Raw genomic sequence first — 576,716 nt, forward strand, 5'->3', positions numbered from 1 at the left:
TAATAATGAATAATTCCACAAAATATCCAACCTCCAAAAGTGGGATTTAGATTTAACATTTTAATTTTTTCTTTAGCTACATCTCTATTGTTGAAAAAACTTTATTAAAGATAATCTTTTCGTTGATAAGTGTTATTCTCTTAAATCTATAGCCAATTCAGCAATCGTACTTCCTTTGTATTAAGAGCTCCTAAAATGAAAAAAAAAAGGACTTTCAGGCTAAATACTTGTCACGTGACAAAATGTATGATTTGTGAACAGGAGTAGTCCCCTCATAGTTTATGTTAGTCTGATCTCTTTTGTTTCTCTCTTTTTTTAATTGAGCTATATTGTGACTACTCAGGCAAAAGGCCTCCTCGTTCCTCCTCCACACAAAGACACTGAAATAATATCCTTGATTCAGGCAATACTATTAAGAAAAAGGAGGATATTAACTATATACATATTCCAGGTACACCGTCTTAGTTATCCACACTCAGGTCCCACATTCTAGGGAGAGAAAAGAAAGATAATGCTACCACCACTGAAAATATATAAACAGGAGCTCTGTCAAGTGCTTTGGGGAAAAACTCCAACCACAAGGTGACAGCAGTTGTGGACTAAAGGGAACATCAATGAGAAGGCTTCAAAATAATGGATTTATGATTTTATTTTTCTTTACAGATGAATAGTATTCCATAGTGTATAATGTACCACATTTTTATTATCCATTCATCAGATGAAGAACATTTGCTAGTTTCCATTTCCTAACAATAATGAATATGGCAGCAAAAAAATGTGGCTGAACAAGTATCTGTGAAGTAGGAGACTGAGTCTTTGGACAGATGTCAAAGAGTGGTGTAGCTGAGTGACATGGTAGATTTATTTTTAGTTTTTGAGAATTCACACTCTTTTCCATGGTAACTTTTCCAGTTTGCGGTTCCACTAATGGTGCATGAGGGTTTCCCCCACATCTCCTTCAGCATTTGTTGTCAGCTGTTTTGTTTGTATTTGCCATTCTGACTGGGATAAGTTGGCTTATTGTTTTGATTTGTATTTCCCTAGTTGATAGGAGCAATGAACAGTTTTAAAGGTATTTTTAGCCATTTTCATTTTCTTTTTTGAGAACTATTTAGGTCTCAGACCTATTATTTGAATGGGTGTTGTTTGTTTTAATCCTGACTGTTTCTTTGAGTTCTTTATATATTCTGGATATGTATCCTCTGTCAGCTGTATAGCTGTGAATGATTGTTTGCCATTCTATGGGCTTCCTCTTCACACAGTTGATTGTTTCTTTAGCTGTGCAGAAACTTTTTAGTTTTATGAGGTTCCACTTGCCAATTGTTGGTCTTAATTCTTTGGCAAATGGGGCCTTATTCCTACACCTACATATTGTAGTATATTAGCTATGTTTTCTTCTAGCAATTTTCAGATTTTACATTGAGGTCTTTGATCCATTTGGAGTTAGCTTTTATGGAAGGAAATAAGATCTATTATTTCATTCTTCTGTTCCATATTCTTTTTTTCTTTTCTTTTATCACCACAGAAAATAGTTTATTCAAATTCCCAAAACAAATGAATTATTCTGGTTTTGAATTACAGGTGTAAGATGAAACTAAAGTATGAAAACAAAGAGCTTCCATTCAGAGAGAGCTGAAACCAGTGAAGAGAATCCTAACAACTCAACTTCTGTCTCATGAATACTTCCCAGTTTGTTTGTTTTTTGTTGTTTTTTTGAGACAGGGTTTCTCAGTGTAACGGTCCTGGCATCTGCTTTTTAGACCAGGCTGGCCTTGAACTCACAGAGATCTGCCTGCCTCTGCCTGCTGGGATTAAAGGAATGTGCCACCACCACAGGGCCGGCTTTCTTTCCAGTTTGTAAGGTCTACCAAGCCAGGCCCTTTGCTGCCTTGGCTCTGCTTTTCCCCTGTTTTTTTCTCACTCTTTGCCTTCAGTCTTTTTCTCTGCCTCTGGTTCATCCATACTGGGTACTGTCCATGTTCTTCTAGAAGAGTCTTTCTGTTTCTCTTAATTTCAGTCTACATTTTTGTGTCATCCTTTTCACCCTCCGCCACACACTGCATTTTCTCCTGTTTGGGTACCACCACAGTCGCTATTTCTTCAACATCTTTCATTAAAGCATCCCCGTCAACTTTGAGAATACTTTTCAGTCTGTTGCGCTCCCTTGGGGCATTCTTCTTTTTCTTCTCAGCACACATCTTCATTTTCCACTTACTCCGTAAGCTTTTAGCCATGTCTTACCTGAGAAACACGACCGCACGCCACGCGTAGGATGCTCTAGTTCCATATTCTTTTTTTTTTTTTTTTTTTTTTTTGGTTTTTCGAGACAGGGTTTCTCTGTAGCTTTGGTGCCCGTCCCGGAACTAGCTCTTGTAGACCAGGCTGGCCTCGAACTCCCAGAGAACCGCCTGCCTCTGCCTCCCGAGTGCTGGGATTAAAGGCGTGTGCCACCACCGCCCGGCTTAGTTCCATATTCTTTAGGACTTTTATGATGAAGGTGCATCAGGTTTCATCAACAGGGTTTTTCGGCGTCTATTGAGATGATCTTGTACTCTTTGTCTTTAAGTCCGTTTATGTGGTTTATGTATTTATTGACTTGTCTACGTTGAACCATCCTTGCACTTCAGGGATAAAGCCAACTTGGTCACAGTCAATGTTATTTTAATCTATTCCTGTATTCTGTTTACAGGTATTTTATTGACCATTTTTGAATCTATGTTCATTTGGAATTTTTGTCTGTAGTTTTCTTTTTATTTTGTTTGTACCTGGCTTTGGGATTAGAGCAACACTGTCTTCATAGAAGGGGTTTGGAAGTGCTCCTTCTGTGTCTTTTTGAAAAATAGTTTAAAAAGAATTGATTCCAACTCTTCGTATCTGTGCATCCATCTGGCAAAGACATATTTTTGTAAGGCTATTACTGTTTCAATTTTTTCATTTGCTATGTGTCTGTTTAGGTTATTGACTTCTTGGTTTAAGTTTGGCATTTTGATTGAATCTAAAATCTAAAAATTCATCTATTTCTTTTAGGGATAGGTTTTTAAAATGTCCATTTTCTTGGTGTTTATTATAGCCTTCCCTGGTCATTCCTGATTCTTAGTTTGGGTCCTTTCTCTCTTTTTCCTTCCTTCCTTCCTTCCTTCCTTCCTTCCTTCCTTCCTTCCTTCCTTCCTGTTACTTGTAGCAAGAGTCTGTCAATCTAACTTTTTCAAAAACCAGTTCTTAGATTCGTTGATTCTTTGTGGGTTTTTTTTTGTTTCTATCTCATTAATTTCTACTCTGATTTTTATTATTTCTTACCATCAATTACTTTTGGATTTGGTTTGTTATTTTTCCACATTTTTATTTGTATTGTTAAGTCATCTATTCACGCTCTTTCTGTTTTTTGTTGTTAATGTAGGCTCTTAGAGAGATACATTTTCTTCATAGGTATGTTTTCAATGTGTCCCAGAGGTTTTGTTGTGTTGTGTTTCATTTCCGTTTAGTTCCAGGAATAGTTCTTATTTCATTCTTTATTTCTTCTTTGACCCATTCTTCAATTGGTAATGAGTTTTTTTAATCTACATGATTTACCAGAGATTCGTTTTCTTTCCATTTTAATTTTTATTGCATTGTAGCCAGATAGGATACACAGAGTTACTTCAGTCTTTTTGAATTTGTAAAGATTTCAAATGTGGTCTGTTTTACAGAAGCTTTTGTGTGCTGCTGAGTAGAATGAATATTGTTTGGTGCTTGGATGGAATATTCTATAGATGTCTGCTAAGTCCATTTGATGTATGATGTTAGTTCATTTTGTTGTTTCTCTGCTTACATTGTGTTCAGATGACCTGCCAATTAGAAAAAGTGTATTGAAATCCCCTACTCTTACTATCTTGGTCTCAACCTGTGTCTTAAAATCAAAAACACCAATGATAGCCTTTTTTGGAGAGGTTGTGGAGAAAGGGGTACACTCATCCATTGCTGGTGGGAATGCAAACTTGTGCAACCACTTTGGAAGGCAGTATGGCGGTTTCTCAGGAAATTCGGGATCAACTTACCCCTGGACCCAGCAATACCACTCTTGGGAATATACCCAAGAGAGGCCTTATCATACAACAAAAGTATATGCTCTACAATGTTCATAGCAGCATTGTTTGTGATAGCCAGAACCTGGAAACAACCTAGATGCCCTTCAATGGAAGAATGGATGAAGAAAGTATGGAATTTATACATATTAGAGTACTACTCAGCAATAAAAAACAAGGACTTCATGAATTTTGCATACAAATGGATGGAAATAGAAAACACTATCCTGAGTGAGGTAAGCCAGACCCAAAAAGAGGAACATGGGATGTACTCACTCATATTTGGTTTCTAGCCATAAACCAAGGACATTGAGCCTATAATTAGTGATCCTAGAGAAGCTAAATAAGGAGAACCCAAAGAAAAACATATAGGCATCCTCCTGAATATTAACCTTCAGCAAGCGATGAAAGGAGACAGAGACAGAGACCCAAATTGGAGCACAGGACTGAAATCTCAAGGTCAGAAATCAGGAGCAGAAGGAGAGCACGAGCATGGAACTCAGGACCGCGAGGGGTGCACCCACACACTGAGACAATGGGGATGTTCTATTGGGAACTCAGCAAGGCCAGCTGGCCTGGGTCTGGAAAAGCCTGGGATAAAACCGGACTCTCTGAACATAGTGGACAATGAGGACTACTGAGAACTCAAGAACAATGGCAATGGGTTTCTGATCCTACTGCACGCACTGGCTTTGTGGGAGCCTAGGCAGTTTGGATGCTCAACTTACTAGACCTGGATGGAGGTGGGGGTTCCTTGGACTTCCCACAGGACAGGGAACCCTGATTGCTTTTCGGGATGGGGGGAGACTTAATTGGGGGAGGGGGAGGGAAATGGGAGGCGGTGGCGGGGAAGAGACAGAAATCTTTAATAAATAAATAAATTAATTTAAAAAAATCCAGTAGTACATTTTCTTTTTATGAAATAGGGTACACCAGGGTTTGGTTCATATATGTTTAGGGTAGTAATGTCTTCTTAGTTAACTTTTTCATTGATTAGAATGAAGTGTCCCCATTTATCTCTTCTGTTAGGTTTTAATTTGAACTCTTTCTGTCAGACATTAGAATTGTGCTGTATGACCTGCTGTTTCCTTGTCCCATTTGATTTTTTATTTGCCCATCCTTTTACTGTATGGCTGTACCTATCATTAAACCTGCTTTTTTTTTAGGCAGCAGATATATTTTGTTTCTTGATCCATCTAGCCTTCCTGTTTCTTTGAGTGAATAATTGAGGCCATTACTATTTGAACTTATCATTAGCATTTGTGTATCACCTGTGGTCATTATGTTGTCTGTTTTTTTGTGTGTGAGAGACCACAACAGTGTGTGGTCTCATTGCTATACTGGATTTTAGTAATTATGGCTTTACATTTCTTTTCACAGACATATAAACTACTTAATATAGGATTAAACCTTCCCATTTAAAGACAGTTTTAGCTTATTGTATAAGATATGATGAACAATAACTTAATCTTAACTTATTCACTAGCTGAAGTTGTGCACAGACCTCATTTACAACAACTAATATATGTTACATTTACAACAACTAATATATGTATGGAATAGTATAGTGATTAAACAATTTAGAGCTTGTTTAATAACTTGAATATTTACTACTTTTTCAATCTTGTATAAGTTACTTAACCTCTTTGTTTAACTTGTATCCCCCTTAAAACAGTGACAATAATACCTTGAGTTATTTTGAAAGTTCAAATACTTAATAATTATCAAGTTAATGAATATAAAATTCTTTAAACACTGTAGTCAACACAATTATGTAAGTATGAAATAAATTGAATTCACATAGGAAAGAAATATCTTAGTACTTCTTTTCTTTGGCTATATTGTTCTTCCTTGGCTATGATGATAAACATTCTAAGAAAGGATTCTGGAAAGCTGCTTCTAACTAATTCTGATGCTACTTGGCTATGTGACCTTGTGCAAACGATCCTGCCCTCTGAGCTTGTTTCCACATCTGTAAAATGCTGTGATTGGGTAATACAATTAGCAAGTGCTCTTCTACCACTAGCAGTTTAGAAACTAATTCTTTAGTACTGCGTTATGAACCTACTCCTATATACCTTCATGCATAGACTGTTTACATGTCCCTGAGATTTGTTATTGCCTGGCATTATTTCAAATCCTGGTTGCAGATTCTGGGAGAAAGAACTAGACATATATTTTGGTATGCTAAAGGAAACATATTCGCCTAATTCATAATATTGATTAAGTTCTTCCTTTCCTTCTTACCTCTCTTCCAAGTCTGTCACAGTTGTTCGCTTGGCTTTTGATCTCAATGATGGAGGTTTCCTGCCCATAGTTGTCTTGCTCATGTTGGCTGGTAGAGTTTTGGTTTTCTTGACACTTGATATATTGATTCTTATATTATCAAGAGGTTTTAAGTTTCTTTCTTTGAAAACTGTGTGCGTGTATGTGTGTGTGTGTGTGTGTGTGTAGGTGTGTATGTGTGTGTGTATGTGTGTGTGTATGTGTGTGTATGTGTGTGTATGTGTGTGTGTATGTGTGTGTGTGTGATTACTCTATCCTCTCATCCTCTCTTATCTCTCTTCTCTTCCTGTCAAAATCTTCTGCTTATTATCTTTGCCAGCTCCTTTCCCAGATTTATAAGTTTTTGTTTTATTTTATGATCCATTTAGTTTAATCAGGCCATCTATGAGAACATTGCATTGATACTACCCATTGGAATCTATTAGGATAAACAATAGGTGGTACACAGTTAAGGCTCTGGCTCGCCCTCTCTATGAATAATGTATAAGTAGTAAATAGTTCAGCAGGGAAAGGTAGAACCCACCTGTGATTTTCATTTGTTTGCTTTGCCTCGCCAAAACCTCTTAGGGAAGACATTTGAGTTTTACAAAATACTTAATCTAGAAAACTCCTTCCCAGGGCCAGCAAGATGGACACTAGGTAAAGGCACTTACCAGTAAGCCTGATTAGCTGAGTTTCATCCTTGAGACTCACACGGTCTAAGCAGAGAATGAACTCTGTTATTGTCCTCTGATCTCTACACAAGTGCTATGGCTGATAGATTCAGGAGGGTAAAGGGACTGGTAAGGAGAACTGGGGGTTGATATGGATGGGAGGGAGATCAAAAATTGTGAGAGAAGAGAGTAATCATGTGTGCATGTGAACACACACGTAATAAAAGGAAGATCTTTCTTAGCATTGGGTGTTATAGTACACATGTACTATCTTACACTTAAGAGGTTGTGAGGAGGCTTGTGATTTCCAGGACAGGCTGGATTACATAAAGGACCCTGCCCCAAAAAAGAAAAGAAAATTATTCACTCTTGGAACATGTGTGTGATACCCACATCTGCCTGACTTTTGTAGATATGGTTGAAATCTTCATAGAAGACAATTCGAAATAAATGGAGAACTTAAATGTCACAAACAGCGAGAAGAATTGACTGTTGAGACCATTCCAGGCACAAAGCAGTAAGTCCAGACCGTTGAATGAACACATTCAGGCTCCATGGCTACAAGAAACATCAGCAAAATGGATAAGAGGATAATTTCAAAGTCTACCCCCCACACACAATTCTAGACACATTATCTTTTACTAGTTCTGTTTCTGTGCCGCTCCCTTTCCCTCTCACTCTGGCTCAAGCTCTCACTCACCTTGAACTTATCTCAGCTTTGAGACAGAGACTGACCGTCCTACATTCTTTGCTTTGTTGTATCACCAGTGGGCATATGTCTTTTTTTTATTTCTTTTTACATCCCAAGTCCACATTTAGAGTTGTTAGAATTTCAAGAGAAAGAACCACGGACTTAGAATTGTCATTTGTGGTCCAAATGTAACCTCAGATGATTCACCTCTCAGAATTTGGATTTCTTCATTCTCAGGCTTGAATGATGATGCCTTCAAATGTCTTTTATAGGGATTAAATAGCTAATAGTTATGAACCACATCATGGTTAATAGGCATAATATTGATCGCTAATCATTTAGTAATTTGCTAGAAAAGGAAGTTTTGTTATACCCTGAAATTTCTGTGAGTTTGAAACTCCGTCACAGTATGTTTGTGGTCATTCACTCGGATCTGATCTACTAAAGCTATTGCTCTTGAACGTCAAAAGAGAAAGAAGGGCTGGAGCGATGGCTCACCTGTTAAGAGCACCTGCTGCTCCCACAGAGGACACAAGTTCACTTCCCAGCACTCACATTGCTTTTTATAGCTTCTCTGTAATTCCAGTTCTAGGGAATAAAATGCCCACTTCTTGTCACTGAAAGCACCAGGCATGCATACATGCAAGCAAAACACCCACATACATAAAATCAAAATGAATTCATCAAGAGAGGGAAACGGACAAGGCATACAGACAGAAACACTTCCTAACACTGAGTTGCCTACCATTGCTTCACCATTATTTTTCTTTAAGTTTGGGAGAACCCCCTATGTGTCTTATCAAAGGATGGTTGTTGACTACAGATGTGATTATGTTTCTGGTGATAACTGTGGTCATCGCTGAGAGTCAGGGACCCTGATAGTGGTAGAACTGTGCCATTAATGTGTTTCTTTTCTGTTTTGCAGATGGCATTCCATCACATTCCTACTGGGGAGAAGTTGCCCATCACTAATAGGTGCTGTCCTCAGGTTCTCCACTGGAAGAACATTCATGTACCATACTTTGTTTTAGACTTGTGTTTTAAAGGTTTACTTCACTGTTAAAAATCTAAATCCATTTGTTTCTCAGAAAGGCATACTGGACTGATCATGGATTGTAAAATGAGAAAATTTGCATTTAGATTCTTTCACTTACCAGTTGATTTGTGACAAGTTATATAATATCTGGACTCAGTTTATTAATTTGTAAAAGTGGGTAAATGTATTTTCTTCAAATAAGTTTTTTGAGGCTTAAATAATCAATGCATTTTACTGTGTGCTTAGCAAACAGCTGATAGATATTTGCTTCTCATGTCTACTGTTGTCTGTAACCTTTATGTTTTGCACACAGTCCCTACTTCTACTATCAGTTCCTCTCGAGAAGATTAAGGGAATGTATCTGAACATTTTATAATAGTGATATTTCTACTTTTTTTCAGTCTTATCTCTAAGCCATCACTCCTGGGCAGTACCCTACTGTGACTCGGTCTTTGTGCTTTCTATAATCTTGAGTTTCTCGTCCATTTTATTATCTTCTCATTTCTCATAATAATTGTTCACTGTTTACTGATATTTTATTGACAGAGCTACTTGCCATTCACCTATCACTTTACAAGGTTTTGATAGGGTTCATCTTTGGAACAGTCATCGCTCCATAAAGGGTGAAGGGTCAAACAGTGTAGATTGCATGTTGCTTCTTGTGAAGGGAGGAAGCAGAATTGATAAGAGGGGGGAAAAAGTCTGTTAATGTTTTCCTGTATCATCAGCTATAATCTAGATTGGCCTGGCAAGAACAATGTAAAAACAGTATTAATGTGCAGCATGTTCCAACAAGCAGCACAATTAGGATATATGCAAGCTCATTTTTTTTTAAAAAAAACTTTTCTTAAGCCATCATATCCTAGCATGTGAAACCTGAAACCGCTGTGCAGTCTTTCATTCAACACCATCATCATTACAGCATGCCAGACAGGATGTTCTCAGTTGATGTTAGTGTCACAAAGATAAGAATATTAATAAAAAAGAACTTAAAGATATAAGCATTTTCTTATTCCTCCTGAAAATCTAAAACTGTAGCTAGGTCACTGTCTTTTTACGGATTTGTCTGGCAAGTATTAATTTTGAGAGAGAGTGATCCTTGTTTCCACTATTTGCTGATATTTAAGTTTCATTTCTTGCTTAGTTCCATGCTCAACTTTATTGTTTAGCATACATGAAGATCTTTATGCTTTGTCCTGTAATCCCAAATCTCCAAAAGAGATGAGGGAAAATGGATAGATTTGTCCTCTTCTTTTTATTTCTCCTTCTCCTTCTACTATTTGTTATCAAGAGTTAGGGATGTTGAAGCTGTATTGTCAAGTCTATGATGCTATAATATTTCATCTTTGGAAAGATTCATCTTGTTATCCACTGAGGGATTTGAGTAAGTGTCTCTATTTTCTCTCTTATTCTCTCTCTAGTTCCCTGGACTTGATCTCCTTGTGTAGCAGGGGATGAACTTGAACTTTTGATCCTCTTGCCTCTATCTCCTGAGTGCTGGGATTACAAGTATGTACCGCCATGGACAGTTTTATGTAGTTGTGGGGATTGGATCCAGGGCCTACTGATTGCTAAACAAACACTCTAAAAACTGAGCTACAACTCCAGTTCCTATACCTGTCTTTTTGGCATAAGTAATACCTAAAATGGGAGCTTCTGAATGCCTGTACTAGTATATAGTATATAAAGGACTTCAGATATGCCTACTTAGAACTCATTATATGACTTGTGAAAGAGTAAATTGTATTTTTTCCTCCATCTTCAATTGCACCTGTGTTTTTATATTTGAACCTATTAATTGAGTTTAACTGTCTTTATTGTAAGAGATTTAACTATAGCCGATTTCTAACAAGTGAAATAAATGTAAAAATAATAGGGAGAGTATTGTCTTTAGACATACAGTTTATACCTTCCTTGAAATAGTGGTACCTAAATTTGTTTCCCTGAGAAATGTGGTTGGGAGTTTAAAATTCAGAAGTAAAAAAAAATGTGTACCTTTGCTCTCTTACCTCTGTAAAAAGATCATTGAGTTAAGTAAGATTATCTGATAGGAATTAAACTGTAGATTGCTTCAGTGTAATTACTACCTTGGCACTGAGAGCTGTGTGATCTAAAGCAAACCATTGCACTTTTCTGAACTTCAGTAGTTGTGGGAAATTTATACAGGATCATGTGAGGGAGGGGACACACACATATATGTATGTAAAATATATAGATTGCAAAATGTTATCTAGATGTTGTGGTGATATCTTAGCGTTTCTATTGCTGTGAAGAGACATCATGACCAAACCAACTCTTAAAAAGAAAAAGCATTTAATTGGGGTGGCTTACTTGTAGCTCAGAGGTTTAGTCCATTGTCATCTTACTGCAACATGGTGGTGTGCAGGCAGACATGGTGCTGGAGAAATAGCTGAGCATCTTACATCTTGCTTCACAGGAAGTGGTCTGTCTCACTGGATGTGTATTGAGCATATGTGAGACCTCAAAGCCTGCCTCCACAATGATACACTTTCTCCAAAAAGGCCACACCCACTCCAACAAAGCCATACTTCCTAATAGTGTCACTCTCCTTGCTGTTTGAATAAGAATTGCCCTCATAGGTTTATACATCATCTGTATGGTGGTCATTATTAGTGGTACTACATATTACGGGGTATGGTCTTATTGGAGGAAGTGTGTCACTGAGGGTGGGCTTTGGGGTTTCAAATGTTCAAGTCAGTCCCATTGTTTTCTCTTCCTGTTTCCTGCAGATCTGGATGCAGAATTCTCAGGTACCATTTTTGCATGCATGCCACCATACTCCCCACAATGACAATAATGGACTAAATCTCTGAAATTGTAAGCCAGGCCCAATTAAATGCTTTCCTTTGTAAGAGTTGCTGTAGCCGTGGGGTCTCTTCACAGCAATAGAGCACTGACTAAGATGATTAAGCAATTTTTAGTGTGTCCATTTGTTTCTCTTCTACTGGTTCCAGCTTAGTCTGAAATTATATAATAAAATGGTTTATTTTTATAAAAGTACGTTCAGAGACTGTAGTTTTCTCAAGAACAGGATATCCTTGATTCTGTCTCTCTGTGTTTAAAATAATTTAAGATAATGGGATGAAAGCACTTAGTTCCTTTGTGTTTGAATTGCTGTAATTAGGGAGTCGTAGTATTTACCTCTTATGTTCACTCTGAGTTCTGAAGTCAGAAAAATAGTCAAATCCTGAAAAGATCAACTATTCAAATGTTAGAAATTATAGTAATTCAATGTTGTGCCTTTATTTCAAAGTAACAAAACATACCTGCTATATAGCTATGTTATTTTTATATTGAAGCATCTTGAAATGTAGCAACCTTGTGATTTGGCATTAACCTTTGAAACCATTGAATCTCATTCTTGGGATCTCTGGATCTTTCCTTTTTATTGAATTCTATCTCTACTGTTTTATGTGGATGTTAATATTACTGGGTTTATATTAAATGGCAAATTTTCAGAAAAAAATGATCAGAGCATTATATATCAAGAATAGAATTTTTGTTTTTTTTTTCAAGACAGGGTTTCTCTGTGCAACAACCCTAACTGTCCTGGAACTAGCTCTTGTAGACCAGACTCACCTCGAACTCATAGAGATCCACCTGCCTCTGCCTCCCGAGTGCTGGGATTAAAGGTGTGCGCCACCACCTCCTGGCTAAGAGTAGAATTTTATTGAAGAAACATTCAAGATGCAATATGTGGAACTAATATCAATGATGAGCTTCTGCCAGACAAACTTTGGTAGTCAATTTTGTATGCTATAAGTACTAGACCAACGGTATCTGCTGATCACTTCTTTGTTATTATTCCTTTCTACTTTGTCGAGTTCCCCTTCCCACATGATGACACTTCTGCTGTTATTCAGAAAGTTAAGTTTGCATAGGTGAGTTTATTTTTGCCACACATTATGGCCCTTTGTTGTATCTTTATGAAGTCTGTTGCTGGCCAACAAAACTGTGAGAAGGTATTCCAAATAATCTAGTTTTGTTACTTCAATGTGATAACTTGAGTTTATTGATATAATTTTGTTGGGCACCAACAGGCTTGTATATTTCATTGCTATCTTGTGATTGATAGTATCTTTATTTAGAGCTATGCCTTAGTGAGGTGCTTATACCTTAAGATAACTTTCTGCCTCATTTTTGTGATATCTTACTGGTTATTTTCTGGCACAATCTCGGACTGACTGTGCTCAAAGGAGAAAAAATTTCCCTTTCTGATAAGTAACAACCCTTTATTTGCTCAAAACTGTGCTATCTTTTTTCCAGCCAAAATTGTGTCAGAAGTTCTGGTATGGGAGTTTAGTAAAGTCTGTCTCTTTCATAAAGATAAATAATCTTAAAATGGTAAGGAGGAAGAAACTTCTTTTTGTAGTAGATGGAGACCATTACAGAGAGTCACAACTAGTCAAAATGCAGAGGACAACAAACTGTGGGATGCTCAGTTCAAACTGATATGTCTGTACCCAACCCCTAAACTTAAGGCTAGGGAAATATCATGGAAGAGAGAAGATTATTAAGAGTCAGAAGACCAGGATATCTGCTGTGAGATTCTACAAATAACATGGAGCTACAGTCACAAATTCTTAACATTATTGTCACCTAAACAAGGCCTGACACAATGACAACACCAATTGATATTCCAATTTGAATGAGGGTGGTCTCCATAGACTCTTATTGTTAAATGCATAGTGGAACTGTTTGGGAAGAATTGGGAGATGTAGCTGTGTTGGAGGAGGTGTGTCGCTGGAACCAGGCTTTGGGGTTTCAAAAGCCCACACCAGGATCAGTTAGCTCTCCCCTCTTTCTTTGCTTATGGATCCAGATGTAAGTTCTCAGCTACTGCTCCAGTGCCATGTCTGCCTGCCTGCTTCCATGCTCTCCACAATGATGGTCGTGAATTCACTCTATGTAAGCCCCTAATAAACTCTTCTATAGTCGGCCTTGGTCACGGTGTTTATTCACAGCAATTGAAAAGCAACCAAGACACCAATGTGGATGTGGTAAATCTCACAAGTCCCCATCACTGCATGAAACTACCGGCAACTGCTACTGAGAGAGGGAGAATTAATCTTCTTCAGAAATAAGCCCCTGACAGGTTATCCAATCCCAAATGGTCATTGTTAAACATATATACATATAAGCAACACTAAATGGGCTCAGCAGATTGTATTTATAAGCACATATGTATAAATGGATATAATGCATGTATTTATGCATGTATTTACACATGTAAAATGTATATGCATATATATGTATGTGTGTATATAAATGTGTATATAAATATGCTTTTGTTTTCATATACTATAAACTTCATTTTTAAAAATTTATTTATTTATTTTATGTATATGAGTGCTCTATCTGTATGTACACCTTTCTTTCAGAAGAGAGCACCAGATCCCATTATAGATGGCTGTATGCTGCTGTGTGGTTCCTAGGAATTGAATTCACAAACTTTGGAAGAGCCACTGGTGCTTTTAACCACTGAGCAATCCCTCCAGCCCTCCAAACTTTATTTTTAAAACATGAAAATTAAAAAAAATAACAGAGAAATTAACCAGACCTGAAGTCTATACATTATAGTGAAGTTCTGTACAGTTAGAATAGCCATTCTGAAGCTGTGGAACTTCACACTGAATCTTACACTGTCACTACTGAACACATTTTTACATGTTTTCCCCCACCAAAACTGAAAAATCTATAACATAACTAGAAGTAGAAAAGTAATTAACTTTATATCCTCTTTCACAGCTCTTATCCATTATCTGCATTCAGTCCTCCCTCATCCCCTAACATTTACCCTCTCTTATTCTCTTCTATTCATGTTTACAATATATTTATATGTGATGTAGGTGCATCAAAGAGTTCCAAAATAGCCCAGAATGGAGTATAACAAAGGTTTATTATTTGGGGATAAACTCACAGTAAGAGTAGCAATTCAGTTTTCTCTGTGCACTGGGAACTAGGAACCCAATCCAGCAGAAAAAAAAGGGACCCTGCACACTTTTTGCCTACATGTATATTACCTGAGACCATGCCCAAAGTGGACCAGTATCTAAAAGGCTATTGGCTGAAGGAGTTCCTACAACACCATGATAACAATAATTAAAGAAGATGAAGTCATGAACTAAAGAGGAAGTGGGAGATACACAGGAGGAGTTTGAAGGGGAGAGTATGTAGAGAAAATGATGTAAATATAGTATTCATGTATAAAATTATCGAAAGTAATAATAACAAAAATAAAATAAATGTTTAAAAAAGAAGAAACTGAAAGATTTTTAAAAATGTTATGGAAGGCCAGATGTGGTGGCCCATATGTCTTCAATCACAATATTTGGGAGGCAGAGGCAAGCAGATCTCTGGGAGTTTAAGGCCATCTTGGTCTACATAGAAACTGACAGGCTAGTCAGAATTTTATAGTGAGACCTTGTCTCAAAAGGAAAAAAAAAACAGAACAATCAAAGAAAACAAAATGGCAAGGAGAAATACACTAAATATTTTAAAAACTAAAATGTTGGTGTGTTTTGTCAAACGCAACACTATAAAGTCTTTTAACAGTTCAGCTTTCAAGTTCAAGAAAGTCAAAGTGTGTGTGTGTGTGTGTGTGTGTGTGCGTGTGTGTGTGTGTGTGTGTATTAAACCAGCATCTTGACACTCAAACTAAACACTCTACTTATATAGATGCATCCATAGAAAATGCAAGCAGGTTAATAGGTGTGGTGATTTGAAAGAAAATGGTCCCCAAAGGAGTGGCATTATTAGGAGGTGTGACCTTGTTGGAGGAAGTGTGGCATTGTGGGGGTAGGCTTCGAAGTCTCTTTTGCTCAAGTTTCATTCAGTGTAGAAGTCAGTCAACTTCCTGTTGCCTGCAAGATGTAGCTCTCTCAGCTACAACACTACATCTGCCCGTATGCTGCCATGTTCCTTGTCATGATGATAGTGGATTGAACTTTAAGCAAGTCACCCCAATTGTTTTATTTATAAGAGTTGCTGTGGTCAATATTCAGGAGGATGCCTATGTGTTTGTCTTTGGGTTCACCTTCTTATTTAGCTTCTCTAGGAACATGAATTATAAGCTCAATGTCCTTTATTTATGGCTAGAAACCAAATATGAGTGAGTACATCCCATGTTCCTCTTTTTGGGTCTGGCTTACCTCACTCAGGATAGTGTTTTCTATTTCCATCCATTTGTATGCAAAATGAAAGGAGACAGAGACAGAGACCCACATTGGAGCACAGGACTGAAATCTCAAGGTCCAAATCAGGAGCAGAAGGAGAGAGAGCACGAGCATGGAACTCAGGACCGCGAGGGGTGCACCCACACACTGAGACAATGGGGATGTTCTATCGGGAACTCACCAAGGCCAGCTGGCCTGGGTCTGAAAAAGCGTGGGATAAATTTGGACTCACTGAACATAGCGGACAATGAGGACTGCTGAGAAGTCAAGAACAATGGCAATGGGTTTTTGATCCTACTGCACGTACTGGCTTTGGGGGAGCCTAGGCAGTTTGGATGCTCACCTTACTAGATCTGGATAGAGGTGGGCGGTCCTTGGGTTTCCCACAGGTCAGGGAACCCTGATTGCTCTTCGAGCAGATGAGGGAGGGTGACTTGATCGGGGGAGGGGGAGGGAAATGGGAGGCGGTGGCGGGAAGGAGGCAGAAATCCTTAATAAATAAATAAATTAAAAATATATATACATAAAAAATTAATTAAAAAAAAGAATATAAAAAAAAGAGTTGCTGTGGTCATGGTGTCTCTCCACAGCAATAAAAATCCAAACTAAGACAATAGGCTTAGGAATATGTGGAAAATTCCTTTCTTCTAGATGCTATACTAGTAGAAATTTTACAATGCTGATAAAATTTTGTTTTTAGGAGTCCTAAAAGTCTGAGATCAAATCATGCATTCAACCCTTATCTATATTATTCTACACAAACTGGCTTACCTGTATGAACCTTTTTATTATGGGGGTGATAGTATCTACCTTTAGAGACTATATAAATTGAATGAGATAACAAATATAAAAGATCTTGCACAGTGTCTGGCACATACTAGAAATTCAATATTACATCTCTTCATCCAAATATTTATATGTAAATAAAGATCTGCCAGACATATTTTCAGAGCAAAGATTCTACTAACTTCTTTAGCTAGCCTAACTCTTACTGAAGTTGAGAATGTTAAAATTATTGCTTGGTTTGCTGAGGCATCACTCATAGCACACTTGTTTGTGCTTCCATAGGCATTCCTGTGATATTTGTCATCAATTTAATGAAAGCTCAATGACATCATTAGTGTGATAAAAGAACATAATAATTATTAAATTTCCCCTTTTAAAAAATTGACTTATTTTCTCTGAGTAGTTTTTGCTTTGAGATTTTTGTGTTCCTTCCCATTAATATAAAAACTACACCCTGTCCACGTCCACATGCTTTCTCCTTTTTGCCCTCTGAAATGCACAATACTGGGAGATGAGAAAACTGGCCCAGACAATAGAAAATCATTTACTGAGATGGTCCTCATCATGGATAGTATCTTCTTTGCTTTCTAGTAATTGTATTCTTATTTCCTTTCTGTAGAACTTATTAGTTCCTCACCTGCAGCATTATTTCTGTGACCTAGGATGCTGTATTCACCACATCTTTAGTACAGTAATAAAGCACTTATTGCTATCTTCATTTTTTAAAAAAATCTGAAGCAGGGCTTCTCCTGTAGCATAGGCTGGACTTGAACCCACTATAACTGAAGCTGACTTGAATCCCTGAACCAATTCTTATACATGAAAGGTATTTCACTTTATCTAGGCCAGAGGTTATGGTTTTCTCTTATTGTGTGGGTAAAAATGCATGCCTGGTGTAGGATGGCGCATAAAAGCAAGCAGACGAGCAGAGTCCACTGTGGCCTAACTGGAAGCCTTGTTTACATAGTACTTGAACTATATGAGTGTTGGTTTGACAAGCTGATACAAGCACTCAGCTTCGCAATTTGTTGAAGTCTATCTGAGTCAAATTGTATAAATAATTCTCTCTATAGAATTACAGAGGCTAGCTTTAAGGAGTGGGTAGATTAACATACAAGGAATAATGCAGTTGTTTTTCTAAAACCACTACTAAGGATTCCTTAATGTTGTATGCTATTTGAGAAAAAGAGGGAAACTCCTTTTCTTACAGTACAATCTTAACTTACTGTTCCTCATTCTTTTCTTCACCTTTGTCTTCCAAGAGCTTAAAATATTGCCCTTTGCAGGATAATCAGGACAAAGTATATCATATTTTGTGTAAATGTTTTGAACGTGTTAAGGTAGCAAGAGATCTTCTGGAGGTAGATTGAGGTGGAGAACAGATGGATCATGAAGAAGTTACATCAGTGGAATGGGCTGGGAATCAAATGTATTTTCTATCTATCTATCTATCTATCTATCTATCTATCTATCTATCTATCTATCTATCTATCTATCTATTGTTTTGGTTTTTCGAGACAGGATTCCCCTTTGTAACAGTTAGTTCTATCTGTCCTGGAACTAGCTCTTGTAGACCAGGTTGGCCTCGAACTCACAGGGATTCACTTGCCTCTGCCTCCCAAGTGCTGGGATTAAAGGCATGAGCCATCACCTCCCAGCCCAAATATATTTTATAGTTAGAACATGTTTGAACTTTTTCCTGCAGGGACTGACTGAATATTTCAGCTTTCTTCTTAAATTTTTGAGAGCTTGAGAGTAGGTTCTTACACATGAGAAAGCAAAGATCCATGCAGGAAGATCCAGCCATCCTTATTCCCACTCACTATGTTCTTTCCAGTTCTTCAACTGTTTTATACTGCAACGTGCTCATTTAAACAAAATGGAGAGAACTTCCTTCCTTATCTGATGGATGGACAGGAGTGCTTGTCCATTTCGATCTCTGCTTCTTTCCTGCCTTAGCTTGTGAACTGAAAATTCCAAGGAATGAATTTCTTAGCAGCCTAGCAACTTCAGGCAAGTTTTAAAAAGTCCAAAGGTAATAATCTGGAGTTTAAGTGTGTGTGGGGGGGCATGTGAGGGAAACCAACAGGCAACACTGAAACTCATGGAACATGGGTGGGTGTTGCTGGTTGGTTTTTTTTTTTTACTCTTTTCCTCTTTGCTCTTTTGGGGACCCACCACCCTAGCTCCCAAATAAGTCACACATGGAGGCTTAATCTTAATAATAAATACTTAGCCTTAGTTTGACATGTTTCGAGACATCTTTTATTATCTTAAATTATCCTGTTTACCTTTTGCCTGTGGACTTTTTCCTTTTCTTACTCCATGGCCGACTGTGTATCATGGGTGACTGGCCCCTGATATTCTCCTCCTTCTCTCTCTCCTTGATCTACCTTTTCTTGCTTGCTCCTGGGGCAGAAGAGCCTTGGGATCATTGAGAATACAAAGTGCCATCCTTCTGACTTGAAAGTTTTCTAGGGGGCTGTGGAGATGGCTAAGTAACTAAGAACACCTGATGCTCTTGCAGAGAACCTGGGTTAGATTCCCAGCACCCATATGAGGAGGCTCACACCTACCTGTAAATTCAGTTAAAGGAAATTGGACATTCCCCCCTCTCTCACACAGAGAGTAGTTAATGCTTTTAAAAATGTGATAAAGGAAGTATGCATAATTAACTGCTTCAAATAATCCAGCCTTAAACCTTTTACTTTCCTATTCTTGTGTACTGCTTTCATTGTAATGTTATTACTATTTATTTTGTGACCTGTTGGTTGTCTTAAGCCCTGTGTTCTAACCATTCTGCTTACTGTTATTTTTTCATATATCCTATACCAAAATATCTGTATACTCTTTATAAAATCACATTTACTAGCCCAAAGAGAATAAAACTGGAGACAGGAAACTTGCAGAGGTAGGATAAGTCCTTTAATATTGGTTGAGTTAAAAATTAATGGACCAGACCAGAAAGGTAGCAAAGTTGCTTGCCACCCAGCCTGACAACCTGAGTTTTGCTCTAGAACCCACAGGTGGAAAAAGAAAACTGACTCCTGCAACTTGTTTTCTGACCTCCCAAGTGTGCCATACAACATGCCCTCTGCAACTAAATTAATGAATGTTTAAAAAAATAGTGGACCAACAAAAATATAGACTTGGAAATCTCAGAGTTCTTGTGTTTGTTCATCCCCTCATCACTCATCCTGTATCACAAGTCAGCCTTGGATTCCGTCTCTTCTTTATTTTATATGACAGTTGCCAAATCCAGTTAGTTTTACTTTATAAAAATAAGACACTACACTAGATATCCTGTTGTTGGCCTGTGTCATGGAGATTCTGCAGCTTTGGGACTGCAGGACTGGCTCCTTTATGTGCTCCACCAGATCATAGATGGAGTGGATGTTGGGGTGACCCAACTCAAAACCTTGGTTCTGGGCCTGGGTAGTTGCTACATTGGTCAGCCCCCATGCTCTTCTTCATTCTCAATACCGGGATGAACTCTTCAGCACCACCCAGGCTAGCTCACCATATGCAATAAACTGCAAAAAGGTAGGGCTGTTTTTCCTCCTGGCATGCCTTCAGGGCTGGCTCACTTCACCTACACAACCAGGGCCTGCTCTATCCTGTTGCCCAGGTGAGGTGCAAGGGCCACTCTCCCGTGTGCTGGAGCTAGTGAGAAGCAGGGCCAGCTCTCTCTCTCTCTCACTCTCATGACCCCTAAGAGCCAGCTCTCCCACCAGCCACAGACACTGAGCCGGAAACGGCATCTTTCCCTGACTCATGCCACCATATGTTGAGTGAAGATAGCTTTTGGGTTAGGGGTTGAGATTTGTGTCCACTAACTCTCTCAGTGCTGGGATCCCTTAAGGCATAAATCTTAGCAGGCTCTGTCATTGCTGGCACGGTTTTTATGACGTCATATGTACATTAGTCTTGTTCTATCTGGAAGACACTGTTGCCTTGGTGTCATTCGTCACCACTGGTTCTTAGAATCTTTTTGTCTTCCTTGGAGTTCCTTGAGGTTTGAAGAGAGGGATTTGATGAAGACATCCCACTTAGAATTGTGTTTCAAGGTCTCTCACTCTCTGGACATTGTTCAGTTGTAGTTATCTACATTTATTTTCATCTGCTGTGGGAGAAAACTTCTCTGATGATGGCTGAGTGAGACACTGATTTATGGGTATATTAGAATGTTGTTAGGAGTCACTTTATTGCTGTGTTCCTTTAGTTCAGTGGTTCTTAACCTTTGGGTCACCATCTCTTTGGAGGTTGAATAAAACTTTTACAGAAGTCACCCAGTTATGAAGTAGCAATAAAAATAATTTTATGATTAGGGACAGTTGGGGTTCACCACAACACAAGGAACTGTATTAAAAGATTGCAGCATTAGGAAAATTGAGAAACACTGCTTTAACAGAACAATAGCATTTGGCCCATAGCCTATCTAGTCTAATGTTCTTGCCCAGATGAATAATAAAAGACATGGATTCCTTCTCATGAAGTGGTGCTGAAACCCATCCAGATAGTGGTTGGTTACTCCCACAGTGTTTGTGCCACTATTGCACCAGTGTTTCGTGCAGACAGGTAACCATTATAGATTTCAGGGTTTATAGCTGTGTTGGTGCTCATGTTTCTCCTCTAGTAGCATGCAGAGTACTTCCAGTACCATGAACACTAGACAGTAGAGATGAAGGCTCTAGTTAGGCACTAACCTAACTTATCCATGTTCAGCGAGTTAAGTGTTATCTGCAGCAATATGGCCTTACCATCAGATTCTGGGTAATAATCAATAATCTTGGCAATAGCCTGAGTTGTTTGAGGGTTTCCATGGGGTCCCTTTGGCCAAGAACTCAATTATATGTAACCCATTCCTGGCTCTAGATATTTCTCTTGGCATTAAATAATGTCTAGTTGAGGCATTTTCTCCCCTAGTTATTTGGTGAGTCCATTTAGATTTCTTTTATATATGAATGTATTTTAAAACTTCTACATTTAGATTTCTTTTACATATATATATATATATATATATATATATATATTAAAACTTCTATAGTAGTGGGTGTCCATATTACCCCTCAAATGTCTCTTAGTGTTAGTTGTCCCTCCTTGTATTTCCTCCCTTAACTTTCCTCTTCCCTCCCCTCTTGGTTTAATCCTCCTGTTTCACATCCCCCATCTATCCATAACCATGTATTCCATTTCCCATAACTTTGGAGATCTTTCTTTCCTCCAAGTCCCCTATTCCTTACCTAACCTCTGTTGTTATATTGATTGTATAGTGAAGGCTTAAAAGCTAACCTCCATATATAAGTGAATGCATACCGTATTTGTCTTTTGGATCTAGGTTACCTCACTCAGGATGACTTTTTTTTCTAGTTCCATTCATTTACTTCCAAATTTCATTTTAACAGCTGAATAATATTTATTGTGTAAATGTATCACATTTTCATTATCCATTCATCAGTTGATGGGCATCTGGACTATTTCTAATAGAGTGTCAATAAACTTGGATAAGCAAGTGTCTCTGTAGTAGGATGTGGAGTCTTTTGCTTGTATGCCAAAGAGTGGTTTAGCTTGATCTTGAGGTATATTGATTCCCAATTTTCTGAGAAACCACCACCATATTGATTTCCAAAGTGGCTTTACAAGTTTACACTTGCACCAGCAATGGAGGAGTGTTCCTCTTACTTCGCATCCTTGACAGCATGAACTGTCATTTGTTTTACTGATCTTCTGACTGATGTAAGATGAAATCTCAGAGTAGGTTTAATTTACATTTCCCTGATAACTAAGAATGTTGAACATTTCTTTAAGTGTTCCTCAAACATTTGTGTTTCATCTTTTGAGAATTCTGTTTAGTTCCCTATCCCATTTTAAAACTGAGTTATTTGTTTTCTTGTTGTCAAGTTTTTTAGTTCCTCATATATTTTAGATATTAACCCTCTATCAGATATGTATGTGGTGAAGATCTTTTCACATTCTATAGGCTGCCTCTTTGTCTTAATGTCACTGTCCTTTGCCTTACAGAAGCTTTTCAGTTTCATAAGGTTCCATTTATTAATTGATGATCTTAGTGACTGCGCTAGCAGTATGCTGTCCAGAAAGTCCTCCCTGTGCCAATGAGTTCAACGCTATTCCCCACTGTATCTTCCTTCAGATTCAGGATATCTTGTTTTATGTTGAAGTTCTTGATTCATTTGAAGTTAACTTGTGTTGTATCATAAATGTGGATATATATGCATTCTTCTCTGGATCTTAGGAGAGTGTGATGGTTATGGGTTGCTTGGTAGAGAATGCTTCTGCAGGTTACTGTGTATCAGAGAGCAATGGAGGGCTAGGAGGAAAGGCTAAGAGGGAAGAGCTTAGGGGATTCTATCCATGCCAAAAGTAGGGTTCCCCAGGGAGCTGGAGGTGTGGTATAAAAGATCATGCAAGTAGGTTGCATTACAGCCCTCTGGGTCTGAACCAAGGGTTGGAGTATCTAGTAAATAGAGTTGAGGTCTGAAGAGGAGCACTTATAATCAGGTTGTTACAAGATTGAGACCACACACATACACACACACACAGTAGAGATCATGCAATATTTGTCTTTCAGAGTCTGGATTATTTCTCTTAACATAATGATCTCTGCTTTATCCGGTTTCCTATACATTCACTTATTCCATTTTTCTGAAAGCCAAATAAAATCTTGTTGTTAGTTCCATAGTTTAGCTACTTTGAAAAATGTAGCAATAAACATGGATGTTTAAATATCTCTGTGGCTCCACTACTGTCTCCTTCCTTCAGTTATTAATGGACATTCATGATACTGGAAATTCCTTCACTTGTCTTTCTACATCCAAACTAATTTTTTTAGGTCTGTTCTTACTGCTACCAACATTTCCCTTTGAAAATGCACATCTAATAATGATCCTCCTTCTGTCATAACTGTAACACTCCTTATTGCCACCAAATAAAGCATACATTCATTGGTCTGACCCTTGGCCTTCTGGACAATGTGCTCTCATTTTCTCCCTTCCCCACTATGCTGTTGGCCCTTGCTTGTGTTTATACAGCTATTTATTTCCCCCAATAGAATGTCTTTTTCTCCTTTGTCCATTTGGCAAATGCCTTTTTATCTGACAATATTCATTTCAGCTGATCTACTTTGGTTATTATTCTAGTTTAATTTTTGTTGCAACTTAGGGAATGGTGTGATTTATTGGCTTATAATCACAGTCCATCACTGAGGGAAGTCAGGACAGGAACTCAAGCAGTAACTTGGAGCAGAAACCATGGGGGAACTTTCCAGCTTGCTCACTCACGGGCACATGCTTAGCTAGCTTTCGTATACTGCACAGGACCACCTGGCTAAAGATGGTGCCACCCACAGCAGGCTGGAATTTCCTACAATGATTTTAACATGTCAACCCCTCACAGATATGATCACAGACAAGCCTGAGGAAGTCAACTGCAATTTTCAAGTGATTTTAGAAAGTGTTAACTTGACAGTTAATACTAACTAGGACAGTTGTCTTTTACGCTTTTTTGTTTTTAACATGATATTTTTGTTAATTTTTTGAGACTTTCATATACACATGCAATGTATTTTAATCAGACCCATTCCCCCATCTCCTCCCATATCCACTCCTCACCGTTTTCATTTTTTTAAGAAGATGCTATCTTTCCTCTTTCCATTTATTTCAGAAATAGCTACACTTAATAATATCCTGAAGCATCCAGGTAATGCAGAATTTGTGCATAAGCTATTTCTTTTTTTATTTGTACTTAAAATTTTCCACCTCCTCCCCCTCTTCCCATTTCCCTCCTCCTCCCCTCCCCCATCCCATTCCCCCTCCTTCTCCAGTCCAAAGAGCAGTCAGGGTGCCCTGCCCTGTGGGAAGTTCAAGGTCCTCACCCCTCCATCCAGGTCCAGGAAGGTGAGCATCTAAACAGACTAGGCTCCCACAAAGCCAGTACATACAGTAGGATGAAAACCCAGTGCCATTGTCCTTGGCTTCTCAGTCAGCCCTCATTGTCCGACACGTTCAGAGAGTCCGGTTTGATCATATGCTCCATCAGTCCCAGTCCAGCTGGCCTTGGTGAGCTCCCAATAGATCAGCCCCACCATCTCAGTGGGTGGGCGCACCCCTCGCGGTCCTGACTTCTTTGTTAATGTTTGTGCTTTTTTTTTTTTTAACCCAGCATGGAATTTTATTGTTTCATGCATTATCATTTTCTATTCATTCTTTTACATGTTTTCCTCACTTATATTCTTACTGTCTCCTAAAGTGCCTTTTGTATAGTCATAGAGCAATTAGTGGTAGGTATGAATGGATGACAGAATTGATTAATTAATTAGTTGAATAATTAAAGGAAATTCATTTTCTTTCCCATCTTTACTTGGGGAAGTCCTGTTTTTTTGATCAAGGCTCAAGCTTCTCAGGCTACTGTAAAAGGACAGCTATATGTTAATCTGTAACAGTAATTCTTCTACTATAGTGGCATTATTTACTTACCTTTGCTCACCCTGAGTTAGATTGTGAGCTCTTCAAAGGCAGAAACTGAATGTCTTTGTAGTGATACATCTTGCATATAGGGTCACATGAAAAATGAATAAATGAATGATCAATATCTACTTTTGTCAAAATGTCCAATGTTGATTATCCTGAGTTTTACATTATTCTGATTTTATAGAAACCTTCTGAAGATAGGCAAACTCCTCCCTATTGAGTTGGAAGACTTTTTACTAGTAAGAATAAATGGATAAGGGAAATCATTTTCTAATCTATGATTTATGATTTTTAAACATGATTTACTATCCTTCCTTTAAGTATTAATCCTTGTTTTGTTTGTTTGTTTAGTTTTTCTAATTCAGAACTCCACTTTAATCTTAACTCCATCACAGAGAATGTTTTTTTTTGTCTTTTTTCCTATTCGGTAAACTTTCCTTTTGCACTCTATTGTTTTCTTTTCATTCTCCAAAGAGGAAAGTATGTTCTGATGTTAGGACAAGAAATTAATATAGTCCAGTAAGAATAGATTCTCTGTGCCATGTGAACAGTATTTGGAAACTTGATTAACATAAATTATGATGCCAAGATTGCTTATTGTACTTTTTGTCTTTTCTTAACAGGTAGCTAAGGTTGAAAAGATCAATATCTTGGTCCACTGATGGAGCCATACATCACAAATCTGCTCAGTTTCCAGCATCCATCTAAACCCATTTCACAGGATATTCAGAAAATTTAAGGTAAGAGAACAAGTAAAGATATTTTCCTTTATGTGAGTAACAGTTTGGGAATGAATCAAAGAACTCTGGACAAGCTTGACACTTTACACAAAGAAAATAGATTTAAATCTATGACTGGGTTTTCAACTTAGCTGCTTTGTATTAACATTGATTGTACTTTTTCCTTGGACATTTAACATGCTTAGTACCTGTCAGAAGGTAGGTTGCATGTAATAGGTTTCTGTTACAGTTTGTATATCTGTTATTTTTCTTTCTCTTGCTGTATCAAAGCTGTAATTGCTGTAATAACGAAAAACACTTATGGAAGAAGGAATTTACTTTGGCTTACGGTTCCAGAAGGAAAGGAGTCCATCTTGATGGGAGGCATGTCAGCAAGCAGGCTTAGTGACAGGAGGAGGAAGATGAGAGATCATGTCACGAACCACAAGCTCAAAGCAGAGAGAGCAAACCAGAAGTAGAACAAGGCTTTAAACTCCCAAATTCTACTCCCAATGGCCTCCCACAAGGCTGTGCCTCCGAAACTTTTCCAAACATTGCCACCAATGCGAGACCAAGTGTTCAAATGCGTGAGTATATACAGAACATTTTTCTTTTAAACTATCACAGGTAGAAAAGGCTCAAAAATGATTACAAAGTTGGATACCATGTACATAGGCTAGCTTCTGAACTCATCTGTCTGAATATTAGACTTATTATTGTCTTCTGATCCAGATTCAAAGATTTCTTTTTCAGTCTTTCTAAGAAACAGAATCTACAATACTGGTTTATCTTCACTGGAACTTTCTAATGTTCTCCATATTAATTCAAATACTACCTTTTATTTCTGTTTTCAGAGGTTGACTTTCATACTATGCTCATCAAAATTGTATTTGGCTATGGTTTCATAGCTTGTCCTGCATTGATACAGAAAAATTTATTCTAAAAGCATAGGAAGTTTAAAAGACATCCTATTTGTATCTAAAATTGGAATCCAAGTATTTAAATTTGGTATAATTGGAAGATGAACCTGATTAATCATTAAACCATTTCAGCAAAGTATATTGATACTGCTGCAGGGGGTAATTAATTTTATGATATTTCTAACACAAATGCTTCCTTCTGTAGAAAAATTAAGATCATAATTTCACTTAGAAAAGGTTTAACAAAACCCAATTATGCTTTTGTATAGAAAGAAATAGGAAGTTAATATGACCTTAAGAATTTTCATTAAGTAATAATTCTTCCGGGCTGGGTTTATAACCTAGTGGTAAAACACTTGCCTAGAATGTACACTTCTCTGTATTCAATCCAAAATAATAATAAAAGAAGGAAAATGAGTGAAGCTGAGCCTGGTGGTACATGCCTATTATCCCAGAACTCAGAAGTAGTGGCAGGATAATCACATGTTCATAGCCATTGTCTGCTACATAGTGAGTCTGCTGTCAACTGGTTTTACATAAAACTCTTGTCTCAAAATATCGAAAACAATATTCAAGGACAGTATAACATAATGCATACATTGAGGGGGTAGAGATAATTATATCAACTGTTAAATAAAAATCATCATAAATCCCAGAGAGAAAAGTGCTTAACTTTGGTGACTGAAGATGTCCATTCAGATAATGGACAAGGAGAAGCACAGCCGCAGGGAGTACAACCAGAATCGAAACTTTTTGCAGAACTGTGACCATTTTAATTATTAAATAAGCCACTGCTTCTTTAAATAATCCTTCCACGTTGATCATATATTGGCCAGGGTAAAGGCTGAAGGGAATTCAAACCACACTAGTTCTTTAATAAGAAACTGGACCTCAGAGTAGGAGAAAGATTATGTTTCCCCTAAGTGACAACCGGCCTTTCCCTTCCTAGCTGAGTTGCTGAAAAATGGCCACCAATAAGGCCCAACATGCTCCTCACATTTTGGAAGACTTTCTTTTTTTATTGATTAAAGTTTTCATCAATTTTACATTCCAAGCCCAATTTTCCTTCCTTCCTCACCTCCCTTGCCCTCCCCCCTCCTCACCTCCACTCTGTCCCCCATCCACTCCTCCTCTGTTTCTGCTCAGATAGAGGCAGGCCTCCCACGGGTGTCAACAAAGCATGGCATATCAAGTTTGTTGAAATACTTTCTTAAAGGGATAACGTTTTTGTTTAGAGTCCTGAGAAGGAATATAAACATGGCTTTATTGACCAGCAACAGCACAATGCGATGCTCTAGATTTATCTAAATATTTACCTTTATCAAGCTTACCAAGTCACAAACTTTCTCCTGATAGTGTGGTGCTGCTTCATCATTCCTGCAGCTTGAAGAACTGTCTTCGCATTTCCTACAAGGCTGGTCTAGTGGTAATGAAATCAATCCCTCATGTCCTGGAAACGAATTCTCTCACGTTAACTTTTGAAAGACAATTTCACCTCCTATTGCAATCTTGATTGGTAAGTTTTTCTCTCCACGGTCAGCAGTTTGAATCTATCTTTGTAATAAAATAGCTGCTTCTGCCATATTAGGATTTTGTTGAATCGTTATATGAAAATATGAAAGTTTGTATATGACTTATTTTTCACTCACTGCTTTCTTAACTTCTGATAGCTTGACTATTATGTATCTCATTGTGGAGTTCTTTCAGTTCACCTTATTTTGTGTATATTTTTTTAAATTCTGATATTGTACTAGGTGGTTTTGTGTGTCACCTTGACACAAACTGGAGTCATCAGAGAGGAAGGAGCCTCAGCTAAGGAAATACCTCCTTGAGATGCAGCTATAAGGCATCTTCTTTCAGTGATCAATGGGGGTGGGTCCAGCCCATGGTGGGTGGTACCATTCCTGGGGAGGTGGTCCTGGGTTTTATAAGAAAGCAGGCTGAGCAGCCCAGGGGACGCAAGCCAGTAAAGCAGCTCCACTCCATGTCCTCTGCCTCAGGATTCTAACCCTGCTTGAATTCCTGTCCTGACTTTCTTAAGTGATGAACAGCAATATGGAAGTATAAGCCAAATAAACCTCCCCAACTTGCTTTTTGGTCATTGTGTGTCATTGCAGCATAAAAATCCTAACTAAAGCAGATATCTATTTCTTTTCTTGGAATTGCAGAATTTTCATCTCCTCCTTCTCCTCCTCCTCCTCCTCCTCCTCCTCCTCCTCCTCCTCCTCCTCCTCCTCCTCCTCCTCCTCCTCCTCCTCTTCTTCTTTTTCTTCTTCTTCTATAGGGTCTCACTATGTTGTTTGCTAGCTTGGAACTCTCTGTGTAGACCAGGCTTGCCTGAAACTCACATAAATCTGCATCTGCATCCTGTGTACTAGGATTAAAGGTGTGTGCCACCACACCTTTTTGGGTTTTGCAGTTGTTTTTGTTTGTTTGTTCTTTATTTTTGGAGGCAGGGTTTCTGTGTAACAGCCCTGGTTGTCCTTGAACTCACTCTGTAGATCAAGCTGGCCTTGGACTCAGAAACAAACCTGCCTCTACCTCCTGAATGCTGGGATTAAAGAGGTATATCATCACTACTTGATTCACCTGGTCAGTTTTACAAAATAATGTTTTCTTCGATTCCTATGAATTCCTATGCTGACTATATATTGTGTGATAATATCCCGTGGTTCGCTTAATCTGTCTTCCCTGTTTCTTGTTTTTCATTTTTGCTTCTCTGAATAAATAATTTACATGATCTATTTTTAATTTGCTAATTCTTTTTTATGATTCTTCTAGAATGCCATTGGATTCCTGTATTCAATGTTCAGTTCAATTATTCTTTTGGCTTTGAGAATTCTGAAGATTTTTTTCATTTTTGAACGTTATTCTTATTGAAATGCTTATTTTGTTCATTCATATTTTAAATTTTCCTGGGCTTTTATATGCTTATTTTTAATCTGTCATGGAATCAGTTTTTATCTTTTTTCTTCTGTTTATGTGTTGGACTCTAGCGTCCAAACACCGAGGAGGAGTCGCCCCCAGAGACCACCTCACACACCACAGCCGATGCAAAAGCATGAGGATTTTATTAATTCTGTCATGACAGGGTCCCTCAGCATTCGGGAAGCCGAGAGACCTCAAATAGCTGGTACAGTCTACTTTTAAAGGGGCCACAGAAGCAAGGGGGGTTGTTCTTTGACTATTTTGATTGGCTTATTCAAAAGGGCTATTACCAATAATTGACTGGAGAGCTGTTGCCAGATCAGGTGAGGAAAGAGGTCATTTTGACCCCATTTCCCAGGGGACAGAATCAAAACATACGTATATGGGTAAATTGTTCAGGAACTGAGTACGTGCAAATGTAGCTGTTAGGTCCTTGGTTCCCAGGGGAGGAGGAAAAACACTATGGCACAGAGGCTGAGAGGATTCAAAATTGTCAAAATGGCTTCAAAATTGTCTTAAAGCCTTACATATGCTTCTCTTTTTCTTCATTTTCCTTGACTGCATTGCTATCTTTACATTAGCAAAAACTGCCACCTCTCTGGTCTTGTGGATTAGCTTTGTATGGAAGACTTTCCAGCAGTTAACCTGATCAGAGCTTTGAACTGGTGCTAATGTAGCCCGGGTGTCTAGAGCACGCCCGGTTTCATCAGCACCCCTCCACAAATTCTACAGATGATAGTGTTTTTGGAAGCTCTAGAGAAGTTAGAATACTGAATGCCTGGCTCAACTCCTTCCTGTCTTGGGGAGGAGAGAGTTAGAATTTCCAACCAGTTCTTTGTTTCACTCAGAAAAAGAGGTGTGCTTAATACTTGCCTTCTTACTCTGCCATCTTGCTGATGTTAGTCCTCCCACGTTTACCTTAAAACTACATGAAATCTACAATTTTCTCAAAAGTTTCGCTTAATTTTAAAAAGTACTTTAAGTTCGTTATAGTCCAAGTGTCTTCTTCTCCAGAAATCTTTCTACTGGAACCTTTATTCTTCAATTATTAGTCAGTCTAGTCTTTAAAACCATTAAGGTTATATTACATTTGAAATCTTCCCACCTACCAGACTAGTATTTTCTTGGCATAAAAATATTGGTGATCAGATCCTCCAGCTAAGCCCTTCACTGGCCCACTGGTAGCTTCTTTTTGTCTACAATGCAGGTGTGGTATATAAATTTATTTTTTATAAACATTATTTATATATATGTTGCGGCAAACCCAACAAGAGAGTTAATGAGGGAACTTTCGAGAAATTAAAAGGCAGAACTGCGCACGAGGTAGATGTGCATGAAGTAGAATAGGTAAGGAGGTTTTCAGCCATCACCCTGACCAGATAGATTAGATGTCTTGGAATCCCCACCAGGGACATGCATTCCTGTCGCCCTTGCCTGAGCACGTTAGAGATCCCAGGACCTTCAGCCTCTGGAGCACTCTTCCATTGTCCTGCTCACACAAACAGAACAGATTAGACTTCCCAGCTCTCATGTATCAGGACCCCTGGCCTCAGCTGCACACTCCTTGCAACCAACCTGACCAACTCAGTCAGGCTGCAAGTCTCAGGGATTATACATACTGCCTTATGTCCAATCCAGTGTGACAGGTTCGAGATCTTAGAACCTTCGGCCTTCCATGAACACGAATGATATTCTGCTTGCTCATAACCCCACTGCGTGTTTCTGTCTCTCCATACCCTTGGGACTGCCTTTTCCCCAAGCATACTTCCACTGCTCTGCATTCTCACCCTGGCCTCATAGGTTAGAGATCTTAGGACCTATTCCTGTGCGCTCCCGCTGTCCAGGGCCCAACCTGGCCAATAGAATGGATAATTTGCCACTCATAAATAATAGAAGCAGAATCCCTGTAGCCCGCTTTTTTCTTTTTGGTTGTTTTTCATGTCATTCTTTGTTCTGGAGACAGAGACTAGGAAACTGTGCTGAGTCACTAGCAGAGATGTAGTAGGAATGCATTGTCCTAGTCCTTGGGAAGTCCTTTAATCTCCTAAGCTCCATGAGTGTCAGTGGAGGTCTAAAAGGCCCCCTGTCCAGAGGGAGGCCTTTGCTCAGATAGATCAAGCAAAAATCCAGTGTACAGACCTCTATCATGACTGCTGTAGGATTATAAATAAGCCTCTTATGGCCATAAATGAACCTCTCTGGGAATGTGGACATCTTCAAAGGCATGGGAATCTCTGGGAAAGCAGGCACATCTAAGACTTTGATAATCTCTAAAAGCTTGGCATCCCTGGGAACGTGAATATTTCTGAGGCCAGAGACTTCTCTGGAATGCTGGATTTCTTTGAGGCTATAGACATTCTGGGTGATATGGTTATCTCTGAAAATAGTTTTCCCCAAAGGCAGCAAGAAGATAGGCTACTTTTGTAATAGGGACACCTACAAAGGCCACAGTTACCCTTGTTCCAAGCAGAGTTATGCTGCTCTTTCAGTTGGTTTAAACTGGTAAGACTTATGGCCCTTACTGATTTAGTGGCCAGTGTAAACAGTCCAGAATGTAATTAAGAAAATAACATGTCATTAATTTCTAAGATGGGATTTAATTTTAGAAACATTGCCTTTCAGTTAAGATGCCTCCTTACACTGCCTGTTCCCTTAATGATTATGATTACCCTTCCCTGCTTTTCTACCCTCATTGCTCTAGCCTGAGGTTAAGGTAAAAATATCACAGGGGAAAATTATGACCTTGCTGCAAGAGTGGAGAGGTGTTATGAAGCAGGTACCCATGAACTGCAGAGTATTTCGAGAGAAAATGTACTTTCAGATATGTTTCAATCATGGCCATGCTGGCATAAGAGTACGAGGTGCTTGAAAGTTTCTAACATACAAGGAGTATTTTCTTATTTTTAGCAGCCATTCTCCCCTACCCATACTTGACCTCTGTCTTGTTATATTACTTTTTTAGCTAATTCTCTTCTTTTGTAGATAGTTCACAGGTCTAATCCAGTGTAGTATAAAATCATCTATTTCAAATCATTGGGGTCTCTAATAAAATTGATTAATAGCATTCTTTTTTGTTTAAATTTTTATTATTTGTGTGTGTGTGTGTGTGCATGAGTATGAGTGTGCATACCACAGTGTACGTACAGATGTCAAAGGACAACTTGCAGGAGTCTCTCCTTTAACTATGTGGATCCTGAGGGTCAAACTCAGGTTATCATACTTAGTGGCAAATGTCTTTACCCTTTGAGCCATCTTGTCAGCCCCAAAGTTAATTTTTTACAGTAAGTTTTCTTTGTGTCTATATTCACTCCATGATACTGCAGGGAAAACATGCAAGGCAAAAATATGTTTCTTGTCTTTTTGACCAATCAATATTCTTGACATTCTCGACATAGTTATAGAAGCAACTGAAAACCTTAGTGCTTTGTCCCTTGTTGAAACATAATTTGTATGTTTGTCTAATTGTTTGGCAAAATAAGTATTTTAGGACCTCTCATTTTAGTTTTCAAGATATCATATAGTTTTTGGATTTTTATACAGTTGACATGACTTTTAATATCTAATAGGTTTTCTTGGCATGGCAACACACACTTCTAACCTCACAAATTTAGAGAGGCAAAAAAAATAAAAGGATTTTAGTGGCCAGCACCAGATACATAGTTTAAAGGCAGATGAGAGACCTAGTTTAAAATTTTTTCCCTCAGTTTAAGGGGTTTTTTATTGCTTCTATTTCCATTTTCAGGTCTTTAAAAATTTTATTTGTTTCTTTCAATTGTTTGGTTTTTTTACTTGGCATTCTTTAAGGGATTTATTCATCTCATCCAATTGATTGTTTGTGTTTCCTGGATTTCTTTAAGGGATATATCAATTTCCTCTTTGTGAACTTCTACCATCTTCATATAGTTGCTTTTAAGTTCTTTTTTTATGATTCAACTGCGTTGAAATATTCAGAACCTTCTGTGGTAGGATATATTTTTTAAAAAATATATAAATGTTTTAAAGCACATTTTCAAATGAAATTAAGCTTGGCCTGAATTTAACATAAATAGATGTTTATAAACTAAAGAAATTAATGTAATATTTTTGCTACCTGCTGGCTTCCATTAAATATACAACACCTTTTTGGTGCTGTTTTAAATCTTTCTGTATGACTATTTTGTAAGTGTTCTCTTTCAGTCATGTTGAAAAATGTAAATAACCTTTAATGAAATTACTCTAAAGAGGAGTTTATGGTGTTCTACAAAAGCCATACCTGGGTAGATTGTTTTCTCTTTAGTTATCAAATATTTTATCATAATTATAACAAAATTATTTCTACATGTAATACAAGTAGGTATGAATGCAACTAATTTAGGTTTCCTCCTAGCCAAAGACCGACCTGATTTTCAATATAAACATTTAAAAATGAACTAAAAGTAGCCATGATTGAGCCTCTGAATTTTCCTTATGAACTTGTTTTTCTATATCTGAAGAAGTGGCTGGCCTGTCAAGTGACACTAAAGAGACAAAAGAGAAGGATCATAAAGGATTCTTGCTTTATTATTTTTTAAAGGAAATTCTGTTTTCAAAGTCTCTGGTGACAGTATAGAATGTTGCCTTTCCAAAAGCAAAAATGTTCCTTTTGAAGTCCTTCAGAACTTGTGTTATGTTACCCTCCAGCTGTGAAAACGAGAGTCAGTTTCTCCCTCTTAAACAGAAACTATCAGTATTGTTGCCAATTACGGAAACCCACATCTCCTTTATGCCAGCGCAAGTAAAAGATGTTACAAGCTCTGTGATTTTTTTTTACTTCACAGACTATGAGTATGCTTTGAAACAAGCTGTCTACTTTATTCCTGTGTATCTTGCACAGGCTGAACAAAACATATTTATAAATTGGCATGTGAGAAAGGAGTAGTTTCCATATTAAGACTGGTTCCCTGTACCTTGGTGTTTTCTAAAGGTGGGTGAGTGAATTAAAAGCTTAATTCCTGTCCGAAGCTTTGTTACCTTTTAACTATTTTCCTGACGGTTTTTTTCATGTGTTTTCTTTACAGGACTATACAACATCCTCCACAGAGTACTAGTCGTGGTTAAGGTTACAGAAAAAGGAAAGGATGATAGATACACTTGTCCAGTAAAATTTTCATTCATACTTGAAAGCTAAATTGTTTCTAACAAAGTTCAAAACAGGTATTGTCTGAAAAGTACTGTAGCTAAAATATCCCACCCCCCCCCCCCCTGCCCGCCAAGGCCATCCTTTATACTGAAAGTTTTCTCAGGAATGCTTCAAGATATGTTTTCTTTCTCAATACTTTTATTTGATAGATAGATTGTATGCTCCTGTGTCTTTTTAAATTTAATTTAATCAATTTTATACCACAAGAGAGGTTTCTCCTCCCTACTTTCCCCCCATTCCCTCTCCCTACCTCCCTTCTGCCCCTCAATCCACTCCTCCCCTGTTTCTGTTCTGAAAGGGGAAAGATTCCTAAGGGTATCAACAACACATGCCATATCAAGTTGTAGTAAGACTAAGCACCTCCCCTTGTATTAAGGCTGGGCAAGGGAACCCAGTAGGAGGAATAGGTTCCCAAGAAGCAGTTGAAGCATTAGGGACATCCCCTTCTCCCACTGTTAGGAGTCTCACAAATAGACCAAGCTACACAATTGTCAAATATATGAACAGGGCCTAGGTTGGTCCCACACAGGCTCTCTGGGTGTTGGTTCAGGCTCTGAGCATCTATGAGCCAGGTTAGTTGTTTCTCTGGGTTTTCTTGTGATGTCCATAACCCCTCTGGCTCCTACAATCCATCTTCCCTCTCTTTAGCAGGATCACCTGATCTTGGCCTAATGTTTGTGGCTCTATGCATCTGTTTTCATCAGTTACTGAATAAAGACCCTGATGACAATTGGGGTAGTCATCATTTTGATCATAGATGATGACCAGTTCAGGCTACTAAGCCACTACTGCTGGGAGTCTTAACTGGGGTCATCTCCCCCTTCATCCACCCCTTAACTCAATCCCTCAAGTTCCCATCTGCACCAACCCTCAGTCCATACAGGAGATCTATTTCCTTTACCCAAGGAGATCTGTGTTCTGCACCCTTAGGCTCTCCTTGTTACCTAGCATCTCTGGGTCTGTGAATTGTAGCATGATTATCCACTACTTCATACCTAATATCCACTTACGAGCAAGTACATGTCATGTTTGTCTTTCTGGGTCTGGGTTACCTCAGGATGATTTTTTTTCTAGTTCCATCAACTTGCCTTCAAATTTCCTGGTGTCCTTGTTTTTAACAACTGACTAATACTCTTTTGTGTAAATATAACACATTTTATTTATCCATTCCTCAATTGAGAATCATGTAGGTTTTTTTTAAGAGGACCACACAGGTCCTCTAGGTTATTACAAATAAACTGCCTTGTTGAGCTTAGTGTTTGTGCAACTAGTGTTCTTTCTATTCAGGTTGTTGTCTCCTATGCTGACAACGTCAAGAATATTCCCCACTTTCTCTTCTTTTTTTTATTTATTAAAGATTTCTGCCTCCTCCCCGCCACCGCCTCCCATTTCCCTCCCCCTCCCCCGATCAAGTCCCTCTCCCTTGACAGCCCAAAGAGCAATCAGGGTTCCCTGCTCTGTGGGAAGTCCAAGGATCACCAACTTCCATCCAGGTCTAGTAAGGTGAGCATCCAAACTGCCTAGAATCCCACAAAGCCAGTACGTGCAGTAGGATCAGAAACCCAGTGTCATTGATCTTGACTTCTCAGCGGTCCTCATTGTCCGCTATGTTCAGCGAGTCCGGTTTTATCCCATGATTTTTTTTCAGACCCGGGCCAGCTGGCCTTGGTGAGTTCCCGATAGAACATCCCCATTGTCTCACATGTTAGCGTAGCTTGTTTCATGTTGAGGTCTTTGATCCACTTCGACTTGAGTTTTGTTCAGGGTGATTAAAAAACACAGGATAGGATGGATTCTGCCAAACATTCAAAGAGGAACAAATACCAACAAACCTTAAATTATTCCACAAAATAGAAACAGAAGGAGCATTGCCAAAGTCTTTCTTTGAAGCCCACAGTGAAAGTCTGATACCCAAATAACACAAAGATTCAACAAATAAAGAGAATTACAGACCAATTTTCCTCATGAACATTAATGCAAAAATACTCAATTACTCAATAAAATACTGGGGAACTGGATCCAAGAACATATGAAGATCACTCACCATGATGAAGTGGGATTCATCCTAGAGGGATGGTTCACCATATGATAATCTGTCAATGTAGGCCATCATATAAACAATCTGGAGGAAAAAAAACCAATCTCATTAGATGCCGAAGAAGCTAATGCTCTTTTATAATAAAAGTCTTGGTGAGATAAGGATACAAGAAACATACATAAATATAGTAAAAACAATATATATCAAACTAACAGCCAACATCAAATTAAATGGGGAGAAACTCAAAGCAATTTCACTAAAATCAGGAACAAGATGATGCTGTTTACTCTCTCCATACCTATTAAATATAGCAAAGTTATAGCTAGAGTAATAATACAAAAAAAGTAAATCAAGGAGGATACAAATTTTAAAAAGATGTCTTAAGTATCACTATTTGCAGATGACAAGATAGTATACACAAGTGACCCCAAAAGTTCTACCATGAAACTTCTACAGCTGAAAAACACCATTAGTGAAGTGGCCTGATACAAGATTAACTCAAATAAATTAATAGCCCTCTCATATATAAACAATAAAAGGGCTGAGAAAGAAATCAGAGAAACAACACCCTTTACAATAGCCACAAACAATATAAAATATCTTGGGATAACTCTAACCAAACAAGTGAAAGACCTGTATGACAAGAACTTCAAGAGAACATGAGCAAGAAATTCAGGACCGCGAGGGGTGCACCCATCCACTGAGACAGTGGGGCTGATCTAATGGGAGCTCACCAAGGCCAGCTGGACTGGGACTGAAAAAGCATGGGATAAAACTGGACTCTCTGAACATGGCGAACAATGAGGGACAATGGCACTGGGTTTTGATCCTACTGTATGTACTGGCTTTGTGAGAGCCTAGCCAGTTTGGATGCTCACCTTCCTAGACCTGGATGGAGGGGGGAGGACCTTGGACTTCCCACAGGCAGGAAACCCTGACTACTCTTCAGACTGGAGAGAGAGGGGGAAAAGAGTGGGGGGAGGGGATGGGGAGGGAAATTGGAGGCAGGGAGGAGGCAGAAATTTTTTCAATAAAAATTTTTTTTAAAAAAAGAACTTCAAATATTTGAAGAAAGAAATTGGAGAAGATATCAAAAAATGGAAAGATCTTCTGTGCTTATAGATTGGTAGGATTAACACAGTAAAAATGACCATCTTACCAAAAGCAATCTAAAGATGCAACACAATCCCTATTAAAACCCCAGTGCAATTTTTTACATGCCTTGAAAAAAAACAATACTCAACTTCACATGGAAAAACAAAACCCAGGATAGCTAAAACAACCATGTGCAATATAAGAATATCTGCAGACACTTAAGGTCATGCTCAACTTCCTTAGCGATCAGGGAAATGCAAATCAAGACAACTTTAAGATACCATCTTACACCTGTCAGAATGGCTAAAATCAAAAACACCAATGATAGCCTTTGTTGTAGAGGTTGTGGAGAAAGGGGTACACTCATCCATTGCTGGTGGGAATGCAAACTTGTGCAACCACTTTGGAAAGCACTATGGCAGTTTCTCAGGAAATTCGGGATCAACTTACCCTTGGACCCAGCAATACCACTCTTGGGAATATACCCAAGAGAGGCCTTATCATACAACAAAAGTATATGCTCTACGATGTTCATAGCAGCATTGTTTGTGATAGCCAGAACCTGGAAACAACCTAGATGCCCTTCAATGGAAGAATGGATGAAGAAAGTATGGAATATATACATATTAGAGTACTACTCAGCAATAAAAAACAAGGACTTCATGAATTTTGCATGCAAATGGATGGAAATAGAAAACACTATCCTGAGTGAGGTAAGCCAGACCCAAAAAGAGGAACATGGGATGTACTCACTCATATTTGGTTTCTAGCCATAAACCAAGGACATTGAGCCTATAATTAGTGATCCTAGAGAAGCTAAATAAGGAGAACCCAAAGAAAAACATATAGGCATCCTCCTGAATATTAACCTTCAGCAAGCGATGAAAGGAGACAGAGACCCACATTGGAGCACAGGACTGAAATCTCAAGGTCTAAATCAGGAGCAGAAGGAGAGAGAGCACGAGCAAGGAACTCAGGACCGCGAGGGGTGCACCCACACACTGAGACAATGGGGATGTTCTACTGGGAACTCACCAAGACCAGCTGGCCTGGGTCTGGAAAAGCCTGGAATAAAACCGGACTCTCTGAACATAGTGGACAATGAGGACTACTGAGAACTCAAGAACAATGGCAATGGGTTTCTGATCCTACTGCACGCACTGGCTTTGTGGGAGCCTAGGCAGTTTGAATGCTCAACTTACTAGACCTGGATGGAGGTGGGGGTTCCTTGGACTTCCCACAGGACAGGGAACCCTTATTGCTTTTCGGGCTGGGGGGGGGAATTAACTGGGGGAGGGGGAGGGAAATGGGAGGCGGTGGCGGGGAAGAGACAGAAATCTTTAATAAATAAATAAACTAAAAAAAAAGAATATCTGCAGATATACCTTCTCTGATCTCAAGTTATACTACTGAGCTATAGTAATAAAAATGGCACAGTATTGGCCTAAATACAGACATGTATTTTCTTTTAGAGCAGAGTTTCTCAACCTGTGGGTCTCAAATCCTTTGGCAAAACCTCTCTCTCCAAAAGATATATACGATTCATAATAGTAGCAATATTACAGTTATAAAGTAGCCATGAAATAATTGTATGGTTGGAAGTCATTACAACATGAGGAACTGTATTAAAGGGTCACAGCATTACAAAGGTTGAGAACCTACTGCTTTAGAGAATCAAGGAAGGTGGGTGGTATTATTTCCTCTTAAAATATCTTTAAGGCAGATGACTTCTGAGCCCCTTATTTGCTTCTGTAGGGAAACTATCATTGGATACCTCAGCTATCAGGCAAAAAATTATACACCCATGTCTCTAGATAATTAATCTTTAACGGCCTATGTCAAAGCCATGCTCGCATGTAATTGGCTATACTCCAGTTAACGCATAGTACCTGCAAGTCTCCACCTCAGTCATATCTGCAGATAAAGTGGTTTCTCTGTGTGTTGTGAGCACTAGCGGGAAAGGAAAGCACATATTCTAGCCCTGGAACAGAGGATGTTCTGTATTCCAGGTGACCAGTGCTTATGTAGAACTCCCAGGTTTAGTCCTTTTAGAATAACACATGGGAACACTATTTGCATTTATCTGTATAATTTTGTGGCTCAAAGATCATTTAGCATTCAGATGAAAAAAATTTGTTTGGTAATTAAGGATATTTGAGTGCTAAACCATTCACTGATACTGTACAGCAAAATTTGGACATGGTAAAGCAGAGATACAAACCAAAGTGAAACAACCAAACTTTTTTCTAGTCTGTGTTATATAAATTAATGTCAGTCAAATACCAGCATGGTTATGCAACTAATGTGTACTTCCGAATCTTTACTAAGAACCCGCCTTTTCATTAGCTCTATGTGGACAGAGTGATACCGTCACAGCCGTTCAAGCTGAATTAGCAAAAATACAGAAGTGTGATTTACTTTCAACTTCCTGTTTTCTGCTAGGTTGAGCCCATCATTTCACAGGGGTATAGATGTTAGGGGTAGGTGTCTATCTAGTTAGTGATTGTACTGTTCTGATAAGATACCACAACTGAAAGCAACTTGAAGAAGAAAAAGTTTATTTCATCATAATTCAGATCCTATAGCATCACTGCGGAAAGTTAAGGCAGGAACCTGGAGACAGGAAATGAAGCAGAGGTCTTAGAGGAACATTTCTTCAGCTTACTGGCTTTCTTTTCATGGCTTTCTCAGCCTGCTTTCTTATACAACTCAGGGCCACCTTCCTAGGGGTTGTAACCCCCACCATGGGTTGATACCAGCCTACCAGCATAATTATTAATGAGGACAATACCCCCACAGACTTGCCTACAGGACAGTTCTATTGAAGGCATTTTCTCAGTCATGATTCTCTCTTCCTGGATATGTGTCAAGTTGGCAAAAACCAACAAGGACAATAGGTATAGGTTAGCATTAGAGCCAGGGTTTTGTTTAAGGTTAGAATATAGATAGGTCTAGAGTTAGGCCAAGGTTAAATTTCTCATTAGAATTGAAGCTAGGTTTGTGGTTAGGGCTTTGATCAGTGGTAGTTCTAGACTAAGAATAGGGCAATGCCAGGGTTAGGGTTAGGTATAGTATTAATATTAGGGCTCATGTTATGGCTATAGCTAAAGTATGACTATGTCTGAGGTTTTGTTTACAACAAGGATTAGGATTTGGAGTATGGTTAGTGTTTGGTTTAGGCTTAGGGTTAGGGCTATGTCTATGGCTAAGGTTGGGATCAGTGTTAGGAATAAGGTTAGGTTAAGTGTTTGGATCTATGGCTATGGCAAGGGTTTGACTTTTATAAAGTTTAGGACTGTGGTTGTGCTGAGATTTGGGTTATTGTTAGGAATAGCCGGCCCAGACACGGACAGGATTGACAGATTGATAGCTCTTTCTTGATTCCGTGGGTGGTGGTGCATGGCCGTTCTTAGTTGGTAGAGCGATTTGTCTGGTTAATTCTGATAACGAACAAGACTCTGGCATGCTAACTAGTTACGTGACCCCTGAGCGGTTGGCGTCCTCCAACTTCTTAGAGGGACAAGTGGCATTCAGCCACCCAAGATTGAGCAATAACAGGTCTGTGATGCCCTTAGATGTCCGTGGCTGCACGCGCTACACTGACTGGCTCAGCGTGTGCCTACCCTCCGCTGGCAGGTGCGGGTAACCGTTGAACCCCATTCGTGATGGGGATCGGGGATTGCAATTCTTCCCCATGAACGAGGAATTCCCAGTAAGTGCGGGTCATAAGCTTGCGTTGATTAAGTCCCTGCCCTTTGTACACACTGCCCGTAGGCATCGTTTATGGTCGGAACTACGACGGTATCTGATCGTCTTTGAACCTACGGGTAGGTTAAGAGTTTGGGCTAGGTGGCTCAAGAGATGGCTCAGTAATTATGAGCAATTGCTGCTCTCAGAGGATTCATATTCAGTCCATGTATCCACATGATGGCTTACAACCATCTGTAACTTTAGTTTTAGGGCATCAGACATTATCTTTTGGCAGGTAAAACACTTATACACATACAACAAAAATAAATCTCTTAAGAAAGAATATAGGTCATGTTTTATACTATGGATAGTGCTTGGGTGTGGTAATATTTATGTCTAGGGTTATGTTAGGGCTTTGATTAGGTCTAAAACTAGTGCTAGGATTAAGGTTAGGCCTAGCATTGGGGCTAGTTCTACTATTTTGGCTAGGGTTAGAACTGTGGCTAGGGCTTGCATTGGGGGCAAGGGTAGGGTTTATGTTTTTGACTAATTTTATGGTTAAGTTTAGGGATACAGGCTAGGGTTAGGCTTTGATCTAGGAATAAAGATAGGTTTAGGTTTAGAATAAGGTTAGGGCTAGACTTAGTTTCATCACAATATTTAGGATTGGAGTTAATTTTTGCCTTTACAGATAAGTAATTTATAATTTATTCTATTTTGGGATGTGTTTGTTTGAAACACAGTCTTGGTGTATAATCCAAACTGAATTTTACGCCTATAACTAGGATTAGAGTAATGGATAGAATTGGTGCTAGAGTTTTAGTTCGAATTCAGATTTGAGTTATCGTCAGTGTTAAGGTGAAGAATAGGTCTAGGCTAAGGTTAGGTTTAACGTTAGTGATAGGTATATGGTAAGTCTATGGGCAAGGGTTATCATCTAGGGTTAGAATTATGGCTGTAGCTTTGACTCGTGTTAGGCTAAGGTTGGGTTTAATAATAAAGCTAGTGATAGATCTTAGGGTTTTGGTTAGAGCCAGGCTAGGATAATTTTAAGGTTAGATTTAGGTTTGGAGCCATGGTTAGGGTTAGGCCTAAATTGAAGATGAAGATAGGAGGAAGGTTGGGTCATGTTTTAAGGATAGTGTTAGGACTAGGACTAAGGTAATAGCAGATTTGGAGTTCATGTTTGGAATAGGGCTGGCAATAGAGTTAGAGTTAGAGTTAGAGAGCTTGGGTTAGAATAAATATTTGGTCTAGAGTTTGGACAATGGCACTGTCTTGGGCTAGTGTTAATATTAACTTTAGGGATAGGGCTAGTATAAGGGTTACAGTTAAGCTTATACTTATGACTATGGCTAGGCCTTGGGTTTAGGTCATCTAGCTTCCTTGCTGCTTTGATTAAATACTGAAATCAAAGGTAGGTTTTGGAAAAAAGGATTTATTTGACTTATAGTTTGGGGCCTATGGTGAACATTTCCCACTCCAACCTCAACAATCACCACATTAAGGACATTTTTCTCTAACCTTCTCCACCTAGAGACATTGGTCAGCCAAAAGATAGCCATAATAAGCAGTGATCCAAGAAGCTCACCCTACCTTCCCAACCTGTGAAAATAAGAAAATAGATAGGACAGCCTTTTTGTTTATCAGTGCCTTTGATCCTAGGCATGGCTAATACACAGTGGAGCATAGGATAGCACTTCCATTCCTGAAAAGCAGCATAAAGAAAACGGGGGAATTCCAGTATATCACATGAACAAGTGGGGTAAAACAACATCAGAAAGTACTCAAAAAATTCAATTTCCTTTGGGACTACAGCTAATGAAAGTGGAGTTATAAATCACATTTGAGAACTGGAAAAAAATGTAACTGTAAGAAGGAAATCATCATAGGAAAATAAAAGACCAGATTCAGTTCAACTTCAAAATGGAGAGAGCAGACGTGTCCTGAGAGGCTGGCACTTCCAAATTCCTTGGCTCAGTATCTGGGGGTACAGAAGCACACATCAGATAGGGCCAGAGTATCAGTTCTTACAGAAAAGAGTAGGGAGTGGGGAGCGACTGTCTTCTATGATTCCAGAAACTGCCCTTTTTGGGATAAACTGCAGAGTGAGAGATAAGTCAGAATGTCTGTTTTTGTGACCTTCTGGCTCCAAGGCCATGTGGTGAGGGTTGGCTGTTTTCCAGAACTCCTTAGGCATCAGGGTTCTTAAAGCCTTTGGCCTGTTTCATGGTTTGAGTGATTCCCTTTATTTCATACAATTTGCATATAAAAGATAGGACAAGAGGTTTTCTGTCCAGCTACTTTTTGCTGGCAGAAGGGGCTTCTTTCAGAAGTTCATTGGTCTGGAGTGACCTTTTGAACATTAATTTTATTTATCATGTGTGATGAATCTAGTGATGGTAGTGATTCAATCCAGGAGGAAATTTTGTAAAAAATGTATACATGAAGATAATAAGTAAGGCTAAAAACGTATGTATGAGGATAATAAAGAATGGTAAAAATGTATGTATGAAGATAATAAGGAGGAAATGAGTTATTGGAAGGAGAAAAAGAGAAGGCAGGATTGGAGGGAATCAAAATCCCATCCAGAGGAGGAGGCTTTTGAATTTTTTTGAGCCTGGTGCCTAAGTCTTTGGGTTCCATCCTGAAGCAATTTGAGTCTGCTGGTGTAAGCAACAGTGTACTTGGAAGAGGGCACATCTCTCCATTTACACCAGTCAGGAGACATAATCTTTTTCAATTTAGGAGAACCATTGCAGTTAATGAGTCAATCTGATCCTGAAGGATGTCAAGGTGACCTGAAATTTCTTTGTTTTCTAAGAGATGACAAGACCGGGAGATTAACTGAGTCAAAGAAACTCCCAGTTCCCGCTTTTCGGTTCTGAGTCTTAAAATAATGCCCAGAGTAGCAAGAAGAGGAATGAATTATATGCCCCTTTAGCTATGTAAAAGTTATTAGTGTCAAAAAAAAAAACAAAAACACCTCGAGTGGTATTTTAGGAAACCGTGCGTGGCAGCAGAGGCAGGTTTGAATAGCGAGGATCAGCTACGTATTTACCCATGGCAGGGAAGTCAGGTCTCCAGCAATATATTGAGAACCAGAAGACTCAGAAAGAAGGAGCACAGGAAGGCCAGTGAGTCAGCCAGTGCGAGAAGGGCACTAGTCATGTGGAGCAAAGGTAGTGTTGGTGAGATTTCAGGCTTGGGGACACTGACGGTAATGGACACAGAGAAGTGGGGTCTGTGAACACATTATGTTGTCCTATGAAGTACGCTTATTCTGGACTGGTAAGGTCTCTTGTTTTATAAAGTTTTACCAAACAATTTGAAGTGAAGCTTATTTAAGAGGTCTCTTCTCACAATTTGAAAGGACCCCTCGTAGCTTTACGGGTGAAGTAGAAGCTGGGGTTGAGACAGGGACTACTTGCTAGCAATCTGAGAGAAGTGAAGACACACACCCAGCAAAGTGACAGAGAGGAAGACCTTTAATAAAGTATAGAGGGGGAGGAAATGGACTCAGGAGCCTGAAAAATTCAGTCTTTTCTTAAGAGCTTTTTTTTTTATAAAGTCTTTGAAAGTCCTACTCCCCTAATATGGGCTTGGTCAGCTTGAACAAGGGCAGGAGGGCTGATTGGCTTGCAGCTGTGGCTTCCCGCTGATCCAGTCCATCAGCTAGGGGCACTCCTGGCAGAAGAAAAACCTTCCAGTTTATCTTAGGTTATCAGGCCTTTGCCATGGGTGAGGAAGAAACCAGTCACTTGGGAAGTTTGTCGTCTTTGTCTTTACTACTTAGCCGACCAAGGAATCTGTCCAGCTTCTAGTCCATGGGTCCCCACGCTCAGAGGCTACCCAAATTGCTGTTAGAGGTTTCAGGTCTCAGACTGCGTTAACTGCTTCATAGCTAGTGAAAGGGGTGATGTAGCAGGAAGAAGCAGTTAGAATGCCTCAGAGGAGGGGCCCCCTTAGCTTAGGGACCACAGTAAAACAACGGATGGCAAAGACCCAGAACATAAGACAGCCGCGTGCTGGCAGTGCACGCCCTTGGAGTGTGCTATGCAAGTGAGGTAGTGTCTGTGACATACAAAAATTGAGACTATTAGTACTATTATTATTCCTACTAAGAATGTAATTAAGAAAATACTTGGGACAGTTTTCTTTTTAACTAGAGGATGAAATCAAGCAAGGAAAGCACTTAAAGAACCCTGAGCAGCATTTGTCATAGACTGATATTGTTTTGTTTTGTTTGTTGTGTATCAGAGTCCTGTTGAATGATTGGGTAACAGTGTAATCTGCTGTTGATTATGCCAGACTCCTGGAGAATGAATGGATGCTTGAAAACGGACAGAAATCAGTTAAAATCAGCATCTAGCTGACAGCTTAAGAGAAATAGAATCCTGTTGGATCCTTTTTATGAGATTATCCAGAAATGTCCCAAAGATGCCTGTCAGATATCTTGAATAATTTCCCAAAACCTGTAAGTTTGATGATGACATGGTATCTGCTGGTCTCCTTTAATTAGGGAACATGGGCAATTAGACTGTAGAAAGAAAAACTTAATGACATTTAACAAGATAGGCTTTCATGGTCTTTTTTAATCAAGAAGAAACTTGTGAGAAATAGTTGTCGAAATAACATTTTAGCAACTCATACGACTAAGTGTACTGTTTGAGAACTGTTAAAGAAACATACTGGCAGTTTTAATCTTGGTTATACTTTCCTGGTGGCTGTTTAAGGCTATGTAGGTGGCCAAAATTAAACACACTTTTTGCAAGGTCATTTGAATATCTGATCCTCAGGGGTCTTATGAGAGTGGGAGGGACCTCTGGCTCCTCCAGCCTTTCTTTTACCAGTTACTCCACCTATGTGAGGATAAGCCAAAGGCCTTGCTTGACCATTGTCTCATTTAAAAGTGTAGGGGAAATTCTTGCTCTGTGTTGACTCTCCTCTTTGTAGTCTGAACACTAGTTAGAATTCACAGGATCAATTTCCGTGGGCTCACCAAACAAGAGAACAAGTGACCCCGTGCCGTAATTATAGAACATTTCAAGGAGTGCTCCACAGTTCTCAGAAACCTAGTTGACCTAGGAGGGCAAAGGGGAAATAGTCTACCTTTCAACCCTTCTGACAACTTTAGTATAGGTCTTCGAATATGGTGATTGAGTACCCAGAGAGTCAGTTACACTGTTTTGATGCTTTTAATGATTGCATTATATTTTAAAAACCATACACTCTTTTCTTTATTTTTTAAAAACAATCTCTTCTTGTTTTACATATCAATTCCAGTTCTCCCTCTTTCCCCTCCTCCTGCTCTCCCCACCTGCTCCCACGCCACCCCCATCCATTTCTTAGAGAGGATAAGGCTTCCCATAGTGAGTCAACAAAGTCTGGCATATCACTTTGAGGCAGAACCAAGGCCCTCTCCACTATATCTAGGCTGAGCAAGGTATTCCTCCAAAAATAATGGGCTCCAAAAAGCCAGTTCATGCACTGGGGATAAATCCTGGTCCCACTGCCAGTGGCCCTAGACTGCTCCAGCCACACACTGTCACCCACATTCAGAGGGCCTAGTTTGGGCTTATGAAGGTTCACCAGTTGGCAGTCCAGAGTCAGTGAGCTCCCACTGGCTCTCAGGTCAGGTGTTTCTGTGAGTATCCCCATCATGGTCTCGACCTCTTTGCTCATATTATCACTCCTTCCTCTCTTCGGCTGGACTCTGGGAGCTCAGCCCAGTGCTAGCTGTGAATCTCTGCCTCTGCCTCCATCAGTTGCTGGATGAAGGTTCTATGATGACAATTAAGGAAGTCATCAATCTGATTACAGGGGAAGGCCAGTTCAAGTACCTTCTCCACTATTGCTTAGGGTCTTAGCTGGGGTCATCCTTGTGGGTTCCTGGGAATTTCCCTAGTGCCAGGTTTCTTGTTAGCTCCATAGTGGCTCCCTCAAACTCTTTTCTTGCTCTCTTTCTATCCTTCCCCTCTCTCGACCATCCTATCCTCTCATGTTCTCCTTTGTCTCTTCCCTCCTCCCCTCCCCCTCCCCTCTCAAACTTCCTCCCACTCCCAGTTTTCTTAGGAGCTCTTGCCTATTTCTCCTTCTCATGGGGATCCTTCTGCCTTTCTTAGAATTCTCCTTGCTATGTATCTTCTCTAGGGTCAAGGACTACAGGCTGGTTATCCTTTGCTTTATGTATAATATACAGTTATGAGTGAGTACATACTGTGTATGTCTTTTTATGCCTGGGTCACCTCACTCAAGATGTTTTTTTTCTAGTTCCATCTATTTGCCTGCAAATTTCAAGATGTCATTTTTAACCACTGAGTAATATTCCATTGTGTAAAGGTACCAAATTTTTTTTATCCATTCTTCGGCTGAAGGACATTTAGGTTGTTTTTAGGTTCTAGTTATAACAAATACTGCTGCTCTGAATACAGTTGAACTAATGTCCTTGTGGTATGAGTTTGCAACTTTTGGTCAAGAGTGATACTGCTGGGTCTTGCAGTAGGTTGACCCCCAATTTTCTGAGAAACTGTCATACTGAAAAACCAGTCACATTTAAATGAAATTTGATTTGACATACGTTTCATCCAGTTATTATAATTCTTGATCTTTGACCTTAGAAACTTTAATACCACGTGCATTATCCCTAAGCTTCAACCTTTATGTACCTTAAACATATTACTAAGATTTTAATAACTTGCGCACATTTTCTATTCTTCCATTCTGGAAACATCTAGGCATCTTAATTTTCATGTGCAGAAACTGTTCTTTACTGAAACACAGTCCATGCTCATTCTAGAATTTCCTTTTACTTACTGGTTTCCTTAATACTGTGAGACATAATAGCATTAATAAATAAATTTCCTATCCATGCGAGATTGTTTTCCCCTGGGTGGTGGTAGGGAATGCTAAGTGATGTCTATTCAGTACTCATAAGGTTCTTCTGACAAACCAAAGTCCCATTTCATCAGAGTTTGTCCCAGGGAACCACTGAATTTATTGGGCTTACTTATAAAGAACTGGTAAGTGGTTACTGATGGGAATGTTGGTGACATAGAAGCAGTCACACTGAAGACCCTTCACCTTGTATGTATAATGGCTTTCCCTTAGCAACATAGGTAGCAAGCACCCCATTTCTCTAGCCTTACTTAGTCTATTACCCTAGATCCTCCATAAAACCTTGGAGCCTCATGTAACTATAGTCTAATTGTATGAAACTGGCTGGGGTGACCCTCTCTATTTCATCTTTCTGCGAAGGAGTATAACATTTAGCAAGTCCAGCTGTGGTCATTTTAGGCAAACGCACCTAAGGTCACAGCTGTTTAACTTAGAAGAAAGAGCATGTCTTAGTCACTGTTCTATTGCTGTGAAGACACCATGATCAAGGCAATTCTTATGAAAAAAGCATTTAATTGGGGCTTGCTTGGTTACAGCTTCATATATTTAGTCCATTACCAGTTTGGTGCAGAGCACAGCAGCATGTAGGTAGGAGCTGGAGCAGTAGCTGATACTACATCTTGATCCACAGGAAGAGAGAGAGAAAGAATGAAAGAGAGAGAGAGAGAGAGAGAGAGAGAGAGAGAGAGAGAGAGAGAGAGAGAGACTGGGCCTGGCTGGCATGGGCTTTTGAACTTCAAAGCCTACCTCCAGCAAGATTACACCTACTCCAACAAGGCCACATCTTCTAATTCTTATAATCCTTCTAAATAGTTTTACACTCTGATGACCAAGCATTCAAATATATGAACTTATGGGTCCATTCTTACTCAAACCCGCATAGGACAGAAGCCCTGCATTCTAAGTGGTTTTCTTTTAACTTCATGAGTAGGACAAAGCAAGGTGAGAAACACCTGCTATCAATCAAATAAATAAAACTTAATTTTTAGCACTGCATAAGGCTTAAGATTCTGCTGTTGGCTGTAGCATAAACCAAAGTAACTTCTCTCATGTAGAGGGGAGTGTCCCAACTGTGCATCCTAAGCAGTAGCTTGAACAAGTGATAGCTAATAAGAAAGTGCCAAGACCTAGACCTAACATAAGATCTGAAAATTTTGGTCAGATTGAAGAGGATAGAAAGTTACATATAGCTCCAAGAAAGGGAAAAAGTCCCCTGCCTTAGGGTCTCTCTGATGTCATATAAGTTTGTATTTTAAGCTATTTGTATCTTCAAGCTGCACACACTGCTCCAGTTCCAAGTATGTATGTTGCCCCATTAAGCAGTTTGTAACACATTGTTCACAAACCCCATTTAAATGCTCGGTCTTCTGAAAGAGCCAGAGTTCATGCTGGCAACACAGACCAGAAGCTGGCATTTTGAAACTGTGTGTTTTGTTTGTTTGTTTTCTTTTGCTACTACCACTGAATCAGGAAGACCTTTATTATTATTATTATTATTATTATTATTATTATTACTACTACTACTACTACAAATTTTCACCTTCTCCCCTCCTCCCATTTCCCTTCCCCTTCCGACATTCCCCCTCCCCCTCCCTGTCCAGTCCAAAGAGCAGTCAGGGTTCCCTGCCCTGTGGGAAGTCCAAGGTCCTTCCCCCTCCATTCAGGTCTAGGAAGGTGAGCATCCAAACAGACTAGGCTCCCACAAAGCAAGTGCATGCAGTAGAATCAAAACCCAGTGCCATTATCCTTGGCTTCTCAGTCAGCCCTCCTAGTCAGCCACGTTCAGAGAGTCCGGTTTGATCCCATGTTCCATCAATCCCAGTCCAGCTGACCTTGGTGAGTTCCCATTAGATCAGCCCCATCATCTCAGTGGGTAGGGGCACCCCTCGTGGTCCTGACTTCCTTGCTCATGTTTTCTCTCCTTCTGCTCCTCATTTGGAGCTTGGGAGCTCAGTCCAGTGCTCCAGTGTGGGTCTCTGTCTCTATCTCCATCCATCACCAGATGAAGGTTCTATGGTGATATGCAAGATATTCATCAGTGTGGCTATAGGATAGGGCCAGTTCAGGCGCTCTCTCCTCAGCTGCTCAAGGAACAAGCTGGAGACATCTCCTTGGACTCCTGGGAACCCCTCAAGAGTCAAGTCTCTTGCCAAGCATAAAATGGCTTCCTTAATTAAGATATATACTTCCCTGCTCCCATATCCACTCTTCCTCCATCCCAACCGTCCATTTCCCCAAAGCTCTCCCCATCCTCCCCTTCTCACTTCTTTTTCCCCATCTCCCCTTACCCCCACCCAAACCCCACCCCCAAGGTCTCAATTTTTGCCTGGCAATCTTGTCTACTTCCAATATGCAGAAGGATAACTACATGTTTTTCTTTGGGTTCACCTTCTTATTTAGCTTCTCTAGGATCATGAAGTATAGGCTCAATGTCCTTTATTTATGGCTAGAATCCACTAATGAGTGAGTACATACCATATTCATCTTTTTGGGTCTGGGTTACCTCACTCAGTATAGTGTTTTCTATTTCCATCCATTTGCATGCAAAATTCAAGATGCCATTGTTTTTTTACTGCTGAGTAGTACTCTAATGCATATATATTTCACACTTTCTTTATCCATTCTTCCATTGAGGGGCATCTAGGTTGTTTCCACATTCTGGCTATTACAAATAATGCTGCTATGAACATAGTTGAACAAATGCTTTTGTAGTATGATAGGGTGTCTCTTGGGTATATTCCCAAGAGTGGTATTACTGGATCCTGGGGTAGGTTGATCCCGAATTTCCTGAGAAACTGCCACACTGATTTTCAAAGTGGTTGCACAAGTTTGCATTCCCACCAGCAATGGATGAGTGTACCCCTTACTCCACAACCTCTCCAGCAAAGGCTATCATTGGTGTTTTTGATTTTAGCATTCTGACAGGTGTAAGATGGTATCTCAGGGTTGTTTTGATTTGCATTTCCCTGATTGCTAAGGAGGTTGAGCATGACCTTAAGTGTCTTTTAGCCATTTGAACTTCTTCAGTTGAGAATTCTCTGTTCAGTTCAGTATCCCGTTTTTTAATTGAGTTAATTAGCATTTTAAAGACTAGTTTCTTGAGTTTTTTATATATTTTGGAGATCAGACCTTTGTCTGTTGCGGGGTTGGTGAAGATCTTCTCCCAATCACTAGGTTGACTTTTTGTCTTAATGACAGTGTCCTTTGCTTTACAGAAGCTTCTCAGTTTTAGGAGGTCCCATTTATTCAATGTTGCCCTTATTGTCTGTGCTACTAGGGTTATATGTAGGAAGTGATCTCCTGTGCCCATATGTTGTAGAGTACTTCTCACTTTCTCCTCGATCAGGTTCAGTGTGTTCAGATTGATATTGAGGTCTTTAATCCATTTAGACTTGAGTTTTGTGCATGGTGATAGACATGGATCTATTTTCATTCTTCTACAGGTTGACATCCAGTTCTGCCAGCACCATTTGTTGAAGATGCTTTCTTTCTTCCATTGTATACTTTTAGCTTCTTTGTTGAAAATCAGGTGTTCATAGGTTTGTGGATTAATATCTGGGCATTGAAGAAAGAAATTGAAGAGGACACCAGAAAATGGAAAGACCTCCCATGCTCTTGGATGGATAGGAGCAACATAGTAAAAATGGCAGTTCTACCAAAGGCAATCTATAAACTCAACGCAATCCCCATCAAAATCCCAACAAAATTCTTCACAGACCTTGAGAGAACAATAATCAACTTTATATGGAAAAAACAAAAAACCCAAAGCAATCTTATACAATAAAGGAACTTCTGGAGGAATTATCTTCCCTGACTTCAATCTCTATTACAGAGCTACAGTAATGAAAACAACTTGGTACTGGCATAAAAACAGAGAAGGAAGACCTCTCTTAAGGGAGCTGTGGCATACTGTCAACAAACAGAGTCCATCTGGAAAAAATGCGGCTAAACTTAGTTTTTGTGTGTGTGTGCCTAGAATTCCTTCCAAGCTTTCTAAGGTTTTATGTGGATATAGTCAACCATGTTGGTACGCCAATTTGTAGTTTCAACAGGGTTCAGTGGGGTGGGGAAGTTTTAGAGTGCTACCGTTTGGTTAATGTCATGTTGTTGCATTAATAAAAATGATGTTGACGTCACATGACATTTATCCTTTTTATGGTGCTATTAGCCAAGATGATAGTAAGCCATATGGTTGCTTTCTTCTCATAGTGAGCTCAGCTCCATGGTAAAGTGAGCTCATTCTTCTTCAGAGTACAAGCCCCTGTGGGATTCACCATCTCACAACTTAGATGTGGACCATTATTTCCTTTCCTTTTAAAGATACCTTAGATTAGTATGAGTATACCAAGTGACAGTGCCTATGGCCTAGGCTGGTAGGATTAAAATAGCAAAATAAACAGAGGAAGGAATTCCATGGTCTTAGCTCAAGGAAGCAGAGTCTAAATGTAGTTGGTATAACAGTTAGGAACAATGTGAGGTTCCTCTCAGATAGCTTCTAAAGAGGCAGACAGAGAAAATTTAAGCGTTATTTACTTTCAGTTTAAAACAGTAGTGAGCCTGCCTCTCTCTTGGAGTTGCAAAAGAGACAAGAGAAGGGTGGGAGATACAGGTACCTTAACGATCCAAAGATTAGTCTGTCTCTAGGTGGACAGTAACTTTCCAAATCTCCCCGAGGAATGTCCCTTCTTCTGTCACTTGGATCAGGTTCCAGCACCCACTGGCCAGACCAAAATGTGTGAGAGAGTTCTGGGAATTGGGTTTAGAAGTTCAGTATATAGAAATGGCAGAACAAAGGGAACAACATGAGTAGAGACAGAACTCGCTCTATTCACCTGGCAATAAGGCTGCTGGCAATCATCGTCCCAGATGGGGTGAGGTCTTCAGGTTGTATAGCAGTCACAGTTCAGCCATAGTGAGCTTGGAGAGTGGAGTGCCTCTGGCAAGGTTCAGGAAAGATGAGAAATGGCGAGTGGGAAATGGCTCCTGGCAAAGGAAGGGGCCTGGTCAGGCTGGATCCACCAGGATTTTGAACCAAATGTAAAAAAATGAGTCCGTGGAGGAAAATAACAGAATAGACTTAGTTCAGCCTCGAAACAAGAGCAGACTTTATTTGCCTGAGAGGTTGATGCCTTCAAGGGCTCAGGAAAATGCACTTTGAGGGACCCGAGCATCAGTTTTTGTAGTGGAGAGTAAGGAGGAAGGAGGGCCTGGCTTCCGCATGGAAACTTCCTCTTTAAAAATGTGAACTATAGAATGGTTCATAAGGCAGGTTGCCTATAACTGAGTCTCTTGGTTCCAGGGAATGTGATAGGATTTGGATACTTTCCAGGATTTTTTTTCAAGTCTTAGGCCTGTTTTATGGCCCTGGTTTGGAGGTGGGAGATTTCTTTTAGTAATATTTGATACTTAAGGTCATATTATCTAAAGGGGGTAGAAGGATGTAAATGGATGTTATGTTTCTATACTCTAAAGAGTAATAAACATTAATACTAATTGGCTAGGATTAGTCACATGTCATTCCAAGAACAGGCATGTTTTGATATTGTTTGCAATCTCTACAAAAATGATGCAAGGACATAATACTAAAAATACCATATCAGGTAATGTGCATGGAGACAGAATGAGAAACAATATAATTCATATCTAGATGAAAATACATATACAACAAGAGAATATCAGAGACTATTAACACAAAAGTTTACCAGATATTGAATATAAGTAACTCATTTGACATTCAACAACATAGATAGATCGGCAATAAAGTATACTAGAAAGCCAGATTTGATGGCACATGTAATTCCAGCACTCAGTATGTAGAGACAGAAGAATCACCATAACTTTTGTGCCGGTTTGCTTTATATAGAAAGTTACAGAACAACTATGGCTAAAAGTGAAATCCTGCCTCAAATAAATAAATTAAATTTAAAAAACAAATGATAGTCCAATGCTAGGGTTGGCTACAAAATAAGATCTGATGTGTGTCAGAAAAGATAGGGGGAATATATGGGTGAACTTTTGGAACCGGCACTCTAGAGGTCTAGTCAGGACAATGACAAATGAAACATAGTACTGAAAAACTAACCAAAGAAAGAGAGAGACACTATAACCCAAAATGAGTACAGATCCAACAACTGAAACTCAAAATACATGGCACAAACCTTAATAGAAATTAAATGAGAAATAAACAAAAATATAATTATAGTTAAGGTCTTTAACATCCATGCATCTTTCAGAAACTGATAAAAAATAATAGAAAACAAGAATATAGGAATGGAAAAAACCCAGCCAACAAAATCTGTTATGTATCTCCAACAACAGCAGAATACACGTTTTCAAGCTGTGATTTAAAATGCCAAAGTAAACCACATCCTTCGCCCTAAAACTTGCCTCAACAACTTTAAAGGAATGGTAATCATATAGAGTGGACATTCTGACCACAATGTCGTAAAACAAGGAATTTATAGCAGGAAGATAAGAGCAAAAGTCTCTAGGCAGTTTGTTATCAAAACATTTCTATATAATCTATCAGACCTCAAAGGAAATGTAAAACATAAAAGGCTTTCCTGTTTGTGAGTTAGGATGGGAAAATCCTAGAAATTGTCATCCCAACTCATGTGAGAAGAAAAGGGGTAAACAAACAAAATTAACAGTTTTCTTAAATATATTAAAGTGCTGAGTTTGACATTAAACTTGGCTTGTGTCACATTTCTGTGCCCCAACCCAAGTTTGATTATGCATCCTCAGTAAGTCAATTAAAATAATCACATTAATAGTGGAAAGCAAAAAAAAGGGGGGGGAGTTTTATTTACTGTGGCCACACTGGGAAGAGTGACAAAGAGATCCACTGATTTTCTCAAGTCCATCTTGAGGTCCTGAAATGAGATTAAAATTGAAATAGAGGGCCACAGACATCCACATCTGAGCTGTTCTGGACAAGGTGTAACTCTGTCCACCTCTGAACCATCACTGCCTGGGCTCTGCTCTCATCCTATTGAGTGGTCTGACAAGTTGTTAGATCTGCATGAAATCTCTTCTTGTGAGATACATTTGCCATCTAGCTGGTGTCTTTTCCTTCTACCAACATGAGGTTCCTAGGGCAATTCCTATTTCTTTGGGTTCCATTGTTTGAAGAGTCTGATGGTCAGATGGAGAGGCAAAACTAACTCTGGAATATCTTCATTTTTGCTAGGTCAGTAACAGAACCATGGAACAAAACACTGTCTTTTAATTTTCAGGGATAGACACAAGAGATAAAGGAATCACAATCTACCAAAGCCCAAATCTATAAGTAGAATTCTTAAAAAATAACAAGTACAACAGGAGAAATTTTGATCTTTAATTGAAGAATTGCTGGAGCCTTGGTGTAGACAAATTTGGGAGTAACAAGAAATGCGTTGAGACCTATTGTACTATATGAGTATAGCTGATGATAACAGTGTATTCTTTTTGCACACTATCTCATGTCTTTTATTAATAACAGACTTATACTTTATTCATGTCTCTCACTCCTCTGCTATCTTATTCCTTTACTCCTTCTGCTTACTTTCCTATCAAATATCGTGCCCTTCTCCTATCCTATCACATAGGTGTACATGCATAATTGTTAATCCAGTATGAGAAGTCTTTTCCCCCTCATTACTCTCTTTTAGTCCACTGTACTGACACCCTGTGCTCCGCCTTTATATTCTCCCCTCTGACTACACACACACACACACACGCACACACACACACACTTAAAACTAGGTCTTACATATTTAAAATATGATATTTGTCTTTCTGAATCTGGCTTATTTATTTTGCCTAATTCCATGATCTTCAGCTTTTTTTTCCATTTTCCTGAAAAATATATTATTTTGAACCTCTTTAACTTAATGAAACTCTATTATGTATGTACCACATTTTCTTTAGCCATTAGTCTGTTGATAAGCCTAAAGACTAGTTTCCTGCCATGTTATTGTGAACAGTGTGGCAATAATGGTATGCTAACTTAGAATTTGAGAATATACCCAAGAGTATCATAATCTGGTCATATGGTGGTTCTGCTTTTAGTGCTTCATTTCAGCTCCCATTCCCACTACTAGTGTATGGCAATCACCTTTCCCCACATCTTCACCAGCATTCATTATGATTTGTATTCTTGTTGGTCCTTACGACTGACAGAAGATGGAATTTCAAAATAATTTTAATTTACATTTTCTTTAAAGTCTCTCATTCATTCTCTCCCCCCACCCTGCTCTCTCTCTTTTTCTCTGTGTGTGTCCCAATCCCTGGAATTTCATTAGGGTTGCTTACTAAAGAACATGAGTAAGAGTGTGTTTACAGGAACGTGGGAACCTTACTACTCAAAGAAAATGTCTTTCCCTTGCCTAGCAACCATTAACGATGTGCAAATCCACCCATAAGCTCCTTCTGCTTTGAGACAGGCTCTTGATGGAGACCAGTGTTGTGCATGTAATCACAGCTGCTGTGAAGTTTGGGGGCGCTCCATCCAAGTCTGTGCCATGCCCGTTAGTCCGAGTTCTTCACCATTCTCCCTTCTTCCTCTGGCTCTTACATTCTTTCCAACCTTTCTTTAGAAACTTTCCCTAAGCATTGGAAGGGGAATATTGATGCTTCATTTGGGGACCAGCTTCAACAATCACTTATTCTTAGCTCTTTGACCTATTGAGTTTGTGCAGTTCCTTATGGCTGCTGCTGCAAAAAAAGCTACTCTGAGAACAGCTCACAGTGGCACGAATCTATAGGCAGGAACACTTATTTAGAAGACAATGTGACAGACATATCATGTCCATTTATAAAACAGCAGAAGCTTTCCCACTAGGTCTTATGAACTTCTTAGCCTCAGGCTTTTGACCAGGTTTATAGTACCATATATGAATTCCCATTCAAGGAATGGGCCTCAAATCCAAACAAAAAGGCTCGCTTTTATCCCAGAGGGAGGCAGGATGCTGGCTCCACATTTATTTGTAATGTCTAAAATTGATGATATAGTTATTTATAAAATTAGTTTTGTACCATTTCCATCATTTCAAGGTAATCAGAGAGAGAAAAGGATATACTTAGGAACTGTGATTTTGACGAAGTTCATAATGCTGCCTACATTAATCTGGAGGCATTGCCTCTGAGTAAGAAGATAGCACCTTCAGACTGATGAGCAGTTGAGGAGGGTCCTTTATGAGACAGCAAGATTTGCTTAAGCTTTAGAGACAACAGCTCATTCCAGTATGAGGTTTACCCCTACTCATCCTCCACTTGAGTCAATAGAGATTGGGGTGACATATTGTAGAGCCCCAAATAAAGGAAAATAGAGTTTCATTGGGGAGAAGTAAGTAAAAAGGTTACAGTCCAGAGGAAGGTGACCTAGTTAGGTGAAGCCAGCATTTCTCCGGCCCCTTTGTGACACACTGGAATGTCTACTGCTCAACACCCTTATCTTTGTGTCCTAGTGAGCACTGTGACAGAGTATGTGAGGACATACTGAGAGCATGTTTCAGCCATACCAGATTCCTATCTGTCAAACAGCCCTTCTAGGACTTCCCCATGGCAGTCCCCCCTCCCCTTGCTGGGATCACTCCCAGAATGTCACTGGTAAGATAACACAGCCAAGGGAGGGAGAAGGAGGGCGGACTAAAAATAGGCACCTAGAATAAATCAGCCCAGGGAGCAATGCCTAGTCTTTCCACTGGGAACCGAGGGGCCAAACAGCTCCAGCCTGGGTGGTAGTGGCTCTCTGAAGACAGTCAACTAGGACCTTGGTGTGTCACAGAGGGGCTAGGACTGCAACTACCCATTCGGTGCAAGCTCGAGCTGAAGTCCTGTGAGTATCTGGAACCTAACTTTCCTTCGAAAGTCCTGCTCTTCTTGTTGGGGCCAGCATTTGGGAGCGCTTAGAAGGCAGAAGGGAAAGACCCTTTAGAAGGGAAGAAGGATATCATGTGAGCTTCTTGCTTTGTCTGTCCCAAAGTGTGTCTGCGATCTTTTGTTACTTTGTTTTGTATTGTTTGGGTCTCAGTTTTTTTTAAATTTCAAAAATGTTTTCTGTTTGATTTTGATGGTGGTGGTGATATTTGATACAGGATCTCGCTCTACCACATGCATAGTCTTGCTTGAACATCTTCAAAGTGGAAATTCGGCCTCAGACTCCCTAGTGCTAGGAAACCAGGCATGGGCCACTATGTGTGGATACACGTACTTATTCAGGAATATATGTGGTTATCTGCCACAGAGGTAAGGTTAAAAGTTTGTTCATATGTCCCAACATGGCATTTGCATGACTGGGAGTTTGCAGTAGAGTGGGCTTAAGGCCATAAGAACAGAGTTTCTTAAGATGGAATAAAGGAGGTGAAGAGTAATAATAGTCTAATAATGTCTTAAGGAATGTTCTAGCTCCCATGAAGCCATCCACTCTCCCTATAAGAGTTCTTACTCTGGGTACATGGATTCTAAGAAAGCGTTAGAGAACATATGAAGAGTTATTTTTAAAAAAAACAACTTGGATAAATAAGCAATTGCCTGTTGTCTCCTAACTTTTAACCTCTAACTGAAATTCAGAACATTTTTCTAAGATAAAGGTAGGCAACAAGTGGTGGTAGTGTTACAAGTTTGTATGACTTGCTCACCAGAATAAATCACAAACATATCATATTACAGTGTGGCAGAGGTCCTGAAATTACATTGACCGTCAACCACCACTTACAAATTATTAATAGATCTTGTTATTTACTATAGCTCACAGTGTTAAAAACGATTTGATAACCACATTTCAAGATAGTTGGTTCTTTGACCATGTACATATTACTTTATATACTAAAAGCACAACAGAAAGGACCCATGGACTTTGACTTTACCATTATCAGTGTCACAAAGGAAATGTTTTAAATAACTACACTCTGGAAATTAAAAAGAAACTCTTTGTTTATAGTACACATATATATTAACTGTTTATTAATAATCTAGAGCAAGGTAAAGCTATATAATAGACTCCTGGATTTTCTTGTTCTTATCTAATTGAGGCACACTTTACTCAAGTGCAAGCAGACATGGCATCTTTCCCTCTGGGGCTCATTATAATATAAACTGTATGGTGAACTTATTGTGTGAGCTAGGTGAGAACCCAGCAGACCCAAGTCCCCAAAATGAAATCGAAAGAAGGGAATCTCCATAGACTGTCAGGAGAAGTGGTATGTCATGGGAAGGCTTATCCTCTTTGAGGAGTGGGTGGGGGGTGGGATGGGGGGGAGTGTGAGGAGGGGAGGGAGTGGGAACTGGGACAGGTATGTAAAATGAGAAAAGATCATTTTTTATTTATTTATTTATTTATTTTTTGATGAATCCGCATCTTTAATTTTTTTAGGGATTATTCATCGATGGGATTTTCCCAGAATCCGGAAACATACCACTTTTGACTTGCAGAAACATTTCCTTTTTTTTTAATTTATTTATTTATTAAAGATTTCTGTCTCTTCCCCGCCACCGCCTCCCATTTCCCTCCCCCTCCCCCAATTAAGTCTCCCCCCAGCCCGAAAAGCAATCAGGGATCATTTTTTAAAAGTAATAAAATAAAATAAAAGTTCCTGAAATTCAATATGATACTCAAAAGCTAAAAGCTGCAGGGTAACTCAACATGAAGCAAGAGAGAGGAATGCATCTATGCTTCATGTTACAGTCCAAGAAAGGGGGGTCAAAAGTAGAGAGATCTAGATTTTATTTCTAGTTCGGGTAGAATGCATCTGGCTGGTGTAAGGCACTTCACAAATGTATTAACTTCCAAGCTCTAGTTTCTACCATTTTTAAAATGAGGATATTGTTTATGCCACTATGTGACATACCTTTGGAAAGCATAAGTTTGCAGATATTTTCTTGGTTCGTGATAACAAGATAATTCACAATAACAATGATATGGTATTAGAAAAGTTCTGGGGATCCTCTAAACTTTGAATCCCCCATGTCTAAGGAGAAAAAATTAACTTATCAATAAGATCCATTCTAGCTCCGAGTTTTTAAAATATTAAGTAGGGAACAGTAATCATAGAAAACCACAACATATGTACTATAGCTGGTTTTCTAATTTGTTCCCTAAAGTAGTCAATGAAAAAGATCTATTATGAAGAAACAGGAGTTATAGAAAGAAAATATTATAGGAGTAATTATTTCTCCCTTGAAGCATGAACTATCATTTGTGTCTATAGATGAGGAAACTTAACCACAAAGTAGAGAATAGTCATAGAAAGCAATAATCAAAGCCAGGTGTTGTAGTGTGCCTCTTTAAACCCAGCATTGAGGAGGCAGAGACAAATGAATCTCTGTGGGTTCTAGGCTAGCCTGATCTACATAGCAGGTTCCAGGACAACCAGAGCGTCATAGAGCGACTTTGTCTCAAGAAAATTTTTAAAAAGGAAAGAAAAAAGAAATCAGTAATTATCATAACTAAATCAAATTTAAATTAGCCTTCATTAGCATATAGTCATTGCATAATGTTTGGTTTCATAAGGGCATTTTCGTCCAGATGTGTCCTGTCCTTTGACCATAGGCACCCCATTGTCCTTCTCTTTCTTCACCCCTTACCACTCTCTTTCTCTAGTCCACTTTCTTCTCCCAGAAAGTCTCCTTCTACTCTGACTCACAGACTTAAATGATTTTAAGCATTATATAAAATCTCTAGGATCCACAAGTGAGAAAAATATAGTTCTCTGAATCTGAGAATTTACTTTGTAAAATATGATGTCATTTTATTGCAGGAGACATAATCTTGTTTTTCTTTATGGCTGAATAAAGCTCCATTTGTTTACACATACCACTTTCCTTACCATTTATCTATTGTTGGATACCTAAGTTGATTCCACAACTTGGCTATCATGAATAGCACTATTATTAACATGGATGTGTATATAACTCTGGTATGTTCACTTAAAGTCTTTCAGGTATGTACCCATGAGGGGTATTACTGGATCATATAATAGTCCTACTTTACATTTCTTTTTATTCTAGATATGTATACCCTGATAGGTGTATACCTAGCAAATATTTTCTCCCATCCTGTAAGTGGTGTCCTCATTCCATTAATAGTCCCTTTTACGGTGAAAAACTTTTAATTTGATATAATTATATTTGCCAGTTCTTTGTAATTATTTCCTCTGCTATTGAAGTCCCTTTCAGAAAATCATTACCAATGCTGATCTCTTGAAGTGTTTGTCTTATTTTTCTTCTAGTTTTGAGAGTTTCAACTCTTACATTACTGTCTTTGGTACATTTTAATTGATTTTTGTATAGGTGGAGTGATACAGATCTAGCTTCATTCTGCTACATGTGAATATCTAGTTTTACCATCACCAAATACTTTTTTTTAACATCACCAAATATTTAACAGGTTTTATTTTCTGTGGTTTAGGTTTTTATAATAGCCTTGTTAAGAATCAAATGGCTATAGCTGTATGGATTTCTTTCTAGGCCTTTTATTCTGTTGATGTGTCTGGTTTAGTGCTAGTACCTTGCAGTAATTGTTCCTGTGGCTCTGTGGTATAATTCGAAATAATCCTTTGATACCGTAGTATAGCTAGTTTAACCCAGGATGACTTTAGCTATTTGGGGTCTATTGTGCTTCAGTATGAATTTTAGGACGATATTCTTTGTTTCTGTGAAGAACATTGTTAGAACTTTGATTTGAATCTAATTAAATCAGCAGATTGTTTTTGGTAATAAGGCCATTTTCACAGTATTAATTCCTTCAATCCCTGATAATTTGAGGTATTTCTGTTTTCTACTGTCTTTGTCAGTTTCTTTGTTCAGTTATGTAAATTTTCACTAAAAATGACTTTTCTATCAAAAGTTTTTTCTAAGATATATCACTGACTTAGTTAGGGTTTCTATTGCTGTGAAGAGATGACATGACCACAGCAACTCTTCGGAAGGAAAATATTTAATTGGGGTGGCTTATAGTGTCAGAGGTTCAGTCCATTGTCACTGTAGTGTAACATGGTAGCCTACAGGCAGACATGGTGCTGGAGAAGCATCTACGAGTCCTACATCTTGACTCACAGGCAACAGGAAGTGGACTATGGCACTGGGCATGGCTTTAGCATATATGAGACCTCAAACCCCACCTTCACAGTATACACTTCATCCAGCAAGACCGTGCCTATTCCAACAAACCACATCTTTCAATAATGCCACTCCCGTTGGGGGCCATTTTCTTTCAAACCACCATAGCATTGAAGCCATTGTGAATGGGATAGTTTCATGGTTTCTTACTCAGCTTGTTCATTATCAGTATATAGGAAAGTTCTTGAGTTTTATATGTCAATATTTTATCTTGCTATTACACTTAACATGTTTATCAATTTTGAGAGGGTTTCATTTTTTTGTTAAAGCCTTAAGGGTTTCTTGTGTATAGCATCATATGGTCCGAAAGTATGCAGTATGGGTAAGCTGACTTCTGCCTGTACAGGTAAGTTGATTTCTGCCCCCCTTTTTTATTTGTGTTCCTTTTATTTCTTTGTCTTATTAAAACTTCAAGGATTGCATCTATTTTTTCCCGTTTTTTTAAAAAAATTCTTTTTATTTATTCTTTTTTAATATTTATTTATTTTATTTTTTATTTTATTTTTCCATTCAAATATTTACACTTCCTTCCCTCCTCCCAATCCCCTCCCGCTCCCCCACACCTCCTCCTCCCTCTCCTTCCCTGCTTGAGAGAAGGCAGGGAACCCTGCCCTGTGGGAAGTCCAAGGCCCTCCCCCCTACATCCAGGCCTAGGGAGCTGTGCATCCATATAGACTAGGGTCCCAAAAAGTAAGAACATGCCATAAAAACAAGTCCCAGTGCCTTTATCAATGGCTTCTCAGTCAGCCCCCATTGTCAGCCACAATCTATTCTTTGTGTCTTTGACACAACTCCCCCCACCAATGAAATAAAATAAAATTTAAGGGAAAAAGAAAAAAATCTTGTTATGGAAGCTATAAAGTGACACAGTGAGTCACGCAGAAGACCCCTTTATCCATATACTTTTAGGTGCAAGTGTTCATTGCAAACAGTCATTGGTCTGCTTCCAGGCCTCTGGTCTCTTTTACACTACTGATGCTTGATCCTCACTGGGACTCGTCTTGGATATCCTTTTGTTGCTGTGTTGTGGAGATCCTGCAGCTTTGGGTCTGCAGGACTGGCCCCCTCTCGTGATCCAGCAGATCATAGATGGGGTGGATGTTCGGGCGGGCCAACTTGTAACCCTGATTTTATGCCTGGGTAGTTGCAGGGTTTGGTCAGTCTCCCATCATGACCAACAGCTACCACCAGGCTGAACTCTTCAGTACTGCTGCAGCTAGCTCATCCCTTGCAGGGATGAGCAAGGGGCAGGGCCAGTTTTCCTGCTTTCATACCCTGAGGCTTGGCTCTCCCACACCTACACATTCAGGGCCAGCTCTACTGTGTTGCCCAGGTGAGGTGCAGGGGCCACTCTGCTGAGTGCTGCAGCTGGTAAGGGACAGGGACAGCTCTCTTGCTCTTATACCTCAGGGCCAGCTCTCCTCCACCCACAGCACCATATGGCAGAAGAGGGCTGGGGCCAGATCTCTCATGCTTACCTTATAGGGACAGTTCACCCATGCCCCACCTCCATCCCCATCAATAACGTCAGCTCTACTGTGCTGCCCATGTGAGGGTTTAATGCTCAAGCTTAGACTTCAAGGACTACATTTATTAAAAATAAAAAAATAAATCAACCCTTTATCTCTTTTTTAATGGAAATTCTTTGAAATTTTCCCTATTTAGTATACCATTGGCTATAGGTTTGCCACATATTCTTTATTTTGTTGAGTAATATTCTTTTTTCCCTGGTTTCTTCAGGGTATTTATCACAAAGGAATGTCAGACTTTGTTTCAAGTGTTTTTAGAAACTACTGATAAATGTTTTATTTCTTTTATGCCTCTGACATTCAACATTTCTATATTTTTCTAATCGCTGAGTCTACTCTTTACTATAATCCTTTCTTGCATTTCCATGATTCTTGCCTCTTTTTTAAGTCAAGAATCAGATGTTTTCTTTCATATTCCTAAATATGACTTGGGAGAGTGCTGTTTGTCCTTATTCTGCCATCTTCCAATTCCTTCTGACCTATATGTCATTAAAATAATAAAAGTGGAACTTGATCTAATTAGCTATGGAGAACCATGCTCAAGTACATTTCAAGCAATTATTCCAATTACTATCATTATCTTCTTCGTAGTGATAAGGAAGTCCATATTGAGAAATTAAGAATGCCCTAGGCCACACAGTTACATGATTGAAAATCAACTCCAGACCTATGTTTTGCCCCTACCACACATGGCCTCTTCATTTGCAATGGGGACAAAATAGATAGATCCCTATAGAACTTACAGTGCATTAGGATGTGAACATAAATTATAGAGGAATTAACTCCAAAGACATGTAGTGGCAGAAAAGAAGGAAGATATACATGGAGAGGTATCATTTTTATCCCTTATCACTGTATTTCAGAGTATAATTAGAAAAAGGTGAAATGAGGCTAGAGAGGTTAACAAAGGTATATGACATATAAAGCATTTCATGTATAACTTGAACAAAATCAAAAGCATTGTTTGGGACTGGAGGCGCAGCCACTAAAGAGGCTGAGGCATGAGGGTTGCAAGTTTAATGCCAACCCCGCCTCAAAATGAAAACATAAAAAGAATGCTGGGGATGTAGCTCAGGGACAGAGCAAGAGCATGTGTAAAGCTCTGTAATCAATCCCCATTACTGAAAATAAGAAAATAAAGCAAAGAAGAGAGAACTTAGTAACTGATTTAGAATAGATCACACTTGTATTTTTATATTATCATTTTAATCACAATACAGGAAAGACATTGAAAAGGGAAACTATAGTTAGGAGATTACTGTACTTGTTGAAGCAAAAAGACAACAGAAGCCTAGATAAAATATTAGAATGGGTATGAAATTCTGATGGCCTGGAAAAGTCTCTAGGTTAAAAAAAATCCACTAGACTTGATGGGATTGAATGGAAGTGGTAAGAGGTAAGGAACTAAGATATGTCTTGGAGATTTAGTTTGACAGGTGATAATGAACTGGTATCTAGATTAAGTCTCATGATAGTAATGGTCCCAGCATGATGCTGCTGACTTGAAAGTGAATATATGCCAGGAACTAAAAAGAGACCCAAGGGTGGGACAATGGTGTAATAACCTAGGAATCACTAGCATAAAGGTGAGGGTTAAAGCTAAGCTCTGGGACTGAGATGAAGAAGATGGAAGAAAAAACAGGGAAGTATAAATATTCCAGTGAAAAACTGTGAGGGGAAAAAATCAGGGATTATGCTCCTTAAAAAGTCGATAGGGGTTTGTGAAATGGAACATTCAGTAAGGACAGATACTTCAGAAAGTTTACAAAGTGAGCAGAGGGTGGTAAAGTGCTTGACTAGCATACATGAAGCCCTGGGTTCAACCTCAATACCACAAGAAAAAAGAAACAAAAGAAGAGAGGAAAGAGAAAAAGGTTTCCAAAATAGCCAATAGGTTCAGTCACGACGATTATACTTTTGAAAGTTGTCTTAGATTAAGGGTGGATAGAGTCACACTGCATAGAGTAGAGAAATAAATAGGCAGGTGTGTAAATAGTATGTATCTGTTTGGTAGAGAAGAGTGATTGAGAAAGGGGTTTCATTTACCAGGTTAGTTGAGGGAGAGGAGCTAGCGTAAAGAGGTTGAAAGTGTAAAATAGCTCATCTAGGAAGCTTTTGTGTAGAGGTAGTTATCTTTATCCTAGAAGCCCCACAAAGCATGAACTACTATTTCTGTCTTGTAGATAAAGAAATTAAATCACAAAAAGAGACTTGCCCAAGGTCCCTTGTTAGGATCTTGGAGAGCTGAGATATAAAGCTAAGTCTGTCTGATTCCCCAAATTCTACTTACATTGCACCCTAAGAATGAATAAATAGTAAGACCATACACAAAGCTGAAGCTGGCAGGTAAGGACAGAGTGATCTCACTCACATACCTCATAATATTCTTTAAAAAGATATTTATTTACCTGAAGCTGCTATCAAACAAAAGGGTGGGCTAGATAGTGAATCATGGAGCTTTGAGGCCCTGAGACCTAGGCTGAAGAATATGGGAAAGGAGGGAGACCTGAGCACTGCAAACCCTACAGCTCACCCTGATGCCATTACAACTAAAGGGAGAGAATATCACTTACAGAACCTAAGGAGGGACTGGCGCAGTCAGGTTCTAAGCTAAGTCCATATGTAATCCACAGGTGGTTTTTTGAGGCCTAAAGATTATTGAGGGGAAAAGAGTTGAGGTTTGAGTCAAAGCCCTAGACCGCATTGGACAGAAAATGGGAGAAGACTTCAGTCAAAAGATGGCAACGCAGAAGGTTCTAAGTGTCAGCGATCAAAGGTTTGGAGTAGTCCTGAGGGAGAAGCTATTCATCACCATAGAGAACTTGCTCTGTATACCTGCTGTTTCTGTCATCTACTGCCTTCATTTTGATTATTTTCTTTGTGATGCCACCTCTTCATTTAAACAGCCAATACCCTTAGCATCTATTTCTTAGGTACCTTTCCTTCTGAGATCCATGGGGTCTTAGTCTGAGAGGAGAATACAGAAAGCTCAGGAGAGGGATATTGATGTGGTCATGGGTGAGGGGATGTGAGGAAGTTGAAACTCAATTAAAATGCCAACAGGTGGAGTTGAGAGCTTACCCCCTGAGACCGTGATTGGAGTACCCATGGACAAGAGTTTGATGCCATGAATTCTCACTCTATTGAGCTGCTCACTGCCACACCTAAGCTAACTCATTAATGTCACATTCTCAACTGAGGAAGATACAGCTCCCACGTCTCTAGCTGCGAGGTATGGCCTATCAGCAATAGGCAACTACCAGATGGATGGAGGGACTTTGTCTTCACTTTATTCACTAATGGCACACAGACAAGTACAGATGTGTCTGTTTGGAGATGAGTTCTAATTATGACCTTCTTGAAATCTCCAAAAACTCAGGGAAAATTTCCAGGAGTTTCAAGGGCAGGCAGAGTGTATGTGAAGTCACCAAGCTGTGAAATGATCTGGCTATTTTGATAGCCATCTTGAGTCCTAAAATTGAAACTGAGAAACAGGACACCCATGGATGAGTATCCTTATGGCGAAGGTCAGAGAGTAAACATAGAGTCTGGCATTCCCGATTTTTGATAGGGATGTTTTTTGTTTTTGTTTTTGTTTTGTTGCCCATAGATCTAGAATTGTGGCTTACCCACAATGAGAACAGTCCTATTCCAATAAACCAGAATGAGTCTCATGGACATCGCCAAGATCTTCTCTCTTCTGCAGCCTGAAAAGGAGGAGGAGGACACTGACACGGGAGAGAAACAAGCTCTCAATCAAGCTGTGTATGACAATGACTCCTGTACCCTGGACCACCTTCTACAGCAGGAGCGCTATAAACGCTTCATCAATAGCAGGAGTGGCTGGGGAATACCTGGAACACCCTTGCGTTTGGCAGCTTCTTATGGCCACTTGAACTGTGTGAAGGTCCTCCTGGAACATGGTGCTGATGTAGATAGCTTGGATGTCAAAGCACAAACACCACTTTTCACCGCTGTTAGTCATGGTCATCTGGAATGTGTGCGCGTGCTTCTAGAAGCTGGCGCCTGTCCTAGTGGTAGCATCTACAACAATTGCTCTCCTGTTCTTACCGCCTCACGTGATGGTGCTGTTGCCATCTTACAGGAGCTCCTAGGGCATGGTGCAGAGGCCAATGTCAAAGCTAAATTACCAGTGTGGGCCTCAAACATAGCTTCATGTTCTGGTCCCCTCTATTTGGCTGCAGTCTATGGGCATCTTGACTGTTTCCGCCTGCTTTTGCTCTATGGGGCAGATCCTGATTACAACTGCACTGACCAGAGTCTCTTAGGTCGTGTTCCACAGCCTCGCACACTTCTTGAAATATGCCTTCATCATAATTGTGATCCAGAGTACATCCAGCTTTTAATAGATTTCGGAGCTAACATCTACCTTCCATCTCTCCCCTTGGACCAGACCTCACAAAATGATAAAGGCATCAAATTGCTGCTGCAAGCCCGAGGTGAGTGGTGATCTTGTATACCCCATAGCCTTCTTTGTTGTAGGTCTCAGGGTTCCAAATCATCATCTAAGTCCTTTCCTCTGGGTTGAAGTAGAGGCAGCTCCATCTTCGTTCTCCTGGGGTCCTGTGGAGAAAAGGTTAAAGATTCCACATGAGTAGAAGGGTCACTAAGCTGAGGAATATAGAAAGCATTTATAGAATTTCTGCTCTTAGATCTGCCCATGACTGGTTGTTTTGATGCCCTGAGTGTCTCTTCTCTAGACCGCTAGTGTTTCTCCATTGTTACCATGCATTGGGGGATGGTTGGGACAATTCTTAGAAGGGAGAGGGCATTTGGGCTGAAGTAGCCATGGCAGAGTAGATTTAGGCCTGGAAAGGAAAAGTACTCTGAGAATTGATACTCATAATCTGTTTCTCATTGCCGTAGCCACCCCGCGGTCACTCCTGTCTCAGGCCCGTTTAGTTATCTGCAGAGCCCTGATCCAGGCCAAACAGCCACAAGCCATCGACCAGCTGGATATTCCTGCTGTGTTGATTAGCTACCTCAAACACCAGTGACAAGTTCTCAACCTTCCAAGGAACCCGTGATACCTCTAAAAGACACCTGGTAAACCAGGTAGCTTGAATATAATATGCCTCATGACTTCACTGATGTATTACCCTCCATAATAAAGTCCCCAGCAAAGGAATGGTGTCTGCTGTTTGTGTGGGAATGGGGGAGGGCCCCTGTGGAAAGGGTTTGTTCTGCCATAGGGAAGAATGGCCAGAAGTCTGGTCCTCAAAAGCACAGGATGAAGAGAGAAGAAACTGGACCATTGTGGCACCTTCTCAACAAGACTCTTGGTAAGAGTTCGCTGACCTGGTATAAAGGCTTTGAAAAATCCATGTATGTGGACGTAGCCTTGGACTCCAAGCAGTTTTTCTAGTCTCAACTTTAGCACATGCTGACTATTCTCAAAGTCAATATCATTATCTCTATCTGATCTAGGGGATAGAAATGTACACCCATTTGAATAGAGCAAAATCTTCTATGATATGCGAAACACAGATTCTCTGGTTGACCAGTAAAAAACACATGGACACTGGATATTTCAAAAGATTTGCAATTGAGACTATTATTGGTATATACCAAATACCCAAAAATGAGGAGGGGTGGAAACAACCCCATTTTCTACATGAGGTTACAGAGATACTGGCAAAATTAAGAGTCTATGTTTTGGGTAAACCATACCTCCAGACTACTCATAGGTGTTCTTTTTCTAGTTGCCTGGGCTTGAGAAACAGTGCCTCGGTCCTTTTCTCTCCCCAGACCTCACTATTCCCTTCTAGACAATGGGCCAAGGGTTGGGATAGATCATCTCAAATGCCAATAACTCTTCCAAGACTCTTTTCCCTATGAGGTGTGACTCATAAGTAGAAGCAGCATTACAAAATTCAATCTTCCCTTGGCCTTTTGTTTCTTGTTGTTACTGACCTCAGTGAGATTCTAGTACCCCCATTTCCTAAACTTTCAGCTGCCGCCAATGTTCAGGCAGGCCGAGTCGAAGGTACTTTAAAACTTCTGGTGAGCTCTAATTCCGTCCCTCTTTTGGAAAAAAAATATAACAAAGTATAGCTTCCAGCTTCTAGGCTTCTTGCTCGCTCCTTGCTCACCTGTCCAATGAGTAGACCCTTTATTGAGTATAAAAGCAGTGCATGATAAGCAAAAAGTAGTGTCTAGTAGAATGATCCCCTTCCAGTGCTCTGGCTCGTAGATAAACTGCTTCAGAACTACCACTTACTCTGTTTTAGCATCCTTGTCCTCACTCAAAAATGAGTCATTCTTTCTAATCAGAATCGCCTGCTTTTCTGGAAATTATATTCCTAAAAATTTATGGGTTGGCTCCACAGAATCTCCCTATTCTGGGCTAGCTATTGTATTTCAGAAATCATATAACCCTAAGTTTCTTTCCTTTTGTACCCACACTTGCCTTCTTTCCTGTCCATTCATTTCTCTTTAGTTACATTTTCAACCTTAAGTTTATTTTTATCTACATGTAAAGCATTAAAATGTACATGTATATAAGTACTACATGATATTCCAATACATTTTATACATGGTCTAATGTTTAAGTCAGGTTACTAATATTATTTCCTTAAATATTTATAATTTTGTGGTAAAAATTTAGAGTTTTTCTAGCTTTTTGAAATGTCTGTACACTGCAGCGATACTATCTGCAGTCACTCTAATGTGAATTAACAAACCGGGAGTTTTTGGCCATTTTATAACTGATATCACCATTCTGTTTTTAACTTCTTGAAGTATTAACTTATTTTTATAATCCACATATGAGTTAGTTCGTTGAGTACTTCTTTTTCGATATCTGACTTATTTCCCTTAACTTAATAAGTACTGATTGTGTTACCAGGGGCTGAGAGCATGCAGAAAAATGAAATGGGAAATTACTGATCAAAAGAATCTAATCTTCAGGAGACTTTGAGATCTGTTGTACACAGGGTACTATAGTCAATAATTATGCAGCATATTATTCAAAATGACTAAAAGTAAAATTTAAATATCAAACCATGAAATTATAGGTAAATAAAGATGATGGGTATGTTAATCAGCTTGATGTTATCATGCTACATTTAATGAAAATATCACATTGTTCCTCATTTGTGTATAAAATTATGATTTTGTTAAGTATATCTTCCAAAAGAAACCTAAGCAGTTATTTTCGGTCAAATACTTCTTATATGCTGGAGAATGTGCTCAAATAATCATTTTATGTAGATTAATTCATTTGATTTAATAGCCTTACCACACTCATGCCCACTTTATACATTAAAAAAACTGAGATCCACTGTTGTTAAGTAAAACACACACACACACACACACACACACGTAGTCACTCACAAACCTACAGAATGGGATGAATATCCCTACCTAGATAACATCCTACCTGGGCCTTTAGCAACTAGCCATTTTCTAAACCAGCTGCATCTGACTCTGTGCAGTATTAGCAAGCTTTCTTGAACTTTCCCCCACATACTGCTTTCTTTCTCACCATCAGATTGGAACTTTAGTGTCTCCTACTTTCCAGAGCAGGTAGGTATGAAATCTTTACCTTTCGTGTCAATAAACTACTGAATCCTCCTATTCTTCTTTCTTGTCTTAGTCTGCTCCAACCAAGACTAACTCACCTGTAGATACTCTAGATGACACCTATCACCAGGCTCCACCCCGCACCAGATTATCTTTTATTTTTCTTTTTAATTTTAAATACATAGATTTGATTTATTTGTTAAGTATATGCCATAGCACAAATGCGGAAATCAGAGGATAACTTTGTGGAGTCATATCTCCTTCCATTCTTAAGTGGCTTTTGGGAATGGAATTCGGATAGGCAGGCTTAGAGGCAAGCATGATTACCCACTGAGCCAGATTCTTTGTCGTTTACTTAATTGATCTCTTTTCCTCAGTGTACAAACAAGCACACCCTTCTAATATGTGAAAACCTACATGCTCCCTAGGACCCTTTCCAGTCACTACTCTTTGTAGCCAAACTTCTGTAACAAGGAAACCATTTTTATGATCCATACGGGTTGATGTACAACCCACTTCTGCTTCCAGCCAGTATTGCCCACATCACCCGCGAATTTCTAGGTCCATACCCCAGGACATATTTTCTGCATTTATCTCAGAGTCCTGTAGGCTTTTTCTCGCACAACCTTCATTCAAGGTGCCATCACAGTGTTCAGTGATTTCTGCTTTCAGAATATATGTAGAATCCAAAGCTTCTCACCACATCACTGCCTCTCACCTGGGTCATTAATAGAGCTAGTACTCTCTGCACCTGTTTCTATTCTCTTTTCTCCGTTATAGTCATTACTATCTGGTGTAACTGTGCATTTTACAGAAGTAGTTTGTCTAGTATGTTAGTGCTTTCATTATCATGATGGAAGGCAATGAAAAAGGCAATAAAAATAGATAAATAACATACATACATTATATGTTAGGCAGTAGTATTGTAGGGATGGGGGAAAAGCTAACTAAGGTACTGGAAAGTGAAGGCAATGGAACAGGGAATTCTTATATATCAGGAGTCCAGGTAAGATCTCACTGTTAATCTTTGTGTCATGACATTTGATCGCACGCCTGAAGGAAGGAGGGCTCAAAACTTGCCCATTATCAGATGTCAAACACTACAAACAAAGGGAACAACAAGTTCAATGCTTGTGTTTCTATGCTGTCTCTCTTTTCCTCTCTTTCTTTCTCTCTTCCTCTCCCCCTCTCTTCTGTTTTATAGCAAGGGGTTGCTTTTGTAGCTAAGGCAGGCTCCTAACCTATGATCTTCCTGCCTTACTCTCTCTCTCCTGAGTGCTGTATTTATAAGTGTGCATCACCACACCTGGATCAAAGTTACGACCTTAACTTTGTCTGTTTGCAGTGCTTGGGATGGGAATTAGAAGCTTGCACAGGCTGATAAAAATTCTCTAGCATTCAGCTACATTCCCAGCCTCTTACAGGAACACATTCTGACACATCAAGCTCAGAATGCCCCAGACACAAGCACTATATTTTCTTAATCTGTACCTATAGTCCCTGCATGGCAGCAACATCTGGTAGTTCCTTGCCCAAACTGGGAAGGGTAAAATATGGGTCCTCCTCTACTAGAATGACTGCCTGTAAGGAGAGCAGTTGTGTTCCGTTTCCCATGCTGGATGATGACGAGGCTACTCCAGTGACACGGAACGTGGCAGAGAGGAAGTATTCAGGGAGTGGAATCATCACAGTTTTCAGACGTCAGTGGTTTCCAACACAGGTGAAAGGAGCAACAGCTCCTTCCTGTAAACTCAGCAGGCTGAATAGTTTTCCCACTTCAGGCGGCCTCGACTAACGCCAGTACTTGATTTGTGCCTTCAACTATGCAAAGCATTTCGGGTCTAGCTACTATAATAAAACGGTTGAAATTTTATTAAAGAAACAGCAATAGAAGCTCAAGTCTTGTGATTAGGAGAAAAGGAGGCACTCAGAAGAAAGCAAGACAGACCCAACCGTAGGTGTGGGCCCATCGGGGGAGTCTTAGCTCAGTGTTTCTAAAATAGGCATAAGTAGGATTTAAAGTTTCTACCTTATCACTCAAGTTTCAGAGGGTCACATAACAAGATTACAGGTGAGAAGGGAACTCACCAAGGCCAGCTGGACTGGGTCTGAAAAAACCTGGGACAAAACCGGACTCGCTGAACATAGTGGACAATGAGGACTACTGAGAAGTCAAGAACAATGGCAATGGGTTTTTGATCCTACTGCACGTACTGGCTTTGTGGGAGCCTAGGCAGTTTGGATGCTCACCTTACTAGATGGAGGTGGGTGGTCCTTGGACTTCCCACAGGGCAGGGAACCCTGATTGCTCTTTGGGCTGACGAGGGAGGGGGACTTGATTGGGGGATGGGGAGGGAAATGGGAGGAGGTGGCCGGGAAGAGACAGAAATCTTTAATAAATAAATAAACGGGAAAAAATAGAAAAAAAAAGAAAGTGAGATACATTTACTGTAAATAGTGCTGTTTGAGGTTCTCCGGTAAAGGAGGGGGCTCTATTCAAAGACATATATTCAGGCATTAATTCTGGTTTATTGTTACTTGGACAGAAAATATCTACACATGAAAAGAATACTATGTATAAGGTAGAGACTGTTGCTGTGTTAATCACCATGGCCAAAATCACCATGGGGAGGGCAGGGTTTATTTCATTTTAAAATGCCCAGGACACAGTCTATCACTGAGGGAAGTCAGAAGAAGAATTCAAGCAGGAACTGAAGCAGAAGTCGTGGGAGAATGTTGCTTCCTTATCTACTCCTTAGCTCATGCTGAATTAGCTTTAGTATTTGGCCGAGGACCTCCTGTCTTGGGCAAGTGGGCTGGGCCTTCCCACATCAGTCAACCAGTCCCTCACTGACAGGGCCATGATTTGGGCAATCCCTAAATTGTGGTTTCCTCTCCCAAGTTACCCTGGTTTGTGTCTGGTCGACAGTAAAAACTAAGCAGGATGCGCACCGGCACGGCAAATGTCGATTGTGCTCGAATTCTTTCTTCTCTGCGGTTGAGAGGTTTCAACCAGACTCCAGGGTGAGAGGTTCTTTTTCTTTCTATGTACCCATAATTTTCCTGCCCTTTCTTCTTTTTCTCAATTTTTAATTGAAAATAATATTTTTCATACAATATATTCTGATCACGGTTTTCTCCCCCCCCCCCAACTCCTTTGCTTAAGGGCAGGCCCCATGCCCAGCAGTAGATAGTCAGTACAAAAAGAAATCAATGGTATTTTTGTAGGTTTTTTTTTTTTTTGCCTCATATTGCTTGCTTGGGCTTGTTTTTATTTCTGGTCTTTGGCTTGTATGTTATAATTTTCCTGTCTTTCTAGCCTGTTGAATTCAGCAACCTCTAAGCTTGACACTATTTCTGAAAATGTCTTCTTTGACAATGTTTAGCAAATATATGCTCAGCACTAAGTTTATTTTTAAACACAATTGGGTGTTAAGGATTTAAAAGTGAACAAGGAAAGCTTAGTCTGGTTTGCAGAATCAAAAGGAATCTGTAACTAAGTAAGCACAAAAGCACAAGCTCCTGTATGCTTAGTTTACAAAAGGAATTTGAAAGATAGTTTAAGCCTTGTAACTCTGAGAATATCTATACTGTATGGAAAGGAGACCACTAATAAAGAGGTTACTGATATTAATAACAATAATACCAATAGGTAACATTTATTTAGGTTTGTATGTATCAGGCTATAGTCACTTATGCTTACTATAGCTCCATGACACCTGACTTAAGCACTTATATTGTATGTGAAATGTTCCCCATAGTTGTGTGTTTGAACATTTGGTCCAAAGCTGATACCACTGCTTGGAAGTTGAAAAAAAAAACAAACCTTTCCAAGCTGAGGAAGGGTAGCTGGAGGGGCAGGAATTGAGGCTTATGACTTGGCCCTGGTTCTGCCTTGAGGTCCCTGCTTTCAGGTAGGTATTATGGGATGAGCATGTGACTGCCACACCCTTTTGCCACGATGACACAAACTGGTCTCGCTACCATGCTAAAACTGAGAGCCAAATTATTTCCTACTTTAAGTTATTTCTTTGAGTTATTCTTTCACAGTAAGAAAGAAAGTATCTACCACAGAAATGAGGCATCAGGAGGGCAATCATTGGTGTGATAAATTAGGCCCTGTGGCTCATAGACCCGTAAAATTGGTTTCTAGAAGGAATGTGGAAGAGTGTGAACTACAGAAGCACAGGAATGTCATAAGCAGAACTTAATGAGAATTCTGGTCAGAATGTGAAAACCCAGAATACCGATGGAAATGTGGATGTGAAGGCCAGGATCTTCAGGTCTCAGAAAGGAAAGGGGTCTCTATCAGAAATTGGGCTGCAATTCCTTTGTGCTACATCCTGGCACAAAGTTTCAGGAGGAACAGAAGAGTCATGAAAGAAGTTGTTTAGAGAGGATTTCAGTACAGCGTAGGTTCAGGTTACTCCTCATTGCTCTTAGCCAGACAGCAAGATTTACAGTGATAGAGAACAGAAAGTGGAGGCAAACTATATTTTAAAAGGTGCAGTTGGCAAGGAAAGCATGATAGAAAGGGGCATGAGCTAGTTCAGAGTAATGAACAAAGTAGCTGCAGATAGAGACGAAGGGGTAGTAACTGTTAAAGCGATTAGTGCAATTAAAGAAAAGCTATGAACTCTGTAGTAAGACAATGAGAGTAATGTCCCACCCGCTGGAAAGCTCCAGGGTGTGTGAGAGTTATTTGTCGTTGTCAACTCTATTGGATTTGGACTCACACAAGAGGCACACCTCTAGATAATTATTTCCCCAGCTGCAGCCATTAAGACACACATCAGCCCCTGCGTCTGTGCCCAAAAGACAGTAGACTGTTACGTCTCATTCCAAAAGCAGAAACTGTTTCTCTCTTCTATCTCTTGTAATCTGTTGTTAGTACTTGTCTCTGTAGTTCATAGCAGTATTATTTGTAATAGCCAGAACCTGGAAACAACCTAGATGCCCTTCAATGGAAGAACGGATGAAGAAAGTATGGAATATATACACATTAGAGTACTACGCTGCGGTAAAAAACAATGACTTCTCGAATTTTGCATGCAAATGGATGGAAATAGAAAACACTATCCTGAGTGAGGTATCCAGGCCCAAAAAGATGAACATGGGATGTACTCACTCATAATTGGTTTCTAGCCATAAATAAGGGTCACGGAGTCTACAATAGGTGAACCTAAAGAAGCTAAGTAAGAAGGGGAACCCAAGGAAAAACATATAGTTATCCTCTTGGCTAAGGGAAGTAGACAAAATTGCCGGGGAGAAAATTGGGATCTTGGGGGGTGGGGTGGGATGGGGGTAAGGGGAGATGGGGAGAGAAAAGTTAGAAGGGAAGGAGGTGGGGCCTTGGGGAAACAGGAGGATTGGGATAAAGGAAGGTTGGACAGGGGAGCACGGAACCACAATTCTTAGTTAAGGGAGCCACTTTAGGTTTGGCAAGAGACCTGACCCTAGAGGGGCTCCCAAGTGCCCAAGCCGAGGTCCCCAGTTAGTTCCTTGGGCAGCTGAGGATAGGGAACCTGAAATGACCCTATCCTAGAGCAATACTGACGAATATCTTGCATATCATCATAGAACCTTCATCTGGTGATGGATGGAGATGGAGACAGAGACCCACACTGGAGCACTGGACTGAGCTCCCAAGATCCCAATAAGGAGCAGAAGGAGGGAGAACATGAACAAAGAAGTCGGGACCACGAGGGGTGCACCCACCCACTGAGACAGTGGAGCTGATCTATTGGGAGCTCACCAAGGCCAGCTGGACTGTGACTGAAAAAGCATGGGATAAAACTGGACTCTCTGAACATGGCGAACAATGAGGGCTGATGAGAAGCCAAGGACAATGGCACGGGGTTTTGATCCTACGTAATGTGCTGGCTTTGTGGGAGCCTAGCCAGTTTGGATGTTCACCTTCCTAGATATGGACGGAGGGGGGAGGACCTAGGACTTACCACAGGGCAGGGAACCCTGACTGCTCTTTGGACTGGAGAGGGAGGGGGAAAGGAGTGGGGGGAGGGGGAGAAAGGTGGGACGAGGGGAAGGGAAATGGGAGGCTGGGAGGAGGTGGAAACTTGTTTTTTTTCTCCTTTTCTCAATAAAAAAAAGCAGAAACTGCCATCATGATCCACATACTGCTCATTTTGCACATACGAGGAATGCAAGTTACAGGATCATGGATATACCAAGGTTCAAAGATGCTGCTAAGACCAGGTAATGTATGGTAGAGTCAAGTCCCCTGCAAGGAGTTTCTTAGAGGCCATTGTATGGATGCCAGCAGGGTGGCTCAGTGGGTAAAAAAGGGGCTTGACACACAAACAACCTAAGTTTAATCCCCAAATCTACTTAAAAGTAGAAGGAGAAAACTGACTCCACAAAGTTATCCTCTAACCTCTGCAATTTGTGCCAGGGTACACACTTCACCCCTACAATAATAATAATAAATAATAGAAAAAGTCAAAAACAGGCTATTGTATGAAGCTGTGCTGGTGAAGGCTAAGTTGCAATAGAAACACCAGGATGTTGGAGGTACCAATGTGGAATGTCTACCAAGGAAAACTGTAGGATTCAGTGGAATTGACATAAAGAAGAGCCAGTAATACGCTGCAGATGGCTAAGGGTAAAAAACTACTCGGAGCTCAGATGATGTCATCATGAACCCTGGATATGGATGCGGATACGGAACTACAGGGGTTTTGGTAGTTTCTGTTGTTCCTTTGCCGAACTACAGTTCCCAGCATTCTCCTGGATATGGACATTTCCCAGAAGCCTTTGCATTCCCCGTTAAAAGCGAAGGTCTTTACGAGTTCGCCCCCTTTTCCCTTCCCCCTTTTGCTCTCCTAGTGTATTACACACCTGTCCCTGCCTGTTGCCCCTCCCCCCATTAAAGTGCACCCACATGGGACCGCCGCGTGTCTGTGTCTTTTCCTCGCATAACCGCCTTCGCTTTTACCTTACAGCCAAGCCAGGATTTAATTAATTAACAACAAGTGCGTCTTAATGATGACCCAGCTACTCAGGAGAGCCAGACAGATTTCTTCAACCAGCTACCTCAGATGACAGCCGATCTCTTCAATCAGCTACGTCAGACACCAGCGATCTCAAACACCATCAGCTACGTCAGACACCAGCAATCTCAAACACCAGCAGATATGTCAAACACCAGCGATCTCAAACACCACCAATCAGCGACTTCAAATGCCAATGGGACATTCCCTGGACCCCTCAACGCCCAAAGCCAGCAGGAAGCAGCTATGAGAGACCGGACTATGCCCCTATTCCCTACCCTTCAAGGTCCCCCAATTTTTTTTCCCTTTTTTAATCAAACCAAAAGGGTGTAATGTTGTTCCTTTGCCGAACTACAGTTCCCAGCATTCTCCTGGATACGGACATTTCCCAGAAGCCTTTGCATTCCCCGTTAAAAGCGAAGGTCTTTACGAGTTCGCCCCTTTTTCCCTTCCCCCTTTTGCTCTCCTAGTGTATTACACACCTGTCCCTGCCTGTTGCCCCTCCCCCCATTAAAGTGCACCCACGTGGGACCGCCGCGTGTCTGTGTCTTTTCCTTGCGTAACCGCCTTCGCTTTTACCTTACAGCCAAGCCAGGATTCAATTAATTAACAACAGTTTCTGTCTTGATTTAGTTCAATATTTCTTCTTTCTCTCTTCCTTTCTTCTTTCTTTCTTTCTTTCTTTCTTTCTTTCTTCCTTCATTCCTTCCTTCCTTCCTTTCATTTTTCCTTCCTTTCTTTTTTCTTCCTTCCTTTCCTCCCTTCATTTATTTGTTCATTTATTTATTTATTTTTTGACAAGGTCTGTGTAAGCCTGGCAGGCCTTAAACTCAGTAAGATTCCCCCATCTCTGCTTTCTGAGAGCTGGGATTAGAGCCCCCAGATGGTCCAAAATTTCCTTGATATACCTCTGTTCTTCTTTGTCGGAATGGGAGTTTTTTTTCTTTGTCACGTGTATTAAAATTATGTGATTAATTTATTTTTACAAGATCTCATAGCTAAGAGCCTCACAAGAGACTGTAGAATCTTCTGTAAGGCAAAGGACTGAGTCAATAAGACAAAATAGCAGCCAATTGAATGGGAAAAGATCTTCACTAACCCCACATTGGACAGAGGACTTGTCTCCAAAATATATTAAGAACTCAAGAAACCAGACACCAAAACACCAAATAATCCAATTAAAATATGGCATACATATCTCATTTCTGTCTTTTCCTCATCTCAACCATCCCATTCCCTCGTGTTCTCTTCTCCCCTCTCCTTCTCTCCTTTCCCTTATCTCCCACCCTCCCTTCTTTCCCCACCTCACGCTCCCAATTTTCTCAGGATATCTTGTATATTTCCCTTTCCCAGGAGAAATAAGGATCTAAAGAGAGTGCCCACCCACTGAGACGGTGGGGCTGATCTAATGGGAGTTCACCAAGGTCAGCTGGACTGGGATTGATGGAGCACGTGATCAAACCGGACTCTCTGAATGTGGCTGACAATGGGGGCTGACTGAGAAGCTAAGAACAATGGCACTGGGTTTTGATTCTACTGCATGGGCTGGCTTTGTGGGACCCTAGTCTGTTTGGATGCTTATCTTCCTAGACCTGGATGGAGGGGGGGGGGAGGACCTTGGACTTCCCACAGGGCAGGGAACCCTGACTGCTCTTTGGACTGGAGAGGAAGGGGGAGGGGGAGTGAGGGGAAGGGGAGGGAAATGGGAGAAGGGGAGGAGGTGGAATAATAAAAAGAAAGAAAAAAGAGAGAATTCTCAACAGAAGAATCTCAAAAAGCTGATAGACACTTAAGGAATCGATCAACTCCCTTAGTCATCAGGCAAATGCACATCACAACTTTGAGAAACCATCTTATACTAGTCAGAACAGCTAAGATAAAAAACAGCAATGATAGCTTATGCTGGAGTGTAAACTCATACAGCCACTTTGGAAATCAGTATGGCGGTTTCTCAGAAAACTGGAACCAATTTACTTCAGGACCCAGCAATAACACTCTTGGGCATATACCAAAAGGATGCACACACATACCATAAGGACATTTTCTCAACTGTGTTCATAGCAGCATTGTTTGTAATAGCCAGAACCTGGAAACAACCTAGATGCCCCTCAACCAAAGAACTGATAAAGAAAATGTGGTACATCTACATAATGGAGTACTACTCAGAGGTAATAACAATGACATGTTGAAATTTGCAGACAAATAGATGGAACTAGAAAAGAAACATCCTGAGTGAGGCATTTCAGACCCAGAAAGACAAACATGGTGTGTACTCACTCATAAGTGGGTATTAGACATAAAGCAAAGAATAACTAACCTATAGTCCATGGCCCCAGAGAAGCTAGGTGGCAAGGAGAACCCTAAGAGAGACACACATAGATCCCCCTGGGAAGGGGAAATAGACAAAATCTTCTGAGAAAATTGGGAGTATGGGGGCGGGGAGAAGGGAGGGCAGAAGGGGAGGGGGAGGCGAGAAAGGAAGAAGGGAAGGAGAATATGAGGGGATAGAATGACCGAGATGGGGGAAGGACAGAAAGGGAGAGCAAGGAAAGAGATATCTTGATTGAGGGAGTCATTTTGGGGCCATCAAGAAACGTGGCACAAGAGAAATTCCCAGGAACCCACAAGGATGACCCAGCTAAGATCCTAAGCAATTGTGGAGAGAGTGTCTGAACTGGCTTTGCCTTGTAGTCAGATTGATGACTATCTTAAACATCACCATAGAACCTGCATCCAGCAACTGATGGCAGCAGATGCAGATATCCACAGCAGAGCACTGGGCTGAGCTCCCAAAGTTTAGTTGAAGAAAGGGAGGAGCAAGAATATGAGCAAAGGGGTCAAGACCATGATGGGGATACCCATAGAAACACCTGACCTTAGGTAGTGGGGCTCACTGACTCCAGAGTGACAGCTGGGGAACCTGCATGGAACCAAACTAGGCCCTCTGAATGTGGGTGACAGTTTTGTGGCTGGAGTAGTTTATGGGACCACTGGCAGTGAGACCAGGATTTATCCCTAGTGTATGAACTGGCTTTTTGGAGCCCATTCTTTTTAGAGGGATACCTTGGCTCAGCCTAGATACAGGGTGGAGGGCCTTGGTCCTGCCTCAAAGTGATATGCCAGACTTTGTTGACTCCCCATGGGAAGTCTTACCCTCTCTGAGGAGTGGGTGGGGGGTGGGGTGGGGGGAGGAAGGTGAGGGGAGTGGAAAGAGGGGAGGGGTGGGAACTGGCATTGGTTTATAAAGTGAGAAAAGATTGTTTTAAAACAAAAACAAAAGAATTTTTATTTATTTTTTTATTGATTTATAAATAATACCATTCAGAATTTCCACTTCCTCCCCTCCTCTCATTTCCCTCCAGCTCCCCCCTCCCCCCTCCCCCTCCCCCCTCCCCCTCCAGGCTTAAGAGAGGGCCTGGTAGCTTGCCCTGTGGGAAGTCCAAGGCCCTCCCCCCTCCATCCAGGCTTAGGAAGGTGAGCATCCAAACAGACTAGGATCCCACAAAGCCAGTACTGCATGTTTCTACTGCATGTAGAAACAAATTCCAGTGCCATTATCAATGGCTTCTCAGTCAGCCCCACTTGTCAGCCACATTCAGAGGGTCCAGTTTGATCACATGTTCCTTCAGTCACAGTCCAGCTGGCTTTGGTGAGCTCCCATTAGATCAGGCACACTGTCTCAGTGGGTGGACCAACCCCTCGCCGTCCTGACTTCCTTGCTCATGTTCTCCCTCCTTCCGCTCAACAAAAGAACTTTGACGGGCATTGAGACTCTCAGACTATGAGTACTTTTGAAATTGAACTAAAAGCACTTTACGCTGAAAAGTGGCCATTAGTCTCTGAATTTAATGCAGAAGTTATAGTTTGTATGTGAAGTGTCCCCTAAAGTGTTTAAGCACTTGCTCCCTAACTTGTGACACTGTTTTTGGAAGGTGTAGAACCTTTAGAAAGTGGGGCCTATTCAGAGAGAATTGGGTAGCTGAAACAAGCATTCAGGTTAGCCTGATTCCATTGCTTGGCCAAACTTTCTCCTTTTTAGTCAGCACTATATAACTCGCTTCTGCCACGCAGTCCTGCCACTGCAGCCAGGAGCTACCCCTGCTGCCATGCCTTTTGCAGTATGATGGACTATATATACCCTTTCAAACCGGGAGCCAAAATAAAACCTTCCTCTTTTAAGTTGTTTCTAACACTGTGAACAGAAAAAAAAATCTGAAACAGGTGGTATCTTTATTAATGTACAAGAGGAAATTAAGACTCGGAGTGGTGGTTAATCTGCCCAGACAGACTGTGCTGCATCTAAGTGCTAGAGCTGTGTCTGTCCTAGTTCTGATTACTATTGCTATGATGAAACACCATGACCAAAAGCAACCGAGGGAGGAAAGGGTGAGCCGGGTTTCTGTTTCCACAGTACCATTCATCACTGAAGGAAGTCAGGACAGGAACTCAAACATGGCAGGGATCCTGGAGGCAGGAGCTGATGCAGAGGCCATGGAAAGGTGCTGCTTACTGGCTTGCTCATCATGGTCTGCTCAGCCTGCTTCCTTATAGAACCCAGGACCACCAACCCAGGGATGACACCACCCACATCAATCGTTAATTTAAAAAAAAATGTCCGATGTCCAGATCTGATGGAAACATTTTCCTAATGGAGGCTCCCTTCTCTCAGATGATTGTTGCCTGAGTCGAGTCAACAATAAGGTAGCCAGCATAGTTGACCTTTTGCCAGCTTTGACATAAACATAACCTTTCTCATTCATCCCCAAGATCACACTTTAGTAGCATCAACACAATATAAACATTCCAGATTTTACATTTCCAACAGTCTTTAAACATTAAGCACTCAAAAATCTAGTCTCTTTAAAATATCCTGTCTCTTTTAAAATCCAAAGTCTCTGTAAAATTCCAAAAACTCTTTAAAAGTTAAGTTTTCTTGACTGTGAGATCCTGTAAAATCAAGAACACATTAACAAGTTTCTTCAGGACGGATGAACCAGGGCATAGCCACAATCTGCACAAAACCAAATTCCAACTGTATAAATAACTTAGTGTCCAACGTCTGGGATCCATTCATGATTTTCTTGGTTCCTTGAAGGGGCTTTGGTAACTTCCCTGGCTCTGCCCTCTGCAGTACACAAAGATTGTCTGCTAAGCCCCAACCGGCTCCACTTCATGCCTGCTACTGTTTGTGGTGGTCCTTCCATGGTACTCACTTCTCCAAAATGCTGGGGTCTCTTGCGGCAGGTGGACTGGACTTTTCCCAATAGCCTCTCCTGGGCTCTTGTCTTAGGGTTTCTATCACAGATATCATGTACGCAGCAATTCTTATAAAGGAAAGCATTTATTTCTGGTGACTTGCTTACAGTTCAGAGGTTTAGTCCATTATCTCCACGGTGGGACATGGCAGTGTGCAGGCAGATGTGATTCTGGAGAAGGAGCTGAGAATCCTCCATCTTGATCTGCTGGCAGCAGAGGCAACTAACTGTGTGCCACACTGGACATGGCTTGAACAAAGGAGACCTCAATACCCACCCCCATAGTGACACACTTCCTCCAACAAGGCCATACCTACTCCAACAAAGTCACACCTCCTAATAGTACCACTCCCTTTGGGGGTCATTCTGCTTCAAACCACACAGTTCTCTTCAGAGACTCTAACCCTGTTTCACAGTGCTAAACCTCTGCTTCTCTCCATGGACCCCTTAATGTCTTCAAAACCAGCACCACCTGGGTGACTCTTACACTACCAAGTTCAGCTGCCAGCTCAAGGTACAGCCGTGGCCACCAGTGGAAGACAGCTTCTCTGTGCTGACTCCGAGGAAACAATGGCCAGAAGATTTCACCTTGGTGGTGGCTGGTCTTTTCTTAATCACCACTAATTTCTCAGAACCAGCTAACCAGCATCAGTTGACCGAGCAAGACAAAGGTTTCACTTCAGGGGTACTTGTTAATCATGGCTGAATCTTTAGCCCCAGGTAACCAGAATCACGGAGTCTTAATTCAAAATATGCACCAGTCCCTATGGAGTCTTTGAATAACTCTCAAGCCTCCCTCAGAAGCTTCCCAAACCGGGCCTCTATCATCTGCAATTTTCTCAGCATTTGGCTTTTCTAAGTTCCCACAGAACTGCTTAGCAACCTTTGAACACTCAGTGCCTTTTCTTGCCCCAAGTTCCAAATTCCTTTCAAGATCCTCTCCCCAAATAGCATGGTCAGGTCTGCCACTGCAGTACAATCCAGGTACCGATTTCAGTCCTAGTTAGGGTTACTCATTGCTGTGATAAAACACATGACCAACAGCAAGTTGGGGAGGAAAGGGTTTATTCAGCTTACACTTCCACGTTGCTGTTTAGACCAAACGAAAACAGGACAAGAACTCAAACAGGGCAGGAACCTGGAGGCAGGAGCGGATACAGGAGTGCTGCTTACTGGCTTGTTTCACATGGCTTGATTGGCCTGCTTTCTTATAGAACCTAGAACCACCAGCCTAGGGGTGGCTCTACCCACAATGGGCTGGGCCCTCCCCCATCAATCGCTAATTAAGAAAATGCCCTACAGGTTTACCTACAGCCCATTTTATGGAGGCATTTTCTGAATTGAGGTTCCCTCCCCTCAGATGATAACATCCTGTGTCAAGTTGATATAAAGCTAGCCGGCACCAACTGGCACCGCAGCCCACAGCATCTCCTGCACGGCCACTGTACTCTCCTTCTTCCCAGGAAAGAGGGAAATTAGCTAGCTGGCCATCAGTATGTCCAGTTAGTCATGATTTTTTTTTTTTTTTACATTTTGTTTCCAGAACTACTTTTCTAGTCTGATTTCAAGCTTGTTTTCTCCATCAGAGTTTTAGCTCTTGCTCAGCCCAGTGTGCCTGCTCACAGTACTGGCATTTCTACTTTGGATAGGAATCTTTCCTACATTTTTCAAACTTGACTCTGTTATCGAGGCCATTTTTTTTCCTTAATGTTCCTTCCCAATTGGTAAAAATGAAATCATCCCATCTGTATTGCTCCAAAGCACCTTTGCCAGATATCTGAGTTAGCTCTCTGATCTTCTCAGAATCTCATCCTCAGGTCCCCTAAGATTACTGTGGAAACTCCTAATATAGATCACTAGGTTTACACTAGAAGTGGTACCCATGGACTACACAGCAGTGGGCACTGTAATCAGTCAGGATTGTCAGAATTTTCATGGAGTTGCCGCCACAGAACTCACGGTTGTCTTCATAGGTTTTTCTTTTATTTTCTTTCTTATTTTTCTTTTTGTCTTTGATACATCCTGACCACAGTTTCTCCCTCATCCACTCCTCAGCCCCCAATCCCACCCCCCAGATTCACTCCTCCATTTCCCTTCAGAAAGAAGCAGGCCTTTCAGGGATATCAACCGAACTCTACATAGGTTTTTGCTGGAGCTGGAAAATATTGTGTAGCAGATAGATAAACTTAAGACTTAAAGAAATCCTGCTTCCCACCATTAGCTCGTGGCCTGATTAAATGATCTATCCGCTCACCTTTCAGGCAGCATTCGAGATAGGCGCTTTAGAGGGCTCCTTTGAGAGGGGGCATTTTTATGTTCACACTTCATTTTTCAACTGCCGGGGAGGAGTGATACGCCACTGAGGAAGTGTACTATCCCCTCCCATGGTCTTGCTTGGTGTATACGTGGTGTAGTGTGTTGCAGGAATAATAAAATCCCAGAGACAGATTCGAAAAGCAAAGCAGCCAAGCAGCTAGAGAAATCTTACCTCTACCAGGCCTCAGACAAAGAGGTGATCCTGCAATGTGCTCCACTAACCTCAGATTCCACACTCCAGTGCGTTTCTCTCTCTTCCCATTTATATTCCTCTCTCCGCCCAGCCATATAGCTCTACCTTTCTAGTGCTGGGATTAAAAGTGTGTGACTCCCAAACACTGGGATTAAAGATGTAAACCAGCACTACCGGGATCTGTTTCTGGATTGATCTTGTGTAGCCCAGGGTAGCCTTGAACTCACAGAGATCTGTCTGCCTGTCTTCCAAGTCCTGGGATTAAAGGTCTGTGCCACCACTCCCTGGCCTGTATGGTATGGCTGCTAGTGTGGCTTCTTTACCCTCTGACCTTCAGGCTAGCTTTATTCAATAAAACACAAATGATATACCACAATTGCAATGCACATGTATTTTCCTCTTAAGACTTAGAAAGTTCATGACCACAAACAAAGGTCCAATTTGAAGGTTCCTTTAGACCTTTTTTCCCCCCTGTCTTTCCCCCCTTTTCTCTTTTTCTATTTCTTCTGGTCTCAGCCTAATAACTATCACATCCAAAGATGACTGGTATGTCAGAAAGTTTCGAGACTGAGAAAAGGCCATGCAGGACTATCTCCTTTGGTGGGAGCAAACACAGCGGTGCCCCGGATTATTTCAAGTCCACAGCCTGGCTGGTTTGTCCATATTCTCACAGCCAAGACTGTCTTGCCTTTTGTTTCCCAGGACTCTGGATTTTAAAACTACCTTTTCCAAATAAAACTCTTGGTCTAATTCTCAAAATCAAAGGTCTGTGTGAAATGTGAGCAGGTCTCGAGTGACAGAGACACAGGTTAGCCGAGGATGATATGAGGTGCTGAAAAAGAAAATACGGAATAGCAAGTCCAACAAACAAGAACCAAGATTTTTGCAGAGCAGGATAATAGACATCCAGGAAATGTTATAGCCCAGCCACTCAAACCAGGCTAGGGGAAAGGCTTTATAGAGTAAGTTAACAGTAGTTTGCCATTAAACATTTATTGAGACCCAGGACTAGGACTGATTCACATTGCTAATTTTTCGTAAAGATGTCTAGAATGTCACTGAAGGTCACGGAACATCGTGGGATGTTATAGAATTGACTTGAACTGGCAGAGCTTAAACCCTCTTTGTGGAAATGGAATGACTGGCTCAGAAAGGAGGAGCAGATTGGCCAAGGTCTCACAGCAGGTTTGAGGCAGAAAGGAAAGTGGATCCCAGCTCTTACAGCCACGTCAATTCCGCTGCTTCACACAGGCCGTGGCGGCAGTCCAAGCTTACCAGTTCGGCGTCTGGATATTTACAAGGTAGACAGGATCCTGCAGAGCGGCAGAGAACTCTGCGAGGGGCCGGCGCGGGGTGGGGGCGGGGGCAGTCATTGTTCTCTAATCCTTCCCTGCTCTGCAACCTCAATCCACTCCCCCTCCCCTTTTAGACCTTGACAGACTTTTCAAGCTGGGCTTTCTGTGCATTCCAGAGCTGGTTATACAACTGGATTCTTTGTTGTTCCAGCTCACCTGGCAGTGGCAGTTACTAAGGCCACTTAATGTCTTTAGGCTAGTTAGAGACCTAAGCTCAACTGGCTCCCTGCCACATTCCAGACGCGGTAGCCTGCAAGGCTGGTCTGACAGGCCTCCTCACAGTTCCTCACTCTGACAAAACTTCTTTTAGTTTTAGATTTTTTTTTTTCCAGAAAACGGATCTGCACAGAATGAGACTCCCAGTTGAAGGAGAGTGCTCCGGAGATCTTGAGAATCAGTCCGTGTACTTTGGAAGGCATGGCATTTGAGTGAGAGTCAAACTATAGAAACAGTTATCTTCTTAAGACAAAATGTGAAAGCTGTCCGGAAAGGACGTAGGTGTGTATTTGAAATATGCCCCAGTCGGTGGCAGTCCAAGCACCCTCAGCCAAGCAGCTTCCTTTCCTGGTCAGCACTAGGCGCTTTGGTGACTGCTGGAAGTTGACCTCTATCTTACCTTCCCTAAGAGCCCAATGCCAGCTAGGAAGCCGAGGCTCTGGGGAGGCAGGTCACTTTCCTGACAGGTGATTTTCTCTCTGGGAAGGACTGCCACTAGGCCCTGCTGCCACACATAACAATGGGCCAGCCACGGTGCCAAAGGGTTCTGCAGGCCCCACGATCTCTATGGCTCCCCCACTTCCTTGCCCCACTTCTCCCAGTTGGTCTCAAAGAACGTGGAGAAACTCCGTGGTAGCAACCCGGGAGCGGTAGCGCGAAAACAGCGGCTACGGAAATAGGAATGCTCGCAAAATCGAAACCGAGTTCCAAGAATCTGGCTAGTCCCTTCTGGGCGGGACTAGCTCTTTGAGTCGGGTGTGTAGCCACGCTGAAACCCGCCCCGCGTGGGGGCGGAAGTGAGGAGCCCGGGGTAGGGGTTCCGCAACCTCTCCGCCCCCTGCGAATACCACGCCCTGCTTATTTGCATTTAAAGAGAAAAGCACCAAGGAAAACAGTGGGCGGGCCAGGGCATGCCTTCCCACTGTGGCGATTGGGTCGCCTGCCTGCCAATCAGATCACGGACGTCCCACCCTGTAACTGTGGAGTCCAGGGTGAAGAGGGTATGGGGGAGCTGCCCGGAGCCTGGAGAAGGGTAGTCGGTGAAGGAGAATGCTGTAGCCGTGGTGTTGGCTGCGGCAGGGGCAGTCGTGGTGGCGTTCTCAGCAGAGGCTCCAGCTCAGAGCAGAGCAGTTCAGCAGACAATAACCGCGCTGGGAGCTGGACCTGGCAAGGTAAGCATTGAGCACAGCTAGGAGCCATCCTGCTGGAGGTCTAGTGCATCCCCGCGTGCTCTGCTCGGGTCGCCTGGAGGAGGGCATCTAGGGCCAGGCTGGTCGGAGTCCTGGGCTCTCGCTGCTCTTTCTTGGAACTTGCTTTGCGTACTGTCCAGTGAGGGGCCCAGAGGCCGTTAGTCTTTAGGGTACAGGCGATCATGGCTGGGGGTGGGGTGGGAGGGCCGGAAGGCGGGCGGACTAGCCTGGGCTACACCTCTAGGTTGTAAGGGGAGGCTGGGATGGGCCCACACGTGTTGTTGCGTGGTTCCGGGAGGGACACCACTAGCTAGGACCCCAAGAATGTGCTTGCAGGCCTGGAACTCCTTAGCTTTGTTTGTAGTACATTTGCTAGAACAGCTGTTAGGCCAATGCTGCTCACCCGCGAGGCCTTGCTGTGGCCCCTCCCCTCTGCGGTGCATCTCCTAATGTCTCTCTGCAGAGGAAGCTGGCGCGCTAGCCAGAGCCAGACTGAGACTGGCTTTAGGGTGGATTAAGATATCCACAGTCTGTTCCTCCTCAAGGGAGCACAGTTGGGTTTCTGAACTTCCCACTTATCCTTGGAACCTTGGTCCCGTGGTCCCAACCAGCCGCACCCCCTCCTGGGCCTCCGGTTCTCATTTGGCTCCCACCCCCATTGCAGGCGGGCTGGACCAGGAGCTCTTACTGGTCCTTGGGTTAGAGCTGCAAGGCCGCTTTGTTGCCGCCCCCAAATCCCCCCTCCCCCGCGTCTCTTTTCCCTTGTAGGGCATAGGGCGCGTTTTTCTCTCCAACCTTCGGTTTAAAATAGCAGTGGGCACAATATTGTGGGGGGGGATTTCCGCGCTAGAAGCGGAGGGAGGGGGCAGTCATTGTAGTAAAGAACACACGGTGTATGTAAAGCGGACAAATCCTACAACTTCTCAGTTACTTAAAACACCCAGCCTGCCAGACCGCTGTCATTGTCTGCTGCAGACACCTCTGACACTGGTGGCCGCCCAAAGGCGTGACTTCTTCTGAGCTCCCCTTTGAGGGGGCTAAGCTTGCCAGCTGAGCCATGGGTAGGAGGGGAGGCAGAGGTGGCAGTCGGACTAATCCAGCAGAACCATTCTCTCCCTCGCTGGACTCGCCTTGATATAAGTCTAGTCAGACCTGTCCGCATACAAACATCTGGGGCTCTGGCCAGCCTGCCTTAGTAGGACTGGCATGGACAGGACCCAGGACACTGCATTGTTGGACTCTGCTCTACCAGAGGAGATTCCAACAGATCTACTCCCCCCCCCCCCAAGTGCAGTACCTCTCATGTGCCCTACGCTGCACCCCTCTGGATTATTAACACATTCCCGAAGAATAAGAGAGGGGAATTGACTAAGGGACTCTGCAGGCTGGACGTCTTTGAAGGGGGGCAGTGAGACCCATTAATTTCTTAGTTAGGAAGGTTAGCATGGAACCTCCTTGATGACAGCCAGGATGGCAGATACTACACCATTGTCACCCTTCCTGTGCTTTCCAGACCTCAGCACAAACTTCTATTTGCAGCTGAACTTTTTATATCTCAGGTCTGGCTCTCTGCTGTTTTCCCTTCAGCCCAGCAGCCACCTTTCCCACCCTAGCACACTGTCGCCCAGCTCCTGTCCAAGTCCTTTTCCTTTCAGGCCCCAGTTCTTAACCACCCTTTGCCCTGGGGCCTTTCAGGCTGCTGCTTGTCGCCCCAGACCTCTCTCTTGAAATTCCTCTGTAGTTGAGCTCCTCTAACTGTCTTGTTTCCCCCTGCTAGACACCTAGGTTCTCTCGGAACCTTCAGGGGGTAAATAAAACTTAGCCTACAGCTCTAATCCCCTCAGCTCCTAGCATTAGAAAGCGGTTAATAAATGAACGTTCCAGAAGGACTTGCTGTCTTTGTGGATCTTTAGAAAACACCTTTAGCCTTAGTTTGCTTGTCCCAGCCCATGAAACTATATATATATATATATATATATATATATATATATATATATATATATTGTGCCTAATGTGGGTGGAAGGGGGGATTGGGTGGCTACATTAAAAGAGAAAGTCATAGTCAGTTCCTTCCTTAATAACCTCGGGGTCTGGACTGCTCAAAGCCTGGGGCTCTGCATACTTTTGGTTGCTGATTCATGAGCCTACAGGCAAAGTGCCATGGAAGAGATCCATAGATGCAGTGGGGGTGTCGTCTTGTAAAGCAGCTGGGACGTACAGGAATTTGGGAGAGAAAGAGGAGGCCGAATTAGAAAAGAAAGGGAGTGGCTGGCAGGCAGGTTGAGACAGCCCAGCTCAGAGGTACAAAAGAGGTTAGGACCCAGTGGTGGGAATTCCCAAGGGCCAAACTTTGGAATGGTGAGCTAATCTTTTTAGGGGGAGATCATTGAACAATGGGGTGATTAGGGTGTGTATGTGTGTGTGTGTGTGTGTGTGTGTAGTTTTTTTTTGGAAGGGGGTTTATTGTTCTTTTGAGACGGGGTCTCACTGGGTACTTCCAGCTGTGCGGGAACTTGTTTTGTCAGCCAGTGTCCTTGAACTCATTGACAGTTGCCTGTCTTGAATGTTAGGATTAAAGCGGTCCACCGCCGTACCCAGGCCAGGAATGGAGTTTCTGAAAGGATTTTGAAATGGGGTCTTTGAACGGGATTGAAAGCATGCTACAAGTGGCTCCCTCAAAATCTATAAATAGAACTAGGGACTGTGCTATCTCCAGAAGGAGGTTCCATACTATCAGCTTCCCTTTGGCCTTTTCATGGGGGGGGGGGCATCTTGGCCTAAATACTTACTTAGATAAAGCTAAGAAATATCCTCCAGATTTCTTTTAACCCATTTTCTTTCAGCCCCACAGATCTGTGTGTGGAATAGCAGTTAAGATCCCTCTGGTCGTAGATGTGCCCTAGAAAGAAGCAAGGCATGCTTAAGGCCACACAGTAATTTAATGAGAAGTTATTGCTCTTGTGTGGTACCCTTTATGGTGTACCCCAAGGTCTCCAGCAGCCTCCACTTGACGAACTACCCCCTCCTCCCACCATCCCATTCCTCAAAAGTGAAGGCTGCCCCGTTCATGTGGCAGTGCATCATGGGAACTCCCACCCCTTTCCTATCTGTTTTGCCTCTCAGTCAGGAGATAAAGGCCTGCCCAATGTTGGGGCCTGGAAGTGTCAGGAGGAGGAAGGTATTTGGGAAAAGTTGCCGCCTCAAGACCTGTCCTATTTGCACTCAGAGTGTGTGTGGAAGAAATAGCTCTGCTTCGCTCGGCTAGAGAAATAAGGGAATGAGAGAAACAGCAGCAAGCTTGTCATGCCAGGAGTTTACTTGTAGAACCATTACTCTCTAGGGGTTTTGATCAGTTTTGTTTTCTCTGCCACTTAAATAATTAAAATTCAGGGGAAACCTTGAATGGACAGGTAGCAGTGGAGAAATTCTGGGATATGGCAAACAGGAGCAGATGGAATCAGCCAGTAAAGAAAGGTTTTTATTACGGGTGGTGAAACACACAGACACACAGATGCACGCGCATACGTGCGCAGACACAATACACACACACACACACACACACACACACACACACACACACACACACACAGCAAGCATACAGAGGGAATGACGGTGGCAATGCAGAGAGGATAGCACAAGCCTAGCGGCTCCTGGAGGACTTGTGTTTTGTTTTTAAGCCTCTGAATGGTCTTCCTTCCCTAATTTAAGATTGGTTAGTTTGACGAAAGACGGGGTGGGGTGGGGGTGGGGTGGGGTGGGGGAGTGGGGGTGGGGGTGGGGTGGCTGCTCGACCCACAACTGTTGTGTAAACACGTCCTGGTCTGGCCTTGAACTTGTTGAGCCAGTCCCTCAGCAGGGGACCTCTTGCGGGAGAAAAAGCCTGCAAGGCTTTTGTTTTAAGCCGGGCTTTAAGGTCAGGAGGGTGAGCCACGTTGGAAGCTCACCGTCTTAATTACTTAGCCATGGATCCCTTTGCTTGTCCTTTTGTCTGTCAGGGAATATAGGGAACTGCTAAATCCCAGTCCCTCAGAAGCAAAGACAGAGAAGGGGTTTCCAACTTTCTCCCTCGCGGTTTCTCCTCTCCTTCAGGTCCTGCCTGAAACTGAAAAGGGAAACTCCTGATGTTATCAGTTTCTCGACGCGAATCCCGTTTAGGCAGATAAACTAGATGATAAAGTTTTCACCCCAAGAGGAAGTAGTTTATATAGCCTTTCTGAATAGATGGAGGAGGTGAACCCTGTTTCCGAGCTTGCTTTTGCTTGAGTAGTATTGACACACTGGGAGGCTATGCAGACTTAGTCCCTACCTCAGTGGAGACTCCAAGGGAAGGACAAAGATGTGGATCTCAAAGGCCCCGTCCTGATTGTGAACTGAATAATGATCCCTAAAAGAAATCTCCTCGGGTGGGTGTGGCTGAGGAGTGGAAGACTTTCCTTGCTCATAGGAGGTACTATGTTTCTTACCCCAGCACCAAAAAACCCCAAACAACACAAAAATAAAAGAGAAAAAGAAAAACCATCAGGTAAACCTACCTCTAGGGAGAGGTTGTGTCTTGGTACCCTATCTTCTGAACGGAATAAAAGTCCTGTATATTTGGGCAGTGAAGTAAGGCTGCAAAATTTTCAAGGGGCAGGCAGGAGAAGCAGATGGTGAAGGTCAGGCAAAGGGGTTTGAATGGAAGGCCTGTGTCATCTTCAGGGGACTCGGAGTGGCAGCTGAGGAACAGCTAGAGAGAAGGTACCTTGACCGTAAGCAGTCTCATCTGCAGTATCTGTTCTATGCAGAGTAATTTGTTTGCCTTTGTGTTGATCATCTTTACTCCATAACCACAATCCTGCAAGGTAGGTAAATATTTTTCTTCCCTTTCACAGATCAGGTATGTCTGTCTCAGAGAGAGATTTTCTCAAACTATTCTGCTGTAAGGGGGGAAGTTGACATCACCCCAGTTTCAGGCTGGCAAGCTCCAACTGAATTAGAGCGCATCCGAACCAGCATCCCGAGCCCCTGCTCCATGCTAGATGGGGCAGTGCCGATGAGCCAGGGAGTCCCAGTGAGCAAGCTCAATACGCAGACTGAAGCTTGCCCAAAACCGAGTAAACAAGGACGAGGATGAGTATGTGAACAAGGATGCTGAGAAACTGGCGAGGGAATCATGGGAACTATAAAAGACCAGGTTTGAGATTTGTGCTGCATCTGGAGTCCATGAGTTGCTTTCTGGAAAGGAGCCTTCTCACAGCAGGGCTGCCACCCATTAGCAAAGGGTGGCTGCGGGAGTGGGTAAGAGGGACTCTCTCAACCACCTCCACTGTTCCACCAAAAAGATCCAAACCAGCAGCCCTTCTTTCCCGCCACCAGTATTGACATCAGGTCTAGTTGGTGAGCTCTAGTAATGTACTACTCGAGTACTAGATAATCTTTTATTTCATTATCTTTTTTTTTAACTTTTTAAAAGACAGTTTTTCTGTGTGTAACAGCTCTGACTTGTCCTGGAACCCGCTTTAACTCACAGACATCTGCCTGCCTCTTGTCTCCTGAGTGCTGGCACTAAAGATGTGTGCCACATCTCCCTGCTGGGAGAAGTCATTATCTTTAAGTAGCTCAAACTCGAAATTGTGCACTTTGCAGCTTCCTAGTTGAGCCTTTTTGGGCCCTTCAAATTTATCTCCCAAGGAAACGGAAGATACTTTCATAGTTTGAAAGTAGTGCTGAGAGCTTTGCTGATGAGGAAAGCAGTTCTGGGCTGAATGGGTAGCACCTGGATTCTCAAGTCAACGGTTTTTTTTTTTTTTGTTGTTGTTGTGGGTTTTTTTTTTTTTTGTGTGTGTGTACTTGGTAAGGAAAAAGCAGTAGCCAGTAAGGACAAGAAATCCTTCAGGCGTAGTTAAACTGAGCTGCGGCAGGGTGGAATAGGGGCAGGAAACAATAGCTATTAAAGGTGGCAAGGGAACGTTCACCGTTCTCCTGGCCCCATTTTTTTTAAAAAAAAATTATTAGTTCTCTGAAAAATTCATAATGTGTTTTGATTCTATTTACAACCCTCATATTTCTTTAATTGGGGCCCCTGCCCAGTGAAGCAGAGTGGTATGGGATTGTAACCCGAGAGGCCCGGAAGCTAATCGGGTTCTGTCATAATCCCATTAGTGACTTTAGACAGATCTTTCCCCAAGCCTAGGCACACTTTTCTTTTCTGTGACAAGGGGTTACCATTACCCATTAGCAGGGATTAGGGGGTTGCTGGGAGGGAGCAGTGGAGCTGGTGAATAGGAAATGCCTTGTGTACTGCTCGGTACCCTCAGTGGTTGAAGGATGTCTGTTAATTGCATTTCTTTTGATGATGGCATTTTTAGCTCAGTTTAAAATGTCGATTTTTCTGGTTTGGACTAAGGAACCTAGCTAGAATCTTCCAGATGATCTAGATTGTCTGCTCTCTGAACATTAAAAATTCAAAGTTGGTCTAATGAGCAAGTAAAGCTTCCGTGGCATAACTACATAATCACCAGGGGAAACTGAAAGGGATTCAGACATAGCTGTAGAGTTTTGGAGACCTCCCTAGTCAACCCTGACTGGGCTAGATTTACTGCTAGAGATCCTCCAGTTGGAATAAACATTAACATGATTTGCCACAATGTTTGAGCTTCTGCGGCTTCGCATGCATTGATTTTGTTCCTACAATAGTCTCGCTAAATAGGAATTCGCAATAGTCCCATTTCACAGTTAAGGAAATTGAGTGTCAGGTTGGATATCTTGCTGAGTTTTCCCAGCATGCCAAGCTAATTCTAGCGAGGAACTGTCTGGGTCTCTAGGGGAAGATGCGCACATTCTCACACCTTCTTACCCACTGTGCACTAATATACTGAGGGACTGGAAACACTGGGAATGGGTCTGTCTTCATGAAAACTGCTTGAAACAGGCCTGGAAACTCTTATGGGTAAAGGTCATGCCTCTGAAGCTTTACCCTTGTTTCTTCCCAGAGTCCAGCCTTTCCTAAATTTGTTAAGCTGGTCTCTTGAAGCTAGGCTAAGAATAGGAACTGTAATGGTTGGCCTGAAGCGATTCTTCCCTGGGAGAAGGGTTTCAGGCAGCTCTGTGGCTGTTCTTCTACTTGGATTTTGAGTGGAGTGGAAAAGAAAGCTGCACTTCCTTAGGAGCCAGTGTCTGTTTGTCCCAGAATTGCCTGAGGTTGGTTCTTGGCTCTTGTGTGGTTCCATTTTCTGCTGCAGCCTGTTCTTTGCTGTAGTCGCAGTGACTGCAGCTAGCAGCCTTTTATCAGGGAGCACCAAGTATCTTGCCAGCCACCCTGACTGGGAAATCTGAGTGTTGAGGAACTCTGCAGTTGGCAAGAGCTCTAAGGGAATCCAGTCCCAGCCGCAGGGAGCTTCAGAGTTTGTCCTTTTGTTTTGGGTCCCACTTCTCCAGAAGGGTTCTTCTTATCCTGGGTCAAGGCACAATACCTACTTTAGAAGGACAGTTTAGGGAGCATGGTAGATTAGTAAAGAGTATGAAGAAGCCTTGGGGTAGAGGCGTATGGGGAAGAGCAGGTTAGGGAGCTGCTAGCTATAGAATAGCCCTGTTGCACTCCTTCAGGGTATTGTATGGAACCCAGGCAGGGATCCTGTGAACAGCTTTGGGGGTCATGGTTCAGCAGGGGAGGAGGGCGGGGAAGGGCAAGAGAGAGGTAATGATTGATCCTTGCTTAGCAAAAATAACCTGGGATCTGGCTAAGAGGGAGGTCTACATTGGGGTAATAGAATCTCTGTCCAGGGTAAATGAGATATGCCCCATAGTCTCAGATATTAGAAGCCTTAGCTGCAGCATTAAGTTTCCTGGTGAGTCTTTTTTCTTCAAGCTATACATTTTGTATTTCTTTCTGCCCACACCACTTGTTCTTTTTCATTGTGGACCAGTATAACAGTCATCACTAATAACCACCCCCAGAGACTCAATTTTATGCTACCTTGAAATTTCCTTCACCAAAAATTTAGTACATTACTCTTTGATTTCGCCTTAGGCAAGTTCTTATGACAAGGGTAGAATACAGCCAGATTTTTTGCCAAAATAACACAGAACTGGCCTCTATCCTAGTTGCTATTGAAGTCTTTGCTTCCCTCTGAAACCTCTTGAGCTGATGTGGGATTCCCCTCTGTATATTGTGACTACCGTTGGTTAATAAAGAAACTGTCTTGAGCCTATAGCAGAGCAGGTCAGAACAGAGCTAGATGGGGAAAACTAAACTGAATGCTGGGAAAAAGAAGGGCGGAGTCAGGAGAAGCGGTATAGCCCTGCCAGAGTCAGACAGAACTTTACTGGGTAAGCCACAGCCACGTGGAAATATACAGATTAATAGAAATGAGTTAAATTAAGATGTAAGAGTTAGCCAATAAGAAGCTAGAGCTAATGGGCCAAGCAGTGATTTAAATAATACAGTTTTCTGTGTGATTATTTTGGGTCTGAGCTGCCAGGAATGAACAAGCGACCCCTCATCCAACGTTGAGCCAAGCTTCTAGAGTCTGCTTTGATCTCAGCACTGTCTTCCAGTCTCAACCCACTAAGCTCTGCTTGTAGCATTCAACTGCTTTTCTAGTCCAGAGACCTAAAATCTTCCACATTCCTCAAACAAACAAAAAATAAAAACCCATCAAAAACAACAACAAAAAATGCATGTTCCTATTCTTACCAGCAGCAGCCCACTCTGGCACCAATTTCTGTCAGAGTTCCTTCTTTGTTGCTGTGATAAACACCGTGACCAAAGCAAATATAGAAAGAAGGGTTTATGGTTCCAGAAGTTTAGAATCCATAAAAATGGGGATGACACAGGAAGCAGTCAGCAGGCATGAGAGCAATAACAAGACACTGAGAGGTCACATCTTGAATCCTACACACAAACCAGAGAGAGCACACTATAAATGGCATGGGGGTCTTTATTACTGCTCAGAGTCTGCCTCCAGTGATGTACTTCCTCCAAGAAGCCCACACCTCCTAAACCTCCCCCAAACAGCACAGTAATGTGCAGACATCTGTATCTATGGGGGATAGTCTCATTTAGACCTGATAGTGACTCTTGGCAGATGGGAGGACTGGTGTGGCTTGAATTCTAGCCCTGTAGCCCAAATCTGTGACAGTGTGGTGGTAATGTAGAGCAGTGGTTCTCAACCTGTGGGTCATGACACTTGTGGCTTATCAGATATCCTACATATCAGACATTACAATTAATAACAGTAGCAAAATTACAGTTATGGAGTAACAATGAAATAATTTGGTGGTTGGGGGTCACCACAACATGAGGAGCTGTATTAAAGGGTCTCAGCCTTAGGAAGGTTGAGAACCATTGCTGTAGAGAGTAGTGATAAGTTAGCTTCTACCCCCATGTAGCATGCTGACAAGGTCCAGAGAGACTGTTCTTCAGTGATGGCATCAAGTTTAGATTCTCTTCACCTAATCATCATTGCGAAGAACTGTTTGATTACCCTAGAATAATCCCCTTTTCAATTGATAAGAACACATACCCCATCTAGATCACTGCCAATGCTCTTTCCATTCCTTACTGCTTGACAAAGCCCAGACCAAATGCCTTATCCTCCTCAAAGCATCTTTGCTTGCTTGCTTCCCTCTCCCTCCCTCCTTCCCTTCTTCCCTCTCTCCCTTTCTCCTCTCCCTTCCTTCCTCCATCCCTCCCTTTCTCTCTTCCCCTTCCTTTCTGTCTTTCTTTTATCTATCTATCTATCTATCTATCTATCTATCTATCTATCTATCTATGTATCCATCTACCTACCTACCTACCTATGTACCTATCTGTTCTTTGAGAATTTCATACATGTATAAAAATGTATTTGATCCTATTTATCCACCGTCCACCATCCCTCATCTCCTCCTTCTGGCCCCCTTTATTATCTCCCTTACAGCTTCGAACCTTCTTTGTTTTCTAGTCCAGCAAGTCCAATTCATGCTGTCCTATGCATGTGGATATAGGGCTATCCACTGGAGCCTAGGCAATACACTAGGGGCTGCACTGCTGAAGAAAACTGACTTTCCCTCCTCCAGCAGCTGACATCAGCCGGCAGCTCTTCAGGTAGGGAAAGGAGTTCTTGGGGCTCTCCCTAGTCCACACTGAAATTTTGGCTGGCTTGATCTAGTGCAGGTCTTGTGTATGCAGTCACAGCTGCTGAGAGTTCGTGTGTGACCGCCCTACCATAGCCAGAAAATCTTTTGCAGCTTCCCTCTGTTGCCTCTAGTTCTTACAGTATTTCTGCCCTCCCTTCCATAAAGATCCCTGAGTTTGGGGGTAGGGAATGTGATCCTGATTTGTATTTAGGGCTGAGCATTCCACCTTATCTTATTCTGTGAGCACTGAGCAGTTGTAAGCCTCTATATTAATTTCTGCCTACTGCAGAAATAAGCTCTGATGAGGTTCACTGATCTCAGTGTTCAAAGATAAGTACTTAGGAAACTGTTCGGTATGAAATCCATTTAGCAAAATAGTAGTAGTAGATTCTCTCCCAAGGTCTATGGTCTTCCCCAAACAGTGATTTTTGGTCAAGAAAACTGAGCCCAGGGAATATTCTACCTTTTACGTTTATTTCAAGGCTCATTAAAGCCAGCCTGGTCTATATACCAAGCTCGAGGAGAGCCAGAACTATGGAGAGAGACCCTGTCTCTAAAAACAAAAACAAAGAAATGGAGAAGCAGAGGCTATTCTTTTTTTTTTATGTATCCAAAATGTGTTTATTGGGATGGTTCCCACTCATCTCGAATCCGGTGCTTTTCAGTGCTGCTTCCTCCTGAAGGAGCATCCTTCCTTCAGTCTTGCTTTCCCGCCTGTGGGCTGACAGAGGACAGGGGAGCAGCCGACACACAGGACTACCGTCTGTGCATGGCTAAAGACCGTGGTGATTCTATAGCATCCTGGGCACTTCACATCCATAAAGTAGGAATTGGGGCTCTGCACCAGGCGCTTTTTCTTGTGTTTCCTCTTTTCCTCCTCTGGTGAGGGATGCAGGAGATCCTTTGCGAGAGGCATGTTCTCGTAGGGAGGTCGTCACCGCCGGAAAGGGCAGAGGCTATTCTTTAAGGTCTACATTGTGATGTATCTTCAGGCTTCTGTAGATAAGATTCTCTCCCTCCTAGTTTGTAAGCTCTCTAAAGCAGGGACTGGGAGTTCCTCTTCTTGGCTTGGCCTGATGGACTGACCTTAGTGTCTGTCACTACTGGATGTTCAGAGAATTTGAAAATAACACATGAATTTCACAACAGGAAATACATATAATTGCACTGCTGTCGCCTTATCCCCAATATCACAATGACAGTCCTGCTAGTGATGTTCTCATGACAGCATGCATCCCAGAATTCTGGGTGATTGTGTGCTTAGTGGTGAGGGGACTGTCTGTGACAGAGCCGAGTTTGCAGAGCATGATGTCACAATGTGTTGCACAGAGAAATGCATATCCTGGGAATAGAGCAATTCATCTATCTTCACTGAGAAGATCAGATAAGCTTTTCTCTCATCTCCAAACCAGAGCTCATTTTACTCTGGTTGGTTAGCAGAGTGTTCTCAGTGGAACTTGGGTTGTTATTCTGGCGATTTAAGTGTATCAAGTAGATGAGGTACCAGACACAAAACTGTTTGGAAGATAGGAACCTAGGTACTAGGAGATTTTCGTCTAATGAAATCAAGGACTAGCGTATAGTTGCGGGTTTCTCTTCAGCCTCAGTGCTGGACTACAGTATTCTACTGCAGATGGCTGTATGAACCTTAATAATGTGGCATCCAGTCCCTGGACCAGCTAGCGATTCCCAGACTGCTGCAGTCCTTCCTATCCCTTTCTTCCTCTCCCTGTTCCTAGCCTCTTGCCCTCTCAATCCCCGACGTTCTTCTGTCTCCCTTTGCTACCCTAGATCTACAAAAGAAGGTTCAGAGAGGGAGGGACTTCCTAAGGAGGGATCGCCAGATTTTCTGCAGGCTCAATAGTGCTTTAGGGGTCATTCACTGTCAGTCAAAGATACTAGCCTTGTCGGGGACTAAGGGAATGATGAGGCTGGTATAGAAGGCTAACCCTTCTTTTCATTCCAATTCTACTGGCACTTGGATTAGGAAGCCCTGACCAGACTGTCCCAGCTTACAGCAGGTTTATTTAGTTCAATTTGTATCGTAGGCTAGGAGCATGAATCACGTAGGGCTACGTATTTTTCAAGATCACTTCCCAGATTGCAAGCGAGATGGGGACAAAGATAATGAGAGGAACAGAGTAGAAGAAAAATGTTTGCTCTGGTAGAATCTGGTGGTTACTCTTGCCAAGGACAAAATTAAAGTGCCTTGGCAGCAGGATAGTCAATAGAGAGCCCAATCCCGACCTTCCCCTCACTAGTCTCTACAGGGGTATAGGGATGTGGATCTTGGTAGACCTCTTGGACAAAGGATACTGGAGCCCAGAGGATTCTTTTGCAGATTAGAGCCCTGATCTGCAATTCAATAGTGTTCCCTCTCTGGACTCCAGAAGGTTTGGCCATTGTCCTAGCAACGACATTAAGAGAACCTGTGGGCAGAAGATAAAGCTGGAGATGATCTTTACTTCCCAGCCCTGAGAAAAATGTTGGTGATAGCCCAGGCTATTAGTGTTCAATTGAAGCCTGGGGAGACTCAATGAGCACCTTCACCACACACTTTTCAAAAGTTTAGTGAGGCTAGAAGCAGCCTCTCTATTCCTTTCCTGACTCCAGCCCAATCATGGATAAGCTTCCTTATAGACAAATGGGCTTTTTGCACATCTACAATCGCCTCTGTCAAATCCTCCCCCAGCCCCGTACTTTGAGCCACCTAAAGGTAGAAGACTAGTGAGGAGGAAGCTAATGATCGCTGCCTGTTGCTCAGTGTGGGGTTTTTACTGCTCTGGGACCCAGAAGAAGCTAGAGCAGCAAAGCAAACATACCGAATAGTTAAGGTTTTATCAGTGTTTACTTATTCTCTCTCTGGTCCCATTCAATCCTTAGACAATAATCACCCACGAAAAACAAACCTATCCTGTGTGCTGGCTCACCAGTATCTGTCTCTGTCTTTGTCTTCCTTATCTCCCTCAGACCCAGCTGTGATGCTTCCTAACTGATCATGGTGTAGCTCTACCTGAAATCCAAAGGCTGCGTTTCCAGTGGAAGAGCTGTCACCATCATGGAGACTCAAAAGGATGAAGCTGGTCAGATCAAGGGCGCACCGGACTCTAGAGATACCCAAGACCAGGGAGCTGAAAGGGGAGCCAAGAATAAGACAACCGAGACCACAGAAGGACCAGCGTCAGAGCCACTCTTATCCGGCCCAGGTAGGCTGAAGAAAACTGCCATGAAACTCTTTGGTGGCAAGAAGGGAATCTGTACTCTGCCTAGTTTCTTTGGGGGTGGACGAAGCAAAGGTTTTGGGAAAGGCAATTCTAAGAAGGGTCTAAACAAGAGTAAGACCCATGACGGCCTGAGTGAGGCAGCTCATGGCCCCGAAGATGTTGTCATCGAAGAAACAGGCCTCTCCATACCTTTGTCCAAGTCACCTTCTCAGTTTCCTAGCTCCCAGAGTGCCCATGGAGCTTTGGAGATAGGCTCTAGACCTAAGACATCTGGGACTGAAGCCACAGAGAAAGCTGGAGTTGTGCACAAGCCTAAGAAAGGCCTGAAAGGCTTTTTTAGTAGCATCCGCCGTCACCGGAAGAGCAAGGTTTCTGAAACTGATCAAAATGGACCAGGGGCAAAGGACCTTGAGGGGGCCAGATCCCGGTCTCATGAGCAGGTGAGTTTAGCCTCTCTGCCCAGCTCTGAGGAGATCTTCCAAGCTGCTAGAAAGGAAAATGCCAAGCCCCAGGATGCCTCTGGACCAAAAATTTCTCCAGCACTAGAACATTTTTCACCAACTACTGACAAGACAGCCTGTAAAAATCCAGAAAAACTCACAAGGACCTGTGCCTCAGAGTTCACACAGCCCAAGCCCGTTCCTGAAGCTAGTGGCCTAGAGGATTCCCACACTTCAGAAACAGAAGACAAGGTGGTGACGGGAGAGGCAAACCTACCCAATGGCCCTGCTGGAGATCAGCTTAGCCTCCTGTTTGGGGATGTCACGTCCCTGAAAAGCTTTGACTCACTGACAGGTTGTGGTGACATTATAGCAGAACAAGATATGGACAGCATGACAGATAGCATGGCGTCTGGTGGCCAGAGGGCCAACCGAGATGGGACCAAGCGAAGCTCCTGCTTGGTGACCTACCAAGGGGGTGGGGAGGAGATGGCCTTGCCGGATGATGATGACAATGAGGAAGAAGAGGATGAGGAGGTGGAATTAGAGGATGAGGAAGAGGAGGTCAAGGATGGGGAGGAAGATGGTGACTTAGAGTATCTGTGGGCAAATGCCCAGATATACCCAAGATCTAATATGAACCTGGGCTACCATACTGCTACGTCTCCTAGCCACCAGGGCTATATGCTCCTTGATCCAGTTCAGTCTTATCCTAGCCTAGGCCCTGGAGAACTTTTGACTCCTCAGAGTGACCAGCAAGAGTCGGCTCCAAATAGTGATGAAGGTTATTATGACTCGACCACCCCAGGATTTGAGGATGATTCAGGTGAGGCTCTGGGCCTTGTCCATAGGGATTGTCTACCTAGGGACAGCTATAGTGGTGACGCCCTGTATGAGTTCTATGAGCCAGATGACAGTCTTGAGAACTCGCCACCTGGGGATGACTGCCTTTATGATCTCAATGGTCGAGGCTCCGAGATGTTTGGTCCTTTTTTGAACTTGGAGCCCTTTTCTTCTCGGCCACCCGGAGCAATGGAAACAGAGGAAGAACGGCTAGTGGCCATCCAGAAGCAGTTGCTCTACTGGGAGCTCCGCCGGGAGCAGCGTGAAGCTCAAGAGGCATGCGCTAGAGAGGCTCACGCCAGGGAGGCCTATGCTCGAGACAACCACAATCGGGAATCTTACGGCAGAGATGTCCGAACCCGAGAAGCCCAGGCCCGAGAGGTCCATGCTCAAGAGGGTCGAATCCGAGAGACCCAGGTACGGCAGGAGAAGCCTGTCTTGGAGTATCAGATGAGGCCCTTAGGCCCGTCAGTGATGGGCCTTGTGGCAGGGAATTCGGGAGCTTCTCAGACTTCCCACCGGGGAACCACCTCAGCTTTCCCTGCTACTTCTAGCAGTGAACCAGACTGGCGGGATTTCCGTCCTCTGGAGAAGCGTTTTGAGGGAACTTGCTCCAAAAAAGATCAAAGTACTTGTTTGATGCAGCTCTTCCAGAGCGATGCTATGTTTGAGCCAGACATGCAAGAAGCAAATTTCGGAGGCTCTCCCAGGAGGGCCTACCCTAGCTACTCGCCCCCTGAGGAGCCAGAGGAAGAAGAGGATGAGAAGGAAGGGAATGCCACTGTGAGTTTCTCCCAGGCTTTAGTCGAGTTTACCAGCAACGGAAACCTGTTTTCCAGCATGTCCTGCAGCTCTGATTCTGACTCATCCTTCACTCAAAACCTCCCTGAGCTGCCCCCCATGGTCACCTTTGACATTGCTGATGTGGAACGGGATGGAGAAGGCAAGTGTGAAGAAAACCCCGAGTTCCACAACGACGAAGACCTCACAGCCTCCTTGGAAGCTTTCGAGCTGGGTTATTACCACAAACATGCCTTCAACAGCTATCACAGTCGATTCTACCAAGGCCTGCCCTGGGGTGTCAGCAGCCTCCCTCGATACTTGGGACTCCCTGGCATACACCCTCGGCCTCCACCTGCTGCAATGGCACTCAATAGAAGAAGCCGTTCCCTTGACAACGCAGAGACCCTAGAGATGGAACTCTCTAATTCTCACCTAGCCCAGGGTTACATGGAGTCTGATGAGCTACAGGCCCACCAGGAAGATTCAGATGAAGAAGGCGAAGAAGAGGAAGGAGAATGGGGACGAGATAGTCCCTTGTCCCTCTACACTGAACCTCCAGGGGCCTATGACTGGCCTGCCTGGGCTTACTGTCCTCTTCCAATGGAGCCAGACCCTGATTGGATAAGCTCCAGTCAGTTGGATGAGCCGTTCAGTCAGGCTTCATACGGGCAGGCAACCTGTTGCGTACCTCCTGCGGCAATGGCATTGTCAGGGCCAGGGCTTCCAAGAGCACCTGGAGAGACTCTGTCTCAGCTCTCTCGACCTTCACACCTACCCCTGCCCATGGGTCCTTGCTATAATCTTCAGTCACAGGCCTCCCAAAGTGGGAGGGCCAGGCCTCGGGATGTACTCCTACCTGTAGATGAGCCCGGTTGCCTTTCTGGAGGCAACTGTCTGTCTCAAGCCAAGCCTGTAGGCATCACCCATGGTATCCCTCAGCTGCCCAGGGTGCGGCCTGAACCCCTTCAGCTTCAACCCAATCACTACAGAGCTTCCAACCTTGACCTGTCAAAGGAGAGGGGCGAGCAAGGTGTCTCTCTCTCTACCAGCTACTCCTCCACTGCCATGGATGGAAACCTAGCCAAGTAGTCATCAGTTCCAGAGTGGAGACCTGAGCATGTGATGGGGGTCAGGGATTGGGCAGCGGGGTGGGGGTGGGGTTTGCTGTTTAACTTGAACATCCCTTTGGCCAAGATAAACTCCTCTGAGTTGTCACTTTGTTTTCCCACCTCCCTCTGACATCTTTGGCCAGGTTCAGCCCAAGTACATCTGCCTAGGGAAGCTGCTGCTTCTGTGCTCCAGTTTTTGCTTTGGGGTTTCTTCTGACCCATATAGGGCTTGGGATGCATCCTTATTGCAGGCTGAGCCCCTCGTCTTTTGTCCCTTGTTGACTAATGAACCACTGATGAGCAAGCCAATTTTTGCACTGACTCTCACCCAGAGATGGGAGGCTTTCTGGCTATTAGCAATATAAAGTTATGGTACATATCCTTCCTAACCCCTTTTCCGTGACATCAAATGACTATAATCTATTCGTCCCAGTTAGTTATGTTTAGATGGATCAAGTAGCATGTGTCTCGCTCCCTATTGCTGTGGACTTTGGTATTACAGCTAGATGATGTTCTTTAAACCTGGCCTGGCATAGTCTAGATTGAAGACAAAAGCACTAATCCCCATAATGGAGTGAATAAATGGGTCTATACTCAAGCAGAGTACAAAGATAGGTAGATTGTAGAAACTGCTGTGGGGTCTTGAGCTGTGGAATGATACCTTGTTTGTTTCTTAAGCCTGTGGCTGTTGCAGGCACTTTAGAACTTCCCCCTTTTCCCCTAATTGAACTTCTCACAATCTCATCACAAGGAATGTAGTCTCTTAATTGAGATAAGGGAAGAGAAGCCACCTAAATTGGGCTTGACTAGAAGGCATTGGGTTTTATGGGATGGAAAGGAGGAAAACAGAAAGGGAGATCCACTTATCCCAGACACTAAGAAGGGATCTCCGACTTCGGAGCTTGAAGCAACTCAGCTTAGGATGGAAAAGCTTTCCTACCCTTTCTCTCAAATCAAAAAAGTTCTTTAATTCTTGCCCACTCCTTTGTGAAGTGGTTCCAAGCTTACATTTCCGTGACAGGATGCCAAAGGCGTCTCGTCTATTGTTGTGGGCACTCTAAAAAACATTCATCTCCCTATTAGCCAAGTTCTTAGTATTGTCAAAGGACCAGGCTTCTTGAGAGAAAAGACTGTAACGTGCCCTTGCTCTGCCAAGCTGCAGGACTGATTTGCATGGCACTTGCAATCCTTTATGAAATGAACAGCACCCTCCCTTCTCGTACATCCATGCAGTTTTTTTTTTCTTTTTCTTTTTTGGGGGGAACAGGATCCCATGTTTTAGTCTTGGCTAGCCTGGAATTCACCATGTAGACCAGGACAGCTTCTAGGTCACAGAGGTCCACCTATCTCTACCTCCTACCAAACCCAGTCTAGCAGTTTTCACTCTTAACTAAGTTGGAAGCATTACTGGGGAAGAACTTGCTATCTGGAAGACATTGCAGCGTCTTATCTTGGCCAGTTCAACTTTCCTTAATCATCCATGTGAGACAGTTTCTTTTCAATTTTCTATTGGGCTAGGCATGGTGGCACATGCCTTTCATCCCAGCACTTGGGAGCAAGAGTCAGGTGGAGCTCTATGAGTTTGAGGCCAGCCTGGTCTGCATAGTGAGTTCTAGGCCAGCTAAGGCTACATAGCAAGACGTTGTAAAAAGATCTTTTTTTATTGGAAATACCATATTTTAGAGTGGATATGTTGATCTAAGTTAGTTCTCTTTTAGCTTCTGCCCTGTCCCCGTTCTCACCTCAGAACCATCTTCACGTCTATTAAGTGAAGATAATCAACAGAGCTCTTGCCAGAGATGTGGCCGTTTACCTTGGAAACAGATGCTGATGGCCTTCTGAGTCAAGATAACTTTGTGGACCTGCTTTCGTTGTCAGGGAATATCTCCATGATAGTCTTTGTCACCAAGTCTAAGATTGGGACTGGCCCTGTACCTTTCTCCAAAAAAGAGCAGACTTGGTTGGAACAAGTTAAATACCTGGAAGTGACTCCACGAGTTGGCCTGGCCCCAGCAGCACCTTCCAGGACCTCAGACCAGCTCTCTTGGATGATGTCGGCTACATCATGAAGATGTGTATCCATTGTGGAAGCGGAGAGTGACAGAGAGTGAGAAAGGGCCTCCTTACCCCAACCACATTGTTCCAAGAGACAAATGTCCAGGTTTTAACCACTTGGCCTCTCACCAGAGCTGTTCTGGGAGGGTGAGGCTGAGCTTGGCCTGATTGGATGGTAGTTATTAACCACCAAATGCCTTTAGAACAGGAAAAACCACACCCCTTGCCTGTTCGAGTCAGCTGGAGCTCCTGCTTACATTTGGCTGCCATCCACAGCAGGCAGTAGAACTGTGAACAGCCTCCATGTCCCACTGGAGAAGAAGGGCTACTAGCCTGTTTTGGAAGAGGAAGAGGCGATTCACCTCTAGCTGAGCGTTGCCCTCAAGGTCCGGAAGGACAGCACAGTGCAGTGTCTCTGAAGGGACCTGCCATAACTCAGACACATTTTGCTGTGCTTTGAAAAGTCATACCTCAGAGTAGGACCTGGGGCTAAGTAGAAGTTTATGGGTTGGAGAACATAATTGCCTAAAAGTCCTTTCACTGACCCGGCTGCTAGCCCGGGGACAAAATCTTCACAACCTAAAGTGGAACAGTAACATATATGGCTATAGAAGCAAACTCCTTTATAAAATAAATGGAAGATGCAGCCTAGAAGAAGAAAGATCTGGCTGAGGACGTATCATAAGACAACATGGTTAACAATGGGAAAAATCAACCAGTCTCCGGGTAGCTGTCCAAACGTGGGCACGTACTTCCTTGCCTGACACCAAATATACCCCCAACTACCGGAAGTGTGGCTATCATGTCTGCACTGAGGCTGTGGCCAGATGAACCTCCTGTCTCCATTGTAGGTCCTCAGACAATGCATTTGGTTGTGACTTCGAGGGGAGATGTGATGACTGAAGAGGGCTAGCATCATCTTGTTACCTAACAACACTATAATGTCAGTTCTGATCCTGAGTGTTCCTCGATAGCCCAGTCCTTAGAGGACCAATGAATGTGGGTAAGGAAGGCCACCTAGCAGGCCTCTTCCAAAGCCAGGATGCCAATTTCTTGGTGCTTTAGATTCTCCAAGGGAGCCCTGCCTTGGGGGATCATCTGGCTTTAGCTCGGATACCAGACCACAAGCCTTGTGGATAATGGTTTCAGTAAATGCCAGTGTCCCTCCTCTTAGTGCTATACCAAGGAGGGAAGTAGCTTTGCACACTCAGAATGCTGGGTGCATGCTCTCATCCTGCCGCCAGTGGCTTTTTCAACCTGTTTCAGTGCCACCGCTGCCCTCGGCCCCTAGGCTCACTTGCTAGAGGGAGGCATGGGGCTTTACCAGGGATACTTCAAGTTTACCCATTGTATGTTGCATCCAAGTTGTTTTTAATATATATAAATATATATATCAAAAGCCAATTATCTATTTTTATATTGTTTGCATTTTATATTCATGGAAACAATGTTTATCAATTGTTCTTTTCTGATATATTTTATTTTTAAGCGGTGCTGTTTACAGTTTTAAACAAAAAGATGACACAAAAGTTGCTGCTGCTTGTGCAGAGGGATGTCATCTCAACTGTCTAGGGCCCTCCCTCCCTCTTTTCCCTCTTCCTCCTGGCTGTGTTACCCTATCCATTCTCTTTCTGCACGGTAAGGACAGACAATGCCCAGGTACCGAAGACCAATACCAGGTAACTCAGGCATGTACAACCTGGCAGACAGCATGTTTTTAGCTTTAAGTTTCCCTTTTGAGCCCTTCCTTCTCCGGGTGTCGACATTCGGAAGAGTATTCATGCCTCTTTCCTTTTTATTCTTTCCCTTCCTTTAAGGTTTCTGCTTCTGTTTGCAAAGCATCGTGCCCACATTGTGTGATTGGTTGTATTAAGTTTCCCCAAAGGAGCATTAGGGCCACATTCTTACCAAGAGACTTGGGATGACATTTGATAATGATATTTGAAACACTAGGAATTGGTTATCTCCTTGAGGAAACCCTTGAATGGTACTTACCAGGAACTTAGTAGATTGTGACATTGTCCGCAAAAGACATTAGGTAATTCCTTACTCCCTCTTGCTACTTTGGGAGAATCTTTTTCCCTTCCTGCCTCCTTCTTCTCTTCCCTATTCCAGCTCACAAGTGGATGGTACTTTTAGAAACCGAACTCTTGTCTTTTGGGTTTTAAACCTTAGCCTTTAATGGCTGAGCCGCCTCTTTAGCCAGGATGGCACTTTGGGGAATGGTGACTGTTACAGTCATGGCTGGGTGGCTTGATCTACGGTTTCTCCATCCTATAATCATTCCAAAGAAGAAAATCCACATGGCATGTATATTTGTGAGGTTGAGTTTATTAAGAGGGGGCTTTAATTATTCCTGTTACTATTGGTGCTTATTTTCCCTGCTATATATGGGGGTGGGGAAGGGTTGGGGTAAACCAGGAATGTATATTTAGGTCATGTTAAATAAAATGGCTGGGGGAAGGAGAAAGATTTTAGGAACTGCAGTACATCCTCACTCCATGGGTAAGAGTTCTGTCTTCCAGTATAGAAAGGGGAGTGGAGCTCTTTGCTGTGTCTGAGCTTCCCTCCCCATTCCTGGGACATCACGGAATCATCTGCATTGTGACCTCTCCATCTCTAGTACTCACTGGCATCTGGATATCTTGATACACTGCCTGTATGTTACAATGTATATTTCATTTGCTGAATGCTAATAAACTTCTGGGTTCATGAGGGACCTCCAGTCGCTAAAGTGTTTCCTTGTTGTTTGTTCCACAATAGTTTTCTTGTGATCTTTGGCTGATGGGTTTACTCTTAAAGGGAAATGGGAAAACCAAGAAACTGAGGGAGTTACTCAACAGGGGAAACAAGTCAAAGCTGAAACTGAAATTAGAGAAAACTCTCGTATTTGATTCTGTATTTTATTCACCTTATGCCCTGTGTGTCCTAGTCAGGGCTCTTCATATCATCTACACTTTCAGACCCATCCCTGAAGTTCCTGGACATCGTCAGGGACTAATTTGTACTCATGAAGTTAGTCTCATCCAGAAAGGAGCACAATGGGAGAGATTCCCTGGGTTCCCTTTTCAGACCAACAAAGAAGCTACGTGGTCCCCCAGGGTCTTATGAATCAAGAAAATTCAGATGGAAATTAGGAGAAAATAGAGAATCTCCTCAAAGGGGAGTTGATGTTTCACAGTGAATGATCTCTGTGTCCTGGTCTGCTCAGCTAGGGAATGGTAGGTGTGATTGCCAGGGCGGGACTGGGGAGCAAGAACATTGCAGAAGTCTATCTAGTTGAGTGCGTCCATTGAAAATGAACTGGAATCCTATCAAAGTGGCCCAGGCCTCTGCCCTAATTTTTTGTGCCTTGATCAATTGGCCATCAGTAATTTCCTTCAGTGGAAATTAAAATATTAGGTTATGACTCAGTAACACATATGATGTTCTGTTTTGAGACAGGGTCTTACTGTAGCCCTGGCTATCCTGGAACTGTCTATAGACCGAGCTGACTGCCACTCAAAATGTACCTGCCTCTACCCAACTTGTGTTGGGACTAAAGACATGCAACACCACACCCAGCATCCTACAGTATTTCTTCAACTAAGTTGAGCCTTCTTTTCCACACTGATTTTAATTCAGCTGGACTGAAGTAGGGTCCTGTTACTATTTGTGTTTTGCTCACATGACCTGCCGTGCAAAATAGGTGGAAAACATGCTTCATTTTTCATACAGACAGATGGCTGCCTTGGCTGTGGTCCCCTAAAAAGTCTTTAAAAATGATGGAGACATAATTGTGGAGGGAGCCTGCTAAGAACCACATAACCACACACATACAAAACAGACACACAAATAATTTCATACATGTAAACTGTATTTTGATCATACCCACTTTCAGGTCACCCACCCCAACTCCTCCCAGGTCAAGTACCTCACTTCAGTCTGCCCCATGCTGTTTTGGGCTTCATTTGAGAGCGGGGGTTCTCCCTGTAGAGTAGGCTGCTTGCCTTCTGTTTTCTTTTGAAGCAGAAGTAAACATAGCAGATAAGAACTCTGCCCACACCATTTAGGAACTGCTAAGAGCAAACTGCTAATGCCTCACTGCCCCCCACACAAAGAGGGCTCTTGGTTCTACTGACTGTTCATTCCTTCGGATAATTCCTAAGTTTGAGCTAGACCACAAAGTTTCTACGAGTTAGATTCAGCCAGAAAAATGAAGTGACCCAAGAGCAACACGTTCTCATTTCAAATGTCCCCAACTAGATCCTTGGGCAGCTGAGGAGAGGGAGCCTGAAATGGCCCTATCCTATAGCAATACTGATGAATATCTTGCATATCATCATAGAACCTTCATCTGGCGATAGAAGGAGATAAGAGACAGAGACCCACACTGGAGCAATGGACTGAGCTCCCAAGGTCCCAATGAGGAGCAGAAGGATGGAGAACATGAGCAAGGAAGTCAGGACCACGAGGGGTGCACCCACCCACTGAGACAGTGGGGCTGATCTAATGGGAGCTCACCAAAGCCAGCTGGACTGGGACTGATGGAACATGTGATCAGACTGGACTTTCTGAACATGGCTGACAATGGGAGCTGACTGAGAAGCCATTGATAATGGCACTGGGATTTGTCTTTATTGCATGTACTGGCTTTGTGGGAACCTAGTCTGTTTGGATGCTAGCCTTCCTAGACCTGGACGGAGGGGGGAGGACCTTGGACTTCTCACAGGGCAGGGAACCCTGACTGCTCTTTGGACTGGAGAGGGAGGGGGATGGGGTGGGGGATGGGGAGGTGGAAATTTTTAAGTAAAAATAAGTAAAAAAATAAATAAAAATCTCTTTTCATCACCTCTTCCTTTTAGAAGAGCCTAAAAGACAGGCAGACAGAGCAAGTGATTTTATCCCCATTTTATACACAAGAAGGTGGAGCCTGGAGAAGTGATTTGCACACTACCGTGCAGAACAGTGACTGCAAGTCAGTGCCATGCATGCTGGAATGGAAGACAAAACTCATTGCTAATTATTCTCGAAACACAGCACAAATGATAGATATTGATATGTGTCAGACCCTGGACACTTTACATTTTCTCTTGGAATACATAAACCTCTGAGACTGACATTGTTATTACCTCTGCTTTTATATAAAATGGAAGGGCAGCTCAGTTCATTTAAAACCCTTGGCTAAATCCACTCGGCCACTTCACTGGACTTCAAAGCTATTTTTCCCATTGTACCGTGAAGCTGTTGGTCAGCTTAACAATGTGAGTGGATTCTAGTGATGCCCCCAGCAGCTTGCCCCAGATCAGGGAGTGCTGCTGAAAGACACCATTTGCTGTGTCCCATCCTCCTGAGCCCCAAGCTAGTCACCCAGCCTGTTTCAGCATAACATCTTCTGAATCCTCTATAAGTATGGGCTCAGACCACCTCCTCTCACTCCTTCCTCCACGCTTACATCTCTAGTCACTGGACCTAGTCAGGTGGGCCCAACCATCCTGCTAGTTGCTTGTAAGTGGGCTGAGGAAATATGATAGGCAACCATGAGTCAATGGATAAGAGTATTTAGGTAGTTGGCAAACGAGCCTTCTGCCTCTCAGATCTCTACCATCCATTGGAGAATATCCTCATGAAGAGTTATTTAATTGTAAATCACGTTAATAGCCACAGCAGAGAAATGGTCTCTTTCTCTGAGACCATTGCTGCCCACTGTGCCTTTGTGTTCTGTTTCTTCTGTTTTGTTTTTCATAAAGAGGCTATATAGGCTGAGCTGACATCGAACTCTATGCAGAACAGTCTTCAGGTGAACTCAAAGAGATTAACCGGGCTCTGACTCTGGAATGCTGGGAGTCAAGACCTGTGTTACCATGCCTGGCTTGTGTGCTTTTGAAACTCCTTCTTTTATCCCTTCAGTTTCTTTCTTTTCCCACTTTCTTCCACCTGATGCTGGAGCACAAATTCTTTTTCATCCTTCTAACGCGCGCGCGCGCGCGCACACACACACACATACACACACACACACACCAATTTCACCATGGCTTCCCAAGGTCTCCCGTGTAGCACCATCACCAACAGGAAGGACGTGCTCTATGGATAACAAATTCAGATCAAAAGAAGCCAAAAAAAAAGAAAAGAAATAAATTCCCGTCTCTGTGTATAAACTCACACATCAGTAGGCAAGAAATAGTCATTTTCATGTATCTTAAAGAAACTAATTATGACCTCCAGGCTTCCCATTCTAATAAGGAAGTTGAAAATTCCATGTCGTTCATGATTGGGGTTTCTGCCCGTTCAAGCACTGGAATCCAGGGAAGTTTATGCCGTCTAAAAATTAAAGCAAAAGCTCCGAACTTCAAATCTGACAGCCTCATTTTCTAAGCCTACAACAGGAAAGAAGGCAGGAGCCACATACGTTTAGGTTCTGCCTCCCTCTAAAAACCATAGAGCATCTCTTCCCCACTCAGGAACTGCTAAGAATTCCTACAACTTAAGCGCAGGATCTCTTTTTCCAGTGGTTTGATAGGAATGGTAGAAATCTTTTTTTCTCTCCCAACTCTTCAAGGTCTCCCTTTTGCCTTTAGGAGATTTCAAGCTGTTGTAAAAAGAAAGATGAACTTGTTGCTTTTAGATTTTTGCACTGCAAAAATTGAATTGGAAGAGGTATGTCAAATACCTGGAGATTTAAATCAATAGTAGATCACATACTTAGCATACACAAAGCTCTGAGTTCTACAAGACTCCTCCCATCAAAGTAACAGCATTAAGCAAACAAACATACTGGCCAGTAAGCTTGCTGGATGATCCCTGCCTGTAACCCAGATGTTTGGAGGCAGAGGCAAGAGGACCATTCAAGGTGGGTGTGAGCTATATAGAAAGACGCGGATTCAAAAGACAAAAGCAAAAATGAAAACCAAACAAAAATAAGTCTATTGAGGACATGTTTACTTCTGCTGAACAAGGTAGTGAAGACACAGACAATAGACATAAACAAAAGTATCTTTTGCTAGAAAATGGTGACTGACACCTTTAATTCCAGCACTTGGGAAGCAGAGGCAGGTGGATCTCTGAGTCTGAGGCCAGCTTGGTCTACGGAGCAAGTTCCAGGACAGCCAGGGCTACACAGAGAAACCTTATCTTGAGAAACAAACATACATACATACAAAAGCATAAGTGTTTTTTCAAAAGCTGTCTTGATTACAAAGATTCCCTCACTGGGGCGAATAAAAGTGATTTTACTGACCAAGAATTTAGGTCATCGAAATTTGAGACTACTTCACCTTGCCCTCATTGGTGTTTGATTCTCCTCTCTACCATCTGTCTGTTCACCTCCACCAGCACAGGTTACTGGAGAAACTTCCTTCTTATAGGGCTAGAATTGACTTAGATGAGTCCCTGGCAGCCACATAATCCCTTTGCTGCCTCCTCCTTTTTCTCTATTTACAACCTTTGAAGCTCTGAAGGCAACGGTAGGGTTGCTCTTTGGTCCAACAAATACTAAATGCCTCCGATGTGCCAGGTATTGTTCTGGACTGTGGATGCAGTGATGAGAAAGAAAGCTAAAACAGCCCCTCAAAAACCATACTCCTGTCGAAGGATAATAAACAAAAGATAAGAGTGTACTAGATGGTGAGGGGTGCCCCATCTGGGATGCACACAGTGTATTGTGGTCTCCTTCCACTGTAGGTCCCCAAAGAGAGCATGGTATCTCAGGGACTACCTAACATAAGCAGAGGTGTTTAGAGCCTTTGTGTTTCTAGATGTTCTGTTCTTAACACCATTTCAAAACTGACTCTTTTTTTTTGTTTTTTAGGATAGTCAGTGCCTCTATTTGAGCTTCATTGATTCACCTCATATGTTCTACAAAATGTATTCAACTGTCTAGTTGTAGACACTCTCAAACAACTAAATTTTACACTAAACCTACCTTGTGTTGGAAAAAGAGCAAAAACGTGGTGAAAGTTCATGACAATAATTATAGGGTCATGAATCTGCTGTCCCTCTTTCTGGCACTTAGATATTTCTCCAAGTAGATTTCTAGACCTTCTTAAGAAATGCTATAGATCATTCAGTAGCCTCCCAATCTCAGTTCCAATTAAGCATTTGAAGTCAAAAGGTTGGTTAAAGTACAAAATACACAACTTAGCTGTTTATTATCTGTCAAGCTACAAGGATGAAATGATAATTCACAATTGAACCAGTGAATGAGGAGGTTAAGATGGAGAGAAACGGACACATGACAGGTTCCAGGAAGGGGGCAGGAGCAGAAGAGGACAGCCTGAAGAGAGTGACCTTTTCTCCCTTTTATTAAACATAGGTTCTTTTCTCATAAAATATAATCTGAATGCAGTTTCCTCTCCCGCTATTCCTCCTAGTTCCTCCTCACCTCCACTCCCATCTGGATCTACTCTCTTTGTGTTCCTCCTTAGAAAAGAACAGGCTTCTAAAAGATAACAATAAACCATAACAAAATAAAATATAGTAAGATAAAAACAAAAACCATCACACCAAATTAGGGTGAGGCAAACTAAAATAAGGAAAAGAGCCCCAAGAGCAGGCACAAGAATCAGAGACCCACTCGTTCACACACTCAGGAGTTTCATAACAATGCTAAACAGAAAGTGATAATATATATGCAAAGGACCCGTGTAGGCCTTGTGATTACTGTTTCAGTCTCTGAGTTCATATATCCTGTGCCCAGTTGATTCAGAGGGCCTTGTTCTCCTGAGGTCCTCCATTCCCTCTGGCTCTTAAATTCTTTCTGCCTACTCTTCACAGGGTTCCTTGAGCCCCGAGGAGAGGGATTTGATGGAAACATCCCATTTAGAGCTAAGTGTTCCATGGTTTCTCTCTTTGTATAATGTCCGGCTGTGGGTCTCCTTATTTCAGAACTGACTTCTTAAAAGGAATACTAAACAAAGTTTTAAAGGCCACCACAACAAAAAAAATAGTTAATTCCATTTATTTTAATATACTAAGTATGAACATGAGACAAACTTCCTGAGCCCTTAAGTCATTATTCATTAAAACATGAAAGAGGCTACATAGTATTCTGAATTTTGGAATCTGATAGACCTGGATCCTATAGATGACTTTAAAACCTACCAACTGTATGATCTTGGATACATAAGACCTGTAAGCCTTGGTGTCCTAATCTATAAACTAGGAGAAATGATTTGCATCTTGTTGTATGGACTAGCAATAATGTATAAACTAGGAGAAATGATTTGCATCTTGTTGTATGAACTAGCATTAATGTATAAAAGGCCACTCTTTCTAGTGCCTAGTCTATGCACTGCTTAGACGGAGACAAATCTCAGTTCTCAGTGTGGCTCCCAGTCTTGATATATAGGCAGTCTTATTCGAAGGTTTTGTAGACACAGACTCTAGAGCAGGAGAGATCTGATCAACTTGGTCTCACCAATTGTGGAAGTAAGAATGTCGAGCCCCACACTGAAATCCACAAATGGCTGTTGGTGCCTGGTCCCAGGAGAGCCAATTCTGCCACCAGTCAGTCTCAAGTACCGGCTGGTGTCTTGAGTGAAGGTGGGAATGGAGAGTTTGTGAAGACTCAGTAGCAACGTTTTCTTTTACTGGCAATTAGAAGTAATGAATCAGGAGAACTACACTTGAAAAGTGGTTTAAACTGCATAATCACCCAAGTAAGGAACTTAAAGCTGGCATCAGAAGTACAGTGCCCACAGAAGAGGCAGGTTCAGAAAAATGGTACAAAATAAGTAAGGAGATGAGAGAGGTGAGTGGGAGCTGGGTCTATAGTGGTCAAACAAGGATCTTACCATGATGCATTCTTCAAAGTTTCCTTTTTGAGGACTTAGAAGGTAGCTTACATATAAAGATAAAGATTTGTAAAGTAAGATCTCCTGAGTAAATTGGGAACCTGAGGATCATGGGAAAGGGTAGAAGGGGAAGGGAGAAAAAGGGAGGGGTGCAGAGAAAAATATATAGCTCAATAAAAACAATAAAAAATTGGAAACGAGGAAAAATGACATCATAAAATTTTCAGACAAATGGATGGAACTAGAAAAAAATAAGATTTGTAAGGTACCTGTAATTCCACCTCAATGGCTGTGCTTACTGATACATAAATCAGAAGAGGAATTCTGTTCACCTGAAAATTAAAATAATGCCTAAAGGGGAGGGCCTTGTGCTTGAATCAGCCAGGATAATAGAAAAGCCCTTGAGAACCTGGACAGGTCTCTTTGAGGTCTGAGTGTGGTTTTTTACTTAGTAAATGGGGACAGCTATAACTCCAATGGAAGCTACCCTCATTCTTCTCAAAAGACGGTGTTTCAAAACTACTGGCTTCGCAAGTAACTTTATAAAATTGTAATAGGCTACAGAAATGCAAGGCGAGAGTGAGACCAGCACTGTGCTCAGTGAAGGCCCCTTTGAGCCTGTCATCAATTAGACCTAATAAGAGCCTAATTGCATGACTTGATGGGTTTAGAAATTAATTTTAAAATTTAATTTTAAAAAATATTTTATTTTTTGCTATGGGTGTTTTGCACCTGTGCACCATTTGCATGCCTAGCATTTAAGGAGGCCAGCAGTGAGTGCTGAATTCCCTGGAACTGAAGTAATAAACAGCTGTGAACCACTGCGTGGATCTGAGAATCTCTGTATTTGCTCCCAACTGCTGCACGAAGAAGCTTCTCTGATGATAACTAAATAAGGCCCTGAGCTATGAGTATAGCAGAATATCATTAGGCATCATTTCATCACCTCTTTTCTTGGAAAGACCAGTAGTATTTGGTTTTGCCCTAGGTCTCTGGGCTATCTAGCCTGTGGTTGTTGGTCACCCAAGCAGTGTTGGGTATGAGTTCCATCTTTGTGGAGTGGGTCTTAAGTCAAACTGGACATTGGTTGGTTACTCCCACAAGCTTTGTGACACCATTGCTCTAGCATACTTTGCAGGCAGGAGAGCATTGTAGATCAAAGATTTGTGTCTGGGTTGGTGTTTATGTTTCTCTTTTTGGAACCTGAAGAGTACTTTCCTGTACCAAAGACAAAAGAATGTAAGGTTGAAGGTTCTATGTATTATGTGTAGGCACCAGCTTGAACTCCCCATGTTTAATTGTTGTGGGAGCACTTCTCGCTCCTTCAGCCTTCAGCCAATAGCCGCTGAAATACAAGCCCACTGTGCCAAGGGAGCGCCTTCTTCTCCTTCAGCCAATAGCAACTGAAATACCAGCCCACTGGGGCGTGGTCTATTGCTCTTTTAAAAAGAGCTGCAAGCCTCTGCTCGCTCTCCTCTTGGTTTCGGCGCTTGGTTCCGGCTCTTGCTCCAGCGACTAGACTCCTTTCCCGATGTTGGAGTTTTGTAAGTTTTACCCCCAAAATAAATACCTCTTTAAATCCCAAACTGGTGTGGGATTGTTTCGCGCATTATCTGGCGCCCAGCATTTGATTTTAGAACCACCCCGCACCCCCCATCCCCCAGCTCTGCTGCCGCCAGCTCGGCTTGGCCAGCTCGGAGTGGCACGAGCCCTCCCTCCCTCAGCCTTAAGCTAAAAACTCCTTAGGGGAAAAAAATCTCCCTTTTTTTCACGCATTATTTAATGAGTTGTGTGACTGTTGTCTTCAGCAATGGGGCCTTGCTGTCAGTTTGTGAAGCACAATTTATTGGCCTGACAACAGCCTGGGGTATTTTTTTTTTTTGATGTTTCCATTGACCCCTTTGACCAGCAACTCAATTGAGTGTAACCTAGACATGGTACTGGAAACTTCATTTTGGTGATAAGAGGTGGCCAGTTGGGACTCCATCTCCCCTGTTATTTGGAGATTTCATTAGAGTTATCTTCATGTGTTTTAGAAAGTTTCCACTGCACTAGCTTCCCATATAGCACCTCAAATGCTCTTCAGTTCTAGCTACTTCTAACCAAATTCACTTCTGCAACCCTCTCTCCCCTCCTCTCCCCTCCCCTCTCCTCCCCTCCCCTCCCCTCCTCTCCTCTCCCCTCCCCTCCCCATCTGGTCCTCCTGTTCTAGTCCCATGCCATCCCCAGTCCATGTATGATATTTTGTGTTTTAACAAATAAAGCTCTTAGTGAAGAGCTAAGCCACTAGAGGCCAGGAAGTGGTGGCACACACCTTTTGTCCCAGGACTTGGGAGACAGAGGCACGGGGATCTCTGTTAATTCAAGGACACCCTGGGCTACACAAGATCAAATCTGTCTAAAAGAGAAACAGAGCTCACATAAAGGTGATCCCAGCACTTGGGATCCTACACCTTTAATCCCAGCACTAGGGAGGTGCTGGGATTTGACTAGGTGGAAAGAAGAATATAAGGCAGGAGGAGTCAGGAGCTCAGTGCAGTCTGTGGTTTGGTGGACACTGATGCAGTCTGAACATGTAGTCTGAGGCTCACCCCTTCAGTCTGAGGATTCAGCAGAAGTAAAAGGTCTCTCTGGTGTCTGATCTCTCAGCTTTCACTCCCTAATATCTAACTCTGGGTTTTTGCTTATTAAGACCAATTAGAATTCATGCTACAAGTCTACCCATAAAATATATTCTATTTCCCCTTCCAAGGACATCCATGTGCTCCACCTACAGTCCTTTCTCTATACCTAACTTCTCTGAGTCTATGGATCATAGCTTTGCTATCATTTACTTAATATATACAGATACATAACATATTTATCTTTCTGGGTCTGGGTTATCTCAAGATGATTTTTTCTAGCTCCATCATTTGCCTGCAAATTTCATGATGCCATTTTTAAATACTCCATTGTATAAATATACCACATTTTCTTTATCCATTGTTGTGTTGAGGGACATCTAGCTTGTTCCCAGTTCCTAGTTATTATGAATAGAGCAGTAATGAAAATGGTTGAGCAAGTGCCATTATGGTAGGAATGAAGTGTCTTTTGAGTATATGACTGACAAACATTTAAAGAGAGTTCAACACTCTTAACCATAAGGTTAAAATTAAAACTACATTGAAATTAAAACTACATTGAATTTTTTCTAATCTTAGTAAGAATGCGCAGAATTAATAAAACAAATGGGGTATTGCCGTAAAAGAATGCCAGATTTTATCCCGCTCTTGGTTGCCTTGGGAACCAAAACAAAAAGAAGTTTTTAAAATAAGAACTTTTCTAGGTAACCATTACAACAAAACTCAAATCTGTATCAAATTCTTAATTTAAATGTAGAGACTGTATTATATAGGCCGTATGCCTACATTGTATGGCAGTCAAAATTCTGAGCAACCTGGCAAGGCACAATTCGCCTAGCCTTCGGTAGGGAGACAACCTGGTGCCATCCGAAGAGAGCAGTCAGGATATGCTAGTGCTGTTCTCCTTCCGGTGTAATTTAAGAGGTCACCTGGGGAAGAGGTGTTTGTCAGTCTATGTGGCAAAACAGGCGTAGATAGGAAGACATGACCTGAGCCATTCCCTCTGCTACCTAGGAAACAGAATGCTAATGAACTCCCTCCTCAGATTATGTCTTGATATCAAAGCTGCTTGGAGAATAAATGTAGGTGATTTTCAGAGTGGGAATTCAGGACTTCCTGAAGGATCACTGAAAACTCCCTCCCTATCTAGTTGTGTGAATTGTGTTTTCATTCCCACACCTCCACTCTGGCACGAGAAATAATTGAGGTGCAGGCTGATCCCAGACCCCGACATTTAAATATGTTTAGAAAACTTGTGTGGTACTGGAAATTATATTTGGTAGCGTGTGATGTGTAATCGGGGCACTGTCTGCCACATTATATGGTAACTTCATCGAAACTTTTTTTTATGTATATGTATGTATTTTAGGAAGTTTTTAGAGTAGTTTATTTCAATATGGCTTTTCAAAAGGCCTTCAGTGTTACTCATTCTTCCCCATATTCCCTCTTTTATCCTGTCCTCCCATACCTCTCTGTAACCAGATGTTTCTCTCCTGCCCACCAGTTCCTGAATAACCACCCCGAGGCTTAATATTAATTACAAACTGTTTGCCCTATTAGCTCAGGTGTATAATTTACTAGCTCTTACAACTTAAATTAACCATTTCTATTATTCTATATTTTACCACGAGGCTCATGACTTGTTACCTCACATCTTGCTTTGCTGGATGCTGTTGGCATTTCCCTGACTCTGCCTTTCCTTTTCTCTTTATCTTTGCTTGAATTTCCCACCTGGCTCTATTCTGCCTGGCAATTGACCAAATCAGCTTCTTTATTAACCAATGATGATAAAAACATATTCACAGCATACAGAAAGACATCGCAATCACCCTCTTCACTTAATCTCCCTATTCCAGTTTTCCTTTTATCTTCTGTGACACTGTGTTCTAATTCCCCTTCCCTGGGAAATCCTCTCCTCTCCCTGTTCCCTTTATAGATATTCTAAATGAAATACACATGTCTAAAGCGAAAAAGTTAAATTGTACACCTAAGAGAAAATATGCCTTTTTTCTTTCTGATTTTTGGAACTATTGTTTTTAGTTTCATCCATTTACCTATGAATTTCATAATTTTTCTTTTTTTATTATTTATTTATTTATTAAAGATTTCTGTCTCTTCCCGGCCACCTCCTCCCATTTCCCTCCCCCTCCCCCAATCAAATCCCCCTCCCTCATCAGCCCAAAGAGCAATCAGGGTTCCCTGCCCTGTGGGGAGTCCAAGGACCTCCTACCTCCTTCCAGGTCTAGTAAGGTGAGCATCCAAACAGCCTAGGCTCCCACAAAGCCAGTACGTGCAGTGGGATCAAAAACCCATTGCCATTGTTCTTGAGTTCTCAGTAGTCCTCATTGTCCGCTATGTTCAGCGAGTTCGGTTTTATCCCAGGTTTTTTCAGACCCAGGCCAGCTGGCCTTGGTGAGTCCCCAATAGAACATCCCCATTGTCTCAGTGTGTGGGTGCACCCCTCATGGCCCTGAGTTCCTTGCTCGTGCTCTTTCTCCATCTGTTCCTGATTTGGACCTTGAGATTTCTGTCCGGTGCTCCAATGTGGGATTCTGTCTCTGTCTCCTTTCATCACCTGATGAAGGTTAATATCCAGGAGGATGACTATATGTTTTTCTTTGGGTTCACCTTCTTATTTAACTTCTCTAGGATCAGAATTATAGGCTCAATGCCCTTTATTTACGACTAGAAACCAAATATGAGTGACTACATCCCATGTTCCTCTTTTTGGGTCAATAATTTCATTTTTCCAAACAGCTGAATAACTTTTCATTGTGTAAATTTGCCAGATTTTGTTAGCCATTTGTCAGTTAATGGATATCTAGGCTTTTTCCTGTTTTGGCTATTATAACTAGAACAGCAATGGACATGGATGGGCAGGTATCTCTGTGTAAGATGTAGAGTCCTTTGTGCACAAGATAAATTGATTTCAGCTTTGTAAAAAACCTCCACACTTATTTCCATAGTGACTGCACCAACTTACACTCCCACAAGTAATGAATAATTGTTACCCTTTCCCCACATTCTCACCAGTATATCCTGTCATTTATTAATTTTGGCCATTCTGACTAGGGTTTGATAAAATTTCAAAATGGTTTTAATTTGTATTTCCCTGATGGCTAGGGAAGTTGAACTTTTTAAAGTGTTTGTCAGTGTGGTGGTTTGAAAACGTATGGCCCCCATAGACTTGTGTGTTTGGATGCTTAGTCCACAGGAAGTGGTGCTTTAAGGAATTACGACTTTATTGGAGTACAAATGGCCTTATTAGAGAACATTTTCCATGATGAACTTGGTTACAAAAATTCTCAATAAAATATTTGATTTTCTTAAATCTAGGAATAAACCTAAGTAAGAAGGTAAAAGAGTTCTATAAGGTAGATATAAAATGCTAAAAACAACAAAAAGGAAGTTAAAGAAAGACACTAGACCATGAAAGATATTTATTTCTCCTGGCTTGACATAATCAATATATGAAATGCTTATAGTACACAAAGTAATGAACATATTCAATGTAATTCCCATCACAATTACTCTGACATTCTTCAAAAAACTATAATGGCTATCTTAAAATTTGTTTAGAGGCACAAAAGACCGTAGACATCCAAATCAATCCGAACAGGATGAACACTGCTGAAGGTTATCACATTATTAGACATCAAACTATATTAAACATCCATAGAGACGAAATCAGTATGATACTGGCACAAAGACAGACATGTAGACCAATAGAGGACTAAGAACAAAGTCCACAGAGCTTCAAAACCAGTACTTTAAAAGACACACAAAAAACATACTGGGGGAAAAGATATCCTGTTTAATAAATGTTGGAAATCCACCTGTGTGGCTGGTGCGCACGGAAGCTAAAGGAGGGCCTCAGATTTTCTGGAACTGGAGTGTTTATAACTGCTGAGCCATCTCCTGTATTCCCTGAAGTTTTCTATATACCAGGTATGAAATTGCTATGAAACAAACTGGCAAAATATCCTATTTGAATTTGTTTAAAAACCAAAACACAACAAAACAGACACAAAATCTGAGACTAAACCTAACCAACGAAATAAAAGATCTCTAAAATGAAAACTTTAACACAATAATTAAAGAAACTGAAGATACTAGAAGAGGATAAAAAAAAAAACCTTCCACGGTCACACTTTGGCAAAAATCATAGTGTGCCAATGAGTATAGTTCTGAGAGCAGTGTCTATATTCACCTAAATCCCCACCCAAGATCCAATAATATTTGTTCTAGTTTGCTTCTCTGTTGCTGTGATAACCACCATGAGCAAACATACCTTGGTGAGAAAAAGGCTTTTGGTTTACAGGTTAATGTCCATTTTCAAGGGGAATCAGTTTGGGCAGCAACTCAAGGCAAGAACCTGAATGCAGGAACTGAGGTGGGACCTGGATGCAGGAGCTGGGCAGAATCTAGACGCAAGAGCTGAGGTAGGATCACAGAGGAGTGCTGCTTACCAATGTTTTTCGTTCCATGGCTAAACCCGATGCTTTCTTATACAACCCAAGATCACCTGCCCAGGAGTGGGCTGAGTCCTCACACATCAATTATTAATAAAAAGTATCCCCCCACAGACTTGCTTATAGGACAGTCTGATAGAGGGCGATTCCCGATTGAGGTTTCAAGTTTGTGTCAAGTTGACAAAAACTAACCAATACAACATACTTTACAGAAGTAAAAACTTTTTAAAATTCACGTTGGGAATTCAAAATATTTCAAACAGCCAAAGCAAGCATACATGAAAAAAGTACTGAGATCATCATAACATCTGATATCAGATTATATTACAAAGCCACCATGGCAAACACAGCATGTGACTTGCACACAAACAGGCATGTAAAACAATGTAATCGAATACAAGACCTAGAAATAAACACACATAAATACATCCAGCTGTTGGTTTTTTTTTTAATAATAGGAAAATAATAGTGAAAAACTACACTGGAAAGTAGGCATTTTTTTTTCTAACTGGTACCAGAAAACTGGGTAAACACAAGCAGAAGAATCAAATTGAAAGCACACCTCTCATCCTGCACAAAAGCAATTGAGAATCATACTGGTTAGTTTCCTGTCAACTTGACACAACCTAAAGTTACCTGGGAAGAGGGAAGCTCAACTGATAAAATGTTTCCTCCAGATTGGTCTGTGGACATTTTCTTAATTACTGATTGATGTGGCAGGGCCCAGCTCACTTAGGACAGTATCTTTTTGTGCACGTGGTCTGAGATGCATAAGAAAACATACCAAACAAGTCATGGAGAACAAGGCAGTAAGCATTATCTTTTCATGCCCTCTGTTTCAGTTATTTCCTCTAACTCTCTGCTTTGTGTTCCTGCTCTGACTTTCTTTCACAATGGACTGTGATTAGGACATGTAGTCAAAATAAGCACTTTCCTCCATGAGTTTCTCTCTTCTCTTCTCTTCTCTTCTCTTCTCTTCTCTTCTCTTCTCTTCTCTTCTCTTCTCTTCTCTTCTCTTCTCTTCTCTTCTCTTCCCTTGTCTCCTCTCCTCTCCTCTCCCCTCCTTCTCTCTCTCTCTCTCTCTCTCTCTCTCTCTCTCTCTCTCTCTCCCTCTCTCCCTCTCCCTCTCCCTCTCCCCCTCCCCCCCCTCTCTCTGGCTAATATTTTACCATGGCAGTGGAAAAGCAATCTAGAATAAGAATGGATCAAAAACACTACTATAAAACCTGAAAGGCAGCTGGAGAGATGACTCAGAGGTTAAGAGCACTGGATGTTCTTCCAGAGGATCTGCGTTCATTCCCAGCATCCACATGGCAGCTTATACCTGTCTGTAACTGTAGTAATAAGGAGCGGCGGGGCTGCGTCCCCAACACCCCAGCCGCCTGCTCAGCTAGCTTATGCCCCGAAATAATTACACACAAACTGTATTCATTTAAACACTGCTTTGGCCCATTTCTATCTAGCCCTTTTTGGCTAATTCTCACATATTAATTTAGCCCATTTCTAATCATCTGTGTAGCGCCCCTAGGTGCGCTTACCGGGAAGATTCTAGCCTATGTCCATCCTGGGTCGGAGCTTCATTGCTTGCGTCTGCCTGGGAGCTGGGAGCATGGTGTCTCTCTGAGACGTCTGCTCCCGAGAGGAGAGCTGTCGAGTCTGACCTCACTTCCTCTTCCTCCCAGCGTTCTGTTCTGTTTACTCCACCTACCTATGTCCTAACCAATAAAATGGGCCAAGGCAGTTCCTTTATTAGCCAATGACCTTCCTCCATCATGTAACTCCAGTTCCAGGGGATCTGATATGATATCTTCACATTAATTCACATAATGCACATAAAATAAAGTTAAATAAATTAAAAATCAACCTGAAGGGATGATAGAGGAAAACAGGTAAAACACTTTAAGATATGAGAATAGGGAAGAGATTTCTTGAAAAAAAAAGACTCTTAGTAGCACAGGAAATAACTGTAAGAATTGACAAATGAAGTTATATGAAATTAAAACCTTATGCATATAAAAAACAGGAAGTGGTGAAGAAACAGATTACAGAATGGGAGAAAATCTTTGCTAGTAGTTATACCTCAGACAAGGAAATAATACATAACTGGCGGTTTCTCTCTCACCCACCAGTTCCCAAATAAGCACTATGAGTCTTAATATTAACTACAAATATGTTTTATAACCATTGGTGAATAAAAAGCTGATTTGGCCTATTAGATCGAGCTTATTATTAACTATTTCTTACAACTTAAATTAGCCCATTTCTATTATTCTATATTTTACCATGGGGTTTGTGGGTTGTTACCACACATCTTGCTTCCCTGGCAGCTGCTAGTGTCTCTCAGACTCTACCGTCTTTTGCCATTGTCTTTGCTTGGATTCCCTGCCTGGCTATGGGCCAAAATCAGCTTTTTTTTTTAATTCACCAATGGTTATAAAATATATTCACAGCTTAAAGAAGGGCATCCCATATCAATAATGTTTAGATTTAAAAGCTATATATAGAATAAATAAATGTTAAAGCTCCAAATCTTTCAACCAATAAATGGGCCAATGTACTGACCAGACAGTTCTCAAAATAAATATAAATTGTCAAGAAATACTTGAAAAAGTGTTCAACATCCACCATGATTAGAAAAATGCAAATTAAGACTACTTTGAGAGTCCATCTCAGTCCTGATGGAATGCTCAGCAAAACAAACAAACAAACAAACAAATGCAGGTGAGGATGTGTGGAAAGAAGAGTTCTTATTCACCGCTGCTGAGAGTGTAAACTGTTGAAGCCGCAATGGAAATCAGCATGAAAGTTTCTCTGAAAACTAAAATAGAACAGGCTACAGCTGTACTTGTATCTGAATATAGCCCCAAAGTTACATTTATGTCAGTGTTTATTACTACACAGTTCACTGGATGTTTATTGACAGTTGATTGGACAAGGAAAACATTCAATTTATGCACTGGAATGTTCTTCAGCTGTAAAACAAAATCAGGACATGTAAATGGGAAATGGATGGCAGTGGAATTTATGTCAAGTGGAACATCCCAGATTCACAAGTACAAAATCACATGCTTTCCTAGAATTTATATTTTATTTGTGTGTATATGCATGTAGCTATTACAAAGATTATGTTACTAAAAATAAAGATCTTGAAATGGGGAAATGAGGTTATAATGGAGGGCCATGACGGAGACAAAAGGGTTAATAGAATACATAAAAGCAGTGGGACTAACGACTGAGGAATGGGAACTAGCACCAGAGAGCAGGGAGATTGGAGAGCATGAAATTCCAGGTTGAAACCTATTACTTTGTATGCTAATTTAAAACATTAAATTAAAAACCAAAATATATACATTTTTCTATATAACAGAGGAAACAACTGTCATAATCTCTTGATGGCATAGAGACTGGGGAAAAAATTCCTTGCTATCTGCATATCTGAAAGGGAATTCCTATAATTTCTGTAATGGTAGAGAATATATCTGTTTTTGTTTTGATTTTCATGGCATGGTTTCCCTGTGTAGCCTGGGCTGTCCTGGAACTCATTCCATAGATCAGGTTGGCCTCAAACTAAGAGGTCTGATTGCTTCTGCCGCCCGAGTGTTGGGTTCAAAAACATGTGCCAACACACCTGCTGTTTGGAGAACATATCTGAAAGGCAAATGAATAGGAATCCAGAGTTATCTTAGTCATGCAGACTGACCAACAGAGGTCAAACACACAAGTTACAGTATATACTGCTCATTTCCTGAGGTACTCCGGTTGTTGAGTAGCAAAGTCTAAAACTTTACTGAAAATTTGAGTAGGATGTTCTTCCCACAATTTTGGAGTTACAGCACCAACCAAACATTGTTTCCTGGACAGTGAGAGTTATTATCCACTAGAAGCCTTCATCTGCAGAGATAAACTTTATCATTTTTTTCCATAGAAAGGGTATGATTATTTTCCTCAGATGTTGAGTTGATTTTTTTTGAATCTGGAATGAATGGGAAGAAACAACTAACAACAATAACAACAACAACATAAAACAACCAACCAAAAATGAAAAAGTTGCCTATTTAGGCCACAATGTAATGCATCCAAAGTTCTGGTACTTAATAAAGCAATGAGAATGAGAGCTAAAAAAAAAAGGCGGGGGGAAAGAACACAAACAAAGAAATGAACTAAACATAGATTGGAAGAAGAATAATCCTCAGAGACTAATTATTTCAGAGTTATGTTCAGGGGTCATTCTCAAGGATATTTGTGGGTACCTGAAGATGGGAAGGAGGACACTTTAATTATTTCGTCTCTGGGATGCTCTATTCAACTCCAGAAACTCTAGTTTTCTCTCTGTCTCTCTCTGTCTCTCTGTGTGTCTCTGTCTTTGTCTCTCTCTCTCTCACACACACATGCACATACACACATACTGGGATCATGATGTGATGTGGGACTCCCCTCTGTATGCTGTGAATATTTTATTGCCATTGGTTAATAAAGAAGCTGCTTTCAGACAATGATTTAACAGAGTAGAGCTGGGCAGAAGATTCAGGCAGAGATGTAGGGAGAGAGTAGGCAGAGTTAGGGAGATGTCAGGTAGCCACCATGGCAGGAGACAGGTGCTGGACGGAAGCTTATTGTTTGACTGCAACCACCACGTGGCAATACACAGATTAATAATAATGGGTTAATTTAAGATGTAAGTGTTAGCTAGAAATATGCCTAAGCTAATAGACCAAACAATGTTTTAATTAATGCAGTCTGTGATTATTTTGCGTCTCAGTAGCCAGAAAAAAATGAGCAGCCTTGGGTCTGGGAAGCTAGGAATGAACAAGCAGCCTCTGCCAACAAAATGGCGCCAATGTGGGCAACTACATCCACATACAACCTAAGAGAGCTTGAGAAGTAGTTCTAGACACAAAAGAACAGAGTTAAGCACAACTTCGTGGTAGCAGCATATTCTTATGAAGGCTCTGTTTGCTAGAGGCAAGGACATTTCATTTAAGAGAGGCTTCCTGACTCAGCTTTAGCTGAAAAAACCTTGCAGCTCTTTTAAAAGGCCCCACTACCAAACACTTAAATGGTGTTTATAAATAGCTAACAGCATGTTTTTTGGTGGTGGTGGGGACCTTGAAACTCCATAGAGTTGTGGCAATAAACATGGCTCCTACCTGTACCTTTGCCATGAAGCTAGACTCTCAGAAAGCTAAGGAATGAGGTGGAGTCAGCTGTCAAAGCTATGGCTTAGCCAATTAAAGACTCATGTGGTCAAAAACAAGAGAGGTGAGAAAAAATATAAACAAAGGAAATTAGATTTAAAGTTCTTGTTTTGTAAAGAAAAAAAGGGAAATACTGTGGGACCATGGTATTGTACCTGTAAAGATTTGTCACTTGTATTGGTTTAATAAAATGCTGATTGGTCAGTAGCCAGGCAGGAAGTACAGGCAGGACAACCAGAACAGGAGAATTCTGGGAAGAGAAAAGTCTCAGTCTGCAGTTATCACCCAGATGCAGAAAAAGCAAGATGAGAATGCCTCACTGGTAAAGGTACCAAGCCACATGGCTAACACAGGCAAGGATTATGTGTTAATGTAAGATGTGTTAGTTAACAAGAGGCCTGAGCTAATAGGCCAACCAGTTTATAATTAATGTAGACTTATGTGTGTTTCTTTGGGACTGAATGGTTGTGGGACCAGGTGAAACAGAAACCTTTGCCAACAAATGGTGCACAAATGTGGTCTGAAAGGTTTGGGCTGATGCCTACCACCCACTTCAGGTCTGGATGCTTATTTTCCCACCTGGCGTGGGGAGGAAAGTAGCTGAGACCATGCCTGTGGCTCAGTGCCCTCCTGCCTGGGCAAAAGGAGATCAAAAGGATACAAATCAGAACAAGTCAAACTCTCACTATTTGCTGATGATATGATAGTTTACATAAGCAACCCCAAAAATTCTACCAAGGAACTTCTACAACTCATAAACTCATACTGTAGCAGAATACAAGATTAACTAAAAAAAATTAGTAGTCTTCCTGTACACAGATAATAAATGGGTTGAGAAAGAAATCAGAGAAATATCACCCTTCACAATAGCTACAATATCTCAGAGTAGCTCTAGCCAACCAAGTGGAAGACTTGTATGATAAGAACTTTAAATCTTTGAAGAAACAAATTGAAGAAGACACCAGAATCTTGGGGAGGTAGAATTAACATAGTAAAAATGGGAATTATACCAAAAGCAATCTATAGATTTAATGCTATGCCCATCAAAATCCCAGCAAAATTCTTCACAGACCTCAAAAGAACAGTAGTCAACTTCATATGGAAAATCAATAAAACCCAGGATAGCCAAAACAATCCTGTACAATAAAAGAATTTCTGGAAGCATCACAATCCCTGACTTCAAACTCTACTACACAGCGACAATACTGAAAACAGTATGGTATTGGCATAAAAACAGACAATAGGACCAATGGAACCAAATTGAAGACCCAAATATGAATCCACACACTTTCAAAAAATCTGATTTTTGACAAAGAAACAAAAAATATAAAATGGAAAGATGCTATCTTTTTTTCCAATGTATAATTTTAACTTCTTTGTCAAAAATCAGGTGTTCATAAGTGTGTGGATTAATATTTGGGTCTTTGATTTGATTCCATTGGTCAACCTCTCTGTTTTTATGCCAATTCCAAATAACCCAATTTAAAAATGAGGTATAGAACTAAGCAGAACTCTCAACAGAAGAATCTCAAATGGCTAAAAGACACTCAAGGAAATGTTCAACATCCTTAGTCATCAGGGAAATATAAATCAAAACAACTCTGAAATTCCATCTTACACCTGTCAGAATGGCTAACATCAAAAGCACCAATGATAGCTTATGCTGGAGGGGATATGGAGTAAGGGGAATACTCATTCATTGGTGGTGGGAATGCAAACTTGTACAACCACTTTGGAAGTCAGCATGACAGTTTCTCAGAAAATTGAGAATCAACCTACCTCAGGATCCAACAATACCACTCTTGGGCATATACCTAAAAGATGCTTAATCATACTACAAAGACAATCATTCAACTATGTTCATAGCATCATTATCTGTAATAGCCATTAACCTTGAATCAACCTAGATGCCCCTCAATCAAAGAATGGATAAAGAAAATGTAGCACATTTTCACATTAGAGTATTACTCAGTGGTTAAAAAAAAGATGGTCACATCTTGAAATTTGCATGGAAATGGATGGAACTAGAAAACACCATCATGAGTGAGGTAATCCAGACCCAAAAAGATGAATATGGTAAGTACTCATTCATAAGTTGCTAGCTATAAACAAAGGATATTGAACTATAGTTCATGATCCTAGAGAAGCTAAGTAAGAAGGTGAACCCTAAGAAAAACATATATAAGTCCACCTGGAAAGTTGAAATAGACAAGATCTTCTGAGAAAATTGGGAGCATGGGGTGAGGGCAGAAGGAAGGGTGAATGGAAGGGGATGAGGAGGGGAGTAGGGTAGTGGCAAGGAGAACTTGAGGGAGCAGGATGGTCAAGATTGAGGAAGGATGGGGATGAGAAGAAGGAAGGAAATATCTTGATTGAGGGAGCCATTATGGGGCTAGCAAGAAACTTGGCTTTAGAGACATTCACAGGAGACCACAGGGATGACCCCAGCTAAGACCCTAAGCAATAGAGGAGAGGGTGCCAATCTTGATTTGCCATGTAGTCAGGCTGATGAATATCTTAAATATCACCATAGAACCTTTAGCCCGCAACTGATAGAAACAGAGGCAGAGACCCACATCAGAGCACTGCACTGAGCTCTCAAAGTCCAGTTGAAGAGTGGGAGGAGTGAGAATATGAACAAAGAGGTCAAGATGGGGACACTCACTGAAACAGTTTACCTTAGTCACCAACTCCAGCCAGACTGGGAAGGAACAAGCATAGGACCAAACCAGTCCCTCTGAATGTGGGTGACAGTTGAGTGACTGGTCCAGACTGTGGGGCCACTTGCAGTAGCACCAGGATTTATCCCTACTGCTTGTACTGGCTTTTTTTGGATCCTATTCTCTTTGGATGTATACGTTGTTCAGCCTGGAAATAGTGGGGAGGGCCTTGGACCTTCTCCAAGGCAATGTGCCTTGTCCTCTCTGGGGAGTGGATGGGGAAATAGGTGGAGGGAGTGGGACCTTGGATTGGTATGTATGATGAAAATGGCAGTTTGTTTTCTTTTAAAAAAAATAAAAATATGTGTGTATGTATATGCATAAACATTAGTGTTTTATATATATTTAAAAGACTTATAACTACAAATTAATATACTCATTTACCTTCTTAAAAACCTATGAAACCGGTACTTTGTAATCTGTTAAATATATCATAAAAATTTCAAAATATTATTTATTCCTATAAAACATTCACCATTGTAATAATAAAGTTTAAAACTTAACATTGGATATAGAGATTTTAATAATTTTTTAAAAACAAACTCTTAAAAAGCTATTAATTTCAGAGCTGAAGAGATTGCTGGGTAGTTAAGAGCACCAGCTGCTCTTCTGAAGGACATGGGCTCGTTTCCCAGAACCCACATGGCAGGCTCACTGTAGCTTCAGTTTCAGGGAATCTGACACCCTCTTTTGGCCTCTGTGGATGCCAAATATGCACATGGTGCTCAGGCCTACATGAAGGCAAAACATCCTCATACAGAAAAAAGCTATTAATTTCATTTTGTGTGATAGTCATGGGTAAAAATAATAATAAGTCAAAAAATTGCTTTATGTTGGTTATGATGCCCCTGGGCAATGTACACTGTAATAGCTATAGGTTTCATTTTTAAAAATATTTGTAATATACAAATATTATATATATTAGATTGAAGCTGTAATACAAGTATAAATATACATTGTTCCAATGTTTTTATTCAGTTTCCTTTGTATGATTAGGACTATAGAAGATACAACAATGAACAGTAGCATTAAAAACTTAGATAAGCCTTTATATGATAAAATTGATGTTATTAAAATATAAGATAATATTTAGTACCTCGTTTTTCTAAGATAAAATTCAGCATAAACTTATAATTTCAAAAGTAAAAACTACTGCCTGTTTACCCATGATCTTCTTTTTAAAGATAGGTTTTCCCAAGATCCTTATCTTGTTCAAGTAAAACTAATGGAGAGAAGTCATTTAAAACTAATCTGTTGGTGCCTGCTCCAACCTGTTTAAAACCTTACCAATAAGATTAATTCTATGTCTTTACCATAAAGGGTCTTGGGGCTAGAAAGATGGTTCGGTGGTTAAGAGCATTTCTGCTCTTATAGAGGACCTGAATTTGATTCCCAGCACCTACCTGGGTGCTCACAATTGTCTGTAATTCCTGGTCCAGAGGATCCAATTCTATCTTCTAGCCAATGTGGGCACCAAGCACCAAGTGGTACATTTACATCAATTCATGCAAACACTCATACACATTAAAAAAAAAGGTAAATAACTCATTTTTAAAAATTATCAGAAGGTCTTCTAATTTATATATCAAAATTATATTTATAAAAATGCACATTATGGATTAGCTATTGCTAATGTTAATAAAATATTATATAACTTATGGTCTAACTTAAAATCGACAAATGATACAAAAAATTGACATTAAAATATGTTTATTTATGGATACTCTTTTATTTACTTATTGTATGCATATATGCATGTGCCATTGTGTATGTGTGTGTGTGTGTGTGTGTGTGTGTGGTTGTCAGAGGACAGTTTGAGATAATTAGCTCTCTCTTTCCACAATGTGGATCTCGGAGATAAAACTCTGGTTTTCAGATTTGGCAGCAAGGACCTTCACAAAGCCATCTTTCTGGCTCATTCCTTTAATCTTTCCAACTAACAGAATTCAGTTCCTAGCAGCCACTTAGGGCGGTTCACAATCACCTGTAATTCCATCTCCAGGGGAATCTTTGGGACGCTACTGGTACCTGAACTCACATGTACCCGGAGCACCCTCCACCCCCATATACAGATACACACAACATAAAATAAAATAAATATTAAATAACCACCCAACTCTAGTGTTGTCTTTATTAGATGTTCTCCAGTACAAACCCCAGCAATCTTGTTCTTCCAATCCTATGACTACTAGACCTTGTAATATTTACTTTTGGATACATGTATCACTGAATTATAATTTACTTCCTTTCCTCAACATGGGGTTCTGAAAGTCTGGGTCAAAGATTTTAATTACATTAATCCATAGTTTACCAAAGTGTCTGAAACTTAATTGCTATCCAGCAACAGCAGTCAGCATTTGTTTCCAATTGCTGTTATATGTCAGACATTCTTTAAAATACTGTAAATATATTAACCAATTTAATTTTAAAGAAAGTCATATGTATTAGATACTATCATCATATTCAGTTTCCATAGAAGAAAGTTGAAGCATAGATATTTTGTATCGTCTGTCTACTATCTGACACACACACACACACACACACACACACACACACACACACACACAAAGAAAGAAAGAAAAGAAAAGGAAACAAGCGAGTTAGGATTCAAATCTACAGGATTGGACTCTAGAGATATTTCTTAACTCCTGATACATAATAGATGGGCAGACATATGGGAAAATTGTTGAATAAATAGATAGATATATGGCTGAAAGAATAGAATGTTGAATAGGTAAGTATGTGTGTGGATGAAATAGAAAGGTTGAAGAGGGAGAGGTTTAGGAAAAATAAAAAACTATGAGTCAACACATAATTAATATAAGTTAGTTTGGGAACTATTCTCAGATCCTATTACTACCCAACAGAAGGTTTGATATGTTCATGATATGTAAAAACATGTTTCCAATCGTTCTTTGGTAACTATTTGGTGTCAGGGTAGGAACAAACCTTGGTCAACAGTGCCATATTTCTGTCTTCTTAAAATTCTTTTCTCTCTCATCTATGCTTATAATTCATATTTTTAGTTTTTTAATGATATATCATGTTCCTGTGTGTTCCTTTCCTTTTTTTTTTTGGTTTTGGTTTTTTATGTTCATCTTCCTTGCTTGTCTGGTGTAGATCCTCTGTTTTATCTCCCAAACTTGATCTTCTGTCTTCTGTTTGAGTCACTCTACTTGTAAGGCTTTCCTTTCAGTTTTCTAGTTGGGCCACATGTTTCTCAATTTTGTCTTCATCTTGAGTCCTCTTCAAAGTTTCTCTGTCCTTATTAAATTCTGTTTTCCAGCCTTGGATTGTCCTCAACATTTCTATCAGCCTTATGTTTGTGTTTCTTGGTCATCAATCAAGAGTTTATTCTCCTTAAGCTCTTTTTCCTTAATTTCATTGAACTGTTTCTTTGTGTCTTCTGTAAACTTGAACTCTGCAGTGAAGTTTATGATCATTCTTTTGAACTCCGTGTTCTGGAGTTCATCTAGGTCATTCCCAGTGGCAACTAAACGTACAGGACTAGTGAGTTTTGGAAAGAAGGTACTAGCTTGCTCTTTTGTATTGTTTCATTTTTGCAGTGATATCTGGGTATGTTTTCTTTTGTTAGTTCTGTGTCTGTTATGAACAGAGAAGGTTACAGTAGAGGATATGCAGGAGGGTTGGAAAACAGCTTGGTTGGGATGAACTCAGGTGGACAAAGGGGACTGGGCTGGTATACCAGGATATCTTTCCTGGCCCAAACCTGGAGTGTGGTATTAAATTTGACTGGGTGGAAAGGTTGTTATGGCATGGGAGGGTCCTGTGGGTTGGTCCTTCACTGTGCAGGCAGAAGAGGCCAGACTAGATCCATGCACTGGTTATAGGACCCAGGCTAGATTCTGGCAGTTACAGAAAAAGGCATGGATGGGAGATGAGGGGGACTCATTGTACTGGACAATAGAGGAGGCATGGGAAATCTGTGTACTGAGTAGGGTTGTTGGAAGTGGTACAAAAGATATATCAGATTGTTTTTGTGTGTCCTAGAGGTTTTATTGTGTTGCATTATTTTCATTTAGTTCCAGGAAAGTTTTAATTTCTTGATTTTCTTTGATCCATTTATCATTCACTGATGAGTTGTTTAACCTCCATATATTTTTGGATTTAATGTAGGTTTATTTGCTGTCAATTTTATGATTTATTGCATTATAATCAGATAGGCTATATGGGATAATTGAAATTTTCTGAATTTGTTAATGTGTGTTTTTTGCTTTGGTATGTGGTGTACTTCAGAGAAGTTCCCATGGGCTCATAATGAAAATGTATATTCTTTTATGTTTCTGTGGCATATACTGTAGATATTTGTCTATTTGATATAAGTGGCATTTAATTTTTGTGTTTCTCTGTTTTGTTTTGTTATTTTCTGTTTAGGTATCCTATCTAGTAGAGAAAGTGGGGTATTGAAATCACTTACTATTATTGGATTGATATTAATCTCTTCAATTCTAGTAGTATCCTTTTTATAAAATTGATTGCACCAGAATTTGGTGCATATGTGTTTAGGATTATAATGTATTTTTGGTTAATCATTTCCTTCATTATCATGAAGTGTTCTTCTTTATTCTTTATGATTAGCTTTAGTTTGAAGTCTATTTTGTCAGCTAGTAGGATAGCATCACTTGCTTTGCCATTTGGTTTGAGTAGGTTTTCCATCATTTCACGTTTATATGGTGCCAACTGTTAAGGCAAAGTTGAGTTTCTTGTAGACATCAGAAAGATGGACTTAGTTTCTCTCTTTTAAAAATTTTCACTCATATATTACATCCTGACTGCAGTTTCCCCTCCCTTCCTCCCCCACAGTCTCTCTTTCCCAGCTTCCCTACCCTCCAGTTTCCCCCACCCCACCCCACCCCACCTCTCCTCAGACAAGAGCAGCCCTCCTAGGTACATCCACCAAACAGCATAGCAAGCTTTCATAAGACCAGGCACGTACCATCACATCAAGACTGGATAAGGGGCACAAAAGTAGACAAAAGAGTCAGAGACAGCCCCCACTCCCACTGTTAGGAACCTCCCTAAAACACTAAGCTACCCCATAACATACAGGCAGAGGACCTAAGCCAGACCCCCCATGAATTCCAGTCAGTTGATTCCATGGTGTCCCTGATCCCTCTGGTTCCTCTGATCCTTCCTCCCTTCCCTGAGCTCTGCCTAATGTTTGGCTGTGGGATGCTACATCTGCTTCCATCAGTTTCTGGACAAAGTTTCTCTGGTCTCTTTGATGAGGATTCTGCTAGGTTCTGGTCCCAGAACTCTCTGCAGGTGGGACAAACTGTAGTTAGAAGGTTTTGTGACTGGGTTGGTGCCCCAGTTCTTCCACTTGATACCTTGCCTGGTTACAGAAGATGGCCAGTTCAGGTTCTGTATTCCCCCATTACTAGGAGTCTTTGTTAAGGTGACTCTTGTAGATTTCATGGAGTTTCCATTGCACTAGGTTTCCACCTCATCCCTGAATGCCCCCCCCCAATTTTAGTCATTTTTCCCAGTATTTTCTCCCTCCCTCCATCCCTCTTGTTCTCAACCCTACCTGCCCTTAGTCCACTGGTAAAATCTATTCTATTTCTCCTTCCCAGGGAGATCCTTGAGTCCCTGCTTAAGCCCTCCTTGTTACTAAGCCTCTCTGGGTCTGTGGATCATAGCATTATCATCTTTTACTTTACAGCTAATATCAACTAATTAGTGAGTACATACCATGTGTGTCTTTCTGGGTCTGGGATACCACACTCAGGATAATTTTTCTAATTCCATCCATTTGCCTTACAAATTTCATGATGTCATTGTGTTTAACAGCTGAGTAGTACTCCTTTGTGTAAATGTTCTACATTTTCTTTGTGTATTTTTAGGTTGAGGGACATCTACGTTATTTCCAGCTTCTGGTTATTACAAATAATGCTGCTATGAACATAGCTGAACAAATGTCCTTGCAGTATGATGGAGCATCCTTTTGGGTCTGGAGGTATGTCAATTCCCAATTTCTGAGAAACCGCGGCACTGACTTCCAAAGTGCCTATATAAATTTGTATACCCACCAGCAATAGAGGAGTGTTCGCCTTGCTCCACATCCTCTTCAGCATGAGCTGTCACTTACATTACTGATCTTAACCATTCTGGTAAGTGCAAGATGGAATATTGGAATCATTTTGATTTGCATTTTTCTGATGGCTAAGGATGTTGAACATATCTTTAAGTGTTTCTCGGCTATTTGAAATTCCTCTGTTATCTGTTTAGATCAGATTTTTTAAAATTCAATCATTAACTTGTCTAGTTTTTTGAGTTCTTCATATGTTTTGGAAATTAGTTCTTTCTCAGATTCAGGGTTGGTGAAGATCTTTTCCCATTGTGGGGGATATTGTTTTTTCCTATTGATGGTGTCCTTTGCTTTACAGAAGCTTTTCAGCTTCATGTGGTCCCATTTATTAATTGTTGATCTAATTGTCTGTGCTATTGGTGTTCAATTCAGGAGGTTGCAATTGAGTTCAAGGCTATCTTTTTCTCTATCAGTTTCATTGTACCTGGATTTATATTAAGGTCTTTGATCTACTTGAACTTGAGTTTTGTAATCTATTTGCATTCTTCACATGACAACATCCAATTAGACCATTCCCCTCTGCTGAAGATGCTTTCCTTTTTCCATTGTGTAATTTTGGCTTATTTGTCAAAAATCAGTTGTCCATATGTCTCTGTCTTCATTTAAATTTCATTGATCCACTTGTCTGTTTTTATGCTAATATCATATCATTTTTGTTTATATAACTCTGTGATAGAGCTTAAGATCATGGATGGCGATACTTCTAAATGTTCTTTTATTGTACAGGATTGTTTTAGCTATCCTGACATTTTTGGTATTCCATATGAAGTTGAGTATTGTTCTGTCATGGTCTATAAAGAATTGTTCTGTAATTCTGATGGTGATGGCATTGAATCTGTAGATTGCTTTTGGTAGGATGACCATTTTTACTGCTAATACTACTGATCCATGAGCATGAGAGATCTTTCCATCTTCTGATATCTTCTTCGATTTCTTTCTTCAAAGACTTGAAGTTCTTGTCATATGGGTCTTTAACTTACTTGGTTAGAGTTTCACCAAGATATTTTATATGATTTGTGACTGTTGTGAAGGATGTTGTTTCACTAATTTCATTCTCCATCCATTTATCATTATATATAGGCAGGCTACTGATTTTTTTGAATGAATCATGTATTCAACTACTTTGCTGAAAGTGTTTATCAGCTTTAGAAAGTCCATGGTAGAATTTTTGGAGTTGTTTATGTATACTATCATATCATCTGCAAATAGTGATGTTTTGACTTCTTTCTTTCTTTGTAATTTGTATCCCCTTGATCTCCTATAATAGAAAAATAGTTTTCCTATTGGTCTAGCTAAAACATCAAGACTATATTGAAGAGAGTGGACAACTTTTTTTGTTCCTGATTTTAGTGGAATTGCTTTGAGTTTCTCTCCATTTAATTTAGTGTTAGCAATTGACTTGCTGTGTATTGCTTTTATTGTGTTTAGATATGTCCCTTATATCCCTGTTATCTCTAAAACTTTTATCATAGGGGAGCTTTAGGTTTTTGTCAAAAAGTTTTCAGCATCTAATGAGATGATCTTTATTTTGACCTTTGAGTTTCTTTATATGGTAGACTACATTGACAGATTTTTGTATGTTGAACCATCCCTACATCTCTGCTTTATGTTATCTTGGATTCAGTTTGCTAGTATTTTATTGAGTATTTCTGCATCAATGTCCTTGAGGAAAATTAGTTTGTAATTCTCTTTCTTTGTTGAGTCTTGGTGTGGTTTGGGTATCAGGGTAACTGTGACCTCATAAAATCGATTTAGCAATGTTCCTTCTGTTTCTATTTTGTGGACTAATTTGAGGAATATTGGTATTAGCTCTTCTTTGAAATTATGGGAGAATTCTGCACTAAAACTTGCTGACCATAGGCTTTCTTTGGTTTTGAGTATTTTAATGACTGTTTCTATTTCCTTAGGAGTTATAGGTCTATTTACATTATTTATCTGATCTTGAGTTAACTTTAGTAAGTGGCACCTAATGAGAAAATTGTCCATTTCTTTTAGATTTTCCAACTTTGTTAGGTACAAGTTTTTGAAGTATGACCTAATGATTCTTTGGATTTCCTCAGTGTCTGTTGTTATGTCCTCCTTTTTGTTTCTGATTTTTTAAATTTGGATATTCTCTCTGTGTGTCTTTTAGTTAGTTTGGATAAGGATTTGTCTATCTTGATTTTCTCAAGCAACCAACCCTTTGTTTCATTGATTCTTTGTAGTCCCCTCTTTGTTTATATTTTATTTATTTCAGCCCCCAGTTTGATGTTTCCTGCCATTTATTCCTCTTGGGTAATCTTTCTTCTGTTTGTTCTAGACCTTTCAGGTGTGATGTCAAACTGCTAGCAAGAGATTTCTGCAACTTCTTTATGGAACCACTTAGTGCTATGCACTTTCCTCTTAGCACTGCTTTCATAGTGTTTTCTAAGTTTGGGTATGGTATGCATTCATTTTCACTGAATTCAAGGAAGTCTTCCATTTACTTTCTTTATTTCCTCCTTGACCCAGTAGTCCTTCAATATGGGCTTATTCCGTTTCCATGAGTTTGTAGACATTCTATTGTTTCTTTTGTTGAAATCCAGCTTTAATTCATGGTGGTCTTACAGGATGCAGGGGGTTATTTCGATTTTCTTCTATCTCTTGAGACTTGCTTTGTGACTGGGTATATGATCTGTTTTGGAGAAGGTTCCATTAGGTGCTGAGAAGATATATGTTTTGTATTCGGGTGAAATATTTTGTTGATATCTGTTAGGTCCATTTGATCCATAATGTCTGTTAGCTCTATTAGTTCTCTGTTTAGTTTATGTCTGGATAACCTGTCATTCGTGAGAGTGGGGTACTGATGTCTCCCATTATTAATGTGTGAGGTTCAATGTGGGGTTTTGTCTTTAGTAATGTTTCCTTTACTAATGTGCATGCCCTTGCATTTCAGGCATAGATATTAAAAATTGAAGCATCTTTTTGGTGCATTTTTCCTTCAATGAAAATGAGTATGAGATGCCCTTCTCGGTATCTTTTAATTAATTTTGGTTTATAGTCTATTTTGTTAGATATTGTTAGATACTGGAATATCTACACCAGCTTACTTTTTAAGTCAAATTGCTTGGAAAAACTTTTTCTAACCCTTTACTCTGAGGCAATGTCTACCTTTGATATTGATGTATATTTCTTATATGCAATAGAATGATCTATCCTGTTTTCATATCTATTCTGTTAGCCTGTGTCTTTTTATTGGAGGAATTGAGACCATTCTTATTGAGAGATATTGATGATAAATGTTAACTCATGTTATTTCATATCTTTATGCTTTTCAAAAATTAAAAATAGGCAGAAAGTGTAGTTTTTAAATGAAATTCAATCACTGGGGTGCCTGAGCTGCCCGTAGCTGGAAAAGAAAAGAGTCTCCTATGTCAGGGAGTGATGAAGGATGCTGAAGCCTCTCACTCAGAAACTAGAAAATTTCCAGATTCCCACTTCTTATATCACTCAAGAATATTTAGGATCTCTTTGCCACTTGAGCTTATTGTGGCCTCATTAGCTCAGTTCTTTTTCCAAAGGATTATATACTTACTTACCAAATCCAGGAAGTGGACATCTTTCGGGCATTCATTGTCCTTCTTAAGCTAGGAAAGTTTTTCTCCCCACCCTCATTTCCAGATCTGCCCCCAACGTGTTCCTTGTCAGCACCACTCATATCCTACATAGTCCTGGGATAAAGTTGTGATAGAATAGAATGTAAAAATGTCAGTACCAGCTCATTACTACATTTTGATGGTGACCATAGCCGAATTATAGAACACAGGCTGATAGCTGATACGTAAGTACTTAGGCCACCCGTAACTATATTCAGGGGGGTGTGAATCCCAACCTATCTACAATAGTCCCAGGTTAGAGCTCTTTGGCAACAACTATCCCATGCACCAATAATCCCTGTTTATTATTATTATTATTATTTTTATTGAAAAAAATTTCCACCTCCTCCCAGCCTCCCATTTCCCTCCCCCTCCTCCCACTCCTCTCCCCCTCCCCCCACTCCTCTCCCCCTCTCTCTCCAGTCTGAAGAGCAGTCAGGGTTCCTCCAAAGTCCTCCCCCCTCCATCCAGGTCTAGGAAGGTGAACATCCAAACTGGCTAGGCTCCCATAAAGCCAGAACATGAAGTAGGATCAAAACCCAGTGCCATTGTCTTTGGCTTCTCAGCAGCCCTCATTGTCTGCCATATTCAGAGAGACCGGTTTTATCCCATGCTTTTTCAGTCACAGTTCAGCTGGCCTTGGTGAGCTCCCAATAGATCAGCCCTACTGTCTCTGTGGGTGGGTGCACCCCTTGTGGTCCTGACTTCTTTGTTCATTTTCTCCCTCCTTCTGCTCCTCATTGGGACATTGGAAGCTCAGTCCAGTGCTCCAGTGTGGGTCTCTGTCTCTATCTCCATCCATCGCCAGATGAAGGTTCTATGGTGATATGCAAGATATTCATCAGTATGGCTATAGAGAATAATCCCTGTTTTTAAAGCTTCCCAAGAATCTTTATTACAGTTCTATTTTGTGTGTTTTTAGCACCCTCTAGAGACCACATTTCATCAATCCACTTCCAGCCAGATAGGCTTTTTGTTTTTGTCAAATTGAAAGATTTTCTACTCTTGCATGCCTTTACCTAGGTTTTTAACTAACCTTTCTCACACCTTCCAAGTAGGAGATATAGAATCCAAACAGATAGAACTTGATTACCTGGAACTTTTCTAAATGAGGTAATGACAGGTAGTGATTGAAACAGGCTTCCCAATTCTGAGCAAATATGCGTTTTTCACTGGAGCTTGTTGTCTAAGCAGTAGTCAAAGTGAACAGTAAGGAAAGCATGAACAATGTTTTTAATTGATAAAATGGTAAATAACCGCTCACATATCCCACTGTTTCCTAGGTACTATTGTCTATAGTTAGCATCTTATTTAATTATCACAGTACAGTAGTTTTTAAATGAGCTATCATCCTCATTTTGCATATGAAGAAACTGAAGCACAGAGAGGTTAAATGACTTACCCATGTTTGCATGTTAGCTACGCTGAATAAGATTTAGACGCAGGCGTTTTGATTCATGAACGCAGTCTAATTGTTATACATGAATCATGAAGAACTGATATTTAAATGTCTCTCTGAATTACCTAAAGAGTCTAATTTTATTCTGTATTTCCATAACTGTTACGAAGCTGTGTCTTCCCTCATTCTGTGTTTGAATTGGTTTATTTTTAAATCCAGGTCTACCCAGTGCCCCATGGCCTTAGTGGGTGGGCACCACTAGGATGTAGTGGAGAAACGGGAGAGAAGGAGAGGCAGAATGGTTCATGCATGTGGAGAGAGGCAGAACTAAAGGCATATCAATGGTGAAGAGCAGGCTACTATAGGTCGCCTATGCTGCCATCTGGGGTCATGTGTGCCCAGGCCTGCACTGTCACCAAAATCTATCTCTAGGTCTGAGGCACTACTGAAGTTGGGGTCTGTGTTGATGTGTGTGACCTGTGTTACCAGTGAAGGTCATACCGATGTCTGTGATCTGGGCTGCCACCTAAGGCCATGTTGATGTCTGAGGGCCATGCTACCACCAATCTGAGTGGCCTGCATTGCCACAAACTCATGAGCTCACATGTGCTTAGTTGATCCAGAAGTCCTTGTTCTCCCAATGTACTCCCTCCCCTGTGAGTCTTAAAATCTCTCTACCTCTACAGGAGTCCCTGAATTCTAAGGGCAGGGATTTTTATAGAGACCTTCAGTGTAGACTGTTTCTCTCTGCATAATTTCTGTCTGTGGATCTCTGCCTCTGTTTCCATCTGCTGCTGGAGGAAGCCTCTCTGGTGGTGACTGGATAACTCACTGATCTATGAGTATTGCAGAACAGCATTAGAAATCATTTTATTGATTTTGTTTTTTATACCAGTCATATTTAGTTTTACCATAGGTCTCTGGGCTATCTAGTCTCTGGTTCTCGGTTATTCAAGCAGTGTTGGGTATGGGTTCCTTCTCATGGAGTCGACCGAAGACAAATCACATATTGATTGACAATACCCACAAGTTCTGTTTTACCATTGCCATAGCATATTTTGCAGGCATGATAGACTGTAGGTCAAAGATTTTGTGGCTGGGTTGATGAGCATGTTTTGCTTTCAGTAGCCTACAGAGTATTTCCCTGCACCAAAAAGACTAAAACATAGGAGTGAAGACTTCATGGAGGCACCAGCTCAACTTCTCCATATTCAATGAGTTGTGGAAATTTTGTCCTCTGCAGTGGTGCCCCCACTATCAGTTTGTAGAGAGAAACCCTTTGTCTTGGCATCAGCCTAGGTTGTATGGGGATTTCCATGGGATGCCTTTGGCCAACAACTCAAATGAACTCAACCCATTCCTGCCACTAGAACCCTTTCCTTGCTATAAGAGATGGTTACCTAAAGCTCCATATCTATCCCCCATTACTAGGAATCCTTATTAAGATTACCTTCATAGATTATAAGAAATTTCCACTGTACTGGGATTCCACACACCCCCACAATGCACCCCCAATTCCAGCAGTCTTCTCCTTCACTCTCTCCTTCCATCTGCCAACAAAATTGTTTCTGCTCCCATCATCACCCATACCCAGTAAACCCACAAAAATCTATTCTACTTTCCCTACCCAAGTAGGTTCATGTGTCACACCTAGGTCCTTCCTTCTTATCTAACCTCTCTGTGTCTACGGATTGTAGTTTGGTTATCATTTACTTAATGGCTAAAATCCACCTTTAAGTGAATACATACGTGGTGGTTTGAATGAAAATGACTCCCATAGGCCCATGGGGAGTGGCACTATTAGGAGTTGTGGCTGTGCTGGAATAGGTCCTGCATTTTTAGAGGGTATGTGTCAAGAGGGATGGCCTTTGCAGTTTTAGGAGCTCAAGTCAGGCCCAGTATTATTCTCTTCCTGATGCCTGCCAATCCAGATGTAGAACTCTTGGCTCCTTCAACACCATGTCTGTCTACACATTACCACGATGAAATGGACTAAACCTCTGAATTGTAAGCCTGATGTGGGATTCCCCTCTGTATGCAGTGATTACCATTGATGAATAAAGAAACTGCTGTAGGCATATAAAGCAGGACAGATCTTAGCTATGCAGGGAAAACTAAACTAAATGCTGGGAGAATGAAGGCAGAGTCAGAAAGAAGCCATGGAGCTGCTGCCAGAGACAGACATGCCAAGACTTTGCTGGTAAGTCGCTGCCATGTGTTCATGTGTCAATACATAGATTACTAGAAATAGGTTAAATTAATATGTAAGAGTTAGCCATAAGAAGCTAGAGCTAATGGGCCAAGCAGTGATTTAATTAATACAGTTTCTGTGTGGTTATTTTTGGTCTCAGCTGCCAGGCAGTAGGGAAATGAACTAGCAGCTTCTTACAACATAAGCCTATCCAAATTAAATGCTTTCCTAAATAAGAGTTGCCATGCTTGTGATGTCTTTTCACAGCAATAGAAACCCTAAGCAAACATACCATATTGACCTTTTTCAGTCTGGGTTACCTTACTCAGGATGACTTTTTTTGCTGTTCCATCCATTTTCCTGCCAATTTCATGATGTCATTTTTAAAATTAATTACATTTATATATTCATTTAATATCCCAACCACAGTTTTCCCTTCCTCCTCTCCTCTTACTGCAATCCATTCTTCCTCTGTTCTTGTTCAGAAAGGGGCAGATTGTTGTCTGGGTTTATGTCCTGCCTGGTTTCTGTCCTCCCACCAGGTCCCATAGCCATTTAGCCCCAAAGAAATCACACAGAGGTCTATGTTAATGATAAACTGATTGGCCCATTAGCCCAGGCTTCTTATAAACTCTTATAACTTATGTTAACCCCTTTTATTCTTATCTATGTTAGCCACATGGCTCAGTACCTTTGTCAGCGGGGCAATCACATCTTCCTTCTCCTGTGGTTGGGACAGGACCGGGGAGGAATGGGCATCCTCCTTCCCAGAATTCTCCTGTTCTCATTGACCCGCCTCTACTTCCTGTTTGGTTGTCCCACCTATACTTCCTGACTGGCTACTGGCCAATCAGCATTTATTTAAAACATAATTGACAGAATATAGACAGTTTTCCTGTACCAGCAGGCCTCCCATGTGTATCAATAAAGCATGGCCTATCAAGTTGAGGTAGGACTTAACGCCTCCTTTTGTATTAAGGCTAGGCAAGGCAGTCCAGTATGACAAACAGACTCCCAAAAGCTAGTCAATTATTAGGGACAGCAATGCTCCCATTGTTAGGAATCCCACAAGTAGAACAAACCACACAACTGTCACATACATGTAGAGGGTCTAATTCAGTCCCATGCAGGCTCCCTGGTTGTCAGTTCAGACTCTGCGAACTCCTATGAGCTCAGGTTAGTTGCTTCTGTGGGTTTTCGTGTAATGTCTTTGACCCTCCCAGTTCATACAATCCTTCCTCCCCCTCTTTAGCAGTATTCTCCAAGTTTGGCCTAATCCCTAATATTTGGTTGTGGGTCTCTGCATCTGTTTGTATCAGTTACTGGATGAAGGCTCTGTTATGTCAGTTGGGGTAGTCACCAATCTTTAAGTGTAGCAGAATATCATTAGGCATCATTACATTGCCTTTCCCCCCCTCCAATCATGTTTGGTTCTATCCTATGTTTCTAGGCCATCCAACCTTTGGGTCCTGGAATGTCAGGTAATATCAAGGGTAAGCTCACTTTCATGGTATACATATGAGGCTGGACCAGTCATTGACTGGCTACTACTCTGATCTCTGTGCCACCCTTATTACCTCAGAACATCTCATAAGCAGGACAGACTAGTTGAAAGATTGTGTGGCTGGATTGGTGTCCCAATGCCTCCACTGGAAGCCTTTTCTGGTCACAGGAGATGGCACAGTTCAGGCTATATATATACTATTGCTAGGAGTCTTAGCTTGAGTCATCCTTGTAGACCACTAGGAGTTTCTTTTGTACTAGGCTTCTACTTGATCCTGAAGAAATGCCACCCCATTTCCAGTCATCTATTTCAGTACTCTCTCTCTTCATCCACCCCCAACCCAATCTCTCATGTTCTCATCTCTACCCATCCACAGTCCACCCATGAAATCTCTTCTATTTCCACTTCCATTGGAGATCCATATGTCCCCCCTTGGGCCCTCCTTGCTATCTAGCCTCTCTGGGTCTGGGTATGGTTATTGGTTATGTTACAGTTAATATTCACTTATGAGTGAATATATACCATGCTTGTCTTTTTGGGTCTGGGTTACCTCACTCAGGATGATATTTTTCTAGTTCTATCCATTTACCTGCATATTTCATGATGCCATTGTTTTTTTACAGCTGAGTTATAATATTGCTTTGTGTAAATGTACCAAATTTTCGTTATCTATTCTTTGACTGATGGACATTTAGGCTGTTTTCAGCTTCTGGATATTATGAATAAAACTGCTATGAACATATTTGAGCAGACATTCTTATGGTATGATTGAGCATCCTTTGAGTATATGCCCAAGAGTGGTATAGCTGGGTCTTGAGATACATCAAGCCCCAATTTTCTGAGAAACCACCATATTGATTTCCAAAGTGGCTGTACAAGTTTGCATTCCTGCCTGCAATGGAGGTATGTTCTCATTGTTCCACATCCTCACCAGCATGAATTGCTGTTTGTGTTTTTGATCTTAGCCATTCTGACAGGTGAAATCTCAGAGTAATTTTGATTTGCATTTCCCTGATGACTAAGGATGCTAAACATGTCTTTATGTGTTTCTTGGTCATTTGAGATTTCATCTGTTGAGAATTCTCTGTTTAGATCTGTACCCCATTTTTAAAAATTGGATTATTTGGTTTTTGAACATATAGTTTCTTTAGTTCTTTATATATTTTGGATATTATTCCTCTATCAGATGTGGAATTTTGTCCCCTTGATGGTATCCTTTGCCTTACAGAAGCTTTTAAGTTTCAGGAGGTCACATTTACTAATTGTCGATCGATCTTAGCATTCAGTTCAGGAAGCTGTCTCTTGTGCCAATGCATTCAACCATGGAATACAGGTTTTTAAAGTATGATCTACTGATTCTTTAGATTTACTCAAGTATTTGTTGCTATGTCCCCCAATTCATTTCTTAATTTACATAGTCTCTCTGTCTTTTAGTTAGTTGCGATAAAGGTGTGTCTATTTTGTTGGTTTTCCCAAAGAACCAACTTTGTTTCATTTATTGTTTGTATTCTGTTTTTTTCTATTTTATTGATTTCAGCCTTTAATTTGATTATTTTTTGCCATCTACTCGTTTTGTGTGAGATTGCTTTTGTTTGTTCTAGACCTTTCAGATGTGCTGCTCAGTTGCTAGTGTGAGATTTCTCCAATTTCTTTTTTGTAGGCACCTAGTGCTATAATCTTTCTTCTTAGCACTGCTTTCATAGTGTCCCATAAGTTTGACTATGTTCTGTATTCATTTCCATTGAATTCTAGAAAGTATGTAATTTCTTTATTTCTGTCTTGATCCATTTTTTATTCAATAGAGAGTTGTTCAGTTTCCAAGAATTTGTAGACTTTCTGTAGCTTTTGATGATGACATTCAGCTTTAATCCATGGCTGTCTGATAGATGCAGTGAGTTATTTCAATTTCCTGTTATTTACGGAGACTTGCTTTGTGTCTGAGCTTGTGGTCAATTTTATAGAAAGTTCCCTGAAGTGCTGAGAAGATACATTCTTTGATGTTTGGGTGAACTGTTCTAAAATATCTGTTAGGTCCATGTGGTTTATAATTCTAGTTAGTCCTTACATTTCTCTGTTCGGTTTTTGTCTGGATAACATGTCCATTGGTAAAAGTTGGGTATTGAAGTCTCCCACTATCAATGTGTTAGGGTCAATATGTGATTTAAGCTGTAGTAGGGTTTCTTTACAAAGTTGTTGCCCTTTTGTTTGAGGCATAGATGTTATGAATTGAAGTGTCATCTCGGAAAATTTTTCCTTTGATAAATATGTAGTGTCCTCCCCCATTTCTTTTGATTAATTTTAATTTGAAATCTATTTTGTTGGTTTTTCTGTTAGCAGTAGTGTGAGTAGTGTGAGTGAATGTGTATATTTCCCTTCTTTTGGTTTTACTGGTGTGAAATTATTTCATTGCTTTGTGGGGTGATTAACCACTTTAGGTTGGGGGTTTTCATTCTGTTAGTCTGTATCTTTAATGGGGAACACAGGCCATTGATACTGAGAGATATCTGTAGTGAGCCGGACAGGATCGCCATTACAAGATGGCGCCGACATCCTGTCTTGTTGGAAATAAACAACTCCATATTTGGCTATGCCTTTGAGAGCTGCGTGTCCCCCGCTTCCCGCATGCGAGGTGGATGAGGATCCTTGAGCCTATCCCTATGCGGTCTGGTGTCAGCTGTTGGTGGCAGCCAATCACAGGGCAACCTGTGTGCCAATTCCCTATTTAAGCAGCTGCCTCAGTGCCGTTCACCCCTTCGCTTCATGCTCTCTCTCCCCTTTGCTTCCTGCCCTTCCCTTCCTCTCCCTCGTTTCCTGCCCCTCCTTTCCTGCTCCCCATCAATCAAGGGCACTCCAGTAAAGCATGTTCTGAGTAGAATCCTGATGTGGTGGTCGTTCTTCCTCGCTGGTCGAGAGGTTCGCCACAGATATCAATGACCAATGATTGTTAATTCCTGTTATTTTGTTGTTATTGTTGTTGTTGGTTGTGCTGTATGTGTGTGTATTTCTCTTCATTTGATTTTGCTGGTGTGAGGTTATTTATTTCTTGAGCTTTCATGGGTTCAGTTAACCTCTTCATGTAGTGCAAACTCTGGTCTTAACAATAAAAACCTGGGTCAGATGTAGGTTTAAAAATGCTGAAAGATCAGAAAGACAAAAGGAGCAAGCAAATCACTTCTTACCTTACCAACTCCTCAGTCTAAAAAGGGCCTCGTTCCTGTCTCTGCCCACCTTATATTCCTCTCTTTGCCCAGTCATATCACTTCCAGTTTCCTCCTCTGTAGTGCTGGGATTAAAGGCACGTGTTTCCCATGTACTGGGATCAAAGGCATGAGCTACCAACTGCTAGCATTAAAGGTGTGTGCCACCACTGCCTGGCATCTATGAGTTAACAAGTAGCTAGCTCCATACTCTGATCTCTAGGCAAGTTTTATTTGTTAGAGCACAAACAAAATTTCACCACATCTTTAGGTGGGAGTTTTACTTCTAGTACCTTCTGTAGGGCTAGATTTGTAGATAGATATTATTTAAATTTGACTTTATCATGAAATATATTATTTTCTCCATCTAAGGTGAATGAAAGTTTTGCTGTATAATAATCTGTAGTCTCTTAAAAGTCTTTACCACATCTCCTCATGCTCTTTTGGCATCTAGAGTCTCCATTGAGAAGTTAGTTGTAATTCTAATAGGTTTGCCTCTATATGTTACTTGACCTTTTTCCCTTGTAGATTTTGATATCCATTCTTTGGTGTGTTTAGTGTTTTAATTACTATGTGGCAAATGGACATTCTTTTCTATTTCAAACTCTTTGGTGTTCTGTATGCTTCTTGTACCTTCATAGGAATTTCCTTCTTTACGTTAGGAAATTTTCTCCTATGATTTTGTTGGAAACATTTTCTGGACCTTTGAAGTGGGTTTCTTCTCCTTCTTCTATTCTTATTATTCTTATATTTTGGTCTTTTCACAGTGTCCCAGATTTCACATTTTCTTTGGCTGACTTATCCGTTTCTTCTACCATATCTTCAACACCTGAAATTATCTCTTCCATAACTTATATTCTGTTGGTAAAGCATACTGCTGTAGTTTCTGTCTGAATTTGTAAATTTTTCATTTCCAGAATTCCCTCAGTTTGTGTTTTATTTTAGTCTATTTTCATTGTCAGTTTTGTTTCCTTCAACTGGTTTTGTTCTTAGATTTCTTTAAGACGTCTATGAATATCCTCAGTTTTTATTTGTGTTTTCCTGGATTTCTTTAAGGGTTCATTAGTTTTCTTTTTAAGGATTTCCACCATCTCCATATAGTTGGATTTAGGTCTTTCTCTTGTGCAGCAGCTATGTTGAAATATTTAGGGTTGACTCTGGTAAGATAGCTGGACACTAGTGGAAAAAATATTGCCCTTGCTGTTCTTATGTTTTTATAGTGGTGTTTAGGCATCTAGGTTCAAGATGAATATATGTCTAGTTGCTGATTTCTTGATTTGTCTTTGCTGGGTGTCTGTTTTGTTTTTTGTTTCTGTTTTCTTTTCTTTTTTTTTCTTGATTTTTCAGAAAGTTTAATGTCTGTGCGTTCCATTTTCCTGGCCTGCTTAGCTAGCATGTTCTCATTGAATGCTGTTGTTGTGGGCTGGGTTGTTCTGATGAGTTGGAGGAAAGAAGACTGGGTGAGAAGGTCTTTGTGATCCATTGAGGATGAGGTCAGAAAGGAAAGGAAGACCACTTCAATTTTCATGCTACAGAGCTGGGGATGAGACTTGGGGATTGGATCTCAGGAAAAATAGGAATGGTATGTGTCTGCCTTCAGTCTACTGGAGAGGAACTGCCCTGGGAGGAGCTGCCCTAAAGTTTGTAGTAGTAGGAGCGGCGGGCTGCTTTCCGCCGCCCAGCTAGCTTTGCCTGAAATAATTACACGGAAGCTGTATTCCTTTAAACACTGCCTGGCCCATTATTTCCAGCCTCTTATTGGCTAATTCTCACATCTCGATTAACCCATTTTTAATAATCTGTGTAGCACCACGAGATGGTGTCTTACCAGGAAGGATTCTAGCCTACATCTGTCTGGGGTCGGAGAATCATGGTGACTGCCTGACTCAGCTTCTTTCTCCCAGCATTCTGTTCAGTCTACTCCGCCTACGTAATTTTCTGTCCCATTAAAGGGCTAAGGCAGTCTCTTTATTTAACCAATGAAATTAACACAAAACAGAAGACTCTCCCTCATCATTTCCCCTTTTTCTGTTTAAACAAAAAAGTAAGGCTTTCACTTTAACATAGTAAAATTACATATAACAAAACAGTTATCAAGCAAGAATTACAGTTATAATATTTATATCTACTTTATCTCTTATCATAACTAAGGAAAACTATAACTATCCATTCATTCTTCAACTCCATCAAAGACTCCAGAAGGATATAATACTACCTACGTAAACAAGAAATAAGCAACCTCCAAAACTCTAGAAATGACAGAGACAACTCGTTGCCTGGACAGTCACCCAAAGTTCCTCTGTACCGTTGGGACATCCATCTTCAGCCTACAGGCCCATAGTATCCAACAGATTTTTCCATGAAGCAGGAAATTTCAAAGACAGTTTAGCCACTTTCCTCTGTCCTGCAGAATGTCTTGCAGACTCTTTCATGAATCAGGAACCCCGAAAGATCAGCTCACCTTTAGGCAAGTTCAGCAGTTCTCTCCCTGCGGGTTCTCTTTGTCCAGTTTATGCAACAGTCCAGGCAAGAGCAGTTTCTTGCCCAAATGGCTATCAAACTCCATAAGGAGCCTCTTTGATGCCCATCTTCCTCTTGAAGTAGGTTTGTGTCTCATTGTCATGAAAAGCCCTAAGTTATTAAAACATTTAAATGCCATATTCTGTAGTCTTTGAAAGATATGAAGAATGCCTATCTAACTGAAATATATCTCTATATATCTAGAAAATCTAACTAATATGACTACAAGCTTGACTATTATTTATGATTATCCATCAACAACCTGTATTTCCTAATTATACATTACATTTTTAAATGAACTACACAATCACAATACCTTAATCAAGATCAGATATACATATAACAAAATTGACCTTAAAATCCACACCAATGTAAATTATTCATATCTATATCATTTCCCCTTTTAAATGTAAAAGAACATTTATCAACAATATTTGGGAATATGGGCGCAGTTTTATCTTCCAAACTGCTTCCTGCTGTATTGGGGCGCAGTTATTCAGGTCTTTTATGGGATAACCTGTCTGTTAGGTTCATCTCAGTCAGCAGTTGAGCAAAGTAATTTTCTGAGGATGTTCACAGCAACCTTTCAGGAGGGTGTGGTCTATCATACCAAATTGGGATAGAAACAGTCCACAGGGTCTCATCCTCTGTGAAAACAAAAGAAGACCCTCTCCAATGCATCATATCCTTAGACCCAAATTCTGAAATCATACCCTTATGATATCCATTCTGGTTTAGCTTGGCAGCCCATATAATGAAATGTCTCTCTGTACTTAGCTCCTTCACAGTCAAAAATTTTAAAGAAAACACAATAATACAAAGAATCCAGACTCTCTGTGAATTTTCCATTTTTACGTGGCTTATTTTTACTCTATCACTTTACTTTATTCTGTCTCTTTAAAGACTTTAAAGACTTTTACCCTTTTTAAAAAAGGCATTAACTTTATTCTCTATATTTTTTTCTCTCTCCCAAGCCTATGTCTGAATCTGTCCTATTGTGAATCTATAATTTTTTTACTATCCAGGAGCAGTTCTTAAAATGCTAAGCACTTCTTAAAAACTTAAGTTGCACCATGTAGGGGTAATACAGTATTGCCTGTTTACTGCCAGTCTAAACCTTAACTGTGCTGTTATTATGGTAATTACGATCAGTCCTGCCTGAGGTCAGCACAGTTCAGCATGGAGCAGCCGCTCCTGCCTCATATCCATTTGGTGCCCCTGAGCTGCGCACAGTTCCAGGCACATAGCAAGTCCACATTGGAGCCACAGTCAGCAGTTTAATTCTGAGACTGAGCGTGCAGCACAGAAACTCTTTTCATCCAAGTTACAGCCAAATCTGACACGCAGAGCACTGGGCAGTCTGAAAACACCTCCCTGTATGGCGGCAGGAATCTGCCTTGCTTTCCTGCCTGACCAAGTCTGATTCTGCCATCTACAAGGCAGGAAGAGCTGAGCCAAGGGCATGGTTTCAGCTACTTTCCTCCTGATCCCAAGCAGGAACACAAACATCCAGTCCCATAAAAGCCATTGAAATGCTTTAAAGCCAGAGTTTGCATTGGCGGCACAGCCACAGGAAGCAGTGTTTTAAAATGATGCAGCGTTTTTTCTGCTGCTGTTGCTGAATCAGGAAATCTCTCTAAAGCACGCCCTAGCAAATAGCAAAAGGCTGTGCTAAACTCTGTTGGGTTTTTTTTGTATTTAAAATTAAGCTCTCTTAGGTTTTATGTGGAGTTCACTACCGCTTTGGTTGCCACTCTGTAGTAGTAGGAACGGCGGGCTGCTTCCCGCTTCCCGCCGCCCAGCTAGCTTTGCCTGAAATAATTACATGGAAACTGTATTCTTTTTAACACTGCCTGGCCCATTATTTCCAGCCTCTTATTGGCTAATTCTCACATCTCGATTAACCCATTTTTAATAATCTGTGTAGCACCACGAGATGGTGTCTTACCAGGAAGGATTCTAGCCTACATCTGTCTGGGGTCGGAGAATCATGGTGACTGCCTGACTCAGCTTCTTTCTCCCAGCATTCTGTTCAGTCTACTCCGCCTACGTAATTTTCTGTCCCATTAAAGGGCTAAGGCAGTCTCTTTATTTAACCAATGAAATTAACACAAAACAGAAGACTCTCACCCATCAAAAGTTAGCAGGGGGCACCTACTGAAGTTGGGGTCTCGGACAAAGCACTGTGTTTGTGGAGGAATGTTATAAGGGAAAGACCTGCGGGATCTGTAGGAGATGGAGGTGGTGTAAGGAAGGCTGCTGTGGGTGTTCTGTTGCAGATGTGGGGATCTTCTTCAATTTGTGTTCAGTGTTTATTAATTTTCATTGTAGCAGCCATTCACCTCCTTGTTTAAGTCTATTCCTAGGGATTTTTTGGGGCTATTGCAAATGATATCATTTTAATGATTTTTTTCTCAGTGAGTTTATTAGGTATAATAGGAAAGCTACTGATTTTTTACATGTTGATTTTACTACTTACTATTTCTTTTTGAATTTGGTGATCAGTACTATGAATCTTTTAATGGACTATTTTGGAATTTTCTCAATATAGAATCATATTACCTAAAACAAGAACAATTTATTTTCTTCTTTTTCTTTATTTCCTTTGTCTTATTTCTGTAGCCTCAGTTTTAAGTATTATAGTGAGAGTTTCCACCCATGATCTGTTTTTAATTTTACAGACCATGTTACCCAGATTGTGGTAACACCAACCAAAGAATAGATAACCCAGCCAACAAAGGCGAGACTATATATCCATGCCAGAAAAAACCCACAAGTGTCACAAAACCAGAACAAAGAAAGGGTATTTGGAGGGGAAGGCTCAAGTTATATAAGAAGACAGGCCCATCAAAGTATCATCTAATTTCTCAGTTTAGTAGCAAGAAGAGCCTACTGTAATTTGAAGTGTAAATTTGTTAATATTCATGAAGCACTTAGAGTGGTCCTTGGAATACAGTAAATACTATAAACCTATTTATTAGCGCTGTTTGACTCATAGATATATCTGAAGTGTGTCTTCTGAAGTCAGAATAGTTTTCCATTCCTTTTATACATCTTAATTGGTTAAAGATGAGCCTGTTTATTGTCATTAACTCAACAGCTGTCATTTATCTAAAAATGTTAGACCAACTGTACAAATATGATTCCCAGTGAAAGGTAGAGAGAACTTGCCAGATGTTTAATCAGTGATATCTTCAGAGATGAGAGGTGGAATGTCATAATTAAAATAAAGTCACATTTTCATGGTAACAGTTGTGTGTAATCCCAAAACTCGGGAAGCTGAAACAGGAGGATTATAAGCACTTTAGACCCAATTTTAAGCAATTAAGATATATAAAAGGGATGGATCATTGGTTAGAAATACCTGAAGTTCACTTTGCTTGGCTCATGAGTAATATCCTAGACTCTTAAACATGCTGTTTAAGTTTCTTTGTTAAAAGCAGTACTTCTGTATTAAGAGACTAAAATTAGTTGTCGCATCCAAGACAAAGACCACACAATCCAAGGTATTTTGCTAAGACAAAATGTTTTACTTTCAGTAAAGAGTGCAAGCAGACAAACACACCCAACTGGAGATTTTTCTGGGCTCTTATTCCTAAAGTAAAGGGGAATCTGTGAATGAAATCTGAGTGGTCAGAGCTTGGTCTCATATTCTTTTGTGATTAACTATTAGAGAACAGCACTGTTTCTAGGGAGAAATAAAAAAATGAGCATATATATCTTTTTACACGTTGGATTTATTTTATTTTTTCATTTTGAGATTATAATATAACATCACTCTCCTTTCCTCCCTCCAAGCCCTCCCACATACCGCTTCTTGCTCTCTTTAAAATTTGAAACCTTTTTCATTAATTGTTATTACATGCATATATGTATATATATACAAGTATATTTCTAAATATTACTTGATCATTCTGTATAATGTTATTTGTATATTTTTATTACAAGAAATACTAATAAGGGAAGAATTTATATTTCTTCTATGTAGCTTTTTAATTTTTTAAATGAACTTTTATCTTGTTCAACGCTTTGATAAAAAAGCCATCTCTTAGATTTCAACAAAACTAATTTGAAACTTTAGTACTTCTTAACAGATTTACATATGTCTACTATATCTTAACTTTTAGTAGGCTTATATAGTAAAACAGGATTTATACATGTAAGAGTTGTCAACATAAGCATCATTCCACAGAAAAACTATATATGTGGTGGCTTGAGAGAAAATGACCCCCATTAGGAGTAGCACTATTAGATGTGCGGCTTTGTTGGAGTAGGTGAGGTCTTGTAAGAGGAAGTATGACACTGTGGGTGTAGGCTATGAGGTCTCCTATACTCAATATATGCCCAAGGTGAAATATAGTTCTTTTCCTGTTGCCTGCAGCTCAAAATGTAAACCCTTAGCTCCCTTTTCAGCACCATGTCTGTCTAAACACCTCCATGATGCTAATGGACTAACTTCTGAAACTGTAGGCCAACCCTAGTTAAGTGCTTTCTTTGATAAGAGTTGTGATGGTTATGGTGTCTCCTCACAGCAAGAGAAACCATAATACAATATTGAAGCCTTTTATATATTAATTTTATTTTCACTTCTAAAACAAAATAGGATCTTTGACTTGGTAGGATCAATCTATAGATCTGACAATTAAAATTTTTTATTCTCTTACAAAATCAAGAAAAGTATCATTTATTGAAAATACAGTTTAATAAGAATGTGTCAGACTTCAGACTCTGCGACAGTACTGAAAACAGCCTTGTGTTAGAATAAAAACAGACAGGAGGACAAATGGAACTGAATCAAGGACCCATATATTAATCCATACACCTTTAAACAGGTGATTTTTGATAAGAAACAAAAAATGTAAAATGGAAAAAAAGAAATTATATTTAACAAATAGTGCTGGCATAACTGGATAGCAACATGTAGAAGAATGAAAATATCTATCACCATGCACAACTGGATCAAAGTCCTCAACATAAAGCCAGCCACACTGAACCTAATAGAAGAGAAAATGTGAAGCACACTTGAACGCATTGGCACAGGAGACCACTTCCTAAATAGAACCCCTAAATAGAACAGACACTGAGAAGAATGATTAATAAATGGGACCTCCTGAAACTGAAAAGCTTCTGTAAAGCAAAGGGCACTGTCAACAAGACAAAACGACAGCCTACAGAATGGGAAAAGATCTTCACTAACCCCACATCAGACAGAGGGATGATTTCCAAAACATACGGAGAACTCAAGAAATTAGTCATTAAAAGAACAAATTATCCAATAAAAAATAAAGTACATACCTGAACAGAGAACTCTCAACAGAAAAATCTAAAATGGCTTAAAAATACTTAAGGAAATGCTCAACATCCTTAGCCATTAGAGAAATGCAAACCAAAACAACCCTGAGATTCCATCTTACACCTGTAACAATGGCCAAGATCAAAAACACTGATGACAGCTTATGCTGGAGAGGATGTGGGGTAAAGGGAGCACTCTTGCATTGCTAGTCAAAGTACAAGCTGGTACAGCCTCTTTGGATGTCAGTATGGCGATTTCTTAGAAAATTAGGAAACAACCTACCTCAAGACCCAGCAATACCACTTTTGGGTATATACCCCAAGGATGCTCAATCGTGCCACAAGGACATGTGCTCAACTGTGTTCATAGCAGCATTGTTTGTCATAGCCAGAACCTGGAAACAGCCCAAATGCCCCTCAACCAAAGAATGGATAAGGAACATGTGGTACATTTACACAATGTAGTACTAAATAGTAGAGAAAAATAACAGCATCTTGAAATTTGCAGGCAAATGGATGGATCTAAGAAAATATCATATTGAGTGAGGCAACCCAGATCCAGAAAGACAATTATCATATCTACTCATTCATAAGTGGTTTTTAAACATAAAGCAAAGAAAGCCAGCCTACAAATCACAATCCCAGAGAACCTAGACAACAATGAGGACCCTAAGAGAGACATACATGGATCTAATCTACATGGGAAGTAGAAAAAGACAAAATCTCCTGAGTAAATTGAGAGCATGGGGACCATGGGAGAGGGTTGAAAGGGAGGGGAGAGGAAGGGAGGGGAGCAGAGAAAAGCATATAGCTCAATAAAATCAATAAAAAAGATTGTGTCAGAGATTGAGAAATAATAAATGACTGATCCGTCTCATAGAGGCCTTTTCTTTGCTCTTTTGTGTGGTCTAGTTTTTATGCCAACTTAAGATATGCTAGAGTCATTTTGGAAGAGAAAAATTCAGTTTTAAAAACGTACCACCACCAGATCAGAATGTGGGCAAGCCTGTGATGCATTCATTTCTTTTCACTGACAATTGGCATGAGAGGGCCCAGATGATTGTGAGTGGGGTCACCTTTGGGCTGGTGGCCCTGGATGTTATAAAAAAGCAGACCAAGCAACCAGAAGGAGCAAACCTGTAAGCATCACTTTACCATGGCCTCTCCATCATCTCCTGCCTCCAGTTTCCTGCCTTGAGTTCTTGACCTGTCTTCCCTGGATGATGAACTGTTACTTGGAAGTATAAGATTTGAAATAAGCCCTTTCCTCTCCAAGTTGATTTTTGGTCATGGTGTTTTGTCACAGCCATAGAAGCCCGAAGACATAAACCAAATACTTCGAGATGTAAGTTCAATGTAATATACTTTAATATAATTTTGGTATAAATTTTATGGGATTAAAGTTTACATGGCAAAATATTTTTCAATGTAACCATGTTAAGTACATAGTTTATTGGTATTTACATATACCCATAATGGTGTGAATAAATCACTGGCCATTTTTAGAGCTATTGTATCATTCAAAGTAAACATGTTATTCCCATAAAATGATTCCCCATGTACCTTTGTCCATTGATTTTGGTAATAATTATTTTTATTAGTTCTTTGGGAGTTTTGTACTATGTGTTTTGATCATATTCATACAGTCAACTCTCCCTAAATCTACCTCTCCTTCTTTACCAGCCCCAAATCCTTCGAGACCAATATGTACTGCCTAAATATTCTTTGATATATAGTCTTCCAAAAAGTGGTTAATTTACCAGAGACTACACTGTCAGAGAAAACTGCTTTCTTTTTTTTTTGTCTCCTAGAAGCCAAATATTGTGAAAAGCTCTAAGGCTAGAGATGGGATTGTGAGCTGAAGTTCCATCTCTGTCTGAGATTTGGCCTGGTTGGGCTTGCATAGGTTTTCTTCATAGTGTCACAATTACTATGAGTTTATACATACACTTGCCAAATATCTGCAGAGGATACTGATTTTGTTTTGTGGTCATTTAATGTCTCAGGATCTTCCATCTTTTTGCCCTTCTTCTGTAATGATTGCTAAGTCTTGGGAAGCTAGGTTGTGGTATATGTGGTCCATTTAGGGTTGCAAATCCTGTAGTCTTTTCACCTTGACAAGCTGTGGCTGTCTGTGTTAATCACTGAGTCAGGCATGTTGAATAGCACGGCTTAAATAGGTAGTGCTCTATGGGCTCTCTGATCGCTGGTGTCAAAGCTGGAGTCTGAATTATTCCCTCTGTCTCAGAACTCATCAATTTAGGAACTGAGAGTGTGTCACATGCCTGTGTACCAATGAAGGTTTATTGAGATCAACTCCATCCTAACTACAATTGACTTTTTTCATGCTAACAATGCACTTGAAGTAGCTTATTCACTGCCTTTGCAATTGTTTATCTTTTTATAACATCTATGCCAAGTATTAATGATTATTAGCTCTTTTAAATAATGATATGGCAATTCAAAATAAAATGAACTTCTCAAGGCTATTGAGTCATTAAGTATCAGAAGAGAGATTTCAATCTATATATGTCCATATATGTTGCAAATTACATTTAATCCTCTTAAAATTCAGACATATGTATATGGTGTAAGGACCAAATAAATAACAAAATAACAGAAATTTGTGGCAGAAGAACTTTTGGAGTGGTTAAGATTTTCTAGCCCAATGTAGTCCAAGAAGAAATTTTATAGGTATCCTATATTTATTTAGAACTGTTATTTATATAAGTACTCTTACAAATGACCTTCTGTGATATTTTCAGTGCCTCTTCTGGAAGCTTAGAACTTCATATTCCCCAAAGGTTGGTTGTTGTGGGATACTTTTACAGGGTGTGAAGATACATTGCTGTGATTGGGTTAATAAAGAGCTGGGTTGTCAACAGCTAGGCAGGAAGTAGAGGTGAGACTTCTGGGGAAAGAGGGAAAGAGAAAGGAGAAGATAATAGAGGCACGGAAGAGATGCCAATGAGACATGGGGGGAGTCAGACATACAGAATAAAAGAAAGATAAAAAGCCGCATGGTAAAATATAGATGAATAAAATCAGGTTAATTTAAGTTATAAGAACTAGAGGGAAAAGCCTAAGCTAAGGCTGAAATCTCACAATTAATGATAAGTCTCCACATCATTATTTGTGAGCTGGTGGCCCAAAGAAAAATCTGACTACGGTTAGAGACTTGTCCAAGATCATTAAGTGAATAAATTACCAAAACTAGTATAGAATTTCGCTTTCTTGTCTTCTATCTCAGTGTTTTTGTGCCATTTGGAGCCACCCTAAAGCGAGGTATGGTGATTTATTACTGTGATTCCAGAACTTGGAAGGTGAAAGCAAGGAGATCAGGAATTTAAGGCCCGATTGGAATGCATACTTAGCTGAAGGACATCCTGGAATATGTGAGACCTTATGCCAAAAACAAAAACAAAATCCCAAAGCAAACAAACGAAAACACTTAGAAGAGCAGGCAGGATTTGTATTGAGGAGGTTAGGAAAGCACATAACCTGAACAAAACCTATGGAGGAGCCTGAAAAGCAATGAAGGAATATCGGAGGGACTGGTTGTAGTCAAAGGTTGAGAAGTCTGTCAGCAAGAAATACTGAATTGCTTTTCTCAGCTTTGAGTGCAACTTTAGATTCTGTGACCTGCAGTTCCACACTTATCCACTGGGTAGCACTGCTGTGCTATTTTGAAGCTATTGCAGTTAAGGGTTAGGAAACAGGAAACTGCGCCAATCCGTTCGTTCCTTAGACTTTTACGCCGGCTATTGAAAGGACCCTCTCTTCACCCTTGCCTACCTAACAGTCATTTTATTTCTCCCTTCTCCGTGAAATATTGGGCCCACGGACGTGCTCTTTTCCTACCAGCCTTCCGTAAGCAGAAACATCAACTCATTCTGACGTGCCTCCTCCTCTCTATCCCGGTGGTAAGTCTCTCTTGAACTTCTTTTGCTACATTGCCTCTGGGAAATACAGAACCTTACTCCTTTCTTATAGCAACTATTCCCATATCTATTCATAGACAAACTCCTCTTCCCTCTGCTTCTCTCTCTCATTTTAAAAAATGCGCAGGCTAGGCATTCTTGTTCATAGTGTAAACTCTTTCCTCTATTCAGAAGATGCCCGAATTCATTCATTTCAAACAAGTGTTTGGAGCCAAGCCACCTAGGTACAAAATAGATACGGCCGTTACTAGGACGCTGGGATAACGTGCAAGGTGGTGGTGGTGGGGTTTAAACATATCTTCCAGCTCCTTACCATTTGAAACAAGGTAGGAGCAAAGAGCACTGTGAGGGCCCCCTGGCTTATTTGACTGAGGGACCAGAATTTAAAATGTAGCTTTGAAGGCTCAGAGTCTAGGCAATAGGCAAGTCTTGTGGAGGAGAAGAAGAAGCCTAGCAATGACAATAGACACAGAGTCCTGGGCTGAGCATGTTGAACAGCTTAGCGAACAAGAGTAGAGGAAAAGCCTGTGGCTAAAGCCAGAGTACTAATTCGAGCCAGGCTACCTGGATTCCATTTTAGCGCTCTCCATCATCTGTTAGCAGGGAAGCATTTAGTTTCTTGGACCTTTCGTTAGTTTACTCTCTTTATTTGTAAAATGAGGGAAAATCCAGAATAGCTGTTCACAATCCTAAAACTCCACAGTGCTTTGAAGACCACAGTTTAATTGTTGTTGCCATCTGAAGTGACACTGTGAGAGTCTATATTCCATTTAAGGTGAATGTGTATACTGTTGCTAGAGGAAATGAATTCCTGGAGGTATTTCATAACATTTGTCATTTCCACCTAAAATTTCTGGGAAAAAAATAAAAAACAAATCTGGGGTCTGGAGAGGCGGTTGATTCAACAGTTATAAATCTTTATGTGGTGCACGTAAACTCACGCAGGCACACACATATATACCTTAAATAAACAAATAATCTTTCAGAAAACAACAGCAAAATCCCAATATTTCTGGGAATTTTTGGTTCTATGTTACTTAATTTTAATTATGATTAAATGAGTAAACATGTAAAATTACTTGACGCGGTAATTTGGTTAGTAAAAATTTTAAACTATGTTAAGATTTATTTTAATTTTGCAAGCTTATACAGATTTATATAAACTTATATTTAGGGGTTAAATTTTTATATGCATGGATCTAATGAATTTTTGTTTACTCCCAGAACTTTATTAAAGGAATTTCAGAATTCATTTATTGGTTCTTTATTGTGGAGGAGGCAAAAGCGCTCCAACCTTGATACCCTTTTATACTCTCTCATTTGCTTGGGAAATTTTAATGGGATATTTCTGTTCTTTATTGCCATACTTATCTGAAGTCACACTTTCTTTCTCAGGGTAAAAATAAATATATTACTTTTTGACACTATGTCTAAAATCCTGAGAAATACCTTAAGAGAGGAATTCCTCATTTTGTTTATAGTTTCCTTGGGTTCAGTCAAGCCCAGAAGGAATGATGGAGGAAAGTAGGCCACATCATAGCACATCAGAAAGGAGAGAAAGGGAGCTGCTTACATTCAGCTGAATTCTACTTTTCATCCTTTAATTCTATCTAAGTCCTTAGCCTATAGCATGAGATTGCTGGTATTCAGTGTGGGTCTTCCCCTTAGTTAATCCTCTCTACAAACACCATTGCACACAAAAAGCAGCCAAGTCAGCAATGAATATTAATCATTACTTCCAAACAGGATGCTTTTTCTGGGGCTACTATAAGTTTTCTTTTTTAAAATTGATTTTACTGAGCTATACATTTTTCTCTGCTCCCGTCCCTGCCTCTCCCCTCCCCTTCAGTGTCTCTGTTTTCTTTCTCAGCCCATTTCTCATCTGTGTAAAGGAGGGCTACTGATTTTTTGACAATAATGTAGTAAAATTTAAAGTCAACAACAAACAAATCTCTAATAAGTGCAAAAATTCTTGAAGATTACATAGTTCATTTGTGACTAGTGAATGGGTCAAAGAAGACATTAAGAATGAAATAAAAAATAGGAAATAGGAGGGCTACTGATTCTTTTGAGTTAATCTTGTATCCTGCTACATTACTGAAAGGCTTTATAAGTTGTAGAAGTTCCTTGGTAGAATTTTTGGGGTCGCTCATGTAAACTATCATATCATCAGCAAATAGAGTTTGACTTCTTCTTTTCCAATTTGTATCTCCTTGATCTACTTTTGTTGTCTTATTGCTCTAGCTAGGATCTCAAGAATTATATTGAATAGATATGGAGAGAGTGGACAACCTTGTCTTGTTCCTGATTTCAGTTGGATCACTGTGAATTTCTCTCCATTTAGTTTGATGTTGGTTCAAACTAATAAACTTGCTGTATATTGTCTTTATTATGGTTAGGTATGTTTTTTGTATCCCTGCTCTCTCCAAGACCTTTAACATGAAGGAATGTTGTATTTTGTAGAAAGCTTTTTCAGCATCGAATCATGTGGTTTTTATTTTTCAGTCTGTTTATATAGTGGATTATGTTGACAGATTTTTGTATGTTGAGCAATTCCTGCATCTTTGTGATGAAGCCGACTTGATCATGTTGGATGATGGTTCTGATGTGTTCTTGGATTCGATTTGCCAGTATTTTATGTAGTATTTTTGCGTCAATATTCTTGAGTGAGATTGGTCTCTAATTCTCTTCTTAGTAATGTCTTCATGTGGTTTGGATATCAGGGTAATTGTAGCCTCATAAAAAGTTAGACAATGTTCCTTCTGTTTCTATTGTGCGGAACAATTTGAGGAGTATTGGTATTAGTTCTTTGAAAATCTTGTAGAATTTGGAGCTGAAACCATCTGGCCTTCGGCTGTTTTTGGTTGAGAGACTTTTGATGAATGTTTTTATTTCTTCAGCAGTTATAGATCTGTTTAATTTGCTTATCTGATCTTGATTTAATTTTGGTAACGGATATTTATCCAGAAAGTTGTCCATTTCTTTTAAGTTTTTCAAATTTGTGGAGTACAGGATTTTGAAAAATGACCTGATGATTCTCTAAATTTCCTCCAGGTCTGATGTTATGTCCCCCTTTTCATTTCTGATTTTGTTAATTTGGACATTTTCTCTCTGCCTTTCGGTTAGTTGGATAAAGGTTTGTCTATTTTATTGATTTTCTTGAAGAATCAACTCTTTGTCTCATTGTTTCTTTGGATTGTTTTCTTTGTTTCTATTTTGTTGATTTCAGCTCTCAATTTATTTCCTGACATCTAGCTCTCTTGGGTGAGTTTGCTTCCTTTTGTTCTAAAGTTTTCAAACGCTCTGTTAATTCACTAGTGTGGGATTTTTCCAGCTTCTTTATGTAGGCATTTAGTGTTATGAACTTTCGTCTTAACACTGCTTTCATTGTGTCCCATAAATTTGGGTATGTTGCGTGGTGATTTTCTTTGAATTTTAGGAAGTCTTTAATTTCTCCCTTTATTTCTTTCTTGACCCATTGATGATTCAGGTGAGCATTGTTTAATTCCCATGTGTTTGTGGGATTTCTGGAATTAGTGTTGCTGTTGAATTCTAATTTTAAGCCATGGTGATCTGATGAGATACATGGGGTTATTCCATTTTTTGTATATATTGAGGTTTGTTTTATTATTGAATATTTGGTCAATTTTTGTGAAGGTTCCATGAGGTGTGGAGAAGAAGGTATATATTCTTTTATGTTTGGATGGATTATTCTATAGATGTCTATTAAGTCCATTTGAGTCATAAGATCTGTTAGTTCCCTTATTTCTCTGTTAATTTTTTGTCTGACTAACCTGTCCAGTGGTATGAGTGGAGTGTTGAGGTCTCCCACTATTAGTGTGTGGGGTTTAATGTATGATTTAAGCTTTGGAAGTGTTTCTTTTACATATGAAGGTACCCTTGTATTCAGGGCATAGATGTTCAATATTGAGATTTCCTCTTGATGGAATTTTCCTGTGACTAATATGAAATATCCTTCTTAGTTTCTTTTGATTGATTTTAGTTTGAAGTCTATTTTGTTAGATATTAGGATAGCTATACCTGCTTGTTTCTTAGGTCCTTTTTTTTAAATTTTTTTATTTTTTTTTATTGAAAAAAAATTTCCGCCTCCTCCCAGCCTCCCATTTCCCTCCCCCTCCTCCCACTCCTCTCCCCCTCCCCCCACTCCTCTCCCCCTCCCTCTCCAGTCTGAAGAGCAGTCAGGGTTCCCTGCCCTGTGGAAAGTCCAGAGTCCTCCCCCCTCCATCCTGGTCTAGGAAGGTGAACATCCAAACTGGCTAGGCTCCCACAAAGCCAGAACATGAAGTAGGATCAAAACCCAGTGCCATTGTCCTTGGCTTCTCAGCAGCCCTCATTGTCTGCCATATTCAGAGAGACCGGTTTTATCCCATGCTTTTTCAGTCACAGTCCAGCTGGCCTTGGTGAGCTCCCAATAGATCAGCCCCACTGTCTCCATGGGTGGGTGCACCCCTTGTGGTCCTGACTTCTTTGCTCATGTTCTCCCTCCTTCTGCTTCTCATTGGGACATTGGGAGCTCAGTCCGATGCTCCAGTGTGGGTCTCTGTCTCTATCTCCATCCATCGCCAGATGAAGGTTCTATGGTGATATGCAAGATATTCGTCAGTATGGCTATAGGATAGGGTCATTTCAGGTTCCCTATCCTCAGCTGCCCCAGGAGCTAACTGGGGACATCGCCCTGGGCACCTGGGAGCCCCTCTAGGCCCAAGTCTCTTGCCAACCCTAAGATGGCTCCCTTAATTAAGATATGTGCTTCCCTGCTCCCCTATCCCACCTTCCTTTATCCCAATCATCCCGTTTCCCCAAGTTACCCCCATCCTCCCCTTCTCACTTTTCTCTCCCCATCTCCCCTTACCCCTCTCCCACCCCACCCCTAAGATCCCAGTTTTTTTTCTCGGCAATCTTGTCTACTTCCCATAACCAGGAGGATAGCTATATGTTTTTCTTTGGGTTCACCTTCTTATTTAGCTTCTTTAGGATATCAAATTATAGACTCACTGACCTTTGTTTATGGCTAGAACCCAATTATGAGTGAGTACATCTGGACGGGTGAGTGTGTGCTATCCAGGGGCGGATTGTCCCGGAAGAGAGCACAAACCCCCCTCCCCCAGCTCCTTCTGCAGGGCTGTCTTTCTTACACACGACCCAGCCCCCCAGCACCACCCCCCAACCCTGCCCTGCTGTATGCTAGGACCAGTGCTCAAGAACAGTTTTAAGCTCCAGAGCGGTGAGTGCCTGCCTACCTGGCAGGCCTCAAGGTCCCCTGTAAGGGAGCCCGAGTACCTTCAGCTCGTGCTCCAGGGTCTCCTGTGCTCTCCTGAATCTTAGGTCCTTTTGATTGAAAAATTTTCCCCCAACACCTTACTCTGAGGCAATGTCTGTCTTTGAGGTTGAAGTGTATTTCTTGTATGTAGAAGAAGGTTGGATTCTGGTTTTGTATCTAATCTGTTAAACTGTGTCTTTTTTTTACAGGTAAGTTGAGTCTATTTATATTAAGGGATATTAACAACCAGTGATTGCTATTTCCTGCTAATTTAGTTTTTGTTGTTGGTGATGTTATTTTGTGTTTTTCTCTTTTTTGGGGATTTACTGCTGTGAGATCATCAATTGTCTGTGTTTTTGTTGATGTAGCCAACTTTGGTTGAAATTTTTCTTCTAGTACTTTGTGTAGGGCTCCCTTTGTGGATAGGTATTGGTTAAATCTAATTTTGTCATGGGATATGTTGTTTTGTCCTTCTATTGTGATTGAATGTTTTGCTGGGTATAGTAGTCTGGGCTGCCATCTGTGGTATCTTTTTTTTTTAATTTTTTTTATTGAAAAAAAATTTCTGCCTCCTCCCAGCCTCCCATTTCCCTCCCCCTCTCCCACTCCTCTCCCCCTCCCCCCACTCCTCTCTCCCTCCCTCTCCAGTCTGAAGAGCCGTCAGGGTTCACTGCCCTGTGGAAAGTCCAAAGTCATCCCCCCTCCATCCATGTCTAGGAAGGTGAACATCCCAACTGGCTAGGCTCCCACAAAGCCAGAACATGAAGTAGGATCAAAACCCAGTGCCATTGTCCTTGGCTTCTCAGCAGCCCTCATAAAGGACGGTTGGATAGGGGAGCAGGGAAGCGCATCTGTGGTATCTTAATATCTTCATAACGCTTGATCAAGACCTTCTGGCTTTCATTGTCTCCATTAAGAAGTCAGGTGTAATCCTAATAGGCCTGCCTTTATATGTTACTTGGCCTTTTTCCTTTGCAGCTCTTAATATTCTTTCTTTATTATGTATGTTTAGTGTTTCAATTTTTACATGGTGAGGGGAATTTATTTTTGATCCAGTGTATTTGGTGTTCTGTATGCTTCTTGTATCTTCATAGGCGTATTTTTCTTTATGTTGAGAAAGTCTTCTTCTGTGATTTTGTTAAATATATTTTCTGTTCTTTTGAGTTGAACTTCTTCTTTTATACATATTATTTTTAGGATTGGTCTTTTCATGGTGTCCCATATTTTTCTGGATATTTTGCGCTATAATTTTGTTAGATTTAATGTTTTCTTTGACTGATGAATATATTTCCTCTATTGTATCTTCAGTGCTTGAGATTCTCTCTTTCATCTCTTGTGTTTTGCTGTTTATGTTTGTGTTTGTAGTTCCTGATCATTGCTGTTTCTATAATTTCCTTGGCTTGTGTTTTCTTTATTGTCTCTATTTCATTTTTTCAGATTGTGAGTAGTTTCTTTCATATGTTTGATTGCTTTTTCTTGGTTTTCTTTAAAGGATGTGTTGATGTCTTCCAATTTTTTGTTTGTCTTTTTCTCCATTTCTTTGAGGGAATTTTTCATTTCCTCTTTAAGAGCCTTAAACATTCTCCTAAAGTTATTTTTTAGGTCATTTTCTTCTGCTTCATCTATATTTGGCTTTTCAAGTCTTGCTGGTATAGGGCCACTGGTGTCATATTGCTCTTTGTGGTTTTGCCTGCTTGGTGGTGTTGGTGCTGTCTGTGACTCTGGTTATCAATCTTTCAGGTGCCAGTGGATCCAAGGGTCAGATGGTTGCTCCTCATAGTACAGTCAGTGCCATGGTTCCTGTCACCCCATTGGTTACTCTGTGTTCCTAAAGGTCACTTGGTGCTCCCAGGGTTTGCTCTGCTCCTGTGGAGTTCTCTATCTCAGGTCTGCCCTGGCCTAGGTTGCTGGCTCAGACCTGTTTCTGTAAATGTCCCTGGTCTGGATCCACTTCTGCGGAGGTCGCTGGCTTGGGTTTGGTCCTGCAAAGGTCTCTGGCTCTGATCTACTCCCTTGGAAGTCCCAGACTCATGCCTGGATACGCAGAGGTCTCTGGTTCCTGCCTACTCCCTCAGATGTCCCGGTCTGAAGTCCAGACCCATAGAGGTCCTGGCTCAGGTCTACTCCCTCAGAGGTCTCAGATTCATGCCCAGACCCATAGAGGGCCTGGCTCAGGACCACTCCCTCGGAGGTCCCAGACTCATGCCCGCATTCACAGAAGTCTCTGACTTTGGCCCACTCTCTCAGCAATTGCTTCCCTGTACCTGCTCCTGTGGAGTTTGCTGTCTCAGGCCTGCTCTGGCCTTGGTTGCTGGCTCAGTCCTTTCTCCTTAAATCTAAATTTTCTTTTTTTAACTATTAAAGAAAAAACTTAACATAAGAAAAGACATTTCACATCTAAGCTAACAAGACAGTAAAGGATGTGGAGGTAATTTCTAGGCTCTCATATTTTATGGAAAGTTGGGAATACTCTGCTTTTGTCAGAAAGTCAATGACAAGCTGTTATTAAAATGAAATGTGTATGCCTTTGTCTTATAAAACCAAGATGAATGGCTTGGAGGGAGAAAAGAGAAATCCTTAACTCCTCCAAAAGATCCATAAGCAAATCATCTTATAAATAAAATAATTCTGGAGCTTACACCAAGAGATAATTATTAAAACTTTTGATAATCTCATCCTCATCCCTATTAACCACTTTCTCATTTCACACAAGTACCTTTCCACATTAATGATTCTTATTCTTTTTGTTTTTAAATACACTGGGTTTTATCAGGATCATCTACGTCACCATGGGGTTAGAACTATCCACTGGAATCTGGTGGGCTTCTCAGTACACCATAGATATTTATCTTTGTTTTTGCAACCTTTTTGTAGTGTAGGGAGGGCCCAATGTTGATTTCTTTTTCTTCAATTCAGTTGCAAATTAAACAAAATTAGAATGGTTGTGTGTCCTGTTAGGGACTCCAACAGAAAAAGAGTAAAGTTGGGATTCAGTTTCAAACATTTTAAAATTGATTAATATTTTAATGTCCCTAGATATTAAAATGGCTCTGAAGTTTATCACCATCCCTCCCCAAAGAGAAATAGGCAGAAGGTTCTAGTCACTTGGTAAAAACTAATACAATGGGAGTTATTTTGACTTCTGTTCCCCGAAGGCTTAGAAGTCATGGCTATTGTGCTGAAATGTATTTCCCTGGGTCCAGTCTGCTGCATATGAACCTCCCCTTTCTCGACCAGGTAAACTGAAAAACTTCCATGATGTTCTGGTTGTACATATATGAGATGTAAGCCTCTGTCTTCTTTCATTCATTAACCAAATATTGAGTACTTTTCTAGAGCCCGAGGAATAGCAATAATTAGAAAGCCAGCACCTTTTCTCTTGATAGAGTCTGTTGTTTGGTTCCCAATGAGATTGGAAGTTTTCAGTTTTTTTGATGGCTGATACTTACGTGGGCAGAGAGGGAATGGTCAGTGTTCTGTTAGGCTTATACTGAGGCCAAGAAATATCTTTAAAATAATGTTTGCCATCCTTAGGAATCAAGAAAATAGAACTTAGAGATACTTTGATACTTCTCTTAGCCAAGTTAGAATGACTAAGATCAAGGAAACAACTGACAACAAATGCTGATAAGGATATGGGGAAAGCAGAACATTCATTCACTCTTGGTGGGATTATAACCAGGTGAAACCAATATGAGGAATTTTTAAAAAGTTAAAAATTTATCTATCTTGGCATGTGGCACACACCTTTAATCCCAGGACTCAGAAGGCACCTGTAGAGGCAAGTGGATCTTCATTAGTTCAAAGCTAGTGAGACCCTATCTCAAAAGTAGAAAAGAAAAAGAAAGGTAAATCTAAAGAAAAATAAGATAAATTTAAAGATAAAGACTTAGCTACACTAGTGTAGTTGTTTTTGTTGTTGCTGTTTGTTTTTTATTCTTTGCCCTTTGTTCTTTGGAGCTCGCCACCCAGCTCCAAAATTAATACATGGAACCTTATTTTTTCTTATACATAACTGGCCTTAGCCTGGCTTGTTTCTAGCCAGATTTGCTTAACTTAAATTATCTCCTCTTCCTTTTGCCTATGACCTTTTATCTTTATCTATTCTACACACCTTTCTTAACTTCTTACTCAATAGCTGACTGTGTGGCTGGCCCCTCAGATCCTTCTCTCCTCTTCCTACTCCTCCTATTTGTTCTCTCTGCCTGTCAACCTCACCTATCCTTTCCTTCCTAGTTATTGGCCATTAAGCTCTTAATTAAACCGATCAGGTATTAGACAGCCAACGTAACACAGCTTCACAGAGTAAAACAAATGCAACTTAAAAGAATGCAGCACATTTTGCATCATTAAACAAACATTCCACAGCATAAACAAATGTAACACATCTTAGACTAATATTGCAAAACAAAATGGACTGAGAAAGAAATCATAAAACAACATCAATCACAATAAATACAAATAATATAAAATATCTGGGGGTAATTCTACCCAACAAGTGAAAGACCTGCATGATAAAAATTTCAAACCTTTAAAGAATGAAATTGAAGAAGATATCAGAAGATGGAAAGATCTCGCATGCTCATGGATTGGTAGGATTAACATAGTAAAAAAGGCCACCCTACCAAAAGCGATCTACAGATTCAGCATAATCCCCATCAAAGTTCCAACGTAATTCTTTACAGACCTTGAAAGAACAATACTCAACTTCATATGAAAAAAAATGAAGGATATCTAAAACAATCCTATACAATAAAAGAAATTCCGACAGCTAGGGATTTTGAATATTTGTTTTAAGTGTTTCACAAACATTTGTGATTCCTTCATTGAGAGCTCTCTGTTTAGATCTATACCCTGCTTTTTAATTGTATTATTTAGTTTGTTGATGTCTAATTTCTTGAGTTCTTTTGGATATTTTGTTGGATATTATCCCTCTGTCAGATGTGGAGTTGATAAAAATCTTTTCCCATCCTCTGGGCTGCCTTCTTATTCTATTGACAGTGTCCTTTGCCTTACAAAAGCTTTTCAGTTTCATGAGGTCCCATTTATTAATTGTTGACCTCAGTGCCTGCACTATTGGCATTCTGTTTCAGGAAGTTGTCTCCCATGCCAATCTTTTTATACCTTTCCTCCACTTCCTCTTCTATCAGGCTCAGTGTATTTGTATTTATGCTGAGGTCTTTGATTTGCTTGGACCTGAGTGTTGTGTAGGGTGATATATACGGATCTATTTGCATTCTCCTATATACTGACATCCAGTTAGACCGGCACCATTTGTTTATAATACTTTCTTTTTCCATTGCGTATTTCTGGATTCTTTATCAAAAATCAAGTGTTCATAGGTGTGTGGATTAACAGCTGGGTTCTTGATTCGATTTGATTATGCCAATACCATACAGTTTTTTTATTACTACAGCTACGTGGTACAGCTTGAAATTAGCAATAGTGATACCTCCTAATTTCTTTTGTTTATAAGAAAGTGAGTTGAGCAAGCCATGGGAAGCAAGCCAGTGAACAGGTTCCCTCCATGGCCTCTGCATCAGCTTCTGCCTCCAGGATTCTGCCCCGTTTAAGTTCCTATCCTGACTTTCTTCAATGATGAAGAACAAAACGGAAGAGTAAGCTTAATAAACCCTTTCCTCTCAAAGTTGCTTTTTGGTCATGGTGTTTCATTGCAACAATAGAAACCCTAACTAAGATACTCTAGCAAAGACTCCTAGTAATGTAGAACACGGAGCCCAAACCGGCCATCTTCCCTAACCAGACAAGACCTCAAGTGGAGGGATTGGGACACCAACCCAGCCACAAAATCTTCAACCTACAGCTTGTCCTGCCTGCAGAATGTTCTGGGACCAGAACCTAGCATAATTCTCATCAGAGAAACCAGGGAGACTTCATCCAGCAACCGTTGGAAGCAGATGCAGAGTCCCACAGCCAAACATTAGGTGGCTCTGGGAGAGTCCTTCATAGGTAGGGAAGGAAGGATGGGAGGAACCAGAGATGTCAGGATCACAAGAACATGGACCACAGAATCAACTGACTGGGACTCATGGGTACTCACAGAGATCAGAGGTCTTGTAGTGGTCTGACCTAGGTCCTCTACACATATGTTATGGCTCAGTAGCTTGGTGTTCTTGTGGGACTCCTAACAGTGGGAGCAAGGGCAGTCACTGACTTTTTTGCCTACTTATAGGACCCTTTTCCTCATACTGGGTTTCCTTGTCCACCCTTGATGAGATTGTATGTATCTGGTATTATTGTAGCATATTATGCCATGTTTGGTTGATGTTCGAGGGAGGTCTGCACTTTTCTGAAGGAAAATGGAGGGGACATTGATCTGGAGAGAAGGGAGATGGGGGAGAGAGACTTGGAGGGGAGGGAGGAGAAACTGCAGTCTGGATGTAATATATGAGAGAAGGATAATAAAAAAATTGAGAACAGAAATCTGATAAAAATGTAATTGAATGAGGGGTCCATGTTCTGGCCCTAGCAAGCAGCAGAACTTGGCTGTGTTGGCTATGTGGTTCTGTCTTTAGAGTCAAGTATACAAGAAAGGGGTTATGGGATCTCCCTCCATGACTAAGTAAAGGTGTTGAATTCAGGAGTGTGTCATGGGTGTCCCTGCATGGAGGCCTAGAGAGACCATTGTGTGAAGCTGTGAAGGAGAAACCTGGATTCCCTTGGAGACCCCAAGAAGTTGGAGATGCCAGAACTGTGGGACACCTGCTGAGGAGAGCTGCTAACAGGGAGTGGAACCAGCTCAAGAGAAATAAGTGTGTTACAGTCGACAGAGCTGAAAGGAGTTGGAGATCTGAAGAAAGCTTTGACATCAAACATGGAGATGCGGAGTTTGGAATTTGTCCAGCTTGTTTTCAGTTTTGCTTTGGTCCAGTATTTGCTCGCTCTGTTCCTTTTCTCTACATTTTGGAATGGTACTGTATATCTGGGCCATTGTATGTTGAAAGTATGTGATCTGCTATTTCATTTTGAGTTTAAGGGGGATTATAGTTAAGAGATTGACAGAACATGGGTGGGGGAGAGATGCCTACCCCACCCAACAATGCCTGAGGCAGGTGAGAAAGCTGCTCCTGCCCATGACCAGCTGCAACACTTGGGACATCAGGCTCTGCACCTTGAATGGGCAACCCAACGGAGCCAGTCCCACTGGTAGAGGTGTGGGTGAGCCAGCTTTGAAGTTGTGAGTTTGGGAGAGGTGTCCCTATTACCCATCTGTCATGCGGTAGCATGGGTTGGGGAGATGCTTCATGTGGAAGCCACAAGGAATGAATAAAAGAGATTTCCATGCGTCTTGGAAAAGACTTTGGAGTTTTAAACAATGTTATGGGGTCTTTTGAAGATGGAGTAAATGTAGTTTGCATTATGCTATGGCTACAAGCTTATGAGGGCCAGGGAGTGGAATGTGGTGGTTTAAATGAAAATTGCCCCCACAGACTCATAAAGAATTGCAGTATTGGAGATGTGGCATTGTTGCTGCTGGCCAATCCAGATTTAGAGATCTCAGCTACTTCTCCAGCACCATTATCTGTCTGGATACCACCAAGCTTCCTTCAATGAAGAGAATGGACTAAACCTCTGAAACTGTAAGCCAGCCCCAATTAAATGCTTTCCTTTATAAGAGTTGCTGTGGTGATGGTGTCTCTTCACAATAATAGAATACTGACGAAAACAAGGGGATTGCAGCTAAAATATTGCTGCGAGTCTCAGAAGACACTTTAGAGTTTGAAACTGTTTTGTGATTTAAAGATCATGGGGTACTCTGAAGTAGGACTAAGGGCATTTTGCATTATGATATGGTTATGAAGCTGCGGGGGGCCAGAGAGTGGAATGTGGTGGCATGGATGAAAATGGCCCCATAGGCTCATATATTTGAGTGCCTGAGTCACAGTTGGTGGAACTGTTTGGGAAGGATTAGGAAGCATGACCTTGTTGGATAAGATGTGTCACTTGGTGGCTTTGAGGTTTCTAAAGCCTATGCCATTTCTAGTTCTCTCTCTCTCTCTCTCTCTCTCTCTCTCTCTCTCTCTCTCTTTCTCTCTCTCTCTCTCTCTCTCTTTCTCTCTCTCTCTCTCTCTCTCTGTGTGTGTGTGTGTGTGTGTGTCCATTTTTGTGAATCAGATGTATACTTTCAGTCATTGCTCCAGTGTCATGCCTGTCTGCTTGCTGCCATGCTCCCCTGCATTGATGGTCATGGACTCATCCTCTGAAACTCTAAGTCCCCATTAAAGTCTTTCTTCTTTGAGTTGTCTTGATGATGGTGTCTCTTCACAGCAATAGAAAAGTAATTAAGATACTATTTTTCCAAAAGATCACCTCTGTCCCCATTTCTCTGGACTTAGTATGTTCTAAACCTCACATGCTCTACTTCTTACTCTCTACCCTATTCTGTGTCCTTGTAGAAACAGTGTGCAGTCCTTAAAACAAACTATCCCATAGTTCCAACATTCTATGAGGGTGCCACGGCCCTATCTCTGTTGCCTCATACTTAGACATATGGTCTATGTGTCTTCCTTTAGTGAGCACTTATCATGCATAGCCCCTCTGAACTCTGGAATGATTAATTTGTGTGATTTAAAATCCAGAAACTTTCCACGCAATTCCTTAGTTATGTCTAGAATTTTAGAATGTGTCCTTCTAACTCAGTTATTTGTCAGGCTCTTCATTCACAATTCATGCCACAATTGAAAGAAATATCAGGTGCCTGGGCCTTGTACACGTCCTACCTCATCTTTAATCCTTTTTGCAACATAATTTTTATGAATGCTGATTTTGCTTATAATTTTATGGAATTTTTTCCGAATTCTATAAATGTTCCTGGAATCCTTGTTTCCGTGTTCTCAATATTCTCTCAATCTCAAAGGCTTTGGAGATGCATAGGACCTACTCCTTCTCCCATCTCTTCCTTTATACTCATCTGTGTGAAACCTGTGAGACGCTTTGTTTAAGTTTATTTCTAACTGGTTTCTTCTCAACATTTTAGGAAGGAGGAACCAAAAAAAAAATCACTCATTCGGATCTTCTAGAACATCTCTCAGAAATCCATTGGAGTTAGGGAGGTAGTAAGAGGAAAGAGGAAAGAGTAACGAAGACAGAATGGTGGTCACTCTGTCAGAACTAGGAGGGTTTTAAAAGCTTGAGGGATCCTCTTGTTTTATGCATGGAGAAATAGACTCAAAGAGACTGAGATTTGTCCAAGGTCAGACATAACATAGTTGTGACTGAAGACTTCAGTCTCTGTCTTTCCATCATGCCCTAATGCTATTGGACTCTAATTCTAAGCCAGAGTCTTAAGTATTCAAAAACAAAATGTTATTTACACCCAAACTCACCTTCAGTGGCATTACTATAGGTGATGGTTATTAATAAGCCATATTTTCGAAACCACCTGCCTAGGGCTCAATCGTATCGTGCCTGGGAAGCCAAGTGGAACAGGAAGGTTTAATGCAAGAAAAATGGTCTCATCTGTTGCTCTTCTCTCTTCCTTTTAGTAAGAGACAACCACTGAAAACCGAGTCTTTAGAAAGTTTAGAGGCTACCATCCCTCTGCTAAGTATATCAGATACCCTCAGCCTCTGATTGTTTGACGCAGATGAAACCCTCTCGGGGGAAGGATCAGCTGAGACAGTGTTAGTATACCCTATCCTGAGGGTTGATCTATCTTTATTTATAGGCCAAGTGTCAGAAAACTTACTCTTGAGATTGGCTCATGCCTTACCACACCTTTGCAGCCACTCTCACCTTTGGGATATAAGTGGATCCCACATCACGGCTCTGTTTTTTGAGGTCCAAACCAGATACTTTGGGCTAAATATATCTCTGAAAGGAAGGGTGACATCAGGACCCCAAATGGGAAACCAGTTGTCATCTAGTTCCTTTTATAGCTCTGACCCAGCTGATGACAGTCTCTCAGAACCATATTCAAATTATGATTAGTATCTAGTTTACCTCCAACTTGCTCAGGTCTTGAGGACTTTATTTTGTTCTACTCAGTTGCTGCCCTTCTTCATAGTCCACATGGACTCTTACCAGTTCCTTCTTGGTTTCTAGTCTAGAGGTTTCTAGGCCAAGCCAGTGTAGTGAAAAGAATCAACTTTAAAGCGGGATACACCAAACTCCAAATTTTTGTTCTGCTAACTTGAGCATTTGTAGAATATGTGTTGTCCTCAATTTCCTATCTGGAAAATGAAATGCTAGATAACATTTGTTGCAGGATGATTGTAAAGATTTATTAAAATCAAATTTAAGGATGTCCTCATCCTGGGTCCTAGCACACATGGATGCCCACAAATCCTAAGTTCCTTTTCCTTCCCATGTCCCTCTACCAATTCTCTATGTCTATCATTCACTCTGACACTCACTTATTCAACAAATGCTTATTGATAGAAATAGGAAAGTCAGTAGATTTTGTTTCCTGACAACCCAATGTAATGGAAGTGGCATCTCTTTTAAATCAAACATACTTGAATTGAAATGTTAGCTGCCACTTGCTACTTGGCAGATCTAAAATCAATCATTTTCCCTGTTTGAGCATCTGTTTTTATACCTGAAACCTTAGGGTAACTAGACATAGTAATAGTGGCAATAACAATAAACTAGTTGGATTGGAAATAAGTCTTTTCTCTAAGACTGTTACATGATTGATACTCTGCAAATATTTGTTGATTTCAATATGAGAATCCAAGATTCATTTTCCAAATGAAGTAGAGGGGTTCTTTTGCTTCATCAAGGTGGTGTCCCAGAAACAGCACCACTGCAGGTGTACCCACCTACAGGCCATTCATCCCACATTTTGCCCGAGTTGTGGTCAAGTCTCTTAGAATTGGGATGACTTGTCAACCTGTTTTGGAAGTTATATTCAGATAATTTCTCACAGGGATGCTGCCTTCCACAATAAGGGTGCCTCTAGGATCATGTTACTCTAGATGGCTATAGGCTATGGCTAGAAGAACTTAATATTACTTGAGTAATCAGCTCTGGAGTGATTGAAATCTTAAGGAAGACCCTAGTTTCTGAGCAAGTAAGAATAAACTGATGCACATCTACTCATTATTTGAGGATTTCTGTTGTGAAAAGACCATTCAGCCATACTTGATAACTGAATCAGGCTTCAGGAAACTTGAGTTCTGCTCCTGGGTTTCTAAGTATTCTTATCTATAGTTAATTAGAATTATCCATTTCCAGAGGGTCTTGGTATCTTTATTTTGGAAACAAACATTTTTATTTAACTGTTCAGAGAATTGAGGTTTTACTTAGTAATTGGATCAGACTAGATACATGATTGCTTGCAGAGTGCTGGAATTAAAAGTGTGTGTCGCAACTGCCCGGCAACCTTCTTTTTCTCTATTTTATTTTTTTTTTAATCTTTTGTCATTTTACATACCAGTTCCAACCCCCTCACCTTCTCCCATTCTCTCTATCTTCAACCCCACCCCACCCCCATCTATTTCCCAGAGAGAGCAAGGCCTATAGCTCCAAAGAAGGACCAAGGCTCTCCCCACTCAAGGTATCTATCCAAAGAAAATGGGTTCCAAAACGTCAATACAAGCAGCATGGACAAATCCTGGTGCCCACACATTCAGAGGGTCTAGCTTGGTCTTATGCTGGCTTTTTCTCTTTCCGGCCAGAGCTCCCATTAGCTCAGATAGACTGTTTCAGTGGGTGTCCCCATTCATGATCTTGACCTCTTTGTTCATATTCTCACTCTTCCTACTCTTCAACTGGACTTTGGGAGCTCAGCCCAGTGCTCTGCTGTGGGTCTCTGCCCCTGTCTCCATCAGTTGCTGGGTGAAGGTTCTATGGTGACATTTAGGATAGTCATCAATCTGACTACAGGGCAAGGGCAGTTGAGGGAATGGGATAGTTGAGATATGGGGAGAACAGAGAGGGAGAGCAAGAAAAGAGATATCTTGATTGAGGGAGCCATTATAGGGCTAGCAAGAAACCTGGCACTAGAGAAATTCCCAGGAATCCACAAGGATGACCCCAGCTAAGACCCTAAGCAATAGTAGAGAGGGTGCCTGAATTGGCCTCAACCTTTTTTTTCTTAAATCTTCCTCCCCATTATTCCCCCTTCATGTCACCTCTTCTCCTATTCCCCCTTCCTTAAAGTCTTTTTTCCCCTTCCACAACAATGATCCCTTTCTTGTTTCCTGGATTATTTAGGTACTTCAAATTAAATACAAGATTCAACAGTAAGTCCACACATGAATGAGAACATATTCATATTTTGGATGTTTGCATTATCTCACTCAGTGAGTTTTTCAGTTCTAACCATTTACCTTGGTAGGATTTGTTACATTTCTGTTGGTGAATATTATTTTAAAATGTGTTGCATTTTTCTACTGCTTTAGTTAACAATTCAAAGATGTGTTTGATTAAATAAAATTAACCTGCAAGCAGGAGGCTGAGTCAGCAGGTAGCTGACAGGAAGTGGTAAGGAGGAATCACGAGCAAGGGTTTTTAAGTGGGAGCAGAGAAAAATGATCTGGGAACGAGAGAGGAAGGGTGAGGACTTCAGGAGTCAGCCACCCAGCTACACAGCCAGACACTGAGTAAGAAGGAAAGAAGAGGTATACAGGAATAGAGAAAGATAAAAGCCCAGAGCCCAAAGATAGATGGCAAGAAACAAGCAAAGCTAAGGTTGGGCATTCATAGCTAAGAATAAGCCTCCATTGTGATTTATCTGGGAGCTGATTGGTGGGACCCCTAAAAAGCCAAAAGTGTAAAACGTCGCACCACACATTCCTTCACAGCCAATTCTGTTGGACAATTATATGAACCTTTATATATAGCATAACTACGTATAGTGATATATTTTTGTGTTTTAATAAATAAGGCTTGACTCTTCAGGCTGCTTCAGAGAGCAAAGCAGCCATCCTGTTCAGCCGCACAGACCAAGGAGTGGTAACACACACCTCTAATCCCAGGATTTGGGTGACAGAGGCAGGTGGATCTCTGTGAGTTCAAGGCCACCTTGGGGTACACAAGATTGGATCTGTCTAAAAGAGAAACAGAGCTCACACAAAGGTGATCCCAGCACTTGGAATCACATGCCTTTAATCCCAACACTAGGGAGGTAGAGATAGGTGCAATATGGTTGGGCAGAGAGAGACATATAAGGGGAAAGAGGCAGAAACTCAGTCGAGTGTGGAGTGTGGGGTGTGGAGTCTTTAGTATTCGTAGAGACAAGATCTTACCCATTTTCAGACTAAGGTAGAAGTAAGAGCCAGTGGCTGGCTGGTTTGCTTTTTCTGATCTTCAATATCTGTCTCTGGGTTTTTATTATTCATCTCTTTTATTACTCTCCCACTTCACCTTGTTCCCAACCCCCCAACCCGATCTGTCATGTTCCCATACCCCCGTGTGTCCCCAGGTTACCCAGGAGATCTCTTCTATTTCCCCTTCCCAGAGAAACCATGTGTCCCTCTTTGACCCTCTCTGAGGCTATGTATTGTAACTTGGTTAGGTGGCTTAGAGGTTAAGAGTACTGGCTGCTTCTCTGGAGGTCCTGAGTTCAATTCCCAGCAACCACATGGTTGCTTACAACCTTGAGATCTGGTGCCTTCTTCTGTTTGCAGGCACACATGCAGGCAGAACCCTGTATACAGAAAAACAACACTGTATACAGAAATACGTTCTTGTTCAGAGGAGTCTAGAGCTGCTTTGCTGTTTAGAGATTCTTAGGCAAAATGTGTAATAAAGTTGAAATCCTTTTCTTTTTTTCTTTTTCACTCTGAGAGTTGGAAAGCGAGGCCATGAGGAAAAGCGTGATGGCATTTGGCTTCCCTTCTCTCTATATCTACATGGTGGTCAAGTTGACCTTTTGTCAACCTTTCATTTGGTTTCCCTGGTCCTGACTCAGGGCCCTTGAGACAATGGGAATAGTCAGGTCAGACCACGTATTTTTATTATAGACCATTATTCATTAGGAACCTCCTTTTACTCAGAAAACAAATGATTGGCTTCCTTTTAATAAAAAATCTGTGTAGGCTCCAAGATAGCAGTTTGTGATTTGTGATAAAACGTTTTTCCCCCCTGGGAAATCGGACTTCATAAGAGCCTATAAAGTAAAATACAGGGAGATGTTTCTAGTGAGATAAAGTGTTCAGTCTCAAAGAATTAGGATAGTGACTTGAAACACCAGGAAACCACAGGGTCTCTGATGGGACAGTCTGGGGGCCAAATTAACATTCAGACCATCAGCCATCTGAGATACGAATGTTGCTATTTTGGCCTTTTGCTACATTTCACTTTGCAATCCTCCTGTGTCCCCTGTCACAACTGCAGTAGGACTTTCCCCAGTAGTTAAATTTAGCCCAAGGCTGCACTGATAAAACATTTATTAATCAGCTGATGAAGAGCAATTGCTCTGAAGGAGTTTGGGATTATGAGTCCTGAGATTCAGTATTCAGTCTGTTCCCTTTGACCCTGTTCTAGGCAAAATATTTTCTCTATCTGGTAAAAATCTGGCTACACAAAGCAAACATCCTGATTGTCATAACAAAGGTGATAAATTTTTTATAATATGACTACATCTGTCATCTCAGTGTAGCTTAATACCCTATAAATAAGATAAATAGAATCATACCTATGTAATAGAGGCTCAAAATCCTTATTTAACATAGCTATTTCTAGAACCAAAATTGGAAACTAGTGCCCTGAGTTCTGGACCTCGGTGTGGTGTTGTTTTGTTTTGTTGTTTACAACATCCACTTGGAATACCTTCATATTTTTATTTCAAATCTCTGTTGGTTCAGAATATCTTGACTAGTTTGGAACACCTTTAATTTCTACGCAATTTACATTTACAAATTTGCCAATGTCAAGTGAAGAATCTGAGATAGTTTGGTAAATTTATATAGTCAAGTCATGGGCAACACAGTTCTGATGTAGAATATCTTCATCATTCGCCAAATTTCTTCATTCCCTTTTAACCAGTCTTCTTTACATAATCATGGGAAAACAAGATTCTTCTTTCTATCTTTATACCTTTGTAAGAATTTTTAATTTGTAAAACTTTGGTACCTCAAAAAATATTGTGGAAACAATAATGATCAATGTTTTAAATCTTTTGAACTTATAGGAAAATGAAATTATTCTTTTTACTACCTCATTCAATATTTTTCTTATTATTTCATTGAACAATGACTATCTGCTTAATTTTAACTAGGAAGATCTACTTCTAATTTGGATCTATGAGGCCGCAAGACACATGCCTGTAGATCTTGAGATAGGAAGACACATTTTTTTTATCTAGATCTTGTGAGCTGGGAAAACCCACCTCTAATCTGGGCCACACCTTCTGTTAGAAGCTTATGAAATGACATGGAAGAAGGAAGACTTCTCTTTGCCTGCTTGCTCTCACCTTGATAGCAAGTCCATTCCTTCACTGGCATTAGAGCCCACTTTTTCAGGATTCTGGCATATATTGAAGACAAGCTGAGACATTTAGCCTCATAGACTGAGTTTGACCACAGCTTGTAAATCATTCACATCTCCAGAAGGCAGTATATGCTTTGAATCATTACCCAAGATATGATACAATTTCCCATAGCTAGGATCCACAGATCCAGAAATCAAGGGGTGGAAAGGGGAAGAGTTCCTAGTGATCCACTAGGAAAGTTTTGCTTCCTGTTCCCATGAACTTAAGCACTGCTGGCCTAGAAATTTTGGTTCCAGAGAGGGGAGTGCTCCTGTCAGGAGCCACAACACAGTGTAACATCAGCTTATTAATAGTCAATAATTTTAAAAGCCCACTTTCTCAAATAGGCAGGTCATCTGAGCAAAAAAATAATCAGAGAAATATCAGAATTAAATGACATCACACATAAAAGTGACTCAACAGATATCTGCAGACTATTTCATCCAAACACCAATGAATATGCACGCAGAAGCTCCTCTAAAATAGACCATATCCTGGGACACAAAGCACATCTTAACAAATTTTTAAATGAATGAAATAACTCATTGTGTTCTATCTGACAATAATGTAATAAAACTTAAAGTCAACAACAAGCAAATCTCTAGTAAGTGCAAAAATTCTTGAAGATTACATAGTTCATTTGTGAATGGTGAATGGGTCAAAGAAGACATTAAGAATGACATCAGGAAGGCTACTGATTTTTTTTTTTGAGTTAATCTTGTATCCTGCTACATTACCGAAAGGGTTTATGAGTTGTAGAAGTTCCTTGGTAAATTTATGGGGTTGTTTATGTAAACAATCACATCATCAGCAAATAGTGAGAGTTTGACTTCTTCTTTTCCAATTTGTATCTCCTTGATCTCCTTTTGTTTTCTTATTGCTCTAGCTAGGACCTCAAGAACTATATTGAATAGATATGAAGAGAGTGGACAACCTTGTCTTGTTCCTGATTTCAGTTAAATCACTGTGAGTTTCTCTCCATTTAGTTTGATGTTGCTGTTGCTTGCTGTATATTGCCTTTATTATGTTTAGGTATGTCCCTTGTATCCTTGTTCTCTCCAGGACCTTTATCATGAAGGGATTTGTTGAAGTCTTTTTTAACATCTAATGGGAGGATCATGTGGTTTTTATTTTTCAGGTTGTTTATATGGTAGATTATTACATTAACAGATTAATGTAAATTGAATCAGCCCTGCATCTCTGGGATAAAGTCGACTTGATCATGGTGGATGATGTTTCTGATGTGTTCTGGGATTCGATTTGCTAGTATTTTGAGTATTTTTGCATCAATGTTCATGAGTGATACTGGTCTGTAATTCTCTTTCTTAGTAATGTGTTTTTGTGGTTTGTGTATCAGGGTACTTGTAGCCTCATAAAAAGAATTTGGCAATGTTCCTTCTGTTTCTATTGTGTGGAACAATTTTAGGAGTATTGGTATTAGTTCTTTGAAAATCTTGTAGAATTTGGAGCTGAAACCATCTGGTCCTGGGCATTTTTTGGTTGGGAGTCTTTTCATGACTGTTTTTATTTCTTCAGCACTTATAGGTTTATTTAATTTGCTTATCTGGTCTTGATTTAATTTTGGTAAGTGATATTTATCCAGAAAGTTGTCTATTCATCTTTTCCTTTAATTTGTGTGGTTGGGACTGACTGTGATTCTTGTGATTAATCTTCTAGGTGGCAGTGAATCCAAGGCTCAGATGGTTATTCCTCATGGTACAGTCAGTACCTTGGTTCTAGTTACAACGTTGGTCTCTCTGTGTTCCTGGAGGTTGATCAGTGCTTCTGGGCTTTGCTCAGCTCCAGTGGAGTTTTCTATAAAAACCCAACTCTAACTGAGCTTGGGACTCTCTGTTTATTCTAGTACATTGGACATGCAGAGAGACTGAGTTTGCAAACTTGCATAAAATAAAGACTCTTTCCTTTTACATATGGGACTTGGTCTCTTTGTTGGGTTAGGGAGACTTTGCAGATCTGGGCATAACAGTAGGTTCACATGTATGAAGGTTTAAAGTGTATGTGTGTTTGTGTGTACAAGAGATCAATATTTAGTATCTTCAATCATTTACCACCTATTTTTTATTATTATTAAAAATTTCCGCCTCCTCCCCGCCTCCCATTTCCCTCCCCCCCTCTCCAGTCCAAAGAGCAGTCAGGGTTTCCTGCCCTATGGGCAATCCAAGGTCCAGCCCCCTCCATCCAGGTCTAGGAAGGTGAGCATCCAAACTGGCTAGGCTCCCACAAAGCCAGTGCATGCAGTAGATCAAAACCCAGTGCCATTGTCCTTGGCTTCTCAGTCAGCCCTCATTGTCCGCCATATTCAGAGAGTCTGTTTTTTTTTTTTTGAGAAAAGGAAAAAAATGTTTCCGCTTCCTCCCAGCCTCCCATTTCCCTCTCCCTCCTCCCACCCTTCTCCCCCTCCCCTCACTTCTCTCCCCCTCCCTCTCCAGTCCAAAGAGCAGTCAGGGTTCCCTGCCCTGTGGAAAGTCCAGGGTCCTCCCCCCTCCGTCCATGTCTAGGAAGGTGAACATCCAAACTGACTAGGCTCCCACAAAGCCAGTGCATGCAGTAGATCAAAACCCCGTGCCATTTTCCTTGGCTTCTCATCAGCCCTCATTGTTCGCCATGTCCAGAGAGTCCGGTTTTATACCATAGAACCTTTATCTGGTGATGGATGGAGATAGAGACAGAGACCCACACTGGAGCAGAGAGTCCGGTTTTATCCCATGCTTTTTCAGTCCCAGTCCAGCTGGCCTTGGTGAGCTGCCATTAGATCAGCCCCATTGTCTCAGTGGTTGGGAGCACCCCTAGCGGTCCTGACTTCCTTGCTCATGTTCTCCCTTCTTCTGCTCCTCATTTGGACTTTGGGAGCTCAGTCCAGTGCTCCAATGTTACCACCTTATTTTTGAGACAGTCTCTCATTGAACCTAGGACTCACCCATTTGACAAGACTAGCTAGCCCAGAAGCTCCAGGAACTCTATCTCCCTACCGACTAGAATTACAAGTGCTTAAGACTGTGTCCAACTCTCTATGTGAGTTTTCTTCCCACTAAGTCATATCCAAAGCCACATAATTCATTTTCTTGATGATAGCCATTCTGTCTGGGGTGTTACAGAATCTTGAAGTATGTTTTCTTCATTTATTTTAAATTTTTCTTTATTTTTTATTTTTTAAAGTATGTGTGTGGGGGAGGGTATGCACGCATATGAGTACAGGTGATTACTGAGGCCAGAGGCCTTGGATCTGCCTGGAACTAGAGTTACAGACAGCTGTGAGCCACCTGACATGGTCAGGTAATCAAACAGAAATGCTCTGTACTGATAATCTATCTCTCCAGTTCCATCAAACTCACTTTCCTGATGGTCAGTGATTTTGAACACTTTTAAAAATCTTTATTAGTCACTTATGTATCTACTGTTGGAACTGACGGTACAGGCCATTAACCAGTCTGTTAATTAGCTGATTGCTTTATTGCAGTTTGTTTTTCTTTATATATCTTAGAGTCGGTAGGGAAATAGAAAATGTCAATCTAAGATATATAAATAAAGATGTGCAATTAGCAAAGTGTTTTACTAATTCTGAATGCTATTTCTTCACTCGTGATTATTTCTTTTGATGCTTAGAAGTTGTTTTAATTTCATGTAATCTGTTGTAGAATATTATTTTAAGGTGTGTTACTTTTGTTTATGCTCTGGAACATTTGTTTAATGATGCAAAGATGTGTTTGATTAAATAAAATTCACCCGTGGGGCCCTGAGGCTGCATCAGCAACTAGCTGACAAAAAGTAGTAGAAGGAGCTTCGTGGAGAGGTGTTTATAAAGAGGAACACGAGAAAGCATGAGGACTTCCTGGGAGAAGCACGGAGGTGAGCTCGGTGAGCTACCTGCTATCCAGCCACTCTGGGAAGGAGGATTCTACCTCAACCTTTGAATCTTGAATTCTTTAGTGAGGGCAGAGATTTAGATAAGTTCTTTTAGTAGTTTGAAAGAGTCGGTGCCTGAGGGAACCGAATTTCTTCAGGCTGCCTCTCTTGCGGCCTAGCCGCTGCTGGAAGCGGCAGACTAGCAGTTGCTGACTAGGATAACCTAGTTTAAAAGGCAGACAATTAAAAACGGGGACAGCAATAATTTCTTTTGTCAATTCTTTTAAAATTTTTTTTAATTCATTTTATGTACCAAGCACAGTTCCCCCTCCTCTCCCCCCCCCCCCCCGCCCCTTTACCCCACCCCCATTCACTCCTCCCCAAGGGTAAGGCCTCCCATAGGGAGTCAATAAAACCTGGCACATCAAGTTCTTGGGATTTTTTTTCTTGTGCATTGAAATCATTTTCAGGAACTCCATGCCTACATTTATTGCCAGAAGTAATTAACCTCAATCTTCTCCATTATTTTCAGTTTCAGGTCTTACTTTAGGGTTTCTGATCCATTTTAATTGATTTTTGTGTAAGGAGATGTGAGTCTAGTTTTATTCTTATATGTGGTAATTATGTTTTCCCAGAACCATTTATTAAGGAAATTATTTTCTATAATTTGTATTTTCAACATCTTTGTCAAAAATGAGATGACTAATGCTGTCTGTGTCTATTTCTGTGACCTCTGTTCCTCTGGTTTATATTGTCTGTTTTTGTGCCAGTATCAGACTATTTTTTACTGTGACTCTGTAGTACAATTTAAGATCAGGTATTATAAACCTCAAGCGCTGCCTTTTTGCGTAGGATTTCTTTGGCTAATTCAATATCTTTTGTACTTCCATATGAATTTTAGGATTTCATTTGAATCCTTTGTAACCCTGGCTAGTCTGGGTCACTAGGAACTAGACTGGCCTGGAATCTTAAGAGATCCTTCTAATTCTGCCTCCTGAGTGCTGGGATTGAAAGTGAAGGTAAGAGCCACCATGCCTTCATATTATTGTTTTTTCAAGTTCTGGGAAGAATGCCATTGGGAATTTGCTGAGTGACGCATTAAGACTATAGATTGTTTTAGGGGTTGATAGGCAGTCTTTCAAAATTTATTCTGCTAATCCAGGCACACTAGAAGTCTTTCCATCTTCTAGTGTCTTCTTCAACTTCTTTCTTCAGTGCTTTAAATTTTTCATTGAAAAGGATTTTTTACCTCCTTTGGTTAGGTTTATTTCTGAAAATTCTGTATTTTTATGCTAATGTGAATCCCCTTCCCACTTTACTGGTAACGTTGTCAATATATAAAAGGCTAATAAGTTTTATTTTTATTGTATTCTGCTGTTTTGCTGAAAGTGTTTACAAATAAAAGAATTTTCTTTGCATTATTTTTAGAGATCCTTAGGCATAAAAACTAATCATTTGGATCCTAGAGGATCCCTTTCTTTTTTTTTTTTGGTTTTTTTCGAGACAAGGTTTCTCTGTGGCTTTGGAGCCTGTCCTGGATCTAACTCTGTAGACCAGGCTGGTCTCGAACTCACAGAGATCCGCCTGCCTCTGCCTCCCGAGTGCTGGGATTAAAGGCGTGCGCCACCATCGCCCAGCTGGATCCCTTTCTTCCTCTCTTGTTTTATTGTTCTAAATTAGCCAACCCACACAGTGTTAAATAAGAGGAGTGAGAACAGCATATACACCTGTGCCTTGCTTATGAGTTTAGGGGAAACGTTTTAGTTTTGTTTATAATTTGGTGTTATCTTAGCAGTTTATGATGTCTAACCCTTTTTACATTGAGGTATATTCTTTCTATTCCTCTTAAGGTATTTTTAAATCATGAATGGATTTTAAACTTTGTCAAAAGCTTTTTGTTTATATATTGAGATGATCATTTGGTGCAAATGATTAAATTTGTGGGTTTTTCATTTGTTGAATTTTATACATTGAACCATTTTGTACTTCTCAGATGAAATCATCTTGGTCATAGTGTATAATATTCTTAATGTTCTTCAACTCTATTTGTAAATATTTTATTTGAGGAGTTTTGTATCTATGTTCACTAGGGAAAAGAGTTCATAGGCGCTTTGAGAGAAAAATGATCTGGCTTGATTATCAAGATACTGCCTTCGAAGCTGTTTGGTATTATGCCTCTTTCTGTTTTGTAAAACACTTAGCATATTAGTGTTAAGTCTTCCTGAAATATTTAGTAGAACTCATCAAATTGTCCATTCCTGAACTTTTCTATATAAGGAGACTTTTATTACTACTTATATCACTGTGTTTGTTGTGAATGTTTTATATGGTTTATATTTTCTTGATTTAATTTTCTAAGTCATATATATCTTAGAATTTCTTCTAGATTTTCAAATTCTTTTAGAATATAAATTTTCAAAGTATTCACTAATGATCCTCGGGATTTTCTTATAATCTGGTGCAAGTCCCCTTTTTCATCTCCAATGTTGTTAATTTAGGACTTGTTTTTATTATTTCAGTTAGTTTGTGTATGTGTTTAATTTTTCTTGCCTTTGTTTTTATGTATTGTTCTCATTTCATTTCATTAATTTCTTCAATGATTATTATTATTTCTTGTCCCCTATTACTTTTGACTTTGCCTTATTGTTGTTTTTCTTTTTTTTTAATTTATTTATTTATTAAGGATTTCTGCCTCCTCCCCGCCACCGCCTCTCAGTTCCCTCCCCCTCCCCCGATCCAGGTCTCATAAGGTGAGCATCCAAACTGCCTAGGCTCCCCCAAAGCCAGTACGTGCAGTAGGATCAAATACCCACTGCGATTGTTCTTGAGTTCCCATTCTTCCTCATTGTCCGCTATGTTCAACTAGTCCAAATTTATCCCATGCTTTTTCAGACCCAGGCCAGCTGTTTTTCTTAGACCTTAAAATGCATCTTACAGTTCTTGAGCTGTCTGTGAGGACTCATGGCTATAATGTAATGTTTTCCTATAAATCTGCCTTAGCTATATCCCACAGGTACTTGGTAATCTGTCCTTTCATTTTCATTGAACTCTAAAAAATATTTTAATTTTCTCCCTGATTTCTTCAATGATCACTAAGCATTCAAGATTATATTGTTAGTCTTCAAATATTTGAATAGTTTCTGTAATTTTGCTAGCTATGGATTTTTGGTTTTAGTCAACTATGTTTTCATCAGTTATAAAAATTATTTGGGTCTTTTGTACTTGCTAATACTCTCAGTCTTTTCTAGAAAATGGTCTATTTTTAGAGGTTTCATATTCTGTATATGTTGTATGGATGAACAGTTTGGCCCATTTGATTTATTGTGTAATTTCATTTTGAATTTTCTTTGCCTATATTTAGTGTGAATAACTTACTCAAAAATGACAGTTGGATATTGAAGGGACTCACCATTATTGAGTAAAGGCATGTCTGACCTTGAATTTCAACTTGTGTTTATTTTATGAAGGAGGCAAAATTCAGTGCTTATAAATTCACTCTTTTTAAATCTTCTTGATAAATGAAATTAGTCTTATTATTTTTATTAACAGCACCCTAAAGCCAAGCTCTCACCATGCTTCTTATGACTGATGTTGCCCTTCTCACCTTACGTAGCAACCCTTTTATCTCTCTATCCTCTATCCAGGCCTTTAATATTTAACACCTTACTTACATTTACGTCACTTTGCCCTTTATATTCATATTTACATTATTTTCCTTCCTATTGTTGAACCATCAGTTCTGTGCTTAAAATCATTCTTGTCATATAGCACTGGTTAATTCCTTCATGTCTTGTCCTATTACCTCAATTTCCTCTTTCCTTTCCTCTCTTATTTCAGGAACCGCATGATTTAGCAGTGACTACCTTTTATAAAACCTTCAACTTTTTCTCTGTGAGTTTAAATATATCATCTGTGCCCCCATTTTCCACTTTAACACCACTGTCTACTACTTAATATCACTTAATGTACTATTTTGTTTCTGAAAGGTGCATGCTGTCTTTCTTTTCACTGACCTGCATGATGGTTACTCACAGCCCATCTTTGCCTCTTCGCCGTATCCATTATAGATCATTCTTTACATATTTCTCTGTCTAGGCACTTCATTATCATCTCTGACCACTGATTTTCTTGGGAAAATAAGACATTTCTAGCCCGTAAAATATAAACCACCTTTATGTTTTCACGGCTGACACAGCATGAGTTTTCCACGCTGTTTTTCATGCGTTGTTCCAGGCTTACCCTATACCAACAGGAAAACAGCAAAGATTCAACAAATGTGGGGTTCATTGCCTCCTTTAACAAACTTGTTCCAGTCCATAAGCCTGAGGGTTTTGTTTGTTTTGTTTTTGTGTGGGATGAGACAGGTTTTCATCATGTCTCTCTGGATAGCAGAGAGAAGCAAAGAGTACTTCCTGTAGGCCAAGTGCCATAACTGCCTTTGGTTCTTTCTTTGTCATGGGAGAGTATAGGCCGAAATTCTGGACACGGCCTGGATATTTGTCAGTGGCTAGGATATTGTTAAAACTCTTTTCTCAAGTGGGTGCCCTCTCTTTGTATTTCCCCTAAAGGAATACAAATTTCCCACTTAGGAGATGATTCTCCTCTACAACCCTGAGCATTCATAGGCAGACATACTGCCTAAACTCCAAAAGATGAAAGAACAAAATCTTGCTTTTGCGCTTTGGGATGTGGTCATCTTCTTTCTTAGAGTGTGCCCTTTCTGATGCTTTGATCAATGGATATCACCTTTATTCTTAAGAACTTAGAATTAGCAGAAGACAGAGCATAAAGGGAAGGGAAAAGCATATTTTTCCACTGATCAATCTGAGACTGATCCCAGAAGGAAGAGAGAACCTGACCGCTGAGCTATAGATGTAATCTCAGGGCCCAGGTTAGATCAGAGTCATCATTGTTTATCTGAGAGCCACTTTGCTACCTTGGATTCATATTTCCACACCAAGCCACAGCAAAAACAGCAGTGCTGCTGTGAGTCTCTCTTAGAAACTGTAGCACAAGTCATTTTCTCCTCAGGAAGTTTCTCTTCAGTTAATGGCAGAAGTTCACACTCTGGCTCATTTGTTATTCTAAAGGAATATTCCGGGGTAATGTAATGGCTTGACACACATTTTGCTGTGGAGTCATTATGAGAATGAATTTAATGGACAAATTTCAAGGTTCAAGCAAACAAGGGTCATCGCTGACACAGTGCTCTAATATTAAAAGCTATTTTTAAATGTCTGTCACAACCACTTGCAAGTGAAAATTGTATGTACAAAAGCTAGCAAATACAGCTTCTTAAACCTGTGTTTTTATAGCCAGAGACTGCCCATCTACTGAGACTAGTTAAACATCTTGTCCCCTGTGTTATATATACTAAGCACTCTGAGGTTCTGGGTTGCACCAGCAGTAGGCACTGCTCCATCAAAAGGCATTCACCCATACAATGTAAATCCTTTGTATCCCTAGTCTCTTTGGGACTTTTATCATGAAGGGATGTTGGATTTTGTGAAAGGCCTTTTCTGCATCTAATGAGATAATCATGTGGTTTTTGTATTTCAGTTTTGCGGTGTTTTACATTTATTGATTTATGTATGTTGAGCCATCCTTGCATCTCTAGGATGAAATCAACTCAGTTATGATGGATAATCTTTTGGATGTGTTGTTGAATTCAGTTTACAAGTATTTTATTGAAGATTTTTGTATCCATGTTCATATTTTATCTACACTTTTCTTTTGTTGTTGGGTCTTTGTGTGGTTTGGGCATCAGAATAATATTGGCTTTATAAAAATAATTGAGCATACCCTTTAAGTTTCTATTTTGTAGAATAATTTCAGGACTGTTGATGTTAGTTTTTCTTTGAAGGTTTGGTAGAATTCTGAACTGAATCCATCTTATCCTTTTCTCTCTCCCTCCCTCCTCTCTCTCTCTCTCTCTCTCTCTCTCTCTCTCTCTCTCTCTCTCTCTGTGTGTGTGTGTCTTTATTTTTAATTATTAATTACGTTTTATTAGGGGTTATGGGTCTGTTTAAATTGTTTATATCATATTTATTTAACTTTGGTAAGTCACATACGTAAATAAATTCTCTCATTTCTTTTAGGTTTTCCAATGGTAGAGTAGGATTTTTAAAGTATGTCCTTAAGATTCTCTGAATTTCCTTGGTTCTTTTGCAATGTTTCCCTTTTCGTTTTTAATTTTATTAATTTGTATCTTCTTTCTCTGATATTTGGTTAATTTAGCAACAAAGTTTGTCAGTCTTATCGATTTTCTCAAAGAACAAAATCTTCATTTCATTGATTCTTTATATTGTTTTGTTGTTGTTTGTTTGTTTCTATTTCATTGATTTAATCTGTGAATTTGATTATTTCTTCCTATCTACTTTTTGGGGGTATTATTTACTCTTGTTTGTCTCAAACATTCAGTGTGCCGTTAAGTTATTAATATAATATTTCTCTAGTTTTTTATGTAGGCACTTATTCTTATAAACTTGCCTTGTGGAACTGCCTTGATTTTATTTTATAGGTTTGGGTAAGTTGTGTTTTCATTTTTATTCAACTGTTAAAAAACTTTTAATTTCTGTCTTGACTCCTGTCAACCCAGTTTTTATGCAGTAATGAGTTGTTCGGTTTCTGTGTGTTTGTATACTTCTTTTGTTTCAATTGTTGTTGATATCCAACTTTAATTCATGGTGGTCAGATAGGATACAGGGTGTTATTTCAGAATTTTTATGTCTATTGAGACCAGCTTTGTGTCCTAATATGTGATAAGTTTTGGGAAAAGTTCAATTAACTGCAACATTGTTTAGTGTTTGAGTTGAATCTTCTGTAGGTGTCTGTTAAGTCCATTTGATTTACATTATCTAACTCCAGTGTTTCTCTGTTTAGTTTTTGCCTGGATGACCTGTTTATTGGAAAGAGTACAGTATTGACATCACCCACTATCACTGTGTTAGGATCAATATGTAATTTTAGCTGGTATAGTCATACTTTTACACACTTGGGTTTCCTTTTGTTTTGTGCATACATGTTTAGAACTACAATATTCTTAGTGGATTGTTTTCTTTAATAAGCACGTAGTATCTTACTCCATCTTTCCTGATTGGTTTTATTTGACATCCATACCTGCTTGATTCTTAGTTATGACTTGGAATGCCTTTCTCTATACGTTTACCCTAAGGTAATATCTGTCCTTGGTGAGATATGTTTCTTGGATGCAGCAGAAAAGTAAATCCTATTTTCAAATTCAATCTGTTAATCTGTGTATTTTCTTTGGTGACATAAGACTACTAATATTAAGAATTAATAATTGAAGTGTTTATTAATTTCCATTGTTTACTTGTTGGAGTATAGGTTTGTTTCCACACACACACTTTTGACTAACTGTTCTGGAATTATTTGTCTCTTGTGTTTTCTTCAGTGTGGATAACCATTTCAGGTTGAAGTTTCTTCCTTTAGTGCCTGCCATCTGTAGAGCTGAATTTGTAGTAGAGAGATACTGCTTAAATTTGGTGGAATGTTAAATTATAGTGGAATGTTTTTCTTTCTTCAACAATTGTGACAGATAATTTTGCTGGTATTGGGCTGGTATCTGTGGTCTCTTTGGAGTTTCTAGAACATCCATCTAGGCCCTTCTGGTTTTCAGAATCTGCACTGAAAAGTCAGGTTTTATTCTAATAGTACTTTATATGTGACTTGGTCTTTGTCTTAGTCAGTGTTCTATTGCTGTGAAGAGACACCATGACCATGGCAACTCTTATAAAGGAAAACATTTAATTGGGACTTGGTTACAACTTCAGAGGCTTAGTCCATTGCGATCATGCCAGGAAGTATGGTGGCATTCAAGAAGACTTGGTGCTAGAGAAGAAGCTGAGAGTTCTATATCTGGATCCATAAGCAGCAGTAAAACAGAGAGAGACTGGACCTGGCTTAACCATTCGAAACCCCAAAGCCCACTCCCAGTGATACACTTCTTCCAGCACCTCTTAATGCCTGTCAAGCAATACTACTCTCTAGTGACCAAGCATTCAAACATATGAGCCTATGGGGCCTTTCCTAGCCAAACCATAGTCTTTATTTCTTGTAGCTTTTATTATCCTTTATTTGTTCTTTATATTTAGTATTTTCATTATAATATGTTGCAGAGAGTATCATTTTGAGTATTGCCTACTTGGTGTTCTGAATGATTTTTGTACCTTGATAAGCATGTCTTTTTCTTAAAATGGGTAAATTTTCTTCAATAATTTTGTTAAAAATATTTTCTGTGCTTTTGACCTGGTTTTCTCCTCCTTCTTTTATACCTATTATTTGTAGGCTTTGCCTTTTCATAGGTCCCAGATATCCTAGATATTTTGTGCCTGAATTTTTTTATTTAACATTTTCTTTGAGAAATTTTCTTCTACCTTGTTTTCAAGATCTGAAATTCTCCCCTTTTGAATATGTTTGTTGGTGAGGCTTGTCTTAGAATTTGTTTGACATTTTGAGTTTTTATTTCCAGTTTCACTTCAGCTTTTGTTTTCTTTAGCTATTCTGTTTTTTAAATTCTATTTTCGTGTATTGAACTGTTTTTATTATTTAATTCAACTATCTAGTTTTCACTGCATTTAATAAGGCATCAATTTGCATACTTTTTAATGTGCATTTCTTGGGCTTCTTTGTAATAGTTTATTTTATTTTTATAGTGAATATTTTTCCTTTTATTGAAAATAGATTGTATTGCTGTTTTGCCCATGTGTGTGCCTATATCATATGTACATAGTGTGCCCAGAGGTCAGAAAGGGCATCAGATCCCCAGGAAAAGGAGTTATGGGTGGCTGTGTAGTACCGCCATATGAGTGCTCGCAATTGAACCATGATTCCCCTATAAGAATGAACAGTGCTTAGTCACCTCTTAAGCCCCTCTAATGTGAACTCTCTAAAGTAGAAAAATGACAAAATGGTAACACAACAGTATACATTTCTATGGTTTTTCTCCAGTATGAACTTTCTGATATTTTCTGGTATCTTACAAAATTTTAGTAGAAGGTACAATATTTGCCACATCTATTGCATTTGTAAGGTTTCTTTCCAGTACCGACTTTGCAATGTTCTTTAAGCTGTGACAACTAAGGGGCACTTATCACATTCTGCACATTTTTAGATTTTCTTTCTAGCATGAACTATTTAGTGTTCTAAGGTTAACACACTTGTCAAATGAGTTGTCACATTCTTTCCATTTCTTTCCATCATGAATTTTCAGATGGTTTATAAGCACTGAGCACTTAGTGAAAGATTTGTCACACTCATTGCATTTGTTTTCTCTTATTATGAATTTTCTAATGTGTTTGAAGACTTGAGCAGCTAGTATATGATTTGTCGCACCCCTAGCATTTGTAAGGCTTCCCTTCCACTATTGAGTCTGTAATGGATTTTAAGGTGTTCCAGCTAAAAAAAGGACTTAGCACACTCTTTAGATCCCATGTTTCCCCTTTATTATAAATTCTTTGATGCTTCTGGAGGCTTCTGAAGCATTTTCCATATTTCTTATATTTTGTGGTTTCTCTCCACTGTGGACTAAGTGTTGCACAAATTTGTGGGTAGAGCCAAAATATTCTTTACTTTCTTAAATTTTGTATGCTGTTTCATGCAGATTCTCTGATTTTGATTAATGTTGGAACACAAATTTGAATTTGTTAGTCTTTCTATTTTCAGGGTTCTTTTCCAGAGTACATACTTTTACATTTATTGAGGTTTGACAGTTCAATAGAGGCATTCTTGTGGTTACCACATCTGTATTTGTTGCAGTTTTCTACAGTATTATTTGTGTTACAAAGTTTACAACTGGAAGATTCATGAAGCAGTTTTGAAAGTTTATTGTATTTGTAAAACTTATCTACGTCATTGACATAGTGACAGACAAAATGCTTTGAGCATTGATCTAAGACTTTTCTCTATTTAATCATATAAGCAATGGTTATACAGGCCAGATTGCTGTAATTCCACAATATCACATTGATACACCAAGTGCTATGAGCAAAGTCCATTTTTTCTCACTCCTCCAGGGAAAAGTCTACAGTCAAACTCCTCAACATCAGCAGACCCTGGCACACATTTAACAGAGAGGTAGCTGTTTTTTCCAGTTGCTCTTCTGTGAGTTTCTACCTCAGAAATGACCAGATATCTGTAGGAGGTCCTTCTGTCTATATGTTGCTTTCATTGATTTAATAAAGAAATTGCCTTGGCCTTTTGATAGGGCAGAAATTAGATAGGTGGAATAGACCAAACTGAACGCTGGGAAGAAGGGCAGTGTGGCAGATACCGTGAATCTCCTGCCTGAGATGGACGTAGGTTAGAATCTTGCCGGTAAGCCACAATCACGTGGTGATACCCAGATTTAATAGAAATGGGTTAATCAAGATGTGAGAGTTAGCCAATAAGAGGCTAGAGCTAATGGGCCAGGCAGTGATTTAATTAATACAATTTCTGTTTGATTATTTCGGGTGTAAGCTAGCCAGGCAGGAAGAACAAAAGGGCCTGCGCTCTCCCCTGTAACAGATATCTTCTTGCCCTGGTACCTTTGCTGCTTGCTATCTCCTCTCCTATCATTTTTCCAGGACTTGTTTTGCTTCATAGGTGAACGGGTCGGGCTTATCAGTATGAGACAGTAATTAAATTGCTCTAATTCTTCAATATTCTGTCTCCCTACAAAGCCCTCTGACCAGGGTCTAGGAATAAAGTGGACTTTTTTTATATTGCTTTTCATAATATTGTCTACATAACCCAACAAAAGCTATCTTCATGCTGGGAAGGTTGAGAATCTGATACTGCCTCAGCAGAAGATTCTCAGACAGGAGATGTGTGTCAGTCCACATCGGAAGGTTTAAAATGCTGGCTTCTGATGTCAGCAAAGGATGGCAACAGCAGGGGCAGCAGCAACAATATGGTAAATGCATTTGTAACCAAGAGGCAATGGTGGGCAGACCAAAAACCAAAACCTGTCCCTCAGATTTTCTTACATGTGGGACACTGCCAAAAGACACTTCTCACATTTCAGGTAAGTTTTCCCACTTCAAAGAAAGCCCTTCACAGGCATGTCCAGATGATAATCTAATCTAGGAAAACCTTGACAGATAATGCCCAGAGTATAGTCTTATGAGTAGTTCTAGATTATGCCAAGTTCACAGTCAACAGTGACCATAATATAAACCATGAATACAATGCAATGATGCCTACTGCTTCCAATTTTCTCCTTCCTTCCTTCCTTCCTTCCTTCCTTCCTTCCTTCCTTCCTTCCTTCCTTCCTTCCTTCCTTCCTTCCTTCTTTCTTTCTTTCTTTCTTTCTTTCTTTCTTTCTTTCTTTCTTTCTTTCTAGGACTGGCATGTATTTTTTCTTTGTGACCAGTAGCCCAAGCCTACTTCAACTGGTTTTGAAGTTTAAGGATTCAAGTTTTCTTCTTGCTCAGCATTATCTGAAGAAAGCGCTAACTGCCAGAACAGAAAAAGGAATTACCAACCTTCCCTCCTGGCAACATCAGGAAGTGGAGGAGTAGAGCATGCAGTAAAATAACATATTCTCACACACTTATGGGAAAATACTCATGCAAGGGAAAATCTAAAATGAGTAGAATTGGACATAATATATTGGTTTGTACTTTATATTCCTTTTGTAGCTTATAATATGAAATTATAATCATTATTTTTTGTATTTTAAGGATCTTTGGTGTATACAGTTTCTCTGGAGAAAACTGGAGGTGCCTCAGACTATGAGCACCTGTGAGCATATTATCTGTGAGTCAATGGACGCCATATGGATGTGCTGTATGATTGTATAGAGATTCTTTTTTAATGTTTTATTGATTATTTGGGAATCTCATATCATACACCCTTATCATGCTCACCTCTTAATCTTCCCATGTCTACCCCTCCCCCATGAACTCCCCACCAAGTTTTTAAAAAGTCTATTTTATGTTGTCCATATATTCACTGGATCATGGTCAAATTCCTAGTAGCCATCCCCCTAAGGGAGGATGAGTCTTTCTCTATCTGCATCTAAACCCGAAGCCATTAACTGAGAAAAGCCATGCAGTGGCTAATGAAGGTCTGGGCCAGTTCTCTGGCACCCAAGCCACCACTGAGACTGCCTTGAGACTGATGGTGAGGGGCAGGCTGAGCTCTCCTACAAAATGGGGGGAACCCATGCCACCACCTGTGCCCATTCTATCACGATGGTGTGGGCCAGTGAGGTGCAGGCCAGCTCTCCTAAACCCACAGAGAGGAACATGGCTTCAGACAGCAGCCGGGACCATGGACATCTGCAGATATCATCACAACCCCTGCCTGTATCAACTGACTCTCAGTGGCTAAACATACCCTGAGCCTTGACATGGCCTCAGGTGGTTACACATGCCACTGACACCAGAATCCCCCACTAGGCAGCAAAGCTCGAGGACATCACCAAGGCATGGGGCAGTGGCACAGACTACATATGTCTACATGGATCTCAGGCTTCTTTGCAGCCTGGGGCATGAACCACAGCACCAACATGGCCTCTCTTAGCATCATAGGCCATGGTGGTTCTTTGAGGAAGTCCAATACAGAAAGTGAAACTCTCCTCATCTTGGAGCTCCATTGTTGCCCAGAGCCAGGAAGATCTGGCAGCCGGGAGGCAGGTTTGGGGACTGAGTTTGCATCTGCATAAGCTCCCAGTGTACATAAGCTCTTATGTACACCATCCAACTGACCCTGTCGGCCAACCACAGCAAGTCAACCTCAGCCTGTTCTCTCAGCTGCTACTTGAATCAATCCATCTCTCTCCACAGTGCACACACCACTCTGTTTTTCTATCTAGCTCACCTGTCCAACAAATATTTGTGAGTCTGGGGCAGCGCTTGGCTTGTATAAAGATTCTTATACACAAATGAGCATATAACACTGTGTATATTGGTTTTTGTGAGTTCTATTTTCAAAACCACGTGTCAGTAAACTATAATTTGCATTTTTTACTTTCCAGTTTCTTGATCTTGAGCATATTTTCCTGTTAATATTTACAGATGCCATCATCATTTCATCATCATCTATGCCCCGACAATGCTAAGCACGAATGAGCAGCCCGTTTATGGCTGTTCTCCAGTTCTTCCTATCCTGGCAATCCTAGATGCTTTTGTTATTGTCATACCTGAGGTTCCACAGTCTTCCTTTATGTTGTCTATCCAGCATTTTTTTTTGTGGGAGGGGCTTCCTCTTCCCCTTATCCCATGTTCTCCTCCAAGTAGTACTATCTTCGGGTATCTGCCATCATTCATTCTTATAACATGGCTAAACTATCTCAAGCACCATTGCCATATCCTTCCTTCTGCTATTTACTGCCTTCTGTAGATGGAGATATTTCTTACTGTCATTGTTTCATAGCCTATCTTCTTCTTGTGATTAGAATCCTCCTGAGACATGCCATCTCAAACACATTCAGCCACTGTTCTGAGGAGTGTTTCATTGTTTGAGTTTCAGAGCTGTAAACAAGGCAGCTCAAGACAAGTGCCTCATATACCTGTAATTTTGTTGTTGTCGTTATATCTTTTGCTGACCAAACCTTTCCTAGTGCCTGGAAGGGAGCCCTCGCTATCCCTATCTGCCACTTGACATCTGAAATAGTTCCCTCCTTTGAACTGAGGTTTCCCCCCAGATAGACAAAGTTGACTGTTTGCTTGATGTTCTGATTCTTTATTACAGTGTTAAAATCCTTCTGTGTCCTTCCAATGTGTTTACTTCTCGGTGTTTACTTTTATACCAAGGTTTTCACTGACTTCCACCACTCTATTTACCGTGGCCTGCAGCTCATTTGGACTTTCAGCAAGTAGTGCTGTATTGTCAGCAAAATGCAAGTTATGAATTTGTACACGTTTATCTCCTCATCATCCAGGGCTGTTGCTGTTACTAATTTCAGGAATATGTTAAAGAGAACTGAGGAAAGGATGCATCCCTGCAACACTCCTACGATTATCTTAAAACTGATCACTTAATTCTCCACAGACTTTGACTGATACAAAGGTATCCTATAGGCATTTTCTAGAATTCTTATGATTTTCTCTGGGTACCTCATTGTTTTCCAAAGTCCTTTCCTCCAAATGCTATTGATTGACACAACATACATATACATCTTTTTCTAATTCAACGTATTTTTCTGCCAGTTGCCGCAAAGTGAAGATCTGATCAAGTGTGCTCTTGCTAGCTCGGAATCCACCCTGGGCCTCTGCTAGATTTCCTCTGTTCTGCCCTTGATCTTTTGCAGGATAATGGAGGAGAAGATCTTGCTGTTATGGCACAACAAACTAATGCCCCTGTAATTTGAGCAGTCCAGCGTGCCTTTCTTCTTGTGTACGGGAATTATGGCTGAGTGCTTCCTTCCATTCTGTGGGCATCACTTCATGCTCCCATATCTCTTTGAAGAGTCTGAGAAGCACCTCAGCCTCTGAGCCTATTGTAGCTGCCTCCAGTTCCTCCACCATGATGTCATCCACTCCTGGGACCTTTCTATGTTTTGTTCTCTTGATAGCTTCCTCTATCTCACTCCTGTCAATATTTAATATTTTCTCATTGTCCTTGGTGTTCAAGTGGCTGCCAAAGTGTTTCTTGTTGTAGTCTATGTTGATAGCATTGGGGTCATTGTATAGGGTGTCAAAGTATTGTCTCCATCTTTGCTTTACTTCCCCTGGTTCTGTTAATAAATGCTTAAGCATGCATGGGCTGCCCATTTTTAATCATCTTTAATCACCTAGATCTGAGGAGCATATCTGGCAGTTAACCATCTGATAGCTACGTAGACAAGATATGTTTTATTATGAAGTCTAGCCTCTTTGACCCTTTTGCATATACCTTGTATATACACGACTCTATCCTTCTTCGCTCTCCTTTTGACCCCTGCACAGATAGTTGTGGTGTTTCGCTGCCTGCAGATTGCTTCTTCATTTGCTCTTTAGCTTCCTTCTTTGCTTCACCTGTAGAAAGCCATTCTACCGCTGTTGCCCCTTTGCATAACCAAGCGTCTCCTTTGAAGCCTCCTGTATAGCTCTTCTGATTTTCTCAAATTCACTTTCTGTATTTGTAAGGGGATATTTAATGATTTCCCTCATCTTTTTTCAGAGGTTCTCTTATACTCTCTCCATTCAGTTGGGCTCATCTGTTGTTTATGATCGATCTTCTGGTTCACCTGGCCTGGTGTGCCTTTTCTAAATTTCAGTTGAATGTTGGCTATAACAAGATGGTGATTAGACCCTAAGTCAGCACTGGGAAAGAATTGGCTGTTTTGAATGCTAAATAAGAGTTTCCTGCTGACCTGATTGTAGTCAATTTGGCTGTATGCACATTTGTCAGGGGATTCACATTCAGCATCCTGTTGGTTTGGCTTGCTTAAATTCTGTGCTGGATATGTACAAATTATTTACATAGCAGAGGTCAAGCAGTTGTCCCCCTCTATCGTCCCTTCATCCAAATCCATATGTTCCCATGATGTTACAGTCCATTCTTTCTCCAGATCCCACTCTTGCATTGAAGTCACCCATAACAAGTAGTATGTCATTCTTATGCACCCTGCTGACCTCGTTCTGTAGGTCTGTGTAGAAATGGTTGAAAAATCCTCTTCTGTTTTTGCTGTTGGTGTGTATACCTGTATGATACTTACTGGTGTCATATGTCATTGTCTGAAATCTGGCTGATATAATTCAGTCATTTACAGGTCTGTACCCAAGCATGCATTTTGGGGCCAAACTGGATAGCACTACAGCTACACCTGCTGCGTGTTTTCTCTCTCCACCTGGGTTTATAATCTTGCATCTGTTTACTACAAGTTCTGCCCAATATATTTTTGCCAATCCAATGATATCCCATCTGAAGTGACTGAGCTCATGACTGAACAAGCCAGTTTTCCTGACTGTGTTTGGTGTTCTCTTGTTCCAGGTCCCTATGTGGTGACTCTTTTCAGCATGAGGAAGTGTCTTTCCTATCCATTTTTATCAGCTCCCCTTCTCCCTTTCGGCTTTAAAAGAGAAGCATTGTCTGCCCTGGACTTATGACATGGAGGTGGGACACTGTCAGATTCTGGGACTTTAACCCAGGTGTTTCTGTTGAATTTGTCCATATTGGGTTTCATGGTCTGAGTTGATAAGGACAACTGACCAGGTCCCTTCCTCTGGTAGCCTTTAGTAGACCAGTTGGACCTTTTCCACCCATGTACTAAATCTCCAGGTTTCTAGAGAACATAGTTCATTGTTTCCAGTCTTGTCATCGAGGAGGCTGCTACCAGGAGACCATTTATAGATGCACCACATTCTTTTCAAAAACCATGTGAAGTCCTGTAATATAGATATGTTGTATATTTCCACATTTAGTTGATGGCCATTTATATATTTTACTATTTTTTTTATTTAAAGATAGTAATAGCTTGGATATTACTAAAAAAAAATAGCAAACTGAAAATCCTACTTAACATTTTCTTTGGAAATAATTTCTTTAATATAACATCAAGAACAAAGGAAATAAGATATTAGAAAATCAAAAGCTTTTGTTCATTAAATAACTCACAGAATAAAAGTCAATATATTCAAATAGTTTATCTAATAAGGGATTATTATTTATAATATAAAAGAGTCTAAAACTCAAAAGCTACAAAGCTCTTACTAAAATGCATTAAATGGGCAAAGGATTAAAGATACAAATTCTGAAAACATGGAAAGATCTTGAGTATCATTGCAGAAATGCAAATAAAACCTCAATTGAGACACTATATACTATCCTTAGCAAGGATATTGCTCATGAGAAGACTATCAGCTCAAAAACATGGAAAATATTTTCAGAGAAATGATAGCAAAAATGTTTCCTAACCTAAAAAAGGAGATGTCTGTAAAGGTACAAGATGCATACAGAAGACCAGAAAAGAAAGTTCTCTTGCCACATGTTGTGGAATATTAGTTGAAGATTATTACATTTGTTTATGCTGTGGAACTTTTGTTTAATAATGCAAGGATGTGTTGCATTCTTTTATGTTGCATTTGTTTAACTCTGTAAAGCTGTGTTACTTTACCTGTCTAAGACACCTGATTGGTCTAATAAAGAGCTGAATAACCAATAGACTGCAGGAGAGGGATACGCGGAGGTGGCAGGCAGAGTGAATAAATAGAAGAGAGGGGAAGAGGGAAGAAAGAGAAAAGGATGCTAGGGGCCAGCTGCCCAGTCATACAGACAGCCACAGAATAAGAAGGAAAGCAAGATATATACAATAAAGATAGGTAAAAATCCCAGAGGCAAAAGGTAAACAAGATAATTTAAGAAAAGCTGGCTAGAAATAAGCCAAGCTAAGACTTGGCATTAATCAGTAAGAATAAGTCTCCATGTATTTATTTTGGAGCTGGGTGGTGGGCTCCCAAAGAGCAAAAACTAAAAAACAACCAACTACAGCTTAATACACTAAACATATAGAAAAAAGAAAGAGTATTTAAAAACTGCAAGGGAAAAAGACCAAGTAACGTATAAAGGCAGACCTACTACAGTTACACCTGACTTCTCAATTGAGGCTCTAAAAGCCTGGACAGATGTGCTTTAAACTCTAAGAAAATAGACAAACCCTTATTCAAATGAACTAAAAGACACATAGAGAATATCCAAATTAACAAAATCAGAAATGAAATGAGTGGGATAACAACAGACATCAAGGAAATCTAGAGAATCATCAGGACATACTTTAAAAACTAATATGGTATAGGAAATCCTTCAGCCAATAGTCTTTAATATACTGGCCCACTTTGGGCATGGTCTCATGTACTATATATGCAGATAAAAAGTGTGCATGGCCCCTTGGGTGCTGGATTCAGTTCCAGTTCCCCACATAAGCAGAGGACTGTGGATTGCTATTCTTTCTGTGAGTTTAACCTTTAATAAATAAACCTCTATTATACTCCATTCTGGGTTACTGTGGAAATTTTTCATATTGCAACACTCATACCACAGCAAATTGGAAAATCTAAAAGAAATGGATAATATGTTTGATAGGTACCATTAGCAAATCTAAATCAAGGCCGGATAAACAATTAAATTAGGCTTATAATTCCTAGGGAAATAGGAGCATTTATTAAAAATCTCCCACAAAGCAAAACAAAAACAAAAAACTCATGGCCAGATGGTTTTAGCACAAAATTCTCCCAGACTTTCAAAGAAGAGTTAATGTCAATACTCTCCAAATGAATCCACAAGATAGAAACAGAAATAACATTGCCAAATTTTATAAAGCTACAGTTACCCTGAAACTCAACCACATAAAGACTCAAAAAGAAAGAGAATTACAGACCAATTACACTTATGAATATGCAAAAATAATAACATATTTGTAAGCTAAATTCAAGAAGACATCAAAAAGAGCATCCACCACAATCAAGTTGACTTCATTCCAGAGATGCAGGAATAGTTCAATAAATGAAAAATGAGCCAATGTAATTCATCATATAAACAAACTGAAAGAAATAAAGCACCTGATTATATCATTAGATGCTGAAAAAGCTATTGACAGAGTCCAACACCCATTCATGATAAAAGTCTTGGAGAGATCCAGGGATACAAGAAACATACCTAAACATAATGAAGGCAATATACAGCAAGCCTATAGCCAACATAAAATTAAATGTAGAGAAACTCAAAGCAATTCCACTAAAATCAGGAACAAGACAAGGTTGTCCACTCCTCCATATCTATTCGATATACTAATTGAAGTTTTAGCTACAGCAATAAGATAACTAAAGGAGATCAAGTGGACACCAATCAGAAAGAAGTCAAAGTATCACTATTTTCAGATGAAATAATAGGATACATAAGCAATCCCAAAAATTCTACCAGAAAAGTTTTATAGCTGATAAATATCTTTAGTTGAAGTGGCTGGATATAAGATTAAATAAAAAAATAAGTATCACTCCTATAAACAAATGATAAATGAGCTAAGGAAGAAATCAGGCAACAACACCCTTTACAATAGCCTTAAACAATACAAAATACATTGGGGTTACTCTAACCAAACAAGTTAAAGACTTGTATGATAAAAACTTCATGGATTTGGCATGGATGTGCTCCAGCAAAGGGCTGTGTTCTTGTGATGCATGCTGCTGCCAGTGACCATGATGTCCATGACCCATGCTGTGGCTGAGAGCCGTGTTGATGTCAATGGACCGTATTACCACCAAAGACCATGGAATGTCAGTAGTCTATGCTGCTACCTGAATCCAGTCAAAGGCTGTGGTTCTTGGTATGACTGGAAGCCATGTGGATGTCTGTGGATCTGTGTTCCTGTTAGAGGTTATGTTGGTTTCCATGGCACCTGTTATCCCGGAAGGCTATGTGGATGTTCATGATCTGTGTTGTCACCTGAAAATGTTGGTATCTGTGGGCTGTGCTACCGCCAGAGGCCATGTTGATGTGTGTGGCCTGACCTTCAGCTTGAGGCCATGTTGATGTCTGTAGTCCATTGCCAGCAGGGGTCATGTTTGTGCCCATGCCCTATTGCAGCAGAGGGCCATGATGTTGTTCATGGCCCAAATTACTACCTAAGGCCGTGGGGATATCTGTGGTGTGTGCTGCCACCAGAAGTTATATTGATGCTTGTGTCCCATGTTGTAGCCAGAAACCCTGTGGAAATACATGATCTGGGCTGCCACTGATTATAATGGGCAAGGAAGAGTCTTTTGTAGTGGAATCAATGACTGTAGACTCACAGGCAAGAAGGAGAAACATAGAAGGCTTCTGTGACAACATCTCCCTGCCCCCATCCCCAAAATCTGTTTAGATAAGAAGCCATTGAATAGAACTCTTAAAAATTGTGACAGGGATACTGAAGTGTAGCTCTTCACAGTTGTAGCTTCTGGAAGGGTTGGGGGTAGGGAAGGCATCAGTTTTTTGTTTTTTTGTTTTTTTTAAAGAGCTGGCCATTGGGAGTTTGATGATGCTCCAGTGCATATATGGGCAACACAAATTGGACTCGTTTCCTTCCTTCCTTCCTTCCTTCCTTCCTTCCTTCCTTCCTTCCTTCCTTCCTTTCCTTTCCTTTCCTTTCCTTTCTTCTTTCCTTCTTCTCCTTCTCTTCCTCCTCCACCTTTGGTTTTGGGGGCAGTCCTAAGAGTGGAGGTAGAAATGCAAGAACTGAGAAGTGAATATGATCAGGGTGCATTACGTGAAATTTCCAAATTACCAATAAAAATATTATATTAATTAATAAGCTATAAGACTTTGAAGAAGATATCAGAAGATGGAAACATCTCCCATGCTCATGGATGGGTAGGATTAACATAGTAAAAATGGCCGTCCTACCAACAACAATCTATAGATGCAATGCAGTTCTTTACAGATCTTGAAAGAATAAATTTCAATTTCACATGGAAACACAAAAAAAACCCCAGATAGTTTAAAAAATATCCTTAACAATAAAAGAACCACTGGAAGTCTTACCATTCCTGACTTCAAGTTGTACTACAGAGCTATAGTAATAAAAACATATGGTATTAGCATAAAAATAGATGTGGATCAATGGAATTGAATTGAAGGCTCGGAGTTAGTCCAAACATATGTGGGCACCTTATTTTTTTTATAAAGAACCCAGAAATACACAATAGAAAAAGACAGCATCTTCAACAAATGGTGTTGTTCAAAACTGGATGTTTGTACAAATAATATATACTAATAAAAATTTCAAAGAGAAAAAAATTTAAGAAACTGTCAAAGGACCTCTTTAAATTTTCAGGCAAATGGGTAAACTAGAAAAAAAAATTATCCTGAGTGAAGTAACCCGGTCACAGAAATACATATATGGTATGTATTCATTTATAGGTGGATATTAGCTGTTAAATAAATGATAATCAAGCTACAGTCCACAGACCCAGAGAGGTTAGATCAAGAGAAGGGCTGTGGGGCTATGTATTTCCCTGGGAAGGGGAAATAAAATAGATTTTGTGTGTAAACTGGGAGTAGGTGGGGATTGGACATGGAAGAATCAGTTGAGGGGCTGTTGAGGGAAAGAGTGTAACGAGAGATGGTTGAAATTGTGGGGCATTTGGGACATGGTATAGAAACCTAGTACAGTAGAAACTTCTGGAATCTCTGAAGGAGATCCTAAATGGAGGATGCAGAGTCAAACCTGGTCATCTTTTGTAGCCACACAAAGCTTCCAGTGGTTGGCTGGGTTGGATTAAGTTGAGTTGTTGACCAAGGAGGTTCTTATGGAGATCCCCAAATGACCCAGGCTGTTGAGCCCCATTGAAGAGGACAACATCCACATATCTCATTGAATGTCGATAGGTGGAGCTTGTGCCTGCATAGAGTCTTCACACCTGCATTATAGTCATTTTGGCTATAATGTGAGAAGGTACTCTGCAGGATATGGAAAGAAAAACTTGAATACCAGCTGTCTTAGTTAGGGTTTTTATTGCTGGGAAGAGACATCGTGACCACAACAGCTCTTATAAAGGACAACATTAAACTGGGGTGGTTTACATTTTCAGAAGTTTAATTTATTGTCATCATAGTGGGACAAGACAGCATGCAGCAGGCATGGTACTGAAGAAGTAGCTGATAGCCCTACATTTTGACTTGAAGGCAACAGAAAGTGGTCGGTTTTACTGGGATGTAGCATGAGCATTTATGAGAACTCAAAGTCCATTTCCACATTGTTGTACTTTCTCTAACAAAGCAGCACCTGCTCCAACAAAGCCATATCTTCTAATAGTTCCACTCCCAAGCAAGCTTATGGAAGCAAATTACATTCAAACTAGCACACCAACCCAGCCACAACATCCTCAACTTACAATCTCTTCTTCCTGAAAGATGTGCTGGGGCAATGGTGGCACAGAAGTCGTGGGAGTGGCCAATCAATGGTTGGTTTAACTTGAGGCTTGTACCATGAGAGGGAGCTCATACCCTACACTACCTAGATGTCAAGAAACTTGAGACTGGATAGCCCAGAAACTTAGGGTACAACCAAACACAACTGGGGAAAACAGATGAAATGATTCCTAATAATATTCTGCTATACTCATAGGTCTATGCTTTGTACAGTTGTCACCAGATGGAGCCTAGCACAGAGACCCACAGTTAGACATTATGCAGAGAGAGGGAGACTAAATTGGAAGTCTTGATTGGGTCCCTCCTTTTCTCTAAAAAGGAGAACCCCATGAAAGACAGAAAAGAAAGATTGTAGGCATCAGAGGGGATGGAGGACGCTAGAAGAACAAATCCACTAAGCAGGGTTCACTGAGACAAAAGCAGCAAGCATGGGACCTGCAAGGGTCTGTACCATGTCTTCTGCATATATATTATGGCTGTAGTTTGGTGTTTTGTGGGACTCCAACAGTGGGAGAGGGTGTGTCTCTGACTCTTTTGCCTGTCCTTGAGGCTCTTTTCCTCCTATTAGGTTGCCTTGTGCCTTAATATGAGGGCTTTTTCCTTGTCTTACTATCTTGTTTTGTTCTAGTTGGCTGTTGATTCTTGGAGGCCTGCTCTTTTCTGAAAAGGAAGCAGAGGAGGAAAGGGTCTGGGAGAGAAGGGAGCTTGGGGGAGCTGGGAGGGATGAAGGGATGGGGAACTGTGGTCAAAATGTATTGTATGTGAGAAGTATCTGTTTTCAATAAAAATAATTTTAAAAAATTAATTTTTATCAGGTAGGTCAGATAAAAAGTTTTGTTAATGTTCAAAGAAAGAAAATGTTTTGCTCAGTGTAACAAGCCAGGTATAGTAGAAAAATATTATTCCACTTACACTAGGTACTTTTAAAAGATAAATTCATATGGAAAGAAATGAGAGTTGTCCTCCAATGGGGCGTGGTAATAAGAAGTTACTAATTAATGAGTACAGCATGTCTCTTTAGGATGATGAATTGGATAATGGTAATGATTAGATAATATCACGAATATAATTAGTGCTTAAAATGATTATGATCGTAAAATTATTGTACATACATTCTAACACAATGGAAAAGACAAGTGCCTCGACAAAAATCCAGAAACATTCATTTTTGCAGCTAACACAATAGATTTCTCAGCACATGATTGACATAAAAGAATAACCATGATGGGGATAGGACTAAGTTTGGGAATGATTGTGAGTGGAACTGAGGCTGATTTTTTGACATGTTGAATTTGAGGGGGCCATACCATATCTGTGTGAAAAAAGTCTCAGGAGGCTCTAACAGTTTGATTCTAGATCTTTGGGAAAATAGTAGAATATAAAAATAAAATATTTCAAGATGTTATTATTTTTCTCTGTTGTGTAGTTCTCCATTATGTACATGTACCACATTTTCCTTATCCATTCTTTGGTCAGAGGGTATTTAGGTCATTTCCAGGTTTTGGCTATGACAAACAATGCTGCTATGAACATAGTTGAACACATGTCTTTGTGGCATGATTGAGCATCCTTTGGATATATGCCAAAAAGTGGTATTGCTGGGTCTTGAGGAAGGTTGTTTCCTAATTTTCTGAGTAATTGCCACACTGATATCTCAAGGGGCTGTACCAGTTTGCACTCCCACCAGCAATTCAAGAGTGTTCCTTTTACCGCACAACCTCTCTAGCATAAGTTGTCATCAGTGGTTTTTATCTTAGCCATTCTTGAGGTTGACATCTTGAAATTTGCAGGCAATTAGATGGATCTAGAAAAGATCGTATGGAGTGAGATAACCCAGACCCAGAAAGACAAATATCATATGTCCTCACTCATAAGTGGCTTTTAGACATAAAGTAAAGAAAAAACAGCCTACAATTCACAATCCCAGAGAACCTAGACAACAAAGAGGACCCTAAGAGAGACATACATCTTTCTAATCTGCATGGGAAGCAGAAAAAGACAAAATCTCCTGAGTAAATTGGGAATGTGGGAATCATGGGAGAGGGCAGAAGCAGAAGGGGAGGAAAAATATACAGCTCCATAAAAACAATGAAGAAATAGAATCTTGAGAGTCTACCACATCCAGATTCTTGGGAAACATAAAATCAAGAGATTCAATAACATTGCCCAAGCAGAATAGAAGACCTTAGAACAAAGAAATTGAAAGCAGCAGTAATACAGACTGGTATCGGGAAAGAGTAGTATCACAGATGCCACAGGAGAGGAAGTTTACAGAGTACAAAGTGCCTACTGATATCAGTGTGTAGAGAAATCAAGTCTTAATAACAGCAGTTTGCTTTGGCTAGTAAGCAAGTTTACTAACCTTAGGCATTAGTAAGTCACAGGGGTAAAAACATGATCTTTGCAATTGAGTAGCTCTGTCTCCAAATCCAGTTCTTGGTACTCAGGAGATGTATGACAAGGGGTAAGTCATTGAACTTCTTCAAGCTTTGGTCTTCTTTCTGTCTAATGAGGACAATACTATCTGCTGCGTAGGGCTGTCTTGAGAGCTAGAGGAAGCAATGCACCAACAAACAGCTGGCATAGTGCTTGGTGCACCGAGGCTTAGTGGATCAGCTTTGCTTTGTCCCTTCATAGCCCTCTACAATATAAGAAATTCACTTTGTATCTGGTTATTGGACCTGCTGGGTTCAATTGAGAAGGAAACTCAGGGTAGACTTTTGTTAAGACCGATTCTTTTTCATTTTTTAGCCTACACAGAGCCAAAGGAAAACTGGTAACCTTTTAGAAATTCAGATTCTATATGAGAACACAAGAGGCAGCAGTCAACTTTTAATTATGGGCAAATTATGAAATAGAGCAATCAGAAACAGAGGACGGAAAAAATTGCGGGGTGCATTCACTGACCCTAAATTGTGTTTTCTTTTAATTAGGTAACACATATACTTAGATAAACATTAGAAATGTTAATCATCTGAGTTTTTCAAAGTAATATGTAATTTGAAACTATTCAGGTTAAACCAATTTAAACAGTTACATTTTCACCAAAACAATGCTGGCAAATTAATGTGACAGAAAAGCAATTTGATGACACCCATACACCCATACATGAACACTTTCCTTTATAAGAATTTTTACCTAGAGAAAATTAGCCTTATTATACACAATTGTTTATAGTGGAGCAGAATCCCACACTGCTGCCTTGGTGCTAGACACAAATACATTTTTCAGTTCCTAGCCTGGCAACAGCAACTTCATTAGCAAAAATACTGCAATTTAGGGATGACACACAAAAGACTGGGGGTAAGGTTTTGGATGTGAAGGTGAGACTAGATCCACAGAACTTTAGAAAAATGAGGTTCTAATCTCCCCAGAGACCATTTAGGATGGTCTCAGAGGAGGTTGGGTCTTTTGGGTAGAAAAAAAATGTGTAGATATGTGTAGCAAAAAAGTAGCCACCTCCATTTTCTAGGAGAGAATATAGAAAGGGAATGAATCCCAAAACAAAAATTCATTTCAAGTTGTGCAAGTGAGCATTTTTCTGTCTCCGTCTTCATGACAAAAAGTTCCAGACTTTCTAAGCTTCTTTCTGCCTCGGTTACCTTTAACTCCCCCCTCAACTTGCCCTAGCTACCACAGTTTAAGGTGTGCCGCGAATATCACAAGTTATGTTCTATACTTGCTTGTCAAGGCAATAGCCTTGACAGGTGTCAAGTGCAATCCTATTTTGAAGCTAGCAAAAATGCCTTAATGTCAGGTAAGAAACAGACTGGTTAGGGTTCTGGTAATTTTGCCCCTTCCCAAACAAGGCGTTTGACCATCTTTGTTCTTTGGCTCTCATTTCCCCTGTCTTCAAGTGCCTAATACTATTTGCACCTTTTTGTTTTTTCTTTAACCTCTTATCTCCTTTCTCTTGTTCTTACATTCATCAAGCCAGTCTTTCTCTGGTCTTTTCCCTCACATGTACTTTCTGTTTCTTTCTTTCTCCCCATTGGATTTTTTTTTTTTGCACCGTTTCTGTAATCCATGGGGATTTATTCTGAATGTTTTCCCAAGTATCGCATTATGCCCCTCCCTTTCTACAGTGTCCATTTGAGGTTATAGGGGGTAGGATTCTGAACAGCCTTTTAAAAGATGCTGTTCCTGCTTATGCTAGGCTGCTTTTGCTCCAGTCTGCTGAAAGATGATCCTGCTGAAAATTCAGCCCACACATTGGCCTCGTGGAAGAGAGAGTACAGTTGGGATTTATTAAACTGTCAGTTAAAGGGCAACACAAATCCTCTCATTACATGACCAAAAGATAAATACAGCAGTGAAGATCCACATCAAGAAATTATTATGTCTAGAGTATAACACTTCATTTTATACATTTTATTAAATTAAAATATTCTGACACTGTATAGATCATCTTTAATCCTCTGCTTTCTTTTGAAGCCTCGCGTGGAGAATCCATTGTTATAACATCCTACACTTGTCATCTGTCAGTGGAAGAAGGGTATTTTGGGGAAATGTATGTTGTTTTAATCTGGGGGAGGCAGAATGAGGAGTAAATGGTGGGCTCTGAATATTATGGGGGTGGTAGCACGGAGCAGAAAATTAAAGCTCCAGGATTGTCAGAAAGTCAGGGGTGGATAGAAAGCAAGTAAGGACTTGAAATCATGCTTTTGCAGCAGGCTCGATATTCAAGCAATTTCTTACAGCAGAGCAGATTTGCTTTGAGACTTATATAATATCCTGCATCAAAATTGCCAGTGCTGCCTGGCGCAAGCAAAACATTTAAAGAATCAATCCTTTTCCATCTCACAAATATCTAGAAAGGCAAACACTTTCTGGTCTGAATATTTCCATACTGAGGCATATTTCCTACTAATAAGCAGTTCTGCCCTCCTTTCCCTCAATTTCTGGCTATTGAGCACACCTATTATGTGTCTACCAGTCTTACTTGCATCTGCATTTCATAGCCAAAAATAACAAATATTTTAATGGTTTTTTCAACATCATATAACTAGTAAATTACTGGAGCAGTGCTCCTTAATTTAGCACGGATATTAGTTTAGGCCAGTGAAAATGGGCAAAAGAAAGTGAAAGAAAGAGCTAGACTGTTGGCTCTAGGATCAAAGAAAATATACCCAAACTTCCTTTACATCTCTAGCAGGGGCACAAAATACAGTTTCCTCTTGGGTTTTGCTACAAAGAAGTGACTTCCATGGATGTCCAAATAAGACATTATTACTAACCAATAAGTCACAATAATCATTTTTTTATTTTCTTTCTGAAGCAGTCTGTGTGTTAACATAAATTTCTTTATAGTAAATGACCATAATATGTAGTTGTCAAATCTCATCATCCTGACCATAAATTCACATTTCTCAGTAGTTTACCCTGCTCAATGCTTTTCTCAGACTGTCTAAAATACAGCTTTGGCTGTAGAGTGCTATTTGTTATAATTGGCAAGGCTAAAACCCATTGTGGTATTTAAAATCATTAATAAAGTACAGTCTTATAAGATTACACTGAAGTTGTCTTGGGCAGGCCACCTAGCTTGACATAATTAGGAAATTACAAAACCACTTGGGATCAATGCTACCCAAATATATATATGGAGATATCTTTTTTTTTTCGAGACAGGGTTTCTCTGTGGCTTTGGAGCCTGTCCTGGAACTAACTCTGTAGACCAGGCTGGTCTCGAACTCACAGAGATCCACCTACCTCTGCCTCCCGAGTGCTGGGATTAAAGGCGTGCGCCACCACCACCCGGCTTATATGGAGATATCTTAAAGTGGGGCAACAATACTAGTACTAGACTCCAGAGACTAACAAATAAAAGGATTGGTGCCACGAGTTGGTTATTCTTTTGCTTTTGTTGACTAGTGGAATGCCATAAATACCCCAATATTGCAGGTCATTGCCAAAGTTCTCTGTTACCCTCCAGGACTTGTTGCTAAGGCTCATTTCTAATGATCCCATATATTTAAGTCATAAAATTCAATCTGGTACTGACCTGGATAATCCATCCCTCCTGGAAGGTGCTGTGCACATTACCAGAGGAGAAAAAGAATCAACAATATGCAGCTATGACCCCGATGAGCTGCAGTAGTGACCTATCAGGCAAAACATTCTCATTGGTGGCATGGGAATAAACCAACCATTTTTTTGGTTGGATTTAAGTACCACTCTTCATAATCTTTCCTTTTTCTTTCTTGGTCTTATGTTTTCTAGGAAGTTTTTCTCTGATCTTTTCCTTTTTGACTCTATTTCTTTCCTACTATATTTTTATCTGTTTTTCTTTTACATTTCAATAATCCATGCCCCATACCCAAAACCTTTATTGGACCAGGAACCTAGGCAAGAGATATCATAGAGGATAAATCACTACTATTATTTTGCTAAACGGACATAATATTAAGCTGTCATCTAGTGATGTATCATTACACCCATAGATTAATGCATCTGCCAATCTTCATCAGAAAATCTTCTCCTTGTAATAGGTCATGACATACCCGCACACCCACATCTGTCCAAGCCACAGAAAACAAGAAGTTGCAGAATGCTCAGCCCTAAATGGAGCACATATGCTGCACCCCTCCTCTGGAGGCTCAGGGAAGCATTGTGAAAGATGGGGCAGAAAGAGTGTAAGACCTAGAAGCAGTGGGTGGCCACAAGGAGGCAGTGTCTTTCAGACACAGCAGGGCAATTGCATTTGTGGATTCAACTCGCAGCAACTGTGACAGCATGCCCAAGACCTATGCCACTTCAAGACAGTTCAAATCCAAGCATGGGGTTGGGCATAAAATTCCACCCCTATCCATAGTACTGTTGGCAACTGTTGCCAGTTAGGAGACAGAAAGTCAATTTTGTGTAAGAGTCTAGCCCTTGGTAAGTTAATTATGTTCCAATGGGAGGCCACAGGTTGGATAAAATTTTGGCAGCTCAGATTGGTCTTGTTGGGCAAAAACTAAAGGATATAATGATGAGAAGATGGGGAAGTGGGGATAGACTCAGGACAAATTGGGGAGAGTGAATATGATCAGAACGCATCTTATGAAACTTTCAAACTTTAAGGACATATTATAATGATGAAAATGATTTCACTAAGCATGTTTCTCAAACAACAGAAGATAAGATTACCCATACTTGGTAAGAGAATGCACAAGATTTTTGGAATTATAAAAATATATTAATATCTGTGTCTAATAAATACAATTTGTATATTCTGCTACACGAACTCATTTTGTATTATTTTATTCTCTTGTAGCTTCATAACCACAGTTACATGATGGTTCAGTTTTGAGTAGTTTTAATCAACCTGTTAATATTCATTTGCTAGGCACCTACCATATATAGAGCATTGAACTAAAAATTTTACTTTGTGACAGAATACAAATATTATAAGTTCATAACCCACAAAGAAGGGAAAATGGAAGTAGACATGACCAGAGAACATTTTTGTAAAATATTGTTGAGAGGAGACTAATTTCTGTACCCTCAACTTTCACAAAGTAGCCTTCCTAGTTAATGAAAAACATTATCTTTTATTTTTATTTCCTGCTACAGGATAATTGTCCACAGGAAAAAGGACAGAACATCCATTAGAGAAAATTGAAGCACTCTCATCTAATTTGAAAGTATATAGAGGTCACTCTGGTAGTTTCAGGTTGAAATTTTCGAAATGGAAGGTTTGGGTGAGGTACTCAAACTAGCTCAGGCAGGGTGTATTACTAGGACTCAGATCAAAGCACCAAACTTGAAATAACAAAAAGCACAGGCTCTTTCCTCCCAGGAAACTTCAGCGAGCTCTTATTTCTGCAGCACAGAAGTTTTTGTCTCCTAGTTAATTCGCTGCTCTAATTCTCAAAGCTTGTATGTTTCATGCTGCAAAGAATTCTGAAGCACACGTTGTGGGATGTCTAAGTCAACCTCAGTAGCAAATTTGTCACCACACATGCTCATTTTTTTTTTAATTTGAATGTTTAACCCAAGCACAGCTTTATTCTTGAACTTTGGTTAGAAGGAAGACTCTGCAGTGGGAGACAAAAGAGGAAGGTAATGAGGGTTCCTTCCTGCTTTGCAGTCAGCTGCAGCCTCGGAGGGTCTTGTTCACGCCACCAGTAGCTGTTCTTTTTTTTCTCCTTATTTTATTATTATTTATTTTTTAAATTTATTTATTTATTAAGGATTTCTGCCTCCTCCCCGCAACCGCCTCCCATTTCCCTCCCCCTCCCCCGATCAAGTCCCCCTCCCTCATCTGCTCGAAGAGCAATCAGGGTTCCCTGACCTGTGGGAAGCCCAAGGACCGCCCACCTCTATCCAGGTCTCCTAAGGTGAGCATCCAAACTGCCTAGGCTCCCCCAAAGCCAGTACGTGCAGTATTTTATTTGTTAAAGATTTCTGTCTCCTCCTCGCCACCGCCTCCCATTTTCCTCCCCCTCCCCCAACTAACTCCCCCTCCCTCATCAGCCCAAAGAGCAGTCAGGGTTCCCTGCCCTGTGGGAAGTCCAAGGACCTCCCACCTCCATCCAGGTCTAGAAAGGTGAGCATCCAAACTGCCTAGGCTCCCACAAAGCCAGTGCGTGCAGTAAGATCAAAACCCAGTGCCATTGTTCTTGAGTTCTCAGTAGTCCTCAATGTCCGCTATGTTCAGCGAGTCCGGTTTTGTCCCATGCTTTTTCAGACCCAGGCCAGCTGGCCTTGGTGAGTTCCCGATAGAACATTCCCATTGTCTCAGTGTGTGGGTGCACCCCTCGCGGTCCTGAGTTCCTTGCTCGTGCTCTCTCTCCTTCTGCTCCTGATTTGGACCTTGGGGTTTCAGTCCGGCTCTCCAATGTGGGATTCTGTCTCTGTCTCCTTTCATCGCCTGATGAAGACTAATATCCAGGAGGGTGACTATATGTTTTTCTTTGGATTCACCTTCTTATTTAGCTTCTCTAGGATGGCGAATTATAGGCTCAATGCCCTTTATTTATGGCTAGAAACCAACTATGAGTGAGAACATCCCATGTTCCTCTTTTTGGGTCTGGATTACCTCACTCAGGATAGTGTTTACTATTTCCATCCATTTGCATGCAAAATTCAAGAAGTCATTGTTTTTTACTGCTGAGTAGTACTCTAATATGTATAAATTCCATACTTTCTTCATCCATTCTTCTGTTGAAGGGCATCTAGGTTATTTCCAGGTTCTGGCTATTACAAACAATGCTGCTATGAACATAGTTGAGCATATACTTTTGTTGTATGATAGGGCATCTCTTGGGTATATTCCCAAGAGTGGTATTGCTGGGTCCAGGGGTAGGTTGATCCTGAATTTGCTGAGAAATCGCCACACTGCTTTCCAAAGTGGTTGCACATTCCCACCAGCAATGGATGAGTGTACCCCTTTCTCCACAACCTGTACAACAAAGGCTATCATTGGTGTTTTTGATTTTAGCCATTCTGACAGGTGTAAGATGGTATCTTAAAGTTGTCTTAATTTGCATTTCCCTGATTGCTAAGGAAGTTGAGCATGACCTTAAGTGTCTTTTGGCCATTTGAACTTCTTCTGTTGAGAATTCTCTGATCAGCTCAGTGCCCCATTTTATAATTGGGTTGATTAGTTTTTTACAGTCTAGTTTCTTGAGTTCTTTATATATTTTGGAGATCAGACCTTTGTCAGTTGCGGGGTTGGTGAAGATCTTCTCCCAGTCAGTAGGTTGCCTTTTTGTCTTAGTGACAGTGTCCTTTGCTTTACAGAAGCTTCTCAGTCTCAGGAAGTCCCATTTATTCAAAGATGCCCTTAATATCTGTGCTGCTGGGGTTATACGTAGGAAGTGGTTGCCTTTTTGTCACAATGCTATGTGTATCTCTTGGATTTATTCTCCACATCTAAGCAAAATTTTAAGGATCCTTACCATCCTCTTATTAAATACTCTACGGGTTACAGCTCTGTGGGACTGCCAACATAAAATACACAGGCCTTACCTCGCAGGGAATAAAAAGACATTTTATTCTGGAGCCAAGTATGAGTGAGCATAACCTAGGAATACAGATTTAGGTTTCCCTCAACACTATGTTCCAACATGATAATAATTTTGTAATGTTTTTCTCGTAACAGAACAAAGAGCAGCATAAATAAGATGCCTTTCAAATACACTGGTGAGCACCTTGGGCAGGTGAGTCATAGAAAAGCGGAGATAACCTCCTCTACAGGCCTCCTATGAAGTGTAATGACATTCTTTGCTTTGAGGTTGGTGGAAGCTGGGGGACTGTTCATACATTCCATTGGATTTATCTAATGATCATAAGCAAGGGTGTTAGGTCATACACAGAATACAATAGCCATTCAAAGACTCACAGTGCCTAAGGCAACTTATAACTAGACACTGGACCTACAATATTCCAGTCTCTCCACAATCACTGAAAGTCTAATCAACCTTTGTAGGGTGTGTACTACAGGTGTATCTTCTTTCTTGGAACTGTAGTTCTAAGTGCTCCCTCTTGTCTAAGCATCATATTGTACATGCAGAGGTCAAAAAAATAAAGTATTATTTAATGTCCCTCCTTGCTGGAAATGCTCATTGCTTGGATCTGAGTCTGAGTAAACAGAAAACAGAAAACAGTCTTTTCAAGAGAAGAATGGCTGCTATGACCTTGAAGAAGAAACTCCTAGGTCATACCAAATCCATTAGTTAGCATGATCAGACTTGGCTTGTCATTTTTTTCTGTTTTTTTTTTTTGCATCGGAACAGCATTAGAACAGTAATAGAAATAGTATGCCTACATCAGAAAGGCTTTCTGGCCTAATGAAGTAAAAGTAGCCAATGAAGGGAATAGATAAATACAACCAGGTTAAACATTATGATGCTTTTAAAAGAGATTGACTAGATGTTTTCCCCTTGTAGCCACAGTTTTTTACATTCCATGAAATATTCTTGTTTCATATTTGGAGTATATAAAATAATCTATTATCTTTTAATTTTGGTTTTTCTTTTTTCCAGCTTGTTCTTACAGTTAGAGCCTCATATGGAGCAGCTTGTTCTAATTATAAAGAAAGATTGGTCTTTTATATCCAAATTATCATCACTCTGATTTGTTGAGGTTGACCTGATCCGTTTTATTATCTTGATACTAATAATTGTTAATAATTAAGTGTTATTTTAGTTTTGGAATATAAATTAAAAGTTACAATACAAAAGAAATTAGATAACAATATAGTACTCTTTAAATTAAAAAAATCATTTTTTCCCACTGACCAAATATTACAAATAACAATTTTAGAAACAAGAGGTCAAACATGGTAGGAATAGTAATGTCAAGTGACATTACAGCATAACCAGATCTTATATTTTAATTCTGACAGTCATAAAGGGAAATGGGATTCTAGTAGAGAGTCATTTTAATATTGTCAATTTCTTTTTTGTTAGCAAAATAGAAATATTATATAAGTATTTTTTCTCAGTCATGGCTACCTATCTATAAGAAAGTCAAAATAATCATCCAATCAAAAAATACTTGTTCTTATGGTATAATGCACCATGAGTATTTTTAGTATTAGAGATATTTTGTATAATTTGGATGACTAGAGTTAACTCACAACTCTGAGTATCTTTAACAGTGTTGAATGGAATTAAAAATAAAAGTATTTTCTGTTTACTATATCTCACTGTTGGCCACTCTAGAGGTGGTAAGACCTGGGAGAGTGGAGCAAGTAAACGAGACAGACTAAAGTCTCATGCAATAGCCAATGTTTATTCAGAGCTTCAGACAATTTATACTCGAGGATTAAAAAGAGTCACATTAGTAAATTTACAATCATAAGAACAAGTTGTACTTGGTAGCCACGCCAATTGTGGCAGAAACATGTTTTTCTACAGAGCATCTAAACAAGTAACAATAGCCAACTGTAATGAATAATCCAAAGTAAACTCACTCCTATCCGCTACATCTTGGAGGGGCAGAAAAGCACATTCCAGGGACTATTCAGTGTTTTGAAGAAACTGAGGTCACATGATTCTTGTCTTGGTTTCTTGGAATTTTCTCACAAGCATTCAGAAATCTCCACACACAACTCCATTCTTGAATCATTTTCTAACAGCTCACCGTTTTTAATATTAATGTAAAACTATATTCCAATTGGCAAGAACTAGTTAACTTTCTTCTCTTTTTCATAGTAACAAGAAATTCATTTGTTTTGGCTCTGATAGTTTCATTAAAAGTGGAATTTTCATATGAAGATTACTTTAGAAGTTATAAAATAATTTTCAAGAATTTAAAAACTAGCAAATGTGCGTTGGTGGCACATGCCTTTAATCCCAGCACCCAGGAGGCTGAAGGAAGCCAATCTCTGTGAGTTCAAGACCAGCCTGATCTACAGAGCTAGTTCCAGAACAGTCCCGGGATACACAGATTAAACCTTGATACTTGTCTCAAAAACAAAATAAAACAACATGTAAATTTAAAAACAAAAGTTGTAAATTAGAAAATGTTAGAAGACAAAAACACAATATTTAGTCCTTAAGTCATTTCTCATTTGAAATAATTTCCCTTTTCTTTAACCAAAACATATTTAATCAAAACAACATATCTATAACCTATTGATTTTTTCTTCACTTGATAGTTTCTGTCTTTTTATTGTTGTTGCTGTTATTACAAAATTTAGAAGGGACTTTTTATATAATTATATTTTAAATAAAAACCCAGGAAGCTGTTTTTGGAAGACAGGAATCATGCATATTGGATCATAAGTATATAGAAGTTATAAATACATCTAATATTAATATTCCTGTGTTTTCTTAGCAAATTTAAATTAACTACTAAAAATTTGACTCATTATACCAGGCACTTTGAAATTGTTTAAAAGTATTTACTTCTCATTTGGGCTTATGAGGCCTCCAAATCAGGATGAATTTTGAAATTTCTGTATTTATTCCTTATCTATCTCTTTTCTGTTGAGCCAATTGCATATGTCTTTAAGTAATCATCCTGAGTACTTAAGGGAAGCTAGAAGCATGGAGATATGCTATCATTCCAGTCCTTGGAACAAGAACCTAGCATCCCAAATAAATACAATTACCTTTTAAAGAAAATTGTACCCTTAGTAAACATCTCTTGAAAAATCACAAGCAATAAGTACTTCTTAGAAAGCCTTGAGAAAAAAGGGAGAAGATAACATCCTGACCATACCTTTCCAATTGTATCTTGGCTTTTTTTTTAAAAAAGAAACTTTTTAATTCAAATTCAAGCTCTCATGTTAATACCCCCACAAAAGCAAGATGGGTACACCCGAGCCATTTGTTTGTTCTGTTGTTGCAGGGGGCTGCTTGTTCGTCCCAGCCGCCCAGCTAGCTTAGCCCAGAAATAACCACACAGAAATTGTATTCATTAAATCACTGCTTGGCCCATTAGCTCTAGCTTCTTATTGGCTAACTCTTACATATTAATTTAACCCATTTCTATTCATCTATATATCACCATGAGGTCGTGGCCTACTAGCAAAATCTCAGCACATCTATCTGGGGCTGTGGGTTCATGGCGTCTCCCGACTCTGCTTTCTTCCTCCCAGAATTCCATTTAATTTTTCCCCACCTACCTAAGTTCTGCCCTATCAACAGGCCCAAAGCAGTTTCTTTATTAACCAAGGAAAGCAACATATAGACAGAAGGACTATACCTATACCATTCTGTAGCATAGCACAATGAATAAATATCCTTTTCTATCCCTCATCATCATCCAGTATTCAGGCTTACTGGATAAGTGGCCAACTTTACTTAAGTTGTTGGAATTTTTGTAAATGAGATTATGTTATGGAGTTCTGTTTTGTTTTTTTTTTTCCTTAAAATTCATCATGCTACAAAATGAAGAAATTCAGTTTTATTTAGTAACTCAATTTACATTCACATTAACTTATAAATCAGTTTGGTGCCAAGTAAACAATATAAAAACATAAACACATGTAGAAAATATTGGAAATTAAAAAAGAAAGAGCAGAAAAGCAAGTTGATGAAAAAGAGCTGGATAAGATTACCCTTCAGGGAGAATCAGGCAATAATCCACAGTCCCAGAGAGGCTAAGTAACAATGAGAGCCCAAGGCGGGGACTCAGAGATCTCCCAGAGAAGAGGAAATAGAAGAGATCTCCTGGGCACAGTGGGGGTGGGTTGAGATGAGAGCTGGAGGGATCGAGTTGGGGGACGGTGGATGGAGGGGGAAAGTACTGAAAGAGATGACTAGAAAGGGGGACATTTTGGGGTCAAGGAGAAACCTGATGCCAGGCAAACTCAAATAAATCTACAAAGATGGCCCAAACTAAGACTCTTAGCAATGGTGGAGATGGCCGTCTCTTCTGATAAGATTGGTGACTATCCCAACTCTTATCAATGCACCTTCATCCAGTGACTGATGGAAACAGATGAAGAGACCCACAGTCAAACATTAGGCTATGCTTTGGGAATCCTTCTGAAGAGAGGAAGGAGAGATTGTATGAACCAGGGGATCAAGGACATCACAAGAAAACCCAGAGAAACAACTAACCTGGCTCATAGGAACTCACAGTCTGAACCAACAACCAACGAGCCCGCATAAGACTGACCCTACATATATGACAGTTGTGTAGCTTCTTCTACTTGTGGGACTCCTAACAATGGGAGCAGGCACTGTTCCTAATGATTTGGTTGAATCTTGGGAACCTATTCCTCATACTGGATTGCCTTGTCCAGCCCTAATAAAAGGGGGTGCTTAGTTTTACTGCAATTTGATAAGCCATACTTTATTGATACCCATGGAAGGCCTAAGCCTTTCTAAACAGAATCAGAGGAGAGGCTTGGGGAGGGAATAGGAGGGGTAGAGAGAGGGGAAACTTCTGTCTGGATGTAAAATAAATTAATTATTTTTTTTTAAAAAATACCCTCCAGAAGACCCTTATTGGGAGATAAGTCCCTGAAAGAAAGAGCAGGCCTCCAGGTCTGAAGAGGAAGCTTCCTCCCCATGTATAGGGCCTGAGGGAAGAGCCTTCAAATGAATGAACAAAGAGGTTTGACTCACAAGCTTCATGACATGTGATCTAGCCTGACCTGGCCTATCTGCCAAGGGTTGTGGAGGTAGAGCCATAATTTATTCCTGAAATTGAATGTGGGAAAGGCTGCACTTCTTGTGTCCACCTCTACAGTCTTAGTGCTTTGTCACAGGAAGCACCTGTCATTTCCTTGTTATAAGTGTCAGAGCATGGGGGCCATGGCCTAATGTCTGGGATAGATAGGTAAGTAGAGGATCTGTAATCTAACAATCCAACCATTCTGTTCATACAAAAGGAAATTGCAGAATTTTGTCAAGAAAAGAAGCTGGAGGGTAGGACATAAGGGATGATGGATGTTAAATTCAAGTATTTGGCTTATTCTTCCTGGATTCAGAATGTAGTAACAGTAGTATGAGGTATTCTTGTTTTATAGGTAGTGGTTAGATGCTGGTCTGTGGCTTGGTAGTATAAAAGAGGGATCTCATGAATCTGAAACTATGTAATGTGTTGAAAAACATCTATATAGATTGAATCATCAGGTAGATTAGAGAGAGACCTATAGATACAAGAATCAGAACAGTAAGATAGGTAATAGATAGGCTATTCAAAAGACTAAGATACCCCAAGAAACTTTTGGCTTTGGACTTGTACCATCTTAAGTCTTCACACTCATTGGCATCACTCCCATGAATTCTAACAGCAGAAGTGCAGTTTGTTGAAGTTCTGACACTGGTTTAACTTCTTATGGGAGCCTCAGCTTATAGTACTCAGTTTGCCAAGCATCATATTTTGTGCACGTGACAAGTATAATCTCATATCTCAAGCTGTTAAGAGAATCAATCCTAGAATATGGTAAAGTTGAGACTGAGATGTTAGGGAAACAGATCTCTACAGGAGAGAAATTATCAAAGCCACTAAGGCATAAATCCCTGAGTTTAAGTCATACATTAGCTACCATGACCTGGTATGATTTCATTCTTACCCTCTGTATCTAAAACAACAATCCACGTGTGATATCATAGAAGCATTATATTTAAAATGTCAATAACCAGACCTAAAGAAGTAGGGGGAGCAGACAAAGGATACAAGTGTGTGGTGATTTGAATGAGAAATGTGCCCCATAGATTCATGAATCTGAACACTTGCTCTCTTGTTTTTGGTGATGTTTGGGAAAATTATAAAACTTTCAGGAGAAGGAAGCTTTTTGGGAAAAAAGCAGGGTTTGAGGGTTTATAACCATCCCCACCTCCTATATCTGGTTCCTAGATGTGGGTGAAATATGGTAATCCACCTTACAGCTCCTGCTGCCATTCAATTTTTTCCCCACTATGAGGACTCCATCCCTCTGGAAAGTTAAGCTAAAATAAACTCTTTCTTCCTTAAGTTGCTTTTGTTCATAATATTTAACAGCAACAAAAGAAAAATAACTAATATAGAAATAGGAATCAGAAATGTGACATTGTGAGGATTTTGACCATGTTGCTTTTTGGAGGTATATTGAAGACTTTTGAGCTTTGAACTAGAAAATAAAAGATACTGAACAAACAGAGATATTGAGCTGTTCTAGTTGGAGCCTGAAAGAGAGTAATGCTGAGAGTAATAAAGAGAATGGGGGCCTGGATGAGAGAACAGGGACCCTGTTAACTAGGTTAGAAGGCATTCATGTGATATTTTCTCAGATAAACTGGCTGAAATGTACCCATGTCATGAGAACTTGTATGAGGCTAAATTAAAAAGTGATGGAGGAAGGTCATTGGTTAAATAAAGAAACTGCCTTGGCCCTGATAGGTTAAAATTTAGATAGGCGGAGTAAACAGAACAGAATGCTGGGAGGAAGAGGAAGTGAGCTCAGACGCCATGCAGCTCTCTCCAGGGCAGACGCGATGCAGCCAGCCACCATTTCAGACATGCTGAATCTTTCCTGGTAAGCGCACCTCGTGGTGCTACATAGATTATTAGAAATGGGTTAAGAGGCTGAAATTAATGGACCAGGCAGTGTTTAAAAGAATACAATTTGTGTGTTGTTATTTCGGGGCATAAGCTAGCCAAGCGGCCAGGAGCCGGGCTGTGGGAAGAGGCCCGCAGCTCCCACAACAAAAAAGTAATGGATTAATTACTTTGGTGGAGGAAATTTCAAGACAGCACAATGGTGAGTCTGTAGAGGGACTGTTACTGGTTAATTTTATGCAGATCTACAATGGAAAAAAAGCAACAAGTTGGGCAAAAGAAATGAAAAAATGTGCAGTTTGGAGAGAAAAAGAACACAAGGAGGCCTAAGACTGCAGTAAGTCATATGCTGAAGATGAAATATTAACTGTTAATGGTCACCATTAAGAGAAGTCTCCTGTACTGAAAATAGTAGAAAAGATATTCTCAGGGTTAAGGTCACACCTAGATAGGTCTCTAGTTTATGAGAGACTGAAGAGTTTTCTGCTTCTAGTCTGCATACAAAAACTGAAGCAACTGTTGTCCAAAGAGGTGAAGGTCTATTCAAAACTGCCATCTGAACTTGGCACTGCTGTACACATGAAACTGTTTTTGGTAAGAAATATGCGAAATTTTAAGGATTGTGAATTATTCATTTATGGTTCAGAGAGCCACTGAAGCAGGCATCATGTGGCATCATCAGAGTCCTAAAAGAAGGTTCTTTGTGGCAATTGTGTGTGGGAGGAGGAGGCACTTGTTGGTTCCCGGCTGCCCGGCTAGCTTAGACCCAAAATAATCACACAGAAACTATACTAATTAAATCACTGCTTGGCCCATTATCTCTAGCTTCTTATTGGCTAACTCTTACATATTAATTTAACCCATTTCTAGTAATCTGTGTATCACCACATGGCTGTGGCTTATGGGGTAATGTTCCTTGCATTGGTCTCAGGCAGAAGATTCATGGCTTCTCCCTGACTCTGCCCTTCTTTCTCCCAGCATTCAGCCTAGCTTTCTCAGCCCACTTAAGGTCTGCCTTGCTGTAGGTCCAAAGCAATTTTTTTATTCATTAATGGTAATCACAGAACACAGACAGACTTCCACATCACCTCCCCTTTTCTGTTTAAATAAAAAGGAAGGTTTTAACTTTAACATAGTAAAATTGCATATAACAAAACAGGTACCAAACAAGAATTACAGTTACAATATTTATATCTACTTTATCTTTTATCATAACTAAGGAAAACTATAACTGTGGGAGACTTACTGCTCCCTGGATCAGTTTTGCCCACCCTGTTGCACTTGGCTTCTCCTCCTCTTCTGATCTGTCAAATACTAACTCTGCAAGGAGTTATTGCTCCATTGTTCCCATGTTCTGAACATTCTGACTTTTCTGCATGTTGCAGTTAGGGACTTTTCACCTGACCATTAGAGCATGGTTAGGTGGCCTAGTAAGTTGCTTAGTTATCCATATATACAAGGAGAATTTCCCTTACCCTATGTTTACCTGGATTATTCCCTTGAATAAACAAGACTTGATCAGAATCTTGTCTTCATTTCTTGTGTCTCTTGTCCCATCCCATTCTCATTCCCCCTCTATGGTCTCAGTTGACTTACCTGCAGGCTGGGGCATATAACTATAAACTCTTCAACTCCATCAAAGACTCCAGAAGGATATAATATTGCCTAAGTAAACAGGAAGTACATTGTTAGCAACTTCCAAAACTCTAGAATTGACAGAGACATTTCACTGCCTTGATAGTTACCCAAAGTTCTTCCATACCATTGGGGTACTCATCTTCAGCCTACAGGCCCATAGTATCCAGCAGACTTTTCCGTGAAGCAGGAAATCTCAAAGACAGTTCTGCCTATATTGGCAGTTTTCAGTCCCTTTCTTCTGTTTTTTTGAAGAATGTCTTGCAGACTCTTTCATGAAGTCTTAGCTATAGGCAAGTTCAACAGTCATTTCTCTGTTGGTCTTGCATGTCCAGTTCATTAAGCAATCCAATCAAGGGCAGTTTTTTTAACCAAATGGATAACCAATTTCATAAGGAGCTTCTTTGATGCCTATCTTCCTCTTGAAGTAATTGGTGCTGCTGGAACAGATGTGTCTCACTGTCAAAAGTCCTAAGTTATTAAAACACTTTAAATGACATATTCTGTAGTCTTTGAAACATTTGAAGAATGCCTATCCATCTAAAATTCATCACTGTACATCTAGAAAATCTAACTAGCATGTCTACAAGCTTGACTATTATAGATGATTATTAGTCTATATTTCTTAATTATACATTACATTTTTAAAAGAACTACATAATCACAATACCTTAATAAAGAGTAGAAATATACATATAACAAGATTGACCTTAAATTTGTATCAATAAACTGATATCTATACCAATGCAAATCTCTATAGCATATCCCCCTTTAAATGTAAAGAAACATTTATAGACAATATTTGGGAATATGGGCATAGTTCTATCCATATTTCTTCCTGCTTTTTGTTGGGCAAAGTAATTTTTGAGGGGTGTTCAAGGAAACCTTCCAGGGGATCTTGTCTCATCAAACCATTTTACTCTGGAAGTAATCCACAGGTTCTCATCCTCTGTGAAAACAAAAAAAGAACCTCTTTTCCAAAGCAACATATCTATAGATTCAAACTTTGAAGTAAAGATACCTTTATAATATACATGCTGGTTTAGCTTAGCACCCCATACAATGAAATATCTCTTTGTACTTAGCTCCTTCACAGTCAAAAAATCCAAAGAAAACACAATAATATACATAATCCACACTCTCTGTGTAATGGCTTATTTTTCTTTACTCCTTTTAATCTATGACTGTCTGTACTCTGTTTCTTTAAAGACTTTAAAAAATGATTTACTTCTTTTCCAACTCTGTATACTCTTTCTTTTCTCTCCCCAGCCTATGTAAATTTATCCAACACTGTGATCCATTTAGAGTTCTTTTATATCTAAATCTGCCCTTATTGCATTACTGTCTTGAAGAACTTTTAAAATGGTAAACAGCTTGGTTGTGGCTACTCTGGATGCTGGCTCTGCCTCTCTCCACTTTTAAAATGGTGGAGATACTGTTATTGCCAATTCTGGGGCCACTAGGTATGAGCCACACTCAGCACTTTAACTCCAAGAATGAGTGTGCAGCACATAAACTCTTTTTATCTGAGTAATAGCTAAATCTGCCATGGAGAGTATTGCACAGCCTAGAAATATCTCTGTGTATGGCAGCAGGAATCTGGAAGAATTTCCTGCCTGTGCATGCCTAGTAGACCTGATCCCACCACCTGCCCAGGCGGGGAGCACTGAGCAGTGGGCATGGTCTCAGCTAATTTCCTCCTGACTCCAAGTGGGCACACAAACACTTGGGCCTACTATTGCCATTTAAATATTCCATAGCTGGAGTTCATGCTGGCAGCATGACCCAGGAAGCTGTGTTTTAAAGCTGCACAGCTTTTTTTCTGCTACAGCTGAATCAGGAAAACCTCTCTTAAAGGAGCCATGCCTCTGCTTGCTTCTAGAAAACAGCCCACCCAAGAAAATGCCGCTACCAAACCATGCTTAATTCTGCTCTTTTGTGTCAAAGGTTCATTTTTAAGCTTTCTCAGGCTTTTATGTGGATGTAGTTACCCACATTGTCATGCCAATCTGTTGGAGAAGAAGACCACTTGTTGGTTCCTGGCTGCCTGGCTAGCTTAGTCCCAAAATAATCCCACAGAAACTGTACTAATTAAATCACTGCTTGGCCCCTTATCACTAGCTTCTTATTGGCTAACTCTTACATATTAATTTAACCTATTTCTAGTAATCTGCGTATTTCCACATGGCAGTGGTTTACTGGATAATGTTCCCAGCATCTATCTTGGGTAGAGGATCCATGGCTTCTCCCTGACTCTGCCCTTCTTTCTCCCAGCATTCAGCTTAGCTTTCCCTGCCTAAGTTCTGCCTTGCTATAGTTTCAAAGCAGCTTCTTTATTCATTAATGGTAATCTCACCAAACAGAGGGGACTCCCACATCAATTGTGTGAAGTTGTAAAGGTGAAAGCTGGGCTGTGTAGTGTCTTAGTTAGGGTTTCTATTGCTGTGAAGATCACCACAACTATGGCAACTCTTATACAGGAAAATATTTAATTGAGTTGGTTTACAGTTTACAGTTCAAAGAATTCATCTATTATCATCATGGTGGGACATGATGGCATGCAACAGACATAGTGCTGGATAAGGAGTTGAGAGTTCTATATCTTGATCCGCAGGCAGCAGAAAGAATTTCCACACTGGTTGTAGCTTGAGCATAGGAAACCTCAAAGCCTGCCCCCACACTGACACATTTCCTCCAAAAAGGTCACACCTATTCCATCAAGGCCACTCTCTATGAGCTTATGGATCCAACTACATTCCAAGTACCACAGGTAGAGAACCGCAGTTGTTGGAAATAACAAGAGTCCTGAGATATATTCCAAGAAGGGCTGCATATATGAAGCAAAAATCAGCCCAAGAGATAGAGATGTATGTTGCAGAATGCTGAAACCATCCAAATCTTTAGAAACCAAAGAGCAAACACCAGATATGTAGCTAGACAATTTGACAATTTCCCTAATGGATTTCAGTCATACTTTAGTTCAGTATTACTGTACTATGCATTTATTGTACCTTTTTTTAAAATGGGTATGCATATTCTGTGTCATTACATGTTAGAAATAAGTAATTTATCTTTTTTTTTACAGTCTATTGTAATTAAGAAATATCTTTGAGTCTCAGAAGAGTCTTTAAACCTTAACTTTTTAGACACCATTGAAACTATTAAAGACTATGGGGACTTTTGAAGGGGAATAAATGTATTTTACATGATGAGATGGCAGGAGTCTATGGAGAGTGGGGGTTAGTGGGAATGTAATTGAGAAAAGTCCTCAGATAGCTGATGTTGTTATATTAAAATTCATCTGGAATCAACAAAACCGTAAGCACCTTGGCACTGTGATCATTCTAAGTGGGAAGACCAACCCTAACTCTTGGTCATTTGTGGTAGGAAGAGCTACCCTAAATCTGGGCTACACATTCTGATGGCCCCCACAAAAAGAGCATGGAAGAAAAAAAAGCTTTGGCTTTAAACTGTTTTCCCTCAATATCTCCCACAAGTTTATCCTGTTCCTCAGGCATTTCTTTGAAAGTATTTGGGTTTTCAGTGTAGACTGAAGATAAACATATCTCTAGGAATTCTGTGAGAGTCTAGATCTTGATTAGGATGCTGAGAAGCCAATCTCATGGTAAAACAAGTACAGGATCCTTGACCTTTCTGTCAGGAAAAAAAGAACATTGTTGTATTACTCAGACCACAGCCTGAAAGTATGTCTAATAAGCCCCTTTAGAAAACTCTAAATAATACAGCTATCCCAACCTGGTACTATAGCAAATATAGGAAAATCAAATGCTTTAATTTTTCCTATGGTATTGGCCAGAGTGCTCTTGAAAAAAGCAACAGAGAGGTTATGTGGAGCAACCAAAAGTGAAGTTGACTCTCCCTACCCTTTTTCATGCCTTCTGTTCTTTACTATATATTTCTATGAGTGATGTTCCAACCTTGCTTTCAAGGCCCCTAAAACCTGGATATTTTGTATCTTTATCTCTTTCTGTACCCCCAACTTTCTCATTCTTCCCCTATATCCTTGCTCCGAGGAGGGCTTCTTGGTCCAGATTTAAGGAAGTTATAGTCTTATATGGTATTCATCCCCCTTTTATGAAGCAAATGTTAAATTCATGGTGAACTAGTAACAGAATTGTTCCACCAGACTGGAGGGACTTGGTTACATCAGTATTGGAGCCAGGTCCTCAATTGCAGAGGAGGACCTGGTAGAAAGATGAGACTAGGACCATTGAACAATGAAGTGGTGCTACAGGTATTGAAATCTCCCAAGACCAACTTCTTGGAGAGGGTGATTATGTTAACATACAAAGATAGTCTCTATAAGATTACGACACCTTGGCTTTATGCTGTGCAGCAGCTTTGAATGCTTGGAACAGAATTGAAGAAGTCAGAAAGAGAACTGAGTCATTTACTGAAGTTATACATGGTCCAAAAGAAATCTTCACTGATTTTTTTTTACAAAGATTGACTTCAGCTGTAAATAGAATGATGCCAAATTCAGAAACTAGACAAATAATAATTGAATCTTTGACTTTTGAAAATGCTAATTCACAATGCAAAAGGGTAATTAGGCCTTTAAAGGTAAGACAAGCACCCATAAAATAATGGGTCTGAGATACAATCAATATTGAATCTTATAACCATGATGATGCTTGTATAGGAGAAGTTATTTGCAGAAGCTTAAAGAAAAATCAAAATGTTAGGTGCTTTAATAGTGGCAAACAATGTCACCTAAAAAGAGATTTGGAGACAGGGTGTTTCTAGAAACAGTGTTTCTATGAATAATCCAAACAGAAGGCTCTTCCCTTCTGGAATATGCAGAAAGTGTGGCAAAGGCCAACATTGGATCAATGACTGCAAATCAACAAGGGACAGACAGGTATTCTTTGACATTGGAAAACACCTTCAGGGACCTCTCACAGTCTCCCATGTCATTCCCTGTTACCATAGGTAAAACTCCTTCCTAGAGCAATTAAAGGACCTAATGCCCATTGTAAAAAACCACACTGCTCTGGATGAGAGAACAGTGTTAGAAGATAAAAGAAAAAATTTAGGAGAATCCCAAAGCAAACATTATGAAGATTAGATTTGAACAAGAGAGACCTCTTGATTAGAAGAGACCATAGTATACCAACCAGCATAACCATTCAATCTAAACTGGCATATAAGACTAACAATTATTTTAATTTGAGCAGATAAAACTTGCCAAAGGGAAAATCCCAAAAATTAGGGTTGGAGAGAGTTTTGCTTTTGTCTTTCCAAAAAAAAATAAGAATAGCCATCTTCAGGAATTTAAGGACCTTTGTGTAACACCCGATTTGGTGTTACACCCTCGGTACAGTTCGTGCGCCACTGTACCGAACGCGAGTCGGGCAAGGGCCTGGAGAATGAAAAGAAGACACAGAGAGACCAGGGTCATTCGAAAGGAGATCAGCCGAATGCCACTTTATTCAGCATTGGGGGAGTCCTTATCTACCTGACTGCAGCACAAGGATCTCTGCCCAGGCAGGTGGGAAATTACCATATTAACAATAGAGTAAATGCCCTGCAGCTAACCACCAGGCGGGGCAGGCATAGCACAGAAACACACGGGAAGCTTAGTTGGTAGATCATAAACTGTCCCCACAAATGCACCACAGGAATAAGGGAGACCAGGGCCCTACAGGTCCCCCTTTTGTATAAATTATGACTAGGCCTGTCTTGGGTGGCATTGGACGTCAGGCAATACCCCTTACCCGTCATGGGAAAGCATCCAGGTCAAAACACATTTCCTGTCTTAGGTTGAGGCAGCCCCCCAAAAGCCTTTCCCGTCTTTGGCTCACTAGTCATCCATCACCGAGTTCAGCCAGATTTGTGCTGAAAGATTCTCTGGGGCAATAGCTAAGAGGACTTGCCATGTGGCAACATTGACCTGAGCTTGCCTTTGGCTCTGGCATCATAACCATGAAGATGATGCTCCAGCATATGTAAGCATCCCTTAAGGAGACTGTGCTTGCTCAATCCTTAATAATTCTGTCCAAAATGGAGCCCTTTAAGTAAGGTCTCAGCGCTGGTGAAAATAACCCTGGTATAGCTAACTAGAATAATTTTAAGAGCCAATTTGTAAATTGTACACCTCAGGGTCCGTGAACAACAGCAATAAGCTTATTACTGTAACATCTAGCAGTGGTCTTTAACCACAACCCAGAGCAAAATTAACTGCAATATTCATATGTAAATTTAGCTCAATTTGAATGGCTACGGCATTTGCAACCTGCCCTGAGAAGGTATCCTTGTGCTAGCAGGAAGCAACTGACTGACTAATGAAAAATCCAGCAGCTTTAGCTGCTGAGGCAGCAACAGCTGTGGCTGCCGATATCATGGGATGGGTAGATAGGTAGACGGGCGAGGAACAATCCTTGGCACTCGGACCACCGCAGCCAGCTCCTCAGGAAACCCGCAACTCTTCAATTGACAAGCCAGAATCTCTTTGATCTCTCGGCTCTGTCCTGTCTTCAGGCTTTTGGACAGGAAAATCCACAGCACGCACCAGCCGCTCAGGTACCCATATTGGATTGTCAGCATCCTGCGGGAAAACACAAACAGCCCCTCTTCCCCACACCAGTACAGGATCTGGACCATGCCAGGTGCCATCTGATAGATTCTTCCATTTGACATGAGGCATCCCGGAAGAATCTGGCCGCCAATGCCTGTCAGCGGCAGTATGAGATTGAGCATCAACAGTCAAAAAATTTAAAATGTATAAAATAAAAGATAAATGATCTCTGGGGGTGGAACCATATTCCCCCTTTTTTGTTTTATGCAAATAGGCTTTGAGAGTACGATGCGCTCGCTCCACTATAGCTTGTCCTTGAGGATTATAAGGTATACCTGTTGTTAAATATTAAAATCCTGGCTTGGCTGTAATGTAAAAGCGGAGGCGGTTACGCGAGGAAAAGACACAGACACGCGGCGGTCCCACGTGGGTGCACTTTAATGGGGGGAGGGGCAACAGGCAGGTACAGGTGTGCAAAACACTAGGAGAACAAGGGGGGAAGGGAAAAGAGAGGGAACTTGTAAAGACCTTCGCTTTTAACGGGGAATGCAAAGGCTTCTGGGAAATGTCCGTATCCAGGAGAATGCTGGGAACTGTAGTTCGGCAAAGGAACAACATTACACCCTTTTGGTTTGATTAAAAAAGAAAAAAAATTGGGGGACCTTGAAGGGTAGGGAGTAGGGGCGTAGTCCGGTCTCTAACTGCTTCCTGCTGGCTTTGGGCGTTGAGGGGTCCAGGGAATGTTCCATTGGCATTTGAAGACGCTGATTAATGGTGCTTGAGATCGCTGATTGAAGAAATCGGCTGTATCGCTGGTGTTTGACGTAGCTGGTAGTGTTTGAGATCGCTGCTTGAAGAAATCTGTCTGGCTCTCCTGAGTAGCTGGGTCATCATTAAGACGCTGGAAGGCAAAGTTGCATTAGTAAAAGGAAAAAGATTAAAAAAGTAAAAAGGAGGTTAAAAAATTTGGGGGAGATACTTATCCTTAGTGGTCCGCTTGTGCTTGATTTGTTTGGATAGGTTGGGCTGGCATCCTGGAGCTTAAAGAAACTGTCTTAAAAGAAATAGATTCTAACCATACATTTCTTAACATTTCAGGGGCCACTGCTGCAGTCAGTGGCTGGCCTGTTATGTTAAAGAGTTTGTAGAGGAGAATCTGCTTACCACTTGACTCCGTGTTTAGTGAGGGTACCTGCAAACGACAGCTAGATTATTTATGGATTTAACACAGCGACGGATGGGGACCAGTGTTCTCAGCCTGTGGTAGGGGGACTGGATCAGGTGTCCTTTGGAACTTAAGAGAACAGGCTCCAGTTTGAGTTACCGTATATGAAGGATTATCTTGAGCTGTGGAGATAAACGGTTTAAGATGTGACAGGTGAATCCAATGAGGAATCCCTTCAAGCTTGGCGGCTGTAGGAGTTAAAAGAATTACTCTGAAAAGCCGCAAAAGAGCAGAGCTGGAGAGCGGAGAGCGGCCTGCGGAGAGGATCGCATTGCACCTGCGATCCCGGGAACACGCGTACCCAGACTCTCCGCCCCTGTCCTGCGGTCCCGGGAACACGCGTACCCAGACGCTCCGCCCCTGTCCCCCCCTGCTCGCGATGGTGCGACCCAACAGGGAAAGGCGAGCAGGGTCCACTGCGGGAGCGGGGGTGGGGGTGGGGGGCGCGGCCGGAGGCTTGCAAGCCGCAGCCGAGCGGGACCGGGCTTCTCCGGGAGCAACGCGCCCAGAGGCGACAAGGGGAAAAGGTGCAGGAGCCATGTCCATGGCGGCAGGAGCAGAGGGTCCCTGGAGGGATGGCATTGTACCAGCCTTCCAGGTGCGGGGGTTGGTTACAGAGCCCATGACTTGAATGAGGGCGTGAGGCTCCAGAGCTTTCAGAAGCTGCCCGAGCGGGGAGGATGGAGGGATTGGCTTTGAGTGCTCGAGCCCATGGCTAAAGCGAAGGTCACCCGTAAAAAGGTACCCAAAAGGTACCGCGAACACGGCAGGCCAAAAACACAGGCGTCCGAGTGTTCTTGGGGCGTGCTAAGGCTTAATTGGCCCGAACCCAACAACCGTACGGGGGAGAAAGAAACCCCGGCTGGGAGGAGACAATTAAGCTGTTTTAGGGCGTGTTGCCCGTAGGCACCGCAACGTAGCGGGCCGGAGACAGGAAAGTTTAGAAAAAAAGGAGAAGAAGGCCGGAAGCACCGAACTCCCGGTTGCGGGTGACGCAGGCCTAGGCCAAGGGCAAGAAGCAAGGGGGGGGGGTGGGAAAGGAGGTTGGCGACCCAGTCCGGGACACAGCAGAGAAAGCCGGCCGGACAGTCTCTGAGCGCCCCGGGGGGAAGGGAAGCCAACTCAGGTTAACTCACGGTTGAGGATGAGGCCGTGGCAAACAGGTGAAGTTGGGCGCAGTAATCGGTCGAGATGAGTCAAACGGCACCAAATTGTTGTTAAATAATAAAATCCTGGTTTGGCTGTAATGTAAAAGCGGAGGCGGTTACGCGAGGAAAAGACACAGACACGCGGCAGTCCCACGTGGGTGCACTTTAATGGGGGGAGGGGCAACAGGCAGGTACAGGTGTGCAAAACACTAGGAGAACAAGGGGGGAAGGGAAAAGAGAGGGAACTCGTAAAGACCTTCGCTTTTAACGGGGAATGCAAAGGCTTCTGGGAAATGTCCTTATCCAGGAGAATGCTGGGAACTGTAGTTCGGCAAAGGAACAACAATACCCGTTTTGTGAGAAATTGAAAACTCAGAACAAAATTTAGCAAAGCCAGTGCTAGTATAGGCTGGTCCATTATCAGTTTTTACAGTATTAGGAACTCCCATGTAGGCAAAAGCCTGGAGACAATGACTTTTAACATCTCGTAATCTTTCTCCTGTGTGAGCTGAGGCAAAAATGAGATGAGAATATGTATCCACGGTTACGTGAACATATTGCATGCGCCCAAAAGAAGGAACATGGGTGATATCCATTTGCCATAATGATTAGGGGCAAGCCCACGAGGATTAACTCCCAAATGGGGAACAGTTAAAAGTTCTGTACACAGAGAGCACTTTTTAACAATATTAGTGGCTTGCTCTCGAGATATCTTAAAATGAAATCTTAAAGATCCAGCATTGAGATGAAAACGATTATGAGCTTTTTCTGCAGCTTCATAAGATTCCTGACTAACTACATAAATCTGACGAGTAAGCTGATCAGCCAAAGCGTTTCCCTCACTCAAAGGACCAGGGAGGTCAGTATGAGCCCGCAAATGCCCTACGTAAATGGGTACAGATCGGGCCCAAAGCAAAGTTTGAATAGCCAATCACTGCATCTGGACTCGAGATACAGAGGCAATATAAGCTGCAGTTTCCAACGGTGCAAGAATTTTGCTTATATATTGACTGTCAGCAAAAAGGTTAAATGGAATATCAGCATATTTCTCTAGGGCCATCTGGACAGCAACCAATTCAGCCACCTGAGCAGAGTTAGTATTAACAGACTGAATATCAAAATCAGGAGGGGAGGCTACCACAGCTCTCCCTGTGGAAGATCCATCAGTAAACACATTTCGTGCCCCTGCCAGAGGCTGCAAAGAAATAATTTTAGGGAAACATACCGGATGATTTTTAAAGAAGGTGACTAACTTATCAGAAGGATAATGATTGTCTAACTTGCAGGAATTAGTGCATAAAAATAAAGTCCAATCTTCAGCAAAATTTTGTAACCAAGTTATTTCTGCCTGGGTATAAGGTGTAATAACCTTATCAGGTAACATTCCAAAAGTTTGCAAACTAAGCTTATATCCTTTCTGAATAACACGTAGCACAGCTGATGGATAAGAGATAACAATTTTTACAGGCGACACATGTTCATGCACCCACAGGTTGGGTCCTTGCTGCCAAAAAACTCCAGTAGGACTATGCTTGGAGGGGAAAATTATCAACAGCAGTGGCTGACTATAGTCAATATAATTAATATGAGCAGAGGCAAGCTTTTCTTCAATTAGAGTAATACATTGCCTTGCTTGAGGTGTTAACTCACGAAAGGAGGTTGGATCTGGATTCCCCTGCAGAATGTCAAAAAGTGGTTTTAAGTCTCCAGTAGGAATTCCCAGACTGGGCCGGACCCAATTTAGGTCTCCAAGCAACTTTTGAAAATCATTCAAAGTTCGTAGTCTATCTAGGCGAAGAGTAACCTTCTGCGGTTTTACTCCTGTCTGCAACAGCTGATGCCCCAAGTATTGATATGGAAACTGTTGTTGTACTTTTTCAGAAGCAATAACTAACCCAGCATGTGCTAGGCATTCTTGCAAGTCAGCAAAAGCCTCAAGGACTATTTCTGGGTCCTGTCCAGCTAATAGGATGTCATCCAAATAATGACTTATATACAGTTGAGAATATTTATACCTAATAGGGGCAATAACCCGTGCCACAAACATTTGGCAAATTACAGAACTATTGGCCATACCCTGGGGCGGTGTTACCCATTGGTAGTGCTTGTATGGTTCTTTGAAATTTATAGAAGGTACACTGAAAGCAAATTTATCAGAGTCTTTTGGATGCAAGGGAATGGTGAAAAAAACAATCCTTTAGGTCAATAACTAAAAGATAATATCCTGCAGGAATACCTACAGGCTGAGGCAACCCAGGTTGAGTTGCCCCCATAATTTCCATGCAATCATTTACTGCTCTAAGATCTTGCAATAACCTCCATTTACCAGACTTTTTCTTAATAACAAAGATAGGGGTATTCCAGGGAGAAGTGGATGGCACTATGTGTCCTGCTTCTAGCTGTTCCTGAACTAGAGTACGAGCAGCCTGTAATTTTTCTTTACTCAGGGGCCATTGCTCTATCCAAACAGGTTTTTCAGTTTTCCATTTTATAGGAATGCTTCCTGGCTGCTCTGCAATGGCCCCTAGGAAAAATTTCCTAACCCTGCACGCTGTCCAGGTGACTGTTGTATTATTTTCTTGTCTGCTAAAATCTGCACATCCCCCTGCAGATTTTTGCCCAAACCCTGACCAGGGACAAAGCCCTGCTTCGATAGCATACACTGCACAGGTTCAGTGGTCAGAACTACTTCTACCCAAAACTATACCTACTGAACCCTCTGGGATAGGTCCAAATACTCCAGTCCCCAAGGCTTGCACACCCATTTGTGGGGTCAATACTACTCGGGCGGAGGTACAGAGATCTAGTCCTGCACTTCCTGAGGTGCCTCGTACAAGGTCGTTGACAGTGAGGCATTTCTCTGAAGAATGAATCTGATGGGAGCTGCTGCTCCGCTCATGGCCCCGTACACTTGTGTTTTGGGGGCCCGGGGCAGGCCCCTCCCCCCGTTTTTTGACCTGGGGATAAGATTTCCCTGACTGTCCATCTTAGAGTGACAGTCGTTGGCCCAGTGAACTCCCTTTTGGCATTTTGGGCAAACACCTGGATTTCTTCTAGGCTGATTAATTGCTCCTTTACCAGCAGGGCAGTTCCTTTTGAGGTGTCCTGACCTTCTGCATTGAAAACAATTCCTAGGCCTAGCTCCACCCTGACCTTCCTTGAGGGCAGAAACAATGACCTGGCCCATCACGTGGGTGCCATCAATGTCTCTGCATAATTGGATAAAGTCATTCAAATCTCCATCTCTATGGGGGCGTAAGACTTGCTGACAGAACTTGTTTGCATTTTCGAAGGCCAAATGTTTAACGACTGGCATAGCTGAATCCACATCCCCAAAAATGCGGCTTCCCACCTGTAGAAGGCGGTCAATGAACTCAGAATAAGGTTCTGAAGATCCTTGAAGGATCTTAGAAAGCTGTTCTCGTGATCCTTTGTTAGGTAAAGTTTTCCAAGCTTTAACGGCTGCTGCAGCTATCTGAGCATAAATTGCAGGATCATAAGCAATCTGTGCTTCTAAACTAGCATATTGTCCTTCACCAGTCAACATGTCAAGGTTATTCTGGCTTCAGCATTTTTGCCTGCAGTCTTTTTGCAATTTTCCTGCATTTCACCTCTCCATAACAAATAATCTCCCCCTGAAAGACAAGCCCTGCAAAGCTGCATCCAGTCACTGGGTATAAGGTTGAGTTCTGCAAAGGATTCCAATAAAGCTACAGTGAAAGGAGCATGAGCTCCATAGTCCACAACTGCTTCTTTTAACTGCTTAATATCCTTAAAGGCCAGAGGGTTATGTTGCCTGGCCCTCTGTCACTGTTGATCAATCTTTTCCATAACAGGATAAATCCGCTTCTCTCTGCTTAGATTATTTAACCTGTCCCGGATCTCTCGGATTTCTGCCTCTAAGTCCATAGGGGCAGAAGCAGTAGTGCAAGGATCATGCGGAGGCGGTCTCATGGAGACATCTTCGTTTGCTTCCTTCCTTTCCTCTTTTTCTAACTTCTTTTTTATCAGTGCGATCTCCTTTTCTAAAATTTCTTCTTCTTCTATATCCTTTCTGTTACTTCCTGTTCCTAAAACTTCCTGTTCCTCAAAACTCTTAATAGAACTCACAGATTCTACTTCCTGAATCTCCTCAAGGGTTTTGTTTAAACACTCTAATTGCTCTCTCACTTTAACATCATCACTGAGAAGAGCATCTCTGACCAAGCGCCATAGTGAAAATATCGCCATGGGGAATTCTTGTGGCCCTCGCTCTTTCAGTGCATTTTGAAGATCAGCCTTTACCTGCTCCCAATCAGTAATATTAAAACCCCCTGCATGTAGGAACCAGGGACTAAACTCTAAAACTGTCTTAATGATCTCTTGTGCTGTCTCAACTTTAATACCGGTGCCTTTATTTTCCAAAAGACCTAACAACTGGCCTGTTAACCGGCCCTTTAACACAGGAACAGAATAACTTGCACCCATAACCAATTCACCCTCGCCACACAATTTCTTACCTGCTGGCCAGCCTTCCCGAGGGCGACCTCTCAGGGATCCCTACTTCTCGATCTCGCAGATGGGTCTAGTTGCTGATGATGATCTCGCTGGGGCCTCCAATTGTAACACCCGATTTGGTGTTACACCCTCGGTACAGTTCGCGCGCCACTGTACCGAACACGAGTCAGGCAAGGGCCTGGAGAATGAAAAGAAGACACAGAGAGACCAGGGTCATTCGAAAGGAGATCAGCCGAATGCCACTTTATTCAGCATTGGGGGAGTCCTTATCTACCTGACTGCAGCACAAGGATCTCCACCCAGGCAGGTGGGAAATTACCATATTAACAATAGAGTAAATGCCCTGCAGCTAACCACCAGGCGGGGCAGGCATAGCACAGAAACACACGGGAAGCTTAGTTGGTAGATCATAAACTGTCCCCACAAATGCACCACAGGAATAAGGGAGACCAGGGCCCTATACCTTTGGACAAATAAACATCCATCAAAGAAGGGAGAACTATCCGGGAAAAAATTTACCAAGGAAAGGAGTAAACTGAACAAATGATATCCCTGAATTCTTCAAACAGATGATGGAATCCCACAGTGATGATTCCATCTGGACTATGGTAACATCACTAAGCTACAAATACCACCTAAAGACCGAATTTGAACTACAAACTGCTCAGGACAATTTCAAGGATCTCCTAAAGATGCCATCATCCCCAAACAGCAGGAAGTAGATTGAAGAACATGATACACATATTAGAGGTTGGGTGGGTGATTTTTGGTACTTCAGTGAGTTATTGATATTTGTCATCCTTTAGGGTTATAAGTTGTCATTTATAATGGTCAGAAAAAAGATGAACTAAAAACAATCTACATATTCAATGTAATTCCATGAAAATATCAGCACAATTCTTCACTGACATTGAAAGAATAATACTCCACTTCTTATGGAAAAACAACAACAAAAAATCCCAGGACAGTCAAAACAATTCTGTACAATAAAGGACATCACCATCCCTGAATCAAGCTCTATTACAGAGTTACAGTAATGAAAACAGCTTGGTATTGAAAGACAAACATACAGGTGGATCAGTAGAATGGAATCAAAGGCCCTGATACTAATCCACAAACATGATCACCTGATTTTTGACAAAGAAGCTAAAACTATACAATGGAAAAAAGAATGCATATTTAATAACTAGTGCTTGTATAACTGGATGTTGACATGAATAAGAATGCAAATAGATCCATATCTATTTTTATGCACAAAACTCAAGTCCAAATGGATCAAAGACCTCAACATGAGGTCAGTCACACTGAATCCTACAGAAGAGAAAGAGGGAAGTAGTCTTGAATGCATTGGCACAGGAGACCACTTCCTAAATATAACAGCAGTAGCACAGACACTGAGAGAAACAATTAATAAATGGGACTTCCTGAAACGAAAAAGCTTCTGTAAAGCAAAAGACACAGCCAAAAAGACAAAATGGCAGCCCACAGAATGGGAAAAGATCTTCACCAACCCCACATCTGACAGAGGTTTAATCTCCAAAATACATAAAGAACTCATGAAACCAGACACCAAAATACCAAATAACCCAATTTCAAAATGGGGCACTGATCTAAACAGAGAATTCTCAGCAGAGGAATATCAAATGACCAAAAGGCACTCAACATCCTTAGCCATCAGTCAAATGCAAATCAAAACACCTCTGAAACCATCTTACACCTGTCAGAATGGCTATGATCAAAAACACTAATGAAAGCTTTTGTTGGAGAGGATGCTGAGTAAGGGGAACACTCATCCATTGCTGGTGGAAATGCAAACTTGTACACCTCTTTGGAAATCAGTATGGTAGTTTCTCAAAAAAATGGGGAATCAATCTACCTCATGACTAACAATACCACTCTTGGGCATATACTGAAAAGATGCACACTCATACAACAAGGACATTTTCTCAACTATGTTCATAGCAGCATTATTAATAATAACCAGAACCTGGTAACAACCTAGAAGCCCCTCAATCGAAGAATGGATAAGGAAAATATGGTGCATTTATACAATGGAGAACTATTCAGCAGTAAATCTATGACATCTTGAAATTTGTAGGCAAATGGCTGGAACTAGAAAAAACATTGTGAGTGAGGTAACCCAGAAAAAGAAAGATAAACACAGTATATACTCACTAATAAGTGGATATTAGCCATAAAACAATGGATAACCTGCCTACAGTCTACAACCCCAGTGAAGCCAGGAAATAAGAAGGACCCCAAGTGAAGACATACATGATTCCTCTAGGAAGGGGAAATAGACGAGATCTTAGTAAATTGGGAGTATGTAGGAGGAGAGTGGATGATGAGTGGGGATGGAAGAAGGGGAGGGGAGAGGAGAACAGGAGGGACTGGAAAGGTTGAGTTGAGGGAAGGACAGAGAGGAAAAGCAAGGAAACATATATCTTGATATAGGGAACCATTATGGGGTTATCAAGAAACCTGGCACTAGGGAAATAACCAGGAACCCACAAGGATGACCCCAGTCAAGAATCCAAGCAATAGTGGAGAGTGCACCTTAACTGCCCTTCTCCTGTAAGCAGATTGATGACTACCTTAATTGTCACCATAGAACTTTCATCCAGTAGCTGACAGAAGTAGATGCAGAGATCCACAGCTAAGCACTGGGTCAGGCTTCTGGAGTACAGTCATAGAGAAGGAGAAAAGATAATATGAGCAAAGGGGTCAAGACCATGATGGGGAAACCCACAGAAACAGTTGACTCAAGCTAGTCAGAGCTCACTGACTCTGGACTGACAGTTGGGGAACAAGAATAGGACCAAGCTAGGTCCTCTGAATTTGGGTGACAGCTGTGTGGCTTAGGTAGTTTGTGGGGCCACTGGGCATAGACCCATTATTTATCCCTGGTGCGTCAACTCACTCTTTGGAGCCCATTCTCTATGGTGAGATACCTTGCTCAGGCTAGATACAGGTAGGATAGCCTTGGTCCTGCCTCAAGTGATGTGATAGCCTTTTTTGACTCCCCATGGGAGATCTCACCCTCTCTGAGGAATGGATAGGGAGCTGGGTGGGGGGAAGGTACCGGGGAGCAGAAGGAGGGGAGGGAGAAGGAACTGGGATTGGTGTGTAAAATGAAAAAGATTGTTTAAAAAAGAAAACAAAATGAAAATAGATCCATATCTATCACCATGCACAAAACTCAAGTCCAAATGGATTAAAGACCTCAATATCAGTCTGAACACACTGAACCTGATAGAAGAGAAAGTGGGAAGTACTCTACAACACATGGGCACAGGAGACCACTTCTTACGTATAACCCCAGCAGCACAGACATTAAGGACCTCATTGAATAAATGGGACCTCCTGAGACTGAGAAGCTTCTGTAAAGCAAAGGACACTGTCACTAAGACACAAAGGCAACCCACTAACTGGGAGAAGATCTTTACCAACCCCGCAACTGACAAAGGTCTGATCTCCAAAATATATAAAGAACTCAAGAAACTAGACCGTAAAAGGCTAATCAACCCAATTATAAAATGGGGCATTGAGCTGAACAGAGAATTCTCAACAGAAGAAGTTCAAATGGCCAAAAGACACTTAAGGTCATGCTCAACTTCCTTAGCGATCAGGGAAATGCAAATCAAGACAACTTTAAGATACCATCTTACACCTGTCAGAATGGCTAAAATAAAAAACACCATTGATAGCCTTTGTTGGAGAGGTTGTGGAGAAAGGGGTACACTCATCCATTGCTGGTGGGAATGCAAACTTGTGCAACCACTTTGGAAAGCACTATGGCGGTTTCTCAGGAAATTCGGGATGAACTTACTCCTGGACCCAGCAATACCACTCTTGGGAATATACCCAAGAGAGGCCTTATCATACAACAAAAGTATATGCTCAACTATGTTCATAGCAGCATTGTTTGTGATAGCCAGAACCTGGAAACAACCTAGATGCCCTTCAATGGAAGAATGGATGAAGAAAGTATGGAATTTATACATATTAGAGTACTACTCAGCAATAAAAAACAAGGACTTCTTGAATTTTGCATGCAAATGGATGGAAATAGAAAACACTATCCTGAGTGAGGTAAGCCAGACCCAAAAAGAGGAACATGGGATGTACTCACTCATATTTGGTTTCTAGCCATAAACCAAGGACATTGAGCCTATAATTAGTGATCCTAGAGAAGCTAAATAAGGAGAACCCAAAGACAAACATATAGGCATCCTCCTGAATATTAACCTTCAGCAAGTGATGAAAGGAGACAGAGACAGAGACCCACATTGGAGCACAGGCCTGAAATCTCAAGGTCCAAATCAGGAGCAGAAGGAGAGAGAGCACGAGCAAGGAACTCAGGACCGCGAGGGGTGCACCCACACACTGAGACAATGGGGATGTTCTACTGGGAACTCACCAAGGCCAGCTGGCCTGGGTCTGAAAAAGCCTGGGATAAAACCCGACTCGCTGAACATAGCGGACAATGAGGACTACTGAGAACTCAAGAACAATGGCAATGGGTTTCTGATCCTACTGCAGGCACTGGCTTTGTGGGAGCCTAGGCAGTTTGGATGCTCAACTTACTAGACCTGGATGGAGGTGGGGGTTCCTTGGACTTCCCACAGGGCAGGGAACCCTGATTGCTTTTCGGGCTGGGGGGGGGACTTAATTGGGGGAGGGGGAGGGAAATGGGAGGCGGTGGCGGGGAAGAGACAGAAATCTTTAATAAATAAATAAATTTTAAAAAAAACCAAAAGCATCTGGTATAGTCCACAGTTCAAAAGAGATCCTCAATAACCCTTATTTCTCTGAAACAACATATATTTGGACTCCTTCCCCTGGGTTTCGTTTACCATGGTCATCAATGTGTTGAGAACTTGCTTGTCAATCTAGTTAGCCAAGATGCAAAACTCTGTTGCTGTTTCTGTGATGCCAAGCCCCCCCCCCACGCCCTTCCATTCACCTGGCATTTAGGAAGCAGATCATATACTGTCTCAGGATACCATGCTTCCCCATTACCACATCCCTAGAGACCCAGGATGTTTATAGCATCTTAGGATTCAAAATAAATGAGTGAGCTTAATGGCCGTTAACCTCCTGTTCACTGGAACTCTTTTGCAGAATTCCTATTTGTAGCATCTAAACTCTGGGGGTTATTCCAGTGCAGGTGGTGTTGGTGATGAAAATGCTGTGGCTCTGGGGGATGACCCTCTTTGCTTGCTACTGTCAAGAATTCCACTTGACCTACCCTCCTTAAAAAGTAGTTATCTCTTTATATACTGTTTTCTGAATTTAGACCAAGCTTTGCACATTTCCCAGTCTAGCAGTTGGAGTGTTGCCAGCAAGGTCTGCTCTGTTTCTTAGCCCCACCCCTGAAAACAGAGATGCAGTATTCTACTTTGCAAAGCCCCAAATTCGCACTCAATTCTTGTGTCAGGAAAAGTCAGCACCGTCAAGCCCTGAGGACTGAGGGTAGACAACTGGAGTTAGCATGTGAGAAATTAAAGAATGTTACCAAGATGAAGGAAAAATGAACTAAGCAAGCAAAAAGAATATCTTGGGCTTGAGGATGGCTCGGCAATTAAAAGCATGTGTTGCTCTTCCAGAAGACCCAAGCAATTCCCAACCGTCATGGGGGGGGGGGAGTGACTCAACACACACACACACACACACACACACACACACACACACACACACACACACACATGAAAAAATAAATCTTTTTTAATGAATACACTTTTTCATAATGCTATTGGAGAAGTGTTACAGACTCCTTTCCCAAGTCTTTATTTTAAAATAAATTCAGCAATATAAACATGCAAAAAAAGACTAAACAGATTCATGTTTCATTCTTCCCCGAGAGAATAATGTAACTCATGGGCCTATGTAGATGGAATGACATCTAATAAGTTACAGGCTTACTTCCTAGGTGCCTGTTTGATTTTTCACAGGAATATTTCTTCACCTGGAACCAAAGTTTCTAGGCCAGCAGAACGTTAAGTCTGTGTGAAGAGGAAGCAAAAATTTACCTACTGGTTCATTAGAGGTAATAGTGGGTAGAACCACTCACATTTCTACCACTTGATTTGTGGGCCTGTGAAGCCCAGCTACGGTAGAAACTGTACCATATACTAGATGCTGACTGTGGTTTTCTGTAGTGGTCTGCATCTATTACAAAGAGAAGTTGCCTTGGTGAGGGGTGAAGGGTCAGCCAATCTTAAAATGAGAGGCTAGCTTTCATTTTCCACAACATGAACTTTATCACTTCTGGAGGGAAGCTTTCATTCAAGGGCTCACTTTGAAACATTTAGCCTGCCTACTTGAATTCGGAGCGAGTGGATTCAGTCACTGAGCTCATACCTTCTCACTGTCAGTTTATCCAGAGCTTCGAGAAACAATCAGCCAACGCCATCATTTTCCTTATTTTCCATAATGTGTTCAATTTCATACAGAGTCACTCAATTCCCTGTTGCCCATAGTAACCCTGCAAATATTTCTAAACATGTGCTCCCAGTGTTCTCCACACTACCAGGAGAATTTTCAGTAACTGTAGGTGTTGCTGAATTACAAACTTTGGACCAGGTACTTAAAATAAAAGTTCATCCTTACAGTTCCGTGTCTCTAGAACCACTCCTCCTACCACAGTCTGTATCAGTCAGGGTTCTCCATAGGAACAGAGCAGAGAAAATCAATATAATATACTTTCAAAAGGGATTGGTTGGAGTGGCTTATAGGCTGTGCTCTGAGTAGTCCAGCAATGGTTGTCACCTGACAAAGAGGTCAAGGATTCAGTAGTTGTTCAGTCCACAAGACTGATGTCTCAGCTGTCCCAATCTGGTGCTGGACTCCCAAAGAATTCCCAGAGAGCTGCTGGTCTTCAGTGTATACTGGACTCGCAGAGAAGCGGGTTTAGGAATGTCTTACAAACAGGATAGAGTGGGGGCAAGCAGTGAAAAGCAAAACCTTCCTTCTTGCCTGTCTGTGGGTATGTGGATGGACTGTCACCAGAAGGGGCCAAGATTTAGGGTGAGTCTTCAAACCTCAAATTATCCATATTTATGGTTGATCTTCCTACTTAAAATGATCCAGTGAAGAAAATCTCTCACAGTGCCCAGCCGCTTGGACTTCAGCTGATCCCAGATGTAGTGAAGCTGACAACCAAGATTAGCAATAATGACCCCTCAGACTCATTATTTGAACAATTGTTCCCTAGTTGGTGGCATTTGGGAACATTGTGGAACCTTTAGTTGAATGAATTGCCCTAGTTGAATGAATATGACACTTTCTTTCTCTCTCCTCCGTCTCCTCCCTCCTTCCCTCCCTCCTGCCCTCCCTCCTCTCTCTCTCTCTCTCTCTCTCTCTCTCTCTCTCTCTCTCTCTCTCTCTCTCTCTCTCTATCTGTGTGTGTGTCTTTGTGTGTATGTTTCATGTTTGTAGTATGATCTGGCTACCTGTTGTCATTCCTCCTACAACAGAACTCTGATGTGGGGAAATACATCCCTGGGAAAGGCTTAGAGGGTTTATAGCCTTTATAGCCTTCTTCTACTTCCCGATCTCCTTTTCTTCTTCTTGTGTGTGGATGAAATGTGATCAGTAGGAGCTTCCTACTCCTGCTGCCATGTCATGTCTCTCTATGGCTGTAAATCAAATTAAGATCTTCCTCCTTTAAGCTGCTCTTGGTCATTTTTTTTGTTAGCATAGCAACAGAAAACTAATGCTCTAAAAAAAGAAAGAAAAGAAAATTAATACTTATTGTTTCAACTTAGATTAGAAGAGTTCATTTAAATCTTCAGCTATTTCTAACTGTAGTACATAGAAGTAAAATTAGAAAAGTAATAGTCTAATCAGTTGCTCCCAATTTTGTGTGTGTATGTGGTGTGTGTGTGTGTGTGTGTGTGTGTGTGTGTGTGTGTGTGTGTGTGTGTGAATGGAACTTTTAAATATAAAATTGTTTAAATAAGGTAGGAGATCAGGGTCAGTACATTTTCATATCTGGGTCAGTAAATATTTATATCAAAAATATGATTAATGGAAGTACAGAATATCTTTATCTATGTCTTGGTAAAACCAATATTAGAATCCCAGGATTTTGAAGGTGGGATCTGGAGAATCAGAAGTTCATGGTCATCCTTGACTACAACTTAGAGAGTTCAAGGCCAGCCTGGGTTATGTGAGATTCTGTCCCAGACGAAATAGAAAAAGAAAGCAAAACAAGAAAAGAGTTTACCATTTGGGTCTGGAGAAGTGGCTCAGTGGTTAAGAGCAGTTGTTGCTCTTTCTAGAAGACCTGATATCCATTTACTGCTCTCATCTGATGGCTCACAACCACCTGCAACTTTTGTTCCAGGGAATCTAATGCCCTCTTCTGACTTCTATGGGCACGGCACACCACACATGCATGCACACACTCGCGCGTGCTCACACACACACACACACACACACACACACACACACACACACAGAGAGAGAGAGAGAGAGAGAGAGAGAGAGAGAGAGAGAGAGAGAGAGAGAAGAATGAGAAATAAACCAAATATATTTTAAGCAAAATAGGATTTAATAAATTTATGAGTACAGTTTTTCCCTTTGGACTAGAGGGAGTCTTCTCTTAATAAAATTATTTTGTCATCTTCATTTTCGAAGAGCTTATTGTGGAAAAACCCACAATTTATTATTGGTAGCTGTGTGTTTAATCATCAGTCTAGAGGATTTAAGATTATAGATGCAATATATTTAAGTATCTGTTCATAAAAATTTTAGATTACTAGAAAAATACATTTTATCATTGTTATGCAGTTCAGTAGGAATGTATCAGGTAGAAATAATTCTTTGAATAGAATGTTTTTTACTGTTAATGCAGTAGTGATCTAGCAAGTAAAAGTTTAACCAATGACAAAATATATCTTCTTGTTATCAATATGAGTTTCATAAATATTATTTAGAGAAGAATCAATACTCATAAAAGTTTCTTGTTATAAATGGAATTATGCATTAGTTGGAGTATTGAGTTTTGACTTTATGAATTTTAACCATAAATCATCAAACATAAATTTTAATATCCCTAGTGGTTAAAGATGCATATCATATATCACGTTTAGATTTTTATCTTCCACAAACCTTGAGCAACTTACTTGAATCTCCTCCAGTGTAGCTATCATACCAAAGCCCTTTTATGACTATAATATAATCTCATATTTGCTTGCCTTTTACCATCCCCCATCTACACATCAGTTTCATTTTATCTTATTTTCTTTTTTAAAAATACTTATTTATTTATTTATTATGTATACAATATTCTGTCTGTGTGTATGCCTGCAGGCCAGAAGAGGGCACCAGACGCCATTGTAGATGGTTGTGAGCCACCATGTGGTTGCTGGGAATTGAACTCAGGACCTTTGGAAGAGCAGGCAATGCTCTTAACCTCTGAGCCATCTCTCCAGCCCTTATCTTATTTTCTTTTATTTTTAAAACTTAAAAAAATACTACACTCATGATTTGCATTTCATATATATTTTCCTCACTTTTGGGCAGACAAACAAGCAAGTCATGCATATTTATGTACAAGTGGCATTATTGTCAATAGAATTGCTTGACAGATCTCCCAAATACCACCTAAGATTAAGTAACTTGATAAAGAAAGCTATTTAACACATTTTTCCATATTGTTATTTTTTATTTATTATTTTTTCTTAGGTAATTTCATATGTGTGTATAATGTATTCTGATTATTGTCTCTCCCCAGCATCCTTTAGCTCACTCCCATTCCAATCGCATTTTCCCCGTCATACCAGTCTCTTCCCCAGTTTTATGACTTCGGTTTTACTTTGTGACCCATTTAGTTTAATCAGGGCCATCTGTGTGAGCATGCAATCAGAGCTATCTGTTTAAGCCTGGTGATGCCACTAGTGGATATCCAACTGAAGGCATTGACCCCTTAGTTTATATTTTAATACTATGAGACATAGCATAGCAGCATATCAAAACACATTTATTATCATGTTAATTACACAAATGGCATAATTTGAAAAATTGAGATTATCAGTTTGTGTATTGTTAAACTGTCAGGACTTCATTGTAAGTCTTAGGTAAACCTCATATCCAGTTGGAACTTTGAAAGGACTCTTTTAAGCCCCGTCTTCTTTCTCTTTTAGTCTCATCAAAGTTTGATAGTTTTAGGATGTAAATTCTAAAGTTGTAAAATAAGAGAGCCTCTTAATAACCTTTGAGAATAATTGATGTGGTTGCCAGACAGACAGAGTTTACATGTTAACCATGTGATTTCAGTGCTGAACCCAAAAGGCATTTGTTCCCCTGTGAAACTTCAGAAGATTAAAAATGGCTACTCATTACTCTTTGAAGGACTAAGGGAAAATAGAGGAGCTAAAAAATCTAAGAGTAGGTGAATTTTTCCTTTTCTGCTAGACAGAGTGTTATTTTTTTTTAAATTAATGAAATCATCGAGTTGTCTTTATTTCCCTGGAACTCTGATTATAACATTATAAGCTGCCCACATAAAGTTCTTTGTTATACAAATGTTATGGAATTAATATGTCTTTTCAGTGGCAAATCACTCCATGCATTAAGAGATTAATAGAGGAAAAAGCTCTTTAATAATAGCATGGTCTGGCACAAAAGGCCACCAGTCTTCAACAGAAAATTTTACCAGCTTATATAAACCTTAGGCTTATATATTTTACATATACTCATCCTCAAATCTCCTTCAGGTCCAGGACCCAGGTCACACTTTGAACAATTAAAACAGAGACAGGAGACTCCAAGTTTTTCTTCATGGGAAATTTACACGGCAAAGATACTGCCAGCATTTTTTCAATGCGCCAATGCTGTTCTTTTCAAATAGTTGTCGCCCAGGTTCATCCCGCCCACCTGCAGAATTGTTTTTCCTGTTAACAGCACGGGGAGGGGGGACTAATGGCAGAGCAGGACTTAATGATGGCTGTGAACCTGTGCTGCCCCATTTAGCTGCTCATTAGAGGCATTTTAATAGGCCTTTTACATAGGGATGGGCCTAATGGTTGGTTGTGAGTCAGGGTTGTCTCCTTGTGTTCTGAAAATGAAGCTTTTTTTTGTTCAGTCTTGGTGAACAAACATTAGCAGAAACTGTTTCTCAGCAACCTAAACTTCAATTAAAGTACAAAACTGTCTCACCTATCATTTCTAACAAGTCTTGTCTTCACAGTACTTATCTTCCAGTCGTACTGGAGGCACGACTTTAGCTAAATTCTACTTTGTATAACAGTATTTTCTAAGCAGTTGGTTAACAAAGCCTTTGATTTACTAATCAATTGAATAAATAAATTTTTGCCTCAAGTTTCTCCTGCATCACAAAGGCATTTTCTGTCAACTTTTTCAATCAAAAGTGCATTTATATTTACATCATTATACCTCCCTTTTTATTTTATTTTTTTGAAAGTTTAAAATAATGTAATTTGATTTTCAAGTTAAACTATCAGCATTAAGGAATAATCAAACAAAACATGAAACTTGGACTGGACAGTTGGTTCAGGTTAAGAGCACTGACTGCTCTTCCAGAGGTCCTGAGTTCAATTTCTAACACCTTCATGGTGGCTCACACCTATCTGTATACCTCCCTTTTTAAAAGATAGAATCAAACTACATAGCCCCAACTGGTGTGGAACTCACAGGTAACCAACCACCTACCTCTGCCTTCCAAGTGTTGGAATTAAATGCATGCGGCACCACACCTGACCATACCTCTTTTTTACCTAATGTGTTTGTTTACCTGTTTTATTTTTAAAATCTTGGAAACATCTTTGTGTGAATAAAATAATTATATTTAAATGAAAATTCATATGCAAGAAACCTGTGTTCACAAAACTGTTATTGTCCTTAGTACATTGTGAAAGAGATGAATTTATGGCGTAATTTTTAAATCCCGTATGTGTATATACATACTTATGCATATTAATTTGTCCACATGTATATATCTTAAACATGATAAGAATTGTCGTATGTGCTGCAAGCATTTTATGAAGTAGTTGTAGGTCAATTATTTAGATGACTTTTTAAAAACATACAATGATAGGGTTCATAGAACAGATCCCATAACACGTTTTCCAGCCAACAAAGTATTAAGTATGACAGTCATGTACTTTTTAACAACCCTGAAATAACACTTGTTGCAGTACAAATAGTTGGAGTTTGTAGCTGAGAGCAGACTGAAGTGGTGTGCAACTTTGGGTTGATGGAAAGGGAACTCACTGTTGTAGAAAAGGCAACCATTGATGTCCCAAAGGTTTGTGCAGAAGCAGTGGACTTGGTGGTAGGAATGGTGGCAGTTTTAACATTCTAGAGAGGGTTGGGAGTGGCTCTCATAAAGCAGTCTTGCTCCATGAACCCAATTGGCTGGTGAGAGGAGCTCAAGCCATGTCCCGGAGGTGGTGGCTGCAAGGTAGAACAGTTGCTGGGTTTGAATGGAGCAATTATCTTTAAGAGGAATTATAAAAAGCTTTTAGTTAGGAGGGTCCTTGACAGAGAAAGATAGATTTGAGTTGGGGGAAGTGTAATGAATTTAGCAACTTTGAGGGAAAAGGACAACAAAGAACTAAATATCTCTGAGAACCATATTTCCCTTTCAGATTATGAGAACCAGGGCTAACAGATCAGCATCCGTAAATACCAGTACATCTGGGTAGAGGCTGAAGGCTGATCCAACATTAGGGCTTAAAGATGTGGTAGATTTAATCAGACTCTGGGAAAGCAGAACAGACATATCAGACAAAGTGCCAGATGTAGGAAGGGGTGGGACTGGGGAAACCTGGATGCTGACAGAGTTTTCCTGTACCATAGCTGGTCTCAAATAAACACACCGAGGCTTATAATAATTGCAAATGCTTGGTCAATAGCTCAGGCTTGTTACTAGCTAACTCTTAACATTTTAAGTTAACCCATGTTGCTGGGTCCTAAGGACTTCCTCAGGGGAGGGAGTGAAAAGGCTCGATGTCAACAGGCACAGAGGCCTGGAGTCAGAAGCTGACAGGAGATTATAGGAGGTCCTGAGTACCTAATCATAAAGATGCCAAAGAGACACTTGTTCCCACTGACCCAAAGAGAAGAGGTGCCAGGAGAAAAGTCCCATGACTCGCAATGGCCTCATAGGAAATCCCAACAAACATACCCCATTCCTGGATCAGAGGGAAGTTTATTAGAACTCTGGTGAAGACACATATGAAAAATTGGTCACCCAGTATCTTGTTCATCTTCGAAGTTGGATAAACACAGTGTAACCCCATGACCCAGTGGGAGAAGCAGTGTAGAGGTGGGAACAGAGGAAGTTGATCCCAAAGGCCACACATAAACCTGATTCCAAACACCCTACCTAGTGCAGACAGGCAAGTTTTTGGGAGAAGGAAAAAAAAGGTGGGAACAAAGTTTTCAAAAAGGAGACTTATCTGGAGGTAAACTGCCATCTGGTACTCAAGTTGGCTTTCTATGTGATAATTACTTTCAGTTTGTAAGTACATGAGACAGAATGGGGAGACAGAACTAAAGATAACCCGACTTTTCCCTCAGTGAAGAACACTTACTACCTCCAAATTGGTTTATTTTGTGAGCTCAACAAAAAACTAGGCAATACAATTTTTAAAAATCACAAATAGGCAGCCTGCTTTAATTAAAATATAAAATTATCTGGGAAAATGGCTTATAATGGTAACATCTACAAGGCTACATATTTCCTGCCTTTGTCCAATCAGGGGCTAGCATACTTCCTGCCTCTGTACCTCCTGCCTAGGTGTGGTCAAGCACATCCTATGTCACTGGGACAACCAAGCTTGTTTACAGAAGCAAAAACAAGTGGCTTGTTATCTGACATAAACAACAGGCCCTAGCATTCCAGACAGGTATCTGTCATTGGGCTTATAGGTTAGGGGCATTTCTGTTTTAAGATTTCTTAAACGCAATAATTTAAACTTAAAACATACTTTTAGCCATCACATTACCTTCTAGAAGAGAGAAAGAGAATGATCTTAAGTTTATGTGATAAACTTCACCTTTTGTTCTTTCATGTTCTCAAGCCTTTCTTATACCTTAAAGAGATAGAGACAAAAATTTCCTATCTTTTTCCCCAAACAGTTGCACCTAGACTTCACATAATTGTGTCATGTGTACCTATGATAATTGTGGGTTTTTTTTGTTTTTTGTTTTCATTTGTTGTTTGTGAAAACAAAAACCTTGTTAAACAGGCTGTGGATACTTCGTTGTTGTTTTTTTAATTCATTTTTTTAATTGAAAAAAAATTTCCGCCTCCCCCCAGCCTCCCATTTCCCTCCCCCCTCCCACTCCTCTCCCCCTCCCTCTCCAGTCTGAAGAGCAGTCAGGGTTCCCTGCCCTGTGGAAAGTCCAAAGTCCTCTCCCCTCCATCCTGGCCTAGGAAGGTGAACATCCAAACTGCCTAGGCTCCCACAAAGCCAGAACATGAAGTAGGATCAAAACCCAGTGCCATTGTCCTTGGCTTCTCAGAAGCCCTCATTGTCCGCCATATTCAGAGAGTCCGGTTTTATCCCATGCTTTTTCAGTCACAGTCCAGTCATTTTTGTTGTGTTAAATTTTATGGCATGCTTTATTACAATGCACATGTAGATATATACATTTGAGTATTGTGATAATATATTGAAATGTCTGATAAATACATACTACCTTGTACATTTGAATATTCTAAACATCATTAAAACCTATTAGGATGATATCTTTGAGTATATTAAATATTTCATGAAAATTTAGAATGCCAATTGTTTATATAAAGCATTATTCTGAGAACTATCAAGATAAAGATTGCACTAAGTTGTAATATATATACTTATATATCTTATCATCTATATATTGAATAACATAAAATTTATATAATTTTCTTTTCCAAATTATACTTAATATAAAGCTGTTAGATATAAAGTATTTTTAAGACCAAACTACATAAATTAATAGATATGTATATTCACTAAAGATCTCTATATTAAGCTTCCTTTTCACTATGAGGATTATGGGAAATATAAGCCTAACAACGATTTGTTCAAAATGTTGCTTTATTAAGTATATGTTATATATGACTATGCGTGTGTACATTGTCTGTCTACACATGCATTTATTTTGTTTTTACATAGTGTACTTAAAAACAAATTGGGTTATAGGTATGTGTCATGTAAACTAAAGTTGTTAACATGGCCCAGCTTTCTTCTCTTTTCTTTCTTTTGCCTCAGAGTAAAACTAAAATTTTAAGAATCAAAATAATAACAAATAACAAAAAGAATACATTTAATCAGTATGAACACTGGGAAAAAAGAGATGGCTAATGGTACTAAATCTTTGTACCGAAGAATTAGGACAATTATCATGAGGATTTTTAAATTTTTTAATTTTAATTTTTTAAAATCTGTGTTTAAGTAAAAGGATATAATCATACAATTATGGTCAAGATGTTATTTTCTTTTTGCTTATTCCTACTCTGGTTCTTCAACATGGTCCCTATTGCTTGAGGGTACAAATTAACTTTAAGAGATGACTTCTCCTAATCCAGGATACATTTTCTTCCCACTAGACAATTGTCCTCCTTTTAAAACGCTGTTTATTTTGAGCATTAAAAAGATACCTATGTGTGTGATTTTTAGATATGTTTAATATATATGTAAGTGAATATATAAATATATAAACATTTTAAAGATTTTTAAGGATATTTATAACCACTACTGCCTCTTTCAAAACAAACAAATGGATTTTTTAAGATCCACATGCAAAAAAACAACCCTAAAACTTGCTTTAAGGTTTACCGAGACATCTTGGAGTTTACAGATGTTAATGTGTTACATGATAATGAAACAGTTAAAAGAATTGTCCATCTGTCTCTAGTTTGAAAATGAATAATCTCATGAATGCCAAATTTTATTTTGCTCTGGATTCCTTATCCTACTTTACTTAACTCTAATAAAAGGTAAATACTTTTTTTGAAAAAAAAAACATTTTCAAAGTGCCTTTTCTAACTTGTCTTTAAAAAATTAAACTTGATTTAAAAACAAAAATAATCCCAACACATTGAATATGGAGACAGGAGGATTTTGACTTTCAGGTCAAGTTAGTCTACATAGCAAGAACCTGTCTTAAAAGTAAACATTAAACAAACATTATTCATGCTGATTTTGTGGTTCATACTTTAGATTTCAGTACATAGCAAGCTGATGCAGGAATATCACCAATAGGTTCAAACCAGGCCTAAGGCATCTTGTGAGACGCTTGTCAACAAAATTTCCCTTCCCCAAACGTTTCAGACTGCTGTTCTTTTTACCGTTTTTTTTTTTTTTTTTTTTTTTTTTTTTTTTTTTTTTTTTTGGTTTTTTGAGACAGGGTTTCTCTGTGGCTTTGGAGCCTGTCCTGGAACTAGCTCTGTAGACCAGGCTGGTCTCGAACTCACAGAGATCCGCCTGCCTCTGCCTCCCGAGTGCTGGGATTAAAGATGTGCACCACCACCGCCCGGCTCTTTTTACCGTTTCTTAAACCTAACAAAAGTCTACCCATTTGTTTGGGAATGCTGAAATCAATACCTAAAATGAAAATGGAGAACTTATTAGCACTTGTAGATTCTAACTTCACAATTCTCAAGGGGAGAAATATTATCTAAGCTCTTTTCACCCCTTTAAATAAGAGAGCCTGTTAAAAATAATCTTAATTTTTTTATTAAATATACAATGATTTACTAACTAGGGACTTGAGAAATTATGAGTAAAATTTATCTCAGAAAAACTTCAGATTGTTAATTCAATACATCCAATATGTCAGTGAGTTTTACCTTGCTGTGGTTTAAGTTTTAATGGTGGTATTTCCCTTTCAAGCATCAATTTACTTAATTTTAAATTTTAATAGACTTGAATAAAATAACAGCAAGATAAAATTAGTAGATAAATAGATTTCTACTAACAAGCACCTTCAACTTGATCAAAACAAATGATTAAATCTTGCCATAGATCTAACGGCTCATACTATTTGATAAAGTTTTCATCAGAAATAATACTCAATATTATATTTCACGTTTTCCCATACTCTGATTATTACTGTATGAAAGGTTATTTTCTTCAGATGTATAGAATATGATACTGAAGTATTTGCTAAAAGTGCTTTAGGTGTTAATTAGAGCATAAATAAATTTGGAACTAGAAAAAATATTAATATATTTTCTCTACATTTATAGCTGCTAGATATCTATAAGACACCATGTTTTAACCATAGAACCCTGTGCTTTCATTTAAAAGTACTTCATTAAAATTGTTTTCTAAATTTTGTAATAAAAATAATATTAAGGTCAAAATATGTTGTAAGAAGACTGTTTAAAAACAGGATACAGTTGTAACTGAGTTAAAAATAATATAAAGGTCATAAAATTTTAAAGTCAAATTCAATACCCTGAGATAAAAATTATTGCTTACTTCTTTACAACATTTTCATGAGTATTGATTTGTTCTTAGTAATGTTTACCAAAAAATGTTAACTTAAAATGAACAAACAAAAACCCTTCATTTTATTCTTTCAGTAAGTGGATATATAAAACCTTTGATAAGATTCTAGTTTTATAAGTTTTCTCATCAGACAAAGCCTTTGCATTTGAGATAATCAATCATTGCTTTAACCATAGGAAAAATTCTGCTGAGATAGTTATGCCTATTTAGAATATTCCTAGTAAATTGCATAGGATTGTGAAATTCATTTTAATGGACAAATATTTAAAGCCATTTATAAAATTTGGTATATTACATAAATAGTACATAGTATCCTAAAGGACTTTTAACTAAGATAACTAAATTCAAAATTAGTTACAAAGTCTTCATCAAAGGATAAAGAAAACTAGATGATTTCATCAACTGGGAAAAATAAAAGGCACCACATCAAAGACTCCATACTGATTAAAAGGTCAAGACTGTATCCAAGTATTTCTAACTCACTCCTGGACTGTGAAACCCAAGGCTGTGAACTTTCGTACATCTTCTCTGAACATATTCATGTAGACTTGGGAAAGACTAGATGACACTCATTTTCAATTACAACTGAAATAGACTATAGACAATCAAATACCCAAACTAACTAAATACTTTTCTTACATTTTATGAACCTTAATATTTTTATAATTAACTTCTCTAATTTCCTTGTGATATTTAATATTTCATCTGGTAAACTTCTAAGTGATAAAATAATATTAATCTTGGTTTTAATGAAATTTCAAATGAAGATATTATGTTCTCTCATTTAATCATGTTCTTTATAACTGCTGCCTTGCCCTAACCTTTTATTTTATTAAAATCCAAGTATATAGCCAGGTGTGGTGTCATACTTCAATCCCAGCATTCAAGAGGCAAGGCAGGCAGACCTCTCTGAGTTTGAGGCCAACATGATTTACATAGTGAGTTCCAGGATGAACAGAGCTACATAGTGAGACCCTGTCTTCAAAAAAAAAACTTAACATAATACTCATTACTCAGTATAATATGGATAAAGAAAAAGATTTAGTATTAAATTTGATATCCTTTTATTCTAACTAAAGACACTCAAAGATTTTAGTTTAATTTTCATCCAAACTGTACAAAAGACACCAGTCTCCAATAACAACTTTCATGATGTTTTATACCTTAAATCCTGGCATTGTTTGATTTAATTAGTGTCTAAATTGTCCTACGGAACAATTATCTGCGATTAAAAATTAAACAATATTTGTACTTTACTGATATGAAGGGACAACACTATGGGGACTCCTTATAAAGTCTCATTTCTTACCATGTATAAGTAAGATAGTTCAGAGTACAAATAGCTGTAATACAGGGGGAAGCATACAAGCAACATAGTTTAAACTATGTAAAGCTTTATTATTTTTAAATACAACTTTCCTTCAACTGTTACTTTCACTCCATTATGCTAAACTGTGTTTTTGATTCTTGATTTTATGTATAGTAGTCCTATTATATGTCACAGAAATAGAGGGTGTAAGAAAAAAATCATATCCAGGTCATAATGGCTAATAATTTTTATATGGCCCAGGTATTCCTTAATGTCCATTACCAGCTATCTTTCCGTCCTGAAGACTGCTGTCCTTCACACTACTCGGTCTCACTTACATCTGATCCTAGGACTGAGATCCTCAGCTACAAGGAATCTTATAATTATTTTAAAAATTATATATGCTCCTCCACATAAACAAAACATGATGGCTGTCTAACAGGGAGAACTGTGAACAAGAATTTCTGAAAGGAGCTGCATTTGCAAAGACCGATTGCCTGAATACCTGTACAGCGATGTGGAGGGGTTGGAGTGTTACAGGTGCAAAGGCTAATTACCTATTGGGGGCCAGTTTTAGCTCCGTGAATACCCACCTATTCTTTGTCCACTTCTGTGTTGGAACTAACATTCTGACTACCAGATAAAAACCTTATGTTAGCAGACCACTAACTTCCAACCACCCAAAAGTTAAGAATGTCACCAAATAGCATCTGAAGCTTATAGAAAAGTCTCTCTGATATACCCACCAAAGTATTTATGACTCTTTCTGTTCTGTAAAACTATAAAACTTCATGAAACTGTTTCCACGTTACAATTTAGAATTTGGGGTAACCTAAATCTGTATTCCTGACCCATGGTCACTCAAATGACTCCTTAATAAACTGTCTCATATTCTCTTTAAGATGAGATCTGTGTTTTTCCATCAAAAACGCTGAGACACTGCGACTGAAACCTTACCTTGAAAATGGGGGGGTACTGAAACCCAGTACTTTCAGTATTCTCAACTCCCAAACTACATGAAGCATTCCTCTACCCAGTGATGTACAGATATGATAGGTAAAGAAGTCTGTCCACTTACCTGGAACTGTGAGCCATCTTGAGATTTAGGGAACTGAAGTTCTTCTCCAGATATTAGGGACTCCTCTCTTGGTTTGAAAATGGTGGTATAATTCCTTGACCTGCTTCCTCCATGTTATCGGGGGAAAATCTGTATCTGTAAGAAAGTTGGCTTGTCTCTCAGAACTGGTCCCCTATACTTCCGACTCTCCATGTAGAGAAGGGCACTGACTAGGGTCCAACCATGCTAAGTGTGATTTAGGGGTGGGAGGTTACTTGGTTGGTGTAACTATGTATATATATATTACTGTTAGATGAGAGACTATCTCTCAGAAATGAAGCCATACCGCCCCCAGCACTCTATGCCTTAGGACAAAGAACTGGCGGGTACCTCCAGTGATAGAGCACATGGGTCATGGGGGAGAGGAAACAAGCCTCTTGATGTTGTTACTGTTGCTGCTGTTATTGTTCTTCCTCATCTCCTCCTCCCCCTCCTCCTCTTTCCCCCTCTTCCTCTTCGTCTCCCTCCTCTTCTTCCCCCTCTTCCTCTTCTTCTCTCCTCCCTATGCTATTGTAACTGAAAGCAAAAGTCAGGGTACTCAGGACATAATGTGGTATAAACAAAAGACAACAAATGTGAATCATTTGGTGGGGTTAAAGAATATTCTGTTTCAATGAAAAACAACTGTGAAGAATCCAGGCAAATAGCATGCACTATGACTCAGTGTCCTGCCTTGGTTACAACAAGAACCCATTAGCAGCAGCTTGAATAGCACCTGGCAATTAGTCCTTTGAGTTCCTGTTAGTATCTGTGCCTTCCCAATATTTTGGCCCTAGGCAGCTGAAAATTCACAAGAGCTTTCCAGGTCTAGCATCTCAAAGTGTTAGCTCCTGTTATTTTTCGAACAAGCTTTCAAGATAGATTAGCACAGATATAACAAGAAATTACCTTCAGGTGTGCAGGCCCAAAATAGCAAAGTAAAGAAGCAGAAAAAGGAATTCCATTGTCTCTGCTCAAGAATAGTTGAAGCTATGTGCAGTCCTAAAGTGACTAGTACCACAATATGAGGTCCCTCTAAGATAGCTTCTGGAGAGGCAGAGAGAAGAAATTTAAGCATGTTTAAGCTAAAATAATAATGGCCCTGTTTTTCTTTAAGTGTTACAAAAGGGACAACAGAAGGATGGGGGAATTTATGGCTTTAAAATAAATTAAAAGGCTGGTCATGGTGGCACAAGCCTTTAATCCCAACATCAGGAAGCAGAGGCAGGCAGATATCTGAGTTCCCAAGACTCATCTACGTAGTGAACTCTAGGGCAGCTTAGGCTATACAGTGAGACCCTGTCTCAATAATAAATAAATAAAAATAAAAGAAACACAAATTTTGTCTGTATTCAGTGATGAATTTTGGCTACTTTCATGGTCTTAAAGACCCAACTGAAAACTATAACTAAGCCTAAAAGAATTGGTGTGTTTATTTAATGGTCTAGGGCTCACATTCCTAGGCATTAACCAAAATCCAAGGAGACATCATTTAAACAATATTTTGTTTGTTTGTTTTTGTTTTTCGAGACAGGGTTTCTCTGTGTTGCTTTGGAGTCAGTCCTGGCACTAGCTCTTGTAGACCAGGCTGCCCTGAAACTCACAGAGATCCTCCTGCCTCTGCCTACTGCGTTTTGGGATTAAAGGCATGCGCCACCACTGCCTTGTTAAACAATTATTTTTCACTGACAATTTCTTCTTAATAGGAAAAATGCTGCTCAGATATACAACATCATATCCTCGAGTCAATTCAATACTGCAGTGCTTACCTCCAGTCAACACACAAAGGCCCACTGCTGTTTAAACCTAAAAACAAGTTGATCTTTAAATTTCTTCTGTATCTCTCTCTAGAAGCTGTCTGGGAGAGGGTTTATGCTAGGATTCTAGCCACTCCAACTATCAAAGGACCTAAAAGCAGTTCTGTGGCTTCATCACTCTTAAGCCCAGCCCTGGAGACCAATATCACCTCACTCCAGTGTAGTTGGTTTTTTACTCTTTCTGCTCTTTTACTATTTGGGGGCCTGCCATGTAGCTCCCAAATAACTACACAGAGACTTATTCTTGTTTATGAATGCCCAGCCTTAGCTTGACTTATTTCTAGCCAGCTTTTCTTAAATTATTCCATCTATCTTTTGCCTCTGGACTTTTAACTTTCTCTATTTGTGCATCTTTTATTTTCTTCTTATTCCATGTCTGGCTGTGTGGCTGGGTGGCTAGCATTTGAGCAAATATGAGTGACCTCGCCTAAAAATATTCATTTAGATCTCCTCAAGTATAATGTTCCAGGGTAGAAGCAGTTTTGTGGAGTTTTATAGTTACAGGGAAAAAAGTTATTAGTTAAAACATTTTTTAAAATGTTTAAAAAATGGCAACATCAGAAAGGTGGAATACAGCAAAACGTCAAAATCTCTCTCTCCTATAGGCCTCAGGTATCATCCAATGACATTTTTAAACTTTCTGATGACATTTTTAGCTTTTAAGTTGAGGGTAGCTGTAGTGTACCACGCCCGTCTGCACTCTATGAAATACCATACAGTTCGAGAATCGGGCAAGGGGCTGGAAATTGAAACACACAAAGACACACAGACAGAGACACGGGTCATCCTTGAAACAAGAATGCCCCTTTTACTGTGTACCAGAGCAGCTTATATAGAGACCCTTAACTGGTAGCCATGCCCCAGCCAAACGCCCCAGAAATCACTCCCCTGCCATCAGGAACTCCCGAGGGTCTTGTGCTCAGAGCAGCTGCAAGCATTACAAGTTTGTTTACCAGAAATTCAGGATGGGGGAGTTCACAGCTCCCAACAGGTAGCTAGTGGTCTGCTAAGTAAATACATTCCAAAATGTTTTAGTCTCTTAGCTACAGGCTTTTATTTCTTTTCTTTTCTTTTCTTTTTTTTTACTGACTTTTATTAAGCTCTACATTTTTCTCTGCTTCCCTCCCTTCCTCTCCCCTCCCCTTCAACCCTCTCCCATGGTCTCCACACTTCCAATTTACTCAGGAGCTCTTGTCTTTTTCTACTTCCTATGTAGATTAGATCCATGTATGTCTCTCTTAGGGTCCGCACTGTTGTCTGGGTTCTCTGGGATTGTGATTTGTAGGCTGGTTATCTTTTCTTTATGTCTAAAAACCACTTTTGAGTAAGTACATATGATATTTGTCTTTCTGGGTCTGAGTTACCTCACTCAATATGATATTTTCCATCCATCCATTTGCCTGCAAATTTCAAGTTGTCATTTTTTTCTCCATTGTGTAAATGTACCACATTTTCCTTATCCATTCTTCAGTCAACAGGCATTTAGGTTGTTTCCAGGTTCTGGCTGTGACAAACAATGCTGCTATGAACACAGTTGAGCACATGTCCAAAAGTGGTATTGCTGGGTCTTGAGGTAGGTTGTTTCCTAAGTTTCTGAGAAATCACCATACTGATATTCAAAGACATTGTATCAGTTTGCACTTCTACCAGCAATGGAGGAGTGTTCTCTTTACCCCACATCCTCTCCAGCATAAGTTGTCATCAATGATTTTGATCTTGACCATTCTTCAACACCCTTAGCCAACAGGCTTTTATTTCTAACACTAACTGAGGTGGGTAAGAAATTCTGGGGGCTAAAACTAGCCCAAAATAAAGAACAGTTAGTCTCTAGACCTATAACAATTCAACCTCTCTACATCACTGCAGTCCTGATCAGTCTATGCAGACACAGCTTCTTTTCAGGACTTCTCATTCACAGATAACTACTAATAGAGGGCACACTTTGTTGTAAATACAATTAGATATTTTAATATCCACATATATTAGTTAGGTACTCAGAATTCCTTTTTGTGGTTAGTCTCGTTGATGAGGTTAATTAATAATTAACTCAAAAGGAAGCTCCCGGGCCCTAGCTGGAGTCTGAGGAGGACAACAGGACAGGCAGGCAGAACATTTTGGTCAGCGCCATGAGGAGGAAAATAGTGAAGAGGCAGGAAGTCATACCTTTTGAGACGGCGTCCAAGAGAGCAGTCAGGCTCAAAATGGAAGTGAATATAAAATACATGAATGGGTTTGCAGAGAGTGAAGATGATGTGAGTGTGCCGGCAGATACGTGATAGAAAGGGCAAAGTAGACAAATCCAAAAGATTTTCAGGTTGGAAATCAGAAAAGCTGGTGAGCAACAGGAAAGGTGTGTGAACAGTTCTCTCAAAAAAGGAGAAAATGTGGTGCTTTTGTTTGGTGGTGGTTTGGTTTAGTTTGATTTGTGTATAACTTGTTCTTTGTTTTAATATTCCAACCAAAGTTTCCTCTCCCTCCTCTCTTCCTAATTCCTCCCTCCAACCTCTCCTCTACCTCCACCCCATAATCCACTCTTCTTCCTCTGTTTCTTATCAAATATAGGCAGGCATCCCATGGATATCAGTCACCCATGGTATATAAAGTTGCAGTGAGACTCGGCTCCCCTTCTTCTACTAAGGCTGAATGAGGCAATACAGTAGGGTAGGAGAAATGGGTCCTGAAAGCAGGCAACGGAGTAAGAGACAGTACCCACTCTCACTGTTGAGTCTCACAAGAAGACCAGGTTACAGAACAGTAACATATATGCAGAGGGTCTAGGTCAGTTCCGTGCAGGCTCCCTGGTTGTTGGTTGAGTCTCTGTACACTCCTCTGAGTTCAGTTTAGTTGGTTCTGTGAGTTTTCTTATGATGTCCTTGACTCCTCTGACTCGGCTGGCCCCTACAGTCCTTCCTGCCCCTGTTCCATAGGATTCTCCAAGCTCAGCTTAATGTTTGGTTGTGGATCTCTGCATCTGTTCCTATCAGTTGCTGGGTGAAACCTCTCTGATGAGCCTTGGACTAGGCATCAACACCAGCTCATCTTGTAGGCAGGACAAATTCTAGGACGAATGGTTTGTGGCTGGGTTGGTGTCCCAATCCATCCAATGGAAGTCTTGCCTGGTTAACAGTACATGGCTGGCTCAGGCTCCATATCTCCTTTGCTAGGAGTCTTTTTGGTTTTGGTTTTTGTTTTCCAAGACAGGGTTCCTCTGTAGCTTTGAAGCCTGTCCTGCAACTCACTTTGTAGAGCAGTTGGGTCTCGAACTCATAGAGATCCGCCTGCCTCTGCCTTCCAAGTGCTGGGATTTAAGGCGTGTGCCACCAGTGCCTGACTCTTTTCTAGGAGTCTTAGTTAGAGCCACCCACATAGATTCCTGGGACTTTCCATTGTTCTAGGTTTCTAGCTCATCCTAGAGCTACCACTGATTCCAGTTATCTTTCCTAGTACTCACCCCCTCAATACTCCCCACAACTGATCCCCCCTGTTCTTATTCCCATTCCCCCTTCTAGGCCCCTCAGCCCGCACACTGGTAATATCCATTGGGTATGTGACCAAGAGTGGTATAGCTGGGTCTTGAGGTAGATCAAATCCCAATTTTCTGAGAAACTGCCATAGTGATTTGCAAAGTGGCTGTATAAATTCGCACTCCTACCAACAGTGGAAGAGTGTTCCCCTTGCTCCAGACCCTCTCCGGCATGAGCTGTCACATGTGTTCTTGATCTTAGCCATTCTGATTGGTGTTAAGGTGGTGTCTCAGAGTCGTTTTGATTTGCATTTCTCTGATGGCTAAGGGTGATGAACATTACTTTAGGTGATTATTGGTAATTTGAGATTTTTTTTTGTTGAGAATTCTGTTTAAGTTTGCAACCCATTTTTTAATTGGGTGATTTGGGTTTTTGATGTCTAGTTTCTTAAAATTCCTTATATATTTTGTTGTTTTCCTGATTTCATTCTCAACCAGTTTGTCGCCTGGATTTTTGAGTTAATTTTGTACCCAGCCACTTCACTGAAGGTGTTCATCAGCTGTAGGAGTTCCCTGGTAGAATTTTTGAGGTCATTTATGCATACTATCATATTGTCTGCAAATAGCAATACTTTGACTTCTTCCTTTATAATTTGTATGCACTTGATCTCCTTTTGTTGTCATATTGCTCTAGCTAAAACTTGAAGTACTATATTGAATAGACATGAAGAGAGTGGACAACCTTGTCTTGTTCCTGATTTTAGTGGAATTGCTTTAATCTTCTCTCTGTTTAATTTGATGTTCACTATTGGTTTTCTGTAAATTGAGTTTATTATGTTTAGGTATGTTCCTTGTATTCCTGATCTTTCCAAGACTTTTATTATGAAGGGGTGATAGATTTTGCTAAAGGTTTTTTCAGCATCTGGTGAGATGATCAAGTGCTTTTTTTTCTTTCAGTTTTTTTATATGGTGTATTATATTGACAGAGTTTATATGTTGAACCATCTCTGCATCTCTTAAATAAAGCCTACTTGATTATGGGTGATGATCTTTTTTATGTGTTCTTGGATTGGGTTTGCCAGTATTTTATTGAATAATTTTGTATCTATGTTCATGGGGGGAAATTGATCTGTAATTCCCATTTTTTTGGTGAGTCTTTGTGTGGTTTGGGAATCAGGGTGACTGTGGCCTCATAAAATGAATTTGGCAATATTATTTCGGTTTTGATTTTGTGAACTAATTTCAGGAGTATTGGTATTAGCTCTTCTTTGAAGTTCTGATAGAATTCTGCACTAAAACCATCTAGCCCTGCATTTTTGTTGTTATTGTTATGAGACTTTTAATGATTAATTCTATTTCCTTGGGAGTTATTGGTTTATTTAAATTGTTTATCTGATTTTGATTTAACTTTGGTAAGTGATATCTATAAAAAAAATTGTCTGTTGCTTCTATATTTTCCAATTTTGTGAAGTAGAGGTTTTTGAAGTTTGATCTAATGATTGGTTAGATATCCTAGGTGTCTGTTGTTATGTTCCCCTTTTCATTTCTGATTTTGTTGATTTGGATATTTTCTCTCTGCCTTTTAGTTAATTTGAATAAGAGTTTGACTGTTTTGGTTTTCTCCAAGAATCAATTCTTTATCTCACTGATTCTTTGTATTGTTCTCTTTGTTTACTTAGTGCTCTGAACTTTTCTCTTAGCCCTGCTTTCATTGTGATTCATGAGTTTATGTATGTTCTGCATTCATTTTCATCAAATTTTAGGAAGTCTTTAATTTCTTTATTTCTTCCTTGACCTAGTGGTTATTTAGTAGAGAGTTGTTCATTTTCCATGAGTTTATGGGTGTTCTGTTGTTGAAATCTCTATTGTTAAAATCCAACTTTAATCCATAGTAGTCTGTTAGGATACAGGGGGTTATATCAATTTTCTTGTATCTGTTAAGACTTATTTGTGACCAGGTATATGGTCAGTTTGGGGGAAGTTTCCAGTAGGTGCTGAGAAGGTATATTTTTTGTGTTTGTGTGAAATGTTCTACAGCTATTTTAGGTCCATTTGAGTCATAACATCTGAAGTTTCATTATTTCTCTGTTTAGTTTCTGTCTGGAAAATCTGTTCATTGGTGAGAGATGGATACTGAAGCCTCCCACTATTAATGTGTGGGGTTTGATGTGTGATTTAAGCTTTAGTAATGTGTCTTTTACAAATGTGTTTGCCCTGGCATTTGGGGCAGAGGTATTAAGAACTGAAATGTCATCTTGGTGGATTATTCCTTTGATGAGTATGTCATGTCCTTCTTCATATCTTTTGATGAACTTTGATTTGGAGTCTATTTTGATATTAGGATAGCTACACCAATGTGCTTGTTAGGTCCATTTGATCTTTTTCCAACCCTTTGCTCTGAGGTAATGTCTGTAGTTGATTGTCTTTTACTCTTTGTTCTTTTGGGGGGTGGGTAGCCCACCATCCAGCTCCCAAATAAATCATGCATGGAGTCTTATTCATACTTATAAATGCCTGGCCTTAGCTTATTTCTAGTCAACGTTTCTTAAATTATCCTATCTACATTTTCCCTCTAGGCCTTTTCTTTTTCTTACTTCTGTGTATCTTGCTTTCACTTTTACTCTGCGGTTGCCTGTATGGGTGGGTGGACCCTAGCAACCTCCTCTCCTTGTTCTCTTGCTCCCTCTTCTTCCTTCCCAGATTTCTCCTTCTATATATTCTTTCTGCCTGCCAGACCCACCTATCCTTTCTCTTGCCTTGCTCTTGGCCGTTCAGCTCTTTATTAGATCATCTGGTGTTTTAGACAGGCAAAGAATCACAGCTTCGCAATACATCTTTGTGTGATTAAAACAAATGTTCCACAGCATAAACTAATGTAATGTATCTTAAAATAACATTCTACAACAGATGTCTATCTTTGATGTTAAGGTGTGTTTATTGTATGAAGCAATATGATGGTTTTGGTTTTGTATACATTCTGTTAACCTGTGCTTTTTCATTGGTGAATTGAATCCATTGATATTAGAGACATTAATGACCACTGATTGTTAATTCCTGTTATTATTATTATGTTGGTGGTGGTGGTTGGGGGGGTGGTAGTGATGTGTGTGTATGTGTATTCCGCTTCTTCAGATTTTGCTGTTGTGACATTACCCATTGCCTGTGTTTATGTGAGTGCAGTTAAGTTCCTTGGGTTGGAATTTTCCTTCTAGTAACTTCTGAAGGGATGGATTTGTGGATAGATATTGTTTAAACTTTACTTTGTGGTAAAATATCTTGTTTTCTCCAATTTATGGTGATGTGTAGTTTTTCTGGGTATAGTAGTCTGGGCTGGCAAACATTTTCTCTTAGAGTCCTCAAGACATCGGTTCTGGCCTTTCTGGCTTTTTGTGTCCCCACTGAGAAGTCAGATGTAATTACAATAGGTCTGCTTTTATATGTTACTTGGCCTTTTTCCCTTGTCATTTTTAATATTCTTTTTTTGTTCTATGTATTAGTGTTTTGATTATTATTTGGCATGGGTACTTTCTTTTCTGGTCCAATCTATTTGGTATTCTGTAAGCTACTTGTGCCTTTATAGGCATGTCCTTCTGTGATTTTTGTGAAATATTGAAATATCTTGTCTCTACATAGGAAAGATAGAATTCATATTCTATTATTTTTGATCATGGAATATAGCTTTCCCTTAATGGATCTGAGCCAAATTTTGATACCTTCACTCTCCTTCATTTCATATGGTGTTTTGGATCTTAAGGAGGGGTACTCATGATGCTTCCCTTTCTTGTGTGTTGCTGGGAAATAGGGGATGAGGTTCAAAACTGATGATGATGGAGGATTCTGTCCTCAATAACCTCCAAACCTGCTAATGCCTGTCTTTTGTTTAGTTACCTACAGTTTGGTATGTCTGTACAGTATAACATTATCAGATAAAGCTGCTATCTCCTGAACTTCCACTAGAGAAACCTATTGAGTTCTAGAACTTTTCCAGACTGAAGTTCCATATTATTCCACATTCTTGCCCCAAACCAGTTACACCTGGCCAGATTCATAACAACAACCAGTCTACTTCTGGTATCAGTTTACTTCTATTAGTTTCATTTTTCACTGCCATAACAATATATGTAGAAAAAGCACCTTTTAGAAGATCTGGTTTATTTTGTCTTACAAAGACAAATAAAAAAATCAGTGTACATGTGGCTGTATTTTGTCTGATGTCTCTCCGACTTCTTACAAATCATCCAGTATTCATTCTTGAAACCTGCAAACTCAGGACTTCAATTTAACTGCAAACTTCCCAAAGTCCTACCTCTGAATACCATAAATCCAAACCATATATATTATGTAGTGACTCCCAAGGGGGATTAAATTTCCACAGATAGGACTTGGTAGGCATATTCAGACAACATTCAAACCATAGCAATCCTTTAGGAAACAATATGGATTTCAGGTCTCCAATTTCCACATTCCATTTTGAACAACTTTGCAAGGACAAAAGTTGCCCATGCCAACTGATTCTTTCCATTTTAAGCATCTTCCCTGAAAGGTGACATGGGAGCTCCCACTGATTTCTCACTTACCATTAATACTACCAAAGATTGATTAGGCACATGAATGTTCTCAAGAAAAAGGCAAAATAGATCTTTTTTACCTACTTTAAGAGTTTATAAATATTACCATTCCTTTAATTATGTGTGTGAGTGTGTGGGGGGTGTGTACACACAAGTGGCCTTAGGGTTCAGACGAGTTTTCCTTTGAGTTGAGATTGCAGGCCATAGTAAGCAATGTAACATTTGCTGTGAATAAAACTCAGATCCTCCAGAGAAACAGTAAATGCCCTTAGTCATCCACAGCATCATCTCTCCATCCCAGAAAAAATGGATTTTTAAGAGACAGCTAGTAGTCTCTGGCATGGTTCTCAGAGCCAGCAACTAGTTGTTTACTACAGTGCCTGGTTCTGCTTCCACAGTCCCAGACTCTCCCTGCAAGCTTTGACAAGGAAGTTACCATCCCTTATTTGGGAAAATGCAGGAAGTTCAAAAATAAGGAGAGAGGTCAAAATCAATTTGTAGAGGGGCTTGGTTGCTAAGTTACACAAGAGCCAGGTTGAATGCATTTGAACGTGCTAAATTTGAAACATTTGAAACATGTCAAATCAGAGAGCACATGCTCCGTCTAAAAGGAGGCTCTATTGCCTGGCTTCAGCTCCACCATTCTGGCCAGTCCTAATGTTTTTCATGGAATAAATCCAGATTTTCTTTTATAATATTCTGCTTTTTAAATATTGAATGAAATTTATCTCTTTTAATTATATAAAACAGAATACAGTTCCAAGTCTTTAGGTTCAATTTCCTCATATAATATAAAGGGCACTGCATTGAAAGATCAGGTTTCTAACCCAGGATTTGGCGTGTGACCCTTTGAAAGTATTTTTGCCTCTCTGTACTTCAAATTTAACATTTTTAACTTTAGAGCATTTAATGACATCCTATCTTTTTTGTATAATTGCCAAATAAAGGATTACTTTCTTTAAAATTTCCTAGAAACTTATTTCAAATTATTCTTTTCAGGAAGCCAGTCATAGAGGTACATGCCTTTAGCCACAGCACTTGGGTGCATAAACAGATAAATTCAACATTTTCTACATGATGTGTTCTAGGTCATCCAGGTCTTCATAGTGAGACCCTATCTTAAAAATAAAATTTTGCTTTTTAGGAAATATTATTTATTTCTTTTCTATTTTTGGATTCATTTGGAAATACAGATGGGGTGGTACTTACCTACATCTCAGCACTTGGGAGACAGAGGCAAGAAAGAGGATTGCTATGATTCTGAAGTCAGCCAGGTCTCAAAGTGAGTTCCAAGCCAAACAGGTCAACATCATGAGACTCAGTTTCAAAAACTATAAAGAGAAAATTCCATGTGGGAAAGATATCTACTTATGTACTTATTTTTTCTAATGAAGCCTTCTTTGAGTACCAATTATTTGCTTTAAGAATTTTAAGGCCACCGAAGGTCCTACTTCAGCTTTGAAAAGAACTCCTTTTGGTAGTACTTAACAAAATTGACCACTTCATTAAAACTCGTAATTGCCTTTAAGGACCAACCACTCCACTCGTTTTACTCGTCATTCACCGATTGCCTCTTCTAGGCTATTTTCTCTCTACTTCCCATTCCTGCAGCCTCTAAATGGTGGAATTCTCTAGAGCAGTGCTTGCCAAGTTTCCATGTTGTGCTGACCCCCAACTATAAAATGACATTGTTTTTGTTTTTGAAGACAGAGTTTCTTTGTAGCTTTGGAGCCTGTCCTGGAACTAGTTCTTATAGACCAGGCTGGCCTTGAACTCACAGAGATCCCCCTGCTTCTGCCTCCCGAGTGCTGGGATTAAAGACATACACCACCAAGGCCTGGCTAAAATTACTTTTGTTGCTACTTCATAACTGTAATTTTTGTACTGTTACTAATTTTAATGTAAGTATCTGTATTTTCCAGTGGTCTTAGGTGACCCCTGACAAGGTGTCGCAATCCACAGGTTGAGAACTGCTGCCTTGGGGTTTAGTCACCGAATCTCAAGTCTCCATTTGTGCTTCCTTCCTGGATCACATTTAATCCAATGGCTTTGAATAACATTGGTGTTTTAATGATTCCCCAAACCATAGCTGCAGCCTAACACATGTGTCTTTCAATTTAACACTTTCACTCGGACAACTAGTATGCATGTTGTTCTAGTTAGCTTTTCTGTTGCTGTGATAAAATACTGGCCAAAAGCAACTTAGAAGAGAAAAAAATGTGTTTCATCTTACATCATTGAGGGAAGTTAGGGCAATGGCTCGAGGCAAGAACCAGGAGGTAAGAACTGAAGCAGAGACCACGGAGAAAGGCCGCTTACTACTTCCTACATCTGGCTTGCTCAGCTCTTGTCCTTATGTAACCGAGGATCACCTGTCCAAGGATGGCACGGCCTGCAATGGGCCGATCTCTCCCACGTCAATGAGCCTTTAAGAAACTAACCCACAGCCATGTGCACAGCCCAATTTGATAGAGGTAATTCCTCTATCGAGGTTCTCTTTCCCCAGGTATCTTTAGTTTGTGTTTAGTTTAAAAAAGTAGCCAGCACATCCCTCAAATTGACTATGTCCTGATCTGAACTCTTGATATTAAAATTTGTATTCGTTTCTCCTTCACTGTTCCTGACTCCAACAAAAGGTGATGTCCAGATAAGTCCTTCCATCCATTCACACCAAAATACTAATGACTCATTTCTGTCACTTCCCACATCTGATACCCCAGGAAGTTCTTTTGGTTTTACTGAAAGAATCAATTTAGAATCTGCTGTTTCTCTTTCCCTTCTGTCATGGTTAGTTGTTGTCAACTTGTCACAGGCAGAGTCATTTGAGAAGAACCTGAGAAGCAACTGAGAAAATGCCCCAACCAGATGGGCCTGTAGGCAAGCCTGCAGGTATCTTCTTGATGACGATTCATATGGGAAGACCCAGCCCACCAGGATGATGCCAAGACTGGACAGGTGGTCCTGAGTTGGCTATGCTGAAGGCAGCCATGAAGAACAAACCAGTAGGCAGTGTTTCTCCATGGCTTTGTTTCACCTCTTGCCTCCATTTTCCTGGTCTGCTGAGTTCCTGCCGTGATTTCCCTCAGTAATGAACTGTTGCCTCAAAATAAAGTCAAATAACCCCCTTTCTCCTCAAATTGCTTTTGGCCATGGTGTTTTATCACAGCAATAGCGACTCTAATTAAGACACCTTTCCTGCTCTCCACTCTGATCTGAACTGCCATCTTTCACTGGGAGCACTACATAATTTGACATCCTCCTTCCTGCCCATTTCCTCTGTTCACTTCCTATTGTCAACTCTCCACACAACTGCTAATGAGGGTAATGATTCTGGTGAAATCCTGTCACGTGTCTTTCTTTGGCTCAGAATCTATCAGTTGAGTCAGATCTCAGGATGAACACAACCCTAATCCTCATCATGATTTCAAAGGCTCTGTTATTTTCATGTCTTTCTTAACTCGGTGACTTCAAAGCAGTGCTCACTAGACTCTCGTCACAAGTGGCCTTCCTACTTCTCTTCAGAGAGAGCACGCTCTAGGCTGTCCTAGCTATTCCTTTCATGTGAATCAAAAGATCTGTGTCATTTCTCTCAAAGTTCTTCACCATTCTGGAGGATAGTGATAGTTTCTTCTCTGTCTTCATCTGCCTGTCTGGCTCTGCCTCTCTCTCTCTCTCTCTCTCTCTCTCTCTCTCTCTCTCTCTCTCTCTCTCTCTCTCTCTCTGTGTGTGTGTGTGTGTGTGTGTGTGTGTGTATGTGTGTGTGTGTGAGTAGAGGTAAGAGGTCAATTTTGAGTTTTTTCTCAATTGTTCACCACCTTAATGTTTGACGTAGTGTTTCTCATTGAACCTATAACTCACAGATTTGACTAGATTGACTGGATAGCAAAATCTAAGATCCCCCTTCCTGTCTCTGCCTTCCCAGCACTGGGCTTACGATTGTACACCACTACATCTTTGTATTATATTAGGGGTAGAGGATCCAAACTCCTGTCCTCATCTTGTGCTGCAAGTACTTTTGTCAATCAAATTATTTTCCCCGACCAAATGTTTTTTCCCCTAAATTTACAGCTTCATGTCTAGTCATTTACATGTGCCAAATATTATGCTAAGGGTTTTGCATATATCCCCTTGTCTACTTTTCTCATCAACTTTTGTATATAGATACTCTTAATATAATTTTTCAGATGAGGAACTTGAGACCCAAGAGATTTGGGTGTCTTATTTTGCTGTTAAAATAGCATATTTCAAACTCTGTAGACTGAGAAATGTGTTAAAAATATTTTTTTAAATCACAACTAACATAACAAATTAAAACTAAGACTTCACGAAATAATAGCAACACTATTTGTTTCACAATCTAACATTAGCATTTCTGTTAAAATAAAAGTTGTCAGGAAATTCTTAATTGACTTTACCACTCAAATGAGTTCCCTACATCATTGTAAATATTCTTTTTAGAAATCATTTCATTGGTTATAAATCATGTATTTTCAGGCTAATTTAATTTTTTTCAGACCTTCAAAATGTCTCTAGCGCCAAAAGATGTCACTTTAATTGTGGGCTGTCATGCATTAAGAAAGACATAGACAGTGATGGAGACATTTCTAGGAAGCCTCAGAATGGTACAAATTGGACCCTATTTTTTTCATTCTTCATATTTTTAAACTCAGCCAGAAGTATTAGTCAGGTTTCTCTACAGGAACAGAGTTGATATAATAAATATGTATTAAAAGAAAACCACACTACCAGATTGTTTCCAATAATGAACCATCGTTTTATAGGATCCATTTGTCCTCTGCACAGGTCAAGTAGGAGAGTTAAAAGGAGATGTGGTAGGACCCACTACTCCTTCATCTTTCAAGTCTCTGATGGTGGCACTTATGGCCATAATGCCTCCAGAGATGAGATGCCAATTTGGGTTCACTATTTTTCCTGGCAGAGGCAGTTCCAATGACTTCCATTTGCTCTATCCAATCATTATAGCCCTTACCCAACAGAACAAGGGGTCAATGTGGGGATTCTGCCAGCTTCTAAGTATGTGTGTCCCAATTACAGATTTTGGGACTGAAGAAATAACCACAAGATGGTTTTAAAATCCCACCGAATCCACTGTTAGTTGGACTTTGGCTAACACTCCTTAAGCTCACACTTTAATTGGAGGGGCACAGTGCTTGAGGGAGGGATCCCCAAACCAATGTCAACTCAAAGATGGTGTCTAGTATCCTCCAAAATGCATGATTATTTTCTTTTCTGAATGTATAGTTACCCTAGTAAAACACCATAGGTCCCTTTTTGGAAGGATGGGAGAAATGTCAATAGCAACAAGGTCCTTCACCAAGGAAACCTAGCATCTGCCTCGCTTCATCTGAGAGATTCTATATGTGTAAACTGGCTCAAAACTGGAAATATGATTCTCTGTTGCCAAAATTTAAGATAGCTTTTCATATGCTTGTTCTAGAATTGTTCTGCTTCTATAGATCAAGCAAGAACTTAGTTCGTTTCTTATCTATTTTACTTCAGGAAACACCAAGATGTATTTATTAGTCACTGCCAAATGTCTACATTAGTCAGACCATTACGAACATTTCTGTCCCTCGGCTGTCCATTAAAGTAAGTGAGGGGTTAGGACTCAGGCAACTCCCTGGTATGCAGACAGGAATAAGAGCCTCCAGGTAGATTAATGGACTTTTCATTTAAACATTTAAGAGAGTGGAAAAGAATTTGAAGGCGAGCAGGGGGAGGTATATGAGAGGGTTTGGAAGCAGGGAGGGAAGGGAGAAATGTAAATATATTATAAAATAAATTTTAAAAAAAAGGATGGTGGATTTTTTTGATGATTCTCTTTTTCCAAGACAAAAATTTGAGAGGCTCACCCCCCACTACCTTCCCCCTCTCCCCCCTCACAGGATGGAACTGTTCAACAGGACTTTCAAACCTCCCAGGATGGGTGAGACCTCCTGTGCTGAGAACTAACCAAATAGTTTCTCTCTGTTTAAGTTTCTCTTTGTCTGTATTTTTAAATCCCCTCTATTAATTCAAACCAACCAATTCTGAGGAAAATGGGGAACTGATTTAATCCTTAAATATAAAATATATAAAATTTTGACTGTCAGCAAACTCAGTTACCAGCTCTGGGTCTCCTCCACTCCTCACTTTGGGATGTCTGTCTCTTTGTATGCTCTCTCTCTCTCTCTCTCTCTCTCTCTCTCTCTGCCTCTTTCTCCCCCCTCTTTCTCCCTCTCCCCCCCCCTCTGTTTGCCTTTACTTTGAATAAAACTTGAGTGATTGTTGAGACTATAACACGGCCCTATACCTTAATAGACTCCCAAACCTTAGGACAACTGACTCCATGAAGGAAGTACCACCATTACAGCTGTAAATCTCAGCATATAGACAGTACCACCAGGCAAAAACAAAAACAAAAACCTAACCCATCAAAGTCCATAGTTCTGGGAAAATCTCTGAATGTAATAACCTTGCTTTTTGGCTTCTGTAGTTCTTCTTCTGGTTAACTGTTGTTAATTAAAGTATGTCAACCCAGGACATTGTTTTTGTGCTTATAAGCTCACCCCGAGAAAGGCTCAGGGATACACTGGGATTGGACTTTCTATTGGCTTAAATCCAGGTCCGAGCAGGCTTCTCTGGTGAATACCCAACAACAGAGACCTTCCTTTTCTTTTTATTCTTTGAATCAGCAGAGAAAAAAATTGGTCCTGCAAGTCTAGACAACCCTATCATGATGGCATCATTTGGGGGTCCACTTTGTTATTCTCCCAAGGACAGTATTTGTCATGTCAAACTTTGAAGAGATTAGAGAGAATGGCTGTGAACTTCAAGGACCTCTCCAGCATCCAGAAATGAGGGAATCCCTGACAAAGTCAATGTGGCTGAACCATCACACCGATAATTTTATTTTCCTTTTCTGGGAAATAAAGGTCCCCTAAGACGTCCCTCCTTCTAACACTAGTGTCTGTGTATTGGAAAGGACAAAATTCTTTCAGACAGCAATACCCTAATGGCAGCCAGTCTTGATGGCTGAGATTGATGACTTCCTGGGTTAATCACTGACAGCTGGTTCGAGAGACTTCAAGAACTTTATCCCACACAAGATTGAATTTTATGAGTTTCTCCTTGTATTCAAGGTCTTTAATTAGCCCTGTTGTATTCTATCTTCCTTCCCACTCTTCACCTCACCTGCTTGAATCACAATGCAGAGGGAAATTAACAAAAGTATTTTTAGGAATGTCCAAAAGTTCTGTAAGCCAGCTAAACCACTTTGTGATATTGATGGAATTCTACACCCCTTTTAATGACTTGTGAATAGAGACAAAATGTCATCCTATTGATGTAAGGTCTGGCTCAGAGCTTGGTGTAATCTTACATTGTTCAGGGTGAATCTTGACCCCCTGCTGCTGGAAGAAGGGAAGCCAGTGCTTAATTCAGATCAGGAAATGAAGAGCTGTGAAGGCATGTTGCCTACTTAACAGAAGGTCTCGATTCATAAGAAATGGGTCAAGAAAAAAAAAAAGCAAGGAGCTCCTTTTCTTAGAAAATTAAGGAGAGAGATCACACTGCATAAAATCTTGCTAGACCATAGACTACCTTCTTAGGGACATATGAGAAATAAATCTCATTCAGGATACAGACAGTAATCTTTGCTTTCTTCCTTAACAACTGTGTGTGTGTGTGTGTGTGTGTGTGTGTGTGTGTGTGTGTGTAAATGAAGATTTATTAGAATAGCTTACAGCCTGTGGTCCAGCTAGTCAAACAATAGCAATCTACTAACAGAAATCCAAGAATTCAACACACAAGGCTAGATGCCTCAGGATATGCTGGAATCCGGGGGGAAAAATTGACTCTAATGCCAGTGAAGGAATGAGTTTGGCCAGTGAGAGCAAGATCAAGCAGGCAAAGAGAGAACTTCCTTCTTTCATGTCCTTTTATATAGACTGCCACCAGAAGGTATGGCTCAGATTAAAGATGGGTCTTCCCACCTCAAAATATCCAGATTAAAAATGGATCTTCCCACTTCAGATGATTTAATTAAGAAAAAATATCTCATAGGTGTACTCAGGCACTTGAGGTTTAGTTAATTCCAGATGTAATCAAGTTGACTACAGAAAATAGCCATCACAGGGTACAAGATCAGGGAGACCCTTAAGGAGAGGAATTTGTCCTTTTTGATTTCACCTGGGACATTGTGTACTTTCTTTATCCCTCCTCTAGGCCAGTCAAAAACAAAAATCTCTATGTTTGTGACAGACTGAGAGTCAGGTACTTCTTAATTAGATAATGTTCAAATTACTCTTTGAAAACTGCTGAGGTCCAAATCCCCTCTGCCAGGGCTGAAAGGTCACTTACATAGCCTTCATTCTCAAACAATAGGACCCTAAGCCACTGTATACCTTTTGGGAAAACAGAAAAATTATACCTTTATAGCATCAGCCTTTCCTTACCCTGATCTGTCCTTTCAAGGAAAGATTAGGAGGCAGTTAGTAGATATTCAGAAATGGAGATATCCATCAGAATTATCTAGGTCATGTACAAAATTATCAAGGTAGTTGAAATTCCTGGAAAGATGCAAATATGAACAGGCAAGAAACAAAACCCTCATTCCCTATGTCCTCCTTATATTTGGGCTGCCACTGTAAGCTGCTGCCCTCATTTAAGGCTTCAATGAATGCAATCAGGAATTTTCTTCACAGATACTTCCTATAAGTTTAACTTTTGAATGACGACAGATCCAACCGCATATGTAAAAATCGTATCTCTCACCTGTTGTACAACATTTTCCTTCCTTATTGAAACATTCCATCATGCAGGAAAGCTCCTTAAGAAGGAAGGAAAAGAACTTAAAATAGCTTCACTAACACTGTCCAGATTCACCAGGCCTCTCCCTCTTAGAGTTAAAAAGTCAAGCTGCAAAGCAGATTTTCAAATGAGCCAAGCTGTAAAGAAGACTCTGAGACCAGAACAGCTGCCTGGAGGAAGAATAAACCAGCTGAGCTGCCTGGAAGAGGTTTAGAGTGAGTCATTTAGTAAGGACACCCTCCCACCTTTGAGCTGCTTGTGGGCTATCCAGTGTGCTCCAGATCCCCAGCTTTTGTGAGCTGTCACCTGTTCTGGGGTCGGCTCTGGTGATGCAGTTGGCTTTGAGTCATTTCTGTTCCTGTAAGTAACCCCTCACCCATACTCATGTAAGCAAATCCCAGTAAAACTCATTGGTTCAGCAAGTTGAACTTTAGTGGTGTCTGTACTTTGGTCTGCCATGGGATTTCTATGTGGAGTGAGTAGATATGTGTATTGCAACTCCCCAAGAAAAGTCTTATCACACATGACCTCAATGGGAATAAGAGATACTTTATTTCACTGCCAACTTTGAGTGATCCTGGCCCAGGAGCACAGATCTTGGTTACCCTCGATTCCATATTGCAATGCAGAGGCAGTTTTATAAGGTTTTATGGTACTAGAACAAAGAAAACCAAGACACCTTTCAAATACATTGATGGGTACACCAAAGAGATGGTTACAGCAAATGGGGAAATTCTATTGTAGAACTTTAAGACAATTCTGAGGCCATTATTGAGCCCCCAGTCTTAGTGCCTTAGTGCTCACCCCACCAGGGAATCTAACAACTATCCATGCACGTACTGAAATGTTGGGAACTTTCCATCTCCCTATGTCCTTGTGGATGTTCTCCAAATAGAGCTCCGTTCCTAGAATTGGGACAAGATAACCCACAGATGTCCACAGATGTTCTGACTCTGTCCCTGGAAAGGGGTGAGAATGACCCCCTTCTTGCAACCGCTCTCCAACCCTGGCTCAGACCACTTGTGATTAGAAGCCCCCCTGAATAAGCCAATCCTAATAGTTGGAAAACAACCCCTGAGTTTCCCCCTTGTTTCTATGGCTTTTTGCTTTAAAAATGGCTTTAAAATGGCTTGTAACAGGCATTCGGAGGCCTTGGCATTGAATGTTAAGTGATCCTGCCGTGGCAGAATTAAAATCCGCTTGCTATTACATTAACTGAGTTGTGAGAGTGTATTTTTGGGGTGACTCCTTCTCATTAATTGGACTCTAGGGTCCAACACTATAGGCCTCAGATGCTCTCTGGGAGCTAGTAGTCTGCTAAGTTTAACAGATTAGAAAAGGGTTTTTTTTTGTTTTTTGTTTTTTTTTTTTTACATTTATATGTCACTGAATGTTAGTTCCGACACAGGTGGACAAAGAATGGCTATTCCAGGGGCAAAAGCTATCCCAAGATAAGGTACCTAACTTCTAGACCTGTGGTATTCTATCTTCTCCAAAACACTGCAGTTCTAATCAATCATTCTTTTCAGACACAGCTTCCTCTTGGGAATTCTCATTTGACACAGGCTGACAACCAAGATTAAATATCACCTAGAAGAAAAGAAATTTCAAGAGAATATGATTTAAAAATCATTGTGACTTGTAAACTGTGCATATGTGAAGAGATTAAAGGTTAAGGTTAGAGATTAAAAGGTTAAAGTTAGGAGAGTAGTGTCTTAGTTTGTTTCTTTGTTGCTATAAGAAAACAGTGACCAAAACATGGGAAGGAAAGGGTTTATTTCATACTGTTATACAGTCTCCCATTGAGGGAAGTGAGGCCATGACCTTGAGGCAGGAACCAGGAGGAATGTTGCTTAGTGGATTGCTCAGCTTGGTGTCTTAGATAACCAAGTGATATCTGCCTAGAGTGGCGCACTACTGTGTGCCTTCCCATGTCGGACATTAATCAAGAAAATGACCCCCCAGACATGCTTACAGGCCAATACCATGGAGGTAGTTCCTCAATTGGGCTTCTTTCTTACTAGGTGACTCTAGTTTGTGTCAGGTTGACAAAAACCAACCAGCACAAACCTGATGGGAGCAGGCTGGTATGGATGCTTACCCATATCTTGTTAAAGAATTTGCATTTCATCTTATTACCAAATGGGGAGGCCATCTGAAGTGATGGTGGAAAGATGGCTTAGTGGGTAAGTGCTTGCCACACAAGCGTAAGGGCCTTAGTGTGGCTCCTCAGCACGCATGTCACAAGTAGGTACAGTCTCTCCCTTAGAAGTCACCTATAGTTTCCCAAGGGATCCCTAGGGCAGGCTGACTAGTAGCTGGAACTGGTGACCTTAGAGTTTCTCCCTCAGTAATTAGAGGGGAGAGCTATTAAGAAAGATACTCGATGTAAACTCCCGACTTTCGTGTGCATATGCACCTACACCACAAGTGAACAAGCACACACACACACACACACACACACACACAATGACAAACACGTACGTGCAAAAATGTGGAAGATATGGAGCGATTAGTGTTTTAGAATTGTAACTCTATCAAGAGTGAGTGAGAGAATGGATGTGAGGGCAGAAAATGAAGGTGGGACATATTTAGGAGGCTAATATTCTGAATTTCATAGAGGAGAAAGTGGTACAGGAAAAGACTTTCTGGAGGACCCTGATAGCACAAGTATTAAAACCAACACTTACTAAATAAGACATTATGAATCTAAAAACCTTTTGCATCGCATAGAACACCATCATTTGAATCAAGACTTTTTCTTTGTTGTTGTTTTTTGTTATTGTAGGTTTCTTTGTTTGTTTTTGTTTTGAGACAAGGTTTCTCTGTGTAGCAATGGCTGTCCTGGAATTTGCTCTGGAGGCCAGACTGGCCTCTAACTCATAGATCTGCCCTCCTGGGATTCAAGGTGGGCATCAATATGCCTGGCTTCATCCTGGGTTTTGATGAAAAGGATCTCTCTCTCCAACCAAAGCCCCATCGTACTGCCTCTACATATGCTTCCTATATTTTTTTTAATGACCTATCACTTCAAACCGCCCCCCCTCCACCCCGCACACACACAGTTGAGAAATGTCCTTTCCTAAGAAAGTTCATGTTGAAGGGTACTTTTATGTGACTTCTCTCCAGGACCTTCCACTCTGACTTACATTTTGTTGTAACAGGTTTTTTTTTATGTTTTTAGCAACAGGGATGCGTTACTCAATCAAAATTTATCTCAAAATTTAATGTTTAAAACAAATAAAAGGAGAGCTACTTTAGGTGAAATGAGATCCCAAAGCCTCCTACTCAGCTTCCTATAAGCTTCCTACTTAGCTTGGCCTGTAGGACAAGGCCAAGACTCTACAGGAAAAGACAGACATAGACCCTATAAGACAAGATATTACAGGACCTTCTTTACACTGTAAAAAAGTACAGGTTAAAAACGATTGCGAAATTCTAACCACACATGAAGAGACTAAGTGACTTATCCAAGATTAAACCGAAGCTTAGCAGTCACTCGATGACTGGTCCAGAACTCCTCTCATGTTGACTTGTCACCATTTCCAGGTCACAGACAGTAAGCACAGGTCCCCACTGCACTAGCATCCTGAGGAATTCTCTAGACTTTTAGGGACCTTGACTCAGGCTGAACTGGGATTTGTGGCTTCAATGCGAAAAAAAGAATTTCAGTACTGCTGATTTATGAGGCAGAGTTTGGGTGCAATAAAGGTATTTTAATATAAGTTTAATCACGAAGTTTGAGAGAAAGAGGTGTTCAGAAGAAATATATACCTGAGAACATGGATATGGGCTCTGTAGAGCAGAGTTGCAAAAAATAAAACCTGAATGTGGGTATGAGTTCCTCAGGAGTCACAGCTTGTTGGTTTTTGTTGTTGTTGTTTTAAAATAGTCTTTTAAAAGCAGTTAATGGTTCCTATCTTTAAAGGGTTGCTAGGAAACCTAAATGAGATCACAGGGTGGTTGAGAGGCACCTGACAGGGCAACAATGCTAAGTCCCCCAGAATGCAGGAAGGTATTACAACTTCACAGCAAAGAAGCTTGAGAGTCTGTTTGACATTTCAACATGTTTGTGGCAAACAGTGAAGCTCACCCCAAGGTCACACACATTCAGGCTTTAAGGTTGGTTTCTTGGTACTTTAACAGGAAATATCTGTTTAATGAAAGGAATATTAACTCTATGTCAGCAGTCTTTATAGTAAATGTTGTTGATTGAGCTGGAGTACTTGAGCTTTCAGTTGGGAAGAGGCTTAAATCAGACTCCAGGAGGGATCCTTTTCCTTTGGATGTTCCTGTACTTTTTCCCACGTTTCTGTCCTGCCTTAAGCTCACAGGCTAACTCTGGCATCAGCTTCCATCACGGGAGGATTCATTAATAGCATCTCTGACAGGTACTGTTGCGGATTCTTTTATGGTATTATTATGCTTTCCCAGTGAGGAATCACTCCAAGCACTTAGAGATTAATAAAGGAGAATGCTTTAAAAATAGAACATAACTGGCTCTGGCTGATGCCAAGAGAAGAGCCAGCACCGGAACAAAAATCCCCCTCCACTGCTACAGGTTTGAGCTTTGACATAGCATTCTTACATACGCATTCATCTGTGGGATGCTTTAGACTTGGGCACCAAGTTATCCTTTGAGCAATTAAATAAATATGTTTCACAGGGACAGAATTTCCAAGGTTTGATTGTTTGAACAAATGGGGAGATTTAAAATGTAAAAGTGCTGTCACAGTTCTCTTGAGACAGAGCCGGGCTGCTTTTCCCAGGCAGCTGTTATCCGGGGTCATCCTGCCTGCCTGGCAGAATTATGCACTTCCTAATGAGAAGCACAGGGCTTAATTAGTGGCTGTCAGCCAGGTTCATCTTCTCTAAACTGCCAGGCAGAGGCAGTTCACCTTTAGGTAAATTTTACCTTTGTGTAACTTAGTATTTTCTGACCAAATCCTTCATAATATCACTTTATTACTTCCATTGCCTTCTTCATGAACTTTTATAAGAGTGGCCATGAATTGATAGAAAAATCTTTGGTAGCTAGCTACGTGTTTGTTGACATTAGAGCACTCAAACCCACCCAGTGATTGTAACTAACACCTGACTGCATATGGATTAAATCTGTTCGTCTACTCAAAGACAGATTAAATTATTATAGCTTGTCCTTTCCAGAATACAGTGAATTGGAGAACAAATTCCTTAGCAGACATGAAATCAAGACTGAAAACATGGCATGGTATAAAGAGAGGAGGGAGGTATGAAATGAAAAAGTGTGGGTGAGAGCTAAAAATGAGCTTAAAGATTACAATACAGCGACAAGAGTTTGGTCTAGAGCTGAGCTGCTCACACCTTTATTTGCATGTAAATTACTGGGGAATCTTGTGAACACTTACTCATGAGGTCTAGGAGTTCGCATCTGAAATAAGTTCTCTAAGAATGGAAGGTGCCGGTCTGAGAACCACACCGAGAGTAATAAAAGAAAGGCGAGACAATCCTAAGGACTTATCCAGCTGAATTTTGAATCTCAAAAGTCTGAGGCTCTGTTTACATGTATGCCTACACACATTTCCTATTGTACCAATATCTTGTTTTTAGTTATATTCTGTATTTGACTTTTGGAGAATAAAATTCATTAGTTCCTGTTTTTGTTTTTGTTTTTCCTTTCCTTCTTCATAGGTCCTGGAGCCTTGGAATCACATGCCATTACTCTCTGTCAGGCATTCAGACTTTCTTTTTAATCTTGATGTTATGGCTCCATCCGATTCTCTGAGATCACCACTCACAACTGACTTGTACTTCAGTGGTCCTGAACATTGGGTTTCTGTCACTTGTGTGTATCACACCGGCTTTCAGTTTCTAGGCTTTTGCAGTTAGTTTTCCTTTGTATTTGAAAGGCTTTTCCCATACGTCTCTGGATGACTGATTTCTTGTCACCCTCTTGGTATCAACTGAAATGTCATCACCTCAGAGTGACCATCTACATAAAGTAATATCTCCTCTCCTCAGTAACATTCTAGTACATCATTTGATATAACCCATGGTTATATTATTTTTGGTTTGGATTTCAAGTGTACATTCTTCCGGATAACATAAATTCCTTGAGGATAAAAATGTTTGTTGTGTTCATTACTGTATTCCAATTCAGTATCTACAATGCACCTGGTACACAGTACATACTCATCAAATACTTTTGGATGCTAAACCATCTTTCTGAGAGGTTTTCCTCATTCATTAGAAACAAGCTCCTGGATTACCACTTGTCTTTATTATGTCTATCTGCCTGACCTTAGCATTACTGGAGATAGCTCATCCAATTCTGACTTCACCTTTGGCAGCCTTTTAATTTCCTTGACTCAACCAAAAATCTCATGTGGTAACACGTTGTATCTTTTCAAAACTAGCACAAATTTATGTTTTTCAGAATTCTGATCTCAACTCAAGAATTTCTTCTTGGGTTACTCTGTTCTGTTCTTTCAGCTACCTTTGATTCTTCTTCAGTAATTTCTCTGGCAATGTTGCAGGCTGTAGTATCCACAAGAATCCCTCCCTCCCTCCCTCCCTCCCTCCCTCCCTCCCTCCCTCCCTCCCTCCCTCCCTCCCTCCTTTCCATCCTTTCTGAGACAGGGTTTCTCTGTGTAACAGCCCTGGCCATCCTGGAATTCACTCTGTAGCCCAGGCCGCATCGAAGTCACAGAGATTCTTCTGCCTCTGCCTCCTGAGTCCTGGGATTAAAGGTGTGCGCACCGCTGCCCAGCTGAATAATTCTTTTATACATTACCACTGAAATGAAGCCGGAATTTCTGAGCTTGCCATAGAGAAAAATTCTGGGACAAGTCATCATGCATCAGAGTTATAGTTTATTAAGAAAATGTTTTGGCATAGACTTAAAAACAGGAATTGGAGGGGACACTTAGGGAAAGGACACTGTACACCCCAATGTGGATGTGAACTTTCAAGAAAGAGATACAGAGATAGAGTTTTAATATTAAATGTCTTAACAACAGCTATATATGTGTGAATTTTGTAACTTCTGATTTTACTTTGTTCAAAGGGTTCCTAAGAAGTATTTTTAGTTTTTTTTCTCTGATAAATGCAAATCATGGAGTGGTACAGAGATGCATTGGCTAGGATTAAAGGCTGCAGAGAGAAAACCATAGGTCATAAAGTTCAACAAGATTCTTACTATGCTGTAAGTTGAGCCATATGATTTGGATATAAACAAAGTCCTTAATCTTATTTGTGAGTGTTGTATTTTCCTGGGCAGGCATTGCTCACAGTATAGATTCTATCTAATTCCAATTTGCTGTACAAATGAGTTTATTGGCTTTACCTATAGGAGCATGGGTCAGGGGTTACCCAGGTAGCTCCAAAACAGCTTCATCACTAAAAAGTCTCATCCAGAATGAATAATGACTTTCCCATCGTTACACAGATGATGTCCTTATGATCTTCAGGCAAGCTTTATTTATTAAAACGCAAATAATATTCCACTGTATTCATGGGTATAGGACTATGCACTGGAGCATAGGAAACCTACCCATGTCCACATTTTCAAAAAATGATCCTCCATCCCCAGCAACCATCTACTGTCAACAGCTACTCACTAAGGAGTAGGGCCTGCAGATTACCTGCCTCGTCGAGGTCAGAATTTTTGTTGTCTTGATCCTGTGTCGGTCTTAGGCAGGGAACCACAGTTTCTGTGTGTTCATGACTGTGACCGCCATGTTTTATCCATTTCTTCATAGTCTTTCCCACCCCCCAGATCTTACAGTCTTTCTGCCTCTTGGTGTTATAGGCTGTGCCTGATAAAGATGTCTCACTTAGGTCTGAGCATACAGTCTCTTATTTGCAGCACTCTGACCAGTTATGAATCTCTGTATTGAATAAATTCCACTGACGAAAACTTTTTGACTAAGGTAAACAGCAGATGGCAGTTTTGTAGCAGGGCCCCAGACCTTAGCACAACTGTCTCTATGATGGAAGTGCCATTCAGGCTGCAAAATTCAGCATGTAGACAGAGCCACCAGCCAAAATGAAAACAAAGACTTAATCCATCAAAGACTATGTAGTTCTGACAAAGTCTCAAAATGTACTAACCTTGATTTTTAGCTTCTGCAGTTCCATTTCTGGCTAACTGTTCTTGTTCACTGAAGTATGTCAACGCAGAACATGGTTTTTGTGCTTAAAAGCTCACCTTAAAAAGGGCTCAGGGATATACTGGGATCCCCAGCACCCAGTGCAGCTGCCAGCCAGCTAATAAAGACTTTCTATTGGCTTAAACCCATGTCTGAGCAGTCTTCTCCCGTGAATACCCCACAAATAGTTGACAGAATGAGCATTTTGCAAAATAACAGTAAAAGGTCTACTAAGGGTGTGGGGGCGCAGTCCACAACCCTCTGTTGACTTTTGACTTTTGACCAGGATTACAGTATCAGGCATAAAATTTCCTCCTGTGGAACTGGCCTCAAATCTGACCAGAAAGTTCCCGTATGGTGTGTAAAATCTTTTGACATGATGACATCATCCTTAAAAATATACATAATCAAGTTGGAAAAACAAACAAACAAAAAACCCAGCTAAAACTTTTTATTTATTTATTTATTAAAGATTTCTGCCTCCTCCCCTCCACCGTCTCCCAAATCCCTCCCCCTCCCCCAATCAAGTCTCCCTCCCTCATCAGCCCAAAGAGCAATCAGGGTTCCCTGACCTGTGGGAAGTCCAAGGACCTCCCACCTCCTTCCAGATCTAGTAAGGTGAGCATCCAAACTGCTTAGGCTCCTACAAAGCCACTACGTGCAGTAGGATCAAAACCCAGTGTCATTGATCTTGACTTCTCAGCAGTCCTCATTGTCCGCTATGTTCAGCAAGTCCGGTTTTATCCCATGCTTTTTCAGACCCAGTCTAGCTGGCCTTGTTGAGTTCCCAATAGATCATCCCCAATGTCTCAGTATGTGGGTGCACCCCTCGCGGTCCTGAGTTCCTTGCTCATGCTCTCTCTCCTTCTGCACCTGATTTGGACCTTGGGATTTCAGTCCAGTATTCCAATTTGGGTCTCTGTCTCTGTCTGTTTTCATCGCCTGATGAAGGTTAACATCCAGGAGGATGACTATATGTCTTTCTTTGGGTTCACCTTCTTATTTAGCTTCTCTAGGATGACAAATTATAGGCTCAATGTCCTTTATTTATGGCTAGAAAACAAATATGAGTGAGTACATCCCATGTTCCTCTTTTTGGGTCTGGCTTACCTCACTCAGGATAGTGTTTTCTATTTCCATCCATTTGTATGCAAAATTCAAGAAGTCCTTGTTTTTTACTGCTGAGTAATACTCTAATATGTATATATTCCATACTTTCTTCATCCATTCTTCTGTTGAAGGGCATCTAGGTTGTTTCCAGGTTCTGGCTATTACAAACAATGCTGCTATGAACATAGTTGAGCATATACTCTTGTTGTATGATAGGGCATCTCTTGGGTATATTCCCAAGAGTGGTATTGCTGGGTCCAGGGGTAGGTTGATCCCGAATTTCCTGAAAAATCGCCACACTGCTTTCCAAAGTGGTTGCACAAGTTTGCGTTCCCACCAGCAATGGATGAGTGTACCCCTTACTCCACAACCTCTCCAGCAAAGGCTATCATTGGTGTTTTTTATTTTAGCCATTCTGACAGGTGTAAGATGGTATCTTAAAGTTGTCTTGATTTGCATTTCCCTGATCACTAAGGAAGTTGAGCATGACCTTAAGTGTCTTTTGGCCATTTGAACTTCTTCTGTTGAGAATTCTCTGTTCAACTCAGTGCCCCATTTTATAATTGGGTTGATTAGTTTTTTACAGTCTAGTTTCTTGAGTTCTTTATATATTTTGGAAATCAGACCTTTGTCAGTTGCGGGGTTGGTGAAGATCTTCTCCCAGTCAGTGGGTTGCCTTTTTGTCTTAGTGACAGTGTCCTTTGCTTTACAGAAGCTTCTCAGTTTCAGGAGGTCCCATTTATTCAATGTTGCTCTTAATGTCCGTGCTGCTGGGGTTATACGTAGGAGGTAGACTCCTGTGCCCATATGTTGTAGAGTACTTCCCACTTTCTCTTCTATCAGGTTCAGTGTGTTCGGACTGATATTGAGGTCTTTGATCCATTTGGACTTGAGTTTTGTGTATGGTGATAGATATGGATCTATTTTCATTCTTCTACAGATTGACATCCAGTTATGCCAGCACACTTTGTTGAAGATGCTCTCTTTTTTCTGTTGTATATTTTTAGCTCCTTTATCAAAAATCAGGTGTTCATAGGTTTGTGGGTTAAAGTCCGGGTCTTCTATTCGATTCCACTGGTCGACTTCTCTGTTTTTATGCCAATACCAAGCTGTTTTCAGTACTGTAACTCTGTAATAAAGTTTGAAGTCAGGGATGGTAATGCCTCCAGATAATCCTTTATTGTATAGGATTGTTTTGGCTATCCTGGGTTTTTTGTTTTTCCATATATAGTTGATTATTGTCTTTTCAAGGTCTGTGAAGAATTTTGATGGGATTTTGATGGGGATTGCATTGAATCTATAGATTGCTTTTGGTAGAATTGCCATTTTTACTATATTGATCCTCCTAATCCAAGAGCAAGGGAGATCCTTCCATTTTCTGGTGTCCTCTTCAATTTCTTTCTTCAAAGACTTAAAGTTCTTGTCAAATAGATCTTTCACTTCCTTGGTCAGAGTTACCCCAAGATATTTTATGCTATTTGTGGCTATCGTGAAAGGTGATGCTTCTCTGATTTCCCTCTCTGCTTCCTTGTCCTTAGTGTAAAGGAAGGCAACTGATATTTTGGAGTTGATCTTGTATCCTGCCACATTACTAAAGGTGTTTATCAGCTGTAGGAGTTCTTTGGTAGAGTTTTGGGGGTCGCTTAAGTATACTATCATATCATCTGCAAATAACGAGAGCTTAACTTCTTCCTTTCCAATACAAATCCCTTGATCCCCTCATGTTGTCTTATTGCTGTTGCTAGAACTTCAAGTACTATATTGAAGAGGTATCTAGAGAGTGGACATCCTTGTCGTGTTCCTGATTTTAGTGGGATGGCTTTAAATTTTTCTCTGTTTAATGTAATGTTAGCTGTTGGCTTGCTGTAAATAGCTTTTATTATATTTAGGTATGCCCCTTGTATCCCTAATCTCTCCAAGACCTTTATCATAAAGGGGTATTGAATTTTGTCAAATGCTTTTTCAGCATCTAATGAAATGATCATATCGTTTTTGTCTTTCAGTTTATTTATATGATGGATTACATTGATAGATTTTCGTATGTTGAACCAGCCCTGCATCTCTGGGATGAAGCCTACTTGATCATAATGGATAATTTTTCTAATGTGTTCTTGGATTTGGTTTGCCAGTATTTTATTGAGAATTTTTGCATCAAGGTTCATGAGTGAAATAGGTCTGTAATTCTCTTTCTTGGTTGGGTCTTTGTGTGGTTTTGGTATCAGGGTAAATGTAGCTTCATAATCGGATTTGGCAATGACTCTTCTGTTTCTATATTGTGAAATACATTAAGGAGTATAGGTATTAGCTCTTCTTGGAAGTTCTGGTAGAATTCTGCATTGAAACCATCTGGTCCTGGGCTTTTTTTTGGATGGGAGTTTTTGATAACAGTTTCTAATTCTTTGCGACGAACAGGTCTATTTAGATCGTTCACCTGGTCTTGCTTTAACTTTGGTATATGGTACTTATCTAAAAAAATGTTCATTTCTTTTGCATTTTCCAGTTTTGTGGCATACAGGCTTTTGTAGTAAGATCTAATGATTCTCTGAATTTCCTCTGTGTCTGTGGTTATGTCCCCTTTTTCATTTCTGATCTTATTTATTTGCGTGTTCTCTCTCTGTCGTTTAATTAGTTTGGATAGAGGTTTGTCAATCTTGTTGATTTTCACTAAGAACCAACTTTTTGTTTCATTGATTCTTTGGATTGTTTTCTGTGTTTCTATTTTGTTGATTTCCACCCTCAGTTTGATTATTTCCAGTCTTCTATTCCTCCTGGGCGCGTTTGCTTCTTTTTTTTTTTCTAGAGCTTTCAGCTGTGCTGTTAAGTCCCCAATGTAAGCTTTCTTCGTTTTCTTTAAGTGGGCACTTAGTGCTATGAACTTACCTCTTAGCACTGCTTTCATCGTATCTCATAGGTTTGAGTATGTTGTCTCTTTATTGTCATTAAATTCAAGGAAGACTTTAATTTCTTTCTTAATTTTTTTCTTGACCAGGTATGGTTCAGTAGTTGACTGTTCAGTTTCCATGAGTTTGTCGTTTTTCTGGGGGTAGCATCATTGTTGCCTTCTAACTTTAATCCGTGGTGATCTGATAAGACACAGGAGGACACTGATATTTTTCTGTATCTGTGGACGTTTCCTTTGTTACCGAGTATGTGGTCAATTTTCGAGAAGGTTCTATGAGCTGCAGAGAAGAAGGTATATTCTTTCCTATTTGGGTTGAGTGTTCTATAGATGTCTGTTAAGTACATTTGCTTCATTACCTCCAATATTTCTCTTAATTCTCTATAAGGTTTCTGTCTGATTGACCTGTCCATTGGTGAGAGAGGTGTGTTGAAGTCTCCCACTACTAGTGTGTGTGGTTTGATATCTGCCTTGAGTTCTAGTAATATTCCTTTTACATAAGTGGGTGCTTTTATGTTAGTGGCATAGATATTCAGGATTGAGACTTCCTCCTGATGAATTGTTCCTGTTATGAGTATAAAATGTCCATATCGATCTCTTCTGATTGATTTTAGTTTGAAGTCTGTTTTGTTAGAAATTAGTATGGCCACACCTGCTTTTTTCTTAGGCCCATTTGCTTGAAAAACCTTTTCCCAACCCTTTACTCTGAATAGATGCCTGCCTTTGTGGTTGAGATGTGTTTCTTGTAAGCAACAGAATGTTGGATCCTGTTTTTGTATCCAATCTCTTAGCCTGTGCCCTTTTATAGGTGAATTGAGTCCATTAATATTAAGTGATATTAATGACCAGTGGTTGTTTACTCCAGTTCTTCTTATTGTTTTTGGTAGTAAATTTTGTGTGTCCCCCTTCTTTGCGTTGTGCTGGTGAAGGGTTGCTAGTTGCCTGAGTTATTATAGGCAGTGTTGGCAATGTTGGATTCCTTGGGTTGTGATTTTCCTTCTATAACTTTCTGTAAGTCTGGATTCGCGGCTATGTGTTGTTTAAATTTGCTCTTATCCTGGAATGTCTTGCTTTCTCCATTGATAGTGAATGATAACTTGGCTGGGTATTGCAGTTTGGGCTTGCATCCATGGTCTCTTAGTTCTGAAGTACCTCTATCCAGGACCTTCTGGCTTTCATGGTTTCCATAGAGAAGTCAGGTGTAAATCTGATCAGTTTACCTTTATAAGTTACTTGGCCTTTTTCCTTTGCAGCTCTTAATATTCTTTCTTTAATCTGTGTATTTTGTGTTTTGATTATTATATGGCAAGGGGATGGTTTTTTTTTGATCTAATCTATTTGGTGTTTTGTATGCTTCTTTAATATTCAAAGGAATATCTTTCTTTATGTTGGTCAAGTTTTCTTCCATAATTTTGTTAAAAATATTTTCTGGGCCTTTGAGCTGTGACTCTTCTCCTTCTTCTATCCCTATTATTCTTAGGTTTGGTCTTTTTATTGCGTCCCATATTTCCTGAATGTTTTGTGATGAGATTTTGTTGGCTTTGCTGTTTTCTGTGATCAGTGCGTTTATTTTCTCTATGGTGTCCTCAGAATCTGAGATTCTTTCTTCTATCTCTTGTATTCTATTGATTATGCTTGTTTCTGTAGGCTCTGCTCGTTGACCTAGATTTTCCATATCCAGCTGGTCCTCAGTTTGTGTTTTTTTTCTTGCTTCCATTTCAGTTTTCAATTCTTGAACTGTTTCCATTACCTGTTTGATCGTTCTTCCTTGGTTTCCCAGGGTATCATTTACGTATTTACTCATTTCTTCAAACTTTTTGTTATACTTCTCATTTATTTCTATAAGGGCATTTTTTACATGTTGTTTAAGGGACTCTAATGCTTTCATAAAGTCATTTTTTTCCACTTCTTCTGTGTTAGGGTGTTCCAGACCTTCAGTTGTAAGATCATTGGGTTCTGGTGTTTTCATGTTGTTTTTTAGATTGTTGGGTGAATTTTTGCCTTGGCTCCTGCCCATCTCCTCCTATTGATGCTATCTAATGGGTCTTTTAAAACAGGATCAGGTTTCCCTGCTGGCCAGCCCCCCCCTTACAAAATGCCCTCGCTCAGTTTCCTGGTTCCTGCCACGGGCCAAAATCCCTCTCACCACTCAGAAGGGTCTTCAGGAGTAGGACCAGGCTCCCTATTCGCCAGAGACCTCATCAACAAAAGGCCTACCTCTTTGATTTAATTATAGTGGGGTGATCTGCTCTCAATGTGGGCTTCGGTGTTTCAAGCTTGGACCATCCGTGTCCACTGCGCGTCTGCGCCGGTCTCTCCGTAGTCTGTGTTGGGCTGCTGCTCGTAGCTTTCCCTGGCCATATATAGCAGCTTAGATGTGACTGACAGGCCCCAGAACCTCCTAAGACAATTTGTACCCAGGGAAGTTGGTGACGGGGGGTGGGGTGTCTGAAAGTGAGGGTCTAATGACCTTTTCCTCAGCCTCTCCTTCTATGAAGGATCCTCAGACCAGCCTGATCTTGTTGATGGTTTCTTTTAGATAATTAAAGTTGTTCTGATTGAAGTGACAAGGGCTTTTGTGCTTAGAGGACAGTGATCTACAGCATTTCAGCTCTTTCTCTTGCTATTGTATTCTTTTCAGCCCTTCTTTTGCAATGTTCTCTAAGCCTTAGAGTGGGTGATTTAGCAGTCTGATTATTTCTTCCATTTGTGATTGAGAACTGGGCACCCATGCCATAACAACAGGCACTTATTCTTTAGCATCTAGACTGGATATAATTCTCTACTGTAGCCAAAACCCACAACCTCCTCTGGAATAGTCCTTAAATTCAATTGGAAAGGAATCAATTGCACCCATAGTATTTACACTTCTGTACCACAGTAGACAGATGTTGTCTGGCATGTTTGTAGGGTAACACACAAGATCCACAACCTAGTAGGACTATTGATGGCAATCCCCTGCCCAAGGCTGTATGGTACTTTCAGGTACTAGGAACACCAATTTCTAGTGAAGGAGCTTCTGACTTAATTCCAGCTTTAGTGCTCTATGACTTACAGCAAAGCATGCAGTATCTTTAGCAATGTGTTCTTACCACCTAGTTCTGATGTGCCACAAAGAGTAATCGCAGTAGACTGTGTTGTTTGGGGAGCCTCAGGAACCTCCCTGGACAATAATTCTTAGGAAGTTAGTCAACCATTGATAATGAGACGTCCATTTAATAATCTTATGGCTTTGGGGAGTGTTTTGTTGTTAACTCTTGCAAATTACCTTGGGTCAAAATCTTTAAATTGCCCTACTAGCTATCATTTCCTTTCACAAGGTGTCTATGATCATACATAAATTGATGTCATCATCCATTCCTGTCTAATGCTCTTTCTTGTACCACCTAATCATCTACAACTGGAAAGAGTTGATTGCACCCATAATATCCATGCCACCGTGCCACAGTATACACATGGCTTGGCTGTTGGTTCAAATTCTGGGGAGGACTCAGGGGTTTGAAACAACACTGGCACAAGCACAGCCTCTATGAACGACAGGATTGGTGGGCACCACGGCTCATTGCTGTATATATCCAGGCCACATTTGCAGAATTTAATTCTATCCACCTCAGAAAGAAGCTTGACTAGAAGGCCTTCAATTTAACCTTTAACTTGATAATCTATTTTTAATATTACTACAGTGATGGATTTCACCTGTGACAGTGTTTTATGGACAGTCAGAAACTGCTGTTCAGATGTTATATACTGATTTTCTGGTTTTTTTGTACGATTATAACCCTGTTTGGACTGCTTATTCAGGTCATTTCTTCCAAAGCTGCGAGCTCTAGATCACTGAGAGTCTAGTAACTTTCAACACAAATAGGCATAGCTGATTAGTCTGTCTGGTAAGGATCTCGTCTCTTTTAAATAACAAACAAACAAACAAAAAACAACATGCTGAGCTTTTTTTTGTCCCAATCTCACACGGAATCACTTTTAACCAAAATACACATAGGGTGGACATTTTGAGCAAGATAGAGCATGAAAATGTACCAGTGCTTTAAGAGCATTCCGGACTCAAAAGAAAACACATCTGCAGCTGTTTTATACCTACCAGAGTGGGCTACTGAAGGATATTCTCAATGCACCTGTCAGGTATCATATGAACCTTAACAACCACAATACTCAAAAGAATTAGCAGATCTGCCTGGCCTTTGCCCCCTGTGTAAACTGACTTCCCACCCTTACCCCTTCTGCGCATATGCCATATCTCAAATCTTTCCTAAACCCGTCAGACACTCTTAGGATAGTCTGATATAATGAAAACTATTTGTCGATGCTCAACGGGATCTCCAAAAGCCCACCAAATGTTGATTGCTCTTACAAATCAGCAGCTAAGGAGACACTAAACCGATATCTGAAAGGTCCAATATGGCATGGAAAGATTGTATGCCTTATATAAAGCATTTCCCAAAACAAAACCAAAAATACTGCAAGGTTGGGTACAGTGGTGTCGATGGAAGGTACAACTGTAGGGTACTACTCTATTTAATCTTCTGTAATCTGCTATCACTCTCCATATGTCACGCAGCTTCTTTATCCTGGGGAGATGCCATAGGGACACTGCATTTCCCTCCTGAGTGCTCAGCTGGAATTGTCTCAGCACTACTTGGTCTGGCCTGAAAAGATAGTTATGCTATGCTCAGAGGACCAGGATAAATAACAGTGAAGTTCTATGGAATTGACAGGTTTATAGGACCTAGGTTCAACTCTAAGGCTACATATGGGTAAGCCTTGAACATGGTTCATTGCTATTTTAATATTCTTGTTTAAAATATCTTAAATAAAATGAATATTGTCTCTATATAGGTAATATTCATAGTGTATTTTGTGAGTTGGGTGTGATAGCTATTTTGGGTTGGTTACTTGACTACTTATGGAATTACCTAAAACCAAAACAGCTGGACACATGTGAAAGGAATTATTTTTCTTAAATAAGTCATTTGAAGTGAGAAAACCCACTTTGAATTTAGATTTTTTCAGGTGGGAAGATCCACCTTTAATCTAGGCCACATCTTCTGCTGGCAGCCTATATAAAGGACATTTTTTTAAAAAAGGAAGCTTGCTCTTTTTGGCTGCTTGTTCTTGCTGGCCCAAGATAATGATGTCAAAATGGCAATTTGTAAGTATGTTCAAGGATCTTAGAGTATATGAACAAATACCTGAATGAGAAATGCAAAAATACAAACAAGCTTGGTGGTGGTGGCACACGCCTTTAACCCCAGCACTCGGGAGGCAGAGACAGGCAGATCTCTGTGAGTTCGAGGCCAGCCTGCTCTATAGAGTGAGTTCCAGGACAGCCAGAGCTACACAGAGAAACCGTGTGTCAACAACAACAACAACTACAACAACAACAGCAAGAACAAAACCCCACACTTAAATGAAATAAAAAAAACAATTGAATACATGAAAATTGAGTCTCTGAAGAAAAAACAAAATGAAATAAAACGTGAAATTACAAACTCAGCAAGTAAAACCAGGAGCTCAGAGAAAAATGCTACCAATAGATGGGATCAAATGGTATAAGGAGAATACCAGATCTCAAAGACAACACTGAGGAAATGGATCACTCAGTCAAAGGAAATGTTAAATAGAAAAGCAAAAACAAATAAACAAGAAAGAAAAAAATAAAATGGAACGTAAAGAAAATTTGGTCACTGTAAAAAGACTAAGCCTATAAATTATAGGTATAGAAAATAAAACTCAGGTAAAAGACACAGAAAAGATTGCCTACAAAAGCATAAAAGAAAATTACCTACTCTGACAAAACATAAGCCTATTAGGATGTGAGGCATACATACCACATAATAGATAGGACTAGAGAACAAAATTAATATATAATGTAATAATCAAAACACTAAATGTATAGAAGAAAGAGAGGATATTGAAAACCTGTGAAAGACAACAGTGACGTCACGTATAAAGGTGGTCCCGTTAGAATAACACTTTTCAATGAAGATTTTGAAAACCAGAAGACCCTGAACTAGTGATCTAAAATTTCTCAAAGACCACAGATGCTAACCCAAACTACTATTGCTAACCAAACTGTCAGTTGTAATTGAAGGAGATAGGAAAAATTACTATGAGTAAAAGCAGATTTGAGGAATTTATGTCCACAAAGTCAGCCTTATAGAGGATACTAGAAGGGACACTTAGGCACAAAGATAAAATTAACAATATCAAAGGGGGTGCAAGGAATATATAATCCCAGACAAGTCAGCCAAAAGCTCGGTAAGGAGACAATACCATAACAAACAACATGAATTAATATACATTGTTCAGTATTAATGGTCTCAATTCTTCCAGTAAAAAGACAGACTAACTGGTTAGATCAGAAAATAGGATTCATCTCTTCGCTGCCTCCAAAATCATACCTGACTATCAACAATAGACACCATCTGTCTTAGTTACTGTTCTGCTGCTCTGAAGAGACACCATAGCCAAGACAACTCTTGGGCTTGCTTCTTTTCAGAGGCTTAGTCCATGATCATCATGGGAGAAGGTGACAGGCATGGAGCTAGAGTACTAGCTGAGAGCTTTGTATCCTTACTGCAGGCAACAGGTGGTGGAAATGAGGGTGGCTTGGCTTGGTGTGGGCATTTGAAACCTCAAAGCCCACACCCAGTGACACACCTCCAAAAAGGCCACACCTACTTATCCTCCATGAAGATGTAAGAATGCAAAGTCGATTGAGATTAACTTTGTCACCTAGGATCAGACTTGAAGAATCTGACGTCAGTGGCTCATTTTCAGCATATTTAAAACAGAGTACAATTTGGGGGAAAGTTTTCAGACAATACTCATTCCATTCCAGGTTTCTAGGCAACAGTCATTTCAATTGCAGGCGTATAATATAGCTTAAGGTGTGACTATGTAACAAGTCCTTTGCAAAGTACATAAAGGGTGGGTTCTATAGTTAAAAAGCCCAGAATCTAGTGTGGTCTCTGGCATAGAAGTCAGCGGTACATGTGATATCTTCTCTAAGGATGGGTTCTATTAACTTCGAGCTTAAATAATGACCTAGGGAAGGAAGAATTTGTGATCAACATTCTAGGTAATTTGAATGAGGTCTGCCTCTAGAACAGAAGGTAGGTGAGGTCTGCCTTCACAGATAGCATAAAGGTCACCAGATCAGTGATGTCAATGGTATTCACTCCCAGCCTTCTGGGCAAAAAAACAGGTCATTCTTCCTTTGAGGAGAGACCCCTGAATGTTTAATATTCCTGCTTCCCTAGTGCTCTGTGGGAGCAATGGCACTTGTGCCCCAAAGGAAGCATTTGGAAGGCAGACCTCACCCGTTTTTTGTTGTTGTTATTTAAAAGATGTTTTTACTCTGCTTATTTGTGTGTGTTCTTGTGCTATGGTCTTTTTGGATGTCAGAGGGAAACTGACAGGAATTGGTTCTCTGTTTCCATCCTGTGGGACCCCAAGATTAAACTTTGTTCATCAGACTTAGCAGTATCTAGTTAGCCATCTTGTCAGCCCTAAGTCCAAATTCTCTTTCCATGCCCTTCAATGGTTTACATGGCCTAGATTCTGTCAAATTTGTCTCTTAGAACTTTCCTTTTATCTCTTAGCTTCCAGCCTTTTGTGCTTCTACTACCTGAGACTTCACAAGACAGTCTAGTTGTTTAAACGTGTGTATATATATATTTATTTTCTATGCGTAGAATACTTTCCCCTTGCCTTTTATATGGCTGACTTGATTTGGGCCTTTAGACATTATTTAAAATGTCATATTGCAGCTTTTGAAAAATTCTTTCTCTTTCATCATGCTTCTCCCTGTCTATAGTTGTGCTGTTATTTACCTTTTTTATTTTTCTATTGAATAGCAATGAGTACACAGACTGTGTCCATCATGTTCACTAAAACAGCATCTGTGCTTAGCACACTGTGCTTGACCGTATAAACTTGAATTTATGAATTGTAAGAATAAATAGCAATGTATATAACAATTTTGAGTGAACTTATAAACAACAGAAATCTTTCACTTATATTTCTAGAGGTTGGGATGCCAAAGATTAAGATGTGGAACATTCATTTTCTCGTGAAGTCTACTTTCTGGCTTGCTTGTCACCGCTCCTGGTGAGACAGTGAAAAAATAATTTGAGTTGTATCATAAAGACACATTCCTTTTCACAATGCCTCTAATCTTATGAACAAATCAGTTTCCAAAGGACTCCCCCTCCAGATACCATGCATGACCTTCAAGTCTAGGATTTCAACATGTGAATTTTGAGGAAATATAAATATTCAGGCCATAAAAAATCCAATTCAGCATAATATGTTACATTTGATTGTTCTATACCTTGGTATCTTTTAATAATGGGGCACCTATGTCTTTTTTGTCATCAGAAGCATCTATTAGTTGCAGTTGGTTATAACATACCTGATATAACAAAACAGGATTTGGAGACGTGGAAAATTGGTGATGCTAACTATCAACTTCAGCTTCATTTACAGTGTGATATGTTTAAATCTTTGAGAGACTCCTAGACTGATTTGAGACTAAAAAGATAAGATACTGTTGAGTGATGCTACGCCTGGGGAGACATGAATATCTGTGGTTTATTCACCCCAGATAGGGAACTGATCAAAGCATGATACCACCAAAGTCCAACTTGGTGAACTAATGAGTTTTATTGGGATTACTTACAGAAACTTGGGTGAGGGGGATTGCTTACATGATCGGACCATCTGCCATCACAAAAAGTGCATTCCCTGATGGGTGAGAGTTCACTCAAGTCAGAAACCTGGGGTACACTGCACAATTTGCAAGCACCTTAACAGGTTGGAGAGTGTTTTATCCCAGTGGCTCAGATGATCTGGGCCTCTTCTAAGCAGCTCCGCTGGTCTTTGCTTTTTCTGGGCAGCTTGGTTGGTCCCTGCTTCTTTTGGCCTGCTTGGTTCATTTGGTTTTTCTTTTCCATGCTGTTCATTCTTAGCCTCTTCTAAGCACCTCAGTTTGCAAAGAGACTTTCAGCCATGGTTAATGCTTTTATACTTTTGGGGGTATGGGGGGGGGAGGGAAGGGCCTAGTGGATCTGGTCAGTTTCAGGAACCTCCTGAAGATATTTGTGTTATGTCCCATCTTAATGAGTTTTCTTGCAGGACATGTTATTGTTTCACAAAGTATCCTGTTGCTTCATTCACCTCCTTGTAAGCATCCTAGTCTACACTAGCCTGTTGTTTCATTTGGCTTTTTCATTGTATGCCTTAAGAAGTTTCCCTCAAAGATGGATTTTCTGGAAAGTTTTAATTTTGAATGAAACCTGCTACATAACAAATTTATGTGGATTTTCTTGAAAATCTTTCTGGGAGGTAAATGCCAGAAGGGTAAATGAGAGTTCACGAATCTGTTTGCTTTTATGAATGTTAAAAGTTCACATAAAAATGTCTAAAAGAATCTGGCGAAAGCTGTAGACTATCTCCCCTTAAAGGTCCCCTGGCTTCACCAGCCTTGTACCCTCAAAATAATCCTGTTTATAGCCAATTTAAAAAATGTTTTAAATTAAAAATCAGTAATTCTTTAATAATAATTTCATGTAATATATTTTGATCATATTAATTCCCTTCTGAACTCCTCCTAGAACCACCCACCTTTGTTTTCATTCTTCAAGTCGAATCTGTGCTGCATGTATGTTCTTGGATTTGTGGCCTTCCACTGGAACATGGTCAACTTATCAGGGGATATACTCTTAAAGAAAATGGACCACCCCCTCCCCACAGCTGTCAACAGCCAATAACTCTTCAGCTACGGGTGGGGATTCAAGCCTGCCTCCCCTCATCTTGGGATTTGGTTTGATTTGCGGTTTCATGGGGCTTATGCATACTGTCACAATCTCTGTGAGTTCACATGGGCAGCTGCCCTGTTGATCCCATAGGACACTATATTCATCCACAGACTCTGGCTCTTGCACTCCTTTTTCTTTCTCTTCTATCGTGTGTCTGACCTTTTGAAGGTGAGGGTGTCATATAGTTATATAGTCTTAGATGGTAATATTCCACAGTATCTTTGTAACTTGGCCAGTTGTTGGTCTCTGTTAATCATCATATTAGGAATGCTTTAATACTATGTCCATTTCGCAAAATAACAGTAGGAGGTTTTCCTCTGGGACTAATGACATGTTTAACCACAGCTTCTTGGACTTTAATGGTGCCAATCCTCTGTAGTGGGATTGAAGTACAATCAGAAGGTTGTTGGTTACCCCCATGATGTTTGTATCATTACTGTCCTCGCGGATGAGTCTTTCCAGGTCAATCATTGTTGTTAAGTCACAGGGCTTAAAGCTGGGTAAAACTGGTGATCACTTTGCTCTTCTAGTAGCGTACATAGCACCTTCCAGCATTTATAAAAGCTAGCCAGTGAAATGAAGCATTCAGGTCAGTCACAGCTTGATAGCTCCAAGTTCTGTGACATAAGTACATGATGTCTTTAGCAGTTGAGTTTCGTAAAATCGTATTATGTAATCCTAGCTGGATTATAGCTTTATAGACTGGGCTAGTGTCAAAGTTGTGGCAATTCTGTTTCTTCTTCCCAAGCACTGGGAATACAGGTGTGTGCTTCCATATTTAGCTCCTTTTGTACTCCCAATTTTACCACTTTTTTCTCCTACTGTACTTCATGCACTATCCGGAGTCATAGGTTTGAGGTGTTTTTCCCTACTCCCAATTCCACTCAGCCACACACATGTACACACACCACACACACGCACACACACCACACCACACACACAAACAATAACAGTAAAATAAAAACTAAAATCAAGCAGTTGTACATTTTATGTGCCACTCAGTGTTGTAGAAAATACCAAGGTCAGGAACTTATTATTGCCTCTTTCAAAATATTGAAGATTAAAAATAAATATAATTCCAGTTAAATGACTAGATAGAAAAATATACATATATCCAGCTCACTCATTAGCTATGGCTACCATAACCAAAGAACCACAGATTAGTAGCTTATCAGAACTTAATTTTCTTATAATCTTGAGAGCCAGAAAATTGAGTCATTGAATATGCTGGATAAAGGCCCACCCTAATGGTTTCATTTTAACCTATTTACACCATTAAAGACCCTACATCCAAATACAATAACAGTTCGCAGTATTAAGGGTTTGGACTTCAACCTAAAATTTTGTCATCAGTAGGGACAATTTTATCTGTACAACCAGGAAATAAAAGTTATCCCTCTCAACTGACAATATTAAGTGGGAGTGAGATAGGACTCATCTCTGATGGCATTCGTGGGAAGCTTCCAACAGGTTGCACAGCCATTTGCATCTCTTAACAGAATCATGATAATCTCAATGAGCTGGCAGACAAGCTGGCTGGCAGGCAAGGCATATCTAAGACACAGCACAAATGAAGACCCATGGGTGAGAAATGATGAGACACTGTAGAATCACTGATCCCTGGACTTCCAGACTTGGGAGAAAACTGATAGGTTATTCAAACCAAGCCCCATTTAATTCAAGATTCCCAGGCAAAGGGCAACTGAGCTTCCACTTCTGTTTGTGTGCCTCCAGTGCCTGGGGTCAAAGCAAAGCTTTAGTCTTCAGCCAACTGTGACTGCTCCAAACAGTGAGTTGGATAAAATGAGCAGTTTACTAAGGAGAGGTCAAAAAGTCTATGTGTGTACCATGCTAGTGATGGCTTCATGACGATATCCTCCAGGAGCTTCTTTCTAATATCACACTTTTAAATTCTATCTTACTGCAGCTGCAACCAGTACAACCTATATTATGGGGCAAGCCAGGAACCCTGGATTCTTGTTTTTCTGTGTTACTTTGGGCAGAGATGTCTTTCAGTTTTCAGTGTACATGCATATAACAGAAGGAGTAATGGAAACTCCATTTTGTTCACCTCACAGAGTTATGGAAGATGAGACAGAATAATAATGGGTGTGATTGGAGCTGACAACCTCAACTCTCAGCAGATGTAAAAGGGCAGGCCTAGGTTTCATTGCCCAGAGTTGGCGTCATGAAAAGGTGGGCAGTTTCTGTTGATAAACGTTTTTATCATTCTCATCCAAATAAGTAAAGGGAAAATTCATCCATCATTTAGACTCCCCACTATATTCCTGAAGATACAAAGGAGACTACTGGAATGGTGTGTGTGTGTGTGTGTGTGTGTGTGTGTGTGTGTGTGTGTGTGTGTGTGTGTGTGAAAGAGAGGTGGGGGGAGAGAACACAGTGAGCTGAAAGAAGTTTGGAAAGCTGCTGCAGAGGGTAAAGTCAGAGCTTTATTTTTTATGTGACCATATACAGGTTCCTTCCCTCTTTCAAACCGCCTTTTATTTTTCTGTACAATGGAGATAATGATGCTTGCTTTTCCACGGTTATTCTGAGAAGTGAAAGTAATGCAGATAAAAGCGCAAGAGATTAGACACTAGAGAGAGGGCACCAGGACAATATACAGAAGAAGGGCTTAGGGAGAGAGGCGTGAGAAGTCACTGGCATGGTTTCAGTGGGCCAGGATCTTAATATTCAGAGACTGTCCCAACACCTTTTGCAACTTTGGAGAAGACTTTCCGCTGAGTCAACATAATTGGGAAGCCCCACAATAAACTGCATATAAATCGAGAGCAGCAGGAGGGCAGGCAGGGGTGGCAGCTGCCTTACCCTTGGCGGAGGTTATTCCCCCTATATTTTCGCCTGCATCCAACCCCTCAGTTTGCAAGCCTTGGAGGAAGACAAAGGCGGCTCACTGGGACCCCCTCCCCCAGTTGCGTGTTTCCTTCCTGTCAAGCCCCCTGGGAAGCCGCAGGGTGGAGAAGCACAGCCCGCACGCCGGCAAGAAACAACCTAACTGAAGGCTAGGTCAGGCTGAGGGGATTCGGCTGTAGAGCCGTGGAGGAGGGGAGGCGGAGGGGGCGCTGGGGCTCTCGCTTCCTCCAGCCCAGCCCTACCTCCCAGTGAGCCCGCGACAACCCGCGCCAGCCGCCCGGCCTCACAGAAGCTGGACTTTGTGGACACCATGCAGTGGATTAGAGGCGGATCGGGAATGGTGAGTGCACGTAGCTCTAGTTTTCCCTGCATGAGCCCTAATCCTCCAATCCAACCGCAAACCCCTCAAATTAACCTCCACACCAGGAGCCCCCATACCTCTGCCCACCGCCCTCGCCACTGTCCTTCAGACACCAATGAGCTTCCTGTAGCCATTTTAGGAGTCTCTGCTTGCCTGACAGACCTGTAAAGACCCCTCCCATCCCCCCTCCCCCAGACATTTCTGCCGCCCTCCCAGGCTGGGGTAGGCTCAAACTGGGGGATTGATGAAGTGGCCAAGAGCATCCCAGGTAACACCTGGAATGCCAAAGAGGCAAGGGTCTTACAGTAAAACTCTCAGGATGAAAGCAGGCTGGCAAGGGGTTGAGGGGAGCAGCCACAGAACCAAGAATTGTAGAGAGCTTTATAGGATAGCTGCATGACCTCCTTAACTAGGTTGTGTGTACCTGTCACCCCTAGCCAGCTCTAGGGCCCAGAACCACCCAGGTGGAAGCTATCTGGGAAAGACCTGCAAAGCATCCTTGCCTGGGATGGTCTCACCCAGTCCACATTTAGGGCTTTGTCAAGGAGAGATGCTACAGAAACCCTCATCCTCTAAATGGGAATTCAACAAGGAGACCCCCCACCGATGGAAGGAGTGTGTGCTTTTGTTTGTATGTGTGGGTGTGTGTTTAGTATCATCTTCAGCTCATTTTATGCCATGGTGATCCCTTTTATACCTGGAGACCTTGAAATGACTTCCCTTTGCAGAGAGGAAGTGGTGCCCGAATCTTGAGGCTTCTCTGAATCAGCCAGGGCCAGTCCAAGTCTGGTTAGGGGCACTGGGGACTGGAAGGCCACAATGACTTTGTATTCAGTACTGACAGGGGGTATTGGAGGGCAGTTGGGTTGGGTCAGCAGGCGCTGGTGCCGGTGTCAGCACATACTTCTGCACTGCCACCCACAATCTGCAGCAAAAGCAAGAGAGCCCGAAGCAATTGGGCACACACACACAAAAATTGATCTTGAACTCCTTTTTTTGTTTCTACTCTTAAAGGAAGGAGAGAATCTGCTGTGGGCTAGGAATGTATGCAAGGGAACTCCCCTTCTCTCTTCCTTGGGGTTTTCTCAGGCTCTCCTCTTTCAGTAGTTCTTAAAGGCAGCTAGTTTCTGTCATTAAATACAAGGGCTTACCTAGTTCCTTTCCCCAGAACTCTCTCCTTCCCTGGGGACTCACAAGGCTAAATCAAATGTTTGTAGAACCAGTAAAAGTGAGAGCAGGTAAAGATATTAGAGTCCTTGGAGTCTAGCCAGCACACCAAAGGACACAGAGAATGGAACAGATTTGCTCAAGGCCACAAACTCTTTGGAGGTAAATTGGAGTCTCCTGACTCTCCTTCACTGTCCTTCCTTAGCATTCGGCCAATTACTGTTTCAGATGGCGCTGAGGAAGGTAGAAAAGAATGAATCAGGGAAAGACTCTCCAGTAGGAGCAAATGCTGTAACAGTTGCCTGAAAAATTCCATGCAAGTTCTGTCCTTTGTGGCAGCTGGGGCTGGGCGAGAGTTCCCTCCTCTTCCAAAAGGATTGGCATGTCAGGACTCACAACCATGTGCTGGAGACAGATTAAATTGATGGAGAATTTGAACTTTTCCCAATTTTAAAAGAAGCCAATGACATATTCGCATATCACTATGGGATTAAAGGTTGCTTGGTGAGGAAAAAAACTCAGTAAGATTTTAGGGGACCAAAGTGATGGCTATTCTATGATAAAAGCATTTACCAGCTGAACATGGTGGTGCACGCCTTTAATCCCAGTACTTGGGAGGCAGAAGCAGGCGGATCTCTGTAAGTTTGAGGCCAGCCTGATCTACAAAGCAAGTTCCAGTACAGCCAGACTGCTACAGAGAGAAACCCTGTCTCGAAAAACCACCACCAAGTGGTGGCATTTACCTAGCCACTTGATAGAGGGTGATATACTATTATTTTAGCCAGGGAGGCAGAAAACGTTTAGTCTTTACCATGGTGTTTGCTGTTGGGAATATTTCTCTCTCTCAAATAAGATTATTAATGACCACCAACACTCCTTCCTGTAAATGTTGGATAAAAGTTAACTAGTAGCTGGGCATTGGTGCCATATGCCTTTAATCCCAGAACTCAGGAGGCAGAGGCAGGCGGATCTCTGTGAGTTTGAGGCCAGCCTGGTCTACAAGAGCTAGTTCCAGGACAGGCTCCAAAACCACAGAGAAACCCTGTCTTGAAAAACCAAAAAAAAAAAAAGTTAACTAGTAAACCAACTAACTATTCCTGGGCACAGGACTTGCTCTGGATTGGTATTGATATGCCCAGTGATGCTCTACTGGAAAAAAATGGATTTTCTCTTTCCCAGCAGGTGTCAACTTAAGCTTCTTGGTTAGGGGTAGAAGTCTATTTCCAAATTTCCTTCTCAGTGCTGGAATTTTGTTTGGTTTGAATCTGTGCAGGTTTTATTTTTCTGTTTGTTTTATTTTCTTTTTTGTGGTTTTTGTTGAGGAGGGAGAGAAAACATAAATTTGGGTGGGTAGGGAGTTGGGAAGTGTCTGAGAGGAGTTGGGGGAGGGGAAGGATATGATCAAAATATATTGTATGAAAACCTTTTTAAATAAAAAAAAGTAAACTAGTAAAGATTGTGAGAGAAAAATGGGGAGTAATATGTAGTCACCATTTTGTAATATGGCCCTTTTATTTACACTACACATTGAATTTTTCCCCACATTTGAGAGCTGTAAATTAACTCACGTGTTACCATGTAACTCATAAGATATTGTTGAAGAGTTTACGGAAATTGCTGTCTTTTAGTGGATGCAGGATGTTTAACTGTGAGTTCATGTTGGATGATAAATTGTTCAGTACGCCGATTTATAGCTTCCTCCGGAAATGATAGTTGTCACTGAAATACAGATTATGTCTAGAATGAAAATAACATTCTGTGTAGAGTCACAAGTCTACGATTAAGGGCCTGATTTTTATGCCTTTCTTATTGTTCTTATCCATGAATAGAAGTACCTTTATTTTCAAGGTGTTATTGTAGACACTGATTTACTTAAAAAATGTTAGGCTATCTGCTATGAATTTGCATAGATGTGTTACAGAAAAGAGCAATGAACGAAAATATATTACAAATTATGCTTAGGAAGTTTACAGTCTAGTAAGTTGATGGGGGATAACAAACCAGTCACACAAAATAGTATATAATATGACAAGATGTGTTGAGCACTCAGGAAAACAGAACAGAGATGAGAATGGGATGATATATTAGATCAGTTAAACCCTTTATGGTTAAGGAACAATTAAATAAAAATATGAAAGAACTTAAGGTCCATATGCATATTTAGAAGAGCATGCTAGATATAAGGACCAACCAGAAGAAAATATAACTGGCTTATTTAAGAAACAAAATACAGCAGGTAAGGAATTAGTAAGTGGAAAAAAATGTTGGATGAAATCAGAAAGAAAAGAAAAATAGATCAATAAATGATATGGGGATTTTTTTTATGACTGAGATGAGACACTGAAAGCTTTTGAGTTGATGAGGGTCCTGATCTGACTTATATTTTATCTGAAGACTAGATGATAGTGGGGTAAGGACAAGAATTGTGAAGATGCTATTTCAGTAGTTCAGATTAGAGATAATGATGGTTTGGCTCATGAGGATAATGGTAGGATGATGTATATGATGAAAGGAGTGTTGCCAGTATAATTTGTAAGTGGTTTGTCTTTTTACTTTTTATTACCTATTGAGGCACTCAGATGGATGAGACTTGAGTTAGAAAGAACAAAGAATAACTATATACATACACGTGTATTTCATATAAAAATCAATGATCTGAATGATTTGGGTTGGACTCCTAACCACTAGTGTAGGTAATAGAGATTTGATTTTAGTTAGCATTTCAGTCAGTTAGCTTTGATTTCTAATCTTCCAAGAAAATTAAGTATAATATTAATGATCTGGAAATTTGGTATGGTATCTAGAATGAATCAAAAAATTTTTGAGACAGGGTTTCACTGTATGGTTCTGGATGTCCTGGAACTCACTCTGTAGACCAAACTTACCTTGAACTCACAGAGATCTACCAGCCTTTGTCTCCTTAATGTTGGGATTAAAGGTCTACACCTCTACCACCCAGATAAATCAATTTTTAATATTTTCTTCTTTATGACAAAATTATATTCAGTAATAATCATGCAATGTTCAGTGCTATTCTTCATTTTCATAATTTGTTCTTTAATTTTAAAACAATTAATGGAAATGAACAATGCACTTCTATTTTAAAGAAATATGAATTCAGAGTTATCACCTGTGTGCCATGGAACAAAGATATTATACCCTATACCTAGCTTTGTCTTGTTCTTTAAGATTTAAAAACACAAACGAATTTCCCGAGTTGATCATATAGAGTAACAGAAATGTCATGTTCTGTTTCTTTGTCTTCATAATCACTGTGGTCTCACTGTTTATTTCAAACCCACATTTAAAATCCAAAACAGAGAGTACAAGAGGAATTGTGGATTTTATAAACGCATCTAGAAATACCTTTAATGATTCTGAACCTTAATAAAATGAAAGAAGCAAATGAGCATACGTAGTTAATTCTGTTTGTGTGTGGGAGTGTCCTAGTTTGCTTCTCTGTTGCTCTCATAAAGCACTGGCCAAAAGCAACCTGGGTAAGTAAAAGGTTGATGTGGCTTACAGGTTATAGTTCATTATTGTGGGAAGCCAAAGCGGAAACTCATGGCGAGAACCTGGAGGTGGAGAACTGAAGGAACTCTGCAGAATAATTTACTCCCCATGGCACACTCAACTTGCTTTTTTTAACACAACGCTGAACCACCAACCTAGGAGTGGCACCACCTACAGTGAGCTGGGCCCTCCCATACCAGTGATTAATCAAGAAAATTCCCCACAGGCATGCCTATAGGCAATGTGATGGAGGCAGTTTGTCAGTTGAGGGTACATTTTTCCAGGTGGTTTAACAGAAACTGACCACCATGGAGGGAACAATGACTTTCCCGTAAAGTAGCATGTTAGAAAAGCATAAGTACTCAGCAGTCCTCATTGTCCGCTATGTTCAGCAAGTCTGGTTTTATCCCAGGCTTTTCCAGACCCGGGCCAGCTGGCCTTGGTGAGTTCCCAACAGAACATCCCCATTGTCTCAGTGTGTGGGTGCACCCCTCGCGGTCCTGAGTTCCTTGCTCGTGCTCCATCTCCTTCTGCTCCTGATTTGAACCTTGAGATTTCTGTCCAGTGCTCCAATGTGGGTCTCTGTCTCTGTCTCCTTTCATCGCCTGCTGAAGGTTAATATTCAGGAGGATGCCTATATGTTTTTCTTTGGGTTCTCCTTATTTAGCTTCTCTAGGATCACTAATTATAGGCTCAATGTCCTTTATTAATGGCTAGAAACCAAATAAATCAAGAACAATGGCAATGGGTTTTTGATGCTACTGCATGTACTGGCTTTGTGGGAGCCTAGGCAGTTTGGATGATCACCTTACTAGACCTGGATGGAGGTGGGTGGTCCTTGGACTTCCCACAGGGCAGGGAACCCTGATTGCTCTTTGGGCTGACAAGGGAGGGGGACTTGATTGGGGGAGGGGAAGGGAAATGGGAGGCGGGGGCGGGGAAGAGACAGAAATCTTTAATAAATAAATAAATAAATAAAAATAAAAAAAGAAAAGGATGAGTAATTAAAGATGGTAGTTTGAAATACATACATACACACACATGTATATACTATACATATGTGTGTCAAAACAACCATTGTTTTAATATTTTGACCAGCTACACACCTTTTAAAGGGAAGATTGTTTTGTATTGCAGTTGCTTATGTTGCTGGTGCATAGTGGTAACAAAATATACTTTAACTTTAAATCTTTAAAAAATTCTCTGTAGATACTGTATACTGATACTGTCCATTCCAAGGGTTCTGCACTTCCCATTGCCCAATGCTCATTTTGCTTCTGCTTTAAAGAAAACGACAGAGTTATTTCTTATAGATGAATTCCTTGTCGAATCCTTGTGACACTGCAAGTCATAGCATTTGGGTTTGTAGTATGCTTTGTATAGACAAAATGAAATGACCAGCTTACTGTAAGTTTAACAGTATTCGATCCTGCTATCAGCTACAGAGATGCATCTTCATTGGCTTCAAACACAGAGAGTTTTATTTTTCCACACAAGAAGTGAGGAGATAAGCATCCGTGGGCTAGTAGAGCAGATTCAGGGAGTCTTTTAAGATTCCTCTGTTCCAGCATTCATAGCATGCTACTCTTCCTGGTCCAGGAAGTGCTGAAGCTCCAGAAACTTACTAATACCCACACTTTAGAAGAACAGAAGAGGAGGAAAAGAATGAAGGTATCTTCTCCCAAGTCCTATTTGATACTTTTCCTTGCACGTCATTGAAAACCTGCACTATGACTGCTCTGATCTGCAGTGGAGACTAAATGACGCTATAATTTACATTGCTTGGCAAAGTTTACACCAAAAACTTGTGACTGGGATTTCTGACACGAAGAAGAGAAAGAATTGGATGTTAGGTGATACCTGCAGTCACTGTCACGATGACTTTACCTGTATGTCTGCCAGTAGAGATGTACGGAATTACAGGCTGCATAGGATTAGATTGTGAGACAAAACCTGTTGCTAATGATAGCAGAGAAGCTGTCATGATATATCTTGTTCTACTTTGCTTCCAGCGACAAGAGTATTCTTGTGAAACCAAGTGGAGGGTGGCGTTCTTCACTGAGATGAGCAATGCAAACTGGAGGAGTGAGCAGCCCTTGGGGAAGGGCTAGAGAAGGCAGACGGCCAACATAGTCTGAGGCTGAGCCCAGGTGTTGAGTCTGATATCTGGACAATCTTGAGTTGTAACTATCTAGTAGGAAGTTGGTGATCTGTATATTGAACTTGGGATTGAGAAGCACTCTTGACAGTTGAGTCGTATCTATCTGACAGTAGACACAATGAACTAAGAGTCTTAAAATGACATACAGCCGAGAAAGTGAGAGGTGGAAACAGAACTTGAATCTTCTTTTTAGGTATCCGAACCTAGATCAGACCCACAGATCAGGGTGGAAATGATGAGCCTAAAGTGGAGGGTGGGGTATAAAATTATTTACCAGACTAGAATCGTTATAAAGGTTTTAAAGCATAATACATACTGCGGCCAGAGCATGTAGGCAAATTCTGAGGGGGTGTGGATGAATATGAATGAAAATCGCTGAATGGAGGCCTTTGTAGCAGTTGGGAGAAATGATTTAGTCTTGCCTCCTGGGCCATTTGTGTGGGATCTATCTAAAAAGAGTTCAAGGGGCACTCGTTATTTTGTGGCAGTAATATTTATAACACCACTTGCCCTTCTTGAGATTAGCCATTTGAGGTGCCTTTCCCTCAAGGAACCATTATAAGTTAGGCTCTAATTGTTTGCATAAAACATCACAAATCACTGGGTTATGCTTCAAGTAGTTTGGATCTGTCTACTAAAGAGTGGTGAATTTTTCTTCTTATTTTTGACCTTTTTTTCATATTTTGACCATTTTTTCCTCTCCTCTAACCTTGACATATCAGCAAAGGCAAATAATGGACAAGGGAGTGAATATTTCTTCCCTTCTGGAAATGATTCCGAACTGTGAAGCAGTGAATTCGTATCTGGGGACCTGTTTGGCATTGCTGATCTGTCATACAGTCGTAAGACTATAAAGCATAAGAGATTTGAGAATTCTGGGGAGGGGAGGAGCTAGTAGTTGTAGGAGTTCAAGGGCAGAAGTGTGACATTGCTTGGAGAGTAAATCAGTCCTCGTTGGTGGGAGGCAGGTGTTGGTAACATTGGACTTTCCTGAGAGCTTTGTGGCTTTTGACCAGGAACGCACCAGTCCCAGAGCTAAGTTAAAAACAAGAAGTGTGCTAGAGGAGTCAAGAGTCCAAGTCCTTCCTGTGAGATCTGGGAGGAAATTTTCAGGCCAGGAGATGTGTAAATATAAGGGAGGAGGGTCAGGAGAGAGAACATCAGGAGAGTCATGGCTATTTGGATAAAAGAATGATATCCAGGTGAGATTTTCAGTGCCTTGGACTCAGGAAAGGCAAAGGAATGGTTTGGAGGGGGGTTAAGGGTTGGTTTTAAGATAGAGATTATGAGTGAAATGCTAGTGAAAAGGCCCCAATATAGTATAATTCAAGGCACATGATGACCTACGCCCAGGAATAGTTGAACAAGTCTCCCTGTAGAAACTGGTCTAACACGAACTCTCTAAACTGAGTAGGATTCTGTAAGATGGCAAAGGAAGGAGAAGAGAAGGTTATAAAAGTATATTGCAGAACTCAGAAAAGTGACTTAGTGAGTCTTGGCTCCTTACTGGGGTCTGGGGATGTCATGGAAGAGTCTTAGGTTTCTCTAGAAGAGTGGACAGATCTCCAAGAACCAAGAGCCTCCCAAGAATAGCTTTTTTGAGCTTCTTGTGGGTGAAGCGGTCTTAATTATGCCCCCCCCCAAAATGCATAGTGATAGGCCTTGCAGTTTTAGTGTAGTTGGAGACATTAGAAGGTGATGTGGGAGTGTAATATATCAATCTGTTGATTTCATTGGCTAAGCAATAAAGAAACTGCTAGGCCCATTGGATAGGCCCACCCTTAGGTGGGTGGAGTAAACAGAACAGAATGCCCAGAGGAAGAGGAAGTGAGGTCAGACTCCGCAGCTCTCCTCTCCAGGGCAGACACCTCAGAGAGAGACGCCATGCTACCTGCTCCAGGGAAGACGCACGCTATGAAGCTCCGACCCAGGATGGACTTAGGCTAGAATCTTCCCGGTAAGCGCACCTAGGGGCGCTACACAGATGATTAGAAATGGGCCAGAGCAGTGTTTAAAAGAATACAGTGTCCGTGTAATTATTTGGGGCATAAGCTAGCCGAGCCAGGCGGCTGGGGATTTGGGGACGCAGCCCCGCTGCCGCTCCTTATTACTACAAGAAGGATTTGATAGAATCCATTTCTGATAGCATTGAGTAGCTTTTTGTTTTGTGGGAGGAGGGCTTAAGAGAGACCCAGTCTCTAGGGTTAATGTGAAAAGCCATTTCTGGAAGATGGATTCAGTCTTGCACTGTGCTTGTTCTGGTACTCAGCGACAGCCTTGATTGTTTGCTTCAGTGATAATATGCTGAAATAGATGCTGAATATCTGAATCTATTCCAGAGTCTGTCTGAAGGGAGGGATGACTACAAAGGACTTTGAAGGAGCTGAGGTGAGTTGTAGAATTGGTAGTCATGTGAAATCACAAATGTGCACTTGGGAGAAGAGTAGGCCAGACTATTGAGTGTTGAACACAGCTTAGAGAGAGATCTCTTAAGGGTTAAATGAGCCCTTTCTACATTTCCAGAAGATTGGTGGAGCCAAGCTACATAATGCTCAATTTTACAAGCTTCAGTCACTTCCTGAGGGGTTTTGGAAATGAAAGGCAGACCATTGTTAGATTATAGGGGCTGAGGAACTAAGAGGGAAATAGGCCCCCTCTGTTTTAGTGAGGAGTCCTCTGTCTGGTGATGATATCTACTGAAACTAGTAGGTACTTTAGTCCTTTGCCTGGGTGTATGTGAAGGATATCACATAAACAACTGGGACCTGCTGGGCCACAGGTTTGTTAATATTCACAGTGCTACTTTCTTTTACTCATGTACATTACAGAGAAAGGGGTGTAGTAAGGTCAGGGCGAACTAGTACCAGGGAGTCCATAAGTGCATACTTTAGGATAGCTAAGGCCCATGCCATTACAAGAACCCAGTCTTTTTACTCTTCCTCTGATCCGTTTTAGGCCTCATCAAGAGGTTTAACTTCATGGTAAAACTGGGGAACCGAGTTCTACAAAACTCTGCCCTGCTCAGGAAGGTCCTTAGTTGTGTGGCAGCAGGAGTCCCCACAGTTAGAATAATATCACTATGGTATCTGTAAAGGCTCCTTGGACCTGAGGCTAATAAAGTTCCAGGAACTGGATTGTTTTTTTCTTTTTAATAATGTTTTTATTTATCCTTTGATAATTTAATACCCTGTTTTTTGGTTGAGACTTAGGAGGCTTTGAAAAAAGAAAATGTTTCCATACAAGGCTAACTTTTAAAGAGCTAAGATTGGATTTAGATTGTAAGTGGGTTAGTTTCTGTTGTTGATTAATAGATCATGTACATCCTGAGGAAAGTTACTCTAAGTGGGAAATTTAGGGGAAGATAAGTCTTTGGCTAGAGAGGGCCTGTTCAGAGGGGTGGGGGTTATTGTTAAAGCTCCGAGGTAAGACGGTCTTGAGAGGAAGAATTCTGCCACTGGCAAGTAAATAGGAAGTCAGAGTATGGATGGATAGGAATAGAAAAGAAAACATCCTTTTACTCTAACACTGAAAATCAGGAAGTGCTGTAGGGTATCTGTTCCAAGAAGGTATAAACATCAGAAACTGTGACCCCTGGGTCGTGGACCATTCTGTAGAATCTGACTGACTTTTTTTTTAACTGCCAAGACAGGGGTGGCATGGGAAGTTACAGGGTCTCAATTGCCTAGTAAGTAGCAACTTATCAATAAGAGACTGTAAACTTTTGTGTGTGCACGTGCCCGTGCAAGCACGCCCCAGGTATTAATTAATTAAAGTATATTGGAGCCTTAGAGAAAAATTGTTAAGAGCTTGTGATAGTTAATTTCGATTGTCAACATGAGATCTAAAGTCACCTGGAAATGGTGCCTCTCTTGGTCAGGCCTGTGGGGAAGTATCTTGATTAAGGAAATTGAGAAAGGAAGACCTGCCCACTGTGAGTGGTACTATTCCCTGGGCTAGGATCTTTAGTGAGCACTAAAAGTGGAGGTATCCCATACTTTTAGGTGGAATTTGTTGAGTGATGTAAGTATCTATAGTAGAGTCTTTGGGGAAGACTTTGGGGACATGATCAGACAGGAAATTGTCATGCCACATAAGCAGGAAACCCATCATTTCTGAAAATAGGCTTTCCAGTTAATCAGGGCCTAAATAGAAAGGGTTGTAAGTTGGACAAGACCATACCCACCTATCCACTGCCTGGAGACAGAGGCAGACTGAGCACTGTCTATCCTAACCAAGCCATATGCCTCATATATCATGTCCCTCAGGTCACATATTAAACAGGCTTGTTGTTTTACAGAAGTCTCCATCTGACCGTTCACACAAGAATATATTAGAACATTGTAGGTGCATGTCCCTATATAAAGCTACAGGACACATTGGGTCATTGAACCTTATTTGGTAATATAAAGGAACCTTTAACTACTTCTGTGTGGTACAACACCTTGACCTTCTGACCACCTCAAAAGTGACCTGAAAAGAAGATACCTTGTGTTTTCATGTTGCTGGCATTAATGACATTTGCCTGAAGCACAACTTGATGCTATGACTCTCTCTTTTTTCCTCTTCCTTCCTCTCTAAAACCTAACAGTGATTTGTTGATAAAAGCACCGTAAGAGCCTTTAGAGTCTCAAGGATGTTTCATTGGGCCTGAAACATAGATAGAGGATAGCTCTACCTACAAAGAAGATAGTGCCGCTAGATAGGACCAGAAAGGGATGAGTGCAAAGATATGTATCTGTTATACAGTTTAAAAGGCATGTAAACTGAGGTGTTGGGACTCACCATCAATACATATGAGGAAGCCTGGGGACTTGAAGGTTGAACCCCAGCGGAGGTGAATTGGCCTGAAAAATTAGTGCTGGTAGCTAAAAACATAATTTGGTTCCTTGCCACATCAGATTACATGAAGTTTGTTCACCAAGATGGAGACTATGGGACCTTGTATTGTCTCAGGGCCTCATAAATCCTGAAAGAGAAAGGGGCTTCATTGAGCTCCCCACAGTCCAGGAGCAGAGTTATGGCCATTTGTCCTTTTCTTAGGTTTGACTAGAGCCTGAGGTTCTCGGATGGAGGCTGGACTTCCCTCATTAAGGAGTAAGAATTAGTCTCCCTCCAGAGTCCTGGGGAATGCTTATGGCCTGTTATAGAGTAGAAAAATTTTGCTTTTTATTTTTGGCCCTTTTATTTCTGACCATTTTGTCTCCACACCAAGCAATTTTGTCATCTGATTTCAGAACTTCCAGGGCAACACTGTAGACTTTGCCTTCTATAATGCTCATGTTGCTTCTAAGCCGCCTCAGGTATAGGGTTCAACTTAGGTTCACTTTTGCCCAAATCTTTAGACTAGGGACGAGAACTCTGTAGTCTGCCAGGCTGAGTTAGCTCACAAGTTAAAAATGGGTTTCATAGTATTTAAATAGTTAGGGCGAAATCAAAACAGGTATCTTTGGTGGCATAAGTATATGGAATTATGAAACCCAAATTTCAGGGCTTATAACATACTTTGAACCATAGATGCCATCATTTATTTTCTACGGCTAATTAAGCAAAGTTGAATGGTTAGAAGTGTTCATGCTGTCTAACGTCCTTAGTAGTTGGCTAGCTACACAAAAAGTATTGCAGATTCTTGACATAAAGCTACATAGTTACTATGGACATGCCTCAGAAAGACAGAGAAGGGACAGACAGGAGTCTGAATCTCTCTCTTTAACTTATGCCTACTTTATGTCTTGAGTGATAGCTTAAAATTTTGAAAAGCAAAGGTTTTGTCTATCTGGCATTCTCCCAAGCTGTAACGTGCTTAAGTATCACTCATTTGATAGATTGTGAGTGCAAGTTTGGAGAGGAAGGGTGCTTTAGCCAGGGCCACAAAGATATTCAATATCTAAATAAAATGAATCCACAGAAATAAGTTCCCAATTGACAGTACATTCTCGGTAAGATAAATTTAGTAGGGCCCAAAGAAGAGAAGCTTGCCAGTTGTGTACTTGTTATATGGAAAGCTATCTCAACCAATCTTCACATTAGTTCTTACAAAGTCATTATGTCTCTCTCTATTTGTTGATTTGTTAGTTTGTAACCTAATGCACAGTTGCTGACTGGATATATTCTCTCTAGTCCAGCATTCTTCTGGACTAGAGAAATGCATTGGGGAAGGAAACTGAAACGTGTATCTTTGTCTTCTGAGAGTTTATAATCTAGTCCAGTTGGGAAACAAGGATAGATAATTTAAACATCTTGCTCAGTGTTAATGAAATGACAGTATCAGATATCAAATTCTCATCTGTCTGATGGCAAACATTTTTATATTATATACAAGCTACCCACCCATGACCATTGTACTCCTTTTTCTATTATCTGTGCTCTCTAAATACAGCTCACTTATACACATGCCATTCTTCTACCCATCCCTCTACTTATATATCTATCCTGTAATTTATTGATCAATTGTAAATTTCTGGGTGCTGAGAGTATAGCATACATAGTCTTCTAGCTTTTGTCTTCAACGTTGGTGCCAGTGACATGTGTAATGGTTAAAGGGATAAATCCAAGACCCAGATTACCTACAATCAACTGTTTCCTCTGGTCCTTTATTGCTTGCATGTCTTGTGTATCTCAATCTACTCCTTGGTGTCTTTATCTTCACATTTGGGAGTATAGCTGTAATACATGCATATTTTACAACATAGTTGTAAAGAAAATATAAGTATACACATAAAGTACCTTGAACAGTGCCTGACACAGATAAAAAAATCCACATAAATATTTTACGTTTCCTTGAGAGTCAAAATCCATCTCACTTGGCTCAGAAAATCAGCCTCATATGCAAAGAACCACTCACTAATCATATTATATTCCTCAGGGTTCTTTCAAGCCATACATAAAAGGCAGTTCTCTATATATAGTAATGCATAAAAATCTCCAAGGCATATACTTAATTGAAAGGGGGAAAAGTTGAAAATTGACATGTCAACACTTAGTAATAACTCAATATGTTTTCTTTTCTATGTCATTGGTGGATGAAAAAATAACTTTATTTTGGATAAGTTAATACATGTGCAGGGTACAGAATTCGAGAAATAAAGCAGTTGTGTGTGGTGGTCCATGTCTATAATCTCAGTGCTCAGGAGACTTAGGGGAACTACTACAAGTTCTTGTCAAACCTGACTACATAGAGAGTTCTAAGCCAGCTTGAGGTATGGAATGAGACATTTTTATGATGAATAGTGTGTCTCCTTTCTTTGCTGAAACCCTCTACTTTGTTACTTTACCTAGAGGTGACTACTGTTATCAATCTCTTGGGCATTCAAGAAGAGATAGTCTTTGCCTTTACAAGTACATACATATGCAACACACATTTTTCTTTACTTCATATATATATATATAGCAATGTAGACTCTCCTCCTTTTCATTTAACTATATTTTTTGGAGAATTTTTGTCTATTGCTACATATATAAAGCCTCGTTTTGTATGTCTGCAATAGATTCTTTTGTGTCTCTTATTAATGGCCAGTTATGACTACAGTTGTTAGCACTGACTAACAACAATGTTGCAGCACATTTCTACCATTAAATATGTATAATTTATCCTTTGAGAGTAACATACATGTAAACAATGTGTTTTGATCATATCCACATCCATTGTCTCCATTAGCATTCTTTTCAGACCCTCCGCCACCATGTCTCCCTCCCAACTTCATGTATTCATTTTTGCATCCACTGAGTCCAGTGAGTGCTGCCAGGTGACATGCCCTTGCTTCGTTGTGACCTTGAAAGAGAGAGTACAGACACAGATAATTCCCTTTACTTCAAAAGTTTTGATACCTGTTTTTATTTTTATAAAGTATTCCATCCATAATTTGTTATGTGATAGATTTTAATAGGCCTCATTAAGGAAAATGAATGTTGATCAACTGGCTGTGATTTCTAAGGTACTATATAAAACGGAAAATATGACCCAATCAAAACAAGATTTGAATTATGTTTTCAACGTGCTTAAAACTATTTTTTATTAAGAACTATTTCTATACTCGTTTATTTTTGAAATTATAATTACATTTCCCCTTCCCCTTTTTTCCCTCCAAACCCTCATATGTATCCCTTCCAGCTCTCCTTTGAATTCATGGGTCTTTTTTCATTCATTATTATTACACACACGCACGCGCGCGCACACACACACACACACCCCTAAATATAACCTGTTCAGTCTATATAATGTTAATTGTATGTATGTTTTAGTGCTATTTCATCCTGGACAACCAATGGATGTCCTCTTCTTTGGAGACCACTTTCCCCGCTCTCAGCTTTCCTCAGCTGCCCATAGTTCTTTGTGTAGCTTTGGGTCCTTGTGGTCTTTTCCCCATCCACTTTGGCACATCCACTGGTACTGTCCTTGTTCTATTCATATTTGAGCAGTCATGTGGTTGAGACTGTATGGGTCTAGCTTCTGTCATTCCTAGGAGACACAGCCTCACAGCAAACTCCCTGATTGTCTTTTCCAATCTTTCTGTCCCATCCTCCACAATGTTCCCCGAACCTTAGGTGTGGGGTCATTTGTAGATGTTACTCATTGGAACTGAGTTCTACAGCACTGCATTTTGATTGGTTGTGGTTTTCTGTAGTGGTCTCTGCCTGTTACAAAGTGAACCATATCAGGCTAGACCCTGAAGGAGGAAATAAGAGTAGATTAGGGTAGTGGAGGTAGCCTATAAGGGACCTGTGGATGGATCGATTTACTTATTTCTTTATGGATACGAATTCATAGATGTACATGCACCACTGTGTGCCTGAAGAAGCCAGAAGAGGGTCTCAAACCACCTGAAAATGGAGTTACAGATAGTTGTGCACTGCCTTATGGGTGCTCTAAAGTGAATCCATGTCCTGTGTATGAGCTGCAAGTGCTCTTAGCAACTGAGCCATCTCTCAAGCCCTTTAAGGTGTTTTTGAGTGACTAGAGAAGAAATGCATCCAACCTGGGCTGAGCACTGTAAGTATCAAGAAGATAATTATCAGAAATCCAGGAGTACAAGGTTAAAGAGGACTAGACTGGACTTTGATTAAAAGATGTATTTAAGTGATACTTTTAAGCTTCTTAGATAGCAGAGTTGGCGTGCGGTAGGGTACTAAGAATCATAGGCATTCTAAGCTGAAGATAAAGCATAAAACAAATAATCTATGAGACAATATGCCATAGAAGTAGCTTCTGGATGCTCTGGTATGTTGCTCAACTATTTGGGTGGAAGGATTTATTTGTATTCATCGTTTCAGAAGTTTCAGTCCATAGTCAGCTGGGTTATTATCTTCAACTGATTATATGAGGCCCACACACATCAGAATAAGCAGTGCGCTTTATGTAATCTGCTGACTCAAATGTTAATTATAGCCAGAAATGCCCTCATAGACAAACCCAAATTAATGTTTGACCAAAAATTCAGACACAGTGACATATTGAACTGTCATCCTGCTCGGCTATTGAGAATCACATTAGTAAAGCCGAGTAGAGCCAAGAAAGAACTGTATAAACAATGCTACTCTTTACCTGCAGGAGGAACATGTATTATTCCTTATAGGTCACAGGGGACACATTTTGGTGGACAGGGTAAAATATTTTCTACTTCCCTGAATTCATATCTTAGAAGAGCAGACCTCAAATTCCTCTTCTTTAAATGTGAAGAGATCCAGCCATAATTAATTTATAAGGAAAAAAATTCTTCCTTCATCCGAAGGCTTCCTGGATTCTTTGTTTAAAGAGAGACCAAGAAGGCCCAAGTTGTTTTTTTTTTTTTTGTTACACTGATGAAACTGAGTAACACAATGTGGGTGTTTTATAACATGACTAGTTGTACAAGTGACTAAGCTATTAACTAATAGAAACCAGATAATGGGGAACAGAAATGCATTAAGCTGTCTCTAAGAGGTTCTATTGGCATGATGGAGAGAACCTATTAAAGCACTTGCCTGACATGCCAAAAAGTGACATTTAAGCTGAGTCAGCTGTGTAGGGATTTGAGGAAAAAAAAATCTTGATGCATTTGGATTGCAAGAAAAAACAAGGGAGATGGTGAGTTTTCTGAGCTGAAAGAAGGCAGCAAGAATAGCAAATACAAAAGCCTTCCAGTTGACACAGTGTGACATACTTTGGAAAGACCATTGTGACCAAAATCCAAGGCAAGAGGGAGGTAAGTAGAAAGATATGAAAGCAATCATGCATGTATTGTCTCATGTAGGACTGTGTAAGCTTAGAGATGATGTATATTGGCTGTACTTGAGGGTGGGGTGGTTAGGTGGCCAATAATGTGGACTCCAGAAGTAGAGTGCTTGAGCATATGGAACTAGAAAACAACAATCTTGAGTGATGTACCCCAGACTCAGAAATACAAACATGGTATCTACTCACTCATAAGTGGATATTAGATGTAAAGAAAAGGATAACCAGGCTACAATCCATAACCCCTAGGAAGCTAGGTAATAAGGAGGACACTAAGAGAGACATGCATGGATGCCCAGTGCATGAACTGGTTTTTTGGAGCCCATTCCCTATGGAAGGATACTTTACTCAGCCTCGATACAGGGGAGAGAATCTTGATCCTGCCTTAACTTGACATGCCAGACTTTGTAGACTCTCCAAGGGAGGCCTTACCCTTTCTGAGGAGTAGATGGGGGGTTTGGGGGGGAAGTGGGGGAGTAGCAGGAGGAGGAGAGGGAGGGGGAACTGTGGTTGGTATGTAAAATGACAAAAAAAAACTTTTGAAAAAAAATTCAAAGAAAGAAAGAAAAAGAAGTAGAGTGCCTGGATTCACATTCTGACTCCATCACATCTTAACTAGGTGCCTTGTAGCATGTAACCTAACCTTTCATTGCCATAGGATTACTGTGCGAATTAAGTGAATTAACATGCTCCAGAGTGTGCATGGTAATATTGGGCATCTAACAAACACTGTTTAGTCTCAATGCAATACAGTGTGTAGATATTACTTGGTGCTACTTTATAATTGGAGAAGATGACTTTTATGGACTATAGAGAGAATGAATAGGAGAGTTGAAAGTGGAGAAGCCGAGCTCAGTTGAAAGACTGGCAGAAATAGTAGAGCAGAATAAAGGAGGACAGGCTGATATTCATTTCAAGGATGGAATCAAAGGAGCTTTCTACTGGATTAACTAAGAGCTGTAGGGCAAGGTAAAAATAGTACTGGAGTTAGAATTTTTGGTTCTCCCCCCCGACCAGCTGTGTAATTTTGGTCAATCATTTAAATCTTTTAATGCTTCAGTTTCTTTATTATCTAGGCTTCTCTGGAGATGAGAGGGCAAGGAGTGGTAAGAAAGAGAGATTTAGTTTTAAGAAATTGGTTCATATAACTATGGATCTGGAAGTCCCAAATCTGCAAGGTAGCTAAACTGAAGAGTTAATAATCCAGAAAAACACTTTCAGCAAAATATTTGGAATACTGTTTGGCCAATTATCTCTGGACCCCTCTTCTAAATTGTAAGTGTTCATGATAGTACCCCTAAGGTTGAAACTGAGATGTTTTGTCTCTGCTTTTCCAAGGCTACAATTAATTTGACTCTCCAGAGTCAGGCCTGCAGTACACAGCTTTCATAATGACCCTTCAAGTGTTCCTGAGACCCATCTCTGTGTGTATGTGTATTCATATGCATGTATGTAAAGGCAATTGTGTGTGTGTGTGTGTGTGCTGGCGTGTGTGCATGCACACACAATTAGGTGTGTCTAAGTGACTTTTGAATACACAGCAGACATTTTGTATATGTTTGTAGAATGGATAAGTGTGCCGATAAAAGGGGAAAACTGTAGGTTACCTTTGATTCAAGAGAGGGCAAACGGATTTGAAAGAACTGTTTTTGCACAGGTGAAACGCTACTGAACCGGATATGCGGTGAGGTGAGGGCAATAGGCTAAGACTGGAAGCTTCAGAAATTCTTCCAGGGAAATTTGCTTAAGACCGCCGGATACCAGTTTATCCATATGTAAAAGGAGGCTTTTCTCTCTCCCTCCCCCACATCCCCCCACGTGTAAATATCCCTCTATTTATACATTCAGTAATATTATTGAGTATCTGTTATGTACTTATTCTAGGTACTATACAGTGAATAAAGCAAAAGCAGACAAAACCTTTAAAAGGTAAAAATAAAACAAATTTAAAAATTATGGGAGTTCTAAGAACTAAGGAGTGAAAAATAGAACAGGGCAGAATGATAAAAACGTTTGTGTGTGGGTAGTTACATTTTTAGGTTCCTGTTTCTTGCTGTACTTCCCTCACAAGATCGCCACAAAACTGGTACACAATAAAAGTCATAGTTTCTAGGAAGCTGCAAAATTCATTAAAATTTTGATCCATTTATTTATTTATATATGTGTGTGTGCACATGTGTGCACATGTGTGCTAATGCCATGACCCCTTGTGGTGGTTAGAAGACAACTTACAGAAGTCAGTTTTCCCAGGGGATCAAAGTCAGTCTGTCAGTCTTGGCATCGAGGACTTTTACCTACTGAGACATTTTGCAGGCCCACAGTATCCTATTTAAATAGAAGGTGCAGCTAGCTCTTCTTGGGGGATTCTTTTCTGGAGCTCTCTATTTGGTGTTCATTTTCCTGCTCTGCTAGTCACCATGTTAGTTGCTTTTTTTGCCATTGTGACCAAATACTTGACAGAAGCAACTTAAGGGAGGAAGGGTTTATTTTGGCTCAGGGTTTTAGAGGAGAGTCCATGGTCCTTAACTTCATCAGTTCTGGGATTTTGATGCAGAATATCATGGTAACAGGGATATGAGCAAAGGAGGGCATTTATCGCATTACTGACAAAACGCAGAACAAGCCGGGTGGTGGTGGCGCTTTAACCCCAGAACTTGGCAGGCAGAAGCAGAAGGATCTTTGTGAGGTCAAGGCTAGCCTGGTCTACAGAGTTGGAAGGACAGCCAGGGCTATATACTGAAACCCTGTCTCTAATCCCTCCCCCCAAACAAAAGCAGAACAAAAAAAAGTGTAGGGATGAATAACCTTCAAAATCATGCCTCTAGCTAGGTCCCATCTCCTAGAGATCCTATCAGCTCCCAAAATAGTGCTACCAGCTGGGGACCAAACATTCAACATGATGAGCTTGTTGAGAACATTTTATATTGAAACCATAACAAGCACCAGTTTTTGCCTAGAGGATGGAAACTTCGGTTTTGTGTTTGACCCTGATATTGCAGTCTTTTCAAATTCCAAATGTATAGAGTTGTATGGATTCCAAAGCACGTTTCCTAGAACTGTCTTTTCTGGCTCTTAATCTGTTGTTCTTTCCAATTCCATAAAGCAGTGGGTAGGAGAAGTGGTAAGTCACATTCTTACTTCTAAACCGAGAACCATGACTCCTCAGGCTACTGTGAAGTACAAAGCAGAAATGTATATGCAAGGGCCTTATATGTGAAACTCTAAGAGCTGGCTGCTAGGATCGAGAGAATTGATGGCCTTAATTAAGTGACTGTTTTTCTCTTTGCGAATCAGGTGTATGTGAGCCTTTTATACTTGTGCCATTTCCTTCTCTCCTTTTTTGTAAGCAGCTAAAGGAAGTTGGGGTAGCATTGAGCCTAAGCACCTCCGAGAAATAGGAACAGTCTCCAGAAAACACTGTATCATCTGTAAGTGGAATGGCTGGCACTGTGGTGTAGTCCTTCTTGTTGACTTGCTTTTAGGAAGCAAAATCTGGTACTCATTTTCTGATGCTAATATAGTTGATTCAGTGCCTTTAAGGACTGTCATTTGTCTGTTAGTGGTAACCTCATTCTGAATGCTGGAAGTGGAAATGGAGAATCTTGAGCAGCTGGAATCTTCATTTAGCACGACTCTCTGTTTTTTCTGTGGCAATGCTTGACTTCCTAACTGAATATATTTTATTCCATAGGGTGCACTTAAATCCATTGTGTCATTATCTCTTTGGCAGGTATTATTTGGGTCTTCTATTTATAGATGAGGAAATTGAAGCTCACGGAATGTATTATTTGCCTGAAGTTAAGGGCAGAGATTGTATTCTAATCCTTAAATAATATTATTTACTAGCACTTACTGTAGTCTTACATGTCAGAAATCTTTTGAGTGTTTCACATCACGTGTACCATCGCTAACCCCCCACAAACAACCATAATAACCTCCATGCTTTGCAGATGAGACATAAAAGCAACGGTAGCTATTGTGCTTGCTTAGAACGAAGGGTAGGAAGAATACTTAATATTAAATCCTTCTCTCTATTTTAAGCATGCGCAAAATAAGAGCCAAGGACACTAAGTAGCTTGCTTAAAGGTCATATAATCAGCAGTATACAGAAGAAGGAAGGTTGAATCTCAGATGGTTGGCTCCAGAGGTCGATATTGGGTCTCTTGCTAAACCTGTAGATGCCCCATTCATGAATACTAGGTGGCAAACAAGCTTCAGGGGTCCTTCTGTCTCTGCCTCCCCAGTGATAGTATTACAGATACACATTACCACACCCAGATTTTTATGTGAATATTGGAGAACTGAACTCAGGTCCGTATGGCTTGATGACAAGCACTTTACCACTGAGTCATCTTCCTAGTCCTAAAGTTTGTATTCTTAACCATATATTCTGCTTCTAAGTCTAGGAGTTTTTCTTAGCTTAGCTAAGCGAATTGTTGAGATAGAGAAACAGAGAGGGGGAGACTTAAGGTTACTCAGCAAACTTAACACTTTTTATATTTACTTTTTGAATAAATAATATATTTTCATGGTCAAACATAATCAAACTATAAAAATGAGGAAATTGGTATTGTTTCTCTACCTACTATAGGGTAGGTCACCTGCATTATAGCTTTTTATGTATCTTTCTAGAATTTTAAACTTTAGATATGAGCAGAGGAAGCATTATTCCTCCTCCTTTTTATCCAAAAGATCATACAGCACAATACTGCTGTGTACCATGCTGCTTTAACATGCCAAATCTGCATGGCCTCCTCTTGTCAGTCTACTGAGAGCTTCTGCAGGTTTACCTGGACACTCATGGATTTCTAGAAACCGCTGTCTTGCAAACATATTTTCCCCAAGCGTTGGTTGGATCCAGGCTTCTCTTAACAGGTTCGCTCAGGATATGGTTGCAGAGCTGTCTTGGGCTTCAGCAAACTACAGAAATTTCCAAACCCAGTTCCTTAGCTTCCCTCACATATCATCCAGCTCCTGAAAAACTCTTCAGCTGAACTAATTGTCTTCCTCCTACTCCACTTTCAGCTTATTTATATAATCTGACTCACTACTTATTTATTTAAAACTAACTACTTATTATTTAAAAACATTTCATTAATTCTTTGAGAATTTCATACAACTTATTTTGGTCGTGTTAACCCCAACTCCTCCTCTTTTATGTAATTCTTGTTTAGTTTCTCTTATTAGCAAAATTCTATGACTAATTTAATGATGAGTGCTTGGTGTCCTGAATGTTCATCCAGTGTCTTAGAGCTGAAAAGAAGCCTGCAAATAAAACCGAGGCAACAAGGTTAGAGAGCGGTAGCTGGCTGAATGAGTCATGAGGACCAACAATGGAACTGTCTAGGAGCTTGGGCTCCAAAACTAAACATTCAGTCCTGATATTGACAGATGCACTCTCTGTCCATTTCAGTCTTGAATGGATACAAATAAGGTTTTGGCTACCCCAGAAAGAGCACAATCCTAGAGGAAAGCATTGTTTGTCCTCTGCGAGGCCTTTTAGATCTTTACTATTCTTTTCTAACAAGTCTTCTCTGTACCCTGAGTAGAGACAGATGGCCTGGCCTACAAGCTTGTTTGAAATAGAACTGAAATTGGCCGAAAATAAATGTGAAATAGGATTGAAATAGATCTAAGCAAAGGAACAGGAGGAAATTGCTGCTCTTCTGTATTTATTCATATGCTTCTTCATGCCTGCTGGCCACAGGAGGGCGGTATAGGAAGCAGTTTCCTGAAGAAAGACCTCCTACTGGTCAGCAGGGAAAAGAAAACTGAAGAGGTTCTGCAGTTCTCAGCCTGTAGTCTGCTCCTTTAGTTCCTTGTGGAGTTCTTACTATCCAAGGCTCTTACAGGGGCCAGGAAGACCTGTGAAGCAAAGGCTGGTATTCCCAAGCTGCAGCTGAGAATGCTTTCTATGATGGACATTCTGTATATCCTGCTTTCAAGAGTCCTGTACTTTGTCCTTTTTCCACTTAGTCATTTGCTCATTTAGTTGTTCAGTCCCTAAATCTGTATTTGCTGAGTGCTAAGTAAATTTTGAGTGCAGAGTAGAGCAGTTAGGAAACTAGTTTCTGGTGTCGGGCGGTGGTGGCGCACGCCTAAATCCCAGCACTTGGGAGGCAGAGGCAGGCGGATCTCTGTGAGTTCGAGACCAGCCTGGTCTACAAGAGCTAGTTCCAGGACAGGCTCCAAAACCACAGAGAAACCCTGTCTCGAAAAACCGAAAAAAAAAAAGAAAGAAAGAAACTAGTCTCTGCCTTCATGGAGCTTACATTTTATAAAAGGGAGACAATAAATCAATAAGCAAAGAATTGTGTAATAGTTCAGGTCATAGCGAGGTTTTTAAGGGAAAAGCAAGCTAAAGAGTTAGGCAGTGGCATACAATGTTAGAGAAAGTGGTCAGGATAGGAAAATTTTGAGGAGGCGAAAGAGCTAAATTTGTAGATAGTCAGGAGAAAGGTGATCATAGAGTGTCCAGTTCATTCCCCTTCTTTGATTACTCTCCAAAACTCTGCCCACCACCATCTAATTAGAGGCAATCTATTTGTTTTACTCAAAGTAGTGATTCATCATCTTGTGTTTAGGGAACCACCTCGCATCCAAGGCCATGCCTGTTCCACCTTCAGCCAAATTGCTGAGGACTTAAACAATCAGTGCTTATTTTCAGCTAGCGCTGAAAAGGTTTTTGAGAAAAAGGAACATTAAGGACATGTTGGAAGATACAAAGCTCCCAAGAAACAGAGGTTGAACTTCTGACTTCTATGTGAAAGCTTTAGTTTTTTAAAATCTACATTCTGTGATGAGCTACTCAAGGCATTGCGGGTGCACCTTTGAACATCAACTATTTTGATGAATTCTTTTTACTGAAGAATAGAAAGGAAGGTGAGTGTTCTCCTTTGTCTCTTCCATTGTGATTCTTGGATACGTGCTCTGAAAGATACCCAATGAAAAGCAGCAAACCTTGGGAGAAGTGATGGTGTTTGGGGCTGGAGAGATGTGCTGATTAAGAGCACTTGTTCTCTTGCAAAGGACTGGAGTTAGGCTCCCAGTACCTCAACTGAGTGGCTCACAATCCCCTTTAATTCAAGCTCCAGGAGATCTGATATCATCTTCTGGCCTCTGCAGGCACTTGTACACAGGTAAGCATGCACACATGCAGACAAATGTGTGCACGGATAACAAAAAATGCAAAATAGATGTTCCATTTCTCTTTGTGGAAAGTATTGTATAGGGGAAAGTGTTTAGGAGGGATTCGAGTTTGAATCGCTAATAGATGACTTAAAAACACTTGAGAACTATCACTTGGAAATGTATCAGAGAAAAGAGTAGACTTTGAAAACAAATTTCAGTTCGAGTCCTTCTGTTTCTATATTATGCCTATGTGGATGTGACCAAATGACATAAACACTTAGATGTAATTTCTTCCTCTTTAAAATAATGATAACAATTCCATCTCCTATGACTTCTGCAGGTAATTCAATAAAAATATGTTTAAGCCCAGTACCATGTGTGCCCAGTACCATGTGTGCCCAGTACCATGTGTGCCCAGTACCATGTGTGTGTGCCCAGTACCATGTGTGCCCAGTGCCATGTGTGCCCAGTACCATGTGTGCCCAGTACCATGTGTGCCCAGTACCATGTGTGCCCAGTACCATGTGTGCCCAGTACCATCTGTGCCCAGTGCCATGTGTGCCCAGTGCCATCTGTGCCCAGTACCATGTGTGCCCAGTACCATGTGTGCCCAGTACCATGTGTGCCCAGTACCATGTGTGTGTGCCCAGTACCATGTGTGCCCAGTACCATGTGTGCCCAGTACCATGTGTGCCCAGTACCATGTGTGCCCAGTGCCATGTGTGCCCAGTACCATGTGTGCCCAGTACCATGTGTGCCCAGTACCATGTGTGCCCAGTACCATGTGTGCCCAGTACCATGTGTGCCCAGTGCCATGTGTGCCCAGTACCATGTGTGCCCAGTACCATGTGTGCCCAGTACCATGTGTGCCCAGTACCATGTGTGCCCAGTACCATGTGTGCCCAGTACCATGTGTGCCCAGTGCCATGTGTGCCCAGTACCATGTGTGCCCAGTACCATGTGTGCCCAGTACCATGTGTGCCCAGTACCATGTGTGCCGAATGTATGTCCTACTCTTGCTTCACTAGATTTCTATGTAGGAACATTGAAATAGTCTATTTTTTCTCCTTGATCATTAAATTCTACAACTCACTCTCTAATCATTAACAACTTCATTAATTATCTGACTGTGCTTGGAACACTTAACATATAGCATTTAAATTCTGTACATCATTGATTGTCTTCTCCATGAGAATGCAAGCTTTCTGAGAACCTTGTTAGCTGTCAGAGTAACTGCTTATCGAATTGGGCTCATTTTAGAGTAGTGCAGATATCTGTGCTGAATAGTTAAACAGGTGTTCTTGTTCTTCAGAAGTTGATTCTCATAAACAGAATGGACAGACATAAAAGTCCAAGAGCTTCTAGTAACATAGGTAACATGGACAAATGGATTCAGTATTTGTAGACTGATTGCAACAAGCATCAAGAGTTAACGAGTAGGCCAGGCTGGGGGTTTAAATGACGAGTGGGTAGAATGTGGGAGGGGTCAAGGTAAAATGTGAAACTTTTCTTGAGATCGCTTTCTGGCAGAAGTGGGACTTTGGGATCTGTTTGAAACATGATCAACCAAAACCAATCAGAAATGAACTTTGAGCTGCCAGAAAGAAAGGCTTCATGCCTAGACATTTTCTGGATCTGGGAGAGTAGAACAGTGAAACCTGTACTGGACTGAGTGTGCGTCTAGGCAGTACAGAGACAGGAAGGGATTCACCATTTAGATCAGAATAAGAAGAATCGTTTAGTAGCTACACCGGAAGAAGACAGTGGGCAGGGTATTATCTAGAATGCTACTTGCAATTTAGGGCAGGGGGGTCCTGATGGGTGGGAACGGGGGACTTCGGGGCATGTGGGATGTTGTCTCTATTTGGAAGACGTGCAGTTTCCTGGCATGTAAATTGGGTCGTTGTACTAAGGACTGTCTAGATTGGCCAGTACATAGTTCTGGGAGGCTAGAATGATCCACACTGTATGTGATTTCTAGTTGTGCAGTTTCTGCCATGCAAATCAGACTCCTGTAGTTAAAGGCCTTTCTGATTGATCAATGCTCAGTCCATGTCAAGGGGGTTGGACTGCAGCTCTGTGATGTCAAGTTACAGGATTCTTGAATCGTGCTTCTGAAAATTCCTAATTGGGATAAACTCCATTTTCTGGCCTGTTATTAATGACCTTCCCAGAACAAAGCCCAGTTTAGAACATTGAAGCAATTTATCCCCAGGACCCAGGAGATACCTTATCATGTAAAGGAGCTATATTGTTTGTATTTATATTTGACTGTTGCTAGCAATGTGACATTGGACAAGTTATTTGATTCACTTTGTTTCAGTTTTCATACATCTAGAATAGATACATTATTATTATTATGTTTCATAAGGTTCTGAGAATTTAAATAAAAACAAAAAAAGGGCTTAGAATAGTACCTGGCACAGAACATGTACTTAATAAGTGTTAACTTTTATCATTCTCTGTGTAACTGAATATGGGTCCTAAGAAATAACATGAATTTGGAAATATTTATATCCCTCATCCTCTCATGAATGAACACCTTTTCATCCATAGCTGTGAGAGTAGTAAAAATATCTGTCTCAAAGTGGTACCTACCAACTGAGATTTACCCAAAGGTTTAGCAGCTATCTCTGGAGGGAAGAATTTTCTCATCATTGTGAATATTGGAGTTGAAAGTAGGGAACCATGACATTGCAGAAGACAAGAGAGCCTCAGAACCCTTCATACTTAATAGCAGAAAGCCTGAATTGGGCTGGAAACTATTGCTATTTAAAATGAGAGGAGTTTTTGTTTTACATTTTGAATACAAGTTACCTATACCTTTATGGCATAGTCAAAAAGTTTTGGTTTTTATTCTGCCAATAGTTATCCACGTAATCTTGAACAGATTGTTTTTTCAATTCACAAAAGATGGAATATTTAAAGTGATGGAGGAAGGTCATTGGTTAAGTAATAAAGAAACTGCTTGCCCTCATAGGTTAAAACATAGATGGGAGGAGTAAACAGAACAGAATGCTGGGAGGAAGAAGTGAGCTCAGACTCGACAGCTCTGCTCTCTGGAGCAGAGACGCCATGCTCCCCTCTCCTGGGCGGACACGGGGATAGCTCTGCTCTCTGAGGCACACGCGATGAAGCTCCGACCCAGGATGGACGTAGGCTAGACTCTCCCTGGTAAGCCACCTCATGGGCTACACAGATAATTAGAAATGGGCTAGTCCAGGTGCGAGAATTAGCCTAGAAGAGGCTAGATAGAAATGGGCCAAGCAGTGTTTAAATGAATACAGTTTGTGTGTTGTTATTTCGGGCATAAGCTAGCCAGGCGGCCGGTGTGCTGGGGATGCAGCCCCGCCACTCATATTACAACAGAATGGTGCCTGACGTGGTAGCAACAATTTCTCGGGTCTACTCTGCTTGCTATATTTTTCTCTGTGATCCCACAAGGCCTTGCTTCTCTTGTCAGAAGATATAACTCTTTGAGCAGAGGCTGGTGGATGAAGGCAACATCCTTGCATTTAATAAATGATTATGAAGTACTTGATAGATGTTAGACACCGTAATGAACATGGTTGAAGAAACTATGGTTAGAGAAAGCCTGTTTGGAGGAGGCGACACCTGAACTGAGCTTTAAATCAGGGAATGGGAAGACGGCAACAATTTACCTAGGCTGTGAGGCCAGAAAAACCTGGTAGAGTACCAGAACCCCTGTAGGTTCTGTGTAACTGTGAAATAGAAAATGCAAGTGCCCTCGTAAAAGCTGAAGTTAATGAGATCAAAGAATACCGTGTGGGCAGGACATTGTATGTCAGCTCTAGAATTTGTCATTAAGAGCAGTGGGGAGCCACTGAAGGCATTAGCGCTAAGGAATTATGTAAGTTGAGTCTCAGCTGGAAGAAATGAAGCATGTTAGTTGTTTTCAGCAGAACGTGTCTTAATATAGAAAAATCAAGGGTTTACCAAATTGATGCATGGGCTGGAAAGGCAAGGTTGGAGCTGCGCTTGCAAGATTGACTCCCAGAACCTTGCCAGAGTAATTCCTACCTCTGCAACAAGGGGCAAGGTGTGGCATCAAGGATTCTGGGATTGCTTTACTTTATCTGCTTTCTCAAAAATCAAGATGCTGCCATTGTTTTGACTATTTCATATCTTCCAGATAAAGAAAAATGGCCCATTCTCTGGGTCTCAGAAAGTGCAGAGATAATCACCAGGCACTAGGATTTATAGTAAGAAAGCTACAGAAATCTCCAGTGTCCTCACCATGGTATTTGGGAACAGAAGCAGAAATGATCCAGGGTTCTACCTTCAAATCTCCTATTAGCACATCCACAATGCTGGCTACCATGGAGTCTGGAAAAGGAGAGAGTTTGTTGAGTAGTTTTTGGATTTGTTTTTCTGAGCTTTCTGGCTATATACAAAAACAATCTTTACCTTAGAGTATAATCCACATTATCCATCATAGGATTAATAAGAACAAAATTCCTTTGAGAGAGATAATTTGGGCCAGAGAGTAGAGGCAGAGCTGAGGAGGCAGAGTCACACTAGGGACCAGGTAATGGATGGTAATAGACCAGAGATGAAGAAGAACCCTTGAAAAGGTAGTAGCAAGAGGAAGCAAAAGAGACAAATAAGAAAGAAATTGAGGGTGAAGGAAATCAATGGATTCTGGATACCGGGTACTTTTTGGAGACATGAAGGAGAGACAGGATGTACGAATTGTTTCTAGCTATTTTGTTGTGTAAATGCCATCCTCAAGAGGCAGGAAACTGAAGGGGAAGAATAATGCTGTCAGCAGTAGAGAGAGATGACTTTGTTCTTTCGACTTATTAACTTTGAGGTACCTGTGAGACATTTAGAAGGACACGATGAGAAAGCAGTTGGAGTCTCATCCTGGACTTCAGGAGAGCTCCTTGAGTAGCAACACCAGAGACGTAAGTTATCTGCTGAGCTGTAATCAAAGGCCGCTGTCTGTTTTATCTTCCACTGTGCCCAACGAATTTGTTGAAAGGAAGTGTATGAGTGTGTAATGTAGGTGGCAAGTCAAGCTTCGGGAGAATTGAAGAGCAGTATGGAATTGAGAGGCTAAAAGAGCTGAAATTAAAAGGATTTGGAGAAGCCGCGACATTAATGACTAGATGCGGAAAAGCCCAGGTGCAAACTGAAGACAGGTCGTGTAAATGGTGTCTTTAAGGCAGTGGGACATTTTAGGAAAGAGAGGAAGCCATAGGAGAAAGACAGGGGTTGAAACTTTCCCAAGAAGTTGTTTCTATGGAAACCTAGGGATAAAGCTGGGTTATCATAGGGTGAGGGGTCAGAGAAAGGGAGGAAGTCGTTCTAGTTTTCTTCTGCTCCATATGGCAAACACAGTCAACTTAGATAATGATAAGGTTTGTTTCATCTTACACGTCTGGGGCACAGTCAGTCTCTGAGAGAAGACAGACAGAAACTCAGGCAGAAATCAGGAGGTAGAAATGCTGCTTTCTAGCTTGTTCAGTGGCTTATGCTCAGCTACCTTTCTTTCTATTTTTAAATTTTTTTAAAAAAATTATTTAAATAACTTTTTTCATTTCTTTTACCTACCAACGCAGTTTACCCTCTCTCGGCTCTTCTCAGTTGTCCCCCCCCCCCCCCCCGTGCTCCCCATCTACCCTCCTCCCCTTCCACTCCTCCTCTGTCCCCATTCAGAAAGGGGCTGGCCTCCCATGGACTTGAACAAAGCCTGGCACTCAACTGAGGCAGGACCTAGCTCCTCCCCTTGCATCAAGGCTGGGCAAGGTAATCCAATCCAGTTTGGGGAACGCATTCACAGCCAGGCACTGGGCTAAGCTCCCGCTGAAGAAAGGGAAGAGGGATTGTAGGATCTAGGGATTCACTAATGACTAGGAACCCACAGAGACAGCGGACCTGTGCTCCTGGTCACTGGACCAACAGTTAGGGAGCTTGCTTGCATGGGACTGACTGCATGTGTTTGACAGTTGTATAGCTTGGTCTCTTTGTATGGCTCCTAGCAGTGAGATCAGGACCAGTCCCTGGCAGTTAGCTGGCTTTTGGAAACCTGTTCTCACCTAGTGTTCTTATATAGTGTAGGTACACCTGTCTAGGAATGGTATTGCCCAACGTTCTGGTCCCTCCTACATCAGTTAGCATTCAAGATAATGTCCCACAGACAGGCTTACAGGTAAATCTGACCAGGCAATTCTTCAACGGAGGTTTCTAATTCCCAGATGACTTTGGTTATAGCAAATTGAAAAGTAGCCAGCACAGAAGTAGAACTGGATAAGGATGAACTCTTTAGAGGAAAATTCTAGTTATATGGAATATAGCAGTCATGAGAGTCTGTATTTGTTTTAACAATCTAAGAGCAGATTTCAAGCTGGGTGTGGTAGTGCATACCTTTAATCCCAGCAGTTGGAGGTAGGGCGGCTCTCTGCGACAGCCTGAGGCACATAATAAAGAAACCATGTCTCTTTTTTACAAAAGTAGATGTCAAATTGTTTTGGCTATTACTTATCAAAAATGTGCATTTCACATCACAAACTAATATTTGCATTTATATTTGTATATAACTGAAATAGATACTTTGCTAAATAGCATTACCTTAAATACATGAGTGTTTCAGATTAACGGAATCACAAATAAGCAATATTTCTTTTTATGGTTGAATAATATTTCATTGAATAAATGTATACCATTCAACTGCTTAAACTATTTTGGTCTTTTGGCTATTATGAATAATGTTGCTATGAACATTTATATATGAATTTGTGTGTGGACTTGTTTTCCTTTATCTTATGTATATATCTAGGAGTGGAGTTTTTTTTTAATCAGATGCTAATTCTAATTTTTTTTTAACTTGGAGGAACTTTTAGACTATTTCACAAACTGTCTGCATCATTTTTTATTCCTATCAACTGTATGAAAGTTCTAGTTTTTGGTATTTCTAGGTTCCAACCCAGGGTCTCCTGCATCCCAGGCAAGCTCTTTGCCACCTAGCTATACCCCTAAGCTCATTATCTGGCATTTTGTTTTAAACTGTTACAGTGAGTGTAAATTTGTATCTCATTGCCAAAAATGATGTAATGAATATCCTGTATTTGCATTTCCCGTATTTGATTTGAATTTCCCTGATGGCTAACCATGTTGAACATCTTTTCATGTATTAATTGACCATTTCTTTGGATAAATGCTATTCAGATCCTTTGATGAGTTTTAAATTGGGTTATATTTCTTTTTAATGATTGTACTACATTATATTTATTATATTTTATTTATAATGTATTGGAGGGGCATGGGAAGGTCAGAGGACGCTTGTGAGAATTGGTTCTTTCCTTTAAATGTGTGGGTTCCAGGGATGTAGAACAGTCCATCAGGATTGGATGGATGTAAGCACTTTTGTCTGCTGAGCTACCTAGCTGGCTCATAGTTCTTTTTCAAAATTATTATTATTGTGTGAGTGTGTATGCTGTGGCATGCACGCGGAAGGCAGAGGACGAATTTGTGGAGTTGCTTCCCGTCTCCTATCTTTTCATGGGCTCTGGGGATCAAATTTGTTAGGATTGCTCATCAAGAGCTTTGCTTTCTGAGCCATCCCACCAACCCTTGAGTCATATTTCTTTTGGGGAGTTGTAAGAACTCGTTGTTTATTCTAGATACAAGTCTCCAGTCAGATGCTATTTGCAAGGATTTCTCTCTTTTGGTGTGTGTGTGTGTGGGGGGGTTCCACACATATGATAGCATCCTTTGAAGACAGTAGTTTTAAATTTGGATGCTGTTAACTAATTTTAACTAAATTTAACTAATTTCTCCTTGGTGGCTTGTGCTTTTGCCGTAATTAAGACACCATATCCAAGATCACAAAGGTTTACCTTTAGTCCTCCTATTTTGTTAGTCACCATCGTCATATCTAAATATTTAATAGTAATTCTTCAACATTATTATTTGATTTATGTTCAGATTTCTAGGTGTTTCATATGTCATAAATGCACATGTACCTAATATGCCCAAATTCTACCTCAGGCCACTGAGTTATTTGTGAAGAGATCAAAATTTGTTTGTGAAAACTGGATTATTGATCTTGTAGTTTCTCACAGTGTACATTTTATTATCAGAATCACTGTACTGCAGTAGCCCCACCCCCTTTGGTTCTCTGTGTGTCTGGTAATTGATAATTGGATCTAAAAATTTGATCTGATTCAGGCTTTTTGTTTTTGTTTTCTCAAGAATCATTCACAAGTGACTGCTCTATGAGCTAAAATGTGTAAAGCGTGGTCTCATTTGGAGTTTATTCTATCCCAAAGGGCTCGAGACTATTTTATTTATGACTTGTACCCATTCAGAATTTCCAATAATTTAATTAAGATAATGACTGCCTGAGTCTCAAAGACTTCTAGAGAATAGCAAACAGTTCCCATTCCTGTTAAGAATCCATCGTATGCTAACAGTTGCAAATCAAGTTTGTTAGATCTCTAGCTAATCCACTTTCTTTTTTCCCTCCCCTGTTATCTACCCATTGACTCTGAAGGTCATAGGAATCTAAAAACATGAAAGGCTTGGAGAGATTATATATATATATATATATATATATATATATATATATATGAGAGTTCTTCCTTCTTGAGGACTCAGGCAGTTGTAGAAATTACACATATTCTTCTGCAGTTGGAATTCTGGGATTGCACTTTACTCTCAGAAAAGTTATTTCTTATGCAGCAGAATGTAGAAGGAAGCCCAGAGAAGGTAAATTAGTTGCCTGAAAATTACACAGTCAAAAACTAGGAGTCAATTTGAACTCTTCTGGCCTCTAGTTCAAGACATTTTCCCTCTAGATGTAGGCACAGAGTTGTAAACACTGAACACAGCGATGATTGCAAGATTTTTCAGAGTTTATATATAGCAACTATTTTACCCATAGTTAGCTCTCCTTCTTCGTACTCTGAAGGCTGGGAGAGTGCGTGTTAACTGTAGCATGAAGAAACTATAAGCAGAGAAGGACAGAGCAGCCAGAGCAGAGAAAGCCAAAGAGAATTGAATTGTGGCTAAGTTGGTGTTCCAACGGTTGTGTTCTCAGCACTGATTTGTGACATTTTATTGCTGATTGTGAGTAATTTAGTTTAGGCAGTGGACAAACACATATTTGCTTCTTATTGGCCTGTGCTCCAGAGGGACTCCCAAGTTTTATGCCTCCCACCAACTTACCTATCTACCTACCCGCATTTCCTATTCCTTCTCCCTTCTCTCCATCCTCTATCCTGGCTTTTCCTCACCCTTCTCTTTCTTCACCATATCCTCTATTTCTTCTTTTGTCCTATTCCAAATTTCCTTCTTTTTCTGCTTCCCATACATGCTCTCTCTGCCCTCCTCCTTCTTCTTTCTTATGCCATTTCCCTTTCATTTGATTCTCTTTGCTTCCTCCCCCTTTCTCAGTCTTTTCCCTCGTCCTTCAGTATCTTACCCTCCCTTCCTCCACAAGTTCTTCACCCCCACGTAAAAACTGACTGTTGGTGGCTCCCGAGGAGGGAGAGAGAGGAGACTCTGTGAGCCTTGGCTTCTCCGGATTGGCTGTTACTGCTAGCACACCAGCTCAAGTCTTGCCTCCGGGCACCGAACAGAGCAGCTGCTGCATCTGCTATTGGCTTGTTCTCCTGTCGGCGTCTCTGTCAGCGACTCACGCTGGCGCCCCCAGTCCCGGCGTGAATAAAAAGGCAACCTACCGGCTGAGGTGGGGGTGGGGAGAGGAGAGGGAGAGGGCCAGCTAGGAAAGGCTAGGAAGAGTGGTTGGTAGCCTGGAATCCCTTTAACAGAGCTAGCAGACGAGGCATCTTAGGAAAGCTAATGAACTAGAAAGAGTAGGGGAGACTGAGACTGACCGGTAGCCAACTAGACAGACGGACGCATGCCCGGACAGACAGAAGGCTCTGGAGAACCGATAGGTTCTTTTTGCCTTTCTTTTTGAAAAGCAGGATTTTGATTTTTTTCATTGGCGCCCAAGAGAGAATGCTGGACTCTGCTGTCTTCAGCTCAAGCTAAGATTTCTCAGCTAGCGAAGAAAGATCAGTCCAGTCCCGCGAGGGGGAGGGAAGCAAGAGCCCCTGCCTCCAACCCCCTTCCCTCCCCCGAACCAGACTCGGGGGCCAAACCCAGACCTTCCCTAACCATCTGACTTCCTCCTTTCCTTTTTAGCATGGTGGCTGTATGGACAGTCTGACAGAACAGAGATTGACATCTCCCAATCTGCCGGCCCCCCACCTGGAACACTACAGTGTTCTGCATTGCACCATGACCCTGGATGTGCAAACTGTAGTCGTTTTTGCCGTGATTGTAGTCCTCCTGCTTGTCAATGTCATACTCATGTTTTTCTTGGGAACGCGCTGAATGGAGTCCAGCCACCTGAGCTGTTGCGAACTCTCACTTTGATTTCATCCCAAGAGCCTCGGAGGGGGAAAAAATCAAGAGAGACAGTCTGAGACAGGGAAAGAGAGGGAGAGAAAGAACAAGCTTTCTTACTCAGGGGGGAAAACGTTTTTTGAGCTTCAACATGGCCTCGCTGTGATATGTATGACGTTGGTATATTATCTCTCCCTAAATCTTTTGTCATGTCTTGTCTTTTAAATTTGCCTGTGAGTGTAGTTGCTTATTGCTTGAGTAAAATTGTTGGTAAGAAATGTTTTCTGTTTAAGTGTGCATGTTCGTATGCATTCTTTATGTGACGTTTGCAGAACTAGCTGTGTCCTGTTAAGGTGGCTTTGCTATTTGTGATGTTTTGTTAACTCATTCTCTTAAAAACTACCTTTGAACTCTGTTATGAAATTTTAATCAAAATTTCTCTCTTGCTATCAGAATACATTCGGGTTTGTTTGGGGCTGGGGTTGGAGGAAAGTATTTCTGGAAGAGCATGCTGAATTTTTTGGCATTTGGTGAAAGTCTTGCACTGGTTGTTTAGAGAGGAAGAAAAACCTATGCAAGAAACGGATTTATGGAAAATAGTCTCTAAATGAGGAGCAAGAATTTGGGAAGTGACACACTGGGGTGCCTTGAGTTGGCACTTAGTAACTGTGTCCTTTGAATTTCAATTTTGCTGTTCCGGGTTTCCAGTTTCTGATTTGGAAAGCTGCCACCGCTAAAACATTTGCTAAAGCAGTAAGTGTCACTTTCTTTGCTATCACGGAGTAGAACAAAAAGTATTTCTTTGCATTTTAAATTAGCAAGAGAGGATTTTGAAAAGATGTTTGGGCTCATTTTTACAGATGTTATACCCCATGATTTGAGTTTGAGGATTTTTTTTTTCTGTGTCTCACGCAGAAAACAAAATCCGGCATCTTATATAGTTTGTGACTAATAGTATTGGGTATTAATAGTATTGGGCTTGGCTCCTTTGGGTTAATACCATTTGCGGTGGTCTTCATGAACTATTTTACATAGAAGTTGATAGTGCTGATGAGATTTATTTTCTTGTTTGTTGCTTAAGAACAGAGGTCTCTGAAACATTCATGCAACTGTAAGTATGTAATGTGCTAAATTAAGAGTTTGAACACAAAAAAGGACGTGTAATGGGATGCGAGCTTGGGAAACGTGAGCTAGCTGGTGTTCCAATTTGAGATATGTCTTATATAGGCATTGTTGTATTTGCTGTTATTGCTGTTTTTATATATTATATATACATACATATATATTATATACATACATATATTATATATACATATATATTTCTGTTTTTGCTGAGATACCTCTTGGCAAAGCTAAGTAAACAATTGTTTCTGATACCAGTGTGTACATAGTATTTGCTTTTTTCTTTTTTGCTCTTCTTTCTCTTTGCTGGTGCAGGCAGATATTCCTCATTCCGTTGCTTACCTGACTTGAAACGGTGCCATTTCTGGCTCATACAGCAGTGAATCATGCCACATACACGCCCACACACATGCTTCTAGCTATACTCATGTGGGTGGATGCTCATGTGTGATGTGCAAATCAGCTAGCATTATGCTGTCAATTTTCAGGTCTTGTTCTGTCTCTTTGGAAATGGTTATTGAGGGGGCATTGAAATTGTCCTGATAGACCAAGAGAACATTATTTAATGGCATCAGTTGAGGTTTTGAACCTTAAGGTATAATCTGGTTGACTCACTGTGAGAAGCTGAGCTGGTTTTTTTTCCTCCTTATTTGGTACCGTGATAGAAGTATGATTTGAGAAGTTTGCTAGCAGTGGTTTCATATTTAGCATCCTTTGGTCTCTTTGTGACGGCCACTTGGGTGGAAATAAGAACCTCGTTCAAATGAGAATCTTGTATAATTTTTTTAAAATTTCTTACTTGTTTGCTTCAGAGAAATATTTAAAGTAAGCTTGTTGTTTTTGAGACAATCTTGAAGAGTGGAGAAAAGCTCAATCCTGGGTAGCTGCAGATCTGTTTTCTCCATTCACTGGTTGTTTGACAGTGGACTACTTTTCCCCCTCTCTCCCCAGTGAGTTTGGGGTTCCCTATAACATTGACAGTTGGAAATCTTTGTTCCAGGTGACTTCGAAGTTCTAGCATTCTGTGATTTTTTGGGCACCCATAAGGGCTTGAAGTCAGAGGGAAATGAAAAGGAAAATGAATTATTAACCAAAGGGATTGGGAGAGAAAAAAAAATATATATAGTGTCTGATATCTGCAGAATACATTTTTCCCTAAGGGATTTTGTTGTTGTTGTTGTTTGCTACCTGGTCAAGAAATAGGAACTCCAACATTAGAATGCGTTTGACTTTTTATTTTATTTTAAAGGGAAAAGGAGTTTCTATAGCTAGTTTTTGGCCCAGGTTTATGACTAAGTAATGTCATGAAATGCCTGACAAAGCCTTGCCAGAAAGCCTTTGGGAATGGATGTGGGTGTGGTGGTGTCAGTATATTTGTGGATGTAGGTGCATATTCATCTGTGTGTGGTGGTGGGGGGGTTGCAAATACTCCTGAGTGTGGATGGAGAGTGTTTGGTGTAGGAATCTGTGAAGATAGCATCGAGTTGCACAGTTCTAAAGAGCCTTCGCTAGGGCTGGATGAATGTGTCCTGTCATCACCTAAAGCCTTTCAGGCTAGAATAGAGGAGGACTTTGAAAGAGCCCTGCCATCAATAATTTAAGGTATAAAGGCTCATACTTTACAAATTCAATTCAAGAGCTGTTACTAGTGAGACAACAAGCCACCTCAGAGCAGCCAGAAGTAAGTTTAGGGAGTAGACAACAGGGTGCTGGTGTGACTTTAATTCTGTGCCTTCTAAAGTCTTTATATTTCCCCTTCAAATATGCGAATGCATGCACCAGGAGAAGGAAATGTAAGAAAATGAGACACATTCCTGCTCCTTTCTGCCTTTTTCATAATTTTCCCTTTTCCTCACTCATCTGTCACCCTAAGTGCTTGAGATGTAAGGAAGAGGATAGGCTTTTGAGTTCTGATTTGTTTAAACTTTTTCTTATAAAGCCCTTTAGTTCCCTTCCTTAGTCTCTTATCCTTTTGCATAAAGGATAAGCTTTTGCTACTGGGAGGGTGCTAAATCCATGCTAAGGGATTTTAGCCCTCAGCTCCCCACCCGGGAGTTAAATAAAATGCCTTATACTGGTATCCTAGTAACCCATGAATCACCCTGCAACCACTGAGCTTCAGAGCCCACTCTTTAAAGGTACAGGCACTCTGGTCTCTCTTCAACAGAAGCTGGAAGCCAACAAAACTGGAAGAGATGCTCTTTAGGGAAGAACAAGATAAAAACAAAATCTATGTTCACAGGACATGGAGAGCCCAGCTTTGAGCTTCCATGGTGACTGTTTATTGGAAAATGGTTCGAGTTCCACTCTCTCTTTACTTACTACCCTCATTTTGAAGATTAACCGAGCCATTTCACTGCCTGCCTTTAGTGTAGGTCTTGAAAGAAACATTTTACAGCAATTTTTGGCTTTAGGCAGTGAGACAGTGAAGTGATAATTTAGTGAGAACGAGCTGACCAGCATATTTTATTCATCAAGACAGGTCTCACCTGTCAAGACCTGCAATATCTGCTTCTGTAGTTTGCTGGAATTTTGTTTGTAGCTCAGGGAAGCTTGCCAGCCCAGCTGTAGTGCATGACAGCTGTGAATGTTCTTTTTCTGTGTTTCAGTAGTGTCTGACTGGGAAGTGGAGCAAGTTAGGAAAGTCGTTTGGATTGCTGATGTGATGAATCGGGCTTGGGCTCTCGTTCACCTGTGTGATTGTGTGTGTGTGTGTGTGTGTGTGTGTGTGAGTTTTCATAGAGCTTAGGGATCACAATAAAGTTATGGATGAGATGTCCCAATGTGTGGTGAGGTTCAGATTCAGAGTCACAGAAGAGACACTGTGGTGGTAGCAATGATGGTAATGTCCTCTTTAGCTTATCTGCTACCTACCATTGCCTCTGATCCCATGGTGTGCAATGTGAAAATTGAGCCTTTGTTCCCAGAATACCTCTTGCAAAGCATCTACATACATATCTAGTCGCTTTTTTTGGTAAGAAGTGTAATGGAGGAAGCAAATCTTCGATTTTCTAGCCCTTTCTAACCCTATTTAAAGCTTTGCAACTTCTCTAGGCTATGTCTCCGGCTTTCCAAGAATCCTTTATTAAAGCTTAGTTCTTCCAATATGTGCCCAGAGTGTCTCCTTCTGTCCCTATGGATCTAGCACTCTAGAATATTTAATTCATTATGCTTTGCCCTGGCACCAAAGTACAACGTGGAAAAACTAGAAAGGAGAAAGGCCTCCAGGAAAGAAGCTGTTAATGGCTATGTCAGTAACACATTGTCAATGCATGGTCCTATGAAGTTTGCAAAGTGGTTGTACATCTTTTCTAATTTCACATCATATTAGCCATTCGAAATGGGCAGGGATGCTTGCTGTTCCCTGACTTACAGTGGAAAAGAGTAAAGGTGAGAAGAGTTTGTGCCTTTCTAACAGTGAAGGAGGAACATCAGAGTTCATCTTTTGCAGTCAGTGTGAAGCTGAAAGGGGTCAGCTGAAGAGGGGGGTGTGGATGAGTCATTCCTGAAGTCACGTGACTCCTCTGGATTTGCATGCTTACATTTTTAGTGCTTTATAATACCTTTTATTTATATAGTACTTTTGAGAAAAAAAAGTTAGTCCATAAAATGTCATGAAAAAATCACCAAACAGTTGTGTTTAGCCAATCTTATGAAAAGAAAATGTCACTATTTTGAATCTTCAAGGTAAAAGCCAAAGTGAATTGCTGAAACCTAAGATACAAAAGGTTTTGGAGGAACTAAGCTTTCATGCAGTTGCTCTTTTGGAGGCACATATTCTTTTATATATTGATTTTCAGATGTGTTAGCCAGGATCGGGTAGGTTGTCTAATATTCACAGACCCTCGACTGCCTAGTCCAGCACCAAAAATTAGAAACCAAGAGCAACAACAAAAACCATGCTCCTCAAACTGATCATGCTGCTCAACCTGGCACCCAGCTAAGATCAAATATGCAGGGGCTCTGATTTTTCTAGGAAATGAATGATTCAATGTAAACCTCCTCCAGCCGATTCAGATACGCAGCATACTCTTTTGGGTTTAGTACAGTCCTTTTTGGACATTGGTCTTTTAAGTCAGTTTAGGTTTTTTTTTTGTTTCAAAATTTGTCATATTTTGTTTTGATTGGTCTATTCTTATAACTCTGTGAGTTTTAATTTTTCTCATTCTGTGTAAGAAATTTGGGTTTAACCAGCACTGTATCAGTTAAAATATTTTTATGTGTATGTACTGTTTCAGACTTTTGGAGGTTTGAAGTTGTTAATATACAAAAGATTAGCAATTTCTAGTAGTACTGCATTATTTGAAATTTGAAAATGCATTACACAAGTTGATTCAAAGACTGTTCTGTATGATGAAATTAGTATTACTCCTTTGATATCTTAATAGTGCCTCCTTTGAAGTTGGAGTCTCTCAGTTTTTCTATGTGTTTGGTCAATAAGTGCTGGCTTCATCTATTAGTGCCATTATCTGTCCTACCATTGTGTTGATGAGGACAAAATTGCATGAGATTTGTTTTGTATGCTTTATGGGCACAAGGATACACCGCATTTATAGCTATTATCTGTCAAACTAATGGTCTCATTAGAAAAATAATATGTTGCTTGGCATCTCACTTCTGGTAAGTATTATTGCAGGCTCCACAGTGCCCTGATTTCTTTCAGTGTCCACAAATCAGGTATTCTCTAATTGGGTACAGAATTTAGCTGAAGGTCAGTCGCATAGTTGGAATTTTTGCTTGTCGGGAATGTTAACCATCATGGATATAGCTTTAAAACTGATTTCCTTTTTGCTTTGCCAAATTCTTTCCATAACCCAGTAGTTCTTTGCCTTGCTATATGTTAGAATCACCTTGGGGAATTAACAAGACTAAGAGTTCATAGACTCTCTCTTTTGGAGTTGGTTACAGTGTGCCTTTCACATCAATATTTTTCTAAAAGCGACCAAAGATGGGAAAGTGTGGCTGGGGTGGAATGATTCAGAGGAAGTATTAGCTTGCCCTGATTGTAGTTTCATATATATATGAATATGAAAGATCTGCAGATTCGAACAATATATAGGAATTATGGGAGCCATGAGGAGTTCCATAGGCTTATGTCCATTTCAAGGAGACTCTACTCTAGGCAAGGAGTAGTGTGGTACCAGACTACTTTTTGAAAAATGAGTCGATTATCTGTATTTACAGGTTCTACTGCATCCACAAATAGAAAAAATTAGAAGAGAAATCCATATGTAGAATGTAGTGTAGTGACTATTTTTATAGCATTTACATTGTGTTGGCTATTTAAATAGTCTAGAGGTGTTTTAAAAAACTTGGGAGGTTGAGCTTCATGTATAGCACAGTGTTACAGCTCAATGTATGTGAAGCTCTGGGTTCTATCCCAAGTACTAGAGTAAAAACAATAAAGTATAAAGAATGACATTCATAGGGTATTGTATTTTTGTATTTGAAGGAAGTCCAGGAACCAATATCCAAGGGATACCAAGGAACAACTATAATCAGTTTTATCGTTTGATAGTTTGAATCTTTTAGTAACATCATTTTCTGTATAGTTGCTGTATTGATGCATATTCTGCTAGTTTCCTAAGTGACTATAAATAAATTACTTTTGCCTTCTGAAGTTTGTTTTCCTCATTTGCAAAATAAGGATAGTTAGATGGTTTCACATATTTCTTCCATCTCAAATAATCAGTGCTAACTTTCTATTTAATATTATTTAAATGCTGCAGGTAATACAGTGGTTCATTTCAGCAGCCTTGGAATCGTAGGGTGGCTATGGAAGTAATAGATCTGCCTTTGTAATTACACTTGGAATAGGTTTTCTCTGTAGCAAGTGAAACTTGGATTGCATTCTTTGAGCCAGCTTCTGGCCATTGAGAAAGAAAGGAATCCCTTACTGATTTGAGTAGTAGTCATATGCCAGTTTGGGATGCAGCTTGTTAAAAAGATAAGTCATATGAGTAGTTGAGAGTTGTCTTTTATAAATACAGAACCAGTCTCATAGGTATGGAGAAACCCAGGAGTTAAGGACTGGCTGCCTTGACAGCTTAGAGCCACTTTGAACATTAAGAAGTCACTCATTTGGTTAGTACTAGTACTACCAGTAGTATATAAGTAAGATACTCAACCAAGTCCCCTAGCAACTCCATTGTTTAGGAAACGAGACTCCGAAGGATTAAGCCAACTTTCTTAATGTTACACCAAAGGAAGTGGTAGGTAGTGCCTGACCTAGAACTCAGCCCTCCGTCACTACCTCTTGCATTGCCTTGTGTGTAGTCACATTGTGGTTAGGATGTAGTTACAACTCTGAGAATTAAAGGGGCCCTCTGACATACTGCAGTAGTCATTAAGAGGCTTTGAAGCATGGACCAAAGAGGGGGACAAGAGTAGAAGTTGAGAGGAATGTGTCCGAGTTTAGCTCTTCCCTGCCTTTGCCAGTCTTCTGTGCTAGTTGCTGGCCTACTTTGAACAACCGAGCTTCTAGCAAGTATCTTGAGAGTTGATAGGAGAAAAGTGGCAGAGTTGTGTGTGCTTGCTCAGAGGACAGTATATAGAAGACAGACCTGTAGAAGAAGAAAGTACTAGAAAAAGCATTAACCCAATAGAACAGGCTATGACTCTTTACCCACCTTGCCGCCAGATCAAGGTCTCTATCTCAGTTTCTATGTTGCTAAAATTAAGTGGTTTTAATAGAGAAGAGAAGTCTTTTTTTTTTTTTTTTTTTTGGTTTTTCGAGACAGGGTTTCCCTGTGTAACAGTCTTAGCTGTCCTGGAACTAGCTCTTGTAGACCAGGCTGGCCTCGAACTCACAGGGATTCATTTGCCTCTGCCTCCCGAGTGCTGGGATTAAAGGCGTGCGCCACCACCGCCCAGCTGAAGAGTCATGTTTTCAAGGAAGGAAAAAAATCTACATAAGACAGGAAAATGTTGAATGGTCTGGTTTCAAAGCACCTTATGACAGGAATAGAGAAGAGACTGGAAAGGTCCAGGTTATCACTTTGTCAATGCATACCTTACTTACTAGGGGGATTGGGGAGAAGGATGCCTTTTCCCAGTGGGAGACAGAATACCCATGGATGGGTGCATGGCTAAGGTTAGAATTGCTTATGGGGAAGAGATGAAAATACCTGACCAGTCTGCAGTACACTGCTTCGCTCCTTTCATACAAGGAAGAAAACTAAGACCCAGTTGGGATCCGGTGTCCAAGGTTGCAGTGATGGGTCCTGATTCCTCATATCAGGTTCTTGGCCATTGTAAACCAGTATCCTTTCCCCAGGATTCTGGATCTATACTTTCTGGGGTCTGAATGTTTTTTTGAGATTTGGTTGAAGTAAGAAAGCTGAAGAGAGAAGAAGAGTATTATGTAACCTCCCAGAGGGGAGCTGGCCTTTGGGTGCCAGGCAGTGGGAAAAGGGTGGCAGGAACACAGAATCTTCTGTAAACCACATTAGCTTTCTTGAGGCAAAGAAGCCGTGGATGCAGCCCTATGCTGAGTAATCTCACCCTCAGGGCCCAGAGCAGGCCAGTACTGTTCATCTTCAGCCAGCTCTTGGAATGGCTCTGGCAGCCGATTTCTCCGCCTGCCTGCCTTCATTAGAGGAGGAGAAGCCATGCACCTCCATGCCCAGCTGGCTGCAGAGAGGATGTGCTAAGATCCCACCCCCACCCACTCTGAGTGGTGCCTAAAGGCAATAGTTACTTTTAGCTAAGCCTCCCACAGCCTCTCCTCCACCCACATTCTTCCTGCCTCCTCTTGGTGAATGCTGCTGGTTGGCAAGAGGGTTGAGTAGTGGGTGCCTTGGTTTTCGAATAAAGGCACAGGAGGAGCGAGGTGTCTCTAGGAGGGCCTCTGATAAACTAGGCACCGTGGTGGAGCTCAGAACAAAGGCAATTAATGATGACATTATTTTGTACTTAGAATGAAACGGTAGTGGAGGGGTTTATTAATAATTTTGGATCTTGCAACCAGCCAAGTGATGTGCAAATCAAGATTAAATTGCACAGGAATACTTAAGATTTCCTAAACCATCCATATGCTTTAAGGAAAAGGAACAGGCACTGGTTGATACTTGATTCTTGACTTTCCCTGTTTGATGTTAGGCTATATTTTTAGTGGGTTTCAGATTTTGTGTCACCTGAATTTTCCTGTGACCTTGTCAAGGAGGTATGCTGGAGATGGAGGGAAATGAGATGCAAAGACTCAATTATTATATAATTGCTTTCAGCTTGATCTAGACTCAAACTGGAAGTTACATTGTCATTTAGTCATTCCAGACAACTTTATCGACTACAAAGGAGACATCAGAGCTGTCTTAGGTCTAATCCTCTCACTGTGGAAGCTGAGGAACTAGACAGCTGAGGAGGACAATAGTTGCCTAGGGAAACACGAAACAATTGTGGTAAGGCTAAAGCTAGAGCATTTCTCAATAATGATGCGAGTTCCGAACCCATCAGATGTGCTAACCACTCTGGTCTTTCCTTCCAGAGGTGACTTTAGAAACCTTTATGTCTTCATGGAAATTTGGGGTCTGTGACAATGGGCAGAGCAAGACAACCTCTCTGAGGTTATAACCTCACTTATAAGTGGAGCCTCATAATCTCAGAGCTTTCTAGGGCAGAGAGATCTGTGGGTGGCTGATACAGTGGAGGGGTTTGATACTCCATACTCCCTGAATACGGAGGACATGCTTATAGGAAGCCAGTCACTGAGTGCCCTTGAACAACTCCATTTGTCTCTGTAACTAACTTCTCTCCACCGTAGCAGAGAGTATTCTTGTTCTGTCTCTTGGAAAGAAAAGGCTTTATGATCCATCCTGTGCTTGGATTCGTGGTGAAAAGCTGGGGTAATTTTTTCAACACGAAGCTCTCTTTTATTTATCCCCAGCTCTATTCTCTGTGGAGCCACACACATGTTGCTATGAATAGCAAACCAGTTTTCACTCTCCCTCTCTCCTGCAAAGCTAAAAGAGGAGTTTGGAAGGCAGCCCAAATTAATTGTATTATTATTTAGCACCTTTTCAAGTCCCTCAAGCCTGAACTACCTAAGCACGTTGCAATTACAAAACAGCCCTTGGCCCCCAGATCTTTGGCTAAGATTTGTTGTATATATTATTAGGTTTTCTTAATATGATTTGGAGTTGTTTTGAAATCACAAGCTTTTGACCAATGACCTACATAGAAGAAGTGACTGTTCTCCATCTTTAACTCTGTCATTTAGTTCGGAAATATCTCCTCCCTGCTCTGGGGGTAGATGAAAAAGATAAAAACGGGTGAGAGAACAGTGGAGCCTGAGATCGGAGATTGGTAATTTCTTGAGAAAGGCAGGTAGACCCCGACTACCCCCCACCCAAAAAAAGCCCACAATAATAATTAAGAAATGAGAACCATCATAGTTCTGTATTGCTTTACTGACTCAGATCGGTGGTGCTTTAAAAGCGGTGGTATGCTAGGCAGAGCTAGCTATTCCTAGTCCTTGGATACTTTGAACAAGGAACTCATCCTAAAGCTGCTTTGTGCCCTTTGCTTCTATTTAGGTCTTTTTCTTTTTTAATAAAAACTAGTTAGCCAGGCACCTTTAATCCCAGTACTTGGGGGGCAGAGTCAGGCAGATCTCTGTGAGTTCAGGGGCCTGGCCTACAGATTGAGATCTAGGCCAGCTAAGACTATATAACACAGTGACACCCTGTCTCAAAAAACAAAATAATGATAATAATAATAATTAATAAAAAGCTAGGCAAGACATCAGGAAGAACCGAGTGGAGGATACCACTGGGTAGCTCTAGCCTTGCTAACACTAAGCCACTAGCTAGCATTTCAGGTACCCCATGTATGCTAAGTCTGTCCGCATATCTATTATCTAAGAATACCCAAGAAGCCTTACCACATGTAGAAAAATTATCTAAGTTTGGTAGCCCGTTGTTCCCTGATTAGTTGGGATGTTTTCTCTGAAGATTTATAGAGATTTGCTCTTAAAGAGTGGGCCTTGATCTTAAAGTCTGAACATTAATCCAGGCATTGCGTGGTTCATACCTATAATTCCAGCACTCAGGAGCCTATGTCAAGAGTATTGCCATGAATTAAATGCTCTCCTGGACTACATAGTGAGTTTTAGGCAGCATTTCTATAGTGTGAGACTCTGTCTCATAAAACAGATCAAAATGCTGCCCTACCTCCTATCAGGTACAATGATTGAGATAAACCATACATATTTTCCCTAGACTTCATTGAATAGCATATGCTTTTGAGGCCTTGTTTAAGCTTATATTCCTGTTTACGAAGGCCCCTGGGAAAATGGGTGTTGGATGTCTGACAGAAATTTTCCTTTGTCTAGACGGGATTTAACTGGGATAAGACATTTCAAATGCTAATTTACAGTTACATATCTGCATTCTGATATATTATGGTAGGGAGAAACAAAATTAACCCATGGTACTTACGGTGAGGAATCACTAAATGAGTGAGAAAGAAGTCACACATTAAGCCTGTTTCTTCCTAGTGCTGCTTAGGAAGTTGAAGCATAAGCACAGGCAAGCAACTGCTTGAAGACTTCAAGTTGGTATTTGATCAGTGACTTGTATCTGTTCAGTACTTGCTGCTGGACTCACAGTGTGGATCTCTCTCAATAAATTACTGGAAATGAAATTTGAACCCATATTCTCTGACTAGCTCTTGTGCAGATTGACCCAGGAGTGTTGAAGGAAAACTGTTAAATTGTTGGGAAGTAAAACTGGTTTAGCTTCATTGTCCAGTAGTGCCCTTTATCCATACCAATACACACATGTACACTCAAGTCACTTGAGATACATACAGCACACTCAGGCACACATGTGGAATACACTTGGGATACGTAGGGCATACACAGTTGGTGAGTACTTTCACATTTGCATACATAAAGAAAAAATATTCACTGCCCTTCTAACATTTGAACATTCTCAGCAAAAGCAAGATATATACAGGATCACATGTGGTATACTTGCATATATTTTAATGTTTAAACATGTGTATACTACATACCTATATACACATGGAACACACTCAGATGCATGAATGAATATGCTTTAACACCCATCCCTGGGCACACACTTAGATTCCTGAAAGACAAAATGCTAAGGACACACTTGGAAAACCATTCCACAATGAAAACATGAGAGATTCTTGAATACAATTCTAGGACACACTCACATATGCCCTACACACCTGTGCAGAATGTGTCCTAACCCTGGGGCCAACCCGGATGTGTACCTTTCTTCTTCTAAGCGGTAATGACAGGTTTCTGGCCTTCTCTGGTGGACGTCTTATCAGCTTTCTCTGGCTTTCTTTATCTTCTAAGCGATAATGACAGGTTTCTGGTCATCTCTGTTGGACCTCTTATCAGCGTCCTCTGGCCTTCTTTGCTTCATCTTTGCCATCAGGCATAGGAAGGCAGGAAGAAAAGTAATAAAATTGATGTTAAAGGTGGTTTTGTTTTCCTTATGGCAGGCTCCATACGGAAAACAAACCTCAGATGTGAGACCCCAGAGGTGAGTAAACAGGCAGATATAAAAAGAATGGAAAAAAAGCAAATTGGCACTGATCAATGTAGAAATCTAAAGCCTGCTCCTTCATCCCAGTCTAATTACAAAATATTACAGAGTGATGCAATTATAAAGCAGTATCCTAGAAAACATAAAGTAACCTAATATTGAAGTTCATTTTCCTTGGAGCTGAAATAATACCTTGGCTCAGAACTTATATCTGAGTTGTTGATGGGAGGTTTGAGGGTGAGTGATAAGATGCATAAAGACAGACACCATTGGTCAATGACCCAACTCTTGCATTAGATCTGGGCTGACAGACCAGTCACAATCTTAATGATCACAACTAAGACCCTAAGCACAGCGGCTTAGGCCATTTGTCCCCATTAAAGAGGACCTACTATTTTTAGAATTCCTCAAGCTAGAAACCAGGTCATGGTGTCCAGAGGAAGAGTTTTTGGCTTTGGGTACTGCAGTCTGGAGCTGGAAGCAGGTGACCCTAAACTGGATAAAGGGTGGGAAGCAGTGTGACAGGTAACCGATGTGTACCACCTGTAGAAACCGCTCTTCAGAAGGAGCTTCATAACCTTTGCTGCGTTCCCATTGACTGTTAAAGCCTGGAGACATTTATCAGCTTTGGACTCAACCTCAAGCAACAGGAGTTCCAGTTGATACTCTTCCTTTCTGGGCTGAGCCTGTTTGTTTCCACTTGCTTGTCTGGGTCTCATTCAGTCCACTTCTGAAAAGCACGACAATTACCCTCAAATGATGTTGAGTCTCTAAGATTCAAAATGCTTTTTAGATGTACTTGATCTCCACCCCAAAATCCGCATCTCCTCTGTCCTTGAGCTGGCTTAAGTGGCATAGAAAGAAGAATCCTAAAAGGGACCATGGGAAGTCAGGCAATGTAGCTTGATAGGGTCAGGTTGCTTAAAGTCATGCTGGTTTTGCTTCCACTCACATGGCTTTTTGATGTCAAGTCAGCCTGCTAGGAAAGACACCGGGTTTGCAACATTTACGTGATCAAATAGCTGAGGTTCATCAGGAGGTCAGTGAAGTGACTGAAGGGAGGCATCACAGACACGATCTTTCCCTAAAACCAAGAAAGGCAACCCTAGACTGCCTGTACTTGCCTTCTGCTTGAGGAAGCATCCTAGGGTGTCAGTTTTGGCTCCACGAGAGAAAATATTTCAAAGAGTTTATACTTACAGCCATCTACTTTGTTTTCTCTACTTTTTTTTTTTGAGGGGGCGATCAGGAACTAGGATATATAGTTTAGGTTCCCTCCCAGTCCCAGATATTGTGAACAAAATTTAACTGTACTTCAATTTCCTGTTCTATAAAATAGGCTTAACCGTAACATCTCATGGGATTTGGGTTATAAGAATACATTTTGACAAAGGATATGGGAAGTGTTATTTGAAACATCAGAAGTGGGTCTGTACTGTTTGAAATGTTAGGATTTCATTCAGGTTACAGTTACAGTCAGTTCAGGGGTAGTCAGGCACTTATCTTGCCTTCCCCATATACTTCTAAATTTTACTTGTTCCCATCTCCTGCTCCTGCCTCTAAAACCTGCTTAAAATATCAAGATAGCAGAATAGCTCAAAGACAACCTCATCTTTTCATTAAAGTAGATTGTCTTATTTGTTTTTCTATTGCTGTGATAAAGTACCCTGCTGCCTTAATCACTGTTCTATTGCTGTGAAGAAACACCATGACCAAGGCAACTTATAAAGGAAAGGATTTAATTAGGCGCTTGCTCACCAGAAGGTTAGCTCATTTTCATCATAGGGCAAACATAGGAGCAGGGAGGCATTGTAGTAGTGCGGTAGCTGAGACTTTACATCCAGATCTGTGGGCAGGAGACAGAGAGAGACATGAGACTGGGCTTGGTGTAGATTTTTGAAACCTCAAAGCTCATTCCCAGTGATACACCTCCTCCCACAATGCCACATCTCCTAATTCTTCGTGAGCAGTCCACCAACTGTGGGCCCAGCATTCAGATATATGAGCCTATGGGGCCATTTTCATTCATACCACTACACCTGCTAAAAGCAACTTCAGTGAGAAAGTGTTGATTTGTGCTTACAGTTGAAGGGTATATTCCATCATGGTGGAGAAGTCAAGGTAACAGGTGCTTAAAGCAACTGATCACATGTCTTACATAATCAGGAAGCAGAAAGCAATGGATGTGTTCATCTAGCTTTCTCCTTATATAGACTAAGACACTGGATTTTGGAAAGGTCTTACCCACATTCATGGTAGGTCTTCTCCCCTTAATGAATCTAATCAAGACATTCTCCCAAAATATGCCTAGAGGCTATCTAAATCTAAATAATCCCTTATAGGTGTACCTGGAGACTGGTCTAGAAAACTCCATGTCTTGTCAAGTTGATAATCACGTAACCTAATTCAGGTGGTGGGATTGTCCAAATTATTACGGTAAATAATTAGGCCAGACTTGTACATAGCCTATTCTTATTTCATTTGTTTTTCAACTAGCAGTTGCATTTCAGATTGAATTTGAGCTAGAAATTTCTAAGACTACATTTCTGGTTGTGAGGAAGATTCTGGGGTGTCTGTATTCAGCCTTCATTCTGAGATGTTCATACTCCTCAATCCATAGAAGGGTCGGATCTATCTGAGAGCTGGAAAAGAGGACAAAGCAAGGACTGGCTGTAGTAATGAGGGGATAATGTGTGTAGAACTGTGAAGAAACTACTACCAGAAATATCTAAAGTGATAATCCCCTACGTGAAACTTATTCGCTTGTGGAAAAATATTAGAGAATAAAAATGTTTGTGTTGAGTTTATAATTAAATAATTTCCTCATCATTTCCAACCCTTTCCATGTCCTGCCTCCTGCCCCCTCTCAAATACATTACCTCTTCTTTTTAATTACTGTTACATATACACATGCAAATAAATATGTAAATTCAGCTGGCTGAATCAATTTAGTGTTGTTTGATGTATGTTTTTAGGGCTCAGCACTTGGTATTGGATAACCATTTAGGGTATTCCTTCCTCTCTCGATGGTCGTTAATTGCCTATAGCTCTTCATCTAGGGATGGCTCTATGACATTTCCTTCATACACACTGGTATGTCTACTGGTGTTGTTATTGTTCAGGTCTTATTTGGGCAACTATATTGTTGAGATTTCATGGGTCCAGCTTCCCGTTTTACATCTAAACAACACACAGTCTTGCAGCAGGCTTCTTAGTCCTAGGCTCTTATAATCTTTGTATTCCTTCCTTCATGTTCTCTGAACCTTATATGGAGGATGTATCAGTTGCAGATATATTATTTGGAGCTGATCACCCCAAAGTCAGTTACTTTTTGCATTTGACTGTGTCTTTCTTTAATGTAATAATTATATAATTATAATTATATTAGTAAAGTGCCAGTAGTAGGTTCTTCTTTAAGATCCATGATCTCACTGACCCTTGGTAGTTGGCTAAATTTTCAATACCAGGCATGATTTTCTTCCTGTTGAAGGGGTATTATGTTCAATTAGAAAGTATTTCATTACCAGCAAGATGTAAATGCCACTATTATACCTTTAAGGATGTTTTCCTTGTTGGTCATGTTTTTGGTTCATAAGTGTCACAGTTGGGTAGGATTATTGATTACTTTCAATAATCTTTCAGCTGAGATCCAGCTAAAATTCTATGAGTATAGTGTCTCCAGTATAGGAACCAGTCATCAAATTCTGGAAAGCATCAAGGTAAACAGCAGTAGCCTATATTGTTTTAGGAATCTCTTGGACTTCTCTGATCAACAACTCAAAAGAAGGTTGAAGTTTCTCATGCCTGATACTGGGGTTTTTGTTAGTTACTAGTTCTAGATGGATGCATTATCATCCCAACTAACATAACTTTCTTTAAAATGTGTGTGTATAGTTATATGTAGTATATGTAATTTTAGGTAAGCATAAACTAATATTCATTATGGTTTCAAAAATCCTTAGTGCTATTTGTTCTTCCTCTATTGTCTTCCATTATCCTGCCCCAATTATAGCACCCATATTTCATTTTCCATTTCATAACACCTATATCTCATTATTCCCATCTCCAGAGCTCTTTACCCTCCCCCATGGCACTTCTTTTAAATTTTCTGTTTCTCAATTTTTTTTTAAATTAAAATTGAATTACATTTCCCCTTCACGTTTCTTCCTCCAATCCCTTCCATGTACTCTCTCAAAACATGGCCTCTTTTTTTTTCATTCTTGCTGTGTGTGTGCGTGTGTATTACTAATACATATAAATACAAATTACTCAGTTCATACAATGTTACTTCTATGTATATGATCACTTGGCATCGGATAACCAATTTGGGGCCTCTCTCCTGGAAAGATTATTTCTTCCACTCTCAGCATTCCCTAGTTGCTTAAAGTTCTTTGTTTAGTGTTGGGGCCCCATGAGATTTTTTTCCTTTCATGTTAGCTTGTTTTGGTGTCCGTGTTGAGATCTTGTTTAGGTAGCCATGTTGATGAGATTTATTGCTGTAGCTTCTCTGATATTTCTAGAAGATGCAATCTCACAGCAAACTTCCAATTCTTCCAGTTTTTATACTCTTTCTGCCCCCTCTTCTGCTGTGATCTCTGAGCCTCTGGTACAGTTAGTTGTGTTGTAGCTGTATCTCTGCCTTTTGGAAAGGGATGTTTTCTTGATGATAGGTGAGACCTATACTTATGTGTGAGTAAAAGGATAAATAGTTAGAATGTAATAAGGAATTATGTTGGTTTAGTAATGTGATAGTTGTACATTCTCTTCCAAAATCCATGACCTCACTATCCCCAGGTAGTTGGCCATGTTTTCCAGTACCAGGCATAATTCGCCTCTTGTAGTTGTTGGTTATTGATATTTGTGACACTGTTGCACCCTTAAGGGTTACCCTATCTTTCTGGTGGTTATTGTGGTTCATAGGCATCATAGCTGGGTAGGATTGCTGACTGCTTCCCTCCTTTTGTAGGTTGCATGACATCTTACTGTACTATGAAAGCTAGTCCTCAGGGAGGCTTTTGGGTAAGTTCCAGCCTAGGGAACTCTGGGCCCTGTGTCTGAAGTGCAGGATGTCTTCAGCAATAGGGACTTATTTCAACCTCTGTGAGACAACAAATGGCAACAGCAAGAACTTAGAATGTTTTGGGAGTGGCTTGGACAACCTTTACTAACATGTCAAAAGGGAGCTACCTATGCTTGGTGTTGGGTTTGCTGTTACATAGTCTGTGCATCTTGCTGGGAGCATTAGCCACCCAAATGAAAACACATGGACTTTTATGTATATGGATATACAGACTTACATGTATTAAATGTGATTTTAGGTAAATAGATAATTCCTCTAGACAATCTTACTATTGACCTGGGATTCTTCTTCTGCATCTGTGCCTATAATTTAAAGATTTTTTTCTTTTCATGGTGTCCCACATTTCCTGAACATTCCTTTCCTCCCTGCCCCCCTCTGTGTGTGTGTGTGTGTGTGTGTTTAATTTTGTATATTTTTTTGCTTTATGGTCTATTTCATGCCTTACTTGATCCATTCTACTGGCAATACTTTCCCCTGAGTCTTCAATTTTGTTGAGTTTTTCATTTTCACCTTAATTTCAACTTCAGTTTCTCTTCAACATTTCTGTCTCTTTATTGGATTTGGTTTTTAGTCCTGGATTGTCTTTACCATTTCATTTATACTTATATTTGTATTTTCTTGGGTATTGATCAAGCATTTTCTTTGAATTCATTCTCTTTAGGTTTACTGAGCCTTTGATTTGTGTCTTCTTTAAACTCCGTGAATTCTTTGATCAATATTATGACTGTCCTTTTAAGTTCTGTGTCCTTTGGTTCATCTAGGTAATTCTCATTGTAGAACATTTCCATTGGGCTAGTGAATTTGGGGGAACGACATACTGTCTTGATTTTTCATATTGTTTTTCAAATGAGACCTGGGCATATGTGCTTCTTTCATTGAATGTGGATCTCATGTGGACACAACAGGCTATGCTGGTCCATAGGATGTACCACTAGACACAAACCTGGAAGTTGTGACGTGTACAAAAGAGGCTCACTAATTTGGGCTGGAGTCCTTATGAGACTCAGAGTAATGTAAGAATTCAAAATGGTGTAGGCAGTGTAGGATCAGGTAGACTTACTAGATTGTGTTGTAGAACAAGATGTGTCCTTTGTCCTGGGCCTGGAGGATAGATCTGTTGTACCCTCACCCCATCCCATCCCTACTGCCATGGGTTGACTGGAATGTGGTACTTGTGCTGAGTACCACAAATAGCTTATTGTGTCTCTATGCCATGTAAGAGAGCTAGAGAGCCTCTGGTTGGGTCAGATCTATGATCTGGCTAGTCCTAAAGAGAGGGAGAGGAGCTAGGAAGAGGTTATGATTTCTGGTAAGCAGAAAACAACTAAGAGGTTGTGTCAGGGAAAACAGGTAGGTAACCCCTGTCTCTGTGCTATTGGGTAGACTAAAGGGTCTCCAGTTGAGAGCAGCCAGTCTATGATCTGCCAATGGGCAGTAGCTGGTAGGATACCATGATCCCTGGAAAACAGTCAAAATCATCAGAGTGGAGAGGGCTATACTTGGAAGCTCAGATGGTTTTCCAGAGGGTTCCTGGAAGGAAGGACCTATGATCTGAGGAGTCCCAAGAAGAGGGAAAGAGGTCAGGATAAAAAAATCAGGGTCCCTGGAAAGCAGCTGAGAGGTGACCAGTGTAGGGTGGAAGGCTGTACCAGTGAGTGCAGGTCTAGAAATTCTTGGTATACTAGTTGCTTAATCTCATTGATCTTGCCATTTTTATTGGTTAGGATATTTTTTGGAGTGTATACTGTATCAAGTAGTATTTAGCTATTGGGTTTAATATAGTCTATTTTAAATTTTTGAAAATGTACTTTTATTATGTATTTTCATAATTTATTTGCTCTCCCACGCCCTCTCTTCTCAAGCATCTGATTCCCCACTGCACTCCAATGGCCCCATTTTTGCTTTCATTTCTTATGTATTTTATCTTTCTCTCTCTCTCCTTTTTGAGACAGAGTTTCTTTGTGTAACCTTGGCCGCCCTGGAACTAGCTCTTGTAGACAGGGCTGGCCTTGAACTCACAGAGATCCACCTGCCTCTGCCTCCTGAATGCTAGGATTAAAGGCCTGTGCCACCACTGCCTGGGGCTTTCTGTCTCTTTTTAAAAATCTTCCTCCCTGTTTTCCTGAAGTCTCTTCTTCCTCCTTCCATTCATTTTTTAAAGTAATTTGTATTGTTATTTTCGAGGTTTACAATATAATAGTATGGGGCACATGTAAATGGTAAAATTATAATAATAAAACGCATTGATGTATGATTAAATATCTATGATTAACAAACAGTTAAAGAACTAAACTCTAGTTTTTGACGACAGAGGTATATAGAACAAAAACAAATGCCAGCCATTCTTGTAAAAGATTCAGACTTAGTTTCTAATGTTAGCTCTGCTGTTCACTGAATTAACACCATAGGGACCTTTTCTTGTTGGAGCCTTGATTTTCTTACCTGTAAAATAGAGGGCTGAATTAGTTCTAATAGCTCTTAAGGGTCTCCTATTATAATCACTTGTACATGGACCCACTGGTTTTCAGGTTTTTGAGCCCCACCCGAAGTCAAAAAGAGCAACTTTGAGCCCTAGAACCTTATTAGATGCTCTGTCCTGTAATCAGTGTCCCTGGATCCTGTACATTCTCCACCCTGACACCCTCTACCTAGTCCAGACAGGCATGTGCCTTATATAAGCTTGACTGACCTATTTGAAGTACTTTTATTTAAGCCCAACCATTTTTTTGCAGACATAGACCTAGTGCAGTTTCTCTAGGGCCCTGAGAGTAGGCTTGATTTTGCTTCTCTTGTATTCTGTTGAAGTCTAGGTTTTCATAATGTATTCTTCTAAATCTTTAGCAAGATTTGAGGGGAAGTCAGAGCAAGCAGTTTCAGTGCCTGAGGCCTGACCCAGTCTTTGTGCACTAAAATGTCCCAAGCCCTCTGTCGTCTACCATTCACTGAATGCTTGCCAGAAACCTGGGACTGTGTCAGGAGAAACATGGTCTACTGGTCGTGAAGACTATTGACAAGGACTAGGTGTTTGACCCGGGTTGGAGTTGCTTTTTTCTCTCCGGAGTCTATAGGCAGAGGGAAACCGAGGAGCCACTGGAAAGCATCTTTTACTTTCTGATGGACTGTTTAAATGCAGTTTCCTCTTCGAGCAGCAGACACATTCTTTTTGGAAATTAATACCAAGGTCAGGAACTTAAACTTTTGTCTTAGGAGATCATATCAAGTAGACTTTAAGGTGATTTAAGTGGATTGAAATATGTTTCTCCTCTCTGTTCTCTAGATGTAGGCATTACTATGTTGAATAAATGATGTTCTTGTTCTAGCCACCTTAGCCAGATGGTCACATTTGGACATTGGATCCATTAGTTTCTGTTCCAACCTGGCTCTTCCTCCTTTCCTCCCCCCACCTACAATCCTCTTTTCCCAGCAAGATTTTTAACACGACATCTGTCAAATGGATGAAAAAAAATGACTTCTTCTCTTTGCCTTGCCCACCCACCCTCTGGCTATGGTGTTGATTATAGAGCTATGCATGTGGGTGGGTACAGAGGACAAATTCTTCATGCAGTTCTAGCCCCCTCCTCCTACCCTTCTGGAAGCCTATGGGCTTTTTAGCCAGGAAACTCCAAGACTGAAGTTCAAATCACAGACTGGGGAAAACTGAAACCCCAAGAACTATTCATAGTAACCCAAGAAAAATAACTTAGAATTCGACTGTGGATTTTAAGATCGTTTTAGGTTACCTAAGTGACTTGGCACTCTTTGAGCTCCTCTGGCTTGCCTCTAGCAACAAGCAGATTGAAGACGGAAGCAAGCAGGTCTCAATGTCCTAGAAAGAAGTAAAAAGCAACAGTTGTCATTGTTCCCTCCATTAAAAGTGGGTTTTTCTTGCCTGTCATCTCTTTTTCTTTCTCTTATGCAAGATACATTTGTTGAGCTGTAACAAAATCCAGTGTAAAACTGCAAAAAAAATTTAGATGCTAACTAAATTTAACAAGCCTGTAAGCCACTTGGATACATATTGTATGAATAGATTATTTGTCCACATACTGTGTTTTACCACCTGATGGAAATGCTAACTTCCTTACTGATCCACTGGAGAGATTGTCTAGTTTTTAGGACTCATGTTTGTCACAGAAGTTTGAAAAAGAGGTTAATAACAATGCAGTTTATTGTAGATTAAGTAGATGTTCTATAGCCACTACACAAGTGATGTTATTTGTAGAATTATACTCTGCTTTACAATTTTAACTTCTCCTAGTTGTTATTTACATTTTATTCTCGGTAGAAATGACTAAAAGTGGCAGAGGGAGAGGAGCAGATCCTGGCTGGAGTTATCCGTGAAAGGAATAAAGAGCAGGTGACCCAAATCACATAGGAAGAAGCAGCTTGGCTATAAAGTATGGCTACATCAGAGGCACAAATGTAGGCTTGGACCTTGCTATAAAATCCAATTTGGCAATCCAGGGTGGGATTGTAGTTCAGTGGTAGAGCACCTTGCTTAGTATATGTAAGATCCTGGGCTTAATCCGAAGAATCACATGAAGAAAAGGAAAAAAAGAAGGTTCCTGCCCAGTTAGAGACAAGGATTGGATTCAGAGATGGGACTAACTTACACAGATTTTAGAGATTGATGATAGGGAGTTATTAAATCTTCATGAGTGATATCAGTAAGGAAAATTGAAAAATACATCAAGTTACTCCTTACAGTAACTTGAAGAGGGAAATGTGGGAGGTAGAAGACTAGTTAGAAGGAGGACCAGATCTAAGAAGGGATAGTAGTTAGAAGTCAGCTTGAGGTGATGAGGACCGGATCTAAGAAGGGATAGTAGTTAGAAGGCAGCTTGAGGTGATGAGGACCAGATCTAAGAAGGGATAGTAGTTAGAAGGCAGCTTGAGGTGATGAGGACCAGATCTAAGAAGGGATAGTAGTTAGAAGGCAGCTTGAGGTGATGAGGACCAGATCTAAGAAGGGATAGTGGAGGTGAAGAAAGCTTGATCTGACCGGGAGATATACGAAGAAAGAAGTAAGTAAAGTGGAATTTTGTAAAGTAGGAAAACTTAGGAAGGAAAGGAATATGACAAATTTTATGTTTCATTGAAGGTGAAAACAGGCATTTGGAAGGATGGAACTGGAGGCATATGGGAGCGAATGTTATGATAAGGAATGACTTCTCTGGTCACCTAAGCAGAGAACAAAAATTAAAATATCTATTGATTTTTTTTTTTATGGAGCAGCCAAAGGCTAAAATGCAAAACCCATTCCTCAGTTTTCCCAGCCGTTCTGGGAAAATGCAGGCAGAAGCCTATGCTTTAATGTAATGTCATCTAGTCTCTGCATGGGTTCTCATTTTCCTCAGCAATGGTCCATAAAAGACATCCATTAAGCCCAAGGAAAGGGTAAAAAGAAATAAACTGCAGAAAATGAAATCTTTGTCCTTTATCCTTTGAAGAACTAAAGTATTTATCGCAACAGGATGCCCAAAGTGAGAGGGAATTGATGGATCACATTTAATTTCAGTGTGCCATTTGACTGATTAAATTTTAGACAGAGGGCTTGGTAGATGACTCAGTTGGTAAAGTGCTTATTGTGTAAATACGGGGGACGGAGTTATATATGAGGCACCTGTGTTAAAGGTCAGACTCTGTGCCACACACTGGTAATCTCATTCCTATGGCAGTGGAGACAGGAGGTCCTCAAGACTTGCTGTCTAGCCATTTGAACTAAATTAGCTTCATGTTCACTGAGAGACCCTATGTCACAGTAAGGTGCATGGTCAGGGATGATCGCTCAGCAGGTAAGAGCTCATACTGTAACTCCAGTGCCAGGTGATTCAGCACCCTCTTCTGGCATCTGCAGACGCCCCCACACATATGCATACACTACCACAGACACAAATAAAAGAGTAAAATAAAGTGTACCTGCAGACACACACAGAGAGAGACACACAGAGACAGAGAGACAGAGAGAGAGAGAGAGAGAGAGAGAGAGAGAGAGAGAGAGAGAGAGAGAGAGAGAGAGAGATTGATTGATTACTGGCAAGATTTTTCCAGTAGCCATTTGGAGCCCCTTTTATATGCTATGGTGGTTCTTAGGTGTTGTTGCAGCAGCCTGGGTTATAACTTGTCAAAAAAACTGGGATGGTTGTTCTTTAACACTTTTGGCTAAACAGTCAGCATCTATTTACAAAACTGTTTTAAAAGGATAGCTTATCTACTCTAAGAGAACATAAAATCCTGGCTTGTCTTAAATATAACTTAGAGAAAACCAGGAAATGGAACTTAGCTCTTGTTCATGCTTAGGCATTGAGAAAACGGGCCATCTGAGGGGAAAAGGACAAATAAAACGTCATAGGGAGGTAACAGCCTTCCTCCATAGCCTTCCTTTTCCTCCTATGTATATTTCTAGAAGGCAGACCTTGCACAGTTACCATAACAACAGTTGGAACATTTGTTATTCTTTACAACACATAGTGGTTTGTGTTTAAATTTAAAAAGTTATTTTATACGTGTGGGTCTTTTACCTGCATGTTGATATGTATACCATGTGTGCGCTTGGTGCCGGTGGAGTTGATTAGAGAACTTTGGAACCCCTGAAACTGGCATTGCAGATGATTGTGGACCTCCATGTGGGCTGGGAATCAAACCCAGGTTTTCTGGAAGAGCAACCAGTGCTCTTAATTGCTGAGCCATCTCACCAGTCCCAGTAGTTCACTTTTTAAATGTATTCTGCTTCTTGATATTAAACTTTAATATCCTGCTAGCCAGTCAGGTTAATAATTAAGTATCTATTTTGGAGGGGTTATATTGTTCAACAAAGGGGAAAGAACAAAAAGAATAAAACAAGTGATACAATTCGTAAAAACTGAATGAGGACTGTGATCTTAGGGTGCTTTATCCTTCTTCATTGCAAACCTGCCATTGGGCATACATTTTACATGACCATAAACACCCTCAGACATCTACCAACCTCTGATGAAAGCCCTGTACATAGGCAGGGAACAGTGGGGGCAGAGAAACCAAGCTCCATGGTTGCATAGGGATTTCTGGGAAGAATGAATCATCAGGAGATGAAAGGACAGTCCTTAGATGAGAGCTCTGACTTCCTGGATTAAAATAAGCCTTCATCCTTTTACTCATATCCTAAAGTCTCTGTAGTGTACATATTGAAAGCACTGTGTGCCCCACTTATTGGCAAATCTCAAGAAGAACTAATATGTATTTGGTGCTGTATCCAGCATGCCTTGGGAATTGGAAGTTAATTTGTTAGCTATCACAGGAGTGCTATTCCATGGCCTAGAAATATTTGTTTCCATGCTAGAGTAGTTAAGTACCATCTCCTTGCTTTATATTGGGATTTCAGGATGAAGTGTGGAGGCAATTGGCAATCAGGACTTTTGGTGGGAAGTGAGGCAGAAAGAAGAGGGAAAATAGAGAATGGAATTCCTGGTAGAGTAACTCCCAAATGACTTTTCTTGGCTTTATTTACAATGATCTGCTGCCAGCTTTATTTCAATTTGTTTCTTTGGCTATTTTTCTAGTCCCCATCTCCCTTTGTTATTAACTTTTAAGGTTTATGGCTTTTTCTCATAATTCTGTCCTCCGAGACAGAATTTCTTGGTTTCTACAATTTCTCCAAGAACTTTCCATCTCTCTCTTCCTCCGACTTCTCTTGAAATCCCAACATATTTATGTATTCAATTAACTCCCCTCCATGTTTAACACATTCAAAAGTCATCAACTTTTTTCCTTCAAAGTCTTCATTGTTTCCTAATATTGCTTATATTTTAATAGCCACACTTAGGACTGCTATCATCTCCTCCATCAACTTTGACCTCATTTCCTTCTAACTAAATCCAAGCCTTTTCACATATAACTCCAGATGACTTAACCTCCTTCTTCAGCCTCAAGTATCCCGCTATTTCCCTCAGCATATGTCATTCACTTATCTTTTAAATCATACTTCAGTGCTACATAAAACCTTTTGTGGATCGCAGGAGCTATGCAGAATGCCTCCTACCCAAGAAGTCTTACAGGCTATTAAGTCCAAGTCTTTCTAGGCATTGTATATTTGTCATGTTAATCCACCCTTTCTGTAATCTTGCCTTTTGAAGCAGACTTTATCCTGTTTCAGAGATGAAGAAACTGAAGTCCAATGTTGCATAGTTGGAGTCTCTTGCATTTGGCTTTTGTAAAATTGTACTCCTCTGTATTTCTATTGCATGCTGACAGCTCCACTTGGTTTTGTTCCTTTGACTTTTCCATTTTCCACCTTATATCATCACTACTATTTTCTAAAGTAACAAAGTTCAGAATCAAAGGTAGATTTTCATGTTGTTTGAAAGGCTTTTTGATCTTTAAGTATGAATAACCGCAGTGAACAGATCTGTGCACACAGCAGGTCATTGAATGCATGCTGGATGAAAAATGAATGTGTGGGGTACGTAAATGTATGAAAACCTTGTAGCAAATTAAAATTTAATTCTGTACAGAAAATGAATACATATGACCAGTTTTTAGCTCAAATTTAATTTACTTTTATTAAAAAACCCAGAAGATCTGAGAAGAGCATTCTTTTACTCTGACAAGTATTTATGGTAAACGTGCTTAGAAGCTTCTTATAGCTTGAAGACCCTCTGAATTCATTATATTCATCATACCTCTGCATACACAACAGCCAGCTCTTGGCTCAAGGTTTTATAACTCATGCAGCAAGTAGGAGTATAGAACCGCATAGCATAGCTTATAAGTTAAAAGTAGATTCTCCAGGGAAAAGCTATATCTGCATTTGAATTTTGTTTTTATGGATGGTGTCCTGAACAGAGGGCTGATATTCAAAGCTAACAAACTGTAGACACTTGATCAGAATCTGGGAATATAGTTCAAACCATAAACACTCATGGTCCTCTAGATTTGGTCTATCTGGGTTTATTGTGCTAATTTAGCAACACTCAGTTTGGACCCATCTTTAGTCCTTATCTATAAATATTTATTTTACTGAGACTACTTTTCACATCACTTTGATGTAATACTTGACAGAAACAAAGTAAGGGAGAAATTTATTTTGGTGCATGGTTTTTAAGGATATAGTTTATCTTGGCAAAGAAGGCATGGATGCTGGGTTGTCTCTATAGCAGCAGGAGCATATAGCAGTGGCAGATCAGTACATGGCGAGCTTGGGTTTTCATTAGAAGTGTGTTTAATTTTCAAGGTCTGCCTCAAGTGACCTTCATTTAGGTCTGATGTCCCAAAGATTCTATAAATTCCTTAGAACAGCACCGCCAACTGAGATAAAGTTCTAAAACACATGAACCTGTGTGGGGCATCCCACATTCAAACTATAAAAACCAGTAACTAGCAATTCTCTTTCTTCACTGAGACCAGAACTAGCAGAAATTGATTATTTTTCTTTGGAAGAAAACAAGATCAACATAAAAATGAATCTTGTTAGAGAGGAGATTAAGATCTCCTTCCTCAGAGTTCCTTAAGGCCATCTGTTTTTATGTTGACATTCTTGTAAGTTTAGTATAAGTGAGCCCATATTAGTAGTATGGTTTGATGCTTCTGAGGCCGAAAGACCTGTTTTGGTAATTTATTCATTGTTACTGGCAGAAAGACAAGTTTATTTCACTGAACCTCAGTCTTCTCATTTTTTAAATATGGCCAATAGTGAAACGCAGCTTATTTAGTACAGACCGTGCATTATGCTGGGTGAGGAAACCGTTTGTGAACAGTGAAGCACAAGGTATTGAAAATACATTCGAAAAGGTCCTGTTAGATATTTCCATACTGAGATTTTCCTGTGCCTAGATTGCTGTGGAGAGCATAGAGGTTAGACTCCTGAGCAAAGAAGTATGTCTTAGACATGGCCTAGGAGATTAGTATACCAAGTCATAAAAGCAGTGTATATTATATGTATGTGTTCATATGTGTACAGTGTTGTGCATATTCATTTTCTGATTGGACTGTAGCATTCATTCTCTGGACAATGTAGTATATGATCGGTCTGTTGGAGAGGATAAATATTCTTCAGATGACAGTTCTGCTGTCTTTGAAATGTTTTATCTTTGGTATTATGGAACTATGATTTCCTCGGGCAGACGTTTCTTCTTCAAATAGGCTCAGGGAAAAACTTATTTATAAATTGGCATGTTCTGTAATTGAGTATGGAGAGAGAGTGTTTGAGTCTTTTTGCCAGGAAGGCCATATGTTCTCTAATTCCAAATTGTGCCTCTACAAATGCCGGGGAGACCAATAGGCACAAGGTGGAATAGTTCAGGGGAAAGTAAACATGAAACCGTGGTCAGTAGCCAAGGAGAGGCGGCCTAACTGCCACTCCATCCTTATCTACGAGCTTAAATGAGTGTCATGACTATATGTGTTTTGTTCATGTGCATGTGGTAATGGATAGATGTTTGCTCTCCGGTGTGTGGAGCCCAGTCCTGATTTCTATGAAATTCAGTCACCCAGGTTAAGATCAAGGACTGCGCATACCCTCTACCTCACTGAGTGGTCTTTAGTTCTTCATTATCAGTTTCATTTTAATCTATCAGATGAAGCCAACACGGACTCCCTAGCTAAACCACAGGTCCGCTGAACAAATTTGTTTATGCATCTAAGCCAGAATTGAGTTCATCGTGCACAGCACAGCAAAGGAAGCCATACTCTTTCATACCCATGATCTATCTAAATGGAACCAAGCATGGGTGAGAGTAGGAACTGTAGGACTGGGGTCAGTTGTGTTTGAAGAATGCTATACTCTCTTACCACATGGGAAGGCATATGGTGGAGTTAAATAGTATGCTACCAACTCTCAATTGGTCAGTTTCAAGGAGGAGGAAAAAGGGAAAGGAACATGAAGAATTGAAAACAAATTTGCCTGCACTTTATTTTAGTCATTGATGCTAGCTTTTTTACTTTAAAGATCCAGGGCTGCTTTAAAGCACCAAGGAGATATGGATAGAGCTTTGTTTGTTTGTTTGTATTCATGTTGGGAAGAAGAGTTCATGAAAATAGATGAAAGCATGATGCTTTGTCCATATTCACATGCTGGATTTTTCCATGCACTGGCTAATCGAGAAATGACAGCATTGTTTGTCTTGTAGTCCAATATAGCTTGCATGTTGGTGTCATTTCCCCTTACCGCCACATCTCACCACCGGAACATGTAAGCATTTCCATTATAAGTAGAGCATTTGGGGTGAGGGAATGCTCAAGTAGACTAGTCAGATGTATGGACTGAACACATTCTCATTTTGTCTCCTAAGCTGATCACTGGAGATTCCATCGTTAGTGCTGAGGCAGTATGGGATCACGTCACCATGGCCAACCGGGAGTTGGCATTTAAAGCTGGCGACGTCATCAAAGTCTTGGATGCTTCCAACAAGGATTGGTGGTGGGGCCAGATCGACGATGAGGAGGGATGGTTTCCGGCCAGCTTTGTGAGGGTGAGTGCCAACCTTCACTCTGCTCTTCTCTCATTGGCTGCCTAACCCAGCTTTCCCGACCCATACTCTTGCTCTATTCCTTTTTCTCCTTGTCTTTTCATTTCTTTTTCTCTTTCTCCCTCTCTGTCTCTTCATTTCCTTCTTTTGCTTCACTCCTACCTTTTTCTTAAACCTCTGCCTTTCTAATCTTTTGACCTCTCTTCTATCTCTTGTTTATTTTGGTTCATTCTCTGCTGCTCACCTTTTCCTAAGTCACTTCCTTTGTTTGATCTTTATCTTTCTAGATTTGGCTTGGATAGTTTTGAAGTCTTTTCCCCCAAACCTCTATGTAGCTGTGATTTTTTCACCTTTCTTTTTCTTTTCCTCCACCTACTTTATTTTCTATATCCCCCTCTTGATCCTTTGTTCTTCTAGATCCTTCTTATCTCTTCCACTCTTCATTTTTGCTTATTCTCTTCTCTTTCTCCTTACATCAACTATTCTTCTTTCCTTTTTTCTTTGTTTCTCTCCTTGGAAGAAGTATGAACACCATTATGGACTGGTACAGTCTTCAGGTGTTAATGTCAGAGTGTGTACTCCCTGTTCTCAAGGGGTTGAATCTTACTAATCTCAGGTCTCACTTCTTATAGCAAAGTCAAATGGCTGGGATCTAAGACATGCTATGTATGGAAACAGGAAACCTGTAAAGGCTTGGAAGGCTATGGATTGTTTGATGTTTTACCATAAAATTAATACCGTTGTTCTGTAAGGTCTCTGTTTCCACTAGGTCACCTTTTAACAGGTTGCTATTAGTGATTATAACTGACCATGTGTTCTAGATCTTGGCTTTCCTTGAGGTTGTTAGTTTGAATTTGTTCTTTGAGTATTGGAAAGGCCAGATTCTCCCATCTGCAAAATGGTCTTGACAATCTTTTTTGGGGGGGGGCAGGGGATATCACAACGGAAAAGAGACAATAAAAAATTCTTTATGGGAAGACAGATAGCAAAAAGTTATGAGGGTGTGTTATGGCCACCCTTTCTATAACCTATTTCTTTCTGTTAGTTCCTTCTAGAATGGCGTGTTCCTCTTTTATATTTTTTAAAAAGAATTCTTTTTTGAGAATTTTGTACATGCATATAATGGAAGTCTAGCCTTTAATGGCTGAGCCATCTCTCCTGTACCAGCTCCTGTGGTTTAATGATTAACACACTGGACTCTGAGTCCAGCAATCGGAGTTCATGTCTTGGTGGAACCTGTTCCTTGAGGAAGACACCTGGTCAGTCATCCTCATCAACTCAGATCTCGAAACCCAGTATAAATGGGCTGCCCATGCATGCTTCGGCATTGCCAGGGTTATGTTTTACTTCCCTTCATATAATAGAAGGTCTTTAATTTTTTTTTTAGTACTGAGGAACCCAGGGTCTCACATGGCAAGCTATATCACCATCTTTATTGTTGGTATTTCCTCTAAGATAAGGTTTAAGTATTCTGGGTCTCAAACAAAAGATTAGAGGGGCTTGGGCTTTTGGAGCTCAAATTGCCTAAAGGTTGGCCTTATGGCATGTATTTTGAAAGGAAGGAGCAAAGTGCTGAAGTTAACTTGAATTGCAACTTTACTAGTTTTTACCAATATGTTTTTTACTTTTTATTTATTTTTGGCAAGGTTTTCACTGAAACATAGGGACCACAACAGACTTTCTCTAAGAATTTAATGAACTAACACATGCTAATAAAGATTTAGCACAGTTTGACAAGTATAAAGTACTTGAAAAATGACTATTTACATTTTAGTTTTCATCATAAGTATAGCTGTGATCATTTTTACCCTATATCAATACTGGACATATTAGTTGAAAGAAAAACCTATCCTACAGGGGCTATCAACTTATAAAGCACAGTGAACTGATTGATAGGATTTAGGTGTTGGCAGCACCCTGAAGTAGGGAAATAGATAAAATCACCTCTTAGCTCCTATGCCGAGTGTTTTCGAATGAAATATCTAATTCTTCATTCTCCACTTATATGGCTTATTTTGTTAACACCTTGAAATGTTATCTGTTTCTCAGTCCAGCTTTACTGGTTGATGAGTCAATCCCTAGGGTATTTGAAATGAAGCCATCAATAACCACAAGACTTAGGAATGAATGTGGATCGCTATGCACACAGAGCTTGTGCTTCTTCTGCTGACCACCCTCTCTGTTTTAAAAGAATGATTAAACCACACTGAAATATTAATATGTTTTGTTTTCAGGGAGACAGACCATAGGATGAGAAGGAACATTGAACACATCAGGGTGGCTTGGGGAAGTTAGTGTCAGGGTCAAAGTTTAGAGAATAACCATGAACATGCACTGATGGTTTTAAGACCATAGCTAAAATGAGTGGGATTTCAGGCACATATCCCCAGTAGCCATTTTGTATAGAATCACAAAGGAACAGATTAATAAATCCCAGAATTTAAATGAAATGCCACCCCCTCATTTATTATATAATCATCTGAATAGACAGTTTTCCAAAGAAGACATGAAATAAATGATCAATAAATAATTTTTCCAAATGTTCAACATTTTCAACCATCAGGAAAATGTAAGTCATTAATAAGACTACTTTAAAATATAATCTCATCACAATCAGAATGGCTAACATCACATACCACCACTACCACCACCACCATTACCACCATTAGAAACAACAACAACAACAAAAAAAACCCAACAAATGCTGGTAAGAATGTGAGGAAGAAAAACTTTATGCTGATTGGTAGTGTGACCTTGTGTTGTCCCTATGGAGATGAGTACTAATGTTTCTTGAAAATGAAACATAGAACTGCTATCTAATCCTGGGTATGTACCTGTGTTAGTTTTTGTAGCTGTGATCAAATAACTGACAAGAAGCAACAAGAGTTGGTTTGTTTACGCTTATAGTTTGAGGGAATATAATCCATCATGAAAAGGAAGGCATATGTTTTCATTTGCATTCTGTTGCGAGAAACACCAGACCAAAATACATCAAGGAGGATATTTTATCTTGTAAGTGTTAGGCCATCATTGAGAAAAACCTGGACAAAAGCTCATGGCAGGAACTTGGAGGCAAGAACTGAAGCAGAGATCATGAAAGAATGCTTCTTACTGGCTTGCTCAGCTTGTTGTCTTATGTAGCTCAGGCCCAATGGTCTAGTGATGACATCACCCACAGCGAGCCAGTCCCCCCACCACGTCAATTAGCGATTAATAAGATACCTCACAGACAAGATTACATCCCAATCTGATCTAGGAAATTCTTCAATTGAGATCCCCTCTTCCCTGGTGACTCTAGGTCTGTTTTAGTTAGAAATTATGGCAGCATGGCAACAGAAACTTGAGACAGCTATTGTCACCAGTCAGGAAGCAGAGAAAGGTTAATGCTGATGCTAACTTAACTTTCTCTTTTGTATTCAGTCCAAGAGCCTAGCCTGTATCATGGTGCTGCTTACATTCGGGGGGAGGGGATGTCCTTTTCTCACATGAACTTTTTTGAAGACATCCTCATGTACACCCCTGAAAGTATATTTTCATAGTGGAAGATTAGCTGCCATGATTCCAAAAGCACTCTCATTTCTACCGCAAAGATATGTGCACATCCACATCACTGTTGTGTGCTGCACAATTCATAAGAGCTAAAACTACAGAACCAGCCTTAGTGTCTATCAACAACAGAAGCCATAAAGAAAATGAGAAGAAAGAATTTGCAGAGTGAGATTTTATTTAACTCTAAATAAGAATGAAATTTGCAGGAAAATGGATAGAACTAGGAAGCATTGTGTTAAGTGAAATAAACCACACTCAGATAAATGGGAATGTGTATAGTTCCTGAAACTAGAAAAGGGACCATGAAAGAGGAAGAAGAGCTCTTAAGGGGACTTTGAAAAGAAAAACAAGGTAGTAGAATACATGTGACATGGAAGTAGAAGAGTATATATTGAGGCAGAGAGTAGAAGAGAGGCTTGGAAGAGGAGTGACTATGAGAACAAGGTATGTATGAAAATACTATAATGATACCTGTTCCTTTATATGCTAAATAAAAGAAACAACTTTAAAAAGAAGGGAATGCTCCACTCAAATGCAAGCTAGCTTAATAAAACTCTTTAAAGATAAGAAAATTATAATTTTTTTTTAAAGAACACCTAGATCAGCGATTCTAAACCTGTGGATTTTGACCCCTTTGGAGGTTGAATATCGGGTATTTACATCACGATTTATAACAGTAACAAAATTACAGTTATGAAGTAGCAGTGAAAATAATTTTGTGGTTGGGGTCATCACAACATGAGGAACTGTATTAGAGGGTCACAGCATTAGGAATGGTGAGAATCATCGCTCTAGATGCTTTTATGTTGGAGTTGGTGTGTAAAAATGTTGTTTATTATGTTTCTACTAGAAAATATAATGTAATAAAATACATAGATGTAGTTGAAAAGTAGTAACAAGAAAAAGTAAAAAGTTACAGGTGAAATTAAATGTCATATATTCCAGTGTATTCAAAATATTATAGAATATCCAGTAATATCACTATAAAATTAATAATGCTTTATTATTTGTATTTTAAAATATATTATATATGTAGAATATAGCTCAATTCATATTAGTAACATGTGACTAATTTCTACTTTCCCAATAACAAAAATACAAGCTTAGAGTGAATAGTATACAGATCTGCAATGTTACTGACAGAGCATAAACTATAACAGAACTCTAGTGTTTTCTACAATATCAGTGTTTATCCCTTGAGTATTTAAAGTAGTATCCCATGTCTGCTTCAAATTGTACTCAACACTAACATTTTGTTGCCTTTGTGATCTCTTTCTTTTATTGTTTTAAGTAGAGTCAAATGGGTTCAGCATCACTGCTGGGGACACTTGGGGAATACCATGGAAACATAGATGTCAGCTACAATGCTGTTGTTAGATAAAGAAATGATGTTACGCTATTTAATGATTGATAGTTTTATTAACTCCAAGATAGACCTTTTAATTCTCATGAATATTTATGATTGTGTTTAAATTTATAGTACCATTGTGCTATTGTTGAGGAATCCCATGATGAATTATAAAGGTTCTTTTCTAGTAGAACTCAAAAATTAGAATTAATTATGTCTGTTCTTTTGTACTGGTTTTAGTTGATGGTAGAATGGTATTATGAAAGCCGATACTGTCTTGCTTAGGAATTGCTACTGGTATGATAAGTGATGATGGATGATTGGCATTTATTTTTTGTTTGTCTCTGAAGCACTATCTAGAGTCTAGTTTAGGTCTAGGTAGCACATAGACATAGTACTTTAGTACCTTTAAAGTAGGCTTGTAAATGGACAGTTTCCTGGGATGATACATATATATGTATGTATGTGTATATGTATATTGCAGAATAGTTGTCCAATTTATTGAGACTCACTAAAAGCTGAGATTCAGTATCTTAGAAATGGATACCTAGGTTAAGTGGCACATAATAAAAAGAAAGTATAATAAAGAAGACTTCCTTCAAACGGTATATCAAATGGATAATTTTGTACATCATCAAGCTAAACTGATGACCGGCCTAGTGAGAAATCTTCATTTCCTACCTGAATGTCTCATTTTTTTGTTAACGTTCAAGTCCGAAGATGAATAATCAAGGGTATTTTGTGTGGTTCTGTTCAAGCTAGATACTTGTTAGCATGCTAAAAAAAAAGCATGGAGAATCTGAGAAACCAAAATTCTTGCTTCAGTTCTGTCATTAGATGAACAACTTAATCATCTTCCTATGCATCTTCAAGGCTCAGGCTTCCTTCTTGTAAACTGGGTATAATGGGTCTTGTGAAAATGCTTTTTAAGTTGTGATATTCTAGGTATATGAAAATAGAAACTACGTGCCATTGGCTTCTGTAAGGAGTTATTAGATATATGTCTTCTCTCCAGTTAAATCTGTCTCCCCCATTGTTTAGAATTCTATTCTTGTATATATATGTTCTTGGTTTCATTTCTTTTTGAAGTGAGAATTTGGATTTATAAGAGCAACACAATAGTCAGTGTACCTTCTCATCCATTGATCAGGTTAGGTGAATCAGATCATGGAGAACATCAGTGCCCATATCTTACTGTAGAAATCTTTACCTGCTTTCCTGGGCTTGTTTCCCTGAGAGCTGAGAAAATTTTGCTGGCACACGATTGTGTTTCTAAGTAACCTGTGGTCGGTTTTTGTTTTCCCTGCGAGGGACCAATTTCAAGTCATTCAGTCTGTTTTCCTTTGATGCTGTGCAGAAAAAGAATCTTTGTTCTGACATTGGGCCATGGCCTGGGGAGCGCATACATTAGGGCAGTTTTTATATAGGACACAAAACACCTTGTTAGTAATGAGTGGTGAGGTCTGTGTTACAAGGCATGGGTTGATTCAAAAAGTAAATAGTTGGCAAGCAAGGTGACTCAGCTGGAAAAGGTGCTTACTGCTGTGTGCAATGAATGACCTAAGTTTGATCACTTGAACCCACATGGTGAAATGAGATAAACAACTTGAGTTTGGCAGATTGTTCTCTGTCCTCTATACACATGAATGTGTACTGCCCCCAGCTCACTCCTCAAGAAAATCCAATAAATGTGTATATATATGTGTATATATATATATATATATATATATATATTTAAAGTTGTATAAATTTTTCTTGTTTGTTCTTTGTTCTGTTCTGTTTTCAGTTCTAGATTTCTTTGGTATCTTGCTTTCCTGGAAGTTGGGACATAAAAGGATTACGTGAGGCTGGCAAGATGACTCAGTAACGCGCCTGCTGTGTAAGCAAGCATAAGGACCCAAGTTTGAATCCCTAGTGTCTATATAAAAAGCAAGGCATGGTGCCATGTGTCTGAAATCCTGGCTTATCAGGTTTGGCCAGTCGAGGGGTCCAGGGAAATAGGTGGATCTCTGAAACTCGTTGGCTAGTCAGCCTAGTCAGTGACCTTTTAGGTCTAACTGAATCAATGACCTTCAGGTTTACTGAGAGATAATCCTCAAAAAACAACAACAACAACAAAAAAAACCGATGGGAGCATTTGAGGAAACACACACACCTAATGTCTGCCTCTGGCTTCTATGCATGCTTGCATACAAAAGTACATGCTGATACTGACAGGCACATATGTCACCATACACACACACACACACAAGAATTAGGAGATGCACTACTATATGGGCATCAATATAAATCTTAAGGAGTTAGTTTTCTCATTTAGCAGAATAATAGTACCAGATTTTCCCCTAGGGCTTAAATCCTACCTAGTCTCAGGTTCTGGGCCCCTTTAATGACAAGAGTTATGAGTTTAGTCTTGTGGATCTTAAATCCAATCAGAAAGTAACTGATTAGCACCATAATATTTGTGCCACTCTTGCTTCAGTGGGCATATCTTGCCAGACTGGTTTAAATGTAGCTGCCAGAGTTTACAGCTGGGTAAGATGGATTATTTCATTCCGCCTGCCCCAGAAGCATGCATATAACTTTCCAGTTCTGTAAGAGCTAGCCAGTAGGGATGAGGCTTTGAGTCAGTACTAGCGTTATTTCTTTCAGTGTTTTATGAATCAAGTATGTGGTATCCTCAACAATTTCTGGATGGTAACCAAAAGCAATGACAGTGGCCTATAATGATCAAGTTGGCTTCATCTCAAAGACTCGGGGATGGTTCAACATATATAAATCAATTAATGTAATCTATCACATAGACTCGGGAACAGAAATAACATTCTCATCTTATTAGGCACCAAAAAGTCCTTTGACAAAATCTAGTATCCCTTCATAATGAAAGTCCTGGTGAATCTAGGGATAAAAGGAGCATATCTCACTGTAATAATGGCAATATTCAACAAGCCCACAACCTATATCATGATAGAGAAAAAAGTTAAAGTATTTCCACTAAAATCAGGAATAAGACAACTGTCTACTCTCTTCACCCTTGTTTGATATAGTGCTTGGAATTTCAGAACAAGAATACAAAAGAAGGAGATAAAGAGTATACAAATAGAAAAGGAAGAAGTCAAAATATCTTTCTGTGTAGATGCTACTATACACAGAAGAACACGAGGATTCCACCAGCAGACTACAACTGTTAAACATATTCATCAAAGAAACAGCATACAAAATTAACTCAAAAATTAATGGCCTTTCTATTTACAATATATCAAGAATGAAATCCGGGAAATAATTCCATTCACAATAGCCTCAAAAATTGGAGGGGTAATTCTAAAAAGGAAGTGAAAAAAAAAACCTTTAAAGAAAGAAACTGAAGGAGAAGCCAAAAAATAGAAAGACCTTCCTTGTTCACAGACCCATAGAATCCATAGTGTGGAAATGCCCATCCTATCAAAAGCGATCTACAACTTCAATGGATTCCTCTTCAAAATTCCAATGCAATTCTTTACAAAAATTGAAAAAAAAATCTTAAAATTTATATGGAAACATACAAAAAATGAAGGATAGCAAAAACAATTCTGAACAGTAAAAACACTGCTAGAGGTATCGCCTTCTCTGATTTTAAATTGTAACTACAGAACCATAATAACAAAAATAACATGGTATTGGCATAAAATAGACACAGTGACCAATGGAATATAATTGAAGATGCACGAATCAGCCCGCATTCCTCTAGTCACTTGATTTTTTTTCTTTTTACAATGGGGCCAAAACACACACACACACACACACACACACATTGCAGGTAAGGCAGCATGTTCAACAAATGGTGCTTATTAAACTGGATTACTACATGGAAAAGAATGAAACTAAATCCTTATCTCTCACCCTTCACAAAACTCCACTTCAAATGGATTAAAGTCCTCAACATGAGACCCCGTAGCCTGCATCTGTACGAGAAGAAAACACATAGGTTATAGCCTTCGCCTTACAGGCATTAGAAAGGACTTTCTGAAGAGGACCCAACAGCACAGGCATTAAGACTAACAATTCACTAATAGAGTCGCATGAAACAAAAGAGCTTCTGTATAGTGAAGGACACACTGCTGCCTAATCTGCTGTCAACTTGACACACAACCTAGAGCTATCTAAAATGAGGGAACCTTAACTGAGGAAATTCCCCTATAAGATACAGCTGTAAGGCATTTTCTTAATTAGTGATTGATGGGGGAGGGCCCAGCCCATTGTGGATGGTGCTACCCCTGGACTGGTGCGGTTCTAGGTTCTATAAGAAAGTAGGCTGAGCAAGCTAGGGGGAACAAGACAGTGAACAGCACCACCCCCGCCCCCCATGGCCTCTGCATCAGCTTCTGCCTCCTGGATGCTGTCCTGTTTGAGTTCCTGTCCTTGCTTCCTTCAATAATGAATAGTGCTGTGGATGTATAAGCCAAATAAACCCTTTCCTCCCCAAGTTGCTTTTTGATCATGGTGTTATGTCTTAGCAATAGAAACCCTAACTAAAACAGACACCATGACGCAAGAGACAGTCTACAGAACTGAGAGAAAAAAAAAATCTTTACCAGCTATGTGTTTTCCACAGCAGAGACAAAACAAAGTGTCACTCAGTGAGGTCAGATTAAAAGTCCTTTATTTGTCAGTGCTCTAGAGCAAACTCACACCAGGAAAAGATTCTGGACCCCAAAGTAAACAGGATAAGGTTCCTAAATCCCCAAACAATTACATCACAGCAGAGGTAGGCAAAAAACAAAGGTTTCAAAAGCTTGAGTTGATTAAGTAATTTGTTTCATTTTGTAAAACATGGATCTCTCCAAACTTCAGATACATTAGAAGGCTCTGCTTATCAGGATGTTGATAGCAGGGTCTGGGAAGCAGTTGAATGAAGCAGAAGCTGACATTAACTAAAACTAGGGTAAAATGGAGTCACTTTGGGCAGTTCCCTACGCATCTGACAGAGGATTATCATCTAGACTGTACTAAGAACTTAAAGTAAAAAGGAACCCTAAACACCAAGAAAACAATACTATTAAAAATTGAAACTTGGAGTTAAACAGATAGTTCTCAAAAGGAGAAATGCAAATGATTCATAAATATTTTGTGTTTAATGTTCAATAACCTTAAGTATCAAGGAAATTCAAATTAAAACTACTCTGAGATTTCATCGTAGCCAAATCAGAATGGCTAAGTTCAACAGGAACAAAACGACAACAGATTCTGGCATAAATATGGAGAAAGGAAACACTTATTCACTGATGGTGGGAGTGTAAACTGGTACAACCACTATGGAAATCAGTGTGGATCTTCTTCAAAACACTGAAAATAGATCTGCCACATGCTCCAGCTATACCGCTCTTGGGCATAACCCAAAGGATTTTATATCCTACTACAGAGTCACCTGATTATTCATGTTTATTGCTGCTCTATTCACAGTGGCCAGGGAATGGAAACAGCCTAGATGTTTTACATTTACACAATGGAATGCTTTTTAGCTGTGAAGAAAAATGAAATTTACGGGTAAATGGATGGTGCTAGAAGTATTGTGAGTGAGGTAGCCCAGACCCAGAAAGGCAAACACTGAGTGCTCTTGCTCGTACGAAGGTGCTAACTTTGAATCTTCAGACACATGTGTTTAAATAGGAATACCTATATTATTCAGGAACCCAACACTGGACTGATTGGGTGAGCTTTCAATAGAGGAGAGATAGGGTGTAGGTGATATAAAGGGGGAATGATGAACGAAGCAAGAAATATTATATGTGATATGGGCTGGGACAGAAGGATAGAGGACTTAGTATGGGGAGGAAAAATTAACACTAAACTTTTTAAAAAGCCATATGGAAAGCTACTGTAAAAGCTTCCTAAAACATTTGCATATACACATATTTATATAAGTAGTTTAAATAGAGTTACACAATAATGGGGTGACAGTATTTTTCTGACACCATAAATTATCATATACAAAGCCTAATGGAAAGAAGATGCATCTATAGCCCTCCTTCCATTGTCAAAGAGAGGAACATATGGACATCTGTGGAGAAATCTATGTGTAGTACTCAGAACCTGGAGTTCTTGGTTTGAAAGCTGCTGAAGACGTTTAGGGGACCTAGGCATTTTATATTCATGCCCCTTTCCCTCTACTGCCATGACCTTTCCATCCCTTCTCCCTTGTCACTGGCTATTACTTAACCTTTACTACATTATGGAAAAGTTTAATCATTCCTTTTCCCATCTCAGTTACAGATACAAGGCAAGGGAATGCAGGCTTAAATATAGGATGTGATCCATCAAGGATCCTGTAGACAATTAGAATTATAATGTTGAACCAGTTTCCAGTTCAGCACTTTTGATTATTCATTGGTGTTTATATGACATTATATTACCCATTAAGCTATATTTGACCATCTAAAGATGCATGGAGATTAAATTTTCTTTTTCTTTTTCTTCCTTCCTTCCTTCCTTCCTTCCTTCCTTCCTTCCTTCCTTCCTTCCTTCTCCTCCTCTTTCCGTCTCTTTCTCCAGGCATGTGCTTTGATTTTAATTATGTAATTCAGGCTGATCTTAATTTTATGATCCTCCTGTTTCATCTTCCCACTGCTGGGATTATGAACCATGCACCACCATGCTATGGTCAGAATTTTGCTTTATGTAGCATAAACTTCTCTATGAATCCCTTATTATATAGCAACATCAGCATTTAACCTTAAATTTGTTCCCATGGATTATCTAAGGCAAACTACCAATTAGGTAGTTACCGTTAGTCTACTGACGGCTCCCTGCCTCTTCAAGTCATTGCTTATGGCTTAGGATGGGCCTAGGAGATTTTCTTTTTCATCCAAACTATACTCTGCTTTTCTGGAACTTCTACTCCTGAAATGAGTATATATGGCCAAGACCAGTGGCTCTGGAAATTATTTTTCTTGGTTGGAATTAGACCCTTCTTATTTATTAATAAATGTCTAGGAACAGGTAGCGGCTTGTGCTTTCTGTGCTACGGTGACCATATTTTTGTAAACTAATGATTTAACAGCGCTTACCTGAATCTTTTGTTAAGAGAACCATACAAAATTATGCAGTAGAAGTACTGACAATATATTTATTGCAGAGAAAGCATTTAACAACAGTACTGCCGATACAGCAAACTTTTAAAGCTAATGTCAGAAATGTGTTTCTTTTTCCTTTCTTGCCCTCTGTTTGAGAATATTCTCTCTTTCTATTCAAGGGTCTGGAGTTCAAGATGAGATCCTCCAAGCCTCTCCTGTCCTCCAACTTCTAGACTTTCGGCTTCTTTTTTCAAAGCTTCTTTTCTTTTTAAAGACAAGGTTTCTCTGTGTAGTTCTGACTGTTGACTGTCTTGAAACTGGCTTAGTAGATCAGGCTAGCCTGGAAATCAGAGATCCACCTGCCTCTGCCTCCTAGATACTGGGATTAAAGACACGTGTCACAACCTCCTGGTTGGCTTTCAGCTTTTATCCATCATTTAGATGAGTTATTCCATCTGAATCATCTTCTTGCTGCTCCTATATGTATGTTGCTAAGTTTAACTGGGTATACAGAACTCAAGTTCCATCTCATTCGGCCACTTGTCCAAGGACAAGATCTACTCAGAGATCTGAACATGCTGCTAATGTCAGGCTTTCAACGTAATAATAATAGTATTGTGAGTAATGAACCTGCCTCATCTATAGTTGGACAGTGTGCTTTTTTTTTTGGCTACTTGGTTTCTAGAAAGAAACATAATGTTACTGCAGTAGTACCTTAGCACTTAGCCTTCATTTGTAGACAAGTACAGTACATAGGAGGCTAAAAATAGATTAGATGCATCAAGGAACAGAGCTATAATAGCAGACCTATAAATTCTTCTCATTACTCATTACTCCAGCCCTGCTATCATTGCACAAAGGTAAGCAGATAAAATACTTAGGATAATGTGGGAAGAGACGCAGTTTTCAAGATGAGGCGAGGAAGGATCATATGGTTTGAGTAGCCTTTAGAGAATACCAAAGCTTGTATAAAGAACAACAATGGGTGAAAATATAAGGAGAGTGTTGCAAGAGATCACGTGGCAAGAAACAAGCCAGATTTGAGATATATCTACCATTCTGCAGGATAAGAATGAATGAGACCCTACCTTTGCAAATAGATGGTTTAGCCCAAAACATGTTTCAGTAAGTTATTTTTATCCCTTAGGCTGACACCATCTGCCCCTAGAATTATGAGGTAACATCTGAGAAAAGCTTGTCCTTTATAGTCATTGAAGAGTTTAAGAATGCATTTTTGTAGGCTGGGCGATTGTGGCGCATGCCTTTAATCCCAGCACTCGAGAGGCAGAGGCAGGCAGATCTCTGTACGTTCGAGACCAGCCTGGTCTACAGAGCTAGTTCCAGGACAGGCTCCAAAGCCACAGAGAAACCCTGTCTCAAAAAACCAAAAAAAATGCATTTTTGTAAATGTGTTCCTACTTTTTTCAAATCTTATCATATTTGAAGAGCTACTCCCTCACAACCTGTTTTGAAACAATTTCTTACAGCACTAACAAGGGGAGACTTAGGGTCCAAGCTATGCAAATTGATGTCCTTTCTCATGACAAGGATTCCTAAGGTGAGGTGTCAAGGTTACCAAGCCAGTGTTTTATCAAATCACTACCAACACTTTTGTTTTAAGATTTTTTCTAAATCTTAATTAAAAAAAATTGTCTGTTTTCTGGAAGATGAGTAACTTGGGTAAGATTGATTTTTCAGCATTTTTAACTGTGGATTTCATCATGAAATCAGGCAGGGAAGGACTTCATATGTCCAAATCTGATAGCTTAAATAGAGGCCTTTTATATTTTTTCATATATTTATACAGTGTATCTTCATCTCCCATATGTCACTCACTGCCCCCGGCTCCCACCACACACCTTACAACATATCTCCTATCTCTCCTAAAGCAGTGTCTTTATTATAACCCACTACGTCCAATTGATAGGGCCAGATGTACATGTGTTTGGATTATCCAATGAGGCATGAATAACCTACAAATGACTAGCCCCACACCAAACAAAAGGGACTGTCCCTTTCTTAGCAGTTACCAGTTGCTATTAGGGGGGCTTTGGGAGTTCCTTCTCCCTTTATGCTTGAATTCTTAACTTCATTGATCTTGTGGAGGTCTTGTATCTGTAACCAGAGTTGCTGTGAGTTCATGTATGTAACAGCTATGTGATATACACAGACCAGGTTTTCACAGTATTCTTCCCATCCTCCGGCTCTTATATTTTTTTCCCAGCCCCTCTTCTGTGATATCTCCTGAACTTTAGAGGTGGTGGTGGTGATGGTGGTGGTAATATAGATGTTCCATCCATAACTGAGCACTCACTCATAGGTGCTTATTCTCAGCCTCTTAAAGAGTTTGAGTTCTTCATTAACCACTCTGTACATTACAATAAAATGCTTCTGTGACCAAGGTTGAAAGCAGCACAAATCTATGGATATAAACAAAAATATTTAAAAAGGAATTTCTCAATATGACCATTTAGCAAACAATTAATAGGCTCTACCATATAGCCTATGGAGTTCCTAGCTGTGAGTATTGATCATGCTTACAATACCAGGTCTGAATTACTTCCTATGGAGCATGCCTCAAATCCAATCAAGAAAGTAATTGGTTACCCCAGAAGCTGTCTTGCCACTATTGTGCCAGTGGGCATATCTTGTCTGACACATCATTATTATAGAATGCAAAGTTCAGCATTGGCTAAGACCATTGATTTTTTTTCTCCCCATAGCACTTTCCATCATTATGAACGGTAGCTAGCAGGAAGCCAGGCGGTGGTGGCACATGCCATTAATCCCAGCATTTGGGAGGTAGAGACAGGCAGATCTCTGTGAGTCAGCCTGGTCTACAAGAGCTAATCCAGAACAGGCCCCAAAGCTACAGAGAATTCCTGTCTAGAAAAACAAAAACAAAAAAAAGAAAGAAAAAAGAAAAGTAGCTAGCAGGAAGAGTTTCTTGGTCAATCAATATTGATGTCTTTATGTCCTTCGACTGAAGTACATTTTGTTTTCAGCAATATGTTTATGTATGTATGTATGTTTATTATGTATTTATGATGGCAGCCAAGGGCAATGCTAATAGCCAGTCCTCTTTAGGGTGTCTCTGGGGCCTCCCTCACCAATAATTCATAGGGAGGTAACCTGTGCTTGGCACTGAGATTTTTACTTAATAACTTACATCTTCTGAGAACAGCATTATTCTCCCATGTGGGACATTTCTGTTCCAACTCATTTTCTTTTAAAATTATGCTTTAGTTAGTTTATACTAGTGGGGTTTCATAAGGCTTCTTCACACATTCTTTGTTTTGGTTAATCCCCACTTACCCCTTTTTTCCTTCCCCTCCTGCCCCCAGCCCCATTTAAATCGTTAGCGCCCAGTATGGTCACACTGTCTTTGAATTCACATGTGTTCTACATTATGCAGTCTCCAGGACTTGCAAGATCATAGGTTCCCAGGAAATTTCTCAGTTTAGTTGGAAGAATTGCCCTCTAGCAAATCTTCCCTTGCCATCTAGCGTCCCCATTTCTCCAGTACCTGCTTTAATTTTTCTGCCCTCAGTAGTTTCGTGCTCCGCTTTCACCTCACCTATGCTCCATACCCCCTTCCTAATATGCACCCCTTTACCCAGTGGAACATCGAGAGTTTCCTGGTTACCACCTGTTCCCTAAGCTAAACATACAAAACACAAGATTTGAAGCTACTACCCACATAGGACAGATAACTGCACATTTGTCTTTTGGGGCCTGGGTAATAACCTCAGCAAGTAATTTTCCAGTTTCATCCTTTAAATTTTATGACTTAATTTTTCCTCACAACTGAAGTGTTCAGTTTTTTATAGTTACCACATTTGTTATACATCCATCAGTTGATATACATCTATTTTATTCCATTTCCCAGTTAACAGAATAACAATGAACATGGATGTGCAAGCATTTCTATAGTAAGCTATGAAGTTCTTTGGGTACATGCCCAGGAGTGGCATAACTGGGTCACATGGCAGATCTGTTCCTAGTTTTTTGAGATACATAGCTGGCAAAGATATTCTCCCATTTTGTGGGCTTCTCTTTGTTTCATGGTTTCCTTTGCTGTATGGAAACGATTTAGTTTTATGAGGTCCCATTTGTTAGTTGCTGGTCTTATTTTCTGTGCTCCTAGAGTCATATTCAGAATGTCCTGATCTTTGCCTGAAAGTTGCCATGTACTCCTTACTTTCTCCTTTAGTAGTTATAGGCTACGAAATCTTATGCTAAGGTCTTTGATCCAGTTAGAGGTAAGTTTTTGGAGGTTTTTGGGGTTAAGGATCTGTCTTCATTTTTCTGTATATTGAAATCCATGTATCCCAGCACTATTTGTTGAAGATTCTGCCTCATTTCTCTATATTCTTGGCATCTTTATCAAAAGTTATGTAGCTGTTGTGTTTAGATTTATATCTGAGTCCTCATTCTATTTTATTGATTTGTGTTCCCCTTTGCTAGTATCATGCTGTTTTCATTACAATAGCTCCTAGCTTGAAATCAGGTATAATGATCTATCTCACAGCTCTGCCCCACCCCCAGATTGCTTTGGCTCTCTTTAATATTTTGTAACTCCATATAACTTTTTAAAATTTTTCCTATTCTTATGAAGGGAGGCCCTCATATTTTCATTTGGATTATATTGGATCTGTAGGTTTCTTTTGGTAGGGTGACTATTTCCACAATATTAATTCTCCCACAAGCATAGGAGATCTTTCCATCTTCTGATAACTTCCTCAATTTCTTTCTTCAGTATCTTGAAGTTTTTATTGTAGCATTCTTTCATTTTCTTGGTTAAATTTATTTCCAATTATTTTTTGTTTGGCTATTGCGAAAGGAACCATGTTTTCTGATTTCAGAAAGTTCAAACAGAAAGCCTATTGGAACTGTAGAAGACAAGGCCTTGCAAAGGTCCTGCCAAAGCACTTGTTTGGGACTCCTTTATTTTTATTTTTACATTTATTTATTTATTTATTTTTGCAAGGCAAGGTTTCTCTGTGGCTTTGGAACCTGTCTTGCTCTTGTAGACCAGCTGGCCTCGAACTCACAAAAATCTGCCTGCCTCTGCCTCCTGAGTGCTCGGATTAAAGGCATGAACCACAGCCCGGCTAGGGCTCCTTTATTAATGAACGTGAATTCCATCAAGGTCCAAGCAGTAGAGCCCCATAACAGTCACTAAAAAGAAAAAAAAACAGGGAGAGGAGAACATGGTTTATCTTAGAAGGATTCAACTTTTGTTTTCTTTTTTAACTGACTAGAAAAATGTTTTACCTCCGAAGTGCTTCATAGGACCCCAAGTTACCCTCATTGATTTGATACATTACTTAGGAAGACTTTTAATAGATAAAATATCAAGATTCCTGACTATGATGATGGGGTAGAAGGGCTATAGAGTCTGGTTGCAAAGGACGGGGTATTTAGTGTGCGAAATATTTAGGAAAATTATGAGAACAAAGTACTTTCTAAGTACTTCCTAAAGTAGCCTGACTAGAGAATGCCTCTCAGATGTTGCTTTATTATTCTAGAGGCAGATGGTATCAAATTACGGGATAATTAGCGTCTCGACTTGATGCCAGGAACTATTATTGATATCTCATGTAAGAGTTTTAGATGCATATGATTCCTGCAGTAGTCTCTGAAGTGGACTGATACTATTCTGTTTTACTGATGAGGACATTGAGGATTAGAGAAGTCAGGTAACTTACTCTGTGTTGGAAAGCCCATATTTCTACCCAAGCTATCAAGTCTACTTTCTTTACCCTGCCAGATTTTCTCCTGATTTGGTCTAAGTACTTAGAGACTGTGCATCAATCTCAGATTCTGCTTGTTTACCATGAGAGACTCACTGCCTTGGCTCTCTTGCATAGGAAGTGGAAATAAAATTTTAAAAAAGGAAACCGTATTTGGTCTGTTACATTGGTTTTGTTTGTTTGCATGTTTTGGGTAGCTGTGACCAAAATACCTGAAAGAAACAAATGAAGGAAGATGTATTTTGGCTTTTACACTTCCAGACTTAAGTTCAGGGCACTTGGCTTCATTGTGTTCCAAGGATGTGTTGGAAAGACGTGGTTGATATCATGGGTGTGCTATGGTACAGTAAAACCCTGCGGACAAGTCCTAGTTTAGTGTGTTAATGTAGTTATGAATGCATTTCTGTGAGGTTTTCCTTTTTCTCCCCATCCCTCTCCCCTCCATTTCTAATGCAACCAAAATTTTCATTGTTTTATTGGAGATCATTACTTCTAATTATATGTATGTTAGAAAGGGAAAAGCAATTTGTTAACAGCTTTCTTATGGTGATTTTCAGTTAATTAGTAATAATTACTAATTATCTTTCCCTTGAGGGCCAAGGAGTTGGCTGATTGTCTTTGTGCTAGGCAAGAATGCTAAGTGTTTATATATTGATTAGTGGGGCAATGTCCTACTTTACTTCTCTGCTGCTATGATAAACACTGACCAAAACTAACTTGGGGAGGAACCGGTTTAATTCATGTTAGAAGTTACTGTTTATCGTCTAGGGAGAAAGGGAAATGAAGGCAAGGACTCAAGGTGGAAACCCCAAGGCAGGAACTGAAGCAGAGACCATGGAGGGGTGCTGCTTACTGGCTTGCTCTACCTGACTTGCTTGGCCATCATTCTTTTATATAGTTCAGGCCCACCTTCCCAGGAATGGTGTCATCTTCACTGGGCTGAACCCATCTACATCAATTAGAAATCAGAAAGTGCCTCAAACATGCCCATACGCTTGTCCAATAGAGACAATTACTAATTGAGGTTCCCTCTTCCTGTGTATATCAAGGTGACAAGTAAAGCTAACTGTGACTTTTAACTACGCCACATGTTGACAAGCCTCAGCTTGTCTCTTCAGTCCTACAATTTCCACTTACTGACACTTCACCTTCACTGATGGTCACTCAGTGTGTCTCTGTAGATCTTCGAGCACTGCCACAAGGTTTTGTGATTCAGCAATTCTTTGTGTCCCCTTCACGTCTTCAAAAACTAGTACCATGTGGAAGTGTCTTACACATTACTTAGCAAGTTCTACTGTCAACTTGAAGGTCTTAGCCCTGCCTGGACCAAACATTTATGTGCTAACCCCGAGAGAACACTTCCCAGAAGGTTTTGCCTCAGTAATGCCTGTCTCTTATTAATCACGGGTGATTTTTCATTACTAGCTCACCAGTGTCCATTGTCCCATTAAAGCAAAGGTTTCACTTCCACAGATGCTTAACTCATCTATATCCCACAAATGAGAGAGCCTGACCAAGTCTTTATGGGATTCTCAATGTTCTGTTTGAAACTTCACAAGCCAGGCCTCCATTGTCTTCATTTTTCTCAGCATTGTCTTCCAACCTCCCACAGAACTGCCCGTTAAACTCTTAGCTTGCACTCTTTGTTTTCCAGCTGACAGTTCTAAATACTCCATCTTTCACCTACAAAACATCACATTGCTCCATTAAGAGATAAGACAAATTTCTAAGTAACTCTAGAACTTTCCTTGAACGCATAATGATGTTACCCATAGTAGTTGGCGCCTGTCATTGTGACCAAATACCTGAAGGAAAAAAAGGAAGAAAAATTTAAAGGGAAGAAAAGTTTATTTTGGATCATGGTTTCAGAGATTTCAGCCCAAGACTATGGAGGCATAGCACAATGGTGCTAGGAAAAGGTTCCAGAGGAGGCTGCTGATCTCATACCATGGAAGCAAAGAGAGAGCGAGAGGGCATGAATATGAATGAGTAAGAAAAAACTGAGGACACACTCTTAAAGGACTACCCCCTTTAGCTAGACCCCATCTCTTGTTTCCAGCACTCCCAGTAGTCTATCAAATTATAAGTCCATCAGTTGATTAACCCATTGATGAAATCAGCACTTTCATGATATAATCACTTCCCCAGCGTCACCTCTGAGCACTGCTACATTGGGAACTGATTCTTTAGGAATGTGTGAATCTTTGGTGAGACATTTCAGTTCCTTTTATAATTATTAATTTATTTATAGAGAAAGCCTACTAAAGATGTCAAAAAATGTAAAGTTGTTGAATTCACTCAATTACTTGATTTTTCGTACTATTTAAATGTAGTATTCCTAATTTTAGTCTTATATAGTACAGTTAATTTTAAAATATTTATCCCATATTCTACAAATATTGCTGAATTTGTTTATTAGCACAGCTTTTGGGTGGATTCTTTAGAGTTTCCTATGTATATGATTGCATGATTTATATATATGAGTTAGTTTTATATTTTCTATTAAATTAAATTCCTTTTATTTTTTTTCCTCTTCAGTTACTATTGCTAGAATTCTTAGTACAATATTGAATCACAGTGATAAGAGCAGATAATAGCCTTGATTTCTTGGGTGTATGGTCTTTTCAGAAATACTCGTTATCATTTGGAGGAAATTATTTCTAGTTTATTAAATACTTTTTAATCACGAAGGAGTATACTGATTGAGATAAGCATGTGGGATTTTATAACCTTCATTATTATGTTGTACTACATTGCTTTTCTTATGTTAAACCACTTTTGTATTGCAGAGATCAATCCCATTTGATAAGGAAGGTTTAAAAAATGTTGCTAACATTTTGTTGAGGTGTCTGCCTTTTTGTATTTTGAGGGTTTTTGCCAAAGATGAACCATAATTCTTTAAATATTTGAAATCAAATATTTAAGCCAGCAGACCTTGTCACCTGCTTCTGTGTGAGCAGCTTCTGATTACTCAGTCTCATGCTTCTTATTGCCCTACTTAGATTACTGTTTGTTCTTGGGTTTCTTCTAGTCTGCGTGTTTCTAAGAACTTATCCATTGCATAATTTTTAATTGAATTTTTAGTGTACAATTGTTCATAGTGTTCCCTTTCAATGACTTTTCTGTAAGTCTGTTGTAATATTGCCATTCTTCATTGATTCTACTAAACAGGGTCTTTATCTTAGAATTTCAATTGCTGTGAAGAGACACTATAACCATAGCCACGCTTACAAAGAAAAATATTGAACTGGGGCTGGCTTACAGTTTGGAGTTTTAGTTTATTATCATTATGGTGGGGAGCATGGCAGCATGCCGGCAGACATGATGCTGGAGAAGTAGCAGGGGAGTTCTACATCTCAATCTGCAGGCAGAAGGGAGGACACTGGGCCTAGTTGATTGAGCTTCTGAAACTTCAAAGCCCAGTGATGAACTTCCTCCAATAAGGCCACACCTTCTAATAGTGCCAGTCCTTATGGATGTGTGGGGACCATTTTCACTAAAACCACCACAGTCTTACTTGTTTTCTATTTTACATTTTGCGAGGCATATATCTCCTTTGTATTGAGTAAATAATTTAAAACCATTAGAAGATACACATACATACATATATCAAAGATGCTTTCCCTGGCAGTGCCTGTGAAGATCAGTTTCTTTATCAGAAAATTGAGTGCTTAAGTCATTATTTAAGTTTTTAAATACGTTATTTCTGTATTCTATATGGGCTTGATGTATATATATAGCAATCTGTATTAGAAAAAATCTGAGAAAAGCCTATTATTTCTGAAGAGAATAGGAGATAAGAGTGGAAATACAATTGGGGTCGTATTGTGATAATTTTGAACAGTAGATGAAGCATTTGGACTTAAGCAGTGTGAGGCTTTTGATAATTTTTGGTTTGAGGCTCGCTGATCAAAGTTATTGTCAAGGACCTGGTCTGTTAGTAGCATGTAGGACAGAGTGGTGTTAGGTGTTTCCCTGGGACTGTGTCTTATTATAGAGAGATGAAGGCAGTAACAGAGGGAATACAAAAGGAAGACAAGAACTAGATTTTGAAAGACTTCATTGACTCTAATGAAGAATGAGAAATCCATCATCTTGTTCTCGGGGGCTTCTTTTACAGTCATGTAGTGGTTAGACATAGTATATATCTGATACAGATCATTGATAAATTTGATGTCACTAACCCTGATTTACTTCCATTCAATGATTCAGTCATTCATTTAGTACTTTAATAAGTCCTCTAGAACTATGACAGAGTATAGGCAGTTTTTATTTTTTATTTGTCATCCAGGAGCCTGCGTATGCTGAAGCATCTGTGAACAATATTTGTGAAAATGTTTGCATTACTCTATCCAGAATTTTTGGCAAGTTTGATACAGCATTCAGAGATGAAATTCCACCCAATGAAGATATCTCATATGCTGACATAGGCTGGGATGGGAGAAAGTAACAGAATATTAGGAAATAATTGTTTTCATTATTATAAATACAACTAATTTTATTTTCCAGTGTCTTGAAATAAATTTTTAAAACCATATCTACTCCTTAAAATATTTATTCATTATAGAACTTTTTAATTGTGTTAAATGGTAGGTAGTAAGGGATCAATTATACACATTTTTTTAAAAAAGGAAAGGAAAGAGCCAGGCAGGGTGTGTAAATTTTAATCTCCAGAACTTAGAGATAAGTTAGGTAGATCTTTTTTTTTAATTTGAAGCCCAGTTTAGGGCCAACAAGACATCCTAGAATTAGTCTTGGCACTCTTGCTTTCAAACGCTTCTGATTGAAGGCTTTGTAAATATATAGTTACTCATTTTTCCTTTCTCTAGCTGAAAATTTCTCAAAGAAGGTTAACCCATTATTATTTATTTTTTTCCTTGCCTACTTCTACAGCTCTGGGTGAACCAGGAGGATGGGGTGGAGGAAGGGCCCAGTGATGTGCAGAATGGGCACCTGGACCCCAATTCAGACTGCCTTTGTCTGGGCCGGCCACTACAGAACCGCGACCAGATGCGGGCCAACGTCATCAATGAGATCATGAGCACCGAGCGTCATTACATCAAGCACCTCAAGGACATTTGTGAGGTAGCCATGGTGGTGCATGGGGGGGGGGGGCATAGGTGGTGGGATATTCTTCTTCTAGGAAGAGCTGACAGTCAGCATGGACCTCTTTGTGGCAGTCCCAAAATGTTGGACAAATTAGCTGCACTGACCACCCAGACAGTTTTCAATGGGATGAAATTGCATCCTTTGGGTTTTCAATTTCTTTTTCTCTCCTCTCTTTGATTCTTCTTTGTCATTAATCCATTAATATATACTTAATGTCCCTCTGCCCTCTACCTCCCTGTCTGCCTTGTCTTTGTCTCTGTCCTTTCCTTCCCTGAATCTGTACTCTTAACCTCTTGGCTTCTAATCCAGGACAGGCCTAACCTTCCTCATTAATTAAAGCAAATTTAAGCAAGAGATTAAGAGACTTGAATGTATAGAAAAGTTCCTAGAATTTTTTTTTTAATTTCGGATGCAGATGTAAGGTTTTCACTCCTGCCGCCTAAGTCATGAATTATCCAGGGCTTCGGTAGACACGCACCTACTTAAGTTCCAAGAGCATCGTTGATGATCTTAATGTGCCTGTCTGCTTCCCCACGTGGAGAACATTGTGGTTAATTTGAACAAATAAATACTTATGAAAGGAATCACCAGGAGATGAAGGCTAGAACAACAGTTTGTGTCACTATATCCCCTAACTCCATGCAGTCTAGCTCTCTAGACGATGGGAGTCTCCTGTTCCCCATCCGCCCCATATTCTCTTTAGCTTAAGGAGGCCAGTTAACATTTCCCAAGGGTTTATTACTAAGCAGTAAGCGAAAATCAATGGAAAGTGGAGAAAAGAATGTTTTCAAAATATTTTTTAAGTTTCTATTTTAAGTGTTTAGATGTTTTGCCTGCATGTATGTTTGTGCACCACATGTGTGCTTGATACCCAAGGAGGCATTTGGCTCCCTGGACCTGGAGTTACAGATGACTGTTGTCCACAGAGCTGTTTCTCGAGCCCTGTTTTAAAAGGTTTAAACACACACACCGAGAACAAAACTAGCCAGCTTGCTTTTGACCTCCCGAAAACTCCTCATTGACTCATCTTGTTTCCTTCCCTCACAAGAGAAATCAGAACCCATTTTCTTTTCTTCGCCTGGGGCCTACTTTCCAGTCGAGGGTATAGTTGTAACATTTTCAAAGTCCTTGTTTCCCTAGAGCGGAGCTAGCTAACAGAATGTTCTGCAGTGATGAAAAATGTTTTATCTCCTCTCTCCAGTAGACATCTGCTAGCCGGCCAAGCTTTTGAAACATGACTGGTGTTAATGAGAAGGAAAACCTAATTTTTTATTGAAATAGAATTAATTTAAATTTAAATAATAACACTACATTTGAAATCACATTGGAAAGTACAGTTATGGAAAGATGATTTGGCGGTATTTCACCTTAGCTCATTTTCTTTTCTCAATTAAATGTATTAAAAATTGTCCTATTGAGTGGGTGGGGGTTGGGTGGGGGAAGGTAGGGAAAAATGGGAGGAGAAGAGGGAGGGAGAACTCTGGTTGGTATATAAAATGAAAAAAAAACGTTTAAATGAAAAATTTTTAAAAATCCTCTTCATGTCATGAAGCAATAACATAGGGTAGAAAGAACAAGGGTTCTAGAAACATAATGTTCTGGCTGTTATATCTCGACTTAGTCACAAATTAACCCTGTAGGCTTAAAGGTAACCCCATACCAAACATACACATACTCTAGGCTTAATTTTCTCATTTGTCTTCTGGGCTTCATTATATAGTTACTTCTTAAAGTTGTTGATGGAATCAAGTAAATGCACTGTGGTTGTTTACATGTGCATTGTCCTGGGCTTTAACCTTGGGCCCTTGTACATGGTAGGCAAGTGTGCTACCAGTGAGCTACATCCCTAAGATCATAAATGTATTACTCTAATTAAATATGCTCCAGATATTTTAGAAAGTATAGTTTTAGTTCTCCCTTCAAAGTTCCTTTTTTCTGTTCACTTATCTATCCATAGCTCTCATTTTCATCTCAAAGATTTGTACGGTAGCCAGCAACATCTGCATCACCCGAGACCTTGTTAGCCATGCAAAATCTTTGGCTCTGTCTCAGATTTACTGAATAAGATGATGTATTTTATTTAGTAATTCACCCACTTGATTGCAATAGATTTAAAACTCTGAGAAGTGGTACTTCAAAATGAAAGCTAGATTATTTGTGATGCTATCTTTAATAAATGAAGTAGAGTCTGTTCAGCACTTGCTAACTAGGACAGGCTATCATGACCTAAGGTATTTTTTCCCCTTTGTTTAAAGCTTTCCAATGGCTCATAATTTCTATTCAAGTAAAAATTGAAACTTATTACTTACAATGTCATGTAGGGTCAGCTTCCTCACTGTTTTGACTTCATCTTTTGTTCCTTTTCCTGTGTTCTTACTAAGCCACCCCTACTGGCTCGTTACTATTCATCTAATGTGCCAGACACGCTCTCAAACAGAGATCTTGAACTATTTGTGGCCCTGCCTAGAGAAATCTTCCTCCAATAAGGTGCTTCAAGTTTTTGTGTTAAATATTCTATTTAAAATTTTAAGCTTGTATTGCTTCTTTTTTCCTGTTTTATTTTTTATCATTATATTTTGACTATTGCAGAATTGCACATTTCTGTATTCATTTACTTGTAGCTCATCTATCTTATTAAAATGTAAATTCCATACATGGAAGGGAATCTCATTTGTTGATTACTGATGTCAAATCAATAACCCAGTGCCTGACACAGAGTAGATTCTCAAAAAGTATTGCAAAACAATAAAATTATATATATACATATATATGTATATAATTGCTCACTTCTGCATACTTAAGCTAGTATGACAATAAACTATGGTCATTTTGTCATATCATTTGGTCTTCAAAGAGGGCAAACATTATTGTTATTGTCTGATTCAACAGATCATTCCTAGTTAAATTTCTTTTCATAGTGTTTCTATTCTCAAACCCCTTGGAAATCCTTTAGTCTTAGAAGTATGCCCCATTTTCCCCAACTTTCAAACATCATGTCTTCAAAACACAAGATCCAACAATGGTTATGCTAATCTGAACAAAAGGAGGAGCACTGTGATTCTGCTTTAAGAAACTGTCCAGTGCAGCCAACCTAGTTACAGCTTTTGTTGAAGACGTTAGAAACTATCTCTTTGCTCTTTGCTCTACTCCTCAACAATAGATACCAAAGAGAATTTGAGAAATCTGTATTTACCTGGACCATGGATGATATTCTTGCTCTAGATAGTAATAGCTATGAACCAAAACCTGTAAGTACCAAAATATTTTCAGGAAAAACACCAGAGTTAGAATTGAGAGTCCAAAGCTTAAGTCATATTTTGGTTGCTGATTGGCAAAGCCTTTTCCACCCTTGGTCTTCTTTCCCACCTCTAAAATAAGTGAGTTGGGGAGCTTTAAATAATATGGCACTTAATCTTTCTGGGGTTTCACTAAGTAGATATATTTTCACTGGACAAATCTACGGGAGTGAGACAGTCCTCTTCTGCACATTCTGCCTCCTCTTCCTTAGCACTCAAGGAAGCATATCGTATTCACGTGTGACGGTGTTAATATGACAATCTACCACATTCTCCACATATTTCTAAATCTAGCCGAGGGGATGAAAACTCTGAGTTTAGCTTGGAATCGTTATGACTAATCATCTGTGACATTGCCATTTGTAACCATGGAACTAATTTTACAATAGAAGGAACAAAGCACTAAACAGATAGGGCTAAAGATGATTCAAATCATTGTCTTTCCTGTCCCTGGGGGGAAATTAGCTCAGACATCATAGAAATGTGAAATCAGTTCTATTCTCAGATGTCGCCAGGAAACCTTGCCTATCTCTCCATGGTCATTTGGATTAGTCTCAGATGCTTCCCTATAAAGAATTCTTCCTTTAGTCTAATAAGGTTTAACGTGCTATAGTTTCAAGTCATCTCTAGATTTTATGTTTAAACCTAGGTTTTAAGCTGCATGTGATGGCACACATCTGTAACCTCACCATTCAAGAAACGGAAATTTGAGGATTTTTAATTTGAGGCCAGTCTGGGCCATATAGTGAGATATAAATAAAACCAAAACCAAGCAGCAGCAGCAGCAGAAACAAAAATCTTCAAGCTTTTGAAAGTATTAGATTTTCTCTTTTTCATTATTATTTTTACCTAGGTACTCACCAAAGGTCATTACATCTTGACATATTTAGATAATGATAACATGTAGTAGAGTGTGGCAGTGTCTGTATAGTATATTAGAATAACCAGATGAGATAGCTAATTAGCCTAAAACGATCACCACAGGATTTTATGCCGGCCCTAAACCCTACCCTACCCAGACATTTTAGATAACCAGTTAGGGGCTCATTCCTAGGGAAAACTGATTTTTCTCTCAGCATTTGGTAATTGGTCTTTATCTGTGGGTGGAGTCCTATGAAAGTTCTCCCAGCCATGTTGGTATGTCAACTGGTAACCATTGTTCAGGTCTTTTTTGGGCTACTATACTGTTAAGATTTCATGGGTGCAGTTTCCCTGTCCTAAATAGAAGACATAATCTCACAGCTGACTTCCTGATTCTCTGACTCTTACCCCGCTTTGTGCTAGTCTCTGAGCCGTATATGTTTTGTTACAAATATATCAAGTGGACCTGGGAATTCTGCTATTTATTTCTTCTCTGCATTTTGACCTATTGTGGCTTTCTGCAATAGTCTTCTTCTGCTGCAAAAAAAGATGTTTCTTTGTTAAGGAATGACAGCCACATATCTCTTTTGGTAGAAGGATAAGTATCAAGAATGCAATTAAAAAACATACTGGTTTGAGAAAGTGGCAGTGGTAGCTTCTTTTCTAAGATCCATGATCTCATTAGTCACTAGTAGTCAGCTAGACTTATAGTACCAGACATGAATTCCTTTCTGTTGACCAGGCCTTAAGTCCAGGTAGGGGCCTGTTGGTTACTCCTGATTTCTAAGTGCCACTATTGCACCTTTGGGGACATCTTTATGATTGTCATTTTTGTATTTTGTAGACATCGTAGTTAGGTAGGACTGTGTCGTTGCTTTTCTCCCTTTGAAGCTTCCAGTACCATGTGAGCTAGTCCTCGTGGAGGAATCTTTCAATTCACTAACAGTTGGGTTCTTCCAAGTACCCTGACTGAAATGTGTGGTATCTTCTGCAATAAGGACTTATCTTTAGTCTCTGAGAGGAAACCAATGGCAACAGAAATAGCCTATATTGTTTTGGGAGTCTCTTAAGACTTATTCCTAAATTAGCAATTTGAAAGGAGGTTTTCTATCCCTATTATTCTTAGGTTTGGTCCTTTTATACTGTCTCAGATTTCCTGGATGTTTTGTGTCAGGAATTTTTTAGATTTAGCATTTTCTTTGACCAATGTATCAATTCCTTCTATCATGTCTTCAATGCCTGAGATTCTTTCTTCTATCTCTTATATTCTGTCGGTGATGATTGCTTCTGTAGTTCCCGCTCACTTACCTAGATTTTCCATTTCCAGAATTCCCTCAGTGTGCTTTCTTTATTGCTTCTATTTTTATTTTCAGGTCTTAAACAGTTTTATTTGTTTCCATCAACTGCTGTTTGTCTTTTCCTGTTTTTTATTTGCTATTCTTTAAGAGATTTATTGACTTCCTCCTATTTTTGGTTGGCTTTTCCTCGATTTCTTTAAGGGAGTTTTTCATCTCTGCTTTAAGGGTCTCTGTCTCTATCATCATCATAAAGTTGGTTTTAAGGTTGCTTTGACTGTGTTGGAATATTCAGGGCTTACTATAGCGGGATACTTGGGCTCTGGTTGTGTCATATTGCTCTGAATGTTATTGTTTATGTTTTTATACTTATATTTAGGCATCTGGATTTGGAGTTCTTATAGGTCTAGGTGCCAATTTCTGGATTTGTCTTTGTTGGATGGGTATTAGACAATAGTTCTATTTTGTGGAGTAGAACTTAATGCAACCAGAAAGTGGTTGGTTGCTCTCAGAACATTTGTGCAACTATTGTACCTATGGGCATATATTACCTTGCTGGTTATTGTAGTTTGTAGGGTTCATGGTTGAGTAAGATTGTTAATGACTTTTCTTATGACTTTTCTCCCCAAGTAGCATGCATAGAAACCCCTAGCATTATGAAAGCTAGCCAGCAATGCCCAAACATCTATCTAGGTCAGTTCTAGTTTGGTTTTTCCATGTCCTATGACTGAGGAATATGACGTCTTTGGCAATAGGGTCTTCCTATCGAGTTCTGCATGGTAATCAAGAGCAGTGGTATTAAACTGTGTTGTTGGGGGCATCTATTGGATCCCATTGACCAACCATTGGAATAGAGGTAACTCTTTCCTGGCACTGGGATTTTCGTTTGATACCCAGGATATCTGATCAGGCATTGTCCCCTGTTAGAAGGTAACTCCATCCAAACTCCTTTTAGATGTGTATATGTAGGCATTTTAGGAAGCAACTACAGTATAAGGTTTCCATGTGGCTTTTTCAAGTTATTACTGCTAATTATCCCTCCCCATACTCCCTGTTCTCCATTGCCTTCCCATCCACCACCCCACTTAATCCTTCCTGACCCAAAACACATTCTTGCAGTTTACTTTCTATTCATATATAAAGGGAAAGGAGGTTTTTTGTGCCTGGTACTGGGATTTTTGTTGGATAGACTATGACTCTTGGGGAGTATTATCATCGCTGGTAGCATAGCTTGATTTAAACTGTGTAATATATATTCTATATAATATTAGGTAAGATAAGATGATTACTTCCTTATGGACATTTCAAACATCCTTAGTGTTATCTATTCCTCCTGACTCCTATGTTTTATTCCATCTCCACCTCCCCAGCTAAGCCCCCCAATTCTCCCCTTTATGTCATCTGTCTCTTGATATTCCCCTCTGTAAATCTACACAGCTCTCCATACAGTCCCTTTCTATTGTCTTTGATTTTGTAGTCACTCCTGGTGATATCTGAAGAGTTTCTGCTCATCCGAAGATTTGGGCCTAGGATGCAGAAATAACAAAGAACTTCGTGGCACTTGTCTTTCTGGGTCTGGGCTACCTCACTTGGTCAAATATTTTCTAGTTTTATTCCTTTACCTGAAATTTTCATAATTTTATTTTCATTGATCTTCACAGATGAATAGAATCCTATCACCCATATGGACCATATTTTCATTATGCATTCATCAGTTGAAGGACATTTAGGTTCTTTCTATTTCCTAGCTATTCTGAATAGAGTAGCAATGAACATGGCTGAACAAGCATCTGTGAGGTAGGATGCCAGCCTTTTGAATAAATGCCAAGGAATGGTATAGCTTAGCATATGGCAGATTTATTTTTAGCTTTTTGGTGACTTTCACACTGATTTCCAAGTTGCTATATCAGTCTGTGATCGCAACAGTGAATATGGGTTATGCTTTCCCTTCATCCTCACAAGCATTTGTTATGAGTTGTTTTCTTGATCTTAGCCATTCTGGCTGTTGTGAATTGAAATCTCAAAGGAGAGGATTGTTAATCCAGAATATATAAAGAACTCAAAAAATAAAAAGTAAACAAGTGACCCAATTAGACACCGAACTATTGATTTGAGCAAAGGATTCTCAAAAGAAGAAATTAAAATATATCAATTAAAAATATAACTAAGAGATATATTTTAAAAAAGCTATTCCTTATCCTTCTGAATTCGAGAAATGCACATTAAAACTACTTGGAGATGACATGGTACTCATAGTATCTTTTAAGAATGATATCTTCTCATGTGAGGCATCAATCTATAACATCCATCACTCTAAACAATTTAACAATACTTTCTGGATATTCTTTTTATTTTTAAACCATGTCTTTTATATCCTAGGCTGGGCTTGAACTTCTGGTTTCTCACCTCTACAACTCAAGTTCTGGGAGTGGAATGCATTACCATACCCAGTTTACTTTGTGGTGAGGATCAAATTCAAGGCTGTATTCATGCTAGGCAAGCCCTCCACCAACGACTAAAACCTCAGACTTGTGAAGTATCTCTGATGTGTTGCAGGCTGCCGGTCCTCTGAAAGGGTGTCTCAGAACTGAACACTGCTCTCCCACAGTTGTATTACTGCTCAAATTACCCCTCTCTTTTGTTTGCCTCAGTCTTTTTTGTCTTTTTTCTAACGTAAGATAGCATTTATATTTTGATCCATCACATTTCATGACCAACTCATCTTAAAACTTACATATTTTCAAAAATGTGTGAAAGAGAAGCCACATATATTGATAAGTCCACGGTCCACTGCTATGTAAAATTCATAGTCAGTACACAGTCAAAGTAAAGGAAGCTAATGATCTCATTTGATCTCTCTTCTCCCTACCGTATTATTATACCTGATCCTTTATTTTCTTTTTGAAGAGCCTTCTAAATATTGGACAATACTACACCTAAAGGAGACATTTAGAAAATAATAAATTTCCTTTTCTGGTAGTTACATATTTTGTTCTTTGTATTTTTCTGGAAATACTTATTCTTCCTTTGAATATGAAGACAATTTTAAAAATCAGTTTGAAAGTTAAAAAAAAGCTGACAAAAATGTAAAAATATAACAGAATTGTACTTGCATAAATTCCCTGTCATTAACTTTCAGAAAGTACTCTACCACCCTCCATTCTTCTTAATATAGAGGTAAATTTCAATGTACATAATAGGAAGAAAACAAGTTACTTCACAATGATAATGAAAATATTAGGAGAATTGCGAAGCTTCACTGGCATTTCCTATCTTTCTATTTTTTTTACTTTTAAAACAATCTTATTTTGCATACCAATCCCAGTTCTCTCTCCTTCAGGTCCTCCTGCTCTCTCCACCTTCTCCCCACCCCACCCCATCCACACCTCAGACAGGGTGAGGCTTCCCATGGGGAGTCAACAAAGTCGGCCTCATAACTTGAGGCAGGACTAAGGCCTTCCCCACTATATCTAGGCTGAACAAGGCATCCCTCCTTAGGGAATGGACTCCAAAGAGCCAGTTCATGCACTAGAGATAAATACTGGTTCCACTGTTAGTGGCCCCACAAACTGCCTAAGCCACACAACTCTTACCCATATTCAGAGGGCCTTGTTTGGTTTTAGGCAGGTTCCCCAGGTGTCAGTCTGGAGTCAGTGAGCTCCTACTAGCTCAGGTCAGCTGTTTCTGTGGGTTTCCCATCATGGCCTTGACCCCTTTGCTCATATTATTGCCCCTCCCTCTCTTCAAATGGACTTCTGAAGTTCAGCCCAATGCTTAGCTGTGGATCTCTGCATCTACTTCCATCAGTTACTGATGAAGGTTTCATGAAGACAATTAAGATAGTCATCAATCTGTTTACAGGGGAAATGCAGTTAAGGTACCCTCTCCACTCTTGTTTAGATTTTTAGCTGGAGTCATCCTTGTGGATTCCTGAGATTTTTCTCTACTGCCTGGTTTCCTCCTAACCCCATAATGGCTCCCTCTTTCAAAGTATCATATCCTTGCTCCTCTTCTCTGTCCTTTACCCAACTCTACCTTTCCAATCATTCATATTATTCCCCAACTCCTCTTCTCCCCTCTCCACTTCCCTACCAACCTCCACCCTCTCCCCATGCCATCAACTTACTAAAGGGCTCTTGTCTACTTCCCCTTCTCGGGGATCCATGTATGTCTCTCTTAAAGTTCTCATTGTTTCCTGCCTTATCTGGGTTTGCGGACTGTAGGCTGGTTATTCTTTGTTTTATGACTAATATCCACTTATGAGTGAGTACATACTGTGTTTATCTTTCTGTGTCTGAGTTATCTCACACAGGAAGGCTTTTTCTAGTTCCATACATTTGTCTGTAAATTTCAAGATGTCATTGTTTTTTACCATTCCATTGTGTAATTGTACCACACGTTCTTTATCCATTCTTCAGATGAAGGGCATCTAGGTTGTTGCAAGATTCTGACTATTATGCATAATGCTGCTGGGAACATAGTTGAGCAAATGTCCTTGTATGAGTACACATCCTTTGGGTATATGCTCAAGGATGTTATTGCTGGGTCTTGAGGTGGACTGATTCCCAATTTTCTAAGAAACTGCCATACTGATTTCCTAAGTGGCTGTACAAATTTACACACCCACCAGCAATGGATGAGTGTTCCCCTTACTCAGCATCCTCTCCAGCATGAGATTTCATTAGTGTTTTTGATCTTAACCATTCTTACAGGTTTAAGATGGTGTCTCGGAGTTCTTTTGATTTGCATTTCCCTGATGTCTAAGGATGTTAAGCAGTTCCTTAAGTGCTTTTGTCTCTGTTGAGCATTGTTTATATCTGTACCCCATTTTTAATTAGATTATTTGATATGTTGAATCTAGTTTCTTGAGTTCTTTGTATATTTTGGAGATCAGCCCTCTGTCAGATGTGGGGTTGGTGAAGATATTTTTTCCCATCCTGTAGGTTGCTGTTTTGTCTTGTTGACTATGCCCTTTGCCTTACAGAAGCTTTTCAGTTTCAGAAGATCTCATATATTAATTGTCGATCTCAGTGTCTGTGCTACTGGTATTATATTCAGGAAGTGGTCTCCTTTACCAGTGTGTTCCAGGCTACTTCCTACTTTCTCTTGTATCAGGTTCAGTGTAGCTGGAATTATGTTGAGGTCTTTGATTTTAGTACATGAGGATAGATATGAATCTATTTGCATTATTCTGCATGTCGACATCCAGTTATGCCAGCATAATTTGTTGAAAATACTTTTTTTCCATTGTATAATTTTAGTTTCTTTGTTAAAAATTAGTTTTTTATAAATCTGTGGATTAATATTGGAGTCTTCTATTTTATTTGAATGCAGTGGTCCACCTGTCTGTTTTTATGCCAATACCAAGCTGTTTCCATTACTGTAACTTTATAGTAGAGTTTGAAGTCAGGGATGGTGATACTTCTGGGAGTTTCTTTATTGTATAGGATTATTTTGCTATCCTGGTTCTTTTGTTTTTCCAGATGAAGTTGAGTACTGTTCTTTTAAGGTCTGTGAAGAATTGTGCTGGGATTTGATGGGAATTTTGTTGAATCTGTATATTTTGGAAAGATTGCCATTTTCTTTCTTTCTTTTTTTTTTTTTTTTTTTTGGTTTTTCGAGACAGGGTTTCTCCGTAGCTTTTGGTTCCTGTCCTGGAACTAGCTCCTGTAGACCAGGCTGGCCTCGAACTCACAGAGATCCGCCTGCCTCTGCCTCCCAAGTGCTGGGATTAAAGGCATGCACCACCACCACCCGGCTTGCCATTTTCATTATGATGATCCTACCTATCCAAGAGGATGGGAGATTTTTCCATTTTCTGATATCTTCTTCAATTTCTTTCTCTAAAGACTTAAAATTCTTGTTTACAGGTCTTTCCTTTGTTTGGCAGAGTTACTCCAAGAAATTTTTGTTGTTTGTGGCTATTGTGAAGGGTGATGCTTCTCTGATTTCTTTCTTAGCCTATTTAACATCTGATTTTTTGAGTTAATATTGTATCCTGCCACATTAGTGAAGGTGTTTATCAGCTGTATTTGTTCCCTGGTCGAGTTTTTGGGGTCACTTATGTAAACTATCATCTGCAAATAGTGAAAATTTGACTTCTTCCTTTTTCATTTGTATCCCTTTGATTTTCTTTTATTGCCTTACTGCTCTAGCTAGAACTTCGAGTACTGTATTAAATAGATAGAGAGAGTGGACAGCCTTGTCTTGTTCTTGATTTTAGTGGATTGCTTTGAGTTTCTCTCTAGTTTGATGTTGTCTGTTGGCTTGCTGTATATTGATTTTTATGATGCTTAGGTATGTTCCTTGTATCCATGATCTCTCTAAGACATCCTAACAAAGGGGTGTTGTATTTTGTCAAAGACTTTTTCAGTATCTAATCAGATGATCATGTGGTTTTTTCTTTCATTTTGTTTATATGGTGGATTACATTGATGGATTTTCATACGTTGAACCATCCCTGCATCTCTGGAATGAAGCCTACTTGATCATGGTCGATGATGTTTCTGGTGTGTAACCTTGGATTCGGTTTGCCAGTATTTTATTGAGCATTTTTGCATCAAAGTTCGTGAGGGAGATAGTTTGTAATTCTCTTTCTTGGTTGCATCTTTTTGTGGTTTGGGTACAGGGTAACTGTCGCCTTGTAAAAAGAGTTTGGCAGTGTCCCCTCTGTTTCTGTTTAGTGGAACAATTTTGAGGAATATTGGTATTAGCTCTCCTTTGAAATTCTGGTAGAATTCTGCTCTGAAATCATTTGGCCATGGGCTTTTTTTTTTTTGGTCTGGGAGACTTTTAATGATTGCTGCTATTTCCTTAGCAGGTATAGGTCTATTTAAATTGTTCATGTAGTCTTGATTTAATTTTGGTATGTGCCACCTATCAAGAAAATTGTCCATTTCCTTCAAATTTTCCAATTTTGTAGAATACATGTTTTTGAAGTATGACCTAATGATTCTCTGGATTTTCTCAGTGTCTATTATTATGGCCCCCTCTTTGTTTCTGATTTTAATAATTTGCATATTATCTCTCTGCCTTTTGATTAATTTGGGTCAAGGTTTGTCTATCTTGTTGATTCTTCACAAAGAACCAGCTCTTTGTCTCATTGATTCTTTGTATTGATTTCTTTGTTTCTATTTTATTGATTTCAGCCCTCAATTTGATTATTTCCTGCCATCTACCCCTCCTGCATGAGTTTGCTTTTTTTTGTTATAGAGTTTTCAGGTGTGCTGGTAAGTTGCTAGTGTGAGATTTCTTTATGGAGTCACTTAGTACTATGAACTTTCCTCTTAGCATTGCTTTCAAAGTGTCCAATAAGTTTGGGTATGTTATATATTCATTTTCATTGAATTCTAGGAAGTGTTTAATTTCTTTATTTCTTTCTTGACCCAGGGGTGATTCGATTGTTCAATTTCCATGAGTTTGTTGGCTTTCTGCAATTAGTGTTGTTGTTGAATTCTAACTTTAAGCCATGGTGATCTGATAAGATACAGGGGGTTATTCCAATTTCTTTTGTATCTGTTGAGGTTTGCTTTGTTACTGAGTATGTGGTCAATTTTTTTTCCTTCTTTGGGTTTTGCTGGTGTTGGATTATCTATTGCCTGTGTTTTTGTTGGTGTAGCTAGCTTCCTTGGTTTGGAGTTTTTTTCTTTTAGTAGTTTCTATAGTTGGATTTGTGGATAGGTATTGTTTAAATCTGGTTTGTCGTGGGATATCTTGTTTTTTCCATTTATGGTGATTGAAAGTTTTGCTTGGTATAGTAGTATGAGCTGGCGTCTGTAGCCCCTTAGTGTCTGCAGAATGTCTATCTATGACCTGGCTTTCAGAGATTCCATTGGGAAGCCAAATGTAATTCTGATAGGTTTACCTTTATATGTTATTTGGCCTTTTTCCTTTGCATCTCTTACTTTTCTTTTTTTATTCTGTATGTTTAGTGCTTTGATTATTATGTGGCAAGGGGACTTTTTTTGGTCCAGTCTATTTGGTGTTCTGTAAGCTTTTTGTACTTTCATAGGCATGCTCTTCTTTAGGTTGGGAAATTTTCTTCTATGGTTTGAATACAGTTTCTGTGTCTTTGAGCTGGACATCTTCTCCTTCTTCTATCCCTATTATTTTTAGGTTTGGTCTTTTCATGGTGTCCCAGATTTCCTGGATCTTTTGTGTTAAGAGTTTGTTGGATTTAACATTTTCTTTGACTGACGAATCTATTTCCTCTATCGTATCTTCAGCACCTGAGACTCTCTCTTCCATCTCTTGTATTCTATTGGCTATGCTTGCCTCACATTTATCTAGATTTTCCATTTCCAGAATTCCCTCAGTTTTTGTTTTCTTTATTGCCTCTATTTCGGATTTCAACTCTTGAGCCATTTCCTTCACCTTTTTTTTTTTGTGACTTTCTTTGCTTGCTTCAAGCAATTTGTTGGCTTCTTACAATTTTTCTTTTTCTTTTTTTAAATTCAAACATTTTATTTATTTATTTTTTTGCTTTATACCCTTCAAAATTTCCACCTCCTCCCCTCCTCCCATTTCCTTCCTTCTTCCCCTTCCCCCTCCCCCTTCAGTCCTAAGAGAGGGCAGGGTACCCTGCTGTGTGGGAAATCAAAGGCCCTCCCCACTCCATCCAGGCCTAAGAAGGTGTGCATCCAAACAGACTAGGATCCCAGAAAGCCAGTACATGCAGTAGAATTAAATCCCAGTGCCATTATCAATGGCTTCTCAGTCAGCCCCCATTGTCAGCCACATTCAGAGAGTCTGGTTTGATCACATGCTCCGTTCATTCCCAGTCCACCTGGCCTTGGTGAGCTCCCCTTAGATCAGTTACACCATCTCAGTGGGTGGAAGAACCCCTCGTGGTCCTGACTTCCTTGCTCATTTTCTTCCCTCTTTCTGCTCTTCAACTGGACCTTGGGAGCTCAGTCCAGTGCTCCAATGTGGGTCTCTGTCTTTCTCCATCTATTGCCGGATGAAGGTTCTATGGTGATATTCAAGATATCTATCAGTTTTCCTCTACTTTTTTAAGGGAATTTCTCATTTCTTCTTTAAGGGCCTCTATCATCTTCATGAAGTTATTTTTAAGTTCGTTTTATTCTGCTTTATCGGCGTTGGGATGTTCATGTCTTGCTGATGTAGAACCACTAGTTTCTGGTTCTTTATGTTGTTTTTTATGTTGTTGTGGTTATTTTGTTTTTTCAATTCAGAGTTTCTCTGTGTAACTGCCCTGGCTGTCCTAACTATTGTAGACCAGACTTGCCTCGAACTCACAGAGATCTGCCTATCTCTGCCTCCTGAGTGCTGGGATTAAAGGCATGCCCCACCACCTCCTGGCTGTTGAATGTATTCCTACACTGCCATTGCCCATCTCTTCCTCGAGTGGGCCTTGTGCTTCAGGAGATCCCTCTCCCTCCAATTGGTGCAGGTGGGACTTGTGGCTTAGATAGTAGCTCTTCCTCCAGGTGCATGCATGTCTGTGCTGCTGATGGATGATGATATGACTCGGAAGCTCCTCCAGGCATAGATGGGGCCTAGACTCAGGTGGTTGCAGATGCCTTGGGGAGAGGTTAGGAGTATGGGAGGCTGCTGCCAGGTCTCTGAGGCTTCGTTGAGTGGAGTGATGCATGGGGTGTGCCTCAGGGGTCTAAGGCCTAGTGGATAGGGCCCTCCAGCTGGGAGCCCAGACACTCCCTCTCCACGTGTAGGTGGGCAAGGCTCTGGTGATCTCAGATGTTGTGAGGGGTGGTTAGGGGTGTGGGGAGACTGCTCCCAGATCTCTGTGGCTTTGCTGTGTGGGGGTGGGGCAAAGTTGTTCCTCCAGGGGCTAAGGCCTAGAGGAGGGCCCTCCCATCAGGGAGCCAAACACCTCTCCAGGTGAGAGCAGGACCAAGACTCTGGTGGTCTCAGATGCTGTGGGAGATGGTTGGGGGTGTGGGGAGGTTGCTCATAGGTCTTTGTGGTTTTCCTGGGTGGGGGTGGGGCGGGAATGTTCTTCAAGGGGCTAGGGTCTAGGGATTAGGGCCCTCCTGCCAGGGAGCCAGACAATCACCTCTCCAGGTTGGGGTGGGGCCAAGACTCTGGTGGTCTCAGATGCTGTGGGGGTGTTTGGGGATATGGAGAGGCTACCCTCAGATTTCTGGGGCTCTGGTGGGTGGGGGTGGGGCACTTCTGGAGTAGGCTCTAGCCAGGGAACCAGATACTTACCTCTCCAGTCCTTTCTTTCTCTTTTATAGACATTACTTTCCATACTGGTGTTGAACTCCGTCACTCTTGCTGCATTCTGGTTATAATAAGATATTTGGAACTTTCCTTAAACTTTTCAAATGGGAAGAATGGACATAGCTATTATCTATTTTCTGAATTGACATCTCAGGGAGTATGCTATCAAGGCCGAATGCTTTTGTCACCATTATGTTAGGACTTTCTTATCAGGCAATGAATTCTTTTCCATTCTCCTTTCATCACCGACATTCTGTAAGTCCTTGTGAATCTGAAGCAGAAGGGGAATGAGTTCAAGGGCGAGTTCAGGCTACGTAGACTTTTTCTCAAAGTAAGGAAATAATGGTTTCATTTTTTCAATTCTTGTTTCTTTATTTGAGATTTTTGTGCTTCTACCTTGGTTACTAGATTGTTGTCCATACATGCTATTTTAGTAACTTTTGCTTTAGCTGAACCCATTCACACCTTTGGTATTTTATTCCTTATCAACAAAAAATAAGATACCTTTTGGTATTAGAAACTTATTGAACTCAGGTCTTGGGTTTTCTCAGCAAATGTTCTGTCACTGAAATTTATCTCCATCTTCCCCTAATATTCTTAATACAATTAATACTAAGTACAATCTAGGTTCTGGAAAATGGCCCTTGGTCTTTTGTTTTTTTTTCCTCATCCAAACAGAGGGAAAACAAGCATTCCAGTGTAATCATAGTCAAAGAGTTACTAATTTAATAACTCCCTTCACTAGAGCTCCATTCCCCCGTATGAAAATTGGAAATAAGTATTACCTGCCTGCTTCCTGGAATGAAAATGATTCTCCATGTGCTTAGGAACCAGTAGGGGGGACATCCACACCCTGAGCTTTTCCTTTGTCTGCAGGGCTACCTGAAGCAGTGCCGAAAGAGAAGGGACATGTTCAGTGATGAGCAGCTGAAAGTCATCTTTGGGAACATTGAAGACATCTACAGATTTCAGATGGGCTTTGTAAGAGACCTGGAGAAGCAGTACAACAATGATGACCCCCACCTCAGCGAGATAGGACCTTGCTTCCTTGAGCACGTAAGCATCTTATTTTGTTGATTTTAAAGCAATGTTAGGGAACAATAGAAGGGTATGTGAGATTTCTGGTTCTAGTCAGTTGTGGTGCTCTGGAATGGGGGATGAGTTGTTACAGGACTGATTTTGACCCTTAATTTTTAACAAGGTTAGAAGGTTTATAACTTGTTTAGGATTATTTTTCTTTGCTATTATACTCTCTTCTCTCCCAACCTTTGAGGAAGTTATCAAGAGGATTTTTTTTTCTAACTTTTCTTTTCTTGTTGGGTTCAGCTTCATTGAGAGCCAATATTTGGGGCAGAATTCAATATATTCACTGCATAATTTGAAAAATAAGGCAAGGCCTAGTTCTATAGAAAGTAGTTCCTGAAAAGTAATGAAAAGTCAGGACTAGAGTATGAGAAGTGGCAAGTGTAGCAAAGGAGCCATGGGTTTAAAGTAAGCAAACCAGTGACAATTTGGTACCTGTGCCTGAGCTTACTGGGTAACTTTAGCTCTGTATCTTCATATAGAAGGTGAAAAAAATTTACAGCGATACCTTTGTGTTTCTCTCTTCTGTGTATTTTTCATAAACAATTTAATTTTTGATACTATATTTTAAATGTATTTTATTATTTTATGTACATAGATTTTTTACCTGCATGTGTATCTCTGCACCATGTGTATGTGTATGTAGTACCCAAGCTGGCCAAAAGAGGACTTTTACTCCTAATGCTTGTGAGCCAACCTGTGGGTGTTAGGAATTGAACCCTGGTCCTCTGGAAGACCAGCTAGTGCTCTGTATTGCTGAGCCATCTTTTCAGCCCTATAAAGTATTTTTTTTCAAGAGCTAATATATGCATGAGTATCAAAATTCAGGCTATACAGAATAAGTTCCTGGGGGCGGGGGGTGTTTGTTTTGTTTATGGGAATGTGTGCTAAAGGAGTCTTCTAGGCAACTCTTGTATTCAGTGATTTGCTAAGAACTCTGAAATAACATAGTACATAGCTTGTCCATGACTATGCCTTGTTATAATGAAACAGCTAAAACAACCAAGAAAAGAAAAAAGAGAACACCTGGCTGAAGGTTCTAAGAGTTGTATGAAATGTCTCTAAGAAACTAAAGATTCTGTGTCCAAGATTTCATGGGGGATTGATTATACAGGTAGCCTTTGTATAGCATTGCGAAAATTTCAGATTGTGTTAGGAAAGCAGAACACAGATCAATGTCTTCAACCAGAGGTTTCCTTTTGCATTGTCATGTGTGTTATTAGCATTCTTTGGCTCTATCTGCTAGATGCCAAATATCGTTTTCCTGTCCAATGGTTATAACAACCTGTACATGTCTTCCTGCATTGTCCTATGTCCCCTAGGGGATAAGAAGACTCTTTTATGCTTTAATATGTTAATGTTAATATTTTATTAATTTGAATTGAATAGTTTTCATATGATAAAAGAATGTTATAAAACTGGGATAAATATTTGATAATGATATACTATTCACTTGAAATATTGTTTTGCCTTCAAAAGTCACATTGTTCTAGAATGTACTTATCTTTATTTTATTGTTTAGAATGTATTGGGTATAACTTACATATAATATTCCCCAATATGAATTATATATGGCAATGAATTTTTTTAGTAATTGCAAGTAGCTATGTAACAACCATTCTAATCACGAAGTAGTGGTGCATCCCTTTAATCCCAGGACTTGGGAGGCAGAGGCAAGCAGATCTCTGTGAGTTCAAGGCCATCTTGTTCTACAAAGTAAGTTCCAGGACAGCCAAGGCTGTTACATAGAGAAACCCTGTCTTGAAAAATAAATTAGAATATTTTCATTTCTACATAAAAGTTCTTATCTTTCTTTTATGTTTTAACCCCAGGTTCCTTCAAACATTGATATGCTTTTCATTATCACATTACTGCTTCTTCTAGAATGTCATATAAATGAAGTAAAGTGATAGGATCTTTTGTACATGCCCTTTTTCACTTAACACAATGCCATTCATGATGTAATAATTCTACCAGTAGTTGATCTTTTTTACCTACTCACCAGTTAGTGAATATCTTGGTTGCTCCCAGTTATAAATACTTACAAATAAAGTTCCTGTGAATATTCTAGCATAAGGTTTGGTGAAAACATAAATTTTTATTTTGTCTTTGAAAAATAACTAGAATTAGAATAGCTAGGTTGCATGTAATTTCCATAATTTTATAAGTCTAAAACATTTCCAGTGTTGTGCTATTTTACATTTTCACTACTGATATTTTGTTTCAGGTGTCCTATATAATGATTAACATTTGATATTATTAATTTAAAATGATCATCAATTTCATTAAGTAGAAAGTGATATCTCATTATGGTTTTGAAGAATTTTTAAAGAATTTTTAAATTAATATTTTGGGTTAACATACAAAGCAATGAATTTCATTATGGTATTTTTTGTACCTATCTATGTGTTATTATACTTCGTTCTAATTTGCTACTCTCTCTCATTGTCACCCCTATGGCTCCTATACGCTTCTGTCTGTTTTTTCCTTCTCAGTATTGTTTTGGTTGCCTATTCACAATCTATCATGTTTCAATAGGGATTTTATAATTGTGTTACTTTTTGTGAGAATGATATTCTACATTTTGTATGAACAAAAATGTTTTTCTTTGATGTTGTGTTTGTATTTTTATTTTTCCTGAGGCATTATTTTCTAAGTTAATTTTTCATTTCCTTTTTTACCAACTGGTTATTCAACAGCATGCTACTTAGTATCTTAGTCCATTTTATATGGCTATAGCATGATAACTTGTAAAGCAAAGAAATCTGTTTCTTAGAGGTATGGAAGCTAGGAAGTCCCAAAGCATAATCCTACCACAAAGTATGGCAGGGATCTTCTTGCTATATCATAGTATGGCAAGGACATAGGAGCACATACAAGACAGAAAAGAATGAGTCAAACTAACCATTGGATGTAGAGCTTATAGCTACATAACCAATCCACCTTTGCTCTACTAACATTTTGGGGGGTAATGAGGGGAGATGGCAGATCTTAAATTTCCCTCTTCTTTACTTCGAAGATTTATTTTTATTTTAAAATTTGTTATTTAAAATGTAGCCATTAAAAAATCGCACACTATAATTAACCAGACCCAAAGCCTATACAATTCAACGACCTTCTTAATACTATTGCAATGCCAATTAAATTTCAACATAAAATTTAGAGTGTACATTCAAATTATAGTATCCTTCCCTTGGCCTCCTAAAACCATTATTTATGTGCAAAATCCGTTTATTGTACCAGTAATATCTAGGTTTTAGCTAATTACAGCACCAACTCCAAAACTCAACAGTAAGTCTCATTTAAATAAGTTATGAGTGTAAGCCTCAAAGGACCCTTTATCTGAGGCAAATGAATTCCAGCTGTGACAATGAGATGAAAGTAAGTTATCTACTTCCAAAATTTATCATCTCATCATCTCCTGTCTACTATGTACCTGCTGAGAAGTCTTTTTTTTATTTTCTGTTATAAAACTTGAAGTATTTTCATTTTGTATAATCATTTACATGGTGCTATATTACTGAAGAATATTTTTATAAAAGTACGTGATATAGGTTGACCATATCCCCCATATTCTCCATCTTCTTCTTTCTCAACCATCTTCCTCCCATCAGTCTTCTTGTTTCCCTAGACAGCTTCCCTTTTGCTTTTAGATCACACACACACACACACACACACACACACACCTGACTTTAGTAATCTCTATAAAATCTAGGAACAAAAATAACGAGAAACATGCAATACTTATTTTCTAGAACCATTTGCATCAATTTTCCTGAAAATAACATAATTTTATTCTTTATGACTGAAGACATTTTATTATGTATATTGTGATATATTCTTTTTGTTTATATTTTAGCAATACAATGCTTTTATTAATTCTTAGAGAATTTCATACACTGTATCTTGGTCATATTCATCTACAACTCTTCTCCCTAGCTCCTCACAGATCCATCCCTCCTTCTCCCCACATACTCCCCACTTCATATCTCTCCCTCCCTCCCTCCCTCCCTCCCTCCCTCCCTTCCTCCCTTCCTTCCTTCCTTCTTTTTACTTTCTTCTTTTTCTTTTTTGGAAGAGACTTTATGGCAGCAGATATTCTAGTTCCCTCGATCTTACAATCTTTTGCCCCCCCCCCCCCCCATGGTGTTCCTTGAACTTTAAACGGAGGAGCTGCACTGTGAATACATTAACTGGGAATGGACACCTGTCCTTCTTAATTTTCTAGGCTGAGATAAAACACCATGACCAAGGCAACTTATGTTCATTTGGGCTTATGGTTTTATAAGGTTAGAGCGCATAATGGCAGAGTGGAAGGACAGATAAGAGCTTACTTCTTGTCCTGCATGCAGGACAACACACACACAGGGTAGGGATGTTGTGAGTCTTTTGAAACCTCAAAGCCTGTCCCCAGTGACACAACTCCTCCAGCAAGGTTACACCTCCTAATCTGTCCCAAACAGTTCCACCAACTGGGTACCAAGTGTACAAACACCATAGCTCCCCGTGGTCATCTATCTCTGAATCTTTTCTAGTTATAGCTTTCTGCAATTATCTCTATTTACTACAGAATGTAGGTTCTAATAAAGTGTAAGAGCTATGTTATAGGTGTATATAAGTGTAAGAATTTAGAGTGCTGTTAGAGAGTATACTAATTTTAAAAATATTACAATAGTATGTTGTCCTCTGGGTTTCTTGGCCTCACCAGCAAAGATACTTGGGTACATTTATAGTGCCAGGAACTAATTCCTTTCTACTGAGTAGACTTTATGTTCAATTAGGTGACTATTAGTTGTCTCCAGATATGAGTGCCACTATTGCACCTTTGGGGATATATTGCTGTGCTATTTATTGTTGTGCTTTGTTGGGATTACAGCTGATAGGATAATTGGTTGCCAGTCTCTACTGGTGGCTTGCACGGATCCTTCCAAAACTATGAGTGCTAGTCCTCAGCGATGATGATTCTATGTCAGATCCAGATCCCTTCCTCCAAATCCTGTGTCCAGAGTTTGTGGTATTTTCTACAGTAGGGTCTTACTTTTTGTGTGTGTGTGAAAGACACCAAGGACAATGACAGTAGCCTATATTGTTTTAGGAGTCTCTGACTCCCTAATCTGCATCTCAATAGGATGTTTCCCATGCCTAGCACTGTGGTGGTGGTGGTGGGGTGTTAGATAGTGTATGTATTTGGGGAGAAAGAATTGTCACTTCAACTGGCATCTTTAATTAAAATATTTGTAGATGCATTATATATAGCATATGTATACACACATACACTTATGTATATATCACATGAAATTTTGAGTAGCTATAAAATAACACAATGCCCCTTGGCTTTGTCACATATACTTAGTGTTATTTATGCTGCTTCTTTCTCTCTCCCTCTGTGAGGTACGTTTTCCCTAGCCACTTTGGCCCTTTCCTTCTTTATAGCAACTGTGTTCTATTGTTCTCCTGATTAGTGTTCCCTGATCCACCTCCCATGGCCCGTTTTTACTTTCCTAATGTCTGAAGTTACTCCAAGTTATATACTCACATCTATATTTTTATCCATTGTTCTGACGGACACCTAGGGTGAGTCCATGCTATAGATTGTGGCAATCTGCACAAATCCAGATAATGAGCTAACTAGAGTGGCAAGGGAATGAAGAAAAAGACAGACACAGATACAGAGACACAGAAAAGCTGGGATAAGGTTGTCTGGGCTCTCTTATGGAGAAGCCACAGTGCCCTGAAGCTCAGCTTGTTTTATATGGTTGAACAGGGAGGTGAGGTTATTACATAAAGCTGGACAAGGAGGCAGAGCTTAGGTATACAGCTGAAAAAGGGACAGGTTTAGCTAATCTCAGTAGGAGCAGTCTCTATAGGAGAGCTATCTTCAGGCTGTAAATATCCAGAAAGAGAAAACTACAGGGGACATTTTCTGCACACACTGTTAACATTCACACTTGGACCAGAGGAAGGCCTTGTCATTACCTGGGGAAGGCTTTGTTACTCCCATTGGGTATGAGGCCTTGGGGTCCTTGACATGGTCATGCACCTGTCAAACAATACATACCTTCACCAGCAATTCCCTGGCACCCTGCATCACCCCTTTCTTATATGTTCAGAATTGATCTACTTGCTTGGTCCAGAGGCAGCATGGCACCATTCTTGACACCAGACTTTAAGGATGATAGAAAAAGAAAGAACATACAGTTTTTTTTTCTCAGTAGAAAGAAAAGGAATATTTTCACAGGTTAAAAAGATTGAAGTCTCAAATTGTGTCAAAGATTGTTTTTGCAGTAACAAAAGGGAAACCAGTCTGATCAAAAGCATTGTGTTCTTCTAGGAGGTGCTGACACAATTGGGACATATCCATGCTGTTATTATTGTGGGTACAAGCACAGAGGAGGTGGATTCTAATTAATTCCCAATTCTTCCTGTCAGAATCTCAAGGCTCTAACACATCTTGAATAGTTGAACAGTGCCTATTGGGACCCCAGGTGGTTAGAGAAATAATCCTTCAAATAGAAGAACACATTAGTATAGGTTCTGCCTTCTCCTATGACTGGTTTTACATGCATGCACACATCAGAAATAATAGCTGTTGCATTATTTGACTCAGGTTGTTAAAATAGCTGGTAGCATTTATTTTTAATTTTTGAGTTGATAATACAATTACCTGATTTATTTATATTATAATTACTTTACCCCTTTTTTCCTCCTTCCAACCCCTCCCATATAACTCTTTTTACTCTCTTTCAAATCTATGGCCTCTTTTTCATTAATTGTGATATATATATCTAAGTACATAAATATAACCTGTTAGTCTGTATAATGTTTCTTATATGTATGTTTTCAGGACTAGCCATTTGATACTAAATAACCAATTGGTATGGTTTTACCTGGGAAAAATTATTTCACTAGCTCTTAGAATTCCTTAGCTTCCCATGATTCTTTGTGTAAGATTGAGACTTCATGAGCTTTCTACATTAGCTTTGTTATTGTTTTCCATATTCTGCTCTTATTTATGCTGACATGTTGCTGAGACGTTATGGGTGTGTCTTCTGACATTCCTAGGAGACAAAATCTTACAGCAAACTCCCTGATCCTCTGGCGTTTACAGTCCTTTTGCCCCTGGTTCTGCAATGACCCCTGAGCTTCAAGCACGGAAGTTGTGTTATAGATATGTGTCTTGAGAATGGACTCCACAACTCTACATTTCTGTCATGGTCTCCATCTGTTGCAAATAGAAATTTCCTTAAAGATTTCCTTTAAACTACTTATGTATATTTATGTACACACGTGTGTGTATTAATAGTTTGTCAGTTATACAGCAGACAGAGGATTAATGTTCACAACACATAAAGAACTCAAAATTAAAAAATCAAAACAAAACACAAAAACAAAATATGACTCGTTCCATAAATGAGCCTGGGACCTGAACAGAGAATTCTCAAAAGAAGAAATAAAATGTCTAGTAGATTTCTCAAAAGTGTTCATTTGCCCTAGCAGTTAGGGAAATGTAACTCAAAACAACTCAGATTTTTATCTTACCCCAGTCAGAATGACAAAGATCAGCAAAACACCTGACACTAAATGCTGGAGGAGATGTGGGGAAAAGAGAACCCTCCATCATTGTGGGTGGGATTGAAAACTGGTCCAGCCACCTTTGTTTTCAGCTTTGCTCTGTGCTTTCTGCTTCAGCTCTTGCCTCCAGGTTCCACATTGAGTTCCTTTCGTGACTCAGTATTGGAGGAATGTTGTAAGAGGAAGTAAACCCTTTTCTCTCCAAGTTGCTTTTGGTCATACTGTTTATCACACCAATAGAAACCATAACTAAGACAATGTATAAATATTCAGAAATGTAAGTCCTCTTCTTGTACCACTCTGAACATACAGTAATGGTCAGATAGCTATTGTTTAAAATATATTTAATATATCTAAAGTACCCTTTAAATAATAACCATTTTAGGAAGTAAGGGAACTCTAATAGACCCTCATGCCACAAGATATCAATTACTGTGGTGATGAGTGGATAGGAAAAATGAAAGTGAGACTAGTGACTATTACTGGGTTGATAGGTCAAATGTGAAGAAGAGGAATGTCAAAAGAAAGGGCATCAGTAGGGACAAAGGAGATGAGGCAGTTTGGGTGAAAGGTAGAATGAAAAGATTAGAGTAAAGGAATGCAGTCTTCAAACTTTCCCAGTTGGAATCTAAGGAATCTAAGCCAGAAATCTCACAGACTCATAGGCACTCTGTATTTTGTAAAGGACTATTAAATAGAAAAATGGAGGGGAATAAGAAGAGAAAGAGAGGGAACAGGAAAAGGGAACAAAATGTGAGGGTGGGATGGAGGGAATGGAGGTAGGAAGAGGGGAAATGGGGAACGAGGAGAGAGATAGAAGAAGAGGGAGACAGGAAGAGGGAGAACAGGAAAAAGGAGAGGGAGAAGGGAAACCAAGCTGGCATGCTAAATTGATGTTAGGTATTTATTAAAGGAGGAATAAATGTGAAAAAGACAAGGCTAGATGGAAATGCAGAGTCTGGATAGTCTTCCCTGTTCCAGTCCTCTGGTCTCCCCACACAATGCTCCATTCTAGGCTCCCAGATGCCAGTAGTGCCCTTTATAGTCCATTGTGAGCTCAGATCACTGATGTTGGTCTTGTTCATGGACATTCCTTCATGGATTGGATCACAATACTAATCACCTTTCGGGGGTGGTCTTTCAGTTTTCCATTTTACGGTAGTGGACCTCCTCTGATCTGTCCTTCCTGATGCCTGGCTCACGGTTTGGATAATGTACCTATATTCTCCTGCAGTCTCTGGTTCTGATCATATTTCTACCTTGCTTAGGAGACACAGGAGGATAATGATTCAAGATCAACCTAGGTTACATATTAAGACCTGAATATTACTTTCCTATATTTTCCAGTTGAATTGTTTCAAAGACCCACATTGCCCCCCCCCCCCCCGCCACCGAAACACCAAGTGTGTAGCAGGTTATGAACATATTTGTTGACTTCTGAACAACAACATCTAGTCTCAAAAAAACCATGACCTCCAGCCATGGCATAGGGAACAAACAACAATATTGGTGCATGTTGACTTTTTGCTCTCCATGTTAAATACAGCAGGGCCAATTTCAGCTCCCCAGGTATCTCTCTGAATGTCAGTATGGGATCAATCCAGTATTATGTGCCATGATATGTACAGAAAAATCCATTTCATGTTTCCATCTAATCCTCAGAGATGTGTTTGCCTCAGTTCTCTGCTCATTGGTCATGCTAGGTGCTCTTCCCATGCCTGATCCACGCTTAAGACACGGAATCGGAGAAATCTTTTGATCTTTATCAAAACTTCCTTCCGTGTAATGTTCTTTTGTTTTTCTGCTTTTAGAATTCTTTGAGTTTTGTGCAATCTTTTGGTGAACTCTACTTTTTTTATTGTTATTGTACTAGAGATCACTAAGCCTCTTGAACCTAAGTATTTGTATTTTATCCTCAGATATGGGGAGTTTCCAACCACCATTTCTTTAAATGTGCTCTCCTCCCCACCCCCTCTTTCTCTCCTTCCATTCCTCCATCCATCCTCCCTCTCTCTGTTTTTCTTCTGGAACTTGAGTTTTACAAATATTAGATTTCTTCATTGTATCCTATGGATCCTGTAAGCATTTATTTATTTCCCCCCTTTTCCATTTTCTCCTCTGGGTAGTTTCAGGTGATCTTTTGAATTAATTTATTCCTTTTCTGCTTGATGTTGTTTTCCTTCTAAAATTTATTTTAGTTCAGTAAACGTAGTCTTTGGCTCCAAATACTTTATTTGGTTCTTTTTTTTGGTGTTTATTAATATCTTCGACTTTTTCTTTTGATTTTGCACTGTCTTCTGATTTTGTTGACTGTTTATACTTGTTCTCTTCATTCACTTGACTTCTTCTAAAGAATTATTTTGGATTCTCTGTTAAACAATTTATGGATTTCCATTTGGGAGTATTTATAGTTTATTGCATTCCTTTGATGCTGTGTTTTAAAAAGATTTTGTTTGAGATCTTTATAATCTTTAAAAATATGCCTTTTAAGAAACATTTTCCCTATCCAAAATTTGTAGACTGGCTTATATAAAGTCTGTTTAAGATAGTGGAAGGCAGGGTACATTTTGGCACTAGATGCAGTGCCACAATGAATGATGTCTGGGATCATTCAGTAGTTCTATGTTTGAATTAAGATACTAAATTGGTAGTCCAGGATACTGTATTGACAACAGCAAGAGCTGTAGAAGGTGTGCAGTGGCTTTTATAACTCTTGGGGTCCTAATCTCTACAGCTGTGTCTATTGGCTAGATATCAGTGGTGGAAGACAACACTAGTGCTAAAAATTGAAAGGCCATTTTTAGACATGTGCATTGTGGCAGAAAAAAAACTGTGAAGTTTTTCAAGTCATGAGGCCTTGGATGAGTGACAATAAGTTGGGTCAATGGGGGTACGTTTGTTATGAGAGCTTGGCTACACATGGCAGTAAGGCTGGAGCAGCGGGCATGTTGAGTTATCATAGACTTATGCTTGGTAGTTACTCAAGTCACTGAGACAGAGCATTCGAGAAAGAGGTAGCTAAAATAATTCTAGGAAATAAAAGTGGTAGCTTAGGAAACTTATAAAATGTGAAAGCTGGGTTGCTGTGCTGGAATGGCTCCAGGAAAAGCAGTTCAGACAGGTCGGACACCTGGAGGGAGACATCTTGTAAATCAAGGACCTGGAGAATATTAAAGCTCCAGGAATAGGTTCTTGGATTAGGACAACTGGAGCAGGAACTGCTTACCTCTAGGAGATGACTTAGTTCTAGGAAAACAAGAGGAGATGGAGTGCATCGTCTAGCTAGATAATGTGAAGGCAAAAAATAATAAACTAAAATCCCTGGAGATTTCACTGATAGAGGTTGGAGTCAGGCTGCTGCTATGTGAGCTGTCAGTTGTCTCCTGAGTGCAGACTACTAGGACTGCCAGGATCTTCTGAAGACCTCTTCTCTCCACTCCTCCCATGTCCTGTCTCCTCAACACTTCCCATGTCCCCTCCAACTAATGGCCTCTTTTATTATTATTATTATTATTATTATTATTATTATTATTATTACACATATAAATAAATACATAACTATATAAATGCAACCTGCTGAATCTGTTTAACGTAGCTTGTGAGTGTGATTTTAGGACTGACCACTTTTTCTTGGACAACCTTGGGGGCTCATCCCTAGGGGAGGCTAATTCTCTCTTTCAAGCCGAGGGGAGCAAGGCAGTAAACAGCAATCCTACATCTCTTCTGTTCACTTCCTGTCTATAGGTTACTGCCCTACATAATCCATGCCCTGACTTCCCTCAGTAATATACTGTTACCTGAAGTGTAAGATTAATTAAATTCTTTCCTCCCCAAGTTGCTTTTGAACATGGTGCTTTATCATAGCAATATAGAAATCCTAATTAATAATGTATGTCTCGATCTTGTGTAGGGCTTTCTCAGGTTACCAAAACTGCTGCATAGCCATATCATACTGAGAAGATGGTTACAATTTTTAAAAATTATTTTAATGGAAATAGAATTATATCACTTACCTTCTCCCTTTCCTACCTCCAGCCCCTCTTCATTTACCCTTCTAATGCCTCCCATGTCCCCACCACTCTGGAGTTGATAGTTTCTTTTTCTTTGGTTACACACACACACGCGCGCACACACACACACACACACACACACACACACACACTGCTCAGTCACTTTTTGTTTTTTGATATATATATAGTTTCATGACTGACCACCTTGTATTGGGCAATCAGTAAGGTGGCTCATACCTGGGAGAGGCTAATTCTCCTTCTCTAAGAAGTCATTAGTTTCTTATAGTTCTTTGTCTGTGGGTGGGTCCCTGTGAAATTTTACCACTTCCGCATTAACGTGTCCATTGGTATTGTCATTATTCTGGACTTGTTTATGCAGCCATTTCTAGAAGAGACTGTTTGACAGCAAACTTCCTGTCTCACAGCCCTTCTGCCTTCCTACTTCTGTGGTGGTGCTGAGCCATAGATGCAGGAACTGTGATGTAGATGTATCCATTGGAGCTGCATTCTCAACAATCTTTTGATCTTTTCATTGTATCCAGTTGTGACTTTCTGTGATAGTCTCCACTTGCTGTAAAGAGAGACTTTTTTGATGAGGAGTGAATAGCTACACTTATCTGTGGGTAAATTGATGAGATTTAGAATACAGTTCAGTAATTGCATTGGTCTAGCAAAGTGGCAAAAGTAAATTATTTTCAAAGGTTCAAAATCCAATCATAAGTGGGAAAGGTATTCTCCAGATCCTATGCATTAATGAGGTGCTGTTAACAGTTATAGCTTTTGAGGAAGGGAAAATCATCCTTTCGGAGTTTGGAGAGAAAGTTTGGAGACAGAGGTCTGGAGAGAGAGGGAGTTTGGATAGAGGAAAGTAAAGAAGATACAGAAGTTGAAAGGAGAGGATGGAGGGTAGATATTTTCATAATTTATTGTATACATGTATGAAATTTTAAAATAATTTAACTCTACTAATATCTATTGCAGTTCTGTTTTAAGGATGTTTCAGTGGGACCATGTAACCTAACCTAATCAAGGGAATTTTAACTTATTTTGCTTTCTCCTCCTGACATTTTGAAATCATTCAGTCATTTTTCTATGATCTCTCTTATCCCTATGTGTAAAAGTATGATGTATGTACTCTTATACATTAACACATATTTTAATATCTGTATGTTGACTGACTTTCCTATTTTTGTAAGTCACTGATAACAATTTCATTTGATCAGGTACTTCCTTTTATAACAATAGTTTTGTAACAAAATTCTTTCTTCATTGCTCATATGCTATCTGAGTCTCTATTATAGTTTTGATTTAAATCCTTAACTTTTTGGTTGATTAGTTCTGATAAACTATCCCCATTTCACCTCCTTCTGTTTGGCTCTGGTGATGTACAGTAATTATTTATTTATTTATTTATGGTTATTTGAGACAGGGTTTCTCTGTGTATCTCTGACTGTCCTAGAACTTATTCTGGAGACCACTTTGGTCTACAGAATCTCTTGAACTCACAGAGATCCCTGAGTTCTGGGATTAAAGGCATGCCACGCCCCCTCCCCCACTTCTGCAGTAATTTTGTAACCAACCAATTTTACACCACTTAGGTTGTATACTGAGGTCTGCAGTGCCTTCATATCTTCCTCCTCTATGGTTCAGTCCTAGGGTATATTACAGGAAGGGAGACGGATATATTTCTAGTAGGAAATCCATTGACGTCTTGTTACTAACACACTACTTTATAAACCATCAAGTATCACAGGAAAAAATGGAGTAATTCTTCTACATAACTACCTCCTTCTCCTCCCTCAATTTCTCTAATTCAGTAGAAAAAAATTGGACATGTATGCTCAGATATTTTATAATGAGAGCAATATAGTAAACAACATTAATTTGATAAGCAAATATTTTATGCATCCATTATAGTTAATAAAATATTGAATAAAATTATACTTTAGTAAAATTAAGCAAATACTTAATAAAAAACAAATCTATGTTTCTTATAAATCATATTACATAAAGATAATTAAATCCTGAAAATTGTTCACCTCTGTACTTTCCTGATTTTCTCAATAGAGTCTTTGCTAATATGAATGGATTGTTATTTTTAGTTCTTACTACACATTCATGTGATTTTGGGAATATAAAAAATAGCAACCCAGTTGCAAAATATTGATTTCTCTTTAGTCAAAGACTAGTGAAGTATTTCTCCCGTGAAGCGAATATTGAAGTGTAAAACTCAATCGGGGCTCCACTGAAAAGCTTAACATTCAGAGCCACTGTCCTAAAGTGAGCTGCTATTATCCAATTAGGAAACATTTTATGGCAGAGATTGTTAAAGCTTTTATACCTCGCTAATTCTTAAATTATTTGTGAGCTTTTTGTATTTTATTAAACTACTCATTTAGTGTAATTTAGAAAAGTATTTGAGAGATAATTCAAAATTAAAAGACTGATTTATGTAATGGTTTTTAATTTTAACTAGCACTTAAATTCTTTTATATTTTTATTTAATTCTTCAAGAATTTCTCATAATAATATTCACCTTCTGTCCCCAACTCTTCCCAGGTCAAGTTTCTCATTCTCTTCCCACCCACCCAAACTTGTGTCCTTGTTTTTCCCAACCAAGGGCAACTTGTGCTGCTCAATATTCCTGACTACGCGACCCGATGGTCCACTGGGGTGTTACCCGTTCATCGGGTGCTACACTCTTAGACAAAACTGCCCTTTACCCTGCCAGCAGCTACAGTTGCCTAAAGCTCCTTGGCTAGTGGTAAAACTTCTTGTCCAACTCTTCTCTCTGGGACTTGGCCTAACATGGCTTACACCGTTATCTTCATGGTGTCAGTGCTCTGAACTCACGCGAGCAGCTTCGCTCCTGTGTGCAGAAGACATTGTTTTCTTAGAGTTATCCATTGGCTCTGGATTTTCCACACTTTTCTCTTTTTCTGCAGGGATCTCTGAGCCTCAGGGCCGGGGAATAGTAGTATATAAAGTTCCACTTAGGGTTGACTATTCTGCAGTCTTTTGTTCTCTGCACCTTGGCCACTTTGGAGGTCTTTGTGCTGATGAGCATCTACTGAAAATACAAGCGTCCCTGACAAGGGTTCAGAGACTAATTTACCTTTACATTTTTAGATATGTGTGTTTCATTTGAAATACCCATAGAGTTCAGGAAATTATTAAGGGGCCATGGAGAGGAGCATTCAGGACCAGCAGATGGAATGCACCTCTGGAAAGGGTAAAACTGCAATTGTGTAACAGTGAGAGATAAATTAGGGTCAACGAAGGGATGACAGGGTAGAAGAGGAAAACTAGGAGTGATAAATAGCATTAAAGACTTTTCCAAAGTACCATAGAAGCTTCCTAAAATATACCTATACATAGCATAAAAAGAGTTAAAATGAAGTTTTTCTATAAAGGGGCAAAAATATTCCTACTAGATGCCAGAGACTAAGAAATGCAAAGCCCAGTCCCAGGAATAGATTGTTTCTTTTGGAATTGTTGGCCAGTGAGTTCCCCGAAACCCCAAGCATCACAGGGTATTGCTGATGCTCTTGGTTACCTTCCAGAACTTCATGGTAAGATCCCATTGCCAAGGCTAATACATGCTTTAGGCATAGAACCTAGAGAAATCAAGCTACTACTGACTTAGAAACTTTGTCCTCAGTACCTTGTTTGCCTGGTGCTGAGAGGTCTGCGCATGCTGCTGGAGGCTAAAAGGAGTCATTGGCCTTACTCAGCTGTGAACCCTATGACCTAAATAAAGACGATCAGACAAGACATCTCCACTGAGGCAATGGTGACGCGAGTGTCATGGGAGTAGCCAACAATTTTATGATTGTATTTAAGTCCTGTTGCAAGATCAGATGCATACCTGGAAGCTTTGTAGCACGAGGAACCTGTGGCTAGGTGGATCATAGACCCTAAGAGAAAAATGTCTACTGTTACTCTGATGGACAGTGTTAAACTAACTCCTAAAGACTTACAATTCTTACTTGAAATATTTTGAAATCACAATATAATTACGTCATTTCTCCCCTTTCCTTTCTTCCCTCCAATCTGCCCTGTATATGTCCCTGCTTGCTCTATCTAGAATTCATGGCGCCTTTTTCTTTAATTTTATATATTCCTAAACATATAAATACAACCTGTTTAGTGTTTATAATATTATTTGTATGTTTTCAGAGCTGACCATTTGGGATTGGATAACCAATTAGTATGCTCTTCCCTGTGAGAGACGCTTTCTCCTGCTCTCAGAATTCCTTAGTTGCCTGTAGTTCTTTGTCTAGAGCTGAGACCTGTGAGCTGCCTCCTTCCATGTTAGCATATTTATTGGTACTATCTTTGTTCACATAAAGTTTAGACAGCCATGCTGGTGAAACTTCATAGGTTTAGCATCTGACATTTCCAAGAGACATACTCTCACAGAAAAATTCCAGTTTTCTGGCCCTTAAAATCTTTTTACCCCCCTCTTCAGTATCCCTGAGTCGTAAGTGCAGGAGTTGTGATGTAGATACATCAGTTGGGGCGAGGCTTCACAACTGCATTGTGAATGATTGTGGTTTTCTATCATGGTCTCTGTCAGTTTCAAAGAGAAGTTTCTCTGATGAGGGGTAAAGCCTATACTTATGTGTGGGTATAAGGATAAGCATTTAGAATTAGTTAGGTATTACAGTGGCTTAGTAAGGAGGGGGTTGTAGGTGCTCCTCCAAGATCCATGACTTCACTAGATTAGGGCAATTGACTAGGTTTCAAGTATGAGCCATAATTTCCCTCAAGCAGAAGTTCAGTTGGAGAACTGATGGCCACTACAAAGTATATACTACTGCATTCTTAAGGTCATCGTGACATGGTGGACATGGTTGCCATTCATAGCATTATATTTGGTCTTATTATTTGTTATTTCCCTTCTTTGGAAGCTTGCTTGGTGCCTTCTGGTAGAGCCTTCTCATGGTGGAGTCTTTTCAAGTCAAATTCAGGTCAGGTCGTCTAGGTACTCTGTCTGAAATTCATAGGATACATGATGAATAATAAGGTGTTACATTCCACACCTGGGAGGTAACCAAGGACCGCAGCGATGGCCTATAATGTTTGGACAGTATCTAGGGTTACCCTGGCCAACAACGCAAAAGAGGATTTCTCATTCCTGCCATTGAGGGGTTTGTCTATGGAGAGAACTTTGCCTGCCAAAATGGGAAATTTTCATTTAAATTATGTATAAATATATACATATATATATTTACAAGTATTTTAGGTAGATAGCAGTATGATTCCTTATGACTTTTTCAGATTACTCTCATCCTCATTTTTCTGTAATTATCTACTTCCTCTTCCCTAATTAAAGCTGCCCACTTCTCCCTTTTCCCACCTCAGATCACTTGTACCCTACCATTCCAGTCTCTGTTGCTCCATTTTGCCCCCACAGTGTTCCCTTTTCACTTTCCCGATTCCTGTAGTTACTCAAATTATATACTCATATCTTCAGATTTGGAGCTAGGATTCACAGTTGAAAGAGACCTTACAGTATTCGTTTTTCTGTATCTGGGTTACCTCACTCAATATTATCTTTGCTAGTTCTGGCCATTTACCTGCTAATTTTATGATTTCAATTTTCCTTACCTTGAATAACATGCCATAGTGCACATGTATCACTTTTATGTTATCCTTTTGTCATTTGGAGAACACCTAGTTTTTTTCCATTTCTTAACTATCGTGGAGAGAGCAGTAACGAGCACGAATGAGCAAGTGTCTGTAGAGTAGGCACTCAAGTCCTTTAGGCATATGCCGAGGAGTCCTATAGCTGAGTCATAAAGTAGATTGAAGTTTAGCTTTTTGAGGAATCTACACAGATTTGCAGAGTGGCTGGACAAGTTTGAGATAGCATCAGTAGTGAATGAGGTTCCCTTATCTCCAAATCCCCTCCAGCATTCCTTCTTGGTTGTTTTATTCAGCTTTGCCATTCTACTGGGATAAAATGAAATTTCAAAGTTATTTTAATTGCATTTCCCTAATTGCTAGGGACAAGGAACATCCATCTTTTCTCTTTCTTTCTTTCTTTCTTTCTTTCTTTCTTTCTTTCTTTCTTTCTTTCTTTCTTTCTGTTTCTTATTTTGAGAATGCTGTTCAGATACCAGGCCCACTTTTTGGCTGTATGATATATTTTGAACTCTGGAATGTAATTCTTCCAGCACTGTTCTTTTAATTCATAATTTTTTTGGCTGTCTGAGGAACTTTTGTGGTTCCATACAAATATAAAGCTAGTTTTTTCCCCTGTTCCTGTTAAGAATGTAATGAGAATTTTGATTGGGGTTGCATGGAATCTGTAAATGGCTTTTGGTAGAATGGTAATCTTTACAATGTTAATTCTACCAATCCATGAGCACGGCATGTCTTTCCATTTTCTAGTGTCTTTCTCTATCACTTACTTCAGAAGTTTAAAGTTTTCATTGTAGAGGTCATTCACATCCTTGATTTAGGTTATTCCTGGATGTTTTATTTTCCATGAGGCTATTGTACATGGGATCTCTTTCTCTACATGTTTTTTGGAGTATAGAAAATCTGTAGATTTGTGCAAGTTGATTCTGTATCCTGTCATGTTGGTGGAATTCTATTTCATTTCTAGAAGTTTTCTGATAGACTTGTGGAATCTTTTTTGTATAATATGTCATTTGCAAATAAGGATTATTTTCCTATTTGTATCCTTTTAATTTCCTTCTCTTGTCTTATTGCTGCTTCTTTGTGCACAGTATTGAAAAGGAGTGGAAATGGTGGACATCTGTGTCTCATTACTGACTTCAGTGGAAGTGCTTCAAGCTTTTCTTCAATAGGATGATATTGAATGTAGGCTTATCATGTATAGCTTTAATTATGCTGAAGTTGTTCCCTCTAATTCTGCTCTCTCTGAGAGCTTTATCAGGAAGTAATGCTAGATTTTGTCTCAGGCCTCTTTGTGAATCATCAATTGGGATGGTCATGGGATTTTTCTCTTCAAGTTCATTTGTACTTATAATTATTGACTTACAAATGATAAACCATCCCTGCATCTCCAGGATAAAGCTAGCTTGGTCATAGTGTATACTCCTTTTGATAAATGTCTTATTCATTTGCAAGTATTTTATTGAGAATTTTAAAGTCTGTTGCTCATCAAGGATATTGTACTGCAGTTTTCTTTTTTTGTTGTTGTTGTTGTGTCTTTACTTGGTTTGGGCTTTATTTAGCGTGATTGAAGGAGTTTGGGAATGCTTATGATATTTATTTCTTCTCCTCCTCCTGCTTCTTTTGTTTAAAATGGACTGGTTACAGATCTTTGAATATCTGGTAGAATTTCCTGGTAAATCCATCTGGCTCTGGACTGTTCGTAGCTTGAAGGCTTTTTATTTTTATTTCAGTCTTCTCCTTTGTTATGTTTTTGTTTAGGTTATTGATTGCTTCTTAGATTAATTTTGGTGGTTTGACTTAATCTAGAATTTCATCTATTTCTTTTAAGTTTCCAGCTTATTGGAATATAGGTTTTTAAAATACTCCCTTACAAGGTTCTGAATTTCTTTGGTGTCTGTTGTAATTTGTCCCATGTTTCACTCTAATTTTGGTGATTTGGGTCATTGTTTTTGCTCGTTTTTGTTTTTCCATTTCATTAGTTGACCCAAAGGTCTGTTGATCTTGTTTATTTTCTCAAAGCACCAGCCCTTAATTTTATTGATTCTTTGTATTTTTTTCTAGTTCATTAATTTATGCTGTGAGTTTTATTTTTTTTTGTGCAATTGACCAAGTTTAGATTTGTTTTATTCTTGTTTTTCCAAAATTTTGTTGGTTCCTTAAGTCATTTATTTGTGCCTTTTATGATAGTTTAGCTATAAATTCCCTTGTAGAACTCCATTTAATGGGTACCAGAGGTTTTGTTGTATTTTATTTCACTTAGTTCCAGGAGATATTTTATTTCCTCTTTGATCCATTTATCATTCACTAATATGTTGATTAAACTGTATGAGTTTGTATATTCCTAAGTATAACTTGTTTGCTGCATATAATATTACTTGTATGTGTGTTCTTTAAATATGTATTTGTTATAAATGTGTCAGGTCCTTCAATACTTCCTATCTTACTAAGATTCAAACCTAAAATCACTAAGGTTCTGAACATCCAGAATACTCTTATGTCATTGACCCCATATTTTCTTTTCTTTTTCCCATGTAACTTAATCTAGCCATTCTGTCTCCTAGCTATCTCTAGAACACACCAATTTAATTCTGTCCTTGGGATCCACAGTCTTATGCTTCTTAGAAAGTTTTCAGATAGCTATGTGATTCTTTCCATTTCTCCTTCTTTAAATACTGTCTTTTAAATTTTTTCTTGGAACTTTGTACATGAACATTGCAGCTACATAGCCCTCTGGTTCCCACTGCTCCCATATTTCCCCTCTCCCTCAAAAATTCTTGATCACTTACTATTTATTGTTATATGTACATGTGTGTATATATATAAATATATATGTATATCAACATATACATATATTCACATTGTACATACAACCTACTGAGTCCATTGGGTGTAGCTCATATGTACATATATTCCCCTTTGGAATTGGATAACCTCTACAGGAGCTTGTCTTTAGAGAAAGAGCAGCCATTGGCCACCTGTAGCTCTTTATCTAGGTTAGGTCCATGTAGAATTGGCATGTCAGCCAGTGTTGTCATTATGGTGGTCTTTTTCAGGCAATCATGTTGAGATTTCATGAGTACATTTCCCTTGTCACATCTAGGGGACATTATCTTGCAGCAGGTGTCCTGGGCCTCTGGCTCTTATGGATAATAATTTCCTCAGGAAAATTTCATTATACTCTTTAGACTTTCATAGCTTCTTTCAAAGGCAGAATGTGTTAGTCTGTCATTGTAAGAACTAGAATCTCTGGTTACTCTCTTCTAATAGGTACTAGAATTTTATTTGCCATATTCTGTTTAGTATTGGTAAAGTTGGTGTCCCTTAACTACCCAGAATTGTTTTACTTTTCCCACTTACTCATTATCGCCACATGAACTTTACGATTGGTTTCTGTAGCTACCACTTGCATAGCTATCTCTTAATTCTTTATTACTAAATTATGAATCAAATCAAAATTAACATTACCTTAATATTCTTTTTTTTTCCTTAATTTTCGAAACAGGGTTTCTCCGTAGCTTTTGGTTCCTGTCCTGGAACTAGCTCTTCTAGACCAGGCTGGCCTCGAACTCACAGAGATCCGCCTGCCTCTGCCTCCCGAGTGCTGGGATTAAAGGCGTGCGCCACCACCGCCCGGCTTACCTTAATATTCTTACATATGAACCTGCTGTAGGAATTCCTACAGCCAGTAGCCTTTAAGTTTCCCGCCCAGTTGGCCATACTATTTACGCCGAGGTAAAGTGCACATCTGGCCTCTTTTCCAGCTGCAGGATTCAATTGCTGTTCCCTATTCCAGCAGAGGATTGTGATCTGTGAGTCTACCCCTAAATAAATAACCCTCTATTATACTCAGTTCTGAGCTAGTGTGGGATTTCTTTTAAGCGTCCTTCTTCATGAACAGGATCTGTCTTTCTATTATTTTAAGACTTCTTTAAGGTCTCTGAGCCTTTTTCCCCCTTCTTTTCTCCACAGCAAGATGGATTCTGGATATACTCAGAATATTGTAACAACCACCTGGATGCCTGCATGGAGCTCTCCAAGCTCATGAAAGACAGCCGCTATCAACACTTTTTTGAGGCCTGCCGACTCTTGCAGCAGATGATTGACATTGCTATCGATGGCTTTCTTTTGACTCCAGTACAGAAGATCTGCAAATATCCCTTACAGTTAGCTGAGCTCCTTAAGTATACTGCCCAAGACCACAGGTAAAGGATTTGAGGACACAGAAGTAAATGTCTTTTAAATATTGGTACCTTTTGACAATATATAGCTTTTCAGTTTCTGAGCTGTGGTTAGTTTATGATATATTCCTCTTTACTTCACAAGGTCCTTACGAGGAAAGTAAAGGTTATACTCTAGAGAGTTGTGTATAACCTTGTAAGTCAGTATGCACACCAAATCCCATGCATTGTCATTATTATATAACTTATACCACACTTTCATGGACTGCAGCTTATAGCTTGACTTTTAATACGAGGCTCAGTCTCATGAGTCAAACCTAACATAGTAACTGCTCAACCACTTATTCCATTCTGTTTGAAATACTCAGATGCTCTACTAATACTTTTCCCAACTAGTACTAATCCTGCATTCTTTCTACAAAGCTAATTGCATACTGAGTTTTTCTACCCCACCCACTGGACATTTTATAGAGACTTAAAATTGTGTGGAGGTAAAAAAGATTGAGACTTTCCTTAATGTTTTTTTCTTTAGTTTTTAAATATTTCTTTTTACCCCTCCTCTTTCTTTGAGACTGAGTTCAGCTCTGTATTCCTGCCTGGACTGTAACTCGTTATGTCAATAGACCAAGCTGGTTTCTAGCTAAAACAGATCTGCCTCCGGAGTGCTAAAATTAAAGACATGTGACATCACACTCCACAGTTCCTAAATCCTTTTCAGGGAAACTTCCCCAGCCAGGGCTATGAAGGCTATCGCTTTGAGTGGAAATGATGCAATTAATCTCTTACCAGTATGGTACGTGCTAAAAATAATCCCCATTCATGGTGATGCCTTACAGTAAACAAGCCCCACCCTTTCATATGTCTTACCTCAAAACGTAGAGACTCAGAATATTTTTAGTTTGTCTTTATTTGGTATGAAATTCCTGGCTTTGGGCTTGTTGGTTCAGCTCAGCACTAATTCTTATAATATGCATTCCAAGAAGAAAAGAAGTCTTTCACTAAAGTTCCCCAACTTGCATTTTAAAATAAAATATAGTTACATCATTTTCCTATTTCATGTCCTCCTCTTTACTCCTTCCATGTTTTTTTCTTGCTCCCTCAAGACCTCTTCTTCTTTAAAAATTGTTATTTACATATAAATGTATACAACCTGATATGTGTGTTTTCTGCATGTGCGATCCTAGGGTTGATCACTTGCTACAGAATAGTCAGTCTGGAGGCTTTTCCCTTCATCATCTGTTTCCAATGATGAAGACTCAATGATCACATTTATTAGGCAAATTTCTACATCAACTTCAAATATTTCCCTATCAGCCTTCTACAGCTTAATTGAAGGAATAATACTTGGTCTCATGACAGTGGTCCAGAGACTGACAGGAGCAAGGATATGTCTAAGGAAGAAAAAGATAAAGACAGAAGACAATGCCGGAGAAAACCTTTTTTTAGTTCTCAGGGAGTTATATTAAGATGTCCCAAGCAACCTGTAGGCAAGTCTTAGAGACTTAGTCAAATATGAAATGAGACAACCAGGGAGGTCTCTGAGGTAGAAGACTGGATGAAAAGTAATAAACGGTAAATACAATTCCATTTGCTGGTGAAAACTTGACATAATTGCCCCTTATTTAAGTTAAGAAAAACAAAAATATATACATATCATATATTAATACATAATAGTAGAGTTCGTTGATGTATCTAAAACTAGAAAATTTTGGTTCCACACTCGCAGTAATGGGTGGCAAGCAGACCTCATCTGAGAACTCAGAGACACTAACCAGAGTTCGGAATACAACACATCTATTTTCTTATCTTATTCACCTTTAAAGCTAGTAGTACAGATTAGATACGATAACATTCATCCTTTAACCATTGTAAGAAAGATAGCCGGCAAAAATGGCAAAACCAACCATTCTAGAACAACAGCCATGATTGCTTAATACTTGTGGTCAGGAAAAGCATTTTGATATCCTCAGTGTCCACTTGAGTGTCCTGTGTATATGACCTTGGAGTAACTAAGATCATAACTAATACAACCGAGGAACTGATTTTATTAGCTTCCTTCAGTTTAATGAAATGTGACTGTGGTACCATACTGTGCAGAATGATTACTTCCCAGAAAGTGAATTAAAATACTGATGACCTCAAATCAACTAACAAAAAGACATAGCAGATAGGCAACTGGGCCTGGAGAACTGATGTACTTATTTTTGTCACTGTTCTGTCCTGTGTCTAAGCGGCAGGCTCAGACAGGCTTGTCAGGAAGAAACCCTGACAAGGGTAGAGACCTAAGTCAACCTTAGACAGGAACAAGGGGTGTGAAAGGATGACATACAGTCAGGACAGATAGGAAGTTCTGCAGGTGAATCCAAGCCATTAGCACTTCAAGGACTAGTTGAGAGAGCCTGCTCCTTAGACAGCAGGTTTTGAAGAGACTTAAAAAAGTATAATTAGTTGATAATATACTCACTATGACTCATCAAAGTAATAGATAACATTCATTAAGTCTCAAAATAAGAATACTAACTTTCTTGAGAAAGAATGAATTGGTTCAGAGAAAAGCTGGTACTACAATGTGATAATAGTGTTTGAGGTCCATAGTTCTGGATCGTGTAAAAGTTACAGGTTGGAGCCCTGGGTGGTTCCCTAAGAAGGGGTGTTGCATAGCATCCGTCCTGGAAATGAGAAGTCCCCTCCTTAGGCCCGTACTTGTTCCATCACCCCATTCTCCAATACATTAAGAAGAAAAATAACATTCTGCATCTGTTTCTCATGACATTTTCTTTAATCAGTGCTGGGAGAGAAAGATGGCTACAACCACACAATTTTTTTTTCTTTTTTCTATTTATTTATTTATTTATTTATTTATTAAAGATTTCTGTCTCTTCCCCGCCACCGCCTCCCATTTCCCTCCCCCTCCCCCAATTAAGTCTCCCCCCAGCCCGAAAAGCAATCAGGGTTCCCTGGCCTGTGGGAAGTCCAAGGAACCCCCACCTCTATCCAGGTCTAGTAAGGTGAGCATCCAAACTGCCTAGGCTCCCACAAAGCCAGTGCGTGCAGTAGGATCAGAAACCCATTGCCATTGTTCTTGAGTTCTCAGTAGTCCTCATTGTCCGCTATGTTCAGAGAGTCCGGTTTTATCCCAGGCTTTTTTTAGCTTTACTAAGAGAAGGTAGTTACACTGAGCGGTAATGAATCTTATTGCCATCCCAGGTCATTCTGTCTGTATCATTTGGCTGGAATCGCACGTCTAATCTGCCTTTCATAAGAGCTGTTCAATTGGAAATTAGGTCAGACAAGCAGACAAAATTGGGTAGAATTATAGGATTTTCAACACATGAGTTATCAAATGTTTCCAAAATCTAGGGTATAGGTTTTACTTCTCAGACCAAGAATTCCGTTGGCTGGGGGCATCCTGTATTGTATCTACTTACTGGAGAAATATTTCATTTGAAATAAAAATACAAATAATACTTAGGGATCAGGAGTAAATTAGTATGCATGGATGATTGCATTTAATTTATTAACCCCCTCAATAAATTCTGCCAAAATTCTCCCCGTTTTATGCATGAGAACATTGAATCAAGTGTGAATGATACTTGCTAAAGGCAGCTTTTCTAGTTAGCAATAAAGTTGGATGTGAACTCATGGAGTCTAGCTTCAAATTCTGTATCCTCATACATTATGCTATACCTCTCTCCTTATGGTGCCAGAGAAAAAGTCATGGTGACCATGGACAGAGACTGTATTTCCAGAGGGAAGAGATGGCTAGAGTGAACTATGCCATCCATAATGCTTTCTTCTTGATCCTTGGCTGGCTTTATCAGATAGAACACAAACAGAGAGGTATAAAGGTAAAGATGTCTATTTCACCTGTGAAAATGTTTACAGGTAGAATACCTATGGGGCTGACACAACTTCTGTATGAACATAAGTCACATAGTTATCTCTTCCAAAAATAGGACTGGAAATGTAGTTGTTCTCTAGGTGATGTAGGGTTACCATCTGATAATCAAGAGTCTCTCTCAAAAGGAAAGATGTGTTTAAGATTGACATATTGCACATCAATTCATCCACCTTCTGCTCTTAAACCTTCACAGTGATTACAGATACGTTGCAGCTGCGTTGGCTGTCATGCGCAATGTGACTCAGCAGATCAATGAACGCAAGCGACGTCTGGAGAATATTGACAAGATCGCGCAATGGCAGGCCTCTGTCCTAGACTGGGAGGTAGGACCTTTATCAAAACGGGTGTTGGGAGGTCCCAGTTGCTTGCTGAAAACTTTGTCATCTTAGCCAACAATTAAAAGGGAATTAGAAAGAAGGATCTGTATTAATCCCAAAACAAACTTTCCTACCAAGGAAGGGGTATTTAGAGTAGTTTCTGGAGTTTGGGGAAATCATTGTGACTTTATTTATTTTACTTTATTGTGACATATTAAGAAAGATAGTCTTCATTTCTTTGGGTGTTATTAGGAAACTGAATTTGCTTAGTACCATTCCAATGCTCTGTCTGTCCTGGATTTAAGATCATGAACTTCGCAGACAGATTAAAAAGTAGTACATACTAATGTATTCCAAAGCACAAAATAAAGGCTTGGTACTCTTTTTTATAATCATACAGAATAGCAGATATACTTCTTTTGCTCTTGGTGAGATCACCTCATCTTAGTATAGCTACTAGACTAATCAAGCATGCATATTCTAGGCCATAACTATCGTCCTGCTAAATCCAACGACCGAGCTCTGTTTTCATCATCATTCTAAAAATAATTTATTCCACCTAGTCATCCCAGTGTAGACACCTACAGTTTCTTTGAACTTGGAACGGAAATGACTGAAGTCATCGACCTTTCCTTCCCAAATGCCACTAACTAGGAGTAATAACATTTATTACTCATCTCACAGGCCCAAGTTTTGTGACCGGATACTCTGTAGGCTGACATAGCCAAGAAGGAAAATGTCAGCAGGCAGGAAGTGACATTCTCAAACTTTATGGTGATAGTATAAATGTAGATCCCATACCTTGTTGTATTGCCCTCACCTCAGGTATAATTTTTTTACGTTTAAGTAACATTTTTTTAACATTTCAAATTGTTTAGTCTATAGAAAGGGGACCATTATTAGTCTTAACAAAGAGTTAGCCAATGTTCAGGCAATTTTTTTCTGCTACTTCTATTCTTCCTAATGTAGATGATTTAAAAACATCACAGTTATTATCAGTTGACACATTCTTATCCTGTTTGATAGATAAAGTCCTCTAAGGGTAGAATAGAAGATACCTTGAGATACAAAAAATTGAATAGAGAGAATATATGCATTCATTTATACACTTATATTTTCACACATATATATGTATGTACACATACATACACACACATGCATGCATGCAAACAGTCTTGCTTATAAGGAGAAACCATCACTGGCCAAGACTTACTAGAAAATAATGGATTATCTTTTATGTGTTTTTTCCTCTGTTCTCTTGGTGTAGCAGAAATAAGGAGCTTGACTAAATTAACTTTAAGCAAGCAAGCTTACCAACAGAGAGCCTCTGAAACTGTTTGGCAAGACCCTTTTTCTGCCCTTTTTCGGGCTTCTTTGTAAGGAAAGGTACCAAAAAGGCACCAAATTCCCATTCTTTGGAAGATTTTTCTTCTGCCCTGAAACAATTTTTCCCTTCTAATTTTATGTCTTGTCTGAGTCTCCAGTCATTGAAGAGGTGAATAAAAGTTTGAAAGCCTTTCGTCTACCCAAAGAGCTTTATTTTTAGGAAACTCCAAGGACTTGAGCCATGGTTTAAGGAATCAGCATCCGAGAAAGCATTTCCTGTTATATTTCTGGAATGAAAGAGGTGCTCCTTGAGTAGACACATATAGTTAATTCTGACAGTGTTTCTGGAGGGCATGGTGGAAAACAACTGGAGGATGAAGGAGGCAGGAGATAGCAGACAGTGGCTGCCATAGGCAAGCTTTACAAATAAACAGGCAAGCAATTCTTCCCAGTCTGGACCATTCTCCTACCTCTCTCAGATGTATAAACAAAATGTGGGGATTGTCAAAAAATGTCCTTGTGGTGATTTCTGCTTTACTCATCAAATGAAAACAATTCTCACAGGGGAAACCTTCTAAACCTAATCTCCCTTGAAGGACAGGTAGGATTGGTGACATACAGGCAATTGTCGTTGGCTTGGGAAATCAGATTATCTGGCTAAAGAGCAGAAAACCCTGCCTTAAATCAGTGTCTGTCTCTTTCTCCTCATCTTTTTCTCATGAATATTCAGATTTCTTTATGTAACTCCGTTCCCCTATCAGTCACTTATTATACCCAATGAAGAGTACTCTCTCCCCCATAGCTCCTGAAAAATAAAGAGATCAGTTAAATTGCCATGTCCTTCCTGAAGTGATTAGAACTTAGAGCAATTTAGAGTGGCAGAGGAGAGGAGAGCCTGTTTCCATGGACTGCAGTTTCTGGAAATTTTCCATTTCTCAGTTCTCTGGTTCAGAGGCTTGGATGAGCTGTCATTTTGCCTCCTTTCACATTAAATCATTTTAAACAAAGAGAAATGGAACATAACCCCGAGAGTGTCTCTTCAGCCTTTTTTTTCTGAAGATCTTCAGAAAGTGCCCATGTTTGTAGCTCATGTTTGGGAGCTGGAAAATGTGGTGATAATTTTCTCTCTGTGGTTTTGCTCCTTTTCTTGCCTGCTTGTTTAATACTTGATGTCCTTTTCTGGCTTACTATTGTACTGTATAACAGAAAGAAACATCGGAAACAACAAAATAGTATGATAGATATAGAAAAGGTATCCATTTAAAAGTGAAGGTGACGAAATGACCTAGACTTGCCTTGGTCCAGAAGGTTAAACGTAGGCCCAGGTAGATTCATTACTTCTCTGCACTTATTGACACATTGGTTAACACAGCTGCCACTGAAAATTAAACTCGTTGAAAAAGGTGACATTCTTTTGCCCTTACTTCTGGACTGTTCAAACCTTTTGACATTAAAACCCGGCATTTTTCATCAACAAACATATTGGGTCTTATTTGTACCAGGCTTTTTCTTTTGGGCCACCAACCAGCTCCCAAAATCATGACACAGAGATTTATTTTTAGTTTTGAATGCTTGGCCTAACTTAGGCATGTTTCTGGCTAGCCTTAACTTTTAAGTTAAATAGCCTGTCTCTCTTTATCTACCTTTTGCCTCGGGCTTATTACCTTTCTTAATTCTGTATATCTTACTTTCATTGCTTCTCAGTGTCTCAGGCTGGCTGGCATCTGCCTAGCTTCTTGTCCCGGATGTCTCTCTCATTCTCTCTTCCTTTCTCTTATTCTTTCTTCTCTTCTCTCTCAAACCTAGATTTCTATTTATTCTCTCTGCCCATGAGTCATGCCTATCCTTTCTCCTGCCTAGCTATTGGCCATTCAGCTTTTTATTAGTCCTGGTACCTTAGGCAGGCAAGGTGAATCAGATACAACACATCTTTACATAATTAAACACACATCCTCACATTGTTAAACAAATGCAGCATAAACAAAAGTAACACATCTTTGCCCAGTTAAAATAATATTCTACAATACTCATTCATAGGTCTCCTGGGATGCATGCAACTTATGAACCACAGGTTAAATATGCCTGCTGGTTCATTCAGACCACAGCTGTATTATCAATTATCCTGTCATCAGGATAAAGTAAGGCTGAACAAAATGGGTTAAGTTATAATTAATTAAAATTAAATAAAGCCTACTCCTTGAGACGTTGGCTGCAAAAAATATGAAAACCTGATAAGAAAGCTCTGGGTAGGGTTTAATGGCCACTACTCATTTATTAACCTTTGATGATTCCTTGCAGGTCATTTATTGAATGCTTACTCTCTATCAGGCTCTATTCTGTATTCTAGAAATGTGTGGTAGAGCAAAGTTTCTGTAATTTATGTTTCATTAGAGAAGAAAAGCAACACATAAGCATGTTATGGAGAAAATAAAATATTTTAATAGGCTAGAATGATGGAGAAATGACAAAAAGGGGATAGCATTTGAGAAAAGACCCAAAGAAGATGAAGAAGAAAATCATGTGACATTTTGTGGCGGAGCATTTCAGGTAGAAGGAAGAACTGTAACAAAGACCATGAAATATGAGACTGTATATTCTAAGAAAAAAGAGAGTGGCCAGTGTAGCTAGGGAAAAAGCAGAAAATTGTATAGGAACAATTGGAGATCAGCTTCTGTTTTCATCTAAGTACTTTGTTTCCAGTTTGGATGGAAGACACTGGAGGATTTGATATGTGACTTTAGGAGACTTGCCTTTGAACAGCCCCTCTTTCCTTGCCCTTGCCAGCCATTATAGAATCTGAGATGAATCAGACATGGCCCTGTTCATCTGGAGTAGGCAGACAGATTCCTAGGAAAGTGAGCAGTTTGTGGTAAATGCTGGAAGAAGGCAGACACCCTTAGAGGCAGTGGGAATGGAGTGTGCTCTGTGGTGCAAGATAAAGAGATGTATAAGTGAAGCTGGAGAGACAAGAATGAAACCAGCATGTGGAGTAGACCAAACAGTAACTGCTTAAACTGCTTCCCAGGGATAGAGCGAGTTAGTAACAGCACTGGACACAAGACAGTGAAACGGCCTCACCTAACTAATCTGCTGTAGCCGATTTTCTGCTAGGCACTTCATTCAAGTGAAGTCTTTTAGTTAGGCACATGGGTTTTGGAGGGATTCTGAACTTTGTTCTGCTTCTTTGGAGAAATTACTTCCAGTCTCTCTGACTTACGATTTTGAGCAGAATCACAGCTCGTCCTTTATCAGTTCATTATATTAGTAGAAGACAGAAAATATGTCTTAGTACCTGGGACACCCAAAAATACCCAAGATGAAAATAAAATATGTAAAGTTTACAATGCAGTGCTTATATTCCTAAGTAAGTACTTACTTATGTTAATTTAAGTATTCTTCACAACATCTAAACAAATTTGTAATGGTATATTCCAGAAAGAATGAAGAAAGAACCAGGCAGTGGGGATGCATGTCTTTAATCCCAGCTCTCAGGAGATAGAGACAGGCAGGTCTCTGAGTTTGGGGCCAGCCTGGTCTACAGAGCAAGTTCCAGGGCAGCAAGGGCTACACAGAGAAACCCTGTCTCAGAAAACTGAAAAAAAAAATTAATGAAGAAATTGAGACACAATGAAAATATGTTAGTTGTTCAAGGTTAGTTAGCTTAGTGAGCATAGAAGTTTGTTTTTTTCTCAACATTTTTTAAACTTGGTTTTATATGCAGCAACTATTTAAAATAGGGTTAGTATGCCTCTGCCTAAGGAAATGTTGAGTATCCCCCTAGGTCTGATCATCCTCAGTTCACCAAGTTGTAACTGTAAAAGTCATCCTGTAATCTGGGCATGGTGGCTTATACCTATATCCCCAGTACTTGGGAAGCTTCAAGTGGAGGGTTGCAAGTTCAAGATCACCATGAGCTATATAGCAAGTTCCAGGCTTTCCTGGACTACATAGTAAGACCCTGCCTCAAAAAAAGTCATGTTTGTCATCAACTTGTATTATATAGCCAACTTTTATGCATTCTTCACTTTATCATACTCCAAGTAGGTTGTGGTACATCTTCCTCTCTTGTATCAGGAAAGGTCAACTCTGAGGAGAGGCCTGACCCAGCCCTATGCATTCAAAGGCCCAATGCTAGTATGTCAACTCAAGAAGGATTGTTTGTTTACCTTTATCTTAGATACTCTTGTAACTCAATTTGGATGGTAGAGTCAAAATGGTATTTTTTGAGCTGCTTTCAGGTTTTGTTATTAGAAAATAATCCACTGAGATCTTTTCTTTCCAATCTCTCAGACTAGAGAAAATGGTGCAATTAAGAATACTGTTTCCTGATGTCACTCTTTTTAGCATATTATTCTGCCAGAGCTATTTGCTTCTGACTATTTTGGAAGTATAGGGATTTCCATCTTTAATCAAACCTTGAACTTATGGTATACATTTAACTGTAAAGGTCCCAAAGCTGGTGCTCTAGATATTATGCTTATCCACCTCATATAACAGCTGGTAAAACAGACCTAGGGAGAGGAAGAAACTGGACATCTAGATACTTTCGATGCTAGAAGCAATATAATTTATGGGGAAGAGTAAAGGTGCTCTCTCAAATCAGAGATTAGTATCAGAGTATCTGCAGCTAACAAACTTCATGATCTTGTCCTATTCCTTCACCTCTTGGTACTTGAAGATGTAAAATGGGACCAAGATGGTTTATCTGGCAGAACTTTTGTGAGGTCCAGATGAGATAGAGTAAAAAGTAAGTAGCATAATATTTGACCCATACACATCTTCTGGAATGGTGAGTTCTCTTCCCTGAGACACTGCTTATTTCTTCCATCTTCATATAGGCTGAAGCATGTGTAGTAAACTTTCTGATTTGATCATAAAATATCTTTCTGATTTCATTTTTATATGGATAATAGAAAATTTTTGACTACATTTTCGGGCATACTCTTGAAGTAAGTGAGAGGACAGATAGGAATTGAGAGACTGGAACAGTAAAGAGATTAATAAAAGATAAAAAAAATGCCTGCCTGCCTGCTTGGGTCTCATTTAAGTTCAGAATAAATAAGAATGCGGGAGGAAAAGAGGGAAGTATGGAGGAGATGGGTGGCTATCTGACTAAGGGATGGGTCTTATTTAACCCCACAGTAAATAAGAATATGAATCTTCTCACTTACAGAATTGTAAACTTTTTAAGGGAACCCAGAAGTCTCTCTCTTTTCCTCCATCGCCACAACGTCTTTTTGGCTAACCTCCCATCCAGTCTATGCTCACAGTTGGGTATCTCTGTGTAAGGAATTGTACCAGCTCTACTACCTGGCTCTCTCTCACCATCACATATCCTTCCTAGGGAGAGGACATCTTAGACAGGAGCTCGGAGCTGATCTACACTGGAGAGATGGCCTGGATCTATCAGCCCTATGGCCGTAACCAGCAGAGAGTCTTCTTCCTATTCGACCACCAGATGGTCCTCTGCAAGAAGGTAAACTTAACCTCTTTTTTTCTAAGAGAGATGAGAACCTCGGGAGTATGATAAGCTCCTTCTCTTTCATTACCCCTAGGTTTTTAAAGAAATAGGCAAAAACTGCCAGAGGAAATTGGCAGCAGCTCTATATCAGAAGTGCTGGCGTGGCATGAAGATCATAAGCAACAGTGAAATGCTGAGGTTAACTCATTTTTATCCCAATAGCAATTCTGTTTTCCCTCATAACTCTTGTGGTATTCCTTCTGAGCCTCTTGCACCCACAGCAGATAACCAGCAAATTTGGGCCAGTGTTGAAGAATATTGTATTTGTAATCCGACTTAGCAAAGAATAGCTTCCAAGAGTACCTTTCCCAATTTCCACTTTAATGGAGCCTCCTGCCCACTTCCTATCCTTGGAACCAACAAGGGGACAACTTGTCATTCAAACAATTAGGTCATCTGTGGTACAAGAGTTTTCTTCATACCTCTATCCATTTCCTATACAAGGGTAGCATCAGTTGCCCCAAAAATTCTCACTCATGCTATTGCTGGATATCCTATCCCTGTAATCCTTTTGAAGAGACATCCTGTACTCGTTACTGATCCTTGGATACCTCCGTGAATATTGGCTTCTTAGCCACTTCTCTTTGATAGAGGGATAGCATATGTTCCCCACATAATCTTTTCTGAGGGTTCCTAATGGGATATTGTTTCTTCTTTCATGACAGGAGGCACAACCCAGCTTTGTCAGTAAGATTTGGCTGGAAAGAATTTTGAATCACACAAAGTGAGAAAATGAGGGAGAAATCAAGAGTACTCAGAGTGACTTTCAAAATTTGTTCACATTCTTGGCTTTTTCTTTATTACATAATACCTCGTTTTTACATTTGTGATCTTCCTTACCCAGTAGCTAATGTCCTTAAAGAGTGGTGCCAAATCATGACATTCCAAGTAAAACACTAAGCAGACATCTGGTTTATGTCCCTTGCTCTCTGTGGGTATGCATGTGTGTAGTGTGTTCGACATTAAATCGTTAAGTGTTTGCCTTTCACAATCAGCTGAGAGAGTAAATCGAGCTGAGATTCAAACTGCCTTGGTGTTTGTCGATAAGCTCAGAATACCAGATCTGGAACCAGTAACCTGCTAGTGGATTAAGGTAGTTATTTCAGACTGGATCTGACCCTGCGAGAGAAACCTATGAATCTGAGACTCAGCAAAACACCAATGTCTCTTCTTAGCTCCCCCAGCTCCTAGCAGAACTTTCATACGAACCAGGAGTCAGAATTTCTGAAGGTTAGTAAAAACAACAAGGAAGCTCTTAGTTTATTAGCTATGTCACCAACAGGCATATGTCCCTTCTTCCCACTAATGTATGTTCTTGCTTAAAACAATTAGAGAGAGGGGGAGAGAGGTGAAGGGAAAGGGAGAAGGAGAGACTGAGAGAGTGGGGGAGCTTGGTGGAGGAGAAAGAGGAGAGAGAAAGAAAGAGAGGGGAGAGAGAGACAGAGAAACTAGGAGTCTGTTTTATTTCAGGGTTCCACACTACCTGCCCATGCTTCTTGATTTTTGCATCTGTCCCTGAAAGATGCAGTTGCTTTAAGTAAAATGTGAAACTGGCCTCTGAAAAGCAGTGGCTAAGGAGGCAGATACACAAGAGTAAAGCAGAGCCTAAGGATAAAGGGAAAGAAAAAAAGATGGAACAATATGCTCTATTTAGGAATGAAGGGGCAGCAAAACACCAAGATGAAGTGGTGTGTCAATTCTAGGACAACTAGTTGGAAAGATAATGATTTAAAAAACAGCAGAAATTAAGGGAGGGCTTCTGGATTCAGAGCAGCCACGTTAGGAGTTTGGGAAAAAGCAAACAACAGGATGGCAAAGACAATGGACATCTTGATAAAGGCATAGCTTCTCTCAGATGAGAGTTTTCTTGTTTTCGTGAGGTCATGGCTTTCTCTCCAGAACAAAAGCCAGCCTAGAGTTCAAGACTGTTTACTCCACATACTTGGATGTTCTTACACTGCCTTCCCAGGGTTGGAAAGCTACAGCCTTGTTAAGAAAGGCCATGAAAAGTATCTGATGTTTGTCCATGGTTGAGGATTTCCATGTGATGTGCAATAAATCTTTCTACTTTCTATTTATCAAATAGGAGGTAAATCGAAAATAAGAATGGGGTAGAAAGAAGGTATGCAAAAGAGCAAAGTATTATGTCTGCCAAATTGTTCTTACCATTACTGCAAAAGAGTAGTACTTGGGGTGGCGGTGGGGTGGCACACCTTTGTGGAGTTGAAGATAACCTTTGACAAAGGGGAAGATGGACAAGGCTAAGAGTGGGTTGAGTTGAGTAAGGATTCATCTCACGTGATTCACCTCTGGAACACAATTTAAATGGATGCCCTAAAGCTCAGTTATTTTTTTCATAAAGAAAGAATGGGCTAATCAACAATTAAATAATTGAATATGGCTACATTATTCTTTCTGATGATAAGCTCCTATTTAAAAGGAGTCCTTCAGTAATGTGATACTTAACAGGAATAACACAAATAATTTCATAAATCCTGGAGGGTTAGTTTAAAATTATTCAAGATAATATTAAATATTTCTAAGTACTTGAATGGTATTAAAAATAAAGGAAGAAAAATAGCTAATAGTCTAATAAGATTTTTCATGAGACTAAAGGCTTAATGGTAACTGAGAAACAGAAAGTCCTTAACCAAGAGGAATTGAAGCCCAAAGGATGTGAGGTTGCAATAAAGTATCTCACGGCTCTGAATTTTTATTTTGAGTGCATACTCTGTGACAGTCACATCTACCTTCATGGGACCTGTAATCTAACAAAATTTAGTATAACGTAAGAGAAAAATGTACACTTTTATGCACTGAAATAATGCTCAGATGTGTCTGGTGGAGTTGCTTTAGGAAATCTTGGCAATACTATAAATACTAATGAAATATGTGACAAACATATAGATAGGCAAATAGACCAGTATTCAGAACAGAAAACTATATTGTGGAAAATATAATTAATAAAAGGTAGTGATAAATTGGCATTATTTGAATGCCTCTATGATTCTATTTAAATAACTTTAAATTCATTAATTCAGTATTCATGAAAAATTTGTTAGGGAAATACTGTGATTATTCACATGTTAATGATATATGAAATTGAAATACAAGATAATTATGTATTTATCATGGCTGATAAATAATGAAACTAGGGATTAACCTTCATTTTTTTCATTTCTCAGGATAGATATTGACCCAAGAATTTGCACTTGTAAGGCAAGTTGTCCACCACTGAGCTGCATTCTCCAGCCAGGGACTAAAACTAGTCAACTGTCTCAAGGTTGTAAACAAGCAACTTCTGTGTCACTATTGCCATTAAGCTTGTCCAAATTTTGTAATTGATTATTAAGTAGTCTAAATATTTAGGACAAGATTAATTAATCCTGCAGGCTTAGTATTTGTTTCTAAGAACAAGTTAAGATGTTTTGATAAGAACTCTATTTGTATTATTCTGGAACTGGAGGATAAGACTGAAATTCACAGAGAGAATCTGTATTTCAGGGTGGGAGTCACTTGTTTGATTTAATTTGAGACAGGGTCTTCTGCACCTCAGCATGTCCTAGGGCTCACTATGTATCAGAATGTAAGTTCAAACTTCTGATCTCTCTTGCTTCTACACTGAGATTGCTGGCATGTGCCACCTTTCAGTGCCAGTGATCAAACCAAGGACTTGGTGTATACTCTACCAAGTTGAGTCAAATTCCCAGCCCCAAGAATAATTTCTTTCGCTGCCACTTTAAATTTTCTCACAATTTCCTTGTAGAGAGAAGAAACATGGAGGGATAGATAACGTCAAATGGTTCTGCTCTTAAATCCTGGTTTTAGCATGCCTGTTATTTCAAGCAAGCAAGTAACTATTTCATGCACCTTCATTATATCATCCCTAACGCAGGGCAAACAATCAACAGGATTGTTATGAAGAATAAATGAGATCAATGCATATGTAGTGGCAGTTGAGGGACAGGACAGGTGCAGATGCATGTGAAGCTTGTTCAACCCCTACTTTCAACAAAAGGCATAATATTGTAAGTTGGTGAAGTCCCCATCAGTAGATTTACCCAACTCTGGACTGAATAATTATCTGCTACAGGTAACACAGGAAACATTTAAATATTCAATCTACTCTTCAAAATTCAGCAACTAATGTCCACCTACTAAACTTCTGTCTGACTCTTTCAGTTTCTTTAACATGAAGCCAGTTAAACAAAACCTCGCCTGTTTTGCACTCTGGGAGTTGGGATTGAATAAAGCACTCAGAAGAGTTCGAACAGCTTGTACAGCTTGGAGTTTGTTTTGTAGAGGAAAGCATAAAGCAGGGTACTTTTAAAATAGCAGTTATAATACACATGAAAGACACCAGTAGCTCCTTTAATTTCTGTTCCTTTTCTTTCCTTGTCATTTTTTTTAAATGGTAAGACCCTTTTGTTCTCTTTCCTCTTATCCTGTGCACTGGCTGCCTCTGCAACTCTATTAGTTTAGTTTTGTACATGTTTTGCTGTTTTCTCCAAGATATCATTATTTTGAAATTATTTTGATGTTTTAGAAAAAATTCGCCGTATTTTGCTTTTTGTTCTCCCTTTCCACTGTTTACTGTGGAAAAGAACAGACCTCTTTATCCCATTATCCACCAATTTTCCTACATGCCCATTATCGTCCCAAGCAACCTTTTATCTGCATTCACTGTTCTTACTTGTGCTTGTGCCGCCGTGGTCCATTGTCCGCTATCATAACTGTACTGCATTTATGTTGCTTTCACAATATTCCGAGGGATAAGAACTAAATTACATGTAATGGTGCTGGACAGAGGACTTTTGTTCGGGGAAGTTTGTGTGCATTTAGATATTTCTTCTTGTACTGAAAGGACAGAATTGCAGCATGAGCCATTTGAAACAACTCAAATACAAAAGTAGCAATAAGCAGGAGGGATGGGGAGGTGGAGGGGTGACTCAGTAGTTAAGAGCGCTCAGTGCTCTGTGGAAGACCTGGGGTTCAGTTCAGATACCCACATGGTGGCTCACAAATACCTATAACTCTACTTCCAAGGAATTCAGTGTCCTCTTCTGGTGTCCACATTCACATGCCCTCATATGTTTCAAATAAATAAATTCAGGCACACGCCTATACACATACATAAATCTATCTTAAGGAAAGAAACAGGGACAATATAGATATAAGATAGATAAGGGAGTTTGAACCAGAAAAATTGATACTAGACTCTATTCACTTCTTACCAATCAAGTCCAATGTTAGCCAGTACTTTTTAATCTATTTTTCTTTTATTTATCTTCTTCTCATTCATCTATTTTAATCTATATTCTCCACTGTCCAACTGAACTAGTAATAGAACACAGTTCAGAAAGGTGCTAGAGGGAAACCATAATAGCTAGCAGGAAGCAGTGAAGTATGGTGTTAAAAGCATGTCTAATACAGGCAGATTGCCGAATACTCATTATTTTTCTCCAATGAGCTGTCTGAATTTAAATAAGTTTTCTCTGCTTATAATTATTCCTCATTTGAAAAAAAATAGACATCCAAAGGAAGTCATGAAATTCAAATGAGGCGGTGCAGATAATAATTGTTGGCACATTCTATTTACTAAATGTTCGCAATTAATACAATTACAGAATATGTCATGTTGCTAAGCATTTACTTAGCAATTTTAATTCTAAAGCAATATGTAATACATTTCTCAATAAAAGGCCCAGATTTCAGAGCCGGATGTGTGGACCCAAAGCCTAGCTCCACCCTTTAATCTTAATTAAATTCAGCAGGGGTTCTCTATCTAAAGTTCCTCATCCAATGCAGCTTCCTACCTTGTAGCACTTTATCAGCAATATTGCAGTTGACAAATGCAAAGTCATTAGGACAGCAGTTGGCACAGAGTATATGCTGTTCAAGTAATCACTGCTGGCTGATGCCATTGTTACTTTGGTTTCGACTGCTACGGATGTGCTGTACATGTTGGAATATCATAGTGACAACACAAGCTCAGCCTTGTCCACATGCATTGCCCAAGATCTGGATAGAAAACAGGAAGGTTCTAGGCTGGGGAAGCATAGACAGGACCCTCTCTAAAACAGTAGAGACAAACTTACTGATAAATAAGTAAGGCAGGCTATAATCCTGAACAGCTTTATATTCCAGATTGTAGCATCTGTCATTTGTACAAAATGTCCTATGAAGTCTTGCTAAATCCTAGGATTACCTAGTGGGATCAAGTTGAAATATCTGTGAGCTGTTTGAATTATGTAATGGCAGGGATTAGGGTAGTCCTTGCTGGAGCCACAGGCTGTGTCTGGGAGCTTGGTTTCTAACAGCTATAAAAACAATTCTGGAGCTCTCTATGTCCCATGACTTGGGCAACTGAGAAAAGCTGGTATCCTGTTAGAAACAGTAAATTCTACTAGACAGGGAAACTGTGATCCAAATAGTATCTATTTGGGGCATATTATCACCACGCCACTTGGGAGGCATTAATCCATGTAATACGAACAGTACCACAAGCACCTAGGACTCAGAATGAATTTGTCTTGCTGTTTCCGAAGGCCCAAGAAACCTCAGAAACTGCCTTTCTATGGACAATCTGTGAGTGAAGCAAGTTCAAAAAAGACAGAGTGATGAGCACAATCTAAATGAACAAACAAAACTAAATGCTGTAATTGGCATGATGGTTAAATGCCAAATGAGTAGCATTTAAGAGCCTTCATAGTTAGTATTAGAATTTATACAACGGGAGCCACAACAGCTAGAATGTCTAATCAGAGAACATTTCTTTGGGGAAGATTTTGTGACTTTGACAATGAAGGCTAGAAGGACTGAAATAGAGCTGACTGGGAAGAAAAGGATACATTAGAGTGAGCCCAAGTAGATCTGTGGTTTGTATGAGTGCGTTAGCAAGTACTTTCCTACCCTAAATGCATGTTAAATTTCTAGAATCAGTGGCAATATAAATTAAAAAATATTGGAATTTGTCTTTTCTTTAAATTTGACTTGCTTGGACAGTTTAAGTTGCAAGAGTCAGTAAAATTGGAGGGTTTATAAAAAAAAATGGCCGGGCGGTGGTGGCGCACGCCTTTAATCCCAGCACTCGGGAGGCAGAGGCAGGCGGATCTCTGTGAGTTTGAGACCAGCCTGGTCTACAAGAGCTTGTTCCAGGACAGGCTCCAAAACCACAGAGAAACCCTGTCTCGAAAAACCAAAAAAAATAAAAAAATAAAAAAAATGATTTTAAAGGAGCACAAAAGTGCAAGGCTACATTAACTGGACTAGGCCGGCCTCAGAGGGTTGGAGCTTTGCAGTTATTTAATATAAGGCTAACTTTTCTAATTTTACAGTTGCAATAATTGAGACCGAGAGAAGCTAACTGACTTGCCCAAGGCAAGTTAGACATCTAGAACTCAAATTTAGATACTTGTATTTATTCATATTCTTTCCACTGCCCCATGTTGTTTCGTGGCCTTGGCTACCCATTCTGGTTGGACTTCCTGAGGCTGTAGAGGATTCCTAATCATTTCTATCATATCCCTATACTTAGATTATCACTAATCTGATGCCTGAAAACTCATATTGAGCCCTCTATCAGCCACAGAGAGAAAAAATTAACACAGAGAGTTTTAGCAATACGTCATTCTAATCCCTGTTCTTCTGCTAAAGACATAGAATATTTCCTTGTTCCTTTGTCATACATAAATATATAAACATTAAGATATTATGATTAATGCTGGTAAAAGGAGTCCGATGATCAGGCACACACTTAAATTTTAGGAAACTGCCAAAGGCACTTAAAATTGAAAATGATTGTGAAGCACAAGTTTGGTAGAGGGGAGAAGTAATTGTTTGTACAAAGGTTAAGAACCAGGAAGTTGTGGTTGTAAGACAGCCATTATGCAGTGTGCCGTCCAGATCCGTCTTTCCAGGTGTGTATATGCCATGTGATCAACTGTACGGGAGAATTCAAACTTTACATCCATACACTCTCCCATATCATTCTCCTTTCACCTATTTCAGTTTGCCTGACAGTGCTCAGTTTTTGAGCATGTAGCTCCCAAAATGTTCCTGAGAATTTGAAATCCCTTCATGGGAGTCACTCCATTCTTTGGGCCAGGACTAAGCTTGTGTACCTCAGACGTGGTTGAAACAGGCCTGAAAACTATTAGCCTTCTCTGTGCAACTGGCCTCCGTCTCTCCTGGGATCTTCGTTTTACACATACCCAAGAGATCTGTCAGAGCCTAATGGCAGGGGTACCCAGTTGATCAGAACCTATATGTATTCTCACTTTATTTGTAGGCATGATAATTATAGCAGCAAAAAGAACTATGTGATGGTTATTGGCTGCAAAACAGCTAAATAGTACCTGCATTTTCAAGCCTAAGGATTTGAGATTGACAAATCTGTTGAGAATAATTCAAAATCAGGTTTTCAATACCTAGCATATATTTCCTTCCATGTGGGCATTCTGCATATCTAATCAGAATGCCGTTTGTTAACCCCTAAACTGTCATACCATTGTGCAAATAGACATAGTTTGCCTAATATGTCAGTATTGTAGTATTTAGTGTCCATAGCTGGGTAAGACCCTTAATTAATTTACTACTGTGCTATGTAGATATTTCAAATGACACAAGCTAGAATCATCTGAAGAGGGAAACTTCAGTGGGCAAAGAAATGTGCAAAGCACTGTGAGCAATGCAATCTCTGGGCAAGTGGGCCTGGGTTGGACAAGAAAGGTAGGTGAGCAAAGCATGAGGAGCAAGCCAGTAAGGCAGCATTCTTCCATGGTCTCTGCTTGAGTTTCTGCCTCCGGGTTCCTGCCTTGAGCTCCTGTCCTAACTTTCCTTGATGATAGCCTATAAGCCAAAGAAGCCCTTTCGTCCCCATGCTACTTTTGGTTATGGTGTGCATCCCAGCAATAGAAAGCAAAGTAGGACATGTTCCTTTCCATTTCTGACTCACTTCTTCCATTTTCTCCTCTACTCTTGAATTTGCTATATGTCATTGTCATATGTCCTTAGAAGTTTGTTATTTAACTATGTCTCTAAAATATATAGCATTGTTTTATATATTGATTGTGGAAAAATAAAAGTCAGTTTACATGGAGGGTAAATGAAGTCAATGATGAACATGAGGTTTCTAATGACAGTGTTTTGGGGGTCTTAGCTTTGCATAGAATGGAAGGCTCACCAATACTTAATATGTCATTAAAATGCAAACAAGTAAGTAGAGAAGTAAGAGCACTATGTACAGACTTAGGGTGAGTGTCTCATTGACTAGAATTAGGATTGATCTACTTCTATATAGATGAGTAAAACAAAAGATAGAGAACACTGTATTTGATCATGAGATTCATCTGTGTTGATATATGTACTTTTTTTGCCCTCTTTTAGCCAAGTTTCCTGTGAGACTAACTCTTGTCCAAAAACACTAAATATTAAAACACTACAGTTAACTCTTTCTATCCCAACAGTCTATGACCTTCTAGTAACTCTCACCACTGTACTTTCACTTAAAACTTTATTCTCAGTATCCTGCTTGAGATTTTCAGCACATCCCAGCAAGTTCATTTTATGCTTCCGGTAATTATGCCAAGTTCTTGGAAGATGAAAAATTCTTTCCTAGTAGTGCTTTTGTTGCATACTACTTTCTACTGCTTATAAGCCGTTTGCATTCCAGTGATTTGTGCTGGGGTTTGAAACAGTCTTTGAATGCGAGTCATCTCGTAGAGCATCTACTTAAACCAACTTGTCAGTGTCCAGCTGGTCATCTCGGTGCATGTATTGAGACTATAAGATCTCCATTTATTTTCCTGAATAATGACAGTGTTTGTGTTCTGTTGTAACCAAGTGCCACCTCTGCTGGCATCCGCTCTACCTATACTTCTGACAAAATAACCTCTTTCATCCAACCTAGGACCTAATCCGGAGAGACATCCTATATTACAAAGGCCGCATTGACATGGATAAATATGAGGTGATTGACATTGAAGATGGCAGAGATGATGATTTTAATGTCAGCATGAAAAATGCTTTCAAGCTTCATAACAAGGAAACAGAAGAAGTTCATCTGTTCTTTGCCAAGAAACTGGAGGAGAAAATACGTTGGCTCAGAGCTTTCAGAGAAGAGAGGAAAATGGTACAGGAAGATGAAAAAATTGGTAAGTGACCTGAGAGCAGAAAAAATATAATTCTGAAGAACCTTCCATAGAGGGATACAATTGAGTTCTTTCTAGAGTCAAAGGGAAGATTTTTGGTGCAAACTGACCTAAGTCACTATGGTGATTCCTTATCTTTGTTAATACCAATGGGTATGGTTTATACATTGATCATACCTAATACCTATTTCCAGATAGAAATATTATACCACAATCCGGTTCCAAATTCAATTCTCCTCCTATCACACACATATGTATTGGCAAGCAAACACAAAGGAGTCATGAATCCTATTCTGTAACCTCCATAAATTCATAGATTTCTCTGTCTTTAGGTGTATAAGGAGGACATGTTTATGAACTGATTTGTCGATGGAGATTTGGTAGAGTTATACCAATTAGAAGGATAGCTTTCTTTCTTTGTCTGTGTTGCCAGGAATAAATGCCAGGACCTTGTTCATGCTCGCCAAATATGCTGCTAGTGAGTTACATCCCCAGCCTTCAGTAAACTTCAAAGGCAGAAAGTAGAAACAATTTCTAATGAAGGCCAAAGCAAGGTGTGGTAGTTTGAATGTAATTAGCCCCCATAATCTCAGAAGAAGTGGCACTATTAGGAGGTGTGGCTTTGTTGGAGTAGGTGTGCCCTTGTTGGAGGAAGTGTATCACTGTGGAGGCGGACTTTGAGGTCTCATATATGGTCAAGATACCACCCAGTGTCTCAGTGTCTCCACTTCTTGTTGCCTTCTAATCAACATATAGTCAGCACCATGTCTGCCTGTGTGCTGCCGTACCCTCCACCATGATGATAATGGACTGAATCTCTGAATTGGAAGCTGAGATGTCAATTGAATGTTTTCCTTTATAAGAGCTGCTGTGGTCATGGTGTCTCTTCACAGAAATAGAGACCCTAACTAAGACAGAAGTGATCTGGTTTTATTCAAAACCTTAGGACCCTTTCAAGTTACAGGTTTATTTCATTTTTATACTGGGTTCTGAGAAGGCCAAATTACATGTACACATCTTGAATTACATTCATTTTACCAGTGAAAATTGATGTCTAACAGAGTTAAGCTATTTAGGCCTCCTCTATTAAGGTGGTAGTATTAGTTTCTGGGACAAAGGCATATGAGTAGTATTTAATTCTTGTAAAGTTACTTCATATATTAACTTATAATTAAAACAATCTGCACATAATCATCTACTCTAGAACTATTTAAAATTAAATTAGAGAAAATACAAAAATATCAAAAACTATGAGCACTCATTTCATTTAGATTCAGAATAAAACATCCTTTTTGGATTAAAACAGTTTATGTGACTGTGGTTTTGTGGCTATAGATTTGTAGCTTATTAAATACTACCAAATATCTTCCTCAAAGTCCTATTTCTGTAATAAAAATATCAGTCAAATACAATGCTTCATACCTGTAATTGCAGTACTCAAAAGGTAAAAGCAGGATGATTCAAGTTCAAGGTCAGCTTGGGCAGCATCATGAACGCCCACCTGAACTGTAGTGGGAATTCATTTTAAAAAAAATGAAGGGCCAGGGATGTCCTCAAAGATAGAGTACTTACCTGAAATGCATGAGCCCAGCACTGAGGGAGAGGCAGCAAATAAGATAAATTAACCTTTCTAATTCCTAGAAAAGTTTTTTGGTTTGGTTCATGTTTTCGTCAAATACAATTGTACCTTAAAATGTCTAATGTTCAAGGCTGCAGAAATTGCCTCTAGAAAAATATCCTTGCTTGTTGAGTTCTGGCACAAAAGGGTTCTTATATCATACCATGATAGGGACCGAAATGGCCCAGAGTGAAAGATAGAAGGCCAGAAAGACAGGGTAATTTTTGTCTTCCAGTATCTTAAAGCCCACCTTGAAAACACAGAGTTTTATTAGAGTAATTTTTTTAAAAGTGCAATCACTGCATTGAGACATGATGTAGAATGGTATTGAGATACTGGCTGTCAGGCCTGTCGATGGATAGTCTGAGTTCATAGATCCTGCATTAATTAAAAGGCCTCTGCCATTTCCTGTGCCTCTAGCACCTTATCTCCCATACAATGCCCTAGTAACTTGTGCCTTCAAAGATCTGCTCTTAATGAAAAGCTTTTGTTAATTAGTTTCTGACAGGCTTGTGTCATCTTTGTCTTGTTTTTAAATATGTATTTATATCACTTTTACCCCAGCCTGATTACATTAAGTTAGAAAATTGCAGAAAATATTGAGCAACAAACAAACAAAAAAACCACAAAAAGGTGAAAATCATAATAACATACACTGTAATATTGTAAATGTTTTGATATATTTCACTCTAGTCTTTTTTACTTCTATTTAAATAAAACTGTGAGAATTCCTGACTTTCTCACACACCTATTTCTATAAATGCAATTTTTATACCCATTTTTCATTTCATATCATTTTATTTGCATTTCTACAAACCATTTAATACTTTATGGCTGCCATGTATATTTGACATAATTTTATTGTTTTGTGTATAGATTTAATTATAAATCTTGGCCATGATAAGCATTTAAATCATAGGAGAAATATATAATGTATTATTTGCATTTCCTCTCACTCTTGTTTTAATATTACTCAGAATTTAATAAATCCTGAATAAGTGACTAATTTTTATTAGAATATCAATGAACAATTTCATAAGAAATTGCATAGTTGAAATTTGTATGATTTTTTTAATAAGTGAACAAAGAACAGCTTATTGGATAGTGTTGTAAGCTGAATATTTGTCGGTATACTTTTAGCTTATTAAAAAAGAAAACACTATTAGGAATTTTTATCTTCTGTCATACAGTACATCCTGACTGCAGCCTCCCCCTCTCTCCACTCCTTCTAATTTCTCCCCCAGATCCACTAAAAGAGTCAGAGGCACCCCTCTTCCCACTGTTAGGAGTCCCACAAGAACACCAAGGTTCAGTGGTAGAATCTTCTATGAGATAATGAACATTAATAATTTGCTGTGTTTCTTTTCATACTTATCCCAAGCATTCTATCTCTAGCCTTCTCTCCTTTCTCTCCTTTCTTCCTCTCTCTCTCCTTCCCCCCTCTGCCTCCCTCTCTTTCATACATACACAGGCACATATGTGTGCACTTACAAAAATGTGTTTTACATATTGCTTTGCAATTGGTCTTTTCAACTAAATTTTTCTTGCAAACTAACTAGGTATTCAACCTTCTATACTTCCTCACATCAGTTGAGCTTCAAGTAGAGAAGCATAACCAGGATTACTTTGAAAAGCTTTGTTATAAGGAATTGGCTTATGTGATTGCAACGGTTGGACAACTAATTTCCTACATCTGAACAGAAGGCAGTCAGGCATGGAAGGTCATGAGTAGAGACCAAGTTGTCAGGTAAAAGACAAAGTTAGTAAGAGAGAAGATCACAAGAAACATATTCTACAGGTAGAATTTCTTCCACCGGATACCTTAGCCTTCTTTTATAAGGGCTTCTAACAGCTTCAGTCAAGTTCATTCATATTATGTAGGATACTATCCTTTTATATCTCTGATTAGGGGTTTTTATTACATCTGGAAAATTCCTTCATGACAATCCCTATATTTGTAAGGAAAATACTCTAGTCAACTTGCTACATCTGTAATAGCAGCACATATCTCTCTTTTAATAATACTCCATATGGAGAAGGGGCAACCATTCTCCTTTTGATAGACATTCAGAATGTGTATCCAACTATTTTATTCTTTTTTACACTTGTAATTATTATTTTATTTTATTTATGGGTGTTTTGTGTGCATGTATATCTGTGCACCATATACATGTCTGCAGCCTGCATAGGCCAAAAGAAGGCATCAATTCTCTAGAAACTGTAGGTAAAGACTATTGTGAGCCACCATGTAGATCCTGGAAACCAAAACCAGGACCTCTTCAAGAGAAGCTAGTGCTCTTAACTATTGAACTCTCTCTCCAAACCCTTATTTCTAGCTTTTCCTCTGTGAAATATATTGCTGTAAAACGTATCTACATGTATATTTCATTATACAGTTTTTTATTCCTGTAGGTAGGCATTCTAAAGTGAGATGAATGAACATGAGGATGCATAAACATAATATGTATTTAGACATTATGTATCAGAAAAGTTAAAAGTCTACCTCTCAATATGATTTTTGTGCTTATTTCTTCAAATCCACACCAGTACTGCATAATATTTACTTCCTTTAATTTGTTACTTCAGTTACTAAAGTTGAGCTTTACTTAGCCATGTAATTGCTGTTTGTTGACAAATTATTTGTGAAATTAACACTGAATACTCTTTACCTGTTCTTATTTTTATTTTAATTGAAAAATCCTAAACTTTGTCAGTCACAAATAGATTTGCAATTGCTTATAATGTGCGGGCTACTGGTAATAAATGAAAACAAAACCTGCCGATTTTAGACTGTATTTATTTTTAAAGAGGAGATAGAAGAGGAAGCAAATGTATACATTTGAGCTCTATGTAGGTCACATATATGTACATGTTTATATTTTATAGTGCTTTTTTATTAAACATGCCTACAAAATCATATATCCCAACTTTTACATATTATGTTCTCAAAAATTGATTTAATTTGTAGGCTTGCTGTTAGTTCAGTAGTAGAACACCTGTCTAGCATACATCAGACCCTGTGTTCCATCCCTATTTCTGCAGGAAGAGGATAGAAGTGGAGGGGGATAAAAAGGAAAATATAAATTGGTATGTACTTTATATTGAAGATAGTTAAGTCTTGTGAGTTTTCACTTTCACATAGTTTCTTCAATTTTATAGTTTGACTTTCCAGTTTGTTTGTGGTGCTTATTTTGCCAAAAGTAATTACTTTAGCAAATGTACCTATTACTTCTTTTTGCCTCCCAAGTTTATTCCGCTTAAGCATATCCACACTACCAACACCTAACAATTTCTGAATTTTTAAAAAAATATGTAGAAACAAAATTTATCTGAAATTTCTTCTCTGAATATAGTATACAGATCTTATTTTCATTTGGGCGAAGAGGCAATTGCCCAGCAGTAATTTACTACGTCAGCTGTTTATTTCTCACAAATTTCTAGTTTTGTAGACTGTAACTGTCCACGCATACTTAGGTTTGTCTTAGAATTCCTATTCTTTTTCACTATTCTGGTTGTGAAGACTATACTGATTCTTCTTCATCATTGTTTCTTGGCAATTCTTTGATATGAACATCAAATTCCTTTCTTCTAAATCCAACAAGATACATTTAGGTTTCTGTTTGGCATTCTTTAAAACTGAGTAATAATTGAAAGCTTAGAATTTTTTTAAAAGATTTATTTATTTATTTATTATGTATACAACATTCTGCCTTCATGTGTGCCCACATGCCAGAAGAGGGCGCCAGATCTCATTACAGATGGTTATGAACCACCATGTGGTTGCTGGGAATTGAACATGACCTCTGGAAGAACAGCCAGTGCTCTTAACCACTGAGCCATCTCTCTATCCCCGAAAGCTTAGAATTTTTATTGTTTCCTCATTCAGAGAGGATGCTCTTTTCTCTTTTAACCCAAGTCTTATTCTTACCTGCTTCAAGAACATGATTAGTATCCTTCCGATTATACTGCTTTCCCCTTTATGCACTGATTTTAATAGTTTGCTAGGATGTCATTCATAATATTCATAATATGTTCTGTAATTGTGCTTATCTCTCCTTTTCATTCTTGATAGTGAATATTATTTATTTTCTAACATTTTTATTTACTCAGATATATTTTTATAAGGTACATTATAATAATTTGACACATGTGTACAGCATGTAGTAATCAAATTAGGGCAAAGAACCTTTCTGTCTCTTCAAACAGTCACTTTTATGTGTTGAGGAACTGATACTTTGCTAGCCATTTTTAAATGTATTGTGTTTTGATTTGTAGTTTTTCTACCATGCTAAACAACAGCTAGAACTAATTCTTGTGTTCTGTTTTGGTGCCTGTATTTGAATTTCTTATGTTTCTCGCCCTACACTGGTCCTTTGAAAATAACATTTTTCAGCAACCATTAGCTTTTTGAAGGAACTTTTGGGGGGATTTTTATATGTTTTTATAATTTTTTTAAGAATTAATTTTAGATTTTCTATATCTTTGATTTTATTTATATATATTCATTATATATGGTATTATGATACAGAAGGGCATTTTCAAGAATGTGTTGTATAGTGATCATACTGCCCTTGTAACCTCTTTTCTTCCCTTTTTTACCCCAGCCTCTCTTGTTAGTCCATTGTGTATGTTTTGGTTGATCTATTTTTTTTAACTGAAAATATTATTTTCTGAGTAAACTTTCTTTGAGTTAAATCCTGCATTTTATATTTCTGTATAAAATGCTCAGGTTTTGAGGGGAAAATGTTTATAATGTGATTTGACCTATGGGTTCTGTATTTTTTCAGACTGCTATTACTCACAGTGTTTTATATGAACTTTCTTTGGCCGTGCTGGAGTTGGAACCCAGGGTGTCTCCTACTTGGTTGGCAAGTGTTTCTAAAGCTGGGCTGTATACCAGCCCACAGAGAAGAATTCCAGTGATAATGTTGTAACCAAGTTGCCATTTCCTCCTTAGAGTATGAAAGATTGTTTGCTTTATCCTTTAAATTTAGGAATTTCAGCCATTAGTCAACATTGTCATGTCTGAGTGCCTGGATCATAGAAGACCTTTGACTATCTCAGCAAACATGTGGTCTTTTTACTCAGTAAAAAATTTTGTTCTTTGTTACTTTTTTTCTTCCTTCTGAAACCTTTATTTTTCAAGTATTCATTTTCTATTCTAATTCTCTTATCTTTTGAGTCGTTGTTTCCTTTTCTTTATATTTTTGATTTATATAATGTTTCTTCTTGTTTACATAATAGTTTATTTAAATATTCTTCATACTTTATTTTAGTTTTAAGTTTTGTTCATAACTTTTGTTGCTGTATTCTATAATATGCATCTTTATAGCCAAGTTTTAGTTTTAATTAATTGCATTTTAATTTAATTGCATATGTTTGTATATATTTACTAAGCACAATGGAAGTAACAAACATAATTTCTCCTTCCCCCATGCACTATACCTCTTCCTTATCTCTTTCAAATTCAAAGCCTCCATTTTTCATTCTTTCTAGTCACATGCATATATGTATATTAATTTTTAACATAATTTTCTATTGTTTCTTTGGGGATTTCACATCACGTACCCCAATTCCTCTCATTTCCCAGTCCTTCCATATCTATCCTTCACCCATATAACCTTCCCCACAGGAATACTAAAAAAGAAATAATAAAAGTAAGATAAAAATAAAAAATGAATAAAATATAAGTAGGAATATTGATTGATAAACAAGCCACTTGGCTTCCTCTTTTCCATCTCTCTATTGCCTCTTCATTCAACGTAGTGGCATGGGATCTGCTGTGTATCATGCAGTAGATTCTTACTTGCAAATATTCCTTGCGTAATGTGTTGTTGGTCAGGTTCAAGGCCTCTGGCTTTTGGTACACCATCAATACTGGACCCTCACCTAAACTCCTCTCTGACATCCTGCTGTCGCCCTGAGTTATGGAGATGCTGCAGCTATGGTTCTGACAGACCAGTGCCTTCACACACTCCAGTAGGCACAGATGGGGTGAATGTTGGGGAGTGCAACTTAAAGCCCCAGATGTGTGCTTGGGTGTTCTCTGTACAGGCTACTGGGACCAACCCCCTCAGGTGATGGGTGGGGCCAGCTCTCCCAAGTGGCAGAGTGGGGGATGGGGGGAGCGCTCCCCTTCTGGTGTCATAGAAGGTCCTCTATTCTAGAGCCAGTGAGGGGTGAGGCCAGCTCTGCAAGGCCCTCACACCTTTCAACACATGGCCCAACACATGGTTCATATGGGTCCCTGTGCTAACATGGGCAACATACTAATATTTTTATTTCTAAACTAGGACATAAAGTATTTGGTTTTGCTATGGCATTTTAAAACGTAATTTGTTGGTCCTCTTCTCCCAGTCTCTCACCCACCCTCCAGTCTCCCTCGGACTTTTCTACCTCCAGTAGCCTCTTTGCTGCTCTCTATGGCATATCTATTACTTCATCTCTTCCTCAAAACGTCAGTTTCCCGTCTCACAGTTTCTTCTCCAATTTCATGATTTATGCCTATGTACTCACATTAAAATCTAGGCTCCACAGACAAGAGAGACCTATGAATATGTGTCTTTCTGCTTTGGGGCTACCTGATTTAATGTAAGTCTCTACTGTTGCATATTTTCTTCAAGTTTTATAATGTTGTTTTACTCATCTTAATAAAAGTGCATTGTGCATATGTATCATAGTTTTATTATGTATTCATCAGTTGATAGGCAGCTTGGCTGTTTCCAGTTCCTGGGTATTATGAATAGAGCAGCTATCAACATAGATGAACACCTGTCTCTGTAGTAGGATCTAGAGTCCTTTGGGTATGTGTCCAGGAATTTCAGTCTTATGGTAATTCTATTTTTAATGTTTTGAGAAACCTCCATATTGATTTCCTTAATATCTACAGCATTTTATGCTCCTACCAGCAGAGATGAAGAGTTCAACTTTCCCCACATCTTTGCCATCATCTTGCTTCAGGTTTTATATATATATATTTGTCAGATAACTTTGGAAGGAAAGCTATACTCATTTTACAGTGCATAAAGGTGTCTGTTTTTCATAACAAAGTTCAATTTTCTTTTCTCTTGTAGGCTTTGAGATTTCTGAAAACCAGAAGAGGCAGGCTGCAATGACTGTGAGAAAAGCTTCTAAACAGAAAGGTATACTTGCCTTTGCTCCTTCAGACCCACTCCCTGTCTGTTTGAGACTAGGAAACCATAGGTTATATGTTTGCACATTCCTTGGCTCCTTTCCATACTGACATTCACTTGGGATAGTGTCCAGCTACCCAGGTATCTTTGACAACAGGTAACAAATGCTCTTAATGTTTTAATGCTTGGGACTAAAATGGTGTGGGGTAGTCATATCCATGTCATTGGCTACATTAACAAAACAAAATCATTGTCTTTGTTTTTATTTCAAAAGAAGAAAACCTTTGTGAATAATTTAGAGAGAGGCAGGAGGTAGTGCATGTATTTAATTTATTGAATAAATATAAATATATAGGGATATGTTTTCAACTTCCTTTCAGTTGTCTAGAATTGCTGACCTAGCAGTAGCCCCAACCTAACGTGAAGCGCCTCATATTGAAACAAGATAGTTTCTCTCTGAGGCGTACACTGAAATACCTTTGAAAATTTAAAATACAAATAGAATCAACTTAAAGATGAAACAGCTTTTCTTTTCTTTTTTCATGAACCAGAACAAAACTAACGTGCTCAGTTGAGCCAAAAGAAGGAGCTACCTTCCACTTACTAGAGTGTCTACTTAGTTTTAAATTTCTTAATTTCTTTCATTTCATCCTTATAGTAACCCAAAGAAAATGGCACTAGTAGTCCCTGTTCCAGGTTAAGAAACTGAAAACATTCCAGGTAAAGTGATTTTTTAACCTAAGTCATCTTGATTCTGAGCCCACTGCTCTCTCCTCTTCATCTCAGGGTCCTGACGATGATGATGCATACCTCTTGTTTGCAAGAAGAGCTCATTTTATTGTCTCATCTCAATCACTGGCAGCTGTTTTGACTCCTGGCAGTATTTTCACTGTCCCCAGCATTGGATAATCTTAACAAGACATCACTTTCCCCAGCCCTTTCCTTCTGCTCTCTCGTTAGCACTCATTAGTTCTGATGGAATTCTAGAAACAGTGGAGGGGAAAACTGATTGAAAGGCTCTAGGGCAAATATTATTAGATAAGTAATTACTCTAGTGTCCCCTCCCTGTGCTATTTGTACACCACAGGATATTATCAACCATCTATTTTTCCGAGGGAAAGTTATCTGGTTGATAGAAAGACCTTTTCAGTTTCCTTTTTTTAATTTTCTGCTGTCTTGGTTTTCAGAATTTGTATAGAACTTCTTGGGGTTAAGTGCTAATTCCTAAACATCAATGGAATTGAGTTTATCAATACAGAAGATGTCAGAATCATAAACACAACCTCTATCTTCATAGGCTTTAGGACCAGTTAAAAATCTGACTAATAATCTAGCATAACTAAAACAATCTTGAAAAGTAAGAATAAAATTTAATTAATTTATCTAATTTCAACACTCATTGTATAGGTACATCACCTGAGGGATTATTGATAGTTGAATGGGAAAGAAGTCTGAAATAGACCTACACACATAAGTCTGGCTTACTTTTAACAAGGACAGACGAGCAAGTCAGCAAAAAGAAAAAAATTGTAACCTTTTCAACAAATAGTACTGAATTCGATTTCCATACCCAAAATAGAACTTTGATATAAGCCCACACCTAGTATAATAATTAAGAAGAAATTCACTGTGAAACTAAATATCAAACTATAGAGCCCTAAGAAAAAGTGTAAAAAAATTGTTAGGATCTAATGTAAAACAAAGGAGTTTGTAGATTTGACATCGAAAGCTTGAAACAGAAGATGGAAAATAGAACTTGATAAAGTGGGACTTCCTCCCTGGCATCTCTGTATTGTTTGTTGGCATACCATTTTATTTCTGGTACTCTCCACCTTTTAAAAATGGCTCCGGAACCTAAGATGTGTCAATGGTTGACAATGGATTAACATTATAACTACTGTCAGGATAGTTGGATTCCTTGAAACTTCCATTAATGTGAACTTTGTGGGGTGGTTGCAACTCCCCCCATTGAAGCTGTGTTCTTTAAAAGGTCACAGATTTCATTTTTCTTTTATTTCTATGAATCATGGCTTCTGATGATGAATTTCCCTTCTGCTTCAACTACTAATGTCAAGTTTCTATTAAATATAGGTTTGTCATTGTCAACCCAAATCAAAATACTAAATCACTTGTGTCTTAAGCATTATGGAAAGTCCTGAAGTCAGTAGTTCTTAGCTAGGTTATTTTTGACACTTTCAGGGAGTATTGCAGAGGAAGAGAACTAAAGTCTAGAGATAAAAGGTGTTTATTGGGTTCTTCAGAGGAACAAGACTTAAATTGGGGATTATGGTCTCCTAGAAAGAATCCCTAACCAAGAAGTCATCAAAAGTTGGTTCTGGTTCTTGCTTTGTTTCTAGACGACCATGAGAACTTATGTATAATATTTCTCTCTGGTCCTTGGTTTTCTTGTCTGTTAAATAAGTGATGATAACACTCCATATTTTTTTTTGGTGTTACCCGATAATATGGTGAAGGATGTGTTGTTGTAGAACTAGAGATACTACTGCAAATATGCTAGGGAAAGAAATAATTTGCACTACTGGTTGATTATCCTTTACCCAAAATGCTTGGGACCCAAAGTACCTCAGATTATAAAGTTTTTTTAAATTTTGGAATGTTTGCATAGACATGTATTGATTGGATAGCTTTAATGTGGAAATCTTTAAAGGTTCAAAATATGAAACTGTTTGATTGCTGGCAAGTTTTGGATTTCAGAGTATTTCAGTCTTGGGAGTTAGGGATATTGTATGCCACCAGGTAAAACTCTCAAAACTAGTATAGTGTGAGGGGTCATTGATTAATTTGCGAACACACCTGGTACTAAATGCATACTCTTTCCTTTTCGTCTCCTGTGTGTTCTAGGTGTCAACTCTGCCCGCTCAGTTCCTCCTTCTTACCCACCACCACAGGACCCGTTAAACCAGGGTCAGTACCTGGTTCCCGATGGCATCGCTCAGTCTCAAGTCTTTGAGTTCGCTGAACCGAAGCGCAGTCAGTCACCATTCTGGCAAAACTTCAGTAGGTTAACCCCCTTCAAAAAATAATACCTGTAGGAAGGCAGATAATTTTAAAATAAATAAAATTATATTTATAGATGGACCTTTTTTCGGAGAAGCACTGTTGAAAATTTCTATATATATGTGTGTGTGTGTATGTGTGTGTGTGTGTGCGTGTGTGTGTGTGGCACACACACACACATAGACCTTTAAGTATTCACGTGTGTGTGGGCATGTGTGCACATATGCCCGCACACATACATACATATACACACACAGAGAAGGACCAAAACCATTTTCTGTTGTTTTGGGAAATTGAAATCTGTAGTTGGTAAGAAGTACCACTGACTTCCAAACATGTGATCACTTCTTAAAATTTTTAGTTCTTAACCTTGTTCTCCTCCCCCTTTCTTTCCGAAATTGAATTTCTCTTTGTTCTTTTTCCTGTTAAGGTAACCTATTTGCTCCACTGGTTCAATGACCTGTCATTACTACCATAGAGTATTTGCATTGTTTTATTTCCCTTTTCTGATGATATTGATGCTGATAACTTTTGCATTTAATTTATGTGGTGGATTTGGAATTTTATTTCTTACTCTGTCACTTTCCACGGAGAAGGGGAAGATTCCCATCTCCTGTCCCTCATGCAAGCATCTGCAAATGTTCCTGTAGCCCTGCGGTTATACCAACAGCCTTTTCCCAGCATCCTGTGTCCACAGTTGTGCCAGTCTAGACATGCTCTGTTGTGCCCTGTGACTTACCTGCTTGGTATTTCTATTGCTTTCACTGTTTTAGGTATTGTGGAAGGATATAAAACCAAACAGAAATTAAGGAATAGAAGAATGTAATGAGGGTAGAGAAAGCTTCTGTTGGGGGGATATTTTTTATTTAGATGATTTCTTCTAGCACTGAGGATCCCCATGTAACAGCACTGCTAAGTCACTGAATGTTTTCATCTAAGGGTTATTTGGACCCATTAGTCTCCTTTTAAAGCGCCCTTTATTATGAGCCTCCAGTTCAGCCTGTCTTTTCTCTAGGTGGAAGGTTTAGCTAAACTGGAAGCCATGAAATTGAGACTCCTGGGGAAGAGATTTATCTCCATCCCCACAACACATACCTAATAGGTAGGTGGCAGGTGGGCCACTCTATAGAGCAGTCATTTTAGTGTTCTGGTCATCCCTGCTTCTATTTTTTCAGATTCTTAAGGCATCACAGTTAGAAGCTTATGAAGGGGTTCGAGACAAAATCTGCTTGACCAAGATCATTAGTTACCTTCAGATTAACCTGAAGAAAGTTCAAGATTGATGATAACTTCATACAGGGAAAGATGGGGGACTATCAGGGAAAGAGACAGGCTTGATTCAAGATAATATACCTGTAATTACTACCACTTAAATTATGAGAAACATTCCCAGTCATTAGCAGATTGCATGGATAATCTTCTCTGTCTCCATTCTTGCCCTTACTCTGTCTTCCTGGTAGAGGATTGTGAGTATTGGCATAATTAAAGCCATTCTGGCACTTGAAGTAGGCCTTGTTGCTGACATACTCCCATCCCAGGACAACTGAGGTAAGTGATAAAGAAGCCTAGGGCTGCTTTACCTCTGCGAAATAAGATCGAGGCCGAACACTGAAGTTAATTCTTAGCAGGCCTTCCATTTGATCAGAGCTTTCCCCACAGAAATCAGAATCCCCACGAGTACAGAAGTACGTATTCTTCCTCATCATGTAGCCCTTTGTGTGGATAGAGCTTGGATAGCGAGGATAAGATGACATAAAGAAGTGAGAAACCCACCCTAATCCAGGATCTGCAGATTGAGTCTGTCCTGGACCTCACAGGAAGACTTCGTCATGAAGGGGCCTAAGCTTACCAAGCAGCAGCCATAGCTGTATGAGGTCTTCAGTCAAGCTGGACTGGGTACCCCTTTGTGCTTCCTGACCGAGACTAAGCCCTACCCAGCTTGCGAATCTTTCCCCTTTGGAAAACAAATTACAAATTGATGAAGCTTCCATTTAAGTCAGAATTAACAGTTATCAAGGCTAGCTAGCAGGAGACCAGGGCTCGGGACTGGTCAGACATTGGACTGCACATGACAGAGCTACTTAAGCCCCATGGCAAGAAGTCTGGTATCTAGCACCTAGATGACAATATTCTCCATTGGCAAACTGCAAGAGGTTTCACTTCCTGTGCAGGCCTCCTTTAATGTACCTTCTTTTCCTACTCCCTGCCCATCCTCACTAGGTTTGTCCTTGACAACTTTCTCCAGGGATTGGAGGCACCCCACGAGGAGTAGCTTTGAAATGTTGCTAGATCTGTATTATCTTTTGGCCAGACCCTGTCATTCTCTTGTCCCTTCTAACATTCAAGGCTGCGGGATCAGGGGAATCGCCTCTCATCATCCTGTTTCTCCATCCAGTCCACTGGCCTTGCGATATGTAGTCATTTGTGAAGGCACTACTAATTCAGCTCTCCTTTGATTTGAATGCCCCACCCTACCCCCCACACTTATGGCTCAAAGTAGATCAGTGGCCAGTAGCCCAAAGGGAAACCCATAAATCACCTGGACTCAATATCTAAACCTGTTGTATCCCCCACAGCCTTGTTATCCTCCCCAAATTCTATAATTCTCCTATTTCTGCATGGTCCTGTATTCCCCTTTCCTTGACACAATGAGGCCTGAATTTTCTTTCCGAAAGGGTTTGGCCAGTTTGTTCTATGAGTTCTACTGCAGGGAGGTCCTAATACAGAAATACAATTTTTCTCTCCTTCTCTCATCCTCTTTCTATGTGTATATCTTTAATTGATCTATTAAGGACAGCAACAAGAGAGTTCTAACAATTCTAGTATGAAGCCAACTAGTGCTATTTTAGTGCTTGGGGGTGGGCGGGCTGGGTGAATAGATGGGCACCAGTTACTTTGACTACCCCTGCTGCTCTGCATTCGCCAGCTGATTCTTTTCTTCTGTTATCTGACTGTTTGACCCTGTCAAACAAGTGTCAAAATTGTGTATTTGGAAATGTTTAATAACAACAAAAATGATGTTGTAATGACATAAAGCCTTATGAAAATATTTATGGAGTTCAATAAAAGAAGTAAAAAGACTCTCAGGCACAGCTGTGCCATTTGTGTGTGTGTGTGTGTGTGTTGTGTGTTGTGTAGTGTGTATTGTGTAGCCAATTGCAAAATAAAGGCAATTTGTGTGGTGTGAGGTTATTTGCTCCAGCTATTGTAAGCTGCTTATGCTACTATTTCATTTCCCAAGCATTCCATGGGCTATTGGGAAACATTTTCTATCATTTCCGGAAGAGCAGAAGACAAGAACGGAGATCAAACCTGTAGCCATGAGCACTTAAAATGTTTTATAGATAGGACTGTCTTTTATTTTATCTGGTACTTTGCTAAAACCTAAGGGCCCATTCCTAATGTTGCTCATTTTCCTTGTATCTGCAGTTTTAATATCCATCCTGGGTATTTGTAGCAGCTCAACTTTTCATTTTTAATGTAGCCAAAGGCTGTAACACTTGGAAATCTCCCACTCCAGATTCCTTCTTAAAACTTGTGTGCGTATCTCCTTAAAAATAGACTTTCTTTAATTGTCCTTGCGTGGGTATAGGGATCTCACTATTTCCTTTGTTATTTATTGCCTGTGTGTACATATACTTTGTTTCCTACTAGGCCTGCACATAACACGTATTGTTGCCTGTCAGAGTCCACATGAGTAAGAAAGTCTCACAGCCTTGCTCCAAAGTGATAGGACACTTAAGTTAGTAAGATTTTTTATTTACTGAAAGACTCTAGGCAGTTTCTCAAAAATATCTCAAGCTTGAACTCTATTCGTGCAGGCCTAGGAAGTGCCCTCCTACACTTAACCATTTTAAAAGTGATAATTTAAAAATTCCTTTTCTAACTTGCTTTTGTCCATATCTTTTGTCTTCTCTTTTATCCCCTTCTACTGTCACTACCCCGTCCCTTTTACCTGGGTCCTTCAACTCTGTCTATCCAAATCACCAAGATTTTGCCATTCTTTTTTCTGTATGACCAATTCCCAGCTTCCCCGGATTCCAGGATTAAATTGTAATTACTTTTTACAGAGTAAGTGGGCAATATCTGGTTTCAGTCTTCCTAGACAACCTTCTCGGAGCTTTAGAAGTGGGAAGACAAACAACAATGAGTTTATTAACCTGGATTTGACAGGGGAAGACAGAGGCTAAAAGTGACTGGCTAGGACTATGTACCCTCTGAAATTTCCTTGCCTCCCCTGAAACTGATTTAAGAGTCTCTTGTCTTAAGTTTTTGGTGGCTCAAGGGAAGGCAAGAATGTGGAATAAATCAACAAGTATATGAATATTATTCTGTGCAGTCATTAGTAGACCCATGTCTTATATTTTTCATTATAGCCATGAAAAACAAACAAAACCATCCACAGTTTGCAGATATTTTTTGTCTCCAGAACCAAGAACTAGTGGGCAGAGAGCCAAGGTCTCCGGGGTGGACTTTGCTTTTCGTCACTCACTGTTTCAGTTATGCCACCGCTTTGCTTCTTAGCCCACTGGCTTCTGGACCATTAGGGCTTTCCTTATTCATATGCACCTACTCCCTGGCTCCCAGAGACATCTTTCTGACAAGACTGTGGTACTTTTGAGGTAGATCTTGCTTGTCCAAGACTGTACTTGCCAATTCCAAATGTACAAAATAAGAGTATCCTGTGTTGTGCCCCTTGAACCCCTATCAACCGCAGAATAATATTTCTGCCTGACTCAATTTATTTATAACACAATTGATCAGACTTAAGAAGAAAATTGTTCTAGTTGTATATCATACTTAGCTCTTGTGACCTTCTCCAGTGGACTATTAGCATCATATAGATAATGGTGTCTCATCTATATATAAGAAAGCAGAAAGAGGAATTGGCATAGAGTGGTCCCTTGTCTTCAGATGCTACTGCCACATTTACACTACACCAAAGATTAGAGGCTTCCAAAAAATTTGTCATTTAAGGTAAGTTCCTGTCCTAGGCTACATCTCTCTCTGCAGTAGCTATGGATCTCTCCAGCAGTTCAGGTAATACAGCTCTTGCACTAGCCCAGTCTAAGAAAGGACTGATTAGCACATCAAAGACACTCCAAAGGACGGAGTACATACCCAGGTCAAATCTCAACAACAAAAACAATATAAATGGCTAAGAAAGCATGTGTACCATCACATTTATTAGTCCTATTAGAAGTATTATCTAATAAGCACTACCTAAATGAGCCCCCATGACACAGAATTTTAATGAACAATTAGAATTTTCATCAAAGAATTCAAGGAATTAAAAATAAAATCAAGCATTCACAAAACGCCAAGAGAATAATAATAAACAATCTAGTAATGGCCAAGAGAATACAAATACACAGCTGAATGAAATGATGAAGACAATTAGGGATTTGAAACTGAATTTAATAAAAAGATATAAACATTGATGAGAACAGAAGCTGAAATGAAGATGAAATTGAAAATCATCTAAGCCAGAAGATGATCTTACATCCAGGAGTATATTGGCAACATAAATTTTACTTTGATGAGTCATTAAAATAAAAAGGAGGACACCAAGTGAAGTGTGAGAAGAGTTAGGGAAAGAAGTATGGGTTAGTATCAAAATTCATTACATTCATGTATTAAATTATCAAAGAGTGAGCAAAGATACTTTTTAAAACACTTAAGTGTATATGGGATTTTATTGTAGTTCAGTGCATAATCCCTCTCTATCACATTGTGAGTTACATTATAGTATAATTGAACTGAAATCATGCAAAATGCTACTCTTTTGTTACTACATATATTCAGTAAAATGTGTCTTCTTAAACTTTATTTTAAATGACCCAGGTTTTTATGCCACGATAGGCAGATACCATTGAGGTATAATAGGTCAAAAGCTTATGTGGAAATCACAAATTTAATTTTCAGGACCTAGGGTATCCTCCCATAATTAATCGGTGGGCTATAGTACATATCTTGTGTTAAGCACAGAGTGTTCTGGGTACTCAGGATGTGAATGTTAGAAAGGAGGAGGACCCGCATCCTCTGCTCTGGAAAATGTTTTTCGTACTTTACTAAATTGATGCTAGAACATCAGTTTAAGTTTTCAGTCTACAATGAAAGCAATTGAATTCATGGCTCCTACAAGCCATTAAAGTGTTGTCTCTGAACATCATCAGAAACAACTCCTGTACCCATGCCTCCAGGTCCCTTTGTCCTGCTCCAAACTCCGGCTCCCCCTCCATCCCCAGCCCTACACTGGAGTTTCCTGCTTCTCTTGCGCTTTTCCTAACATCCTGGGTTCCAACCCTAGACCCACAACACATTTCCTAATTATAGAGCTCAAGGCAGATGGCATACATATTCCAGGTCTCAGTTTCCTCATCTGTCCTATAGGAATAAGAACTATCTACTCCCCATCATTGGCGTTCAGGAGTAAATTTTTAGTTAAACACGGAAAGCACTTTTACAAGAAGAGTCACAATATTCATAATTGTTCTAAGGTGAAAACAGATCAATGTTTCTTAACTCATGAATAAATAATGTGAATTGATACAACATGCTACTTAGTTTTGCTTTCCATTGCTGTGAAGAGATCATGACAACAGCAATTCTCATAAAGGAAAACATTTAACTGTGTAGCTGACAGTTCAGAGGTTCAGCCTATTATCATGGTGGGACATGGCAGCATGCAGGCAGATATGGTGCTGAAGAAGGAGCTGAGAGTTGCATCTTGCACAGGCAACAGGGATTAGTCTGTTTCCCTGGGAGTAGCTTGAGCATAGGAAACCTCAAAATTTACCCCCACAGTGACATACTTTCTCCAACAAGGCCCCACCTACTCCAACAAAGCCACACCTCCTAATAGTTCAACTCCCTTTGGGGGACATTTTCTTTTAAAGCATCACATACCACTCTGTAGCCTAAGCCTTTGGGAGGTTACCAAAGGCTTGAACCCATATCATAATGTAAAAATGCATTCAGTCCAACTTCAAAAGTTTTATAGCAGTCTCAAACTTGTTTAAAAGTATAAAGTTCAAAGTTTCTTCTGAGATTCATACAATCTCTTAACTGTAATCCCCTGTAAAAACCAAAATAAAAAGGTAGATTACATACTTCCAACATATAATGGCATAGGATATACCTTATCATTCCAAAATGTATGGAAGGGAGCATAGTGAGGAAATACTGGAACAAAACAAGATAAAAAACCACTGGGCAAACTCTAAACTGCATCTTCACATCTGATGTCAAAATGTTCTTCAGATCTCCAACTCCTTTCAACTTTGTTGACTGCAACACATTTGTCTTGAATTGGTTCCACTCCCTATTAGCATCTCTCCTCAGCAGTTATTCCATGACTTTGATATCTCCAACATCATGGGGTCTCCAAGTGAAGAAGGATGCTTAAAAGAAATCCCACACTAGCTCAGAATTGAGAATAATAGAAGGTTATTTATTTAAGGGTAGACCCACAGATCACAATGTTCTGCTGGAACGGGGAATAGCAACGGAATCTCACAGCTGGAAAAGAGGCCAGACACGTGATTTACATCAGCATAAATAGTATAAGAGACCATGCCCAAATGGGCTGATATCTTAAAGGCTATGGACTGAAGGAGCAGAATGTGGTCCCACAGCACCTCCCCCTTTTATTTAAATAAGAGAGTTCCAAACCCAATACAAAACTATATACACTAGGAACAGATATAAAGTATAAGATTAGAATTACAGCCAGCATAAACAATATTAAGCAAGGAACGTTTGCTAAATGTTTTAATAAACATTCTATCCTAAGGAGTCTAAGTCTTGTATAGGAAATGGCTTGGCTAGATCATAAGAGGACAGTAACTATGACTATCTAATCTTCAACCCCACTGAAGGCCTGAGAAGGGAGATAATATTACTTGAGAAGTGCAATCAAGCACCTTCCAAAGCGAAATGGAGACAATTAGCTACCTGAGCAATTACCCAAAGTCTCATTAGCAACACTGAAGCAACCAACTTTGGCTAAGGCCTAGCGTAACTGACAGACTACTTTTAGAGGTAGGAAACTTTTTAGAACCATCTTACCCTGTCTTGACAAGATTTGACAGTGGTTTTCCTTGTGTCCTGCTTATCCATTTCCTGATACCATGTACTTTGTCAGTGGCTGAGGTATGGGCAGTTCCTTGCCCAAAGGCCAATTGTGCCAAGAAGTAAACAAACTCCGAGTGGAGTGTCTTTAGTGTTCAACAGTCTCTCAGGAACAATCATGTCTCATGTCAGTAGAACCCTAAGTTATTTAAATGCTATGTTCCACCTATCCTTGAAGTTGTTGAAGATTACCTATCTAGACAGAATACATTCTCTATGTATGTAAAGAACCTAATTGATATGACTGTATATACAACAAACATGAATAACTATTGAGTTATAATATGTAATACCTGTATAACTTAAAGACTCAAACTTTATGTCAGTATATTAAATAATCTGTAAACAAATGTCCAACAAATGAGGACAATAACCTCAAAATGTAAACAGTGTATAAGTATCTTGATCAGAGGTAGGAGTAATATATAATGCAGTATGAGAATATATTATAAAAGTTGTATCAATATACAAAATATCCTAAACAGAGGTAGAAGCATGCATATATACAATCTGACAGAATAACTTTGCATAGGTATACAAATATTGTAATTTGAATTTGTATCCATATACAAAAACTATACCAATATAAATTATCCATAAATAATAGCTCACAAGTATTCACTCTATTTACCACTATTATTATCCCTTTTTTTAGAACAAACATAGTATAGGCCCCAACTATCCACCTGATACAAGTAGTAATCAACAACCCTTAAAAGAGGCCAGACGCACACTTTACATCAGCATAAATAGTATAAGAGATCACGCCCAAGTAGGCTGGTATCTTAAAGGCTATTGGCTGAAGGAGCGGAATGTGCTCCCACAGCACCCAAGGCTATCCAGGCTTCAACTTCACAGCTTCATGCAATGGCCTCTCCTGGCCTCCTTTCAGGGACACTCCTGATACATATTTGGACTCAGCAGATTTCCTTAGTCACACTGGGAGATTCCATAACTCATTTCTCCTCCTGTTCTTGACTCTAAAGCCAGAACAATGTGGCTGAAGCTGCCAAGTTCTGCTACTTACTGAGGTTGGAACATGGACTGCTCATTCAATTACATCTTCAAAAGCTTTCTGTTTTGATGACTTCCTTCACTGCCTAAGCTTGACTGTTTGAAAACTAGATATGTAGACAAGGTTGGTCTCAAACTCTGAGATCTGTCATTCTCTGCCTTCTGAATGTTATAATTAAAGGCATGCACTATAACACCTGACTCTAAATGTTTCTTTAATTCCTTTTCACAAATTAGAAATTTAGCTGGGTAGTATCTTGCCCTGAGGTCACCAATCCTTTTATTCATTTCTTAATCTGTTTATCTCCTTGAAAACAGGATGTAGCTCCATTCGTTTTTCTGTTTTTCCTTTTCTCTTCAAATTGTATATTTTGTACACCTTTCTCTTGCTCAGTGTTTTAGTTGGGGTTTCTATTGCTATGAAGAGATATGATGGCCACAGCAATTTTTATAAAGAAACACCATGGCCACAGCAACTTTTATAGAGGAAAAACATTTAGTTAGAGTCTCTTATATTTTCAGAGGTTTAGTTCATTATCATTATGGTGTGACATGGTGCTGGAGAAGTAACTAAGTGTCTTGACTCTTAGGCAATAGGAAGTATACTGAGACACTGGCTGGTACAAATTCTCAAAGCCCACCTCCATAGTGACACACTTCCTCCAACAAAGCCACACTTCCTAATAGTGCCACTCCCTTTAGTGGAGATTTTCTTTCAAACTACCACACACCAGTTTGTTCCTTTTCATTATAAGTTTTCATTAGAGTGACCACAAATAAACACACAACAGAGTCAATGCTAGGCTATTTTGAGATTTCCTCTGCCAATAGAATCAATCCAAAACTTCACTTGAGCCTCAGGAAGACTCTTAAGATAAGGGCAAAAAACTGCCACATTTCTTCACCAAAATATCACAAGAACCATCTCCAGACAACATACTAAAATTCTTTACCTCTGAAACATCTTGAACAAGGCCCCTCCCACAGTTCAAATCAATCTTAGCACCGCTGTCTTTTATGTTCCTATTAGTTTGGCCAATTAAGCCAGGCTTAAAGCATTCTACTTCTTTAATAACCCAAAGTACCAAAATCCACATTCCTCCAAATAAACCCATAGTCAGGCCTATTACAGTACCCCAGTCTCTGGTACCAATTTCTGTTTTTGTGTTTCTATTGCTGTGAAGAGATACCATGACCATGGCAACCCTTATTAAGGAAAACAAGCAGGACATTGGTGGCGCACGCCTTTAATCCCAGCACTCGGGAGGCAGAGGCAGGCAGATCTCTGTGAGTTCGAGGCCAGCCTGGTCTACAAGAGCTAGTTCCAGGACAGGAACCAAAAGCTACAGAGAAACCCTGTCTCGAAAAATCCAAAAAAAGAAAGAAAGAAAGAAAGAAAGAAAGAAAGAAAGAAAGAAAGAAAGAAAGAAAGGAAAACAATTAATTGGGTGGCTTAGAGTTCAGGGTTCAATCCATTATCATGGTGGGACATGGCAGCATGCAGGCAGACATGGTGCTGCAGAGGAAACTGAGAGTTCTATATCTTGCACAGGCAACAGAAAGTTATCTGTCACACTGGGAGTAGCTTAAGCACAAGAACCCAACAGGACCACACCACCTCCAAGAAAGCCACACCTCCTGAAATGCTATTCCCTTTGAGGTCATTTTCTTTCAAACCACCACACTACTTGTCTCCAAAAAGGAATAAAGTACTGATGCATAAGATAATCTTGGGTTAACCTTGAGAATATACTATAAAAGAAGTCAAAGCCAACAAGATTTTGTGTAGCTAGTCTTTCTCTGTCCTGCCAGCCAGCTGCTCCAAAATCATGACATAAAGATTTATTATTAATTATAAAAGCTTGGCCAGTAGCTTAGACTCATTTCTTATTAGCTCTTATAACTTAAATTAACTCATATATGTTAATTTACTTCCTACCTTATGGCTTTGTTACCTCATCTCTATATTGCCAATCCTGCTTGCTCTGCATCTTGTGGTGTCCCTGCTTTCTTTTTCCCAGTGTTCTCTCTGCCACCAAAGTTCTATTTGGCTATTGGCCATTTAGCCTTTTATTAAACCAGAGTGATCCTCTTCACAGTATACAAAAAGATTATTTCATAATAATTTTGTACGATTTATTCATGGGACAAACCCTAATAGGCAAACTCGTTGACAATAAATTAGTGGTTTTTCTGGGACACTAGTCCACACTCTTTGAAATCTTCTGTGTCAACTGGTGTCCGTGGCCATAGCCTATTTGGTGTATTCAATGGAAAATCATAGGTGTGAAAGAAATGCTGTGTAGGCTTGGGTTTCCATACAGTTTCTTTTTTGAAGGATGCAAATTATCTAAAATTATTTGTGATGATGATTTGCTTAACTCTGTGATATACTAAAAGCAAACTGAATTATGATTTAAAGGGAAGTGATGTAAACTGGTTTTGTTTCTTTTTGAAGAAAAAAGATAACACACTCATTTTATGTACATAAATTCTTGAGGGATGTCTCAACAAAGCTTTCCCAATTTGTCTCAAAGAGAAAATTCCATGTAATGGCCTGTACTTGCCCCAACATACCTATATGGGAAATTTTTTTCTCAAACAGCAGGCTTTCCTTTCAATGATGTACCCAGACTTCTAGCCATCAACTGTTTGCAATCCTCCACATCTACTGGGATCTGTGGTGCTACAATCTTTGATTTGTCCACTGGAAAATTGTGGGAGTAAAGGAAAGGCTGTGCAATTTTGTATTTTTAATTCAGAAAACAAATAGAGAGATATACTATGTTTTCTACATGTTTTATGTTTATATTAAGTCAGTTGAAGAAACACCCTGGCATCCACAACGTGATTCAGTGGTGCTTGCCACCAAACTTGTCAACCTGAGTTAAATACCCAGGCCCCACATGGTAGAAGGAAGGAACCAATGTACATAAGCTACTCTCTGGCCTCCACATACCTACAGTCCATGGCATGGATGTTATTGAATGAATGAATGAATGAATGAGTGAATGAATGTGTTGTTTTAACTTTCTAGCGCCGTATGATATTCTTTAAGATATAGAATATATGGCAAGTCATATAAGAAACACTCTGGAGAGCCTGTCCAACTGATGTAGAGACCAAGCTAAGTTTTCAGCAGTCTTGAACTTCCTTCCTTTCTGGTAGTTTAAGTCCTGTGACTGCTTGCCAGACACTGCCAGCTCCTCTTGGCCTCTCTCTGTTTTTGGGATACACTAGATCCTAGTTTGCTCTACTCCATGGACTCTCCAGCATGCCCACATGGCATACAGTCCCAGGCAAACTATCTTCACACTTGTTCCTCCTTTTATTCAGGTCACCCAAGTCCAGCAGCTGTTTTCCAGAGACTGACACCTCCCAAACACTCTACCTCCCTTTAAGACTCACCATATCCCAGCCTACTCCTCATCAGGAACTCTCCAAGCATCACCAATGACTTGGAGTTCCAGAACCATGCCAGCTGCCTAATTGGATGCCCCAGTTGTCTTATATTGCCTTGAGACCCAAGGCAAATCCAGACTTTCAGAACTGGAGAACTGTTTCAAGCTCCTGGCAAAGGTAACTAAAGACACAAGACTATATTTGACAAACAGAAAAACTGGGATATAGGCTGTGGTTCCAAATATCAGATAGACAGAAAAGATCAATAACTCAACCCTTCTATGAATTAGCTCCTCCTAGAACATTATATAAACACTTCTATGAAAAAAAGGAAAGTTGGCATGAGCAAAAAAGACAGACTCAAACAACACCCTAATTCATATGTACCAATTCCAACATAGAAATAAAAGTAACAGAAACACATTTGAGATAAGAAATATAAAGTAATAGTAAAAAGAAAACTCGAAGGAGACAAAGTAAAGAATGAAACAATGGAATTAATCCAAGGCATGAAGGTGGAGTTCAAATTGCTAAAGAAAACTCAAATGCAAATGAGTCTAAAAATGAAAAAAAAACCTCAATAAAGTCTCATCAACAAAATAGATTTTGTCAAACACAGAATCAGAGATGGAAGAAAAAGTAGAGAAATTGGAACACTTAATACCTCCTATAGGCATAAGAGAAGAATGCCATAGTAAAGGCATTGAAATTATCTTAAGTAAAATAAAAAAACTTAAATTCCTAAACCCAGAGAAAGAAATGACCATCCAAATGCATGAGCCTTATGAAATAGACAAGACCAGAAATTAAATTCTCCACAAGATATTATATTTAAAAGATTAAAAACTCAGTATTAATTATTCAGAAGCTGCAAGAGGGAAAGGTCAAGTCACTTATAAAGGTAGACTGGAATAGCATCTGATTATTTGCAGAAAGCTTTAGTGGTAGAAGGGCCTTATTTTAATTAGGGCTTCTATTGTTGCAATGACCAAAAAAGCAAGTTGGGGAGTAAAGGGCTTGTTTGACTTAACACTTCCACATTTTTGTTCATTACTGAAGGAATTCAAGGCAGGAACTCGAACGGGGCAGGATCCTGGAGACTTGAGCTGATGCAGAGGTTATGGGGTGTTGCTGCTTAAAGGCTTGTTTCAGCCCACCTTCTTATAGAACCTAAGACTAACAACCCAGAAATGGCATCACCCACAAAGGACTAGGCTTTCCCCCATTGATCACTAAATGAGAAAATGCCTTACAGCTGGATCTCATGGAGATATTTCCTCAACTGAGGCTTCTTACTCTATGAGGACTCTAGTGTGTGTCAAGTTGACACACAAAACCAGCTAGTACAGAACTGAGAAGATATATTTCAACTTCTTAAAGACCATAACTCAAACCAGATTATTTATTATACCAATCAAAGCTATCCCCTAAAATTGAAAATTAATATTTGTAAAAAAATTTTCATATAAAAATAGATTAAAGGAATTTATGACTACCAAGGCTAGTTCAACAGAAGATACCAGAAAGAACACTGATGTCTGAAGAGAAGGATAACCATACCTAAAATGCTAAAAGGATCAAGTAAACAATCCTCAGACAAAAGGATACAACAAAATTAATAAAATGACAGAAAGTTATACACATACTTCAATAAGTCTTAATATTACTAATGATCTAAATTCCCCCAACAAAAAGATGCAGGCTAACAGGCTGGATTTAGAAAACAGGATCCCTCTTTTTGCTGTCTCCAAGAAACACAGTTACCCATAAAGCATAGACATTACTGGGTAAGAGGATCAAAAATGATATTCCAAAAACATAATGAAATCAAAAAACAAGCAGGCTTAGATATTTTGATATTTGACAAAATCTTCTAACTAGAATTAGTCTGAATAAGGTAACTTAAATCACATTTAAAAAATTATACTAATAGGATACTACAATTCTAAGCACAGAGATAATAAACACATGCCTACTAAATGTCATAAAGTAAACATTATTACATCTAAGACCACAGACTGATATCAACACAGTGATGACAGGTGATTTTAATATCCCATTATATCCAAAGACAAATCATCTAGAAAAAAATCCAGAGAGACTCTAGAGTTAAATGGCATCATAAACCAGATGAACCTAGCAGATATATACAAAACATGTTACCCAAACACCATAGAATGCTATTTTTTGCTGTGGTCATCTTTTCAGCAGCTCATATGTGGAAAGCACAAATGTAAAATTCTCAATAAAATATTTACAAGTCATATTCAAGAACACAAAAAAAGATTATTCACCAAGAAAGATGACTTCATTTTAGAACTTTAGGGATGGTTCAACATACACAGGCCAAAAAATTTAATCCATTACAAGAATAGACTCAAGGATAGAAACCACATGATCATCTCATTTGCTTTAGAAAAAGCTTTTTACAAGATCTCCTGAGTAAATTGGGAGCATGGGGACAAAATACAATATCACTTTATGATAAAAGCCCTTGAAAATTTAAGAATATGTGTTAGATATTTCAACATAATAAATGAAACATATAGCAAGCCCAAAGGCAGCATCTTTCTAATCTGAGGGAAAATTCAAAGTATAACCATTAAAATTACAACAAGAAAAACTCACTCAATAAACCCCAAGCTGCATCCCCTACCCTGGGCCCCACAACCCTGGCGTCATAACTGGAGGCCAAGCTGGTTCTAGGGACTTGAGGGATGATGACATCACCCACCTTCCACTAAACTTTTAGCCTTCTGAACAAGCACAAACTGCACTGCCCCGACCCTGGGATTCCATATCCCAGCCTACTACTTTGGAAGAAAGAAGTCTTCAGCATTACCAGAGGCCAGGCAGGATTTAGGAACCTCAGACTATACCCTCTCTCTTGGGCTCTACATCCTGGTGTACAAATCCAGAAGTAGACTTTGGCTTTAGCAGAGCACAGGCAGAATCTAGGGGCCCCAGGGAAGATATCACCCACTGCCCACTTGAGGCCTTTAAGCCTAGAACAACCACAGACTGCAGTTCTCCCACCAGGGCTACATATCCTAGCCTGCAACTCCTGAAGAAGATTTTGGCTTTACCAGAGCCCCAACCTGATGGCAGAGAGATTAGATGCTTAAAAGAAATCCCCAGAACTGAGAGATAGTTATTTATTTATTTAGGGGGAAAACTTACAAATCAGGATTCTCTGCTTGAACAGTGGATGGAGATGGAATCCAAAACAAACCAAATGAGCAAACAGTAACCACTGGGGAGAAGAGAAGGGGCAGACTCCACAGTTGCATCCAGGTATATAGTGTAAAAGGCCATGCCCAAGTAGGCAGGTAATTACTAGCTGTAAACCTTCCTGCAGCACCTCCCCCTGTTGTTTAAATAAAAGAGTTCTAAACCTAATACAAGATTATACACAATAGGAACAACTAACTAGCTTAAGTCCTGTATAATAAATAACTTGGCCAAGTCATGAGAGGAAAGTAACTACACTTATTTAGTCTTCAACCCCATCAATGATCTGAGAAGGGAAATAGTGTTACTTAAGGGAGTAGGAAGTGCAATCAAGCAGCTTCCAAAATGTGAAACAAATGACAGAGACATCTGGCTACCTGGACAATCACCCAAAGTCTCATTTGCAACATTGAGGCAACCAACTTTGGCTAAGGCCTAGAATAACTGATAGACTATTTTCAAAGGCAAGAAATTTTTCAAAACCGTCTTACCCTGTCTTGGCAAGATTTGACAGTCCTGCTTATCCATTTCCGGATACTAGGTATTTTGTCAGTGGTTGAGGTATGGGCAGTTCCTTGCCCAAAGGCCAGTTTTGCCAAGAAGAAATCAAGCTCCAAGTGGAGTGTCTTTGGTGCTCAACATTCTCTCAGGAATAGATTGGTGCTTCCTGGAGCAATTATGTCTCACTTCAACAGAACTCAAAGTTATTTAAATGTCATTTTCTACAGTTCTTTGAAGTGGTAGAAGATTATCTATTATACAGAATATAATCTCTATGTATCTAAAGAACCTGATTAATTTAACTATAAGTATGACAAACATAGATGACTATTGATTTATAATTCTTAATACCTATATAATTTAAAGACTAAGACAACAAACAACTGTGCAATAAATGAGGACAATGACCTCCAAATGTAAATAATATATGAGTATCTTGATCAGAGGGAGAAATTTCCACTGCAATATGGTAAATATATATCAATAGATAAAAAATGTTTTAAACAGAGGTAGAAACATGCATGCATACAATATTCAATATTATTTAACTTTGTATCAATATAAGAGAATCTATACCAATGTAATTGTTCATAAATAATATCTCACAAACCAATCTATTATCCCATCATCCAATTCCCCCGCTTTTTTTTTAATAAAAAGATCCCTGAGCTTATAAAATTTCCCCCATCCCTCAGCCATATACCAATTATAGTCAACCCCTAAATGATATCCCTAACCCTGAGGACAAACTTTGCTAGGAGAGGGGACGTTGTCTTCTAAAATTACTTCCAGCTGTCATAGGGGCGATGTTCTTTCTATGGGGTCCTGTGAAAGTAAAATGTTGTTTAAGTTTCAAGATTAATGTCTGGTAACATTTCAAATGGTCTCTGAGTATTTTGTGGAGGCCTGGCCAGAACACTGTAAAAGATGTGCACCATTTCAGCTAACCAAGTTGAAACCATCTTGTGCAGTTGGTACCCAAAACTATCAGTATCATGACATCATATCGATCAGGTGGAGTTGTTGTTGTGGGGCCACATCTTCTTCCTAGAAACTTCAAAGATTACCACAGGAAAATTCATTATTCATTGTGGAAAACTTAATCATTATTTATATAGACATATACAGACATATATATTCAATGAAGGGTATGATAAAGACAGAAATAGACATGAAAAAATTAAAGATTTTATTCTAAATTCTTTTTTCTTTCTGACCCATATCATGACTCCTAACATGAGACAGAAATTCTGGGCTTTTCTCTTAACAACAAGCTTGAAATTAGAGAGGGATCGAGCCAGTGTCCAACTCCAAAACCAGCTCTCTATATTTATAAATATAAATACACACACACACACACATTCTCAACATCTATACTTACAGAACATTTTCGGTTTTCTTGATGATCCTTATTGGGTAGTTATTTTTCCAACTGTCAGTATTCAAACATCCAGGGTCCCTTGAATTCTTTGAAGATGAGTGTTTTCCTGCAGAGATAAGAACAGAACCCTGACCCCATCCTATATATTTTTCTTACCACCTGTATGATTATCATCATTGTGGATGAACTGTCATTTCTCCCTTCCAAGAGGTTTCTCCTCTTCAAATTGAACCTTTATTAATTTCAATGGTATCCACAATTTTTCTTCTTCTGTGGAAATAAGAGCAAAACCCCTTCCCCAATACAGCACATCTCCTGGCTTCCATTGAGAAGTCAGCACATCTTTGAAATAAACCAGTTCATTTAATTCAGCAGACTTTTCCATTATCCAATGTCTTTCTGCTGCTGTTGTTCCTTTCTCATTAGCGTTAAGAAAATTCAAGGTTAATAAAGCATTATGTAATCTATTTCTGGGGGCATTTTCCACCCCTTTCTGTTTGTTTAACATATCCTTTATAGTTCAATTTGATCTTTCTATAACTGCTTGACCTGTAGGATTGTGTGGTATACCTGTAACACGCTTAATATTATAATAAGCAAAAACCGTTTCATTTTCCTAGTGATATAAGCTGGACCATTATCTGTCTTTATTTGTGCAGGTATACCCATGATGGCCATAACTTCTAATACATGTGTGATCACTGAATCAGCTTTTTGTGAACTTAAAGCAGTTGCCCGCTGAAAGCCTGAATAAGTGTCAATGGTGTGGTGTACATATATTAATTTTCCAAATTCTGCAAAGTGGAACACATCCATCTGCCAGATTTCATTCCTTTGAATACTATTTGGGTTAATCCCTGCAGGTAGCAGTGTTTGGTTATATAAAGAGCAAGAAGGGCATCTCTTTATAATCTCCTTTGATTGTTGTCATGTAATAGAAAACTCTTTCTTTAAACCTTTGCTACTGATGTTATGTTTTTTAATAAAAATCTGAGGCCTGCAACATACTTCCAATCAATAATTGATCAACATCTGCATTACCTTGTACTAGAGGACCTTGCAGACCCGTATGGGATCAGATGTGTGCTATGTTTATAGGACAAAGCCTATTCCTGATTATGTCTTGCACCTGGATAAACAATGAAGTCAATTCTGTATCATCTGGTACAAATTCAGCGGTTTCAATATACAAGATAGCTCTTTCTGCATATTGTGAGTCAGTAACTATATTAAGAGGTTCTTTAAAATCCCTTAGCACCATAAGAATGGCATATAATTCTGCTTTCTGGACAGAATTATAAGGGCTTTTTTCCCACCTTACTCAATTTATCTGATTTGTAACCTGCCTTTTCTAATTTATTATCATCAGTATAAAATGTACGGGCTCCAGTTATTAGAGCATCACATACAATTTGAAGAAGAATCTAAGAAGTTCTCTTTATAAGGTTAAGTCTATCACTTTTAGGATAGTTGCTATTAATTTCTCCCAAAAAATTAGCACAAGCTCTTTGCCATGATTCATTGTCTTCCCATAACTTTTTTATTTCATCAGTAGTGAAAAGCACTATAATTTCTGCTGGGTCTATACCTGCTAGTTGATGAAGTCTCAATTTACCTTTTATAATTAATTCAGAGACCTTTTCCACATAAGTTTTTAAATTTTTGTTTGGTTTATGTGGTAAAAAGATTCATTCTACAATAATATCTTCCCGTTGCATTAAAATTCCTGTAGGAGAAATTCTGGAAGGCAATATGACTAGAATACAACTAAGATTTGGATTCACCCTATCCACATGTGCCTCCTGTAATTTTTCCTCAACCATTGTCAGTTCCTTTTTTGCTTCAGCCGTTAATTCTCTGGGACTATTCAAATCTTTATCACTATCTAAGGTTTTGTTTAAATGAATTATTACATCAGGTGTTATCCCAACAGCTGGTCAAAGACTGGGAATGTCTCCTAACAATCTCTGAAAGTCATTAGTCCGTAACCAGTCTCTCTTAATTTGTGCCTTTTGTGTCCTAATTTTCTATAAACCTATTTTATAACCTATGTAATTGACAGAATCTCCTCTCTGTATTTTTTTGGGAGCAATCTGCAATCCCCAATTAGGTAAAACTACCCTTACTTCTTCAAACATTCTTTCTAAAGTATCTGTTTGAATCAGATAGCAAAATGTCATCCATGTAATGGTAAATTATAGACTTGGGAAATTGCTTACATATTATTTCCAATGGCTAACTTACAAAGGGTGGGGCTATGGAGCATTCCCTATGGGAGGATAGTCCACTGGTATCTCCTAGTAGGCTGAAAATTATTATAAGTAGGCACTGTGAAGGTAAATTTTTCTCTATCTTTTTCTTATAAAGGTATAGTGAAGAAACAATCCTTCAAATTAATAACTATAAAAGGCCATCCTTTTGGTAACAGAGAAGATAGAGGAATTCTAGACTGTAGAGGGCCCATAGGTTGAATTACCTTGTTGACAACTCTTAGATCTGTCACCATTCTCCATTTACCAGATTTCTTTTTTACAACAAACACAGGAGAATTCCAAGGGCTAGTTGATTCCTCAATATGGTGAGCATCTAAGTGTTCCTGTACCAATCGTTCCAAAGCCTACAATTTATCTTCAGCTAGAGGCCATTGTTTAACCCATATTGGCTTCTCAGTTAACCATTTTAAAGGTAGGGCTGTTGGTATCTCTAAAGGTTTGTTAGTTGCTTTATGTTCTTGTAGAGCCTGAATGGCTGGTGACCTTTGTTCATAGTAGCTTATTACATCCTTCCCAGAATTAAGAGTTCGTGAGACTTCAGGAGTGTTAATCTGGGTATTCCATTGCTGTAGCAGGTCACAGCCCCACAAATTTATTGCAATATCAGCTACATATGGCCTCAGCTTCCCTCTTTGACCTTCTGGCCCAATACAGTCAACCAATCTCATGCTTTGTTTAACTTGAGATATGGTTCCAATTTCTAGTAATTGAACATCTGCCTCTTAAAGAGGCCAATTTGGATGCCATGATTCTAAAGTAATGATACTCATATCCACCCCTGTGTCTATCAAGCCAGCAATTAATATTCCATTTATTCGCACTCTCAGCTTTGGTCTCTGATCATGGATAGAAGTTTGCCAAAATATACGCTTCTTATTTCCTATTTGAATTTTTGACTTATCCTCCAAATTTGATCCATCATTTAGAACATTATGGTCTTGCACAGAAGGTTGTAGATTTTTTAATTTTCCTGGTGTGACATGTCCTCCATGGTTACTGTCAACAACTGGGCTACTTTTGGCTTGGGGGCCTGTGAGAGGCCCCTCAAGGAGTTTTCCAATGGTGTCGGGTTGCCTTGACTGTCTGTTGTTGGATCTGCATTCATTAGTCCAATGTCATCCTTTACCACACCTTCTACATATACCTGAAGGCTGAGGTCTCCTATTTTTATCATTCCCAGATGAGATATATTATTCCTAGAAATTCCTTGCCTGCAATCCCTTTTCAGACATCCTAATTTACCACAATTAAAACATTTGGCAGTTTGATGTCTCCTCATTGCTTTGGAAATCACTTCTCCTACTCAAGATTCATCATTATAGTCAAACGTCTCAACATTCATCGTATGCTGAATCCATTCATCCATAGGTGCTGATCTAAACCTTAAAGGCCCAATTATCTTTTTGCATTCTAAGTTTGCATTTTCAAAAGCCAGAGATTCAAAAATTATTTGTCTACCTTCTGGGTCTGTTACTCATATTTGTATATCCTTAATTAATCTCTGTAAAAAGTCAGTAAAGGGTTCTCTCTGTCCCTGCCTAATCCAGGTATATGATTTGATCCTTTTTCCTAGTTCCTGGATCCTATCCCAAGCATTCCAGGCTGCATTGTGGCAAAGGGACAAGATTTCTTTGTTGTAAAGAGCTTGGACCTGTGGGTCAATATACAGGCCTTCACCAAGAAGTTGATCTTGGGAAACCTCAAGACCTTTAGCTTTTCCCTATCATTCCATATGTTTGGATTCCTCTCTGAAATAAATTCCAAATAAAGTCCATCATTCAGGACTGCTGACCTTAACTGAGAAAAATCATGGGGGGTAGCTCTAACATTAAAAGCCCAAGTCCTTATCATTTCCTTAACAAATGCAGAATGCAAGTCATAAGTAAAACAGCTTGCTTAATTTCTTTTAGATCATTTAGTCCTATTGTCATCCATCTACCTTCTTTGGCTCCCTTTGAGCCTTTAGAAGTTAGTGCTTTGTCAGAGTAAATTACAGGGTAGGATGCCAAAACCCTGGGTAAGCCAGTTCTGACAGCCAGTGGTGACACTGTAGCCTGTCCTTGTGCCTTCTTACCCTATTCACCAGCTCCAATAATTTCCTCAATCATTTCAAATCTTTTTATCATTGTTTCTTATAAAGCCTGAATCTCCTGACCTGCGAATGTTTCTAGTGATTTCACTAAGGTATCAATTTTCTGGTCTTCATTCTGCACCTGTGATTCCAAGGTTTTAATGTTCCCCTTTAAAGATAACATCTCCCCTTGAACTTTTCTTGGATATTGTGTAGATTGCCATCCTGGAGGTACATTCTCTCTGTTAACTTATAAAAACTTTGTGATAACTTCTGAACATCAAATTCAACATTATGAACCCTTTCAGATAACTTCCTAGTACCCTTAGGTATGGAGTCAATTTTTCCTAACATAGTATCCACTTGTTCAGAAAACCTCTGATTTTCAATCATATTAATCCTGTCAACTGGTGCCATATTCTTCCTTGATGATAGAATATGGAGAAGAAAACCGAAACCTAGTAACCAGTAAATTGAGGTACTTCCATAATCATATAAGACTTGTGTAATACCCTCCATTGTGGTAGCAAAGAAGGCAGTAAAAGTTCCATTAGAAATGAAATCTGCCATATTACCTGTTCTCCAGCAGATGGCGCTGTTTCCAAGCTGCAACTAGAACCAATGCAAAGGTGGCACGACAGGTCCTGTGTTAGTCTGCCTTGGTGCTTGTTAAAGACTGGGGAGATATGAGTTGTTCAACAGATTAAATGTAATTAAATCAATTCCATACACGGAGCAAGAAAACCCAGAGTCCAGGTGCAAAGAACAGAAACCCAGAAGCTGCACACACCGGGGTTCAGCAGCTGGCAAACAGCACTTCTACTCGCGCTCCAGCTGCCATGCTGAAAACTCCATTTTAACACACACACACACACACACGCACACACACACACACACACACATCCATTCAGGCAAAAGCAAATCTGTCCAGGCTGTGGAAGGACTAAGCCTCCTGGCTGGAGGGTGTGAAGGTTAAGCCCACATGGCCCCAAGGGATAGCGGAGAGATTGGACACTTAAAAGAAATCCCACACTAGCTCAGAACTGAGAGATAGATAGTATTGATTTAGGGGGGAAACTAACAAATCAGGATTCTCTGCTTGAACGGTGGATGAAGATAGGATCCAAAACAAACCGAATGAGCAAATGGGAACCAGTGGGGAGGAGAGAAGGGGCAGACTCCGCAATGACATCCAGGTAAATAATGTAAAAGGCCATGCCCCAGTAGTTGGGTATTTACTGTCTGTAAGCCTTCCTGTAGTACCAGCCAGATCTAGGGATCACAGGTAAGATGCCACACACCACCCTCAGATACTCCTTAAAACCCGCCCAATAACCCAGACTGCACACCTCTCCTGGGTTCTATACTAGGCCCCACATGATCATCTCATTTAATGCTGAAAAAAAAATCTCTGACAAAATCCAATACCCCATCATGATAAATATCTTAGAAAGATCAGGGATACAAAGAGCATACCTAAACACAATAAAAGCAATATTCAGTAAACCAACAGCCAACATCAAATTAAATGGAGAAAAACTCAAAGAATTCCACTAAAATCAGGAACAAGACAAGGTTATCCACTCTCTGCACACCTGTTTAATATCATACTTGAAGTTCTAGCTAGAACCATAAAACAACAGAAGGAAATCAAGGGGTATACAATGGAAAGGAAGAAGTCAAAGTATCATTATTAGCAGATGATATGGTAGTATACATAAGCAGCCCCCAAAACTGATGGAGGAAGGTCATTGGTTAAATAAAAAGAAACTGCTTGGTCCTCATTGGTTAGAAGATAGGTGGGAGGAGTAAACAGAACAGAATGCTTGGAGGAAGAGGAAGTGAGGTCAGACTCCACAGCTCTCCTCTCGGGAGTAGACACCTCAGAGACGCCATGCCCCAGCTCCGACCCAGGATGGACTTAGGCTAGAATCTTCCCGGTAAGACCGGTGCTCACAGATTATTAGAGATGGGTTGATAGGGATATCAGAATTAGCCAGTAAGAGCTAGAGCTAAAGGGCCAAGCAGTGTTTAAATGAATACAATTTGTGTGTTGTTATTTCGGGGCATAAGCTAGCCGAGCAGGCGGCTGGAGTGTTGGGGACGCAGCCCCGCCACTCGTATTACTACACAAAACTCTACCAGGGAACTCCTACAGTTAATAAACACCTGTAAACAAGAGACAGGATACAAGATTAACTACAAAAATCAGTAGCCCTCCTATATACAAATGATAAATGAGTTAAGAAAGAAATCAGGGAATCAACAAACTTTATAAAAAGCCATAAATAACATAAAATGTCTTGGGGGTAACTCTAACCAAGCAAGTAAAAAACCTGTATGACAAGAACTTCAACAGTCTGAAGAAAGAAATTGGATAAGATATCAAAAGATGGAAAGATCTCCCATGCTCATGGATCAGTAGGATTAACATAGTAAAAATGGCCATCTTTCCAAAAACAGACTACAGATTCAATGCAATCCTTATTAAAATTCCAATCCTTTATACACCTTGAAAGAACAATACTCAACTTCATATAGAAAAACAAAATAACATAGGATAGCTAAAACAATCCTGTACAACAAAACTTCTGAAGCCATCCCTGATTTCATGCTCTATTACAGAGTTGTAGTAATAAAAACAACATGGTATTGGCATAAAAACAGACAGGTAGATCAATGGAATCAAATAAAAGACTATGACATCAATCTACACACCTTTAGCCTCCTGATTTTCAACAAAGAAGCCAAAGTCATATAATAGTAAAAAGAAAGCATCTTCAACAAATGGTCTAACTGGATGTCAACATGTAGAGGCATGTGAATAGATTCATATCTGTTATCCTGCACAAAACTCAAGTCCAAGGGGATGAAAGATCTCAACATAAACCAGATACACTGAGTCTGATAAAAGAGAAAGTGTATAACAGCTTTGAACACATTGGCACAGGAGACAACTTCCTGACCAGAACACCAGTAGCACAGACACTAAGATCAACCCTTAATAAATGGGACCTCATGAAACCAAAAAGTTTCTGTGAAGAAAAGGACACCATCAATAGGACAAAATGACAGCCTATAGAATGGGAAAGATCTTCACTAAACCCACATCTGACAGAAGGGTGATTTCCAAAATACATAAAGAACTCAAGAAATTAGATATCAACAAACTAAACAATTCAATTTAAAAAATGGGGTATAGATCTCAACAGAGAATTCTCAACAGAAGAATCTCAAATGGCTGAGAAATGCTTAAGAAGATGCTCAACACCCTTAGTCATCAGGGAAATGCAAAACAAAACGACTCTGGGAACCTATCTTATACCCATCACAATAACTAAGATCAAAACTCTACTGTTGGAGATGATGTAGAGCAAGGGGAACACTCCTCTATTGCTGGTGGAAATGTAAACTTGTACAGGCACTTTGGAAGCCAGTGTAGCAGTTTCTCAGAAAAGTGAAATTCAAACTACCTACAAGATACAACTATACCACTCTAGAGCATACACACAAAGGATGCTCAATTACACCACAGGATACTTGCTCAACTATGTTGATAGCAGTTTTATTCATAATAGGCAAAACCTGGAAATAACCTAGATATCCCTCAATTGAAGAATGGATAAAAAATGTGGTACATTTACATTCAACAGTTAAAAACAAGGACACCAAGAAATTTGAAGTCAAATGGGTGGAACTAGAAAAAACTTCCTGAGTGAGGTAACCATACCAAGAAGGACAAACGTAGTATGTACTCACTCATAAGTAGATATTATTTGTAAAATAAGAAATTATGCTACATTCACAGACCCAGAGAGATTAGGAAACAAGAAGGGTTCAAGGTCGGGGGATGCCCAGATTTCCTGGGAAGGAGAAATATAAGAAATGTCATAAGTGGATTGCAGACTGGTGGAGATGGGAACATGAATGGTCAGGTTGCAGGGGATGGAAGAGACAACTGGAAACAGGGGGCATTTCAGGGTCAGGTAAAAACCCGATGCAAGGAATTTCCCAAGAATCTGCAAGGATGACCCCAGATAAGACTCTAGCAATAGTGGATATGTAGCTTAAATTTGCCATCTCCTGTGACTAGGCAAGGCTTCAAGTGGAGGGAATGGAAAACCAACCCAGCCACATAATCTTCAACCTATGGCCTGTGCTGCCTATGGGATGTTCTGGGGTAAGGGTGGCATAGATATTGATGTAGTGGCCAACCAATAACTAGCCTAGCCTAAAACTCATGCCAAGGGAGTAAGCCCACTCCTGACACTGCTTGAAACACTAGGACTCACAGGCTGGGTGGCCCAGAGAGCTAGGATAAAACCAAACATGGCTGGAGGAAAGAATATTAATGTAATGATGCCTAATGATATTCTATATAATGATAGATTGGTACCTAGCCCAATTGTCAGAGAGGCTTCATCCAGAAACTAATGGAAATAGATGCAGACTCACACCCACACATTAGGCAGAGCTCAGGGAATTCTGAAGAAGACGGGGAGGAAGGATTGTAGGAGCCAGAGGGGTCAAGAATACCACAAGAAATCTCACAGAATCAGCTATTCTAGGCTCTTAGGGGTTCACACAGACTGAGCTGACAGCCAGGGAGCCTGCATGGGACTGACTCGGCATAAATGTTACAGTATTGTAGCTTTGGTCCTCTACAGGAACTCCTAACAGTGGGAACAGGGCTGTTTCTGACTCTTTTACTGTATCTTGGGAACCTATTCCTCATACTGAGTTGACTTGGCCAGCCTTAATATATGGAGAGGAGCTTAGTCTTACTGCAATTTGATATGCCTGCCATATGTCTCCTGGGTGACCTACCCTTTCGTAAACTGAAACAGAGGAGGAGTGAATTGGGGGTTGAGAACAGAGAGGCATTGGGGCGGGGGGAGGGACTAGGAGAAGAGGAGGGAGGAAAACTGCAGCCAGAATGTAACAAGGCAAAAATGTCAACTCTCCCCCATTTTATTCAATATAGTACTTGAAGCGCTTATTACCTAGATCAATCAGACAAATGGTGTTCAAATGGGAAAGAAAGAAGGCAAAGTATCCTTATTCCCAGATAATTCTCTCTATAAAATGTGCTAAAGACTCTACCAGAAAACTCCTACAACTGACAAACACTGTCATCAGTAATGGGATATACCATTAAGAAAAAAGGTAGCATTTTTATGTAGAAATAAAAAACACACCAAGAAAGAAACCAGAGAAATAACACCACTCACAATATACTAAAAAATAACTAACTAGATAAATAAAAGTAACAAGGATGAGATTGACTTGTATAATGGAAACACTAAGACACTGAAAAAAGAAATTGAAGAAGGTATCATACCAAAATGATTTGCCATGAACAAGGATTGGTAGGAATAATATTGTCAAAATTACTGGGAACAATTTACATATTCAATTCAATCCCCATCAAATTTGTTTGAGAACTTTATATAGGAATATTGGATTTACATTTTCTCTGCCCCCCCTCACCCCTCCAACTTTTGTTTGTTTCCCCCCTTACTCCTCAAAATTCATGACCTGTGCTTCTTTGGTTATTATTGCTACATATGGATTTTTATGTATTTATACAACCTTCTGAATCCACTTAGTGTTGTGTGTGTGTGCATGTATGTGTGTGTGTATGTATGCATGTATCTGACCTCTTGGGATAGGATAACTTATTAGGAACCTTGTCCCTGGAAACTGAATTTCCCTCTCTCAGCAACCATTAATTGCCTATAGTTCTTCATCTAGAAGAGGAGCCTTGTGAGATTTGTCCCATACACATCAGTATGTAAACTGGTGTCATCATGCTGATCATGCTTAGGTGACTGAATTCTGAGATTTCATGAGTGAATCTTCCCTGCCATACATATCTTGTAACAGGTGTCCTGGTCATTTGATTCTATCTTTCAGGTCCTTCTTCTGCAATGTTCTCTGAGCCTTAGCTATAGGAATTATGTCATAGATGTATAAATTTGGTGATGGGCCCTCCATGATCACTTATTCTTTGTAGTTTTACGAGTTCTGGATTTCTGTTATAGTCTCCCTCTGTTTTCTCCAAAATAAATTTTCTTTGATGAGGAATGAGAATCTGTGGGTATGTTTTAGTTTGGGTTTTTATTGCTGTGAAGGGACACCATGATCATGGCCACTCATTTTGTTTTTGTTTTTTGAGATGGGGTTTCTCTGTTGAACAACCCTAGCTATCCTGGAACACACTCTGTAGGCCAGACTGGCTACAAACTCACAGAGATCTGCCTGCCTCTGTCCCCCAAGTGCTGGGATTAAATGTGTGCACCACCACCCAGCTGACCATGGCAACTTTTGTAAAGAAAATATTTAATTGGGATGGCTCGCTTACAGTTTCGGAGGTTCAGTCCATTATCACCATGACAGGGAGCACGGTGGTGTATGGGCAGATGAGGTGCTGGAGCATAGAGTGCTACATCTTACAGGGAGCAGGAAGTTGAATGAAAGTCACACTGAGGGAAGCTTAAACTAAAGACACCTCAAAGCCTGCCCCCACGGTGACACAACTTTTCCAGAAAGGCCACACCTTCTAATAGTGTCCTTGCTTTGGGGACCTTTTTCTTTCAAACCATTACATTCCACTCCCTGACCCCCAAAGAACTATAGCCATATCATAATACATAAAATGTATTCAGTTCAATTTCAAATGTCCCTATAGTCTATAACAGTCTCAAATTTGTTTCAAAGTCCAAATTCCAAAGTCTCTTCTGACACACATGACAATGTCTTAAGTGTAACTCCCTGTAAAATTAAAATAAAGAAGCAGATCACATACTTACAACATATAATGGCATAGTATATATATTACCATTTCAAAACATAGGGAACAAGCATAGTGAGGAAATACTGGACCAAAGAAAGACCAAAGGAAAACAAAACCCAGCTAGGCAAACTCTAAACTCTGCATCTTCATATCTGATGTCAAAATGCTCTTCAGATCTCCAACTTCTCTCAGCTTTGTTGACTACAACACATTTCTTTCTCATGGGTTGGTTCCACTCCCTGTTAGCATCTCTCCTCAGCAGTTATTCCATGTCTCAGACATCTCCAACATCTTGGCGCCTTCAAAACAATCCAGGCTTCAAATACACAGCTTCATGCAATGGCCTCTCCTGGTTTTCATTCAGGGACATCCCTGACACATGCCTGGCCTCAGCAGCTTTCCTTAGTTGTGGAGGCAAATTCCATAGCCCTTTTCTTCTGTTCTTAACTCTAGAACCATGTGGCCAAAGCTGCCAATTTCTGCTGGTTACTGGGGCTAGAACATGGTCCCCTTATTGAATTACATCTTCACCATTTTTCTGGTTTCAATTGTTAGACCAACCTGGCCTCAGACTCAGAGATCTTCCAGCCTCTGCCTTCCCAGCGCTGAATTTACACCACCACACCAGGCTCTAAGCTTTTCTATAATTCCTTTTCACAAGTCGGAAACTTAGCTGCATGGGGTCTTGCTCTGAGGTCACCACTCTCTTAATATCTCTTGAACACAGAATTTAGCTCCATTCTACTTCTTTTTCTTTTTCTCCTAAAACCATATTTTTTTCTTGCTCAGCTTGATCCTTTTCATTATAAATCTTCATTAGAGTTACCACTAATAACCACATGGCTGAGTCTATATTAGACTATTTTGAGATTTCTTTTGTTAATGTAATTAATCAAAAAAGAGCCTCAGGCAGATTCTTCAGACAAGGGCAAAAGGCATCCCCGTTATTCACCAAAATATCGCAAGAACATTTTGTAGGCAACATACTAAAAATCTTCTCTCTGAAACCTCTTGAGCCAGCCCCTGACAATGGTTTGAAATCATTATCAAAACCATTGTCTTCCATGATTCTACTAGTATGACCCATAAAGCAAAGCACCCAAAGTACCAAACGTACCAAAGTCTTCCACAAACACATAGCCAGGCCTATCACAGCAATACTCAAGTTCCTGGTACCAACTTCTGTCTTTGTTAGGGTTTCTATTACTGTGAAGAGACACCATAACCACAGCAACTCTTATAAAAGAAAAATATTTAGTTGGGATTACTTATAGTTTCAGAGATTCAGTCCATTTTCATCATGGTGGGGGACATGGTGGCATGCAGACAGATGTGGTGCTGGCTCCATCTTGATAAGCAGGCAACAGGAAGTGGAATGTGACACTGGGAGGAGCTTAAACATAGTAGACCCACTCCACGGTGACACACTTTCTCCTACAAGACCACACCTACCCCAACAAAGCCACATCTCCTAATAGTGCCACTCCCTTTGGGAGCCATTTTCTTTCAAGCCACCACAGACCCATGTGGCCTCTTTCTAGTTTCCTTTAAAATAAAGATGGTGTGCTTGAGCTAATGGGAGCTCACCAAATCCAGCTGGACTGTGACTGAACAAGCATTGGATCAAATTGGACCCTCTGAATGTGGCTGACAATGGGGCTGACTGAGAAGCCAATGATAATGGCACTGGGATTTGTTTCTACTGCATTTACTGGCTTTTTGGGATCCTATTCTATTTGAATGCATACCTTCCTAAGCCTGGATGGAGGGGGGAGGGCCTTGGACCTCCCACAGGGCAGGATTCCCTGCCCTCTCTTAGGACTGGAGGGGGAAAGGGGAGGGTGTGTTGGGGAGCAGGAGGGAAGTGGGAGGAGGGGAGGAAGTGGAAATTTTGATTGGTATTATTTATAATAAAAAAGTTTAAAAACTAAACAAATAAAAAAGGTCTTATTATTATCCTACATTGAAAATAATTTATTTGTCTCAGTTACTTTTCTATTTCTGTCATAAAGCACCTTGACCAAGGCAAATTATATAAGAAAGAGTTTAGATGGGCTTATGGTTCCAGAGTATTAGGGGTCCATGGTGACAGAGTGAAGGCAGACTAACATGTGACTAGAACAGCAGGTAAGAGTTCAAATCTACATCCATGAGCAGGAAGCAGAGTAAACATGCAAGCGATGGTGAGAAGATTTTGAAACCTCAACCCTTCCCCCAGTGACACACCTTATCAAAAAAGCCACACGTCCTATGGATTCCCAGACAGCCACTAACTAAGTACCAACAATTCCAATATATGAGACCCTGGACTGTGAGGCATTTTCTTTCTTTTTTTTTGTTTTTGCTTGTTTTTTCTTTCTTTTGTTTTGTTTTTGAGACAGGGTTTCTCTGTAGCTTTGGAGTCTGTCCTGGAATTAGCTTTTGTAGACCAGACTGAACTCAAACTCACAGAGATCCACCTGCCTCTGCCTCCGGAGTGCTGGGATTAAAGGCATGCGCCATCACCGCCCAGCAGTGAGGCATTTTCATTACTGATGATTGATTGGGGGCATCCAGTTCACTGTGAGCAGTCCCACTCCTGGGATGATGGTATTGGGTGCTATAAGAAATCAGATTACGTAAACTGGAAGAGAAATACAGGAAGCAGAACTCTTCCATGGTTTCTTCAGTTCCTGCAGCCAGGTTTTGGCTTCACTCAGTGAATAGAATAGGGGATAGAAAGTATTTCCTCCTTGAGATGCTTTTGTCAAAACAGCAATAGTAATCATAAGACAGAAACTGGTACCACATTTGTGAGATATCTCGCTGACAGACATGATCATGATTTTGGAAGAATTATGGAAAGACTTTCGAACGTTGGGCTGGAAAAGGCTTTGAGAGGTCAAAGTTTAATGGACTGGTATGGGAACTTGGAAGGTAATGCTGAGAGCTGTGCAGAGAATGGAGGACTGACTTATGAAGTTCCAGAGGGAAGTTTTGAGAGATCCTTAAATACTCTATTGAGAATATTCAATGTTTGAATTTAAGACTCTGCTTCTTCTAGTCAACTGGAACTGAAGAATCAGCAAGACACCAGAACCACTGAAGTGAAACATTTTTTTTTTTGTGACTGGACAATTTATACTGTTCAAGAGAAGCTAAAGGATCAGCTGTGGTTAAGAAGAAACCAGTATCGTTGAGGTAAAAAAAAATCTTCTGGGGAGTGTTTCCTCTGGGTCAGCATAAAGAATCTGTGGTCCAGATGGGGCTATAACTCATGATGTCAACTGAACATGTTATGTTTAAAAGTTTAGTAGGTGGTATCACTTTTAAGACCATGAGAGAGCCATAAAAAGCTGCTAAAGCTTGACATTATAAGAAGTTAGGAAAGGCCATTGGTGAAGGTATCACCTTAGTTGCAATACAGCCCCATGATTGAAGGAATCAGGAAAAAAGTTAGAGGCTTGTTGCTATGTAGCAGGGTATGAGTCACTAAAGAGAGTCCAGTAGAGAATGTTGGAGAAGGTGCAGCCCGGTTGCTGGGAGACCCCAGAATTTTGGAATTTCAAGTACCATGGGACAATCCCAAGGAAAGAAGCAACTGTGGAATGGAGCTGGCCTGAGTCTTTGAGACAAAATGTGTGTGCTGCCAACAATGGAGCCAGAGAAATGGAGGCCTTTGGAGACCAGAACATCCTGAGTGAAGAATGCTGGAAGGATTACTATTCAAGATAGGGTATAAAGCTATAGTAACTAAATATGGGCACAAAAACAAATATGTACACAAATGAAATGAAATAGAAGACCCAAACATGAGAACTTATATGGTGCAGGAGAATTGTTTGTATTCTGTTAATCATATTATAAATAAACGCTGATTGGCCAGGCAGGAAACATAGGTGGGAAAACCATACAGGAAGTGGAAATGATGTGATAAGAACAGGAGAATTCTGGGAAGGAGGAAGTTGATTCCTCCCACTCCTGCCTAGACCACCGAAGCAGCAGGATGATGATCTGCTCCCCTGAAAAAAGGTACTGAACCACACGGCTAACATAGAGCAGAAAAAATGGGTTAATCAAGATGTGAGAGTTAGCCAATGAAAGGCTAGAGCTAAGGAGCCAATCAGCTTTATAACTTATAGAGATCTATGTGTGATTTTATTTGGGGCTAAACAGCTGGGGTTAAAGGGCGGGACAGAAACCACAACAAACAGGATCCTCCAAGTTACAGAATGGCGCCCACATGGGTAACTGCATCCACAGAAAGCCTGAGGAAGCTTGGGAAAGACTAGAGTAAAACATGCCCAACGTGGATAACTGCGTCAAAAGAAAGCCTGAGAAAGCTTGGGAAAGATTAGAGTAAAACATTTTGGTTTTCAGCCATAGCAGGAAAAAAGCTGCTGTTTTAAAATGCCAGCTTTCTGGGCCTTCCTGCCAGGGAAAACTCTGACTCTTTCAAGCAGGCAGTCCAGACTATGGAGCTATGGACACAATGTTGCAGCTTGCTTCCTGGCAAGGACCTTGAAATGCCATAGGAGCTTTTCAGTATTGTTTATACACTGTTGCAGCGTGTTTCCTGGCAAGGACCTTAAAACCATAGAGTTGTGGCAAAAAACTTCTCCATATTCCTTAGCAAATTAAAGACCCATGTGGTCAGAAAAAGAGAGGTAATCAGTAAAGAGAGATTCAAAGACAAAAGTAAACCTCTAAATGGTTTACAGTGTGTTAAATATAAAGGCTAAAGGTTAAAGTTCTCAGAGTAAAAAAGAAAGAAAGAGAGTAGCCTGGGAGGCAGAGACAAACGGATCTCTGTGAGTTCAAAGATAGCCTGGTTTACAGAGGGAATTCCAGGACAAAGATAAACAGAGAACCTGTCTCAAAAATCCAAAAGTTAAAACTAAAAATAAAAGAAATAGAGGTTAAAATAAAGCCACATAAAGATGGAAAATACACAGAGAATCTTGATACTATATGTTATTATGCTCTCTTTGAATTGTTTGAATGCTGAGGAAGGAGCAACAACTGCTAAAGGATATTTGCTTATAAATGTTGCAGATAGGTATTTTGAAAATACCTTGGCTTCACAGTTGAAGTCAAAAGGTATGTTACTTTGGAGAAGAGATTCTGCTTTGGTTTCCACAGAAAATGAGAGGCTGTGGATTTATTCAGAGTTAAGAAAAATCAGCTTTGATCAAGGAAGACCACCTGAGAAATCTCCGACAGAAATAGATGGCCCAGATGTCTGAGTTCTTCATCCAGAACCAGTTCAAGACTGCTGCCTGAGATGATCAAGACTCACAGGATACTTCAGTCAGGACTTGATCATAACTCTAAATTTTCTTTAGGTCCCCATAAGATTATCAGTGCCTCCAACCAGCTGGAAGTAGCCTGAAATACTATGCCCACATTCCCAAAAAATGGACTATGGATATTTACCTTTGTTTTTTTTTTTAAAGAGGGGGAAGTGGTGCAGGAGAATTGTCTGTATTCTGTCAATCATATTATAAATAAATGCTGATTGGCCAGGCAGGAAACATAGGTGGGAAAACCAGACAGAAAGTAGAAATGATGTAATGAGAACAGGAGAATCTGAGAAGGAGGAAGTTGATTCCTCCCATTCCTGCCCAGACCACGGAAGAAGCAGGATGTGATCTACATCACTGAAAAAAGGTACTGAGCCACATGGCTAACATAGATCAGAAAAAATGGGTTAATCAAGATGTGAGAGTTAGCCAGTGAGAGGCTAGAGCTAAGGAGCCAATCAGCTTTATAACTTATAGAGATCTATGTGTGATTTTCTTTGGGGCTAAACAGCTGGGGGTACCAGGCAGGACAGAAACCCCAACAAACAGGCAGGCCTAGCCCTCCATGTTACACTTATAACTTATATCATCTGATACTTGACAGAGAATAAAAACACTTGTAATAGAGAAAAAGATAGCATCTTCAACAAGTGATTCTGGGAAAACCAGGTATTCACATACAGACGAATTAAATTGGACCAATATGCACAAACATTAGATCCAAACAAATCAAAGCCTTCAATTTGAATCCTGAACCACCACTAAAAATACTAGCAGAAAATTTAGACAATACCTAACTAGATAAGGGTGCAGGAAAGGACTATCAGAACAGGACTTTATTTGCAAAGAAATTAAGGGCAACAATAGACACATGGGACCTCATACAACTAAAAAGCTGCTGTACTGCTAAAGAAACAATCTAGTTGTGGTGGTTTGAAACAAAATGGTCCCCAAAAGGAGTGGTATTATTAGAACTTGAGGCCTTGTAGGAGGAAGTTTGTCACTGTGGGGGTGGGCTTTGAGGTCTCTATACTCGTTACACTAGTGACACAGACCACTTTCTGTTGCCTGTAAGCCAAGATGTAAGACACTTGGCTACTTCTCCAGCACCATGTCTGCTTGCATTAAACAGTATCCCACCATGATGATAATGGACTAACCCTCTGAAGATGTAAGTCACCCCAATTAAACGTTTTTTTCCTTTATAAAAGTTGCTGTGGTCATAGTGTCACTTCACATCAATAAAAACCCTAAGACAGTCAGGATATTCCCAATGATTGCCCAAATACTATAGATTATCAACGTAGCCCTTCATTGTTTCTTGAGGCTTTCTTCATTGTTTCTGACATCTTTCTCCTTCAGCAGCTACATGGCATCTGCCAAACTCCATCCTCTTTCTCCCTATATTCAGTTTTTAGTTTTCTTATCTACCTATATTTTGCCCTGCCATAGGCCAAAGCAGCTTCTTTTTTAACCAATAGTAATAAAACATATTCATAGTATACAGTCACCAACCCCACATTGGACAGAGGGCTGATCTCCAAAATATAAAAAGAACTCAAGAAATTGGTATTCAAAAGAACAAATAATCCAATAAAAATGGAGTACAGACCTAAACAGAGAACTCACAACAGAGGAATCTAAAATGGCTGAAAGACACTTAGGAAATGCTCAACATCCTTAGCCATCAGAGAAATACAAATCAAAACAACTCTGAGATTCAATCTTACACCTGTAAGAATGGCCAAGATCAAAAAACATTGATGACAACTTATGCTGGAGAGGATGTGGGGTAAAGGGAACACTCTTGCATTGCTGGTGGAAGTGCAAACTGATACAATCCCTTTGGATATCAGTATGCTGATTTCTTAGAAAATGAGGAAGCAACCTTCCTTAAGACCCAGCAATTCCACTTTTGGGTATATACCCAAAGGATGCCCAGTTGTACCACAAGTACAGGTGCTCAACTATGTTCATAGCAGCATTGTTTGTCATAATCAGAACCTGGAAACAACCTAAATGCCCCTCAACAACCGAGGAATGGATAAGGAAAATGTGATACATTTACACAATGGAGTACTACACAGCAGAAAAAATAATGACATCTTGAAATTTGCAGGCAAATGGATGAAGCTAGAAAACATTATATTGAGTGAGGTAACACAGACCCAGAAAGACAAATATCATATGTACTCACTCATAAGTGGTTTTTTGACATAAAGCAAAGAAAACCAGCCTATAATTCATAATCCCAGAAAACCTAGACAGCAAAGAGGACCTTAAGAGAGACATATGGATCTAATCTACATGGGAAGTAGAAAAAGACAAGCTCTCCCAAGTAAATTGGGAGCATAGGGACTTTGGAAGAGGGTTAAAAGGGAGGGGAGAGAAAGGAAGGGGAGAAGAAAGGAAGGGAACAGAGAAAAATGTATAGCTCAATAAAAACCAATAAGAAGATTAGAATTATCACAAATAGAGACTTAATGATGCAACTCAAAAATTTGAAAAATCAAACGTAAAATAATCCCATACACAGTTGATGGCAAGAGATAAGAAAAATCAGACAGAGCATAAATTATTTAAATAGAAAAAAACCAAGTCAATGAATCTAAAAGCTGGTCCTCTGAGTACATCAACAAGATCAATAGACACTTGACTCAACAAACTGGAAGAAAGTAAGTGAAAATTCCGTTGTAGAATATTAGTTTAAGATGTGCTATATTTGTTTATGCTGTGGAAAATTTGTTTAATGATGCCAAGATGTATTTCATTCTCTTATGTTGAATTTGCTTAATTCTGTAAAGTTGTGCTACTTTCACTGTCTAAAACATCTGATAGGTCTAATAAAGAGCTGGATGGCCAATAGCAAGGCAGAAAAAAAAGATAGGTGGGACTGACAGGCAGAGAGAATAAATAAAAGAAGAAATCTGGAAGGAACAAAATCAAGGAGCATAAGAAGAAGGAGAAGGCCACCTGGGGCCAGCCACACAGCTACACAGCCAGATACGGAGTAAGAAATAATGCACTGGGCTAAGAGCTCCAAGAGAATCCAGTCAAAGAGAGAGAGGAGGGCTTACATGAGAAAGTGGAGGTTCAACATCAAATGGGAAAACCCACAGAGAAAGCTGGCCTGAGCTCATGGGAACTCACAGACTCTGTACCAACAGCTAGGGAGCTTTCATGGGACCAACCTAGTCCCTCTGCATGTGAGTGACAGTTGTGTGGCTTGGTCTGTTTGCGGGGCCCCTAGTAGAGGGACCAAGATCTGTCCTTGGGACATGAGCCGGCTTTTTGGAACCCTTTCCCAATGATGGGATGCCTTTCTCAGCCTTGATGCAGAGGGGAGGAGCTGGGCCCTTGCCTAACCTTGGTCTAACAGAGTTTGTTGAGCCCCTATGGGAGGTCTTACCCTTTCTAAGGACTGGATTGGATGCGGGCAAGAGTGGGGAGTGGGGGTTAGAAAGGAGGTGGTAGGAGGGGATGGGAGGAGAAGAGGGAGGGGAAACTGTTATGTAAAATTAAAAATTAAAATTAAAAAAGAAAGAAAGGAAAGATATACAGAAATAGAAAAAGGTAAAAGCCCAGATGCAAAAACTAGATGGGATAATTTAAGTTAAAAAAAAGCTGGCTATAAATAAGCCTAACTAAGACTGGGCATTCATAAGAAAGAATAAACTTTCCTGTGATTTATTTGGTAGCTGGTGGCGGGTCCCCCAAAGAGCGCAAAGAGTATACAAGTACAGGATACAAGTTAATGGAGTCAGCAATGAAAAGGGAAACGTTACAACAGACACCAAAGAAATTTGGAATATTAATGGAATACTTTAAAAACCAGTACTCCATTAAGTTGGAAAATCTAAAGGAAATGGATGAATTCCTCGAGTTAGCCAAACCACTAATATTAAACCAAGAAAAGATCAACAACCCAATCAGACTCATAACAAATGAGGAAATTGAAACAGCAATAAAAGCCCTCCAACTAAAAAAAATCCAAGAATCAGATAAATTCAGAGAAAAATTCTTACAAAGGTCTATAGATAATCCTTTTTAAACAGAAAGAAAAAAGAAAGAAAAGAAGGAAGGAAGGAAAAAGAAATAGAACTCCCAAACTTCTTCTATGAAGCCAATATCACTTGAATGTCAAATTCATCTAAAAACATACAGAAAAAAAGAAACTAAATGCCAGTATCCCTCATGAACATAGTTCCAAAAATGTACAATCAAATGCTCACAAAGCAAATACATACTTAACAAAGATTAACCACCATGACCAAGTTAGCTTTATTCCTGAGGTGTGGTCATGGTTCAACATACACAAGTAAATAGATGTAATAAATCACATAAAAGGACTGTAAGTTTTTTTTAAAAAAATCACACAATCATCTCAATAGAGCAGAAGAAAAAAACTTCAGAAAATCAAATATTCCTTCATGGTAAAAGTCCTAGAGAGAGTAAGACTAAGAGAAACATGCCTCAACAGACCCACAGTTGACATCATCCCAAATGAAGAAAAACTTAAAGCAATCCTACTGAAATCAAGAGTGAAATGGGGCTATCTACTGCCCCCACTCCTTTTCCTTATTGTGCTTAAAGTACTAGCTGGAGCAATAAAGTAAGAAAAGGAAATTAATGGAGTATAGACAGGAAAAGAAGTCAGACTATCTCTATTTGCAGATGATATGAAATTAAACAATAGAGATACCAAAAAATTCTTCCAGAAAACATCTAGAAACTATGAATGTTTTCAACAATGTAGCTGGGATGCAGAATCAAGCTGTAAAAATTAATATCTTTCTATAGACCTCCAATAAACATATGATGAATATTAAACCAATAGCTTCAAATGAAATAAAATCTTTAGGAATTTTAAGGAGGTGAAAGACTTATACAATTAAAAAATTAAATATCTGGGGGAAAAGATTGAAAAAGACCTAGAAAATGAAAAGACTTCTCATGTTCATAGATGGTAGAATTAGTATTATAAACAACAGCAACAATGACCATTCTAGAAGAAGCTATTCTCAGATTCAGTGCAATCCCAATCAAAATCCCCATATCATTTTTCACAGAAATAGAAAAATATTTTCTAAGGTGCATATGTAATCACAGAAGACACCAGATATCTAAAATAATCCTAAGAAAAATGAACTACGTTAGAAGGATTATCATTCCAGATCTCAAGACATATCACAGGGCCATAGTAATAAAAACAATATGGTATTGGTACAAAAATAGTTATGTATTTGAACCAGTAGAACAAAATCATAGACTTGAATGTGCATAACTATAGGCATCTAATATTCCACAAATATGATAAAAAACATTACTTTAAACACATGATGATGGAAAAAACAGATGTTCACATGTAGAAGACCAAACTTAGATTCGTATCTATCTCCTTGCATTTTGCATAAAAAACTAACTCCAAGTGGATCAAAGGCTTAAATGTGAAACATGAAACATCAAAACTGTTAGAAGATCTCAGTAAGCAATGCCATATGAGATATATATGTAGGAAAGACCTGAATAGGACCCCATTTCCCAAGGAATTGAGGCCAACAATTGATAGGTGGTACTTCCTGAAATTAAAAAGTGTCTGCACAGCCAAAGAAATAATCAGTTGAATGAAGAGAAAATCAAAAGAATGGGAGAGAATTTTGGTCAGAGATACATCTCACAGAGCCTTAATACTCTAGATATTAAAAACCTCAATAAACAAAAGAACCATTGGATCTAAAAGAGTTCTCAAAAGAAGAAAAAATGGTTAATAAATATCTCAAAAATCCATTATACCTAACAATTAAAGAAATTCAAATCACTCCAACTTTGCAATTTCATCTTACCCCAGTCAGAATGGCAATGATTAAAAACAAGAGAGGATGCAGGGAAAAGGGAATCCTTATTCATTGTTGATAAGTGTGAAAATCGGTCCATCCACTCTGTAAATGAGTGTTGAGAAGCTTGAAAAAGCTAAAAATAAGTCTAAAATATGATGCAACTAGACTCCTCCTTGGTATGTGGCCAAAGGACATCCTATTCACAGATACTTGCTTAGCCATGTCCTTTGGTGCTCTACCCGTTATCAATAGCTAGGAAACAGAAACCATCTAAACATCTTTCTAGTGGCAAATGGATAATTAAATTGGTACATATACACTATAGGATACTATTGAGCTATAAAGAAAAATGAGATCATGAACTTTGCAAGTACATGAATGGAACTAGAAAAGATTTTATTCATAGAGGAAGTAGCATGGACCAGAAAGACAAACATCTCATGTCCACTCTTATCTGTTGTTTTCAGTTCCAAAATTTCAGATGTGAGTATAAAACCTGAAGTAAGCAGAGAAAATAGGAAATTAAAAGTCATTCATGGTGGAGAGAGGGATAGAGTTGGAAATTGCAGATTATACATGATTTGAAGGAGGAAATGGGGAAAAGGGTGGGAGATAAAGAATGAAAGAGAAGGAATGAGGAAGGCAAAATAACAGTAACAATGTCTTAAAGTCCTAAGGAAACATGTTATCTATTTACATGAAATTTCATATAATACACATAAGTTCCCATCTTGACTGATAATGTTCCCCTCAAGAGCAGTAGACTATCTTTTAAAAGCCCAGCAGTAGTCATAAAAAGGCCCCCTTTGAGTTCCTAGTCAATGCTGTCCAAGAAACTTCTCAAACATTAGAGGCTTTTGTTGTTGTTCTTGGTTATCTCCTAGAGGTTGATGGTTAAGCCCCTATCACTAAAGACACAAGTACTTTGTACTTTGGACACAGGGCCCAGAGGTTACGAGCTATGTCTGACCTAAAGCCTCCTTCTTCCCTGGAGACTAGCTCTCATGGTGCCAGAAGTTGTTGTGCAAGCTTCCAAGGGAGGGAAGCAAGCAATAATCCTACTCAGCTGTGACACCTATAAACCACAACATTGCCCAGCCTGGCATAATAACCCTAAGGGTGTAATTGTGGCATGCATACCTAGGTGGGAACCAAGAGCTTTCTAATTGAAACTAAGGCCGCCTCAGTAAAAAGAGAAATCATGGCTAGTACTGGAAACCTAGACAACAACCCATGGATAGTGAAGACGTGGATCTTGGAGAAGAATCCACAACCACCACTTTACTAAACCAACATGCATCCTTATACTAGGATATAAGTATAGGTCTCATCCCTCAAAGAAATTTCTCCTTACAACAGACAGAGAACGTTATGGAAAACCACAACCGATCAAAATGCAGAGACCGTGTGATCATATGGAGCCCAGACCCAACTGGTCTATCTGGAGCACAACTCCTGGAACTAAGACTCAGGGATAATACTGGAAGAAGGGGGCAGAATGACTGTAAGACCTGAGGAACAGAAAGTTTGCTATGAGATTTCTCCAGAGAAGCCTTGAAGTCTCATTACCATGGGCTTCCTAAATAAGACACGAACAAGAGTGACCCCAATAGACATGCTAACATGGAAGTGGGAAATCTCTTGGGGTCCCAGCCCAAGACGAAGAACTACTGACGAGAGCCTCCCAATTGGTTATTCAATAGCAAGTGAGCAGTAGCCCTGAAATAATATACATACAAGTAACAATATATGGACTGAGCAGTTTATACCTACATTCATTTCACATATATATGTTTTATATAGATACATGAACACCAATTAAAAGAAAAGAGATTTTAAAATTGAAAGAAGAAACAAGGGACTCCATTGGAGAGGTTGTAGGGAAGAAACAGAAGGGGAAAATTATATAATTATATCTTAATTTCAAAACAATTAAAAAAAGAAAACTCAGTTTTTCACTGGATTTTACTATCAGCAAAGGTATAAGAGAACAAAATGCAAATGAATTAGCTCTTCCCCATTCTACTTTTCAGTTTCATTGCTTCCAGGGTATTATGGGGGAGGAAGGAGCTATTGCATAACTATCATTAGCACTACCTCATCCCACCTAGATGAGTTTTGTTTTGTTTTATTTTTGAGACAGGGTTTCTCTGTATAGCTTTGGAGCTTATCCTGGAACTAGCACTTGTAGACCAGGCTGGCCTCGAACTCACAGAGATTCACCAGCCTCTGCTGCCTGAGTGTTGTGATTAAAGGCGTGTGCCACTACCAGCCAATTTCATCTAGATGGATTTTGAGGAGAAACTCACCGTTTCAATGGCATTACTTTAGCATAGATCAGAGAAACACTTGATTCTGCCTGGTATGGGATAGAAGATATGTCTATGTCCAGCATTGCTAACATTAATATTTGGAAATTTAACACAGTGTCATCTTCTTGTAGTGATATTTTGTTTGTATTTTAATAAATAAAGCTTGCCTAGCACAAAAACAGCCACATTAGCCAGTCATACAGGTCAGGCAGTGGTTGCACATACCTTTAATCCCAGCAGCCACACTAGTTAGCCATAGAGGCCGGGTGGTGGTGGTGCATGCTTTAATCCCAGCACCAGAGAGGAATATAAGGCGAGATGAGACAGGAACTGGCTCTCCTTCCGTCTGAAGATTTCACGGGGGGGAAGAGCTCTCTAGTGGCTTGGCTGTTTTGCTTTTCTGATCTTCAGGTTGAGCCCCAATATCCGTCTCTGGGTTTTTATTATTCGTGCTGCATCTTCTGTCCCTGAGAAGCTACTTCAGATCCCTTGTGCTCTAACACGTTCTCCTCTGCATCTTCAGACTAAGGGATGAGCGAACCCACCGGCTCGAGGATGCGTGTTTTTAAACCATAAAGGTCTCGTGTGATATTTCCAGCCACCCGAGCTGCACATTTCAGCGGTCTGCGTAAGAGAACTTGAATATTTCATCGGGGAATATTTGGAGCAATGCATATAAAAGCACCTCATTCATTTAGCAAAGACTTATTGAGCATAACGCTCCGTGATAAGTACTTGAAATACAACATAAAATGTCGTTTCTGAAGTAATTCATTTACCTAAGGATAACACAAAAAGTAAACATTTATGTCATTCAGTTTAAGGCTTGTAAAATCCACAAAGTGAGTGATCTAAACACCTGAATCCTAATTTTAGAGAAGAGCATTGAAATTCAATGTAAACATCTCAGTATGTGAGGTTATAAGCAAGAATTACTTTAAGGATGCAACCAGGGGACAGAAGCAATTACTTTCTTTGAACTTTTTGTGTGCAATAAATAGACTTCTTTCACCTGCCAAGTATTTTTCTAAGCAAAAAGAATTTGATGTAAGTTGGTGTGTTATTATTTTCAGACACAGTATTTGTGGAGTATAATGGCATCTCATTTATATGTATTCACTTTCTAACTTAGAGCTCGCATATATAGGCTCTCCTCCCCCACCCATGTGTGTGTGTGTATGTTGTGTGTGTGTGTGGTTGTGTTTGTTTTCTCATTGTAAAATTGGAGCCACAATCTTGTTTCAATGTGTTTTTAAGCATTGTTATCTCATTAGCCAATCATATGATATTAAACATTCTTTTAAAACACAGTTTAAAAAAGCCCAATCAGCTTTCTTCCACCACCTCCAGCCTCTTAAAAAGGATGAAGAGTCTCTCCAGTTCTTCCCTGCTGCCTCTTTCTTGCGTTCCTTCAAGTCCGCCTCCCTTCCTTTGTGACTCCCAACTACCCACAGCATTTCTCTTCCGGGGACCCACAGCAACCACAGTAAGCTGGGACTCAGGTAGGCAAACTTCATCCTGCTTCCTTTCCTCCATTCTGGTCTCTCAAGACTTTCCTTTAGTCCTGCTGCAGCCTGCTCACAGGAGCCCCTTCGGCCAGCTCACCGTCATCCACTTGGAACTTGCTTTCTTGGAGCAGATATAGGGTCCACCCAGCTCTTCCCATCTGCCCATTGCAGCCTTTTCTGCTTTCTCATCTCCATTTCTTTGTGACCCCCATCACCACCACCACCAACCAGCAGAACAACTCAATCAGGGACTCCACAGCCACCACATTTGGCTAGGACTCTGAATAGGCACTATCAACCGAAGAATGGGACAGCCATCTAACAAAGAGGTGAGCAAATATCTACACTCAGAAACACTTCAAATGCCATAAGTCCAGATGCCTAAATCCCAGCAGGAAAACACAGACTTGAAGAACCAAAACAAAATGCCTCTTCCAGAAGCCAACAACTGTTGTGGAACATTACTTTAACTATGTAAAGATGTGATACATTGTTTGTGTCAGAATATTACTTTAGATATGTAAAGATGTGTTATATTTGTTTTCTCTTGCCTGGCTTAGTCAGCTGGTTGGTCTAATAAAAAGCTGAATGGCCAGTAGGTAGGCAGAGGAGGGATAGGCAGGGCTATCAGGAAGAGAGAATAAGTATGAGGAAGAATCTAGGCTCAGGAGAGACTGAGAAAGGAGAATGTAGGAGAAAGGGAGATGCCTGGGGCCATCCAGCCAAGCAGGTGCCAACCAGCCAGGTGCAGAGGAAGCAGAAAAGTAGAAAAGCAGAATGAAAGGCAAAACTCCCTGAGGCAAGACTTCGAAATAGGGTTAATTACGTTATCAATAATTGCTAGTGGGACAAAAATAAGATAAGGCTGAGCAATAATAACTAATAATAAGTCTCTGTGTCATGACTTGAGGGCTAGCAGTTTAAGAAAGCCTGCTAGAAACAGCTGTATAGTAACAGGCCCTAAGAGAAACAGTTTAGCTGAAGCACAAATCAAGGCCTTCAAAATACCAATTAGGGATATGTTCAAGAATATTAAAGAAGGTAATTAGTAAAGACTTATAAAACTGAAAATAGTTGAATAAAATAATTCAAGACATGAAAATAGAATTTAACGAAGAAATACAACTACTTAAGAAAATGCGAACTGAAATAAAACTAGAAATGAAAACTTTAAGATGTCAACAAAAACCTCAGAGGTAAGCCTCACCAGCATGGACATGAAAAAGAAAATTCTAAATCTTGCAGACATGGTAGAAGAAATGGATAGCTCAGTCAATAAAAATTTAAATCTAAAATAATCTGGGTATAAATGTGGGTATAATCCAGGAAAGCCAGGACACTGTGAAAATACCAAACCTCTGAATAATAGGTATAGGGGAATGAGAAGAAACCAATGTCAAAGATACAGAAAACATGTTTTTAAAATTAATAAAAGAAATTTTCTTTAGTCTAAATAAAGAGATAATTATCAAAGTATAAGAAACGTATAGAACACCAAATAAACAGGACCAGGAAAGAAAAAACTCCCCATGACACATAATAGTCAAAACACTAAATGTACCAAACAAAGGAAAGATATTAAATGCTGCAAGGGGAAAAAACCAAGTCACATGTAAGGGTAGGCACATTTGAACACCGTATTTCAATGGAGACTCTAAAAGACAGGAAGGCCTGAAAGAATCATCTACAAACTCTGAGAGACCACAGATGTCAAGCTAAACTACTATACTGAACCAAACTATAAATCACAATCAACCAAAAAAGAAAACATTTCATTAAAAAAAAAACTAAAGGAATTTCTGTCAGTCAATTCGGCTCTGTTGAAGGCACTAGAAGGAAAACATCAGTCTGGAGATAAGGATGAGAGGGCATAAGGTAAAATATTTAATCAAAAGAGGAGGAAAAAACACACTGCCACAACAAAATATATATCAGGAAACAATAAATATTGATTGCTCATAATTCTCAATATTAATGGCATCATTTCCCCAATAAAAAGACATAGACTAGCAGATAATATTAGAAAGCAGAATCCATCTTTCTGCTACATCCAAGAAATGCATTTCACCATCAAGGACATATGTCCTCTTAAGGTGAATGGATGGATGAAGGTATTCTGAGCAAATGGACCCAAGAGACAAGCTGACATTATCATTTTAATTATAGATTTCACACCAAAACTAATCAGAAGAGATATTCAACGACACTACATACTCATTAAAGTAAAAAAATCCATCAAGAGGATACTACAGTTCTAAATATTTACCAAACACAATGGTAACCAACTTCATAAAAAGAAACACTACTACAGCTAAGATGAAACATTGGTCTTAATACACTGATAGTGGGTGACTTCAGTATCATACTTTCCTCCAATAGATATATCATCCAGATAAAAACTAAACAGAAATGCTGGAGACTAATAACATCATTAAATAAATGGACCTAACAGACACTCCACCCAAACACTAAATAATATACTTTCTTCTCAGCAGTCCATGGACCTTTCTTCAAAATTGACCACATATTAAAAACCAAAGTGAGTCACCACAGATTGAAATAAAATCCTACATCTTTTCAGACCACGATGGATTAAAGCTTGGTATTAACAACAATAGAAACAGCAGAGAGTTTACAAACTAGTGGAAGACACACAACTCTATACTGAATGAAAACTGAGTCATGACAGAAATCAAGAAAGATTTTAAGAAGTTTTTATAACTGAATGAAAATGAAAACTCAACACACCCACACATACGGTACTCAGAGAAGGTGCTTTCCAAAGGCAAGTTCCTAGCACTAAGTGCTGACACTTAAAAAAAATTGAAGAAATCTCATATTAATAGCAATTACACACTTGAAATCTCTACAAAAATAAAAAGAAATAATAACCCATCTTTACCAATTATAATCTAATAGAGAGTTTATTAGGGTTCTCAGAGGGACAGAATTGAGAGGATGAACATTTTTATATAAAGTGGACACTAGGAGGATTAAATGGACAGGAAGACAGGAGGGCGGGGTGAGGGAGGTGAAATGAGAAGGGACAACTAACAGTAAAGGCCTTTGGAAAATCCAGTACTATAGAAGCTTCCTAAAACATATTCATATATGAAAGAAATTTAAATGGACTCACCATACTATGAGGAAGAAAATGCCCCAAATAGACATATTTTGCCACCAAGTAAAACCTCCAGTAAGAGAAATGAATTACATCTTGTTGAGTTCGTGGGCCAAAGTGATCCCATAGAATCCCCAAAACACCATAGGCGATTGCTGAGGAAAGCATTTACATATGTCATTAAACATGGAAAAAATCAAGCTGATACCCAACTAAAAGCTTCTTCCTTACTGACTAGCATTCATGGTGCTGGAAGAAACTTTGCATGGTACTAGAGAAGAAAAGTAGTTAACAATACCACCTAGCTACAAACCCTGAGACTTCCAATAAATAGGAACTTTCCTGCCAGTCATTCTGGTGCAGTAGCAGTACAAATGTTATGGAAGTAACATTTTGATGCTCTTCAGGCCCACTCCAACAGAAAGTGGCCAAGAACCGAAACTAGTTAGGCCATGGGACCTAGGGTAAATAAAACCCAGTACTATTATTCTGCTGATGGAACACAGCAATGCACCCATAGATGCGTATATTGCTTAACCGTCACCACAGAAGTTTTTCTTGCAATAGATGGTAATAAACACAGAGACTCACAACTAGACAATCTGCACAAAATAAGAGAATTCAGAGCACTAAGTTCTAAAGGAGATGGCTTTATCAAACCCCTCCCCTCAAGACCCAGGGACCTCTTGGGAGAGGTGGTTGAAAGATTGTACAAGGCAGAGGTTGTAGAAGACTTCAAGGAAATTGTGTCTTCCAGGCACAGCAGTACTGATACACAAAGAACTCAGAAAACTATCACAGCACACACAAGACCTGCTCAGGTTCAGACCTGAAAAATTTTAGCACTTAGAAGGGGAGGTGGACACTAAATCCCACCCCTAACCAAAAAGTTATTTGCACTTGATATCTGCTGGGAAAGGGAAAATCGGTTTTCTCCAGTAGAGTGTCACTGAGTATATAAACCTTGTTTCTGGGCAAGCCAAACATAAAATAGACTCCATCGGTTGCTTTATTTGTGTGTGTGCTTTTTTTCCTTATTGGTTTTTGTTTGTTTATTTTGATGTTGAGGGAGAGAGAGAGAGAGAGAGAGAGAGAGAGAGAGAGAGAGAGAGAGAGAGAGAGAGAGCGCATAATGTTAGGTAGGTAGGGAGTTGGAGAGGCTCTGAGAGGGACTGGAGTGGGTGAAAATACAATCAAAATATGCTGTATGAAAAAATGAATAGAACCACCACTCTAACTTTTGGATTTTAGGAAGAGAAAAAAAGTAAAGAAAAGCTCAATCAATCAGTCTATATATGAAAAAGGAGAGTTATATTTCTTACTCTTTTGCTTTAGACTGTTTAGAATAAATGATGAGCCATTGAAAAAGTATTGAAAAGAAACTATGTTAACTGAAGTTCCCAGGGGGGAAAAGCCACCCATCCGTTGGACATTGTACCTGGCTGATTAAGAGTTGAGTAATAGAGTTGTTCAGCTGTTGCAGTTCCAGAGACAATTATCTTGAACTATCTTAACCTTCCCCGCTCAAGTGGGCATTTTTGGTTCACCTCTGTGAGGGACCTAACATTCTTCCGGCTGTTAGGTAAGTTCTTTGGAATGTGTGCAGAGATCCTCAGCTTCCACTGACCCGAAGGCTGGGAATGCTATCAGATAGTATCTAAAGCCTCCTGCATAGGTCTCTCTGGTTTGTTGCGACATGCCTACCCAAGGCTCCCACCAATTCATTTTAAAAGTTTCTTGATTTATAGTTCTCTTTGCTTGGCTGCTATAAAAATTTCATGAGGTCAGTTGAGTAAGGCGATTCGCTTCAAAAGGCACTTGGGGCATAAGCCTGAGGACCTGGGTTCAATCCCTGGAATGAAAGTAAAAGTGGAAGGAGAGAAATCACTACACCCTGCTATATCTTCTGATTTCCTCTTGTGCACGTGGCATGGGCTCCACCTCAGTCCCTTCCACCACACATGCACCGTGCACACACAGGGTAATAGTGAATAAACAACAACAAAAGCTTCATGAAACTGTCACGGAATAGGAACACAGAGTTTGGGGTAACTTTGTAGTCTTAGAATGTGACTCCAGAAGAAACTATCTTTTATTTGTTTTCAGATGAGAGCTGTGTTTTTTTTTATGTTCACATATGGAACTATTAAAAATTGTGTTACTAGTCAGGCATGGTGGCATATGCCTTTAGTCCCAGAACTGGAGAGGCAGAGACAGGAGGGCCTCTGAGTTCGAGGCCAGCTTGGTATATAGAGCCAGTTCCAGGACATCTATGACCATACAGAAAAATCCTGTCTCAAAAAGCAGCAAACAAAACAAAACAACAACAAATCATGTTTCCAGGGTACCTGAATAACTTCAAAAATTCTCACGATATAAATGACAAAGTAAGCTATAAAAGTATAGAACATGCTCTCAAATGTCTAAAATTATAGAACATATATTAATAAGAGAGAAACCTAGCTTGCGCGATTAAAGTTAGTTTTATTTTTTGATTTCACTGAGTTTTAAAAAATCAAATTCCAACATATTTCCTTTACATTTAGAAAAACAGTAAAAATCAATAGCTTGTGCGATTAAAGTTAGTTTTATTTTTTTGATTTCACCGAGTTTTAGAAAATCAAATTCCAACATATTTCCTTTACATTTAGAAAAACAGTAAAAATCAATAGCTTGTGCGATTAAAGTTAGTTTTATTTTTTTGATTTCACCGAGTTTTAGAAAATCAAATTCTAACATATTTTTTTTACAGTTAGAAAAACAGTAAAAATCATTACGGCGAATGATCAGGTAGAAAATATAAAGGAGAGTTTAAGTCAACATGGTGGACTCTGCAAGGCCTTTCCCCAGTCCGGTTTCAAATCCCTAAAAGTGAACGAAATTGTAGATTTGTATATAAAATTTCTCCCACCCCACGTATTTTTTCTTTTTCTTTTTCTGCTTGTGAGGAATTCCTGGAAGATAGAAAGCAGATGGAGCCTCAGTGAAGTATGCAGTTGGGCAGCAGACAGCCGGCAGGGGAGGGGGGAGCTGGACTGTCTGACTCTGGTGGGACTGAACCGGTCTGGGTGGGGGGTGGGGGGGCAAGAGTAAAGGCGAGTGCCTGTGTCAGTGTGGCTGCCCCCGGAGCGGAAGGCAGGACGGAAGCGGGAGGGGTGGAGGGAAGGAGAGGGCGGGCTCAGAGGAGGAGGAGGAGGAGGAGGAGGATTCCCTGAGCTACAAAAATCCCGGTTCCGCGCAGATTGGCCAAGCTGACAAGCGCTGCCAAGACCAGGCCGCGCAAACTGCTGGGAGACGTGCCACTGCCTGCACTTTCGTTGCTGCAACCATCCCTGTCATCTCTCGTCCACGTTAACTGTCGTCTTCTTCTCTGCTGCCGTTCTGCAACCACCGCAGCATTGACAACAACAGCTAAGTGGCGGATTCTGGCTGGGACTTGGGCTTGGGAGTCCGGGAAGGCGCCAGGCGCGGACAGAACCTCGGAGCCCGCCATCTCTCTCTAGCCATCACTACTGCAAAAACCCCCCTCCCTGAAGGAGGAGAAAGCACTAGAGAGAGGCACTCTCTGTCTCAGTTCCCAGTCAGTTAGCTTGTTGCTGACAAAATCTGAAGACGGGAGAACGGACATAGTCTCTCAGATCGCGAAAAATTTCTCCGACTGGGTCGACTGCAGTGTTGACTGTTTGCCAGCTTCATAAGCAAAGGGCAGCTTTGCTTTGGCCACCTAAGCCTTGAGCCATGTCTCCTCCGACCGTGCCTCCTACTGGGGTGGATGGCGTGTCCGCCTACCTGATGAAGAAAAGGCACACTCACAAGAAGCAGCGGCGTAAGCCCACTTTCCTCACTCATAGGAACATCGTTGGCTGCCGCATTCAGCACGGCTGGAAAGAAGGCAACGAGCCAGTGGAGCAATGGAAGGGTACTGTGCTCGAGCAGGTTTCCGTGAAGCCCACTCTCTACATAATTAAATATGATGGCAAAGACAGTGTGTACGGACTAGAACTGCATCGAGACAAGAGAGTTTTAGCTCTGGAAGTTCTTCCCGAGAGAGTTCCGTCTCCTCGCATTGATTCCCGCCTGGCAGATTCCCTGGTTGGGAAAGCAGTGGGACACGTGTTCGAAGGTGAGCACGGCAAGAAAGATGAGTGGAAGGGCATGGTGTTGGCACGAGCTCCCATAATGGACACTTGGTTTTACATCACCTACGAGAAAGATCCGGTCCTCTATATGTACACCTTGCTGGATGACTACAAAGATGGTGACCTGCGTATCATCCCAGATTCCAACTACTACTTCCCTACAGCAGAACAGGAGCCAGGGGAGGTGCTCGACAGTCTTGTGGGCAAGCAGGTGGAGCACGCCAAAGACGACGGATCCAAGAGAACTGGCATCTTTATCCATCAGGTGGTGGCCAAGCCTTCTGTCTACTTCATCAAGTTTGACGACGATATTCACATTTATGTCTATGGTTTGGTGAAAACCCCATAAGCTTATAGTGAACTGGGGAAACTATTGGAGGTAAAATATTTGATGTTCTCAAAATTATGTGTTTTGAGAACAATTTTGAGGTCAAAAGTTCAGGACGGTTGGTAAATCTTATTGTGCCTCTATATCTTTCTTATATTGACTGTTGCTCAGTTTGGAATCAAGTGTATGTTAGTACTTTGTTTATTTGTTTTGTTGTTGAGAATTTAAATTGGTTGCTAAGAAAGAAGTATAAAAAGTGTTTGAATCCACTGACACAATTCAGAAGTAGATAAACTGTGCAACATGTCTCCGTCCAGATTAGTTTGAGAACTTGGTTTTTATCTTAGGATGTTTTACCTACTCTCAGAAAGTTCGATGTAGCTTTTGTAAGATTCACCAGCCGACAACAGACCTTCTGATCAATAGCGCAGTCATCTCTGCCTCTCAGCCTGACACTTCCTCTCACAACTGTGTACACAGGAATACAGATTTGCCAAAAAGTTCTCATTCTGTTGTTGGTGATCATTTCTTTCCCTTTGGACTTGTATTGCTGTTTTATTGTATTCAGGTGCTCTTATTTCTATGGAAGTGTTATGTAGGCATATATATATATATATATATATATATATATATATATAGTTTTAAGAAATATTGCAAGGTTGGCGTTCACTGGTCTTTAATGTTTGAAAAGCTGACTGGTAAAAAGTTCCATGATTTTCCTGATTAGTTTGTTTAGTGTTTACCTGACTCAATGAGATTTATTTTTCTACTTGGGATATTTCTCTTTCGTGTTTTGCTAATTTTTATCCTTTGTTCTTTCAGCTGTTCAATTGATATATTTTCATATAAAGTAGTAGGAATGTCTACAGTGAAAGTACATTGTAATCATTTGTATTTCATGTGTTAATGAATTTTACATCATGATTAATTTTGACTTTATTGATAATATTTTTCATTTTATAATTTTTAAAACTTTAAGTAATTTTATAATTTTAAAACATTATCTTTTATGAGTTTTTGATTTCTTTTTTTTCCAGACAGATATCTCTAAGTCACACCAATATTCACTTTGTTTTTCTCTTAATTTTTATTTCAGTTTTTATCTATCTGAAATTTATTTTTCCATATAGAAATGCATATGGATAAACTACAACTTTTTTCACATATTCAGTTGTAGAAATTACTTTTTTTAAAGATCACTTTTTTAATTTTTTGAGTGAAAATGAGTTTTAAACATAGTGGCTGACCATAAGTTTCAAAACTGGACTAACAAATTCCCTTTCAATAGTTGTTTTTTTTCCTTCCTTATTATAATTAATTCATCCTCTACATTCATCTAGTCACAAGTAAACTCAATGCATTTTATTAATATTTTGAAAAGGATCTGATACCTATTGGAATTACATCAATTTTATGTATTCTTACATATAAGAATAATATTAATAGTTATATTATTCCTTAACATGCAAGAGTTTTGGTTCATTATTGAAATATTTTTATCATTTTCATTACATTCTTCTGGTAGATCATTCATATTTAATGGAATTTATTTTTGCAGTTGACAAATTTTGGAATAAATTGAGCATTTTTTCCTCCTTATATGTAACTTTTATTTTTATCAAAAAAGGAAATCTATAGATTTTATATTTTTATCTTTTATCCAATGAATTTATTTAATCCTATAGATTACATTGGATTCTCTTAGAGACTTTTGGATTTTCTTGATATATACAATAATTTCACATATAAAGAGAGATCATTTTATTTCTTCTAATGCTTATACTTTTTAGCATTACATTAGCTGTATTCTCCACAGCAATGATATGTAATGATGATGGCAGACATGCCTATTCTATTTTAATTTTTATGAATAATTTTACTATTTCATGTTTGATTTTGTTGTTGATTGTTGGTAAGTAGTTATTCATGTGTTGAGAAATTTCTCCTATTTCTGTTTTTACATAGCATTACCTTTAGAAATGTCTTCTCTTTTTTATCAATGTTTTTTCAATATCCTTTATTAAAATTATGTTTTTCCTTTAATTTTTTGATATATGATTTTTTAGAAAATTAGGTATTTAGTACTAAACCAAACATGCATTTCTGAAATAAATGCTACCTGGTCATGGTAAAATGATCATTTATTATTTTGCTTTATTTTATTTACCAATAATGCACTTAGAGTTGGATTTGCATTTCAAAATGAAGTTGCATTTTTCGGTTATCCTTTTTATTTTTAATTAAACTAACAGACAACTGGTTGTGTCATTTTTTTCCTTTCTTACCCTGTCTATATGAAGCTTTGTTATTAAAGTTCTGTTGGCTTAAAACAGAACTTTTTTGTGAAGTAGTTTAAATGGCATTAGAAATGTTCTTCAAAAGTTAGGTGGGACTAAGCTGTAAAGCAGTCCAATCCTGGGAACATGGTTGATGATGGGTGAATCTAATGAGTTTCCTGATATTTTCCCAGTAGCAATTGGCTTTTTCAGACTTTTTGGTAATACAGAATATATATTTTTCTGTCATTTACAGAATATATATTCTCTGTCAATTACATATAAAGTTGAATGTTGTTTATATTATAAAATTTGCTGATTATATTTTTTCAGGTGCTTCATGTCCTTGTATATTTAATGTGAATTAGATTTGTCCAGTTCAGAAAATATAAGAAAATTATCAGCTATAATGATAATATAATTATCTTTGTATTCTTTTATTTACTAGAAAAATAAGACAAAATATAAGAAATTATGAAAGATGTGAAAAACATTTGTTTACCTCCACTTCAAATTATCAAATATCAATACTTTGTCATATTTGCTTTAAATGAAGATTTATATTAAAATTAATCAGTGTTAATGGCTAATAACTTCATTTTCTACCACCATACCACCTCTTCTGCAGAAGCAGACACTATCATGTATTTGGTGCTCATGTTTTATATATTTACTGAAAATAAATTATATACAAATAAAACTATAACCAATAATTATAATGACTTTTGTGTTTTCTAATGATGCCAACATGAATAGCTAACTTTAATCCAAGTGGAATTTATTCTGGTTTTGTTTTCAGGAACCTTTTAAATTCTAATTGCTGTTAGCATTTACTATTCCAAACACTGGAGTAAGTCTGATCATAGTCCTAGGGATTGAATAAAGAAGTTATAAACCCCAGTTTCTAACATTATGTCTCTGAGAAGTCATTTATGTGCCACCCTTCTCAGATTTCTAGACCACACATAGACTTTACACATTCTCCTAAGATTGGGGGGTATTATTATTATTGTTGTAATAGAAAGAGGGTAACCCTAATTTTTCATGTTTGGGAGACTTCTGGTTTGGGGGGCAAAAAAATTGGGAGCTCACCAAGGCCAGCTGGATAGGGACTGAAAAAGCATGGGATAAAACCATACTCTCTGAATATGGTGGACAATGAGGGCTGATGAGAAGCCAAGGACAATGGCACTGTGTTTTGGTCCTACTGCATGTACTGGCTTTGTGGGAACCTAGCCAGTTTGGATGCTCACCTTCCTAGACCTGGATGGAGGGGGGAGGACCTTGGACTTCCCACAGGGCTGGGAACCCTGACAGCTCTTTGGACTGAAGAGGGAGGGGAGGGGAGTGGGGCGTGGGGACTGGGGGGAGGGGGGAAAGGGAGGCGGGGAGGAGGCAGAAATTTTTAATAAATAAATAAACAAACTTCCTGTCTTAGACAATAATAAGTCCGTTTAAACCCTAAGTCATGAACCATGAATTGAGTTGTTCTATGGCATTAGACCATAGAGTAAATGAAAAATCTGTTCGTTGCCTATAGGACTTGGGGAAAGATTGTTAAACTGTGTAGACAAATGTTCTCTTAAAACATATATCATGAGGGAGGGCAGATATCTGTCAGCTGTCCTTTATGCTTCTGAACCTTAGGCCTTACGTTATCATAGAGTGATTTGAGCATATACCAAGACCTATGATTCATAACTGGGTTTGTGTCTAGTTACAACTCTGATTTAGGAGGGAGACTACAATAGTGACTTATTCAGAAGAATATAGAATAGATCAATGTGCTCAACTATGGCTGTACCCTATAACTTTTGGACTAGAGCTAGATTTTGGACAGGAATCATTTCACATTTTCCATAGTAAAATTTGTCACACCTAATTGCTTGAGTCAGAAGGAGGTTCACTCTACTGGGAAGTGAATACATCTTTCCAAACTTCTATTTTCTTTGAGATTCTCCTGTTTGAAGGAAACCCATTCCTTCCTCCACATATAGATTTAGATCCTAATGCTTACAATGTGATACTGTAGTTCTTTCGTTCTGAGGACTAGTCAGAGAGCGGCCTTTCAGTGTTCTAACACTGTTATAGGAGAGGAAATGGGCAGAAACAAGGGTACATAAAGCTTACACCGTGGTGAACACCGACAGATTCTCATTCCTCCCAGCACATTTTCTGGAATTAGAATTGGAATGTATTGCTGCCATACATGCCTTACATTGGGGTGTGAAGACAGATTTGAAGGAAAAGCAAAATAACAGGAAGTAGAGAGACAAGGCTGGGTCCTGGGGTGTATTAGTCTGTAGAGATAATCGAAAAATAGATGTCATTGGAACAAGCACTTGAATAAAGCAAGGAAACAAATCATGTTGCTGATATATTCAGATCAAATATGTACAGTTAAAGGTTATAGCCAAATATAATCACACAGAATGTGAAAAAGAGACTTAAGGGAGATTGGACAGATACAAAAACCCAAACAAAACTCATAAATTCCTACAGTATCAGACCTCAATGCTTTGAGTCTGTCTGACCTAGTAACTTGTGCGGTCTTATACAAATATTTAGGGAGTATAGCTTAGTAGTAGAATATTTGATTGTATTTAGAGCCTAGCTTCTAATGACTTGTGGTATCTCAATGCAAATGACCAACCTTAGGAAGTACAAATGGTGCTATAATATTTACTACCTAACACAATATTGATTTCCTACTTCCTTTGTGGTTTAATTAACTAAAATTTTCATTTCCTTGTTTATTTTTTTAATATTTATTACTTTTTCTGGATGGGTATTTTTGCCTACATGTTTATCTGTGCATCACTTGCATGCCTAGTAATGGATAGAAACCAGAAGAGGATGTTGGATTCCCTAGAACTGGAGTTACAGATGGTTGTGAGTCATCACATGGGTGCTGGTTGTCAAACCCAGGTCCTTTACAAGCCAATGCTCTTAACTGCTGAGCCATCTCTCCAGCTCTATTTATTTTTACTCTTTAAGAATTTCATATATTTATTCAGATATCCCACGCCAAGGCTCTGAAGGTTGAGATCAAGAAAATTTTCTTAACTCTTAAGAAAGCTCAATTACCTATTGGAGGGAAATTCTTTCTCTGAGAATTCATTTACTGTGTTTCTGCTTCTTCTACATAGAGGATATCCTTTACAAAATTTTTAATATCCATTCTGGTCTGGTCAATTCTTTTATCCCTGTACCTTTGGTGTATCATTCTCAACACATCTGGTGGCATGGATGGAGACCTGTGCCCAGCAGCAACTTGTCCAAGAAGAAACCCACGCATACTGTGAGGAGTCGCTTTGCCCATGTCTCGCCGTGTCCTTTTTTCACTCTGATGTTTGCGGTGGCTAACCAATCATCTGTGGACAGCTGAGAATGTCTGGTTGGGGTAGCTCTCTACCAGTTCACCAGTATGTGACTATGGACCATCTTTGCTTCCCAGTGTATAAACTAAGGAGTTGCTTCCACCCACTGTGAAATGTCTACTTTCTGCTTCTAACTGCTGATGGACTCCAATCAAAACTTATACTTTAATATAAACTGTTGGCAAAAGAACAAACAGGGCTGCTTGCTATATACTTTCTCAGGAAAAGGGCTTATTTTTCTTCCTTGTAGCGTGGTTGGTGGCAACAGCTTGTCTGAGGTGAATGTTCATATACTGTGAGAATTCCATCTTCCCTTTCTTGTCCTCCCCTTTTCCTGCCCTGGAAACACTGCTCCTCGGATGGGAGGGCACACAGCATGTGGATGAGAGTCTGTCCATACATTCTCTCCTAGCTATGCTTTTATGCTTTCCTAGTGAATCCTCTCTCCCCCTTACATTCATCCTAGTCTGTAAAGTTCCCCTTTGCACTGGGTCTGCCATGACCAACTGGACAGGTTCATCTCCACGGCGAAATGCGTTTCCATCTCTACAGGTTGAGAACGCCTTTTCTTACGAAGGCCAAGATTAAGGCACTCTGACAGCAGGGAGGTCTTTTGCCCTAAGGGACACATTTGGTGTAATGGATCCCAAGTTCTCTATCCCCTATGAATGGCTACTGGAAGGCATTATCAAAGATTAATCAAAGTTTGATCGTCAGATTATCAAAAAGAACAGTAATATGTATTTTCCTTGGTAAGAAAATTTGACCTTTGTACCTATTCCAGTCAAGAATGTTGGCTGCATCAAACCTACACCCTGTAATTAGCATTCAAAAATAATTCAGAGACATACTCAGAGATTCCTTACATATAAGTTTTCTCATGACCTTGTCACAGAACACTCAGCTGTGGAAAGGATGTCACACATGCCTTAATAGCTCACCTCCTCTAAACTCGGTTCCAGATGACTGTTCCTTTGCGTGCACACAAACCATTGCTCAACTCTGGATTCTCTCCCCTTCTACTTAAAAGCTTGGTTCCATCTCCTCCTCCTTGGCCTCTTCTCTTACTGCTGCTTTTCTATTTGCCTTCAGAAGTCTTTGTGGCCTGCAGAAGTCTTTTGAATTGTTTCTATTCCTTACTCAGATACACTTTCTCCTCACACATTTACTCTGGTCCTTCATGTGGTGAATTTAGAAAACAGAGACTATTGCTATTTCTCTACAAAAACACCAACTTCTTTCCTAAGAAGCACCATATGAGTACCTAGCCCCTTCTCTCGTCCCAAATACAAGCCGAACCAAAGTCAGAATCCATCAGCCTTCATTATAGAATTATCAGGGCTCATTGAGGCCTTTGACCTAACATGGCAAGACATCTACACCATCATTATTACCTGCTATTTGTATAAGAAGTCCAGTATCTGGTCTTTAGTCTATGCCTGGTCAGGCTCAATTGTCATGCCTGACACAGAGCTCTACTGGTTATAGCAGACCACTGACATAAGAAGCAATAAGGCAGCCTCCAACCAAACTCTAGAATTAATGACTGAGGGGAACTAATAAGGCCATTATCAATTCTGTTAACTATAACAAGTTATAGGAGATAACATTGAGAGCTTCCGAAAACTCTACTCTCTTTTAGTTTAGGCTAGTTTAAACCACAGATCCTCAGAGTACAGAGGATATTGAGGTCTTTATGTAATATTGCTAAGGTCCATATAAGTTACTATGACAGGCATGGCTGAAGCCATGCACATGGCAATAACAGTGAGTGAGCGTTTCTGTGTGGTATAGAGGATCTTTATGAGAGTACAAGGTATGCTTTTGAGGTCTCAGGCAGCTCTAAACCATTAAGCATCAGAGGACTTGGTATCAGAAACGCTTTTGGAGTCTCAAAACACCTTAAAAGTGTCCAAAGTTCAACAGAGTGTCCCTAATAAGAGGTAAATGAAGCACCTAGGAAGGAACAGAACAGAATGAGTGAAAGGTGTTTGTCTATCACACAGCATAAAGAGTTGGAAACTGGGCTGGTTAATGTTTGCCATCAATACCAGTAGGGGAGATTAAGGACAAGGAGATCAAACCAAAGAATTAGGTCATAGCTAAATAAGTCTTCTTTGTATTGCTAAGAAATGTAATTTTGATCTCCAGCAAATCTAAGGTTAACTATGTAGCCTTCAAGGCGTACCGTCTCAAAAAGAACACCGAGATTCTTTCTTCTTGGGTTACTTCACAGGGACAATCACAGCCTGCAGCATCTGTTCATTCTCACATTTGATATGAATGTGAGGTCCTCACAAGGAAGGAGATAGGGACACTCTTATTTTCAAATTGTCCCCACTTAGCACATTGTGCATGGCTCTGCTGGAAGCTTGTAACATGATGGCTTTGTGAATTCCTGGTTAAAATGTCCTAGCAAGACAAGAAAGTCTGTTACTGAGTATCAGGATAAGTAAAATCCTAACCCCAATTTCCCTTTTCTGGGATCACCTCCTGGCATTATCTTAGATTTGCTCTGTCTTTAAACCTTCCCATGGGAGTCAATAAGATGACTCAGTGGATAAGGGGTGCTTGAGGTCAGGGCTGTCAGCCTGAGTTCAATTTCCAGAACCCACATGGGAGAAGGAGAGAACCAGTTTCTGCAAGCTGTTCTCTGACATCTACATTTGTGACACGGCACACACATACACACAATAAATAAATGAAATAAATAAAATGAATCTCACAAGATTTTTTGAAAAAGTCATTCAAAACTGGGTTTCTTTTTTATTTAGTTAGTTCTTTTAGAGAGTTCTTTTTTATTCTTATTTTTTTAAAAAAGAAAATAAACTGTCTTTTTTTCATCATATATACCAATACAAATCCCTACTCCTTCCCCTCTTCCCACTCCCACCACCTACCTTCCACATCCACTCCCTAGAGAGTGGCACATTGCTTTGAGGAAGGTCCAAAGCCCTCCCTATTACATCTAGGCTGAGTAAGGTATCCATCCAAAGAGAATAGGCTCCCAAAAAGCCAGTAAAAGCAGTAGGGATACATCCTGGTACCACTGCCAGTGGCTCCTCAGTCTGCCCCAGCCATGCAACTGTCAACCACATTCAGAGGGTCTAGTTTGGTCCTGTGCTGTTTCTTTCCATGTTCCACTGGAGTTGGTGAGCTCCCATTAGCTCAGGTAAGCTGTTTCAGTGGGTGAACCCATCGTGGTCTTGACCTCTTTGCTCATATTCTTACTCCTCCAACTCTTCAACTGGACTTGGGGAGCTCAGCCCAGTGCTCTGCTGTGGGTCTCTGCCTGTTTCCATCAGTTGCTGGATGAAGGTTCTATGGTTAATTTAAGATGTTCATCAGTCTGACTACAGGGCAAAGCCAGCTCGGGCACCCTCTCCTCCATTGTCCAGGGTCACAGCTGGGGTCATCCCTGTGGTCTCTTGGGAATTTCTCTAGAGCCAAGTTTCTTACTAGCCTCATAATGGCTCCCTCAATCAACTTATCTCCTTCCTGGTTATCATCTCTGTCCTTCCTCCATCTCAACCATCCTGCTCTCTGCTCCCTCAAATTCTCCTCCCCTCTACCCTTTTCTGCTCCTCTTTCCCTTCCACCCTCCCTTCTTTCCCCCACCACCACTATGCTCCCAGTTTTGGTAGGCGATCTTTTCTATTTTGACTTTCTGTATACATTTTTCTTAGGATTCACCTTGTTGCTTAGCTTCTCTAGGATCACAACTTATATGCTCAATGTCCTTTGTTTATAGCTAGTATCCACTTATGAGTGAGTACATCCCATATTTACCTTTTTGGGTCTGGGTTGCCTCACCCAGGATGGTGTTTTCTAGTTTCATACATTTGCATGCAGATTTCAGGATGTCATTGTTATTGCTGAGTAGTACTCTAATATGTAAATGTGCCACATTTTCTTTATCTGTTCTTCAATTGAGGGGCATCTAGGTTGCTTTCAAAACTGGGTTTCTTATACTTCCTTTTCCCCATTACTCATAGATTTGATCTGTTCATAGTATCCCAGATTTCCTGGATGTTTTATGCCTGGAATATTTTAGGTTTAACATTTTCTTTGGCTGATGTATTAACTTCTTCTACCTGTCTTCAACCCCTGAGGTTCTCTCTTCCATGTCTTACACTCTGTTCATGAGGCTTACTTCTAAGGTTTTTCTTTGACTTTCCTAAAATTTTTATTTACAGTTTTTATTTCAGTTTTACTTTCTTTAGTGATTCTATTTCTTTGTTCAATTCTACTTTTATTTTGCGAGTTGTTTTCTTTACTTTATTCCACTGTTTGTGTTTTCACAGATATCACTAGGTATGTCTAGAGTCATACCCTCTTTACATTCCTCAAACACATTTATAATTACTGCTTGGAAGTCTTTGTTTGGTGCTTTAGCAATATTATGTTTCTAAGGAGCAGTGCTGGAAAATGGTCACTGGGCTCTGGGGGGGGGCATATTGTCTTGGTTGTTATTGTTTGTATTTGTGTGCTGGTGTCTAGGCATCTAGAATTCGGATGATTGAGGTGTTTCTAGGTGTTGCTAAAACAATCCTGAACAACAAAAAACTGCTGGAGGTAACGTCATCCCTCAATTTTAGGAGATGTGCCACAGTGATATAGTAATAAAAACAGCATAATATCATCATAGAAACAGATACATTGGTCAATGGAACTGAAGTGAAGATCCAGACTTAAGTCCACACACGGGGACATCTGATTTTTGACAAAATTAAATCCAGAAATACAGACTGGAACAAAGATAATACCTTCATTAAATGGTGCTGTTCACACTGGATGCCTGCCTTGTAGAAGAATCCAAAGAGATCCATATCTATTGCCCTGTACAAAACTCAATCCAAATAGATCAAGGACCTCAACATAAGGCCAAATACTCTGAATCTGATAGATAAGAAAGTAGAAATATTCTTGAATTAATCCTCACACAGGAAAATACTTCCCAAATAGGGCATTAATAACACAGGCATTAAAAAATTAATAAATCGGGACCTCATGAAACCGAAAAGCTTCTGTATGGCAAAGGACAGGATCATTCAGGCAGTGTCAGGCTACAGACTTCAAAACTCATGCTCATTGACACACTTTTTCCAACAAGGCCACGCCTACTCCAACAAGGCCACATCTCCCAATAGTTCCAGTTCCTATGAGTCTATGGGGTCGTTTTCATTCAAACTACTACAGGCTTATACCCAAAGGACTCTACTACAGAGACACTTGCTCATTCACGTTCATTGTTGCTCTACCCATAGCAGTTAGAATTGGAACCACCCTAGATTTCCATCAGTGGATAAACAACAGAATATTATTCAGCTGCTAAAATATGAAAAAACAGAATTCTCAGATAAATTGATGAAGGTAGAAATGATCATCCTGAGTGAGGTAACACAGACCGAAAAATATAAATAGCATATATATTTTCTCTCTGTTTTTTCCAACCAAAAAAAAAAAAAAAAGAAAAAAATATTTAAGCCGGGCAGTGGTGGCGCACGCCATTAATCCCAGCACTTGGGAGGCAGAGGCAGGCGGATCTCTGTGAGTTCGAGACCAGCCTGGTCTACAGAGCTAATTCCAGGACAGGCTCCAAAGCCACAGAGAAACCCTGTCTCGAAAAACCAAAAAAAAAAAAAAATCCACCTCCTCCCCTTCTCCCATTTCCCTCTCCCTCCCCCACTCCCCACCCTCAGTCTCCTGTAGACGGAGCTGCGGGCTGTGTTCCTGCCACCTTGCTCTCTGCTGCCTGGCTAGTTTATGCCCCGAAATAATTACACGGAAACTGTATGCTTTTAAACACTGCTTGACCCATTAGTTCTAGCCTCTTAATGGCTAATTCTCACATTCTGACTAACCCATTTTTAGTAATCTGTGTAGCACCAGTCTTACTGGGAAAGATTCAGCATGTCTGACCTGGCAGCTTGCTCCATCTCATCTCTGACCTCACTTCCCTTCTTCCCAGCATTCTATTCTGTCAACTCGACCCACCTAAGGGCTGGCCTATCAAATGGGCCAAGGCAGTTTCTTTATTAACCAATGAAAGTATCTCCTCCATCACTCCCCTCCCCCTCCCTCTCCAGTCCAAAGAGCAGTCAGGGTTCCCTGCCCAGTGGGAAGTCCATGGTCCTCTCCCCTCCATCCAGGTCCAGGAAGGTGAGCATCCAAACAGACTAGGTTCCCACAAAGCCAGTACATGCAGTAGAATCAAAACCCAGTGCCATTGTCCTTGGCTTCTCCGTCAGCCTCCACCGTCAGCCACATTCAGAGAGTCCAGTTTGATCACATGCTCCATCAATTCCAGTCCAGCTGGCCTTGGTGAGCTCCCAATAGATCACTTTCATTGTCTCAGTGGGTGGGTGCACCCCTCATGGTCCTGACTTCCTTGCTCATGTTCTCCCTCCTTCTGCTCCTCATTTGGATCGTAGGAGCTCAGTTCAATGCTCCAATGTGGGTCTCTGTCTCTATCTCCATCCATTGCCAGATGAAGGTTCTATGGTGATATGCAAGATATTCGTCAGTGTGGCTATAGGATAAGGCCAGTTCAGGCACCCTCTCCTCAGCTGCCCAAGGAACAAGCTGGGGACATCTCCTTGGACACCTGGGAACCCCTCTAGAGTCAAGCCTCTTGCCAACCCTAAGATGGTTCCCTTAATTAGGATATGTGCTTCCCTGCTCCCATATCCACCCTTCCTCCATCCCAACCATCCCATTCCCCCAAGCTCTCCCCATCCTCCTCTTCTCACTTTTCTCTCCCCATTTCCCCTTACCCCCACCACACCCCAACCCCCAAGTTCCCAATTTTTGCCTGACAATCTTGTCTACTTCCAATATCCAGGAGGATAACTATATGTTTTTCTTTAGGTTCACCTTCTTATTTAGCTTCTCTAGGATCCCTGGGCCTGCACAGGTCTATACCAGGTGAGGTTCCAACAGTGATAGAAGAAGCAGACATAAGCCCTTATCCCTAACCCAGAAGCTATCGCCAATTAATAACAATTGGCAAAAGAAAAATTTTCTCTAATAGAGCCTCACTAGATATACAAACCACACTTAAGGGTCAGGCCTCATGTCCAGCAGTAGATGGCTAACACAAAATGAACTCAATGACATTTTTTTTGAGATATTCTATTTCTTGTTCCTTTGGGCATTTTTTACTTTACTGTTTTTTGTTTTTGTTTTTACAGTTTTGTACCTTATATGTGTGTGTATTTCTCATGCTTTTTCTCTTTTCAAAATATTCTGGATTTATTTGAGGGAAGATGTTTTGTTTTTTTTTGTTTGACTTTCACTTGCTTTATATATAAAGGGTATGGAGTTGAGTATGGGCGGAGGTAAGAAGGATCTGGAAGGAGTTGGGGCAGGAGAAACTGTGACCAAAAATATAATCTATATTTTTCAATAAAAATGATAGTGTAAATAAAAATAAAATAGAATTGAAACTTAAAACAGAAATATACAGGGAAACATTACAACACTCATAAAAGAAACATTGTACATTGTAAATATTAAAAACCTGAACCCCATTAAGTTGTAAAATTGAAAAGAAATGAATGAATTTGTTGAGTTCCCCAAAATACTGAAGTTAAACCACAAAAAAGAGATCAACAACATAAATGAACCCATCATTTTGACTTAAAAGTAATCCAGATGGATTCACAGAAGAAATTTTAGCAGTTTTTAAAAAAGTTATGATCAATACTTTGTAAATTATTTTTTAAAACAGAACTTGAATGATCACTCCCAAACTCATTTTATGAAGCCGGTATTACTTTAATCCCCAAACCAGAAAAAAATAACAACAAAACAAAACAAAATAGTAGACAAATATTCCTGATGAACATACATGCAGAAATCCTCAGCAAAATGCCAGTAAACCTAACACAGGCAAATATCAATAAGACCATTCACCATTATCAAGTTGACTCTATTCCAGAAATTCAGGGTTAATTAAACATTGATAAATCAAATAATACAGTAAGCCACATAAATAGACTTAAGGACAAAAACCACATGGTCACCCAAATAGATGCAGAAAAAGCCTTTGTCAAAATCCAAAATATTTTCTTGATTCATAATTTCATATTTCATGAAGTCCTAGAGAGAGTAGGACTCGAAGAAACATACCTCAACATAATAAAACTTATGTGTGAGAAACCCACAGCCGACATCATCCTAAATAGGCCGTTACAGTCAGGAATGAGATAACACAGTACCAGCACTCCTTTTCACATACTTCTGGAAATACTACCTGGTGCAAGAGGGCAATAGAAAGAAATAAAAAGGATACAAATAAAAAATGAGTAAATTATCCCCACTTGCAGATGATATGATATTAGACATTAGAGATTCTATAAATTCTACCAAAAAATTCTAAAAACAAAACAAATTCTGCAAAGTGGCAGGACACAAAATCAAATTACAAAAACCAGTAGACCTTCTATATATTAAAACCAACCACACTGAGAAAGAGATGGTGCACATACTCCCATTTACAATAGCGTCAAAGACAATAAAATATTGTGGAATAAACTTAACCAAGGAGGCGAAAGTCTTCTACAATTGAAACTTCAAATCACTGAGGAGACTGAGGAAGATACTAGGAAATAGAAAGTACCCCATGTTCATGAATCAATACAATTAACCCTGTGAAAATGATAATCCTAGAAAAAGTAATTTACAGATTCAATGCAATTCAAATCAAAATACTAACAGCATTCTTCCCAGAAATAAACCGTGCTAAAATTCATAAGGAACTAACTAGAAAAGACCCCGGAGAGCAAAAGCAATCCTAAGGAAAAATAATACAAGAACGATTGCCACTCCAGACCTCAAGATATATTATAAAGTTATCATAGAACTAAAAACAGTATGCACTGGGACAAAAATAGAAATGTGGACTAATGGAGTAAAACAGAATACCCAAACATGAGTTCACATCCATCTGAAATTTGACAAAAAGGCAAAACATATACACTGGAGAAAACAACATCTTTAACAAATGATTCTGGGAAAGTTGGGTATCCACAGCATGGCCCCTTGTCTAACACTCTGCACAAAAATTAGCTCCAAGTGGATCAAAGGCCTCAATTTGAAAACTAATGCTGAAAGTGTGGGGAGAAAGCAAAGGCTACAAGAAAGAAGTGTAGAAAAAGACTTCCTGAAGAGAATTAATGCCCAAAATGTACAAATGGGACCTCATAAAGCTAAAAACTTCCTGTACATATAATGAAACAATACCAGTCGCGTGAAGAAAAATCCCACAGAATGTGAAAGAATCTTCGCAGCTATACATCTGAAAGAGGATTCATATCCAGACTATATAAAAGAATCAAAAACAAATAGTCAAGAAAACAAATGACCCAATTCAAAATGGGGTATGGGTTTTAAAAAGAGGGTCCACAATACTGGACATAAAATTGTGAAGGAAGAGGAACCCTCATAGACCGCTGGTGGAAATGCAGTCTGTAGCAACTATTCTAGGAAGCAGCATGGAGAAAGCTCAAAACCCTAAACATATATCTATTATATTACCCAAATATTCCACTTGTTGGCATATGCTCAAAAAGTCTTGAAATTTTTTCTCCACAGATACTTGCTCACAGCCAATCTATCGACAATAACCAGGAAATGGCAACAACCTAAATATTCTTCGATAAATGAATTGGTAATGAAAATGTGGTGCATATACACAATGGAATACAATTCATCTATAAAAAACAATGAAACCATGAAATTTGCATGTAAATGGATGGAACCAGAAAAGGTTTTATTGAATGAGGTACAAGGCACAGAAAGACAAACACTGCATGATCTCTTTCATCTGTGGTTCATAGCTCCAAATCTTCAGATGGTGCAAACCACAGAAACCAGAAAAGTATAAGGGACCACAGTGCAGGGGCAGGAAAAAATCTAGAGGTTACTAGTAGTATATAGGTGATATGAAAGGGCTAATGGAAAAAGAGGGAGGGGGCTCCCACTGGGGAATGTGAGGGAGGTCAATATAGAAGGAGGAGGATGGACAAGGGACAAATAATGCTAAAGTTCTTTGGTAAAGCCTCAAGGAATCGTTTTGTCTTTATCTAACATTACACAAAATACATCATATATATGATATATATGTGTATATATATAGCTTATATACATACATACAGCTTCGAGAAATTCTGCCACTTGGACTAGCAATTGCCCCCACATGAACCATAGTCAAAGAAAATCCCAAGGGCCTGACATGAGAAACGTACTTTTGAAAAGTTGGTCAGGGTAAGTCCATGTGACTCTCCAAACAATAGAAGCAATTGCTGTTGTCTTTGGTTGTCTCTCAGAGGTTAAAGGTAAACCCCTGTTGCTGAAGACACTACTTATTTAGGACAAAGGATTCAGATTCTTCAAACTGGATCTAATCTGAAAGCCTCCCTCCTGTGGTCTAACTTCCATTGTACTAGAAAATACTATGCGAGCTGCCAAGGGAGGAAGCGGTAGTCCTGTCCAGGTGGATTACCGATAAACCATAACAGTAGTCAACACAGCAATGTAGCCATAAGTACAATAAGTAGCCTGCAGTGGTTACTGCCTGGCTTAACTTATGGCTCACTCACCAACAGGGAAATCGTGCCTGGTACTAGAAACCTAGCCAACTTTTTGGAGCTAGTGACGTCATGAGTTTTAGAAGAGGATCTACTAGTGCCACTTTGTTAGGCAATCATAATCCCTACCTACATTCTAAATCTATCCTTATACCCGTAGTAACTACCACCCCTCATCAAAAAAGTTTCTCTTTAAAGCAAATGGAGACCATCACAGAAACCTGCAACTGGACACAATGCAGAGATCAATGGATAGTGGGGAGCTCAGCCCCAATATATACATCTACATTACAACTCCCATATCTGTGGCTCGGGAAGCATCATGGAAGAGGGGGGGTGGAAAGAATGTAAGAGCCAGAATACCAGTAAGTCTGCCATGGAACAGTCTCTCATAGAAATTACATAAATAAGATATGAACAGTGGCAATATTAATATACATGCTAACCCCAAAAAGGGAAATATCACAGGATTCCATCCCTAGACAAAGAACTACAGGCAACAAATGACCAGGGATAAGACCCCTAAGTGGTTCTCTAATAGAAAATGGTCATCCCTGTAGGCATATAAGCAACAAAAATAGACTCAGTGTGTTGTATGTATATATTTGTGTTTATTTATACACACACACACACACACACACACACACATATATATATATGCATATATATTTAAAAAGAGGCTATCAATTTGAGAGTGATGGATAGAAAAAGACTTGAGGGGGGCTGGAAGGAGGAAAGGGAATGAGTAAAGTGATACAATTGTATTTCAATTGAAATGTATAAAATAATAAATTTCAACATACACACACAGTGACAATAACGCACAGTGACACCTCAGAACCCCACAACCCCTCAAAACTGGAAAGTGGTCCTGGTGTTGTCTTGTAGAAAAAAAAAGCACTGGCGCACTTGTTTATGTTTCTGAAAAGGTTGAGAAACAAAGGCACTAGTGTACTGGTTAGAAAAAAATATGATATTTTTACAGTTTGAGATGTTAATATTTAAGTAGTGAAATGAGCATAACACCCTAGACCAACCATGCATTTCTTTCCGGTCCCAATGCCATTAATCACTTCTGCTTATGTTACCACAGCTTGTGGCGCTCTAGCTACCTTTTCTCTTTTGTGTATCTCACCTTTGACAGTTTTGATGTATGGAGTTTTACAGTGGACATAGGGCTTCCACTCCTGGGTGCAGGATTCTCTCTGCATCTTTTCTAAAGCTGGTGCAGCGGGAGACAATGATTTCAGTTTTCCTTGGCTTAGGAGATCGCTACTTTGCCTTCATTTTGGAAGGGTATCTTGTCTGCCACTGCAATTCTGTTTTTGCTTACATCTTTACCACATGAATTTTTAATGAGGTATTTTGAATAGTTGAGGTGACAATTTTCGTAAGTGTTGATTTAGTAAATGAACATTTTCACTGCCACAGTTAGAAAAGTAGTAATCCACTATCAAATAAGATTTGTTGCTTTTCTCTTGCAGATGTTACTGTTTTCTTTTCCTCCTGTACATATAACGATGTGTATATAGTATGCAGCTGAAGGGTTCGCGTATATATAACTGTCTACAGAATGTCCATATTTGTGTCAAGATAAGTATTTCTACAGAATCTTATTGAATCCATCTTTAACACACCTTTGGTCTTTGCTTCTCCTGCAGGTGTGCTAAGACTATGATAATTTGTTTACTGGTATTTAGGCTTTAAAATCTCTCTTTGTTCTTTCATTTTGTGTTTATTTTGTCTGATTGGAAAATTTCACACACTTTTCTTTAATTGCACAGATTCTTTTTTTTTTTTACTTGATCCACTGATAGACTTTCTTGGAGCCTGCATATACTTAGAAGCTTTTCTGATTAGTGATCTTTAAGATGCCTGTCCCTTGGCACAGTTCCTCTTTTGTAGCATGAGGAGTCCCCTCCAATTTCATTGGATTGTTGGCATTTTCTTGATTTATGCTCAGTTTCCCTATAATCGATCTTTCATATTCATTACTGGGAATTTCTTCAGTATTATTTTGTTTGTAATTAGATATAGGAATTGCTGTGGTCTGCAGAGTTGCCCTGTTACCCATGGTTTAAATATTTCTATATCTTTTGTGACTTGACATTGGGAATTGTTTTCCCAGTGGATTAGTTGTATCCACTATCTTCTCAGGTGGCTTTTATAGTATATGCTGCAATTATTAGGATATGTATCATGAACTGTTGTTCCAGGGAGCTGCTACATTATATGTGGGTTCAGTTGGATATTGTAAAATAATCTTCCTTTAGTTCCATTGGTTTTAACTTATGGGTGCTGCTGAAGCAAATGTGTGGTAATGTTTCTCCTCCTCAGAGGAATAGGGTCTACTCTGGTGACATTAAGAATATTATAGACAGCAATAGTTGTGGTGCACTCAGTGTATGACCACTTTCACAATGGAATTGGTTCTACCAGAACCTGGAGTACTGTTATTGTGTCTGCATTAAAGATGACAAGCCTTAAGTATAGAAAGCATGCCCAAGCCTAGTATTGACTGGTGCTGCGTGAGGGGGCTTGGAGCAGCTATGAAATTAGCTAACATAAATTGCTAAAGTGGCTCAGGCTATGTGTATTTGGTCCAACATGGAGGCAGGTTGGTCCCTTTGTATTTAAAATGTATCTTGGTGAACGCTTGTGCCAAGCAGGCTGAGGTTAATGTTCAGTGATGGTGTTGCTTTAACCCTGGTACTTTGGCCATCGTACAGAGTCCTTTGACCGAGGGATTAAGTGTGAGATAAGCAAACTTCCTCTCTTGAATAAAGCTATGGTGCAGTCTCCAAATTTTCCAAATAACCGGAACCCCAGCCTGTCTCTCCTGCTAGAAGGGTGGCCAGCATCCACACAGAGATTTCCTGACCTTTTAGAGTGCTGTATTCTTGCAGCCAGGCAACCAAAGCCGCGATGATCAACATGCTTTATTTCACTCTTTGTGGGTGTTCAAGACCTTTGTATCTTACTTTGTTCATGTCTCTTCCCTAATAAATTTCAGTAATACCTATCAATTGGCATGATTCTTATTTGTGGATAAATAGGACATCTATTAAGACAGCATGTCAATTCTATTATATAACTTTATTGCAATCTGTACCTAAGTGTGCGCATGTGAGACCGACAGACAGACAAAAAGACAGAGACAGAGTTGGGGGGTGTCTCATGTATCCCAGGTAGGTGTTAATTTTTCTCTTAAATAGCCAAAGATGGCTTGAGATTCTGATACTTCAACATGTACCTCCCAAATTTTTTGGATTGCATGTATATAGCACCACCATATCTGGCTTCTGTGCCTTCTAAAAGGTTGTGTTTGTCTAATGATTTCCTGCAGCTTTACTCCACGCCCTTAACCTCTAGCAGTCAATACCTAATTATGACACTAGAGGGCGCGCACAGACCGGGTTTGCTGAAGGTGATTTTGGGCTCTGGAAATGATTTTTGGTTTGGAAAGATGCTAGACCTAAATGACCCTCAAATGGCTTGAGGAGGCCACCACGACACTCTTTCCAAAAGTACTGGATGAGCAAGGATCTTGAAGCATAATTTATTTCAGTAGGACCATTCAAATTTTGCGCTTCCTCTGGATCAAACGGAAAATGTAGATCAGTGGTTCTCAACCTTCCTAATGCTGCGACCCTTTAACACAGTTCCTCCTTATTTTCTTTGCTACGTCATATTTGCAATTTAACTACTGTTACAAATCATACTGTAAATATCTGTGTTTTCTGATGGTCTTAGGAGACCCCTGTGAAAGAGTCATTTGACCCTAACAGGGTCACGACCCGCATGTTAAGAACCGCTGAGCTGTCACTAACGACTTCATTTTACTTTATTTAGCCTCTGATTTATCAGCACTGCAACATTTCCAACACCTTAGGAAGGAGTATCTTTCTTATACTAGACTCCGGGAGTTCAGTTGAGGAGAGGAAGGAGGGAACACATAAGCAAGGGCGGGTGAGGGGGGTCAAGACCATTATGGGGAAAAGCTCAGACGCAGCTGACCCGAGCTAGTGGGAGCTCATGGACTTTGGACTGACATCTCGGGAACCTTCATGGGACCAAACTAGGCCCTCTGCATGTGGGTAACAGTTATGAGTCTTGGGCAGTCTGTGGGGCCACTGGCAGTGGCACCAGGACCTATCCTGTGTCCATGAGCTGGCTTTTTGGAGCCCATTCCCTATGGTGAGATACCTTGCTCAACCTTGATACAGTGGGGAGGGGCCTGGTCATGCCTCAACTTGGGAAGCCGGGCTTTTTTGACTCCCCAAGGGAGGCTTTACCCTTTCTGAGACGTGAATGGGGGTGGAATGAGGGATGTGGGGCCGTGGGGAAAGGGGAGGGAGAGGGAACTGGGCTGGTATGTAAAATGAAAAAAAAAATTAAAGAAAAAAAAGAACTCAAAATGATGGGGATGCCTGCTGCTGCACTGACTCAATTTTAAGTTCTGAGAAAATGGGTATAATTTTGCCACCGAATAGTCCCCATGTTTGGGGTGTGTGTGCTGAATGAATGCTTCCACTACCTCCATCTGGTGATATCAACGCCCTTTTATCTCCACTTAATTTGTTCTTTGGCCCTTTATTTATTCGTGAATGTGTTTAATTTCCATCTAGGTTTGAGTTACACAAGATTTCTCCTAACACTGATTTCTAGCTTCACGTTACTGCAAAAAAATACTTTCTATAATTTCAGTCTTCGTAAATTTACTAATAATTCTTTTCTGAACAACATAGAATGTAACCTGGCAATGTTGCATGTGTAGATGGAAACATGTGCTGTGCATTCTTAAGATCTATTGTGCATGTAATGTTGCTCAAGTTCGCCATCACGTCATGATTCTATCTAAATGAGCTATCTATTGCTGTAGGTGGAAGTTTGACGTTGCTTTACTATTGTTCCAATTTGATTTATTTCTCCCTCTGGTTTGGCTAATACTTACATTGTATGTGTAAGCACCTCAATGTTGGCTGCATATGCATTTACATTTGTTTTATTCTTTCAATAAATTGACCCCTTCACCCTCATATGATATCTGCCACGAGTCTGCTGACTGCTTTCAGTTTACAGCTTGTTTCTGCAGTAGGAAGAGATACCTCGACTCGAATCTTACTGCCATTGAACGCACATTATCTCCATGCTTCTCTTTTTAGTAGCGGAATCTTTAAAACTGAGGCGTTATGCTTGTGAGCAATAGACCGATAGCTCTGGCATTTTCAATTTGCCAGCCACCCTACGTGTTGCGCTTAGCAAAAGCAACCCTTTAACATTTAAAGTAATTAGTGAAGGTGTTAATGACTGCCACTTAATTCTTTTCCACTTCTCCATCCTCTCCTTCCTCTCTTGCCTCCAGTCTTTGTTATTTAAGCTGTTCTTTTCATTGTAGACTTTGATCTTCACTTTTAGATTGTTGTGGCCTGAGTACAGGTTTATTCTTTATTTTTAGTTATCATAATGGCTAGATAATTCCTTTACGGTGATCATTGTCTAGTCTCAGCTAATCCCTTGGGAAACATGTGTGAAACTCTACTCTTCAAACTATTCCTACAGTTATTGGTGTCAGGACTTCCATCTTTAGATCTCATGTACTTACTAATAAATTATTATATTAATATACTTGCCTTTTAATTTTGTATCAAATAATCATTTATGACAACCTGTAGCAGCATCGGTGCACTCTAAACTGACTAGATGCTTGCTTTGCACAGTGGCTCATCCCTTCATAGGCTTTTATACTGCAACTAGTTTTTATTTTTTTAATCAATTAATTAATTATTTTAAAAAGCTATCTTCCCTCATTTAACATGCCAAATCCAGTTCCCACTTCCTCCTGCTCCTCTTACCTCCCCCCTCATCTACTCCTCAGAGAGAGTAAGGATTCCCATGGGGAGTCAACAAAGTCTAGCACATTGCTTTGAGACAGGACCAAGGCCCTCCCCACTATATCTAGGCTGAGCAAGGTATCCCTCCAGGAAAAAATGGGTTCCCAAAAGCCAGAACAAACAGGGATAAATTCTGGTCTCACTCTCAGTGGCCCCACAGTCTGCCCCAGCCATACAACTGTCACCCACATTCAGAGGGCCTAGTTTGCCGGCTCCTTCGCTGTTAGGACAGAGATGATGAGCTCCCATTAGCTCAGGGAAACTGTTTCAGTGGGTGAACCCATCATGGTCTTGACCTCTTTGTTCATATTCTCACTCCTCCCACTCCTCAACTGGACTCTGGGAGCTCAGCCCAGTTATCCACTGCGGGTCTCTTCCTCTGTTTCCATCAGTTGTTGGATGAAGGTTCTATGGTGACATTTAAGATATTCATCAATCTGACTACAGGGCACGGCCAGTTCAGGTACCATCTCCGCAATTGCTTAGGGTCTTAACTGGGATCATCCTTGTGCATTCCTGGGAATTTTTCTGAGTTGCAATTTTTTCCTTTTGAATTGAAGAATTTCCCTTAATGTTTGTGATAGAAAGTTGGAAGTGTGAGGAAGTCGGGCAGTTTGTTTGGTCTATGTGTGAATACCTTTATTCCGCATTTCCTACTTCCCCTTTTCAACTTTTAAACACATAGGGGTTATATTTAATCATTTGCACAGAATAATATGCTCTATTTTGACATTTTCATTCATGTTTACAATGTATTTCGTCTTATTTACCCCCCCATCACCTCAGCTTGTCTTCTACACTCACACTGGTGTTCTTCCCCCAAATGTCCACCATCCTCCTTTCTCTCTTGTTTGTTTTAAAATCTTATTTTCATATGAGAGAATTTGGATTATTTTGCTTAACGCAGTGATCTCTTCCACCCATTTTTAGCAATAACATAATAGTCTTCTTTATGGGTAAAGAATATGTTGTTGTGTCTGTATATCACAGTATTTTTATCCAATCATTTGTTCATGGCCACTGCTCTTCTACAACTTACCTATTATGAAGAATACTGCAGTAATCTTCTATGTATGGGAATCTTTACTGCATAGCAATGTTTATGCCTTTAGTTACATAAACAGGCATATAATTCCTGGAACACATGGCTGTTCTACCTTGCTTTTTGAGGAACATCCATCCTGATTTTCTAAGAAGCTGGACTAATTTACACTGCTTGCCACAGTGGCTAGGCATTCTTCCCCTTCAGCCCTGAATCTTTCACCATTTCCTTTGTTTTTCTTGCTGATTACCTTTTTTATTGGAAGAAGATAGAATATTTTTTGTTTCCATTCCCATAATTCTATGATTAGGCATTTTTTTCATTTACTTATTGGCTATTTACACTTCTTTTAAGTAATGCCTGTTATTTATTGATTGATTATTATTTTGCTATTTAATTTTTTTATTTTATTGATTTTTATTGAGCTCTACATTTTCTCTGCTCCACTCCCTGCCTCTCCCCTCCTCTTCAGTCCTCTCCCAAGGTCCCCATGCTCCCAGTTTACTCAGGAGATCTTGTCCTTTTCTACTTCCTGTGTAGATTATATCCACGTATGTCTCTCTTAGGGTCCTCATTGTTGTCTAGGTTCTCTGGGATTGTGGTTTGATTTTTAAACCCTCTATTTATTTTGACAAACATGTATCTCCAAAAATATTTACATTATGTTCACTACAATAGCTAAGTTACACTTATGAACTAAGCCATGAAAGTTATTTTATGGTTGGGGTCACCACAACATGAGGAACTTTATTAATGGGTCACAGTATTAAGAAGGTTGAGAACCACTGCTTTAACATAAAATACCCATATATGAAAGGGATACTAACTCTGTGGTGGGAATCTTTACAGTGACGCCAATTGTGCTGGAATTCTTTCTTCTCCTCTAGCAAGAAGCTTTCACCAGTGTCAAGGGAAGGAGTTCCCTTTTCTTCCAATGTCACCATAATTTTTCTCTCTCAAGAGTATATGTTTCATTTTCTAGAGTGTGGGGCTGTGGGTAATATTCTAGGGCCTGGTCTCCAAGCAGAACGTTGCGGCAAAATATCTAGATACAGGATCATGTGTGCCACAGGACTGCTTTCATCCTGGGAGAGTATAGAACCTATGACCAGTTTGATGCCCAGTGAAAGTTGGAATTTGACTCTGTAGTCAGGTTAAATCACAGGTGCACAGGTTAAAGCCTAGCTCTAGGTGTCCGTAGTAGGTATTGTCCTTGCAGTCTGTGATACAGTGAGGTGCTCACTCTTTTTTTGGTTTATTGAGGAAATCTCCTTCTGTGGTCTGTAAACTTAGATTGCGGGGGTATTATATAGGCAGTGTGAAACTCTAATTTCAGCCTTCTTTAATCGGGCTTTTTTCTCTTTGTACCATGCCCATCTGATGTAATGTCTCACTTGTATCCCTTAGTTCTTTTGTGAATATAATTTGGATGGTTATCTGACTTTCTCTATAAAGTTCTATTAAATTATATCGTTGTGATTATTTCTCTGTTTTTTTTCCTACATAAGAAATTAGCAACAGCCTATAAGTGCCAAAAGTGTTGATGGAGAGGTTGGTAGTGTTTTCTTCTGGTTCCAGCTGCTTGTCTCATTGTAAAAATGATCAAGAGTAAGAGAAGTAAGCTTCATCTTGATTAGCTTCTAAGTAAGGACTCCAAAATGTGGGCCTGCCTCATTCTAGGACCTATCTACCTACCAATTTAGAAATTCTTTAAGCATTAGCCATTTTCAGAAACCCCAGAGAAACTATTAGAATTATAAGCTCTTTAATTCCAAAAAGATATAACCAGGGCACAATTGGAGATATCTTAAGGTCTAATGTCTGCAGTTCAATCAAAATCTTCTGGGCTTTTAAGTGCTTGGGACTATTACAAGGAGTATGATAGCTGGGACATATAATAGATTTATTTTTACCTTTTTGAAGGTCCTCCATATATATTTCCAGAATGCATTTTTCTTCTCTTGAGAAATTTTTGTTCAGATACTAGGCCCATTTTTGACCAGGTTATGTTTTGTTTTTACTCTTTGGGTTTTTTAATTTTTTGAGTTCTTATGCATTCTGGGTATTAATCCTTTGCCAGATGCACAGCTGGCAGAGATTTCTTTCCCATTCTGTGGGCTTCCTCTTCACACAGTTGTTTCTTTAACTATGCAGAAGCTTTTTAGTTTCACTTGTCAACTGTTGACATTAATTCTTGGGCAAATGAAGTCCTCTTTATAAAGTTCTTTCCTTTTTTTTCAAAATATTTATTTATTTATTTATTTATTTATTTATTTATTATGTTTACAGTATTGTGTCTGCCTGCAGACCAGAAAAGGGCACCAAATCTTATTTCAGATGGTTGTGAGCCAGCATGTGGTTGCTGGGAACTCAGGACCTTTGGAAGAGCAGGCAGTGCTCTTAACCACTGAGTCATCTCTCCAGCCCCCATAAAGTCCTTTCCTACACCTATATCATGTAGGGCACTGCCTATGATTTCTTCTTTCAGTGTTTAAGGTTTCACATTTTTAGTCTTTGATTCATTTGGAGTTAGCTTTTGTTCAAGGGGATAGATTTGAGTCTAATTTTATTTTTATTCAAGTGAACATCCAGTTTTCCCAGGCCCATTTGTTGAGGATGCTTACCTTCCTTCAGCTTATGTTCTTGGCATCTTTGTCAAATCTTGTACATTCTGGTGCTTAGGTCTTTGATTTTGTTCCAGCAGTCTGTGTGTCTTTTTTTTGTGCCAGTATCACATTGATTTTATTACGATGGCTCTGTAGCTTGAGATCAGGAAAGAGAATCCCTCCACCATTGTTCTTTTTTGTTCAGGATTGTTCTGGATATCTGGGGTCTTTTGAGTTTCAAATGAATTTTAACAGTTTTTTCTAGTTATATGAAGAACAAGATAAGAATTTTCATTGGGGTTGCATTGAATTTATAAAAGCTTTTGGTATTAATGGTCATCTTTACAATATCAATTCTGAGCATGGCATGTCTTCCCATTATCTGGTATCTTCAGAAGTTTACATTTTTCACTTCCTTAGTTAGGGTTACTCCTATTTTATTTTCTTGGAGCTATTGTGTATGGGAATGCTTCCAGGATCTTTTATTCTGTATGTTTGTGTTGATAAATAGAAAAGCTGTTTATCTGTGCAAATTTATTCTTTATCCTGCTACATTTTGAATGTATCATTTCTCAAAATTTTCTGATAGAAATTTGGGGATCTCTAATATTTAATATCATGTCACTTGCAAATAGATATTTTTATTTATTCTTTTTATTTTTTAATTTTTTATTAAAAATTTTATTAAAAATTTCCACCTCCTCCCCTCCTCCTATTTCCCTCCCCTTCCCCCCGCCCCCTCCCTCTACAGTCCAAAGAGTAGTCAGGGTTCCCTGCCCTGTGGGAAGTCCAAGGTCCTCCCCCTCCATCCAGGTCCAGGAAGGTGAACATTCAAACAGACTAGGATCCCGACAAGCCAGTACATGCAGTAAGATCAAAACCCAGTGCCACTGTCCTTGGCTTCTCAGTCAGCCCTCATTGTCCACCATGTTCAGAGAGTCCGGTTTGATCACGTGCTCATTCAGTCACAGTCCAGCTGGCCTTGGTGAGCTCCCATTAGATCAGTCCCACCGTCTCAGTGGGTGGGTGCACCCCTCGCGGTCCTGACTTGCCTGCTCGTGTTCACCCTTCTTCTGCTCCCATTTTTATTTATATCACTCAAATTTCTTTCTCTTAACTTAATGTTTCACTAAATGCTTCAAACACCATACTAATATAGTAGACAATCCTGACCCCGATTTAAGTGCTGCATTTCTTCAAATTCTCCTACATTTAGAATTATTTTGGCTGTGAGTTTCTCATACATAACTTTTATTATGTTGAGGTATGCTTCTTTCAGTCCTATATTCTCTAGGATTTTTATCGTGAAGGCAAGCAGGATTTTGTCGTTTTTCTGCATGTATTGAGATGATCATGTGATTTTTGTCTTTAAGTTTATTTATGTGGTTTGTAGTGAGGAGCAGTGTGGCCGCTTCCTGCTGCCCAGCTCCTGCACGGCTAGCTTATGCCTGAAATAATTACACAGAAACTGTATTCTTTTAAACACTGCCTAGCCCATTAATTCCAGCCTCTTATTGGCTAACTCACATCTCAATTAACCCATTTTTAATAATCTGTGTAGCACCATGAGGTGGCTTACCAGGAAAGAGCTTAACCTGTGTCTGTCTCAGAGAGGAGAATCATGGCAACTGCCTGACTCGGCTTCTTTCTCCCAGCATTATGCTCTGTCTACTCCACCCACCTAAGGGCTGGCCTATCAAATGGGGCATGGAAGTTTCTTTATTATCCAATGAAAGTAACTCCTCTATCATTTCCCCTTTTTCTGTTTAAACAAAAAAGAAAGGCTTTAACTTTAACATAGTAAAATTACATATAACAAAAGTTATCAAGCAAGAATTACAGTTACAATATTTTCATCTACTTTATCTTTTATCATAACAAAGGAAAACAATAACTATCTATATATTCTTCAACTCCATCAAAGACTCCAGAAGGATATAATATTACCTAAGTAAACAAGAAGTAAGCAACTTCTAAAACTCTAGAAATCACAGAGACATCTCGCATCCTGGACAGTCACCCAAAGTTCCTCTATACCATTGGGGCATCCATCTTCGGCCTACAGGCCCATAGTTTCCAGCAGACATTTCCATAAAGCAGGAAAATTTAAAGACAGTTCAGTCACTTTCTGCTGTGTCCTGCAGAATGTCTCGCCGACTCTTTCATAGATCAGGAACCCCGAAATACCATCTCACCTTTTGGCAAGTTCAGCAGTCCTCTCTCTGTAGGTTCTCTGTGTCCAGTTTATGCAACAGTCCAGGAAAGAACAGTTTCTTGCCCAAATGGCTAACCAACTCCATAAGGAGCCTCTTTGATGTCCATTATCCTCTTGAAGTAGATTGGTGTTGCTAGGAGCAGACATGTCTCATTGTCATGAAAAGCCCTAAGTTATTAAAATATTTTAAATGCCATATTCTGCAGTCTTTGAAAGATATGAAGAATGCCTATCTAACTGAAATATATCTCTATATATCTAGAAAATCTAACTAACATGACAAGCTTTACTATTGATGATTATCCTTTAGCAACCTATATTTCCTAATTATACATTACATTTTTAAATGAACTACACAATCATAATACCTTAATCAAGATCAGAAATACATATAACAAAATTGACCTTAAAATTAAATCACTAAAGCAAAATCCATATCAATTCAAATTATTCATATCTATATCATATCCCCCTTTAAATGTAAAATAACATTTATAAGCAATATATAGGAACATGGGCACAGATTTTTTCTCTCCAAACTGCTTCCTGCTGAATGGGGGCGCTGTTATTTAGGTCTTTTCTGGTGTAACCTGTCTGCCAAGTTCATCTCAGTTGGCAGTTGAATGAAGTAATTTTCTGAAGGTGTTCACAGCAACCTTTCAGGAGGGCGTGGTCTATCATACCATATTGGGATAGAAGCAATCCACAGGGTCTCACCCTCTGTGAAAACAAAAGAAGACCCTCTCCAAAGCATCATATCCTTAGACCCAAATTTGGAAGTCATGATGCCTTTAGAACATACATGTAGTTTGGCAGACCACACAATGAAATGTCTCTCTGTATTTAGCTCCTTTACAGTCAAAAATTTTAAAGAAAACACAATGTACATAATCCAGACTCTGTGAATTTTCCATTTTTACGTGGCTTATTTTTCTTTATTTCTTTTAATCTATAGTTATCTGTACTCTGTCTCTTTAAAGACTAAGACATTAACTTTATTCTTTATATTCTTTTTCTTCTCTCTCCTAAGCCTATGTACATTCATCCAACACTGTGACTCATTTAGTGTTCTTTTATGTCTGAATCTGTCCTATTGTGAATCTGTAATTTTTTTACTATCCAGAAGCATTTCTTAAAATGCTAAGCACTTCTTAAAAACTTAAGTTGCACCATGTAGAGGTAATACGGAACTGCCTGTTTCTGCCAGTCTAAACCTCAACTGTGCTGCTATTATGGTAATTATGATAGTTCCTGCCTGAGGTCAGCACAGTTCAGCATGCTGGTGTTGCTCGTGACTGAATCAGTTGGGCCTCTGAGCTGCAGTGCAGCAGGCTGCTCTGAATGTTGGCTCCATCTCTCTCCAATTTGTTCTCCAGCCTGCTTAAGCCTGATTCCAAAGTCTGTCCAGGCGGGGAGCGCAGGCATGGTCTCAGAGTACTTTATTCCCGATTCCAAGCGGGAACACAAACACCCAGGCCCACAAATGGAATTTGTACCAGCGGCAGGGCCCAAGAAGCCGCGTTTTAAAACCAAGCAGGCTTTTTTTTTAAGGCTGTCGAGTCAGGAAATTCTCTCTGTGGCACACCACCCACAAACAGCAAAAAGCTGCGTTAAACTCTGTTTTTTGTGTTTAAAATTAAGCTCTCTCAGGTTTTACATGGATCCAATTTAGCATGTTGGGCGCCATTCTGTAGTGAGGAGCGGCGTAGCCGCTTCCTGCCACCCGGCTCCTGTACGGCTAGCTTATGCTTGAAATAATTACACAGAAACTGTATTCTTTTAAACACTGCCTGGCCCATTAATTCCAGCCTCTTATTGGCTAACTCACATCTCAATTAACCCATTTTTAATAATCTGTGTAGCACCACGAAGTGGCTTACCAGGAAAGAGCTTAACCTGTGTCTGTCTCAGAGAGGAGAATCATGGCGACTGCCTGACTTGGCTTCTTTCTCCCAGCATTCTATTCTGTCTACTCCACCCACATAAGGGCTGGCCTATCAAATGGGCCAAGGAAGTTTCTTTATTAACCAATGAAAGTAACTCCCTCCATCAGTGGTTTATTACATTTATTGACTTATGTGTGTTAAAACATAACTGCATTTTAGAGATAAAGTCAACATAGTCATGGTGGATAATCATTTTTATGTATTTTTGTATATGGTTTGTGAATATTTTATTGACAAGTTTTGAACCTATGTTCTTCAGTGATATTGTCTTGTAGTTTTATTTTTCTTTTCTTTTTTTTTTTGTTGTTGATCTGTCTTTCCCAGGTTTGGGTATTAAAGTGATACTGGCTTCATAGAAAGAGTTTTGTTTCTTTCTTTGTTTGGTTTGGTTGCTTTGTTTGGTTTGGTTTGGTTTTTTGACACGGTGTTTCTCTGTGTAACAGCCCTAGATGTCCTGGAACTAACTCTGTAAACCAGGCTGGCCTCGAACTCTCAGAATCTACCTGCTTCTGCCTCCCAAATGCTGGGATTAAAGGCATGTGTCACCACTGCCTGACTCTGTTATTAATTTTTAATAGTTTAAAAAGAATTGACTGCCGGGCGGTGGTGGCGCACGCCTTTAATCCCAGCACTTGGGAGGCAGAGTCAGGTGGATCTCTGTGAGTTTGAGACCAGCCTGGTCTACAAGAGCTAGTTCCAGGACAGGCTCCAAAACCATAGAGAAACCCTGTCTCGAAAAACTAAAAACAAACAAACAAACAAAAAAGAATTGACTGTAGGTATTCTTAGAGAGTCCAAAGAATTCTGTGAATATGTCTGGGCCAAATTTGTTTTATTTTGAAGGCTTTTTATTACTATTTCAATCTCTTAATTTGTTATGGGTCTCTTTAGGTTGTTGACTTCTTGGTTTAATTTTGGCGGTTGAATGAATCTAGAAATTGAACTATTTTACATTTCCAACTTAATGGATTATAGGTTTTAAAAGTATTGCATTATAATATTCTGAATTTCTTTTTTGTCTATTGTAATATTTATCTGTTCATTTCCAATTTTATTAATTTGGGTTCCCAGGAAAAAAATATTCAGCTAGGCGGTGTGGCACGTGCCTTTAATCCCAACACTCAGGAGGCAGATAGGCAGATCTCTGTGAGTTCCAGGCCAGCCTGGTCTACGAGAGATAGTTCCAGGGCAGCTAGGACTGTTACACAGAGAAAGCCTGTCTCAAAAAAAAACAAAAACAACAAAAACAAAAACAAACAAACCAAAAATAAACATTTAACCCTGGTCCCATAAAGGTTCCTATCAAGGCCATGAAATGTCTTCAGCTGAAGGCTGTGAGTCAAGTTGGGACCAGAGTAACCCCTTTGCAAATACAAGCAGCACCAAACCTGACTTAAAGACAGGATAAAAAACTGTCTTGTTGACTGATAAGACAGTACAAGTGTTAAGATATTTGGGCCAGCCTCTTCTTCTACAGACATTTTTCTTTTTCTTTTTTTTTTAGGCATAGGTATTTATTAAGAAAGAGAGAGAGAGAGAGAGAGAGAGAGAGAGAGAGAGAAGAAGAAGAAGAAGAAGGAGGAGGAGGAGGAGGAGGAGGAGGAGGAGGAGGAGGAGGAGGAAGAGGAGAGAGGCAAAGCCCCATGTGTACACCGGGAGAGAAAACAGGAAGAGAGCCAGACATTTTTCTTATGGTGGTCTCTGTCACTAGTCTTTCCACAGGTTCTACTTCTGAGCATATTTATAGGTTACATATTCCTCAACCTTCTAGAGTTTATACTATCACTTGCCTTGATGCTCTGCCAACAGTACTTTTTTGACATTTATTCTTCTCTCATACAGTACATCCCAACCACAGTTTTCCCTCCCTACACTCTTCCCAGTCCCTCCCTCCACCTCCCCTCTCCCCCAGATAACATCCCCTCTGTTTCCCTTCCCAAAAAAGGTAGGCCTCCCACGGATACCCACCAAACATAGCCTAACAAGATACAATAAGTTTAGGCACAAACCCTCATATCACAGCTGGACATGACAACCCAATAGGAGGAAAAGGGACCCAAGCCCAGGCAAAAGGGTCAGAGATACCCCCACTCTCATTGAGAGTCACACTGAGAGAAGACCAAGCGGCACAATATATATGCAAAAGACCTAGCTAAGACCCATACAGGATTCATGAGTGTTGCTTCAGTTTCTATGAGCCCTGCTTAGTTGACTCTGTAGGCCATGCTGTCCTTGTGTCCTCCACTCTCTGGGTTCTACGATCCTTTCTCTGTCTCCTCTGTGGGGTTCCCCTGGCTCCACCTAATGTTTGAATATGGATCTCTGCATCTGCTTTCATCATTTGCTGGATGAAGTCTCCTGATGACAAATGGGATAATAACCAATCTATGAGTATAGAACAATATTATTAGGAATCATTTCATTGACTTTAAGTTTTCATGTTTTTTTTTCTTTTCTTTTGTTGTTTTTGTTTTACCAGTTGTGTTTGATTCTATCAAGGATCTCTGGGCTGTCCTGCCTCTGGCCATCCAAGCAGTGTCAGGTGTGGGTTCCCTCTCATGCTTGGGCTACAAGTTGAGCCAGTCATGGGATGGCCACTCCCACAAGTTCTGCACCATAATTGCCCCTGCATGTCTTGCAAGCAGGACAGAGAGTAAGTCAAAGGTTTTGTGACTGGGTTGATATCCCAGTCCCATTGCTAGGAACCTTTTCCAGATTAAGAAAATATCCACTTCAGGCTATGTATCCCCATTACTAGGAGACTGCACTAGGGTCACTCTCATAGATTCCAGGGAGTTCTCAATGTATTGTGTTTCTCTAGCACCCCAAAATGCACCCCTCAGTTCCAATTGTTCCTCCAAGTACCTTTCCTCTGTCTCTCCCGACCACTGCCTGCTTCGTCCTGTTCCCATCCACACCTGCCCCCAGTCCACCCATAAAATCTATTCTATTTCCCCTTTCTAGGGAGATCCATGTGTCCCCCCACTGAACCATCCTTGTTACTTAGCCTCTTTGGGTCTGTGGATTGTAGCATCGTTATCCTTTACTTTACAGCTAGTGTCCACTTATAAATGAGTACATACCACGTTTGTCTTTCTGGGTCTAAGTTGCCTCACTCAGAATGTTTTGTTCTAGCTCCATCCGTTTGCCTGCAAATTTCATGATGTTATTTTTTAACAACTGAGTGATGCTCCATTGTTACATGTACCATATTTTCTTTATCCATTCTTTGGTTGATGGACACCTAGGTTATTTCCTGTTTCTGGCTATTATGAATGAAGTTGCTATGAACATGACTGAGCAATTGTCCTTGTGGTAGGATGGCGTGTCCTTTGGGTACATGCTCAAGAGTGGTTTAGCTGGGTCTCAAGATAAATGGATTCCCAATTTTTCTGAAGAACCACCATATTGATTTCCATAGTGATCCTACTAGTTTGCACTCCCACCAGCAATGGAGGAGTGTTCCTCTTGCTCCACATCCTCACCACAATGAGTTGTCACTTGTGGTTTTGATCTTAACAATTCTGACACATGACAGACTCTCAAAATAGCTTTGATTTGCATTTCCCTTGTGGCTAAGGATGTTGAACATTTCTTTAAGTGTTTCCATTTGAAATTTCTGTTAATGGTTCTGTTTAGATATGTACCCCATTGTTTAATTGGATTATTTGGTTTATTGATGCCTAGTTTCCTGAGTTCTTCATTTATTTTGGAGATCAACCCTCTATCTGATGTGGGGTTAGTGAAGACCTTTTCCCATTCAGTAGGCTGCTGTTTTATCTTGTTGACAATTTCCTTTCCTTATAAACATATTTTGTTGGTGAAGTTCTAGTTTGCTTACGCAGATTTTCTATTTTCAGATTTCCTTCAGTTTGTGTTTTCCTTATTGCTTCTATTTCCATTTCCAGGTCTTGAACAGTTTTATTCATTTCCTTCATCTGTTAATTTGTTTTTTCTTGGCTTTCTTTAGGGAATTTATTCTTTTCCTCCAATTGTTTGTGTTTTCCTGGATTTCTTTATGGAATTTATTCATTTTCTCTTTAAGAACTTCAAAATATTCATAAAGTTGAGTTTAACGTCCTTTTATTTTTGCTTCAGCTGTGCTGGAATATTCGGAGCTTGCCATAGCAGGATAGCTGGGTGGAATCCATAGACGGTGATATATTACCCTGGTTATTGTTGATTGTGTTCTTACACTAATGTCTAGGCATTTGGGTTTGGGGTAATTATAGGTTTAGGTGCTGATTTCTGAGTTTATCTTTGCTGGGTGGGTGCTTTTCTACTTGGTTTTTGTTTCCTCTTTGGTCTTCTGGCCTGAGTGGCCTGCACTTCTAGTATCTATCTGGTATAGCAGGTACCTCTTCTGGGGTTCTAGTGGCCTGTGTGAATTCTGGGATTCTGTGTGCCAGCATGGCCTCTGTTAAAGCAGGGGGACTTAGGCCTGGGGGATGTTGGGGGAAGGCTGGGCAGGCTTTGAGGAACTGCTAGCAGTCTGTGGGCATGGTCTCTGGTGGACAGGGACCTTCCACTGAAGTTATGGGTCAGGATATGTGTGGTGAAGAACCCAAGAGTATTTTGAAGTACTACTCATCCTATCCTGAGCCCTTACTTGCTGTAGAGCCCATAGATGGATTCCCTTTCAACTGTACTAGTTTAGCTTCCTGGCCTCCACTGTGCATTTTACTGTTAATAACTCCTTTTGTTATTGCCCAAGATTACAGAAACAAGATCATAAGGCTATGTTGAATTTCAGAACATCTTGGGAATCTGCTCCTGGGATCATTTCCAATGTTACCTAGAATGCAAACGGACTTTTTATACTGATTGTAGGTGATGAGACCCCACAAATGAACTGTTAAGATGGTCTGAGTGTGTTACCACACATTCTAGTTATAAAAGCATGGCTCAAAGAAAGGTGATTTGGGGACCACATAGAGAATCATTTGGGAGAGAAAATTGAATGTTGAGATAGGGACTCACTGCAGTATAAGTTAATCACTCCCATCACGTGGTGATTCATTCCAGTAACCCACTAAGTGGACTGACTATACGTGGGTTTACCTGCCCCCACCTTAGGATGGAATTAGGGCCTATGCAGGACCATATGTGGAAGTTAGGCTGATAAAGGGATCATTAACAGTATGGAAAGAAGATTATCACGGGAATGCAACTCAAAATGCTGACCATAACCCCAAATAAGCAATTACAAATATCAACATGTATTCTTAATCCATAAGCTATGTTTTTAGGAAATATTCAAATAATATATAATGAATCTGAATGTTATATTATAGTGCCTGTCTTGTCTGCTATTTGCAGCAGAGTATGAAGCATACTTATTGGGGAAATGGACTCTGTTTATGATTCTCAAAAGACCAACAGTTGTCTGGATTCAAGTTAGTCTTGAAGGAAGTTTTGCAAGAGATTCCAACTGTAGCCTTTATGCATGAAATAATAAATCACCTACAGAGGTGTACCGAAAGGTTTGTATGGTAGCTAATTGCTGAAATTGTGATCTCAGCTAACATTATTGCTGCAGCAACTACAGATATGAACTTATACCAGGGATAAAAACAGCTTCTTTCATATAAAAATTTCAAAAGAACTTTACTGGAAACCTGAAAAACCAAAATCACATCTCTTAAGGGATTCTTGGTGAAATTTAAGCACCAAATGTCCCTATTATTTTGTTGGGAGAGTAGGTACAGGACTTGAATTGGTCACAACACCTAAAATGCCATTATAAGGTAGCCCAGTATTGTGTTCTCCAAGTTCCATATCATAACATAAATAGTCTAGAATTCACCTGTTAGGATCAGATCGTTTTCATAATGCATCACTGGAATGAACTCAAGTTACAATCTCAGGTCTTGGCAATGGCAGCAGCTACAGCCCCTCTGTTGAAAAGCGAACAGTTGTCAGAAGGATTAGCTGAAGGAATGGTGCCAATTGGTCCCTTTAAATATTTTAAAAATCATGTGTTTAGCTTGCTTGGTTTAAGGATTCTGATTATTATCGGGTTTCTTTTTTGTGCAGTCCATCAAGCAGGATGAAACCACCAACTAGACCAGAAGAAGAACCATTTCCAGCTTTAGTCATGCTTACTTAATTACAGTAACGAAAGGAGAAAATGCTGCCAATAGCCTCATCTTCAAAAGAAGCGCATTCCATGTCTAAGAGCACTCTGTCCCTTGGCAACAAAGGACGGAGAGAAATGATCTGTGCAACAGATGCTTCCACGTCAAGGATATGGGAATGAGCTAATTCTTAAGACGGATAAGCTGTTTATGTTTCTGTTTTTCTACCAAAACCTTCTTGTCTTTGTTCTCCCAGGTATTCTACTAAGCAGAACATTCTATTCCCTTGTAAATGATTTCACAGCATCCTTGCATGCAATTGTCGCCAATAAAAATGCAGCATTGGAAACACTCTGGATCCTTAGCATTCCGCACATGCTCTTTGGATCCCCAGTGTTCTCTGATTATTTCACATTGTAGGCTCTAAGTGTTTTTCATGGACTGAGCACAAAATGAAAATTTCCTATTGAGAGGGGGCCAGGTAATTCTCTGTGGGATCAAATATGTTAACTAAAAAAATGGAGGAGTTCACCTGTGAAGGAAGCTTTGAATATTGGCAAATATTGATAACAAGAAAGTGTCCGAGACATGAGCCAAGGTGACTTGAAACAATAGTGGGATGGTTTGAGTCACATAGTGAGAATCAGTTAGTTAACTGAAGGGTTAATGTGGGAATTTGTTTAAGGACAAAAGCTACGCCTGCTGGTTGGTGGTTGCTCCAGGTGGAAGAAGAGGATACGATAATCCAGGAGCATCATTCCATGTAATGGTCACTTTGCCTGACTTATGAAAAAATGCTGCCTTACAAATAGAATGTGGCTCCTTATGAAAAAATGCTGCCTTACAAATAGAATGTGGGCTTATGTAAGAGAAGGTCTATATAGGAAGGAATAGAATTTCACATAGAATCTTTAGAGCAGGGTGGTGAAAGAATATTTGTTTCCCCAAACCAGGGAAGTTTGTGAAGGAAAGTTGAAAATATCTTGAGATATAAAAAGATACATAGAATCAGGATCTTGTTAGTAAGTTGAATAAATGTGCTTCTTTCTTGCAGTTTATCATCCAGAAAAATTGGGGAAGGAATTCAGAACAGGGTTGATGCAGAGGCATTGGAGAAATGCTGTTTACTGGCTTGCTTGCTAGTGGCTTGCTAAGCCTGCTTTTTTAGATACATAGGGCTCAGGTGTAGCACTACCCTCCCATATCACTCATCAACCAAGAAAATGTACTACGGCCCTGCCCATAGGACAATCTGGTAGGGGCACTTATCTATTGGAGTTCCTTCTTTCAAAATGATTCTAGCTTGTGTCAAGTTGATATAAAACTAGCCAGCACATAGATGTTTAAGTTCATCTTCCTTAAATGGCTACTTATCTACTCAAGCAAGGCAATCTTCTATCCAAGAAACTTTGGGTGTATGTTTGTCAGTGGTTCCTAGGAAAGGGTGTTCAGATATAGAGATGTTACAACCACATTGAGACAGGAGCCCAAAGGGAGAAAGTTAAGGGTAAAATACAGGGCTAAAAATGGCAATTCAATTTTGGAAAACTGGACATTAATTTTCTATAGTTTGTAAATGATTACTTTTATCACCAATCCCTTGAAGGTTTAAAACTGGAGATTGAGTGTGCCAATTAGAAGGAGGATTGTTTAATTAGAATAGAAGTGTTTTCTCCTGTGCCTATCAGTACTGGTTGACTGATACTGTAACTAATATAAGGTTTATCAAGAGATATCAATTGGGTCTAGTATGCACATGTGAAATCCAGTTATTGATTTTAGCAATCATTACCAAGGGCCTGTGGGGCTGGATGGTGAATAATAAAAATCAGTTGTTCTAATTCAGCTAGAGATGGAATTTCTTGGCATAGCTGGGAATAAACCATAATACGAATTTTACTGATATAATCTGAATCAATAACATCTGGGCAAGCACAGACTCCATAAGTGGTACAATCTGATTTACCTAAAATCAAGCTAAATTTCTTGTAGTAAGTGGTAACTACAGATTTGTGGAGAGTCTCTTTCCTTCTCCTAAACCTATTTTTTTTATTTTAATTTATTTTTTTTATTGAGAAAAGGAAGAAAAAAAACAAGTTTCCACCTCCTCGCAGCCTCCCATTTCCCTCCCCCTCCTCCCACCCTTCTCTATAATTAAAAATAAAAAATTAGGTTTAGATATAAAGCTAAACCTAATTTTTTATTTTTAATTATAGATACGCCCATCTTGAATTATTTCTAGTAATAGTGACAAAATATTTAATTTCTGTAGAGTTTGAGATGAAGCTGGGTGGCACGCTGCAGAGGCCATAAGATGCAGTTTGTGACTATAAACCAGGCTGAGGTACTGCAGTGGCATTGGGATTCCAAGATGGGAACACAGGAGGCTTTCTTGTATTGCCATGAGCACCTTTGGGGCTCATTCTCTCCTTTCCCAAAACTGGATTACCTTCCATCATTATCAACTCTGGATTAACATTGACTGGCACAGTAAAAACCTTTTCAACACTTTGAACATAATTTTGAGGGGAGTTTATTATATTAAGGTTTATTAACAAACTTTTCTTCACATTGATTTTGGAATTGGCCTCTTTTCCCACATTTGAAACAGGTAGGAGACCTCATGGCTGATGCCAAAATCTGAGCCTTATGCTTTTCTGCGTCAACATTTTTATAAACTCATATTTGTTATAATATCAGCAACGGTATGAAGAGGATTAGTAACTTCAGAATGAAGAAATTTTATGTTAATAGGCTAATAAAAGAAACAAGGTGGCAACAGCCTCTTTATCACTATTTTTCAATTGCCTGGGGGAGGGGCTTGGCCCTGCCTCAACTCCATATGTCAGACTTTGTTCACACACACACACACACACACACACACACATTATTTTGTGTCAGGGACATGGAAAAGTACATACATTAAGATTAAAGTTATATATTTAGCTTAAGTTGCAAAAGTTGCTTACACGAAAACTCCAAGATATAGTACATCTGATTGCATTGATCTCTTAAAACCAGGTTAAACTTAGAGTATGTAGTAGAACAGCAGGTTAAGTATCTAGTCTTTTTTTTTTACATCCCCGGCCACAGTTTTCCCCTCCCTCTTCTCTTCCCAGTTGCTCGCCCCTCACCCTCACCCCTCTGTTTCCAACCCCCAATCCACTCATTCTTCCATTTCTTTTCAAGAAATGGCAGGTCTCCCATAAATATCAGCAAAATATGGTAGATAAAATTATATTAAAACTAGGCACATTCCTTCATATTAAGGCTGCACAAAGTTGGGCAGTGGTGGCACATACCTTTAATACCAGCGCTCAGGAGGCAGAGGCAGGCAGATCTATGTGAATTTGAAGCCAGCCTGGTCTACAAGAGCTAGTTCCAAGACAAGTAGGGGCTGTTACACAGGGAAACCCTGTCTTGAAAAAACATTTTAAAAAGGCTAGACAAGGCAATCCAGGAAGAAAAGAATCCCAAAAGCAGGCAAAGAGTCAGAGACAGCCCCTACTTCTACTGATAGGAGACCCACAAAAACACCAAGCAATGCAACCAACCATTACATATATGCAGAGTGCCCACGTCTGTCCCATGCAGGCTCTTCAATGATCTCATAACGAATTGTTAACTTGACTGCAAGATTAAGCAAAAGTTCAACCTCTTTGGTGTGATAAGTTTCTGTCCTGCCCAGTCCTGCAGCCATTCAGTCCCAAAGAAACACACAGAGGCTTATATTAATTGTAAACTGTTTGGCCTATTAGCTCAGCCTTATTATAACTAGCTTTTATAACTTCAAATCACCTATAATTCTTATAAATGTTTATCCATGTGGCTTGGAACTTTTTCTCAGTGAAGCATTCTCATCTTGCTTCCTCTGCATTTTGCTGGTGACTGACTCTCTTTCTATTTCCCAGAATTTTCTTAATCTGATTGCCCCGACTATACTTCTTGCCTGGCTACTGGCTAATCAGTGTTTTATTAAACTAACAAGAGTGACAAATTTTTACAGTGTACCAGAGCATTTTTCCATAGCACTTTGGAGTCACGAGATACTTTCAGAAAAAAAAAACTATTTCCACAGATTCTCTTTATTGAATGTTTTTCTTTTGCTTTGCAAAAGATTTTAAATTTAATTATATACCATTTGTAAATCCTTGTCACAGTTTCCTGAGGTATTGCAGCATATTCAGAGGCATGGCATATGCCTAGGTCCTGAGGTGCTTCCTCTATGTATTTTTCTGGTAATCTTAAAGTCTCATTTATAACATTAAGGCCTTTCATTCACTTTGAATTAATTTTGTACATGGTGAGACATAGGTATCTACATTCAGTCTTCTTCATGTGGCTCTCTGTTTTTACATGTATTGCATGCTAAAAAGTGTCTTTTTTTTACAATGTGTCTTGGTACTTTTAGTAATTTGATAGCATAGCTGTATGGGATCATTTCTGGATATTTCAGTATATTCCATTACCCTATATGCTTGCTTTTGTGGAAGCTCAATACAGTTTTTGTTATTATGGCTATGAAGTATAATTTGTATTATATATCATGATTCCTCCTCCAGAAAAGCATTTTAAAATTCAAACTGTGTTAGCTATTGTGTGTCTCTTTTGTGCTTCATATAAATTTTTGGATCTTTTTCTACTTCTGCAAAAAATGTTAATGATATTTGATGGGGGGTCCATTAAATTTCTGAATCAATTGGAGAGAATACAGTCAATTTATTAATATTAAAATATTAATTCCTCTATTCCATGAAAATATGACATTTTAGTTTCTTATTCAGTTTATTTCTTTCAGTATGTTAAAGTTGCTCATCTCCATGGTTGACTTTATTTATAGGCATTTTAATTTTTTGATTATGTGACAAATGTGATTTTATTCCCCTCTGGTTTCTTTCTTAAAGTAATTTTTATTGGTACATCAAATTTTGAATGATTTTCTTATATATTGATTTTTTTCTATTACTTTCCTAAAAGATTTTATCAAATCTTGTAGTTTTCTGGTAAATTATTTTGACCCATTTAAAAATCACATTATATTTTCTACAAATAAGACAGTTTTAGTTCATTCTTTGTATTTACTTTTCATTTTTAAAAAGTTTGTTCCTTGCCTTATTGTCCTGGATTGCAATACAAGCACTAGATTAAACAGAGGTGAGGAGCACTCTGTTATCTCATTTTAGAAAAATACATATCCTTTTTCCCCATATTTATTATACTGTTTGTGTGATGCGTAGTCTTGGCTGTCAACTTGACTATATCTGGAATCAGTTAAACTCAAGCAAATGAATATGCCTGTTAGCAGTCTTTAAATTGGATTGTTAGATATGGGAACACCCACCCTGTCTGGGCCACACTTTCTGGCTCACATAAAAGGACATGAAAGAGTGTTTCCTATTTGTCTGCCTAGCCTCACTCAAACTGACAAGCTTGTCTATCCTGTTTCTTAGTCTTTCCTCCACTAGTATTAGAAACTACTTTTTCAGGATTACAAGGTAGACTAAAGGCCAGGAGTCTTTGAGGAAGTCCCTGGGATTTCAGTGCCAGGATTGGGACTGCTGAGACAATCAATTTTATGGATTCTTGATCTTTCCATCAGGAGATAGCCATTGTTCTACTTTGATGACAACATGCAAGCCACTATAATTAATCCTCTTTCAATGTGTGTATTTGCAATACTGTTTGGCCAATAGCTTAAGTGTATTCCTAGCTAGCTCTTACATCTTAAATTAACCCATCTCTATTAATCTGTACGTCACTATGAGGTCATGGCCTACCTGCAAGATCGTCTTTTTCCTCTGGCAGCTATATGGCATCTCCCTGATTCCGCATTCTCTCTCTCTCTCTCTCTCTCTCTCTCTCTCTCTCTCTCTCTCTCTCCTCTCTCTTTCTCTCTCTCTCTCTCTCTCTCTCTATATATATATATATATATATATATATATATATATATAGATAGATAGATAGATAGATAGATAGATAGATAGATAGATTCTAGTATGACTGTATTCTGCCCTTCTATAAGTTGAAGCAGCTTCTATTATTAACCATTGGTAGTAAAACATATTCACAGAATACAGAGGGGAATGGTCCTATTTGTAAGAGCAATGCCACAATTCTGTAACAAATTTTTGCTTTAGTTTGCTTTCTATTGTTATGATTAAACACAAACCAAAATCAGTTTGGGAAGAAAATGGTTTACTTGGCTCACATACTACAGTCCATCATCAGGAAAGCTGAGGTAGGATGTTGAAGACAGGAATTTAAGCAGAGAGCATGGGTGAATGCTGTTTACTATCTTGTTCCTCATGTCTTGCTCATTTTTATGTGCTCTAGGACCACCAGCCAAGGGATGCTACCACTCACAAAGACTTGGCCTTTCACATCAATAATTAAGTAAAAAATGCTACACAGGCTTGTCTATAGAGCTTATGCCTTTTGGAGCTCTTTTAGTCAGTGTTCTGTTGTTGTGAAGTGTCATTTCATTCAAGGCTACAACTTCTAGTCCTTTTAAATAGTGCTACTCTCTGGTAGCAAAGCATTCAGATATATGAGACTATGGAGGGGCACTCTTATTCAAACCACCACATAAAGGGAGCACACATTTCTGTCTCCAGACACTTTTTGGGATAAGCGTGAATGAAATTGAGGTTTACATTTGAGAGAAATAACATCTTCCCTCACATAAGTCATAACTGGGAGACGAGGATGGTATAGCTGTGTCATGGCTGGAGGTCTAAGCAGTTCTAGGTGAGCAGTATATGGGAACCTTTTGTATAAGTTGATGATGATCTCTAACTATTAAGCATGTGAAAACATCCTTTGGTAGTTGAACAGAGACAGATGTGCTGAAACCTTGCCGGTAAATCACGAGCCTCATGGTAAAATATAAAATAACAGAAATGAGTTAATTTAAGATGTAAGAGCTGACTAAAAATACACTTACTCTATCAGCCAAACAGTGTTGAAAATAATAGTTTCTGTGTTATTGTCTCAGGTCTGGGTGGCCGGGAACAAACAAGCAGCCTCCACGTACACCAGAGTAATCAGATAGTTTTTAATTCGTTGAACAAATCAGACATGAAAAGAATCAGCCTCTTTTTTTGGTTTGTTTGGTTTTTTGTTTTTCTTTTCTTTTTTATTGATTTTTATTGAGCTCTACATTTTTCTCTGCTCCCTTCCCTGCTTCTCCTCTCCTCTTCAACCCTCTCCCAAGGTCCCCATGCTCCCAATTTACTCAGGAGATCTTGTCTTTTTCTACTTCCCATGTAGATTAGATCCATGTATATCTCTATTAGGGTCCTCATTGTTGTCTAGGTTCTCTGGTAAGATAGTGCCTGAACAACATCCTTCCCTTTTCTTCATGAACTTTAAGAGTAATCACATCCAATTTTACAGAGAGAATGAGAATGGAGACAATTATCTAAAAGATAATTGTTTCAACAGTGTTCCAAAATCATGAAGCATAAAAAACAATTTTTTAAAAGTCTGCTGCCACAGATGTGCCTTTTCCTCCCTCATTACGTGGCAGACTCAGATCTGATGGAGGAAGGTCATTGGTTAATTAATAAAGAAACTGCTTGGCCTGATAGGTTAGAACATAGGTGGGTGGAGTAAACAGAACAGAATGCTGGGAAGAAGGAAAGCGAGGCAGACACCATGCCTTTCCTCTCCAGTGCAGACGCAATGAAGCAAGCCACCAGGTCAGACATGCTGAATCTTTCCCGGTAAGACTGGTGCTATACAGATTACTAAATATGGGTTAGGCAAGATGTAAGAATTAGCCATTAAGAAGCTAGAACTAATGGGCCAAGCAGTGTTTAAAAGAATACAGTTTCCGTGTAATTATTTTGGGGCATAAACTAGCCAGGCGGCCGGGAGCCAGGTGGCAGGAACGCAGCCCGCAGCTCCTTCTACGCAGATCCTCTCCGTACATGTGGCTAGTTGTGATGCCTGTACTTAGGAAAGGAGATTGCCTCCTAGAAGTGGTATCTGTACTGCCAACTTCTAAACACCCCTGTGCTGTCTTAACTTGTGGCCTGCCTATGAAGACTGCAGTGTCCGGACCTTATAAAAGAGATTCCAGGACACAGGGGAGAGACAAAGGAAGGTCTTATGTTAATGTTAGCATGTGAGATTCTCTCTGTCTAAATACCACAGTGAAGCAGCCAGAACAAGGTTAAGACAATTGTGAGCCATAGCCTGTGCTTGATAGGAGCTGCAGTGATTGCGGAAAGGAAGAAATGCTGGGTGTTCTTGGTGAGACAAGAAATACCAGCAAGTAGAGGGGTCCAACCCTGATTAAATCACAAGCATATTCCACTAACTTTCTATTTTTCTCCTTTTGCCATGAGGTCAGGGGGACTATGAGCCAAGAGAGATTATAATAGCCAGTTGGCCTCTGATTTCTCGGTTTCTGAAATGTGCTTAGAGCCCAAAGTCACAGGAATTCGAATCATTCTTCTGCTCATGATCCCTGACAGATGCCCTCTAAACGGTGATGTACAGTACAGTTTCAGTTCAGGAATGGCACATTTGCCTGGTCTGTTAGCCAGTGTTCTCTGCAGCTGAGAAAATAAATATAAGAGGACAAAGTGCTGCTGTGTGCATGCTTCCCACTTGCTGAAAGAGCCAATGGATCCCACATGTCGCATCCTTTGCCCCCTTTGTAAGGTGGATGGATTTAGAGGGCCTGAGGATTTCTCTAAAGTCACACAGCTGGTAAGTATGACAACTGAACTTGAATGCAGCCTGAGCTGTTTCTGTGTGCTCTGTGCCACATCCTGCAATTACCAGTTTTTGTGATGTTTTCACTTCTAAATTCTGTTCTCGCATTTCCATAAAGACCAGTAGGAGAAAGGGGAAATGGCAATATCACTTTTTTAAAACCAAAGTGTTTATTTGCTGGGCAATGGTGGTGTACTTCTTTAATTCCAGAATTTGGGAGGCAGGGGTAGGCAGATCACTGAGTTGGAGGCCAGCTTGGTCTACAGAATGAGTTCCAGGACAGCCAGAGCTACTCAAAAAACAAAACAGATGTGTTTATTAGTTTGATATTTATCTATTTATTATTTAGTGTATATACTGGTTACTTTTATGTCAACTTGTCATAAGCTATTAGAGTCATTTTGGAAGATGGAACCAAAATCAAGAAAATGTCATCACCAGAGTGGCTTTGTGGGCAAAACTATTATATATATTCTTGGCTGGTGATTGATGTGAGAAGGTTCAGTTCACTGTGGGTGGTGTCAGCACTGGGCTAATGGTCCTGGTACTATAATAAGAAAGCAGGCTGAATAAGCCATGAGGAGCAAGCCAGTAACCAGCACTCCTCTGTGACTCTCCATGAACTCCTGCCTCCAGGTTCTCGCCATGTTTGAGTTCCTACTCTAAATTACCTCAGTGTTAGATTATGATATAGTGTGTGTGTGTGCGCGTCCGCGCGCACCCTATGGCATGAGTGTGGATGTTTGAGAACTTACGGAAATCATGAAACCTAGGTCGCTGAGTTTGGTGGCAAGTGTCTTAACTCACTGAGTCATCTCACCAGACCAAGTATAATATCTTAGAAGCACATTTTTAAAATGTTAATATCAGAATTTAAAGATAATTTCAAAGTGTATTTAACTAATATTTTAATGTTTTGTAGAATTCTAGTTCTAGAACAATGTGGAGTGGGCTCACTTTTTTTCTATTCTTACCACAATATGAACCAAAAGCTCCCCAAACATAGGCATATGCCAAACAAATAGAATAAAGCTCTGAAAGATATTGAGAAAAAGATCAGCCATAAAGGGACCTGGGTGCCTGTGAAAGAAAAGGGTGGCAATTACCCTGCTGTTCTTTCTGCCTTGTGTAGGAGCTGGGCTCGAGAGCTGAAAATGTAGCAATCTAGAAATGAAAACAGGCAGAGAAAAAAAATCCAGAAAATAAATTCTTCCCTCTTTAATCAAAGGTAAATGAAATGGGCAATCTAAAAGCACAGAAAAAGCTCTTGGTGAGAGCTACCAACCATCACAGAAAAATCAGTCTGTCTGTTCCTTCCTACAAACACAAAGTGAAGGGACCCAGACTTTTAGACCCATGTATCTGCAATGAAGTGCCCCAATATCCCCTTCTCCACTGGGGTGGTGTCAAAGAAGGCTGGACAGGAAGCCAGACATTCAATCATAAAACATCTCTGGGATGGAGCCAGAAGCGATCAAGTCGAGTCATGACACATACTATCCTGTGCTGAGACAGGCAAAATAATGTCTCCCCATCCTAGTCCCTAGAACCCATGAATATGCTATATTATTGCATACTAAAATGGAATTGAGGTTGGGAGTAACCTTGAAGTTGTTACTTTCTTTTTTCTTGACACTTTTTAAAAATCAAGTCAACTTTTATTATCAGTTATGTTTTATAGAAAGAGATGTGTAGAACAGGACAGGGTTGTAAAAGAAGATCATGTTTCTTCACATTGCTCTATTTACAAGCAGCTGTGGGGATGTCCCCACTTCAGGCACAGCAGTTGCGCTTGTTCAGATTGTGCAGATGCAGCAATGGGAGCACTTGACACAGCCCACAGGTCAAAAGGAACAGCAACTTTACTTGCAGGAAGTGTATTTGAACTTTGCATTTGTAGGAGCTGGTGCAGGAGAAGGATCTGTCTGTGGCACAGGAGCAGTTGGGGTCCATGATAAGAGGAGACCGATGAGAAACTGAAGCTGGAGTTCTAGAAAAAGGTGTGATCTTTTATTACCACATTTAAGACAGAAGAGAGTTTCCTAGATCATCTTGTTAGATCTATTGAAGTGACCTGAGCTCTCAACACCTGTAAGAGGGATGCAGAAGAACTGGTAAAATCCTGACATTGCTGGCTTTAACATTGGAGAAATGGGACCTTAAGTCAAGGAATAGAGCAGAATCTAGAGTCTTAAAATAGCCACTAACATTCAGGTACAAGGAAAAACAAGACACCAAGTTTACCCTTGCAAGGAATTAAATTCTGCCACCAACTTTAAATGAGGAGAAAATGCATTCTTCCTGAAAGCTTCAAGAAAGGAAGATAGCCAGAAAACTCTTGGAGTTTAGGTCACAGAGCCTCGTATAAGACATCTGATCTGAAAAGTTTAAAAGATACTAAGTATTTACTGTTGTAAATACAGACAAAGTTTTGTCAATTTGTTGCAGCAACAATAGGAAATAAAGCAATAGGTACCTTGTCCACATTTTTCTAATTAAAATTTTTTTTAAATTTTATTTAAAATGCTTTTTTTTCTTACACTAAATTTTGATTATATTCTTTCCCTTCCCCCAACTCCTCCCATATCCTCCCCAGTTTTATATCCACCCAGATTAACATTCTTTCTCTCTATGTACACTTATTTTTTTTAAAAGGCCATATGTGAAGGAATAATGTGGCACTCCTAGGTCCCATAGTGTCAACATAACGACATGGTGTCTCCATAGGCCTAATGGAGAGCCTGGATTTCCACCCCTGTCTGGTAGTAGCAATGACCTCCTTTTTACCCTCTAGCAAGGTGTTCCAAGAGGTCTGCTTCAGCAGAAGCAATAAATATTATACAAAACCTCACAACACCTGATACCTGCAGAATTCAACAGAAACCCATGCTAAGGATCAGTAAATACTTTACTTAAATGTGAAAAAAATCAATAGGCTCAGAACTAAGACCATAAAAAGTGGAGAATATCTCAAGAAGGGTTTTTGAACCAGCTATCATGAAAGTGATTAAATGAGTAACTAAGAACATGCTTGAGATAAGTGAAAAAATTAGGAAGTCTCAGGAAAGATAAAGATACAAAGAAAAATTCAATGGACACATACTTTGCAACTTTTTTTTAAATCATCAAAATTAGAAAGGGATTGGTTATTTAAAAATGTAAATGGATAAATTTGTCATCAAAGTGGAGATGATAGAAGAAAAGCAACCAGTGGACCTAAAGACAGAGAAAAGATTACACACTTTGTTTGCAAGAAAGTAAAGTGAAAACAAACTCCTGCAACTTGTGAGATCATGCAAAAGGTTTAACAATTGCTCTCATTTGATACTTTAGTAGAATATCTTATCAAAAACCATGGAAACCATAAAGAAGTGGCTCAGCATTACCAGAGTACTGACAGAAAAGGAAACAGAGCAGGAAAAAATCCTGTTATTCCAGGGTCCAATAAATAGTAGAAGCACCTTCTGGGTGTGTATGTGCATGCGCACACGCGAGGAGTGTGGGTGGTAATATAAGCAGTCTCACAGAAAGGAAAACAGAAAATTAAAGATGGCTAAAGGAAGTTCCTGAAAGTAAAATTGATGGAAACGAAGGGACCAACAGACAACAGAAAGAGTGAAACTATGTATAAATACAATGAAATTTGCTTCTCCTTTTGAGTTCCTTCGATTCTGTTTTGAAGTTGAAGTAACAATCAAAATACTGTGATTTTCAATGTGGAAAAATACTCCATAAAGCAATGCTTCAATTCAATGTTTTAGTAAAGACTAGGAAGCAGTTCTCAATTTACTGAGAGCCTTCATTCAGGGGTGGTGGCAGTACCACTCTGTAGATGGAGAGACAGAATGAGTGAGCAAGCGACTGTGAATGGTGACTGAAAGAGACAGGACCCTACACAAGGTTAGTAGAAGAACAACTTAAGATGAATAATTTTAGGAAGAAGATTTTTGGTAAAGAGGTCACATAATTAGGCACGAGATTAATTCTTGATCATGGTTTGTATATATATATTTCCCTTATTTGCCTGTCTAAAAATCCCTAGATCATCTTACTGAGGGAGAAAAAAGGATAGACAAACTGATAGAAAGGTACAAATCATAGTTTTCTGTTTTTCTGAGATAAATTTCCACGGAGGATGAATTTTTAGCAACTGGTGTCTCTGGTCGTTCTGAAACAAAAATAAAGTTATATTTTGAAACAAAAAAGAAAAACCTTAACACTCTCTTTCATAAGGCTGGGTGTGCCTTCTTTAAAAGTATGATCTGTGTCTCACAGATTGAATTAGTCAATGAGGAGAGTTCACAAGTGGTTACCAATTAAATATAGAACTTTGAGGACAATGTGGAATGGCAGGAAGATCCCTGAAGTTTATATCTAAAGGAACTTCGATTTAAATACACATTGCACAAATTATGGCCTATTCTATGTTGGAAAGGTTACTTGATCACTCTGAGTCTCATTTTTCTCATTTTGAATGAGGGTATTAGAAAAAACACCTGAAATTATGTTTGTGAAGGCTGAATGAAAAAGAAAACACACAGACAACTTTAATATATTTGGTGCTATATAAAAATCATACACTGTAGAAGAAACTTCCCAAGAAAAAACATTGCGTTTAAGTCATGGCTAGAGTGACATTATACTGAGGTATTAAGTTTTACCCAAATAGTTACTAATTTAGGATAGAATATTCTTTGAAAATTCATAATATCATACCTGATCAGGCAACATTGGTGTAGATATTAAATGATTTAACAACTAGAAATTGTTAGATTTAGAGACATATAACTTTTATGTTATATTTAGAAACATATTACTCTAATGTATCTAATAACAATATGTATGTTAGATTTAGTGATATACAACTGTGTGTGTGTGTGTGTGTGTTAGGGATATATGACTTCAGAACCACTGGAGAAAATAGATAATTAATCAGTTGAACCCATTAAAAATAACACATTGATTCCCATTTGTGCTTCCCAAATATGCATAAATGACCATCCAGTGGAGCATGGTCAAGCTACAAGGGACCACACCTATAAAAAAAAAACCAATTCTTACTCCTATCCTCCCCCAAAATAAGAGGAAGTTGAGAAGAAGGTGGGAAATAGAGGTTGGATCCAGAGAAGTTATAGACAGTGGTATGGAAGTGAGAAATATGATTAAAACACATTGTATACATATATAAAATCATCAAAGAATTAACAAAAGCATTATAAACATATATAAAATTATCAAAGAATTAACAAAAGCATTATATTAATAAAAAGGCAATATTAGAGTCTAAAAATACCAAAATAGGATCTAAAAGTACTTATAAAACCATATGAATACACCAGAGTAGTACTTTGAAGAAGATTTGTAACAGAAATTTATTTCAGAAAATAAAGGAATAATTCAAATTTATAGACCAAGCAAGCAAATTATGAAACTAGAATAACAGAATACATGCAGGAAAGTGAAATTCAAGGATACCTATTAAAATCACATAAGGACAACTGAATACATATACAGGTCAAATGAATATCCATAAATATCATCATGGTGGAGAGCATGACAACATGCAGGCAGACATGGTGTAGGAGAAGTAGCTGAGTGTCCTATATCCTGCAGAGAATGAGAAGTAGACTGTGACATTGGGTGGTACCCTGAGCATATGAAACCGCAAAGCCCACCCTCACGGTGACACATTTCTTCCAACAAAGTCATACCCACTCTAACAAAGTCACACCTCCTAATAGTACCACTCCCTGTGGGATTATGGAGGCCAATTACATTCAAACTACCACAAATCAACTTGGAGTAGAAAAAGGTTTATTTTATCTTACAATTCTCAGGCCATACTCCATTACTGAAGGAGCCAGGCAGGAACTCAAGGCAGAAACCTGAAAGTAAGAAATGAAGCAGACACCCCTGGAGACCCTTACCTACTGGCTGACTCACCAGGCTCACATTTCGCTCATTCATTACCTTTCTTATACTTTCCAGGACCACCTGTCCAAGGGTAGCATTGCACAGAGTGGGCTAGGACCTCCTACATCAACCATTAATAAAGAAAATGCCCACAGATTTGGCTATAGGCCCATCAAATGGAGGCATTTTCTCAAATGATGTTCATTCTTCCTAGATGACCCTGGTTTATATAAGGATGACTAAATTCTAAACAACTAACTTTGTATTTCAATTATTTTATTCTATTTCCATATTTATTTTTTTATTCTTAATTGGTTATGACAATCAAACCCAGGACTTTGTGCATACTAAGCAAATGTTCTTCTATTGAGCTACATCCCCAGGCTTTTATTCACTTATTCTTTTAAAAACTTGCCAGGCCAGTATCACCAATGCAATTTGTAATAGTTATGTGATAAATATATCTCAAAAGAGGAAGGGTATTTTCAGATATTCAAAATGTACTGCACATTTACTGATTGTTTGCATCCTATGTGTTTCATCTTATTACCCTGCTTCTTGGCCTTACACCAAGTTTGACGACTGAATTTTGCCAAAATATGCAGTCAAGTAATTCTTTTTGGATTCTAACCTGGGTGTTTAACTATATCACTGTGGAATGTTTAAACTAAATTTTCACCTGCAGTATAGAAAAATTCACTTCCAAGAACTATTTATGTACTAATTTGTAATCCCTGTCATCCTTTAGGGTAAATTCAGTACATCTGTCTACTAGGGGGAAAATTCTATGTATGTTCAGTGTATCAAGGAGACACAAAGCTCCCTCTGTCTAGGCTGTATCTCCACATTATCTAAGCCATGAAACGGTTAGAAAACGCCACAGCAGAAGTTTGCTTTTGAAACATAGCCCCTCACTAGATTACTAACTTGTAAAGTCCAGACCTTAACTTACCCAACAGATTTAAATTTGGACTAGTTGATCTTCCTAATACCTTAAGATTATGTCTTATATTTACTGCTTAGGTTTCTGGGGAAAATGTTTACATGATCTGCAAACAGATGGCTTTGATTCACACTGAGATGATTTTAAAATGCTGTATAGCTGGAAACATTATTTTAATAAATTAGTTTTAAAACACCACAGGATATAGAAAATAGCTTCACTATCTGTGCCGATGATGCATTTGTAGAAGTTATTAAGGTATGTGAAAGTTGTTTGGAGGACAAAGATGGGAGCAAGATGTAATTCCTGATAAAGTAATCATCATCCAAACTTTTAGATGAGTAATTCTACTTGTATTTAATGAACATAAACCGAGAAGTCTGTCTAAAAAGGTATGTCTGTGAGACTGGCCCAAGAACAGAAAGTTTTGGACGGAAGTGCAATGTGTGGTCCTCCAAGGTAGGGGGCGCAAGTCTCCAAATGACTTGATAGTATTGCTTGCTGAGTGGCTCATCTTGGCGGCCATTTTGATGTTTCCGCTGTTCAGTCGCGTGCTGTTCAGCCGCGTGTTCGGCTGCCTTTTGGCTTGAGGTATCGTTTTTTGGCCTCTACGTCTGACGAGGAAGTTTTGACCCTTCAGACGAAGCCATGGGTGCTGTAAAGAGTATATTTTCATTCAGAGGAAATCGTCCCGCAGAAGAACCTCAGGCTGCTGGAGATGGCGAGGCTGCTGAAGCGCAAGCGGCCGCTGCCCAGGAAGAGCAGGGAGGTGAAGCGGGTGAGACGTCAGGAGTTGGCGCCAGTCAGGTAGGCCGCAAGCGGAAGGCCGGTCCAGAAGGACACCTGGCAAAAGTCCCCCGGAAAAAAATGGCCCAGACTAAGTCCAGAGCCATTTTTGAGTCACTTTTCCTGAGGGGTGAGAACAGTGACATAAGGATCCGTGCATTTGAGGAGGAGTGGTGCTTGCACCGCGTCTACCTATGCCGGTCTGGGTACTTTGCTAGCATGTTCAGTGGCGCCTGGCTAGAGACAAACATGGATATAGTAGAGATGCAGATGCCTGACAAGAATATTGATTGTGAGTCTTTCTATGAGACTTTGGGCTACTTATACAGTAGTAACATAGCAATTCCTCCCAACCGAGTCATCGCCTTCTTGGCCACAGCCAGTATGCTGCAGTTGGATGAGTTAATTGTGCAGTGTGAGGAGATAATGAAGGTCTCAGTCAGTGTCGAGACTGTGTGTAGCTTTTACTACAATGCTGAGAATTACGGACTTGTGGACATCAGATACATTTGCCACCAGTGGTTCTTAGACAACCTGATGATCCGGCAAAACAGCGACCTATTGCGAGGTGTCGGTCTGGATCTCATGAAAGAGCTCATTGCTTCTTCAGATCTCTTGGTGATTGGTGTGGAGATAGATGTATACACTACACTGAAAAAGTGGATGTTCCTGCACCTGGAACCCACATGGTCAGGATCCCAAGGAGCACTGTTGGCTGCAGCTGACTTGTACTTTGAAGAGTACAAAACCAATTCAAATGGTACCCCTTTTCTGGAAACTGATCAGGGGAGAGCCTTTGGGCCAGTGTTCCAGCAACTAAGGCTCGCTTACATCATCTGTGACCTGCCTTCAGCACGTATTATTGAACAAGATGCACTGATCCCTGCAACATGGCTGACCCCAGTATACAAAGAGCAATGGCTAATGCTTATTCAGGCAGAGCAGTCTAGGGAACTTGGGCCAGCAGAGGTCTACATGTGTGAAATCCGTGGAAACAGCATGCGGTGTGGAGGGCAACTTCATGCGGATGAGCCGTGCAGCTGGACCTGGTCTGGCTTCAACTTTGGCTGGGACTTGGTGGTGTGCTACACCAACAGGCGCGTTGTATTCCGGCGCAGTGCACTGAACAAATCCTGTGGCCTCAGTGTCAGCTTACTCTGGCAGAGAAGAGTTGTCTTTCGTCTGCGTGTGATCTCATTTGATGGGTCTGGAAACGCTGTTTTAAGGAAGGACACTGGCTATCAAGTTCTTTGCCTGAGAAGGCATCAAGAATTAGAAGTGATCGACCTAGAAGACCAAGAGCTAACTTTCCCCATGTATGTGGCATGTAACTTCCTGTACATTCCTGAAGAGGGTGGCCCTAGCCATTATGGGGAGTCAAGCAGAAGTCCAAGAAAATGAGAAGCTACTCCATCAGCTCAAGGGTTGGCAACATCCTGAAGATTCCATCTGCCTCAGTGACACTAACCAGACTTGATCATCACTGATGATTCACTTTGCGTTTCTGTTGAAGAAAGCCCAGAAAGTTTGAGAATATCTTGGAATTAAGAAAAGTTCCTCCGGACTACCAAAACATAACAGGACAGTTACTGCGGCAGCTTATCCTGGATTGCCACCTATCAATATCTTCCTAATTTCGGAGAATGCTGGGAAGATGATGGAGTGAGCCTACCTGACCTGCTTCTTGGTGAAACATTTTAAAAATGCATTTCTTTTAGTTCGGTTAATTAATGTTGAAAGGAATATTTTCATTTCTCTTTCAGTTATATTGAGAACTGACTCTCCTACTCCCAGTTGAGCTCTTTTCTTCCTCCATTCCTCCTTCCCTCCTTCTGAGTATAGCACTTAATTTTCATGTTTTCTGTGTGGAAAAAAAGGAAGTGTTAGTTTTATGTTTGTTGTTCTCAAAACTAAGAGTGTGGTAATATTAACTAGACTTTACGTGCATTTTCCCAAGAAGACATTACAAAATCGATAGCACTATTTGCATTGTAATAATGTTTGGGAGCAGTTTCATTCCATAGTTATGTTCATCTACTAAAGTGTAAATATTTACAAGTATACACATACCATTGAGCTTCAGAAATGTTTGCTGTTGAAGTTTTATTTGGATTACAGGGTATAACAAGTTATAGGGTGGTTTTGATAGTTGGTGTGTGGCTCTGACTACAACACCAAGCCCTGAAAAAATTCTGTACTTGAAAAATATGCTCATTTTTTAAAAAGTGAGCTTATAGTTTTGTTTGCTTATTTTTAAATAGGAAGCAGAGAGAGATACCACTATATTTTATCTTAGTTTTACGTGAATTTGTGGTTTTGCCATACGTGTCAGGGTTCCCTTTAACTGGACCTGGCATGTGGGTGCTGGGAAGGAATTAAACTTGGAGCAGTCAGTGCTTTTAATTCCCTAAGCCATCTTTCCAGCCACAAAATATGTTTATTTTAAAGAGCAAGAATAGTAACATAATATTTGAAAGAGGGAGACTAATAATAATAATAAGAAGAAGTGCTCTGTGTTCTGAAGTAGGATAAACGTCTGTTCAGTAATCTAAAGAGCAAGTAGAAAGTCTTATTGTCTGAAATGGAGAGAACTGCTAGGAACAACCTTACTGGTAATTTGAAAATTGTTACTACTTTATCTCTCCTCAGATATTCTACTTCTCATTTATTGATTCTTTGTGGCTATACAATATAAAATAACTGAACTCAGTTAAGAATCTATTCAAATAAGTATGTACACAGAGTGTAAAAACTAACACAAGCTGAAAAAAACCCAACATTTTTAAAGTTTTACTTAGGTGAAAAGGAATTTTCCTTATGGGTTTATATTTTTCTTCCCAATTAAATTAAAATCTTTAGTCCTTGGGAAGAAATTGCTTTATTCATTTTCTTTTCTCATTAAGAAGGTTAGCCGGGTGTTGGTGTGTACACCTTTAATCCCAGCACTGGGGAGGCAGAGACAGGTGGATCTCTGAGTTTGAGGCCAGCCTGGTCTACAGAGAGAGTTCCTGGTCAGGATCCAAAGCTACTCAGAGAAACCCTGTCTTGTTAACCAAAAATAAATAAATAAATAAATTTAAAAAATAAAAAAAATAAAAAAATATTTGAAAGACTTTGTAGTAGTAAACTTATATACTAGTGTTTCAATAATAATTTAGTGTTGGTAATATGAAATAGCTAAATGATAGATATTTCCTTATGTTCTATATACCTAGCTCTAGCTACAAATAACAAGCCTCACTTTATATTTCAAATGAAACTGTAAGCCCCTTTCTAGTTTCCAGGCCTCTATTCTCACTTACTCCTACACTGAGACAAATATACAACAGTTAGAAGCTATGATCCACATATGAAAGTGATATTTATCTTTCGGAGACTTTATGAGACTTGTGTTAATGTGTTCATTTTTATAAAACTGAAAATTTGATAATTTTATTTCACTAAATAGGAAAATAAAATTCATAGTGTCTTATCTGTTTATCTATTGATAGACATTGATTGGTTGACTTCATTTACTCACTGTGTTGGGAAAAAAAGCAACAATAAACATAAATGTGCAAGTATTTCTGTTGTGGAAGATAGAATTCTTTGGATATATTTTTAGGAGTATTGTAGCTGAGCCATATGGTAAGGGGGGGTATTATGAAAGTAATAAGGGGAAGAGAGGAGGCAAAAGAGTGCAGAGATGATTTTATGCTAAATCAATAATTTTTAATTAAAAATATATAAAATGAAGATATGGAGAAAATAGTCTGGAGTGGACAAATCATGTTTATAAGGCTGACAGATAGCTAGGGGCAGGGAAGGGCCTGGATGCTAAAGTGGACTTTGAAATGTGTAGCGTTTCATGTACTTGTGATACTGAGGGAGCCTGGAGTCCACCATGAACTTTCATATGCTGATGGGTGCCACAAGTAGCCATATGTCTCTTCTGCTAGAGGTAAGAGAAATGACTCCTTTTGGCTGATGGGAACTTGTTTCACAAGTTTCTGAGGAATAATGACTTTTATCCACCCACCATTTTCACTATAGTCCAGTTTGAGACCCATATTAGACCTACATATTGACTGCCTGAAACCTAACATTCCAGCCTTTTGTTGATGACAAAATCTGTAATTTCTGACAGAATCAGCACTATGGTAGGGTCATCATAGTATGAGTCCAGAAAGGTTGGAATATTGGTCAAAAGCCTGGACTTGGGAGCAGTCATCCGAAGCATCTGGTTTGCTGACCCAGCCTGAGAAGACAAGAAACAGTCACATCAGCTGAACTGGTTTACAACAGTGTTCAGCAAGTCCAGGGCTTGCAGGTTCTACAAGACCACCTGGGGCTGGTGAGTGGCAGGCCATTTCGAAGGAGTTTTCATGGCCTGGATGGTGTGTTGTGTGATATTTTCATTGTATTCTGACAAAGTGTGCTTGGAGTCAGAGGGCAGAGCTAGTCACTAGCAACCATAGAGGTTTGAAGAACTGTAGAGAGAGGACAGGAAATAGTAAGGCGAGGTTGAGGCAGGATCTCAACTCTTTTTGGACAGAGGAACAGAAGAGGTTGCTCCCCTGATTCTCTGATCTTTCAGATTTTTACCCCAATACCTGACTCCTGATTTTTATTGATAAAGCTTAAATAGGTTAACACTTAACCTGATATCCAACTTTTAGGGCATGTATATACAAACTAGCCACTTGTCAGTGGCTTTGCAGTCACTAGCAAGAACTGGAGCTGCATGTGGGAGCTGCACCCACTGGAGTCACCGCACCTCTGGCTAGGTTTTCCTTTTCGTCCCCAAGCCCTCTGAGCAAGTAATGGATTTTTCTGTTGTACTTTCTCTACAGCAATCTCCACGGGTGTGTAGGCTCCAACTCCCACCAGAGTTAGCCCCTCACCAGCAGCCAGCTCTGCCTTCAGGCAGCTCCTGTCACACCTGCTTCTTCTGCATGATCCCCTATGTGGGTTTCAGACAGCTCCCTCTCCCCATGGGTTGCAGGCTTCCTCTAGACCCATTCCTCAAGCTGCTGTCTCACGAGATAGCTTGTCTTGATACTTGCTCAGGCTTCTACTGTTGCAACCGCCACACGCTCTCAGCTCATGTCTACAAGCTAGCAGTTGCAGCTGTCCTCAGCCAGGCTGTGCACTGCCTGTGTACTCTGCTCAGATGTGTTATGCAACAGTAACCAGCCTCGTAATTCACCAGCAGCAGCAGTAGATTTGGTGAAACAATTGGGAATTCTTAAAGGGGGAATTAATTTAAAAAATAAGAGAGATTTTTCCATTTTAAAAAATAGTAAACACTGTATGATTATACAATGGATGTTTAAAAAGTGGGACAATTAAATGAGGGAGTAATTAACTTAGATGGGGTTTATGTAATGCCAATTATAAACATTATCAGTTTGGGAATTCTTATTTTATCCCTAAAGAAGTTGATTGACATGAGTGCCAAGATATAGGCCTTAGAAAAAGACATTAGAGAAAATACTGCTGTTTTGACTGATAAGTTACAAGCCTTAGAAAAACTTACTAAAACAGATACTAGAGAAATTCAGACAAAGACAGAGGAATTAAAAGGAAAACCAACCTCCAATTACATTATAAAACTAGAAACAGCCCAAGGTTATCAAACCAAAAGTTGGTTCTGGGTTAAAAGCATGAATACTCTTCCCTCTGTCTAGAGATAATTTCATTATAATGAGTAGTACTTTTAAATCTATATTTAGAAAACAACCAAAGGAAAGTTAAAATTTTGAGCCTGTAACTAGAATAATTGTAACCAGTGTTTTATCAAGGTCAGATGTTGTAGAATATTCCTTTACACTGTTTGAAGATGTGTCACTGTGATTGATTTAATAAAAAGCTAAATGTCCAATAGCTAGGCAGTAGGTAAAACAGTGACTTCTGGAGAGTAAGCGAGCACTGGGAAAAGGAAAGACAGAATCACCAACAATATGGACAGGAAGCAGGATAGGAAATACTGAATAAAGGTAACTGAGCCACATAAAAGAACATAGATTTAAAACTATGTATTAATTTAAATTATAAGAACTAGATAGGAATAAGCCTAATCTAAGGCTGAGCTTATATAGTTAATAATAATTCTCCATGCCATTTTTGTGAGCTGACAGTGTAATGATTGCTCTGGTCCTTTAAGAGACAAGCCACGCCCACTTCCTTCCTGCCTGCAGCCTCAGACACCCATCTTCCCTCTTCCTGTACTCTCTCTGGGAGAGGCAGCCTCTCTCTCTCTCTCTCTCTCTCTCTCTCTCTCTCTCTCTCTCCCCACCCCCTTTCCCCTTTTTCCTTCCCCTCCATAAACCATCTAATAAATATCTAACTTTACCTTATATGATGTATCTATATGTCCCGTCACAGTCACATGGAGTCTCCCACGTGGTCTCGTGTGCCATCCTTGCTTGGGACCCCAGCAGCTTGCAGCAAACCCATCTTCATGGTGTGCCTATCTGTCTGCCCCTTGCCCACCCGCCGCCCACATGGGTAGCAGCTGGGGACACCCAGGGGACCTTTGGCGACCTGATGTGTAGTGCTCCTGGGCCCTGCCTGGCCCCCCCTACTCTCAGGACCCGCAGCAAATCCATAACATTTGGTGCCATGACTTGCATAGGCCCTCCTGCTCTAGTTCCTCTCCAGAGACTGGGATCCTGAACCAGGTTTTTTTTTTCCTACTTCCACCACCGGCTTCCATTGGTAAGTCTCCCCCATTCTGCTATGGTTGTTTCCCTCAGCTTAAATTGTGTTTGGAATGACCCGGGGCCAATCCACCTGTGACTAAGGGTCCAGGGTCCCTCAGATCCTTCTTTATGTCTTTTTTTTTCATTTCTTTTCTTTTCTTTTTTTTTCGCTCACTGTCAAAGGCCATTTGGAGTGGCCTCTGGCCTTTCTGGCTTCCAGTCGCAACTGGATCCAGCCAGGACTTATGTTCCCACACATGGCCTGGGAATGCTCCCCTCAATTCCCTGGTCTTAAATTTTTTTTCCCTTAATTTAACTTAGTCCTCTGTTCTGCCAATACCCTAACCAGGTCTAAGAGACACCAGACATTTCCATCTACAAACACCGGACAGGAGCAAAGAGACCAGCTACTCCACGATGTGGCCAGCACCTAGCCTTCTCAGGTATCCCCCCGCCCCAGAGACGACACCCACAAATAAGCCGGGAGCAGTCTTGAGAATCTGCCGCCTTAATACCTTCAACCTGTGGTGCCTAATACCCCACTTTTTATTATAAAAATTAAAAGAGCTGGGAATGCAATGATTGTTCTATCTCTTTAAGAGACAAGCCACACCCACTCCCTTCCTACCCACAGCCTCAGACACCCACCTTCCCTCTTCCTGTCCTCTCTCTGGGAGAGGCAGCTTTTATATTTTTTTAAAAAATGCTTCAAGATCCCCGGTGGCAGTAGGCAGCAGAAATGCTGTAGGTCCCAAATGGTGGTAGCAGGCCATGTGGCAGCAGACAGTGGGCCCTGGGAATAGCCAGTCCCAGGCAGAGACGACTGCTGGTCCCAGAGTGGTGGCTGATCCCAGGCAGGGAGACACATGGCAGGCAGGCAGAAGACAGAGACATGGATAGACACGACATGCAGAGTGAGGTTGAATATTTATTTAGGGGGTTATAAAGGGGGAAGGGAAGGGGGGCAGAGAGAGAGAAATGGAGAAAGAGACAGAGAAGGGGGAAACAGAGAAGTCGGGAGAGAGGCAGAAGCAAAGCTGCCTCTCTGAGAGGAAGATGGAAAAGAGAGCGAGCTCAGGCCGGAAGCTGAAGATCAGCCTGCCTCAGCGGATGGGGAGGGAGTGGGTGTGGCTTATCTCTTAAAGGGACCAGGGGCCAAAACCATAACATTCTCAGGTCTTTTTTATAATAAAAAGCAGGAGATTAGACACCACAGTTTGAAGGAATTGGGGTGGCGAATTCTCAAAACTGCTTCCTGCTGATTTGTGGATGTCCTCTTTGGGAGGGGAGAACCTGAGAAGGCTGTGTGCTGGGAATCTGAGAAGGCTGTGTGCTGGCCACATCCTGGCATAGCTGGTCTCTTTGCTTCTGACTGGTGTCTGTGGCATGGAAATGTCTGGTGTCTCTTATTCTATTTAAGGTATTGGCAGAACAAAGAACAAAGTTAAATTGAGGAGAAAAAATTAAGACTAGGGAATTGAGGGGGATGTATCTGACCTGTTTAAGGTGGATTCTTTAATTTGGCTCCCTGGAACTCACAAGAACTCCTTGAATTTGTGAAAACAGAAGTTTTAGACATATAATGACTATGGCATATTTTTGTATAATGGAAAGTATTTTTAAGACTATGGTCCTACTGCACGTACTGGCTTTGTGGAAGCCTACACAGTTTGGATGCTCACCTTACTAGACCTGGATGGAGGTGGGTGGTCCTTGGACTTCCCACAGGGCAGGGAACCCTGATTGCTCTTTGGACTGACGAGGGAGGGGGACTTGATTGGGGTAGGGGGAGGGAAATGGGAGGCGGTGGTGGGGAAAAGACAGAAATCTTTAATAAATAATAAAAACTTAAAAAAAGACTATGGAAGGCAGTATAAGAAAGAAATTTGATTTGAAATTTGTTTGGTGAGGTAATCTGGGAAAAACCTCTCAGCTATCAAACTGTCAGAGATCTTTGAGAAGGATAAGATTTTACTTGAGTTACTGATTAAAAAATGACAGAGAACTTACTTGGTTGGTGGTGCGGGAGAATTGTTTGTGTTCTGTCTATCATGTTATAAATAAATGCTGATTGGCCAGGCAGGAAATATAGGCAGGAAAACCAGACAGGAAGTAGAAATGATGTAATGAGAACAGGAGAATTCTGGGAAGGAGGAAGTTGATTCCTCCCACTCCTACCCAGACCACCGAAGCAGCAGGATGTGAGCTGCCAGCTGAAAAAGGTACTGAGCCACATGGCTAACATAGATCAGAAAAATGGGTTAATCAAGATGTGAGAGTTAGCCAGTGAGAGGCTAGAGCTAATGGGCCAATCAGCTTATAATTTATGGAAACCTATGTGTGATTTTCTTTAGGGATAAACAGTTGTGGGGTACTGGGCGTGACAAAAACCCCAACAACAAGCAGGGCCACCCTCCATGTTCCAGATAAAGCCTGAGAAAGCTTGGGAAAGACTAGAGTAAAAACATTTTGGTTTTCAGCCGTAGCAGGAAAAAAGCTGCTGTTTTAAAGTGCCAGCTTTCTGGGCCTTCCTGCCAGGGAAAACTCTGACTCTTTCAAGCAGGCAGTCAGGACTATGGAGCTATGGATACATTGTTGCAGCTTGCTTCCAGGCAAGAAAACACTATAGGAGCTTTTGACTGTTGTTTACTATTGCAGCTTGCTTGCTGGCAAGGACCTTGAAACGCCATAGAGTTGTGGCAAAAAAACTTCTCCATATTCCCTAGCAAATTAAAGACCCATGTGGTCAGAAAAAGAGAGATATACAGTAAAGAGAGATTCTAAGAGTAAGAAAACCTCTAAATGGTTTACAGTGTGTTAAAAAATATATACAGGCTAAAGATTAATGTTCAGAAAGAAAGAAAGGAAGGAAGGAAGGAAGGAAGGAAGGAAGGAAGGAAGGGGCTGGAGAGATGGCTCAGAGATTAAAGACACTGACTGTTCTTCCAGGGGTCCTGAGTTCAATTCCCAGCAACCACATGGTGGCTCACAACCATCTACAATGAGAACCACAACAAGCAGTGCCTCCCTCCATGTTACAGGTTGGTACCAATTATATATATTAAAAATGCTTCAAGATCCCCAGCAGCAGTAGGCAGCAGAAATGCTGTAGGTCCCAAATGGTGGTAGCTGGCCACGTGGTGGCAGACAGCAGGCCCTGGGAACAGCCAGTCCCAGGTAGAGGAGGCTGCCAGTCCCAGAGTGGTGGCCCAAGCGGTGGTGGCGGGCTGTGTGGCGGGAGGCAGTGGGCCCTGGGAGCAGCCAGTCCCAGGCAGAGACGGCTGCCAGTCCCCAAGTAGCTGGTCCTAGGCAGGGAGACACATGGCAGGCGGGCAGGAGACAGAGACATGGATAGACAAGACATGCAGGGTGAGGTTGAATATTTATTCAGGGGGTTATGGAGGAGGAAGGGTAAAGGATAGAGAGAGAGAAGGAGAAAGAGACAGAGAAGGGGGGAAACGGAGAAGTGGGGAGAGAGGCAGAAGCAAAGCTGCCTCTCCGAGAAGAAGATGAAAAAGAGAGAGAGAAGAAAGAGGAGGAGGAGGAGAAAGAGAAAGAGAAGAGAAAGAGAAAGAGAAGGGGGAAACAGAGAAGTGGGGAGAGAAGCAGAAGCAAAGCTGCCTCTCTGAGAGGAAGATGGAAAAGAGAGCAAGCTCAGGCCAGAAGCTGAAGATCAGCCTGCCTCAGCAGATGGGGGAGGGAGTGGGCATGGCTTGTCTCTTAAAGGGACCAGGGGCCAAAACCATAAAGCAGCCTCTCTCCCCCTCTCTCTCTCCTCTCCACCCCATTTTCCCCTTTCTCTTTCCCCTCCATAACCCATCTAATAAATATCTAGCTTAACTTTACATGGTGTGCCTATCTGTCTCTCTTGCCTGCCCACCTCAGTCACATGGAGATCTGCAGCATGGTCTCGTGTGCAGTCCCTGCTTGGGACCCCGGCAACTTGCAGCAAACCCATCTTCATGGTGTGCCTATCTGTCTGCCTCTTGCCCACCCACCGCCCACATGGCTAGCCACTGGGGATGCCCAGGGGACCAGCCACCTTTGGCGACCT

General features: G+C 39.7%; 7 protein-coding genes and 1 pseudogene across 30 annotated transcripts; 6 read left to right on the plus strand and 2 right to left on the minus strand.

Annotated features, from left to right (window-relative positions):
* Positions 1-1,864: 1,864 nt before the first annotated feature.
* Positions 1,865-2,234, minus strand: LOC142841691 (protein LLP homolog pseudogene; annotated as a pseudogene).
* Positions 2,235-58,330: 56,096 nt separating this feature from the next.
* Asb12 (ankyrin repeat and SOCS box containing 12) lies at positions 58,331-69,415 on the plus strand. 4 transcript variants are annotated; one of them, XM_075958206.1, is made up of 5 exons: positions 58,331-58,457; positions 63,007-63,083; positions 67,330-67,498; positions 67,877-68,726; positions 69,154-69,415. In XM_075958206.1, the coding sequence occupies exons 4-5, from the start codon at positions 67,931-67,933 to the stop codon at positions 69,282-69,284; spliced, it is 927 nt and encodes a 308-aa protein (XP_075814321.1). In that variant the 5' UTR covers positions 58,331-58,457; positions 63,007-63,083; positions 67,330-67,498; positions 67,877-67,930; the 3' UTR covers positions 69,285-69,415. The 4 variants fall into 4 exon arrangements, with proteins under 4 accessions (XP_075814321.1, XP_075814322.1, XP_075814323.1 ...); XM_075958207.1 differs by lacking the exon at positions 67,330-67,498; XM_075958208.1 differs by lacking the exon at positions 63,007-63,083.
* Positions 69,416-89,133: 19,718 nt separating this feature from the next.
* Amer1 (APC membrane recruitment protein 1) lies at positions 89,134-110,626 on the plus strand. Of its 2 annotated transcripts, XM_075957408.1 has the most exons (3): positions 89,151-89,328; positions 99,270-99,412; positions 102,415-110,626. In XM_075957408.1, exon 3 carries the CDS (start codon positions 102,503-102,505, stop codon positions 105,821-105,823), a length of 3,321 nt encoding a protein of 1,106 aa, XP_075813523.1. In that variant the 5' UTR covers positions 89,151-89,328; positions 99,270-99,412; positions 102,415-102,502; the 3' UTR covers positions 105,824-110,626. The 2 variants fall into 2 exon arrangements, with proteins under 2 accessions (XP_075813522.1, XP_075813523.1); XM_075957407.1 differs by lacking the exon at positions 99,270-99,412 and having other exon boundaries at positions 89,134-89,328.
* Positions 100,036-100,387, minus strand: LOC142840902 (small ribosomal subunit protein eS27-like). Its single transcript, XM_075957552.1, has one exon. The coding sequence runs from the start codon at positions 100,358-100,360 to the stop codon at positions 100,106-100,108; it is 255 nt and encodes an 84-aa protein (XP_075813667.1). The 5' UTR covers positions 100,361-100,387; the 3' UTR covers positions 100,036-100,105.
* A 51,602-nt stretch (positions 110,627-162,228) lies between the features above and the next one.
* Positions 162,229-465,336, plus strand: Arhgef9 (Cdc42 guanine nucleotide exchange factor 9). Of its 20 annotated transcripts, none has more exons than XM_075958740.1 (12): positions 339,201-339,325; positions 339,854-339,898; positions 368,134-368,313; positions 390,903-391,094; positions 407,653-407,832; positions 429,063-429,295; positions 433,366-433,495; positions 440,160-440,291; positions 450,247-450,490; positions 459,179-459,247; positions 459,897-459,958; positions 462,101-465,336. In XM_075958740.1, the coding sequence occupies exons 1-11, from the start codon at positions 339,317-339,319 to the stop codon at positions 459,917-459,919; spliced, it is 1,437 nt and encodes a 478-aa protein (XP_075814855.1). In that variant the 5' UTR covers positions 339,201-339,316; the 3' UTR covers positions 459,920-459,958; positions 462,101-465,336. The 20 variants fall into 20 exon arrangements, with proteins under 20 accessions (XP_075814864.1, XP_075814853.1, XP_075814846.1 ...); XM_075958746.1 differs by having other exon boundaries at positions 339,220-339,314; XM_075958749.1 differs by lacking the exons at positions 339,201-339,325; positions 339,854-339,898 and adding an exon at positions 162,229-162,428.
* Positions 338,954-339,133, plus strand: LOC142841751 (uncharacterized). Its single transcript, XM_075958751.1, has one exon. The coding sequence runs from the start codon at positions 338,954-338,956 to the stop codon at positions 339,131-339,133; it is 180 nt and encodes a 59-aa protein (XP_075814866.1).
* A 47,114-nt stretch (positions 465,337-512,450) lies between the features above and the next one.
* Spin4 (spindlin family member 4) lies at positions 512,451-514,397 on the plus strand. The gene has a single exon (XM_075957326.1). The coding sequence runs from the start codon at positions 512,857-512,859 to the stop codon at positions 513,604-513,606; it is 750 nt and encodes a 249-aa protein (XP_075813441.1). The 5' UTR covers positions 512,451-512,856; the 3' UTR covers positions 513,607-514,397.
* A 51,444-nt stretch (positions 514,398-565,841) lies between these two features.
* Positions 565,842-567,380, plus strand: LOC142840408 (germ cell-less protein-like 1). Its single transcript, XM_075956941.1, has one exon. The coding sequence runs from the start codon at positions 565,842-565,844 to the stop codon at positions 567,378-567,380; it is 1,539 nt and encodes a 512-aa protein (XP_075813056.1).
* The last annotated feature ends 9,336 nt before the right edge of the window (positions 567,381-576,716 follow it).

This window comes from Microtus pennsylvanicus, chromosome X (assembly GCF_037038515.1).
Source record: "Microtus pennsylvanicus isolate mMicPen1 chromosome X, mMicPen1.hap1, whole genome shotgun sequence".
In the NCBI taxonomy this organism is placed as follows: Eukaryota; Metazoa; Chordata; class Mammalia; order Rodentia; family Cricetidae; genus Microtus; species Microtus pennsylvanicus.

Bases quoted from the DNA above. Each gene is read 5' to 3' on its own strand.
- Asb12 (XM_075958206.1), top strand. From the start codon at position 67,931: ATGAGTCTCATGGACATCGCCAAGATCTTCTCTCTTCTGCAGCCTGAA. The intron at 68,727-69,153 runs GTGAGTGGTGAT...TCATTGCCGTAG, and splicing joins ATTGCTGCTGCAAGCCCGAG to CCACCCCGCGGTCACTCCTG.
- LOC142840902 (XM_075957552.1), bottom strand. From the start codon at position 100,360: ATGCCTCTCGCAAAGGATCTCCTGCATCCCTCACCAGAGGAGGAAAAG.
- Amer1 (XM_075957407.1), top strand. From the start codon at position 102,503: ATGGAGACTCAAAAGGATGAAGCTGGTCAGATCAAGGGCGCACCGGAC.
- LOC142841751 (XM_075958751.1), top strand. From the start codon at position 338,954: ATGGACAGTCTGACAGAACAGAGATTGACATCTCCCAATCTGCCGGCC.
- Arhgef9 (XM_075958730.1), top strand. The intron at 339,899-368,133 runs GTAAGTGTCACT...TTGTCTCCTAAG, and splicing joins CTAAAACATTTGCTAAAGCA to CTGATCACTGGAGATTCCAT. The intron at 433,496-440,159 runs GTAGGACCTTTA...TATCCTTCCTAG, and splicing joins CCTCTGTCCTAGACTGGGAG to GGAGAGGACATCTTAGACAG.
- Spin4 (XM_075957326.1), top strand. From the start codon at position 512,857: ATGTCTCCTCCGACCGTGCCTCCTACTGGGGTGGATGGCGTGTCCGCC.
- LOC142840408 (XM_075956941.1), top strand. From the start codon at position 565,842: ATGGGTGCTGTAAAGAGTATATTTTCATTCAGAGGAAATCGTCCCGCA.